A 574,337-nucleotide genomic window follows, 5' to 3' on the forward strand; every position below is an offset into this window, starting at 1 on the left:
AGTCTTTCCACGGAGTAGATAATGTCCAGACGCAGTTCTTCTGGTGGGTTGAGTGCTGCTGGGTCCATATCTGGTGACGTCGTACTGTCATGAATCGCTGTGCGGCAGGCGGGAGTTGGACCCAAAATGCAGGACTCACAGACTCGAGGGAATGAACTCAAAACACAGCTTTATTTGCTGGTAAAACAAACATACAAACTAAACTGGGACGCCACAAACTAAGAACTACAGGGAGAGCCACACACCGCATGAGGGACAACGTCACACCGACTCAGAGAAACACAGGGTTTAAATACACTGGGAAGTAACGAGGGGAATGAGACACAGAAGGAGGGCACAGCTGGGAGAAATCAGGACTGACGAGACAAGCAAAGCAGGACACATTCACATAAGAAACGGACCTTCAAAGTAAAACAGGAAGTATCACACAGAGACGCGAACTTGACACAGTGGAGACAGCAACTAAGAAATACAGAGACATAAACCATAAGGCAGAGGTCTAAGAACCAAAATACACAGGGAAATACTCAGCTGGGAACACAAGAGACTAGACTAGAGAGAGTAACAAAAAACCAACCATGAGAACATAATGCACAATACAGAGTGACAGAAAACAAGAAACTCAAACATGCAAAGACACAATTACACAGAACAGAGGGGACACAGAGAGACATGAAGGGCAAGGGATCAAAACTAGAGGCCATAGAATAAATCACACACAAGTACAATAATACGAAAATCACAAAGAACTAAAAACGCTGGGTCAGGAGACCCAGGACCGTGACACAGTGTTTTGCACCATGGGGATGGGGTGATTAGATAACAGGACATGACTGTTGACACATTTAAAATTCATAGCTACACAACCCCCTGTTTAGTTTTGTTGATGTGACAAACATGCCGTTTTCACACTCTTGCTTTAAATCAATCTAAAGTTGCTGCAACAGGGATTGTAAACCAGCTGTCTGCAGCTGGATAATCGTTACAGTCAAGAATGACTCATTTTTAAAAGAGTCTCCAACTCACCATCATGGCATAGAGTATATCAAACAATATACACCATGTAATCATGAAAAGCGGAAACTATGTAGTAAACAGCATAGTGAAGTAGAGGGCAAGAAGCCAAGCGAGTGAAATAGCAAGTGGAATAATATTTAAGTCTGAATGTTCCGCCTTAGAGGTTCATGTAGGGGAGCAGCTGTTACATAATGTGGCACAAGCGTGGCAAACACTTTGACATGGGAGGAAAGCAAACACTGCTAGCTACTTCAGGATGGCACAGAGTTCAGTGATAGATCTTTGGACCCTCTGCCTCTCATAAATGACTTTGGCTAATTGTGGTAAATCACCATCTCACATCCATCTGAATCCAGATCCAGAAATAATTAGACATTAGAGAACATTAGAACGAAAGAAGCAGGACAGAATACACATGTGTGAATGAGAGAGACACAGGTGGAAAGGTAAAGATGCAAGGAGCAGAGGTGGTGACTGTGGATGAGTTTAAATGGCTGGGTTCAGACATCCAAAGCAAAGGACTGTGCACAAGAGAGGTATGGAAGACAGTGCAGGCAGGGTGGAGTGGGTGGAGACGAGTTTCAGGAGTGATTTGTGAATGGTTTTAGATGGACGAAAAGACATGTAGCTGAGCTAAAGATGTTAAGAATTGCATTGGGAGTGACCAGAATGGATGAGAATAGAAATGAGCACTTCAGAGGCACAGTTTGGAGACACAGTCAGAGAAGCAAGGCTGAGACGGTACATACATGTGCAGACAGATGCAGACTGCAGTGGAGATACTGGACCAAGGATGTTGAAGATGGAGCTGCCAGGCAGGGGCAAAAGAGGAAGAGCTGAGGAGATTTATTGATGTAGTGAGAGTTGATGTGACAGATGGGGCTGTAGGGCATAGGGTAAGGTGCAGGCATCTGCTGTGGCAACCCCTCACAACATGTGGGTTGCCCTAACTTAATCATCTTAAGTAAACAGTACTTAATTTTTCTTTTTAAGGCAACGAGTTTAAAAAAAAATTTTACATTTCTGGAAACTAATTACATTTAACAGTGTATAGGGAGCCAAAAGAAGAAGCTAGAACATCAACAACAATGGAGTGTTTCCAGGTTGCTGATGAGAAAATTAATTAAAGTTTCAAAGTGTTTAAAGCCAACTATAAAATTCATTATACCCATCATATCTAGATCACATAATAAACACTTGCCTTTAACCTGAGCTGATGAGCATTTTAACAGTTAATCAGTGACCCATGGTCATGAGCTTCACTGCTTGGAACCTCAGGCTCAATCCTCACTGGACTCACCCAGACCACAACCACTCGCCTTTCCCCGTCCAGCTCCTCCAATGCGTAAGACTTTTAACATTTTCTTTTTTTTTTCATTTATGTTTTTGAAAGGCACAGAGACAGTACAAGAACAAGATACATCATACAGTTGTTTCAAAAGACTTTTGACATTTTCATCTGGACTTTGCTCACTACTTCTCAAGACCACCCTGATTCCCTTTTCCTTCTGTTCCTAGTCCATCAACTCTCAAGCCACAGTTTCCCTGCCAAGCCCAGCCAGTTGTTAAGTTCATGTTCCCAGCCTTCCTGCACTAGTGTTTCATAGCTCATGTCTCTTGTATTCTAGCTTGCTAATCACAGTGCCTGTTTTTGTTCTAACCTGGTTCATAGCGTTAGTACTTGGTCATTTTGTTTTCCACCTCTTTGTAAATAAAGTTTTCTGGATTCTTAGCTCTGAGCCTTCATGGTGAATCGGCTTTTGAGTCTGTTCCTCACTGCTGGCGACTGAGCCGTGACAATTCCTGGTCTCTTTATCCTGCTGTCAGCTTTACTTCCTACCTCTGTCAGTCCTACCTACTGCTTAACTGTCTGCCCAACCCTCAATATTTTCAACTGTCTTGAATTTGTCACTTCTGCTTCTACTTGGTGTCTATAATCCCCCTCTCTTTCTCCTGCAAGTAACTAGATTGTCTTTATCTCATGACTTACGGCATTTCCATTGTTCCTTATGTTTTTCTTCGTGTTTCTAACTGATCACCATAACTTTTTGGACTGTCGTTTAATGTTGCCACAGTTGTCACAGTTGACAAATGTAAGGGACTTTCTATAAATTATTCTGCTCTCGATAATTTTCCTCACTAAAATTTAGCCTGCATTTAAATCACTGTTCATTGATTTAAACGTGGTCATAACAGACACTTTATTTATCAGTTAAGAAATTAGAAAAAATTAAAATAATAAGTCCACCTACCAACAATCTTTTATTGTACATGAAAATTTAACAGGGAAGGTGGGTCATAGTTAACCAAAGTTGGTATGTGAGGTAAGATGGATGTTAATACAAGATAGTTTGGTTCATTGCAATCCTGCCATCATGATTTAAATATCCTGGATGGATGGTGACTATCCGTGTAGAGAAATTGTGAATGTTCTCCCAGTATCTTGATAGATTTCATCCAGGTGTACCCACTTTGTCTTATCTTCCTGTGACTGGCAATCTGTCCAAGATATTCTCAGCTCTAACAATCATGTCTTCTTCACTGTCTTCTTCTAAATGTACTGGCAGATGAAGGCTGTTTTGAATGTGGTATATGTTTTAAATCTTACTTTTTTGCAATGCAATAACCCGCTATCAGCTTATTGTACACTTTCACACAGTGCACCAAGTTGTTTGTCTGGTTCAGTCACCGTCATCACCGTTTTGAAGTTAAGTGTCTTTTGAGAAGGAACATTTCATTTCTAAGTGGCTCTTCAGCTTGCTGTGAACAATATTAGAATTTGCCAATTTCCTCAGACAGATGATGCAGTCAAGCTGAAAGCTAATGAAAACTCTTCTCACCAGCTGAACATTGTATACTATAAAAAATGAAAGTGTTTGTCAGAGCTGTGATAATCCAAAAATCCTAATTATGCTGGTCTGAGGCCCACTGTGCTTGTATAACAATTGTATCTTTCAAGTCATATCGGCTCTTTGTATTTGCAGACATGGAGAAGCTGATTCATGCAGCAATTGCCTCATTAGTGTAACTCCATTTATTCATGGCTCATCAAGAAAAATGTCTCCATCTGCAGTCACTACAGAAAGTTGTTGCCAGCCTCCTAATCCTCTCCAAGGGATGAGGCCATATTTTTTCTTTCAGTCCCTTCAACCCTTCAGTGGTTTCTTGCCAGCTTTACAATTTTAAGTGCACCCACAGACTGATCACTGCTGAAGATTTTTTTGGCCTTGATCCTCTTACCAGATAACTTGGAAAGAACACATCTGTTGCTCTCAGTAACCCAGTGCTTTTGGAGGAAGCATTGGTGGGAACAGTGGACCCAAAGGATACCCGGATACAGAACATAAAGATTTTCCAACGTCACTGTGTTAACTGGATGTTCATGCATCTTGCACCACACCACTTTCAGCTTTAAACTTGTATTGCACAGTAATCTGTATCCAAACCTCTAGAATCTCTAGGCAAGAGATTTGTGGCACGTAAAGACTTAAAGTTTGATTGGAGATCTACTGAACAGTAACAAATGAGCAGTAAGAGGTCCCAGAATTCTGAAATCTATCAGAGTAGGGTTTCAAACAACACTTTTCTAGTCTTACTGACAATAGCCAGACCTTGAATCAGGGCCGTTCATGCATCATCATGCTGCTGAAGTAAAAGGAAACTTTTAAAGGTTTTGATGTAATTTGTGATTGTGCTACATCTAACGTTAAGAGCTGCTGGTGTCAACTGCCAGGTCTTCATAAAGATAAAGGACTTTCTCTGGTGTAATTAAAACAATTTAAAAAGGGACAATAGTTTTATACTTACCAATAAGATAATGTTCAGTCATATGAAAGCAAAGAGAAGAAAGCTGGGGCATTTCCCAAAATTTCAGACTTACTTTGTGGAGTGTATTACATGATCGATCATACTGAGAGCTTCTTCCAACTATTGCACGATAACAAGCATAAGAACGCTCAGAGGCTTATGAGTCCCAGAGTGCATTAAAAAGGTATGATTCATTTTCCCTAAGCAGTGTAGAAAGAGAGGCTGAGCAGCACACTTGACAGCATACTTAACAAGACAAAGTATCTTTAAATTGAACATTTTAGCACCAGAGTGTGGGTGCTGCAGACCAAATGACAAAAACACCTTTTGTAAATGCTGTCCAGATGCCGGGAACAAACCGATGACATCATTTTTTTTACTGACATGTCAACAAAAAATAAAACTGTTTACGAATCTGACACACCATCATTTTGGTTCGGTTTAGGGCTTTTTGGAACAACTGCGGCCAGGATTTAAGGAAACCGTGGTCATTGGCTGGAAACAGTAATCAAACCAAGTCACATGTTCAAATCTTCTGTTTTTCTTTTAGACAAACAAAATTCACAAGTCGCATCGCTTCTGCGTTGATTCCTTTTTGGGAATTTGCTTAAATAACATAGCCTGTAGTTTTTCTAAAGAGGACAGTCAGAGGTTAAGTAAAATACCTCTGGATTTTTTTACACTCCAAATATGTGACACAAAAGTACAAAAACATTCATGCAAAAAAGGAAATGGAAAGGGAGATTTTTTTCACTCTCTGTTGTGTGGAATATGTGACTGCAGCACTAAAACTGTCTTTAGAATGAGCCTTTGTCAGTTGGTCCAAACAGATTTCACATAAGAAAAAAATGCAAGGACAGCCAGCAGTGCCCAGCTGGATGTGTGAAAGGAAACTTTTCCAGCTAAAGCCTCTGCAGTCTTAAAACAGGGGATTCCCATAAAACTACTGCTGCGCTGTGTTTCCCATTAGAAAGTGCATAAAGAACCTTTTAACATTACAATATCTTTATTCTAATCTTGGTCTTACTTTACTTAAGAATGATTCAATAAAAATTCACTAAGTGAAAAGACAGTGACCGCAATATTAACACTCATAATAAAAGTGGGCTCCTATTTTACCATCTAATGCTAAATTCTGGAAACAGAACCACAAACCTTTCTGATGCAAACAAGGATTGTGCTCACTCCCAGTCTGCTGGCTGAATCTGATGACGGACATGATATCAGTACAAATTTCCATATTCAAATTCTAAGAAATAAACAACAAAGAGAAGTGCATAAATTAGTTTAATTAAGTTTTTTATATATATATATATTAAAGTTGTTAGTGTATGTTAGAACATAAACTGCCAAATTTATGAATCAAAGTGCCAAACTGACATAAAAAAATCACAAATATATACAAGAGAAAAACGCTGAAATATATGAGAAACAACTGAAACTATAATGGAAATCATCCAGCAGTCTGTGGTAGCGAGTGGCATCTATTTTGCTGTTGTCTGGGGGCAGCATTAGTGCCAGAGATGCCAGCAGGATCAACAAACTGATCCACAAGGCTGGACTCATCACTGGTCAGAATATGAAGGCGTTTGAGTCAGTGAGGGTCAGGAGGTCAGTGAACAAACTACTCTCCATCATGGAAAACCCATCACACCTGCTCCACTCCAACACTTCTGAGGCAGCAGAGCTCCTTCTTCTCAGGCTGATTCAGGAAATCATTCCTACCAGTATCAGGTTTGTTCACCTGTCACAGGATTACAAGATTACAAAGATATTTTTGTGTTTTAACTTCATGCAACTAGTTTTCTTACATTTATAGTGTACATATTGTTTTTAATGCAATTTGCACTTCTCTCTTACACAATGTCAGGCTTACTTTTACTGTTTTTAACTAACATTATTTTTACCTGTTTCTTTAATCACATTTGTAAATATATAAATTCCTTACCAGGCACTGGTGACACTTTTATTTTAACTGTGTTATGTATTTGTTGTTTGTTTTTGGCTGTACTATTTTTACTCAAACTCTTTTTTCATGCTGCTGTAGCACAAAAACGTCCCCTCTGGCTTCAATCTGTCTGTCCATCTATCTATCTATCTACAGATACGGTTAGCCTAATTGTGAATACATTAACACAAGGAAGATGAAATTGTTCTCAATAATTCATATCCCCAGTGGACAGAGACAAATATCATAACAAAGCAGAAAGAAAACTGCAAAAACAGGTTAAAACTTCAACTCAGAGATGATCCAGTTAGTTCAAGTTAGTCATTAATGTGATGCTGCATGCTTTGGATTATATTCTAAGAACTTAGCACTGTCACGACCATTTATTTAAGCTAACTAAAAGCCAAGATGACTTGAAGTTTGTATCTGCTCAGAAAAACACAAGACAAAGTAGTGCAGCATGTAAAAAAGACCCAGCAACACATGATGAGGTCCATGGACACATGCACACATGCACACACACACACACACACACTTGGACACAGAGACTCAGCTGATACTTCATCAACTTTCAATTTAATATAGAGAAAAACTTTCAGTGAAGGCATGACTCCCTTAAATTCCAGGGCATCTGAGTACGTTTCCTGCTGTTACAGGCTTATCGCAGCATTGAAAACAGGACCTTTCCCTACATGCTTTCCAGTGTGTACAGGAAACAAGGCCCAGAACTCCTGAAAAACCAGGAAGAGATAATCAACAGGTCCATGTCAAAGTAAATTCTTAATCAAAATGGGCCTAAATTCAAACAATAGTGAGAAGAGGCATAAGGAGAAATTCTTTCACTCTTTCAAATAGTTTGTTTTCAGTTTTTCATTCCAGATTTTTAAAAAGGCTAAATGGGGTCATGATCTCTGTGGCTTCAGTTAAAACTTAAAAGTTAAAGTGGAATAAATGCAGTAAGAGGTATTTATCACAAACTGTATATAAAAAGACTTCTTCTACATTTAAAAAGTGAAGCTGATGTGCAATTGCCTTAAATATGCATTCTTTCTAATGACCAGAAGAGGGCAGTCCATATGATTACAAGTTGTTTATTTTTGGTTGTTTGTTTTTTAATGCTGATGCATTTGTAGGATTCATGAATATTATTATTTTTTTGGGACTCACTCAACAAAAAATGTCTTAAAACTAAATTAAATAAAGGCCACACACTAGTAGGTTGTTAAGAGCTGCCATTTCCATACCTTGATCTAATCAATGTTGTTAGCTAACATGGCTTAAATAAAGACAGTACTTTAACATGTGATTTACTGATTAAACTGTCTATTGTGGTGATGTCAAAATAGACTGTATAAAAAGATAGACATATCCAGCATGACATGAACACAAGTCCCATTGAAGTTAAGACATAAGTTGCCAGCAAAGCATAACCTGTTTAATTGACTGTTGTAGGAATTTGTTGATAAAACTATTTTTTATTTTTTATTTTTTTACTCCGGTAAAGGCCTTAATTTTTAAAAGGCACATCATAACATACTCAGTTTAATTTTAACCTAATAAGCTATTAAGCTCATAAAGTCATTAGGAAAAACAGCTGTGTGTCACGGCACTGAGTCTGCCACCGAGTGCTTTGTGTTTGTGTTTAATTTATAACCCTTGATTATTGTTATTCCTGGTTTTGAGTTCTCTTGATGGTTTTTTGTTCATGTTAAATTTTTTTTCCTGCTTCCAGTTTCAGTTTTCTGTACCTTCTCCGTGTTTCACGTCTGGTTATTTTTTGTCTCTGTGCTTCATGTTTCCTTTTTTTCCAGGTCTGTCATGTTTCTATATCTTACTGTCTAGTTTGCGTCTTTGTGAATTGTCTCATTTTTCCTGTTCTACAGTCTGTGTCCTGTGTCTATGTTTTCAGTTTTGCTTCCCCTTGGTCTCATTATGTTTGATTGGGCACAGCTGTGTTCCCTCCTGTTTCCCATTCCCTCGTTACTGCCTCTTGTATTAAAGCCCTGTGTTTTCCTTGCTCTGTGTTGTGTCGTTAACCTCCATGTATACCCGCTCTGTGCTGTGTGTTCCTGGTGAAATTCTAGCAAGTCCAGTTTAGTTTCTAGTTCATGTTTGAGGTTTTTGGTTTATTTTATAAAGTCAATTTCTTATGACAAGTTTCTCCAGCAAATAAAGTTGTGTTTAGAGTTTAAGTCCCATCTCTGAGAGTCCTGCATTTAGGTCCAATCCTGCCTGACACACAACACATATGATGACACTATAGGGCATTATCTCAGAGTTCCATGTAGAATAAATAAAATTTACAGATCTGATTTTTGTTGTTGCTCTTTTTTTTGTTTGTTTGTTTTTATAGTGTGACACAAAATTAGATCATGGCAGATGGTCAGAGAAGTTGTCCCTTTGAAAAGAATGCAAGTTCAGTGTGCTTCCAGATTGAATTCACTTTTTAGACCCTGAAGCTACGTCCCTATTTTCTGCTCTCCATGTGTCTCCCCCTGCTGGTGATTATAAACAATGCATGTTTAAGGCACTTTTGCATTGACTTCAAACTACATCCATCATATACCTTCTATGCAACACAGACACACATACTTGCAAATTATTGCTAACTGATTACAAAATTGGTAGAATTAAACTCATTAAAACCAGCTTCTTGAATTTTATTTATCTCGCAACAAATGGTAGCATTTGTCAGATAAGACAATTAAATTTCAAAAGGTAAATACAGCTGAGATAGTTCAAACATCAAGTGAAAAATTAATGGTATTTACTGGTGTTTATTAAGGCTGCTTAGTTTGTTTTAAATATGTGACCTTAATTGCATCCATCTGAGCAGATTTTGAAAGATCGCCATCGTGTCCATTTAAATACAGAAGATGAGAGGAATTTATAAACACAGCGTAGGTTGTGTTTATTCAATTGTACGAAAAGTTAGAGGATGATTCATTTTAAACTTACAGCATTGTTGCTAGACATTTCTGCATTCATTTGTCACCATATGTAACAAAGTATTAGTATAATAACTCACTATAAGTTAATAAATAAACTTTCTTTTTGTAGGACTTTTTAACACAAGCAACAGTCACAAAGTGCTTTACTGAGGTAAATTGATACAACTAGCCGGTATCAAAGGCAAAGTGAATACACATAAATCAAGCAACACAACACAAAACACAAACACCACCCTAATGCCTATATGAACAGTTGGGATTTCAGCTGCTTTTAAAACATGTCACAGAGTCAAGGGTGCGGCGAAACAGACTCGGAGCAGTTCCATATTATAGGCGGGGGCCTAACCTCATAAGTCGATAAAGGAAAAACTGAAATTTAAACCTGACAGGAAGCCAGTGCAAAAGCTTTAAAAGCAGGGTGATACACGAAGACTTATGAGAGTGAGTTAAAAGCCTTACAGCGGCATTTTAAACAGACTGGAGATGATTAATAGATGCTTTATTCAGACAAGAAGTGCATAATCCAAAAGTCCAAGCAAGAGGAGATGAAAGAGTATACAGGTATCTCCAGTTCATTTTTTGAGACAGTTCTTAGCTCAACAGTATTTCTTTAATGAAAAACAACAACAACAAAACCAAAAACAACAGCATTTTAGAGGCTTAATATAAGCATCAAATGTCAAAGGCTGATAAAAAGTTAACCCAAGGTTCCACATGTTATCTTTCAGACAGGATGAAAAGGACCCCAATCACTATTTGATTTTGCCAATAATGTTTCAGGAGTGATAATTTGTCACTCTGTTAAGTGGCAAAAAGTTATTTGCCATCATTTAAAATGGATAACTTGTCAATTTGTGAGGTTTAAAAGAGAGATATAGTTGAATGTCATCTGCAAACAAATATTAAGAATTGACTATACTACTATACTATGACCTAATGGGAGAATATACAATATAAATAACAAAGGACTTTCAGATCCTTGAGGAATGCCATATGTTAGACAAGCAACACTCACCAAAAGCTTCCCACGGAAACCAAATAGTTTGAAATGAACCAATCCAAAACAGGGCTGGAAATTCCTATCATGCAGTTGAACGTATGGATCGGGATCTGATGGTCAATGATATCAAAGGCTGAGCTGAGGTCAAGCAAAACAAGGACTGATCCCTTACCTTATCTGCTTATCTGCAGCCATCAAAATGTAATTTGAGACTTTTAGTAGAGCAATTTCACTGGATTTCTTAACTTTCTGAAATAAGAATGAAATTTGTGAGGAATATTGATCATCTCCAAAACATTCCTTAATTGTGTCCCAACAACCTTTTCTATAGGGCTGGCCTTTGCCCCTGCAACTAAAACACTTGAAAAGGTGAAGCTTTTACTTTTAAGGCAAATGTCTCCATTTGTGTCACATTTTTCAGTTTCATTCCCACACTTATCAAGTGTTGGCAGACAAGTCGCAAACTACATGTAACCGCATCAAAATGATAGTGACCAAAACAGTCACAAGGTTTTCTGTGCTGCACCATATTCCTATGCCTATATATATGACTGGCAGAAACCACTTGCCAACTGTGTAGGGAATGCACATTTGTCCAGATCAAAAGACCGGCCGCTAAGCCTGTAAGAGTAAGCCCATCATGGGCAATTAAAGTCCTCTTCAGTTCAATAATTGCCTGTGTATATTCAAATTGTTCCAAATTTGGCTCATCTTTGAACAGACAATTTTTTATAAGCCAAACGTTATTCTAGTATGTAATGTGCATATTGGGCTAGCTCAGCCTTTCCATGTCTTGAAAGAAACTACTGTATGTATATATGGATCCACCCACTGGAATGTAATAAAGTCACAAAAATGTGAAGTGCAAAAAAAATACTGTGTTCATGTTTATTTATTGCACAGGGAACTTATAGGGACTAGTGGTTGCACAAACAAGAAAATTGGATTGCTGAACCTGTCACATGGCTCAAATCAGCCCTTTTGGTAATACACACATGAGCTGAGGAAGGAATGGGAGAAAATCCTATGTTTATAAGAGGAGAATGACATAAATGTATTACCAAAGAGAGGTCCTCTCAGTTCAGTCCCTGTTGATTTTCACATTCAGTTGGATGCTTTACCTAATCATCTTGTCTTTGTACATTCTCATCATCATCTATGAGAAGTTTCTCCAAAATCGTGTGACTGTAATGATTTCAACACAAAATAAGCACTTCCAAGTTGTAGCTCAAAGCATAAAATGTTTGGCTTTGTACTTGAACCTGATAGCTTTCTAACAAAGAAAACTGATCCACCTGCTGTGTTAATAACAGGCCTACAACTATGTTGTGTTTCTAAGTACTCTTTAAACACGGCAATGCATCAATTATTAACAGCAGTGATGCTTTTTTGGGGGGGGTTGCTTTTTTTCCCATGTTAGAAGATCAAGTGTTTTTCTTTTCAAAACTATAATGGAGGATATCGGGTATTAATTAAGTAAGGTTAATAGCTCTGTAGTCATGCATCACACTTTCTCATCTAACTCAGGATCCACTGCATGTGACTGGCTATAGTATAACCTCCCGCGCGTACGCTAAATTGGATACGATACAGAGAAGATTAGCATGGCCCCTGCGCAAGTATAACCTCCCGATCACAGCATGTTCTGACCGTCCTTGTGATCTAATGCTCCCAAATAATTGCTTGCAAATTGATTGATTACCATTATTGAGCTACTTTCCTGACAAAATAGCAGGTCCAGTATATTTGAATAATGCTATGGATGAGGCCTGGGGGGAGGGCAAGCTTAAAGCCAGACCTTTTGAAGTAAAGTCAAAGAAGGCGGAGAGGAGGCTGTCTCCCCGGCTTTTCTTCCTCTTGGTTAACAAGACATGTGATTAGCATTGCTGTCTGCTACTTAGTTTTTGCCCTGCAGTCAGCTTTGTCTGCCTTTAGAGGAAACACTGCCTGCAGGCAACTAAACCACCACAAAGGTAAGTCAGTGTCTTGTTAATGTGTTCATATCTCCTGATTTGTAAGAATCGTGTTACTTTAATTGTCAGGGTTTTAACTTGTGTCATTGGGGCAAATGTATGTCTTGAAAAGTTTTAACTTTTAATGAAAGACACATCTTTTATGTTTTTTAAAGTCAATTTCCTTTAATCTCCTCAGAGGTAGCATAGGTTGCAAAGAGTGTAAACTGACTTTATGAGAAATAAAGAACTTGTTTGCTATCGCTACAGTTTCTTAGAGCAAAACTATCCCAGGATTAATGTCTCCAAACCTGCTGTAAAACCTTCCCTTTGCAAACATAAGGATTGCTGCAAATCACCTGCACCTGTTGAATACATTGCAGGAACAATAATTTCCCTGAATTTCATTTCAGAATATGTTCAGTTTACAGACCTCAGAAAATAGGATTATTAAAAGTAAAGTGCCATACTGATTGCTTTTGGGAATTTTTAATCTTCTTATTCACTTCTTTACAATGTTTACTTAATACAGCACAGCGAAATCAGTAGCTCACACCCACTTAACAAATACACGTAGAGGTAGCATAGCTCGCCTGTTAACATGTAAGAGTTTAACTGTGGGAAAACTGTGAGAAATGATGTGTTCATATTCTACCATTTCAATGAAACTTGTTTTTCTCTCAACTGGCGCGCTTGTTTTTAACATTACTGCCCACTTGCACAAGGAGAAATTAGATTTGGTTGGCCAGTCACGTGATGGAAGAGTTGTTCTTGCATGGCCTCTGGAAAACAAGACAATTATGTGACCATCCGGAACATTCCTTCACTTATGTGTATCATTCTGTCAGCTTGAGTGGCCTTACCTCATCCTCTGAAAGTAATGCATTCTGAAACCGAACCATGTGAAATATTTTGTCGAGGCTCCATTATAACAGAAACTTGATTAAAATCCTGCAGTGATGTAATTGTTGAGCTGTGCCAAACCTTTCTGGATCACAGGACAGATCCATGTGGTTGAGAAGGTTTAAGCTCTTAATATAGTGGTCTCATATGTTTGGGCAAAACAGTGAAAAATGAACTTGACAGTAGATTTCCCCATAGGACATTGTTTTCAGCTCTTGAGTGACAGCTTGAGTGACTCACAAACACAATAAAGCTTTTCTATGAAGACAGGAAGTAAATGTACTATACTGTAGAGTAAAGTCCCATTTTGAGGCCTTGAAACCTTAGAGCATTTTGACATTTGCCAAAAGTAATCACTATAGGGTGGAGTGCAGTATTAGTATCAGTATCAGTTAAAGCCAAGCAACAAGCCCTGGAGGTTTGAAAGTGACAAAGACTGCAGTTCTTCTATTGGACATTTGAAGCTAACTCCAAAAGCAAGTCAGTCACCACAGACTGCCGTAAAAATCATTAAAATGCCCAACTTTACAGAATATATGCCCCCTGCGACAAAAAGTGTTTTTGCTTTTAGTTTCTAGTAGCCCACATTCAGGTTTATTTGCTTACATTTCCAGTGGAGTTTGCAAACCAAACTTTAACGTCTGTGGTCTACTGGGTCTTTGCAACCCATTGAGGATTATAGGCTTAGGTTTTAGTTAACATGTACTCAGTTTGTATAGAACGTCACCTGTATAAACTACCCAAGTAGAAAAAAACAGCTCTTTAAACAGGAAACACTCCAATTCCAAAACGTATGAGAATTCATTTCTTTCTGTAAATCTGCCCATTTAGCATTGTGGCTAAAACAAACAGGACACACACACTAGCTGGGTTGACGTTGACCTGGTGGATCTTAAAAACTGTAATAGTTGGTCAAGTATTCACTCCATGCGAACACCTTGCAAATGCTAGGTTGGGCCTTTCTTTACTCTCAAATAGCCTCAGCTCTAAGTGTCATGGATTCAACAAAAAGAAATCTGAAGTTCTTGTTGATTGCATGAACTTCATTTGTCATTTGTCCAGATTTGTTCCAGCATATTCCTGATTCTACTGGATTTAGATCTAATCACTGGGGAGGCACAGTCTACTAAGATTAAGGTCATGTTCATGAAATTAGTTTGAGATGACACATTCTCATGCTGGTAGAAGCCATCGGAAGACAGTGAACTGTTACCACAAAGAGATGCACATGGTTAGCAGCAATTATCTGACAGGCTCTGGCATTCAAACCTCAAGTGATTGGTATTAAGGGGCCTAAAGTGTTCAGTGTAGACTGGTGACACAAGGCATAAATACAGCCTGAACCTCATCATATGCAACAATGCTTTTTAAAGCCAAAGCTGGCATCTGGAACTGGTGCAACTCTCTAGATTCAGTCCCATATGTCTTTTTGTAGCCACTATAGGAAGAGAACATTTTCAGCACATGCAGGGATGACTTAATAAATCTGAACCTGACCTTTAATATTAAAAAAATCTTTTTCTCATACAGTAGTGAGACAGGATATGTAATGCATATCCACGACCTGTGCTGTTTGGTTAGATTTTGCAAACTGAGTTCAGTGAGTCAGTTCAGAAAGCTGTTTATTAAATTCCACTTCCACTCTCCACTCACACGTACGTTGGACTTGCAGGGACATTTACATGCAAACTTTGTTTAAAAAATCTGTTTTAAACACTTAGCTTGCACTAATAAACATGACGTGATCATCCCCAAAGAATGTGATAGAATTTGATCACTCACATGTCATGCTATAAACCTCATCATTCAGAGTTTATCTTAAACGTTACAATGCATGCAGAAATGTTCCTATATTGTTATATGCCACAGGGTGCTATTAATGCTGACTAATGACTTAAACTACTTCTGTTTGTTACAGCCCAAAACCCAGGGAGATTGCTAGTCTGCAGGCATCAGGTTCACAATCATGCCTGGCAGCACTGCAGGCAAGAAGCTTGATCTTTCCAAGCTCACAGATGAGGAGGCTCAGCATGTGTGGGAAGTTGTCCAGAGAGATTTTGATCTGAGGAAGAAGGAAGAGGACAGGCTTGGGTAAGTTCACTTATTTCTCTGTAATTTGTCATTGGTGTAGATGTCTGGCTGGTGTTTATCCAACTGAATTATTTGGCAGCAGTAAATCATAAACTGTTTAACATTATCTACCAATTTCAAGATGGTTGGAGTTTTTCCCACTAATAGGTTTATCTTTAAAACTCAACTGGTGGGGGGGATGGTCACATCTTGCAGGAGCTTTCTTCTCTTCAGGAACTCTCTGCAGGAGGGGGAGATACAGGAGAGGTGGAGGAAGATCTCAGCCTGGGCGTTTACCGTCTTATGTAGTCTGGAAGATGTGTGGATGGTGGGGTGGGTGCAGTTTTCTCTGTGGTGGGGTTGGGTGGACTGTCCCGGGCTCTGTGGAGCCGGGGGGCGCTACTGCACTGGGCCCCGGTCTGATGGGCCTGGGCCCCCCTTCCCTGGCGGGTCGCGGAGGGTGGGAGTGCCTACTGGGGTCAGCGGGGGAGCTGGCCCCAGGGAGGGGTTACCTGCCCCTCCCTTCCTTCCCTCCCCATCTCCTGTTGCATCAGGGCATTTCGTCAAATGTCATGTGCATCATTACTCACAAGGTGTTTTTTAGCTTTAGTGCCTTAATGCACTGCCCTTGGTAAAACGGCCTGCCTAACCATGACTTGCCTCATTTTTGTGACCTGCACTCTTAACCTAAGGATGTTGAAGGAGTTACAGTGGTTCAAAGTTTAACACCCAGGTGATTGTGAGTCCCATCATGTTTGAAACATGACTTTTCCACATTTTATTTTCACATTTTTGGCAAAGATTAATCTCCATCCAGGTCACAACAACTCGTTTAGGGTGTGGAGCTAAAACAAAGCCCCACCCTAACTCCAATCCTCCTCCTAATCCTAGATCCTGTGACCTGCTGGATGTGAAGAGGTTAAAGTAGTACCGTTTACACCAGTAGCCCACCCATTTATTCATATTCATAAAACAGAATAGCTCTAGCTTCTGATACATTTCAGATTAGACTGGCCTATGGTAGTGGAAACCTACAAATCCTCTACCTCCATGTCTATTTCATTTGTGAACTTTCACTCCATCCACAGTTCATATCATATTATTAAAGCTGTGCAGGGTAACAGCTGCTGAACAGACACCGGGCAAACCTGAACAGAAAGTTTTTGATGTGTGCCATTTTTTAACAATGGCCGTCACTTGTACAGTATGCTGGGAATCTATTGCTCTAAGGCCTCAAAAATAGAAAGCAGACGAGGTGTATGCATCATTTTCAATTACAACATCCTGAATGATGATTATAGACTTTTTTCCCTCAATGACTCAAAAAACAGCTTTAAGGTTAACCAGTGCCAAGTCAGCACTAATTGCCTGTCAGCTGGTCAGCCTCCTGTTCTTTTTCAAATTTGAACACACCAGACACGAAGCTCATATAAAAGCCTCTTTTGAAAAGCAGTCAAACACCATTTCTTTCTCCAGAGCGAGCAGCTAGCCGTTAGATGTTCAGTAAACCGCAGACGAGACACACACAGTGGTAAAGGGTGTGTGCTGTGCACCTGTAGTACACACGTATAAGAGTTGACAGACATCACAAGATTTTTTTAATTAATTTTTCACAGCACTAACATAGGTATATCACACTGTATATATTTGAGTGTCATGTAATCAGGCTGTGTTTTGCTTGTGTAGAAACGTGAAGTCCCTCATTGACATTACACGAACACCAGCAATCAGGCACGAATCAGAATCAGAATCAGAATCAGAATACTTTATTGATCCCTGGGGGAAATTATTTTTTGTTACAGTGCTCCATTTTAAACCAACATTAAGACAAGACAGACAATACACTAACTAAGAATAGTACAATATATACATATATATACATACATACATACATACATACATACATACATACATACATACATACATACATACATACATACATACATACATACATACATACATACATACATACATACATAAGTCACTCATAAATAAATAGTTGGAAAAGAAACATGTGTAGTTGTAAGAAGAGTGAACACTGCTTACCCAGTGGATTTTGAGTTTAATTCTGGACATTTATCTGTGCTTTGTGCAAGATTTTTGTCACGGGTGTGGTAAATTTTGGACATTACAAATATATGCCCACTACTAAAGCACCAGCATGTTTTATCAATTAGAAATTCAACTTTTTGGTTTAAAAAGAAAGTGGACAAAAAAATCTTTATTCAAATTTAACTTTGAACAGAAGCCAAATCTCACATTACCTTTCACTGCACCAGGGCCCTCACATGAATAACATAGATCTCAAATCATGTTCCGCTATAAGATCTATTTATTCTTAAAATATGCATCCTCAGTCAGTTCGTTTGATGTAAATTGAGCAGATATGACACACTGACAGGAAAAAGCGATCAGACTAATTTTGTTCCACATTCCCAACAGATGATTGAGTCATTTGATACTAATTCACTGACCTCCTGCTCACACGCCTTGTTGGCAGCATTGGCGGATGGTTTAGAAATCAGGCTATGGGAGGAAGACGTTTTACAGGAAATTTTCACTTCACCTGTGGATGATCAGTGCAGGGCAGCAGCAGCAAAAGTCCCCATTTAAGAGGTTAGACCACAAATGATATAACAGCCATTATTATTTTTTTGTTCCATATAACTTTCACAAAACAAACATTAACAAACAGTAATAGAAATATTGCCTATAAATCTTGTGCATGGTTTTACCCTAAACTGCAGTTTCTTCTTTTGTCTACACTCGGCTTTAGAAAGGTTTCACACAGATGTAGTACCCTTTGTCTGCACAGACCAAAGTAAAGTAATTTGCAGACTAGCGGTTGCGGCAGATCGACACGGTCTCACTTTGAAGATGTCACGTTGTTCTGTCTGTTCAGCACCACTTTAACAATGTAAAGCACAGATTAGCCTGTAGCATCGTTTCCGACATGCAAGGTGGTTCCAGGGGTCTCTCAATGACTGAAACAGGCATAATTAGACCACAGAAAAGTGTGCTCCAATTGGTTTCATCACTGTCGTGAGGGTAACAGAGGAAATGCCAGAGGAACTTCTTGCAGATGGAAGAAGTTTGCCTTTTAATGTGAGGCAGCAGTCTGAGAACCCCGGCCTCAGATGATGTAGCCTGAGTTTGTACACTCACAGATGTTTTCACACCTCAGCAGTATAGCTCTAGTATAGTAGTATAGAAAGTATAACTTTATGCTATTCACATTGGTAGTGAGTAGTATAATAAGTAAAGGTGTATTTGCTTCTTATTTAAAAACTGTAGTAGGCAAAACTTTATGAAAGACTTAACATTTCTAAAGAGTTCAGAGTGAGTAGTCGATCCTATAGCCAGAATTGTGATCTACAGTTTTTTTAGTATTCAAGTAACTATGAGTGTAATGTTAAAATCGGATCCATATGAATTCATGAACCTATTCCACAGCCATGCGATTTAATGTGTACCCTTCCAGATTTTATCTTTATCAAAGTGTTCTCTTCCATGCCTGGATTCAGGACAGCCTGCTCTGTCATGTGAACAGTTACTGGTTTGAAAGAACTTATTTTAACCTTTCAGCATCCTCGGGGACCCCTGATAACTTGTGTAGGGGTAAAAGTGTGCTAGTATGGGGTTTTGTTTGTATTTGGGGGTTTCAAATCAAGTCTCATTCATTCATTTTAACATTAAAGTTTTTCTGTTGGAAGATTTTTCATCCTAACAGACCGTAAACCAGACCAAGTGGTGTTAATGAATGAAAACAAAACAGCACCAGAAAAGGCAAAGACCAATGTAAGATCATGTGACTGTGCTATCTGGCACCACACCCACCTTCTAAAGCAGGCATTTGTAAATGCTGTTGTTCCTCACGTTGAAAAGCTAAGAAGCTAAAGGGGTGTCCGAAAATTAAGGTTGCCACTTTTGCCTCACAGCAAGAAGGCTCTGGGTTCATATCCATGGGATGGCGGGGGCCTCATTGTGGTGCTGGGTTTTCTCCAGGTACCCCACCTTCCTTTTACAGTGGACAGGCATGTGTTAGGTTAATTGGTGCTTCTAATTTGGCAATAGATGTGAATATGAGAGTGAATTGTTGTCACTCTGTTAGCCCTCAACATATTGGTAACCTGTCATACTCTGTAGTGTACCATGTGTTACGGCCCTAGCAGGGCCTCTCTCTCTCCTGAGGGTGCCTGTGTGGGCGTGTCCCACTACCTCCTGCCTGAGGTGCCACCTTTCCCTCCTGTACAGCTGACTCCCATCAGCAATTAAAGGTATTTAAGCCCAGAGCAGGGTGAGCTCTGGGCCAGAGTGCCATTTTGTGTGGGTACAGCTAGTGAGCTGAGTGTTTGCGGTGGTTTCCAGCTAGTGAGCTGAGTGTTTGCGGTGGTTTCCAGCTAGTGAGCTGAGTGTTTGCGGTGGTTTCCAGCTAGTGAGCTGAGTGTTTGCGGTGGTTTCCAGCTAGTGAGCTGTGCATTGTGGTTTCCAGCTAGTGAGCTGCGCTTTCCTTTTGACTTTGCTTTATTGACCAACGCCTGAGTTTTGTTTGTGTTTCTTATATGGTGATAGCGGCTTGTCCGTCTCTTTTAGTTGAACTACTTCAATAAAACTGTTTTATTTAACTGTTTTGCCTCCTTGACTCCTTTTTCTGACCCGGTCACTTTTGTTACTTCCCCCTCACCGCCTAGACCCCCCAGGGGACCGTGACACATGCTTCTCACCCCATGACAGCTAGGAAAGTGTGTAGCACCCTTGTGAGTCCCCCAGACTGGATGGATGGTTCCTGACTCAGCAATAATGTAGACATATAGTGGATGGATAGTGCATCAACAGTTACTTCAGATGATTTTTTTCTGAACATATCTAGGCCAAGTCTCATCAGAATCACTCGTGCTAATTTGGAAAATGTGTGTATTTCTGCAGTTTATTATTTTGTTGTTGCAGCCAGCCACGAGATTCAGAACTGAATTGTCTGGAGTCTGTTAAAGTGCTTTTGCCTGTCTACAAGTCCATAATAAGAGTCTTTTTGTCACTAATTTACTTAGAATACATTAACAGTGAACCTTCGTGTCTCCAGTATAAATTACCCAAAATAGAAGGCAATGAAAAGCGGGATGGACACAGACTACAGGACACGACAGTTTTAACCATTTGGGTTGAGGTCCCTGCCAATGTTCTTCTTCAGCTAGTTGTTTTCCATTTAGATGAGCCAGTTGTTTGCTTCTCAGGCAACTGTTGTTTTCATCCGAGTCCTCTGTGGTCTATAAAAAGGTGCAGATTTTCATGTGGTTTACATATAAAACTGCCCACGCCTAAATCGTGCAAAACCACATCTACTGGATGGATCGCAAAATGAAATATTTTGGCAATGATTTATAATTTGCTTTGTTCACTAAAATAACAGACATCAACACACTTCCTAAGTGACATACCTTTATTTTAAGTAATTGTGTTGTGTAAACTACAATCTCACAATATGTGTAGCTGTAAAACTTTATTTTTTTGAGTCACATCTTATTGTGAGAATTTTTAAAAAAGCATGCAAAATGAGACAATAATACTGCACTAATCAATATTTTATTACTTACAGTAGATCAAATGACTCTGTGCAAGGAGAAAAGATTTATCTGGAAAATTGTTGTTGTTAACTTTACAAGGCAATGTCACTGTTTTGGTTTTTATATGCTGGGGGTGGGGGGGGGGGGGGTTGTTCGTTTTGTTTTTTACATACTTATACCATCTCTCATTCTTTTGGTTTTCTGGTCTGTCAGTTTACTTTTTGGTTTCACTGTCAACACACATCAATCAGCTGTTTCAGCTGAAGTTTTCCTCTGGTGTAGTTGGTGTGTTTTCCCTGTTTCTCACCCAGCTGGGATAGCCTCCAGTCCCATGAGATTCAGAACTTGAGACGCAGTTAAGAAAAGGAAATGGGGGTATTTTTTTTTTGTCTGTTGTAAATAATGCACTTATGTAAAAAAGAAATTGCACCCTTTATAAGTTCTAAGCTCATATTTTCACCAAATTAACTCAATTCAAAACCCAATATTCACCGGGTTTTAAAATTAGGCAAATATAACATTAGATAGACACAACATGTGACATGAAACACAGTGGCATTATTTATTTAACAAAAATTAAGGCAAAATGCAGAAGCAGTCCAAGAGGATAACTGCAGTCAAATCAAATGCACATGATTTATTGAACATCAGTAGATGTGAGCACCTCTATAAAAGATTTTTTTTATATAGCATATTTAAAACAACAATGGCTGACCAAAGTGCTGTACATTTAAAATAATCAAAGGAGATTAAAGCATGTGAAGACATGGCAAAATTTAAGGAAAGAAGCATGAACTGAGAAGATTTGAATAAAAAATAAGACAAATAAAAGTAGGAGGTCCTGATGTGAAGGGGCAGTTTCTTCCACAGTTTAGGAGCAGTCACAGCAAAGGCTTGATCTCCTCTGTGCTTTAATCTGGACCTTGGTACAGCTAGGAGCATTTGGTCCACAGACCAGTTGTATACTAGTTCAAAAGATCATGGGATCTGTACACCCGCATTGCGAGGTTGCAATGCGAATATAAACAAATAATAAAGTCTTAAAATTAATTTGAAAATAATTGGCAGCAACTGTAAGAATGCTAGTATGGGGGATATGTGGTCTAGGTGAGATTAAATGAACACATGAATAGCTCTCTCAAAGTCTCTGAAACAGGGGAATGGCTTCACTTTTGCAAGTAGCCAGAGATGAAAGAAACTGGTTTTGATTACAGAATTGATCTGTCTATCAAAGGTTAGATTACTGCCAAAGTCATAGTGGTCACAGGGACCAAACTCAACGACCTCTGTTTAAAGCCATCCATGCCTTAACATCCTCCAAACAATCTAGTAAAACCTTCAGAGGACTTAAAAATTTACATTTCAGTGGTAGGTAAATCTGTGAGTCGTCTGCATAACAATGAAATGAGATGCCATATTGTTAAAAAAAAAAAAATTGAGCGCATAGGGAGCATAGGGGAAAAGGACTGGGCCAAGAATGGACCCCTGGGGGACCCCACAAGAAAGTGAGGTTTTTGAGGATGATGTATCCCCCAATATAACAGAAAAACTTCGGTGGGACAGATAAGATTTGAACCATTCCAATGCAGTCCCTTTGATTCCAACACAATGTACAACTGAGAGAAAATAATCCTATGATCTATATCAAGGGCAGCATTGAGGTCTAATAGTATTAAAATGGCAATATCTCCCAAGTCAATAAATGTTAAAAGGTCACTGAAATGTCAGTTTCAGTGTTGTGGTGAGTTTTAAAACCAGACTGAAATACTTCACTAATGCCATTTTCATCTTGAAAGGTCTGGAGGTGAAGAAGGACAACTTTCTCCAGGACTTTAGAAAGAAAAGGCAATTTAGAAATTGGTCTGAAGTTGGATAAAACTGTTGGATGCAGATTTTGCCTGACTGAAGACTGCTATTGAACATGGAAATCAAACTCATACTCCATCCATCCATTTGCTTCCGCTTATCCTTTTCAGGGTCACGGGGGGCGCTGGAGCCTATCCCAGCTGTCATAGGGCGAGAGGCAGAGTACACCCTGGACAGGTCAAAAGTCTGTCGCAGGGCTAATACACACGGACAGACAACCATTCGCACTCACATTCACTCCCACATTCACACCTATGGGCAATTTGGATTAACCAATTAACCTATCCCCACTAACTGCATGTCTTTGGACGGTGGGAGGAAGCCGGAGTACCCGGAGGGACTCATACTCACATTATCAAAAACATCTTTCAGTAAACAAGATGGAACAATATCCAGAGTACATCTTGTGGGTTTCAAGTTGTTGACTACTTCATTCAGTAATGAAAGTAGAGCACTTTGATTTTTTCTTTTCATTTCTAAGTCCAGATCTCAACCAGACTGAAATGCTGTGGTGGGACCTTAAGAGCGCTGTGTATAAATGAATGTGTGCAAAGTCCAATGTCCTGAAGCAGTGTTGTAAAGAAGAGTGGACGAAAAGTCCTCCACAATGATGTGAAAGCCTCAAAGTCACATAGAAAACTATTATTCCAAGTTATTGCTGCTAAAGCTGGTTCTAAAAGCTGCTGAATCATGGGGTGTGCTTAATTTTTCATTCACTGCTTCTTCAGTTCGATTCAGCTTTTGTTAAATAATCACAGGGTGTAATTATCCCACGTGTTGTTGTTAAACTGAGGTTTTATTTTTATATTAGAGACTTGTAAGCAGATAGAACCAGATAATTTCTTTTTAGGTATTGATATATAAAACCTTAGATTTGTAATATGATACACTGCACTTTTAGTGTTTGTTTTATTTTTAGATGTCTCCTTTTTCACGTATTTCAAATAATTAGGTCAGTTCCTGTACTCCCAAAAAGTACTCCCAAAAGCTGAGGCTGCAGCCCGCTTGTAATAATTGGTTCTATGCATGCATGTATCTATTGTCTTGGATTTTAATGATGAGAGCACATATCCCTAATATCCCTACAACCTGTCTTAGGCACAGAAACCTCACACGCCTGCTGTTTATGAGGAGAAGCCAATCAGAGGAAAGTTGACCTAAAGTGGGTTAGCGCTATTTCAACAGACTGTTTAAAAGTCCAAAGGGCAGCATCTGCTTCTTTCCTCAGAAACTATTATTTTCCAGCCCTAATCCTCTGTGTATGGGTGTCACCCTCCCTTTTTATGTCTCACTCCTGATCTTTTCCAATTGCTTAGATCTAGTTTACAGCAACTTGTCAGATAGAGCTGAGTCAGCAGGAGAATAAAAGATGATGATGTTACTAAGACTCTCTACACCAGCTGAGTTAAGCTAGACAGAGTCAGATTTATGCGAAGAGCCACAGAGAGAGATCGCCATGTATGGGAACAGGCAGACAGCTATGAGGACTAAAGTAACTAACTGAACGCCTGGCTGCCGCACCCGGATTCCTGAGCTTTGCCGGTTAAGCAAAAACTCTGCACTACCTGCTTTTAATCAAATACTGGAGAGTGCTGGGGAATACACGAAAGTTTTCTATAAACGCATAAGCATTTAAGCATAAAAATGCTTAAATGTTTAGAAAATTTGTTATTTCATTCATCTGTTGTTTTTATTTTCTTCGAAAATGAAATGCCTGTAGCCTATCCTAGCAGTCACGGGCCTAAAGGTACCAGAGAACCCAGGTGAGCACAGGGAGGACATGAAGCATGCCCACACAAAGGCTGGGTCAAATGCAGGACCTTCTTGCTGTGAGGGCACAGGGCTAATGCTGCATCACTGTGCTGCCCAAGTTATTTCAACTATTTTTATTAAAAACAATTTAATGGCCCCCTTTGTTTTACTTATTTTAATACTTTTATAAAATAAAATATCACTGAAGAAAAATATAACACTCTTTGAATCTTACTGTTTACACTACAGAGGTACATACAAATACTCTGCATATACTTGTGTGTTTAATAGCGTTTAAATATTTAGGTTCTATTAATCTGGATATTTACAGTTTATTGAGAAATGTTTTTACTGTTAGTACTAGTGAATATATTATTTATATTAGCAATGTGTCAAAGTTTTGTTAGCCTTTTGCTTATTGTTGGCAGTGCTTTTTGTATTTATTTATATTACATATTCAGCTCTGTACAATTACTTTACAGTACAGCACTTTGGTCCTGTGCTGGGTATTTTAAGGTTCTTTATAAATATAGTTGAATTGGATATTTTATGACTGTGCAGCATTCCTTAAATGATTAGTTCATGTATCCAATAATACCTGTAAAATGTAGGCTAGTTATTGACTAGCTCTTATATATGGTCACTTTCATACCCACCAGTGAGACAGTGGGACAGATTTGACTATGATCATATCTGAGTAACATGTCCTTCTCAGATAGCAGTAAAAGGTGTGTACACAGACTGTATATCAAAGATGGACTTGCTCATTTGACCTATGACCTCAGTAAACACTTTTTCTGATTAGAGCATCAATAGCTAGTGGTCCTATTTAAAGCCAAAAAGTACTTTAGAGCAAGTGCAGCCTGTAAGTGCACAGGTCCCTGACATGATTATTGAAGAAGATAAGACAAAGCTCATAGTTAAGTCTGTTTGGAGAATTGGACCCAATGAGAAGATCGGCTTAGAAATCTAAAGAGTGAAATAGACAAATCAACAAAGACTGATTGCACCAGTGTGTAGTCCTGCTCAGCTCTACTGAAGAATCAAGCCCCTTTTCGCTCATTGTTTCAGCTATGTGATCTGCAGGTTATAGTTTTGTCATAGTCTTGCTACTGTAAAGACATTCAGCAGGAAACATGAGCTGAAAATAAAACAAAATTAATGGTACCAAGCTACGGAAAGACAAACTTAGCAGCAACATTTCTAAATATTTTTCTCAGGAGCCGATCAAATTTTCGAGGTAACCGTTCAAATGGCTCTTAATCAAAACCTTTTGTGCTGTTGCTGAAAGTCTCCATTGCCCTTAAGTATATTAAAAAAAAACATTAACTGATGTAATTTTGAATAATTACTATAGAAACTTGTGAAGTGATAATTTCTTGTGCTTTCACGACCTTCATCAGTCATTGGAACATAAAAGTCTTGTTGCAGTTTTTTGGGAGCTCCACTTATAAACTTCTGCTATCCTCCCCTCTTTGCATGCTGCTGCACTTGTCTTTTGATAGTTGACTTTGCAAGTCATGCCCTGGTGCTTGGCAGGTATGGTAGTTGCCTACAGCACACATGTGTAGTTGAAATCATAGAAGGGCATCTTGTATACCAGATTTGTGGGATTTCATGTTTCAGAGGAGGGTAGATTTAAGAGATATTACTTTTAAATCGCACTGCTAGTGGCCAGCAGCTGTTTCTGCAAAAGGTTAAAAGAGGCTTACAAAGTATCCCATTCATCCCAATGATCTGGGCTATAATTTAAAAAGCATGGCCTTTAAAAAAAATAAATCTTTAATAAACAATAAGCATCCTCTCATCCCCGGCGGGTGTTTTGCCAGACTCCACCCATGCTGTGTGACATTTGGGAGTTGTTATCTGAATTTTTCCACCGCACTACTGTTAGCATCCTTCAGCACCGAGTGAAGCTGTTACTTATCCAACAATCAGCAAAAGTCTGAATTAAAAACGTTGCAGAACAAAATGATCTGACTCAAAGCAATGAAGTCATTGTTAACACACATGCAAGCAGATTCCAAGCCACGCAGAGAAGAGGAAAGATTTGAACAGGAAGAAGGTTAAAACTGATTAAAACTTTACAACAATAACAATATCAAAAGTTTGATAATTACAGCAATTACAATGTAATTTTAACAAAAAAGTCACAGTGAAACATTTTCCTCTTGCTAGAATTTTGTCCCGTTACTGGCTTTTCAGTGTAGCAGGCTGACATGATTGTTTTTGAAAAGAGGTGCCAAATAAAGCTATGTGTTGCCATCCATGTGCTGACAGCCATCTCTTTACTCGTGTCAGCCAAAATTTGACTCATAAAATCTTTTTTTAATGCAGCAGTATGAGGTTTGTTTTTGCAGCTATAAAAACACAAAGTGAGCAATGAGTTAGAAATTAACCTTCAAATCTCATTCATGACAGCTAAATTTTTATTATTTGAACATCTGGGGGGAAATGTGTTTTTTAAATTGTCTCGGACTCAGCGGTGTAGGCTATGGTTAGCTTAGCGAAGCATAAATACTTGAGTCAAAGGGGGGAACTTTGTCCGATGGTGTCCAGGGACACAAAAATACACCCAAAGCAGCAGCAGCTAATGGTCCACAGGATTCATGAGTTGAGTATTTTGGAAATGGCGTGAGGGAAGTCCAGTTCTGCCGTAAGACTTTTGATCAACCAAAGTACAACCGAACAAAGATATGAATGACCTAGCATCAATGAATGGCATCAGGACTTTTTTTCAGACGATGATCAACCACATAAAGGAAACACAAAAAGCTAACCGTCTTATGACTTTAACTGTCTGCAGGTATGTTAGAAGCATTTACAAGTTGGCTATTTACTATGACCTCAACCAATAGTAGCAAGAGGATTTTTTGTATTGTGTAGAAATGATTGATAAGACAACAAAGTCAAGGTGTGTGTTAGTGTAGTTCTGCAGTGTCTTATTCTAGATGTTGGATATGGACTGTCAAGAACTGCAATCTGCAGAAGGACTGATCACATGACATGGAGGCTATTTCACACAGATATGAATATAGGTATGTTTTGTCATGCCCTTGAGCACAAAATGGCTCATAGTTACTGAACGTAACCAGTGTTGCAATTTGTGATGGCCAAACCCATCTCCACACTCTAAAGTTGGTAACTCTTGTGTATTTTCATTTCTTCATTTGAACACAATAACACACTTTAGTTTCCAGTAAGTTTATTGATTGGTTTGGATACATTTGTTCTATTTGTAAGCGCGCACATATAGTTTACTTATTCATACCAGTTCATTGCTTTGTTTGATTTTTAACTAACCTTTGTTTCTTTTACTTCTTACCTGCCATGATCCGTGAGAGTTGCCAGACAAAAGGTGATGGCCAGGGTTTGAAGCTGTTAAATACAAAGAGGGATAAATGGACGGCACCACCACTTCCTGCTGAAGGGGAGAATGTATGTTTCCTTTCATTAAAAAAAGCTTTTGTATTTGATTAGATATTTGACTTTAGGGTTTAGTGGTTTTTGATTCTCTTCTTTGATCTTTAGTTTGTTAACAAACTAGACTATGCTGCATCATTTTTGTGGTTTATGATTGTGTTTTGTTTAGTTACCACTCGTGTGTCATAGTGGTCTGATCAGCCATTATATTTACCCTTGTGTGTCATTTCCTGTTTAGGTCAGTTGTTTGTTTGGCCAGTTGTTTGGTTTGTTAAGTTTGCAGTTCTTTGACAGAGGTGGGTTTTGTTTCTTTTACCTCTTTTATGACTTCAACATTTGTTGCTTTTGTAAATATAATTTTTGGGGTTAAATAAATGAAAACCCTATTTTTCTAATGACTCCTGCTTTTCCAACTTGGTCCATCACACAATGTACTCTGGTAGAATTGCAATTCAAGTATTACTCAAAATCTGCAAAAACCTGAGGTCTAGCAAATTCAATACAAATCAAATTTGTCTCATGCTTTTTGTATTCTTTAAACTTTTAAACCAACCGCTACCGATCTAAAATGAAGACGGATAGATTTTTCAAAGGAGCCACAATATTAGCTCTTGCCTGAATCTGTCTGTCATCTATAGTTACACTATGTAGACAAGTGTGTGTGTGTGTGTGTGTGTGTGTGTGTGTGTGTGTGTGTGTGTGTGTGTGTGTGTGTGTGTGCTTGTTTTAACCCATATCTACTTTAAGTGAAAGTGGTGTTATTTATTAAGTGTTTCTCCATTTTAACAGATATAATTTTAAATGTCATTATTAATGACCAGCAGCTGGATTTCGCTTTATCCGTCTTATACCGATCATCTGGGCTAAATTTTAATAAGTTATATCGGCAGTTTATGGGTATATCAGTCACACTTAAAAGCCAAATATGCACTTTGACTAAATATATAGGAGATCAGTGTGTTAAGTGCCACAAGCATTTAATAGTCAGTTTGGATGGATCCCTGGAGTAAAAATGTGAAGTAATTTTCTCTCAAGGATCTCTTGTACTGTATGTATAACACTGTTTTCCCATGCATTTTCTGCTTTGTCTCTTTACAAATGCATGAAAATGACCTGCATGTTTTTAACCCACGACTATTTCTACATTCATAAGTCATACAGTAAATTGGTTAATGTTATATCAAATGAACCAGATGTGAAATAAAACCTTCTACCAGGCCTGGAAGATTATTTGTTTGTTGACAGTCTGCCTTCTTGTGGATATGCTAGCCTTTCATATTGTTGTCTTATTTGTTTTCAGGGATCTAAAGACCAAGGTTGAGAGGGAAGATACCAAGAAAGAGTTGCTGGGGAACCAGACCAGCCTGACTGAGTCTCATTGCATTCGATGTCTCCAGCCTTTTAAATTCCTGCTTAACAACAAGCATCAGTGCCTGGACTGCCAGCTCTACATCTGCAAGTCCTGCGGCCGCTATAACAAGAAGGAGGATGGCTGGGTGTGTGACACCTGTCACATGACCAGGTAGGTAATGACCAGTGTAAGAATAATTCAAAATGGTCATTCAAACTAAGTGTCATGTTGAATACAAGAAATCATATATTTAACTGTAACTATAAATGCAGTTCAAGTTCAAGTTTTAAACCAGTCATTTGTGGACAACACACTGTCTCCATGAGCTTCATAAGCTTTGTGCTGACATGCCTTTAACCATGCTTAATAACTTGACCAGCGAGCTCTGGGATGTGTACCTGGGAAAGCACTTAATATGTTAGAGCCAGAAAAAACTAAAGTCAAAAGAAGATTCCTCTGTTAATTTTCAGCGGGATTTCCTTCCACATGCATACATGGAAAGCCAGAGGTGGAGAGTTCAGCAGCAAGACACTCTACAAAGCAGGCATTAATCATAGTAAATGTGACAGAGAGTAGGTCAGAAAAAGCATGAAAAGAGGTGGTGGGCTGCAAAGAGGCTTGCAGCGAGCAGCACTTTTGACAGGTTCAAGAAACATAAATAGCACAAACTGCTCTACATGACAATTGTCAACTGGTTTTGTAGATGGGTACCAGCTCTTCCATCTGCTGAACTGAGCGACTAAAGCTGAGATTGTGTATTTCTGGCCTGAACTGATGCTAAGCTTGATTTGCAAGTTGTGGTTTGCTGTGGCAACTCGACATTTCTAAAAGTGAATTTATGTTTTTAGGACATTGTGTTCTTTCTTGATAAGATGAATAAAAATGAGCAAATAACACATTCAGATTACTAATAAACAAAGAGGCAACCCATGTCCTGTCAGTAGTTAAAGAGCTTTGAGGCGACTGTTGTTGAATCAAAGGTTAAGCGTCAGGTTCGATGTGCTTTGATGGATGTTTGGCTGCTTTTTAAACAGATATTTAAAAAATCCTTTTTACTGCTTAGGCTCTGCTGGATGCAGCGATAGATTTCAATACATCCTGCTTGAAATCAGCTCCATATGGAACCATGATACCATTGTTTGTTGAGATGAAGCTGCATACTAAAAAGTTCTTTAATGGAGCTTGGCCAGTGTCTGGAAAGCATCATGCTATGTATCTCATGCTTAAACCTGCACACTGCTGTTTTATAGCAAAAGAGCAAAATACAGCTCTTTTTGCTGGCAAGTCTGTATTCCCACAAGTATTTTCTATGTGATATTATGGGATAGTGTATAAATTGGCCTCATTTGGGGCTCATTTCTCACCATGTGTTCTCATTTTAAACGTTTCACATGTAATGTTATACTTGAATTAATAAACAAATAGAAGAAAATCTCTTAATATAAAATGCATATGCATTCATTTTCAGAATGAACCTCATCTGTGAATGACTTCTTTAGCATCTATATTTTGATTCCTTCCATTCTTCTCACTTACAGAGTACTCAAGATCGGTACTTTGGAGTGGTACCATGAGAACGTCCGTGCCCGTTTCAAGCGCTTCGGCAGCGCCAAGGTGATGCGTTCCCTCTTCAGGAGGTTCGACGGAGAAGGCAGCCGCTCTCAGAGTGACTTAGGAGGTGAGCAATCCACCTTCTGTCTGGTTTGTTACTTCGTTTCAAACCAAGCTTATGTCTGGAATGTCATAATCCTGGTTCTGCTGCTGAAAATGTGCATTTTTGCCAGTCAGCGTACTGTCACGGTGGCCTTTAAGCAAAAAGATTAACACCCCACTGACTAATTAGAAACTGCTTAGTGGTTAGCAGTCAAACACTTGCTGCTCTGGGCAGTTGCCAAGTAGGGAATGTCTACATGAATATCCAAACAAGTGCAAATAAAAGGTTACAAATGTGTTGTAATGTCAAGCCTCAGGTCAAGGTGGCTTTGAAGAGGCAATCTTAAGAAATTTCCATCTGTTCCACTCATTTCTTTACAAGCCCTGAGGAGAAGCTGCTGGTCAAAAGTTCAATCTGCCAGAGTCAGAGAGCACTGACTCGAAGTCATGGAAGTCTGCTTGAGCTTACCATGAGAAATCCCCACTAAATGAAAGGCTTCACTGAGATTCAGCAGCTGCATACTATACTGCGGCTGCTTGGAAAATATGCATCACTCCAGCTCGACTGGTAAAACGTCACCGTGACGATCGCCATCTCATCTGTGAACTGTGTTTGAGTTCAAGAATTGGAGTTGTAATGTATATTATTATATTTCACTGGACAACAAAATGCAAGCTCTTCACAGTGATGCACGCAGACTGAAAGTAATGCTGTGCCCGGGCCTCTGCAATCATCAGATCCTCTCCATCAAAGAAAACGGCAAATTAGAGAATATATTTTGAGACAATAGTGTTTATGGTGTTTGCAATGGCGCCAATCTTGTGGTCCAAGACGCTTTATGTCACCCTTGTCCTTTAATTTGTCAGCCGTCTTTGTATGAGCATCTTTATTTTTCTGACACTAAGTCACCAGAAGAAAGTTTCTGCTCTCTTTCTCAAATATTAGCAGGCTGCCAGATCTGTCACAGGGATTTAATCTTCCATCTTTCCTGTTTTTCCTGCTTTCTGGCTCCTCACAGCTGTATCTATCTTTTGTCGTCAGCTGACCAGGATGCTTATTCTAACTCTGCCCTGCGGGAGATTATTACCAGAGATACTAAGGTGGAGGAAAATGCTGTTTGTTTATTGTGTGCAGCTCAGGTTTAAAGTCTGATCCAGTGACGCTATTAGGCCTCATCAAAACCATTTTTCCTCTCTTTTTGAACTTGCTCACGCTGCATTTTGAGGACACACACCCACAGCATATGATACAAGTGATCCTTGAAGCATACTTTATGTCAGTTTCAAGCATTATTACTCACAACAGATTACCCTTTGAGATCACAACATCAGGAGATGAGCGAATGTGATGAATTATATAGAAACAGCCGAGACCTCTGGTACTGTTTACGCTGAGTCACCCCTGAGGATTTTGGGAAGGAATACAGAGCAAGTTGGTTGGCCGATGCAGCTCCCGTGGGCCTTGTGATAATTCACTCACATGTCTCCCATTCTGTGCCTGGAACTGAAGGATTCGGTCCTGCAGGGCTCGTCCAACCAGAAGCAGAGCAAAAGTGGAGGGAGGAGGACAAATGTTTGTCGTGTATGTATGTGGAATCTAGCACACAGTGTCCACAGATGCAAGCTGTAGCTGTGAAATACAGTCATAAAAATGCATGTTAACAGATGTATTATGTTTAAAATGAACTCAGCATGTGACCACTTGGACTGAAATCAACATGCATTTCCACACATAGGCACACATTCTTTTACTGTCTTTTTGCTGTATGCATTCTATGGTCCGCTGGGCCCCCAGAGCTCGGAGGGTGTCATCCTGTCCTCACACTCTTTGCTGATACTTACAAAAGAGTCTTGTTCACATACAAAAGTCTAATTCAGTCCACTGGCTAACTCTCACTTTGGCTCTGCCGTTTAATGCTGCTACTGCTGCTTCTGATTATTGTTTTATGTGGAAAGTATACGGACTACCTGTATTATCTCAGTTTGCTGAGCTATTTATTGCAGTTAATAACCTAATGTCATTACGTCTAGATTTGCAATTAGGAGAACAATGTGATAGTAATTACAGGAATCGGATCACTTATATGAAACTATAATTAAATGCAAATTAATAAGCCATGTGCGCGCTGCTCTTCTGTTTTCCAGAGCCTCGTGAGTATGACACACAGAGCATGCCTGAGGTCCACAGTAAGTATACTGAAAAGGTCAGATGTTGTCACAAGACAGAAATATGTTTGAATTTCCAAAATTTAAATATAACCAAAAGGTGCTTTCATTATTTTAGTATATTCTGCTTTGATTTGGTCGCGTATTTAAACTGTTCTTAGCTACAGCTCTGCTTTAAGCTAAATGCTAACTCACTCACTCATGAAGTTATGTGACATTTTATTATCGGATCTAATAAACATTTGGGAATTCTCAGTAAGATTGTTTTATTTTATCCCCTTTAAAGTTGTGGTTTATTTTATTATTATTTTATTTATTTTTATCTATTTATATAATTATCATTTCATTCATTTATTTCTTTATTTTTGGTAATTGTGCTCCTGATTATCTTCTGTCTTCACCAATAAGGCACCATCTTGGAATGTGCAATCCATCTCTCAGAGTGAAAACAGGATTTTCTTTGCATGCCATTGAGAAATATCCCATTCCTTAACTTTGAGAAACACTGCTTTTACATTTTGTTTTGGGTTGTTACCCACTTCCACCGTTAATCTCTGTCCAGTCAGTTTGGCAGCATTTGACTGAGGCTATACTTCACAGTTCATCCTGCTGCTTCTACCAGCAGCTACGAAACTGCTTGTCAGTCAATTATCCAACTACACGTGATGATCTACAGAAGCAAAGTTACAAATACATGTAGACCTCACATTTGATCAAAACGATGAATGACTCACTGGGTCTTCTATAAACATGATCAGAAAGCTCATTTCTAACTTCTATTCACTATTTTCAGAGATTTGTATGAGTAATGGACTCATTCTGTGGTCAGGCAAAAAGTTTCTGACATTAAGTTGACTGAATGTCAGATATAAAACTCGTTCAGTGAATCTGTTCAGTTATTGCTTCCAGTGCATTACCTGTTTGCCTGGCTGTGTTTATTTGATTGTAATTGTACAACAGAAACTATATACAGGTTCTGTTTTAGTACCTGTTTTGTTTTCATTTTGATTCACCTTAACTGTTCTAAATAAATCTATTTTTCACCATTTTACCACTAACAAGAGTCAATTTGAGCCCACTTATTTTTCCCCTAATTCAGCCCCATGTGTGGTCTCTATGGATACATATATTTTTTTAACTGGTACCTTAACATTTAACAGGAACATCTGTGATGATAATTGTAAGCATAACGATACAGTAAATAAGAGAGGTTCATTTTCGTTCATTTACAACGATCCCTTTGGTGTTTTTGAATGCCTCACACATGCGGTGGGCACAGCGGTTTGGGAACAGACCTAAAGGTTCTGGTTAGTCTGGCACAGCCATCTGGCTCCCATTGCCACTGGCATATCAACAGTAAAAGAGCAGAGCCAGGGAAGGTTTAGTCAGAAAGACTCAAGAACATAAAAAGTGTAACTTATGTTACGAGGTTATTGTAGTTGTATTTCCACAGTTGTGTGTGTGTCACGGGGTTTTTTTTTCTGCAGATAATTTCTGCAAAATGTAGCAAAAGCCCCAAAATTAGTTCAGCAGTTAACAGTAAGAACTAAAAGACTAATCTAAAAATATGAATATTCATCTTTTTCTGCTTTTATGCTCAGTGTAAAGTTTTTGTTGTTCCCAGCATTTTCTTCCCTCTTTCTCGTGCTGTATTCAAGAGGGAACTGTTACACACTGCAAAAATGCAGCTCCCTCGTAAACGCTCTCATAAAGAGGGACTGAAACACAGTCCATAGTGTTTCTGCTTTTGCTTTCTCTTGCTGTACTTTGTAAACAAGGTTCACACTGTAAGGTCAAAGGCCACTGGTTAACAATAACAGAGGTCTCTGTAGTCTGGAGTGACTCTGGTTTCAGTCACATGGTATCTTTGGAAATGCATGCACACTGGAAAACAAAAAACCTTTTTTTGGTTATTCTAACACTGCCATGTCTTCCTTCTTTGTCTATAGGTGCATATGGGGAGCACAGTATGGATGCAACAGACTCACAACAACACCAAAGGGTACGGCAGCTCATTTTTAAATCATTTTCATATCTTAAAAGAACTAGCAGTAGATTCCCCTCAATTTTAACAACTATCTGAAATCGTTTTAAGGGCAGCCTTACTAAATGTTTGAACAATGTTGAGAGTTGGATGGAAAATGAAAAGTGAAATGAGGAAACACCTTCTGAGGTCATAGTAAAGACATTTGTTTGGATCTAAATTTGGTTAAAAGGTGGAAGGACACAGATTCCTCCTAAAACTCATAGATTAAACTCAGAGCCTTCTTCCTGTGGAGCAGCAGTGCTAACCACTGCAATAACTTGCTGGCTTATCATGTTACATCAGTCATTTTTGACTGTTCAGCTCACAATGCAGCCACAACTTACATGTAGATTTTATACATTTATGCATGTTGTTAAGCTTTGTACAACTCTGGCAATGCTGGAGTCTATTCCAGTTATCACTGAGCAGGATGCACCCTGGACAGGTCAGCAGTCCATCACAGTGCTAACTCATAGAAAACAACAATCATTCCTATTTTGATGAGGAGAGATCATTTAAAAGAACTGAACATGATTTATTGAGATAGACAAATTGTTGTCTTAGATGAGTAGACTGGTAACCCATCACAGCAGAACAGAATCCCAGTGGCCTTGACGCTGGTGGTGAAGATGAAGCCTGAGGCTTGGGTGCAGCTCTGAGGGACTCAGGTGAGGTAGAGATGGGGAGGAGGCGGGTTGAGCAACTGAGAGTCTGAAAAGAAGAATGATGGAGAGCACAGGGTTAAACCACGCAGAGTGGAGGCTGATTGGCTCAAAGAGTAGTGATGTCAATATTGAGACTGACAGCGTGGGAAACTGGTAGTGATGTAATGGACAGACTAGCAGCAAGGAAAGCAGGCAGATGGGTGATTATCTTACTGAACGCATGCAGACACTTCACTAATGTTCACACTTACAGTTAACATCCACAGAGAGAACATACAAGCTTCTGGAGTTGCCTTATTATTCTGTTAACACATTACATAAAAAGACAGCATGCAGCTGTGTTTCAGGTTGTAAAGTTTAAGTGAGTTTGCTGCCAACCGGAGCGACTCAATTGATGTGCATCATAAAACAAAAAATGAATTTAGTGTGTGCAGAGAGAAAATCATTTGCAGGTATTTTGTTATTTGCTGATGTGACATGTGGAGATCTGCAAGCATTTCCTAAAACAAGAGGCAATATCCTGTTTATTAGTTACTGGGAATTTAAGTCAGGTGTGATCAAAGCTTATCTGCAAAACAGACAACTTCACTGTAGCTTAATTTTGCATCCACATGTTTGCTCTTTTTTTCTTTAATCAATCAGAATCAGAATCAGAATACTTTATTGATCCCTGGGGGAAATTATTTTTTGTTACAGTGCTCCATTTTAAACCAACATTAAGACAAGACAGACAATACACTAACTAAGAATAGTACAATATATACATATATATACATACATACATACATACATAAGTCACTCATAAATAAATAGTTGGAAAAGAAACATGTGTAGTTGTAGCAGCAAACAGTGTGTTAAGTGGATGCGTTGTACAGGGAGATGGCCACAGGCAGGAATGATTTGGAGTTTTTGCACGAGTGTGCACTGGTCAACACTAATTCCCACTGATGGCTGGTTCCTGATAAAAAGCAGAGGTGCTTTCTTCACAGGTTATCTTAGTGATCTAGGCCAGCCCCTCGTGAAGGACTGGAATGCCTGGCACGGGCAGGCCAGCACTGGCTGCAGAGTGCAGTGGGGAAATACCAAGCTGTCATATATAAAAGAGTCAGACCGGAGCTGAGCAAGCCTTTGGTTTAGAAAATAAGGGTGGGTGTGGGGGCACTGATTCCACTGGAATTCATCATAAAATGAAGATTACTATTGTTTATACCACACTCTGTGTGTACTGTAGAAGTTAAGCTTTGTTTATTTTCAATCATTGTGCTGACTGTTGAGAAATGACAGGACTCCCAGGCTCTGCTGGGTCTCCGGATGCATTTTTTCCAACCCTTGCAGTTTTTTCTATATATGTTTATCTTAAAGAATCTTAATTTTGATGGACGTTACAGAAACAGATTGCTGTTCACTGGATCCCTCGTTCAAGTTTCTTTTAGACACAGTGCCCTCTGCTGTTCCAAACAGCCTAATGTATTGAACCTTCTGACATTTCCCTGTAAGGAAACCGGCTCACATTCTGCCTGCTCAGAGAAGCTACAGTTCAGTTTAGATAGTGTTTGGAGCTGGTAGAGACTCAGTGACCCTGATGCTATGTCAACACTGGAACATGGATATGCACCCTTAAATCAAATTTCCCTAGAAGATCCAAAGAACCCATGGTGTGCGTCTCTCATTTCAGCATTACTTTTAACTCATTTAAAATATTTACCCACGTGCATGTATCTGTGAATCATGCACCGGCACCAAAAATAAATGAATAAATAAAACAAAAGATATAAATGTAATAACATAAGTATTAATCATATTTATTTTACTGCAGACCTGAGCTTTTAAGTGTTATGTATGCCCTATTAAAACCTTCCTAAAATATTATAGCCTTGTTGTTTTTAGCCAGGTATTTAAGTGTAACTCTACACATACACTTAAAGCCACACAGAGCTGCTTGTTAATGCAAATCTTTAATTATCCAATTATAATACATGACAGCAACATGATAATGAGTTCATGTTGAGTTCATCTGAGTCCAGTAGAGATGTGATGGAGATATGATGATATCATCTAAAAAGAAATGGAGGTCCAACCCAGGATGAACTAGGTGTACCTAACAAGGTGGCCTGTGTATTTGGACTATTGTTGGTTAAAAGGAAAAAAAAAATGTGACTATAAGCCCCATGGGAAGCAATTAGTGCTTAGTATTTGGTCATCATGCATAAGTAAAAGTCCACTTCTGTCTCTACAAGCAATACGAATCTATTATAACAGGCTAATTAGCAGTAGAAGGTATATACTTGTGTTAGTTCTGCTACAGCGGCAGTACATTAAAGGGCGACAAGTCAATCACTTTCTGAGTGTATGGAGCAAACAGCCTTTTGTCATGGCAGAGGTTTATCTCTTTACGCTTTCCTCTCTCCTCCCTGCTGACGATGGTGTTTCCCCTTCATGTTCTCCAAAGATGAAAAAGGTCAAAAGGAGGTTAACTGTTGATCCCATTGATTTCAAACTGGACGTTGACTACCTCAGCCAATCAAGAGGACCCTCAAATGAGGTACAGGCTAGACAACTAAACTAACCACAACTAGCATCCCTCCAAAACAAACTAATCTGCATGTTGTAATCCATAACAAAGACCATCTGCCTCTGCACTCTGTCTTTGCCAAACATTGTCTATGTTGGCTAGACAGTACTGTATTAGCACTGTCATCATTCATTCTCGTATCTGGCCACAATAACCCTTTTTGTGTACATCCAAATGTTGTGTGTGCAGACATGGACACATCTTGTCCATTTATTAGCTGAACAGATTTTCTAATGCAGTGAACTGTTTCAGGTGGTTTTTTCCTGCTGTAAATGTATGCTGTTTGGACTGAATGTGAAGCAGCAGTAAATTTAGGCTTTTCCTACTTGAGCCGGAAAAGCAGCAGAAGTCAAAGGGAATAACCTGCACACAATTCTCCACTCTTACCTCCAGGAGCCGGGTGATCGTGACATCATGGTCATGGATGTAGGCGGGAGGAAGTCGATGCTTGCTGAGGCAGATATGGCCACCGTGTTTCATCAGATCATGGATGAACAACATAAAGAGCTGGACCTTGAAGTAACTCCACAACAAGGTAGAAATTAGATTCAAACGAACAAATAAAACTTTTTTTTTTTTAAATATTAAAATAATCAAGGAACTTATAAGTAACACAAGAACTTGTGTTACTTGCAAATAAAACAAAAATAATTGTTTTATTTGCAATTGTAACTGGAATTGTTGAATTTAGTAATTAAGTAATTATAATGTGCTAAACTGTTGTTTGTTACTTTGTAATGAATAACTGATCAAAGAAAAATACTTATAATACTTATAATACTTAGCATTGTAGTTATTTTACTGCTGGTATAATGGCACCTGTGACAAAGAGGTTGCTTTGCACAGATGACCTGGTGTACTCAGATAGCCGGACAATCCCATCCCGCTCCATCTCCCGGCTCAGCTACTCCTCGTGTGGCAGCGGCAGCATCGGAGGCCCTCGATGCAGCAGCAGCGTCTACCTGCCTGGCCTTGAGGACTCAGAAGAAGAAGAGGATGAGCACTGCCAGCCGTACCCACTCTACCAGTTGCATTCAGGCCTCTGCCGCCAAACATCTCAGGACAGCCTGAGCTCAGCCAACCATCCGCCACAGGTCTTTCATATGCCTCATATTAACATCACACGAAATGGTCATTACATTACACTCATTTAAGACACTCATAAATCGTCTTTCACGTCTGGTTTCTGTGAGTGGAGGAAAGTTGCTGGCTTATTTTATACATTTTGCCTGCATTCCACACCAATGAACACAGCCAGACATTAAAACGTAAAGCTGTGAGATTCCACATTATTAACGATCCATGTGGTTTTAATGATGATCATAAAAGTTTAATGCCCGTGTTTTGTTTTTTTCTTGGATAATCTTTATTTTTGTGCTCTGTTCACTTTGTTTGTTGGTAGGGGAAATTGGAAAAGGGTAGGCCTGGTGAATCATTATAAGGAAAGCAGAAAAATTCAGCTGATGCAGTAAAATCACATGGTTCAAATCTGTGATCACTGAGACATGGTGTTGGATTGATTGAAGCAGCTCAGAATAACTTTCAGTAAATTGTTGTTATTAATTCCACTCGGGATTATGAATTGAACTGCAGTCATAATCTTTGGAATCATTGTTCTGTAGCTGTCAGATAGATGGCCTCGCATCATTCAATGACAGCAAAGTGCCCGACTCCAGTGATTGCAAAACAAGCCCAATTCAGCCCTACAGAACCGCGCTGACAGTGTATATGAGATTATATGAGATGTTTGTGCTGATATACTGTGCTTGGTTTTCCCCAAACATTGTGCTCTTTATTTATGGACAAATATCTCCACTTTGGTCTCGTCTGTCCAAACGACATCATCCAGAAGTGTTGTGGTTTGTTTAGATGCTGAAGCTGTACTGCCATGTTCAGAAGAGGCTTTCTCCTGGCGACCCTTCCAAAAAAGCCATACTTGTTCCGTCTTTTTCTAATTGTACTGTCATGAACTTTAACATTTAACATGTCACATGAGGCCTGTAGAGTCTGAGATGTAGCGCTTTGGTTTTCTGCAGTTCCTCTCAGCATTGCACAGACTGACCTTGGGATAAATTAGTTGGGACGTCCACTCCTGAAAAGACTGTTCTCAATACTTTCTAACTGTGAATAATTTTTCTCCCTGCAGAATGATGTCCCTCATATTGTCCGGAATGACCATATTTTGCAGTTTATCAGAGGTTGTATTCATCTAATTTTAAAACCTGCATTGGTCAAATGGGACAACAAACTGTAGTGTTAACATGATAAACTTTATCTTGTTTTGAATGGGTTGTATGGGTTCAAACTTCATACCAAACTCAGCATTTGATCTGATCTGGTACATACATTAATTGCAGTGTCGCTTTAGAGGCACAGTTTAGAAAGAACACAAATAACAAGCTGATATTTTAAGCCTTTCAAGCAGTGCATGCTGGAAGTCGGACACAAGTTCTTCAGTCTGACGTGCTGAGTGATGTCGTGGAGACAGCTGCTAGATCAGAGGGAGGTTACATGCATTACATCAGTGTCTATTTATGTGTCAGTATTAAACACAGTCCCTGGAAAGGATTGAAGCAGTAACCGTGGCCGTTCTGTTCTTGTGAAGCAGATAGAAAACAGACTTTGTTTACCATTAGTCTGAGGAGGCTGCTTTGCTGACTGCTGTCACTAATCAATATGTCTGGATTTATCCTTGTGAATCTCAGTTTTCAGTTCATCTGTCTTTGAGGTGATTCAAACACAGTCTGGAGTTTATATGGAGGTATAACTCGAGCCATAAAAAGATTCTTTGCAGTTTTTAAAGATAAGGAATATAAAAACAAAGAAAGCAATTAAACTCTGTGATGGTGAGTAGCCATGAAAACAGAAGGAATTATCCAGCCTACCTGTCTCCCTGCGCTGATTTATACCTTCGATAAGTTGTGTCATGGTAAATTTGTCTCACAGCTGGGCAGCACACTGAAGAGACATGCAAACAGGATACAGTGGAAAACATACAGCCCAGACATGTCTTTGTCAGATATCAAAACCAGACGTGACATTTCTCATCTGACAACAGTCACTCATCTTGCATACAGGTGCTGCTGTCTGTTGTCTTGGTATTGATTTGGAGGCCAACAATAGAACCGAGTGACATCAGCAATTTGATTATTTGTGGAACATCAAGATAAGTCAGCAAGCACAGACTGTATAAGCCCAGGGCACATGTGAGGTAAAAACTTTACGGTATGTTTAATATACAGAAGAGGGAAAATTAAAGGAATAGCCTGAATGAAAGAGCAGAGAAGCATAACACATGTGGACACTTCCAAACAAGGCACAAAAGCTCACTGATGAAAATCATATGAATCATCCTCTGTGACCTCCAGTCACCAGATCTGAACCCAGCTGTATGAGATTATGGATAGCAACACCACGTCAATCAAGCCAACCAAACAGTTTTATGGTAAAACCTAGTCATTTCACAGTCCCTGAAAACTTGGTCTCAGATTTCTTTATAAATTCAACAAATAATCAAACAACAGTCAAAAATATGCAACATATATTATGGAATCTGACTCAAAGTCTTGAATATAAGTCTTGAGGACTTTGCTAACATTTTGTTATCAATGTTTCTACATCAGTGTAGCCAAAGAGACAACAAGCAACAAGTTATAGTCCACCTAGAGGAGGTGTACACATGTCATTGCATAATTAGTTTTGCAAGAATTCCAAAGATGGGAGTGCCACAGGTGGTGTCCTGTTAGCAAACTCCCAACATCCTGCAAGAAATAAAAACACAGAGATAAATATAAAACCTAGAGTAAATACATACCTGCTCAGTGAAAACAAAGCAGTTAATGGAACTGAGAGTTCACATAATATTATCCATTATCAATATATGGGAGTGTCTGAACTTTGCATTCAAATATTTGCACAGCTGCAATAATTACAATTGGACTTCCCTCTTGCACGGTCTGCAGGCATCCTGTCAGCTTCTAAATGTCACCCTATCTTTATATGTTTACATGGTTTTAAATGAGTACATTTATAGATTTAATAAAGACATTAAACACAACTGGTCAACAGTGCTCACTACTGCGTCGCAGGTTTATTCAGGCTTATTCTGTATAAAAATGTCCAGAACTAAAAAGAGGAGCCAGTACAGCTCTGCCAAAGGACTCCTCCTTTGGCTCCATTGATCTGTTGACTTTCCTCATGACTTTCTCAGTCATTAGTTTCAAGGTTTTTTTTACAGAATATAATGTCTATATGGATTTGCTTTACAACATCACATATTATAAAACTGTAGCTTTGTCAGGTTGGCTGTGGCTACAATGTAGCTTGCCATCACCAGTGTGTGAATGTGTGTGTGAATGGGTGGATGACTGGATATGTAAAGCACTTTGGGGTCCTTAGGGACTAGTAAAGCGCTATATAAATACAGGCCATTTACCATTTCTCATTTAGGGCCACACCTCGCTCATCACATACGGTTTCAATAAAAGAACAAACAACATAGCAAAATGTAACACTTAGAGTGGCTACTTGCATCTTTTATTTACAGTCAATGGTGACAGAGTAATGACAACTCATGCTTATGCACTGATGAAAAGAATGAACAATTATAGAAAAAAAACCTTGATTTTCCAGTGTTTTTTAAAATTGTATTTACTGTCTTTCTCTTTCTGCCTTTAACATCAATCCCCCCTGACCATCTGAGAGCCATAATGCACCACAGCAGTTAAATAATTATGTTTAGGTTGTTTGCCTAAGTTTAATATTAGTATCAAGAGTTTGGATTTTTTTTAGGAGGTTGAATTTGGATGAACTGTGAGAGGAATTTTTCTTGTGGCAAGACATCAAAGGTGCATCAGATGACTGTCTGCTTGACTTCCTGACCTAAATATGATTCTTCATGTACCAAGGAGCGATCTCGTGTAGAGAAAATATTATTCCATTATGGCCAATTATCGAAGGGAACATTTAGTCTTCAGTTTTGTACACGAAGAGCATTTTGTGCAGTGTAATGTGAATTTGGTTAAGTACTTTTAGTTTAAATATATTTTTCTGGTTTCTTTCATCCAAGTAAATTTAGACATTGATGAAATATGGTGAAATCAGATTTGGGGACGAGTTGATATCCAGACAGCTCACTCTGATGAGAACATGTGAAACTGTAGCTTAACCATCTGCATATTTGGTGCCACTGTGTTTTGATTGGTTCAGTATGAGTCAGAGTGGTTTAAGACATGCATTTGCTTTCATAGCATAGATGTGAGCAGTACCATTTAAACCATTAAGTGTCCAGTACTTTCATGTTTTGAAAACTATACATTTTTTGTAATGTTCCTTACGTTTTGTGTTATTTTGGGGTTTGTTTGTTTTATGAATTAATATTTCTTAATTCTGCCTCTATATGTACTTTCATTTATTTCTTCCTTTCTTTCTTAGATCACTGACATTAACAGACGGATGTCAGCAATTGAGACTCTTCTGAACCGCTTGGAGCAGAAAGTCACCTCAACATATGACCAGGTAAATCTATCAGGTGTCAAGAGTACAGCTGCCAAAATTTCATGATCAGCATCTCAGCAGCAGCCTAGAAAGAAATGAGTGAAGCTTAAAAGACTGAAAGAACCTGTTTACATCTATAAAGCCATGGTTAGAGACACTGTGCAGTATTTTAGCATAACAATGTACAGACTAGCGGATTTTCAAATCACTTAAAGCCTAAATTTGCATGAAAATAGTTAAGACAAATTACATCTATTTTATTTTATTTTTATAAATAATTTTCTATTTTGAATTTGATGCCATGCCAGTACCAGCTAAAAGTGCACACAAACTTCACTTTTATTAAGTCACAATTTGTCAGGGTCATGGTTATACTTGTTATACCGCCCTCAAGTGGCCAAAACAATCAGTGCAACTTTAAGACAAACACACTTGATGTACCTGCATGAAAACTTGATTTTTTTGAAGGTATTTTCTTTCAAATAAAGAAAACTAACTCATTGTTCATGCATTGTGCTAAAGAAAGGAGACACACACTTACTCATATTTCATCATCCTCTAATCAAATGTGTGATCTCAGTGGGTTCAGTGTCTGTCTTTAATTGGGCCGTGAGCTCTCAAACCCACATCAGTATCATCACAGACTGAGCCAAGCCGCAAAAACAGCAAACCAGAAACGAATGTAGAATTTAGACTCAGTCGCTAATTAGTGGCTATTCAACTTCAAGTGAGAGCAGCAGTTGATTGACTCATGCTTTTCCTCTTTTTCTTGTGGCAAAGCACAGCTTAAATCAATTTGCATATATCTTATGTTCTGACTGTTCTGTCTGCACGCGATAAGTCTGCATTAATGTCCATGTGATCAGTGAAGGAAAAACAGAGTTCTTGTGCTTTCAGACATCCATGTTCCAGTTCTTGTTTAGGATCATTACCGAGTGGTCAGAACACAGCTGGACAAATGAATGTGTCTATTGTAATCGGTACACTAAGCTCTGCCCACTTTCTGTTGTATCTGTCTATTCTATTCGAATACTCCACATAAATAAGAACTACAGGTACAACAGATGCACAATCTTCCAGTTGAAAATCGTTGAATGATACATGAGAAATTCAAATGATAACCCTATATGCGTGTTCTGAACATGCTAGGTTAGAGGTTAGGACTTATAGACCCTAGTTTAAGTCTAGCTAAGGATCCTTGTTACATCTTCACAGTCACACATTGGTTAGAAATGACACTTGTCTTTCATGCAAACTGAAAACAAGTTGTTATGGATCTATGAATCTCCTAAAGCAAGAATATCAGTTGAGACGATAGCAATTTATCTTAGCGACTTTCTAGTTTGTAGTGAGATTAAGACAGATTTGTTTCTGTGAGGGGCCAAGCTGGCCATCTCTCACTGCAGCACAGAGACTCTGCTCTCAGTGATAGTGCTGGAGAAAAGTTTGGTTACACTTTACTAGGCCTAAATGCTGACAGTGCTCATTGCCACACATGCAACAAGGTTTTTGCACATGTGGAAAAAATTTCGAGCATCCTGTGGCACTCCCCGTCACTGTTGTGGGTATGTCTGTATGAAGCAGTGAAGCAAAGTGATGTAAAACTATGTCTAAATGAAGTGATGGAGCCACCAAAGGGGTTTGCGTTTAGCCTTTTCATGAGCAAAACAATGCTAGTGTGCTATTATACATTAGGCACCAATCAGATCAGATTAAAGCAGTGCTCTCGTGTTTGCAATGTGAAGCATTTGTCAAAATAATATTTGTAAGTGAATAATAGATAGAAGATGGTTGATTGGAAGTCAGGGGAAATCCTGCAAAGTTTCCCTCAAATCCAACGAGTATGTTAGGTTATAATTACATGGACTGTACCCGAGGCCACCAAAGTACACTGCAGTCTGTTTGTTTTTGGCCTGGAAAAGAAAACTGGAGTATGAAAACAGAAAAACATAATCAGTGATGGAGCACTTGTGTATTATACATCATGCATTCACTCTAGCAGTACATTTTAAATCAGTATAACAATTCCCATTAGGTTGACGATCCAGTCATTCAAGATCCAAAGTAAAAACATTAACCGTATGCTGTGTAGATTTGTCTCAGTCACATTGTCTGTGCTTTGTTCCCAAACAGACTTCTCCCACTCCCAGCAGCACCTCTCCTCTTCCTCAGTGGAACGAAGTGGACCTGGAAGAGCAGCAGCTAAGACAGAGGTTGCACGAGATGACAGACAATATCAGTGACCATAGCCTGACCTCTGATGATGAGGACGAGCCCGAGAGACCACATTCCTCCCAAGAAATCCTAGCATGGAGGAGCCCACAGGCGGATCCAAGGCCTTCCAAACTACCTATCAGACCAACATCCAGAGCCAGCATCGTGGTCTCCAGGCTCGAGGAGGAGCAGCCTCAGCAGACAGAATCTCTGAAGGTACAAATTCTGTGGCATTTTTATAAGAAATCAGGTTTTTTTTATGTACGCGCAAGCATTCATTACCAGTTTGTTTACTGACAGAAAGAGACATAAGCCGTGAGCATCTGGCTTGCTGCACTTACTAAAAACAGCATGGCTCATGAAATTCCAGCCGACCTCTGCTGGAAATCGGTTCAAGTGCACACTGGAATCATAAATCAAGTCACTCAGGCCTTGGGTTTATTTTTCGTCTGCAACCATCACTCCCAGATTGTCGGAAAAAGAAGACGAATTAAATTAATAACTTCTGCTTAGCTGCCGTGCTAAGTTTCCTCAACTGTTTTCACTGGCAGTTCCTTCCATTTAAGCTGCAGTGCACTGATGAGTCATGATGTTTTCACATCACTTCACTACAAGTTTGTTCAGCCAGCATTAGCTCAATTAATTTAATGTATTTAAAGTATCAGGTAACACTGGCTTTTAGTATCAGGAAAATGGACGTGGGACCAAACTTATTGAGCCGGTGGTCACGAGGAAGAACTGCAGATTTTGGTACATTTGATTTTACATAATTTTTCAGACCCCACTGTAAGCAGGTACCAATCAAGTGGCACCATTTAGCTATCACATAATTTGTTAACATGACATCATTTCAAATTTCATTAAGTTTTTTTGTTGTTGTTTTTTTTTTTTACCTGAAAATGAAAATTTTTGCTTTCTGACTGGACTTGTCTTCCAGGCTAATGACTCCTCTGAAAGCCTGGAGAGGAAGGGTCACCCCCTAGAGGAGGGATCAAAGGCAAGCTTCAAAGGATCAACTGCATTACTGGTTGAACTGGAAGACAAAGTAGCTCAAGCAGCAGCTAATGTCCAGAATGCCCAGAGTGAGGTGAGGGTTACATTAAAGGCTAAGTAAAGTTTGATTTGTATTGAAAATGCAAAGAGATGTAAAGTTGTGGCACATCCTGTCATTTCTTTCTTTTTACTCCAAGGTGTCTGACATCGAGAGCAGGATTGCTGCCCTGAACGCTGCCGGCATGTCCTCGGATAAAAAAAGAAAGGTAACACCATTATATCACTGAGTTTCATATCCAAAACTGTTATGACAGAAAACATTTGCTTATACAAAACCCTTTTATGTTTGTGTGAAATCAAACAAGTGGACACAGGCGTCATTCTTAGAGCCAATGTGTTTTCTGTGATTATGTGGCACGATGGTCTTTGATTTGCCTCTCAAAATAACCACAGATGTGATTTCTATGAGTAGGTCTGCCTATGATGAACATTTGTAAAGCATCGAGGTGCCAGAATGCTAATAGAATAAAAGTTTTCCCACATCCTAAATTTATGTTTTTTCTCCTTGCCTTCTGCTTTGTCTTGCAGTCCGCAATCCCGATCCAAGCCAGAAGACTTTCCTACAACTTTCCCACAAGTAAGAACTGACACTGCTGCCCCTGAGATCGATCCCCAGGGCATCACAGCTAACTCAGAACATCTTAACCTTTTGAAACTTAGAACACATGATGAGCTGCTCTATAACTCAGTGAACACTGTGTCCTCGTTATACTATGGCTTTAATTTTCCCAGCTGGATAGCACTTCATCTGATTCATTGAGTGGAGACTTACCATGTGTCTTGTACTTTAAACAGTATTGTGTTTTTTTGTTGTTTTTATAAAGAATAGGGAGTATATCTAATTTTTTAGCATATTATGTTATTTTTTTTATCTTTCTTTGCTACTGAAAAGTTCTTTTTAGGCCAAATTCAAGTCAAGTGCTTTTGTAACCTGCTCTTGGACTTGGTGCCAGTTGTTATTTAAAGTTTATAGAGTGTTTCTAATTTACTTTCCCATCAAAGTTTTCCAATAAGCTTATTTTCAGCATCCCACATCTGGGATTTTGAAACATCACATTTGTTTCTAACTATTAGATTCTGGACTGAATCCCAAAAAGAGCCATAATTTGACTTTTAACTGTGCTTTGATAAAATAGAGCCTGTAGAATACAATGTACAATGCAGCTGATGTATGTTTCCAGACCAGGTGGACAGGTTTACCAGGAACTCCCTCTACAGGGGCTCACTGACACAGAGGAACCCAGTGGCAAAGGCCAAGACCAGGGCTGCCTGTGCGGTATGACCCCACCCTACGGTGCTGGGTGCTGTGAAGAGTTCAATTCCCAAACTACATAAGTGGAGAAAAAAAAAAAGTGCTGCAACAAAACTGGCATTCGATGCTTACCAATTTTTTTTATGTGAGAAGATTGATTCCACTGTCATAGTTAATTTTACATTAAGTTGGGAGATCTACAGCCGTGAAGCTAAATTTGAATGTGTACTGTGATGATATTTTTTAACTTTATCTTGTGGTTGTTACAACTTCCTGGATACGTTTAGGAAAAGCAACATATTTAGGTTCAGGTAAAGGTCCGAAATGTAAAAATCAATGTGGAAACATGCGGCTGATTTATCTGAAGGCCACCAGATGGCAATTGGAGTGGTTGCAACAAAACACTCCACTACTAGACGTCTATAGGAAAACAGATTTCTCTCTCTGGAAATAGTTTACTGCTGAGTTTATGGGCTCAGTCACTAATTTTGGGTCATATTGAATAAAAAGATTAAGTCTGCTTGTATATATAGGTAATACAAGGTTTCAAAATTGAAAATTATGTGTGGTATCAAAGCCGATTTATGAAGTTATGAATCACAAGTGATTAGCCAATGAGCAGTCACAGTCAGGCCTGCCCTTCCTCGTCGCATCCTATTTTTTTGCAAAACATGCACATTTTGAGGCTTCAGAAAAGGTCGACATAAAGCAGTGGGTGACTAATCACACTGATCTTTTATACTAAAATACGTTTTTATACAGTAATCGATCCAGGCTGGGGTTTAATACCACCTTTAAAAAGTCAAATCCCTGCTTGTGCAGTCTCCCTTAATTACTCAGTCAGATCCAGCCCTCACTTTCAGAAAGCTTAATTCAAGGTTTTTGTAACTTGTCAGTCAAAAAAAGCTGCTTTGTAAACCTGCTCACTGTGCATTTTGTCCCATGTCATGAATGAATATGGATAAATAAAAAAACAAAATAAAGTGAAACGAGACTCCATCTGAAGGTGAGGATGCTAGAGATGCTCCTGAGCTGCTCCAGTGGATTTGTGCAAAGTTTAAGGATCCATGAAAGTGGATATCAATCTTCTCAACTAACCTCCATCACAAAACGTGGATTCATGCATTTTCCCAAATGTGAATAAAAATTCCTTTAGTAAAATGCCTTGAATATCAGGAATGAACTCTTCACGTGCTGATCACACCAGGCTTTCACTGCTTGTTTGATTTGAGCTGCTGGTGGTTTCTAGCTTTGTGGTGTTTTGAAATAATTTCATTTTTTAACGCATTTCCTGCTTTTTTTCCCCCAATCAAGTGCACACGTTCACATTTCCTGAATCATGTTTTTGTTGGTAAAGGAAAGAGTTAAATCTCATACTGGGTTAAAATTACTTTGTCTGAAATTAAGTGCATACGCTGGGATGTTTGATTACACAATATAATGGTGGAAAATCTCAGGGTAATTTTGATAAGAGAGAAAAATAATGGCATCAGTGATTATGTGGCTGTTTTGAATAATATAATTGGCTTCCTGCTTGAAGAAATATGCATGTCTGCATTACACTTTGTCTCTGAGTTGAAGGTACCTAAAGTCAATGATAAGAATTTTAAAAAGAGCCAGAAACAATATTTTCTGAGGCCTCCCTTGTTAAGAGAAAAAATGTGAACCTTAAATCACAGGAGGTTTTTTTGGTTTTCTTTTTACTTTTATCACTGTAGGAGCCTCATCCAGTAAAATATATCTCATTTTCAACACAGCGTATCGTCCAGTGTTCATGTCACGGTCTGGCTGGCAGACCGTGGGGATGTGGGGGAATGAGGACCCAAAACGCATGGTTCTGCGATGCAAACAGTGCACTTTATTTACAGTGAAGGCTGTAAACACAATAACTCCCCGATGCTCCCTTGAATCCCGTGTGTGTGCTCCCCTCCGACGTCTGTGCTCGTGCTCCCCGCTGTTGTGTTCTCGCACACCCTGTGCGTGCTGCCGTTCTGGTCCACTCTTCCACCTGGAGGGAAAACCACAAAAACAGCCATCAACACCAACCCCGGCGGGCATACACGAACTGCACCGTTGTACGCTGACTGACTGACTGACACGCACGCACGCGCACACACGCACGCACACACGCACGCGCACACGCACACACACACACACACACTTGGGTAGACAACTCAATGATTCCGCGCCGGTGGGAGCTCCAACACTCTCCTAAGTAGCTCCCCCGACGAGCCCTGATCACCAACAGATGTGTGGCAGGAACTTCAGGTGTGGCCAGTCCTCCTGCAGGGCCACACCCATACCCTGCCTGTACATATAATGAGTAGAACACCGAACAACACAGCATAGTGCAGAAAAACACACATTCCCAAATAATAACAACAACACTAATAATAATAATAATAATAATAATAATAATAATAATAATAACGGTCCATCCTGCTCACGGACCCCCGAGTCCTCCAGAGCCGGGTCCGTGACAGTTCAGCAGTCCTCAACCTAGTCATAGCCAGAGCAACCCCAATATGAACACACTGTAATTTGATCAGTGCTCAGCTTTTGCTCTACACACTGTTATACTTTGCAGAAGCATTATAAAGCATGTAAAAACGTGCTTATTTTCTCTTAAAAGTGGACCTATTCTGCCTTTCCTTATTTTCTGTAATTAACATCATATACATCCAGGTGTTTGACTTCATATTAAATATGCCCCAAGTTTGTAATAACGTGGTCCGCATGTGTATAAATAATCCCTGTAACACAAAAGCTCAAGCTTCAGACACCTCTAACCACTGTTTCTAACAGTTTTTTTCTACTTTTGGCTCTGTATGATATCATGGAGAAAGAATGTCCCTAATTTGGTCATCTCAGACACAGAAGCCCCACCCACCTGCTTTTCAGATCTTTACCAGAAAGCTGTCTTATGCTACAGCGACAGTGGGTCCACTTTGCTTTTATATATGAATATACAACCAGCTGTCAACCAGTTGGGTTGAATCCCCATTGCAACAAGATGCATTGCTGAAAAATCAAAGTGACTGAAGCTAATTACAATTGTTTACCAAATGCATACAAATACAGTTCGATCAAAGCCCAACCACTGAATTCGCCTATTGACATGAGGTTTCCGCCGTCTTTTAACTTCAGTGTGGCTGAGGCATTAGCAGGAGGGTGGTCTTAAAAGGACAACAGCTGAAGTAATTTGTTTCAGACAGACAATGAACTGGCGGGACCGAGGCTCATTAGATAAATAAAATAAACAAGATGAACAAAAAATATTTTAAACTGTGATTCACACAAAGCTACCCAAGTAGAATCTAAGAATAAAACTATGCAGTTGGAAGTGAGCATCATAGGTCCACTATACTACGCTGTACATCTGTTGTCAATTTCGTGTTCCTTTCTTCAAGCCTGAGTAATCATTCACAAACCTCACAGCTTGCATAATGGCTCATAAGTCATCAGCAGGTTTATAAATATTTCTAACATGTACTAAACACATATTGATCTTTTGTCTCGATTGCTTTGAAACAGTGATTTCATTAACCCAATCAAAGCATTAAATGGCTGATTAACCATAATACTAGTCAATCAATATTTTTGTCTCGCTTTTCTTGCAGAAACCAGTAATGACCCAGGGCTCATGAGGAGGAGGCTGAGTGTTATCTGACTGACAAGTCTTTCAGTTATTACATAATGCTTTACACACTGGAACTGAGCAGCAAAACATGAACTATTCACAAAAGGCGTGTTTTTGTTCTTTGAAACAAATGCATTTGAACTGACACGTGGCAACCAACAAACGGAGATCAGAGATCAATCAGTTATCTTTTCCTGACCATAGTGCAGTAGTTTATGTTGCCTAGACATAACAATGTAGTTTTGGAAATTTAACCAGAATCCAAATTAAATCCCTTTAAAGCTGGAGAAACATGACTTTGTGTACATATGAATAAGAATCTTAAATATGATATCAGACTGATGAAAAATCTTGTTCATGAAATTCATGTGCGGTTACACGGAAGTATATAAAATTTCATGAGGAACTTAGAAATTGCCGTACGACTATGTTGGTTTAGGTTTCCCACATAAATTGCAGAACTTGTCAAATGAGCAGTGGAACAGTGGGTCTTCTAATCTTCTTACATTTATCTTTAAAAGGTGTGTTTTTGATATTGCTGTTGTTTTACAGGGCTAAATCCATAAAGTATGTTACACGTGACATGCACTAACATCTGCCTCTAAGTATAAACATTTACAGAATTTGTATACACTAACATGCAAGTTAACACATGCATTTGCCTTAATGCGCAAAAGCACTGATTGTACTAATCTGGAATTTATAACTGGCTAATTCATCGTTGTGGATAAACCGAAATATGCATTGCGTGCTTTAAATGCAGTTTCAGCAAACAGAATCAAGCCAGTGAAAAAGAGGTGCAAATCCGAACTGTAAATCAGTTTGAATTAGTCTGAAATTTTCACACACAAAAAAACATATAGATAAATGTATATTTTTTTATATATTTTTTAAAAGTTCTATTATTAATAATCTACGGTGTGTTGGAAAGTTTAATTGATTGTAAAATTAAACTGATGTCACAGTGAGAAGAGCAGGTCTGATGTGATTGTTTTATAATATATGACATTTATGTAAGTTAATGAATAAAATGTATACGGAATATATAGAAGTACACACTGTATGCATTATGGTGTTGGAAAATATTTTTATATTGGATTAATAAATCATGCACATTCATTTTTAACTAAATCTTTGAAATCAATATTTTTATGTAATCTCAGCATATATGGAAAAATTAATTATAAGTGCAATTAAATATGCATCTTTTTTGTCTTTGAGGAGTTATAGTGAGTGAGAGAAGTCAAAACATTGTACTGCTTGTCAGATTTCAAGGTTTTTATGATAAGTTGGAATTTCCATCATTCACTAATTTGTCACTTATTGTAAAATTTTAGCTGGAGCATCTTTGTTGACCATAATTTATAGGTTCAACATTATCGTGTATTCATTAACATCTGAAACTAAACACATCAGAAGAGTGTTTACTGAGATCGTGGCCTTTAGAAGGAATGTGGGTTGACTTCGATTTCACGTTTCAAACTTGGAAGCTATGTCCATCTTCTATATACAGTCTGCAAGGAGAGATTACTCGCCTAGCTTGGACTAGCTAAATATTGATACTATATTCCAATTAAGCTAACTGATCCCCAGAAGTCCTACACACTGCCCTTTCAGTTGAATTTATCCAAACCTTTGAAAACAGCAGTGTTTATTTATAGGCTGTACAATGACATGTCTTCGGAGATGACAAAGAATGTATCCATGATGTAATGATAAACTGGGTGTGCACTGTGTAAATAAATGCATATGCTTTTATAAAGGGCTGGAGACTGAACGATGCGAGGAGGTTCACAGCCTGTGAGCTTCACAGTCACAGAATTGCTTTACTTTATGTATTACAGTTTAAGATCACCATTTGTAGCCACTGGAGAGAGAAACTGACAACACGTATTTATTTGACTTTTTTATTGATTTGATTTATTTACTTTTCTGAATCACCATAAAGATTGTTTCAAGCCTGTGTTAAATTATCACTTTAATTGAAATTATTTGCACCACTGGTCTTATTAAATTATTTACAAGCTAAACTGTTGTTTTCTGTCCTTTTTTAGCCATTGGCGTAGATTATTGTATCAAGCAGCAGCTTTCATATCAGTATAATCCAATCAAAACCTTAACAAGTCACACCTTTGCTCTTGGTTCAGAGCTTTTTCATAGTGCCTCTTTGTTAACTGAATCTCCAGGGAAGGTTTTATCTCTGCGCTATGGAAAGAACAATTTAAATAGAAATATACAACAATCCCACATTTAAACGTTGCATTAACTTTGTATATTTGTATATTTTTGATTAACTTCATGACATCTAAGTTAAAATAATAAAAAGCACTAAATAACCAGTAACAAAAAGCTTGGTAAGACTATAGCAGCTCATTAAAATAGATTATGACAAAACGAAATAGCTCAATTAGGTTCAACCCAAAAAAGCTCAACTAAACAGAACAAAAGACAATATAACTTTTAACTAAAATTCTAGATGCAATAAAATAAAATGTCTATGTAGCGTTTGATTTTTTTATTTTTTATTTTTTTTAAAAAGATCAACTGTGGGCTCCAACAGAAGAAAAACCTCCAAGCTGATTGTTGTGTTGACTGAAAGCTGTGCTGCCATTCTTGCACGTGCATGCACTACATATTCTTCCTGAAAGGTGGGTGACATCAGCATATCAACATGCCGCTGCCCCTCCTGCTGCATATAAAGAAATGATGACACAGCTGATAAACTGACACCCGGAGAGACCCAGACCTGAGAAGCACAACCCCTTTATAGATCAGGTGAGAAGAATCTGAACACTCTTTCTCTTGTAGTCTTATTTCAAGCCATAAATTTATTTTTCTTGCCTTTCCTGCCCAGACAAAGTCCTACACCTGTTTGCGTCAGCTGACTCTTACTGGGACGTAGCAAAGCAATCATTGAAGTTTGGTTCTGCAGGTCAACATGTTTCGAAACGGTAAGTCTTCACATGTGTTCAGTATCTCTATTATGCCTTTCAGTTGCAAAACCAAACTGAGGATTGTTTGGCTCTGCAGTAATGCAACCATGTGATTAAGACAAAGTAGAGCCAGAGAGTCTGAGTAAGAGAAAAACGGGGGGAAAACTGCTTAAGCATCAGATGTGTTATTTTTGACTGATCCAATCTGCTGATTACATTGTTTGCTTTCCTTGATCCAGAGTTTACTCGTTCTTCATGCTGTTTTCAAACAACAGTAGAAAACCAGTTATGCCATTCGCTTTGAGGCCATGGAGTAATTAAACTTAATCTAAAGTTGGCTGTGGAAACTTTGATTGAATTTCCATAATATGCAGAAGTGCAGCTCAATCAGTAATTATATTTTCCATTTGTGTCAAGTGATGCTTCTTTGTATAAGCAACAAATTGACAAACCCAGCATAACGGTACATGTGTGCTTTTTTTCTGCTGCAGATGGAGCTAAAATGAGGGTGTGTGTGATGCTGTTTGTTGTCTTGCTGTTGAATGGAACTCTGAGTGAATCTCAGAGAGATGGCTCTGTCATTATTAGAGGTAAGGGTTCCCCTAACTACCCTTATCATTATGTTATTTATCCATGACTTTTTATTATTTCTGCTTTTCTTTGTTCTTATTTGATTTAAATTTCCATGTTTGTCAGTCAAAAAAAGCTACTTTGTAAACCATAGAATCATTTTGGAATCTTGTCGAGAAAAATATATATGCATTTAAAGCAGTACAGAGGTTAGAGTTGCAGTTAGAGGAAGGCAAGCGGAGACTATGATACATCCCCAACCCCTGCAAAGAAAATTAAAATCAATAAATAAAATAAAGTACAAATAAATCGTCCTTCACAAACTGGACCAGATTAAAACATACCACTCTCACAGCCTCTTGCTGCATTTTTCTTGGCTGTAGAAATATATAAATGTTATTGCTACTATACTTAACTCTATTTACAATTTGCTAACAGTGACAATTAGTTTCTTAACTTAAATATCTTGGCTGTGGAGGTTACTAAGAGAAAACTTTGAGAGTGGTCCTCTGTACTCTCAAAACACTGCTCAAAACTGAAGTCAGAGCAGGGAAAGCAGAGACAGCAGCAGGTTTTTCTAACATGCTAGTGTCCCATCAGTCTCCCATCAAAAGCCAGATTTTTATCTACAATGCGTAAACAGCTAGAAAAAGCTGCTGGCCTCACAAGTTGACAAGCTACGGACATTGTTAAGAAGACACAGAGATGCCTGTGAGATGCCTACCCTATAGAGATTTCATTCACTCCGTAATCAAGCTGAATTTATTCAGCTTCCAGAGACAACAGCCAGCTGTGGTCACAAGGTGGCAGTGATGTAAAGAGTGGATCCAAACAGACATGGGAGAAGCATTATGACAGAAACCTGTCTGACATGAAAGGAGAGATATGTTCACTTCATTTTTGTATTTCACTTAAAAAGCAGTGCTTGCCCTGCTTATCCTGATTGAACACCACTGATTTAACACACTATGATGTAGCGGTAAGTGAGGTGCAAAAATAAGTCCTACTATTAGAAATGCACAAGTCTAAGTTCTGTCTTACAGATCAAGTGCAACCATCCCCATATCTGACAATCTTGTAAACATCTTGGATGTCTGGAGTTTTGATCTCCTCCATACCTGCTTCATGCCCTGGAGGACGGGGCTGTGGCCCCCCCACACCCTCTAGCAGATCATTACATGAAGGAACCTTTTAAAAAAACAAGCGCGTCCATGCTCACAGGTGTACACACGGGTGATCACACCCACAAACTACACCCTTTTTGGCTCCTACCTCAAAGCACACTGTGTTCTGTTGATCTTATGTGCTGCACAATAATGTTTAATATTTAGTATTTACTGTCATATTCCCATATATCATTGTGATGCTGTTTATTCTATTACTCTTGTTCTCTTCTGCTTGTTTTCTTTTTTCTTTCTCAGCAGGTGATCCAGGTGATTGATATATGCATTTTTTATTTCTTTTTTTTTTCTGCTCATTCTGTTGGTTTTTGTTTTTTGCCCTTCTCCCCCGTCCCTCTTCTCAGCTGTTTCTCTTTCCCTCTTTCTTTCTCCCCTTCTTTCCCCCAGTCAAGTCTGTCCCGTATTCAGTAAGTGAAAATAAAATAAACAATAAAAGGTGAATCAAATGGACCATTACGGCAAGGCTGGGATGGTCAATTTGGTAAAGTAAACCCGTTGGGCATCTTTCTTTGCCTTTAGACAACAATTCTGATGGCAAAAGAGCCAAACGGGACAGGCAACAAAAAAAAAAGACAATCCTGTAAACATCCAACTGGCAAGTTTCACGTAGGGTACTGATTTCAGCTGCTTTAGCCTTGCAACAGTTGCTGCATATTTCCTTTGCGACCCACCTCCACCACAGCTCCTGGAGTTGATGCTGCATTTTTCCAATGCCTCGTATCTGTTGTCATTGAAGAGCAGGAAAGTCCAAGAATAGAACTATACCACCATATAAATTACTAGATGTGGAAATATCATTCTTTTTATGACAGTTTGGCCCTGACTAAATTATATTAGTGCTGCCAGAGTTAATCTCGTTAAAATGACGTCAACGCCACATTAACGCGGCAAATCTCCGTTAGCGAGTTTGTGCGGATCACCCCGTGCCAGGGGCTGCACGGCGCTAATGCGTTTTACATGCTAACAACACTAACGCATTGATGCCATGCAGCGTTTAACGAGATTAATGCTGACAGCACTCATTTTTGCAGAAGTAAAAAAAAATCTGAATGGAGTCTAGTAAGTTGACAGATTGGAATAGGGATGGTGAGCTACTGTAATATTCTATATTTCACACTACAACGCTGTCAAGAACAGAGTAACTGTAATCTCTCTTTTTCTTAACTTAACATCAGACAATACATCAAGCCTGTCTGACCTGCTTAAGTGGTCTATTTCTGATGGTGTTGGTCATTTCAGTGGCAGTAAGAGCAAAATTTATTCAGACATTAAAAAGTTGTCAGTCTGAGGCAAAGACTGAATGTCAGTTGTCTCTGCAGTAATCTCCAATAAACAAGTGTGTACCCAGTTTACAGTAATTGAATTCAGTTTGTATTTACATGCGCAATAGCGGTGGAGTTTCAGTTGCTTTTATAGAGAGAATGGGACATGATGATATGATTTAAAAAAATATTTAAATGTCAATTTAACCAAAAACAGAAACAAAAAAATATGAACAATGTTTTATTTATTTTTATCCAGTGTTTTTATTTTTCAAATAGCATTTTCTATGCTAAAAGACTACAAAAAACATATAAATTTTGCTTTGCAAATGAACGTTCAAGAAACAATCATAGATCCAAAACATTTGACAAAATATGTTTTGTGCAATCTTCAGTGTGACTCTTTCTGAATGAGATCCAGCCACTCATATAACAATCTGGCATAGTTTTAGCATGTTCCTTTCCAGCCTTCTTAAACTGTGACATGTGCCACATTTTAAGGTTTAAGCAATTATTCTCGAGCGTCATAGTTTTTTGTTTGGGGACTTGTGAAATTCAAATTGATTTTCTTCAGCTTGTCATCTGTCTTTTTTTTCTCTTTTGTTTTTGCATCTGTGTTGCTCAGATCCAGATATCAGTGCCTCCTGGTACACAGGCAGGGGGATCAGACCCCTTGGGAGATTTGGTCGAAAAGCTGCAAGAAGAAATGAACTTCTGGCTTTCATCACAGCGAGAGTTTATAGACCAACAGCTGACAGTGGCGTTTGGATCACACAATGAGAACACTGTGGATCATTGAATAGCTGCTATGCTCTCATTTTTTTAGGTTAAGTAATGGAATTGGTCTTAGATTTAGGAGTTTTCTAACATTACATTCAGTTATTTTCTGTAAATTCTGTATAAATAATTTGTGTTTTCTGCTCTACAAGCATGGGGATAAAAGAACATATGTAAGAAAAGCAACATGTAAAGTTGAAAGTGTTACAATTAAAGGAATCCATGAATTAATGGAACATATATTCTGACCTCTGAGACTGAAAAGGTTTGATCAATAATGAAATTGTTTGTTTTATGATAATGGTCTATGACAGAAATGCTCCAACAAGAACTGACAACAAAACTGGATGAAGGCACCATGTAATACAGATACTCTTCATACAGTGGCTTGCAAAAGTATTCGGCCCCCTTGAACTTTTCCACACTTTGTCACATTACAGCCACAAACATGAATCAATTTTATTGGAATTCCACGTGAAAGACCAACACAAAGTGGTGTACACGTGAGAAGTGGAACAAAAATCATACATGATTCCAAACATTTTTTATAAATAAATAACTGAAAAGTGGGGTGTGTGTAATTATTCAGCCCCCTTTGGTCTGAGTGCAGTCAGTTGCCCATAGACACTGCCTGATGAGTTCTAATGTCTAAATAGAGTGCAGCTGTGTGTAATCTAATGTCAGTACAAATACAGCTGCTCTGTGATGGCCTCAGAGGTTGTCTAAGAGAATATTGGGAGCAACAACACCATGAAGTCCAAAGAACACACCAGACAGGTCAGGGATAAAGTTATTGAGAAATTTAAAGCGGGCTTAGGCTACAAGAAGATTTCCCAAGCCTTGAACATCCCACGGAGCACTGTTCAAGCGATCATCCAGAAATGGAAGGAGTATGGCACAACTGTAAACCTACCAAGACAAGGCCGTCCACCTAAACTCACAGGCCGAACAAGGAGAGCGCTGATCAGAAATGCAGCCAAGAGGCCCATGGTGACTCTGGACGAGCTGCAGAGATCCACAGCTCAGGTGGGGGAATCTGTCCATAGGACAACTATTAGTCGTGCACTGCGCAAAGTTGGCCTTTATGGAAGAGTGGCAAGAAGAAAGCCATTGTTAACAGAAAACCATAAGAAGTCCCGTTTGCAGTTTGCCACAAGCCATGTGGGGGACACAGCAAACATGTGGAAGAAGGTGCTCTGGTCAGATGAGACCAACATGGAACTTTTTGGCTAAAATGCAAAACGCTATGTGTGGCGGAAAATTAACACTGCACATCACTCTGAACACACCATCCCCACTGTCAAATATGGTGGTGGCAGCATCATGCTCTGGGGGTGCTTCTCTTCAGCAGGGACAGGGAAGCTGGTCAGAGTTGATGGGAAGATGGATGGAGCCAAATACAGGGCAATCTTGGAAGAAATCTTGGAGTCTGCAAAAGACTTGAGACGGGGGCGGAGGTTCACCTTCCAGCAGGACAACGACCCTGAACATAAAGCCAGGGCAACAATGGAATGGTTTATCACAAAACATAGACAAGATCTAAATCCAATCGAGAATCTGTGGCAAGATCTGAAAACTACTGTTCACAAATGCTGTCCATCTAATTTGACTGAGCTGGAGCTGTTTTGCAAAGAAAAATGGGCAAGAATTTCAGTGTCTAGATGTGCAAAGCTGGTAGAGACATACCATAAAAGACTGGCAGCTGTAATTGCTGCAAAAGGTGGTTCTAAAAGTACTGACTCAGGGAGCTGAATAATTATGCACACCCCACTTTTCAGTTATTTATTTGTAAAAAAAAAAAAAAAAAAATGTTTGTAATCATGTATGATTTTTGTTCCACTTCTCACGTGTACACCACTTTGTGTTGGTCTTTCACGTGGAATTCCGATAAAATTGATTCATTTTTGTGGCTGTAATGTGACGAAAAGTTCAAGGGGCCGAATACTTTTGCAAGCCACTGTAGATAACTAATGGCATCCAAGGCAACAGTTGCATAAGAGAGAGAGCAAGCAACCACCTGACAGCATTACCTTAAGTCACCCAAAACAGGTTACACACACACACACACACACACACACACACACACACACAGGATTCTATTGGGTTTAAATGGCACTTCTAGTGTTACGGTTGGAAGGAGGACTCAAGCGCAGGACTCCGGTACTGATGCTTACAAGAAGAGTTTATTTACAAGTCACCAGGTGTATATACAAGAATGTGCAGGGGGGTGTTATATACAGCTGAGTGGGGGAAGAAGGGGTCTCCAGGGAAGTCCAAGGGAAAGCATACGTTCTTCAGAATATCCACTCACATGATCACAGGTTCACACTCCAACACTGCCACACGGGAAACACACGGGGAAAAATCCAAGAGGTTCTGTAGACAGGGAGACAGGGTTAAGGACGATGCACAGAGGAAAACACTCTTCACTAAACTTGCTGTAGCTTTGACTTTACTAACGCGTGGTAGACAACGATCCAGCGACGAACAGCAGTCACCTCCTGGCTTAAATGCTGCTCCCCTTAATGAGACACCTGGGTCTCATCTCCCGAGGGCGTGGACCAAGGGCATGAACCCACAGTGAGTTCCGCCCCGGCGAGAGAGAAGAGGAAGAGAAACAGAGAGGGCTGATCAGCGTGCAGCTGATCCGCCTGGCCGTGACAGTACCCCCCCCCTGACGGGAGCCTCCCGGCGACCCCCAGGCTTGTCAGGGTGAGCCGCATGGAACGCCCGCACCATACCCCGATCCAAGAGGGCCGCCCGCGGGATCCAAGAACGCTCCTCCATCCCGTAGCCCTCCCAATCCACGAGATACTGCAAACCGCGCCCCCGGCGCCGGACATCCATGATCCGCGAAACGGTGAAAGCCGGGTGGCCATCAATGACCCGGGCGGGTGGAGGGGGTCTGGAAGGAGGGCACAGAGGACTAGAGAGAGACACGGCTTCACTTGCGACACGTGGAAGGAGTTATGGATCCTCATATTCCGGGGCAGGCGAAGGCGGACAGAGACAGGGTTAATCACAGAGTCGACCTCAAAGGGACCGATGAAAGTGGGAGACAGTTTCTTGGACTCAGACCTGAGGGGGATGAATCTGGTAGACAGCCAAACCTTTTGTCCAGGTGTGTAGGTGGGAGCAGGGGTCCGGTGGCGATCCGCCAGGCGCTTATTGCGTTCCACCGTGCGGAGAAGGGAGGCCCGAGTCGCTCTCCAGGCGCGCCGACACCTCCGAAGATGCTGTCGGACAGAGGGAACAAAGTGCTCACCCTCGACGGCTGGGAAGAGTGGCGGTTGATAGCCCAAGGACGCCTCGAAAGGGGACACACCGGTGGCAGAGGAGGTAAGGCTGTTATGAGCATACTCAATCCATGACAGTTGCTCGCTCCAAGTTGACTGGTTAGTGGAGACCAGGCACCGGAGAGCTGCTTCGAGCTCCTGGTTGGCACGCTCCGTTTGGCCATTCGTCTGCGGGTGGAAACCAGAGGAGAGACTGACCTGAGCTCCGAGGGCACTGCAGAACTCCTTCCATACACGCGACGTGAACTGCGGTCCTCTGTCTGACACAATGTCCGTGGGGATGCCATGGAGGCGAAACACGTGGTCAGCTAGCAGCCGGGCGGTCTCTAGAGCAGTGGGGAGCTTAGGGAGGGCGACAAAATGAGCAGCTTTGGAGAAGCGGTCCACAATGGTGAGAATCACAGAGTTACCTGACGAGACGGGCAGACCAGTGATGAAGTCAACAGCGATGTGCGACCAAGGGCGGCTCGGAGTCGGCAGAGGGTAAAGGAGGCCAGAGGGTGGTTGATGGACACTCTTGTTTTGAGCGCAGGTCGAGCATGCGGAAATATACTCGCGGACGTCTTTGGCAAGGGAAGGCCACCAGGCGAAACGTTGGAGGAAGGTAATAGTGCGGTGGACCCCCGGGTGGCAGGTGAATCTGGCAGTATGAGCCCAATGTAACACTCGTGACCTTACTGAGGGGGGGACGAAGAGCAACCCTGGAGGGCCCGTTCCAGGGTCCGGTTCTGTCCGCTGAGCCTCTCGAATAGCCGACTCGATCTCCCAGGTCAGGGCCCCGACTACACAGGTGGGCGGTAGAATGGGAGAGTCCCGAGTTGCGTCTTCGGAGGCGGCGAATTGGCGTGAGAGGGCGTCTGGCTTGACATTACGGGAACCGGGTGTGTAAGTGATCGTAAACTGGAATCTAGTGAAAAACAGGGCCCACCTGGCTTGCCTGGCGTTGAGGCGTTTTGCCGATCGAATGTACTCCAAGTTCTTGTGATCGGTCCAGACCACAAACGGCTGGGCAGCACCCTCTAACCAATGGCGCCACTCCTCCAGGGCTAGCTTGATGGCTAGTAGCTCTCGATCTCCCACATCATAGTTGCTCTCTGCAGAGGTGAGACGGCGTGAAAAGTAGGCACAGGGATGCAGCTTACCTCCTTGTTGCTGGGAAAGCACCGCCCCCACTCCAGCGTCCGAGGCATCCACCTCCACAACGAACTGCCGGTCGAGATCGGGTTGGACGAGAATGGGCGCCGAGGCAAAGCGGTCCTTCAGATGGGCAAACGCACGTTGAGCCAGCCCATCCCAGCAGAAGGGAACCTTGGGAGAAGTAAGACGGGTCAGAGGCAGGACCAGTTTACTATAGTTGCGAACAAAGCGCCGATAAAAAGTTCGAACCCCAGAAAGCTTTGAAGCTGTTTACGGTTAGAGGGGGTCGGCCAGTCAACAACGGCTTGAACCTTTGCGGGATCAGTCTTGAGGTTACCCCGATCGATGACGTGGCCCAGGAAGGAAACAGTTGAGACATGAAACTCACACTTCTCCCCTTTAACAAAGAGACGATTTTCGAGGAGACGCTGAAGCACTTGCCTGACATGGCGTCGGTGGTCGGCGACAGACTGGGAGAAGATGAGGATGTCATCCAAGTAAATGAAAACGAAATGGTCGATGAAATCTCGGAGCACGTCATTCACGAGAGCCTGAAACACAGCTGGAGCATTGGTGAGACCAAAAGGCATCACAAGATATTCGAAATGGCCCAGGTGAGTATTGAAAGCCGTCTTCCACTCGTCTCCCTCCCTAATCCTCACCAGATGGTAGGCGTTGCGCAGGTCCAACTTTGTGAAGATGGTGGCACCCTGAAGCAGCTCGAACGCGGAACTCAGCAGAGGGAGGGGATACTTGTTTTTAACTGTGATGGCGTTGAGGCCGCGATAGTCAATACAGGGCCGTAAACTTTTATCTTTTTTGGTGACAAAAAAGAAACCAGCAGCAACAGGTGAGGACGAGGGGCGAATGAGACCAGCGGCAAGTGACTCATTGATGTAATTTTCCATGCTTTCCCGCTCCGGTCGAGACAGGCTATACAACCTACTGGTCTGAAGCGGCGCGCCTGGGAGGAGGTCAATCCCACAATCGTACGGCCGGTGAGGGGGAAGAGAGCGTGCCTTATCTTTACAAAACACTTGCGCCAGGTCGTGATAGTCAGACGGTATGGAGGACAGATCAGGCGGTTCTGAAATAGGTTTATTGGGTGGTAGGTTCATGGCGGGGGTGGCGGCTTTTAAACAGGACATGTGACACTCCTCCCCCCCACCCCGAAATACTCTTTTTCCTCCAATCAATCACAGGGTTATGTTGACACAGCCAGGGATAGCCCAAGACTAGTGGAGTGAGTGGGGCCTTAAAGACGTACAACTGTATGGTTTCAACATGATTGCCGGAAAGAGACAGGGAAATCGGTTCTGTGACATGAGTAATGTCTGGAAGACGCTGGCCACTAAGGGCTGTGACTTGGAGTGAATGAGACAGAGGCTCCGTGCTAAAACCTAACTTCAGTGCCAGCGAGGCATCAATAAAATTCTGTTCTGCCCCGGAATCAGAGCGTCGAGAGAATGAGTCCTGAGACGAACCGTTAGCTTAGCCGCAATCATGAGACGAGGAGGAGACTGAGAACATGAGACCTCGCCCACCCGTACACTCCTCACTACCGGCGGGCGCTGTCTTTTAGCCGCGCCTGGCAATCCATGGCAATATGGCCCTTGCGGCCACAATAATAGCACTCACCGGCCCTCCAGCGACGATACCGCTCCTCGGGCGACAGACTGGAGCGGCCCAGTTGCATGGGCTGTTCACTTTCTTCCGTGCTGTCCAACGAGTGACTGCCGCTAGGCGCGCCCCCACCTGACGTCTCCATGCGCCCCGGGGGCCTCTGGGAAATGTAGTTTCCGATTCCCCGACGCGCCCGTAGGTGCTCATCCAACTTCACACACAGCGTAATCACATCAGACAAGGTCTTAGGAACATCTCTCATCATCAGTTCTCTCTTTAACTCATCACAAACATTATTCAGGAGAGTACTTATCAATGCCGACTGCCCCCAGCCAGTCTCTTCGGCCAAGGTCCAGAATTCGACCGAAAAATCCGCCATACTCCGCCTCCCCTGCTTCAAATTTAACAGTCTGTGGGCAGCCGCCTCCGCTCCGGTGCCTCTTTCAAAAACACTCTTAAATTTGGTGAGGAAGTCCTCATAAGAAATGTCCGGGGCTGTTCTCAAAACAGCTTGCCCCCAGTTTAATGCGTGCCCGCGTAATAGTTGAACCATAAAGGCGATTTTGGCCCCATCTGTCTCATATGTTCTTCGTAACTGACGGAATTGTAGTGTGATCTGAGTCAAAAATCCACCACATTTATCGAACTCACCCGAGAAAGGCTCCGGCGCTGGTAACGATCGCTCCGGTGGTTCTGTGGGGGCCGGCGTGGGGGAAACAGGCGGAGCGGCTGCAGAGGGACTGGGAGCCGATAGCTGAGGAGAAACAGACGGAGGGGGTGAGGGTGGGCTTACCGACGGTAGACGTTGAGCGAGGGCTTGAGTGAGTGCGGCCAGTTGTTGATTTATGTGCCGAAGCATGTGTTCGTGGCGTTCCAGAATTGCCTCCGGGGTGAGGACGGGTTGCTGGGTGGGGTTTGAGTCCGCTGAGTCCATGATGGCTGGATCGTTATTGTTACGGTTGGAAGGAGGACTCAAGCGCAGGACTCCGGTACTGATGCTTACAAGAAGAGTTTATTTACAAGTCACCAGGTGTATATACAAGAATGTGCAGGGGGGTGTTATATACAGCTGAGTGGGGGAAGAAGGGGTCTCCAGGGAAGTCCAAGGGAAAGCATACATTCTTCAGAATATCCACTCACACGATCACAGGTTCACACTCCAACACTGCCACACGGGGAAAAATCCAAGAGGTTCTGTAGACAGGGAGACAGGGTTAAGGACGATGCACAGAGGAAAACACTCTTCACTAAACTTGCTGTAGCTTTGACTTTACTAACGCGTGGTAGACAACGATCCAGCGACGAACAGCAGTCACCTTCTGGCTTAAATGCTGCTCCCCTTAATGAGACACCTGGGTCTCATCTCCCGAGGGCGTGGACCAAGAGCATGAACCCACAGTGAGTTCCGCCCCGGCGAGAGAGAAGAGGAAGAGAAACAGAGAGGGCTGATCAGCGTGCAGCTGATCCGCCTGGCCGTGACATCTAGTGTGTGTTTTAGCATTTAAAAATAATTCTTTGTGAGTTTGCAAAAATGGAAATATAATGTGGCAGTTTTTCTTTGGAGGCTGGTAAATCATGACTTCAACCACTCAGCTAACCTATTCATGCCACACTTCTAAACTTTAGCCAGTTTCTTAACAATGGTTTCTGGCATAAAGAGGAATGCTTCCCCTAGGTCGGCTCTGGCAAGTCGTGATAGCAGACCAACAGAAAGCAGCCAACCTTGAAATGATACTAAAGTGCAGTTACTGTTAAAGCAGATCTTTTTAATTACTCAGTGATTTGCAGAATGACTTTGCACAACAAAGAGCCCTGGTTCCATTACACAACTTCTGTACAGCTTTGGCACAAAGGCAATTCAGCTCACTGCATTCTTGATTTAATCACTAGTGAACCTTTGTCCACATCTTCACCACTGAGCATAGGCTTAGTGTTGTTTATTGCTCAAAAGTTTCAAATGAAGAAAAGTTTGGCTAAGATCACAAGAAAATGTAGAAAACATCTGCAAATATGAAACAAAGGAGGATTTATACACTAAATCACAATACAAATGACGACTAAATCATCCTAGTTTTATTTTCCCTCTATTTCATCTCCTCTGCGTGAGGCATTTTTTTTGTTTCTGTGAACTAAAGAACTGGGCCAGGGCTCTGTCAGAAGTCCTACAGAAGCTTGGTTTCAATCAGCATTAAATAGCCTCATTTATACTGAAGATTTATCATTTTAAATCACTAAGCAGTAAAAAGTCCAAATTTGAAGCCAGCATGTGGAGAAAAACTGCTGTGTTTGTGTGAAGAAAACGCAGAAGAATGTTATGCAAGAGCAAGTGACTTAACCCTTGGTAGTACCTACGGCCATTTATCATCCACAGCGTTTTCTAACCCTTGGTAGTACCTAAAAAAAAGTACCCCTTATGAAGACCTAGAGCCATAAATCGACCACGCCATAAAGTGCTATAAAAAGATTATACATCAATATTTTTCCACTTTAAATTAGCCAATATTGTAGACCTACTTCTCCTTGAAATATACATATGAAGTTTTAATTATATTTTCGTTGTTTTAACCCTTTAAATCCCAGTTGTATTACATGAGCGCCCCGTTTTTACAAAAAACTAAATATTTAGAAATAAAAACATTTGAAGTAATATTCGTTTGTTATTATAATTAGGCCTTTAGATGGACTAAAGATCAGCACCAAAATTAATTTCGATCAACTTACAATTTTCTTTTCCGAAGCGAATTATGTCCTCCAGGCGGTCCGTCGTCGTTGTCTAAGCCGGGATCCATGCCTCCTCCCGGGTAACGTGCAGACGATTGCTCCGGTCATGTTTCGTCGGACGCCTTTCACCAGCACACACGTCGATACCACGTGACAACAAATACGTCATTTCCGGTTGAGTCAAAAAAAAATTTCCCGCTTGAGTGACCCTGGGACTGAGACATCGCTCCAGACGATCGGCGGGGGAATCCTGTTTTCCAAGCCGCGATCGAATCCTGATTTCCGGGTAGTGTTTTACGGCGGCTCGCTGATTTCGAGCAAGCGTCAAATGTGAAGCAAGGGAGCCACCCGGTGGCCAAAAAAAAAATTACAACTCTAAGGCATCTCTACACCCCCGTGTAGGAGAAACGGCCATGGCCGCTATGCTTACGCTAAATTGTTTTAGTGAAAAATAGCGTTTATAATGGGTTTCAATGGGGCGATTTATGTGGATGTCGGTTTTTAGCTTAGCCACCTTAAGCTAATCGAATAAACGGAGACGGCAATTCTAAAGATAAGCAAAAAAAAAAAGGGGTTGGGAGGTTTGGCTATATTCTATTCAACACAGTGAAAATGGCCTAATATTAATCCAGGAGAGAAAAGTTGCTTTATGGGGCTGTCCGAATACCACCAGCAACATTATTTTGTTGAATGCATTTGGGAGTCTTTTAAATCTTTAATTCTATTGTTTGTTTTTATTATTGATTGTTGGATAATTTAATCCACAAACCTTGGTTCAGCTGAGGAGAGGAAAAAATAAGGGTCCATGTGCAAGTCTTAGTTAAGATTAGCCAGCTGAATCCATAAAAAGCTAAACTAAAAACAACACACTGAGCAACTACCAGACAAGTGACAGAGAGTGAAGCCTAGTGTACTCCCAGCATGGATGCAGCTTGAGCCAAAAAGTCCGCTTTTCTGAGTTTAATTAGAAGTGGGGGTCCGTGTTGGCTAACACTTTTCAAGTTTTCACACCTCTAATTTTAAGTCCATAATTTTTTTAACGCTACTAACTTATTTATTTGTGCTGTAAAGTTGGACATTTTAACATGGGACTGATGGGGACTGAGACTGACTGCTGGATCCTCAGGTGATCCTTAGAGTATCTGTAGTTTTTATTTTTTTTATTTTTTTAGCAATGACTTCATCTTGCAGTTTATTAAATTGGAGGTGGGGGACGCGGGGGTGTCAGTCTCTCCTTGCTTATCAATAAAAGTCACCAGCCTACATTGATTTGTAATGTATTTTATAGATTTTAGAGTGTCTGCTCTCAGGATGAGGTATGGAAAGAACAGAAAATAAGCTCATTTGCAGTAAATATTAATTGTGTCACTTGGAAGTTTCTTCAGTGTTAAAGTGATTCATTCACCCTGCAACATTCAAAGTTTTAAATTACTGGAATATTGTACTTCATAATACTGTAATAATTACCTCTATTGTGCAAACCACACTCAAATGAACTGTGCTGGGGGATCTCCATTCCAGTGTGATTGCATGCCAAAAGTAACCAGGCAAGAAAACACAGAGTGGAGGCAATCAGTGCCAGTTCAACATCTGGCACGCAGACAGGCTGAGGGGGTTTACTGCCTGCTGGAGGCTGATCCCAAGCCCACTGAGAAGAATCAGAAGAACCAGTTTACTGAATATGACAGTGAAATAAAACAAACTGAGACTGTATTCTTGTGTTCGTCTTAGGCATGTTTCAGGATAAACAGCATTTTGTGCTCCTAACCAGAGTCAGAATCAAAAAAGGAAGAGGACCACAAATTCCAAAATCCACAAGCATTTTATTGTCATGTTACGTATCCCATCTTTGAAATAATTAAGACAAACAGAAAGACACAACAGAAACAGGCAGCCAAGCCACTGGCAGTCATACAGCTTAAGGTCCAACTTTGCAGCAGGATGAAAACAGATTGAACGAGTCTCTGTGCTGCAGCTCCACACTCGGCATCTCCTCCCACTCTGTCAGACCTCCCTGCTGTGCTCCAATGCACTCGAACACTCTGTGGGCTGAATCAGAGCTCTGTTACCACAGACATGAAACTCACAGCTGTATTATATTACAGCGGGAACATGCAGACATTTCAGAGGCCAGACTTTGAAAGAAAAAAGGCAAAGAAAACTTAAACCTCTGACCTGGACTTATGTAATATTTAATAGTTCTCATACTGCAAGTTAGTGCCTCATGTTGGTATCTACTGCCATCTACTGTCCTTTCTTAGGATACTAGGATATTTATGTTGTAAATTTTAATCCTAATACTTATTATTAGTAAGGCTTCCTGTGAAAAAACACAGCAGGAATCTTTCCAGTGTTTCTTTTTTCTTACCTACGGATTGCAGCAGCTCGGTGACTTGCTCTCCAGAGAGGGCTGAGGTCTCAGTGAAGTACAAGCCCTTGTTACTGGCTAGACTTTGTCCTTCCTGGAGGAAGAAATCAGAACTGCTCATCACTGAGTTGGACTCTCTTTACATGTGACTCTGTGCAGGTAATAAGATTACAGGAGCGTGCTTGTCTTTGTCTGTATACCTCCAGTGGCACTTGCCGATTGTGAGCCAGATCCCCTTTGTTGCCTACCAGCCATATAACAGTAGATCCTGGTATGTACTGTTTCTCGAGCTCTTTGAGCCACACCTGAGCTCTGACAAATGTTTCCTATGATGACACAAGCATGCTCAAGAACAAGACATAAAGAGAAAACCAGTCGAGATAAATCATTTCATAGTCAGGTGTGTCTTCGTTTTACCCTTTGCGTGATATCATAGACCAAAAGTGCTACGTGGGCTCCCCTGTAGTACAGCGGAGTGACGCTGTGGTATTTTTCCTGGCCTGCCGTGTCCCAGATTTCAAAGCGAAGAGTGGCATTACTCAGACGCACCAACTGGGTAAGGTAAGCACCTGGAGGAATAAACACCAAAGGAGTGGGTGTGTGAAATTAGAAAAATTGTATTTACATTATTATCATGATTATTACTGAAGTCTTTGTGAAAGCTGTAAATTTTTAACATATGCTGACTGGTCACTTTTTAAGCTACACAAAGCTACTGCTGGCTTGGACCTTCCCTTCAAAGCTCAGAGATTTTGGTCCATGATGACATGATAGTGTCACACAGTTGTTGCACATATATGATGTGAATCTCAGTTTTCACCATATCCTAACGGTGCTGTATTGGGCTGAGATCTGGACGCCATGACATGGTTAGTAGCAATACTCAAGTAGGCTGTGACATTTAAATGATGCTCTGTTGGTACTGAGGGGCCAAAATGTGAAGAAAAAAATCCCCCTAACTATTACAGCACCACCACCAGGCAGGATGGAGGATGTTGTCTGCACTAAACTATGACCCTACCATCCAAATCCTGCACCACAAATAGAAACTCATTAGAGCCGGCAACATTTTTAGTTTTCTTTTGTCCAGTTTTGGTGATTTTGTGTGAAATGTAGCTTCAGTTCCACATTTGTCGCTGACACTCAGTGTGGTTTTCTGCTGCTGTAACCCATCTTCAAGCCTGGATGTGTTGTGCATTCAGAGATGCTCTTCTGCATGTCTTGGTTGTAACAAGTGATTATTTGAGCTCGAAGCTCAACGCAGTCTAGCCATTCTCCTCTGACCTCTGACAGCGACAAGACTTTTCTCTGGGACAAGACTCCCAAAGAAGTGCAGTTTACTGTACATATCCTCTTTTTCAGATTATTCGCTGTAAAGCCAAGAGATGGTTTTGTGGGAAAATTTCAGCAGATCAGCAGTTTCTGTCATTCTTAGACCAGCACGTCTGGCACCAGCAACCATGCTACATTGCGGTACCGGTTCGTGAGTCATTTGGTACCGGGCCGCGAGAGTTGAGGCTCAGGTGTGAAATGTGTGGTTTGCAGGGTTTTTATCGATTTTCAGCGTTATCGTTAACTCGGTTTTCCTGGGTCTTTTCACGTGTGTTATGAATAAATCTTCTTTTTTTCGGTACTGGTACTAGTTTTATTTAGTTGTATTTATCCGCGACACCTTAAAGGCCGTGAAAATATTGGCGGGCATAAACCGGTCCGTGGCGCAAAAAAGGCTGGGGACCGCTGTTTTACATCATCAATTGATTATTAGAGACATTTTTATATATTAATGATGAAAATGTTCAGCTCTGTGCTGGAATATTGAATTTCTGTTGTGTTAATTACAGGCAAAAAGTGCAATTTATCACAAATTCTCCATGATATAAAGATACGCAAATAAATATAAAAAATATAATGACAGATTGCAACTTCAAGAATGAACCAACATAAAGTACTGTATCTTAAGGTGTTTGGCTTCTACATGAGCTAGCTAACACAAATGTTTCACCACTGGATAAACAGTGGAGAGAAACTTTGTATCAAGGCTTTTTACTTACTTACTTACTTAAAAAAAGTAAAAAGTCAAGTTAAAGTAAGTAAAATAAAAATGTATGGCTTTAGTTTATGTCTCAAGTGTCTTTGTCTGGCATGAAACAAGATTTGTTGAAAGTGGTATTTTTAATGACTCTGAGCCAACTGCCTTCACAAAGGTCTGGACTTTGGCTGGATCATTAACTGTCACACAGATGGCCTCACCTGTGACTCTAGAATACTTTGTTACACAAAACACTTCATGATAAACTCAATCACTGCGAGGTGCCCAAATCATCAGCCCCCCACCACTGTGCTGACAGCCGATATGAGGTATTTTGTGCTGATATGCTGTGTTTGGCTTTCTCCTAACATGCTGTTAGGCATTATCATCAAACTTGTCCACATTGGTGTCAGGGGACATTGTTCCACAAGTCCTGTGGTTTGTTCTGATGCAGCTGTGCTGACATGTTCTTTTAAGAGAGAAGAAGTTTTCTCTCTGCAGCCTTTTCAAACAATCCACACATGTTCAGACTTTTTCTAATCATGCTGTCATGAACTTTAACCTTTAACATGCTAACTGGGGTCTATAATGTCAAATGTGGAACTTTTGGTGTTTTTACAGCTTTCCTAAGCATTGCAAAGTCTGACCTCAGGGTGAATTTGATGGGACGTCCAGCCCCGTGAAGACTGTAGCAGTGCGTTAACACACACTTGAATACTCCAGAACAGCAAACTGCCAAAACCTCTTCTTTTATAGAAGTGCTCACACCTACTAGCGACACCTGGGTCCAACTGTCCATTTTAATTCCAGTGGAAGCAGCAAGGGTGTGCTCAGTTTACACAGGACTGTAAAGAATCCTTTGTATTGATTTGCAGTACAAAGGCACAACACCCCCTCACTGAAAGGGGTCAAAGGTTGAGGTTTTTCTCTAATTGGTCACCCAGCAGCACAATAAACACATGTAGCTGTGTCTTTATGTTATTTAGGCAAGACCAAGCTTAGAGCACCGGCATAACCTACACACATTCCACGTGTGTTACTCCAGGTCTGCTGAATTTTCCTGTAAAACCTGCTGCTTTTACACAGATGCTTTTTGTTTGGAATCAAATTAAAAGCTAGACACAAATATATTACTTAGTGACATTTAAAGATGCTTGTAGGTGGGTCTTGGTTTGTTAGAGGAAAATAGAACACACTGGCTATTTAGTTCTGTTTCTTATCAAAGCTAATTCTTAAGCCAACATGAGAATTGCATCAGTTTTCTCATCCACAACCTCAGTAAAAAAAAAAAAAAAAAAAAAAAAGCTGATAGTTGATTCACAATGTTACATTTAACCACTGCCATCCACACCTCAGAGTGTCATGAACTCACAGCCTACAGTGGGCGATGTACTCCTGAACTCATCCTTGCTAAATCGCAAAGCCAGACTCGACTTTCCAACACCAGAGCTCCCCAGCAGGACCATCTTAACCCTGAGAGTATGCACTGGTCTGCGCAAAGTGTCACTGTATTGCTGGGCCCCTCCGTGGACCCTTGGGAGCGTTTCCCCCATGGAAAAGCTTAGTTAACTCCAAAACAGGAGGTAAAAAAAAGTCCAAAAAGGGTCCTCAAGTCCTGATCCAACTCTCCTTTTCTTTAAAAACACAACAGTAATTTCAAAGAGTCCAGACAAGCTGAGTCGTCTTGCTTGTTGTGAAAGTGTGTGACTGTTCCAGCTTCAGCTTAAAAAGAAAAGTAAAACTTAAGTCCAGAAATGTGAAGCCAGCAACAATAATCTCACTTCCTTAAGCACACCTACTCCTGACTCGTCTTAAAACCTCCCTGCTATCACATGCTGTCTCATTGATTTGAACCCACATGGACAGACTGGCTTGAAAAAATCAATGGCCACATTTCTTGTTGGGAGGGACTTGTACTGCATGCAAATATAAACTTATAGGAATGTCTGATATGTCTGCAAAGTTTTGTTTTGCTTCAAAATGCTCGTAAAATTACAGAAACTCAGTGGATCCTCTTTGTGCACAAACCCTTCAGATCATTGTGTCAGCACATTTTGCTGCTGGCCTGTTTTCCGGGTTTTATCTCCTTGTAATTCTCATTTTGAACAGCTGAGGGCAGCATTGTATATATTACAACTTTGCTCTAATAGTAAAGCCTCTTCACTGTGATAAGACGATGTGTAGTGGACAGTTTGATATTCTTCTTCTTTATTTAGACTTTTTAAAGAAATATCACAACTATGCTCAATTATCTGTCCTTGCCATTTCCCCCAAAAGTTTCTTATTGTCTCAGGAATGTTTTCAATGCTTTCCATCAAAGTTTAGAGGGGTTAAAGGTCAGGAGACCCTGGAGGAAGCTGACAGCCTTTTATCTGTGCTGATTTTGGTCATGGATTATTTACTTGGTAAATTCTGGATGTGTGATGAATTTGATGTTCTCTCAGTGCTGTGTACTGATATTTTCTGATGGTCACTTCTGGTCTGTCTGACTCGACTTTGAATACAACTGATTCAGTTTCCAGAAAGTGTTTTGGAGCTCTGTGCACCGGACTCCTACAAATCCAGAGTCCAACTCTGATTTGACTCAGAGAAAGTCCCTCTTTGTTCAGAATAACAGCTTGACCCCTGATACTTCCCTTCATCCTCATATCTTGTTTTTGGTCACAGTGTTACTTAGTCAGCAAAGTTCTGTTAATTTGAAGCCAAGCCACATTTATATCACACGAACAATGGCTGCTGGCTGATTTATTTTTTAAAAGCTTCTGATGAGTCAATCTAATGGACGGATGCAACCTAAGGAAACCTGACATGTGTAGAAAGGAAACTTTTAAATCTATTCCTTTTCAACATGAAAACATTTAAGATTTTTGGACATGGTGACACTTCTGGATGGATTTCTGCATCTTAAGAGATACCAGTAAATCATATCTACAAGAAACAGTGTGTACAGAAAGAACTGTCTTAAACAAAGTGTGTGAACACACCTGAATCACACATTCCTCGACTGTATGAATAGTCTCAGAGGGCGACTGCATATTTCAGGAGAAAGTGTGTCCACATTACAACAGTTGCAAATAATAGTACAGTGACACCAGGGGATAAAAACAGCGTTTCATGAGATCACTATACACTCACACACTCAGCTGGGAGCACATTGTATTTTAGGGGTGGTGGCAGGCCTTGTCTGTCTCTTTAAGAAGCAAGAGGCTTTTTAGAGCTGGCTGGTCATTATTAAAAATAGCAGAGGGGCTGTGAGAGAGTGAGATAGTGCATGCAGGAGCTGTGGTTTCTGGCAGAAGTTGGATGGAGTCCAGTCCATAGATTGGTGCTGCATTCATACGCTGTGTGGAAAATTCTCAACACCATTCTGCTAGTCCTTAAAGAGCTATAACATCATGCACTGCTTCATTGGTGCTAGTATCCAAACTGTAACTAGATCTTAGAAAGGTAAAAAGTATTGTCCTACAGAAGTTTGACCTCTCTAAACACTTTACTGCTTTTGATCTCAGCCACTCATTTCAGATCATGTTGAAAAAGAAAGAAGTCTATTTTGACACGTGTGTGTTTCAGAATGGAGGACTATCTGTGGTACGCTCTTGCCAGTGAGCAAGTGGTTTCACAGTCAGACCCACCCTGCCTCATCACATCCATTTAAAAAAAAAAAACAACATGGTGACTGAACTGCAGAAACCAATGCATGACATTATGGTAGCTACATCCATGAGTCGCTATGACTGTGAAGCTACATGCTCATTGGCTAATGATTCATGACTGAATTGTTAGTCAGTGAGAATATCCTGACCGACCACTCCTGAGAAAGTTCATCACCGTTCCAAGTTTTCTGCATTTGTGTATAATGGCTCTCACTTTGGTTCAGTGGATTCCCAAAGCTCAAAAACAGCTTTGTAATCCTTTCCAGACTGAATTTGACAAAGTGAAACAGGCTAAAAGATCTCAAAAAGCAACACATCATGCCACAGTCTAGAGAAGAACCTGAGAAACAGACAGGATTAAAGTGAGTTCTTGATTCAGCAGGTCTGCCATTAATCAGGCCTGAGTGTGTTTTGTGAAACTGAACTCGGCTTTCCAAAAAAATGTGGTTAATCACAGTTAACATATGTAATGCATACATATATTATAGCTTCTTGTAGCTTTTGTCTTAGATAGTTTTCCACTATTTTACTCACTTTTGGTATTCTTTAACTAACTTTTTGTATTTCTTTTTTTTTTTATCATTATTATATGTGACCTTACAACGCTCTTGTGCCACTTTTATTTAAACTATATATATTTATTGTAGCGTATACTATTTTTATTCTTTATCCTGCTGCTGCAACACAATATCTGTCTATCTGGACTTCATTTGCATGGACCCCATTCTTTTTTAATCTATTATATCCATTATATTAGAAGTTCTCTGCATCTTCAAAAGTGTCCAAACTCAGTGTCATGGTGGCTTCCATCGTCGCTCCTTATATACTGTCTATGTGAACTGCGCAGTGGCCATGTTTCCGACAACATGTGAAAGCAGCTTGCCGGAGCACAACCTTTGAAGTTTTTCAGGGAGACTTTGCTGCAGTGAATCCGACAGGTGGTGGAGACACAACGCTGCTGTACGAGAACGAGACTGCAATCATATTTTCACACTGTGTTTTTTCTACAAAAATAATCTTCTACTTCTTTTATGTTTACAGTGACAGGGTCAGAAACACCCTAACAGCACAGGAGCGACGCTCAGGTGATCATTTGTGACCTGAATGCGCCGCTGCACGTGGAGACAGCGCGCAGCTTTGTGAAGCAGACTCGTCGCGAGCTCGTGAGTCGCTGCAGAAACACAGGAAGAAGTGTGAAGACGGATGTATGACAATGAGGCACGCTGAGAACCGGAGCAGGCAGCCCGGGTTTGTGTCACTGACTCCGCGTCTTTAACTTGAAATCTGTAGAAACACATGAAACGCACGAGCCGCGGGTCTGTGTGGATTACCGAAGTCTGAATTAATCGGCACCAAGTGGATTTAAGCGTTTAGGGGGACGACATGGGGACCCAGGGGACAGGACGGAAAAGGTCCACTAAAAAGGACAAAACGACGGCAGAGGACGATGCCCTGAACCTCATAGCCAGAGAGGTGAGTGAAGGGGAGACAATAAATCTTTACTGAGGGGGGTTGGAAGCAATAATGTAACTTTTAAAGAGCCCCCAAACCTATTTAATCACACTTAAAGGCGCGTTCGCGTTTTTGTTCCTTATGAAAAAAACATTTGTGTGTTTAATGTCTGACTTAGTGTTTCCACATGTGTAATATTGGTCATTGTTAAAAATACGCAGACATTGTCCCCAGTTTTTTTGAACATCCCTTTCACCTGATACCGCTGCAGCAGGGGCGTTTCCAGTGGGACACGGGGCCCCTCATGAAATCGGTATTTCATCAGCAGTGTAGATATTTGCTGGCTGCAATTTTCACATTTCTGTGCAGAGGGTATTAGGTGACTGTACAGGAGTTTAAACGTGGTTTTTATTGAATAACGTTTTTCCAAAGTCACAAAAGAACTATTTAGAACAGGGTTGGTCAAACTGCCACAGCTAAGGGCAGTCTGGGCCCCTGTAAGGAAAGGAACACGTTTTGTGAACAGCTTGATTTTTAACATGATGCACATAGTGGAGTTTAGCAAAACTCAGGACTAATTTCATCACATCACAAAATTTTTTTTACACACATGTGGAGTGACATATGCTGAAATTGAGTAAAGATAGAAATACCAGTTTATTATGAATCAATAAGACAGTGCCTCTTTCCTTATTTATTTATTTTTTGGCTGGAGGCTGGGGGTTTAGCTTCCCTTTCAGGACATAAGGGGTCAGGCTGAGATGACTGACAGCTGGTTCTGGCCCCCTGAGCAATATTTTCCCACATTGTAATTCAGACACAGTAAGTTCAGGTATTTTTGTGAAAAAAAACATCTGCATAAATAGTTTAATATATTCTAAAGTGAAACAGAATGGCGACAGCTATGATATATTGTGTTGCAGAGATATCAGCTGAAGTTGAAAAGGGCTAGGAGGTTGCGTAATAACCACATGGTGGTGCAGTGAGTCAGAATAGCATCTGATTCATTATTCCAACATTATTCCAACTGGTGTTAGTGCAACGTTTTTACAGAATTTATGTTCCTGCCATACTTGGCTAATGATCAGTTTTTTATAAACATGAACACTAGGGCTGCCACGATTAGTCGGCTAGTCACGATTACGTCGACTATCAAAATCGTTGACGACTGATTTAATAGTCGACGTGTCGTTTGAAGCTTTGTAAGATCCCAAAAGACGCAGGAATAAGTAGTAGGATTTAAGAGTGTAATAACGGACTGAAGCAAAAGATGGCAGCACTGCATGTACAAGGATGCCAGCTGCCGTTAAACCCCGAAGAAGAAGAAGCTGTGTCCGGTATCATAGCTGTGTCCAAATTCAGGAACTGCATCCTCCTGTGGCCGCATTTGTAGGCCGATTACGTTACAGCGACACGAGGAAAACTGTCCAAATTCGAAGACTCCGACAAATGTGCGCTTCATTTCCCCAGATTTGAAGGATGGGTCGGGTGTATACTTCGTGGCCCAACCTATCCCAGAATTCATAGTGTGGCCCAGCTGCCAATGGCGGCAGCTGGTTAGTTTTAATATTACACTTATTATTCTTTCTGGGTCACAAAATAAACGTTTAAAATATTTTCAGGCGAGAATGTAGCTGTGTACACTTCAAATGTCTGCTCAGTTTATCAAGACGCCACATATTTTCAAAAGCGCTGCGATGTTTTCGGGATGTCTGTTACCCACTAGCTCGATAGCTAGCCGGGGTTCAAGGCTCACTAGAGCGTGTGAGAACACCGGACTCCCGGCAAATCGTTTTCAAACCCACCGCCGGCTTTCGCTACTCAGGTTAAACTGTAAGCTAATGATAGTTATTAAGAGCAGATGCATGCTGGTGCAATAAGCTGTCCGTTTTACGTCCAATGGATGCATGATCTGATTAGTCGACTAATCGCAAAAATAATCGGTGACTAGTCGACTATCAAAATAATCGTTTGTGGCAGCCCTAATGAACACAAAAGCATTACGTCATCTTTCTGATAGTACATATATAGTATAAAATAATTTCAGATGGACAAAAAAAGACTGCAGTTCTGGTTAAGGAGGACAGCTCTACCAAATCTTTATGGTAAAATGCTTCCACCACACTGTACAATACATCTGTCAATATTGTCTAGCCTCCCGGTATGTCAGTCAGGCTCAAATTATTATAAATTCTATCAACATAACCATAATTGTAATCCACAGCTGATTATAATGGCTTGCTCTACTTACATGAGAAATTATTTCATGTGCTGACCTGCAGGAATTGTTGAGGTCTCTTTCAGTACTACAGAACTGTAGTTGGCAGTCGCACGTTGTTGTTTCTTAGCAGGTGCCGAAGTCATGTTATGACAGGTTTACGCTGCTTCAAAGTTCCTAATCCTTTTTGTTATTATGAGACTGCGAGTGAAGGATAAATCTAATGTTTTATAGGAGAAGTAATGCCCAGTGGGTCTTCAGGACTTAAGCCAACCTGTTTGAAGCGAACACTTTGCTCCTCTGAGGTGTAAACCTTAAGCTAAGTATCGATATAAAAATTTAGCTTCAAGATGAACTACAAGAAACGGTAAAACCAGACATTTATTGTTACTAAGCAACACTGTGGCCCCTTTGAGGATGTAATTCTCTTTATTTATGAAAAAACTGAGGATCAGACATTCGGTTTATTACTTTCCCTGCTGAAAATAACTTTTCATATTCTGTGCGGCTCCCGGTGAGCATAGAAAACCTCAACTCTCTGTTGTCTGAGCATGATTCAGAGCCACTTGTCTTCAGTTAGGAGGAAGTTGGGTTTTTGCTAACACAACCCGGATGTTTCAGTGAATTTGCATATCATTTCTAACAGTCACACTCTCTCGTCTATTCTTCTTCAAAACCGTGAATGGCCATGGTTGGGCAGTTGGAGTGTTTGAATGTTATCTTCTCTTTACTGCTTATTTGACTGTTTACGCTGCTGTGGGGAGGCTGAGGTTGCACATTCCTGTAGCTGGTAGTGGTTTCTTCTTGCTGCAGCAGTGTTACCCGGTTGACGTTAGAGGAGCTTGACGGAGCTCATGAAGCATCAGCAGCAGATACGGTATCTCCGAGGAGGAGATTGTCCGTGATGGATGAATCGCATGTGTTTGTCGGGGTTGGGAGGAACGGCGGCGGGTTGTTTTCTGTGTCTTTAAGCAGCAGCTGGGTCGAGTCCCTCACTGGCTGTCCTCTGACAGAATGGTATGTCAGTGCTGATGAGTTGGCCCACTCTGCAAAGAAGCTTTAAAAATAGATGCTCCTGGAAGATCAGCTGTTGCTGCACCCCAGTTTTAGAGCGAGTCTGGGTGGGGGTGGGGAGTGGGGGGGTGAGGGTGGTTGTTGCTCGCCAGCTGGCCGTCACACAAGCCTGAAAGGAAGAAAGACTCTGCACAAGATAGTGCAGCCAGCTAGCTGCGGCTTATCAGAAATATTATCCTGTACATTTACAGTATTAGAGAGTGAGAGGAAACTGTCAGTACTGCAAACTTGACTACTTATGGAAGAAATGGGAGGAGAGTAGACAGCAGGAAGGAATGTGAGGAATGGATATCAGGGCATTAGTTATACTGTGCTTTAAGGGAATCTGATTCCTGTGTCTGTCAAACAGTTTGAATCATGCTGTAAACATTAATTTGTACTGTAGCGCAAGGATAGAGGATGGCACGCTGAACTGGGCGATCTCTCTTTAAATCGTAATAAGATAGATTAAATTAATTGCCTTAATGAAAGTGATATTGAATCTTAAATATTGTGATTATATTCTTTTGATTACAGTAAAATAATCTATGAACTAAAGAAATCCTGAAAATGATTTCCATGTAGATGCTTTAGTTACAGGTGCTGGCTCACAGTCACAGGAGGATGCTTGAATTAAACGGGGTGATTGCTCATGTTAATCGTAACACTTCACTTGCACTTGCTGTAGTGTGACCAATCAAAGTTTTCTGCTGTGATAAAGAGTCGAGGGTATCAGTCAGTCAAGCAGATAAACTGAAGTCTGTCATCTGGCTGCTCTAACAGCAACCTCTGTCAACTTTGATTTAGCTTACTCATGTTACACTGGTTTGAAATGCTTATTTGCTCAGCAGTTATTACCCACAGAGGCCGAAGAGCAATCCCACTGAGTTGAACTTTTCCACGATGAAGCTGAAATTTGTCTCTGCTGTGGGAGTGAAGTTTGGTTAGGATGGTGTCATCAGGCCAAGATTTTAATTTGGGCAATACTTTGGTTTTAAAGTAACATTCCCATCGACCTCAGCAGATATTAGCAAGCTGTTGATGTGTCGTGTTTCCCGAAGCTTTAGATTTTATTTGTATCAGTGGGGATGGGAAAAATTCTCAGTTATAAATTTCTCCTCTGCTTTTAGTTTATTAGTATTTCTTGACAAATATGTACCTGACCGATGTAATCAGCTGCTTCTCAACTAATGCTATGTACACAAGTATTTTAATAAATATACACTTAAAGGGCGTTTTGGATCAATGAAAACTGAGCTTTTCAAAAGTGTTCAGACTTTAGAGAACTTTTGATTGGCCAAAAATATGTCCACAGTTACTGTTATATCTGTTATATATACATACTGTTAAATATGCTCTGTAGTTTCTCAGAGTGCTCAAGCTTGTAGTGGATCTCCAAACAACGTCTTTACAGAGGCAGGTGATCAATGTCAAAGACACTGACAATGAGATGCTTCCCCAGCTGAGAATCTGAGGAAGAGCTTCAAAATGAGAGTCACGAGTAAACTGATTAAATTAATGTCACATGGGTGGCTCCAGTGGGAAAGAAAACACTGGGTGTTTTCTCCTCACGCTTAGGTGTAGGCTTGTGGTCTTTTGTTATAAGCTGGTTTAACCTGCAGCAGCTTTTTAATTTGGTCGTTAGAGACTGATGAGTTGATTATAAAGCTCGGAGGACAATTTAGTAAAAAGGATTATTCAAATCCTGTAATACTGCATGTTAGTGGAAGTGATTTCAGCTTGTTTATCTACAACTGTCAGTCCATCATCTGCTTACATTTTGTTCTTCTTCTAGGTTTTTGAACCAGAGGTCATCAGCACAAATTTGACTGCATAAAATTGTTAACAAGCTGTCTTTGACTGTAATTCAAAAAGAAACAAGCCTCATTGGTCACATATACAATCATACAGAGTACAACATGCAGTGAAATGCGTCGTGTCTGAGCTGTGACAGGCTGCAGAAGTAGCTGCGCCATTCCAGGGCTTGGTGTTTGGCATGGGGGGCCTAGCCAGGACCCTTACTGGATACTGGAAGGGAATCAAACTTGCGACTTCGGCTCCAAAGGTGTGTGGTCTTACCACTACACTATCCAGCTAAAAACAGTATATAGACTAAAACAAGGAGGTTTTACTTTTTGCCAGGCTCCTGCTGTGAATAATAGTGTTCTCTTCATCACTGTTACATACAGGTTACACTTACTCTTTGTACCATTATTTTGGTTAACAAAGGTGTTATATGAAAGTACAGACTGGCCCATGTTTAGCTTCAGTTTACGTCTTTTCAAGGCAGGAAAAAGATGTGGAAATAAAGTTGTAGCACTTTTGCCTTCACTTTGTGCTAACAGCTATAGTTAATTTCAGAAGGTTTTAAATGATCTTTAATCGGCAGTTTATACTAATTAACTTTAAAGTTCAGATCACGGAGTTAATGAATAATTGTTTTAAATAATGGTTATTATAATTATTGATCATAATACTTGTTATTATGGTTTTTTGCCATAATTGGACAGTCTGGGTTGACTTTGTTGAAGTTGTAGTGACGTGTGTTATGTACCTTTACCCCCAGTGTACCAGCTATTCCCCTCAGGTTGGTCTACTATCGATTTTCACAGTTATGATAGGAGCACTGGAATTTGGCCAGAAACAGACTGTGGTAAAGACTTTTCTGCAGTATGAACTACACCAAAGATTACACCCAGCTCTGTGTGCCTGAGCCTAAATACGTACCTGAGTCTGTTTGTGTGAACTTAGTTGGCCTGTGAATTCTGTTAAATTTTAGTAGAGAGCACCTTTGATAAATATTGACTGTAAGTTTAAGCAGCTTGTATTCCTAAATTCCAGTCAGGTGCTGGAGAGTCAAAACAGAGGCTGATATCTTCATGACAAGTAGCAGAGTACAGCCAAGGTTATTTACTGCTCTCTCTCTCACACACACTCACTCACTATTTTGAGGTTATTAGTTTTCATTCCTCAATCTGATCTGGACGACGTGGATTAACACACACATGAATAATTGAGGTCCATAGAGCTGACCTTCAGAATCATTATTCGCATTATAATCTGATAATGTAATGAGGTCAACTCTATTTCAGATACTTTGCTTGTTTCAGAACAGCCAGCTGTCAGACCTGGCCCACTGAGCTCAGTTTTAACAGCTGGAAGTCTGAGTACATCTCAGTGCAAGATCTGGGTGAGAAATTAAGACGGCTCATTGAATGATTCTACAAACACAGAGAATGTAAACATGGTTCTGTGCAAACTGTGACCTGAATATAAGCATTTTTAGTTCAGGACCAAAATTGTTGACGATAAAAAGGCAGAAAAAAACATTTCAGCTGCTTTTACAGCTTTTTTTTAGCATCAGAGTTGGATGAAATTTGAAGGTGAAGATTGAAGGTGTCCTTACTAACCTTCCAACTCTTAATTTAATGCCAGCTGCTATACGCTGGTCCCATTTCGAAGAATAATCTACAGAAGGACCTGAAACCATAAGAGGTCGTTACAGTTGGTGCAACTGAGTTTAAAAATTGAGAAATGCTACTTTTGATCCTTGTGATTGCTTTGGACTTTGTACTAAAAGTTGTTGAAAGCTGTTTTGCAGCAACTGCCTTGTTTTGTTGAAGTAGTTAATACATAATGTCACTTGTTGACTATATATAATGTAATTAAGTTCCTCACTCTGTGGATGACTCTGGTAGTCCAACTTCTGCTCTGCAGCCTTGATGAGCTCAGTGAAGCGGTGCCAGCTCTCCACCTGCTTCAGATTCTGGTTAAAGCAACCATCCAGTTCAGAGAGTCACTCCAGAGCAGAAGAAGGGGAAACTTCACTAACCTTTAGACCAAGGCATTCGAATTGGAGTTTGTCTGAAGCATCTTGAATGACATTGAGGACTACCGTTACAATTACCTGAGCAGCCATCTCCTAAAGAAACAGGAGACAGAAAAGGATAAAGATAGCTGTTTTGCAATGATTGATAATTTCAAAATAAGAGCGAGGAGACTGTCTGATAGTAAATCACATTGGTGTGTTGAACAGATGGAAAAAAAATCTGAATACATTTAAGAATATTTTGTCAATATAATCAGATGGCCCTCCCATTAAAACATTGACTTGTTTTTGTACAGCAGATGGATTTGTGTTTATTTAGGTAGAATTGAATTAAATTGAAAAGGAGATTTTTGTTCTCATAGAGACTAAATAAAGGATATAATGGTCCCTGTTGGTAGGGAACACACACACGCCCATAAGCACAGAAATGATCTTGCTGTTCTTGGATCGTTTCCATTAATGCGGCTAAAAATGTTTTAGCTTGGCAGTAGAAGAAAAGCTGAAGGAGCAAATTGAATTGTCATTGCTTTGAGTGCAAGTGAAAACTTGTCGCCTGTAGTAAGTACAGCTATAAAAACTAGTGCAGAGTTACTGGTTGATTTGTAGTTTTTCCAGTCATTACTCTGTGTGTTGGTCAGTTTAGCACTTTAGTCCACACCAAACTAACATCTGTTGGATTTATTACCATGAAATTTATTTCTTACTCAGGATGTCCAAGATATTATGTCACTGCAGTTTGTTCTACATGATGATGTTAATTACATCACATCTAATATTGTTTAAGCTTCCAGGACAAAAACTGCTTTGACATGTTGCCTCTTCAGATCTGTTTCTCTCTGCTTCTCACAGACACAAGGAAAAAAGGTGTGTGTGTGTGTGTGTGTGTGTGTGTGTGTGTGTGTGTGTGTGTGTGTGTGTGTGTGTGTGTGTGTGTGTGTGTGTGTGTGTGTGTGTGTGTGTGTGTGTGTGTGTGTGTGTGTGTGTGTGTGTGTGTGTGTAAACAGGAAACAGGAGTACGTTGTTACTGACTTGGGAACTTTGTGGTTAGATCACTGTTTCCTTTAAGTTGACTGCGTTGGAATGCTGCTGGTCTGGAGCAGCAGTCCTCCCAATATAGAAGTAGACTACTTTAAGGAGGTGTGCATCATGCCCTTATGTATACAAGTTTCCTGAGGCTGTGTCTGGGTACAGCAGGAAAAAAGAGAGTAAAAGTGGAAAGATGTTACTGGTACAGAAGGTGGTACTGTGATTTGAAGTATCATACTATTAGATTAGATGTCTATTTAGATTATTTTCCTAGAAATTTCTTGCTAAAGCCTCCTTCTCGATGTCATCAGATACCTCATGAAACATAAGCATAACTGATTGTAGTCTTTTCTCTTAGCCACACTGTACTGAGTAACTGACAAAAATATTGTGCGGTTCGAGCCTCGTATTAGGCTAAACAGTAGACAATATGTAAAACCACTGCAGGAATACCAGGTGATGGCGTAATTGATTATCACTGTATTATCTTAGAATCTCTCAGGGTTAAATTAGAGAACAGTCCTGCCTCTGTGAAAAGCTGACAAAGTTACTGTAAATCACTTCAGAGAACAAGCATGTGAAACCGTCCTAGCCAAGTCTGAAAGGACCATGATTGCGTACTCGCTTGGAACATGTTCATGATATCCTGTTGTGAATTAAGCTCAAATCTCAGGAGTCCACTTGCGCTGTTTGGAAAGAGATGGACCAAAAATTTAAAGACCAACAAATCAGGGGTGGGCGTCCTGCATTTTGTATCATAAGTCAGGTTTGTACTTAAAGGGAATTGACATGAAAGATATTTTCAAATGTTTTCTTTTTAATAGGAGTGCTAGATGATGTATGCGCCAGAATGTGTTATGGAATAGTGATAATATCAGCCAGCCTGGCCTTTAACCGATATGGCACAACTTGTTCAATGTTGATAAAAGCAGAAAGGTGACATTCTTTGCATACCAAGAAAAACTGTTTTTGTGCCATAATGGTTGATGATTTGGTATAAACTATGAAGAATGGCTCCAATAATCTCAAAAAAAACCAAAAACCCTGAATATCTCTGATGTTTAACCTCAGTTACCAGTACCAGATCCATGATTCTGCATCACTTACTCCACAGCAGCTTGTCCGGCTTTATGTTGAGACTCTTGTCTGCAGGAGTTTAAAGAGACAATCTAAACTGGGGATTAACTTGCCAGGTTGGCCCTGCGTGGATCTCAGAAGCTCAGTGAAGCGTTTAAGGAATTGAGTATTTAGAGTGGATTAGTCTGAGCCCTGATGATGATGAAGAAGATGAAGCCCACCACACAGTCATCTAGGGACCAGGCCAGAAAGCCACACAGTCCCTCAGGCAGAAACAGCCGAGTTAATCTTTAATGCTGGGGGCACACATTCATACAGTGAAGGCCACCAGTCAAAAGGCACGCTGAATAAATAGTGCGGTTTTGTAATTCTGCCTCTGTTCAGAATAAACACCCAATTTCAGTTGGGCGCTTGAGGTTTTTTCACTTTTAAAACCCCTTCAGTTAAGGTGTTTCCAGCAGTGAACACCCATTATACCATGAAGTACTCAAACATTTTTTTTCTATAAACAATTACGTGGATGGAGTTCCTGATATGTGAATATACAAAGTGCTGGCTTCAGTTCAGTTTGCCCTGCCTGACTCATGTCTCCATAAAAGGAAGTGGCTTGCCTGTGTGTATTAGTTTCCTCTTGATGACATCACCATGTGCACGGCCCAATGTAGATTGTTATCACAAACTCCTTCCTGTTTATTCCACAAGGCTGAGTTTCCTCCGAAGTTCAGGGAGCGAGGTGGGAATTGGAGAGAGGTTTGGGTGGGGTAATTGAGTGCAGATATAGCAAGTTATTAGATCAGGTAGATTTTTGGGTGGGTGGGGGACGGGGGATTGCACTTAGACCAAAAGAGTAGGCCCAATGTAAAACGCTGCAAGATACATCTGCAAATTCCTGAAGATCCTGAAAAGCAGCTCTGTGACCAAAACCCTCAGTACAGCTATGCCAGCATAATGCAGCAGCATTAAGTTACTGATTATTTGCTAATGACTCAGACGGACATCACCATTATCAGCGAGCTAACTGTCGCTGGAGAAACATGATAAAGCACCCAAGGTGTTCAGCTGGTTTTCAACCTTCCGAGTCCTAATCCAGTCAAGCATGTGATCAAGATGTGGTAATGTGAATGGAAGTGCATAAACCACATAGGCTCCATCCAGATATTGTATATAAAAGATGGACGTAGGGAAATTTAAACCTCAACTTTAGTGTTTTTGCCACCACCATGTGGATTTATGGGAGCCAGAAGTATTAAGGCCACATTTGGACCAGAGTTTGGAGATCTAAGTTAACTGCTAATGCTAGCATGCTTGGCTAACAAGCTGTATCCATAAACTGTATGAGTGCCACATTTTTGGTCAGGTTGTTTTGTTAAACACCAAAAACATGGCTGAGAAATATATTCAATCTTTCAAATTAGCAGAGATGAGGCCTAGCAGCTACAGCCACCTGATGACACACCTGCTAATCAAAGCATCCATGTCGCCAAATTTACAGTTTTAATAATATCGAACCTGCTCAGCTTCCACCTCTGGTGGAGTTGTTATAAATAAGGAAACTATTCACAGAGGTCAGAACCACAAGTGACCATTAGAGAAACTACAGCTTTTGGCACTTTTGCATTGGAATTATTTTTTTTGTTTTTTATTTGTTACCTTGTATTTTTTCCGAGAAGTCCCTTTGAGATCAAAATGTCTGTATGGTAACAGACATGCAACAAACATCATGTAAAATGCAGCTCATATTTTATGATACACAAATACCCACAACAAAAACACTCTTAGCCTCTTAAGAAAAACAACCACACTTCCTTCATTACATTTATTCCTTCCTTTAAACTCAGCATTAGATCAAAGCTGTGTTTCCTGTAAAGGTATTGCCTGCCTGAGGTGTGTGGTAAGACAATGCAGATTTCTACAGATCTATGAAAAACCCAGCAGGTCATGTTTTAGCTGCCACAGGACCCAAAGGATCCACTTCCAACATACTAGTGCCAAACACTTCAGGATAGCCCCAGTGATCATATGTCAGTACTCTGAGGTGTCAGAGCTGAATTGCAGTATTACACGGGTGGTTTTACTGTTGTGGCTGAGTGCTTGAAATCTGTTGATGACCAGTAACATTTTTTTTCACTTCTCTTGGCCCTTTAGCCTGCTGACCTTTCAGCATCGCAGTTACATCAGATTCATATTTGTCAATAACTGCATGCATGTAGCCACCACGCCTCTACAGTACCATATTTGGTTAAATTATAGTACACTGTGTCACTGTGTCTTTTTTAATTTGTCCAAAGCATCACTTGTAACAGCTTTTGATGATGGGCAGTAGTGACTCTGTTGTCCTGAGTTCATTAAATCACATGAATGGAAAAGAATCCTAAACTGAGATGATCAACCACATGTTCCTTTGAGTGACAGAGGAGCATGTGGTTGTTTGTTTTGACTGGTTTGCAGTGTGATGAATAGGGAACAGGAGCAAGTATCGGAAAATAAACTTTATGTGCCCTGTTGGTGTTGAGCTCCCTGATGCAACAACTGTTTTTGTGGTCTCTTAAGCAAACCCAATCATCCTCCGTTTGTTGGTTTCACTGCCCACAGGCAAGCAGTAAACAGCTTTGTTTGAAAGTGTGATTTAATTAAGAAGTATATCAGCATTTGTAAATAAACATGTCACAGAAATTACTCTCTGCAACAAGTCTCCTGTTATTCACTCACAGAGCTACATTTTGCAACTTCCTGTGAGGTGTTGTTTTCCCATCATGCTTTAGTGGCACTGGGAGTTTCAACATAAACTGTTGCTGCCTGAAGCGCCGTGGTCAGGCAGTAAGAAGTGTCCTGATACTCCCACAGAGAAAAAAAAAACAAGAAGATAGATTATACCCAGTTGTAAATGTATTAAAATAACTTAAATAGGCATCATTTACAATATGTCAGTGACTAGTTTGCAAACAGAGTGTTTGTATATCATTTAAAGTATGCACAAAGTGCTGAAATGTAGCTCTGCCGGTTTTATCTCATGTCCTCAGTGTTCAGACCCAGCTGCCTCCCTCGTTTTATTTTTAGACATGTCTGAAGCATATACTATTTATTTTTATTCCTGGCCTGAAGTAGCTTGCCCAGTGGCTGACCACTTTGTTTGCAATGCTGAGAGCTGTACAGCTGCTCCATATGTTTGTGGTGCAGCCTGGGGTTTAGTTGCAAGGCTGTGTGAGCAGAAGCAGGCAGGAGTTTTCCTTTTTCCCCTGGATGTTCTGTACTTAACCACAGTTCATTAACCCTCTCCAGGCAGATGTTGCAGATTTGCAACAGTTAAGACCTAACAACCTGATTACCCCACATACATGTTTTATGAGTTTTTTTTTACTCAGAAGTACCATTGCAGGACTTGGTTGTGCATTAGCAACACAAAACTTAATTTGGGCCTGAGAGGGTTAACATGTATGGGTGGAGTGAGTTTTAATCAAGAAGTGCGATGGTTGGACACTCGGCATTTTCCTTTCAAATTTACATTTATGTGGTTTGTTTGATAATATAATTTAATCAAGTGGAACCAGTTATTATGACCTCAGTTGTTTGGGTTTGTCATTTATTGGTCAGACTGTTGTCATTTCATAATGACCTTAAAAGGCAAATTATATGACAAACTAAGAGCTTTCAACACAGTCTTGAATACAGACTGTATGTAGAGGATGGATGTAACCTTTAGCCTTTGACATGTAGGTTTGTTTGTTTTTTTTTAAATCCAATGGGGCCAGTGGGAGTGTGTGGATCTGACTTAGAAATATGAACCCGGTGGGCTCATATGGTAGTGACCTGTCAATTACAGGTTAGGCCTACCTGAAAGAGTACACGATTTTTTGTTGTTGTATTTTTTACAGTAAATGGGACCAAATTCACAAAACTATAATTGAGTTGCATTAAATAATAAATGTTATTTAATGTTATTTAAGTACCAACATTAACTCATTCACTGCCAGCCATTGGCAGTGAATGAGTTAAACCCATTGACTCATACACTGCAATTGACGGCTATAGACGTCAATGGCAGTGAATGAGTTAATGAGCAACATAGACATTTTCTGCAGTCTGATTTGTTTTTGTTGTTGTTTCTTAAATCAGTCGCTGTCTACGGGTCATGTGAAGGAATTTTTGCTTAAAGCTCTACATTCATCTTTTTCTTTCATTGGCTGTATATTTAAAAATAGCAATGTCCCATTGGTTTGTTGACTCGTGTTGATTGGCCATCTTAGCTTTTTGAAACCAGATATCAGAAATAAGGGGTGAAACTGAGTGACAAACCAATGAACTCTACACATGGTCACTACACACCTATAAGGTAGTTACTTCTTTCTCATAAGGCCAGCCCACTGTAAAGTAAACCTTCTGTTAACCTCTATTCTGTACCTAATAGAGAACATAATACAATATATAAGCAGAATCATCAAGATCAAGACGTTGTTTATTGATGCTATAGGCCCATTTTCCCACAGACTTCTATAAGGAGTTTTAATAGCAGTCATCCCTTTATGACCATTAGAAAGAATTGAAACTTGATGGCAAGTTAAGTATTTTTTGTTTTGGTGCTGTAGTTCTTCATGGTCTGTATTTTCCTCTGTGAGCACATGTGGAATCGTCTGCTGAGCTCATCAGGTTTGGAAACAACGGCTCGATTTGTCCATTTGTGACGTCCGTTGAGTTGACTCATGTCTATGGCTTCATAGTAAGCTGAACTTTCTTCCAGCTACTCCCTTTTAGGCAACATCTGAGGCTTATAAGGTTCTGCAAAGAGGAAATAAACTTTTTTTGGTACACTTAGTCATCACCCTCACCGTACAATGAGCGAACTGTGTGTGAATCCACCTAATGATCCCTTCTCATTTTAAACACAGTCAAACAGAAATCAGAGTTATTTCTGTGCTCTCTTTGTGGAGCCTGTCAGCACTCGTGGTCATTAGAATAACCACCCAACTTTGGCTGCTGAAGACGGGCATGCAGGGCGTGGGAATCCAGCTTGCTGGAGACAATCAGACTAGGTTGGCATTCGGCTCTTGAGGACTTGGTGCCCCGAGAGGCTGTCAGGAGACTCAAGGGATCAAGTTGACAGAAGCCAGAACTATAAATTTGACCTCTCTAGGTACTTAAGTAACATATTATTATGATTAAAATGGAATAAAAAAAACAAACTCTGCAACTTAGAGCTAGAAGGAGGCTATATAATGAACCTTCATTAAACTAGGGGGTGAATCATTGTTTTGGTTTGGGGGTTTTTGCAGCTACGATTGTGGCTTCTAATGATTGTGAAACTATGATTATGGGAATAAAATTATTATTATTTTGCATTAATTTTCTCTCCAAATCTCTCATTTGGTCTTACACAATAAATTGCGCTCATCAATTAAGGAAAGATGATGAAAATACTGTGTGTGAACTGTCATCTCTTTTTCAACCCAAATTATTCTATTTATTTTCCATTTGAAATGTATTTAAAGTTTGAGGGTTTATAACAAAACAAAGTTAAATCCATAATGCTTGTTAAGGTGATGAATAGCTACATTAAATGTCTGAGATTGCCATAATTGACCAAAATAGTAATTTATGATTTTTCCACTGTGAAGTATTCCCACTTAAACTTGTGTATTTTTTTTCTTCTGTCGCATCTCCAAATCACTATAGAGCATCCCAGTTTTGCACTGAACTAGCTCACTGTCTCTCAGGAGGGCAGACAGCCCATTGACATCATGCTGAATTAGAACAGTTTGATAGAACCAGAGTCCATGTAGGTCGGTATAAATAGCCTTAGAGGAGGAAAGAGAAAGGAGGTATGAGTGTGTCTTTTGGCCTAGTTATGTGCATCTTTTTGACTGGAGGCTGATGCAGCATACACTCGCATGGAAAGATGACCCAGTCTGTTACAGCTGCTCGCATCATGTTGGATTACTTTAACTGAAAGCTGGTACCCCGTTTAACTGTTTATTTTAACTTCAGCTTTTGCTTTTTTTGTGTGTCTTGAGTTAAGCTGTTGTGTGCTTAAGTACTGCACTCTATGGCCATACAGTAAAAGGAAGGCAGTAATGTGGTCATGATGAAATAATTCACACCTCTTAGTGTTGTGAAGGTTTTTGAAGGGCGGGTTCCTTTAAGCAGTTTGTGTCTGAAATTTGACTTTCAAAGTTTTAAAACTGAACAAGAAGATGAAAGAAGGTCTCTTACCTCATCCTGAAATGAGTGAATTTTTTGTTTTTCCATATGAAATTAATAATTCCCGAGCTTCCCAAGCTAGGCGAACACCTCAAGCATAATACACTCATTTGTCCTAAAACATATCACAAATCCCGGGAGTATAAACCGTTTTAGACATAGGATTGATAACCTTTAATATAAATTAATCAAAGAAATAGACTACAAGTTGGAATTGAATGAAAGTGGATAGTGGATGTTCATATTAAGCATGACCAGAGTTTCCAGTAATGAAGATGAATGCCAGTAATGACCATGAGCCGAAAGCTTAGCCCTCAGACTCAGTTTTAAAAATTTTTCCTTCTCTTGTCTCTGTATGATGTCATGGAGGGGATACCCCTAAATATGAGCACAAAGGTCTGACTGTGAGCACAGAAGCCCCACCCACCTGCTGTGCAACATTTTAAGATATGTAACCAATCAGAAGAAAATGTATTTAACGTGAGGGAGGAGCTAAAATGACTCATTTCAAATAGAACTGTGAATCATGCAAAACTACTTGAGTAGAGTCAGAAAAACGAAATTTGCAGACTGAAATTAAATGAAAGAGACACTTCAACCAGTGCCGATACTGATTTCATCCCTTCATCACACCATCTTTTAATATTTAGCCAGTGCAAATATGAGTGTGATACAGCAAACAAACATGTGACCTGTTATATGTAGTTTTCCCAGCTGGCCTGTAATTAAAGGCACCAGTAAAACAAATTGGTCTACACAATAGATGCTGACTGCAAGGCAACCTTTGTGACTTGACGGGAAAGTCTAATGCAGTATGCAATTGTTCACATTTTTCTGACACTTATTGAACTGAATTGTGTTGCATTGTGTACAGCACTATGTGCCCACCCATAAAAATATTTCCAGCGATTCATGCTCCCTAATCTGCCTGTTGCAGGTCTGTTTTGCTCTTGTCTTTGATCTGAATTAAGTTGGTGGTTGAACTATTGAACAACCTCACTGACAGAGTGGATAAAAAGCACTTCACCCCAGAGCCTGCTGTTTGATGGAGCAACTGTGTACCAATGCTAATGGAAGTTTTTAAGTGCTGTATTTATGCTGCTCGAGGTCAAACAGACTAATGCCATGTTACTCTTCTGCCACCTCTAATTTCATGGAAGAGAAAATGTCTAAGAGGGAGTTTATGTGTGCATACATAGTGTAGATGGATTTGTGTCTTAAAGCTTTTGGTAGAAATGCAAAGAGTCCCAAGGACAGTGAGCATTGACTTGGAGGAAATGGCACTTATGCAGGCAGTGAGTGCAGCACAGAGTCAATATAGACTCCTGCATCATCATTTTTAGGAGCCTTTCAAAAAATTCTTTATAATTAAGGCGTTTTGTTTTGGGCTTTTTTATCATTATTTAACAATGTTTAGTTATTTGGCAAGACCTACTCGGGACAATTCTTTTGAGTTGGAAGTTCCTGGAATGCATTATGGTGACATGGCTCGCATTCATGTGCAGGAGGTGCTCGGCAAATAGACACAGTTCACTGCAGGGCAAAACGCATCTCTACTGAGGCAGCGACCAGCCTGCTGTTCAGATATTTCAATCCTCTGTTGCCCGGTTCCATACCTCCAAGACATCTTAAGAGCAGATTCAAGCAGATGGTTGCTGTGTTAGTCATTCTGTACACTTCCTAGCTCATAACTTCTATCAAGCGGCCATAGCATCACGGGGATCTACACGCTAAAAAAGCAGGCTTTAAGTAAGTCATGAATGCTCACAGCACTTCAGTTAGTTGTAGTTCATATTTTCACCTGCAGCTTTGCTGATCAAGTCAGCTTTAAATCCAGATGTTTGCTCGTATAATGACAGCTGTCAAAAACGGCTTATTGGTGAACCAGCGGCATCCATGACCCAGCATGTATAACAAACAGATGCCAGTTTCAGTTTCTGTAATATAACTACAGCTTTACTGTGGAGGAAGCCTGGGAGGAACTGCTGTGTGTCTGTTTTTGGTGAGCTTCACCACATCACCACACCTCGCAAATGCTGCAGTCAGTTTAGTGTTTTATTAGTTTTGAGATTAATAAATGTCTAAATGTTGTACAAGGTTTCCTGCAGAAAGCACTCACACTGAATTTTTCTTTTCCCCCTCAAGTGTGCACTTTAAAGTTGTTTAAATAATGCAACAAACAGAATTAAACGCTGAATCATAAAATAGTCAAGTGACATAAGTGGAAGTTTTGCCCACTCATCACTTCCCAAATGAGACTCTGTGTCATGGCAAGGCATCAAAGACACATGAACTTTAACCTGGACAATTTCAGAATGATATAGGAATATAAAAACCTGGATAATAAAGCAGGATAGTAACAAAGCGAGCGTGCAAGTGTTGCTGACGGCATGAACACAAGCTGAATAAAAGTGACTGAATAAAGTTTGCTCAGCAAGCACTGCTGATACGCAGCGAACATGCTGACATACAGACCAAATGCTGTTCTTTCTTTTAATGTACATATTCAGAGAGCATCTTCTCTTCTTTGTGCAAAGGAGAGGAAATTGTTAAAACTAAAAAGTGAAAACAATGGACTAAGTGATGCAGTTTGAGCGTGAACATGAGTAGAGACCTGCAGAGATGTTGCGTAAAGCTTTAATATCCCTGAGGGGCCGTTTGCTTTATATACTCTAGTCCAACAGATTACAGAAATACAGTACAAGCTCCTGCTGTCAGAGGGAAAGGGCCACGATTGGTTTAAAGAAGCAGCATATGGAAGAAATTACTCTGTCTATTATTGGTGCCTTCAGGGAGCTCAAACCTTTGCCCTGATGGAAGCATCTGGAGAACAACATGTAAAGGATGCTGGGGGCCAAAACAATGATCTGTGCCTTTGATAAGATCCTCATTTCATCTCATACAGAGGCTGAAGTTTGCTAACGGTAGCGCAGGAATCTAGCTTGACAGTTTGCTCCCATTTTAAGACTGAGATGAATGTGCTTCTGTTATCTGCGGTGCAGAACGTCAGTGTTGTTGATGACAACACAGATTTGGCCAAGCTTGTTTGTATCCCCTGGTGAAGCTTTTTAATGAATGCAGACACGTGTATGTGAGTCCTGAGCTGAACTTTGTTGATAGCGTGCATGTGTGTGATCGTGCTTTCTTCTGAAACCAACTCTGTATTTAGTGTTTTCCTGTTACTCAGTCATGGTGACTGACATTGGGGAAATGCATTAGTGCAGCGGTATGAGCTGTTACAGTTACCCCGCCTAGAGGCTGCAGCCGTGTAGTGTCTACCACAAGTTAGAGGAAGGAAATGCTTACACACACGCACACTGTAACACACACACTTGCAGCACACACTCTGAGAGAGAGATCCTTTTAAGGGAAAGACCCTGCTCTCGCCTGAGTGCTGAGTGGAGCAGAGGCAAGTCTTTCAAATGTACGGGGGCCTAGGAGTCTCACTAGATTGTCTGCTTCTAAATAAAGTCCATGAGATCTGTTCAGAGTTTAAATGATTCTTGATGTCCTGTGTTTGTTCACTGCTTTATTGACTGGTTTTTAGGGGCTGGTAGTGTCCCCCTGTGATATTAATCTTCAACTGTGTGACTGTTTTTATTTCTGTTTCCCAACAATGTGTCACAAAGTTCCCAAACTAACTCTGTCAAGGAACTGGAGCTCTGTTCACATTTGTGTTGACAATTTATAGATGTGTGTGAGTTGGACTAAGTCTGCTGCTATCTAACTTCTCCTTTTTAAATTTTCTCTCTCTGTGTTTTTATTCCCCCCCCCCTTTCCATCCCAAGGCCGAGGCCAGGCTGGCAGCAAAGAGGGCAGCCAGGGCAGAGGCCAGAGAGATCCGCATGAAGGAGCTGGAGCGACAACAGAAAGAGGTATACAAGTCAAAATACCCCATGACATGTGACACACGATATGGCATAATACAAAACTTCATGTTAGGACAGATATGCAAGATTTTACATCTGTAAGAGTTTAATATTTCATGCTGAATCTAAACAGCGGAGCACTGATGGAGTTAAACAAGTATTTCTGCTGTCTGCCAAATGGCTAACACTGTTCTGAAAAACAAAAGGATTTAAGCAGACTTGTTGTTACTAGACACTTGGTTTTGTTTGGACCGAAAGCATTTCCGGTCAGCTCTGCTTTCTGCTCTTAAGCTGACTCTTTGATCCTGTGGGTCAAAGGTCAGAGGAACTGTGACTGCAGCACTTAGGAGCACTGCTGTCGAGATCCAAGCAATCCTTGCCGTTCATAGAAAGAACATTCCTGTGGATTTGATTTGGATTGATGTAAAAATGTAGTTTAGACACTGACTTTTGATTGACTTTTTTAAAATTCCTTCATTAAAAAAACCTCCAACATCTATAGATGATGTTGTTCAACACACTGAATTTATGAGTTGATTCGAACCATAGAACCATATAATTAAGATGGACGTAACAAGCAGGAAGTCACTCATTAATCTTTGGGCTCCCATTCTGTAGCCTCTAGCTGAGCATGTTAGCAATCTTGGCCTTTTGAAACCAGATAAGGGTGGGCTCTAAGGAGTCAACCCCTGCTGGACATGTTAAAGAATCCAGCTTTAAGGCTTTCGGAAAGGGGAATTACATCTATTATTTATGTACTAAAACAGTGCCCCCACCTATACACAAACATCTCGTAACAAACTAATTCCTTAGTTACAAGGTTTCTAGGTTGGCTAAATATCCAACAGCTGATACTGAGGTTAAATAACCATAGCAAACGAGGAAGTCCTCCAAAGTTCTCACTAATTACTCTTTCAACAAAACCTTTTAAAGTTAATCTCATCCCACGCTGATACAGGTATTGACACATGGAAAGTTTTTGAGTAACATAAAATTAGAGCTTTTTCTTCAGACACCACGGAGCACATTTCCTGTTAATTAACCGTCACATGTAAAGGGCTTCTTCCAAAACAATCACAACAGTAATTTGCATTATCTGTTATAAACTGTACACCTTTGAAAGGTCAGAAAGTCTAACCTGCAGAGTTGGTTGTTATTGCATTTCTATTTTTGTGGCTTTGTCTCTTTGGTTAGCTAAATACAGTACATAGTGTAACACTGACATAACTTATTCCAGATATTAGTAGCCCCGTAATGTGATGCACTACCTTCCTGGGAAGTAAGCAGTAAATTAAATCTTTGTTTTTTTTATTTAACATGTCCATTTTTACCAATGTGTTGTGGAAAACTTGTACATGTCTCGCAAAAAGAGCAAAGAACCCCATAAATCTCTGTACTGGACCCTCGGCAGCTCCAGTGTCGGTGCTGGCGTCCGTGCTGTGTTCTGAGTTGTGTTGAATCAGGTGCAGCGCTGAAAGGTGTTTGGATGTGAGCTCAGTGCTGTTACATGAGTTTTTCTTTCTTTGGTTGAGCACCTCTGATCTGAACCACGGGGAGTCTCGCTTTTCCGAGCTCACTATTATTAGTCAGTAGTAATCCTGAACACATAAACAGACTACAGACTGCCTAGCACCTGTGGAAACTCAACTCAAAAGTTGCTCAGTTTCTGTGTGAAGGGATTTTTTTATTTGTTTGTTTTAAAAAAGCAGAAGAATAAATGACAGTGAAATAATTGTCTGCTGTGGCAGACGTCAGTCACAGTTTCTGTACTGTTGAAGCATATTTCTGGAAATTCAGTCGATAAACTTTATTTCCTGTGCTGCTTGCGCACACGGACATGGAATCTCTGGGGGTGTTCTGGCTTTCTCGCACTGTGACGTTAGCAGACACCCCTTTGGATTCTGTGGGTTTCAGGCTGGAGCCACAGATGCTGCATCAGATTGAGATGTGGGGAGGTTGAAAGCTTCTTAGCTACTTTGCTACATCCCTCGAGCAGTTTTTGTGGGTGCATCGTACTGCAGATGGAGGCTGCTGCCATCAACTCCTGCAGTCACTGAGTGCTGTGTTTGCTCCAAAACAATAAGTGCCTTCATAATTTCAAGTGACTGTCAACATTAAACTTTGTGTGACCAGAGTTCACTGTGATTTTAGTAGACAACATGCATGTGCTTTCGCAGCTTCAGCAACCACCACATTAAAAGAAAAATTCCATAAACCTTTTAGGCAAACAGACACAGAGCAAAATGAGTGCCAGTTTAGCTCACTGGTTGCGCAGGCACCCATACATGCCTTATGGCCTGGGTTACTGTGAAGCCCCCCCTTGTGCAACCAAAACACCTTTGACCCCTCAGGGTATAAACACAGAACCTCATAACCACAATGTTAGCAGCAGATCCTTCAGTTTCATCCATGTCACAGACACTTGGATACCGATCAGCACCGTGGGCTTTTTGGTCACGGAACCATTCCTGGGCTGTGTTTTCAGTGTGGCTGAGGGTGTTATTACACTGTAGGAGACACTCAATGGCACAGACTGGTGGCCTCAGTAATGGTTAGGTGGGACAGCATCCATATTAATACCAGGTCACTGCATTATACTGAGACAGTCCGATGTATGTTATTCACAGAAATTAGTATTTTACATCAAGCTGAACCTTTTATGGCTCGTCAATATGGAATGCCTATTTTTAAAAGATATTTTTAAGATTATTAGTAATTATAATATTAATTTATTGTTATTTCACCAATCAAAACACAGGTGTCAAGCCTGAACAATAATCTTCTGCATGTACGCACACACACACACACACATCGGTCACATATGCCAGATTAGTGGTCACTGGCAAGCTGAGTGTGTGTGTTTGTGTGTCCTTTAAACCTTTTAGCCGAGTTCTAAAGTAGCTTAGCAGGTTGTGCTCTGTGGTCCAGCCTGCAGTGGAGCAGTCGTTGTTGTTATTGTTGTTGTTGCCGTATCGTGGACGCCAGCGATGGGTTGCTGTGCTCTCGGCCACCTTCTGGATTTATGGATGTTTCCTCATACGCTGAAGACAGAAATTAGGAGTGGATTATTAGCAGAAGCTTTGCAGCATTAAACGCGAGGGGAAATTCAAACCTTGGTTGCTCCGAGTGCTCTGAGCTCAAATCTCAGCGTTCTGTCATACCATCAGCCTGCCTTCATGACTGGTCATGGTGTTACCTGTTGACCGCTGAGGGATGCGACCTTTCCTGGTTTCCTGAGGGCAGCAGGACGGCCGGGCGGCGGCTTACCAGAGGGGGGCTGAGGGCTGCCCTCACCAGGCGCCCAAAAACCCCTCCAATTAAGAAGGTGCGCTCGGTGAGTCAAAGGGGACCGGTGCTGGCATGTAGGCTGATTGTGTAACTCGGTTGATGAATGGGATTATGACGGTGCCTGGCTCTCTTGCTAATAGGCTGTCCAGACACGTAATAAGAGATAAGTAAGCAAACGAGATCCCTCCAGTCACTTCCTAATCTGATTAGACTGGACACTGGTCATTTTTGTGCAATATTACGCTCTTTGGAGTTCAACTCAAAATCAAATTCTCTTTAACTAGATTGTAGTATTGTGATTGCTTTGATCTTGAAGCAAGATCAAAGTTCACAAGGTCAGAAGCATCTGAGGTTCTAACAGAGGAAGTTTCTGGAAGATGTGTGCAGAACATTAGAGCTGTGACTCTGCAACGATATGAATTATAGCGATATTTATAAATAAATCTGACCTTTATAACTCACTTTCACCTTCTTGAAGTTTAGTATGACTTTCCTGAGTCGACAGCATATCTGTGAGGTTATCGTTGTGGGGACGTGGCTTTCCATTTCAGGTTAATTATAGATTAGGTGAGGGCAAGAGGCCGTTCTCCATTGATCACCTAAAAGTGCTGCTGCTACTACAGCGATGCAGCGGGCAGAGCGGTCATCTGCAAATCACTTTGTGATGACCAGAACTGCAAAAGTGGCCAATCCATTTATTGGGCAAGTATACAAGGGAGACAGTGGTAGTAAATCTGGATTAAAGCACTGGGGTAGAAAGTACGTCATTGAGGGTGGGGTGTGTTTTTAGTGTGTCCTGCTGTCAGCAGAGTTTTTGAAACAAACTCAAAAAGGCAGTGTGTAGGGTTGTTTTAAATTTAACAGGCAATGTGTTGGTCTCACTGGTGAAGGAACGTATGTGGGAGATTTTAGGAAATCTGATTGCAGTCTTTCCGTTTTGTCCCGTCACGTTAACATCAGCAAAACACTCAAAGAATGAAGGAAATTGGAGGCTGCAGAGATCTTTATTTTACTTTAAAAGTTTGCCAGCACAGAACATCTCGAATAACAACCACTACCAAAATAAATAAAGCCAAGGTTAATTGTATTTATCGGAATAGTCAAACAACCTTAATTTTCCGTAATTTCCTCAAACATTCCAAATTTCAGATGGCAACACCCCCAAGTGACGCAGCACATCGACCACAGGAAACACTAAGAGGGTCTCAGCCTGGCTGGTTTGATTTGATCTCTTTAATCTGCTTTTGATAAAATAATAACAATAATAAAAAAGGTAACACTTATAGCAAAGGGTTAGGAGCACAGGTTCCTGGACCCCAGAGGGTTTTAGGGGTTTTTGTTTGTTTGTTTGTTTGTTTGTTTGTTTGTTTTTGGACATTTTGTACAAGCTGCTGATATATTTTCATTTTTCGTCACCCAAAATTACAATGACTGGGTCTCCACACTGTGCTGTGTGGTCTCAAGAGCTCTGCTGATGATGTCCAAGCAAATGTGCAAACAAACAATTTTGCACTAAGAAAGAATTAACAACCAAATATCTTTTAAAATCTGGAAGGTAATTTCAGGGGGATTGTTTTGTTTTTGTTTTGTTTGTTTTTTTTACATCAGCAGACTTTTTTTCAATAGACAAGCATCATCTTCATCATCATCTAAGGCAACCTTCAGCTTCCTGAGGGGAAAAACATCAAGTAGCTTGGAAAAGCAGTGAGCTTCAGCTGCAGCATTTTGGTGACAACATAAAACACACATACTCCTTGTTTTATCTGTGCATATTAAACAAGCAGAGTGTAACTGAAATGGTGACCTTTCACCTGGTTCACTGTTTCCCTTTTGTTTCTTCTCTTTATTCTGAGATGAGTCAAGATGCAGCTCAGGGCTGCATCTTTAATTTTACTGCATATGCATTATGTCTACACAAGCATAACGTTTATTGTCCTAGGTGTCAAATCTACTTAACCTAACAGGACAGCTTGAGATGTTTTGTAGAGTTACCCAGGAGCTTATTTTTTATGGGGTTTTTTTTGTTTGTTTTTTTTATTTGGAGAACCACCTTGTGGTTGTGGTTCTGGAAGCCCTCTGTACCAGGATCTCTCGAGGTCACGTGGTTTTCTCTGCTATGTAGTCGTGGTTACACAGACTATGTGAAAGTGACATTGTGGCACTGGCACAGCTTTCCGTCACTGATACCAACGTTACAGGAGCATGGGAAAATGCTGTGAAAGTGCGTCTCACAGGTAGTTAAATCTCGGGTGAACTTGTGTTCTTGGGTCAGTTCCTGCTGTGCAGCGGGGTTCTTCACATACCTGAGCCTCGTGCTCTTTTTCCTGCATGCTGTTTTGCTTTTCGCTTTCCAGTGTTTCAGTTTTTTTCCATCACTTATCTTTTTTATGTTGATTTAATTAAATCTTTCCTGTTTGTTTTTTTCGCTCTTTCTCCTCTGTCGCTGTTCGGTGTTGCTGCTTAGATCTTTCAGGTGCAGAAGGTAGGTTTACTCTTCCTCATTTCTACTTCGCACATTTTTGGATTTAATTTGATCATCCTCGATGTGTGCTTCAGATCGCACCCTAGAAAAAGATGGAACAAGTTACCTGTTTTATCTTGCCCTCGTTTCTTGCCTCTCCCTAGAAATACTATGGCTTGAACACCAAATTAGATGACCGCGTGGACAACAAATGGGGAGATATTGAACAATGGATGGTAGAGTTACTGTGCTGTGATAACAACACTAACAGATCTGCATGTATTTTGACTTTTCCATGTGCCCAGTCTGTGTTTGAATTCTCAGTCATTCCTGTTGAGCCTTTAAAAAAAAAAAAAAAAAAAAAAAGATTATAAGGAATCAAAGCTTGAACATTAATGATAATCCACTTATTAAAAAAGCAGGGTGACCATCTGGCTTTGAATCAGCATGACCATCTGCCCCGCTGATGCGAGACTGCATGGGATTTACTGCGTTGAATTCACTTACTCAGTATGACTGTGCAGATTATTTAAAGGGTTTGGCACAGCAATCACACTCTGTGTGTAGGAGTAACTGTTGACTAATTGTGATGTGTAATTTTAGGTGGTGATGAGAATTTATGCAACGGTTTATTGCCAGCAGTATCATAATGTTTCAGTTTGAACAGTGTTGGCATGTGGCGAAAATTGCATGAGTGTCAGCTGGATTACTGTTTGACAGCTGTGGATTTAAAGTGTGCATGGATGAGCCTCTGTGAGCTTCCTTTTACCCAGGTTGTGTCACTGTGTCAGTGGCCATGTTTACATGTGTCAAATTAGAGCTTCACTGTTTACATTGACCCTAACTGAGCTGATCTGATCCTAATGTGCGTTTGCATCATGTGTCAAGCATTTAAACAGAATAAATCATTTTGGAATTGTCCAACTTTCTGGGAATAGTAGAAATAGTAGTTGTGATTGCTGTAAACAAACACCGCTCTCTGGATGTCTCCTTTTTTATCGTCACCTTGCTGCATCGTATGGGTTTCAGTTTCTCCCTTCTCTCACATTTGTCACTTTTTGAATGCACCTACATTATGTTCACTAAATGGTAACAGACATGCGCAGTAAGGATAATTTCACTTTGAACATCGGAAGTAGGGGAGTTTCTGGCAAAGAATTTCTTAGTCGACTAAACAAGAAAAAGAAATTAGTCTAAAACTAAAAGACTCGAGATATCAAATTAAATTTGAGGATTGTTTAATGGTCAATGTCAAAAACTGTCTAAACAACGGCCATTGAAACTGTTAATTAATCTGTTCAATACTGAATCTTACTTTAAACTCTGCTTAATCGGGTGGCACCTTGCATTATGTGCATTATGAACATTGCATGTTATGCTCCACACAATGAAGAAGTTAAAAAAAACAAAAAAAAAACACTTAAAATAAATATTTTATGATATCAAATATGATGTCAAAATGTTTTACTAAAAAGTTGTTCATATATTACTAAAATATGACAAATTAATGTTTGAAAAAACTACTAAAGAAAACATTGTGATTGAAAAGAATAATAATAATATTAACACAAAGATCAGGTCCTATATTAACAGACTTACATTTTTCTACAACTATGTCGAGGCTGCAGCTCTATATAGTAGCAAATGGCTGTAGAAATGTAAACAATTAGCAATTAGCAACAATTACTGGACTAGTCGACTTATCGAGAACATTCCTGACTGGAAAAAGTGTTTACATGCACACCTCTCTGATTAAGGATTGGTGTAACCTACCTGTATCTAGGTAGGTTAAGCTACGAAGGTGTGTGATTGGGTCAAAATCTTCCAGTTGGTGTGTTTAGGTGAAGCATTTCTATTCCAGTCAGGTTTTTTAACTGGTTACTTGTGTCCATGTAAACATGGCTGTTGTCTTGGTATAAAATATGCATCGTTTGCATTGTACCAATAGATTCGGGTAATAAAGATGATGGAGTTTGGATAGTGTTTAATCACATCTGAACCCAAATATTGGGATTTGTTTACTAGAATAAAGAGGTTTTTTTTAAATTACTTTTTTATTTATTTGGCATAATGTCTAAATTCCAGAGAAAAAACAAAAGGGAGGCACTATTTTGTGGTGCTGTTCAGCCCTGAGGAAGAACCACTTAAGCTGACCATTCCAATGCACATTTTTTCTTTGTAGACTCCAAATTGAGCCAATAAAAACATAAAGAAATCTGCTCAAATAATCAGCAATGGACTAATAGATATGTTCTAATCCACATCTTAACGCAGTTAAAAGGTGAAAACAGCAGTGCAGTTAAATCTAATTTATCACCTGGCAAATACAAATTGCATGACAGATTCCCTTTGCTTTAAATTAACTATCAGTTCTTCAGCAAGTACGCAAAATGTATTTATATAGCACTTTTCACAGATAAAAAATTTAGTGTGATAAAAAATAAAATAAAACATAACAATGTAAAGCAACGCAATAAATGACTTTGATCTCTTTGTGGTGTTTAAATGTTTATCTGTCCTGGACTCTTCAAAACACATTTAAACGCTCAAATGACACTTTCCTCTTTGGTCGTCTGTCCTGTTGATGTTTGACATCTCTCTCCTACCTTTCTACCCCCTCCATCCCTTCTCTCCTCCATCATCACCCCTCCCCTCCCTTATTCAGGAAGACAGTGAGAGGTACTCACGTCCTTCACGGATTCACATGGTTTGTAGTCCTCTCTCTCTGTTTCCACCTCTTCATGCTTTAACTCCATAATCTGTTGTCTTTTACCATGAAAATGTCAGTGCCGGACGAACACAGCACAGAGTAACTAAATTAGAAGTTATATGCGGCTTTGTGTTGGTCGATCCAGCAGCATGTTTTCATGACACTTGAATCAGGCTCATACTTTAGGCAGCTCTCTGTTTTTATTCATCTGAGTAGAGCGCTGAAGGAAGCAGTGGTGAAGTTTAGATGAGGTTTGTTTCTGTCTTTAGGGTCACACCGAAAGCTGACTTGGAACCATGTGTGTTTGCAGCTCGAGGCCTCCTGTCAGAATCTCATGTTTGGAGTCTTTGCAGATGTAAGCCATTGCATTCTCCGAACCCTAACCATCCATTTCACTCTCTCGCCCTCTCACGCAGCTCTCAGACGACGATGAGCGGATGTCAGTGGGAAGCCGAGGCAGCGCCAGGGTCAGTATCACAAACAGCTCATGTAATTTTAAAAAACAAAAAAAAACAAAGCCTCCTTTATTCTTCTCCTATCAGTTATTCTCTTTGCATTTTCATTCACAAAAACCGACCCTCTCCTCTGGAGACAGAGTGTCAGTGCTGGATAACTTGGCAAGCTGGTGTTAGTGTGACATGATGATGTTGTGTATTTTTGCACAGTCGGATCTTGATGCAGTTGGAGCTTATGGTGGAGGGGTAAGAGCTGACAGTGTCTGAACACGAGATGGATGAATTTGAACTGCTTTTCCCAGAGATATGTTGTGAATTGTTTGCTTTGACTAACAGTTGGTTTGCAAGTTCCTGCAGTAACTCAAATAATAGTAATACAAAGCATGTTTGTGTGCCAGACATTTAAGTTATAACACACAGATTAGGTCTTATTGTCTGTTCTCATTATCCATCTGCCTATTTCTTTACTTTATGATCAGATGTTTGAGTAAACCTGTGCACGATGTCGCAAATGATGCATAAACCCTTTTAAAAAGATGTAACATCGAGGGCGTTGTAGGCCTCCTCTACGCCAAGCAGCTGGAGCTGAAGCTTGTTAAGCCTCTAAGCCTTGTAAAACTGCCAAAATATTTAAACTCCACGGCAATTCCCTGGAAGGCTTTTTAGCATTATCAATCACTAACCTCCCAAAGCAATTTCCAGAGTTGCTCATTGAGTTCTTGTTTGTGCTGTTGTAGAGGAACTTTGATTACCTTGGAATCTGTTGAGGAGCCATCCTTCTCCAACCAAAACAAACTCTGCACTATTTTAGGCTGTAGTGCAGCTTGTTCCTGTGCTTCGTAATTGTGGAAAAATTCTTCTTACTAATCATTCTGCCGGACATGCAAGATCCCGGATATTTGGCTCAGTCATTTTATTGGCTGAATCAGTTTTTTATTGTGCCACTAATCGCTGTGTGTTCAGTGTGGAGAGTCATTTGTGCATGAACATTCGGTAGGCAGCTCGGTTTGCTTCTGCACTCTCAAACCTGTCGTCCAAACGGCTCTGTGTTATACTTCTCTGCTCTGCTTCTCTTCACTCTCAAGGGCTCCTCCTCACATAAGAAGTCAAAGAAAAAGAAGAAACATAAGCACAAAGACAGAGATGTATGTAAAAGCTCAAACTGCTGCACACATGGCACAAACAGAGTTGGTATCTGTGTGTTTCATTCTGGTTCTTGATTCGCAGAGAAACGGCTGTGATGACGAATACAGCGTCATATCTGACAGGGTCAGTAGCTGTGTGTCAAACTGATTAAAGCATTCAAGCTGATGTGGGGGGGGGGGAAGGTTTATGCAGCATCTGCTCACAACTTTCCTCTTTCTGTCAGAGCTCAAGACTCAGTGATGAAAGCAGAGTGTCTCGCTCCAGGCTAGACCTCACGGTGCGTGCTGTCCATCTCTGATCCATGCCGCCAAACAGCCTTACGCTGGAACAATATGAGAGATCTGCTTTTGCTTATGGCTTGATGAGCCAGCTACACCTGCCGCGTGTTAAAACTTGTTTGTTGACAAAAAATGCAGAGGCAGATTGAGCTGATAACAATAGGTTGTAAAGCAGGATGTCACATGTTGCCACAAGGCAGGAAAGTATTTTAGTCATTTTAATGGTCTTTGCAAACTGCAAAAAGTCTTTGCAAACTGCAGTCAGAAAGAGAAAAACATTTAAATTTGTCTGATCTACGTGTGCGCTTCGGGACAATTTCCAGCGCTGTGGCAGGTTGTAGATTAGAAATTGTCCAAATTTAACCTCATTTACATGTGTTTGAGTGTCAAACTGACCTGACCCTCATGTCACTGCTGTGGGAGGACTGATCATGACCCAGAGGCATTGCAACAGGAGCACAACTGCAAGCATACCAGTGTTTTGTTCAGACCAGCACAGCTTTCACTCACAATCCACCCTTCACTTCAGATTTGGCTCTTCCCAGCTTGGTGAAAATCAACTTAAATGGGGTTGCTTTTTGGACATCCTCAAAAAATGAAAGCTTCATACAGGTGGTTAGAAAAGGGCTTACAGAAACAAAGCAGCTGTACTCAATGGAGAAGGTGAATTTTTTTAGTAACACCTTGTAAATAGAGTTACTTCTAATATTGCTTCTAATAACTTTATTTGTCTTTGAAAACTCCTTTGAAGATTACTGTTAGTGGTCAACTATTACAGAAAGGTAGGCAGTAACAAGCCTAAGATAAAAACCTGAACTAAAACATGACAAACAGGGTGTAACATTTGTGAAACCAACACTGAAATTGTTATTTGGATGTCCCGTGTGGAGCTGCTGATCTTGAGCGTGTGTAAGCCGTGAAGATCGTTCGGATAGTGAATTAACTGGAAGAGCATTCAAATAATGGAAGTTATTTTTTGTTCACGATTGAATGATTAGACCAGTAACAATAAGATTTCCTTCCTCATTTTTTTTGTTATTCATCCCCCTGAAAAATAACAAAACACAAATTGGGAGCTCTTATGACTTTAATTAAAAAGCTGAAATATAAACACTATTATACTGTACTGTCTCATTTTTGTGTCTGTTTGGCCACATTTGTATGGGACATGTTAGCTTTCCTTTAAACATGACAGTTATTTGCTTTACTTTGAACACTGCATGCGTTGGTGATGATGTGAGTTCAGATTTTGCTGGACAGTGTTTGATGGTATCACCTGTGTCTCCCGCTTCTCAGAGCTCCAGACTGAGCGATGACAGCCGGCTGTCTCGTGTCTCCCGATCAGACCTGCAGCTGGTGCGTGGCTCTGCACGCCGTCCACTCGCTGTCCGAAGTTATGACTAATAACCAAAGTAGCCGCTGACGGTTTAGTCTGTTTATTTTAACTGAAATATTTGTGTAGTGTGTGTGGTCTAACAAGTTCTATTACTCGCTGGTGCATGGTTAGATGTTACTGAACTTGCTGATGTGGTGTTGAAGCCTGGGCAGCTGTCTGCCTTTGAATTTAAAAGAAGCTTCAAACACGACTGTGACATTTTTCCTGCAAAGAGTGGTTATACTGTGCAAAACTCTTGAGTCATCCTTCTTGTTTGTGTTTCATGTTTCTTGGAAAATAGTTGCAGGAATCTATAATCTAAAATTTATAAAGTAACAACGGCTTGTTTTACTTTCAACAAGCTTGAAATTTAGTATTTGTTGTAACCACTTTTATTCTTCAACACAGCCTGAACTCTTCCCGTCCAGGTTTCCTCTAATTTCTTTGAATAGTCTGCAGGAATAGTTCTCCAGGCTTCTTGAAGGGCATTCAAAGCTCTTCTTTGGATGTTTTAGCCTTTGTGTTCTGGTCTCTGTCAAGGTGATCCCCTACTGCTTCAATAATGTTGAGGTCTGGGCTCTCAGGAGACCAATCCATCACTGATAGTGCTCCACTATGTGTTTTTCTATTCAGCTATGCTTTTACTGCATTGGCAGTGTGTTTGCGATCATTGTTGTACTGAAATCGAAATCTGTTTCATGTTAAATTTGGATTCATCATTTGATTACAGATCATCAGCCTTTTCTCACTGTTTCTCTTCATTAAGAAAGGCTTCTTGAGAGCCACTGAGACATTTTCTGATGAGGCTTCACTGAACATAATGTGTTTTTTGTGACAGGCTGCTAGGAGTGCCTAAATATACAATTTAAAACGGGCTCTTTGCTAAGTTGTCTGTTATATGTAGACACAACTGGTTCATCTGTTGAGTTAGGTGTCTTTTTAATGCTTGAATAATAATAGGTCAGTCATTAATGGCTTAACGAACAGGCACAAGGACTGGACTGAAAATGAAAGGAAAAAAGCAGCCAATAACTTCTGAAAAGAGAAGATTATCAGAAAACCTGAAGAACTTTAAAAATATAAGAATGCCTGGTTCTTCAAAAATATGAAGAAGGCTCAAGACTTTTGCACAGTACCGTAGTTTACAATGGTACCAAAGTGAAGTCGGGAAGGAATACCCTTAATTTCGTGTGTGTGTGTGTACTGCTGCGCTCTTTTAAATGCTGCTTCAACAAACAGCTGTGTGACCTTCTGAACCTCCTATCAGTTTTTCTCTCGTCTCCCTCTTATCTCTGCTCATCACTCTCGCTCTCCTCATTTCAGGCCTCTTACGCTTCTTCTGACTTGTACAGCCTCAATGGTCTGTCCTCTTCCAGAAACCCAGGCTCAGCTTTCAATGGTTACCAGGTCTGTATGCAGACAAAAGCCAGACCATCAGAAAGACACACGCACTTACCCCCCAAAAAAACAGTTTTCTGCTGCTTCATGATCGCGGGAGCAGGACAGCAGAGCTTAAAGTTAAATGTTTATTCATTTATTTCTCATGTGAGCATCATTGTTCCTTCCTTCTTCATCCCTTCTTGCAGTTCTACAGGTCACTCAGTCAGTACAGCCAGGAGCTTTATCGTAGGGTTGGTTCATTTCCAGCTCACCTTTTTCACCGCTACACCTCCCACTCACCTTCGACCTGCACTTCTCCACACCAGCATGTGCAACTGCATCTGAGTTTGTTGATCTCAACAGCAAAATATTTCAGTTAAAGGCTTCCTCACAGAGCACAGTTTGAATCAGGCACTGAAGGCAGCGGTCACTTTTCTTTTTTTTTTTTAATCCACTGAGCAAAATATAGAAACCTTACAGTCTGCTCACACTGCTGAGGTGTGACCCTGAGCTGACCCTGTGTGTGTGTGTGTGTGTGTGTGTGTGTGTGTGTGTGATGTCCAGAGCTCCTTATATGAAGACAGTCTGTGCAGTGGGTCGCGGCGAGTCATCAGCGCCGGCTCTCATGTAAGATGTTGCTGGAATTGTGGCGTTATTTGGTGTGTGGTGGTGTGTTCAGTTTGATGTGTGTTTAAATTAACTTGCATGTGCCAATATGGTCTGGATGGATGTTTCTAATGGTTACCTGAAAGGAGAGTGAATCCGGGTGAGCCAGTGGATGTAAATCATCTGCAATTGGGCAAATGATCTGCTTTTTAAAAGGATTCGTGTATATGGCATGGGTATCATCTTCTTGTTTATGGGCAGTAGTAATTAATAGGAAGTCACACACACAACATGCATTTATAGTTTTTTATAGAGAAGGGCATGCATGAATTAGCACAACTCAGATCTTAACAACAAATTGGACACAGACAAGAGTAGGAGGTACAAACAAGTGCAGTGAAGCAGCATTAACAACACATTTTGATTTAGTTTTAGAGACTTTTACCTAAAACATAGTTTAGTTTAGTCATCATTTAGGATGTACGTTTTTTCTGCTGCATAAGAGATGTTGAATATGGTAAAGCATGGTAAAGCTGAAGTAACAAAGAAGGGTAGATGCATGTTATGTACTAAAGGCACCATGTGAGTGTGTGCATGGTAGTTGGTGACAGAAACATGACGACGTTTTCTCTCTGCAGCCTGTAGAGTACACTAGTTATCGCAGCTCCGGCTCCAGAACGTCCAGCAGGGCCGGGTCAGCCCGTACCAGCCCAGTGGTGAGCCTCTCCTCCTCAGACACGCGTCTCCTCATCCTGGAGTTTGAAAGGATTTAGGCTGCATGCCATGTGGACATAACATTAAATGACAAGATGCTTTCATTGACCCATCGTGCATTTAGACTGAAACATTTAGCTCATGATTCACTGTTTGGAGGATTTGTTCACTCAAAGTGTGTTCAGACAGACATAGAAATATTCACCCCTTACAATCCTTACTCCTCCCATTTCCATCAGCTCCACTCCGTGTGCGAGGTGGTGTACTTGCAGTCAAAGTGAGCAGGGAAAGTGGAAAATAGCTCAACCATAAATAAGAGCGGTTTGCAGTAATGACTCTCACAGGGAGCTAAAATCAGATTTAAAAAAAATATTGTTTATTTAAAACATTTCATGTCATTTATCTTGGGCATGTTGATATTTTATTTTTGGCCGGTGTTTGCTGAAGTTTCTACCAGCTCTGCAGCACAGATGTGACCCACAGACCATTTTTGGGTGTCGATGGCATAAAGAAGATCCGGAGTCTGTGGCAAAATCTCATGGCACAGTGTCAGATAATTTTTCAGATATTTCTAACTCTCCTAGCACTTAAACTATGTTGAGTATTTGATCTGAATGCATCACAGTTAACACTGTCTGCAGATATCTCCAGCATGAAAACATACCAATGCTCCGTATTTAGAGTATAAACAAAAACTCACTCCTGGTGAACTTGTGGAGCGTAACTGCTAAATACATACCATCAAGTTTATCAGTAATGTGGAGATTAACTCCCTGAAGGTCACAAAGGATAATCCCTTTCATGCCTGAAGTGTGGGCTTGGTCCAGAGTGTGTGATCATCGGAGTGGTCGAGTGAGCTTTGGATCAGCTGCAGAGCAGTTCCTGACTGGGACCATCTGTCACCAGCTTGCAGCTGCACAGAGTACTTTAAGTGAAGCATTTTAGTGACAGAAACAGTCCCACAAATGTTCCTCTTTTAAATTAGTGCCATCTAACTTATCACACACATCTTTATGTAGCAATGTGCTGCAGAACGTGCAAACTTGTGTAATAACAAGTTTGGTTTTTTGCATTTTTGGACAGCACAGTGATGTCTGTGTTTTTTGTTATCGGCCCTTTTTTCACACATCCAGGTTTTAGAAAATAGGAAATGAAAGTTAAATACACTGATGAATAACCTTTACAGCACTGATGGTGATTATTAGTGGTAATTTTAGCCCCTGCTGTACTTTTTCAATTAGTACTTTTAAAGTTTTCTGAAGTCTTAACATTCAATGAGTGTTTGGCTTCTTTGTTGTTGTGTTGTGCCCCCTGGTGGCTGTCGCAGGGCAATTGCAGCTCTGTTGCCAGTTTTTTGAGAAGCAGTAGCAGTGGTCTTCCCAGGGACCTGGACGATGTCACTATTCCCGACTTTCCTGACGTGAGTAGCTTTGCACCCGCAGGCCGAGGCTGTGATGTGAGCTGAGTTCCTGCCTGATTTCTTATATGCCGCCTGTTTTTTGGGGGGTTTTTCCTTTTCCTTTTTAAACTAACTTTGTTTATTATTACTGCAAAGACAGCGATTGCTGTTAACTGGGTTTGTGTGCGAAGTTAATCTGTGTTGAAACTGCAGTTTCTGTGTGTGCTGTTGTTTTTTTTAACACAGATCTGCTGTTAGTTTGATATTTTTGAGAGAGCTTTGACATCACTCTGATTAATCATTTGCACGCTGCTACAGAGATGAATTTGTGCTTGTGAATAGATGGCAGATTCCGGTCCTTGGAGGTTTTTGTATGGTGTGTTGCTTTTTATCAGCAGATGTGAAGATAAATCAGTGCTACGGTAGCTGCAGTGACGATTGTGGGACTTCCTTCCTCCCTCAGTTCATCCTCTTGGCCCTGTGGTCTCTCATGTGCCTCTGATTCCTCTGACTGTGTTTATCTTTCTCAACAGGTGGAGGACAGAGATTATCTTGAGAAGGTGAGAAATGCACTTTTTTGACAGTTATGGAGAAGACTGAATGCTATTGTTACAATATGTTTGGATGTATTTTATGTAACAAATTTCTTTTTCGTTGTGTCAGGGATCTCGAGCAGCTTCAGCCTTAACAGCAGCCACGCTCACCTCATTAGGAGGGTCGTCCTCCCGGAGAGGAAGCGGAGAAACGGCTTTAACTGTAGACGCCGAGAGCTCCATACGAGAAATCAAGGTACAGTCCTGTAGACAGAGAGGATTGTGTTAATAGCAGGGATGCTTCAAAACAGTAGCTGGACATGTCCCAGTTGTTTTTTTTTTTTTATTGATCGCTATTGTTAAAAGATAGTTTGATTAAAAGCAGAAAGACTCATGTCAGAATGAATCGTGTTTTCCTAGCGCAAAAGGCGATGGAATTTTTAAAAACTACATAAAAAAAGCTTTTTTTGCAATAAGCCAAATTTTTAAGACAAAGTTTTTATTTAAACTGTTTCTTTAAACAGCCTCTGAAAAACATAACTCAGTTACTCAGTCATAACAGCCGGGCTAGCTGTTTTGTCAGTTTGTGTCATGTTTTTACCATTCTCGTTGTCTTTGCGAAGCTGTCCTCTCACGGTGTTAACTGTTCACCAAACTCTCTGCTTCACCTTCACTGCTACTGTCACGCTGTGCTTCTCTGCTCACCTCTGCTGCTGCTGCTGCTGCACTCTTTACCAGGAGATTCACGAACTGAAGGATCAGATTCAGGAAGTGGAAGCCAAGTACACTCAGAACCTAAAAGAAGTCAAGGTATAAACCTGAGAGCCTTTCATATTGTTAACTAACTGGTTTGCCTCCCCTGACTTGAACTGGTTATTGTGGTTTTCTTTTTGCTTTTATGGCACACTGGGTTGAAATCCTTTCCTCTGAGGCTTCTGCTAATACAGATTAATAACTTGTGGAGAGAGTGTTCAATTCTTCCTCAATAAGTAGGAGTGAAAGGACACTAATTAGCAGTCCTTTGATGTGGCTCAAATACGTTGCATGCTAACTGTGACATCTGCATGTGGTCTTTCTTTCTTTTGATGTGTGTGCATGCATGTGTGCTTAATTTCATTTTCACTTACAGAAAGTACATAATTCAGACTTTAATCTAAATTCATTAGTGCAGTTTTATTAACACAGTGCTGATTCATCAACCGCAATCTCATGGAGTGTTACATAGTAAAATAAAAATACTGTATATATAATGGTGCTAGCTGAACAGCACATGGCGACGGTGGTGAAGAACAACCAGGTTCAGGGTGTGCCAGCCACCTGCTGTTACCGGTTGGAGGGTGATGAGCTAGCAACTGTGATAATCCTCTATCCTTTGTCAATGCATCAGGATGCACTAGCAGAAGTGGAGGAGAAGTATCGTAAGGCCATGGTGTCGAACGCTCAGCTGGACAATGAGAAAAACAACCTGATGTACCAGGTGGACACGCTCAAAGACTCACTCATGGAGCTGGAGGAGCTGCTAACTGAGTCACGCCGAGAGCACGAGGAGAAAGTCAAGGTACGACAGACTGTCTTTAAAACTGCCATTAATATAAAGTGAAGAAGCACAATATGTCATTTTTTATGTTGGATCATAAAAAATTATTTATTCTGTACATTAGCGTGTCTTGGCTCATGTGACATCTCCTGTCAAAGCCAATAAATTCTGTTTAGAGTATCAGCTGGCCCCACAACTTCATAGCCATCTTTACTGAAGAGCTCTTTAGTCTGCAGAGAACTACAACATCACAAAATTAAGGATGTCATGGAACAGCTGAAAATCTAGAACCAAAGCCTGCCGCAGTTTGAATGTTTTAGTTTCCCCAAAGCAGACATGTCTGAAAATAGACACGCAGAGAATCACTGCAAAAAAAGTAGACTGCATATCCAAAAAATATCTACATAGCTTCCACGTCTGGAAAGTGAATCAGTGCAAATCCCAAGTACAGGCACAGGGGCAATGTTCCCTCTAATTTTTCATGTGTCTGAGCGAACGCACAAACTCCCTGAGCAGTCCCTTGGACCACTGTGAGCAACAGCAGACGTGTGCACTGTGGTCACGCCAGCATCGAATCCATCCCAGTTACATGGCTTATTAAAATAATCAAATTACAGCAGTTATTTTTATGTTAGACTACTTTTAATTAACTGCTTTAGCCCACTTACAATGAAAATGAAAAAACAAATCTTGTTCATGACCTGTGTAGTTTGTTAACACTATTGGAAGTAAAAATAACTTGAACTCCAATTTTGAAAACACAACTTTTTTTTTTTTTTTTTTAATAAAGCTCTGACTTGTATAATGAGTATGAGTCTGTGGTCTGGGAGAGAGTCTGTAACTCTCTGTCTGCAAAATACAGTATATAATGACCAATGTTGGGCAATTAATTATATAGTTACTTCTTCAAAAAAGTAACTGAGTTTTGCAAACAATAAAGTTTTTTGCAGCTGTGTACCTAAAAATGCTGCCAGGGCATTTTTTTTTAAACAAACATTTCAAAATATTTACAGAACAATCAGCTGTTCTGCATCAAATTTGATGCCACACAAATTATTTGTGCCACTCCAAAAAATAATTTCTGTCCGCTATGAGATAAAGGAGAACAAAAGCCTGATACCTGCAGGCCTGACAACAGGAGATGTATCACTCCTGTAACACCTGTAACAACTAAACGCCATGTTTTGATTGGTCGACATGGTACATTTTTCGACCAATAGGAAAGAGTGGGGTTTTTTGGTTTTGTTTTTGCTCACAAGCGGAGAGTGATTTTGAGCGTTTTCCTTATAAAATGCCGTTTTTACTGTTTCTTCCCGCAGTAAATATAAACAACAATAGTATTCAGGAAGAAAACCAAACATTGCATATTTTTTATCATAACTTTGGTTTTACGTGGCCTATCAACACAATTTAAAAACTGGTATAAAGTCCGCACTTTTTCCGTCAATTGTCCTACTCACATCTCCAAAGGTTGTACACGTTGTCATTAACGTGGCTTCACTCCTCATCAGCCGCTTTGCTAGCTAAAACACCGGTGTCGGCACATAAGGATGCTGTCATAGCCTGTCAACAACGTTGATTAACTGCGTATATACGAATGTGAATCATGTGATTGGCTAGGCTATGGGATAAGGTGGCATCGTTCTAATCCCATACTGAAGCAGCCAGTCGCTTACTGACTAACACTGCCAAACAGAATTGTTAACAATTTACTTTAATTTCAATTCAGGTTAGATTTTTTTTTTTTTTTTTTTTTTTTGTGCACAACGCAGATTTTTTTTCTGCGCAGAGACCGTGCCAGCAGTGCGCAATTGCGCACGCGCGCAGCTTAGAGGGAACATTGCACAGGGGGACATCTTTTATCTAAAGTATCAAACAAGGCTCTGACATCCTAACTTCTAATAAGAAGCAGTACAAAGGTTTCTCCTGGACAACCCAGCATCTAACAAGCTTCATATAACCCTTATGCACCGAGTGTTTTAAAGAGGTTTGAAACAGAAGTGATGCTGTACAGTCAGACAAGGAAATCATAACTGAACTTCATTGCTTTTTATTACACCAAAGCAGAGCTGATAAGGTTGCATTAGGACATATGAGACGTGTATTGTCAGCTCATTAAATCAGTATTGGTATCCAATAAAGGTGTTGAAATTCCCAAAAGCAGCTGTGCTGTAATGTTTTTGTGCCCTCTGTCAGTTATTTGGCTGTTAAACTAAATCTTGCTCCCTACAGGAATACGAGCGAGAGAAGTATGCCCACAGCGTGCTTCAGTTCCAGTTCAATGAAATGAAAGAGACGCTAAAGCAAAGTGAAGAGCTCCTAAACGTGAGTACCCCCCATCACCCACTCACTATGAGTGTGAAGCGTTTTGCAGATTTCCATATTAAAAAAAAAAAAAAAAAAAAAAAAGTCTGTCCTGTACCTATACTCTCTGTCACACAGAGAGGCTGCATGTTGGGGTGCTTTTCACAGCTTTTCCTTCTTTTCCCGCACAGTTGATACCTGCTCTGCTTTACTTTCATTCTTTTACACCTTTGCTTTCCTTTCCCTGCTGTTTAGGAGATCCGTCAGCTGCGTTTGAAACAGGAGGGTTTTGTTAGAGAAATAACTGATCTGCAGGAGACTGTGGAGTGGAAGGATAAAAAAATTGGGGTATGGCCAATGAGTCAGCAGTTTTTCATTTAATCATATTCAGCTTACTGACATGAAATCAGTATCTTCTTTGCATCACCCTGAATGCCTGTTTTTACTTGTTTTCACTTCTTGCACACTTTTAACTTTGTTTTGCACTCTGCAACACTTTTGGGTGGGTGGCTCTGCTCAGGCCTTAGAGCGACAGAAAGAATACACAGATGCAATCCGAATTGAGCGCGATGAGCTCAGAGAAGAAGCTGTGAAGCTGAAAGATATTCTGAAGGTACTCAGTGTGTGGAGAAAAAAAAAACCACTGTAAGCTTTAGTTGTTTGGGAATTGCTGTTCTGGTGCTTTCCGATGCTAACAATTTATTCTACCTGTGCAGAAACATGGAATAGTGTTGGGACCTGATCTGAGCATCAATGGGAATGTTGACGTGGCAGAAGCTGATGAGTCCTCCAGTGTAGACCCTGCTTCCCAACCAGCTCAGGAGTCTCAGACAACCCCAGCAGAGGGGAACAGCATGCTCGGTAAAACCCACTGTGGAATTAAAAACTTCCTTCCTTCTTACTGCATGGCTCTGTGTACAACTGATGCAAGAGTCTCATTCCAAAACAGTAACGATGAAATAGAACATGTTTTTCTACTATTGGAGTCAGATCTGTCAGATTTTGGAGTGAACTCTTCAATTCCCAGCTTCATGCGTTATATATCACTTAGACTCTGATTTGCACTGATCTGTTAAGGATAAGCTTGGTGATCCTCTGTATTTTTCTGGTAAAAAGGAAAAACTAATTCACTAATCGAGCCTTCATCAGTTACTCACTGTCCAGAAGCGTTAGTCCTTAAAAAGGCTAAAACCATTAACCATAAATATATATTTTTTTCTCTATAACATAAATTTCCATCGTTGTCCATGAACTATTTAAAACACATTCATGTACCACACAGTTGTGGCAGAGTGCATGCTCCGTCTGTGGACGCTATAAAAGATGTGCACTGGTTTGACTGGAGCAAATATGAGAAATTTTATTTTAAGTTTAAGTTTGGCCTTTTTTTTAATCTTTCACTAAAAAGAGGCATACTTCTTCAGGATACTGGAGTGCTAAGTCATCAGCTAACACTAGAAACTTAGCACAAAACATCACACAGAGGCTTGCTGTTTAGTGCTAAGTTGAATATTAGATGAAGTACTAGAATTTCAGTTATAAAAACTAGAGCACGAGCTTACTTCTTAGATGGATTTTAAGACTCAGCAAGCCATATGAGTTTTATTTTTAGTGACCTGAATTAGCTGAGGTAAGCCCTAGCAGCTACAGCCGCACGTGTATGTGTCACTCTGTCGATGAGAGTGGCCACACCCCTAATAATGCAAACTTTAAGCCTTAATCCGAGTTCACGTTAGTTAATTTAAGAAATTCAGCCTTCATTCAGTTGTTATAAAGGGATAAATTAGTACCAGTCTGTAAACATGTTTCTCTTCTTCTGCAAAGTTTTGCACATTATCGGCTAAAGCGAAGTCAGACTGTAGTGGGAGACAGGCTGACATATTACTGAGAAGCAACTAGAAACATAACGAGAATCACCTCTCTAAGCTTTTCCTTTAAAATATCATCCACTAACAGAGTTGCTTTTTCTATATCATCTTCCATTACTAATGCTTGGCTTTCATGTAACTCTTGCACCTCAGTCACTTTCACCAGAAACACATAAGTGTTGAATCACGACTGACTTTGCTAATGCGGCTGGTGTTGGTGTGTAAATCCTGATGCATCCTACAGTGAGAGGGTTGAATGGACTTCTTCTTAAAAGTCAACATCTGGTGTGTGTAGCGAAAATTCAGTTGGAGTATTCCCTTCTTCTTTTCTCTTACATACTCGGGATCAGCAGCCTTATTTTGATTTTCCTCCTGCCTTTCTTCTTCTGCTTCTTTTTTTTTCTTCTTGTGCTTCCTGGTCATCTTGGCGCTCTGCTTCTCTTTCTGGCCTTTGAATCAGCCAGGTGTTCTGCCTTACCTGGACTTCTGCTGATGCGCTTCCTGATGAAGTGTTGAAAGTCTTGTCTTAAGCCTACACTTTTTTGGCCTTCCATCACTGTATGCTCTTCATGATCTCCCAGGCAACACAGAGGAGACTGAGTTGAGAAGTAGCAGAGAAGAGGAAGAAGTGGGTCCAGAGCAGCAACAAGAAATGCACGAGAAAGCCAAAGAGAATCATATGAGCTCTGATCTTCTCTGTAATGCTGCTGATGTTTCCACACTGAAAACATCCAGTGAAGAACAGCCTCAAGAAGAACAAGAGACATGCTTACCTGCAGAGAAAAACAACATTGCAGAAAATGGTCTCAGTGAGGACTTAAATGCAGAAATCAGTGACTCTCCTGGTACAGAACCCAGTAGCTTTGAGCTGAAAGAGATTGTAACAAGTCCTGATGTTCCAGAAACAGAAATGTCTGAGGAGGTTAATTTAAAAGAGACGAGTAGTCTAAATGTAGTCGAGACAGATGCCAAAAGTGTTAGTGTTGACACCAGTGAGGTGCAAGACAGCAAACAGGAAGCTGTTGAGAAAAGTAGTTTAACAAGTACTGAATTATGTCCTCAACAAAAAGTTGCAGATGTTGCTCCAAAAGAAGATTTAACCGATGAATCCGTTCCAACTGCTTCCAACATTGAAGCTCAACCTGAGCCTGAAAATGCAGAAGAGGCAGAGAACGATGAGGCAGAGGAAACGCCCAGTAAATCTCAGCCTCAGGGTACTCCTGCTTCAGGGAAAAAGAAGAAAAAGAAGAAGAGAGGCAAAAAGAAAGGAGGGGCTCAAGACGACAAGACCAAACAGAAAAATGAAACGGCGAATGAAAAGAAAAAAGACAAAGAACCAGCAGGAAGTAATGATGGATCTGCTGCAGAACTTACTGTTGATGGCTCTGTCACTCAAACCTTTAAGGAATCAAAGATGGATCCAGTCAAGGAAGAGCAGGACAAGCAAGAAACTGAGGAAGTCAATGCAGTGGAGCCGATCGAATCCAGTAAATGTAAAGAACAAACTGTTTCAAATGAGTGTCATGAAGAAGAAACTTTGGAAACAAACACAGTAGAAGAAGCAGAAATGGTAGTACCTGCTCAGGCCATTTGTGAAGCCCAAAAAGAAGTAACAGTGGATCATGTTAAGGATGAACAGAACCAGGGACAAACTTTAGAAACAAAGGCCACAGATACAGTAGAGGCAGAGGAACCTACTCAAAGTTTGTCTCATGCAGAAATTCTCGTGGAAACTGAAACAGACTCCAAAATTGATGATGAAGACACCAAACAAACTTTAGAAACCAACAAGATAGAAGAAATGGAAGAAGTATCACCTTCTGAAAACCCTTGTCAAACAGAAACGCTCAGCAAAGTAATAGTGGATGATGTTACAGAGGAACAGAATGAGGAACAAACTTTGGAAATAGAGACTGACAGGGCAGTAGAGACAGAAGAACCCACTGAAAGTTCTTCTCATTTGGAAGCCATCAAGGAATCAATAGAAACAGATTCCAAAGAGGGTGATCAAGAGGAGAAACCAATTTTGGAAGTAGAGACATTAGAAGAAGTGGAATCTGTGACCTGTATTGAAGACAGTGAAACTCCCAGTGAAACAATAGCAAATCACGTTACAGAAGAACAGAATGATGAAGAAACTTTGGAAACAGAGACTGTAGAATCAGTAGAGGCACTGAGAAGTGTTGAAACTCTTGAAGAATCCAGAACAGATTCTGAAAAAGATGAACAAGACCACAAGCAAACTTTTGAAACAGAGAAAGTACCGGAAATGGAAACGGCAGCAAATCCTGACACAGAGGCCAACATCTGTACAGCCGAACTCAACTCCAACAGTGCAGAAGGCACTGATGGCCTTGACAAAAAGTGTACGTCCAGTGTAGATGATCCTGAAAGGGTCGGTATCTCAACTGATGGTGATGCCATCCATACTGATCAAACAGAAGAGAAAGTAGAGGCTGCTGATGACAGGAAATCTGACAGCACGTCTAACAACACTGAAAACAGCCATGAAACGAGCAGCAACACTGAAGGAGAATCACACGTTGCAACCAATTGTGACGTTGCTGCCAATGACTCAGAGTCTGCTTCTGAGAGTAAAGACGACACATTCATCCTGCCACCGTCTGCTGATGACTCCCCTATTGGTTCATCTGACATGGAGCCATCCGAAGTTATAAACTCGGGTACAGATGACCCTCCCACTGACGTTACCAGCGAGGTTCCTGAGGAGTCCACTGATGGGGAGCCAAGAGCAGAGACTGAACAAGAATGTCCTCCTGCCATTGTCACATCTCCACGTCAGGATGGTGATAATTCAGAAAACAAAAATCTGGAAGAACCCAAAGATTTAGTTAATCCAGATGAAAAAAGCAACAGTTGTGATGGTGCATCATCAACAGAAAGCCCTGAAGCCTTAAGCACTGAGACTGCAGTGCAGGACGAAGAACTAAAGGTCAGTGCTGCTGTCGTGTTAGATACACCACAGGCTCCAAAAGAAGCTACTGAGACTGGTTCTTCAGCTGATCTGGAATCGGCTGTCGTGGAAGATCCCCAACATAAAAACGATCAACATGAGGAAGCGTCATCCTTGTCAACTGAGCAACCGCATGAATCCAACAAAGACCAATCTGAAAATAATAATCAGTTGGAGAGTGAAGGGGAAGAGGATGAGGAAGATGAAGGGCAGTCTTTTGATTTTGATGACATGGATATCGAAGCAGCTGAAGAATCGACTCGTTCCCAAAATCCAGAGCAGGAAGAAGTTGATGAGGGAGTTGAATTAACAGCAGATGAAACCAACGATGGGCTGTGCCAAAGTAATGCCGAGTCAAATGAAAACAAGCCAGCTGAAGGCAATGATGGAGGCAACCAGGCAGATAAAGACCCAGATATGGTGCCTCAAGAAGACCAGAACTCTGTGGCTCATGAGGAAGCTACCTCAGAAAAGGTGGAAAATGTGTGTGAAGAAGAGAAAAACACACATAAAGAAGAAGCCAGTGAAGAAGACCAGCCAGGCAAAGCTTCAGAGGAAGTCTCGAGCGCTGGAGCGCTGGGAGCTGTTGCAGAGAACATTAACCAGACTGTGTCTTCATCAGTAGAGGCAGGGATAGATGTGGTCAAGAATGCATTGCAGGGTGAAGATGCGAATTTACCAAATAGTGCAGACCAAGTGGGCAGCAATAAAGGGGCAGCACAGTCAGGGAAGGAGTCAAAGAAGGGTGGAAAGAAAGGCAAAGGAAAGGGCAAAGAGGAATGTAAGATGTCGTAGTCTACAGATGTGCTTAATATGCCTTTACTATTATTTTACTGATGTTTAGAAAGCGGTTTAAACCTCAAAGCACTTTGATTCTTTCCAAATAAATATTGATGTAAGTTTGTATATTTTCTTAATCTCTTTTCATTGAGCTCATTTGTGCAAACAAAACAATTTGTGGAAAGATGAAATTCTAAACTGTAAGGTAACTGTAGGTTTATACACATGGGCCATGATGCACTTGATATAACAGGTAACATTTCTTCAGATATTGATGCACATTTATTTTGCTGCTTGTACCATGTCACACATCTCTGATTATATTGCTCTCCAACGGTTCTGCTACAGCATCATTGCATCTCGGTGCAATTTCCGTCATCTACTTATGTCATGAGTCCACAACAAAAATAAATATTAATGGGTAATTGTTATTAAGACTTAAGCTAACAAGCTCGAATATGTTCTGTCCATGTCAGTGTTTAAATGAGTTTAAAGCCATTTTTGCTTTCACAAACTCTGCACAGAACATGTATGTTAGTGTCCGTTTCTTTTTTTTTTTTTTTTTTTTTTTTTTGCACTAAATGGAAAACAACTTTGAAATGCTAATAAACACCCTGCTGTTACCTGTTTGAAATGTTGCTCTAAATAAATGTTTTTTAATGAGATTATTTTTAATTAGATATGTTCATTCTTCACATTTACACCTAAATATCATTTTTCTAGCTCATTGTGTGTTGTCATGCAGTGTGACTATAGTCCAGGAAGCTGTGTGCTGTTGCACTGACCCCTCCTCTCCACAGTTTGTGCATGCTAACACCCCCCTCCCATCCCTCACACACCACTCCATCACGCCCTCATTGGATGCCTGCTCTGTTGCATGCATCAACCCCAGCCCCCTCCCTATCATCTCTCCGGGTCCTCCCACCCCTGGTATGTGATCTTATTTTCCTTTTTAAGATGGAACAAAGTCGTTGTAATTATTAAACAGTTGCAAATATGCTGCGATTCTTTTTTTTTTTTTTTTTTTTTTACCTAAAACATGTGCTTTAATTTCAGAGATTCGCCTGAGGAAACTGGTGGATGAGCGTGAGAAAATGATAGAGCAGGTGAACAGGTTTATATTTCTATAAGTCTGTCTGGCACATCTGTATGAATCTTACTTCTCCAGTTGCACCAGCGCCTCCGGTGTCTTGTTTTAAATTCATCGTTTGTTTTGTACAGGTAAAGAAACTAAAAGCCCAGTTGGAACAGAAAACTCAGAAGAACGGCACAGACACCAGCCCAGACGCTGAAATTATTGAAAATGGAAACGATCCAAACATAATGGAATTACAGAGTAAGTCAAATAAATCAGAAACAGCCTGCTAGTTTTTAAGTTCGTGTCTGTGATTTAAAAAAAAAAAAAATTAATCTCTTTTTAAATTCCTTCTAGGGGACTCCAACAGGCAGATCAGCGAGTTGAAGTTCAAACTCGTGAAGGCAGAGCAGGAAGCGACGGCATTAGAACAAAATGTAAGCAGATAAAAATTATTAAATATACTGTGTGTGTTTTATTTTGAAATTTCAGCCACTGCTAATCAGCTAGCTCATTTCTCTCTCCCTGCATGCAGGGAAGGTCTGTGTTTAAAGGCCCCCAGTGTCAGATGGCTCTTTGTGATTCTTTGGTTCTCTGGTCAGACCCCAACTCCTTATTCTGCTCTCCATCTACATGTAGCATTGGATTAACAAATTCTCCACCTGTATGTGGGGTTCCTGATGGGGAGCTGAAGCTCACCATCTGCAGTTTAAAACTCACTGGAGAGGGAGCTGAACCAGTAAAACAATGAACTAACCAGTCTGACAAACACAAGATGAAATGAGCTGGGGCTTCTGCTTAGCACTAGCTGGATCTTGAAAGTAAAAGTTGAAAACATTTCAGACTTAATCTCTCAAACATATTTTAATTGGCTTTTCAAGTATGGAGTGTCAAAGTTTTTAAATTTTCAAAATAAAATGCTTGCTTTTAGCACCTTTTAAAGACTTAAATGCTGAGCTTTAAATCATGGATTTTCTTTGTTGTGCAGGTGACCAGACTCGAGGGTCAGGTGACGCGCTACAAGTCTGCTGCCGAGAACGCTGAAAAAATTGAGGACGACCTGAAGGCCGAGAAACGGAAACTCCAGAGAGAGGTAGAGTATCGTTTTCTCACCCCAGAATTACAAGCTGGATAATCTAAGAGGCTCTAATTCAAAGATAATCTGTTCTCTTTCCTCCTGTTCAATCCAACAGCTGCGATCGGCACTGGACAAGATTGAGGAGCTCGAGTCCAACAACAGCCACCTTTCTAAAAGACTGGAGAAGATGAAGTCCAGCCGCGGCATGGCGCAGACTCCATAGCACCAACTGCAAGCAGCAGCTTCATCGTGATTTTAACCAAAAACTGGCTTAAAAAGGGAATCATCCAGTTTTCTGGGTTTCTCTTTCAGCTGCCTAATAGCAACTTTAATAAAACACAAAAAAATCACAGTTATCCACAGAATAGAGAACACCAACAAGCCATGTGCCATTTCTTTGTTTTCTTTCCGATGAGTGTTTTTCGTAGCATCATGCACACACCCAGAAAGTACATGGAGGAACTGAGGGGTGCGCCCGTTCGTGTACTTTCATTGTGACTGTGGTTGAACCAGAACTGGGCCCACAAAATGTTGCGCTTCCTCCCCCAACTCTCTGCTGCTCTTCACCGAGACGTTTCTTCTCCTAAGTCAAACGGAGGGAAGAGACATTCAGGACGGTGCACGGCGCCGTTAGCGACGGCTCAGACTGTTACCTTCAGCTTCGTGTTTTTTTTTTGTTTTTTTTTTTTTTTTTCTTTTTGCATCCAAAGCCAAACTAGTTTTAAAATTGGGTTAAAGTCTGGGTGTTTGTCAACTATGCAAGATGGTTTTTGTAGCACCTCAAACATGATCTGATCATTCAGAACATTTTTGGAGTTTTTCACGTAGCCAGCAGTTTACTGAAAGTTTTTGCCCACAGCGTGTATCCGTCTCCTTCTGGGAAACAGTCGTATCTCGGAGCTTTTTCCTGCTTCACGTAGTCGGTCACTGGTTGGCTCTTGTGCACTCACGTAAAGGCTGAGACTTACTGACGAAATGTGACGACAGGGACTCACAAAGCGGTGTTAGCAGGAGATACAGAGCACACTGGGGAGATGCTGCTTCACTGTTTACAGAGCTTTAAACTGTTTGTAAGGAAGCAAAGAACTGTAACCTTCGTGCAATAAAAAATTTAAACTGAACCATTTGCTGTTTTTCTATTTAGATGTGCTTTTAATGCACTGGTAGCATGTTTGCGATCATCGTCATGCTGAAAAATGAAGCTGTTGTCGATCACAGGCTTGCCAGATGGTACTGAACGTCGCATCAAAATCTGACTGTACTTTTCCTTAAGTCCATCAGTTTTGACATCTCCAACACCACTGACTGAAATTCAGCTTCACACCATAACAGAGTGTTTTATATTCCTTCAGAATGGCTTCTTACATCGACCTGTCCACTGAGAGCATTTCTGACCAGGCTTCAGTGGAAACTCTAGACTTTCAGCTGATGCATTTCTCACGTCCTGTGTCAGGTGTTTGCTGGAATTGTTTCTGTTTCTTAAAAACATGCTTTTCAGATACTGTTCATCTGCTACATATAGGTCTTTAGGCCTGCCACTTCTTTTGTCAAGTTTCTTCAAATTTTTCTGTTAACCTGTTGTCTTTGGCATCTTTTCTGACAGGCTGCGAGTAAAACAATACCTAAAGATAAAATACAACTTGCCGTTGGCACATTACCAGTTAATTTCTTTAGCTAGGTGCCTAGCATTAATTGTCCTAAATAACAAATAAGTCAAAAAATACTGGCCAACACTAGTTCTACCCCTCAGCCTCATAGGAGATTAATACATCACCTTTTTCTAAAGTTATGATTTTCAGAAAAACCTTGAGGTTAAGGTCACTTAGATTCGGACTTGTCTGAGATTTTTAGTAGCTGCACCTATGGTGTCACTTTGAAGTTCGTACGTCATTTGGTTCTCACATTATCGCATTCGCAAACTTGGGTGTCTGCTCGTCTGCCCGGCAGGTTGACAACAATACCTCATCAGCCTTTTACAGCCAAAGGGTAATAATGGAAATGGTCAGGCAGTAGGACTGGACTGAAAATGAGTGAAAAAGCAGCCAAGCAAAACTCTTAGACAGACCTTTAGAGAGCTGGAGGACCATTGTTCACACCCACTTTAAAAATTTACAAGAAAGTCTGACTGCTTAGAAGCAAAATATAAGAGTCTGCTCAAGACTTTTGCACAGTATTTTATCTCTCTTCATGTATCACCACAAACATGGTCAAGCTGTCAATTGCCATTCAGAAGTGGCCACACCCCTTTCCATTCAGTCTTTAAGCTTTATTAAAGGAATAAACAGGTGAGCTGCATCCATGTTTCCTCTGTGGACTGTCTCATTTTTCAGCTCCACTTTCAATTTTTTGTACACAACACACAGTCAAACTATCAACAGTCGACCTCCCCGCTGAGCAAAGCAGTGCTGCTTTACTGGATACTTCACATGTCTCAGAACTCATCCAGGTTTAGTAAATGGACTGCTGGGTAATGTAGAGTTCTGCTCCGCGTCTATTTTCCCGTCGCAGTACGTCCTCTTCTGAATGCGCTGAATCATGCGCCGCCCGTAGAAGTCCCGATACTCTGCTGGCAGTTCATCCAGAGTGTGAAGCGCCCTCTCCAGGGCCTGAAGCGCTCGCGTTGCAGCCACGGGGTCTTTGTTACCGTACGGATCCTTCTTGTCGTAGCTGTCTGCAGGTAGATGGCGCCAGAAGATATTAACGCCCACTCCAAACTGCAGAGCGAGCGTGTTGTGAAACCACAGAGCTGTGGAAAACAGGGACGCTGGGTTCAGTCGTGTTTCATGTTTGGCTGTAGGAGGAATGAAGCACTCCACCTACCGGGGATGAAAAGCAGATCTCCGGGCTCCAGCACGCACTCGTATCTCTTTGCTCTCACAAACTTAGGAAACCGCTTCAGATCGGGGGCGTCAATGTCCAAAACCTCTGACTTATCGCCTAATGGGAAACAATGAGAAACACGCTGCTAACCAAGCTCATGCCTGTTGGTGGATAACTTTAACCTGCGTCTTCAAAAACCAACATTTAGCAACCTGAATGCTAAACCAGTAGGTACTTGTTCTTCTAATGTGTTCGAGAAGATCCTGCAGATATCTCCCAAAACAGGCAACTCATGGCAGAATCATCTGCAAAACCTCTTCATGTGATTTTGGTGCCAACTGTCCCTTTACTAAGAGTGGACACAGTACATGTGATACTTTTTCAGCATTAAACCTAACAGGAAGTCCTGTTTTTTTTACAGCCACTAACCTGACAGGTAGAGGTGCAAAGCATCCTGGGGGCTGTAGAGGACCACTCTCTTTGTTCCGGTCACCTGAGCCAGCAGGTTGTCCATCACCTAAAGAAACCAAAGTGCAAAAAACCAAGAAGAAGGGACCGTGCATGTTTAGAAAAATACACCGACAGTCCTGCAACAGCTACCTCTGAAACTCACATCGTAGTGCGTCCACAGCTGCAGACCACAGGAGCTGATGCGGAACACGCTGGAGAAGAACTGCTCAGGTTCAAAGAAGTCAGGTGTGTGAAAGTCCTCCGCCAAGCCCGGGAACTGTTTGCTGAGCTCAGCCGGTTCCTGCAGGAGAGAAGAGAAAGCTCCTGTAGTTACGACTTGCAATGTACACCCCAAAAAAGTCATCAGGCTCCATTCTTTGTGAGATTGAAAGTCTTCTTTGTACCTTTCGGACGTCCTCCCCAAGCGAACGAAGGTAGTAGCTCTCATCCTGAAACCAAACCCAGCAGTTTCTCATTAAAAGAATACATTTGTGTATTTTATTACGTGCTCTCTGATCCTCACCTCACACAGGAAGAAGTCAGAGTGTTTCTTCTCTGATGCTCTTCTCACAAATTCATTAAATGGCAGAGTCCTGTCAACGTGGAGCACATGACAAGTGTGGAGATTTATTGCTGTCTGTGTGTTTACATCTATCACTGTGAGGACGTATTGGCTCTTTGTAGCTTTAAAGAGCTGTGTGACACTCAGAGCTGGTTTAATAAAATGCTCTATTCTTAAAAAGCAATACAAACTTGTGTGTGTGCACGTCAGCTTACTTGTAGGCAAAGTTCTTGTGAAGGAAATCCATCTGGGGCACCGTGGACACATGAATCTTTACCTCCTTGTCTCCTCCTTTTTCTCCAAGATAGTCAACTGTCCACTTCTCCAGACAGGGACCCAGAGACACGCCTCTGAGAACAGCCGGTTGACGCTGCAGGGATAACAAACCTGAGGAAACACTTCACTCCAGTCTTTATTACTGATTTCAAATTAACGTGCCTACGATCCAAAAGTTAAGCAATTTACTTGACCCCCACTGGACAATTGAAGATAACACAGTCCAATAGCAATAAAAACTTTTTCTCTGTACCAACATGATGATCCTTTAAAGAGCTAATTGATAAAAACCGGCATATGTCAGCATGGTGTGCAGTGTGTCCTTAAAAAAATGGAAAAAAAAATGGACAAGTGGAGGACAAAAGAAGAAGCAGTTTCAGCGGCAGTTGCAGTATACAGTGTGTTAGGTGGATGAGTTGTACAGGGAGATGGTCACAGGCAGGAATGATTTCCTGTGTCGTTCAGTGGTGCTTTTGGACTAGACTGAAACTTCATCCAAAGAAGAGCTTTGGATGTCCTTCAAGAAACCTGGAGAACTATTTCTGAAGACTACTTAAAGAAAGCTGCCAAAGAGAGTTCAGGCTGTATTTCGGAATAAAGGTGGTCAGAAAAATGTTGAATTTAAAGTTTGTTAGAATTATACAAACTCCGTTTTTGCCTTATAAAATGTGTTTTATACACATTTGAATACACATACACATGTGTGTATTTGAATAAATTGCTGCCCCTATTTGCCATGTTCTGGGCAAAATACAAAGAAATCAGGGATGGCTGAGACACTGCACAACACTGCGTGCATAAAAACTTCCCTGATAGCAGTGAAGTATTAGTAACAAAGTCCAAGTTGATTGTTTTTACTGTGAAAGTTTTTCAGTTGTCTTGCATTGTGTCTGGAAAAGCTTCACACTTTTTCACAACCAAATTAAACCTCATCCTAAACAATTTGTTAGCTTGAATGCTGAAGATCAGCTCTTTGATTTTAGGAGGGAGAGGAAGTGAAATATACTTTCTCAGCCCTCACATCCCTTCAGAATAAACGTCCGTTTACCTAGATTAGGATATAAATCATTCAAATTATCTCTAGCTGCGGCATTAAAGCAAACTACACGTAAATGAATCGATAATAATGATCCAATACATAATTCATGTGATTCTCCATAAGGAGCACTTTCAGTATTTAAGAAAATTTTGATGTTAAAACTTGGGTATTTTTTACTTTTATAGTGTATTTTCTGTGGCAATAAGAAGTGGCTGGATTCTTTTTATAGAGCAAGCTGTAGTGGGGAATTAAATATGTACGAGCGAGTGTGATGGTGCTCATGTGAACTGCTGCTGTCTCTTTTTCCTGCGGCCCTGCCCTCGTGCAGTGAAGCACATCCGTCTCACCTGTGGATAAATGTTCCTCAGAAACACCTCCCTGTCTACTGCTGCGAAGACCGGCACAGGTATTTTCTCCTGGAGCTCCATTTAACATGATTTGACGTAGAAAGTCTTCAGTCAGTGATTGTAAACACTCACACTGGGTGTTACGTTATCAAAGTTCCCCATAGAAACGAAAAATAACTGTAAAAGTTGGCTTTAAAAGAAAAGCGGAATAAACTTTAAATTATTCGTAACTGCTAGGCTTATTTTAATGATATTAAAAAAACTGCGTCACTGTGTGTTTTATGAATATCTGTTTGCAGGTTTTTAATGTGTGACGTGTTTCTAACCGGAAGATAAAAGAGGATGGACAAGAAAGCTTCGCCCAGAGCAGATATGGGGAAAGACCGTCCACTTCCTGTTAATTCCATTGTACATAAACTAGCTGTGGGTCAGCAGGAGGAGCAGCAGAGGACGCACTCAGGCTGGTCCTTAATATAAATGATCATAAAACAAAAAAGCCCATGTTTGTTTGTTTGTTTATTTTCACAAATAGAGCATCAATAGTGTGTCTCACCTAGATAAAAATGACGCTTATGTCCGTTAGCTTTTCTTACGGGAAGCCGATTTGCTCACAAAACGCTAGCATTTTGCTAATGCGTGCTGATTGGTCGGATAACTAAATATTGGAAAGGTCGGTAAGCCAAAGGAAAACGTTTACCCCGTTAAACTGACAATGTTGGCTACAAACGTTAGATGCCTATCTAGCGAGCGCCCCCTATGAAGTCCCGAAGTTCAAAGAATGGCAGTTCTTCACTTTATCAGACGCTCTCTGGCTTCAGCAAACCTACGGAAAAAGATGGCGCTGCCCATGTTAAGAGGTTGTTTCAGGTTGCAGTCAACATTTAGCTTCAATCGCCTGTTTTTAAAAGAGCGACTCGTCCTGAACCGGCTCGGTAACAGGCGACTACCTCCCTGTTCTCCCGCCTCTGTCGCGGCAGCGGTCCGTCGCTATAGCTCGGACCAGGGAGAGCAGAAGCACCAGAAGGTGGTGGTGGTCGGCATCCCGAACCCCTTCATCTGGTTCCGCACCCGGATTTACTACTTCCTTATCAGGACGTACTTCGACAAAGAGTTCAGTATAGAGGAGTTCACGGAGGGGGCGAAGCAGGTGAGTGGAAGGCTGAGCTGCAGAGCCCAGATTTCCTCCGTGCTGTGTGTTAATGTGTTATTAATGATGGTGTGCTGTTTTCTGCAGGCCTTCTCTCATGTTTCCAGGCTGCTGTCACAGTGCCAGTTTGAAGCCTTAGAGGGCCTCGTAGCTAAAGATGTGAGTGCGCTAAATACACCCGCATCAGGCACAAATTCACTTGGTAACAGAGGAGAGTACCACAGGAAATGAGAGCATCGGTGGGCTGTTACAGAGCTTAAAGAAAATGTTGCTAAAGTAGCATAAACGTGCAAGAGCTTTAACGTTATAATTTGTTTAAAGTACCTGCAGTAAATTATGCAGAGTCGTTTAATGCACTAAAACAGGAGGAAGAACTGAAGATCGTCATTAGGAGTAACCAGGATTAGAAATGAGTACATCAGAGGGTCAGCTCAGGCTGGGCTGAGATGATTTGGACGTGTGCAGAGGAGGGACAGTGGATATACTGGGCAAAGGATGTTGAATAAAGAATTGTCATGGATGTAGTGAAGGAGGACAAGATGAGGGTTGGTGTGACAGAGGAGGATGCAGGATATGGGGTGAGGTGGATGCAGATCCATCTATTTGCTGTGGCAACACCGTTTCTGTTTACTGCACAGTGAACTTACCACATCAGACTGCCACAGCCGGTCTGAACCAGCTCTGAAGCTGGAGATGTCCACATTAATAAACCCTGTTAGGGGACTATTAATGTGTGGGAATGTGGAAGTGTCGTTGTTTAGCTCTGTGGGATAAAAAATTTGCCATATGACTTATTTTTATTTTGTTCTAACTGATAAACATTGGATGAAGCAGGGCTGGAAGGTAAAATGATCTCACAAAGGTTGGGCTGCGGCAGGCCCAGAGGACGGCAATTCAGGAAATTACCACAATCGCCAAGAGATCGTGGCTGTCACTGAAGTGTGAAGGGCTGCCAGTCACCCTGCAATCACCCAGGTCTGATTACACTGCAGGGTATCTTGTGATAAGAGGCCGGGGTAAACACAAAAGATGACGTGAGGTACTATTGGAAACATACCCGAGTTGTCAGCAACATCACCCTATCAAGTCCTATTAAACAAACAGAGACACTATGGAAAAGTTCACTCCTGTTTCCTCTCTGGACAAATCTGCTTAGTTGTTGTTTCACTGGTTGGTGAAGTTCTGTTAAAGAGTATCGTGCTGAGGGATTTTTGTTTTCTCTGACTGAGAAAACAAGGATAGTACACCTTCTCTGGGTGGTAAACAGTCGGTCACATGACCATAGGAGCATACCCTCCTCGAACATGACGACCTTCACGCTTTATTCATAACTGAGACCGTGAACTCATCTGGAAATTACTGCTGTCACAGAGCGAGGTAACTAATCGCTGTGCAGACTTATTTACAGTCAGACAAGCAGAGCAATCGCCCCCTACTGGCCATCAAAAGGAATGCAGGTTTAAGGCTTAGCATTGGCTTCATTTTATTACACCTGTCCATCTTTTAGACTGTCTGCCAGTTTGTGTTTTGTGCTTCAGGTAGAGAGCAGAGTAGCAGAAGGTTTGACAGAATAGAGACGTATGAAGGACATCTGTGTCCTTCTAAGTGCTTCTAAAATACTGTAAGGTGATTTAGATAGATTTAAATCACCTTAAGAGACTCCAGAGTAAGACTAACTCCTCAGGTTCAGGGCTTTGCTACTAAATATGCAATAATCAAAACATCTGGCCTTGTTTTAAAAGATAAACTCAGGATTTTAAAGGCTTTTTATTTTGCTTGTTCTAAATTTCTCAACCATACAGCTGATTGGGAAGCTGGAGGAAAAGTGCAACCTGCTGCCTTCCGACTATAAGAAAGCACTGTCTGCAGAGCCCGATGAGATCATGTACACAACCCCCGGGGATGTGGGAATCTTCTACGATGACAACGGTAAGCATGAAGTGTCAGGATTACTGGCAGGGTAAGACTGTCTGAAAGGCCTTAAACCTGCTTGTGAGTTTCCTCTGAAGTCTGAGGACTCAGACTGTGCTACAGACATCCAACCACCCACAACACACCCCAAAGAAAGAAGCACTGAGAGGCCTTTTAAGGTTTTGATAAGTTGACTCCCCCTCGTGCTTCACAGTGGTTTGATCCAGTCCCAGATCACAGAGAGACAGACGCTGGAAAAGATGAGAAGCTCGGGTGTGGGGCGGGGGCTTCACGGTCACTTTGCTTCCTATTTTGGCGTCTTCTATTCAAGACATGTGGATGTCTTTTCTGACTTGCAGCAAGTCTGCAGACGTTAGTATAAATGTTTACGAGGCTGTGATGATGTCACAGTTGGCGTGTGCAGCTGCGAATGCTGCGATCATAAAGAAGGTTTAAAACTGGGGTGACGTGTTCCTTCCTTAAGATGAACATGCACCATGTTTGTTTTCTTTTTTTCTTTTTTTTTTTCTTTTTTTTTTTCCGCCTGTCCCATTTGGTTCTTTAGCCATCAGAGTTGTTGTCTGAAGACCAACAAGGATACCCAATGGATTTACTTTGCCAAATGGATCATCGTGGCATTGCCGTATTGGTCCATTTGGTCGATCTTTGTTTTTATTATTTATTATATTTTATTTTCAGATGTTACAGACGGGACAGACATGAGTGAGAGATAGGAAAGGGAGAAAGAAAGAGGAAGGAAAGGAAAAACAGAAGGGGAGAGGGACAGTGAGAAAGGGGGGGGGAGAAAAAAAATAAAAATCTCCTGGATCACCTGTTGAGAGAAGAATAGAAAACAAGCAAAAAAAGACAAAAATAACCCAAAAACAAAGCAACATACTAAACACAACACCATCGCATTAATCTAGCTAAGTGTAAACAGCAGTAAATACTAAATATTCAATGTTGTTGTGCAGCACGCAGGACAGATGTGCTTCGAAGTAGCAGCCAAGAAAGGTGTAATTTGGGTCTACGAGCAGTGAACACCTGTGTGCATACCTGTGTGGATCAGCGCGCTTGTATTCCAAAGGTTTCTCCATGTAACGATCTGCTAGGGAGTGTGGGGGGGCCACAGCCCCGTCCTCCAGGGCATGAAGCAGGTATGGAGGAGATCAAAACTCCAGACATCCAGAGGCCTCCAGAACACAAGAGACCATGGAAGACCAACAGAGGGGCAGCCGCGCCACTGTCCCAGTAAGAGCTGAGGAGAGTCCCAGATGAGGGTTCACTCAGCAGCCGCGGAGCAGAAGCCAGGGGGAGTTGCAGTGACGCGCCCGTGAGCTCCGCCGGCCGCCAGCTGTGCCTGAGTGACCGGGCCCCAGGCCGAGAGGCCGGGGGCACCCCACCCCCGAAGGGGCCCGAGCGAGCCCCAGGCTCCAGGCCCCGATAAGCGGCCGCCAAGGAGTGAGCCGGTGTGTACCTGGACGCCCACCCCCAGACACAAAGAACCACCAACGCACCAACACCTGAGGGAGTCCGCCACCGGCAGGGGAGGTGGTGGTAGGTGGAGATAGGCCTCCAAACCTTGGAGGGCCTGAGGTGTCCCCAGAGAGCCATGTTTGTTTTCACTGGTACAACAAAGCCTCAGATACTGTATTAGTCCACAGCTGAAAATAGTCCCCAGCAAACACTCTTGTTGTGGTTGTGGTGAACTGCTGAGTGCAGCAGTAGGAAGCTTTAAATACAGAAATAGATGTGTATACTTGTTATACACTATATCACCAGTACGTACGTTATAGTGAGCACTCACTCACCCATCCAAATCAGTCACTTCCATGTCCACGGGTGTATAAAATCAAGCACCTAGAATGGATTCGAGAGGGGGGAGCTCACGATCAATGATCTGAAATGGGTTTCATGGTCGAGCAGCTGTATTTGCTGTATTAGAGCAGGGGAGACTTGTTCTCTGGAGTGATGGATGACACTTCTTCTTCGACACCTACCGCTAAACTCAGACTCATCCATCGGATTGATGGAGGAGTTTGGGCCAGGTGACAGTACTTGTCTGACTGCATTGTACCAAGTGTAAAGTTTTGTGGAGGGGGGATTATGATGTGGGGCTGTTTTTTAGGAGATGACCTCAGCCTTTTAGTTCAAGTGAAATGAACTCTTATTGCTGCAGCATACCAAGATGTTTTTGTCAATTTTATGCTCCCAACTTTGTGGGAAGGCATAGGCATGGCTCCTCCTGTTCCAACATGACTGCGCACAAGTGCAAACAGCGAGGTCCATAAAGACATGGATGAGCGAGTTTGGTGTGGAAGAACTTGACTGGCCTGCACAGAGTCCTGACTTTGAGACTGTGAGCCAGGCCTTCCTGTCCAACAGCAGTATCTGAACTCACATATGTGCTTCTTGGAGAATGTCCAAGCCGTGGGCCAACATATTAAACCCTATTGATTAAGAATGGGATGTAACGCAAGTTCATATGTGTGTGAAGGCAGACAGTGAATATTTTTGGCAACATAGTGTATATGTGCAATGAGATTTACCTGTATAAATAAAGGTGGAAATGAACTGTTTACGTTTCCAGGTAGGAAGTTTGTCAGCATCCTGATGCGTTTCTGGTATCTAACGAGCGCACGCCTTCCCGAAGACTCCATGGAGGGAACTCGTATCTTCCAGATGGCCATTGGAGAAGGAGAACCAGAAACTAAGAGACTGCTTACTGCAATTTATGAGTGAGTATCTTTTTTTTTTTATATTTCTGTACATTTTTCAGTTACTTGGAGTCATTCTGATCTTTCCTTTTACCTCTCTGACAGATTCCAGAGGGAGTTTACTAAAGGAGTTCCTCCAGACTGGACCATCACCAGGATAGAGCACTCCAAGCTTTTGGACTGAGGTGGTGTTGAAAGAAAAATAGTCACAGCTCAAGATTATCCACACAGGGGGGAGTGAGACACAGCTCCTCAATGAAAAGGACTAAGTTGGATTTTTCCACAATTTACTTAAGCAAAGACACAGGAGCCAATCACAGCCGCTCTACTAAATACCACCTTGGACTCCTGGTTTGTTTCCTCGCTCTTTCATGACGTAGAAATTAGAGTTTCAAGCCTGATTTGGCTTGTAACCCCTGCTCTCAAAAGTCGAACACTTTCAGGAAGAAAGTGTTATCTTCCAGTTAACAGTCATGTGATCCCAGATGGGTGGGGTCTTCAGACAGATTAACAGCGACCAGCTGATTTGAAATGAATACATTGTGATGGTGCTGATGCGATAAATGTCTCCCAGCTCAATCTGACCTAAGTCTGACGAAGTGACTGAAACCACTGAGATTTTTTTAATCTTTTTTCAGTCGTTGATCTGCTGCTGTGTATTCTCATCTTTAAAAGCTGAACGCATTATGAGATTAAACACTTCATGTGAAATCATTCCTTGAGAGAAAACACTCACTGTTTTTCAGAGAAGACCGACCGACATCTGCTTCTGTAACTGTGGAGCTGCGATCAGGATGTATGTGGCATTTTTTTTCGTTTTTGTTTTTTGTCTCTGATTTATTTCCTGACCCTTTGCCTTCAGGAGTTTTTGGAGTATGAACCTGCTGTACATGTGTCTCTGATGGTTAAGGCAGCTTCACAAAGCTGCAGCAGACTCTGTTTTATTAAAGATTTGAGGAATGAAGTGTATGCTGCTCCTGTGCAGTTTATGACGCGTTTGTTGGTATATATGATGACAGCATGTTTGTGGATGTTCTAGGTTTTTAAAAAATAAACAAAACTATTGGAGAGGGGTGGGGTTTTTTTTTGTTTTTTTTTAAGGAAAGACTACATTTCCAAAATTACAAAACTGAAACCTTTTAAATAAGAAAAATCTAAAGTTTTTCTTAAAATTTGTGATTTCAATCGCAGAATTAGTAAAACATTTTATTTTTTTAGATTGTTTTCATATATTCGTTATTATGTATATAGATTTTAATTTAATTATTAACATATTTTAAATTTTTCTGCTTCAAAAGTATAGCCTAGCTGATACAGTCCACACAGGCCAAGGACACTGTCACTAAAGCAAGCAGGCAAGAATGATTTGTATTGCGCTCACTTTACAGAAAACAAACTAAAAACCCTGTATGAGCCACAGTGAATTTATAAACATTGTCTGTACTTAGATTATTGTCGGCATCTATCAGAGCTTGTGTTTAAATTCTCTTGTTGTTTGCTTTCAGACAGAGGAGCTCTGAGAAACACTTTGTAGCACACATTGAATACTTTATATCTTTGGCTGCCTGATACACTCACGCGATGGTTTTAAACTTGATTATATACACCAATAAAAACCTACTGGCCCGTACGGGGATCGAACCCGCGACCTTGGCGTTATTAGCACCACGCTCTAACCAACTGAGCTAACCGGCCAGGTGTTAATATGTGCCCGGTCCCCGCACGCCGAGATTCTTACGTTGTCAGCAGGACTCCAACTTTTTCCTCTTGTCCGTGTCAACGGAGTCACTCATTAATATACAGGGCCGGTTAGCTCAGTTGGTTAGAGCGTGGTGCTAATAACGCCAAGGTCGCGGGTTCGATCCCCGTACGGGCCAGTTTAAATTTATTGGGCAGTTTTGGTATGTGGATAAAAAAGAGAAGAAACAGACAATATTGCCATTCTGTCGCAAGATACACTGATCTACACCAAATTTGGACCCAATAGTGGTGTCAAATATTAGAATCATCACAACAAAGACTTAAATTCGAACAACTAAAGGCTGCTTTATAAGAATAGTCTCGGCAAAAACTAACTAATGCACATACATATCTTATACTTATTCTTCTATTATACTCTTATATTAAGACTTCTTAATTAGATGCGCAGTTAAAGCCATGCATGTGTGCATGCATATGGACATGGGAAGAGGCCTGAATTACACAATCACACAGAAACAGCCCAGTCAGGACATTATTGCTGTGAGGCAACAGTGCTTACCTCTGCGCCACCACCTTGAGAAAAATATCACAGACACACATATGCTTGTATTTTTTCTTTAAAAAGAAATTACTTTTGAATTTCACTTTGGATTAATAACTTTAAGAAGATATGAATTTGAGATTCATTTTGAGACAGATTTATTGTCTCAAAATGAATCTCACGAGTCTCAAAACTTTTTAATTAAAGAAAAAGTTTTGGGGGTTTTTTGTCTTGGGATTATACAATCAGATTTTCAAGGGGGAGAAGGGCATGGTATTGGTATTTGTCTTTTAATTTTTTCCAGTTGGCAGCTGCCATGAATGCTGTATAATTTGCACTTTAATTTTAGCTTTGAAATTGTCACAGATTGACTAATGTTTAATTGCTTGAAAAAATATATACATATAAATAAAGGTAATACTGTTAATAACACACAAGATGATAAAATTTGAAAATAATAAGAAAAAACTTAACAACAGCTGCTAAGCTAAGCGTAGCTATTTCTCGCGTGAAACGTGTGACTTCCTATTTGCTCTCTCATTGGTCCATTTCATTTAGAGCTTTACACCCATTGGCCGGCCGAGCTGCCACTCTTTGGGTGTGCGGCGTGTGGTTCCTGTTGTGAGCTTCAGCCGGTGTCTGACAGCCTGGCGGGGAACGAACAGAAGGAAAATGGAATCGTGTAGCTCAGACATCAGTGAAATTTAAAAGCCACACTCACGGTGGAAGCATGAAGCTCGCCGCGGTGGCTTTTTACGGTTTGGCCGCGGGGCTGCTGGCGGTCGGCCTGCGAGAGTTGCTGACAGGCTTCGAGGAGAACAGATGCAGTATGACCTATATGTTTGAATACCCGGAGTATCGGGTGAGTACTCAGCTAATTAACTCAGAGCATTCCAAAGACCCGCATATCAGCCATCAGTTAGGTATATTCGGTGTGCTGTTTAAGGCAGAGGCTGGTTGTGTGTCGCTAAGTGGCTTCTTATTTTTATTAGCGCGAATGAATGTTGGTTTATGACTGCCAGCGGCTGCTAGCGTTAACTGAGGGAGAAAGTAATGTCAGGTGCGTGGCTACCCTATCAGTGTGTGTGGTCGCTCTTTGTCCTCCCTGACAGGTGTGTGAGTGTTTGTTTGCTGAGGTTTAGGTTAGTCGGATTATTATCAATGCAGCTTGAATTAACTGCTGATGCTTGACCCCTCTCAGCAGGTCACCTGCAGATCAGCTTTGCACGATATCGGACGTGGGTTAAATGCACACAGGTCCAAGCCTCGTGAAAGTAGTTGAAGTCCCTTTCCCTCCCTTTCAACATGTAAATTAATCAGAATGTTTTTTTGTATGTAATTTGTATAGTATATTTTTTTTCTCTCATTTCTTTTCTAAATGTACTTGTATATTGTTCACATGTTGAAATAAATTACCAATCAATCAATCAATCAAAAAAGTGGTCGCCTTCCTCTCCTCTATATGCGCACTAATGGGTTCATCTGTCCAGAAGTGGGGCACAGCTGGAGGCCATGCGCCATGTGGGCATCAGCCTGAGTCCACACAGTTCAGGAGTGTGTGTTCTGTTAGCGAGAACAAGGATTCAGAGTCCCACTTTATGTAGATATGCTTAATGTGCACAATGGACAGAGTATCGGGAACAGAGTTCCGAGATATACAGGGCGGAAATGTATGGAGGTCGAAGACGGCCAAAATTTAAAACAAAGTCTTCAGAAAATAAATTGACATGATGTTAAAAAGAATAAAACAAATGCATCCATTTTAAGATGTGATATAAACTAAAAAGATATTTCTATGTTAACTGGCTTCTTTATTTATTTAATTTTAAATTAATAAATAAACAAAACCTTATTTACCGTTATTTACCTTTCGGTTTAATTTTAGTGTTAAAGGATTAACATTTCAAATACTTGAAAGACAGAAACAAAAGTCCCGTTCAAGCCAGCATATGAACTAGCAAGTCATAGACTACACAGGTGTAATGCACAGACCCAGATACCTGCTAACTAGGACTAATAAAATGGACACCAAAGCTACACCACTTGCCCCAGCAGCAAAACGTGGTGTAGAGGTGCAGTTAAGTCACTAAAATTAGCAGAAGTGAGGCCCACCAGCCAGCTGTCAGCTACAGCTGTCTATATTGGCACACCGATCAGTCAAACTGGCCATGCCCTTAATGTTAAGGCTTCAAAAAATAAGAACAGTTGAGTTAAAAAATTTCACCCAGTACAGTTGTTAAAGGAAGAAATTATCTATTGACAAGCTGTAAACATCTTTATTTCTGCTTTAAAGGTGGACAATTTAACACTAGAGTCAATGGGGACACAGAGCATCTACTGGACATTAGAGGAACTGCACCTTGTAGTATTTTTGTGTTGGCTCAGTGCTTTTGCCACGTGGTTTTGACATCTCACATATGCTTCCCAGATATATTATTAACTTCTTTTGAAAAATGATCTTATTTTAAAACTGTCTGTAAGGTGTTTTATTTTAGATAGTCTCTTTGCTCTTATTTTGAAAGGTCAGCAGGTGTGTGTATGTCTGAAAATAACTGCTACAATATCCCACCATGAGACATCACATGCACGGTTACTTTATTTTAAACATCAAAGTAAATGGTCCTGACTGACAGCTTTATTTTCAGCTCTCTAATCCCCTGACTCGAGAAGGCCATTTCTGTCGTGAGCCGAGTGTCGATCAAACGGCAGGTGAAGAGATGACACTTTGAAGGACACCGCCCTCGTTCGTTTCGTGAAACAGAAATTCATGAAGAAATGTAAAAAGATAACAAAACAGCCAGAATTCACTTCACTTCCAGAATTACAATGTTAATGAGACATTGTTACCAAGTGTTAACACCGTTTATAAGTCAGTTAATACAAAATGTATCCATTTACTTTCAATAAAATCCCCCCTTTGATAACTAAGACATTTAGAAGTGTCTCATTTAGACACAAAGCCCTCAAATTGATGTCACACATGACCATAAAATAAACTGCACTCAGGTGCACAGTCTCATCACCTTTGGTTTAATGTCACATCCATAAACCTCAATTTTTATTTTTTTTTTAGACGAGCATTCAATCTAATATTTCTTTGTCCCTAAAAATTAGGTTATTATAATGTTTTCACAGGTTGGATCAGAAGTCTTTGTCTTATAAAATTAAAGTGCCTCTATTGTCCCAATAAACAGGTTAGTTTTTAGGTTAGGGGGGTCACCATTTTGGTACAATAAGTACATTTCATTTGAAAAGGAAATATGGAAATAAACAGGTTTAAGAAAACGATCGATGACCATAAATTGTTTTTAAATCATGCTACACTTTAAAAACATGTCAAATTTTAAATAGACAATGGCGTAAATTCATAGGTAAATGAATAAAGAAGCAGTCAGTAAGTTCAGTTTTTTTGTTTTTCTTAGTCATTTGAGGACTTTTAATTTTGACACTTTGGGCCCTCCATAAAAACCAAGTAAACGTATTTATTTCTTATGAATGTTGGGCATTTCATCAGAGTGTCAAACTAAAATGAGAGTTAGCGCTTTGTCATACTGCAGCTCCCCAAATGACTTGTACCTGACAATCCCAGAATGTCCTGTTAAAAATTTCTAGGGGAAAAAATGAAATTTTAATAGGACTTACATAAAATTTCAGCTCCTTACTGTCCATACTTCCGTTCATTTCAAACACCCCACCTCCCCAACAGAATTATTCCCTTAATGGTCAATACAAAAAGCTAGTGTTATAGTATATTTGTCACTTTTAAACATTAAGGATCAGCTGTACTCATGCTCAGTGTTTGCGTAGGTGCTTGGAGTAAATCAGCTGTAGATTACATGTAGGCTCAGCTGTAGTTGCTTTATAGCAAGCTCTTTGTGATGTAACTGTGACAGCAGGCTAATGAGCTGTGTGAGTTTTTGCCTCCTAACCGCTCTCCGTGTGGTTTCAGCGTGTGGCCCTGCCTCGCCGTGTGGCCAGACTGTACCCGGCCTACGGGCTCTACCTGTACGGAGAGGGTGTCTACGCCCAGGAGACCCGAGCACTCAAACTCACCGGCGCCCCTGTGCTTTTCCTGCCTGGAAATGCCGGAAGTTATAAACAAGGTAAGAGTGCAAAGTTGATAATGGTCCAGTGCTTACATTTAAACTATCATGAACGAGTGGGGGAAAAAACTGAGAAGTTAAGTTTTGTGCTACAGCAAAGACAAAGGAGAAACGGAGGACATCAAGCTTTTTGTTGAGTCATTTCTGGCTGAAAAAACAAACTGAAGTTTCCTTCACAAACAGAAATTTTTGTCTTTGTGATGCTTGCTTTTTGCACATGAGGGGTTAAAATGTCCAAAGTTAGTGTTGTGTTTGCGCTGTGAAACTAAGGGCTGTTTTCTTCTTCAACAAATGACATTCCTTGTTAAGAGACCAGGGAATCGTGTGGTCTAAAACTACTTCCTCCCATGTATTTGTACTCTGACACATGAAAAAAACTGCAAAACCAAAAGTTGGTATGATGTGTGACAGTCTCTCTCTGCTCAGCCAGTTGTCATCAAGAGTACCTCACAGCCCCCAACTCACTAAGAGGAGCATCGCTTGAAACCTTTTAAAAGCATAAATTTAACCTGAATAGAAAAATGGTGGGAGGTTTTATAAAGGTGAAATAGCATAAAAACTATTTCAGACCACAGCTGTATATCTGTTTCCATACTGTTGTGAATATGGATTGTCAGACAGCGGCACCTGCTTGAGCCTGCTGGAGTTTTTCTTCCTGTTAAAAGGCAGGTTTTCTTTCCCACTGTCGCCATTTGCTTGCTCAAAGGGGTTTCTTTGATGTTGGGTGTTTCACTCATTCATTTTAGTGGCGTCTTTATCTTCCAATATAAACCATCTTGAGGCAACTGCTTTTGTGATTTGATGCTATATAAATAAAACTAAATTGAACTGGATGTTGTGGCTTGTTTTGTTTTTTTTGTTTGTTTTGTTTAACTAGGAGGTTTTTATCTTATTTTTGTAGTCGTATAAAATGAGCAAATATATTTATGAAGAAAAAAAGAATTCAGTGATGGATGGATTTGAAAACAAAGTTCTGAACATTTTCTTGTAAGAAAGCTCTAAAAAAAACAGTTGGTGAAGGATTTGACTTCACTCGAGGACTGGATTCATATAGTCCACAAAATTTATGTTATGTAGAAACTGACATTTAATTGAAGACAGGAAAAGGCAAAGTGTTGGAAATCCTGGGGCGATTATGTATCATTGTTTAGAGTAAGCACTAAATTAAGTTGGTCAACAATAACTTGTGATGCTTCAACCCCCAAGTTGCTAAGTCATGTTAGTATTAACTTATTTACTTCCTTAATTAGGTTTATGGGTCTTGAAGCTGGTTTGAAGTGTTGGGGTATACCATATACATCCCTGGTTTCGAATAAAAACTCATAATTTGGAACACAAGCATTCAGTTTTTTAACTTTAAGTAGATGCTCAAAGCTTTTTGCATTATCACATCGATCAGGATACCTCAGTGTGTTTTTCTAATCTATTCATCATGAAAAACTGGTTCAAGCACATGTTTTCACAGTTTGCGCTTGTTTTTTGCTGTGTCGTTATTACGGCATTTTAAACGCGTCACCGAGCCTCACTGCTGTACTTCTCTTAGTATCATGAACTCACTCACTGTAGTTTAATCAGTCCAAAATAATAGAAATAAACCTGTGAGTGGAAACAGTCCTCAGCACATGTGCTGTTTATTCCTGCTGAGTAGAATTTGCTCAAACCTGCAATGCTAATGCTAAATAAAATGCAGTTAATAGGTGAATATACTTTTTAATAGTTTAAGAATAAATGTGCACTGCATTTTATAATATAATTTATTGTATATTAGATTTTTAATTCTTGGGAAATTCTAACCTGGAATCTTCTGGTGACTTCAATATTCTCTCCAACTAATAACTCTTGTTGATGCAACTCCTTTCTGAGATGATGGTGGCTATCCATTCTTTCCACCAGCTGTGTGTAGGAGTGGAACGCCCCCGCTTTTATTCCTGTGAATACAAACAGATTTTGCTGTTACTCTGGTGGTTTTTTGCTGCCCTGCATGCAGTATTCCTCAACATTTCTTCTCCTGCTTCCATTTTCTGGCTTCCATGATCACTTTTATCAATAATCCAAAGTCTGAAAAAAGAAAATTATAAATAACTCTTGCAGAGATTTATCTGATCAGATGATGCTGGATAGCTAAGTAGTACTGACCCCACAGCTGCACCACATCATTCAGTTTAATCCTCACTGATTTAACACCATCTGTGTTCTTCTGTTGTTGAAGCTCGATCTCTGGGCTCAGTCGCATTGAGGAAGGCTGAAACCATGGAGGGAGGTCTCCACTTCAACGTGTTCACTGTGGACTTCAACGAGGAGCTGGTGGCGCTTTACGGCGGCAGTTTGCTCAGGCAGACGCATTTCCTGCACGAGAGCATCAAAGCCATCCTGAGGCTGTACAAGGTTAGGCCTTGAATATCAGACTGGGTTACTCCAAGTGACGGAGAGAGAGAGATTATAACCGGTCTTCACCTAATATCAAATTTAAAGTGAAGGGAAACTAAGTTGAACTCTACACACGCCAGAAGACTTGAAAATTTCACGGGTTTTTATCTCTCCAGCACCTGAAGACCCCACCTCAGAGCGTTGTGCTCGTCGGTCACTCCATGGGAGGAGTGGTGGCCCGGGCACTGTTCACTTTGCCTCGTTTCAACACTAACCTGGTCAGCATCATCATCACCCAGGCCTCCCCTCACCTGGCTCCAGTGCTGGCCCTGGACCCGTACCTGCTGGGTAAGAGTTGGTCAAACCTGCTCAGTTCGACTCGTTCATGTAGCATAAACAGATTTCTACAGTTTTTTTTTTTCTCTGCTTGGTTGCTGTGTGCAGATTTCTACTCTGCAGTCAGACAGAAGTGGGTTAACCAGGCAAACAAGCTCAGGAATGTCACAGTTTTGTCCGTCGGGGGTGGTTATCGTGACTACCAGGTCCGCTCCGGCCTCACTTCCCTGCCGTGTCCTCCAGGAGACCCGAACAAGCTGTCACTGGTGGTACGATTTGCTCCTGAATAAAGTTTCAATTCAGCCCTTTTTCTCTGGTTCCTTTTGGTATCGTTCTCACTTTGGGACTATTTGAAGGAAAAGTTCTCATTTTGTGTTGTTTTTGACTCCAAGTGCTGTTTTTTAAAATGTACTTTTGTATCTTAAGTTTTTCGTCTTGTTTTTACCAAGGTGACTGCAGTTCCCAGGACGTGGGTGTCTACTGATCATCTGTCCATTGTCTGGTAAAGGACTTTTTCCTTTTTTGGAGCCATATTTAAATATTACTAAAATTATTTATGTTTGTGTGTCTTTGTGTTTCAGGTGCAAGGAGCTTGTTCTTGCCACTGTCAGGGCGTTCTTTGATCTCATCGATCCTGAAACCAGACAGGTGTGAACAATAACAACATGTGTTTTCCTGCTGAGGAGACATGAAAGACAAACCTCCATCAGAGAGAGTTGGGAGATGGGAATATTTAAAGCAAATGAATAAATCTGACAACCTAACTTAATCAGTTTATTCTTAACAGTTCACAGAAAACTCTGAGAAGAAGTTAGCTGTGCTGAACCATCATTTCATTAAACATCCCGTGAGGTTGCCTGGAGAAACTCAAGAGACACCAGTCTCCATTTCAGGTCTCCATCTCTTCTTTTATGGTTCATGGCGACAGTGTAATACACTTGCATCCAAAGTTTCGCTGTACCTCACTGTGCATTAATGATGAATCACTAAGATCGGTGTCCTGTTGTTTGTCTGTTTTCTTTTCCAGATCTTCCTGATGCATGGAGTGAAGTTAACACACTTCGTCTGGCTTACAGCACACCAAAGGTACAACAGAGCCTCACCCATCTGTAATGATGATTAATAATTGAATGGATTATCTGCCAGTAGCTGATACAAGTTGTAAAAGAAAGTTATTTTTAATGTATAAAATGTATCTACTCGGTAAAAATGAAACCATCTGGAGTGATGTCTAATCCATAGACTGTATGAAAAAGATGGACGTAGCTTACAGGTCTGAAAAATGAAACCAGTGCAGTAGTGCTTAAAGGCCATGAGGGGGCGGGGCCTCCTGTTTCAAAAAGAATTCTGATTGTATAGAAATTATAAAATTACTTGTGACCTCAGTAAACATGTTCCTGATTCATTGTTCGTGATTACAAGCGCTACTTTAGAGTCTTATCGAATATAACACAATGTTTATTGTGTCAGTTATCGTCTCATTAAAAATAAATGAAAATAAGATAATAAATCAGGCTGTGCTTTACGGTGTGACTACACTGTGCTTGAAGAGTACGAGTATGAGCGTGTAGCGTCCCATAAACGATGTCTCAGTTAAACCCACATGTCGCACTTCACATCTGGTCAAGGCTACAAAACAGGATTATTTGACTAATTAATCTGACAAAACAAACAAAGCGATTACAGTAATCATAAGTGTTTTGCTCTCTGTTTGTACAGGAAGGTCAACCCAAGTTCTTCCTGTTTGCCCTGTCGAGTCGCAGGAAAGCCTACAGCCATTTCTACTGCCGGAGCAACAACCTGGTGAGTTACTACCTTTTGTTTTTGAGCTGTAAGAGCTTGATAATATTAACATGTGTAAGAGTTAAGGCTAAATGCTTCATATTTAGTGCAGGAGAACCAAGAACATCTTTTTAAATTTGAAACCAAGTGAAAAGAGATTCTGATTTATTGTCCAACAGGAGATGACCAGCTGGGTGTATGGCTGTTTGCAAAAGAATGGCTCATCATGGTAAGTATATCATTAATGTCAAGCTTTTCACACCACCTTTATTCTCAATAAGCATCTTTAATATTTTTCTCCAATGTGAAAAATGTGATGGAGTTTGTGGATGTGTTACACAATTATTTATTTCTGTTTCTTTTATGTCTCTTTTCCTCCAGTGTGTTTGCAGCGGATCTGTCTAAGGGAACTGAGCTTTTGCCTCCCTACAAGGTAACTATGGTCTAAAAGAGACTCCATTCAGTTCAGTCTTTATCCCATCAGCTGTCCTAACAGTCTGTCGTCCTCCTCAGGTCCTGACTCTGAGGCTCAGTGACTTGTCGTCTTTTACTCATCTGTTTGTCTCGGCCTCAAACCTCAATGGCAAGCAGGTACTTCAAACTAAACAATGACTCAGTATTTCAGATTAACCTGCAGTAAAAATGTTCTGGTCTGTTTGCCATTGTTATACTTCTACTTCCATAACCTATATTTGAAATGAGGAGACCAGTGTTGGCTTGTTTTATTTAAACTTTAAGCTCCATATCATCTTTCTGGCTGTAGATTTTGTACACAGCTTTCCGAAGAATAGCTGAGTTTAGTCATGAGTGTTTGTGGTCAATGTGCACAAGTCCACAGTGGCATCAAAGGATTTAAAGGTTTTTTTTGATATATAAAAAGCTGAAGCTGTTTTCACTCCTTTTACCGTTTTAAACCTAACAGAGGTGAAACTACAATGGTTCACAAATTCTGCTAAGACTAGCTTTAACCTCCTAGTTCCATAGTGTAAAGTCTGTGTGATGTCCAATTTAGCCCGCAGATGTTATTGTGCTGTAAATTTACCGTGAGCAAATGGATTTGATGTGTGCTGCGTCCTGCTTGCTCTACTTGGGCAAGCCTCTCTCAACTAAACCAAAAGCAGTGATGGAGGTGATCCAGTTGTATGTTACATGCTGATTCTGACCTGATCTGTGATCAGCCTCAGACTACCCAAAAACAGAGGCCAGAAGAGGAAGAAGCCAAACAAACAAACCCCCCTTTTTTTAAAGAGCTTGTCAAGGTGTGTGTGTCTGTCTGCTCTGCAGTTCACGGTGGAGTGTGAGTGGCAAAGAGAAGAATCTCAGACTCTGTCTGTCGCAGTGCCGCATGTCCTGTCCTTCGGTGAGTAATCTAGTAAAACCGATTCACAAACTTTTTTTAAAAAAAAAAAGGTTGGTTTTTTTTTTCAGCAATTGTTATTTGGGTTTTTAGGTTTGACCTCGAGTGATGTTACGGTTAACTCCTCTGGACTTCTTCACACCATCGAGCTGCAACACTTTCACCAGGTAGCTTTCACTGTGTTCTCAGGTTCTAGTCAGGATCAGCTTCCCTGTTTCAGCTAAATTTAAAACTCCTCTGTGTCTCCAGGTCTATCAGGCTTTCAGAATTAATGTTGCAAGCCAGTGCAAAGTACAGAAAGGTGAGTGTGTGTTGTTGGATCAAGAGGCTCATGTGCTCATGCTGTAATGTAATAGTGGTGACTGATTGTGTGTCTGCAGACAGATTGCCGAGCGTGTACAGGATAAAGGTGCCATGGTTTCGAGAGGACTCTTTAACCACGGTCAGGTGAGTTTCTGAAGTTATTCTTAGAGACTATGTTTAAGTAACCATGGTGAGCCAAATGCTTTTATTTTCCCTCCACATTTTGGCCCGTCTGATGTCAGTAAGATCGAATTTCCCACTGCGGTCATGCGAGAGCGCAGAAGCCTGACCCACCTGCAGTTCCAACCTTCTGTTTGGGAGGGACAGCCAATCAAAAGAAAGTTTACTTAAAGAGGTTTTACATCTGCTTGTTAGAGACAGAGGATGAATTGAGGGGTTTGACTTAGACTAGTACCAGTAAAACAAGAACTGTTTTTGACCTATGATGAGTAGCTTTTCTTTTAACCTGTCATGATTGATGTGATCTGTCTGCCAGCGTGCCATCAGTGACGGAGATCTCAGGGATGCTCCACACAAGTCGTCCAGACAACACCTCAGGTGCACTCCTGCAGCTCCACACTGCCCCCAACTGCCAGTATAAGGTACTACCTTCCAGCTACCAGAAAGAAGGTCGAGTCTTCTTCACATTTGTTGTGTCAAACTGTTAAATATTTACCCTGTGACTTAGGTCTCCATAAGAACTTCGTTACCCAGGGTGCTCGGACAGGTAGGAATTGCCTTGTTTTATTTATTCCGGTGAAATTAGGGGCATCGTGGCATTCGAATAAATCTTTCATCTTTAATTACCAACTTGATTCACGCTGTGGCATCTTATCTGACAGATACTGAGGTTCTGTGGTCACATGGTACCAGTGTACACAGCTGTAACCCTCCTTCTGGCCTGTGGGGGGCAGGTGTCCTCCATCCTGAAGTCAAGGCGAGCTGCAGACATGAGTCAGATGGTGGGCAAAGGCCTGCAGCCCCACAAAGTCAACCTGCCTGTGTATATTCTGCACATCGCACTCAGGTAAGCTTAGTGGTTCTAATATGAAGCTGAGTGGGAAGGTTATTTTTTTTCTGGCCTCAGAAAAAACTGACTGTGGTTAAAACCGCCTCGGCCTCCTGCTTTAATTTAAGATAAATTTTCATATAACAGTCAAACGCCTCAGGATGGTTTTCCCTTCTGTCCCCCCCACAGCTGTAGCTGCTTTCAGGAGGTCTGGTCCATGCTTTTCCTCCCCTCTATGGACACACTCCCTCCAACCTTCCTTGATGTGGCATTTCATGAAGAGGAGACACCAGGTGAAGAATGGGTTCACCTCCTCTCCCCTCTGCTGTATATTTTTGGGGCAGCTGTGGCGTACTGGGGCAGCGCTCTACTCAGACTTGTTATCCGGCTGATCTCGTTGGTCTTGGCTCCATTGCACAGGTACCGAGGTTCATTAAAACATTTGAAACTGGCTGATTGTCTGTTTGTTCGCTTGAGTTTTAATTCTTTTCATCTGCAGGCCGTCTGTCTCCAGAGACTGTGGCACCCTGCGGCTGCGAACCCAGCTCCTCATCACGCTGTGTCTGACTGTTATGGGCGGGACTTCCTGTGGGGCGTTGTCGATATTTGCCTCCTTCCTGTTCCACCTTTATAGGGTGAATATTGATTTAATTAAATTATTTATAATTCTGCTGTCCAGAGCTGCTTAGCAGGTAACACTTCCTGTAATTCAGATTATAATGAAGGAAAAAAAGCCTTAAAATATCTAATATTTACCATAAATTTACTTTAAATTTGATTATGAAGATAAAAACAGTGCTGGGCAGGTAAATTTTGTGAATCAGGTTTTAAAGCTTTTGGGTTTTTCATGAGACTTTCTCAGGAGTATTCAGTTTGTCTTTGTCTTGACCAAACACCAAAGCAAACAGATTTTCTAGTGTATATTTTATGTTCTTAAATAGATATTTAAAAACCATGAATTGTATTAATTTATTTATTTTTTAAGTGGTGCAGGAGCCTTTGGTGTAGCATGGACTTCCTCTGTGGAAACAAACTCTGTTTTGAAGTTTCAGCTGCGCTGCTGTTTGTGTTTGTTTGTTGCTCTCAGGTTCTGAGGCTGCAGATGACAGAAAGATATTTGAGACACATGTTGAATCTGGTAAGATGTTCAGGTTTAACTAACATATATGTTGTAAGATTTTCATTTTTCTTTCATATCAGGCTGTAACCGTACTTAATTTTGCTGCAGTGATTGAGTGAGTGACTGGCTGGCAACGGCCTCAAGTGGACAATAGGGGAACTGCAGTTTATGGCATTCCCACATCTGCTTATTTAAATACAGATTGCCAAACTGTTATAAACCAAGCTTTGTCTGATTCATCTCCTCTGGTGTCTTTCCAGGCTCCCCGGAAGCACAAAGAAGCTGAGAATGGCACAATCGATCCCGAATGCTTGAGCAGGTCTAAAGAAAGCAACGGCACCCCCTTGCTGTCGGAGTGCGCCCTGCAGGAGGTGAGGGATGACCTGCAGCTCCACCTCTGCCTGTCGGCGCTTTTCACTCTGCCCGTCATGCTCAGCGGTCCCTCGCTCATCCACTGGATCCGTAACCTGAGGTATGTGAGAGAAAGATGCTGCTCTGCACATCAGCGTTAATTTCTCTGAACCTCACAGTTGATAAATAGATGCTAACTGTGCAGTATGTTTGTTTTAACGCACATGTGCAGTAGCACAGTGACTACAGCAGTCTCCAGTAGAGTGTCTGATTTACAAAGGAAGTCTACCTGAAGTTCACCCATGATCACACAGCTGCTGCTCTGGCTTCAAGCAGACAGCCGAGGGAGCAAGCTGTTATGACTCAGTGTGTGCGGAAGAGGCCGAGAGATAAATAGGACTGCATAAATCATTTTTTTATTATTACATTACTTGAGTAAATTAAGTCTGAAGTTTATATACATATATATATATATATATATATATATATAAAAATTATGCTTGCAGCTCCATTACTGTACCCTAAACTACTTTCCTTGCACACAGGGAAGCATTTGATGGGTAAATGTGTGGATGTCATGGAGGCAGAGTTCAGGGCAGAAACCGTCATATCCTTTGGATTTTCCCTGTAAATTCACATTAATGACTATTTATTATATTTAAAAATGTTACAGAGTGCACCTACTTGGTTATTTGCATAAAATGCCTAAATGTCTGGACTTGTTATTTGGGTTTTTAGGTTTGACCTCGAGTGATGTTACCGTTAACTCCTCTGGACTTATAAGAATATGGGAACTGTATGCTTAAATAAACACAAAGGTACAGAGTGTGATCATTAGGATAAGTAGTTCCATATTAACGCTCTCTGTTTGTTGAACCTGTGCAGGTATTCCACCCAGCTGAATCCCGACCCTTGCTGGCCATACATCGTGCCTCTAATTTTTGTCTACATGCTGCTTATTAACTGTAACACTTTAAAGCTCAGCAACAGGTAGGAGCACACCTGCCCAGCACACACATTCCCAGTGAGATCCTTCATGCTAACAGTTAACTTGTTCTTCATGTTTTTCAGTAAACTGCTGCCTCTGACCTCCTGCCTCCCTCTCCCCTTGGCCATCATCATGGTGACTTTCTCTCCTCTTCACCTCTACAGAATCACCTACTTCCTGTTGGCGTCACTCATCCCGCTGGCCTTGTGCTGTCTCCTCTGACAGCACCGGGCTGGTTTCAGTCTCCATCTCCACCATAACATGCCTCTTCTTAAGTCGCAGCCTGACTCTCTGAGGCTGGTTGAGGACTTTCTGTACCGGGCTGCTATGGAGCGGAGCCATAGACATACATAGCCTGGTTAACTTCCTGCTCACTGTTAGCACTAAAGGCTCCGTGGTGATTACACAGGGTGTTTTAAAAAGAGAGGGTGTAATGGCCTCAGAGCATTTGGTGCAAATATGGCTCTGTTGGATTGTCCTGAAACCATGTTTGCCTTACTCTGTATATCTATAGCTCTGCCTTCAGGGAGCGCCAGCTCCACAACCAGTGAAGCTTATGATATGAGAGACTGTGGAAAGGGTGTTACTGTTATAACATGATGTTGTTTCTGGTGTCAACAGTGGCGTTGTTCACTGTGGTCACTGTGCTGTAAACTCTTACACTGCCTACTGCTTAGCAACGACTTACAGCTCTAACTGTTACCTGCTCACTGTCGTAGTACCTCCTCTAAACCAGAGGCAGAGTATTACATTTATTCCGTTAGAGAAATCCAAAGCAGGCGTGTTTATGTTCTCACCTATTTGATGCACAATATTGGCAAAATGAAGGGTTGCACTGAGGAAGGCTTGTGTACACGTGCAGGTTTGGGGGCGTCTTGTTATCCAGAGAAAGTCTGAATCTCCATGATCTCTACTACACCTGATCAATAAGAAACATTCTACTTCCTGTTTATTTGATTTTTGATTTTAAAAGGTTTAGCTGCAATTCAGGGAAGGGTACAGCAGGGGGAGCTCATGAGATAGTGTAAGAAACTAAACAAACTAAAAGAATTTTCACCAGATTTTCAAACATATGGCGGATCAAAACTGCTAAAATAATAAATAGTAAATCTGTAACTGAATTAAAATTATATCAGATGCCTAAAACAAATATTCATTAATTTATAACAAAGTAAATAGAAATTTTTATTTTAATTTCCCATATCTTATTTTTTTCCAATTCCCTGTTACCCTTTTATGCCTGATGGGGTGTTGCTGTCACACCATGGGGCAAGCGGGCAATGTGGACAACCAAGTTTGTGAATACGAAATCAAGTTCGAAGTTCGAAATCTCAGTGAGCTCAAACTCGAGGTCAGAAGTCAACTATTCTACATATCACCTGGGCATTCATTATTATATTTTGCTTTAATTTTGGCAGTTTCAGTGCTCTGTAGAACAAATTTATCCGTGCACGTGTCAGACTTTTTAGGGTTTTTTTGTTTTTGCTTTTTAAAAAAAAAAAAATATTACATGTCATTTTGAGAAGGAAGTGAGCACTTTAAAGGCATTGCTGTAAAACGTGTTCAGAAATCTCTATGTGCCAAACTCGCTGTAATCCTGTTGATGGGTTAAAAGTAAGTTAGACCAAAATGCCAAGGAATTTGAGAGATGAATGCTAAGCAGAAATAAATTAGCGTTTTAAGGTGGAACAAATCATAAATATTTCATTATGGGCATACAATCACATGTTCATTCTATATCAGGTGTGGTTGTTGGTGTTTTGAGGTGAAGGTAGTGTGTTGTTTCTGTGTACGTTCTCTGTGATATCCGGACCTTGAATCCTGGGATTGGAAGTAGAATTTGCTTTTTGCTGGTGTTGTGTTGAGTTTAGTATTTATCTTATGTTTGAGTGTTGGTTGAAGTTTTTTGTTTTCATTTCATATTTGAAACGTTGAAAAAACATAACATAAAAGAACTTGTAGATTTGGATTTTAACAATTTAACAAGGAGAGGATAGAGTTGTTTTGTTTTTTTGCACTGTCAGCGAAAAAAATCAAACCAACCCCATGTTATTTATCTTGGCACCTCCTGACTTCCATATTTTTCTTTGTTTCATTACAAACCCTTCAGCTTCCTGCTGAGGATTTAAATATTCTAAAACTGCTCACAAAAGTTTGTTATCATTAATGTTGGTGTGAACCAACATTAATGATGGTGCATTGATTTGGGACTATTTTCAGTTGCGGATTATTACAAATTTAATGCTCTAGTTGCTTCCTTCAGCAGCTGCACAGAGTGTGAAGTAGAATACAATGGATACGGGTTGAAAATATGAATGAAGTGAGACCTTTTACAAGAAATATGACAGAAATAAGACTTTTGTTTTAATGAGAAGAGAGAGCATCTGATATGTTGAAGCTTTTGAATGGAAAGAGTCATAGAGAAAAAATCTGTTGCCACAATTACTTCAAACTGTTATCATTGCTGAAAACAGTTTTGTGTGTGTGTTTGAGTGCTGTTATAACATGTAGGCCTGACTTTTTGTTGCCTTTTTGTTCAATTTTTGTTGCCAAATTTACATTTTTAAGCCAGTTTCACTCACACTCGTTTGACCTTAAATCAGTTTAATCAGTTAAAATGTTTTTTGTGTGATAAATATATGGGTGTTGTGCTCCAAGATTACTTAACAAAAAAAAGGGAAACATGTTGTCAAACATTATTTTGGCTGCTGGCCAAAACATATTCAAGTTCGAAATGGGGTAATGTGTCTAAAATTGGCTGTAATTCCTCAATAGCTTGGAGGTTACTTTTATTCAGCCCCTCGAATTAAAGCAGAGAGAGTCTACTTTAAGCCTGTAGTCACTATGTCACTCTAACTTGAATATGTTTTATTCAGTAACTAAAATAAATCAACTTCAAGCATATAAGAAGCTAGCTCTGAGAGTTTGTATTTCATGTCATACCTTTCTCTCTGGAAAATTATGAAGGACCAAAAATGCTGAAATAATAACTTCATAAACAAATAAGATATAAAATGCACTAAAATTAATAAGTAAAAATTAACGTAAGTATTACTTAATTTATGGCACATTTTATAACATTGATTTTTTTTTTTCTTTTTTTTTTAACTTGTGATTTAATCTTCCATTGTTATTAGTTTGTAGTTAAGTTATGCGTTTGGAGGTAGAAAGGAAAATTATCTGCATGACAGTGCCATCATTTTTATGAAGAAAAAAATCAGTTTTAGCTAAATAAAGATGAAATGAAGAAACACGTTTGTGGAGATAAATGGAAGGAAAAAATTTAATGGAAATAAATAAATACTATATAATTGATATTATGGGAAACAATATGGTGACAAATATGTCACTCTTTTTTTCATTAATTGAGTTGTACAACTTTTTACTTTTTTAATCTTTATAATTTGATCTTTATTCATTGCCTTGTTGTACATGAATTTTGACAGCTTCAGTCCTCCGTACTAACAGTGTCTTATTTTATTTCTGTCTTACATCCTGCTGCTGCTGCTGTGCCTTTTTGCTTTCTTGTGTAAGCAGCAGTTTGTGTTCAGATCTCAGCAGCTTTGTGCTGGCTGAAGCCCTACATTGAATGTAAAGCATATTTCACTCCTTTGTGTCCACTCGCAAAGCTCCTCTGTTTTCTTTACATTTTATTTAAAATGTGGGACTCTGTAGTAACTAAATACTAAAGATTTAGGGACCAATCAAGCTCACAGTCAGAAGTCAACACGCTCTGCAGAAACCGCTGTTCCCAATGTGAATGTACCTGCACTGAATGTCTCTGTGTGTTTGAGTTTATACAGTGGTGTAAGTGTTCAGCTTTTCTCTGCACTTGTGAGTTTTTGGTATAGTTTTAGTGCTTTGAGATGCACATCGTCTGCCTCGCTGTGAATCGGTGGCAAACACAACTTTGTAGAACAAATTAGTAGCGATGAGAGTTATGTTTTCTATAAATAGACTTGTGACTTGTATCGGTGTTCACTGTGATCACGTCCTTCCACATGCACTCTCGCACCGAGTAATCCACACACAGACAACTGCTGTTCTGGGGACATTTTGCTATTTCAAATTTGGTGGGTTTTGTGTTTTTTAAAAATGTGATGAAGCTCTTGGAATACATTCAACATAAAGTTAAAACATTTGGATTGAAATAAAGCAGGAAATCAAATTCTCATTTTATTTTGTTCTATTTTGAAATGCTGTCACTTGAAACCAGTGTGCCAAACTGATGCATTCTCTTTGTAGAGCATCTGTCATATATATGAATGTGCAGCATGGCTTCAGTTCAGGTAAAAGGACCTTTGCATAGAAGGGCACGTTATTCCTCCAAATCTCTCTGTGGAAGCCTCCAGAAAAAAAACCTCAATTTGTATAAATTGCATAAAATAGGCGCAGGAATTGCTGCCACAATGTCTCCTATTATAGCCAAAATCGGCAGTTAAAATGGACCTTTTCTTATTTCCAACTTCATATTTTTTATTCTTGGACTCCTCTGTAGCAGCTTTGCATGATTTACAGTTCAAAGTAGTTCTTCTTTATCTTACACTGGGCCAGTTTTAACTCCTCTCCCTTTAAGGCCCTCATTAGCAACAGATTTGAAAAAGCAGGTAGGTGGTTCTTCTATGTCCCCAAATTTGGATGTACCCTCTTTATGATGTCATACAGTTGCAAACTTAAAAAACAAAACTGTCTGAAACTGAGTGTTCTGAGCAGTCTTAAGATGGTATTTTCAGAGAACGGGGATTATCTCTTTATTTGAAAGTTTCATCATGCTTGGTATGAAATACAGGAAAGCAGAATAGAGTTTATAACATCCTAAATGTCAACCTGTTCAAAGTGATTATTATTTTTTTTTTATTTTTTTTAGGCATGCAAATTTGTGTGAACAGCTAAAAATATAAGCTTTTGTTTGTTTGTTTTCTCATCCAGCTACTGACACATTTCTGTCATATTTAACAGGATTACTTTCTTCCAGGGTTCCAGTCAGCAGCTTGACCTCTCCTCTTCCTCTTATCTGCGTTTTCCTAATTTCATTACACTCGGTAATCTTCCAGCTTCTCCTGCTTTCTGAGCATCATTTATTTTAATGTTCGGAGTGCTGGTAGCTGCTTACAGGAGCTTGTGCCTGCTGATGGTTGGGAACGAGTTCATGAACTTTTGAAAATGGCATCACCCCATCCTTTCATTAGGTCTCTAAAGATGCTCATTGAGGTTTGAAACATTAGTAAAAGTTAAATAGAGGTCAAGTCTTTTGCAAGGTGTCGTTTTCATTGTCCAGAAAGATTTGTTATAATTTCAGTTTCAGACATCAGTTTGTCTTCTTGCTGAACTGAACCACAGTAAGAGAAGTTTTCACCAGATTACTGCATCCCACTGCATCTTTCTTTCTTTTTTTAATGAGCTTGCTTCTCTGGCTCCCAAGGTGACACTCACTCTGATTGATCTCTGGAAACATCCTTTGTGCAGCTGCCAAAACCCGAGCTGCTTTTACCCCTAAAAACAGACTAGAGGCTTCAAGATGTCGCAGTAATTTAAAGTCTTAAAATCAGCCATTTTACTGGTACTTACTGTAAATTCAAGTGTTAAAAGTTATCAGCATTTGCAGAAACTTTGATTTTATCTGTATTGTGCTGAAGAAATATGAAGTGAAGCTGAACTGTGGCCTGGCTGTACTTTCATGTACGTACCAAAAGAGGGAGCAGCGAGTTAGTGTAACCTTGCATTTAATCAATAAAAAGCACATTCCTATTTACAGTGGCAGCCAAGGAAAAGGCTGGTAAACTGCTGCCCCCTGGTGGTGAAAGTTTTAGTCGTATTTCCCAGAACAAACACAAAAACCTTTAAACGACACACATCCTTGATCTCTTTTTTTGCTGTTAAGTGACAGCCAAAGAAACAATATCAGAGACAGCTGATTGTTTTTATTCATAATCATCTTCTGTACTAACTTGTGATGTTTAACAGTGTTTACCTGGTGATATGAAATGTTCTTACTGCAGTCTATAAGTGCTTTACAGTTCAGTGGTTCCACTTGTCTTGCTTCTGCCTACAGTGACTTTAATACCTGTAACCTCCTGCTAGCTGGTCCTCGTTGTGCAGAACTAGTTAGTCCTCTAACACATGCTCATACATCAGGCAGTTGGAAACGCCTTGTTTTGTTTATTCACATTTTCTGAAGAGGCTCTGGCGTGGACGAGTATTTAATCCTCAGGTTTCTGTGTTGGTGTGTCAAAATCAGTCGCTTTGATGTTTTTTATATCTCTCACATTTTTATCTGATGTGACTGTAAATGAGCAAACTGTGCAATTTTTTTTGGCACTGTTGTTGTTGGAATAAAACCGCGAAAATGACTGTTTTTGTTTTTATTCTGTAGTGATGTGATTAGTTATTGTTACAAAAGCATCCTCGGGGCAGTAACAGCTGAACTTACCTTGAGGTATCCAGAGACTTGCTGAGACATCAGTGTGATTAAGATCGATGCTTCCCTGCTCATAAAATTTAAAATTTGGTATTCAAAAGATATTTATATGGAGGGCCAAAACTATCAAAATGAAGTATAAACTAATAAACAACACATTTTAGACATTTATTTTTATTTTATTTTTTGCAGTTTATTTTATCTATTGACTTCTCCATTGTATTTTCCTTTCAATAATTTTGATATTATTTCAATCCATCCTTACATACTGCTTCAGTCATACATGTGTTTTCTTTTGAACATCCATCTATTGAACTTTCTGTGTTTATAATTTGACAGTTTTTGTAAATCAGGGCGCAGCTGAAATAAGCTTTTATTGTGATTTTAATGTGACTAAAACTATTTTAAAAGTAGTGAATGATGATTAGTAGTAGTATTTCAGGCTATACCTATAACTGTTGACCACATATCAGCGTCTCACCGGAAAATACTCTTTACACTTTCATGCAACACCAAAGATTAGTATGTAAGAGATGGGCATGAGGGCACTAACTAGTCAGTGAAGTCCTGTTAAAGCCTGAAATGCAGCGTTTTCTCCACAGTCATCTTAGCTTTTCAAACCAGCATACAGCCCTAAAGTATGCCCTGTTTTATCCTCCTTTTTTAACTCTAATGGGAGCATAATTTGCAAAACATACATCATTCTGTATTAAATTAGACCTCAAACTGCAGACTTGAATCATAATGTCATTAAGTGTCATGGATCAGGCCAGCTGAGGGCCATCTTCCCTACACAGCAGGATTATTTTTTTCAGCCAGAGCAGTCTCCCCCTGCTGGTCATCAAAGCCCATGCAGTTTTTAAGAGACCGGTTCACCGTTTCTGCATTACCTTCTTCTGTTTCAGTTTGGCACTCTTGCTGCACGCCTTCTATACAGTCACCAGAGGACTGTGTGTGCCTGCCATCACCTGTTTATCTACAATCTGAATCACATTATTAAAGGAACCAAGTCAGTGTTTCTACAAACTCCACTCAATTTTACTTAACAAAAAAAAAAGTCTCTAAAATGAAATCGGTTATACCTTAATGGCTACAGAGTTTTGGTGATACATACGGAGAGCTTCAGAGGCTGAAAGCAAAATAAATAAATACATAAAAATTTTAAGAAGTTTCTAATTTTTGAATATTTTCATAATTTATAACAAATTTTAAGCCTAATCATTTTTTGATGCATTTATTTAATTTTATTTAGTAGTTTATTACATTAAATTCGCATAAATGAACCCACCAAATATTACTTTCTTGGAAAGAAAAACAACTATATTAACAATATTTATTATTTATAACTGCTACAGATGTTTGGGTTTTTTTGCGGGGGGAGTAAAATTGTTATATACGTTTTTAGAGGCCCGTGAAACATGAATTTGTCATCTTGTGATATATTTTTAAATTTTATTATTCTTTGATTTTGTCAGACTTGGTCCTCTATAGAGCTTAAACGTTTTTAAATATAGTGCTTTAGTACTGTGTGTGTCTGTGGTGCAACTGTGGTGCAACTGTAGACAGGTAGACAACACTAAGCGCAGTCTCACTCTCTCTCTCGGTGGGACGTGTCCAGATTCACGCCCACTCTGGCATTTTCCCACATTAATATGCAGCGTATATACTGTACGTTATCGTCAGTCAAAAAACTACATCTCAGGCTCGATGATCCTCTGAAGAAATCCCTCCGCGCCCTGAAGAGGAGAAGTCGCTCCTCTGCAAACACCCTGCCGTTACGCCATCCTCCGGCAGGCTACGCTTTTCTCGTCCCTTCCTGGACTGACAGCAGCTGCTCAGCCCAGTCAGGTTTTGAGCATCTGCTGGGACTGCTGGGAGGACGTCGGCTCAGACTGCAGCGCACTGCGATGCAGAGAGGGGGGCACTGAGGCTGTGATGCCGGAGCTGTAATCCGTAAACCTGTGCGGACGGAGCGCAGGGTGGAGCTGGCGGAGTTCGTGCGCACACCTCTGGAAGCTGCTGCCGAAGAGGAGCCTCTGCAGCGCCGCAGCTTTGCACCGGGAACCCGCCTCGGTACGTGACTCCGAAACCGAAGCTGCCCCGGATCCCACAGGGAGGGGGGCTGTAGCGCGGCACCCCGCCCGTCTCGCCTCATTTGGACCGCACGGACCTGAGCCGTGATATTCGCGCACGGAACCCACCGAGCAGCCCGCACCTCTGCGCCAAAGGTAAGCAGCTCCGCGAGGCGCGGGGGCGCGTGCAAGCGCTCGTGGCTTCCAGCAGGCAACGAGAGCCTGTTGATGACGATGATGAAGGTGCTGCTTAGAGTAGCTGAACGCGCCGCTGAAGCGCCGCAGCACCGACTCCGCGCTGCTGTTCGATCGATTTCTGTGTCACGCGCGTGTCTCTGCACAGACGCGCAGAAAGGGAAAAATGACGTAGGGAATTCCCACAGTAATCCAATAGCGCGCGGCGACACCTGCACATTCCGCCAGTGCGGCGCGGCCTGCTGCCGCGCGCGGCCTCGCCAGCGGCGCGCGCGCGGACTGAAACGATTAAAGTTGGATGCGAGCCGTTATGTAACGTGATTCTGCTGACGCGGTTCGCCATGAGCGGGGGTTACCTCCACGTCCCCGCGGCTCGGGGGTGCTGCTCCCTGTTTACGTCCACGGCGGTTCAGCTCAGCCCGACGGGATCGATCTGAATCACAATCCATGAAAGTGCAAAAACATCACCTCGTGTGTCTCTGCACTAATGAAGTCCTCACCTGTTTATTTAAGGCAGAAGGTATTGGGGACATGTGGCAACATGTGGGCTTGAATACTCAGTCTACGTTTAATTTACCTGATGTAATTTTACATGCACATTTGAATTTGTCTGTTTAATCCGTAGAGGATAAAGTTGTTGTTTCTCACACTCACAACAACTCCGTCACCACTGGATGTAGCTCAGGATGCTGTAGGGCCACAAGGCTTACCTCTTTATGTAAGACTGTACATGATTTTTATGCCTCCTCCCCCTGTCCCACACACTGAGGCACTGCTGCACTCTTTGAGTGGCTCAGATATTCAAAATTCAGTATTTCAGGGAATGCCAAACCTTTAATTTGCATCATCAAAGATACAAAATTCGTTTAGTAAATTATACTCTTATACTTGTTGTCCCACATTTACTTTCTTGTCATTTGGTCACACTGGTACACTGCCATGGTGTGCCATTTTGTGGCCCACAATGGGGGCTACCACATTAGCTACACACACCTTCAGAGTGGTCCAGTCTGACAGTGTAGATGCGCCAGCAGTGGGTTTAGTGGATCAGTGTTGAACACCAATGCTCCAGAAAGGGTCAGGGTTAGAAATGTGTTTCTAGTCCACGAAATAAATTGTGGTTGAAGAGTGTGGGACAATACATGAATGATGAATCACATGAGTCACATTTAACGACGTGATAAACACAAACATTCATGTTTCCATCACTGGTTTGTGGGATAAGCGAGCGGTGACAATTTTATGATAGAAACTAGTTATTTTCTGGGTCAGCTTCCAGTGTGATGATGAGAGGCAGTTTTGATTATGTAGCTTCACATCACAGCTTAGCAAAAAGCCTTTCTGACTTTCAGCCATCAGGTAGGTAAACAACCCCACAGCAGAGTTATACTGTCCCATTCAGGCCCCAATCCCCCCATAGTTTCAACATATTTGTGGTCCTAATTGAGTTTTGCTGTTGTGGAGCCTGCAGTGTCTTTGCTAAATTCCCCTTTGGGAGCAACTTTATTATAAATTGTTTATGCTTTGATCTGCTTTCAAGGTAGGGGTTTGGATGAAATCTGCAAAGCTGCAAGCACGCTCAGCTTTCTCAAAAATCTGATACTTGAAACAGATGCGTTACCCGAGATGAACTGGAACATGCAGAATTTCTGTTTTGCTCTTGCAAAGAAAAGAAAATTTCCTCACTTGACAGAATTTGACGAGGTTATGGGGGGAGGTTTGGTCCTGATATCTGTCCTGACTGAGACCCTACAGAGTCTTTAATGTTAGCTGCACGTAGGTCTACTGACTGAGGACTCAGTATACAAAGTAATTTGTAAAAGTGATGTGGAAAAACAGCATAAACTATCTTTTTGGCTGTTTCAGTTCTACACATGCCTCTTAAATAAAGTACTGTAGTAAATGCATGTGTGTTGTAATTGTTCTTCGAAAGCATATTAATATGGGATAAGTGTGATTTTCCCACTTTAATATGAACTGGATACACAGTAGATTATGATTGGTGAAAAAAATAAAGCAGATGTGCTGCAGTTTGGAGAGAAAACCCCAACAATCAGATCATTTCCTGTTAGCAGCACTTAGTGACTGTAGGGAAGAAGAACTTCCTTTTAACAGGAAGAGACTGACAACAGAGCTGGGATCATGAAAGGACAGCCATGTACTGTGACATGCTGGGGATGTGAGAGGAAGATGAAAAGAAAAAAGGCAAGCATAGAGAGACCATGAATAACAAACAGGTGATATGGCTTTTTGTTTTGTTGTCTACCTCACTTCCTGTTTATTTTGAAATCTTAAATGTGCTTTAGTGAAGTCATGCTTTAATGAGGTCATGCCATTTTTCTTCTATACCTCTCTATCTTAGACCGTATGTTAAAAATGGCTACTGTGACATCACCTTTTGGTTTTAGACTCCATATCTTGAATCATTTAGTCTGCCACCATGTTGTCTTTTTTGGAGCCAGAGTTGACCATTTCTGGACGAGGGGTTGGAGTGCTAAGTTATCAGCTAATGCTACCAAGCTTGGTTATCAGTCTGCATCTATAAACTGGACAGGGTTATGTGCAGTCACAGATATCTACAAATTAAAGATAAGTATAAGACTGGAGGTCTCCTGATGTTAAAGAGGGAGTTCTTCCACCCCACAGTCTCCTAAGTCTTGCTCACAGGGAAACGTCCAATCGCTGGGGTTCTGGTGCTGTATGAATGAAAACGAGTTGGATATGATATCTTCAAATAGTATCATAGCAACAATTCAAATGGTATTTAACCTTTTATACAACTTTAACTATTAGTTAAGCGTTAAGGCAGGGTGTGCAGTTTTGTGGTTTGTAACAAAGTGAAGTGGAGCTGTATGGTGAGAAAGAGCTGGGTTATTGTTATCATTAAGCACCCTTATTGAGTCTTTTTTTAGATGGTTAGAAATAGAAGGAGACGATACGTCAGATGTTAAAATGGGCGAGGGATAGAGGGCTGTGTCACCCTGCAGTGATGTCACGAAACGGCTGACTGCTTTATGTGCAGGTCATCATTAATCCATGATTAACTTAACCCGCGAATAGCCAGCTGTCTCCTTTGGTTATTATAATTGTTGGTTTCGCAGATATTCACATTTCTGTAGCTGCTCTGTTAATATGAGATTCCTCTGTGGGTCTCAGCCTGATGCGCTAAGAAACTTTAGGTTTTGTGCTCGAATTTTAAGCATTTGGCTGCACAGCATAAATTTGTAATGATGGTCTGCACAGTCACCGGTGAATGAAGATGAGGAGTTAAAGTAAATAAAGAGAGCAAAATACAAATGCCTCGAGCGCAGCGTCTGTTTACAGTTTTTACACATCCACAAACAACCCACATTCCCATTTATAGTAAGCATTTTAAACTCGGAGATATCAATCAGCCTTCCAGCGTAAATGCTATTTTTGACTCCCCGAGGCCTGTCACATGGAGGGATACCCCCCCGAGGAGTGACTCATCCTGGACATTTACTCCCAGGGCGATGTGTTTAGAGGGAAAAAATACCCCGAGTGGGACAGCGCTGCACTTTTTCTGGGAAGTGGGAACACACCGGCACTGAAATACGTGTTCGCTCAGACTGACTCACAAAGGTGCATCTTCCAGTTTTAAACCTTTAAACAAAAGCATGTCTTCATCCACCTTTAGGGTCATCATGGAGCTCAGGGAGAGGATATTTTATGGTGTTGCATCTTTCTTGTGGATAGAAATAAGTGCTTTTAGTGTGTAAAAGTTATTTTTTTTGTGCTGGTTGTGTGATTTGTTCCTAACTTTGTGTGCCAAAGTATGTGTGTGTCAGCAGAGGGACCCCTCTGTGCCCCTGTGGAGGTGACTGCAGCACTTTACAGCCTGACAGAACGGGCACCTTGGGGAGCTGGCACACACACACACACACACACACACACACACACACACACACACACACACACACACACACACACACACACACACACACACACAGGCAGAGAAACAGAGGGACAGTGAGTGAGAGGTGGAGAAATCCCTTTACTGACATCATGGCACCTACAGCTCACGGCACGTATCCAGATGGTGAAACGCAGGCAGTGAATTCAGCGATTATTTTCATTATTGATTCGTTTTAATGTTTGATGACCTGAATATTTTCCACTGTTAATTGTTTTCACCACCGAAGATCATGAAACTGGTGAAACTTGACCATCACAAAACCCGAAGTGATGTGCACGAGGAGCTGCAGGTGTAACGGGTGCATCTGTCTACGAGAAAATGATTGGTCGACAGATGATGTTGGGTCAGAGCTCCTTACGGGCGCCTATTTGAGCTCCGTGTGTGTGTCCTCAGGTCCAAGCCAAAGAAAAGCCTTGCTTGCACTTGTGTGTCAAGTACACAGACACTCAGATACCTGCACATATGAAAACACCAGAAAAGCAGCAGCAAAGGTTTTCATTTCTGATTGTCAGTTGTAAATTTTTTTTATAAAATGAAGCAACAGCTGTGCATAGACTGTATATAAAAGATGCACACACTTCCAGGTCTGAAAAGTGAAGTCAGCAGGGGGCGACTCCTGTGTTTGCGAAAACAAAAATTTATGATGTTCTGATGGTTTTATGGTCTCAGTTTTCAGTTCCAAGTCTTATTGAAAGCAGCGTGATGTTCATTTTGTAATTTATGATCTCCATTAGCGTTCACAAATACTATAAAAATGCTCAGCTCGAGGCTTCACAGCAGGACTTCATGAATCAGTGGGTGGTTGTCCACAGTTTATCCAAAAAAGTGTTTTTAAATCACTGTATTCATTTTAGAGGGGGAAAGAAAATAGTTGGTTTAGCTGCACAACATGAAGAAGTAAGTCAAGTACAGTTGAATGTGCAGATCTCTGGAGGACTTAATTTTTGATCCTGCAGAGCATCTATCCACGGGTACATTTCCTATAGAGAACAAAACTTTTTGGTTTTTGTACAAGGATTTAAACATGTTTAAGCAGCCTCGAGTGGCCATGAGAGGAACTGCACTTCAACGGCAGCTTTATTCTTCAGGCCCAGAGGTTAATGCAGATGTGGTGGGACCACGAATTGGCCTTAAATCCATCTGTGTCTTTCTTACTGCCAAGTAAAGGTTTAGTAATTTGCTCAGTAACAGATGGTCACTGTCGATTTCAGAAAATGTTAATCCCACTGAGTAGAGGTGCGTTTGCTTGGGAGTATTTGCAGCGAAGGATTAATACACATTTGTTGCAGGGTATTTGCAGCAGGACAGTGTAACTTACGTGAGATAATGTGAAACAACAGAGTTTAAAGCAACAGCAAATCTTGGTAGAGATAGAGCTCAACCCCAGCTTTACCCCTTACTGTAGTGTCACTTTTTGAAGTTGTTCTGTTACTTGCTGTTTGAACCAAAGCTCCTTTTTAAACTCAGAAAAAGATCAAAAATGGGGTTACAATAGACTCTTTTACAACTTTAACTATGTAAGAAGGTTTTGTACAATTTAATAGGTCACGGACTTGATGAGTAGAACCCCATATTTTTTATGACTGGCTAATCTATTCTGGAGGTTTGCTTCTGAATGCCTGTTAGAATGTAGTTTAATTATATGAGAGCATGTTTTATAGCAGGTATGTGCAGAATCTTAGAATTCTGACTTTAATCTCAGAATTTTGACTTTTTTCTCAGAATTCTGAGATTAAAGTCAGAATTCTGACTTTTTTCTCAGAATTCTGGAAAAGGAGAAGAAAAAAGATGTGCCCTTTTTTTTTCTAGTCCCCTATACTGCATTATTTCTAATGGCCAGCAGGGGGCGACTCCTCTGGTTCCAGAAAGCAGGCAGATTGTATGGGAGTCTATGACAAAATGAGCCTCCTTCTCACTTTCTTTAATGAGCTCTATAAATGTCTTGCTAATGAGTTTATGGTCTCAGTCACTAGTTTTAAGTCTTATTTAAAACAACATGATGTTTTTTCAGTAAAATACGATCCCATTTAAAGTAAAACAGACAATATTTGAGGGTATACTTTAAGGTGGGACCTAACTTATGATTTGCAGGTGCATATCACTTTTTTTTTTAAAAAGCAAGATGGCAGTGACTAAAATGTTCAGCCTGACATTAAAAAAAGCTTTTATTTTAAAAAAAACAACTAACACTGACATTTGTGGTTTTTGTTTTTAAGGTGTCAGAGTCTCGATTCATGTTGGAAACTGCCATTTTGATCAGTTTTATAGGCTTTTAACTGTTAGTGAGGAGATATGTCTTGACAGCAGAAGCATGCTTTTTAGTATTAAATGAAAGAAAGGCAAAGAAAGTGTAATGAAATGGCTCACTGGTATGTTTTTGAACTGTGGTTGTGACAATAAGATACATGAGGCTTTGGAGAAGAAGAAAAGTAAATCCAGAATCTAACTAAACTAAACTCGATCAAATTCATTAATTGTTTAACCAGGGGAAAACTCATGGTGTGCGTGCAGTAGAGCGGTGCATGTGCCTTGTGTTGAGAGAACTGTGAGCTGTGCAAAGGGAGATGTACAGCCATAATGCTTCCATGGTGCCTGTCAGTCATGCCTGTCACTTGGGACGCTGGAGTTTTCCAGCTTCACAAACAACACTGAAAACGACCTGCCACGAAGAACGGCACGACAGCGATACCTGAATACCTAAACCTGCCATCTGGTTTTGGGAGCGTTCTCTGAAGAAACTCTTTTTGACAGGATGCGAGAAAACAACTATCCAGCAGAGTCTGGCACACTCCATCACCTCCTCTGCTGCAGATGTGTCTGCTGTTAGTATTCAGCGCACAGCGGTGCACTGTACAAAGTATTCAGTGCCTAATAACAGAGCAGCGCTCAAATGACGGCATTTGAGACATTTATCATCCCTGAGAAAAGCTGTTTGATTTTGGGGTTCTCATGCAAGGCTTTATCTATATTCACCTTCCTGAGAATCAATCGCTAATCCAGGTCAAACTGTGCAGGGCCGGGCTTCGGGATTATAATGGGAAGCAGGAGTCTTTTCAAAGAAAAAAAGCACTGGAATGGGTCCAGATTACTTAATGCTGTCTCCTGAGGTCATGGTTTGTTCTGTGCTGTTTGGAGCTGCTGCACGCACTCCTCATCCTCTCTATTTTAGTGAGCAGCCACGGCGTCTCCCGCTACACATCGGGGTTAGACAATGCCTGGCAAGAACTGCAGGAGGGGGCCGATTGGACCACAGGAGCGCTTACATAACCACCAAGCAGCTTCATATCTATTTATTTTTTAACTGAAGATGCCTCTGCTTGCTTATGAATGTTACCTCTCTCCCCTGCTTGTGCTATATGACTTTGGCCATGTGAGCACGTGATCTGGATTTACGTATTCCTGCATCTGTGATGAAGGTTTTATTCTGCCATAAATCCCTGTACGAGATCTGGGCTTGGTAATCTCGTTGAGTCAGGGACGTCCAGGCTTTCCTCATGACAAATGCAACAGATTTTATTTCAGCATCAGGCCCGGGATATTTCAGAGACACGCATGAATCACCTTCAGATTGATTTCCTGCTTTGCATGGTCAAGAGTTTCAGCTTACCTCATGGTCTTTGAGTGGAAATGAAACACTAATGAGAATGTAGTGAAAGACAGAAAGGAAGATGGTATTACTGATAAGAGGAAGCATTTATAATAGCAGCTGTGTGAGGTTTATACCCACTGTGAAGACTCAGTGTCACTTTCAATTTGATTCTTTTAGTCAGCAAAGAAAGATGGAAGTAGACAAAGTAAAGGAGAGAGCGTATGGCTGGAAAAAACACACTAAAATCAATGTTTAAGGAATATTTCAACATAATTGGGATGGTAAAAAAACTCAAACACCCTTTTTCTGTGCTCCTATATGGAGGACCAAAACTGCCAAGATTACAAATAAACTTTAAAAAAAAAATCCATAAATACAAAAATCAAATAACTTTACTATTACTGTTGACTTCATAGTTAACTAAACAGTTTAACAAACAATTACATAATATTTAGGAATATCACAATACCAAAATACAAGTAGAATTACGTGATTCTCGATACACTAAAACAAAATGATTGTCCCAGTGCTTAAAGATAAACTGTTTTATTAAAAGTCATTTTAAATCGCTGACATAGTGACATGGAGCAAAGCTGATTTCACAGTGCCAAATGAAAAACCAGAAAACATACGCTGATACCAAAACTTTTAGCCTATATCAGGAGCTTTATATAGGGGAGAGCAGATATTTGGATCGATCCGCCCACCTCTAGTTTTTACTACAGATATGATTTGTCTTTCAGGTGAGGGGTGTTACTCATACATATGTGTGAATGCATCTATGTGCACCGTGAAATAAGACCAACATAGAATTAGATAGTGCTGTTTGTACTTTAATTTATGCCATGAACTTTGTGACAAATACGTAACTCAGATGAGTTCCCAGCTTCATTGTGCTGAACTCCAGCAGGTAACTTAGGTGAGGTTCAGGTTAGAGTGATCCTTTAAGACGATGGAGCCGGGCAAGCAGCTGCATGGGCCACCATAGGGGCAGCCTGGTCAGCGAACTAACCAGTAGGGAAAATGTTAGATAGGACCGTTGCAAGCTATTTATTAGCTAGTTATTATTAGTCATTAACCAAACTTTCAGAATAAAAGCGTGGTGATTATCCAATAATATGCATGTACATTTGGGTGGAAGTTAAGACTGCAAAGGTAAAGAACTGAAATGTCAATGTATCTATCTATCTATTTTTTTAATGTAATAGCCTACATTTATTTAAATTTTGGGGTGCATTTAATGGCATAATTATTTACTAAGTCGTTTATTTATTTATTTTTCTCCATAGTTCTTTACAGTCATTTTTATTTTTTGGTCCAGATTAAAGAGCAAGCAGTGAGTTGTAGACCTGGTTGGCAGATTAAGTTACTTCTGGAGACTCGGTTTCATTTCTTTGACCTCCACCAGGTCACCCGCATCCTTTCTGCAGCTGGAGTTAGGTTTTGATTTTAAGCCAAAAGGTGTTACCTTTCAAATTAAATCTCATAGACATAGTTTTTGTTTGAGTGTCACAAATAAGAGACGTCCTACCTGTAACCCTAGCAGGCTGCAGTGACTTATCATAAGATAAAATGAAGCTCAGACCATCTAGTGATTCTTGTTTTTTTTTTAATACCATTAGTCTGACAACCTACTTTGAGGTCTGCAGACGAGCTGACAGTTTTAAAATGTTACCAGCGGCTCGGTTCTTGAGGCATACTTCAAATACCACAGATATCAAGCTTAGCTGAGACTGCAGCCCACATTATTTTCCAGTGACTGCACCAGGCATGCGTTAGCTAAATATTACCAAACCTTTTCTGCCCTTAAGAAAAGAAACACACACACATTTACCGCTAATGCTCCTCAGTCTAACTGATACCAGCCTCCCCCTGGCTAGACTCTGAAGTCACATGGCATCCTTTCTTTAAAAACAAAATGGCTGTGGTTGAGACTCTGACAGCGCTCCCAAGACACTTCCCAAACTGGCATCTGCTGATTGAAGAGCTTCCTGGGAGGCAGATACAGCTGCTTGTCGCCTCTCTCCTTTCTTTTACTGAGGCAGCCTACACTGACTGAAACCTTGTTGTAGACACGTGTGTGTGTGTGTGTGTGTGTGTGTGTGTGTGTGTGTGTGTGCTGTTTTAAAGATTTCCTTTTCCAGCGGTCTCGTAGAGATAATGCATTCCAAATGAGATCATTTCAGCCTGCTCTTCTCCTCATGTGGGCTGAGTGTTTCTAGCAGAGAGAGCGAACACACGGTACGCATCGTTCATCATTCAAAGAAGTAAATAGTGCATTAAATTAATGAAAGAAAACTTAAAATGAGTGTTGGAATGGTGATGTTGGAAGAGGAAGGTGCCGGGTTACTTGTGTCTGTGACGGCTTCTTTGACAGCAAACAGCCGCTCCGGTGACGGATGTTTGTTCAGCCATTTGTTGATTGCAGTTCGCGCCGTGCAATCACTGCTTTTGTTGTGCCGGAGCAATTTTGTAGCTCACTGAGTTTTGTCTGTCTTTCTTTTCTTTCTCCATCCTCAGGTTCTTAATGCCACTGGATAACATGAACTAAGTAAAGAGTCGACTGTTTAGCTTCATTAAGGGACGAAAACGGATGAAAATGCACAGCTTTGTGGATCAGGAACCCACACATCACTTCTAGACAAGAGGCAGATAAATCAGAAACATGTGTCATCGCTTTGGTGACCGTCCGGCTCAATAAGAAGCTCATCTCTGCCTCTACTTCTCGGCTCTACTCATTAACTGCTTTCACTTGTTGCCAACATGCGTCCTTCCCTCGCCACAGCGGTCCTGCCACCCAGGACCCGTTCCCACAATCCACCCAACCTGTCCGTTGGGGGCCGCGAACACCTGTCGGCCCCACGAAGGCGCAGCCCGCATCTCCGGCACACCCTCAGCCCGGAGAACCTGCGGACTCTGGCGGAGAGGGGCGGGGCGGCTGTAGATACCGTGTCCGTGGTGAGCAGCCCCATCGGGCTTCCGCGGGCAAACAGCGACACTGACCTGGTGACATCCCAGAGCCGGTCCTCGTTGACAGCGTCCACTCTGGAGTACACGCTGAACCGTGGCCAGAACCTCGTCATATCCTGGGACATAAAGGAGGAAGTGGATGCTACAGACTGGATCGGGCTGTACCACATCGGTAAGATGATGCAATGGCAAGTAAAGGAACTTTAATTTGTGTCAAATCTCAAGTCAGTGCCTCCCAGCACATTAAGAAACATTACAATATGGCTACATTAGAAAATTATTGGATTCAGAAGGAAATGCAGCAAGGCGATGATCCTGGTATCTAAACATAGGTAGTAAAAAAGCTGTTTAATAAAGCCGCCTATCCAACACAGTGATACAAGCCTTGAAAATTTACACAAAATGCACTTTTTAAAGTTTTCTCCACTAAATTATGAGAAAACCAATCAATCATCCAGGCTACCAGTGATTTTTTCTGCTCATCAGAGACATTAAACTGGGGCATTTCATTCAAACTATGTTAGATCACAAAATGTTGATGCTCAGAACTGCTTATAAATAAAAAATGTGCGAAAAAAACGGATTTGGCTTCAGATTGTGAATTCTGTTGTGTGTGTAAAATGGATCATAAATTGAAAATGTCATGTGGACTTATCTCCTATACTTACGACTAGGGCTGGGCCATATTATACCGTTCACGGTAATACCGGTATAATGTTAGGCAACGATAGGAAAATGAAATATCGCGATAGAATGGGAGTAAAACGCGCATGCGCAGTGCCTTTGTTTTCATACGCACATGGCCGATTGTTGAGTGAAACAGATGAACCAGAATTGGTTTGTAAAAATGGTGCAACTTCCGTGATGTGGAACTGGTTTGGTGTTTGTCCGTCAGATACACAACAAAGCACATTTTTTTGCAGAACATGCAAGCGGCCGTTGTTATTGTCATATTTGTCGGACTAAGATGCTCTTAAATCTGGGGGTAATCTGGGTCCTAAACTCCGTATTCTTCAGGTCAAACAACACTGCAGCATCACTTAGAGTTAAAAACTGTCTAAATTCTTTCATCTTTAATAAAACGATCAGCATTGCTGCTTTACCAGGTGTAACTATGAAGTTTAACTTCCAGGCATCCATGAAAACTAAAGTTATTACATTTAACGGAGTTAGACGTTAGCAGGAAGCTAGCGGAAGTTAGCTCGCTAGTTTCGCTAGTTACCTAAGCATGATATAGCATGTTCTGACTGAGAGATTTCTGAAAAAAATCAAACGTACAGTTCTGCTATCACTTCCAACATAAATGAAGACAGGAAACTAAACAGCAGTGACGTTTGTAGGGTTACTGAAGTTGGGCTAGCTGGTATATAATGATGTGCTACGTGATCGCTAGCGACACAGCTATGTTAGCATAACATAAACAGTGAAGCTGGAGGACGAACACTAACACTTTTCCACTTATAAAAGTTAACGTGAAGGTTCCTCATGGTTAGAGACAAATGCAATCGCATGGCAGGATGTTGTAAACGGACCAAACTTCAGTCAGGAGAACAACTGAGATAATCCATCCACAATATGAGGTTAGTCATTAATAGACTGCAACAACATGGGAATAGAGCAGCTGCCAGAGAATTCAACATTAATGAATCAATGGTACAGAAGTGGAGGAAGCAAGAAGAATGAGTTTAATAAAGTTTGATTTATCTGACTGCTTTGTTTCGCTTAATGTGCCTTATAATCCCGTGCACCTTATGGTCCGAAAAACACGTACTGCACACTGCAGTTTAATGTTGCAAAGCACCTCTTTTTAACTTCAGTGGATATTATACATGGTTATGCTCAGGATATGTCAGCCCATTTCTACTGGAAATGCCTTTTGGTTAAACTTTCAGCAAGGAATTTGCATTTGCACTGTTACATTTTTATAAAGCTTTAATGTACATAAAAACCAGCTTCTTGTTTAAGTGAAAATAAATGGAAGGTTGTCTTTTTGCGCTAGTAATGTTGTGGAGTTGTATTTTGTCTCGCATCAATTATATCGTCGGTTATATCGTTATCGCAAATTTTCAAATATATATCGTGATAAATATTTTTGGCCATATCGCCCTGCTCTACTTACAACATATCCTGGAGAGAAAAAAAAGATTACATTTCTGTAACTCTAAAATATTACACTTAGCTTGAGCACAGAAGTTTGCTTGGTTTCATTAAATATCCTAAAGTTACTGTAGAAAAGCAATCAGCTGATTCTGAGGGGGTCAGATGGGAGCTTTTCTCAGATTTAATCAGTCTTATATGGGGTGACCTGAAAATGACACACGTCTGGGACAGCTTATCTCTCAGATCAGTGTTGATGCTGTTATAATGCTGATATCTTTGCAGAGGCGAGGTGTATGTGCTCAGACAGTAGAGCAGGTCCACTGATTGGAAGGCTGGCGGTTCGATAGTGTTCGTCTTCATCTCAGGGCACTGTCATTGCAGCCTAAACTGAACTTAAGTTTTGCATATTAATAAGCTCAACACTGGTGTTAACGCAAGGGGTAGCAGACCTGTTTATCCACTGTGCTCTTCTGAGCTCATCTTTGTAGCTGTTTTTAGGTGATGCCAGCCCCGATGGCTCATCATACAATCTACTCCCTTTGATTTTAAAAGTAAAACACGCCTGGCTTTCTGCTTTCCATTGTTAAAAGTACTGCTAATACCCAATATAGACCTGGAAGGGTGGATAGAAGAGGTGGTGGCATTATATGTCAATATATGTCAAATCCATTGCTAGTGACTCTGTAACTCTGACAGTCCATAAAGGTAAAGGCTATCAACGTGGGTGTGACATATTGGTTGGCTGTTACAGACCCCACTCGCCTCAGATGTTTTTCTGCAGAAAGAGTCCTCAGCTTTCAGGGTATGCTGGATTTAGCAAATACAGGGCGTAGAAACTCAGAGTCTAATCCAGAGTTAGTTTAGCTGTTCAAATTGTTGTCTTTATATTTAAGAATTTGGCAAAAGTATAAAAAACTAATATACCACTGAAAGGAAACTAAATTAGACTATAACACTCAAATCTACAGTTTGATTGCTCTGGACGTTTCGATAGGTCGATAACTAGCTCTAAATTTTGAGATAATAAACTAAAATTTTGACTTATGGTTAAGAAAATGTGTTTTCTTTATTGGCCTCCATAAATTTCTTCCCACTTCCCACGTATGTTATCAGAACGCGCCAGCTAAATGATTGTTTTTCCCAGTCACTTTAACTTTTACGTGTATTTTTACCACTGAATCTGTTTTGCTGAACTCTTTGGCAGCTCGCCGTCATTCAGAGCTGACTTGACCCTGCGTGTCCTCGAAGCTTTTCGGCTGATCCTGATGTTTTGTTATCGAAATCTGTCGATAGCTTGGTGCAGAGTCTCGTGCAGGAGCTTCCAGCAGCGAGTCAATACTGAAACATTAGCTGTTGAGACTTTACACCGGGCCTGGAGGCTGAGTCAACGTGTCACGGCTCTGCCTCGGTGTACGATAACACACACACCATCACAAAGCACGCACGAGCCGGGTGGTCTCCAATAATGTCCGCTAATCCTGCTTAGAGACAGGAATCTGACAGGGAGGAAATCCGTCGACCTGAGTGCTGAAGAGGGCTATCGGGCTCACGCAGATCTGTCCACGATGGTGAAAGCTAATACAGGAATCAGAGTGTGAAACCAGCACACCGGTGATCAGTCCACTCTGTTTTGATCACGTAGTAAAGATCCAAAAGAGATCTGCTGCTCTGTGATTGAAAGCAGATTCTTATTCTTATTTTTTTATGTCTGAAAAATCTAAGTGTGGTGTACTGTCCACCATGCGTGTTTACACACTGCTGTGATCTCAGCTTCTTAACCCCCTCTTTCAAGCTATTTTTATTGGCTGTGCACACATGGCTGGTATGGGGCTTATGGGAAATGGAGTATTTCTAATGGTGCTGAGGTATTTAGCACAAATATTAAAAAGTGCACAGAAGCGAAGCTTGAAGTTGCTGGTTGCTGATGTGTGTGTGTGTGTGTGGGCCTAATAATAAGCTGTAAGTATAAACATCCAAAATTGCACCGTGATCCAGCACACACATCAGGTGCACACACAGGTAACCATTAAAAAGTATCCCACTCTTGCACGTCTTTTAAGACATAGCAGGCTAGAATCTGTGCAAATATACAGAATATTTTACCTCATAAGCCAAATTTTGCTCAGGATACAGCAGTCAAATGCCCTTTTGGAGCAAAGTTAGTGTGAAATTACTGCCTAATGATAATGTTAACCTGCTGCACGGCAGCTCATAATAAGCCAGAGTGTTACCTTCATCTGGGTGCACAGATATAATACTCCAAATTGGCACCCCGTGGTTTAGGCGTTAAATTTCCTAATGAGGGGCTGCGAGGACATTAATCAGGGTCAGATGTATGCATGAGTCTCTTCTGCGTCATGGTGAACCCAGTTTCCAACTCAAGTTAAATTTTTGTTTCTAACATAGTTTTTGAAAAATATTCTGACCACATTAAACACGGGGATCTCTGCCACGGTCATAAATTTGCCTTTTCATTGTTCACTGAAGCAAATAATGAACGTTGTCTCTTTACCCCAGATAATTACAAAGTGACGTTGAGGGAGAACTCCAACTCTGAGAGCTGTTCATCAGCATGATGGACTGTGTTAGTGATGGATAATGAGCTTCAGAAAACAATGGGCGCCTTTGGTTTTGGAAAGGTCAGACAAACCTGCTGCACAACAGACGGCAGTAAATTCTGGACGGCGTGAAATTACTCCTATAAAGGACTCGACTTCGTGATGGTTTTAACTTGTTTACCAGGCGATCAGTTTAATTTCTGTTGACCTCTAAGACTTAACCCATCTGGATAAGCTGATTACATTTTCCAGACATTTCCTTCCTTGTTGGTAAAACTGTCTGGGGGCGGTGGGGCGTCAGGTCACTTCATATCGATCATAAGGCCGCCAGGACTTCATTACCTTCTCCGGGGTCTTATACCCCAGAGGAGACACCACTTTCCTTGACTAAGCAGACATTCAATGATAAGCTACCTGCCCTCCCCTCCTCGCCTCCCCTTCAGACACACTGGCATGCTCACACACACACTTCCACCAGTCAGCTGAGTTTGGTGCTTCATTAATCTGTGCGCAAAAGTGCTACGTACAGCGGAATTCCCCCTCCCCGTTTTTAACTCAGAGGAAGTTTGGAGTTTGTCCTTCTGTTTGGAGGTTACAGGGAGGCTATTTTGGGAATGGATTTCACTGATTAAAGGCAAACTTGTGTTTTGGAAGACAGAGTCCGCAGACTAAACACGCTGAAAGGCAGAACAGTTTTGCACTGCAGCGGCACAATGCAGAGCATGCTGTTTGATTTAACTCACATTCTTTGGTCTAAAAATAAATGCTGCAAGAGCCGGATGTGTCTAAAGCAAGAGTGAACTAACACATTTACCCTCCTGCAGATGAAACCAGTCCATCCAACGTGTGGGACTGCAAGAACAGAGGGGTGAATGGCACCCAGAAGGGTCAGATCGTGTGGAGGCTCGAGCCCGGGCCCTACTTTATGGAGCGTAAGTTGGTTATTGAAAAGTATCTCTGCACTTCTTGCAGTTCTTGCTATAAAATATTTAAAATGATCTAAATGGCCGCCAGTGATGATTTAGACCTCACTGAGTGTAAAAATTACCTCCAAATCAAAGGAGAACATTTAGAATGAACCTCCAGGTGCAGCTGAGCTTTAAAGATTTTTCCATGTGATGTTTTTAAAGGGCTGTAACTCTTTTTTGCTTCCTCTGCAGCTGAGACAAAGATCTGTTTCAAGTACTACCACGGAGTGAGCGGAGCCCTGAGAGCCACGACCCCGTGCATCACTGTGAAGAACCCAGCAGTCCTGGTGTGTGAGGGAGGGATCGCACTGATCAATCACTCTGAGATTTATACATGTGAAGTCTGGAATATGGTGGGGATAGCTGGTTATGATTATTGTGATTGTAATAGCTCCAACCATAAAACAACAAAACAAACCAGACTTAAATATCATTAATGTCCCCTTCAAGTTCATATCCTTTAACACCTCTGGACTGCATCCAGCTGTTTCTGTTATTTGTGGATGCTTTCCTGGGATTCCCGTTCTTGGTATTTGTACGTATGTGTGCTGAATTTCGTCCTCTGTATTAAACGTGAACTCTTGAATTTCTGACAAAGCTGCTGCGCAAAGTTGAGATCTTTACAGGAGGATTTTGCAGCAGGACTCCTCTCTAACAGCTCTGAATGGTGTTCCCACGGCCTTCCTGACCGGATGTACCATGTTTCCGCTTGGACATTGTGGAGCTCAAACTACCATTTGATCGCTGAGTCGGAGACATGAAAGTTGAGTCAGTAGGAAATCGTCTGTGAGAGTTTTTTGACAGCAGTAATGGAAACCTACCCTTCTTTACCAGGCGTGGTTCTTTGTCACTTCCTGTTTTTAAAATAAAACCTGAGTTGAAGACTCATGGTTGTGACACACCAGGAGAGAATCCCAGATGCTCAGATGGAAGCGGTCAGAATGGACTTCCAGGATATGACCTAAAGCAAGCAGCAAGCCTGGAAGTGCTCCTTTGAAAGGAAGATCAGCTTTAACTCAGGAGTCGTGGACCTTCTCCAGTTTCTGAAAATAGCAGATGTGGGTGGTTTTTGGATATTTCAGTATGCAGGACTGATTTTGAAGCCATTTATTTCACGTTTCTGCACGTTGAGCTATCAAACAATGAACTGCCTTCATTGGCTCACTGTCTGCCTTAAGAAATCCTGTTATTTATCATTCTCAATAATGGAGCCTCACGGTGGTTTATATGGCATGTTTCATACTTTTCAGTTGATTGATGACTCAATATTGAGTCGTCTGTGACCGTAATCAATCCCACATAAATGCTGAGATTTGGCTCCTCGCTGATGCACTGCTGTCTGCGTTCAGTTCTAATTTATTCCCTCAACCTTCAAAGTCGTGTCCACAGTTATGATTTAAATTCCTGTGAATTCAGTAGGACGTGTGTGTGTGTTTGTGGTCCTTGGAAAATATGTGCTCCATGTGTTTTATAGCATCTAAAGTGTGATGTTGTCTCTTCTATCTCAGGTGGAGGGGCTGGCTGAGCAGGTCGGAGTCGAACATCCTCGTAAACTGATCAGCTTCACTTTGACGGGTGAGTTTAGCAGTTTTGCTAAATGCCTCTTTGCAAATATTTCCAAATCTGGAAGAGCCACACCATAAATCCCAGAACAGATGCTTGGATTTTAACGGAGTGATCCATCTTATCTTCATCTGTGTCTTACAGTCCCTTTGGGAAACACTAGAGTAAACTCGAGTAAACACAGAGGCCTTGGTATTGAAGGGTTTTTTTCCCCACCAGAGAGACTCTGAAGTTTTTATCAGTTTCCCAATGATGATATCAGGTTCAGTTTAATTAGTTTAAAAGAATGGGATGTCCACCTCACTTACCCAAACCACTCGCCTTTGTTAGCCATGATGCATCTGCAGGTCAAGCCGCGCACAAGCAAAGGAGCGAGAACAATCCTTTGCTTTGATATTCGTCTCTCTCGTCATCTGTTTTGTTGCAGACCTGCGTGCTACTGGCCTGAAGAAGGGGATGTTTTTTAATCCTGATCCGTACCTGAAGATGTCAATCCACCCAGGGAAGAGGAGCGTGTTCCCCGTCTTCAGCCATCACGGGCAGGAACGCCGATCAGCTATCATCGCTAACACCACCAACCCCGTCTGGCATGGAGAGGTGACGTCGTTTAAACTTTTTCAAGCTCTTTTTGAATGCTACTTTGCACTACTGTTAATTAAATGCATTTATATTAAAACAGGGGACTATATCATGCCACAGGTTTTGATAGACTGGCATCCGGGATTGGTATTTAATACAGACTGATATTGGTCTGTTTTTGGCTTTTGGCTAACCTAAAGATAAAGTGCCTTGAGTTTTCTGCTTGCACCCCATAATCTCCAGTAAGACTGTCTTTTTGAAATACTTCTAGCATCAAACTCATGATGTGTTTCCCTCTTTCTTTTTTTGCACATCGATGCTTTTGCCTCTCTGCAGAAATACACATTCGTGGCCCTGATGACGGACATCCTCTACATTGAAGTGAAGGACAAGTTTGCCAAGAGCCGGCCGATCATCAAGCGCTTCCTTGGCCAGCTTACGATCCCTGTGCAGCGGCTCATTGAAAAAATACCCGGGTAGGTGGAAAATGTGCAGACACAGGCGAGTAGGAGCTCACTCATAGAGTCACGCACACATAAACAGACCTTCATGTGTACTTTATCTGTGTGTGCAGTGTAAAAGACACACAGGTCTCTCTTTTTTTGCTTCTTTAACTGTGCAGAGTCCAGCCGGTCAGTTTCTCTCTGTGTCGACGCTTGCCCACTGAGCACGTTAGTGGACAGCTGCAGTTCAAAGTTGAGCTCACCTCGACAGGACCGGATGGTAAGTTTGCCTCTCAGCTGTGGTTAAATATTCATGACTTCACACTTTCTTGGAATTTGTTTTCACTAACATGTTCTCCCGGCTGTAGGTGCCTCTCCTGACTCCATCATCGGTGTTTCATCCTTGAATGGAGCTCCAGGGACTCCTTCTGATGATGAAGACCTGCCTCATCACCTTCCAGGCTTGGTCTCAGCAGGCCCCTCTCCTACGGGCTCCCAGGGCTCCCAGGGCACGGGGGAAGGCGCTACCGCAGCCTGTCTGGAAAAGGAGCTGCCTTTCATCGGAGCAGAGGGCAGATTTGGGGATACTGAAAGCATTGCAGGTCATGAAATGCTCCAAGGGTCATTCAGTGAGAGTCTGGATGCTATTGAGGCCCCTAAAGGACCTGGTGAACGACCTCTGGGTGCCGCCTCACCTAAACTGCGCTCTAGTTTCCCGACACACACAAGGCTGAGCGCCATGCTGCATATCGATTCAGACGAGGATGAAGAAAGATCCGGAGCCAATGACATCACTCCGGTACCCCTGTCGCCGCTGCTAATGAACGGAGAGCCTCCTGATGCCCGTGGTACTGATGAAGACGACACTGAGGGGCAGCAGGAGCCTGAGCGACCGGTGGGGTCTGTGTTGGAGGCGGGGCCAGTGGGTGGAGGTGCTAAGGCAGAAGACACGGCCCCCGAGGCCCAGGCTGCCGCAGAGGCCGTTGCTGGCACGGACTTAGAGGATGTTTTGGAGCAGGATGTTTTTCTTGAAGTGGAAGAGGTTCCATTCACAGAGGCTGCGTCCCATGATGCTTTGTCAGAAGGTGGAGACGCTCCTGAGCAAGGAAGGATGGCTGGCGAGGAGCCCTTATCAGAGATCGATAGCTGCTCAATGGCAACAGCCCCCCAGACGGTCTTCTCATCTTCAGACAGCTGTCCAGTCACACTGACCACCGCTGTGGTGCGTTCACGGGAGCAAAATTTACTGCTTTGTTTGAACCATTCCTGCAAAAACATTAAAACACAAAAAGTTATTCATTCCAAACACCAGAAGTATTTGTTGAATTTAGATGCACTTCACACACAAACACAGTGTCACTGCCTAAATCTGCCATCGGGGAGCAAAAGAAGTTAACTTGCTAGCTAAAAGTATATGAGAAACTTACTCAGCTTTTCACACTGCTGATGACTTTATGATCTCAATTGCAATTGGAAGTGTAGACTTTTTTGCCACGTCCTGTTATAATTTGTGGTCATTGCCAAGTTTTTAGCAGCCAGGACTGTCCATATCCAGATGAAACCCCAGTAAGCTTGGTTTGCGTCCTGCGTCCAAATACTGGATGGATATGGCACACTGATGGACATATCTGCTAGTGCATCTAAGAAAACTAAAAGCACAGTCCTCTTGTAATTAAACTCTAAATTTAGATTCTAGTTAAATGTGTTTATTTCTGCTGTAAAATCTGACATTTTAACACAGCAGTCTATAAGGACTGAGTCACATTTGGAGCCAGCCTCCAGTGGCCATTCAAGGAACTGCAGTTTTTAACACTCCCACACTTTTAGAGTGGACAGCTGGTAAGTGTGGAAAGTCTGCTGTACATTTAATTAATTACTAAGTAAAGTTCACCGAGTGTCTGAAAAATTAAGCAAGGAAGTGCCTTTGTCCCCCAGCAGGGGGCGACACCTCTTCTTTTAAAAAGAAGCGTATGGGAAGATGATCCTTTGGCTGGCTTGCACTATAACCACAGCAAACACTTTCTTAAAGAGTTCACGGTCCCAGTTATTTTGTAAATTCAGTCTCATTTAGAATAAAAAAACGAAGATAAGCAGCATGTGCTGGCCCCATCTCTGACGTGCAGTGTTCTTGGCTTCTCGTCAGAGCCACACCTCGATCATTGAGGCTTAGCCAAAGCACATCAGAATATGAACATATATGTCAGATATGACAATATGCCACTGTGGTTAAATCCTCTGAAGAAGAGTTTCTCCATTTGTTTCATTTTTAATGTGCAGCCCAAGTGCCATTAGTTTTCCCGCAGTGCTCAAACAGAACAGCAGGATCTTGTGGTTCTAGTTCTTTTATTAAAGGACACAGAGATCTAATGCACCACTGCCACCCTGCTTTCACTGTCGTGTGGTGGGCTAATGCTGTACACAGGCTCATGGAGGTCTTTTGTCTGTCTTGTATTGTCCCTATAGAGATGTTCTGGGAACAGACTGTGAGTGGGAACCAGTGATCTGTTTCCATTTTCCACTGAATTTTTATCACAAATCTTCCATGATTGTTTCTTTTTGAGATGCGACGCCTACGCACTGACACATATTTGCATGGAGTCAAACTTTTGTTGCCCTGGTTACGGAGCCAGCTCTGCCTCATGCCGTGAGATATGGACTCCTTTCATATCTGTATATATGTGACTGAATGATTTTGTGATTATTTTGCCATCTCTTTAAACGCTTATATTTTCTAGGAAGCAGAGGAGGGAGCAGAGACCGCCATAGATCCAGGGGGAGACATAGACTCTGCTGCACCGCCGACCAATCAGGCTGTAGATGGTGAAGGGCAAGGTGCCGCTGCTGAAGCTGAAGCACCGCCGCCGCCACCAACTAGCGAGCAACAGGAGGTGGAGGAGATCAGCGTGAGGAGGCTGAGTCTGCAGGCTGCAGGGGGCGTGGCTGAACAACAGGAAGGCGAGGCAAAGCCATCTGAGGAGGCGGGGTCTGCAGATTCAGAACAAGTTACCACAGAAACAGAAGGAGAGGAAGGTAGTACCGTTTACACAAATCTCCAAAAGTCGGTCACCACAGTTTTTGTTGGACATTACAACCCATGACATTTTCATCCCGAGCTAAAACAAAGTTCCCTCTGTGTGCTGTGTGTTTCCTGTGCTCAGGTGCTCACGTTAATGGACATCCTGTGCGTTCACTTCCTTCTGTGCGTCACGACATCCACCGATACCAACGTGTGGACGAGCCTCTGCCTCCCAGTGAGTGTGTGTGTGTCTGCATGCCCTGTACTGTTCAGTGTGCGGCAGTGTGTGTTTCTATTCACGCGACCGTCCCGTGTCCACATCTGTTGTTCACATGCGTCGCACTGAGTCAGCCTGACAAACACTTTGAAACCCCAAATCAGCCACAGAATGACATCATGGATGCAGTGATTCCCGACGTAAACACACATTTATCCATTTTCCTCATTTCAGATTAAAAATTAAATTCCTGAAGTGTGTTACTTTCAACAGTTACATTCAGTTCAAGCCATTAAACACCTGCTTTATCTCCATTTTTAACTGCCTCTCAGACTGGGAGGCCCGGATCGACAGCCATGGGAGGATTTTCTTTGTGGACCACGTCAACAGGACCACCACGTGGCAGCGGCCCACCGGACCTCCTGCCCCACAGGGCCTGACCCGCTCCAACTCCATTCAGCAGATGGAGCAGCTGAACCGCAGGTGGGCTTTGAGGGGAGAAATCATGAACTTTCTCCGAGGACTGGGAGCTTAAGATAACGGAATCTAGATAACGTTAAAGAAATCAGTTTACCCCCCAAGTAACTGTAGTTTAACTCAAGAAATTAACGTCTAATGCAGATAACACAAAAAGTCAATGGCATACAGATGCAAAAGTGGGTGGGTCCTGAGTTAACCTCTTCTTAAATTGCGGTGAGTGATACAAGTAATTATCAGTAAGAGTACAGGATGCCACTGATTGACATGTGACACTGTTAACTACTGAACCAAGGCCTGAAAGCTCCTTGAACACCTTTGTAGATGTTTAATGGGTGACCAAGCTTCAGATTTCTGTCTCTAGAAACTCCCACAGACGTTTTTAATCACTTGTTGTTGATCTAAAGTAAAAGAGATCCAGATGTTTTCAGAAACATATTTTCCTAATGGAAGAAATATTTTCCAGACGGTCCACTGTTTTGGTCTTTTTAGCTTTGAGGTAACAGATAACAGGTAACCTGAAGCATCTGGAAGTGTCCAGTGGTGTGAAGTGGTGCAAATCCTTGATTAAGCCAAGGGTTCCTATCTTTAAATAAAAAGTGGGTTCTAAATAAAACAGTGAGACCGATCTGTGTATGTTGGTGAGACCTGCAGATATCTCTTTGTTTTTGTTTTTTATAATCTGCCTGTTTTTAAGCTAATGTACCTGTGAATAAACAGAAGTTCTCACACTTTCAGAAGAAGAAAGCTTATGCATGCTTCATTGTCTTTGCTTCCTTTGGGGAGCAACTGAAAAGCTAAAGTCACTGTTTGATGACAGATATCAGAGCATCAGGAGGACCATCACCAACAGCGATCGGTCAGAGGAAAGCTCCGTCGACCTGGTTCCTGAACCTGAAAGCGAACTGATGCCACACTCCATTTCTGGTTAGTTCATCTCACAGACAAATGCAGTAATTAAAGGTTTCATTGACGAGAGATTTTACGAGGAAACATTTGTGCAATTAAATGAGTCACCTCTGGAAGATGATTCATCCTCAGAACTGCTACTGGTAGCCATGATACTGTTATTTGTTATGAAGAGATGTGAGAAGAGCAGCTTTCTTTGTCATATCACTCATGCAGAGTTGTAGACGTGTGATTACTAACTGTCTTTAAACTCAGCACGTGCTATTAGAGCGTGTTTTCCTGACATAAGCTGCTGTGGTCGGTTTGGTTGGTGTCTCGGGCTTTGACTGGATGTCGTTTCTGTTTCAGAATACAGACGAGAAAGCGGCGTCGCGCACTCCAGCGGCCGCTCGCGTCTCTCCCTGCTGCTCCAGTCGCCCAGCGCCAAGTTCCTGTGCAGCCCCGACTTCTTCACCGTGCTGCATTCAAACCCTGTCAGTCCAACACACCTGTAGAGCAGATCTAACATACGCAAGGTCACCAAAAACCATTTAGGCTCATGTTTCTGCTTAGCTATCCTAGTTTCAGAAACTAGTAGTTGACAGATTACATCGTCACCTGTTACTTGTTACAGATCGTTTTCTTTTCTTCTGTATATGTATGCCAGCATCAGTGACAAGTGATCAACAACACGTTACAATGAGGTCATCAGAGTCAGGCTGTTTTTCATCTTTTCTTTCTTCCATGCTTCAAACTAAATCTGAGCAAACATCTGGAGTGGAGATGTTGGGAATTACGCACACTCTGTTCTCATTCAGTTAGTCATACTTCCCTGCACAACATCACAATAAAGTGATCAGAAAGAAGAAATTATAAGTGTAGTATTTTAAGAAATGGGCCAGGATCTATAAAGAACTCCAAATATCACATCAGCACATTGACATATTTGGCTGGGGTCATAAGGGACCTCTGTCAGGGTAGTCACTAATATTAGGGATATTGAGACTCTTATAGTCTGCCCCCTTTAGCTCCATGTGATGTGTTGACGTTAGTTTAATCTGTTTCTTCTTCCTCTTATACAACATAAAGATCTTTATAACTTCTGCTTTTTAACTGCTTGAGCTGTTAGAAAACTCCACATTCAACTCCATGTACACTGCTATTTTCAAACCTGATGTACTGATACTGCACTAATCATGTAGGAAAAACCCTGAATAACAGTATGTCTCAGATAAAAAAGGAAAATAGCATCATACCACTGAAATAACCCCACTCTTGTTTCTCTCATTGGTTCTCCTGTCGCTTCCTGATGACCTCCCCTCAGAGTGCCTATCGCATGTTTACGAGCAACACCTGCCTGAAGCACATGATCAGCAAGGTGCGTCGAGACACTCACTTCTTCGAGCGCTACCAGCACAACCGCGACCTCGTCACCTTCCTCAACATGTTCTCCAATAAGCAGCTGGAGCTTCCCCGGGGCTGGGAGATGAAGCACGACCACACTGGGAAGGTATGCCACGCAATGACGCCCGTTTTCACCTTCACTGCGCTGCGTGTGACATTTTCTGATTAGTTTATGTGCGCCTCAACCCTCAGCCTTTCTTCGTGGATCATAACTGTCGCTCCACGACCTTCATCGACCCGCGGCTGCCCCTCCAGAGTTCTCGCTCCACCGGGCTGCTGGCCCACCGCCAGCATCTGAGCCGCCAGCGCAGCCACAGTGCCGGGGAGGTGAGAGACTCGCCATTGCTGCAGAGCACTCATTGCCTGGAGCACGCTTAGGGTTTGCATGTTTAGAGAGGCCAGTTTGAACTCTGAATGTTGGCGTCACCTGTGTTGGAGCCATCAAGGATGCATCACAGCAGCTTTAATATAGAGTAAAAAGTGCCACAGAAGCTCACTTCTAGTGTATATAACAGCATCTCGTAACAAGAGTCATGTCAAGGTATTATCAAGGTAGTAATGCTCACTATTAGAGGGAGAATCTCAGATGTGTCCAGCTGTGTGAGATTCTGCAGCTGCGGTGTCAAACATAAGGCTCCGAGGTCTCAAATCGGACCCATCTGATGGTTTCTAAGGTGTAAATAGTGCAAAAGAAGAAAGATGGTCTAATTTTTGGACTTTTGTCTTTATTCTGAACCAGCAAGAACGATGTAGAGAGCTGGAGGTCAGTTTGAGAGCCGTCTTAGTGGCAAAGATGTTACCAGTGGCTTGGAGTAATAATAATAATAATACTTTTTATTTTTTGGTGCCTTTTAAAGTACTCAAGGGCCCTGTGCAACACAAAATTAAAAAGAAGACCAATATTGGTGTTGAGGAATCGGGATCCAGTGAAGCTGATGAGAGTAGCTGTAATGTGGTCAGCAAACTGGGTGCAGCCGATGACTCTTGCTGCAGTTCTGTCCCATTTGGAGACGATTGCAGGGTTTTCTGTTTTGGTGGTCCAAAGAAAATTACAATAATTACAATAATTCAAACGAGAGGTGACGAGGGCATGAGCCAGGACTGTGTGACAGTAATATATCAAGGTAAGGTAGTTAAACAAAGGAGAGCCTGCTCGTGACTTTCCTTGTAATGACAGTAGACTAATTGAACTGAAGAAAATATTAAAGAGAAATGAGATGACTTCCTGGGTTAGACTTTGTTTAAAATAAAAAGTGGATATGATAAATGAGAGTGTCGCTCTATTAGTGCTACCTGTGGGGAGAAATCTGAAATGGAAGCATCTGGAATTCAACATGTAAAGGATGCTGAGGATCTAAAATGATGCTCTGTGACACGTGCAGTCATAACGTTTAGCTGTTTTTATGGGGTGAACTCACAGTTTATATCTGCAGTATTAAGACGCTCCAAACTCTCCAGCATCATTGCACCAGGTCTAGACTATTTTGCATACATCTGTTTGCTTCTGACACATGCACATGAAAATGTGTGCGTCTAATGTGATATCGGCCGGGCTGTAACAGCTTCAACTCTTCAGGGAAGGCTTATGGGAATTTTTGGACATTCTCCCAGAGGCACATTTGTGAGGTCAGACACTGATGTTGGATGAGAAGTCCTGGCTCACAGTCCCCACACCATATTCCCCCCCTCTACTAAACTTTACACTTGACACAATGCAGTCAGACAAGTACCGTCTCCTGGCAACCACCAAACCAAGACTCATCCATCAGACTGCCAGACAGAGAAGCGTTCATCACTACAGAGAACGTGTCTCCAATGCTCTAGAGTCCAGTGGTACCGTGCTTTACAGCATTGCATCTGACACTTGTGTTTGGTAATGTAAGGCTTGGCTGCAGCTCCTTAGCCATGAAAACCTTTTCCATGAAGCCCTCTATGCACATGTCAAGGCAGACGAGCTAATCTGAAGGCCATATGAAGCTTGGAGGTCTGTAGCGTTTGACTTGGCAGAAAGTTGGTAACCTCAGTGCTTTATGCCCCTCAGCAACCGCTGTGTGGGTTTATGTGGTCTACCCCTTTGTGGCTGAGTTGCTGTTGTTCCCAACTGGTGGGTCGGTCCCAGAACTAGGATGCGACCTGAACTGTAGTGTTTACTGTTGTCACAGGTGGTGGATGACTCTCGCCAAACCAACCCACCCGTCCTGCCCCGCCCCTCCAGCACCTTCAGCGGCTCCAGTCGGAGTCAGTACCACGACGTGGTGCCTGTGGGTGAGTCGGACAGACTTACACTTCCACGTGTGGATGCAAGAATAAAGTGAAATCACACATGCTGATTCTCTCCTCTTTTTCTTCCAGCCTACAATGACAAGATAGTGGCGTTTCTACGGCAACCCAATATATTTGAGATCCTGCAGGAAAGGCAGCCTGAGCTCGCCAGGAACCACTCGCTCAAGTATGCCTCTCTCTCAGTCTCCATCTCTGTCTCAGTCCGGCCTCCCGCGCCTCCATTATCGCCATCAGTCAAACTGAACACATTTAACCTTTAATCTTGATGGACTGCATCTGGTTAGCCCCCTAAAGTGTGTGTGTGTTTGCAGGGAGAAAGTGCAGTTTATTCGCAGCGAGGGAGTCAACGGCTTGGCTCGCCTCTCCAGTGACGCTGACCTCGTCATACTGCTGAGGTGAGTCCTGCAGGTGTGTCTGTGTGGGGACAGAGCCTGCTGGTCAAAATGATCACCACTTATGAAATGTCATAAATTGGTACCTTGTGTCACCTTTTTGCCTCTGAAGTAAAATATTTGTGGACATCACACATGATTATTTGACCTACAAGTAGTATTTACAGTCATAATTATGTGCTGACTCATGTGAAGCGGCTGGCTTTGCAGCCTGCCTGATTTTATATATAAGCAACCCGCAATATTGCATTCCTGCTACCGTGTGTGTGTGTGTGTGTGTGTGTGTGTGTGTGTGTGTGTGTGTGTGTGTGTGTGTGTGTGTGTGTGTGTGTGTGTGAGAGGACTAACGCTGCCTGAAGGCGTATCGTTTCCTTTGTGCTGTCTGACAGTGTTCTCTGTGTGTGTGTGTGTGTGTGTGTGTGTGTGTGTGTGTGTGTGTGTGTATCTCTTTCTCTCTCTCTCTCTCTCATCTTCAGCTTATTTGAGGAGGAGGTGATGTCATATGTACCGCCATTACTCCACCCAGGTTACTGCCTCTCCTCTCCACAGAGCTCCCCCGGTGAGTCTCTGTCTCACTCCTTGTCTGCATCAGCCCAGCATTTATTAAATTCTCACTTTTATATAATAAAAACTGTAAAATGAAAATGTTCGTGTATATGCTGTCTTACATAATAAACTTTTTTAACGGTTTATAATCAATATACCTAAATTATATGAGTAATGATGAGTAACTACAGCATATTTATGGTGTATTTACTGTGTCATCACAAGTGTAACTTTGACATGTTATGGTGTAGCTCCTGTGCAGTTGTAGTCATTGCAGTAAAATTATGTTGTATCTATGGTGTAATTACCCGCAGCTATGGTGTATCTGCAGTGTAACTGTTCTGTAACTTCTGTCTTGTTACATTGTAACAGCGCAGTAACAATGATGTAACTGTGACGTTGCTAAAGTGTAACAACACTTCTGAGTCTGGATATCTGTTGGTCTAACGTCCAGTCCGGGAGATTTTAGTCTCATGTCTTCTTTCACCATTACCTAGAAAACCTGCTGCTCTTGTGATCCCATAATATTTGTAAAGAATGCCTCGGATTTTTGGGAAGGCTGTAAACATGTTTATTTGTGCTTTAAACTTGACTTTTTTTAAATGGGAGTCTGTGGACTGACTCACCTTTAGAGTCAGCCTCAAGTGGCCACTAGAGGAACTGCACTTTTGAGACTTCTGATTGGCTTTATTTGCCTCTGAGGTTCTTGCTTATTCAAAGTAAAAGAGACAGAGAAAGAAAGCGAGAGATGATTTCAAGACAAATCTGTGTTAAGAGCTGCAGATGCTGAACACAGAGCTCACTCTCCTGCCTGGACACTGTGTGTTGATGATTTGGGATTAAAGTAGCATCCTTTAAGATTAATCCCACCACACAAAGTCAGCTGTCCAACCTCAATATTAAGATGAGAATGAGTCTTCATCCTGGTTTCAATCTGGAAACTGTGTCTGTAGTTTTGGTTTTCTTGGCCTTGACTTCCAGTTTCGATCCACGTTCGGATATAAAAGCACCAAGGTACTTTCAGGCTTTAGTTTTTATGTGTGGTTTTATCTGCGCTGACCCACCTTCCATATTTGGAATATATTTTATCCCAAAGCTCCACCAGGCTGTTCATCTCTTTTTCTTCTCCTGCCAGCCCACCGGTGTTGCTAAAACATCCTCCCCCTATGCTGTCGATGCTGAGAGTTTCAGACTTATGCTCCAGCATTTTGTCATAATTCTCTGCAGGATGACACTGAAAGGAGACAGGAACAGATAAAGGGAGCCACACACCCTGATAGAAAACACAAAAAGCTGCAAAGCACTTACCACCTCTCGAAACAATGCATTTAAGAGAAATGTTTCGATAAAAATCCAGCACACTTTATTCAAAGAAGCTTTTTGGAATGCGTCCTTGTCAGACTTGGTTCAAAACAAACATTTTCTTTGCAGCGCTGTTATTAGTGTTTTTCTTTTCACCTCTTTATGCTGAGCTGAGCTCTGATCACTGAGATGTGTATTTGCTCTAAAATTAATAAAAGCTTTAACAGTCTGATACAAAAAAAATCCCCCCAAAACAATCCAGGATTAACCTGCATGCGCTATTTCTGATTGTCTACACAATCACTCAAGCTTTACTCAATTTCTGCTCGGGAACATTCAGATTTAATTTTATTTCTGTCTCCCTGTATCCATTTATCTGTCTTTACTTGTCTGTGCTCCTCTTTTTGTTCTTGCTCTGTCTCTTGCTTTGCATTCATTGTGCTTTTTACTGTCATTTACATCTCAGGTACCCAGAGAGCTAATGCCCGCGCCCCGGCTCCCTATAAACGAGATTTTGAGGCCAAACTGAGGAACTTCTATCGAAAGCTGGAGACAAAGGGTTATGGACAGGGACCGGGGAAAGTCAAGTAGGTCTAAAAGCTCCAAAAAGATGAATTAATGAATGCTGATTTCTAAATGAAAATAAAAAATGTTATTTATGAATAAAAACTGCATGTTCTGTTCAAAATCATAAACCGGTAGGAGGGCGAATTAAATTTCAGGAGGCACACCATCACGGGTTTAGCGTTAGGTATAACCCTAAATTTAGGCTTTACATATACACTGCTCAAAAAAGAATTAAAGGAACAGTATGAACATACCTCAGACCTCAATAGGAAAAAAATCATGCTGGATATCAATAATGATATGGACTGGGTAATACGTGAATGTCACATCGTTTGATGGAAATTAAAATGAACGACTTATAGAGGGCTGAATATAAAGAAACCCCAAAAATCAAAGTGAAAAAGTGATACTATTCCATTCTGATGAAATTGAATTGCACCAACTAAAAATAGTACTTCGTAGTTTCTAATGCCCCCATAATCCTAATGAGAGGACGACTGGTGTCCTGGGGGATCTCCTAACAGATCTGGACATCACTGAGCACCTGGTCAGTCTGAGGCAAAGCCTCATGGCATTGGATGGACTCACACAAAATGCTCAAGAGGAGTTCCTGCGAGATGAAGAACAATTCCTTCATCTTGCAGGAACTGCCTGCATACTCTTGCAGTCAGGGCATTTGTCATGCACCAGGAAGAACCCAGGATACAGTGCGTCTAGCATGTGTCTGGCAGTGCTCGTCCTGTTCCTTCCTGCACAAAGGAGCAAATACTGGTCCTGCTGATGTGTTGAGCCTCCTACGGGCCTGTCCAGCTCTCCAAGAGTACCTGCCCATCTCCCGGGATCTCCTCCTGCTCTTGAGCCTGTAATGACGTATTGATCATCACTTTATTTCTAAAGCACTTAAAAAACAACATAACAGCTGACAGAAGTGCTGTACAAGAAATGAGAGAACAAGAATAAAGCAATTAATCAGCTATAAGTTAATTCATAGAACCTAGGGAACATTTGAAATAGTACAGGCACATACGAAGGGTAAGAGTTTAAGACAGATAACAACACTGGATTAAAAGCCAAAGAGAAAATGTCTCTTTTTAAACGAGTTTTAAAGTCAGCAACAAATGAAGACTGCCTGACTCGTTCCACATTTCAGGAGGCAAAACTCCGAAGTCTCTGTCGCCTCTGGATTTATAAAATATCTCTAAAATATTGATGTGCCATCCTGGAGGAGCTGGACTACCTGTGCAACTAGGGTCCAGGTATCACCTCACACTACCAGTAGTGACATTGAACCTAGCCAAATGCAAAACTAGAGGAAAAACAATCAAAAAGAATGAGGAAGGAAAAAATGTCAGTGGCCCCCACCTGTAAAACCGTTTGTGTTGTGGGGGTTGTCTCACTGATGCTCCTCTAGTTCACCTGTTGTTAATTTCATTAACACCCCCTCTGACCATATCAGTATCCCAGAAGTTTAGCTGACTTGATGCTATACTCTGATTGAAAGGTGTTCCTTTAATGTTTTATTTTCAGCAGTGTATTTCAGTCCGGACTATTTTAATCAAAAGATGATTGTATGTTTTCATCGGTAGTGGTTTATAGTTGGCGCTCTGTTTCTATAACCGTGCGTGTGTGTGTGTGTGTGTGTGTGTGTGTGTGTGTGTGTGTGTGTGTGTGTGTGTGTGTGTGTGTGTGTGTGTGTGTGCACCCCCAGGCTCATCATACGCAGAGATCACCTTCTGGAGGACGCCTTTAACCAGATCATGTGCTACTCCCGTAAAGACCTGCAGAGGAGCAAGCTTTACGTCAGCTTTGTAGGCGAGGACGGGTCAGAGAAACACATTTACCTCCATTTCATTGGCGTTACTGTTCTTAATGACACGAGATGTTTGCTCACCTCATGCAGGGTAGAGTTTTCTGTTCTCATCTCAAGTTTCAAAGCATAATGTTTAACGCACATCGCCACAGTGCAGGAATGATTGTTTATAACATCAGCATACAGGATTGCAAAAATGAACTGAACAGGCCCTTCATCGTACCAGCCAAAAACCGAAAATCGACCTCATGTTTCAGTTATTGTTTCACCTGCGCTGACTGTGTACATGAGAGAGAGAATCTAGGACCGGAAGAATAACTTAATAAAGCTTTTATAGTCAGTTTAAATAAAACAAAACAAAGGAGACATTGTGTCCCTTTAAAAAAAGGTCAATAGCAGGAAATTAAATGTCACCAAATTTAACAACAAATCATTTTATACGCCTGTACCCGTCTCTTGTTTCCAGTGCAGAAGTATCGTGATTGTGAGGCTGCAAAATCCCATAAACACTAAATGCGTTCCTCCTCTGATCCAATCATCGGCCAAAGTCATCAAGGTTCATATGCATGTGTACTCTCATTTTGTGTGTGTGTGTTGCAGGCTGGACTACAGTGGACCCTCCAGAGAGTTTTTCTTCTTGGTCTCTAGAGAGCTGTTCAACCCATACTATGGGCTGTTTGAATATTCAGCTAATGACACGTACACCGTCCAGATCAGCCCCATGTCTGCCTTCGTGGACAACCACCATGAATGGTGAGGTTTCTGTCAGCCTGTGATCTCTGCCTGCCTGTTTGTTTGTTTGTTGCTGTGTGTGCTCCTGTGCTAAATCTAAGGTGTTAATTTTATCTGTCCTGAATGCTGATCCCAAAATGGAAGCAATTTGTGGAGAGCTGTGTGGAAATTTGGATCAGCAATCTGTCACAACTCAGTTTTTTTGCTCAGTGGCTGTGGATGGATGAAGGTCTGAGTAACATGAACCACAGACTATAGTATTCCTTGCTACATTGCAGATTTATCTGTAAATTTATATTGCCGGAATTTCATTATATCACAGGTTTCTGTTTCTTATACCGGTAGGTATTTTTTTTTATTATTTTAGATTTTAAGTGGTTATAATAGGTTTTATAATAATAATGGATTGCATTTATATAGCACTTTTCAAGGCACCCAAAGCGCTTTACAATTCCACTATTCATTCACACACTGGTGGAGGCAGCTACAGTTGTAGCCACAGCTGCCCTGGGGCAGACTGACAGAAGCAAGGCTGCCATATCGCGCCATCGACCCGTCTGGCCATCACCAGTAGGTGAAGTGTCTTGCCCAAGGACACAACGACCGAGAACCGGCAACCTTCCGGTTACAAGACAAACTGCCAACTCTTGAGCCACGATCGCCCCATGAGGTATAAGAGTGTAGGGAGGGTTTATGTGGCTTAAATATATATATAAAGGTATACTGTTTATGTGAAAGCTGGATGCAGCCACCATGATATCGCTCACCGGTTTCAACAACAGTGTGCTGGCTGCTGCCGTGTTACTTTTTTTGGAGCCAGAAGTGACCATATTTAGTATCAGGTAATGTTCACTAGCTTTTTTAGCAAGCTGCCTCTGTAATCTTTTTCAGTGTATCAGACACAGATACTTGGTAGTTAGTGCTAAGAAACAGAAGAATAAAACACTGGTCCATTACATAAAAGAACTGCACCTACCAGTGCTGCCGGTACTTCCTCTGTGTCAGAGATATTATATTGTGTATTTCTAAATACACAATATTTGTGTATTTCAAAATGAGTACATTCACTAGAATCAGATCTATCTATCTGATTCTAGTGAATGTACTCATTTTGAACACTGCTATGCAGAACGTGAGCAGAGAGAAAGCGAGAGAATTTGATCTATTTGCTGTCACATACGTTGTAGAATGTGGCTCTGCCTCAATACCTAAACAGGAAAATGAGCACAGTTAGAGGTTGAAGTGGGATATGGCAGGTGGGGGTACCCTAAGATCATTTGTAGTGCTGTGACCACCAATCCAGATCATTCTGGCCCACTTTAACCCCAGAGTATAGCACCATGAATGGTGGACAAGTTATGTGGTTTTTGCTCTTTCATCTCTTTGTAACCGATAAGCACAGATACACCGATAGGATTCTCTTTTATGTGTCATTGTTTCCTCCATTTAGCTTCAAATGTGTTTGATGTTTGAAGGCGTGCAGGGCTGGGAGATAAATACTTCCCTCAAATGTATTAAACCTAAGACAGTAGATACTATTGATATTTATGTAAAGATATGGGGAGTAAAATAAATACTCTAGTAAAGTACAGATACACGGAAATTCTATTTAAGTACACCTGGTGGTCAGGTAGGATGGACTCACTGAGTTTCTTGTTTTTTTTCTTTTTTTGAAGAAGGATCTTTACTAGAATTTCACTCACCGAACCTTCTTGAATTGCCATGTTATTGACACCATATTTAAAGCAGTTACATCCCTAGATTTAAGCTTTACTAGTATCCAGATAGTGAGTTAGGAGGAAAAATCAACTCTCATGCAGCTGTGATGAAGTTGGGGATTGGTTATAGAGAACAAAACTGTTTTTGTATCAGGCTGTAAACATGTTTATTTTTGCTGTAAAGTTGGACATTTTAACATGGGAGTCTATGGGGACTGACTCACTGCTGGAGCCAGGCTCAAGTGGCCGTTAAAGGAACTGCAGTTTTTGTTCTTTGGGGAAAGTTGTTTGTTATATCGTACATGATTAGAGGCAATTATCAAGCTAAACCTATGTTTGAAAGAACAAAGACAATTTTCTGATGTTATAAAAGTTTCACAACCAGATAGAATCGAGAAGCATCTTTAAAATATGATGCAGATACCAAATTGTTTGTTATCTTCCCTCGTGGTTGGGATTTGTTCTGCCAACTTCAATCTTGTTCTCACAAACCATCTTTAAGATTCTTATTTGTTGTCTCTATTTGTTGGGTCCTCAATCAAGAGAGTTTTAGATATCATAACATGAACATAATGTGTGGAAGGTGCAGCAGACTATGGCACAATGTTTTTGCATCCGCAGGAAAAGATGTAGAATCTGGTTCCTGTGTTGTTTAGACAGTGTGAAAGAAAGCGAGATCACTGCGGTCCTGATGTTGCTGCTGTCTGTATTCACACATATTTTCCATGTTTTATGCAGGTTTCGCTTCAGCGGGCGCATCCTGGGGCTGGCCCTTGTTCATCAGTACCTGCTGGATGCCTTTTTTACCCGTCCTTTCTATAAGGGGCTTCTTCGCATGTAAGTGCCTCAGCCTGCTTCCATTCATTGCAAGTCAGCATTCAGGGTAGCAGCACTTCCTCCCTGACCAAATAAGACCTTGAATGTTTCAGTCAGTCAGCAGCTGTCTGCTTCTCCTGTCAGTAGGAGCAGCACCCTTATTAAGCTTTGTCCAAACAACCTGAAACGCTGCCAAATGTCTGCAATGAGGACAGATGCTGTATTAAATGTGTTCTTAACCTCTCGGGCAGCAGCGATCTGTTCTTAGCTTTATCACCATTAGTGCAGAGATAAGCATTTATCAAATGAAATGTCATATGTTCAGTCCAATATAGTGCTGAATGATCTTAGTATAATCAACAAAGCAAGTGAACGTGCATATTTTCCTGACAGTAATAACATGTGGAATGACCAAGGAATGAAAATTATGCAAAAGCATTCAAAAGATCAGCAAAAGATTTGACACATACCTATGCTTCATCTCCATACTTTGTATGATTAACCTTCAGCCTCACTTGTTAAAATCAGCTGACGATGATTAACGAGCAGGTCATCCCCACCTGTTGACCCCGCTGTGACCCTTATTCATGCAGCCCTTGTGACCTGAGTGATCTGGAGTTCCTGGATGAGGAGTTCCATCAGAGTCTGCAGTGGATGAAGGACAATGACATCGAAGACATGCTGGACCTCACCTTCACTGTGAATGAGGAGGTCTTTGGACAGGTGCGTCTTCAGTCTGTGGTGGCGCCCTGGAACAAGAAAAGCAGACCGCAAATTTTATGTGTTATTCCTCTGTAATTCTGCAGATCACAGAGCGAGAGCTTAAGCCGGGTGGGGCTGGCATCCCTGTGTCAGAAAAGAACAAGAAGGAGTATATTGAGCGAATGGTCAAATGGCGCATCGAGAGAGGCGTGGCCCAGCAGACAGAGAGCCTGGTCCGAGGCTTCTACGAGGTACAGTGCCGGTGTTACAAATGTTAGAGGTGTCAAAAAGACAAGATAAACAATGCTAAAATCCTCAAAGGGGTTTTAGGGGCATCCCCAAAATCCAACTAAAGGCCTCAAATAAATGCATAACTAAATAAATAAATACAACTTTATTTGTGTGGCATCTTTCACAACAAAAGTACAGAGAATTCCTCATGTGGGAGGACAAATTTCCAAGGGTATAGGCCTGAAAATTTCTGGATCAGATTTAAAGATTCGTCAGCTGCTTAACAGTTGAAATTCAAATTATATTTATGGATTATCTGAGTGGAAGCATACAGATAAAGAACAAAAATGGGACCCAGGATTGAGCCCTGGGGGATGCCAGAGAGTCTGAGGATGTAGGGGGAGGACAAAGCAAGTCTTGCATCCCTAGTACCAAAACACCATTCAAGGTAGCTTATTAGTTTATGATGGTCAGCCATATCTATATCTGTATTTGATTAGAGAAACTAATTATTAATTTATCTACAGCTTTTTTGGCCATTTTCTGTATAGATATTGTTGTTTTTAGTCTACAATTGTGTGATTAAAAGGGGATCTATCATGCTTAGTTCCATCTTTGCTTGGTCAATCAGTTCATCTTCTGGCTAAAATAAGCAGTTTTAGCTCTTCCCCATTCTTCTGATTGGCTGCTCCTCGCATGCAGAATGTTTGAATTAGCTGGGAGGAGCTTTTGCACTCTAAACTACCCATATAAGGATATCCCCTTTTTGTGACAACATAGAGATCCAAAAATAATAAAAAAGAGTGTTTAGTTCTGTTTTAACTTTCAGCTTCTGGTTCACAGGGATTAAGAACATGTATATGTATGTATATGAATAACATAAGGGAAAGCATAAAAGGTCCATTTTAAATGTGAAATGGCTTCTTTTTATCTTAAAGTGCTCACGACCGAGACTTTAGATGGCCCGTATGAGCAAGGGGACTGATTTAATGTTTTTATTGGTACCTGAACATAATTTTAAGTACTGACTTGAAAAATGCTTGTGCTTTATTGATGCCATGAGCCCCAGTTAAAATAACAATAAGTACAATTTTCTCCTTTATAGCACATAATAGGTATTATCAACCCCATCGATCAATACCGGTGACACAGTATGGCTGCGTCATTGCAGTAGCTGGCTGAAAATCCTCTTTCTTTTTGAACCAGTGCTAACCCAAATGGACATCTGGCATTTGCAGCAGTGCACGATGATGCAGCTTCAAGTTGAAGGGCTAGATATGCTCACGATAATGCCAAAGGAGCAAATGACAAGTTAGCATTTAAGCGATCTACACTGTGATGTGCTAACTCTTTACTACATGTCTGTGATGTTAGCTCTCTTGTCATTATGGGCATTAAAGTAATTCAATGAAAAAGATTACCTGGAGGTACCTGTTGTGGTGCAGTAATGGCAGCTAAACCTGTACTCAAAATCTTTTGAAATATTGACAAAGCCGAGAATGCTTTCTAGTTAAAGTGCTGGTGTGTTAAGGTTTTAGTTATCCATCTCGCCTGTTTTATCTAGAGGGGTTGTCAGAGTGTTGTTAATCTTATTATTATATGAGAGCATGGATAGCAGCAGTGGTGTAATGTAACTTACATATTTTTCTCACAAGTATTTCTATACTCTGCTACTTTCTACTTCTACTCAACTATATTTTGGATGCAGTATTTGTACTTTTTACTCCAGACCAAGTATTTTTAAGGCTCCACTGCTTCTTATTTTGTAGATTTTTAATATAAGCCTACTCATATATAACTCATATATAATTCTGCATTGGTTATGCCCCAGTAATATGATTCTGCACAATGAGTACTTAGATTATGTTAGATTACATTAGGCACTTTATGTAAACACTCACTGGCCGCTTCAATAAATATTAAGTCTCTTTCCAGAAATCATCAGCTGTACATTTACTTTAGAAAATCCACCCATAACAAGTGGATGCGCTACTTGGGTAACAAAAAACTTAATGTGGGACAAACAGTAAGTGTACTGATCCTGAGAGGCATTCAACATATGAAGGGCATGTCTTCTGAATGTGTGAAAAGGTGCTGAAATTTAGTCTATGTTTGTATTCTCCTTTATGCCTCAAATACCTTTAAAACTGTTGTTGCTGCTTTTTTGCCTAGAGTTGTTTGGGTTTCAGTGAGGATCCATCAGCTCCATGCTTCTGGAGATAAAAATAAGAAAGGGGTCTATGTTATGACCACTTTTCCTTTTATTTGTGATCATTTTCTACAAAAATCTGCATAGCTTTGTGTCTTTGTGATCACTGATCACTAGTGACAGAAGGCGATTTGTTAACCTGCGGAGATCAAACGTGACAGCCTTTCATTAAAAGCTTTTAATGAATGAGACTTTAAGAAGAGGGTCAGAACCAGAGCCAATCAAAATGTGGGACAGGGAGACGAGAGATAAAAATGCTGCCCACCTGGTCACCCCGTGTGACTACTGACAACGTGACAGAACATGAAACATTAATGGAGTTGCTCCTCGGCTGAGCTGTATTATCAGATAGCTGCACTCTTCTTTTGCTTGGCGGATGTAGATAGAAGAAAGAAAATAGTTCCTGCACAAAGCTGCTCTCAACAGTTTGTAGACTTTTATTTTTTATTTTTTGAGTAACCAGGTCATTATTTCTGGACAGAAACATAGCTGCTGAGTTATTAAAATGGATTTTTTTGGTAACATAATGTAACTTCTACCATTTATTACATTCAAGAGAAGGCAGATGTCTCCAAAACTTGGCAGTCAACGGCAGAACAATTTAGATGGATAAACAGCGCTGCAGGCCAAAGGAAGAATATGTAGCTGTCCCTTTAACACTCCAGGAAAATAGATCTGATAGCCTGCTGTCATACAAAGAGAAGACCGAGTGATGAGGAGTGGGTTGTAATGTCTTTTTATGTCAGTTTTTTTCCCCCCTTTTTTAAATAAACAGTATAAGCACAAACCCGCTGCTTTAATCCCTCCCCTGGCAAGTCGACAGACATCCAGGCCTTTGTGCGCCCTGCTTTTCTAAATCCATAATTTACTGTAAACAAACTGATGGAAACCTTTCCCACAGTGATGTGTCACTGCACAAAAAGGATCTTCCGCCAGCAGTCTGATGTAGGTGGGAGGACTGTGATAAATAAATTGTGATAGATAAATAAATAGGCTGTACCGTGTTTTCACCAATGTTTGTGTGTGTGGTTTGGTTTGTTAGGTGGTGGATGTGCGGCTGGTGTCGGTGTTTGATGCCAGGGAGCTGGAGCTGGTTATTGCAGGCACCGCAGAGATTGACCTGGCAGACTGGAGGAACAACACAGAGTACAGAGGAGGTATGGAAGGGGGGGGGGGGGGTGGAGGTTGGGTGCAAGGAGGTGGAGGAACGTACTGACAGCTTAGCCTAATGCATGCCCCGCCTCCGGTCCTGCAACATGTTCATTCACAAGTGTGCCACAGCCACTAAACCTCTGCTCTGAGAAGTATTTCCTCATTCATTCATCTCAACTGGTCCAGCGATTTTAACACTCGGGGAGATGCAAGGAAATAAGACTACACACTACTAATAAAAACCATAAAAAAAATCCATCTTCACCCCGAAGAAAGTTCAAATAGGTGCATCTGTTTAAATGTCTCTAGCCCCTAAAATGAAGGTGGTTGTAATTCAGTTTTTCTTTCTACTGTTTGAGGGACACAAGCAGTCCTACCTATTTTGTTTCTGATACTGACACCTTGGCTTTGGGTGTCTACAGATATCAAATACTGATCCAAGACTAGCTGTATTCATGAGAATTATTCTTGTATGTGTATGTAGGCATCCGTGTCGGCTTAAAAACTGAAAAACATATATAAACATTTGCAAATGCATAGAAATTATATTTATTAGTGAAATTATGCTTGAAAATGGAATAAAATGAGTTAAGTGGCACAGACACATGACAGACCTTTATGTTATAGTGAGTGTACTGAAAAACTTTTGCAAACACATAAAGAAAAGCTGGTGATCAACAAGTTTATAATATCTCCAAACTGTTCATGCTTTGTTGCTAATTTAGCTCCGCTGTGAGCAACCAGTACACTGCTGCTCTCTTGTCGCCTTACAAATACAAGACAGCCACCTTAAAAGGGTTTTATGTTGAAAGGTAACAACCCTACAATATTAGAAAATATTAGAGAAAACCCGAACGATCAGACCCCAGTGACAGTAGGAAGGAAAACCTCAATTTTAATAGGAAGAAACCTCCAAAGAACCAGGCTCAGGGAGGGGTCGATAGCTGAAGCCTCTGACTGGCCTCAGCGTCAACTGACTTTGAAGAGGAAGAAGTTTGTTTTGGTCTTTATATGACTGCACCAGTGCCCAACTTAAGATAAGGAAGGATTAATTCGAACAGAAAACCATACAAAGCTACCCTAGAATAAAAATTTGAAGTTTGAAATGAACTGAACAAAGCCCCTTTAATTAATCTGAAAAGACTGAAGCCTTACCTAAAATTAATCAAGTTGTTTTTCACAATATATAATAATTCTCCTGTGAACAAGTGATTAAATTTGCAGGGTAACAGCTGTACTGGACTTCACTTAATGTTACTCTGCAATAAGCTTCAAACCTTTGGAGTTATTACAGCGTATGCGGTGTACAGTCAGGCTGCAGGTGCCGGTGTCCAAAGCCATCACATTTAAAGGCTCTTTAGGGTTCTGGCCAGCAAAGTTGAAAAGGCGCCAGCAGCTGAGAGACAGAACAAAACTCGAGCTGACAATCGGCCATGACTCAGTGTCAGGGCGCTTTTAATGGACGAATCGACTGAGACGCACCAAACCGCTGTGTCCATCAAACATTAAGAAGCAGAGCCAGCTCACAAACCTCAGGAACAGGGGGACGGACGCCCTTATTATTTGTTATTCGTCTGACTCATGCACCATCGCTGTCTTATCTCCCCACAGGTTACCATGACAACCACATAGTGATTCGCTGGTTCTGGGCAGCTGTGGAAAGATTCAACAACGAGCAGAGGCTGAGGCTGCTGCAGGTATATATATTGTACATATATTTATTAGTTTCAGATGTAGTCATTCTTGTATTTTGCTTGTTTACATTATTGTATTTTGCACAACTCTGTTGCTTGTGAAGCTCGCACACAAGAATTTCACTCACATGTGCTGTACCAATGTACCTGCACATGTGATGTGACAATAAAAGTGATTTGATTTGATTTTGATTTGATTTGAGGTAGGGCACGAGGGGGAGCGCATGCACACAGGATGCCCCCGTGTGGACACCGCCTGCAATTACATTTTTTAATATGTTTCTAATTCTGCAGGAATGTCCCATTTATTTAAACAAGGTGTATTCAGTTTTCTGATTTATTTAACACTGAAACAAAGAACCTGAGAGTAAGTGAAATAACCCAAACTTTTTATGGCCTAAACACTGACTACATTTCATCCTTTTCTTGACTCTCTTCTCTCCTCAGTTTGTGACGGGCACCTCCAGCATTCCCTATGAGGGCTTTGCCTCACTACGAGGAAGTAACGGACCTCGCCGATTCTGCGTGGAGAAGTGGGGGAAAATCACCTCCTTACCCAGGTAACCTCACCTTTTAGGGACTATACAAAAATGAATAATAGCAGAGACATTGTAGAGTGAATCTTTTCAAAATAAAATGTCCATAAATATGAACGCTGATCAAACAGGTATGAATAAGGGCTTTAACGGGCTGTTTAGGTTGTTAAGGCTTCATATACGTCACCTCTGTTACTTTTTTTGTAAAATATGATGGGAGAGATACGACACAATTTTAGGGCGTAAACACACTTAAGAATTTTAGTGGATTTATTTATGTGTTTCTCTATGGGGGACCAAAACCGACAATTTCAAACAAATATCTAGTAAACAAATAACTCAAAAGAAAACTTAATTTAAACTTAACTTAAAAGAAAATTTAACTGCCATTAAATCACTGAAAATACATAAAATAATGACATAAAATTTAAGACAAATTTATATTTCTGTATTCATTCGCTTCTTTCTTAATTTGATATAATAGGATATCAAATTAATTATCATACAAATTTGATATAATACGTATGACATTTATCTACCTTTTTAATGCCTTTTTATTTATTTTATTTTATTTTTATCATATTAATTAATTAATTTTTATTTGTTTTTTTTCTATTATTTTCCCCTGGCTTTTGCATACATACTGACATCATTAGACTAAAAAAATGGAAAATGTAACAAAAAATAAATGTTTAGGGGCTCATTACAAATGTTAAAAAACATAGATGCAAACATAAAAAAACAGAACCATCAATTTATGTCACATTTTATATAATAACAATTTACATACATTTTTTTTGGTTTGTTTCTAAGACAAATAAAATATTAATATTGTTAAAAATATATTTTTTTAAGTGAAGTTTAAAAAAAAAAAAAAAAAAAGCAATACTGTTTCTGATCAAAGATCATATTCTGATTTTGACGTTCATTCACAGCGTTTTAATTCATTATTTAAATGTTGGGTTTTTTTGTATGTTTTTTGAATGCAAAGCACTTAAGGTCAACTCTATTGCTATTTCTAAATGTTCTCTATAAATACAAGTGACTAATAAAGACGCAGCATACCTGCAGCTCTGTAGGGTATAAGTGCAGCAGTTTTCTTTTTGGGTGTATTATTTGACAGGAACAAAAGCAGAAGAAAAATCTAACAGATGACTCATCTCATCATCTGTTTCATAAGGTCTCGCTGTGTTTCCACAGGGCTCACACTTGCTTTAATCGTCTGGACCTCCCGCCCTACCCGTCCTTCTCCATGCTCTACGAGAAGCTGGTAACCGCTGTCGAGGAAACGAGCACGTTCGGCTTGGAGTAACCTCAAATTGGCCGACACCCAGGAGAGAGAACCATCTGGAAATCTGTGTTCCTCACTTAGAGGCATTAAAAATAAAACTAATATCCTCAAAAGGCAACTAAACCCCCCTCCCTTCCCCTCCCTGGATGACGCTGCTGTTTTTTCCGACTGGCTTTACATCACTCGGCACGCCGGCTTTGCTCTGATTCTCCACCTCCGACAGCTTCAGGACAAAAGACGGAGAATCGGAGGATGGGTTGAAAAGCTGTACAGTACAATTTCTTGTTTTCATGGTAACCTTTGTTCACTGAGCCACATGTGTGCTTTATCTCTTTAGTTAATGGCCTTGGTTACTGGATTTCTAGCACCTCCTCCTCCACCTCCTCAGAGACAGCTGCTCCAAAAACCCACTGAGTTCCTTTTCCCTTCTCTGGACCTCAAAACTGTGCCCGTCCCGCTCCGGGGCTGCAGTGATATGAACTATAAGACACACCAATCACCTTTGCACAAATACACACTTAAGCATTGTCTTTGTATTATGAGTGCAAACCAGTGTTTCCCCCGAGAGTCTTCATCGGCGCGGGAAGAAGTGACATTTTAGTCTTTAAACCGAACGCTGGCTGCTTGTTCGAAGAGAGGGGACACACTGGTGTGCACAAATACACACTGAAAACACACCTGTTCTCACAGTTTAGAACCCCAAATGAGCTGGACATGGAGTCGCAGGTCATCGGCGGTGCTTGTGCGCAGCGTCAGTGACACATTGTGGTAATGACGGCAGGTTTGAGGTCAGGACTGTTACCTTCAGTTACTGCGACACCACAGCCCAAAAACATAAAAAAAAAACATGTGACACATGAACGGTTTCAACAGAAGCGCAAGGTTCCTGTCTTACAACACATTTCTCATGAGCAATAGAGGCACTTTCTGACATAACACACAAAGTCCTCCCCAGCCAGTGAAAGTGATGAATGTACCAAACCAGTGACTGAATGTATGAACCTCGAGCAGGAAACAGAAGTTGAAAGGTTTCAACATAAGCGTGACTCGGTTTGTTTAAGCACTGATGATTTATAAATGCAATGATGGCTCATGAGATGCATCTATGGTGCTGCCAGCTTGCTCGGGGGATCAGGGCTCAAATGAAAGAAATGCCAAACTAGGTCACAGGTCGTAACATTTCCTGGGAGGAAAACATTTTACTGATAACAACCCTCAAAAATAACCCAATTCCTTGATTAAACTGATCATTGGGCTCATTTTTATGGTTTTTAATGGCTTTATTTGTGTTTATCGCATCTATATTCTTTCATTTACCAAGGATGCATATTTTAAAGTGTTTTAACTTAAATATTTATCTTTTTAAATCATTTTTTATGCAGAAGGACATCTCAGTCTGTTAGCCATGCACTAACATTAGTCACTGCAAAACATCACAATGCAGTAATTAGGAGGAGAAAATTACAATCATATCAAATTTTATGCCATTAAAAAATATATATATTTCACTCATGTAACACTTTTCATGGTTGGACCAATAAGATCCCCAAAATGATAAAATAGAAGTCACTGATGGAGTGCAGTTGTGAGGAGAAGACAAAATGTTTTCTTTGCAGCTCTCAGTTCAACTCAGACTTTGACAGGACAGTGGAAGGTCAAAATAATGGCATATACCCATCACTTTTTACATTTTACACTTAACTAATCATCACAAAAAGCAGATCCACGATTTTAAACATCATGTATAGCAATTACTACTGTTACTGCTAAAGTAAAAGAAGGATTTAGGAATAAAAATCCACATTTTAAGTATCAAAAATAAATTTCTGGTATTTTTAGAAAACTAAACTGCTTGAAAATAGTTTAAATTAATTGCATTATGGTGCTTTTAAGTTGCATATAAACCTTTGCTTTCATAGATGTGCAGCATCTGAGGTCCAACTCCCCTGAGCAACGCAGTGGCCGCTTTGATGCATCGCTCTAGTGAATGGCTATTAGATGTACCATGAGGCATTGGTGGGATTATTTTAGTGCCTCTTGGGAATGAAGTTTTATTTCTTTGCAAACATGTGACCAGATCCAAGCGTCTCACTGTAGGAGCTGCAGTTTTTAAAACAAAATATCAGATATCAACACCAGAGGGCAGCAAAGTCCCACTCAACTCAAACAACCAATGGTCTGGTCCTCTCTGAGTGGCTTCCTGACCAGGGTAGATTAAGATGATGATGATGGCCTTGTACTTTAGAACTTGTTGCATACAGTCCATGCCAGACAGTAGTTTTGTCTCTGAAGCATGTGATCGAACATTGAGTGCACTCACACACACAAACTCATTTTCTACAGGGTGCATGCAAGATTACACCTACTGTACAGAGTCCTGTTGGAGTTAGACCACAGGGGCTGGAATAGTGGTAGAGATCCCCACCTGCGATGCGACATGTGTGGGCAGACTTTTGTATCTGAGCCCCGCCTCCCTACCCACACCTCTCGCCCACCCCCGCCCTAATAATGCATGCAGGATCTTCCTGGTCAGCTCCGTGAGCTGGACCTGGTAGAAACTCCTAGGTGGCGTTGTGTTATAGCTCGATATTGCATGCTGAAATAGTGCAACACACTGTCCTTACTAGCTTTTTTTGCATGAGGATATTGCTATACATTCAGACAAAGGGGTGAGGGAGCTGGTTAAATTGTGCCACTCCAGTTGTGGCGCTCCGGTTGTGGCGCTCCACCTGAGGCGTGCGCCCTTGTGCTCACCTGGCACTGTCGTACCTTTAGCTCGTGGGAACAAGGCGGAGGATGATGGTGTTTGTTAGCTCTCTCCGTGACAGTGGAACAGCGAGTATTTTGGCAGCATGCTTCGAAAACTTCACATGTGCGTGTCTGCCTGTCTCAGTCACAGGCTGATGGTCATGGTTCATTGCTGAACAGGTAATGGATCAATAGGGCTGCTTTTGATTTTGTGAGAGCACATGTATGTGTACCATGTGTGGAGTCCTGTTTGTCTCTTTGTATATAAATGTATATGTATGTCTGTCCTGTTGTGTGTTTAAATATATATATTTTGCACCGGATGTACCAAAGGTTTGGGGCTTGCAAAGTCAACCATTAGGCCTGCTCTCTATTTCAGTCGAACAACCACACATTCCCCCCTCCTCCCCACCGCTGTTTCTGGCTCACAGAGCATCACCTCATGTTTGCTTGAGGAGCAGATTTGTGGCATGGGCAGCGACGCTTCACGTTAGGATATTCACCCGGTTGGGTCAGTTTCGGTTCACCATCAATTTGAGGCTTTTCAGGTGCAGATGAAGACTGCTGCACCGCTCGTCTTTCTGTGTACATCTGACAGGACCCGGCTCCAGTTTTCAGAATTCCACTCTATGCAAAGCTCCTGTATGTGTGTGTGTGTCCATTTCACTCCAATGATTGTAATAAAAGAACAAATGGAAAATTTTTATGAATGATTCACGATCTTACTTATCTTTTACTAAAGTTATCTAATATACAGTGGCTTGCAAAAGTATTTGGCCCCCTTGAACTTTTCCACATTTTGTCACATTACAGCCACAAACATGAATCAATTTTATTGGAATTCTGTGTGAAAGACCAACACAAAGTGGTGTACACGTGAGAAGTGGAACAAAAATCATACATGATTCCAAAAATTTTTTTTTTTTACAAATAAATAACTGAAAAGTGGGGTGTGCGTAATTATTCAGCCCCCTGAGTCAATACTTTTAGAACCACCTTTTGCAGCAATTACAGCTGTCTCTACCAGCTTTGCACATCTAGACACTGAAATCCTTGCCTATTGTTCTTTGCAAAACAGCTCCAGCTCAGTCAAATTAGATGGACAGCGTTTGTGAACAGCAGTTTTCAGATCTTGCCACAGATTCTCGATTGGATTTAGACCTTGTCTATGTTTTGTGATAAACCATTCCATTGTTACCCTGGCTTTATGTTCAGGGTCGTTGTCCTGCTGGAAGGTGAACCTCCGCCCCAGTTTCAAGTCTTTTGCAGACTCCAAGAGGTTTAGTAGGCAGGGATAGCTCAGTAGGTAGAGTGGTGGCCCCATGATCGGAAGGTCGGGGGGTTCAACTCCACTGAACAGCTACCCTGAGGTACCCCTGAGCAAGGTACCGTCCCTGCTCCCCGGGCGCTGCATTGGTGGCTGCCCACTGCTTCACTGGGCGAATGGGTTAAATGCAGAGGAACTATTTCCCTATGCGGACTAACACATACACATTATTACACATTTCTTCCAAGATTGCCCTGTATTTGGCTCCATCCATCTTCCCATCAACTCTGACCAGCTTCCCTGTCCCTGCTGAAGAGAAGCACCCCCAGAGCATGATGCTGCCACCACCATATTTGACAGTGGGGATGGTGTGTTCAGAGTGATGTGCAGTGTTAATTTTCCGCCACACATAGCGTTTTGCATTTTAGCCAAAAAGTTCAATTTTGGTCTCATCTGACCAGAGCAGCTTCTTCCACATGTTTGCTGTGTCCCCACATGGCTTGTGGCAAACTGCAAACGGGACTTCTTATGGTTTTCTGTTAACAATGACTTTCTTCTTGCCACTCTTCCATAAAGGCCAACTTTGTGCAGTGCACGACTAATAGTTGTCCTATGGACAGATTCCCCCACCTGAGCTGTGGATCTCTGCTGCTCGTCCAGAGTCACCATGGGCTTCTTGGCTGCATTTCTGATCAGCGCTCTCCTTGTTCGGCCTGTGAGTTTAGGTGGACGGCCTTGTCTTGGTAGGTTTACAGTTGTGCCATACTCCTTCCATTTTTGAATGATCGCTTGAACAGTGCTCTATGGGATGTTCGAGGCTTGGGAAATCTTTTTGTAGCCTAAGCCTGCTTTAAATTTCTCAATAACTTTATCCCTGACCTGTCTGCTGTGTTCTTTGGACTTCATGGTGTTGTTGCTCCCAATATTCTCTTAGACAACCTCTGAGGCCATCACAGAGCAGCTGTATTTGTACTGACATTAGATTACACACAGCTGCACTCTATTTAGTCATTAGCACTCATCAGGCAATGTCTATGAGCAACTGACTGCACTCAGACCAAAGGGGGCTGAATAATTACGCACACCCCACTTTTCAGTTATTTATTTGTAAAAAATGTTTGGAATCATATATGATTTTTGTTCCACTTCTCACGTGTACACCACTTTGTATTGGTCTTTCACATGGAATTCCAATAAAATTGATCCATGTTTGTGGCTGTAATGTGATAAAGTGTGGGAAAGTTCAAGGGGGCCAAATACGTTTGCAAGCCACTGTATGTCAACAACAAACTGTGTTAATGGTACCAAAGTATATCATGAAGGAGGCCTCACCCTGATTAAACACTCCTCTACTAAACCTGAGGTTTCTGTCCAAGTAACAAAAGGAAAAAGGATAAGTGAAGCTACATTAATATATTAATGATGCAGATATTTAAAGATATCAGATTGGAATGCATGCAGTAATGAAAATTTGGTTTAGATGCTGAGGGCTGTGTTAAGCTTAGATCATTGTTAATAAAGGTACACATTGTACATACACAGTGGATGGTTTTATGTGGAAGCAACCTTGTGCGAGAAAGAGAAACACTAGATGAAATGGCAAAAATAAATAAATTTTAAAAACTTATAAGTTCTGATAATTTTGTAGAATATTTTGTCAAATTTGTGAGATATCAAATCTAAATTTCCATTGATATAATTTAAACTTTTCATCTTACAAATGTATTTTTGAAATAAGTTTTTTAGTGTTTTTAAAGACACACGAGCTAAGAGATTTAAAATCTTGAAAACTGAGTTCATATGTGCAAGACCTAGATATGCATTTTCTATTTCATGATTGGCATTTTCCATCTATAATTACAATAAGTCACCATTATTAGATAGTATGTCAAGGTGATGAAGTGCTATTATAATAAAATTATTGTAAAACTGAAAAATCATATCACACATATATACCATATGTCTTATATTTATAATAAAAAACAAACAAACATTAAGCTTGTTATTTCACAAATATTGTAAATTAAATTAACTCTCATAAGTTGGACTTTGACAGTCCAACTTTTGAGTATTAAGATTCATTATTTATTTATTTTATTCATTTATGTTTTCTGAACTTCGAACCCGCTCCTTTAGTGACATGAATAGGCTGCCATATGTCGGCCGTGTCCAAATTCAAACCTTTCAACTGAACGCAAAAGCAGTGCGCATGCGCACTGACGCGTCGACGACGTTGTCAAACAGGGATGTGAAAATGATCGCAAACTGTGCGGACAAACTCAATGAGCGGACTAACAGCCGACCGCAGCGGCAGCTCGGATAGGTTTTGTGTTAACAGCCCATGAGTGCGGACTTTATAGACCCAAGCTTCGCTTTTCTTGAGCTGAGGAAAATCGGTTTAAGTCACTTTTTAAGTGCCGTCGAGCTAACTTAGCGACAGTTGAGCTAGCCGGGGAGCTGGAGCGGCGCGCGGTGACCGGCTGAGCTAACATTAACATGTAACTACGGCGAAACGAGCAGTGGTAACGTTAGTTTAGCTCATTTTCACCGTTTCTCTCACTTCTGCTCGGCGTTTGGCACCGTTTTCAGCCGGGAAGCAGCACCGAGGAGGAGAGGAAGATGTCTCGGAGGCGGCTGGACAGTCGTAGCGGACTCTCCGCCGGACTGCTCGGCGAGATTCAGACTCCGATCAGCACGGAGCCGCTGGAGACTGTGTACGAGATCACCGGGGAGCTGGGCAGGTGAGTCCGCCAGAGAGTGCACCTGCTGTATATGACACCTGGGAGCTGTACCTGACACTATACAGTCAGATATTTACAGATGAAACTCAGTTTCTGTATTACTATCACTTACTAAGAAAGGGTTACTACTTATAAGTCTTTTGTTGTATTTATTTAGTACTACATTTGTGAAGTACAGGTACAGGAACGCACCGTCCAGTGCCATAGAAGGTATCAGCTTTACTGTAGACATGTAAATACACGGCTACTGATATAGGGAAAGTCAAATATCTCAAAATCACCAAAGTAAATGTCAGATGATAGGACGGATGTTTCTCTGGTGGACAGATGCGTCGCACTGTAGGAGCTGTGAAAGATTTCCCATGCCTGTTGTGACAGTGGAGCTGAATCAGTTGGAGACGGGGACAATATATATAGCCTACCGGCTACATCTGTTATTAGTGTTCTTTTCAGTGGTGTAGAAATAAGAAGAACTAAGAAATCAAGTGTTAAAAACATGGCGTGTGCTTACATTTCCTAGTAGGTGCACGTCAGTGTTTTTCCAAGCATTTCTTTATTTGACTGTCATTGCTTTGAAGATAAAGCAGAGCAAGAAGGCACATGTATGCATGTAACTTGCTTCTTGTTTGTGTCTTTCATAAGTGAACTTTACACAGTCTGGTTTCCAAAAAAGGAGAAGTAGACACCTGACATTTTTAAAGATCACATAACCCTCCTACTAAATATTCACCAAGCTTAATTTAGGATTAAACAGTACCTCTTCACTAACGATCACTACACATCAAGCACCCTTTTCCCAGAAAGAAAAAGAAAAAAGGTCCTTACTGGGAATAACCTTTAATGCAAGGGCTGACTGGGAATATTAGGTTTGGAGCATTGTATTGCTTATGTATCTATTTATATTGATTAAAATAAAGAGCATGCTTGTAACAATGCTTTCTCAGGTAAATGCGCTCTCAATCTGTGCATCCAGTATGCTATGAGATTACTTTTCTACTAACGGATAGGCTGTAAAATAGTGACTCCTGCATAGATAGATAGAATATAGATTTTGAGGGATGTTTGAAACTATTAGGCTGATATATATCCCTGGCTGATATAAAGCTAATATATATTATATTATATAATATAATATAAAGCTAATATAAAACTTTGTATCTGAAGGTATTTAAAGTCTGATGTTCTTTAAAAGACACAAAGTTATTGCTGTTATAGAGCACAAACAACACTCTACCTAGTCGAAAGTGTGCATGACCAAATACTGGGCTAATTGTGCAGTTTCACCTAAGTACACATGAGCTTTGTACCGAATCATTAATGTATTCTTGAGAAAAGAGGTTTTTAGTCTGTTTAGTCTCTCGAGGTGCATGTGAGTAAAATGTGTTGCAGGCTTTCAAAGGGGTTTTCGTTTACAATCTATGTACAGCAAATATTTTGCCCACTTTAAGCAAAAAAAAAAAGTTATTTATTGAAATTTGTGATTGCTACATGAATTATGGTTAATCTTATACAGCAACAAAATGCTGTTCATAAACATAAAATTTTCATGTCAAAACATTATGTTTTTGAATGAAATTAACCAAGACGATACACCTATATATTAAAAATCTGAAACTTGGTGCATCCTCTGCTCTTCTAAGACTGTTTCAGGACTCCTTACAATTACTCCTTACAATACCAGAGTTGTGGAAAAATTTAGTGTCAAGCTTGTCATTCAGTTTTTTGTGAATATAAAATACTTGGTGCTCAGCAAAGAGGCAAAAATAACAGTAAAGTCATAAACTTATTTTTAAAAGGTAACACACAGTGTAGTCAACCCCCAAAGGCTGTGTTTTGAGCAGGAAAAACCCTGAAGTTGTGTTACAGTGAGTAAAAACTAAAGTAGTAAAAATATCACACTCATTTTAGTCCATGGGACTAAAAAGTCCTGTTTGATCTCTAAAAACACGCCAGTAAATATTTCCCTTTCTTTTTAACTGCAATGAAAAACAGTCTGAAAACATTCAGCTGGTTTAGGACAAAGGTTCAAAAGAGGCTGCAACCTTTTCCCCATGCCCTTCCTGTACCAGACTACAGGAAGTAGTATTTAATTTGGAAAACGGTTAAACAGCCTAAGAGATGATCAAATAGATCTCAGTATTCTGTATTTACTGACTCAACTGTCATTAGATGTATTTTAAAATTTACACACCACCATGGAACGGGTTAAATCTGTCACACTTGAGTTTTTCTGAGTAATTTAACTTTTAAGACATTTTCACAGTGTGGAGTGAACCTGTATCTCCACAAAAGAAATGACAGTGAACAGGAAAATCTAAGCTTTTAGCCATCAAACGGTGTTAGACAAGGGCCCTTTGGTAGGCTGGTAATGGCCTCTGTCACCACTGGCCTATGCAACAGCTAAAATAATCTAAGCCAATCTTAACAAGAATTCCCAGGACTTTCACCGCATGAAGTATTTCTCAACTTTTACAAGTAATCATACCTTATTAAGATTCTTATGATTTATTGCAGGAATTCATATTCACAACCAGTGGCTGGATTTTAACCTCTGTGCAGAAAGGTTTAATAGCTCTAATCTGCTCTTAACTGGCAGGTGCAGATTTCCAGAAAGTTCCGCCTTTAATTACAGTTTGTGCAAAAGAACTCTTACATCATGTCTGCAGTTTCCTTCTGATATATCTGTTGTGCCAGTGATGGTGGGGTGTAGTTTAACCGTTAAATATTGATGGCTTTATAAGGGTAAACTTGTCCCACTTACTATGACAATTTTCCACACTTTGAAAAATTCAGCATGTTTCAGATGAGTTGTGACTCAAAAAGCATTCCTGTTGAAACCACACCTACAATAACAGTTAACAGTTTTTAACAGTTTTTAACATTTACTACATCACAACAAGGAAATGCACAAATCCACAAAGACTGTTACATAAGACCTTAAAAAACTTCTATTTATGTTTATGTGAAGTTGCATTCCAGTAAAATACTGTATATATTGCCCCTGACCACATTTACTTTGTAGTTACCTTAAAAAATAAACCTAAAATGTCCTGTTCTGCTTTAACTTGAGGCATAAACTGAGACAGAATATAAACATTAGCAGAGGAAAGGTTTGGGATGAGGATTTAATTGTTGTCATGTTGAGGGACCCAGATGGGTGGAGACAAATGCCATACATGGCAGGAAGAAGACCCCAAAAACTGACCAATTCTGAGCCAAGAAAACATCAGAAATGATTGGTTCTCAACGTGAGGTTAGTCATTAATATGCCACTGTGTGGTTTACTCACTATGAAAAAATCCTAATCCTAATATTAACATGCACACTGAAATCTTTGTTGGCCCAAGAGTGATTCGTTTGTCCAGGAGACTAATTATTAGTGTATTAGTGCTAATATGAAGGAGTAGAGACCAAGAATGATAATTGGATAGTTAAAACATAAAACAGGGTTGTCATTTAATAAGCAGGTAGAGAGAGGCAAGAGGTTAAATTACAGAGGTTAAGACTATACAGCATGAAAACTGAGAAAAAAAATTATATTTACTTCTTTTCTGCACATACTCTACAGAAAATGTTTTTTTTTTTAGCATTGAGTGTTAATAAACAGGAAGAGTTGAGCAAATGTGCTACCTTGTCACATGAAAGAGGAGGTCTTGCATGACTGTTCAGATAGAAAAAAAATTTAAAAATCCCCAAATTTGGAAAATTACCAGGTTAGCAAAATATTAAACATAGCCCGTAACAAACTAGATTATATGAAGTAAAAACAGCTCAGTAAAATAAAATAAGATAGCTCAAGAAGGAGCTGCAACAACACACATTTGAAGGACAGCTGATGTCACTTATCTGTGTATTCATGCTGATACACTGACCCTAACTTTTTGCATGTGCTGGCTGAATAGCTCAGATCGAGTCATGCAGTGTAATGCACTAAGTTAATGGTGATTGGACTCTGGACTCTAAGTCTTAACACTCCAGCCTCTGACCGGGGAGGTGACTTTATTGTACAGTGGGAAAATATGAAGCCTTGGTATAAAAGGAGACCTTTATCATGTGTTTGTGTACGAGCCATGGCAACCGCAGGCAGCTGATGATCATATCCTGACAAGCCCGAGGTGTGTTTGAAGTCATTATGCGTCACGCAGAGCATTAAAGTGTAGCTAGTGTTAGTCTGCAGGAGGAAGGAAACAAGTACATGTGGAAAGCAGACTTAAGAAAGCAGAACCGGCTTGGGTTACTTCTGCTCGCCACTTTGTTTGCAATTTGTTAAAACAGGAAGTTCTGATGTGAAATGTGTTAAAACTCAGTGATGAGAACATGGCTGGCACAAAGGTGTTAATCTTAAACTGTAGTAGCTCTACTTTTGAATTTAAGGTAATTTCCCAGCTATAACTAAATCCCTAAACAAGGACCTTTCACTGTGTGTCCTTACTTATTTATTTATTTGTCAGAATGAAGCTTAAATGCTTCTGTTGGTTGTTGCTGTTCATGGAATTAATTAAAAACACATCAATCATCATTTGTCTGTGTATTTGAAATGACTGTAACGTGAGATAAGATCTTGATCTTAAAAAAAACAACAACCCCCCAACAAAACACCTTTTTGGCAAGTGTCTTCAGAGGGAGCTTATTCTGTTACATCTCCTCTTCCATTGGTGGATGTTCGCATTAAACATGGTTAAAGTTTCAAATATTGAGGTCAGTAATCTTGTCAGCTGAAAGCTCAGGCTTCGGACTGCTCTGAACTCTGTTTCAGGCCGGTCTTTCTGCCCTTGGCTCTGTATGATGTCATTGAGAGGGAATATCCCTAGTATGACCGTTTCAGGAGCAACACTGTTGTTTACAAGGTGCAGCCAAATAAAAGAAACAGGTAGTTGAGTTGTAGAGACTTGTTGTAGAGTTGTAGAGTCGGCTTTTCACCAGAAATCTTTTCATTTTCCTGCTTATTAAACTAAACCAAACTACTTCTGACCATTTAATATACATAAATATCTATTCTACTTAAATAATTGAACTCCCTCGCTAACAAAGCAAAGCAAATTTCCTTTAAGCAGGAAAAGAATATGTACAAGAAGACATGAAGGTTTAACATGGTGGAGGCTTATATGCTATCACATGATGTGCAGGATGTTTTAGCACAATTCAAAGAACTCCTTCTGGGTCTGTAACCTAGAAAAGTTAGGTTTTCCTAGAGAGCTGAAATTAGGGCTGTTATCTGCACAGCTGGTAACAAGGTGAACTTTAAACAAAGTTTAAAATACGTATTAAATATTAAAATAGCTCTAAAATGAAGTTTAATGACCTAAACAAATGGTTACCACGGTGACAAAGCATGGCAGTAGGCTGTTGGAAATGTACTAGCATTAGATAACACTCCCGCACACAGAACCTGTTATCTAATGCCATTTCTGTATTTGTATAACACCTTTATCACAAAGTCACTTACAGATATTATGTTGTAAAGGCTGGACCACATACTAATCAGCATTTTCTGCATAAAATGAAACATATTAATCATTATTTATATTTGACTTATATTGGGGAAAGTTTGCGGTGAATCATGTTGGAGATATTTAGCCATCTAAATTAATCTTACAGTGGATAATGGCTCAAACCACAACATCTATCAGGGTTTTTCCTGCACAGAAAAAAAAATGATGGAAACAACCAAAGAAGCTTTCGTTTTACATCAAAGGAAAATCACCAGCACTTTGATAGACAATTTGTAAAAATATCTGAAACATTTTTTTACGCAATGGACAAAAATAAAAGGAAAGAAAAGTAAAGATTTCTCTTAAGTTGATGCCAAAGGCCAATTTGTAGCCTGGAAAAAAGCCTGTTTATATACACTTATATGTATATGTATAAGATGGTGTAATAACCATGACTTGACCCATTGGTTTCTGGCATTTGTGCTAAGGAGAAGACTAAAAAAATCCTAACCAAGTTCTTCTAGAAACAACTCCAGCGAATGAACTCCAATATTAATAAATGGAACCTAACAAAATGTGTTTAATCAAATTGATATTGCCCCATAATAAGGTTTAAAAAGCTGGATTTAGTTATACTTACACCTCGCATGAGCAGAATTTCAGAACATAATGGCCTTGACCTAAATGCATGGTAATTCATGTCCTGGATATGTTAGCCAGGAAAAAAAAATACATTTACTGACATCTTTACTACAGCAAGAATTAGAAAGAAAAATCTCACCTTATCGCTACAGCTGAACCCAGAAACAGACAAAATGTTTTTGGGTCTGTTTTATCCATGACCTTGTTCATTCCCAGAGTTCATTACCAATGGTGAGTGTTGAAACATAGGATGGTAAATGTCCTATACAGAGCCTACATGACTGCGAGGGCAGCACTAATCCATCTGTCAACCTCACACCCCACAAAATTCAAACCCTGTAGGGTTATCATAAAAGAGTAGAAATAACTACAGAGGCCACTTGTCTGTGTAGCAGGCTGTAAACATGTTTATTTCTGCTGTAAAGTTGGACATTTTAACATGGAAGCCTCCAGTGGGTATTAGAGGAACTGCAGTTTTTTCAATTGGTTTTGATTTTTGACTATGGAGGTTTTTACTTAAACTTTATAAAAGCTTTACTCAGGCATTTCCTGTTTAATCAATATAACTGTAAAAAAATAAATTAAAACTCAGCTTCAGTTTGTGTATTCTTGTCCTGCTTTTTTTTCCTCTCAGGGGCAAGTTTGCTGTGGTGAAGCGGTGTGTGGAGAAAACCACAGGAAAAGCGTTCGCTGCCAAATTCCTAAAAAAGAGGAGACGAGGTCGTGACTGCCGGGCAGAGGTCATCCATGAGATGGCTGTCCTGGAGATGGCACGTAACAACCCCCGAGTGGTCAACCTGCATGCCGCTTATGAGACGGATCACGACATTGTCTTAGTGCTGGAATAGTGAGTTCACACAAACTTTCTGCCTGTTTTATTTTTATATATGCTGCATCCTATTTAATTCATACATTTTACTTGAGTGCTTCTATTTTCCTCAAATACGCCAAGCCAGCAGTGAGATCCTGTAAACGCTTGTATGAGGGCGAAGTCCTGTTTGTCAAGTCCTAAGGAGCTGCTAAATTAGCAAACAGCTCATCCTTCATAACAGGTTTATCAGGAATAGGTTGAAAGCTACAGCAACATGCTGGAAGCTTGAGCTGAAGGTGACCTGAACCACCGTCCTCTTAGTCTTGACCTCTTAACCTTTCCTATTTAAAAGCCCTTTTCAAATGAATGTCACGTCCTTTGTCTGTGCCGCCATTTGTCTTGTCACTTTGTACAATCAAAACTGAAACTGGAAGATTAGATATGAGAATACATGAGGACTTGTTGAAATGAACTGCTCTGTTTTTTCTAACCACACCTGTAATTGTCATTGGAGACACCTTAATCCCCTCCAAAGTGCAAACATGGTAAACAGCTCACTTTGTTGATCTAAGACAGTCTGGAAAATAATGGCCTGGTCCTTGTTCCAGAAAGCAGCTTCAGCAGTATTCGAAGCCAACTTTAAACTCAGAAAGTAGAAACTCCTGAGGTTGAGTCTGTATTCAACCTGAGATTGTGCTTGAAAATCAGATAGATCCATCGCCGCCTGGATCTTTGATACTCAGATTTGCCATGGCAATGGCTAAATAAATAGCAAAGCCTCCATTTTGATGCAGTGATAATAGAAGTATGGACAAGTTTCTTTCTTAGGCCTCAGTGCCAATCGACCCAGAGACTGAGTAGCAACCACTGGTTACTAGGGAAAAATCTGTATTCCCCCAGCTGTTCAGCAAGCAGTCTGGAAGCTGCTGAGTGCTGCACCAAATACATCCCTGAAATTGCTTTAGTCGCTTGCCGATTGCTGTGGTTGGTATTTGTTTCCATAGGAAACTCCCTGCTAAGCAGTCGTGAAAAGTGTGATGCAAACTGGAAACAGAGACACTGTGCCTTCAAAGTAAAGACTTTCTGTGATACAGTTAATACATTAGATAATATGTTTTAAAGACTACTGACCAACTTCTTCCAGGAGCAATTTGTTGACAATCTGCATTTTCCAGCATTACAAAGCTCCGCTACAAACTGGAGTGATAACGTTTTGGATCTATGAGTCATAATGTCTAAAACAGATTGTGAGGATTGTTTTTATCTTTGCCAAAGACGTACCACAGTTCTTTCTTATTTTGTCATGCAGGATTTACATTGAACCTATTCTGTAACAGCCACAAATAACAAGGAAATTGTAGGTTTCTGTTACAGAACACCGCACAGAGTCATTGTGGGCTGATTTTGTTAAATGGCGTGTGTAGTCACAGCTGTCTTAGAAAGATGCAGATTAATGTGCTCTAATATGAGCTTTAATATCGACTGTATGAATGAAACCCAGCATCAATCAGCTGCTTCAGGTGAAGCAGGAGGAAGGAGTCAGAGAGGAAATCTGCCGGCAAGCAGGTGAAATTCAAGTTGGCTCGTTTTTATGGAAAATAAATCCCAGCATTTCCTGCATCTCAGTATAAACAAACTCAAGGTTTCTAGAACAGGAGCAGTAATCGATCATGCGTGGCAAAAACTTGCTATGTAGTGCACCTGTTTAGAAATGTCTTTACCCGCATCCTGCTGTCTAGTTTCTGCTTTCTCAGTTTCTCCACCTCTACTTTTGTTAGCATGTTTTGAATTCTTATTGAAAGTCTTTCTCTGTCCGGCTATTTTTACTGATTTATCTCTCATCTGTTTACTTTTCCATTAGAATTCCTTGTTCTGGATCATAGATGCATTCCTCACCTGAATTATTTCATTCAGTCTCGTGCAGTTCCCTTATTCTTTATCAATATATCTTTATTTCATACCTGAGTGTGAAGACGCTGCATCAGCCAGCTGCCATTGCACATGCAATGGTTATTTACAGCTAACTGAGCTAGAAACTAAAATTAGGTGCAACACTTTAATTAAATGAAATATAATAATAACAAGAAAGTAGAAATGAGGCCTAGATTTGACGTACTTACAAAACTAAGTAAATAAAAATACATGGGACTTATTTTGATTTACTTCTTTTTTTTCTTTTAAATGTGGTCCAATTTTTCAGCAAATTAAGTTTTATTGAGGTTTAAGTTTTAAATCTTTCATTACTTTATATACTGCCGGGCAGATTAAACTACAGGGTAAGTCAAAAAGAATCATATGATTTGTAGTAAAAGCTAAAAGCTCGCAGTAAACACATGGCTGAACATAAAGCTCTACATACAAAACTTACAGTGTTTACAGATGCTCAGTGTGTCCCCCTCTGGATGCATGGCATGCCCATACAATAGTCAAGCTCGTCACGTACTTTTGTATGTGTGGAGTCTATGCAGCTACTACTGACATAGTGCTAACTACTGTCAACCGAGTGAAACTTGCGAAAAACAAACCAGAATTTTCTCTTCAGCTTTAGGCTTGTTCTTAACTCGTACCGACATTTTGCTTGCGATTACAGCAACAAGGATATAAATTCAAATTCAGAAATGGCAGTTAGAAGCTTGAGTTATCTGAGGTGTAGTAAAACTTTCTACTTGTACATTTTAGCGCTTCAGTCTTCATTTGTGTGCCTGCAGTGTTTTTGGTTTTTTTTGGTTTTTTTGCAATGACTAAGCAGGAAGGAGGTTCTCTTTCTCAATAAAACCTTACCACAACATGCAGGATCAAACCTGCGTCCCTCTGGCTGTGGGCTGGAGACTAAAACCACTGCACCACCCTTTGATCCATAAATGCATTTTTGTTTTCTCCTGTGGAAACTCTAACACACACACACACAGTCTGTATCAAACTGGTCTGTGTTTCATATTTCACCAGACATTCCTTCTTGTCTCCTGTTCATGCAGTGCGGCCGGTGGAGAGATATTTGACCACTGCGTATCCGACGAGCTGCTGCCCGAGGCCCAGATCACGCGCCTGATCAGGCAGACGCTGGAGGGAGTCCACTACCTCCATCAGAGCAACTTGGTCCACTTAGACCTCAAGGTATTCAGACACATCCAACCAAAGTGAATCTATTTTTAACCGTTTACTCAACTCACCACAGACTTAACCTTAAGTACTCGGGTGTTTCCCTTCTCTAAGCGCTCAAAATCCTAAATTCCTTTTTTAATGCCACAGTTAAGCCTAGAATCAGGATTGTAGAGAGCATGGAACTGACTTCTGCTGCAGTGACAGCAGGGTGTGAAGAGTTTTGTTGCCGCTACATCAGGGTCAAATCGAGTGTCCACCACCTGAGCCCCTAAGAATCAGCTGATTTTTTTTTTTTTGTATAGGACTACAAAATTAAATCTACATGTTGATACCAGGATCGTCACACACCTCTGACTCTCCTGGGCCACAACAATGGATTAAATGTGTGGGGTTTTTGTCTCAAAAATTCAAGATCTTGACTAAATACCAAATCTTAGCAAATGCCTTTGTTAAATGTGTTATTTTACTCATGAGGGTGGGAATTTTACATGTCAACATAAAACTGTCATCACTGTCAGGAATACTTGTCATTTGACCCACAGGTCCTTTAAAAAGAAGTATTGTATTGTCCTAAAATCAGTTTGGGTGAGTGTGAGGGACCAAGCTGGTGTGGCCTGAATAAGACAGATAATGTTGTAGAAAGTGAGTTTCATTTCACTTTTTTCTTTTTTACAAGCAATTTGAGCCTTTTAAAAGACATCGGCTAATCCCAGACCTGATCAAAGTAATAAAAAACAGTGATACAGCAAATTAACTTCTCAAACAGCCAAACTGAACTGACACAACAGAAAAAGGAGAACTTATACTGGCTGACCTCAGTGCATTTACTTTAAACGAGCATATTTTCAGCTTTCATGTGTGCAGATTTGGTCTTAAATTTCATTTCAAGTTAAATCAATAAGTCTTATTTATACCTGTGAATACCCTGTGATTACAGGACAGTCACATACAGCACTAAATGTTCTCAGACTGTTTTAAAGAGAATGGCGCAATATCATAAGAGTCGTTTATTTAATTAAATAACTGTTTCCTGTGCAGAGACATTCATCATGAGGTGAATTTTGCAATCAGAAATGAGTTTTATCCCTCGAGCACTTCCTGCTTTCACTTTGTTCCCTCTCTGCCTCTCTCAGCCACAGAACATCCTCCTGACCAGCCTGTCGCCTCCAGGAGACATAAAGATCGTGGACTTTGGCCTGGCACGCAGACTGGGTGCGGTCGGAGAGCTCCGAGAGATTCTTGGCACACCTGAATACGTGGGTAAGCTGACGCTCATGAAACAAAGGCGGCAGCGGACATTTCACACATATTTATAGACAAACATCATGCATTTGATCAATTCTTACCCAACATGTGCATTTTACTGTGCTAGCTCCTGTGAGAGTGGATGAGTGACACACCTATAAATAAATGCAGAAAGAACCATGAGTCAGTAATTAATCTGGGAAATTACACAGAGATCTTTTCTCTTCCCACTGTTGACTGACAGCTTTTACTTTTTTTCTTCTTTTTTTCTTTTTCTTTTTTGTATTTAGCTCCAGAGATCCTCAACTACGAGCCAATCACAACGGCGAGTGACCTTTGGTGAGTATATCTGTACTAAATGGGCTATGGTTTAACCCTTTGGAAGGAGCGGTATCACCACTTGTACTTTGCCACTTCCAGCATGAAGAGAAAGTAACATGAACTCCACCACCAGGAGAATAAAAGCTGAGCTTAAGCTGCGTACGTGCTGGAAGTGACTCTCAGCGATGTGGTGACCAGTGACCACAGCACAGGAAGTCATTTTACATCGTGGGCCACATGCAACCCACTTTGATCTCAAGTGTGCCAGACCAGTGAAACTCTGCTTTTTGTCAGAGTACAATTTAGTAAAGTTTAACCACATGTGTAATCCCTGACATATTTTAAAATAAGGAAAGAAGTTCAATTTAAGGAATATATCTCAGTTTTTCCACATGGGAAAGGAATGCTGCTTTAAGCTTAAATTGTAAGAAATAAATGTTTAAATTTACAGATAAAGTTCTGTTAGCACTTTTGCAGACTGTCCTACCATTTATAAAAAAACATTTTTGTCAACTGACAGAATGTCTTCTTTTTGGAGTTTCTTTTTCTATGGTAAACCCACTGTGAAAATAATACATTTCCAAAGTAGATGGTGAAAAACCAAAACACTTTTTGACATTTTATTGTCTATCTATTACTGCTCTATTACTTTGACTTTGGTGTAGTATGAATGGCCATAGGTGAGGTTGAAAAAAAAAAAAGTATAAAAATATGGTTAAGTCTGGAAAATGTAAAGCAAGCCACAAATTTTAAAGCTCATTCCAGCCTCACATTTCCTCACATTTGTGGAGCTGTAAGTGAATTTAAAACGTAAAGTATTTACTTGGGTTGATTTAAAAGAATTGGTCACTGTGAACATAAATCTAAAACATATGCAGCTTCATTAGAAAAACATCACAAACTGGAAATGAAAGTGAAGGCGATCTTCGGCAGTGTGGGTATTAATGTAATGCTTCCCACTTCTTTTGTGGCAAATGCGATGAGAACACATCGTTCTTCTTATTTGTTTTTCTAAGATTATTTCAGATATTTTGCTTGTGTCATTTAGCCTTCAGACTCTCCATGTCTGATATGTCCTGTGTGTGTTTCTCAGGAGCGTGGGCGTCATCGCGTACATGCTGGTGACGGGCGAGTCTCCGTTTGCTGGGGACGACAAGCAGGAGACGTATCTGAATGTTTCCCAGGTCAATGTGGACTACAGCAGGGAGGCCTTCTCCAGGGTGTCTGAGCTCGCTGTGGACTTCATCCGCAAGCTGCTGGTCAAAGCACCTGAGTGAGTAAATGACAATCTGTGTGCGAGAGTCTGTGTGCGAGTGTAAGAGTGTGGGTGTTTTAACATAACTTCCATGTAACAGAGAGATGAAAATGAAAACATAGCTGTGAACAGAACCGTGATGGATGTTTTTCCAAGTCACGTCATGTGTTGTTTTAAAGTTTTTCCACTGGTGTGTGATGGATTCACACTCATCAGGCAGCATGCTGGGCTAAGTATGATCTCATCAGAACTAGTATGTCAAGAAGAACCTGCTGGTGTTAATCTATAAAGGAAGAAATCTGGTTGAAGGAAAGATCAGATTGTTCAGTGAAACACCAGCACCTCGATCTCTTTGCATGAATGTGTCTAATCGTTGGACTGTCTCTGTTTTGACCGTAGGGACCGGCCCAGCGCCGTCGACTGTATGAGTCACCCCTGGCTGTGGCAGCAGCCGCAAATCTGCATGAGCCCGGAACCCGCCGCCACCGCCTTCCGTACCAGGAGCTGTGGCACAAAGTGGGCGGCCCCTCACGAAGACTTTGAAGACAAGGAAAACTTCCTGGAGTCATCCCACTCACACGCAAAAAGGTTTCGCTTCGAGGAGGATGCTGACTTTTGAAGCTACAAAAATGATAAGAGGGAGATGAAGATGCAGCGGTGATCACTTCTTCCTCTGAGCTTTTAAATTGTTTTAAGTCTCCTGGAAACCAGCAGCGTGCCGGCCACCATTCACCGTTCTGTTTATACTGATCTACTCAAACCAACCAAAGATAACCGGCTAAACTCTGATGTGTCGCTGTTCATACTGTACAGTACGTCTCAGTTAATGCGGTGTGTTTAACCTCAAGTATTTAATTTCCTGTCTTAAACCCACTCTGTGCTGATGAAGGCTGCTCCGGAGGACTTCCAGGGGAATCTATGCAACATTTCTGGTGCTTCTGAATTCTTTGCCTTAACTGTGGGAAGTTGACTCACCTGGAGCTGCTTTCGGTTGCACTTGTGCTTCAGCTGAAATGTGTGATATAGAGATTAGCGCCTCTGCTATGAGGAAGTGAGATCATGTTGTTCTTTGCATGTTTAAAAGAGGCAGCAGCGTTATAGTGTTTCAGGTTTCTATCTGTAGATAAAATCCGCTGCTGCCCGCGTCAGGGTAACTTCTCTGTCGCATCAAAGTCAGATAGCGGCCACATTCGGGCCTGATCAGGCCTGCTTTTGGCTAGTTATAGCAGCTGCTTTGTGGGCCAGATGTGGCCTGGGAGACATGGTGGAGTTAGGGTGATGCTCCTTTGACATCTGCCTTGTGTAAGGTGGAATCGGTGCCAGATGTGGACCACATTTAGGACAAACATTCCTTAATAGTGCTGCAGATAAATCCTTCAGAAAAGGATACAAGCAACAACATTAGTGGAGTTTTTTTCCCCCCTCTGGAATTCACTTACCAACTTAATTTTTTCCATTTTCCAGCCTATTAATATTATTAAACAGATTTTTAACCATCAAGGTTCAGTTTCAAAGACTTCCAGGTTTTCAGCATTTTTACCGCGAGGAAGTTAAATAGTAAACTAAAGCATCCCTCCAGAGCTCCTGTGTCTCATTTTTGTTTTTAACCATAACATGAGGCAATTTAACCATAAAAAAACAGAAAATATGCAATGAAGCCTTTATCAGCATGGATATCTTATAGTCAGTCTTCTGAGCCAAAATTGAGTATCGGTTAATAAAACCCACTATTTCTACACTCCCACAGCCCTGTTTGCAAATTATTTTGAAAATAAGTTTAGATACGCCACAAAGAAGCTTCTGAAGTCAACTTCTACATGATTAGAGGGAAAATTTTGACTCTAGGATATTAAAAAGGGACAGGTCAGAGTAACATTATCTAAAAATAGTTTTGGTACCTGTATCCACTCGTGAAAGAGTTTGCTGCATGATTGCCTTTAAACCTGATGTCAGACTTGGATTTTCTCAACATATGCTTCATACTGAGGGTTTAAACGTAGCTCAGGGTCTTATAGAAAGCTCTTTAAAAAAAAAAATCTAAATATGCACCTTTCAGTGTTAATCTGCATTTAGGTTATTATGAAATTTCTGGCTGGAAGTGTGCTGCAGTAAAAGTAAGTATAAAGGGGTGAATCAGCCGAGTGGGCCGTGCCCGCACTTACTCAAATGATTTCCTCCCTGAGCTGCGAGTTCCTCTTAGAGGAGAAACTTTAGCACTTAGTGTGTGCAGAGCCTTCACTTAGACCTCCTGCAGTCCTCCGCAGGTCCGGGTGCCTCAAGATTTCATCTCAGGGCTGCTGCTCACTCTTTGTTTTCTATTCTTAATGTTATTCTCACAAGCTGATTATTATTATTATTATTATTGTAATATTTATGTGCTGGACTTCTATTTTTTATGTAAATAATGCACTCACGTGTCTTATAAGCAGAGATTCAGGTGATGATGAAAGGAAGGATTAGTCAATGAGGTGGTTCAGGAAAGTGAAGTCAAAGTGGGGAAACAGAGAGGTGTCAGATGGTTTTTAGAGAGGAAAGAGGTGATTAAACAGGAAGAGTGAGTGTGGGAAGAAGTATTTCCTGATGGTTGCTTTAAGTTGTGGAGAGGTGATGAGAAAGTAGGGATGACTATTTCACAGAGGAGCCAAGGTGCCACCAGCAACAAATCCTGACCTCAGACAGTGGCAGCTCTCAACCTCCAGAGAAAACATTCCTCTGGTTTTATTTTTAGGTGCCAAACCCGAACGGGACCACACTGCGTGCGTTTGTTGTTGCTGTCAGCACAAAGGCCTTTGTGTATCTGTGTGTGTGTGTGTGAGGAGGCTGAGCCGTGCTGTCGTCCTTTATAACTGGAACGCCACACTGTAAAAGAGCAGACTGCTGTAAACGGAAATAAGCTTGAATCCATCTGCTCTGAGAATAAAAGGTTTGGAGTTGGTTAAATCTGCAGAGCAGGTGGGTCTGACGTCACTTTGGTGCCGACGCTCCATTGGACCATTGTCTCCGTCAGACTCTTGCTGTAACCGTCGTGTTGTTTTTGTACAGCTGCTGTTGTTCTCGCGTCACTCGGCGGCCTCGGAGTGTGCGAGCACTCTTTGTGTCAGTGCCGCTGATGTCACTCAGCGTTCCTCTTTGTTGTCTTGAGACTGAAGGATTACTGTATGTCAGAATGAAACCTGCCACAAGCACAAATAAATCAGATCTACCTTTATTCTGCTTTTTATGTTTTGGGTTTTTTAAAGTATGAGCGTTCTGATTGCATCTGAAATAACTAAAAAAATAATTTGTATTCTGATTAGCTTCAGGCTAATGTTAGGCATCACAAAGCAAACTGGAAAAGCTCATTAAAGACTGTAGAAAATAAATGGTGTCTGTGCTTTGATATTTTTCCAGCTCCACGCTGCCCCCTGTTGGCCCTGCAGAGCTGAGAGTTCATACTGGGTCATACTGTGTCAGTGTGTACCAGTGAGCAGGCACAGACTGGAAACCAGTAGCTCAGTAACTCTCAGCAGTGTTTCCCAACCTTTTGGAGCCACAGTACATATTTCACATTAGAAAAATCACACCGCACACCAACAAACAAATGTCACAAAAAGCATATTGATAATTTTTCCCCGCCCACCAGGTATAGCGGAATTGGCTCAGTTTGTCCCCAGTATACCTTTTTTGCTTTCTTCTGACCACTAGTCATGCTAGGGCCTTCATCTGGGTCAGAACTTTCTCCAGGACTCATCTCAGATTGACTTTTTCCTTTTCAAATATTTATCTATTGCTATTTTGCACTGCACAGTCTTACAGCGTGACTAATTTCTCCTTCTGTTTTACTAGGAATTGTCAACCCATTTAATCAGAGCAGGTACTAGTTTTTTGTTGTATTTATCCGCGACGCCTTAAAGGCCGGTCCGTGAAAATATTGTGGGCATAAACCGGTCCGTGGCGCAAAAAAGGTTGAGGACCGCTGACTTACTAATCGGATAGAACCAGATAATCGTCCACAGCACACCGGTTGGAAAACACTGCTCTAAAGGGGTCCTGATATGTTATGTTTTTACATATTTTTGTCAAACACGCACGCACGCACCCCAACAACAGTGGATGCTGATTAAAAATGTTTCAAACACTTCATATTAACCTTTTAATATACATCATTATCTTTATAGGGTTTTTATGTCACCCATGTGTGTGTGAATGGGTGGATGACAGGTTGTGGAAAGCGCTTTGGGGTCCTTAGGGACTAGAAAAGCGCTATACAAATACAGGCCATTTACCATTTACCCACCATCAGTGTGAATGGTAGGAATCGGGCTACAAAGACTAATAAAGGCTCATATATGGAAGCTGATATCATGACCACTGCACCATGGAGCTAAACACTGGAGGACCAAATGTGAACTGCTGTGCTCTTAGCACCAGTCCCAAGCCTTGTTAAATATAATGGATCAGCTCAAAGTACCTTAAGAGCTTCTTTCAGTTCAAAGGTCACCACAGCGGGACAATCGGCATATCTGAGTTGGCACTAGCAGAGGCTGATCCTACATACTCTTCCTCCCAGGGATATTTGTTGGGTACATGTAACAACTATATAAAAACTGATGACCTTTGTTCCATGTTAGAAGAATTGTTTCAGCTTTGCATTTTAATATTTAAATACTTCATTGATTTGCTTCAAGAACTCCCACTCAGTGGACGTCTAATGAGATAGTCCAGACAGGAAGTTTCTTTGACTGTTACAGCCACTAAATGACATTTTGAGAGCATGTGACATAAATAAGGATTATTTTAACTGACTCATACAGCAGTACAGAGTCTAAGAACAAAACCAATCAGAGCTGAGCTCCTTTAAAAGGTCAAATCCACTCAGTTTTTTTGTTTTAAAAAACAAAACAACAAAAAAAAAAACAAAAAACAAAAAACAAAAAAAAAAAAACACAGCACAACATACAGCGAGTAGTAAACAATGGAATGCATCTGAAGTTACATTCAGCAGAACGACTCGCAGCCATCAGCAAAGTGCAAAGATGCTATTTAAGCTCATACAGAGATCATACAGATGGATGTACAGTGCATGCTGCCCTGCCAGCTACCAGAAGTCCTACAGGAATAATCCACTTCATTAATTGGACACAGCAAGCAAGTTTACAGATTTTTTTTGTCCTTCTCCCCACCCAGTGTCATAAAAACACATCACATCTGCCACCATGAGATACATTCAGATCCAAAAGTATCTGGACAGGGGGTCCATAGATGGTTTTGGAGATATTAGCTGTAAAGATGTCCACCTTCACCTAGAACTAGATGGCACTCGCCTTCTAGTGTTTGAAACAACCAACAGCAACATCTGTTTCCACTAATTAGACTCATCCAGTTTCTACCAGTTCTTTGGGTCTAAGTCACAGGAGCAGTGACCTAAACGAAGACGCCAAGGCCACACATCCTCGCTGTACCACCCAAGGCAGCAGACATGATCTATCCAAGCAGTCGTGGGCCTCAAAGTTATCCAGGACATCCACTACACCTCAACCAATGCCTTTAAATGTGGCAAAGCAGCTGCTCTACTCAGACACCCCCAAAAGCCCAAAGCCTTCAGAGGAAGCTCATTTCCACCTCTGGTGTCCTGGACACCTTTCAGTCAGCATCCACAGCTTGTGGATGTAGGTGTAGATCATCAGCTCGCTCTTCACAAAAAACAGATCAGTACAGCATCCACAGCACCAAACCCCACAGCCTCTGTTCTGATATTCTATTCATGAAAGCTGTAAACAGAATCAGCGTCAAAGGTCAACCCTGAGGGAGTCTGGCTTATTGATGGAGAAGTGAACCAAGCTCTCGTTGCAGCTGCAGGCTCCAAAGTGCTTTTAACAGCGTGCCTGATATCCCGGAGTCCAGGAACACCCCCTACAGGTCACCCCAGCCAAACCATCCCAAAGTCCACAAAACACATGTAGACTGGTGTGGAGAACTCCCACACACCCTCTCTGAAAGGAGGAGTCACGACCCACCTACTCAAAGATCCAAAAATATGATAGGTGATTTATAGAGTTCCATAATATTTAAAAGAAGACAGACATCTGTACAGCTCACCCCAAAGCAATTCAGGCCAGAAGAGAAGCACCCAACTGTCATCTACAGATTAATCACATGGTGCGATTCAGATTTAATCAAAGCAAAAAACTAAAACTGCCCCACTGCCCAAATACTAAAGCACCTGAGTGTTCCTTCTTATTATTGCATTTTACTGAAAACAAAAAACAAATCTGTGCAGATGGACTTTTTTTTTTCTCCAGGAAAACATAAAATCTGATATTTTAAAAACATTTATAGTAAAATATGAAAGTTTTTGGTTGTTGTTATAGTTGTACCGTTTAAAAGTTGATTTCCAAACGTGATGACAGAGCTGACCTATGAGCCCCATGGTCTTCATCAGCAAAACATCCTGTGCTGATGAAGACCATGTGAAATGTGACGGCTCCAGAATACATAGTGAACACACCTTGAAGTGACTGTGTGTCAGAATAAAACGTACTGCAGCGATTTAAGAGGAGACGCTGCAGGCACTTTTTTTTTTTAAGCAGTCTGCAATTTACACACATAACTCGTTGTGAGATAATTAATCTTAATTAAGATTTTTTTTTTTTTTTTAAAGTCTGGTTTTGGAACTTCAATGGCTTCAAAAAGTGAACAGTTCTGTTAGCCTGCAGTGTCTTATCTTAAAAATATAAATCTAAACTGCTTTTTTGTCCTTTTTCTGACTCGTCATTGATGGAAATCCACCATCAGCATCAAACTGAAGGAATGAACTCAAACACTTTAAGTGTCTGCTTGTTATTTCATTACAGTTAAAACACAATCAGCAGATATTCCTGCTGATGACGTCCACCCGGAGACCGGATTCTCAAACATTCATGTGTCTAAAATGAGCTCAATGCTAGTGCAGGTATAGAAAGAATGTAAGAAGCTTTTCTGCTGCAGCTAAACACGCAAACAAGTTGAGTTAGAGAAACTAACCGGATATTAACCAGCAGCTCGGCAGCAACATAAAGTCTGAGCAAATGGAAAAGCTTTCATTTAGCCTGAAGGACTTTCAGAGGAAGACAGTGGAGAACAGAGGAAAGCTCGTCCCACCTCAGGGTTAGCGCGTTTAACAAACCAGCATCCGACTCATCTGAGCCCTTAAATCTGAAGGTTTGAGGTAAGACCAGCAATAAGACACAAAGATCACATAAAGCGCTCAAAACTCCTGGATGACCCTGAAGTGGTTCTCGATGGAGGGCGGCTCGTCCTTGAAGTGCAGCTTCTTGCTTGGACACGCCCCGAACTCCTCCAGAGTTTTGATGAAGTGTCCGTGCTCGCGGCCCACCCAGGCCCGCATCGGGTCGCACACCTCGTAAGGGGTCACGTGGGCATGGATCGACACGCCGCTGCCGGCCAGCTCCTTCAGGACCTGCTTGTCTGTCACCCAGGTCTCACTGCCCCCCGGGTGGCCACCATCCAGCCAGAACATGTCAGAGATGTGCTTGACGAAGGGTGACATCTGCGGATCAGCACGGGCCCCGGGCAGCTCGTACACCATCTGGTTCAGGACCACGCAGCCTTTGCTGAAGCCCACCAGGGTCAAGGAGAAGCCTGAGGGGATGCTGTCAGCGCCGCCCTGTGGTTTGAGCGGGTCTGGCAGGCTGGCTCGCTCCATGCCGTGGCTCAGCAGGGCCCTGTGGTCAGAAACGCTGCTCAGACTCAGAGAAAAGATCCAAAATCATCTCAAAGAATTACAGCAACATTTTCCTGTCCTTCACACCTTTAGACCTGGTCATGTTTTCCAAAAACATAAAATTTGGAAAACTGGGAAAAGACACGGGAAACGCGTTCACCATTAAATTGCCCTTTTCTGTGTCATCATCTGTGAGCTAGATGATTTAGCTTGCAGGTGGCTTTTTAAGCCTCTACACCTTTCTTAATTTATTCTTAACTGATATACAGGCCGGATAAAATTTAGCCAAAGTAATCAAGTTAAATAATATCTCAACAAGACAAAATGAGCTCCAGTAACAAACCTGAGGTGGTGAAACGCTCCAGAGTCAGCAGAGTATGGAGAGTGCTCCGGAGCCCCGAACATGTTGCTCTCCACAAAGTTCTGGTAGCAGCTGAACTTGTGCAGGTACATGCGCGAGGCTCTCACCACCCACACGTGTCTATCAGGGAAACGGCAGCCCAGAGTGAAGGCGACCCTCTCCAGGCTCCAGGAGAGCCACTGGGCACCCTCAGGCTGCAGCGCCATCTCCTCCTGGAAGTTCTGCACAGAGAGAAATGAGAAGTTTTACAACTGCTTTTTGCAACATAGAGGTCCTACATGATCTCAGAACAAGAGCAGCACAGCTGAGTCCTGTACTTTTTCCTGACCATTTTCAGGGGAATAAAGCCTGAAGCCACATCCGAAATGTCTCACTGTAAGAAAAGGCTAAAGTATGCGAAACCACACAAGAACTGGACTGAAAATGAGTGGCAACAGGGCTGATGGAGTGATAAGTCCTAATATTTGGTTCAAATCATCATCAGTGTGTACGGAGGAGATCAGGAGAGAGTTAGCACAGTGAGCATCTATCTGTAAAAGAAAGTGGAGGCTCTGTCATGGTTTAATTTCAGCCAGTGGTGTTGGAAATCTCGGCAAAAGTGAACTGTCAGATTTTGATGCTCCATGAAATACCATGGGGAAAAGGTCTGATTGGCAACAGCTTCATTTTTCAGCATGACAATGATCCAAAGCGCACTGCAGAGGCAGTAAAATCATACCTGGACAGAATCACACACAATGGAGCACTATCAGCCATGGACTGGCCTCCCCGCATTTTTATTTGGTTTGTTGAAAGAAATCATTGACTGATTCCAACATTAAACACACAGGAGGTGGCACAGAGCTGCCTCAGTAATCGTATTCAGTGATTAATTTCGCCATGGCAGCCATGTCCACCTGAGACCTTCTCCATCACTCTCACCTGAATATCCCCGTGAAAAAACACCGCGTGCCGGTTGTTGCTCTTTTCCTGCTCCTCCGGGTCAGGCCGCAGGAGCAGCAGGTCGTTCACTCGGTTGGGGAGGTTCCCGGGCACCGCGGGCAGCCTCTGCAGCTTCTGCAGCTTCTGCAGCGGGGTTCCCGACAGTGCATCCCGGCTTGCCGAGGCGTGGAGCCCCCGGAGCTCGGAGGGTGACGTCGTCATCGCTTTGGCCGCAGTTATTAAAGTCAGGTCCAGTACTGCTGCTCGTTCGGCTAGCATGGACTCTAAAATAAGAAAATGAGCTGGCGTTTTTCCTCATCTGCGCACTCGCTCCATGCTGCTGTCAGTTAGCATCACATTATCAGCGGGTAGCGCCAAACCGGGCCACACAGCCTTATTATACGCAAACAATTACAACTACACGGCGTCTACAACCGCTGTCCGCCTCACATTACGACACCTGCGGAATAAACGTCCAAGATTTACTTCACTGTCACAGTTTTAAAGTCTCCTTTTGTCCACAAAGAGGCGCTGTTTAACAAAAACAAACCCACCGAAATAACAAACGACTGCAGTGACAGGAAACGTACGCGCTACTGCGCATGTGTTGAGTTTTCTCGTCGGTAGGAATCGGATGAGTCCCTCCTTTGTATTTCCGTTTTCGTCCGCGCGGTCTAACGACGCCAAGGGAAGAACAAAGCAATCGTATAAAACACCACGTTTGTGGTGAGAAACGTGAACTGTCATCGATGTGAGCCGAGGATATTTATGGATATAAAACATAAATAAAATTGACACTGATTAAACCACTAATTAATTTTTTTTCGAATGTTTTCATAATTTTATGGAATTTGTATTATTTTCCAAAAATAATAAGTAGGTAACAGCATGTCCAGGAAAAAATATTTACACCCCAGACCTTTTTTATTTTTAAAAAAAAATACATACGAGGACCGCACATACATAAACACATCTCAAAATGTCTATGGTTGGGATCGGGGTGGAACCATCTTGTGCTGAGACTTCCAAAGTTTAGCTGAACACATAAAATGAACGTGTTTACCTTTCCGTGGATCTTGATGTGGGTGGGTTCGCAGCGGCTGCGCTGAAGCGAGTGCAAAGTGAGTGTTTTCCCGCAGAAATAGTTTATATTGCCCCTTTTTCCTTATAAACGCTGCACATACTTCAAGTGTGCCACTGACATGTTTGGTTCCGCCTGCATAACACAGCAAATTAGTTTACACCAGGCTGGACTTTGTACATGTTCTACAGCTGTGCAAACAGCTGTGCAGACACAATGGGTAAACCATTGCACCGCCACTCGGCTTAATAATTCCTATAAACTGCACTGAATAATTATATGACTGATAATTAACCATATAAACTAATCAAGGTCATTCTGCACATAAGAAGAGTTCCATTCATCTGCTGGAAGGTAACTTCAGCTTTTAAACACACTGTGCAGCAGCTTATATTTATTGGAGAACTTTTCATAGCCCATGTACGTATTCTGTTGCTGCTTGAGTATCCATGTTACACTTAGAATTGCATTAAAAATCAAAAGTATTATTTCACTGCTTCATTTTTTGATGGGATGAAGATGCAGCTCTATGAACTGTACCATTTATCATCAAACAGTTGAAATAAAAACAGTATTTCCTGAACTTCTCAAAGGAATGAGCTCAAAGAAGTGGGTGCAACAGCAAAAACATGGGGAAAATGTCACCTGGCTGGTACTTTGATACATGCTGGGATAATTACAAATTTTAAAATGTAACTAATGCAGCCATTTTTAGCTCGTACCAATTGTACCAGTTGTCAAGCACAGTGGTGGAGGGTTGGCCTGAGTTGACCATGAACTCTTCGGCATACCAAAGTATTGTAGAGTGAAATGTGAGGCCATCTGTCTGACAGATAGAGTTGGTCATCTGAAACTGGTAAATAATGTTAAGGATTTTTAAAATGTTGTCATATATGAACCCTTGGAATTGAAAGAATATGGACTTTCTTTTTCCCATGATTGCATTTTATTGGTTACACATTCAAATTTTCATCTAATGAGTGGCTGCATTTCTACTTTCCCAGTTCTGCATACCTGATAAAACATGGCCTCGAGCTCTTTGGGCAGGAGACTGGTGGCGTGTCTCCTCAATGTTTCTGAAGCTCGCAGGAAGGATCTGGTGGAGACGGTGGCCAAAGCAGCGTTGTACAATACTGAAGGTGAGTTCAAGGTACCAGCGGAAAAAAAAGTTTGAATTTCAACACGAGCTAACTGCTGGTAAACTATTTACAGCCTCAGTTTGAAGGGCAAGCCACTACATATACCCAACTCTTAGCTGTAAAATCACTGCCTGTACGCAGTTATGTCATCCATGATGGCGCCAGATGATAATCAGATAACCACCCTACTCTAAGCACTAAATTTGCCCTTTACCTGTAAAATATAACCTGTTATTAGACATTTATTCACATGTATTGTCTTTATTGTGCTTCAGGTGTGAGGCGTGAGGGGACCACGGTGTTAAACATCTTTAATGATTATGACTACAACCGCTCTGTCATCACTATTGTGTCCAGCATCGACTCGATCAGTAAGTCCTCTTTGTATTTGTGCTTCTAACATGTTCCATATTCACTCTCTTGCTCCTGAGAGATGGATGAATGGGTTCAGCTCCAGCTTCCAATCCTTTAATAAGCTTTGTGAGGGATTTAAAGACACATAAAAAAAACCCAGTAAGAACCTTTTTCTAACAAGGATCACAGAGAAAAAAATCATTTCTACGAATCCTTGTTCGAAACACGACAGCCTTAACAGTGAAAGCAGTCAAAGTTTGCAGCTTTTATTTGGTGTTGTTTTTTAATGTTTTCCAGGGGAGGCGATCCTGTGTGCATGCGAGAAGGCGTGTGGGTTGATTGACATGCAAACTCATACAGGAGTCCATCCATGCATGGGCGCTGTTGACCTCATACCCATCTACCCACTGGGGGAGGAGGTGAGGGCAGAGGACTGTACTAAAGAGGCGCTCGGTATGTGTTTCACAGTGTTCCTGAGAGTTAATGTACCCCTGAAACACTGTACCCTCCTTAAATACCCCGTCATCAAATGAAGTGTTCATTCAAACTAATTATTGTTTGACTAACCTTCTGAGTTTCTCCATTAATTCACCTAAAATTTTAAATCATGCTTTTTATTTGTTTTTGTTTCTAATGTCTCTGTAAAGTACTTTGAATCACCTTGTTGTTGAATTGTGCTATACAAATAAATTTGCCTTGCCTTGCCTTGCCTAAAAATTTAGAATAGAATAGAATAGAATTCAACTTTATTGTCATTGCACATGCACAGGTACAGGGCAACGAAATGCAGTATTTCCACTACTACTCATACTTTTAGCTAATAATTCCTGTGTTTATTAACCCTTTAATATTCAACTGCTAACCCTACTTTCATTCATAGTTTTTGTTTTGCTATTTCAATTAATCGATACTTTTATCGTATGTTTTTAATTGCTAGTAAGCTTGTAGTTTCAAATATTTATCTGTTTAGCTAACATCATTTAATTATGTTTTAGCTAATAATTTCAACTTTTAGCTAGATATCCTTTAGCTAAGTATTTAAAACTTTTCATTTATAATTTTTACCCATTTAAAATATTTGTCTGTCATGTTAAGCTAACAATTTTATTTGTTAGTATACATTTTAAGATGACATTTTCAACTGCTAGCCCTTTAACCTAATTATTATTTAGCTATTTCAAAAGTTAATAGTTGGATATTTCCCCCCTTCGTTATAATTTTAAAAAGCAATTCTAATTATTTACTAACAGCACATTTTTGGCTAATGATTTTAACTGCTAGCCTTGCTTTTTTAGCTAGTGGTTTAGCTAAAAAAAGGTTTCCATACTGTTAGCCAGGTGAGTTATTTCAACAGTTATGCATTATATTTGTTTAAAATTTGAATTTGTTTATTATATGAAAACTTCTCAAAGGTTTAGTTGTTATTTTATAAATTCAAGCCTTCTCCCTTTCTTTCCAGTCATTATTTAACTATTTATTTATCTACCTATTTAAATCATTTATATATTTGAGTTACCCTGTTGCTACCGCTGCTAACTTTTCCAGTAAAATATTTTAAGATCTACTTGTTATTGCATTTTTTTTTTTAGATTAGTTGAACACAACTTCCCACATAACCCTAAAATCCTATCTAACATGTACCCCTGGTTGGGAATCACAGCTATATTTTAAATCCTCACTGGCTGTCAGTGCTCGTAATTTATTTTTAGTTCTTTAGACAAATATCACATGTGACTTAAAATAAATTCTCAATGTGTGTTCACAGACATATTCAGCAGGGTGTCTGTAGTTTTTATTATTCCTCAGTACATTTTCGGTCATGAGCTCATCCACTGTGTCTCTACAAGCATGTCTCACCTGCATGTAGCTGATAATGTGACGTCTTTTCTATTTTGTTGGGCTGTTGATTACTTTCACAGTTTACCAGCTGACTTCGCAGCCATGTGTCTATCTGATAATGAGCAATAACTCAACACTTTGCCCTCATGCCTGCAGACTGCACTCTGTATGCTAATCTGTGTGGTGTGATTGAAAAATGGTAATTGGCCAACCCACTAACAAGCACTGTATTCATGCATGCATGTAATAAGCAGCCCATGTGTCCGTATTTTCCATCCGTCTGAATTACATTCCCGCGGGTGTGTTTTGGTCCGTCACGGTCTTTGCACCTTTGCGTTTCTGAATTTGTGTGCACGTGATGACGTGCACTCCGTATGCCAGTCAGCTGAAATGTGTCTGTGCTCTTGCTTGGGCTCAGCTGTGGCTCAGGGACTTACAGAGAGGGTCCGGGGCACCAGTGCCTTCCTGTTTGGCTGGGCAGACTTCCCCTTACAGCGAGGGCTGGCGCACAGGAGGAAGGAGATGGGCTGGTTCAAGAAGATGCCAGACCTGCGGGCGATCAGGGCCGACGTGGGGCCGCAGCCACAGAAACGATTCGGCCTCACAGGTGAGCCAGAGGTAGCAGGTAATGAAGGTTAGAGTGTCTCTTTGGTGTGATTACACAACACAGGTGACTTTATCTTTGTTTGTTTGTTAGTCTGACCACAGGCTGTCTCCCTTCTCTATTCTGACCTTTGAAAGGAAAAATCTGAAAAGTTCTCACAGCTAAAAAAAATAACATTGACGTGTTACCAGATAAAAAGAAAGTCAGGCCACTGAGCCTGTTAGCACATTCTGAATCTAACTAAAAGGTGTTAAGCATCAGATTCACACAGCCGAGGTATCCTGTTGTTGCCTTTGCAACATTTAGTCTCTATTATAAGCACTGCTGGATTTGTAAAGAAAAAAAATAATTTACTGGAGGCAAACAAGACAGGAGATCGAGGATTCATAGTGTTCCGGAGAACATCTGGTGAACTACATGTACCAAAGAAGTCGTCACTATCCAAGAAAAATGACTGTCAACCAGTTGCCCTCACTTCACATCTGATGCAGAGCTGGAGAGACTAGTCCTGGCTCACCTCACACCACCTGATAGACATGTAGTCTGTAAGACTGGGCAGTGCTCTGTCTGACACGGGGGACTGTGCTGTGTCCATTCCTCTTCAGCTTTCAGTACAGCTTCTGCCACTCTGACCATTTTTTAGGGCTGAGGACTGCAGAGCACTAGTAGAACAATCTGTTTCTGAATGTGAATAAGACTTCAGAAGGAAGAGGATTGCTATGCAACTTTTGTCTCACTAGTAAAAATCTGCAAAAAATGTTGTTATTGATTTAAAGAAGCTCCTTTAGTTCCGATTTGTCTGATCTCCTGCAGGTGTCGGGGCAGGTCCCTACGTCATGAACTGCAATGTCACAATTGACACCCAGGACGTCTCTTTGGGGCGCAGCATCGCCAAAGCCATCAGGGAGTCGACGCCGGGAGGCCTGCCTGGAGTGCAGGTGCTGGCCCTACCACACGGGGGCGCTGTGGAAATCGCTTGTAATGTGGAAAGCGTGAAGGGGACCCCGCCAGATCACCTCACCGCAGGTGAACCCTGGCCGTCTTTCAGCATCGGCGGCGAGTCGTACTGTCACGCTCCGGCTTCCCTCATCACGGCGAGGGTCGCCGAGCTGGCAGGGAGACAGGGGGTCAGCATGAAGGGCACGGCCTTGGTGGGGTTCACCCCCCGTGATTGCAGGGGCCTAGCAGAGTATGCTCTGTCTCAGGGGATTGCCGAGTTCTGGAAAGAGCAGCGCAGGATCCGCATGTGAAAACAAAAACTAAAGTCGATAATCTGTGATAGATTCCGCCTCCGTTACCATGGAAACTGACTGTTATTGAGCCCTCAGGTACCACCGGTGCTGCTTTATGTTCTACCGCTGCACAAATACAGTTTATAGCATCAATAGTTTTTCTATTTGAAGTAATGTTTGAGTCAGGAGGTCTTCACTTTCAGGGTTCTCAGATTTAGATTTATGAACCTCTGTGTTTCCCCAGAGCAGGACGAACCCCTGATATAGCAATATATCATATTCCTCTCCCTGTGATATGTCATCAATACACTAAACTTTATTAATAAAACATGAGGCATTCTGTTGCATCATCTCCTCCCAGTTTGACCTACAGAGTCACTATTTTGTGACTCCTCGCTGTGGTGCCTGTTAAATAAATGAGCAAAAAAGTCAGTCAGAAGAACTGAAAAAACAGATAAACTCACCGAGGGAAACTGAAACATTGAGTGATGACTGATCAGTTTGTGTGATTACCTTTAGACTAAAAACATCACATTTAATAAAAAGTTTAACAGTTGATGCTTTTCTTTTGGTATTTTTTTCACAAGTTCACATAGAGTGCAGTGGAGTTGGAATGACGGATGGGGTCAAAGGTGAGGGTGCTCTGAGTTCCTTGTTTGCAGAGGTGATGGACAGGTCGACGGGTAAGGTCAGGCATTAGCGTCTGTGAACTGTGACGTTGGTAGACGACAGACAAAGTTATAGAGACAAGGCTGAGAAGGTTTGGACAAAGGATGCTGAGGATGGCGCTGCCAGGCAGGAGAAGAAGACGCAAACCTCAGAGAAGATTCATGGATGTAGTGAAGGAGGGCATGCGGATGGTTGGTGGATCAGAGGAGTATGATAGGAATACTGCAGTGACCCCTAAAAGGGAGTCACCAAAAGAAGAAGAAGACATACAGTTATGTAACTCCATAAGTAGATTTTAAATCAACCAAACAGCATGTGATTGAAGTGCAGAATGTCAACTTTAATTCAACGAGTTTGACAGGAGTGTTGAACCGTTTATGAGTTACTGCCACTTTTATACTTTTGGTGGGGTTTTTTTTTTTTCAAGAGTCTGTGTAGAATAACACACCTGACCTCTGAATGCCTTCCTGCTTTGGGAGTATTTACTTCAAAGTCTCTGAACTTGCCAAAGAGTGAAAACGGTGACATTTTGAGCGTGTCGCTCTCCAGAGTGAAATTGGAGACAGCACTCTCCACATGCATATGTGTCATATCCTGTTTGGAGCAAATAGGACGCTTGTGTTTACTGATGAGTCTCTGCTGATGAGTTTTTTCCCATCATTTTTTTTGCCATGCGTGACTCTGTGGGAGAGTCACCATCTGTGTGAGAAACGGCTATTTTTGTCCCGCGCCCGTTTAAAGCCTACCGAGTTTTCTGTCCTTTCGTTAAATTTTCAGAGCTCCTGCTGCACGGGATTAACCCTTTAATGACAAATCTGGCCAGAGGACAGGTCAAGAATTAACTGGGGCGAAATGATTCCTGTCATTTTTACATAATGCACTGAATAGCTGCAGAGTAATAGAGTGAAGGGGGTATGGGTTTGGTTCATTATGTTATATTAATCTGGGCTATATGGAGGTAAAAAGCCTCAGAAGTGTTTAATTTTATGCCATATGGAAGGGAAATCTAAGAGCCCGTAACAATCTAATCTACATCCATAGTGGGCGTTAAGCTGTTAAGCTTTACACCCAAACGGTGGAGGGGTGATTCACTGAGTCTTGCATGGAGAGGGACGAGCTTTGGCATCAGGGCTTGAGTTTACTATGCTTTCGTTATGTTGTGTAATTTTACAGGTTTTCTGCATTCAATGTGACGTAAGGTTGCAGCGAGAGGCTGAAGACTTGCAGTTTTTGTATCCCTGTGTGTTTGGATTAGCTTTCTTGCTGTGTGAACGGTCACCCATTTGTATGTCATCCAGCTGAGGCTCTTAGTCACACAGGCATCGCAGCCGTGCAGCTTCGTTTCATCTCTCTCTCTCTTCTGCATTTAGACACACATGCATTTACTCTATGGGATGCCACACACACACACACACACACTCGGATACACTCTGCCTGACAGACTTGGGAGCATCAAGGCCTTATCTAGGTCACAGCATAAGCCCAGAGGTATCCTGTTCTCCACACACACGCACACACACAGACGTATGAACGTACGTTTTTAAATTTGCAGTCAGAGTGACGTGTCTGGAACATTGAATCTATTTTGACTCATTCCTCCTCGGTTAACAGGGAAAGGATTTTTTATTTGGATTTCATATTTGTGCACCCCCTTCTTCTCCCTCCCACATTAACCTCGTTTTGTGACTCAGTCAAGCGGCTCTCATGATTGTCACAAGGCCATCATTTCCTTGATTAAGCACTCTTCCGTCTGCAGATCCCGGAATCAGAGATGCTTTGCCACCGAAGCCTGAACGAAATGTGTAATCTGCTCGAAATAAAGGCAAATTTCTCTTTGCTTGCTGCTGCAGAGGCACCATAGGATGCCTTTGATTTGACTTAGCCTGACAGTGTATCATCTGAGATGCAACCGGGTGTCACAGCACAGAAATAGAGCTTATTTCTCCGCTTCAGTCTTCTATAAATATTCCAAAGCTCTCTTTTCTCCTCCCCCCTCCCTCTTTCCACTGTTTGTCCATTTTTATTCTGCCTCCCACATCTTCCCTTTCCCCTCTGCTCCTCTTCTATAACGTGGAGTACTGTGGCTCACTCATCCCTCCTCTCATTTCATTCCTGCAGAGCTGTCCTTCCACAGATTTCCTTCAGCCTCATGGTTAATCTCATCTAAGCAAGTGTTTGCTTCAAATATAGGAACGTTTACAAAGACGGGAAAAAAAAGAGGCCAGGCTCTGATTTTTATCTTTAAACAGTTAGCGCAGGGTGCCGTCCTCCCTAACCTATCAGTGGGAGAAGTAAGAGTGCCACCTATGAAGTCATTAGTCCCCCAACCCCCATCCTGAACACATGTTCAACATCCTCTGGGCACAGGCTGAGCGGAGTGCTGAGACACAGCTGAGAATTAGAGAGGAAGAGCGGGAGAGAGAGAGAGGAAGAGGGCGCAGTGAAGTGGAAATATGGGTGAGCATTAGAGAAAGACAGAAATAGAGCGATAAAGCAGTGAATTAGGCAGAGGCAGGGAGAGGAGGAGGAGGAGGAAGAGGAGGAGGCAGTCTTTCACTGATGCTTGATGCAGTTAGATTCTCATACAGCAGCAGAGAGCCGTCGTCGAGCGTGGATGAGAGAACCTCATGGATTTGCTCCCGTCTGAGTCTCGGTGGAATTCATTGCATCCGAAGCAGCTGCAGACGGAGGAGGAGGAGGATGCTGCGACTGCGGCTGGATGTTAGGATCCATGCGGGCCTGTGATGTCTGCGTTCTTCTTCAGGATGACTCTGACCCAGATCGTGGAGTCGCGGCACTGCTCCTCCTCGGGTGGTCTGCCGATGTGAGGCGGACGAGGGATGCTCTGGACCTCGGTGGTCGCCGCTCAGCCTGCTGCCTCTGCTGACATCTGTCTCCGTGGATACGCACAGCAGCTGGAAGGGTGAGGACGCACAGCACTGACCTGCGCGCTGAAATGTCATGCTCATTGGTTTTCTGTGTGTGTCTGTGTGTGAGTGTGTGTTTAAATACCAGGCTTCCTGCAGATTCTTAAAAATTAACAAGGTTTTGAATTCATTAATCTGAAAATGAGGCCTTATAGGTTTCAGGATGTCTCACACCAGGCTCTAAAGTCCTAAAATTAAAAAGATGTTAATCGTATAGTGCAATTTTAAAATCTCTAAAATACACATGTTTTAAATAATGAGAACATCAGGATATTTGATCAGAAATAAATAAACTGTAGAAGAGTGGAGAACATTTAATATGATTTCCAGGCCCCCTGAGCCTCCATATGGGTGTATTACTCAAAAAGAAGCTGCATAAGTATTTAAAGCTCAAGAATATGAAAAAAAGGTTGCTAAGACTTTATATCCAAAACATCTTTGTACTGTGTTGAAGAGATACCTACTGAAGGTGAACTAGGGTCAGGCTGTACTTTTATGCCATGCAAATTAGCACCACTAGATGGTGTAGTGAGTCAACCAGACAAATCATTATTTTTGTTTCACAATTTACTCTTGAGGAAATTTGGGCGGAGTTAAAAGGAAATATTAAACGTTTAAAAAAGCAGCAGCAGATCAGAAATATCTTTGCACTAGATGTTAACTGCTGCCCCCTGCTGGTGAAAGTTTTCAGGTAATGAGAAAAAGTACCTTTCAAAAGTACCTCTGATAGGTACTTTTTGTAAGGTACTTTTGTGAAAGGAAGCATGTTGACCCTTTACCTAGAAGTCCCTGTTTAAGCACAGATACATTAATACCAAATTATACTTAAAGTACCAAAAGTAAAAGTACCCTACATACATGAATATGGTAAATGGTAAATGGCCTGTATTTGTATAGCGCTTTTCTAGTCCCTAAGGACCCCAAAGCGCTTTACACAACCTGTCATCCACCCATTCACACACACATTCACACACTGGTGATGGCAAGCTACATTGTAGCCACAGCCACCCTGGGGCGCACTGACAGAGGCGATATATATAAGAAAGATTGGTCCATATGTTGTTGAAGCAGTAAGTCTGTTACCTTGCTTGACAGAAGAAGAATGTATAATTATTTCCCACCACTGAATAAACAAATTTGTGTTTCATTCTTCTGTAAATTAAACCCACTTTTAAAAATCCAGTTAATATTTTTAAAACCACAGTCTGGATGTTTTTCCTTTTTGTGGAGGTTAAAAACTCTTTTACGCAGAGGCAAATACACAACATAATCAGATTTTCATTCATGTGAATATCGCTTTAATGTTGCATCTGGAGATGATTTTACTTACTGTTTATACTGCTGGGTAACTTTATCTAAAAATAATACAGCATCATATATTTTTAAGCCTGCTAAATAAAAATGAACTAAAGCTTTACAATAAATGCATCAATACTTGATTGTTCCACCGCTGGTCCTAACAAAGCTCTCATTGTAAGACTGACTGGCTCGCTCTAGTCCAATAGGATTGGTTGTCAGGCTCTGGTCACGCGCCAATCAAAATATCCAAAATGCAGGTTACTGAAAGCAGCAGCACTTTCTGCTAGCAAGCAGAGAGATGGAGTTTAAGTCCAGTGACGTCTGGCCTTTCTGCATGACCAAGTATCGCTGGGTAAGATACTGAACCCTGAGTTGCCTCCAGTGCATTGGTTGGAGTGTGTGAGGTTAGGTTAAATGAGTTTAGCCATAGAATGTGTGTGTATGAATGGGTGAATGATGCTTGCAGTACAAAAGCTCCATCTATATTACATTTGTATTAATGTGCAGCTGTGTTTATGACTGAGTGCCATCTCAGGGAACGTATGATTGATGCACATGACAGTGACACACATCATCACTGTAAGTGTAATGCGTCCTTTCAGTGCGGCGCTTTAAGCTGACCTTATTTCTTACTTGTTTCTTGTGCTGACTATAAGAGACTGTAAGAACTTAACACCAGATTATGGTGTTCCCGGAGATTATTTAACATGGTTACTTAACAGACTTTGGATTAATTAAAAAACAGGTATGTCTCTTTAATTAAGTGAATTTCCATTAACTTTAATTATAAAATCAATGAAATATCTTAATAAGAAGTGATGTCAGCCTGCCACGGCCTGCTGGGGAGTGAATCTGGACTTTTATGGAGGGACAAAAGTGAAGGAGAATGTGTGAAACCAGACAAAACCGTGTTTGTTGATGGACTAGAAGCCAGAATTGTGAGCGAAAATGACAGTTTGATGAACTGCGCCTCCCTCCATCAGCTCCATTACAACATAGGACTTGAAATTAAACATAAATGGCCTCGTTCTCTGTGATATGAGATGTGGAGGATGAAGAAAAACCTAGCAGAGCTTTCTTTACTTGTCGCATCTAAACGCACCAAAAACACCCAACAACCTGAAGGAAATGATGTAATTTTCTCTGGTTGTGTCAGCTGTGATGTGGCATTAAAAACAGTGTTAGAAATTTTAAGTGTTTAAGCTGTTTTTAACCCTGAATACATCACAAAACATCACCTGCAGTGCTGTGCAAAAGTCTTGAGCCACCCCTCATTTCTTGATATGTTGTTGATATAGCTGCAGTGATTTATTCAGATACGTGCCAACACACATGAAAATACAGGATTTAAGGTGAAAACAGCGTTCTTGCCAATTCTAATGACTTTGAATGTCAATATTTAGTATGATCACCTTTATTCTTCAGCACACCCTGAACTCTCTGAGGCAGCCTTCTTATAATTTCATTAAATAATCTTCAGGAATAGTTCTCCAGGCTTCTTGAAGGACATTCAAAGCTCTTCTTTGAATGGGGAGGCCAATCCATGACTGATAGCATTCCACTGTATGATTCTTTATCCCAGTATGATTTTACTGCACTGGCAGTCAGTTTGGAATCATTGTCATTCTGAAAAATGAAGCTGATGCCAATCAAATGCTTTCCAGATGGAAATGTATGGTGGATCAAAATCTGATGGTGCCTTCTTGCATTCGTTTTCACTGATATTGACAAGATGTCCAACAGAGCCTCCCCCTTAAGAATGGCTTCTTGGCAGCCACTGAGACCATTTCTGATGAGGCTTCAAGCCAATGTCTAAAGAAAAGATTTGGAAGACCTTCAGAAAGTCTGGAGATCTGCTGCTCTAAACCAATTAAAAACAAAAACGGTGCAGAGTCTGGCTTCTTGGTAGCAAAATATAAAGAAATAATGGGTGGCTCAAGACTTTCACAGTACAGCAGCTCCAGTTTCATGGCTGTGACGACGAGTATGCATGATCTGTGCAGAATAGCTGCATGTATAATGTATGGCCTGGGAAGTGTCATGGAGAGCAACAAGTCAGTGTGCTTCCCCCAAAGTGCCAAGAAAAGTAGGCTAGGATGGCACAGGCGGAGGAGACCCGGATTAATAATTTACTCGAGTCCTTTTTTAAAAGCACTTGGCTTCATTCTGCTTGAATGAAGAAGAAATCCTATTTGTTTTTCTTCCTGGAAAAGATTTTGATTTTATGATTTTACTCAGATGAGATCGCACTGATCCCAGGGAGCCTCTCCTCCTCCTCAGCGGAGCTCAAATCAGTTCATTCATGTTTAGTGAAAAAGACACACATCAAGTCACATATCAGCTCATCAGAAATTCTAAAAGAAATTAGCAGTGGGTGTCACTTGATCAGAGGTCAGATGATGGTGAGCGTAGGAGGCTGATTTCAGTTAATGTGATGTTTTCTGTCTACAGTACTGGCACGAATCTAGAGAAGCAAAGAAGTTTGTTTTATTTTGCGCTCTGTCTTTATTCATCATGTATTTATTTATAACATTAACATGTATTCATCACAGTGGGTTGTCAGGCTCTTGATAAGAAGCTCCCCGGGTATGTATTACTCATAACCTTATCAGCATTTTGCAGTCACAGACACAGACGTGTCAGTGAGTCAACTTATAAGTTTAGAATTCATAAATCATACAACTTCTTTAAAGGAGCTATCATCAGACAAAGATTTTTCTCTTTATTTGGGCTCTTGGTGCAGAGGCGGACAGGAAGTGGATACGTGGGTGAGAAAGGCCATGACGTGCAACAAAATTCCCCCCAGCCGGGGGTTGAACCAAGGACACCGCTACTGAGATGTCATGAGACGTCAATTTTTTAATAATTAGGCTTACAAAAAGTCCCCCGCTCATGTTCATGTCTGAACAAGAAACACAAAATGTCCTTTTATTCCTGACCACCTGATTGGTTGGGCAGTTTTTACACCCCAGGCATCATCGGGAGCAGCAGAAAAACTGAAAAACTGGAATTATTAATAACTTGTCTACAACTTGTCTTTTGTGTTTGCAAAGCCGTCCCGTGGCCTGGATGCTTTGGTCAGCCAGTCATCAACAAGGATAATGCCCCTGTTAAACATAATGTCACCAGCTGTAACTGTATCATCTCGCTCAAAATACTCACTCAGTATATAAAGTATTCTTCCACTGTAGAGGATGTGTATTTTTCCTTTTCTCGGCTCTGTCTGTACACATTTAGACTCACTTGGATCAGCTCCAAGTCCAACATCAACAGCTCAGTTCCCTTGTGATGGCACAGCAGTGCAGACTCAAGTATAGATACAAACAACATTAGCCACTATGGCGTACACGCCCCCAGGATAAAAAGCAGGACAAAAACATGGCTGTAGCTTTCAGGTCTGAAAAGTGAAACAGTCTGTGTGCCGTTCATTCACCAATAATCTGATGTAAAGATGGTCGACACCAGTCAATCCAATCCAAATCTGGGCCACATTGTCAGGTGTGCGAGTCCACATTTACTTCCTGTAGTTACATCCAAAACTGGTCTGCACACATTGAGCGATATAAGAGTTTCGTGGTCGTCTGGACTGTAACAGCAGCGTTTTCAGTGGCCACTTAAGCTCACTGCTGTGGCTTCTTCCTGCAGGAAGAGTTAAGCAGGAAGGACTTCAAAAAGAGAGCTAATGTGACAGCTGCGAGTTACAATAAATTGGGAAAAGTAAACAATTAGGTCTTGTCCCTCACGGCGATAAAAAATTACCACACAGACCGAACTGTCACACTGATGCAATTACTCCACTGATAAGTAAGACACTTGTAATCTCACCACATTTACATTCACTTATCTCCTCAGCTCACACTCATTTAAAGACATATCAAAGCTTGTTACGTGTATATTTAATGGATTTATTTAAGATACATATTTAAAAAAAAATAGAGTCCAGCAAGCTGCATTATTTGAGTCACGGCAGCGGCATGGCTGACCTCATTTCAATGTACAAGAAAACCTTTAAACAGTGTATGTAGAGTAGCTCCAGGGCAAAGATTCAACCATTGTCTGCTGCTGCATCTCTTCCACGGCTGCCACATAGAAGCAGATACTCTAAAACATCTGATTGGGGGAGTGTATGAGTGCCCCGTACAGCCACATAAAAGGGGTCAGCGGTAGCCTAAAGGTTAAAGAAAAGGAAGGTTTTATTGGTTCTATCGGTGCTCTGTATTATAAGGCTTCAGATCGAGAGTAGCCTCTACTTTTTAAGATATCAAGAATAAAATGAGTCGGTGAGATCAAAGATTATTTTTGCCTAAATTCAAGATAGAAACTCACAGCTGCTACTGGCCAGATCCCAAACCAAAGTTGTGCTGCTGGTTAAAAACATCCAAATTTAAAGCAAAAATAAAGATCTTTAACTGCAGCATGGAGAACTTGAAGATATTTAGCTCAGGCCTGATTGGCTACAGGTGAACCTAATGAGGGCGGGGCAGACAAACACATGAAGGGTTAGCGTAGACGACTTGACCTCACTCCAGTGTTTTGGGGAGAATATTTAGATGAGATGGCGGCGTGCTGTAATCAGCTGATACCTGATCATTAGTGCCAGGGAAGAAGATGCCAGAATTTTAATCACCAAAACTGAAGCATCGACTTGTTCTTAGTACATTTAACCACACATGCAGGCAACTGGGTGGATACAAGTAAACCCCAGACTGGTTCTGGGATGAGACCCCCGATACAAACTCAGTCCTGAGGTCCAGTTCAGGGACTCCAGTTATCTGAGGTGAAGCCTGATAGCTAGAAGCTACAGTTGCATGTGTAGCCATCCACCTGACAGTCAAAGTAGTCAATTCCTGCAAAAGCATTTTTTACAAAATATCAGCTTTTTTCCGGCAGTCATTAAAAGAAAATTTTGATTGATTTTGAGAAAAAGAAGTTGGGTATCCTGCCAGCAATTGAAAGAATTTCAGTTTCTTTGGCTTCAACTCTTAGACTTAATCAGCTCAAACATTTCTCTACACATTTCCTTAAAATATGCTAATTCCATGTACAGTGTTAGCTTCCCCACCGAGCAGCACATACGGTTTTCACTTTCTTTGACAAACAGCTCTTGAGTTAAAACACCTGCTGGTAAAACACTCCCCAGTTTCATCCATTTCAGATGACGGCAGGGAGACCGTAGCTACAGCTAGCTCTCAGTCTACAGTCAGTCATCTCCCCGCCACCAAAAACCATTTCACACTCTCTGAGCAGGCCGGAGGAATGATGAGCTGGGAAAGGGTGGAATGAGTATTTTAAAGTGGAGCTGAGCACACCTGAGTCACATCCATGCATTTTTCTTCAGCGTTCCCACTCAGAGAGGATAGCACAGCTGCAGTGATGCTGAAAGCCTGCAGGGCCCCTCGTCGATAGGATTCCCGAGGCAATTCAACAACTCCGGTTAACGTTTGGTTATTTAAACCACAAAGTCTACAAACCCAAGGTGATGGGAATTTGCACGTATCACGTGTCTTTGTTTTAATTGATGGTATCTGAAAGCACCATTGAGGTGTCCTTTAAGTGTGCTGTGAGTCACCTCCTGCCATGATTAGCTTTCCCAGTATTTTACCTTCATTCACTGATGTATTGTTTGATTTATTTTGCCCAGCAGCGTTAGGTTTTTGGTATTTTACGTCAATGGAAAAAAAGCACATCTCTGATCTGTACAGTAGCACTAACTGTGTGAGCACAGTGTGGATGACTGATTGTTGTTTATGGGAAACAGTTGATTCTTCATTGCATTGTGCTGAATCGCTTCCTGGCCTGGTCATGTAAAAAAATAAAATGGTCTGTATTTGTATAGCGCTTTACTTGGTCCTAAGGACCCCAAAGTGCTTTACACTATACACAATCATCCACCCATTCACACACACATTCACACACTGGTGATGGCAAGCTACAGTGTAGCCACAGCTGCCCTGGGGCGGACTGACAGAGGCGTGTAAACTAAAGAAACAAAAGAATACCCAGACACTGAATGAGCGGGTGGGTTTTAACCTACTGCAACGGTTTCCACAGCAGGAGGATGCTGGCAGTGAGAATGAAAGTCCAAAAATCAAAAAATAGGTGGTGGGAATACACGGTGAGGCAGACAGCAAGACGAGCGATCAAAAGGAGAGCAGGCAGAGGTCGTTCACACCAAGATAAGTGCAGAATGATCCACAGGACAAAGAAGCTGAGAGGATTTAAATGAACGAGTGATTGAGGGAGAGGAAGCAGGTGTGGAGGACAGCACAGGTGAGCCTGATCAGGCCGGGATGGACGATTACCAAACAGAGGAAGTAAAACCGATAACGCAAAATAAAACAGGAGAATCCAGAACCACGATAGGCGTTTGTCATTTGCTGCCTACGCTTCGCCTGAGGTGGAAAACTGAGTCACCACGAAACCAGAAGCTACGCAGATTTTGGTGTAATATGATGAAAAACCAGTGATGAAGGAAACGCAGCCAAAATAAAACTGAAACTTATGTTAATGACTGAAAGGTTTTTCTCAGAGAGTTTTCCATCTATTTTCTATGTCACAATAAAACTGTAGCTCAAAGCAAGGCGTCCAGTCGATGTATGTTCACTAAACGATTGATTATTAGACCAAAAAACATCTGAAATAACAGATAACATTGGGGATTAGGACTAAAGGAGAATATGAAGACTAAACGTTAGCTTCTCTTTGTGCTCAGTGCATTTCCTTCCTTCCTTTACATTGGTAAAGCAGTGTGCACTGTCACCTCACAGCAAGAGCGTCCTGGGTTTGAATCCGGCCGGCTGAGGCCTTTCAGTGTGGACTCTGACATCCAGAAACATGCATATCGGGTTACGTGCTGAATGTGAACTGAACTGATTGAACTGTCCAGGGTGTACTCCGCCTGTCACCCTGCAGCCCTGTGACCCTGAATTGGATGAAGGCTTAAAAAAATCGATGGATGGGAAGATTGAATAAAATAAAAACCTCTTAGCTTTACGTCCCACACAAGTTTGTGCTGATCACCATACACACAGGCTGTGATGCGAGATGTATAGATCCCCCTCTCCCTGGCCTCCACCTCCAGCCGTGTCCCTGCAGACCTCTGGTGTTTGAACATAAACATACTGTGGGCTCGTTATCTGATTTTTGCTGTAACAACTGATGACTGTGGCATTTTTGTTGGCTTGAAGCCTCACTTTTGATCAGTGCAGTGTGGGTCCTGGAGTCACAGCAGGGAGTAAATGAAAAACATGCAGTGAAGCTATGTGGAATATGATTTTTGTAGAGACGCTGACCTTTAGTTAACCAAAAATTAGTGTATAAATCATGGGAGTGTGGCGTGAAGTGTTTTTTGGAGTGCAGACCAGATTAGTGAAGCTTTAGATAACTTTAGGAATTTAATTATTTTATTTGTACAACATTTTCTGGAACTGCAGCCAAACTGTTGTCTAGAGAAGAAGAAATAAGCCATGAGCTTTGGTGGAAGATAAATTCCAGTAAATCTGCATTGGTATCGTGTTTAAGCTTCAGTGTAATTACACTGTTCGACAGAGCGAAGCTGAGAAAGAGCTGAATCATTCCCCGAATTTAAAAACCAGTTAAAATGATGAAGAATCTGTAATAAATAGCTCTGCATCAAAGACTGAAGACTGACTGTTTGCTGCAGAATCAAATTGGAGACCGGGGGACGACAGAATGGTTACAGCACTTCTTCAGCATCAAGGACGCATAAAAAAATAGCTTAGTGCTAAAAATATCTCACCCAAGGACTATTTATGGGATGAAAGCAGAGAGGGATGCATAAAATTTCCATGTTTACCAGATAAATTACAGTCCTATACTGCCGTGAAGGAGACGGAGCCGTGAAAGGTTCAGCGAATAAGTAATATAGCATCACCTGTTTATGTTTTTTTTAGCTTCACGCACATTCGATTTCTCAGATGAATGAAACAGATCTTCCAGTTTGCTTTCTGTCAGTATATAAAAATAATGCTGTTTAATGCACAAAGGCGTAAAAGGTCTGAGTTGCCAGCTTGCACTTCCAGTCACCGGACTGGCTCGCAGCTCTATCAGCAGGATGTGATTTTAGGGGAGAAGTATGCCTTCATTCAGTACCCAGGGGGCACTTTGAGCGAGCGCCTGTCCTAATTCATTCCTACATCAATGCCAGAGGCTGAACCGCTGCCTTGATTATACCAATTTACCCTCCCACCCGCCCAAAAGGAAGACATGTAATTACCCTATTTACACTGGAGAGCTTTCCTCTCCGAGAGCAGCCAAAGTAAACACACTCGAGCTTTGTTTCTTCTTCTGCATCAGATGACAATAAATGTCAAACTGTTTGTCTCTGTGACACAAAGGCAGAGAAATGTGATCAGCTCTGGGTGCATGAGGAGATGAAGTACTCTAATGCGCATGTGCTATCTAACTTTGGCTGCTGTGGCACAATCAGATTACAGCTGTGCTTGCTTTACAGGTAACTTGATTTACTTTAAAGTCGTTACCCTCACAGTGCTGTTTGTTTTTATTTAACCTGTCTTTATTTAGAAACCTTTCCCTCGTCTCCACTGAATAAAGTCTGTCTTCAGAGGATGTTTAATGCATGGCTAAGGGACAAAAGGAAAACCACAGACAGGACCTTTTTCCATCATCACAATCTTCCTAAAAAACAGATGTGATGAGGTGGGATGGGTCACAGATAATCCTCCATTCTACCTTAGCAAGACTACCCCGGGTATTTTATTTCTACTTCTTACATTTTAACATAAATATCTGTACTTTCTGCTTTTTACATTTTCAAAACAGACTTGTTACTTTAGGTTCCGCAGTTTTCATTTATAGCGTTTTGGGGGGTTAAAGTGGGCCAGAAAGGCGTGCAGGTGTCTGTATGTTGTGAGCATCTAGGTAGAGCTCCAGAAGAGGAATTAGCATTTTACACGGCATAATGTTCCTATCAGCTCAACAAACATGCAAACATGTTTGTGTGCACTTTGTCACACAGTGTGTTGCTAGCTAAAGGTCCAGCTGCTGTATTTTACGGGGAGAGAAAAGAAAGAAAAGAGTTAACTTCGCTAAGAAATGGAGAAAGACAAGAAAGACAGAACTGGAGACGAAGAAGAGAGGTCGGATTAAAAGATGCAGACTGTTCAGTGACACTTGATAGTCTGCAGATTATATTTAATATCATAATTTTAATCACATATTGGACTTATATATAATGTGTTTTGATAAATCATATATTTTAATTTTATATAACGTCCTGCAAAACAAACTAAGCTATTCTAACTTTGTGATATTCAAATGTTGGATAAAAATACTGGCTAGTTTTGTCCAGGATAAACAGGTAAGCTTGCATTAATGTGGTGAATTCACAGCACAGCATTGTGTGCACAGTGGCTGTGGTGCTCATGGTCAGAGTTAGGTTACATTAAGTGTAGCAGAGATGAATTTGTATTTAAGATATGATGCTTTCAGTTTTCACTTTATATGAACTGTATCATTTGAATTCAGTTGTGTAAATCCACTCAGGTCAGCTGATCACAGCCTGTACACTATGAAAATCTACTGAAGCTCATATTAGGAATTAATTTGAGCCATTACTATTTTGGTAAATGCACTGGGTCTTATATAGTGCTTATGTAAGTGCTTCTATCTAACATTCACACACATTCATACTCCCATGGATACATCAAAGAGCAACCTTGGGTTGGTTTCTTGCCCCAGGATAGTTGGCATACAGATTAGTAGGTGACCTGCTCAACAACCTAGCCCACGCTGAGTCACTACACAGGTCTCAGTGTTCTCCCACTTGCCAAGTCTCACTTTTAACCTCTGATTGTACTAATTTTTCTGTTTAGCTGTGGAGGCAACCTGTAGGCAACAGAATATATATATGAATTCTCTTTTACTCCTTGTGTCCTATATAACAAATTGAAACTGAGTCTTGTGCCTCAGGGAGCTACTTTTTACTTTCTTACTTTGAGTACATTTCAGGGCCACTACTTTTTTCATTTTTACTTGAGTAAAGAATTCAAATCAGTACTTCAGCTTTTACTGGAGTATTTTTTAACACTAGTATCTGTACTTCTACTTAAATCCCGAATGTCTGTACTTTGCACCCTGCCAGAGAGTCACAAATACACAACAGCGGCAGAACCGATGAAAAGTTTTACAGTTTTACTGGTGTTTACGTTTCCTGCCACCATCTTGGATTTTTAACTTTGGTTTAGTGAAGCATGGTGGCACGGTGGTTAGCACTGTTGCCGCACAGCAAGAAGGTCCTGAGTTCAATTCCACCATCAGGCCGGGGTCTTTCTGTGTGGAGTTTGCATGTTCTCCCCGTGTTTGCGTGGGTTCCCTCCGGGTACTCCGGCTTCCTCCCACCGTCCAAAGACATGCAGCTTGTGGGGATAGGTTAATTGGATAAATTGCCACTAGGTGTGAATGTGAGTGCAAATGGTTGTCTGTCCCTGTGTGTGTTGGCCCTGCGACAGACTGGTGACCTGTCCAGGGTTAACCCCGCCTCTCGCCCTATGACAGCTGGGATAGGCTCCAGTGCCCCCCGCGACCCTGAAAAGGATAAGCGGAAGTGAATGGATGGATGGTTTGGTGAAGCAGCTCTGACTTTTCATGTATTAAACCCAAGTTTTGGGGCATTTCAGATTAAATTTCGGATTTACAACTCATTCTGGAATCCACATTTTTGCAACCACAACTATCGCCCTCTGGTGGCCTTCAGCTAGAATTTAAGGTTTAAGACACCTCTGCATTGGCTTTATGTTACTGGAAGCTACAGCCACATTTATAAGGAACCTTTATTGTCATGTCATGCTACAAGTTTTATGAGGAAAACACAAACATAAAGACAAAGTATGGAACCAGAAATGGACATATTTGGATAAGAGGATAGAGGGCTACACTATCAGCTGTCTTGGTTAGCAGATGTGCTCCACAGATACACATCTGCTAATTAGTGCTAAGCAACATCTGAAGGTAAACCTAGGATTCTACTCACTAAAACTGAAGTATGGGGTTCTTGCATGGCCTTTTAGTACAATTAACCACCCAGCAGACTACATTATTTCTTCGATAATCCATTAAAATGCTCTGGAAGGCACTAAGAGCACAAATAAGATGAATAAATCCAGTTCAGTGATTTAACAGAGATTAAATCTAAACAAACTGACCACACCCCAAATTTAAGCTTTAACAATATCCAGATGGATGAGCTATTTAAAAAGAACAGTTTTACAGCAGCTGGATTTTTCTGCTGTGAAGTTGGACATTTTAAGCCCATGAAGGCATCCTGATTTCAGTATAACTGGATAAATTGTGTTCTTCTCTTTTTTTGGTCACTGAGACAAAAATAGTATTTTTTGTGTTACACATGCACTTTTATATTGTGTTCAAATCGCAGCATTGTTTTTTTAATTTGCAGCAGATTTCTAAATCCAGATGTAATAAAAGGTCTAACAGTTGGGTGGGTAATTTTGAAGTGCTTTTTTAGATTACTGTGCATTCTTGCTACCCGAATACTCTTGTGCCCACCCTCAGCTCTTTATATCTCTGTCGTGAGGGGAAGTCTCTATTAAACCCCTGCTGAGACCCATGAATTGAAACTTCCCGCTGTTTGTACCGAGTGAAAACAAAACTGACCTCTGTTGGTGACTCTTAAAGTGCTTTGAGAGCTCAGAAAAGCACTATGAGAACCAGTCTATTTACCATTTGTTGCGTTGGTACAATGATGCACTCTCGGCCAAAGAACTGCATGTCACTCTGTGTATTAACAGAAGGAGTCTAATAATAGACGCCCTGCAGGATATAATCGGTCTATAATGATGTCAACTCATAGCTTCCTCTTGTAGTATAAGTTAATACTAGGTGCACTTAGTATTTTATACGTGTTTTATTTTTATTAGAAGTTTGGACACTGTGAACAGAATCATAAACCTGTATTTTATTTATAATAGAACAGAGAAAACATATCAAGTGTTTAAACTAAGACATTTTACTGTTGTATGAATAATATGAGTTCATTTTGAATTTGATGGCAATAAGACATCTTATCAACGTTGGAACAGGGGCAACAGAAGGCTGGAAAAGTAAGTGGTACTAAAAAGAAACAGCTGAAGGGACTTTTTGGGGCAGAAGTTCACCAATCTGCAAAAAGCTGTTTGCAAATTGTGGAACAATTTCAGAATGATTTGCACTTTTGTGACAGCCTCCTCATTGGTGGGTAAAATACATACTGGTCCTGAGTGAGGGGCTGGTGAGTGAGGTGTCAGAGCTAAAGATGCTGAGAGTTTCACACATCAGACTACATGAGAGAGACAGCTCAGGTCGAGCATAGGCAAAGTTAGAGGGACAAGGCTGAGATGATTTGGACATGTGCAGAGAAGGGAGAGTGAATATATTGGATAATGCAGGGCAGGAGGAAAACAGGAAAATCTCAGAGGTGGTTCATGGATGTAGATGTAGATATGAAGGCGGAATAGAGAGGGTTGGACACTCTAAGGGAGCAGCTGGAAGAAGAAGATGAATGAAAAAATAAAAGCCAGTCTTGATGATCGTGACCTCACAGTGGAGAGGTTTGTAGCTGAGAGTGAAGAGGCTGGGATGAGAATTAACACCTTAAAGTCACAGCTGGAAAATGGACAGCAGTGAAGAGTAGCTGCTGCTCCGAACTGAGTTTAAGTCAGGGGTGCCTCCAGAATTTTTTCCATCAGGGTGCCCCCCCCCCCCCCCCCCCCGGGCCCCCTTTGGTGGCGCCCCTGGTTTAAGTATGAGGAGAGTGAAGCAGGAGACTCATCGACTGCTGTGGCATCAGCAGGTATGTGGAAGCTGTGCTGGTCTGTAGTGGTGAAAGTAAAACTCTCGATTTACTGGTTGTTCTACATTTCTACTCTCAGGCCGCGAGCTCCTGTGGATACTTGAGGTGGAAATGAGCTTCTTCAGAAATGTGTCTGGGCTCTCCCTTAGAGAGGTGATGGTGAGCAACTTGGTCATTTGGGAGGCGCTCAAAGTAGAAACGGCTACTCCTCCAAATCAAAAGGAACCATTTGTGGTAGTTCAGACATCTGAGCCGGATATGGATGCCTCTTAGATGATGTGTTTTAGACATATTCTACTGGGAGGAGGCCCCTGGAGTAGATCCAGGACATGCTGGAGAGATTACATCTCTTGGCTGGCACGGGAATGTGTCAGTGTGTCCCTGGATGAGGTTAAGGAGGCGGCTGAGGAGAGGGATGGATGGATGATCATAACGGTTCAAATAAAAAGGGGGTTTAATACAACATCAAATAAAAGGCACAAAAGTAGATAATTGCTTTTAAAATTTGTCTTGAATATGAATTCATTCATGCAAATAGTTTTGGCTTATTTTCTTGACCTTTCCCCCCCCCCCCCCCCTCCCCCACATTTAAACTGTGGCAGTTTTGGTCCTCCATATACACAGCTCACTCCTCATCTTTTATTCTGGTGTTTACGCTCAGAAACAAACAGAAATAAAGATAAAATATCATAAATCGGGATCACATGTCATTCTGCACCACGTTTGTTTAACATGTATGTTGCATGACTCTGAGCTCAGGACAAAAGTCACATGATTCCTTCAGAGATGTCATGTGACTCCAGATTACTGAGGAAAATGAGTGAAGAGCTCCATCTGCTGGACAGCTATTGAAAAACATGCTTATGTTTCTGTTTTTTCTCATATAAAATTAATATTCCTGTCCTGTATTCCTCGCCTATGGTTGCTCACATGTATGTCTGCAATACTTCAACACCAAACTATGGATGAACTGGTCACTCTGTAACACTCTGGTTTGGAGATGTGAAATATGTTTCAGATATTTGGAGTTATATATTTAAATATTTTGTGAAAAATCACTTAAATCAGATTCTTCTATAATGTTAAGAAACAAAAACATCGAGCTGGACCACATGAAGCTTACATTTGTTAAATTAGTGTGCGTTACCTAGAAAAGCCACAAGGGGGCGCCAGTGTTCGGCAGCCTCGCCTCTGTCAGTGCGCCCCAGGGTGGCTGTGGCTACAATGTAGCTTGCCATCACCAGTGTGTGAATGTGTGTGTGAATGGGTGGATGACTGGATATGTAAAGCGCTTTGGGGTCCTCAGGGACTGAGTAAAGCGCTATATAAATACAGGCCATTTACCATTTACCATTTATACAGCTATTTTATGGCACCATAATGAAGCTGTTTTAGAATTATTACAGTATCACAAGACAGAATCTACAGGGGGGAAAGTGTTTCTGAATAAAGTGCAAGTAAAAAATGAACCTAATAACTTGTAAATCATTTATATTCTATAGTTAAATAAAAATAAAGTGCAACATTTCAGAAACATTAAGACAGCAGAAGATTTCTCTCTCTGCTGATCTTTAAAAATAAGTATTTTTACAGGCTTCAAATCCATCTTTTTGTTTTCCACTGTTGTTTTAAAAATATAAATTTTAAGCTCCACACTCTCGTGTAACCTCAGTTTATTAAATCACACGTTTCTGTCCAGCCGACCTTCTCAGGGTAAAAAGAAAAAAGGGTGCACCTCTGAACCAGTTCTGTTTCCCGCTGCTGTGACATGAGGAGTGAAGCTGTTGCTCTTCACAGTTCAAAGAATAATAAAGCTGCCCTGACGATGGTGCCTCAGCACCCTCAAAACCTTCATAATTAATTAAGAGTATAAATTATAAACACTCATGTGCTGTCCAGCTTTTTTTTTTAAATAAAATAAAATAAAGCAGAGCTTCAAGGTGTATTTTTCACAGCACAGATCACAGCATTCATCAACATGATCTGACCCAACCAACTTCTGTGATTCTTCATTGTCAGACTTTTTCTCTGCTGCTTTGTCGCATTTTTAAAAATAATTTTTAAATATGCAAAAACAAGAAATACGTTTGAGCAGTCCTCAGGAATAGTTTTCCAGGCTTCTCGAAGGAAATTCAAAGGTCTTCTTTGGATGTTTCAGCTTTTTATTCTGTTGTCTGTCAGGATGATCCCACAGTGCTTCAATAATTTTAAAGTTGTGCTGTAAAGCTGTTGTCAATCAAACTGAAACTAAAAAAGAAAAGAAACGAACAAACAAACAAACAATCTTTGAAAGAGCTTCTGAAACCTGAAAAACTGTTGCTCAAGAGGACTTGGGCGCACAAGATAAAGAAATGAGGGATGGGTCAAGACTTTTGCGCAGTACTGTATGTAAAGTAAATCACAACAGCTAAACTGTAAATCAAAAAGAGATTTTAGGACTGTTTCCTTTGGATTTTGTGTCAGAAGAAATTTATATTCCCATTCTTCTTTAAGAAAATAAAGAAGAGAAAGTTGTCCTCCATGTGATTCTTTCAGCAACAACATTTTTTCAAGTCTTTGGCCTAAATGTCCTGAAACATTTCAAACCTCAGTTATCCTGCTGCGCATCCACTCAGCAATCACCACTAGATGGCAGCCTTGAGTCAAACTTCACCATGTTTGCCAGTTTCCCTCAAATGCTGATTTATATCCCGAAGGCCTGAAAAACCTTGATTAACATTTTAAGAGACCAGTCCCGTCATATTAGTTCACTTAAGACCAGTTCCTCCTTCGCATGCTTTAATGGGTTTGTCCGTGACTTTGTATGAAAACAGTGAAAACCCTCCATCTTTATTCTCTGATTTTACAAGCTCCTGCTGGCTACAGGAAAAACAAACTGTGACTGCAATTCATTCTTTAAAAGAACAACACTAATGGGAGGAATAATTAGAGGAGAGCCATTAGTTTTTTGACTTTTTGTAGTGGCCCTGTTTTGACTCACATTCTGATTCTCTAAAAGTCTGCAGTTTTAATGGAGGCAGTGCTCTTATGCTTTTGTCCGCTTGTATAAATCTTTTCCACACAGGACATTTTGAGACTTTACAAAAAGAAAAGCACAAACTCACTTTAGCTGATAGATGTGTTTGATGTGTTTCTAAAACACACATTCGATTTTTCCATTTTAACAATTCGACACATCTGCTTTGTTACAGTTGTTTGTTACTTTATCCACTCATCGTGGGCATGAATAGTAATTTGGGGCTTTTTCCAGGCTGGAATGATTGTGCAGCAAACATCTTTAATGACTTTGAAAGACGAGAATTGGGTGCACAACTTTGAATATATGTAGGATTTTCTCTAAATGATAATTGCCCATTAATATTTGGTTAAACTTCAGCACATTGCACCTTGACCAGATACTTTTGTTGGCATCAACGAGCTTCTGGCATTGTTCTCGCTCGATCACTGGTTTCCTGGCACAGGATCCCTTCACCCCCCCTCTCCCCTCTTCCTGCTAAAGGGGAGTTCTTCCTCCCCGCACTCACTAAATGCTGCTCATGAGGAAGGAAAACCTGCTGCTTGGTGATGTTTCCTCTCTGATATTTTAGTGTCTTCACTTTGCAACGTAAAGCACCTTGATGTGACCTTTCTTCTGAATTTTTGCTTTATAAATAAAACTGAATTGAATTCAAGCAAACTTAACAAACCACCCTTTAAAAGTGAAAAAATCTCCATTTAATGTAGATGGGCACATATCAGTGCACACGACACGGGTCAGGTAAAAAAAGGCATGAACATTTATGTGCAGAAACATATTAATAACACCCTGCATTACTCTTCTTCTTCCATGTTTTTATTGGAATGCTAACAAACGTGTGAATCTAAATATTCAGGGCGATGATGCCTCATGCATGTCCATATTCTTCTGCTGGATTCTCTTCTGCACTGCAGCACTGCATGGTGGAGGACTGCTGATGCAGTCTGATTGGTAAAGTGAGTCACAGTGAGCCAAACCTGTGGCTTGAGGCTTCCACTCATGCAGAAAAATAAAAATAAACCCACTCAGCCAAACTGATTATTTCTGTAATAGCCTGGAAACTGTTATCATTATGCTTAGCTTCCTCATATGGCTGCTTAGACTGACTGACACTAAAGAAGAAATGAACTTTTCTAGATGGAAAATTCCCATGAAGTTGATGCAAAACGAGACAAACAAACAAACTGGAAATCCACTTATTTATGCCAGGTTTATTAGAGCTATGAGTGCTGCTGACACGAATATTGGCCACGCTTACTGTAAGTGTTAAATTCTCCCGGCCAGCAGCTTTTTTTCATTTGAATACCATCCAGACAGGTAAACACCCAAAGGAGCAGCCATGAGGTATTATAGTCATTATAATATTTACAACACCTGAACTTTTGCTACCATGACAACATGCTTTTTCTTCTTCTTTTTTCAACATGCACAGTACATGGGTTTGACATGACAGATTACCCCGAGGCCCTGTTTTAAATGTCATGAGTAGGAAGTCCAGCTCACAACCTATCAGCTGTGGGGCAAACAGGGATGAATAATTTAAAACTACAGTGTGTAAGCTGAACAAAGGAGAAATGGGGGGGGGGTGGGGTTGATGTTCAGTGGGATTATAGTATGTGAGATTAACAACAAGCTAACTGTGTTTACTCCTTTGCCCTGCAGCTACACCATCAAGACTGATCTGTGATAATAATCCCCAGCTGGAGAACAAACAACATCTGGGTGTGGAGAGAAGGGAGAGGGCGAAGCCTCAGCTGGGTGGGCGGCAGATGGTGACACTGCAGCAACACTTCTCCAGGTAGCACAGTCATCACGCTGCACTCACACTACATCCTCTCCTAAGACTGTTTATGAATGTTTTTGAGGGAGATGCACAAAGTGTATGGAGACTGTGTGAGAGTCTAAGAGGGCTTATGGACTACACAAACTATGACGTGGCTTTGTGGGGACTGTCTCACCAGAGATTGCAATAATGGTTTGCCCCAAACGTCCCACTTTGCAGTCTTCTTTGGGCTCCATTTGGGTTTGGTTGACAGTGTTCACTCATGGTAAATGCAGCTGCCTCTGCCATAGGCTGTTCATATAACATTTACTAGCAGTGCAACCGCTCTTTCAGTGCCATAAGTATTCCACACTGTGCCTAAATTTATCTGCTATCATATCATATGTGGCTGTCTCAACTTAGCCATAGCTTTCAGGTATGATGTGACATTTTGGGCCACATCTAGCCCCCAAAAAACTAATCACTGACCATTTGTTGACTCTGGCGTCTCCTCCCAGAGGCAGCCGCATACCAGATGACCAAACCACCTCAGCTGACACAAAGAAACACCAGTTCTGCTCTGAGAGCCATCTGGATCTCCAAGGCTCACCCTATCTCTAAGACTGAGCCCAGCAACCCTACAGAAGAAACTTATTTTGTCTGTTTGTATTCATCCTCCTGGAGCAACTCTAAAGTTTTTGCATGGAAGAAAGAAGTCTGGAATACTCTGCTTAGCCTGTTGCCACCACCTTCTGACTTTAGACAAGTGATGGATGGATGGATGGATGGATGGATGGATATGACTCAGGATAAATATGGCTGTCTTAATCCAGCCACAGTTCCACATTGTATTGTCTAAGTATCTGAAGTGTTGTAACATCTGAGCCACTACTGCTTCAATTTGAAACCACGTCATGACTTTTGACCACATCTGGCTCATCCAACAGCTGTCATGACCCATATCGAGCACGGCTCATGACTTTTGGGAGAGCCAAAAGTAGGCCTGAATAGGCCCAAATGTGGTGGTCTTGACAGCAACATCATTACATCCATATATTGCCTACTGCTTATCTGGCTAACAGAAGCTAGCTTGTTTTTTCAAGATTTCTTTTTTTAGAGGAACTGCACATGTGACCAACAGTGCTGCATTCAAATGCCACCAGTCAGTATCCAGAGCTAGGTGTAGACAATTAGACCCATTAATCATCTACACCTTTATTATATTACATTACAGTGTAATTACTTCAGTGCCATTACATCACCACATAACAAGCCAGTATGTCACTTAGGGTTGCATGAAGTTTTTTTTTTTAAACTTTTCAAAAAGTTTCCCCTCTAACATCGCACCTCATACCTCAGTTTATTAAAATCCATTGGCCACAGCCCATAAAAAACTGTCCAGTTGGGATGCAAACAATCTAAAGCATATCCATCAATGCTCGCCACAGCCCGATGTGACGAACCGCTGGGCTTCTGCGGTGTCGTCCAGCGGTTTCATTAAGGTAAGAGCCCACCGCAGGTCGTCTTTGAAATGAGAAGAATCTACTCAGTTTTAATGGAGTGCCCCACACTAAAAACTCAAACTCATGTCCACTTATTGATCTCCCCTCCTGGCATCTGATAAAGGGGAAATAATAACCAAGCATTATGTCCAGCCAACTGTTAGGCTACTGACGGTGCCCCGTCATCCGAGTTCGATCTGCATATGCTCAGCGAGGTGTGAGATTAGGCCTCCAATATTTGTGACCGTAAGTTAATTCCCTCCCCTGCCAAGCAGAAGATATTTGATCTGCTGCCCAATATTTAGGAAAATTACAGAAGATATTAGCCATTTTTTCACTCTCTCTCTGTCCCTGATAGATAGCAAAGTGTCAGGCAGTTAAAAATTATAAAAAGAAATAAATAATTCTTAAAATCAGAAAATAACAAATGAAGCATTCACTAAATGTCAGGGTTTTAAAAACAGCTTTATTCAGTCTTTTTTTATCTTGTTACACGTCTCATCCAATGCAGTGTTTTGAAATAAATCCTGCCTCTCAGTGTTCTGTTCATTACACTAATTTTGCAGCCTCTTTAAGCTGAGCTGCTAAAGCTCTGCAGGATATTTTCAGTCTCATCTTTTATTTACAAAAACATCTTTATGAGATATTTTCAAAATATCTAAACAGCTTCAATTTCATGCTAGTACATCGATCAATACCTGAAAAAGCTAACTCCAAATCAGGATGATTTGGCTGAGCATCAGCTGGGACAGTTTTTATTTTTCCTCCTTTAAAATGATGTTTCATAAAGATACAAAGCAGTTCACTCAAAGCAGTTTGAATCACAGAATCTTCTGGGATGATTTCTTTTGAGAATAGTTTATTGTTCACACATCTTCACAAAGAATATTTTCAATAATATGAAACAATCCCGATGGATTCCTTAAGGTTCAGGCACCAAAACAACTTGATTAGGTTAAGAAAAAAAAAGCTAGCTTCAAGTTCCACTCCATCTAATATTTGATTAAATTCTTGTGTATTTTTTATATCTCCTATTTTATAAAACAACTCACATGGCATCAAAACTGCTAAATAACACACACATCATCATGTAGTCGATGTAATCCAGCTGCTGACTGACAAACAGAGCCTCTGTGAGAGGATGCCACACTCACACTTAACAGGATAACTCAGTGAGCTGAAGATAAAGACTGTGAGCTTGAGTGTATTACACCAAAGTAGGGAAAGGGGTCATTACTTAAGGGGGAATGTAGGCCATTCATTCATTCATTCATACATTGTTGTGCGTGATAGCTGAGGGTCAGGCTTTGGAAAGTGCAGCCTGTGGCAAAACATCACAAAGCGGCAGCAGCATCATCTGAGGGGTGAAGGAAGAGTCACTGAAGACCAGTATCTGCACGGCTGCTGGAGCAGTGTGACACACGTACTGTAAACACATGCATGACTACACATGTGTGTCAGTGGATGGTGAAATAATAAAAGACAATTTCATCTATCCAGATGTGTAAAGTAACATTTTTAGATTGTTTTTACTCCCATAATTATTCTTAACGCTTTGTTATAAAGTGATAAACTTCTGGTGTTGTAGAATGAAGCCAAATGAAGCACAAGTACCAAAAACTGCAGTTCTTCTACTGCCCAGTGAGTCAGTCCCCATAGAACCCCGTTTTAAAATGTCCAACTTTACAGAAAGAATAAACATGTTTACAACCTGAGACGAAAACATTTTGGTGCCTATGGACAGTTTCACGCTTTTATGACAACTGTACAAGGACTAAGTGTTCGATAACATGTTTTAAATTTAAGGGCGCGGCTGTTTTGACCCACAGGTAGGCACCTATAGCTGCTTTGTTTTTCGTACTCTCATGTTGGCTGGTTTGGATGATTTTTAAGGGCATTAAATAACAAATAATATGGCTTACTTATAATTACTACTACTGTCACACACAGTTGCTAAGCAAGTTCTTGTTTTTAGCATTAGCTAATAACTTAGCATGGCATCCTCATGGCATTGGTCAATATCCTGCATGTGGTACTGGCACATTGCACAAACTTCACCTCCAATCAGTAGCTGGAGTTGAATCTTGGACACAACTGGGTGTTCCAATGATTTCAACAGGAATCAATGGACAATGATTCCAAACACACATATCACACATCAACCTGGTTTTGGAATGGATAAAGCAGGCTAATGTTTAGCTTCTGGAATAACCTTCCCAAATCCTTGATCTCAACCCTGTTGGAAATCTATAGACTGTGTTAGGAAACTAACCAGTTTAAATGGATTCTTCCAATTCTTCCTAGATAAGTAGTCAAATATCCATCCATCCCAAGAGCATTCCATAATACATTCTGAAAAGTGTTGTACGACTAATGGTCACTATCCAAGCACTGCATCATGCATCGTGCTGAAGAGTAGAGCCTCACTACTGCCTAATTCACCCTTGGTCTAAAATTGAAGCCCCAGAAGACAACTTTACAACCAATCGGTGACATCACAGCATCTTTTGAAGTGTAACAATTATAATCTCTGCACAGTTCAAACTCTCAGAATAATTTCTGTCTCTTGACAGCAGCTTAAGTCTGATAATTTATCTGAAGTCACAATAATTTCTGACCTTTGTACCCCCAGTAAATATGGGCTTGCTACTTTAAATCCAAATGATAATTGAAAAGCCTTATAGGTCTTCTGCTGAACTCTTTTATTATGCAGTCTTCTTCAACAGACAACAAAACAATGAGCACCACATTTGTATCAGCCGTTTCAAAAGAATGCAGCTGTAATAAATAGGCGAAGATATTGAGGCTTTTATTATGCAGAGGTCGTATTTCATTGTTATGCTATGTGTGACTGTTGTGGATTGATTTGTAGAGGTAATCGTCAGGAGGAGTCGGTGTATTATACGTCTGAAATCGAGAGTAATGAAATTCTTTAGGAGCTGATTGTGAGAACAGCTACCTCGACAGCTGCTGAATGAAACCAGAGCTTCTTTCTGGTGTATGGACTGACTCCTGTCAAAGAAAAGGTCTATCCAGTGTAACAATCCAACCCTGACTACAGTTTAAAACGGAGGGACTGGGAGTGAAAAGACAAAACAGGAAAATAAAACAGAGTAATATGTTTAAGGAATCCAATCCTGTTTCCTCAGCTCGGTGGGCAGCAGCTCTGAAATGAGGTCTGCTGGACAGTCAGATGTCTCAGCGATGAGTCTGCGATGGCGTGGCATTTACGAGAGCTCGTTATGACAGAGCCAGACAGGGCGAGTGCTTGTTTTTTTGAGAGCACTCAGCTGCACATTATATATTTTGAACACGGCCCACAGAGAGATCCTTAGACCCACTTTCCCTTCAGCGATGGACTGATGACTCGTGCAGCTAGCCTCATTTCAAATGACCAGCGGTCAGTCGGAATGCAGCGTGGCGTGAGGGAGGACCGATTGGGAAGAAAGTGGAGGCAGTAAAAACAACATGAATTTTGATGGGAATCAGGTGGACCTCGTGAGGAGCAGATGTAGTCTTATGACAATTGGATTATGCCTTTATAACCATGTCTTTCTGGCCCAAGTGTGACCCACATGTTCTGGCACTGACTCAGTACGAGTCTGCCAGTTAGATATTAGGTGTGTGGGAATATTTGAGCCATACCTGGCCAAGCCAATACGTGAAATAACCCTTAGCAAACATAGCATATGAATTTCGGTCTACATAACATCTGGCAGTACTGTAACTAAGCCATAAGTCCTAAAGATGTGAAGTTATAACTGGATAAGTCACCAGTATAATTTTATGTCACTTTTAATTATATAAGATAAACCAAAACAGAAAATACTGGAGCCTTGACAAGCCAGTGACAGACTGGCAACCTCTTGCCCTATGACAGCTGGGAAAGGCGCCAGTTCCATGAAATGGAAAAGTCATAGAAAATCAATGGAAGATAAGATAAATTTGGGAAATTCCTGTGTTAAAGCGACTAAAGATGTAAACACAAACACTAAGAAAATATCTTAAAAGTAAAGAAAAGCTCAAATAAACTCAAATAAATACACATAAAAAATGTAAATATATAACACAAAAGTGTCTCATTACAGTTATAAAAAGTTCCATTAAGAAAGATAAAAACTAACATGTTGACAGGACAGCATACCGAGTCCAAAACCACCAAAGGATGACATCTTCATCCATCTTTATACACAAGTCCACAAGCCAAGTTTCAGGAAGATTATTAATTTTCCTAAGTGGTCACATGACAGGCTGGGACTGTTGTGGAAGGCTGAGTTTAGCTTATTTGTGTGACCCTCCACAACAGTCCCAGTCTTTCCCAATCGACAAGCCCCTAGGAAACATGATCTGAACTTTATTTCTCCTTAAATATGAACTTTAAGTTTAATCATAGTCAAAGGACATCAGTATATCTTTGTGAAAAGAATTAGCTGACTATCTATAATTGTCAAAATGTCAAAGTAAAAAAATAATTTCTTCCTCAGAATGTACTCGTGTATGACCAGGAAGTCACTACCGTACATATATATAAGATGTCCTAGCAAAAGCACTCCATTTGTTTTAAAAGAATAATCATGTGTCATTATACAAACTCATTCAAACTGCAGCGTTTAGCTTCATAGCACGGTCGATTTTGCAGAGAGCATTCATCGTGTGGTTGTTCATGAATTTAATGTTTCATTGAATTTTCCATTTGGTGGATGCAGTAAGATCCAAAGTGCTTCACTTAAAGCACCACAAGTGCAGTGTGGGTAGTACCGGCAGGATTTTAACCCCCAACACTTTACAGCACTGATGGTCTGCTGAAGCTGTTGAGCAACATACAGTGGAATCTGCATTTTACATCTGGCCTCTCAGACCGCATGTATCCAGATTAAAATGCATTTTTCTGGGCTTTAAACTCAAAGATTGCTCGAATTCAGTATCATCCCCTCCCACCACCATCCCACCCGCTGTTTTCATTTTAGCTGAGCTTGTTTCAGGTCAGTGGCAGTGACTGAAGAGAGCAATGCCAATGAAGTGCTCACAGTCGGCAGCCGGCGCTAATGGCTGTGCCGCACACATCTAACAGAGGGAAAGGCTGGCCTGGAAGTGACAGGGCAAAATGTCACTGCGTACGACATTACGGAGGCATGGTCAGCGTCCATCAAGCATACATAGCTCCAGGGGAAAATAATTACAAAAATAACAGTCAAAAGCTACACAAATATAGCTGAAGCCCTTTGAAGAAATGTCAGCAGCGCTTTTATGGATGGCTTGAAATAAAATCAAACATTAAAGAAAATCAGTAATTGATTGTTAATTTGTCCTGCCTGTGGATACTCTCATGATTCACATGAGTCAGCTGCTACCAGCCAAAAAGCTCTTTAAGAACCTTTGTTTTCCCCAAACTAGTGAGTTTTGTAAAACAGCTACACCACCAGATATAAGATAAGATAGAAGATAAGATATGTCACTTCATCTAAAATAAAAAACATAATGTAAAAGATTTTACCCATTGGTATGTAGATTCCTGTTTCTGAAGCCTCAGCCTTTTGGTCAGCGCCATATTAGCTCTATGTAGAATCGTGTGGAGCTTGATAGTCAAGGCTCCTACTGGGTTAGTCATCAAGGTCTATCCTAACAGATGGGTGTTATTGTCTTAGGCTGGTGCTAGGTAGCTCCTTCTGTTACTGAGAGGAAGACAAAGTGGAGGTAGAAAGTAGAGCAAGGCTTTAGCTAGGGATTAATCACGCTGCTGTTATTGTGTATATGCTGCTGTTATTGTGTATATATTTATTTATATTTCTTCATACATTCTTATATAGTTCTATATTGTGTATTTTGTTGTACAGTTATTTTATTTTCAACTTTAATTTATATATTTTATCTTATTCTCCCAGTTAAATTTACCCTTCATTCTAATTTGTGTTGTACAGTTATTTCATTTTTAACCTTAATTTATATTTTATTCCTTCCTAGTTAAATTTACCCTTTTTAATTTTGCATATTTATTTCCTATCTTATTCATAGCCTTTTCCTTTTTTGTTTTCTTTAGGTCACGAGCAGTTGTCCAAGCATTTCACTACATATCGTACTGTGTATGACTGTGTACGTGACAAATAAAATTTGAATTTGAATTTGAATTTGATTAGTGTTCGCTAGCATTAGCCTCTTTGCTCACGTGTCATATTAGCTCGGATGCTCATCTTGGCTAGAAAAACAGACTTAAAACAAAATGTGCTAATTAGGACAAATGATTCCTTCAAGTGCCCCCTTTTTTTTTTTTTTACTTTCTTTGACTGTGGATAGTACTGATGACTGATAGGACAAGATGGACCAGGAAGTCAGTAGCCAAAGCTATTGCTGCTTGCTAATACACCAACTCTTTAGAGTATGCTTTAGTTTTTCATTTTTAGATGGACAGAACTGTATTTGTATAAGAGGGTACCACTGAGGTGTTGCTAGATAAAGTTACTGTAGCAAATAACATATGGTAAAATGGTAAATGGCCTGTATTTATATAGCGCTTTACTAGTCCCTAAGGACCCCAAAGCGCTTTACATATCCAGTCATCCACCCATTCATGCACACATTCACACACTGGTGATGGCAAGCTACATTGTAGCCACAGCCACCCTGGGGCGCACTGACAAGAGAAAAAACAAGTGGAAAGAAAATTAACTAATCCAAAAGACATGCTATCTGACATTTATTTTTTTAATCAGGAAACAACTGTATATAGTAGGGTTTTTTTTTTAAGAGGAATTAGCAGACATTTGAGAGAGTAGCTAATGCAAGTGCTGGATATCTACCTTAATTAACAGGGGGAAACAAAATCCATTATGCAGAAAATCTATATTGTAGCACAATCTTGTGTTTTGTTTTGTTTTTTCAAGATTGATGGAACCATAATTGGACACTAGCTTTGCAATGGAAAGTTAGTAGCTAATGCTAAGTGGAAAAACCTAATGACTAATTGTGTTTACAACTGTGTAGCAATGCCCTAATAACATACTCTCTTTTTTTTGTGTTTTTTGAAGTTAACATCATGTTATATTGTAGAGGACCTAAAAAATTATGTCTTGTTATTAGTTGTGGAAAACTGTCCTCTCAGTGGCAGCTTATGCAACTTATGTCAAATTCTCATGCAGCCAACATATAAATTATAAAGTGTGGAGATGTTCTATTAAAGATCAACTGGTAACAGCTTCATATTCCCTGTTCTACACCTTTGCTTCCAATTAGTGAACTTCATTACTTTGTCCAGCAGCCTGGAAAAGTTACATTGTATTGCAGACATGTTAATGTCTCTACTCGCTATCTGCCTTATCATTAACTTTTAGATTAAGGAGAATTTGGTCAGTGACCCAAATGTTAAGGTGTAACCCCATTATCAAAATTTAAACAGAGGATGGAGTCTTAGTCTGAGGTTAGTTTTAATATATGAATGAACAAAAAGTAATAACAACTATATTTTTCCAGTATGTCTGTCTCCGAAATGTGTTAATGAAATTGTTTTTATAAGCTGTATTGGCATTATGAGTTAAGGGGTACAGCAGGTCATCTAATAATCAGAGATTAAGATTGGTTGTTTGATCCACAGCTGCTCCAGTCTGAATGCCAAAGTATACTCGGGCAAGACACTAAGCCTTGTGTGAATATTAGCTAGAAAGCACATGGAAAAGACAGAAAAACACTGCTGGTATGAATGGGTGTGAATGCTTAGAGTACTCCAGTAAAATTTAACAGTACTATATAAGAACCAGTCCATTTACCATTTACTGTCAGTGAGGTGGCCCATCACTTTGGTCCAGTTGGGTTCTTTTAAAGTTTTCCTGGTACCCAGATGATGAATCCAGTGATCAGTCTCTGACTTTCCTTCAAGTTTCTGTGAGATGTGTTAAGAAAATTTTGGTTACTAAACAGTTGTCTTATTGGTTAATCCACTGCCTGGAGCGGGTTCAATGACTTAGATGAAATGGATGCTTGGTTAGGAATTCTTGTTGTCACATGTAAATGCAGTTGATTCAGAGTAGTGCAATTTTTCAACATGAAGAGGTTAATGTTGCAAAATTGTGCATTTTAAACTAAACCTTCATGTTTTCCTGAACCTAAACAAGTATTTTTGAGGCTTAAACCTAACCTTTCACCAGGGTCTTGGATTTTTCTACGCATGTCCCCATTGTGAGAAAGGTGCAGGCTTAGGTGGGCATCAATAATGTTGCTGCCTGTGCCCGTGTCCAGTATTTCCAGTTGTGAGAAGAGTCTGAAGCGTTTCCTGCTCTGTGCTACATGTGAGAAAGGGAAACTTTAGGCCCTTTTTTGGCGATCATGTGTGAAAAATGTAAAACACCACAACAAATGGTATTTGGTGTCAGCGGCTGAAAAGTCTAGCTGTATCCCAGACACCAAAATGCACCTCATGTATATCTCAGAGAAGTTAGGGTTTTTTTTAACAGCACTGCAGAGACTGAGTTGCCCACAGAGGCCAATGCTCCCTGATTCTAACCAGTGATAGCAGGATAACATAGAAAATGGTAATAGGGAACAAGATATAAAAACTATTTCCCATTAAACTGAGATTAGATTTTAAGTCATGAGTTTCACAGAGCTGCTAGCAGGGATATAACCTTACTCCCTCTGTTCAGCAGCCTCCTTGAGCACTTCTGGAAAGAAACCAAGTCAATTGAGAGCCATAGAGGTATAATCTCTCTAGTTTTCACTGGGTCTCCTCCAGGATGAGGGCTGGGGGGTTCCGGGCAGCGCTTGAACCACTTCAGCTGGCTCAAATTGATGTGGAGGAGCAGCAGCTGTGCCATAAAATGTCTATGGTTAAAATGTATTCTAAAATATAAATTATCCACAATAATAATTAGCCTTTTACATGTCCTGCAACACTTAATTGCAATTAATTTATCTCTCATTAAGAAGATTATATTTTAACAGGTTTGTTTTCTTCCTAACCACAGCATGGAGGAGACGGTGCGAACGCTACTACAGAACCAGGACTCACTGGAAGGGCCCAAGGTGGACCCACTGGACCTAATGAAAGCATACAAGGTACCAACACACTTTCAGTCACAAGTTCTTTCTTTCGGGTATGGAAGTTTCAGAAAAATCTGAAATAATGTGAAACAGACAAATTACAAACATTATTTGCAATAATGTCTTGAACTCTAACAAGAAAATAAATTAACAGATGATATTTTTCATTTACTATATAGATGAAATACACGGGGTGATTTACTTTTAGATACACTATTGATCTCACTTTAAAATTCCTTTTTTGTTTTTAATCAAGTTTATAATACATTTATGCTTTGTGTAGAAGTGGGTGGTTGATGTGGTTCATTTTCATGTGCTTGCTGGAGTATTAAAAATATATATATAATAATGGACACTTTGCTGGGATGATGCATAGTTTTAAAACCTGCTGTACGCATGGGAATATCCATCCATGCAACTGCATATGACTAGGGATCAATGAATACATTTAAAATACTTTTTCCACACAGTCTTTTTAGATATTTATGTTTATGAAAAAATATCGTGTTTATGGTACTACCAATAATGATGCAATAGTTTAGCTTGCGGGGGTCTGCGTTGTGTCTCCAGATAGATCCAAGTCCCCACAATGCAATAATTTTATTGTGTTGTGGGAACACAGAGTCACACATGCTCCAGATCTTCAGCTTTGATGTTGTTTATGAGTAATGTTGGTGTGGCTAAATGTGCAAATCACAGGAGCTAATGAACCGTATAGCAAATGCAAACAAGTCTCATAATTAGGAATCTCAGCGTTATCCATCTTGTCCTTTTCATACTTCGATCCATCTTCTCCTGTTTGAGTCAAAGCTTTTTTTAATGTTTGTATTCTGCAGTTTTATACTAATAATGCAAAGTGAAAGATGATGCATCATTGTATTAAGGGCCAGCCTCATGTGCAGGCAGTTTATCATCTATGAGTGATGCTCCAAAAAACACATTAGAGTGCAAAATGCATGAAGCTTAGATTGCTTGAACTGTGTGTATCAACCAAAACAGTGATGGGAAAAAGAAAAGGATGTCCTACACTGCTACATATACTCCATGTATTGTATGTTATCTTCTTCTCTCAGCGCTCACTTTAGTAGTCACCACAGTATTTCTAGGATCTTTTTGTGTCACAGCATCCCCTGCATGCCCTCCTTCACTACATCCATGAACCTCCTCTGAGGTCTTCCTCTTTTCCTCCTCCCTGTCAGACCCATATTCAACATCCTTTGTTCAGTATATCCTTTATCCCTCCTCTGCACGTCTACAAACCATCTCAGCTTTGACTCTCTAAATTTCTTTCCAAATCCTCAAAACCAAAGAGTCTCTCTGATGTATCTATTTCAAACTTGTCCATCCTGGTCAATCCCAGTGAAAGTCTGAGCATCTTCAGCTCTGCTTCCTGCCACTGTCTCCAAACATCTACATACAGTACTTTTATATTCTATGTTGTAAACTCCATTTACTCTGTAACTCAGTATCAGTAAAATGATGAGAACATCACAGAGGCAGCTCAGCTCTTTTTAAGGTCTTAACTTATATCCACTGAAAGTGTGGGAATTATTTTCTCTGACATGGATTATCACTAATCTCAGACTAAATACTTTTCCCAGTTGAAGTTTAATTGAAAGTTTTCATTTAGTCTAAGACTATGCTTGATCCATGACTGGGAAAAAGGCTAAGTGCTACTTATTTCACTGCTAAATCTGTTCTAATACCATCTAAAGAATAGGGACTGTTTACTTCTAACATGTTCTTATTCCTGACTTTCCTAGAGTAGCTTTGCATGATTCACAGTTCAGAATAATCCTTACATTACATAATTTTCTCTGGGATCGATAAAGTATTCTGATTCATACCATAATAATAATAAAATAGTAAAACAGAAAAACCATCTTAAGTGTTGTCAAGAGCATGTCAAAGCAACAGGAGGTAATATAACTCTAACCTTGAAGAAACGTTGACCAGTCCAGTCCACATACAATAACACATTCTGACATGAAAAGAGGAGATAAAAGCCCTTTTTTTTGGAGACTATTTTTTAGGGGCACATTTGTGGTGAAGAAAGTGGAGAAAGAGATGGAAGGCACAAACTGTGGTCATGTGGCATACCTGCTCACCCACTGAGCTAAACTAGCATCCCAAAGGTGCACACCTTTGATGCTGACTTTGTTCGTGTCTAAATGCAGAAACTGAGTCTTTGAAAATCTTCACTGTGGCAGGAGTTTGTGAAAAGCTCAGTTTTCAGTGTCCAAAATGCCGTTCATGTGTCGACAAAAGTCCACAGCACACAGAAAAAGTGCCAAAATACACGTGTACGAGTACAGACAATCCATTATAGCCCCTCCCCCTTTATGCCAACTTTATTCTTATTGGCTGCCACTCGCAAACAATATGTGGGTGGAGTTTCTGTGCCCATAGCCAAAGCTGTGTGCCTTAAATGACCATAATAGAGATATCTCATCTCTATGACATCATAGAGAGCCAAGATTGGAAAAAAAATGTGTGAAACTAAATGTTTAGAGCAGTGTGCCGTCTGAGCTTTTGTCTCACAGGGATTACGTCTACATTCTTTGACCTTATTATTTTAAACCTTAGCCATGTTTAATATGAAAATCCATCCCAGTTACAGGTAATATGAGACAATCAAAAAGGAAAAAGCACAGTGGGTCTAATTTAAGTGTAGATAAATGGTATGGAGTTCCCCAAGACTCCATTTTGGAGCCTCTTCTTTTTAATGTCTACATAATCCAGTAGCCTAGAGCACTAGCTGGCACATTTTAGCATAAATAATAGAAGTTTAATAAATCTTTGAAGTGAAGCAGAGCAGCTTTATTTATGCAGTGGCTGCAGCTCTCAGTGTGCAGCTCATCAAGATTTATTGCTCTTATAACTGGAGCTTTATGGAATATGGAGCATTTAGTTTTCATCTCTTTGTGACTCCAAGGCATGCATGTTTGATATGCTCTCTGCTTTCCAGGACAAACTCCTGGAGGAAATGTGGAAGCAACAGGACAGTCTGGAGGGTCCCACATCTGCCACACCAACAACAGAGATGTCCACCTCGCCCGAGGCCGGTGGTGGCGACGGCGGTTTAGAGGACAATTCAAAGGACAGCAATCCCCTGTTGGAGCGGCTCAGAGCGCTCGAGGTAATAAAGTGGATTGCACGGTCCAGTTCTTAGGCTTCGTCCACAACTTTTCACTTTCACCATGTCAGACTGAGAAATATGTTTAATTAAACATATTACATTTGATGGTTAGAAATAAACAGGTGGCATTGGATGAACATAACTCTGACTGCTGTATCTTTATGTAGGAAGGGTTATTGAGTAGGTGTTAATGGTTGCAAAATTATGTGGTTGTAGGCCACCCCTAATGCTTTCACCGTGACCGGTTAAGAATATAAACTATGTGTTAGTTTTTCCCACTCTCAAAAACAGTGAGGTCAACAGCAGGTAAGCAGATTGTGCTGTTATAGCTTCAAGATGCCATTCACAAGGTGTCAGACAACATTATGTGGTGATGAAATGTAAAAGTGTTAGCCGAAGCCTAGAGTGCTTTACATTATTAAAGAAATCAGAAGAAAAACTCAAATCTCCCAGAAGCAGGGAGCATTAAACACATAGTTTTTAAATGTCTATGTTATTCAAGTCAGCCTCTTAACACAGAGTTCCTGCACCATTATTAAAAGAAAACGAAAGCAATGCTTCTTAAGACCTTACGCCATAAGAACCCAGATCCATTTCTCCTTTAAATTATATAGAACATAAAACAAAGCAACCACGAGATTCACATGACACTGAAGTTAATTTCTTTGGATTTCTGACTTCTGGGCAGAAAACACAAGTAATGTGAAAAAGTCACTTGAATTTAGGATTTTCAGTAATTGTCAGCAGGGTTTCTGTCATACCCAGCAGCTGCTGGCCCTAAAATTAGCATTAGTTCATCTTATTTTCCTGTTTTAGGAAAGCCATTTGATAATGGCGCTACATTTTTTTATTTTGGTAGGTAAGTCACATTTATATATGTGCTATATATATTCAGCTGGAGCTGAAGAAGTTAAATTTGATGGGTGGTGCATAGTTAATTGAAAACAATTAAAACTAGGTGTTGTAAACCGTTTGGGTGGGTCATTATGTGGGACACCACAGAGCCTGTGGACAATAATGGAAACAGTTCAGTTTCTCTGTGATTGTTGAAGTTTTTTAAGTCCTTGTATGAGCACTGCTGATAAATAAAGTTAAAGACAAAAGTGGCATCGTTGGTTTTCTTGTGTTATAAATAATAGTTTTGTTGATCTTTACAAAATCCAGAGTTTTACCAATAGCGGTTTTCACAGATAAAAACAAGATGAAACAGTGGTTGGAAATTGAAGCACAACCAGAATTACCAAAGCTGCGATCTCATTGCCTCTGAAATGGCTGCTTTGAAGACAAGACCAGTATTGCAACCAGTCACAGTCAGCCGCCATCTTCACAGTGACTTTGGTGAGTCCGAATGGCAATAAGATGCGTTCGTTCTGTCAGGCTGGCAATTACATGCAATTTGTTTGTGATAATAAATTATTAACTGTGAAAAATTGGTCAGTTATCTGTCACTTATCTGTTTTCATCTTTTGCAAATCTGTTGTCCAATCACATCCAAAGAAATTACCATTAAATATAAAATCACTACTTACAGCCAGAACCACAGATTCTTCCCGATAGTGACAAATCTGCTGCAGTGTGGGAGCCCAGCAAACTTGCTATCACCTTGTAATAGAATGATGAGTTTGAGCGTGCTGAACTATCAACCATCTAGTTTTCCTTGTCGTAGGGTGGTTGCCATCCTATTTTTACTCTAGTGCGACTGGGTTATTGTGTAATAGTAGAACTATTTTAGTAGTATAGCACCCCCTAGTGTTACAGACCATGTAATTACACCCTAAAATAAATTTATTTGATACGGATTTACTAATATATAGAAATTATAGTCAGTAGCAATATTTTTAACCAATTTAAAACCTATTTAAAAAATTTCCTTTCATTTCAAAATTTAAGACTTTTTAATGACCCATGGGAACCCTACATTAACTAGGTTACACGTTACCTGTTCAGATTTAGATTTAGGGTCACATTTTTGTATGGCATTTTCAGTTATTTCGCATATTCAGAAGGAAATCTTGTTGTCCAATGGCATGTACGAGACTTTAAATTAACACATAAATCTTCTAGTTTCTGAAACTATGCTTTTTTAGCATGTGGACAATGTGCAGGCATAACCCTACCCCTACATGGTTTGCCAGTAACCTGGTGGATGTTAAGGGGTAAATTGAATTGCTTGCAAATGATAATTAACAGCCATTATATGTTGCTCAGAGCATCCAAGTCTGTATGGTGCTTTCATTTTTTTTAAACAGTGAGCAAAGCAGAAGAAAAACAAGCACACACATCGTGTTTTGTAAGGCCTCTGTCCATCTTTGAATAGGACAACAAAAGAGGCTCTATTATGTCGAAGCGCGGTCCTAAGGGCACAGAAACTGCAGAAGACAAAGGAGTTATTCATATCCAGGAGGTGATAATTAAAAGGCTGCCAGGGTAGTTAACATTTGGAGTCAGTGTTCCAGTGAATGTACAGTATGCACCCCCCCACCCCCCGTTACATCTTCCCTGCTGAATAGGTCATAGGACTCGCCATCTGCTGAGATCTCGGGCAGCCATTATTGATGGAGCTTATATCCACTGAAAAGCCTCACAGAAGAAAAACAGAGAAAAAAAAAGAGTGAATTCACTCGGCTTTGCTTGTGTTGTTCTGTTGGCTGTTCAACACAGTCTCACAGCAGTCCATGAAATACTCATGAAATTTAATCTGCTGCTGCTTCAGGGATACAAATTCTTCTTTTTAATGGGGTTACTGATCATACATTTCTTTCTTTTTTAAAATTTAACAGTTTTCAAAGTTTTAAATTTTTTTAAAACCTGTTGTATCAAGAAATGACTTAAACAGAAGCTGTCTGACAAATTGAAATAGGCAAAAAGATCTGAAAAAGCAACACATCTATCAGTATGGTAAGGGTTATAAAACCATTTCTTAGTCGTTGGATTCCGTTGCACTACGGTGGGAGCCATTATCTAAAAATGAAGAAAACTTGGACTGGTGGTGAAGTGGCCACAGGAGTAACTGGCTGACTAAAATTATTCCAAGAGCACATCAACGAGTCAGGAGGTCAAGGTCACAAAAGAACCCAGAACAACATTAAAGAACCATAGGTTTATCATGTCTCAGTTAAGGTCAGAATTCATGATTCAACAATAAGAAAGAGACTCTGCAAAAATGGAATCCATGGGAGAGTTCAAGACAAAAATCACTGCTGACCATAAATAACACAAAGGCTCATCTCACATTTGGGAAAAACCATCCTGATGATCCCAAAGACTTTCAGAAAATATTCTGTGGACTGACAAGAAAAAGCTTAACTTTTTGGAAGGTTTGAGTCCCATTACATCTGGATTGTAATGGGACTCAAACCTCATACCAGCAGTCAGACATGGTGGCGGTAGTGTAATGGTCTGCGGCTGCTTTGCTGCTTCAGGATGACTTGCCGTAATTGATGGAACCATGAATTCTGCCTTTTACTGAATTCATGATTCTTCTGAAGGAGAACGTCCAGCCATAAATTCCTGCCTTGAAGCTCAGCTGCTCTTAGCCTATGAGGCAGGACAATCATCTGAAACAAAACAGGAAGTCTGCCTGAAACCAAAATTTGAGTGGCCAAGTCAAACCCTGGAGGTAAATAAGAATTGAGCTTGAAAAACCTCAGATGTAGGTCGAGGCTGAAATAAAACAATTCTGCAAAGAAGATCAGGCAAAAAATTCCTCCACAGTGATGTGAAAGACTTGTTGCCAGTTATATTAAATGCTTGATTACAGTTTTTGCTCCCAAGGGTGCCCCAACCAGCTAATAGAGGCCAACAAGGGGGGCGATTACTTTTTCACACAGTTTGGATAATTTATTTCCTTTAACAAATTAAACTGCTTTCTTTATTAAGTCAAGTAATCTTTGCATGGCATAAACATTTGTTTGGTGATCTGAAACATGTAAGTGTGACAAATATGCAAAAGAATAAGAAGTCAGGATGCTGGTGGATACTTTTTCATAGCACTGTACAGTATGTGTGTCTAATTTTGCATCCAGCATGAGTTTAGTGATTTCCGGCATCAGTCCATGCATGATTTGCAGTGATATTTTAGTGAAAGTTAATTTTCCTTGGTAATAACCTGGTCAAAGCCTGTATAACGAGTTTGTCATTAATGATGGTTTTTTAAAATAAAAGAACACCTTAAATTGCATCAATTTTCCTGCCTACTCTGATGACCCTAAATGGATGATTCGGAGTGTGTTTTTGTGGCTTTCACGCTGTTGCTTCTTCATGGTGGCTGCCTTTATTTTATCCACATTGTAATTAAACTTTAATGTCAAACTGAAGAGTGAGAGAGAGATGCACATTAGAGAGTTTTCAATTTAGGTTCAAACTACTTTCCAGTCATTATGGCACACTTGGGCACCTTCCACATAGTCCGCCACAGAAAGTAAAATATTTGCTTTGAAAACCTCCAAAAAGTGAGAATATAAATAATAAAAACAGAGTGAACGGACTTTCTTCTAACTGAGGGGAACTGCTGAACTGCTCAGCTCCTCCACCAAGTCTGAGTTTTCAGTGAAAGTTGACAGTTAAGTCTGAAACACTGATTGATGTGATGGTTTCTGCAGATCAAACAAGTTAACGGTGCACAAACAAGGACGAGGGAGCCCGACTGTAAGCGCGCTGCCAAACATTTACAGCTTTGCAAGTGATTTATCTGTACATGCAGGATCACTTTGTGGGGGTTTAATATGTTTCGCAGATGCAAAAACAATTTATTTCAAGCCAGATTGATTGACACCTATAAACTTTTTTTTTTACTTGCAATCTACACATTGACACATTAATCCATCAGGCTCATTTGTAAAGATGGTGTAATGCAACTGCAAGAGCAAGTGTGAACTCATAACATAACAGGCTGAAAGACTCAAAGTACAGTACCAGAACTTGCACACGCACAAACGCACAGCTTGTATTTGCAAACACTATAAGACATGCATAGGACTGTATGTACTGCGATACCAGCAGATATACTTCATGCAAGTGTAACGTGAGGGTTCACTAGATGGTTTGGAATCTCTCTGAATAATTAGGAACAGCAAGATGGAGACGGATAACTTTTTAGCAGCCGCGTTACTCTCAGCACACAGCAACAACAACCCACAGTTCCTGTGTGCCGCACCCCATGAATAATTCACTGGCCTCTCAGAAGCCAGGAAATCTTATACAAAACAGGGAAAACAACCAGGTAGATATAACACATACTTATTACATGTTTGAACATGCATGTCTAAACATTCAAACATGTAAACATGTAAATATCAAAACACGTAACCACCAAATAGCTACATAACTAGCTTTATAACCTTTGTAAACACCTCTTTGTATATCAAATTAGATTTAAATTTACTTCTACACTTTACACAAGTATCAGTATAATGACAATTCAGTCCAGTTCAGTTCATTTATATAGTGCCAAATCACAATAACAGTTGCCCAGTTGCCCAGACATGAAATTTCCCACTCGTGGGACTAATAAAGGTATCTTATCTTATCTATCTTATCTCAAGGTGCTTTGCATTATATATAAAAAAAAAAACCTTCAATAAGATAGAGCAAACCCCAACAATCAAATGACCCTCTATGAGCAAGCACTTGGGGACAGTGGGAAGGAAAAACTCCCTTTTAACAGGAAGAAAGCTCTGGATGAACCAGGCTCAGGGAGGGGTGGCCAACTGCTGTGACCAGTTAGGAGCGAGAGGAGGAAGACAGGACAAAGACACACACTGACACAGCCAAGCTGCACAAGACACAGCAGCCAATGCCAGACAGATGCTAAGTTAGAGCTGGCTAGCTAGGATTCATAGACAGTATGAAAGATGCCACTCAGTGGTTATGAAGCTTCAAGATGTTTTGTCCATCGCCATCTTGTTCTTTAAACCAGGTGTGACCAGCGAGTCTGACGGGTGGACTTCATTTCTAAGTTGACTTTAGCCGGCGTGGCTTCCTGTAGATGCTTTAACCAAACGGGGAATTTAGGCACTTGGAGCAGAAAGTCACAGATCCCTCTAACAGTCTATGTGAAGGACAAAAGGTCAATGTGACCTCAGTCCTCTTCCAAAAGAGTCGGGGGATGTCTTATTTATTAAGTTAGTCAGTTTAGACTTCAATAGAAAATGAGGGTTTAAAACATGACAAAGCTACCTAACCCACATTTAAATCTCCAAAGTTCTCATTTTAAGAGTCAAGTAAACCGTTTCCTCACGCCTGAAGCCAGTAATCAGCATCATTTCAGCTGCTGAAATACTGTGTTGTTTACCTCTGCCTGCTGCACAGGGATACAGGTGGTGTTGATCTGTGTGGGGCGAGTTCTTCTTTGAACTCTGTTCATTCCTGTGATCAGCCATTTCTGTGATCTTCTGTGAACTTGTTGTTCCGAGGAGTTGCCCACAACACTAAGTGAAAACAAGCCAGCTCAGGTGGCCTGGCCTTTCAGATTTACAAGAATAATCACTTGTGTAGAAAGTCGCCCGCTGAGTTCCCAGAATGGTGTCGGGCCTGAACCTCTGTCAGTAATTGAATTATAGCTGAGGTACCTCAGGTCAGCCTCGCAGACACAGTGAGGGTCTGCAGGATTAAGTTGGGATGCCTGAAATTTAAGGCATCGTTCATTTACGACCATCTCTCTCCAGTGAAACCAACAAATCCAAGTGCTTCAGGGAGAGTACTGTCTAGATAGACAACTCACCTCCATCCAGAGAAAACAGCATCAAGACCTTTAACGTTTCTCATAGTTCTATAATTAATCACATTTTCTATCCTACATATTTTTGTTTATTTTCTTATTTATATGAGTGCGTTCAGAAATTATTAATGCAGTTTGCATGCGTGCGTTTTGTGTCTGCAGGCAGAAAACTCGGCTCTGTCGATGGAAAACGATAACCAGAGGAAGCAGTACGAACGCTGTTTGGATGAGGTGAGTGCTCCCACACTGCAGAAGATATACAGCATGTATTTACAATGAAATCACACTTTTATTTTTCATTAATAATTAAGGCTTATAAGGCTTATAATTAAGGCTTATATTTGCACTGATTTGTACCACCAAAAATGGTCATTCTCCAGTAAATGGCATTTTTAGGGTCTGAAAAATTTAGCTGGTATACAGTACCAACCTACAGTGAGTCAGTCCTCATAAAACCCTAAAAAGACTGCACATAAAAAACAGAAGTTTACACCGTTACACGTTTAGTTACGAGATCTAATGCTGGCTAGCTTGATAAGCAGGCTGCATCCATAGACTGTACTGGACTGTCCATAGACAGACAAAGTCATAAAAGACATAATGAAACTCATCTGTAATTCTTATCAGGTCTAAAAATGAAATAAAAACAACCTGAGATGAACAAAAGCACAAGACATATGACACAGAGTCATTTATTGAACAGTAATCAAGCCAAAATGCAGAAGTAGGTGTATGGTAGCAGAATGCTGAGGACGACAGACATCAGCAGTGATGCCCAATCAGTTCTGCAAAGGGTTATAAGGTTCTTTCCAAACAATTTGAAGTCCATCATTCTCCAGTGAGAAGGATTGTTCATGAGTGGAAAACATCAGGACAGCTGCCAGTCTTCCTAGGACTGAACGTCCCAACTAATTTATCACCAAGGTCGGAACAATGTAACGCTCAGAGAAACTGCAAAAAACCCAAGACATCAATCTCGGACTCAGTTAGATATATGTAAACTTTAAAGGGGCCTCCCTTAGTGGAAAGCAAGTTAAGAAAAACCTCCTTGTGATTGCCCTGCGTCACCTGCAGGTTAATCAGCTTATCTGCAAGCACTGCCTGACTATCCAGTGTTTGCAGACAAGTCAGCATCTTCAATCAATCAATCAATCAATCTTTATTTATAAAGCACTTTTCATACAGAGAAAATGTAGCACAAAGTGCTTTACATAGTTAAAAGCAGCCCACCCCACCCTCCAACTCACTCCCCACACTCTCAATACACATATATCCCCCCACCCACACACACATACACACACGCGCACACTTAAAGAGTAAAAATTGGGCTGGGCTCGCATGAGCCAAGTGAGGAAACACTATAACAGGGAGCCGTCTGCACCGGGAGCCGGTCACAGACCGCAGCCTCCAGGCTGGGCACACAGCAGGAGGGAGGCAAAGGAGCCCCCCAGCCAGGCTGAGAGGACCCGAGAGACCCAGCAGCCACGGTCAATAACAGCCCCGGTGCAGAGAGCGCCCTCCGAGGAAACACTGGAGATATGACGCAATACAATATATATAGGGTAAGATGATAAAATAAATAAGAACAGGATACAATATAAATATAAATAGAATAAGAAGATTAAAAAACGAATAAGAATAAAATCAAACAAATATTAGGTAAATCCTAAATTAATAAGAGAATAACAGGATAGAATAAATAAGCATAAAATAAATAAACGCTAAGTAAAAGCTAAATTAAAAAGGTGGGTCTTGAGCCTGTTCTTAAAAACATATACGTTCTCTGCGGCCCTGAGCTCCTCCGGCAGGCTGTTCCACAGACGAGGACCATACCACTGAAACGCTGCCTCTCCGTGAGTATGTGTCCTGACTTTAGGGACAATCAAAAGGCCAGTACCAGAGGACCTCAGGGTCCGCGAGGGTTCGTATGGTAAAAGCAGATCTGAGAGATAAGAAGGCCCAAGACCATTAAGACATTTAAAAACCAATAAAAGAACTTTAAAATCGATCCTGAAACACACGGGGAGCCAGTGCAGCGATTCTAAAACCGGTGTAATGTGGGCCCGCCCTCTGGTCTTCGTCAGCACACGAGCTGCCGAGTTTTGCAAGAGTTGTAAAGTTGAAATATTCTTCTTAGGAAGACCAGAGAGCAGGGCATTACAGTAATCAATGCGACTGGTAATAAAAGCATGCATCAGCATCTCCGTGTTGGCCCGAGAGAGAATAGGGCGGACTCTGGCTATATTTTTTAGATGATAAAATCCAATTTTGGTTACATGTTTAATATGTGGGATAAAACCAAGCTCAGAGTCAAAAATAACACCCAGGTTTTTCACTTGTAGCGAAGGACATAGTGAAAATGCCTCTAATTTAGACAAGAGTTTCTCTCTCTGAGCCTCAGGACCGACAATTAAAACTTCAGTTTTGTCCTGGTTAAGTTGTAAAAAGTTTTCTGCCATCCAAGATCTTATATCCAAGATACAGTTAAAGAGGGCATCCATTTGTCTGGTGTCATCAGGAGACACGGAGATGTACAGCTGCGTGTCATCAGCGTAACTGTGGAAGTTCACTCCATGCCTCCTGATGACACCGCCGAGAGGGAGCATATACAAATTAAAAAGTACAGGGCCTAGAACCGACCCTTGAGGCACACCACATGTCATTTTATGGATCTTAGAGGAGCATGTATCCATACTCACCATAAAAGTTCTGTCAGAGAGATAGGAAGTGAACCAGCTGTGTACAGCACCAGAGAGGCCCACCATGTGTTTCAGTCTGTTTAAAAGAATAGCGTGGTCTACTGTATCAAAGGCTGCGCTTAGATCCAGTAGCACCAGGACTGAGAGCTTTTGGGAGTCCCAGTTACATCTAAGATCATTTAAAACCTTTAGGAGAGCCGTCTCTGTGCTGTGGTTCACCCTAAATCCAGACTGGAATATTTCCAGGATCTGTCTATCATTGAGAAAATCAGTAATCTGAGTAAAAACAAGTTTTTCTAAGACTTTACTTAAAAATGGTAAGTTGGATACAGGTCTGTAGTTATTAAAATCATTACAATCCAAATTGCTCTTCTTCAGAAGGGGCCTCACCACCGCCGTTTTAAAGGCAGCAGGGAAGACACCCAACTGAAGAGAGCAATTCATCATGCACAAAAGCTCAGCCTCAAAAAATCCATAAAGTGTTTTAAGGAGTGAAGAAGGAATTGGATCTAAAAGACATGTGGTGGGTCTCACTGTGGAGAAAACCTTCTGAAAGTTCTCAGCATTAACCAGGACAAAGCTGTCCAGTGTCTCCTCAGGTACAATCGAGCCCTCAGATGTATTTAAAATCATATCACGATTAGATAAAATATCAGATCTGATGGCGCTGATCTTTCCCCTGAAGTGGTCTGCAAACTGCTCACAGAGCGAGTCTGTGGGGGTTCTTTGGGAGCTGTTAAAATCAGGGTTAAATAAATGATCTATGGTGGAAAAGAGGACCTTGGGATTATTTTTGTTAATACTGATTATTTTGGCGAAGTATGAATTTCTTGACTTCCTTAATGTATTATTGTACACTTTAAGTTGCTCGCAAAATATTTGATGGTTGATAGTATTTTTATTTTTCCTCCATCTCCTTTCTGCTGCCCTGCAATTTCTTTTGAGTTTTTTGACTTCTTCGTTTCTCCAGGGTGATGCATGTTTTACGTTAATCTTTTTGGTGGTGAGTGGAGCAACGGAGTCAAGGCTTTTCTTCAGTTTGCTGTTGAAATAACTAAAAATCAAATCGCAGGATGCAGGTAAAATCACAGGGGGGCATTCGTCTAAAACCCTGGTAAAATTTGCAGCCACTTCAGAGGTTAGATAGCGCCTCCTCACAGTTCGCACCGAGGTCTCCCGCTGAATAAAACCGGTGATGTTAAAAAACACACAGTAGTGGTCAGAGACAGCCAAGTCAACAACAGAGGACACGCTGGTGGACAGCCCATGGGTGATGACCAGGTCCAGAGTGTGTCCTCTGTTGTGAGTCGGCTGCGTGACGTGCTGGGTAAAATCCAAACAGTGAAGAATGTTTAAGAATTCTTTTGTTGCAGGGTCAGAAGGATTATCTATGTGCAGGTTAAAATCACCGGTTAAAATTATCATGTTATATTTTGAATGTATGTTTGCTAAAAATTCTGAGAATTCCTTGATAAAAGCAGCGCTGTCTTTAGGTGGTCTATAAACTGTGACAGATAAAACTGGAGGGCTGCTGAAAACAATAGCATGGAATTCAAAAGTGGTAAAATGATCAAATAAAATTTGTTTGGTGGTGAGTGTGTTGTTGGCTAAAGATGCAGTCCCACCACCTCTCTTACCACTTCTAATAGAAAAAGAGAAATTAAAATTTGGTGGGGAGGCCTCAGTGAGAACAACTGGTGCATCCGAACCCAGCCATGTTTCAGTTAAAAATAAACAGTCAAGTTTATTATCTAAAATTAAATCATTAATAATAAAAGACTTGTTCGACAGAGAGCGTACATTTAAAAGTGCCATACTGATTGAGACTGGTGGATTTTTGACAATAGAGTTGGATGGATGTTGATATTTTTGAAGAGGCCGGAGGTTATTAATATTTTTGGAGTTACTGGATTTATGATAATTCTGTTGCTCTCTGTTTGTGATTATGACGGGTATTGTGTTGACTGTGGGAGAGAAAGGTCCTAGCCAATCTTCCAGCCAAACTGTTGCAGCTAAACCCAGCAACCTGCTAGTGATCAAAGAAATTCCAAGGAAGTTTTTCTCGCAGCACCACGTACCTGTTTGCAACCAATTTCACCTAGCAATGCCCAGCAACCACTCTCCAACCAATCAGGGGATACCATTTTTCTGAACAGGTGTGTGTGACCGAGGCCTGAGTTTGTCCTAATGCTGTGGATGCCCTGTATATACTCTGGATGCAGCTCACTGTGGTAATTTACATGTTGTTTTCACATCAACAACCTTTCCAATTCCAACCATCCAAAAGGTAAATGAATGTAGAGAGGATTATTTCTTGGAGTGTAAGATGAATTACCCCCCCCCCAAAAAAACCAAACAAACAAAAAACTAAAATGTCCACACAGTGCTGTCTACTTCTCAGGACTCCGACAGTCTTGTGATTGTAGCTACAGCAGGAGACGCACAAACACACTTTGTTTATTATGAGCACTGGTGGAGTCTACAGAGGGATGCCCAGATCTTTAATTGAAGTAGACAGACAGCAGAGCTCCTGGCGATATGAAGAAGTGAGTCTCGGCGTTCAGGAGCACGGACTCTCACCTCTAACACGAGGCTGTCTAACTGCACTCCTTCCCTCTGACAGCACTTTGAAAGTCTCTCCATCTTTTCCTGCATCTCTCTCCAGCCACCACGACAGTGCCACTTTAGTTTTTTAGCAGCCTTTGCTAATGGGCTTGGTACCATGGAGATTGCTGCCCATGAGAATCTGGCTGAGGTCAGATATTTCAGAGTTTCTGCTGTGGGATTAATTTCGCTGCTACCGCCACCGCTTCTGCTGCTTTTCAGTCTCATTATGCAGATGATTTTTTTTCTTTTTTTTTTGGGGGGGGGGGGGGGGGGGGGGGCATTGAGATGGTTTCCTGTCATCATCTGAATGAGCTGAGGCAAGGCGTTTTGATAGAAAGATGAAAGAGGTGGAGGGAAATAATTTTGTGGCCCACATACAAAAGAATCAAAACATACTTATTATTCCAGTGCCAAGATATATTGTATGCCTCCACTTCAGAAATCAAAATAAGCAGGAAAGAAAGCGTTTCAGATTAGTCTTCTTCTTCTTTTTTAAAAAATCAATCCATACAACTGAGCTGAACTTTTTCTTCTTCCTGCTGAAATTCACACAGAATACAGAATGAAAAAGTTAGGACATCAACATTAACCATGTGTATATTTTCTGTGGTCAGACATGCAGTAACCGCGGGCAACAGCTGTGTGGTTTCAACGAGCCCGACTCTGATGCAACGCCATGTCAGTTTGTCCTCACGGCACCGTCCACGCCTCTAAATCCTCATTTTTGAACTTTATTCTCGGTCGTTTTACAATCTCTTTGCATCTCAAAGTCACAAAGTTCAACTCTTAAAATAATGACCAAACTTTTTTAAACACATTGTTCCTTCTCGTCTCTTTCAGGTGGCTAATCAGGTGGTCCAGGCTCTTCTCACGCAAAAGGTTTGTACATTGTCGGAGCATTACGGCTACCGTAGTCAGGAGCCTCACGGAGTAATCCGAGACCAAACTCCGCTTCAGGTCCCAAAGTCAAACAAACACTGCAGCATCACTGAGAGTTAAAAACGATCTAAATTCTTTCATCTTTAATAAAATGATCAGTGTGACTGCTTTACCAGGTGTAACAATTAAGTTGTACATCCAGGCATCCATGAAAACAAAATTTATTAGAGTTAGAAGTTAGCAGGAAGTTAGCTCGCTAGTTTCCACCTAATCATGATATACCATGTTCTGACTGAGAGATTTCTGGAAAAATTCAAACGTACAGCTCTGCTATCACTTCCAACATAAATGAAGAGAGAAAACTAAACAGAAGTGACGTTTGTAGTGTTACTGAAGTTAGGCTAACTGGTATATAATTATGTGCTCTGTGATCGCTAGCGACACAGCTATGTGTTTATGTTTGCATAACATAAACACAGTGAAGCTGTAGGATGAACGCTAACTTTTTTCTACTCGATAAAAGTTCAGTCAGGAGAACAACTGAGATAATCCATCAATAATACGAGGTTAGTCATTAATATACTGCAACGACACGGGAATAGAGCATCTGTGAGAGAATTCAACATTAAAGAATGAATGATACGGAATTGGAGGAAGCAAGAAGAATGAGTTGAGTAAAGTTTGACTTATCTGACTGTTTTGTTTCGCTTAATGCGCCTTATGTATGAAAACAGACCCGTTCATTGACAGTGCACCTTATAAACCGGTGAGCCTTGTGGTCCAAAAAATACGGTAAATTACACCAGGACCATTTCAGAAGCAGTCTTTTTTGAAAATGTACTCCATTCCTGCTCTGTGCAGCTCTACACAGGCTCCTTAAAAAACAGAACCAGCACTATTTTAAGCAATGACAACCTGAGCTCTGTTTCTGGGTCTCTGCGGCACTGAAATACTGTCTTGAGTGGACACGATTCGATTGAGCACCCGCAGTGGAGTCAGAAAGAGACGCAGCCACGCCCAGGGTATTCTCAGGCAGGCTGCACGCTGTATGCTCTGTTTATTATGACTGGATATGTAAAGCGCTTTGGGGTCCTTAGGGACTAGTAAAGCGCTATACAAATACAGGCCATTTACCATTTACCATTTATCATCAAATATTCTCATTTTCTCTTTCCCTGGTCTCGTTCCTGGACCCACTCTGTGGCGAAATCCTGTAAACAACCCTGGCAGAAGTACCCTGTCATGACCAACAATGCTATACACAGAAAGTCTGATATTTAAGTAACATATGAAGAGTTTTGCTGTAAGTTTATGTGAAGAATGGTCACAGCGGCTGTGAGAAATTGACTATAGTTTATAAGTATACTTCATGTGGTATCATGGGGGTTTCGCCACCTTAGCCCCCCTCTTAATTCACACCTCTGTAGGTCCTCCTTTCCAGGTTGCTCATGTTTTCGAGCACCATCATGTGCATCTTTAGTTGAATACACCGTCGTTCCCTGTGGCTGCTAAATTAGCATCTGATTTACGTGTATGTCTCTGAAGTGCCACCGTCAGTCGCCGTCATCTGTCCATTTTGTATTTGTTTCCAGGACCTCAAAGAGGAGTGTGTGAAGCTGCGGACCCGTGTGTTTGACTTGGAGCAACAAAACCGCATACTGAGCGTGCTGTTTCAACAACGTGTCAAAATGTCCACGACTCCCGTCTCCCAGGTAGGAGCTCACGGCGCCGCGGATACAAACACAAACTGACAGAGCTAGCATGCTCCAAGGCTGTTTGAATTTTACATGAGCAGCGCTCCACTTCTAAAGGTTACTAACTTTCAGCGAGGACCACAAAGACAGAGAAACCCGCCCTGGATGTGTTCAAATGAACTCACAGAGAGGTACAGCGGGTTTACAGCTGGATTTATATCCTTCTTTCTGTCCTAATTAGTGTCGTTTTTGTCACGGCTTCATGCTCGAGTGCACTGTACGTCCTCAAACAAGGATTACCGGCCCTTACCCTTCTCTTCTTTTATGCTAATTATGCCAGACTTTAGCCTAATAGTGAGGCAGACCTCTCACACAGCTGTGGCAGGAAAGTAGTGGTGCAGAAATGGGAGACATAGGCGAGCATGTTTTTCTAATTGGAAAACTCCTGAGGTTAAAACCTTAGCTTTTTTTTTTTTTTCCATTTTTTCAGTTAGCTGTGATGACAGTTGATTGCTCAGTTTGTTGACCTCCATCGCCAGCTGTACTGTATAACTTCAAAGATGCACATAAACTTCTTTCATGTCGAAAATGACTAAAATCTTAAGGTCTTGCAGTGATAGACCCAAAGAGAATCATAGCATGACTGTTTTAGCTTGTTAGCTTTTAGCAGTTAGCTTTTATCAGCAGGTTTTCATCTTCTGCACAGCTTTTAAAAATTAACACAATAAGCCAGCAACACATGAACACAGAGGGGTTAAAGGGCAACTATTGGTCTTACTTTCTTTAGGTAGTCTCTAATTTTACTCCAACTGAATTCTAATATTACTTTTTGTCACCTGGAGGCATTAACCAGCGATTTAAGCTAATACATTAGCCTAGATAAGGCGGGGAACACGAGGATCACAGCAATCCCAAAATTGAATTCTGTATCAAAAAAACAAAACTGAAGTTATAGCAGCACAGTAAAGTTCAATAGTTTGGTAATAAATGAAAGAGTTAACCCTGACAGGAAGCCTTTTGACTAACAACCCCTGCCTCACCCGGCCAATTAAAAGTGCCACCTGCATCGGGACAGTTGGGTGGGCGACACTAATGTGAACATTTTGCTAATAACAGTTTCAAATAATCTGGACATGAAAGCGGGTTAGAAGTCACATTATCAATCACAGATGCCAGTAACAGCCAAGCTCAGGCTTGTTATTTTGTCAGTTTCTTATTAATAATTGAGGTGATTCAGCTAACAGAGACTGTTTGTCCAGAAGGTTTTAAATCATATGGTTTGGCGTAAGTCAGGGTTGAGAAATCCAATCTTAATTAAAACAGACTAGAATGAAGTCATTTATCAGCTTTTGGTACTCATCTTTGGTATTATCTCAGCATCAGAAACATTAAATAATCTTAAAAACTATTTTAAGACTTTTAAGACCTTTTAATGTCTCATTTGTTGCTGTTATATCTTCCAAACAAAAGCATTTACAGATACAGGCCCAGAATGTTGTCAGCTGTTAGTTTCATGCTGTCTGAAACATGAAACAAAGCTTTGTAGGAAGCCTAGTTATTGCACCAGCAAAAATCTTTGGAAAGAAGCTTTGGTTGAGACAGAATAAGACAAAAGGCAAGACTATGCCGAGACAAACACTGATGAAATTGGAGGCAACATGTCAGCTAACATGACAGCAATAATAAAGTTTCTTCATCTGAAAAAAATCAAAATATTATCTTTTTCATTTTTGTGATGTTTATTTTGATTGAAAAGCATCAAAGGTTTAAAAAAATGATACATTTGTGCGATCCAGAGTAATTCTCATTATCGAAGTCATCAACCTCAATTCAGAACAGCCGAGTCAAAAATATTTTGCTTTCTAACTGCAGTGGAGATCATAGCCTACATGTTTTTAGCATGACTTTAAAAGTTCAAAAAAGCTCATAATGCAATGTACATAATTATAGATTTATGTGTTACAGATATAAAATTAAACAAAAATAAAATAAAGGTATTAATGCCGTGTTTAAGTTCACTCTGCACAGACCTGTTAATAATTCAGTTTCAAATATCCAATCATTTGTTTTCCTAGTTTGAAGTTCAGAGAGTTGCTGTAATAAAGTTTGAAGCTGATATGAATAAAAAGTTTAAAAGTTTATGTTGCAAAAGAAAATATTTTTCTAAATCAGGATTTTATGAGAATAAAAATTAAAATTACAGGAAAAGTTTCCTTCTTGGGATTCATGCTAGCTTATGTTAGCTTAAATTGTGCAAAAACCACGTTTCCATACATATTAACTGCAGAGCAGAGTTAAATCTCCCCGAAGGTAAGAAATGGATTAGCTGGTGTGGAGGAGGGTTGCAGAGTGGCTTGCAGGTGTGCAGCTGTTGCAGTATTCTGGGCTCGGGTCTGTGGCTTATCGAATCTAGCATTAGGGTCAGTCATGACGCTGAGGGCACGTCATGGAAGCGATGGTCCCCTGTGTAGTTTAATTTTACTTTTCATGCAGCTGTGTCGGCTGCACAGGTGTCTGTGTTTTTTATTAGATGAGAGTAATCATGCTGACAGGAGCCACATGTCTACTCTTCTCAGTGCCAAGTAATAATGAGTCTGAGTGCTGTTCTCTGATGGGCTGACTCATCTGCAACTGATCAAAGTCACGGTCGGCTGTGTCACACTTTCCAAACAGTTATATCAAGTTAGATTTAATCACTCAGCATGAATAAAATCTCTAACTAATTAAAATCTCCTAAACTCTGATTTAATGGCAATTTGAGTGTTGAGAAACTGAACAGCCAACGATAGCACATGTTCTGCTAGACGAGTTCAGCTGGTCTGCACAGCAGAGATGTGTTGCAGTGGAAAGAAACCAAAAATAACAGATTCATGACGTTTCTCTGCTGTTCTGAGGTCAGCTGATGATTCTCCCATAAATAATTGACTTTTTTTTTGATGGACAGGTGCTTCTGTTTGTATTTCGAACTGACTGCTGAATGCAGAGATGGCAGAGCACGGTTTGTTACCCTTTATTTGAGCCCTGAATTCAAACAGGTTTTAGCTCTGCTGATAGAAACGCGTTATTAGCGTGCGCTGAGGATCTCTCGCTGTCACTGTACCAGCAGGAACGCTCGTGCTCATTGAAGCCAACTACAAACACATGACAAGTGTGCTGTACTGCTGAATACCTGCTCTGCAAATCACTGTGCAGCGGGCTACTACACCACACACTTTGATTAATTCTAGAAGGCTGCAGCGATGCCGTTCTCAGCTTTTTGGGGTATTCCTTCACTTCTTTCAGTTTTGATTTAGCATTCATTGAACAGAAAACTCTCAAAAATGTGTAATTTGTTTGCAGATTTGATAAAATATTTGTTGTGTTTTGTGGATTGACGCTTTCAGTCAATCCACAAAACACGCACTTCCTTCAAAGATAAAAGTAAGACTACTTAATATACTTCATTTTTTGAGCAAGATCCCTTTGATTTTGTGTGATGCCACCACATGTCTTTTATAGATTTTGTATCTAGCCATTTTCCTTCATCTGAATTATTTCATTTCTATTTTGCATCTTCATGTTTTTCTTTCTTTTTAACTTTATTTTATTCAGCCTTTTCATTTTCATCTAGCCTGTAAGCTTTCTACTTTCACCTGCTTTTCAAAGCACTTTATAAATTCTTTTTAAACAACCCTTTATTATTATTTAAACTGATACCGCTTTTCCTGTGCGCACAAAACTCATTCCTGTGGAAAAATGTGCACATGGACATGAATTTTTTCGTTTTCCAGACTTTAAATCTGATTTCTACCAGCAAGAAAAATATTTGCACCCAAAATTCTGATTTTAAGTAATCTTATTACATACCAATCACATTTTCTTTAATGATTCGTTTTTTGAATGAACAAAACTTGGATTTTATATAATTCAGATGCATTTTATTCAGAATAATGGCTTCATTGCAAATTGTTTGGATTCCTCCATCAGCTGACGGGGGGCTCATCCTAACGAGCGTGGGTGTGGTGAATGGATGTGGATAATTAATGGATCCTGACCATGCTGACCTCTTACTGCACATGCAGCTCAACACTGTCTTAAACATTTGCACAACATCTGTATTCATTGTATTTCTTATTAATTTACTGGCTCCATACTGTAAACGTTGCTGGTTCAATACCAGCAGGAGACACAAATCCCCTACGGTGTTATGTCAGAAAGGGTGTCTGTTGTACAAATCTGCCAAATCATACATGTGGAGCTACCTGCTGTGGTGATCTTGTATTTATTTCATTAAGCTAACTTGTTTTTGATGTTTTGGCTGCTGGAAAGCAGTTAATTTTCCCACTTTTGGGATAAATAAAGTCTTTCTTTTTATATCTAATAGCGACAGGAGACAGGAAAGTGGGGGGAGAGAGTGGAGATGATGAACAGCAAACGGCCTGAGGGGGAAACAAACCCAGCTGTGTGCTTTTCTGTTAGTTGTGTCTCTCAGTCATACTCTCAGGCTGAGCAGCATTAGGGGTCTGTCCTGAGACCCTGACCAGAGGCATGCCCTGACTGGTATTTGGACCCTCAATCTGCAGTAACTAATATAACTACTATACCATGCAGCTGCTGAGGGGTATTAAAACTTTAACACCTGGAAAAACGAGCAGATTCCAGCCCAAGAAGCCTTAAACTGCCAGGTCTCTGGAAATCATACATATCGTGCCCGGACGTGAGAGACGAACTTCTTTCATTTTCTCCTCCAAGTCTCAAAATTATTCTGCATCATTATGTGAAATTAGATCAAACATTTACAGGAAATTTGCACATTTCACAGTATGTTATATTAAACATACTAGGAAAGTCTTTTGGTTACTGAAGCCAGACAGAAGAACAAAATTAGAGCAAAAAACAAACACAACCGATTAAAGCAAGTTACAAACCAAACTCAGTGACCCAGTAAGGGTCAGGGTTATAAAAGCCTTCTATACTTAGAACATCCAAACTTCACAAACTTTGTGTGAGACTTTATTTGGCTAAAGCAAATCCTAACTGTACCCTCAGAGAGGTCGCTGGTGACCTGGTCGATGTTGAGGTTAAAGGAAATAGTGCTTTGGATTGGTCTTGAACAGACTTGCGGAGGAATTTAAGCCAGAGCAAAACTCCTTGAATCCTAATGACGTGAGTTTCTGAGCCTCATGCTGTAGTCGTTACGCAGAAAGCAGGGAGGAAGTTTCAAAAGGTCTTTTTGGATTATCAGAGATCGCAGCATAATTCCTCCCCTCTGACAAACATTGGGGTCAGGGGACCAGTCTGCTGTCACAGACTGAACTGGTAATTAGCAAAAACATATTTCTTCAATTTCCTTCAAGGAAATTTTACAGGAAGGTCCAACAATTCCCACTCCAGGCTGTTAAGCAAGCTGCGAGCTCAGCAGAGTTGGACACGCCGTCCTTCATCTTTAACCTTTTCGTTAAAGGTCAGACTGGCAGAAGAAGCATCTGCATCTCTGCAGAGATGCTCAGCTGCTTGTGCTGGAAAGAAGTACTGTACCTACAGACTTTTTCCTCTCATTAAACCCGACTTCTTGTTAATTTGGCTGCTCGTTTTGTGTTTGCGTGTGAAGTTTATTGAGTTGAGTTTGTTTCTCGAGCTTCTCTTATCAGAGGATCGACTGTTTGACCTGCAGTCTGTCTCTCCATCCTCCGCCAAACATTTTCAGCCGAATTTCCACTGATTAAACTCTCTTTCCTCACATTAATCACTCAGCTAAATACTTATTAGATCATTCTCGGTCCAGAAAATAAACTTTACTGTCATCTGTTTGTCAGTGTGGATGTTGAATCCCAAACTTTTGTGCTTTGGATGATTTTTTTTTTTTTTTTTTTTGTGGCAGAAAAAAGTTCAGAATATTAATAACCCAACATTGCTGGCAGCATGACAAAAAAAACCTTTTATGTGCCAAATGCCAAGCCTTTGATTCACTAATGCAGCATTCCCAGTAATCCAGGAGGCTACATTAGTAGTGTAAGATAATTATCTCACACCGCCCGAAGCTTGAATATTAACCGCAGTTGTTATATTTATCTCCAGTAAAGTCACAAACAAAAGTTTTGAGAACAAGACTTGCATTTTAAATGATTGATTCAAACTTTGTGTCTGTCGTCATCTGGAGAAAAGTTACTGATGAGACCTCCCACTGTGCAGCTAAGCAACAAACTTTTTTTTGTACTTCTGACTTACTGAAGAATTCACTGAAGGTGGAGAGTTTGCATCTCAGTCGTGGTAAAGAAAATGCTTACTTAAAATCATAAAGACAGATACAGAGTAGATGCTTTCCAACCATTTTCTACTGCTCATCCAAGCTTTTCCCCACTCACCTTCTCCAGCTCTATGACGAGAAACCAAACCAGCTCAGAGACATAACCTCTTCCTTGTGTTGTTGCTCTGCCCCAGGCTCTCTTGGTGGAAAACCCCAAAACACCTCACCTGGGAGGTGCTCAGAGTCCTAGTGCTCTTTCTATCTCAACTGACTAATGGAGTAGCAGCTCTACTCTGTGGCAACATCCACCTGTTTCTGTCTCCCACAGCTCAGGGCCATAGGTCAGGATGGGGTCAAAGATTAACCTGTTAATTGACAGCTTTACCTCCATCCTCGCCCTCTTCACCACCATAGCCTGGTATCAATCCATCTGACATTCTTTGACTCCACTCACGTCCCACTCCTTCAGCTTATGCCCAGTTTCGGGGATTGTCCCTTTTCTGCGCCACGTGGAGGTGCCCAAGCTCATCCTGCTCATCCGGTGTGAGCTGGAGGTTGTCACTGGCTGAATTCAAGAGAAACTACACCAGCTGCAGAAAGCTAGAGACGAGACAAAAGACTTACTGACTGACTTATTGCCGGTAACATGAACCAAGGTGTCGCTACAGGAATGAAAGAGCCCTCAAGTAGGATGACTCAATAATAATGAGGATAAAGGTTTAGATGGTTTGGAGATGTCTCATTTAGAAAGATAGATACTTTATTGACTCCATGGGTGAAAATTCTTGTGTTACAGCAGCATGAAAAAGAGTAAAAAAAACTGACCGATTAGATTTTTTTACCAGGAGGAGCTGAACAGGTGGCACGTCTGCACTTGTACACCTTAAAACACCTAAACACCTAAAATCTATACTAAATAAGACCTCTCTACTCAAATCATGCACGAACTGTTCACAGGCAGTTTAGTTTGTGTCCATCCTTCTTCTGCTACAAGAATGAAAACGTGTCCAGAAAGTGCAGCTTTGCAGTGGCTGCCATCTGTGATTTGATCTTCTACAGCACTGATTATGTGGGTTAAAGTTTTGAAACCCAAAATGCTCTCCAACTCAGTTTTTCTCTGCAGTGACGCTTTTCTGTAGAAGTGACACTTTCATTTAGTTCTTGCAGTGCCATAAGGGTGACATTTACCCAAAATTAGTCTACTGACATACTTATATTTGATATATAAGCTAGTGGGAATGATTTTAAACACCCTCATAGTTCCTAACCATCTCTGTGGTGCACAGTCGGTGGCATCAGACACAAATATTTCATGTTCATTATTATTTTGGGTCCCGTCTTTCTTTGTCATCACCTGGTGTGGTGATGAGCTCGGGCAGCAGAGGACCGGTGTGATTACAGCAACAAAAGATCACGGCCTTCGTACTTCCACAAAGTGGGAGCAAAGAGGCCAAAACCCATTAGCCCCTGCACTCTGATCCAGCTGCAGAGAGCCCTTGAAAAAAATGAAATGTGTCATTTCATTGTCCCCATAGCGGAGGGACAATCAGCGATGTGGAGAAGGTAATGTGGAGGGCTCTGATATTGGAGACATGAAACTCTGGCTGTGTATCAATTTGTCGGGTAACACAGGGGTAATTATGTATGAATTATTGAAATGGAAAATTTGTTTTTGACTGCGAGTTGTGCTTGTTAGGTTCCGTAATCACTACGACAGCACACCTGTTCCCCGTCAGGTTGACTGACTCCGAGTGAGGTAACAGCAACGCCGCTCACAGCTCAGGAGATAACAAGCGAGAGACAAAACAAATCGTTTTTTTCTCTAGCTGTTAGTCTGCTGTGCCTTTTACTGCAGGACCACTAGAGCCAAAGGAGAACAAAGAAGGAGATGCATAAATAAGAAAAACATTTCCATGTTCACAGGTACCTGCTCTGATTTATATTGTCCTTGTTCATACATTTATTTTTAAGATGATCACCCCTGTAGAGATGATTTCTACTGCAGGAACTATCAGGTGGGACTTTCGGGATCCTTATTGAGGGATAAAGAAGTCCTGAGAGATCCTTCAAAAGCTCATTGGTGTGGCTGCTTAAACTAAGAGATGACCAATTGTATAAACTCAGCAAGCTACCAGAAGCAAGATGGAAAAAAGTCTGAAAAGGAACAATGAGGTTATTCAGGCTCTTTTGGGGATTTTTTATGCTGCTGATGAGGTCTCAAGAGATTTAGAGTCTTAGAAAGAGCACAAGGGAGAGTGAGAGGCGAAAACAACCAGAATTTATATTTCAGTCAACAACTCTCATCTCATTTAATCCAATTATTATTATTCATTCAGAAACACACTTTTATTACACTTGCCAACAACTACAACACTCAGGTGCGTCCGCCTCCCCTGCAGCGGCACCGCAGACCACGCCCCACCACAATACTTATAGCGGCAGATCCAGATTATCAAGTGTTTTCCAACATAAAGGTCGTCTCACTGGGCCAAATTGAATCCCTGCCAGCCCACGGCATCCACTGTGGTATGTCTTGACATAACCACGTGAAGTCCCACAGCCAACAAACACGTCAGTCACAAAGTTGAAACAGGAGTGGGTGGCAAAACACCACTGTACAGGTGAAGGGGAGTGCTTTAACTTTGTAACTTTATCTGCATGAAAAGAAAAAAACACGAGCTTTATAGTGAAAATTATCTTATTTTGATAATCGCTCATTACCAAAAATCATGACTGATTTTAAGACTTGATTAATCACCCAGTCTTAGTGGTTGATTACTTTAGGCTTTTATTTCATTACTTGTTTCTGCAGTGTTTGATACAAAGTGTTTGCTGGACTTTCACCCAGGCAACTGGAGTTTGAGTCCTATGTGGCCATTTGTAGGCTCGTTTACTGTTGTTTGAGTGTTTCGCATCGGTAACTTCCTCCTGTGCGTGCCCAACCTCAGTGAAATAAACACACAACCTGGGTTCTGTAGTCAAAATTTCCCTTTAAAAAGTGCAGTCAGTAATTTTTTTTAGGTTATTTAATTTTATGTAGTACTCATAAATATACACAGATTAGTGTGTAGTCATGTTGACCAGCATTCTCATAAACTGGGTGGGAAGGAAATCACCATCACAGCTAATCGCATTTTACGTGCGTGGCTAGAAACTGGCCACGACCCTCCCATCCCCAGACAGCTGAAAAGAGCCTTAAACAACAGCTGCAGCTGGTACATTATTTCGGCTAATGTTAGGTTCAAGAGTCCTAAAAATCAAACAGTTTCATTATATTCTCACATTGTATAAGAGGTTATTACTAAGTGTCAGAGCCCAGCAAAGTTATATTCACTTTAGACAATTTCACTAAGAGCAGCTAACAGAAGCTAACAGCTGCAAATATAGCAGCACTTACCAACAGAAACGTTCTTCTCTGACTCTTTGGCCACGTCTCACTCCTTTACAACCTCTTCCAGAGTAAATAAAGGTGCACACTTCTCACCCGGCATTGACAGCTGAGTTAAACAGTTGATTACACCAATTCACTTTACACAAACAGAGAGAAGCTCCAGATCCAGTCAAAAAATCTGCAATTTACTGAGATCTAAATTTTACACACTGTAATTTTTAAAATAATTTTCCATTTTAGTTGATGTTCAGCTGGTTAATCTCACACATGTGCAGTAGTCCCTATAGTAGCCCTATAGTATGCTTAAGGACCACTATGACATGCGGGTACACGCTGCCAGTGCCTTCTTTTCTTCTAGGATCTGGCCATGACACCTCTGGCTGTTTTTTATTAAACAGTTGGACTATTTACAACAGCATCCTTGCCTACAGTTGACTCTGTGCCAGAGAGCCATCACCGTTAAAAGTCTCACTGCTCTGTCACAGGGTCGTCTGTCTCCGTGTTATTACACTTCAGCCGCCGAGCGATACTCGAGAGAGACGGTGATGCGAGGTTGTTTAAACAGTGGCAGGTGTTTCTTTCCTCAGATCAACTTCCTGGTAGAGCTGCAGTGACAGATAAAGGCAAATACATAATAAAGTCAAATTTATTTGACCCTTTGAAGGGCTTCAAACAGTATTTGATTTTGCAGTTCTGTGAAGTCATATAACAAAGTCCAATTTATTTTTGAAGTGCTGGAAAATGCATGTAGATTTACAAGACAGGTGCGATCTACAACACAAACAACAGCTTTTCTCAGTAACCTCTTTTGCATACGGTTCACAAGCACAGATTTTCTGCTTCTAACAAAGCTCAGAAAGCTGAACTGGAAATTTGCAGTCATGTAAATCAGTGTTAACTTTCTTTAATCAGCATTTTTTTTAACATAAATATTAACGATATTAAATATTAAAGTGCGGCAGCACACCTATATGGAAAACTGAAACTAATAAATGTATATAAATATTAATAATAAGAAGAAATAAGAAAAGAGACTTCTGTTTTCGTGGAAGACCAGGAAGCAGGACAGAACATTATCAGAAAAGAGAGAAGTACGACCTGAATTGTGTGACTGAGCCCATGAAGCCATCAGGAAACTGTTTCCACAGGTCAGCACAGAGAACCTGAAGTGTTTTTGCAACCAGAAGAGGCACCCCATGGTGGCCATTGAAAAGAATTCCAGTTTAAGGCACTTAGGCATCTCTGTGTTAAAACACTCAAGTTTACAGCAGAAATACTCATGTCTACTGTCTGCTACACCAAACAGTTTTAGCATCTAGCTGTCTACTAAGTTTAAATCTGAATCTTTGATCTGGACCTCTCCAAGGTGTTTGTGATGCCGGAGCTTTTAAGAGCACTTTCTAATGCAATTCTATGACAAACAATCTAACCTGCTATTAATCTGTTACTTTGCACAGATTAGCAGTTATCCAAGTCTGTGCTATGGACCTGTACACTTTGTGGGTGCAGCTTTCTAATCACGTATGCCTGCATTAGCTGATAACTTAGCACTTCGCTTCGCTTGAAAGAAATATCAACTTATATTGAGACATGAAAATGCAGAGTCCATGTTATTTATACACTCACCGGTAGGAGCACAGATGAACCAGTAAATCACCAGATTCAACCTTCAGGCTGAGCTCCGACTTCACTACAGCAACAAATACAAAAGTTAACAAATACAGAATCAATTTAAAGCAGAAATATAATTTTTACATTTTAAATAAAGGTTATTTTGATATCTGCGGTGCACTTGATATCATATTTGTTCATTACCATTTATTTACCAGGCCATTTCATTATTGTTTTATTTCACAGTTTTATTTCGACAGCTTTGGTCCTCCATACACTTCACTACCTACAGTACAGTCAGTTTGCCTTGTTTTTTTTCTGTCGTTTCACTCCTGCTGACACTAAAATGAGCTGCATCTTTTGAGCCCAGCAGGCAAAACTCAGCAGCAGTGAAGACCTGAAGGTGAGACAACAAACAAAAAACAGCGAGCTATGAATGAGGGAGAAGTATTAACAATTGGAAGCCTTGTAGATGAGGAGGTGGATGAGACAGTGGTTTGAATGAGGCTCGATCAGAGAGGATGGAAGCTGTTTTTAAGAGACCCGAGCGCAGAAAGCTGGTCTGAGGAGCGGCTGAATGAGTGTAACCTTGCTTTGGGCAGCTTTGAGAGATGCATGGACGAATTCTGATGAGACTGTGAAATTGAAAGTGAACTTAAGAGTCCATGGAAGCTTAAGTACATTGTCCTTGTGTCTGAATGGTCTGCTGATCAGCGGGCTGGTTCAGCAGCAGTGAAAATGGCTTAATTGCAAATTACCACTTCAGTGCCTCGGGCATGTCATGATTTTCACACTTTAGGTTTTAAATAGACAGCAAATGTAAAACAAGGAAGGGGAAATGGAAGAATTAGGAACCACATATCCAGTCCAATGGAAAACCACCAATACATTGATCCTGCTGTATTGTGTGTATCCACAAATTCCTCTGGATAACCTGATGTTCATTCGCATTCAAGTACACTCTCCTGCTGTTGGAAAACCCACAGACTGTAAATAAAAGATAGATGTAGCCACAGTCACTTTACTTTTGGGTTTTTTGAGCCAGAAGTGACAATCAGGTGTATCTTCTTCAAGTTAAACCTATGGCTGAGATATAACACTTAGACATGAGTGCCAACTCTCACTTTTGAACAACAGAAACAACCACACTTCTTAACTGTTGTTAAAGAATCATTTACATAGACTGTATATACAAGATGGACGAACGCTCCAAAAGGCTCTAACAACAAAAACAATCTGAGGGGAAGTCAAGCAGACAGCTAAATTATACAAACTTTTATCCCCATGCAGAGTGAGTGGGTGGGCTTATATGGTGCATTTATTTAGAGGTCGCCACAGTGGATCATTGGCCTCTATCTCCTATCGCCTCCTCTGTCACAGCACCCCTCTGCATGTTCTCCTTCACTACATCCATGAACTTCTTTTGTGGTTTCCCTCTTCTCCTCCTGCCTGATTCTGGCCCCAGAATAATTCCTGGAACTGCTGCTCCCAGTGCAAACCAGTATAGATCCTAAGATATATACTGGTATTGGTCTGCTAACAGTACCACTCAATGTTTAAAGAATAAAGACGAACACGTGTTTGCTTTTAGGGCAAAACTAAAGAAGTCACCAGATCACCGGATTTGTCAGTATCTTCTTATTTTTATCAGGTTTTCTTGTAGCTCTAACATTTATTATTCTTTTATGTCAGATTTTTGTTACTGCAAAGATGCCCGAGGCTGTAAACATGCTTGTTTCTGCTGTAAAGTTGAATATTTTAACATGGGACTCTATGTGGACTGATTCCCTACTGGACCCTCAAGTGGTCATTAGAAGAACTGCAGTTTCTGGCCATATACAGTAGGTGCAGTGGACGTCTTCAACCTTCCCTGTGATGCTCACAATGACCCATGGCTGCAATGCTGGTTCATTCAGTCTTTGAGAGTGCAGTACCTGAAAACCACACAGACAAAGTTAATTTAAAGACAAAAACTCTAATGACCCAAGGCCGACACAAATGTGTTTTATCTACTTTCAAATCCATTTATCATAAATGTAACAAATAAAGTGTATAGAAATTTAGCACATACATGTAATTTTTAATCTTTTTATGTATCCATCTATAGAACGCTGCATGTTATATTCTAAATCTGCCTCTTTTTCTTTTTCAGAAACCCGCCCGCAAAAAATGAACCTAAAGTATGTAAGGCAAGGATGTAATCACTTTCAACAGGGAGAAAGCATAAAGTTCGACTTTAAGTGACAATTATGAATCACTTAATATGAAAAGGAGATTCTGCAGGGCATTAACCAATGTTTAAAACTAAAATAGAATGTATTTTGAGTTACACGGGACATAAACAAGGAAGCAAGGTGTATAATTAGGATTATTTATAATAAATATGAATTAATTAGTGCAATTTCTTTAACCATAGAGAATGACTTAATCCTTCAGGACAATGTCACATCAGTGCACTGAACTCACTATGTTATCCATCTAACAGAGCCTCCATATGTTCTCACTGTAATTTCCCCCTCATGATTGAATTTATGCTAGCACTAATCTGAATGTTCGGGGGAAAATCAAACGCATTTTACCTACGGTACTCAAGCTGACTTACCTTTGTTTGAATGACGGCAAATTCACAATGTGGAGGCTTAAAAATAGCTAAATCTTGTATCCATCCTTGGTGAATTGGATGTGTGCCTCCAAACATTTATAATTGCGAAATTGTTTCGCCGTGTATGTGCTGACTCCACAGACAAGGTACGAGAATATATCAGGCTAAATCAATAGCGGTTGGTCTTCAGGGTTTCTACTCCACTGCCGTATTTCATACGGGTCAACATTTCCAATGCACGCTATTTTTTGCAAGTAAAGTCTCTTTGCATCCGGACGCAATCTGTCTCTATAACATCCTTTTCTTTTGAGCTGCTTTTAAGTTTGATTCGTAGCAATCTTCCTTCCAACACATAGTGTTTGTTTTGATTCGTGGCCTGCTAAAATGGTGCTGCGCTCCCACAATGCATTGCAGCGTGACGTCAACTCCAAAGCCCTATTGGCTTCATTGTTTTTCGCCTCACGTGTAGTTTCTTTTTGAATAATTTTACACCAATTATGTATTAAACGCCCAGCTGAAAGTAGTCTCCAGGCCAAATCCAATATTTAGTTCTTTAAACAGTTGAAAACTTCAATATCCTGCTGTTTTAAACAAGAACTGAGCTTTGGTTTTAAAAAAGAAACCTTTTAAGAACCTTTTTAAAGATTTAGACCTTCAGATCTAAAAGTTTCAGACTGAAAGACAGAAGAAGAATTTTTAAAAAGTAGTGGCATTCATTTACATTAACAAAGAAAGCTGACTAGCTCTTTAAAGTCAGAGCAGTAATTAGCTACATGATGAGTTTGTAAGCTGCGTCTCCCAGGCTGATCCTTTCTTGTTTGATGTGATCATTGGTGTTCATGTATGATCTGCTGCACCGAGATCTTAAGGATTTCCATTAGTAAACCTAACATGAAAGTGCACGGAGTGGCAGTGCTGTGAGGTGCCTGGGATAAAAGCATTGGTGTAATAGAATATGCTCTGTGGAGAATCCTCCATAAGCTGCAGACCAACCAGCTGACACTGAACACACTGTATTATTCTGACTGAGAGGCTGGATGGAAGCAGCGATTCGATGATTTATTCATGCACACAAGTCACACAAGAGGCCTCCCACACAAGTCTGTGAGCCCTGTCTTTACACAGTGATTATAACTTTAAAATACCCCCCATGTAGATGGTTTCCAGTCCTGCAGAGTGTATTTAGGACTGCACTTTAAAGTTAGAAAAAAAACAACAGCCTGTTCAATGGGAGAAGCACCACCACTCTTTAGTATTAATCCAGCGTTCATAATGCAGGCTTATATTACATTGCTACCACTCATAGTTATTCTGATGGTTATTTCCACTGCACCACGCAGTGAAGGCTATTCAGTGTCCAACATTTTCCCACACAGCCCTCCTCCCCAGGCCAGTAGATCAGAGTTTTACTGCTCCACAAGAAAAAAAATCACTCCTATGTACACCCACTATTATTATTTTATTTATATATGATTTTATAAAGCACTTAATGTAGTGTCCCCATATGAGGGAACAGGGTCTGAGGAAAGTAAATAGATTTGACTAAGTACCTTAATTTATAAAAATAATACTTCATAATTTATTAGTAGATTCATATTTTATATTAATCTAAATCTGCAGGATGAGTCCACTTAAATGTGTGGAGTGAGTGTAATGGGCGCGCTGCAGGTATCTCTTCTGCAGAGAGAGAGAGTGGCCGGAGTGTTTTGTGTACGAGTTAACAGAGACCTACAGTGACAGTTTGTAGATGGTGACTGAGTAAACAGAAGGGTGAAATGATAACATTAACCAGAACTTTTCAAACCTTATTCTTTTTAAACTCTTCACCTGCAGTTTCACCAAAGATTCTGACATATTCACCACTTCTTGAATGTCTCGTCAGAAGAAAATGGACCAAAAGAGCAAACGGGGCTCAGTTACCTGCTACTGAGCTCCTGGATCTCACCAGTGTGACAAGTTAAGAGTGTAAACACAAAAGTATTTCTTATATGCACAGATATTTAGACCATGTATTATATATATTTTTTTATTTATAAGAATAAAGGATTAAGAGCTCATGTACTAATTTCTTTTAATGTTGCTTAATGTGGAGATTTAGCTTTTCATTTGGTTTTCACACCTCTCAAATTAAGGTTCAGGGTTGGTTGGTTAATGTTTAGCTGTTTGAGTTTGTGCTAGAGTTTCACTTTAGTCTCTCACCTGTGAAGCTATCACCAGTCAAACTGACAGTATGGATGTGATGGGATGGAAGAACATCTCCTTGGAACCATGTTTTCATCTGAGGAGAGACATCAGGTGTGCTGTAACAGTCAGGCAGATTCTTGTAGGCCAGCACTGTGTGTGGAAACAACTTGGATTTGTTGTTTATTCCTCCCAGTGGCTCTACAGATCTATTAAAGCTGAGAAAGAAGTAGAGAAAACATGCAAGCGCTTGCTCGCAGGAACAGCGATCCGAACCCTGCGGCGAGCGCAGAGCGTGTCACTTCCTGCATGAGCGCTCCCTAAGAAGAAAAGAAGAATCATGTTTCATCTAAATGAACGCTGTAGAAAGTCTGATCTCCTGCAGCAAGACAAGAGCGCGGTTCAGCAGTTACACAAAACCGAAGTGATTTCAGCTCTTTCATTTACATACATGTAGCTTATTTAGTTATCGCCTCACTTTTCCTTTTAGCTTTTACACAAATGCTCTCTTAAGCTTTCCTCTTAAAACTTTGGTGAAAATCTTTTTATTTAGAAAATTTTCTAAACACGTTTGATGCATTTGGTGTTTTTGATGTGCTGCTGTGATGAAGGTAACTTGCAGACTGCCAACAGAGCAGTTTTATGAATCAGGGCAACGTCTATTTCTGTCCCTACAGTCTACAAAAGTGTACCTCACAGAGCCTCAGGACTTTATTTCCTTTATTTTATATCAACTTTTTATGACTTTCAAGAATTCTTTAATTTTTACATCAACAGTGCTTAACATCTTTATTAGACCGCCTGTCGTAAAAACAAGGAAATACAAATAATTTACTTTTCTATCAAAAAGTTATTTAAAACGAAAGCTTATATTATTATTTATGGAGCAAATAATAAACCGAAATCACAATTTTATACCCAAATTTGAGGCGGCACACTGGACTTCTCAGTCAGAATTAAATAAAGCATAGCTTTCAATCACTAAGGCAAATTTTTCTGTTCAGGAATTCAAGCTAATTACTGTAATTTCTTAATAAAAAAAATAATAATCTGCTTTTTTGGGGGGAAAACATTAAATTTGAAAATTCATGCATAACAACAATAATTATATTTTGGCATTAAAAATATCATTAGGATTAAAAAGCGTTCACATACTGGTGGATTAACCGTTACAGAAACATTAATGGTTTTGGTGATTACAATACTGTTAATTGAGGGCAGCTGTGGCATAACCCATACACTGATGGTGGTCTAGTGTATTTATTAAACACATTGGATAAGTTGTTTCAGTCATTAGGACAAAAACTCCAAATGTTAACAGCTCAGTCTTTTCACCATCAATCGTTTAGAAAAATTATTTATAAGAAAATGTGCTTCAAGAAAACAAAACTAAAATAATGGATTTTCTGAGACTCTATAAAGACATATCCAGAGAACTTCTGAAGTTCTGTCCTCTTTTATGAACTTTTTAACATGGCAAGTATTTGTTTGCAGCGTCGGTTCTGTCGTGGTCAAAAGGAAGTTGCCTTCTTCTTTGTCAGATTTTTTTTCCAGAGTGGGAAAACCATCTGAAAACATGAAGTGGAAAACCCATTTCCACAGCCCTCGAGTTTGCCCTTGACTTGAAGCCGAGCGCCGCTCTGATTGAGGGTTTTGTTAAACTGCATAACTTGTGTCAAATCTCAGATACCCCTCGACATACTGACTGTAATTAGTTTCCAGATTAATCCGCACGCGGCCAAATGTGGCTTTCTCCCACACTGTTCTCAAAGTAAAGGCTATAGCTCGGATAATCAAATAATAGGTGAATATCAATGAAAAGACCAAATCACATTGGTCCCCAGCTCCCCCATGCAATTATTTCCTATTCACATTAATTATTGCTAACAGATGACACTAATGACTTCGAGAGGAAGCTGGCCTCGGCGGCTCTCCAAACGATCGATGCCGTTTTAAATAGGGTCACAGCACTTGAACCTTTGGGCCTTCTGACTGAAAACGGCATCTGCAGTATGCCAGCGATTCGAGTGCCAGCCGGGCTACGTAACAGACTTCCACACAAGATCCTTCACAAATAAGATAACCCGCCAGCCATGAAATTTAAGTCAAACTGGGGTCTTCCATAGTAGATGATATCATCTTATCTACGTAGTTTATTTACAGTGAAAGGCAAAAAAACCTTTGGGTAACTCTGGTACCCAGAGTCCATATTTTAACCTGCTTAACTGTCATAATACATTTATAACTCATGAACTTTGTGGCGAGCCAAAGCAAAGAATGCATAATTCTATAATGTTTGACATCTAGTCTTGGCAACCGGGAATTGGGCCATCAAGACCTCCTCCGCCCCTGACTGCCATTCAATGCACACTAAATCGAAAACCCATGGTTCCTCCTATGGGTGGTGGGCCTACAGGAGGCTGTGCCTGTGGTGAAGCCTGACCACCTTAGCTCAGGGGGCCCTGATGCTCTGGGTAGTGATCGAAAGAATGTGACTGAAGATAATGTCAGTCTTCGGTAGTAATGACTCAGAAAAAGAGGATCAAAATTCAGAATGCATTAGGAAGACTAAAAGTTCAAAGTTCAGACCTTTAATCCAGGGCAAGGTCATACAGCACGGACGAGAGGTGAAGTCCAAAAACAGGAAAAAAGGGCAGACACATGGAAGGTAACTCGGACAGTCAAGAAACTAGAATAGACGCGAAGAAAAACAAGAAAACACAGGATGTTTTAACTAAAGAGAGCACTTATCCGGTTGTTCAGTGATGACGCGACGAATCCTACTTCCGGGCCTAAAGTAGTCTGCGTTTAATATGGCTTTTGTGTTGTTAACATGTTTAATGTTATGTATTTTCTTCTATTTGGTCTCAAAAAGCTCCTAAAACAGTCAGTGATCACTGTTGACCTCCCTCGGCTTTTATTACCACTAATCATTTATTTAAGCTCAGTTTTTAAAACCTTAGGATGTAGCTACAGCCCAGCCCATGCAGCAGTATATGAATGACTAACCTCGTATTGTGGATGGATTATCTCAGTTGTTCTCCTGGCTGAAGTTTGGTCCTTTTACAGCATCCTGCCATGCGATTACATTTGTTTCTGACCACTGAGAACACTCACGTTAAGTTTTATCGAGTGGAAAAAAAGTTAGCTTGTTTATATTATGCTAACATAGCTGTGTCGCTAGCGGTCACGTAGCACATCATTATATACCAGCTAGCCCAACTTCAGTAACCCTACAAACGTCACTGCTGTTTAGTTTTCTGTCTTCATTTATGCTGGAAGTGATAGCAGAGCTGTACGTTTTAATTTGTTTCCAAAACCCCGCAGTCAGGACATGCTATATTGTATTTAGATAGAAGCTAGTGAGCTAACTCCCTGCTAACTTCTAACTCCGTTAAATGTCATAAATTCCGTTTTCATGGATGCCTGGATGTTAAACTCAATTGTTACACCTGGTAGAGCAGAACGCTGATCATTTTATTAAAGATGAAAGACTTTAGACAGTTTTTCAACTCTCAGTAATGCCACAGTGATCGTTTGATATATGGACCTGCAGCAGAGTTTAGACCCAGACACGGCTAGTGACGTCAGACTGAACAATCGGATAGGACATAAAAACGGGATACACAAGTCTTGTTAGACAGCCCCTTTTTAAAGACCTACAAAGCCCACCTCATGAGGTTGAATGGAGATCTGGTTCATATTGTTCACTGAAAAGGTGTGTGTGTGTGTGTGTGTGTGTGTGTGTGTGTGTGTGTGTGTGTGTGTGTGTGAGTTATCTTTGTGAGGACCGAAATCTGCATTCTACTATCCTTGTGAGAACCAACTGTCATTTGTGAGGACACAAGTTTGAAGGCCTTTTTGAGGCTTAAAATGTGGTTTTAGTGTCAGGGTTACAATTAGGTTATGGTTAGGTATTAGGGTAAGGGTTAGGCGTTCATTTTTAATGGTTAGGGTTAGGGTAAGGGGCTAGGGAAACCATTATGTCAATGAAGGTCCTCACTAAGATAGCTGAACGGGGCTGTGTGTGTGTGTGTGTGTACTGTAGATGTACTGCTTCCTCAGAGTTGTTATGAAGGGCAGGGATAGCTCAGTAGGTGAGTGAATGTTGTAAATGCAGACAGGAATTTCCCCACGGGATCAATAACGTATACATTATTATTAATATTATGAAGGGGGACGCTTTCCAGGCAGGCCAAAAATACGCTTAATTCTGCAAAGTGGCGGACGCATCTCAGTGAGGCTTTAATCCGGCCAGTTCTTGCAAAATTTGTTTTCTTGAACCTAACCTTGTCATACCCGAATCTAACAGCAAGTAAAAATAACATCAAAAAAGTGCAAAACACAGCAGACACAAACCAGATGCAGAAAGCTGCAGCAGTTTGACAAACGTAATTAACTGATTCCGCAGGAAAGAGGACAGACTGGACATCCATCAGTATCTTTAAATATGGAAAACACTACACTCTGAATCTGTCATGAATCGCTGTGCGGCAGGCAGGAGTCGGACCCAAAATGCAAGACTCACAGACTCAGGGGATGAACTCAAAAACCACAGCTTTATTTGCTGGTAGGACAAACTAAACTAAACTGGGAAACAACAAACTAAGAACTCACAGAGAGACACAGGGAGATCCACACAGCATGAGGGACGACACGACACTGACTCAGAGAAACACAGGGTTTAAATACACTGGGGAGTAATGAGGGGAATGAGACACAGAAGGAGGGAACACCTGGGAGCAGTGTTGGGAAGGTTACTTTTAAAATGTATTCCATTACAGAATACAGAATACATGCCCCAAAATGTATTCTGTAACGTATTCCGTTACGTTACTCAATGACAGTAACGTATTCTGAATACTTTGGATTACTTAATATATTATCATGCTTTTTACAACAACGTGAATGTACCATTGCTGTGTGATTTATTACTATTACTGAAGGTCCGCGCAACTCCGAACTGTAGTAAAGGGACCTCTGACTAATACGGCGGGGTCCCTGTCGGCTCGTAGCCGAAAAATAGCTTTACTTTGTTGTCTGGGTCAACTTTTCTTGCGAGAGACAGAGAGAGGCGTTGAAAGACTGCTCCAACGGAACTTATTGTTTTCGGAGGAAAACACGAACACAGTGTACAGTCGAGTCTTAATAGCTTACTTACAACTGGGCTCGTCGGGCTCTCTTCTTGGCTGAAGTGGTTATTATTATATTTACATGCTTCCAGCTCCCGTTTTTGCTCGATGACAACTCGTACCTTTCCACTCCCCTTTTTCTCCCTCCTCGCGCTCACAGACACATAACGTGTATGGCACTCCATTCTCCCTGCAACACGGACTACACTGCCCATGATGCCACATTCTTTAGAGCTATGCTTGTAGCATTCTGCCTGTTAGCTTAGCATAACAACAACAACAACGAAAAGGCGCTCTCTCACCCAGGAAACACACAGTCGCAGAGAGAGAGAGAGAGCGTCGCCATGTAACCATGGCAACCGTAACGCTGCCGCCTGGAACAACAGAACGTAGCTGTCAAACAAAACCCAAACAGTCCTGACCCTCGACTATATGAAACAGGAAAGTACCGCAGTGTAATCCATTTATTTCAACAAAGTAACTGTATTCTGAATACCACATTTTTAAACGGTAACTGTAACGGAATACAGTTACTCATATTTTGTATTTTAAATACGTAACGGCGGTACATGTATTCCGTTACTCCCCAACACTGCCTGGGAGAAATCAGGACTGACGAGACAAGCAAAGCAGGACACATTCACATAAGACACGGACCTTCAAAGTAAAACAGGAAGGATCACAGAGACGCGAACTTGACACAGTGGAGACAGCAACTAAGAAACACAGAGACATAAACCATAAGGCAGAGGACTCTAAGAACTGAAAGACACAGAGGGGAACTCAAACATGCAGACACAGAGGGGACACAGAGAAACATGAAGGGCAAGGGATCGAAACTAGAAACCATAGAATAACTCACACAAGTACGATAATACAAACATCACAAAGAACTAAAAACGCTGAGTCAGAAGACCCAGGACCGTGACAGTATCAGTAAACCAATCATTCAAAAGTTGCCCGTTATTACAAGAAACTGGGGATTTTACTCCAAAATAAATTGCGTGATAAAATATTCAGTTTCTATTAAAGCTTTCAAAACTTTCCTTCAAACCATGTCTATCTCTCTTAACCTTTAATACAAGCATTTTGCATTAGCTGGAGACTTTTTAGGGAAAATGCTCTGTGAAATTTTCTTTCTACAAAATTGCATTTTTGTCCTTGCGACAAACATTCATCACGCAGGCACATCTGGCACAGGCACAAAACTTGCTTTCAGAAATATCACCAAAGGACTCATATCAAGAGTGATATGAGTCAGTGGAATAATGTGAATGTTGATTTTGGTTCATTTTCTAGCTTTTTAGCCCTCACAGGGGCATCATCTTCATCTAACAGTCATTAGTCTTTATGCAGCTGAAATATAAATGAACAGCAGAGACACCAAGAGGCTCTTGGCACAGTTAATAGCCTCCCTTTGTGTCAGAATAGAGGCATTGTTTTAAAATGTCTCATTCAGCAGCTCTCACAGAGATCATGGTGCACCTGTGAGACTAGAGAAAGATGAAAACACTCAGCGTTTTTAAACAGGAGCCATCTGACTGCAGGAGTAGAAAATGTCATCCCATTCTTCAATTAGCCTTTGGATGGAAAGAGACAGCGGTGTATCCAGCATATTGATTCTTTTAAGGACTGTGACGGAGACAAATGGAGAGCGAAGGGCCGTCCAAGAAACACATAATGTCACGAATTAGGTGGATGAACACGTACTGTGTTCACCAGTGTGAATCAGAGGATGAGCTTATAACACCCAGCAGTTGGCGACCTGCTGAGGGTTGGGTTCGGGGTTGAGTTTAAGTTTAATCACACTGACAGTTTTTAGAAGATCTTACCTTTCAAATGAATGCTTACACTTTCATTTCCACATTACAGTGTGGCGAGGCATGGTTTGTCAATTAGCTCATCATGCCTCCCCTATTAAACGTGCCGGGACCTAAGGAGTGTTGTTGTTGTAGTATAGTGGATCGCAGGTGAAAAGCTACAGCCGTGAGTTGTAAATACGACAACCTGGAATTAATAAAGGGTGTTAAAGTGCAGTATGTGGTTGGATCTGTCATTCCCGTTACAGTTTTCCTTTAAAACATCCAAAAGGTAAGCTTTTAAACAGGAAAAATTCCATGACTGTTATCTCAACCCAAACCTATAACTGTAGATGGATCACAGGTGAACTGATAGTTGTTAGGAGGTTAACATCAGGAGCCCCACTGCAAAAATTTTAGCTGCAAATGAATTGAATATATGAATAACTGACCAGCTGCCTCACCAGCTAGTCTTCCATACCACGATTGGACTCCAACTCTCTGATCTTGGATGCATTTTACAATCGATGTCTTTGTCTGTCATTTGGGCTCTCTGAGCTCTCTGAGCCCAAATGAACCAGTTCCAGTCAGAGTGCTAGAACCTCACAATAAAGCAAGACAGGACAGGAGGCTCACTGGAGAAGCAGCTGAATGTTAAAGAGTATGGACAAAAGAAGGAAGCCACGTACACGTTATATACCCCTTTGGAGATATAACAGCTCCACTCTTTTAGAAAAGCTGTCTACAAGTTTTTGGAGTGTGTCTGTGGGAATTTTCGCTCTTCTCAAAGATGTTTGACAGGTCAGCCCCGGAACAACAACCCTACAGGATTCATGCTTCATATAGGATTCAATGTTTTGTCCATATAGTGCATGAGGGATCACCCCAGTGCTGAACCCAGGAACTGGCAAACCATTCCAGGTCCCTTTTAGACTTTTTTCAGGTTCCCCGGGCAATGTGCCAGCTGTGGTATGAAAAAAGGGGGGATATGGGTGATATTTGTGGGTTAATTTTATGATGTTTGCAATTATTTTATTATGACAGTATATGTTTTCCGTTGTTGACTTATTATAAGTCTCTTTTGAAAAACTGAATTGGGAGTAACTACTGTCTATACTGGTGGGCGTTGCAGCTTTTGTTGACAGTCTTTTGTATCAGGTAATGGTGGTGAGGAAGCAACAGTGCCTGTACTACCAGACACCCAACAAAGACAGTGTGTATACTTTTAACAATTGGAGTACTTTTCTTAGTTTGACTTTTTTCTTCAGATTTGGCCAAACTGATCTGTCCTGTAAATGAGGTGCAGTAAAGGCCCTCCATTTGTGCTTTCACCACTCAGCCATACCCCACATGTACGATGAATTTTTCACCGGAGCAGTTGTCTCTTTATTGTGTTTTTAAGGTGCTTATTGTAAATCGCTGTGCTTTAAACCTTTAAAATCAACCTATCAGCGGAATTTGAAGAAACCATCCCTATGGCTTTATATGCCATAGGGACATATAAAGCCATAGGGACATATAAAGCCATACATCTAGTATGCTTTGTGTTGAAAAAGTACGACCAAGCTGCACGTTTGTGTAATACCAGTTTGCACCACACAATGTTGAAGTGTGCCAGTGTGAACTTTATTTCAATGAACTTTAAGTCATTATGAGCACATTCTTATTTACAATGGTGAAATGATAGGTAAAGAAAAGTACAAAATAGCAGCACACATCAGAAAATATTCTAGCACACCCACTAGAAAAATACTACCTTTAAATTAACTGCAAGATATCTTCTTTTTCAGGAGGTCCAAAGGAATGGAAAAGCAGGAATTCCTGCAGGAAGGTGGCCCAGCCTGCTGAGTCTAACGTGCCCACGCAGCAGTGGCAGCGGCAGTGGCAGTGAGCTTTCACTCTCCAGCGCTTGCAGTGAATATTCCAGTGGCTCCCACACTTGGGCAGAGGGACGTGGCTACTCAAAGCAGGTTGGTATCATTCACCTTCCATCCATCTTCTTTTTTGTTTGAAAAAAATGTAATTTGCAAAAGCTAATTATGAATGCTATTTCAGTAATTGCAAATATCTCTTTTAATACATAGTGTGCCTCAAGCCGAGACAAAAGGATGAGTACTGGTTCAGTATCCAGCAATCACTCCGCTGCTCTGGAGCACACAGACCTGGGATGGAAGGAAGGTCACATTTTGAAAGGCCTGAAACGTCTTCAAATGTCCAACTCCAAGGGGACTTCCTCCCTTCCATCTGTACCACACTGCAAAGACTGTATGACCTCAAACGAGGGTATATACTCACTTGGTGTCAAGTTTGCCCAGCGAGGGACTACAGCCAAGCAAGTAGCCCCTACAAGTAAACCTTTCAAAGCAGAAACAAGGATTTCCATTGTAGACTCTGATGATGCGGATGACGAATTGCCTAAAGTACCAAACAGCGAATCCAGTGACCTGCCAGCAAAAGAACTTCTAAGCTTGGACAAGTTGGAGGTCACTCAGGAATTTGAAGTAGATCCTGTGAAACTTTCAGGGAACTCTGGTCTGTTTCCTTCACCTGTCACAGACAACTTCTTATTTCTGGAGGGCCCCACAGTTAAACCTGGTGTGAGCCCAACTGATAGCCTTACACATCTGGAGGAAATGAAGATAGATTCACTAGAAAAACATAAAGGCGTAAAGTTGAGTGACAGAAACAATAACCAGGAAAGATCCACTGACCGTAAATCCAGGCTTGATTATGTCAAAGGACAAGAGGGAAGAGCGTCCTCCAAACAAGTGGAAGTGGGAACAGGTGATGTTGGCTCATCAGTTCAACATACTGTACCAAGAGCTCTGTGCTGCATGAATGAAGCCAGGCAGCGCAGCTCCTCAATGGAAGTTCCTCATCGCAGAGACCCAATAAGTCAAGCCGGCGGTGACCACCAGGACTATTCCGCCTCAGAATCTCCTCAGAGGAAACCAAAACCTCAACTCTGTGACTCAGCAAGAAAGGCTTTTATTTTGCGGAGCAAGAGTGCAGATGGAGGACCAGAGCAACAAAAGCACACACATTCTCCTCTACATCAAAAGCTTATCAAGGGTCAAAGGCCCAAAGGACAGCCCAGCCCTAACCCTACAGGGAGCAGTGCCCCTAGCAAAAGGACGAATTTAAATAAAGCCCATGGTTCAACCAAGAGCACATTATCTAAAACTGAGAAAGATGAGGATAATTCAGCATCATCAAGTTCCAAGTCTCTTGAGAAGATGCAAAAGTGCTCACCTCTTGTTTCTCCCGTGAAACATTCAAAGATATTTAAGTCTACAGGGGTCAGTGATGGCTTAAAGAGTCCCACAAAATCACAAATAGCCAGACTTCAGTCAAGCAATGACTCTTCAGAAGATGGTATCTATGACAACTTACCATGCTCTCCACGAAAACAACGACGTCAGGACCATGACTGTGACTCAGAACTCAGATCCCTATCCCCGCCGCGACCCCCAGGTCGAACTACTTCTCTTCTTCTCAGACCTAGTAGTGACAGCTTTCCCAAAGATCAAACATCTCCAGGGCAGGCTCAAAGTTCAATGACTGGCCCAACCAAGTTGCATATGCATCAGGTTTCTTCAGTCGTACAACCTCAACAATCCAGTGCAATACTAGATGGTCAACATGCAGCCCCACAAATGGGTGCTGAAGGTAAAATGTACCACACCCATTCATCTATGATACCTCCTGTTGTAGTTCAAGAATCACAATCAGCTTCAGAATCTGTCCGGTTATCTACAGACAGAGCTACCATCAGCTATATTGAAAATGGCGTTCCCTCTGTATTGCCAAATCAGAGCGTCTTGCAAAGATCCCAACAGAGTGTCAGTGAGCCAAAACTCTCGGAAGTCTTACCACCAGCATATTCTAATGCATACTACCATCCACAGACTTCCTCTTCAAGAGCCGTAAAAAGGACTCTTCCTGTAAATGCCAAATCTCACGAGGCAATCGCTGGACAAGAAGCAAATACCTTCCTCATTTTCGGAAGGCAAAACAAGGACGATACGAACCCTTCTGGAAAAAGCATCCAGACCTTTCAGACTTTCACGTGTGACCCCCAGACAATACATGAATCCAGCACTCATGATAACACCCGCAGAAAGATTGAGACCCGTTGCAACTCGCTAGATTCTGAGCCTTCTGTCCAACCTGTTGTGTCAGACAGTGGTGTAATGCTAGACTGGGGATTTGACGAGGAAGGCTGGCTGTTCAAACGGTCTGTATCTGTTTCTACTAGACCTCCTCTTAAACCAGTGCTGGGCATGAATGGGGCCAAAGCTCGTAGTCAGAGCTTTGGTGCACGCTATATGGACAGACCAAGCTTCAACAGATCTGGAAAGGTCCGCACACAGATCAAAACACACTCAGGGAGCTCCTTGAACTCTCTTGGTGATGTCCTCCCAGGAAGTATGAGCTGCTCCAGTAGCTACCACTGTCCAATGAATCGATCCCTCTTAAACAACTTTTTGATTGAAGAGGGACTAGCAGTTCCTTTACATCTGGGGTCCTCCAGTGAAAGACTCCAAAGTCTCAAACTCCAGCGTGAGCAGGCTAGGCGACTTCAGATAGAGCAACAGTTTTCGAGCGCCTTCGGGGAGCCAGTTTCTGAAGAGCCTGAGAGACAAAGCACCATAACTACAATTGAAGAGAAAGTGATGCTCGGCATAGAGGAGAACTTGCACAAGTCTCAGGAACAAGAGCGAACCAGTGAGGTGAAGCAAAAATCTGGATCAAGCTTAGCAAGTTGGTTCGGCTTTCGTAAGAGTAAGCTTCCTGCTCCCAGCAAAAAGGTTGATCCACCAAAAGGAAAAGACGACAAGAGGGAGCAAAAGATCTCATCGCTTCTGGGCGGAAAGCAGACAAAGTCTGACAAGAAGAGAGACAGAAGAAAAAGTGATGGAAAAGACTGGTAAGAAAGCTGGTAAATCAGTGATAAAGGTCATGTTTTTCAGGTTTCCCACATGTCACAAAATCATAAAAATGGAAATTATCTTAGCTTTCCAATAAATCTGCTGTAGGTAACATGCATTTTCCCACCTCAATTGATAAGCATTTTTTGTTAACAAGCAGTGATCAGTGATAGAGAATGTGAGGCTTCATGTCGACAGCCATATACCTGCTTTGGTGTTTGTGATTGCACAGACTAGTCCACAGAGACTTTGCCCTTTAGGCAGACTTCAAAGAAATATAACAGGAATGGCTTATCTTGTCATAATGAAGAAAAAGCCCTGCCTTTCTCTTTCAGGCTGAAATATTTTTGTTCCTATAGTAGTTTAATAAGATATGGCTAAGATCATGTTTTAGCATCCATCTACAAAAAGTCTTCTTAAAAATATCTCTCAGTATTGTTTTTTCCCCCTTAATTTGTGTTGCCCTCACACTTTATTATTAATAACTGGAGTACAATTATTCTGAAATTCTAATGTTACTAAATTACCAGACTCTCTATGTCTGCACATTCTAAATACAATTTTAACTCATGTGCTGGAGTAACACACACACACACACAAAATTAAGGAGGAGTGTGCAGCTCTCCGTACAGACTCACCAGCTGAATGCTGAATGAATTGTTATCACTACGATGGCCCTGAGGGGTCAAACACTCTCCAGCTTAACAAAAGCAAAAACACCAGCAAACAGAACACTGTAGTTTTCCTTGCTGGTGTTTTGTTAAGTTGCAGTGTGTATATAACAGATGTTTCATTTCAGCTGTCCACAGTAAAGATCTGACACTCAATAAAACAATGAGCTGCCACACATGTGCAGCAGGGAGTTGATGACCAACCTTGCTGAAAAGATATTAATCAATTCAAGCTTTGCAAATTAAGGACACCAAATCAAAACGAATGAAGTTGCTTTCCAATCATAAACAACAAGCTGCCACAATTTTCATTAAAACTGCCTGAGCTGGACGTTAGAAATATGTCTGTTGTTGTTGTTGAGGTTTACATCAATAAGGATGCTGAATAATATACAAAGTGAATCAAAATAGGTGTATTTTGCTTTATTTTGTATAGTAGTACATTAGTATTAAAAGAAGTATACGAAAAACCATTGTCACATTTTTTCACTTAAATTCAACCATATACACAAAAGCATTCATTTTGATCTTTAAATTGGTGCAGAGACCCCGTTTTGACTCTTCTCTGCTTAATAAACTAATTACTGTACTTTTGAGATCTTCACTGCCTCTCACAGTTTCATATATACAATTGATTCATAGCTTTCCTGATTCAGATGACACGGGTCATTTTTTATCAAATGGTCAGACACATTTATGAGCCTCCTTAGCCCTGAGACCTGTTCATACAGAGGCTCACAGCCAGGTTTCAATAGATAGCGGGGTCATTTATCAGCCGACTCACCCCGGGCATCGAGAGTCAATATCACAAGATTTCAGTGTGTGGTGGCGTGTTGACAGACTGTTTTCTTTCAGCTCTGTGGGGAGAAGAGAGTCTCACGATGCAGTGCGGGCATGCATCTCAATGCCCTGCCCGGGTATGTCCCTGAGTGAGATACAAGGACATGCTGACATCATCGGGGACCCGAAGGTAAATTAATCCTTAACTAATCCAAGCAGGCAGTGATTTTATTAGCATGAGATGCATCACAGCAGCAAGAACTGTACCTTTAATGTCCGGGAAAAAATGAAGAAATGGATGAGAGGTGAATTCTGAAATACTGATACAACATTCAGCTGTTGCTTCGGTTGCCGCTGAGGCACTAAACAGAAAACAGAAAAGATTCACAGCCACCAAAACGCTTCCTGCCTCTGGAAGCACACTCACATACTGATGCTGGGTCAGGATCCCTTCAGGTCACAATGTGACACAAAGGCACACAGCTCCCTCCTGATTGTGGGTTTTTCTATACAGGAACATTTGCTTTGAGCAACCAGTGTTGATGAGAACCCAGAGACAAAACTTCAGGTTTTATGTCATGGGGTGAGAAGATGTTGTTCAACATCATTTTGTTGGAATCCTTCTTTGCTTTATAAAAAAGTGTAAAAACCAAAAAAAGTCAGCACGAGGAGGGTGGAGGTATAGTGGTAGCATTAGTCTGATTAAGGAGCAAGTCATTTTCTGTGAGGACTTGGAGACTGTAATAGCTTTGGTTAAATACAATACAAGATCTTAACCCAAACACTGCTTCTAAATTTTTATTTTACTAACAATAGCTGTTTGAGTAGGATTTTGAAAATACACCCCTGTACAACATGTGCAGTAAGGTTTTCCAACCATTTTCTTTCTTTTTTAGTGCGACTGCAGTGACAATGACAGCAGAGCGCATTTGGCTGCAGTCTCTAGGCATCTGAGGAAATCTATAGGTCAGCCTTGCAGAATAAAAAAATAATGCTATAGGAGTGCCCAGTCAGTTAAAATACGACATCAGTATGCGCTGACCAAAAGCCAGATTTTGTTCAGTACTTGATTGTCAGCTGTTTTAATAAATGAGCTAGACTTCAGTTCAAATCCACAAACCATTCCTCCAAACTTTCTGGGAAGGACCCAAATGCAGGATGGTCCATCAAAAAATGAAACCTAAACACATAAAGAAGAAACATGAAGGAGAAACCGACAGGGAAACACTTTAGAAACTGAAACTTATACTAATAAAAAATAAATAAATCAATATTTGGTCTGACCACCGTTATTCTTCATCACAGTCTGAACTCTCTCAGGCAGATTTTTTGTCATTTCATTAAGTAGTCTTCAGGAATAGTTCTCCAGGCTTCTTGAACGACATTTAAAGCTCTTCTTTGGAAAGCCTGAAGAACGATTGCTGAAGACCAATTAAAAAAATTACAAGAAAAATATTTTTTAAGAAATAAGAGGCAGGTAAAACATGTGTACTGTACTTTCTTGTCACAAGTGCCCTGTGTAAGGGCTTGTTTTAGCCACATGCTGAGCTTGAATTAAGTTTCTTACTTTTATTTTGGATCAACTGACTGTTTTTAGGGAGCTTTCAGATAACGAGTCCAGGCTATAAGTAGCAGATGCATGGATTAGCTTTTCAGCTTCACTCTGAGACAGGACGCTTCTGATTTTGACAGCACTATGCAGATAAAAGAAAGCAACCTATTTGTTAAATGCACAAGCTGAAGGATGCATCCTGATCAAAAATGACACCAAGGTTACTCATCATGCTGCTGCAGACCAAAGTAATGCCATCCAGAGTCAGAGACCATGTTCTATTAGAAGGAGAAGATTACATGTCTTTAGTTTCACTCATTGAGTTGGTTCGTCTAACATGGTGTGAGCTCAGTGATTTCAGTGGAAACGTATGCAGTGTTTTCTAAAAGAAACATGCAATGAAAAATTGCTTAATGTACAAATGTATAAAGTTTTAATATCTTTGTTTTTATTTTTCTTCAAAAATACAAAGATGCAGATGATGAACAGAAGATCTGACGGTGAAAATGGATCCACGGTGAAGAGCCCGAACCAGGATGCAGTAATAGGTCAGACTTTTCTCTCCTCTGTTCTGTCACAGTCTCCTTAAATAGTTTTAGAAGCCTCTGACTCGGTACCAATGTAGCAATGTTAATGTGTCTTTCAAACAATGATAGCATTAAGGTTTCATCTGTGCTTACCGTTTTACAGTTTGCAGACAGAAGTGAAGACCAAATTTGACACACATGTGTAAGTCATGAACATGATAAATATGCCATGAGCAGTCAAGCAAACATGCAAAATGCTAAATTTTGTCAGTTTGTGCTTTTGCCGCCACCATATCTCTGTTCATGTTTTTTTTTTTTAAATCGGAGCAAATCATTCCACCGTGGCTTTACACCATGCAGACTTTGCTCTTTAACGGTAGGCTTAACCACTCATCTTCACGGACTCATGCACTAAAAATCTGCATGCCCAGGCTCATCAAATCAGGATAAACGTATTCACTCGAGCTTACTCATGGCCAGTTTTACTGTGAGTGGTGGATCCATGATGAATCTGCTTCAGCTGTTTTGATTCTGTGGACCAAACTGCTGCTGCAACCAAAGACAGCTCACTGCCCTGCAGAGGTGTGAAGCCATATGACGACCATAACGCATGGCTGACACACACTTTTGCTTTCATTCTCACACTGCCCAAAAAGTCTCCAGATAAAAGGAGAAGCTTCAAAACCAGCTCTTTATGAAAAAAAGATTAGCTTGAACCTTTTATTTTAGTCTTCACATTTAGTTTTTGTTTTTACATCTCAACACCACAAAGATTGGAGATTTTCCCCACCTATGTCCATATCTATCCTTTAATTTAACACCTGCCTGTTAGAGATTATTAATGAGACTTACACCTTGCAGCTTTACAGGTATTGTGCACATGCATGTCTGCTTAGTGTAACTCTGTAAGTATTTAAATTGAACTGAATTCAGTGGTCTTTATTGGGATGACTGGATAAAATATTGCCAAAATAATGCAACATTAGCATAATAATACACACCATTAAGATCATATAGAATTTGTTAGGAAGTAAAAGAACATGGGAGTAAGAAGCCTGTTCATTTGAGTCAGTGAGTGAGTTAAATACAGTTTGATTACATATGAAGTAAAAACACACACTGTAAAAAAAAATTGTAATATAAAAGTATTTTACTGTGTATTTTACAGTTTTGTACTGTTCTTCTAGAATATCATTAAATTTACATAAAGAGACTGTGATTTCACATTTCAAATGTAAATTAACGTAAAATCACTGTAAATGTAATAAAACATAATTTCTTTGTTTTTTAAATGTATCTGTCTGTACATATGCATATTTAGTAGGGCAATCGTGGCTCAAGAGTTGGCAGTTCGCCTTGTAATCAGAAGGTTGCCGCTTCGAGCCCCGGCTCGGACACTCTCGGTCGTTGTGTCCTTGGGCAAGACACTTCACCTACCACCTAGTGGTGATGGCCAGAGGGGAATTATAAAGTGGAATTGTAAAGCGCTTTGAGGTTCTCATAAAGCGCCATATGAATGCAATCCATTATTATTTAAACCAACTGTTAGCTGTATGTTTCTATACATTTAAGTATTATTATTCATTCATTCAGTTTATAGGTAATTTCATTGTTTAATCACATTAAATTGTTCCTAATTTAATGTTTAAAAGCACTTGAAAAAGGCAAAATCCCATGTAAAATTAGGGCAACAAAGTGTATTTTCATTACTGAAAATAACCGTATTTTCATGGGAAAGTTATTTTCTGTTATTTTCTGGTATTATTTTGGTGCCCCAGCTGCTGGAATATTACTGTTTTTTTAGGATTTTGTTTTTACATTGTGCATTTGTGAGCAGCATAGACGGCAAGTTTGAGCTGAAAACTAATTATTAAGGTTATTATTGTCCCGTGGGACTTTTTTCCCCCTCTGAAATACACCTCTGCACTGTTTAATGTTCCAACACACACACACACACACGCTCGCCCCACCATTTAGTCCAACAATCTCCCTCCAACTGATAGCTGAAAGTTGGTATGCTTGCCATAATAAGATGGGGTGCAGATGTAATTTTCTCATGCAGAGGGCTGCATGGGACTGAAATTTCAATCTTAGTTTAATAATGTTCAAATTTGGGCACACGTGTGGGAGAACGCTCCCTGTAGTGGATGTTTCAGTCTTTGATTCAAACTGGAATATCTCAGCAGCTGCTGGATGGGACGGCAGTGGATTTCATGCATCTGTATACAGTGTACAGATGGATCCTGGTGACTTGGTCAGTCTATACCTTTAGGAGCATACTCAGGCAAACTCTGGTAACTGGCATGTGAGAAAACAAGAAAGATCTGCAGTACATCCATTTTCCAGTTCACCTAACATGCATGCCTTTGGACAGTGGGAGGAACTGGTAGTATCTGAAGGAAACTCATTTAGGCACAAGAAAAACATGCAAATTCCACATACAGAAGATCCCAACAGATCTGGATGTTTCGGTGTAGGCGTAGACGTTTAGTTTGCTTCTTGAACTGCAATTACATTTTTATAATCTGTTATTTTTTTATGAAGCAAGGCCACAGCTGCAAACATGGGTTCATATGGGCAAATCAAACTAATCTCTCTCGTCCCTTTTTCCTGTTATCTGCTGGTTAAAAATTTAAAAATTCTGCATTTTGACCAGTTTGGTCCTTAAAGTTCTGGACTGACTGTCCCACTGGATCTGTTCTAATTACCCTTTTGAAAACAAATGCACAGACACATTAGGCTGGAGTGGGTTTTTTTACCTGTGTGATTTAATACCAGAGAATCAAGAACATACCAAAAACACTCATGTTCTGTGCTAGGCTTGGATTGCTGCTCAGTAATAATTCGGTGTAGATGAAATCTCCCACAAAGCAAGTTTAAAAAGCATTTAAGCCTGATGCTTACTAACGAGGTGAAACTAAAGGTGTCAATTTATTTAAAAGCAGGCGAGTGGGAAAGAGATAACAGACGAGGAGTAAAACTTTATTTGGCTCTTTCTGCTTTGTGGTCACTCACTAAATTAGAAATAGCGGCTTATTAAACTTTCCACATCACTCCAGTGGAGGACCGGTGACAGACCGTACTGAAATTTCATTGGCCAGAGTGACACCATCGGCGAGGCACTGCAAATATCAAGCATGTTTGATACGGACGAACGCTTGCCCTCGGGGGTTAATCACCTCGTTAAAATTTCAGCGCTGCACCAGCTAAGCACGATCAGCCAAACTACTACTGAGTGAATTAAGTTTGCCTTCAGCTGTGAGCTGAATTATACCACCCAGACTCCAAAATGCTGGGCCTGATGCAGACTCGACAGAGCAGCTTTCAACTTGATGCATTAAAGTGAAGAGGCACAAAACAAAAATACCACAATTAAATTCTCATTTTCAGTCTCATACTTTACTGAGAAACTTTCTGGCTGTGCATTGAAGCCACTAGAGTTTATCTTAGCCACTCCTCATCAAACTGAAGTCTTATTTTAAAATCCAGCTGAGATAAAAACATGTTTTTATTACCCCCTTGTCATGGTCCAACTCATGAGCCATGAAAAGTAATGGCAGAGAAAACTAAAAACTAAAAAGAGGCAAAAACTACAATTTTATTAGGTGTGTAAGTCGTCAGGAGTGCTTGAATGTTAACTGTAGGGTGGAGTTTTGTATAAAACCTCAAATAAAAGGTGCACGGTGAATGGAGAGGAAATATTGTGACAGCCAGCTCATAAATGTGCTACAGAGACCAGCCAGGTGCTCCCAGCTGCACTGATTACCAGGAGCCTGCAAGGCAAAACAAAGGGACAAACAAGGGAATGCATAATGCAGGACAGGTTGCTGCAGCTGGGGCGTCACACGCCTGTAAAATTACATGTCTTAAAAGTTTTAAAGTTGTTTGCATGATGGAAATGGACTGGTATTTATTTGTCAGGGTGCGCTCGCGAAGCATGCAGCTTCATAGTCACATCCACCTTCAAATCACCAAGCTCAAGTATTCATAACGGGCAACATCACGGTGGCTACGTCCTTCTTTTATATAGTCCATGTGTTTATCACCAACCAAAGTGCTCATATAACCAAACTAGTGAAACGTGCCACTGACCCGATATGGATAGTCATATGCACAGCTAATATCTGGACAGCATGCGGCGAAACTTTGAATTGTTCGATCCACTATGATATGATTCGTTTGGTTGTTGTCAGGATCTCTGCGGCAGGAGCGGGGCATCCATCATCTTTGCCATAGATTTGCAGCATTCATGGAGTGCCGTATCTGCTCCTTACATAATATCTCCCTATATAACTTACTAAACTATATCATAACGAGTGTGCTGCTCGTTCTGCAGGTAATCATTATTGCCTAATAACAATAGCACCAATAATAATCTCATTTTATAAACCAAAGATGCAAGGCTGGTCATGTAAAAAGGTGCAGGTTTATCAGCCAAGAGACCCTGTTTCATGCCCTGTTTGACTCTCTATTAGCCCTTTTAGTCCTGACTTGGGTCAGCTCGGCACAACTCCATTAAGTCCATTAGGTTTTCGATTAGGTCATAGTACCTGGCACAAAGATCCAAGCAAATCCAAAAATGTGTTGTCAACAGACTGCATGCCACAAATTGGCTAACCTGTGGCGTCACCTGATGAGTCATAAGACTTTCTCCTTCACGAAAATCAAAACCGCCCTTTTTGACACTCGGCAACGAGGAAAATAGCTGTACAGAGTCTCGTGAAAAGTCACACACCGAGAGGCAGGTATAACATCACCTTGGCATCCACAACATTTGTGTCGGATACAAATGATGTCATGGGATGTTTGGCTACGTTGTTATAACGAACGTGGAAGTGAGCTCATGTTTGAGGCCACTTCCATTCCCACTCAACAATTAGAGAAAAGTTTAGAAAAAAAAAAGGTTTATATTTGTGATTTCAGAGTATTGGGAGGCTGGGCATACAGAAGTGAGTGATGGCAAAGGAAAAGGCTTTGTATGTAAGGCTGGATGCTAAGGAAGGTGTTGATTGGCTAGGCAGAGAGATCAAGCTGGAAAGAATGTGCAGCAGGTTAGGGTACAAACTCCTTTAACCTCTTAAACCCCAAGCCTAACTGATCTCCTGCCTTTTGCCCCCGTATCAGGGGGCGTTGGGGCTTAAGAGGTTAACCAGCTGCATTTGTCTTTAAGCACCATCCAAAGGACAAGATTACACATGAGTACATCAGAGGGACGACTCAGGCTAAGATGGTTTGGACACGAAGTTAGAGAGGCAAGCCTGAGATGGTTTGCAGAGAAGGAATAGCGGATGTACTGGAAAAAGGATGCTACATATGAAGCTGCCAGGCAGGAGGAAAAGGGGAAGCCTGTAGAGAAGATTCATGGATGTAGTGAAGCAGGACATGCAGACTGTTGGTGTGATAGAAGAAGATGCTGGGACAGGATGAGATGGAGGCAGATGATCCGCTGTAGCAACTCTAAAAGGAGCAAGACGACTGGATTTCCCCTTTCTGGTCTGTGTTTGAATTATTTTTCTGTGATGAGTTTCTCTTTTACATTCAAGTCAAGCTTGTCAGATTTTATTTTTGTTTTCAAGTTGATTTTCACTAACAAGATGCCCTTTACTGAGAGGTGTAAATTGCTGCCCAGCCTTTTGACCTATTAAGATGTGAACATCAATACCTTAAATCAGGGATGTCAAACTCATATTACATCATGGGCCACATAAAGCCCACATTGACCTTAAGTCAAACCAGAGAACCAGAGAAAATGCCCCTTCTGTCAGTATGGAGAAATTTAACTATGCATTCGATCTCAATAAACATAAGAAAAAGAACTGCAATTTCAACAGTATTGAACAGTCTGTTTTTCAATGTGATAACGAAATGCTGCTGATAAAGACAATGAAGTGAAAGCAATCTGCAATCTATTTAAAAACAGAAGTTTTTGTTAATTCACAGTAAAACTAAAACAAATAAAATAACATTTTTGTTTTTATTTTGATCCTATGGTAAAAAAAACATAAAAAACAAAAACAAACAGTTTCTATAAACAATAGTAAATAAAGACTTTTCTGTCATTTAGTTGTTTATCTATTGCTTAATTATTTTAATGCAGTATGAATGGCTGTTGGGTGGTCTTCATCAGTAGGAAAGGCTGTAAAACCTATGAAGAGATTTTGACAATTTGATTGTTGTTTGACACCACTGCCTTAAACTTATCGAACACATACCCTTAAAGATGACCTATTGTGCTTTTTCAATATTTTATGTCATATATAAACTATTCATATTAAACATGGCCAGTGTTTCAAATAATGAGGTCATTTTTTGTGCAAATAATCCCTGTGAGCCAGAAACTAATATTTTAGACTCCATTAAATGCTCCAATTCTGGCAGGTTTTTTTCTGTTCTTGGCTCTGTATGATGTCACAGAGAATAAGAAGATATCCCTAATATTGTAATCAGGACCCACATTAGTCCAAACCAACTACTAAAATAATTTGTCAAGTGACAGCCAATCAGTTTGCTTAAAAGGGGAGGAGCTAAAATGGTTGGCTTTGAAGTATGAAGTCGGGAACTTCTATAGTGAGTAAAGGATTATTTTGAACTGTAAATCATGCAAAGCTACTGCAGTAGAGTCAAAAAATGAAAATACAGAGCTGGAAAAAGCACAGTAGGGACACTTTAAGTGAAACTTTTCTGCTTAAACAGAAACCATGTCATATTATTTTTATGTGTATGCTATATAATTTTTAAATACTAAGTACTGCACTGTTATCTTGTGACATTAAGCAGCTATTTATTGTTCTCAATACAGCTGAGGCTTGTTGTAAGCAATCAATTCTCAGCCTCTGTGATCCTGCCTTTCTAAAGAAGACTTCCAACCTAAGACCAGACTAATCAATAACATTTCTGTCCTACTTCTCCACAGTTCAATTATTTGTTCTTGTTTGTTGCTGCATGAGTACAAGTTGGCTGATTTAAACATAGCTACTTAAAGCTATTATTTAATATGAGGAAGCTGCAGTGGATGACTGTAATCGATGTTAATGTTTTCCAGCTGAGGCTGTAACTTTAAAGAATTGCAATCTACCGGTACTGAGGTGTTTCCAGAGCTTCTAGTTAAAATGTAACTTAATGTTTTTCAGCATTATTGATAATGGTTTTACCATTCCCCTTTCCACATTTGTCTATTTTCAAACATAGCATGACTTTTAATGTGATCATTTTAAGTTCTCAATTAATCGGGGCACAACAGCTTAAAATCAGAATTAGAAAAAAATGAAGAAAAACAGGCTTGAAGAAACCCAGAGGAGCACTCAAAAGTCTCATGTGTGCACATCTTAATTAATAAAGGGGGCACAGCTGTTGCCTCAGCTCCACAGTGTGATTGCCTACAGGCTTCATGCTTCAGGCTACATATTAAAACATGAGTCTGCATGACAACAGCTTGAAGAAATATTTTCTTATTTCAATGATGTGCATGCTAGATGGGTGACTGGAGTGATTCATGTTGTTTTTGGTTTCCTATGATTTACAAAAATGGTTCTCTGATGCAAATGTGGCTGAACAGTGATGCAAAAGCTAAAAAGTCCAGTGCAATTTCTGCATATATTAGTCTTAAATGAGTTAGGCATTTTGTTGTTAATGCACTGAATGTTGTATGAACCTTGTATAACAACTGAGAGACCAGTAAATACCTGAATATCTGTATAGTTAGTTTTAAAAAATTACTTGTGAGTTAAGTTGTGTAGCTAAGTTACAGCCTCCTGGAAAATTGCCATCATTCTGGCTATTACTGTATAACATAAATGTTATAAATCTTTACTTCATTCTATTACATAATTTACTGATGGATTAAAAACAACACTGACCTTACATGCAAGTAAGTATCATGGATTAGGTTAGCTGATGAAGTTATTTGCCAAGTCATCCACTTAACGTTTCCACTCAGATTCTGTGAGCAGTAACGTTAGCAAGCAAGATGTGGTTAGCCATCTAGCCATAGCATCTAACATAAGTAATTGGATGACTTAGCTGACCACTTTAAGACAACAGTTTGCTGTGTGACATAGCTAGCAATTCATCTGTGTTAGCAGAAATACTAGTGTTAACTAATATTAACTGCCTTTCTCATTAAGAGGAAAGACAACTTAGCATTACATTTAATGGTAAACATCCTCCATGATCTAATATCATGTTCATGATACTGTACTTTTCCCAGATGGTCAAATCCTTATTTGGCCAGGTAGCTAATTTTATCTTATCTCAAACGTGGGTATTTCCTTGTCTCAAGGGGCCACATGAGAAACTGGTACTGTTGTTCACTGTTGTGAATAAGCTTATAAAGAGATAGCATTATTACTGAGTTTAACTGAGTTCAGCTTATTGGTGTGGCCCTTCACAACAGTCCCAGTTTCTCATGTGGCCACTTGGGTAAAGTAATTGCCCACCCTTTGCTTATCAGCTAATCCAAACAGATTCCTTGATAGCTTGATTTAGTAGCTATCTAGCTAAACTTAGCTTACTTTCTTACTACTGTTACTAGCAAATTTCTACTTGAAGCAACACCAGTATTTATTTTTTAATTTATATTCTGAGTTTGTCTTTGCTGTGCTGGAAGTTGGTGCTTTGATGATTTTACTGATTAGTGTACTACATTTATAAGCTAATATTAGCTAATGCTGCTTACCAAAGCATTACATCCTTTGAATATTTGTGGAAAAGGGCTCATTTTTCAAGTTACTTTATATTTTCAACAAAAAGTGCTTAATACATTTAAGAATTAACCTTACACCCGTTTAAATAATGCATACAACAGAACCATTTTTATTTAAGATTTCAAATATTTTGTTAATTAAATATCCCCAGCAGCGTGCATTTGTATTTCATGTCACATGCCATTGTGTGCATTTCATATTCACCATGTGACCAGTGCATGCTAACAGTCAGAGCCATCAAACAATATCTGTAAAATGAAAGCAGTGGTTCAAGTGGACCCGATTTGGCTGAGTCATTTTCTGCTGGAGAGCAAAGAAACCATTACCCTGCCTCACACTTATATAATTAGATTGGACTGCTTTTTGACTTGGCTTTTAAGGCTTTTGAAAGTTAGACCGTGAAAGAGAGGAAGGAAAAGACTAACCATGTGTTGCAAATGACCAGAACACAAGGATCGAGCTGCTTAAAACAGGCAAACAGTCAAGATATGTGGTAGGAATAACAAGGAGGCACGAGAGAATCAGTTATGATACTGCAGAGAAGATCCATTATTATTGATTGATAAAGCTGCCCTCACTGTAACAGCTCCTGGAGACACAAAGTCAGCTAGAGTACCAGATAAATGATTAACAATAGGCCTGTTAGTATCTATATTCATGTACCGTACATATTTATTTTAAAGGTTACTTTAATGCCACTTCAACCATGGTCACCCCTCTGTCTCATTCCTGATGTTCTCCCTTTTATTCCCTCCACCCTGAACCACTTCAGCTGTTCTCCTTGTGCCGCAGGCTCCGGCTGCAAGATGCGAACGTTGGACAGTGGAATCGGGACCATCCCCCTTCCTGAATCCTGTTCCTTCTTCTCCTCCATCCTGCACCTCCTCCCCAAATCCTCATCAACCCCAGAGCAATCCCTCAGTCCTCCCAGTGTCCTTGGCTCCTCCAGCGAGGACGCATCTCCTTCCCCGTTACCCCGGTGGAGAATTCCCTCCAGCTATAAGGACGGCAGCCATGCAGGGGTGCCAAACTCTCTGTCCGATTCCTCCATGACCCATATCCAGTCAGTGCCTTTCCCCACTGTGGCCTTCCTCCAGCCCATCCAAACCCCGTCTGAACCCATTATGACCTCTGCCAGTGTGTGTGAAGCCCAGAGCAGGCTACCCAGAGCACCACAAGGTACGGTAAAATGACCAAAGGTACAGCTTTGAACTTTGGACTGCAGGAATAAAGCTTATAGTAATGATGGAAACTTTTATGCTCTCTTACTTAATCTTTCTTACTTGTAGCGTTGCTGGTATAATGTTTCGAGTTTGATCTATGTAACAAACACTTATCTTATACTTGATGTAACATCCACCAGATCACCAGCAATCCATTTAGAGTGGGTTTTGGCTAACATTTGGCTTTTTCTGTGGAAATTCCACCTGTTTGGAAGTGCCCAAATCCAAATGGAAAATCTTTTATCTGGAAAACTGCAAATTCCAAAATTTATGAGAGTAAAATATTGTCTAGTAATTTCTCTGTTTAGCATGTGGCTAAAATAAAACCCAACCATCACCCCAGACAGGTCACTGGTGACACAGTGAATGTAAAGAGGTTAACTCCTCTAAGGTATACGTCATCATTAGTTATGACGCAAACCCCTTTAGATGTGTCTATGTTGGAAGTGATTCACTCATGTCTCATTGCTTGGAAACTGTCAGTTGGTCACGATCAGATATTCAAGGCCACAGTTGCCTAGGTAACAATCTATCGTATTTACTACCAGGTCATATGTAAGCAGTATCCTGAGATATCATTGGTAGCCATTCAGTTTCTCAACTAGAAGGTGTGAAAACTTTACCTTAGGTCCCGCCCACTTCGTGTCACCAGATTTTTTAACATCACCAAACATCATCAACTTTCTTTGGTCTGATCACCATGTTGATCTCTTTCACTCTACGGATGCAGCGTAATCATAAGTCTCTGTCTTATAACAGAGTAAAAAGGAATTTTTTTGAAAGACATGAAAAAAGTTTGATGGATGTTACAGTTTTTTTTTTTTTTACTCCTGACATTTTTTTAAATGATAAAAATGACATATTATGATAGAATACGTTTAGGGTTAGGGTTTGAGTCTTCACCAATGACGACTCAGACCTCAGAGGGTTAACCCTGTGTCTTGGCAACAAATACAATGGCTTTCTTTTTTTTATTTAAAAGTTTCTGATATGTCTCAGTTGTGGTTTGTTTGTTTTTCTGTGTCCTGATGGTCAAGACTTTTTGGACACAAATCTACTGTCTTGATATCTTATGGTTAGTGGTTGAGACTTCTTATCTGTGAGGACATGGATCTAAAAGGGATGCATTTCCATCGTGTTAGCACACAAGCGGATTGGGATATAGGAAATTTAGAGGACAGGTGAGGACCTTGGACTATTTGTGGGTATCCTCAACCTGTTCCTCAGCAGTATTTTTGTTGTCATTTGGCAAATCATCATCCTTAAATCAATTCCTGTCACCAGGGAGTGCCCCTTGTTTTTTTAAGGTTCCTGCACCAGATCAAAGATTTCTAAGACATTAGTAAATAAAACCAAATGCTATGAAATTAAGGCAGAATAACAACAAAATAATTTGGTAAAAATTAGGTACTTATTCAATTGTCCAAAATGAAATAAAAATTCATTTTAATGGGTGGTACAATATAATCCAGGTGAATCCCAGGACCTAAGACTTTCCAGTAGAACACTTCTTCATATCAGTGTTATTCACTTCACCTGTCAGTGGCTTTAATGTTGGTCTAAGTAGGCACTGTGATTTAAAAAGATGATCTTGCTTTTTAAAGCCTCTTAAAGAACAGGCTTTATTCTTGACATTTACTGCTCATTTCCTTTACAAAAGACATATCCAGAGAAAATCTTGCTGAAGGGAATTCATTATTCATGTATCTATTGAGCACTTAGCACATAAGGAAATTTCCTGAAGATCCACTCACATTTATCCACATGTTCTCTGCGTTATTCAAGGTTACCGGGGAAATTGAAGATTCAAAGTTCAATATTTACCTTTATATAAAAGATTGCTGGAAGCGATCACGGTGTCGTTACAACAAGCGGAGCCTTTATCATGGTACTGAGAGCATATTGCACACATGGCCTGCTCAGTATGCTAATGACACGGCATGTAGAAAAAGGAAAAACACTCATGGTGTGAAATCAAGTACTTGATTTCACACCGAGGCAGAAAGAAGCAGGTTTACATTTTGAGGCGGTAACTTTTAATCAAACGAGAGCTTAAATGAGAACTTTTGATGGCTGACTTTATAAATTAACAAGTTACTTATATAAGCTAATATTAATTACAGCTCATTCATCATTTTGAAGTGCTATCTTTGGCAGGGTTATTAAGATTTTCAGCTGAAATTAAAAGCACTTTTTTTCCCTTTTCTTTCCATGGTGAACTCTACCATTCCCTTACTGGTTTAGCCAGTTTTTCAACCAGTCAGCACTTTACCTAACACCACACGCTGTTGGCATTTTTGCATAGCCAAAGACCTACATAAGCAGACACCAAAGGGATACCATAAATACCACATCACACTATAGTTCACAACTCATTTGTTCCTTTTTTATTTTCCTTGTTTCCCCCCAATCCCCTTTTACTTTTGTTTTTACTTGCTGATTACGTTTAGATGCTCAAAAATCTTTTTTTTATAGTTTATAAATCAAATATGATTTGAGTTAAATACATTTATTCCTAACAGTAACCCCTTTACGGTGAGAAATTGGTTGTAGCGGAGAAACCAATCAGGGAGAGAGGCTGATGCAAAATTAACACAGGAAACAAAAGAAACAAACGTTTTAATTAAAAACAGGAAGTAATCAAAGGAGATTGATAGGGACATGAATAATAACAAGTACCCAAGGAAACTTACTGATAATGGAGGCTAGAAGACCTACACTAAACATCAAGATAAAGTCAGGGAAACACAGGAGGACAAAGACAGAAAGATGTGACAGAGGGATGAACAGAAGGGAAAACACTGAGGGAATCTTAATAGAAACAAAGACAAAAGACCAGGAACCAAAACATAGGATGCAAAACTGAAACTAATCATTAGAACAACCACTGGAAATAAAGCTTGTGATCTACTAGATTGTTGAAATCAATGCAGGAAACCAGAAATCTGCCAAACACAGAAGTCAAACCTTTAAAACAGTTGTAGTAAGAATAAAAATATTTACCTGGAATTCCAAACCACAAAATAACAAAAATCCAAGGACTGTGACAGGTCCTCTTTCATAGGGTCCATATTTAAAAGTTGGAGGACTTAAAGTAAGTCCCAGATTTGTCACCAGGACAAACCTCCTTATCAGGGAGCAATGAGTTTTGGACTTTGTCTCTTTATTATTCAGACACCAAGTCAGTATTTGATGCCCTGAGACTGAGGATATGTTAAACCTGCATTCTTGATAAGCAAACAGTTGAGAACCTCCTTTTCCTCATATTTCTTAAGAAAAACTGTTTAATTTTAATACAAAGAGCTTATGAATTGGATCAAAATGAAGGACCATCTTTTAAGATAGACAAATTTTAGATATGCTGACTATGAGAGAAAAATTAAAAGCAGGTGAAGGATGAGGGAGAAACAATAACTTTTTTAAAGGACTCATAGTTGAATTAGTTTGTATAGATAAAAAATGCCTCAGATCGCTTAACATATGGACCATTTAGCTTGGTTAGACATTGTCCAGAGGAGCAAATAAGTGAACAGTTAATGTCTCTGACTGTTTTTAGGTGAAATGCATATTTAAATGTTTGTCTACACAGGACATCCCACAGTCAGAACAGTTTTATTTAAGCATCCTAAACTGTCACTCCCTATCTGAAAAACATGTCTTCATTTGCATTATTTTTCACATGTGAGGTGGCTGTTTGAGCCAAACATTTACCGTCTTTCTGGATGTCAGCTGCAGCTCCTTTAGCGTTTCTTAGATCTGCTGCCACTTTGAATTCAGGATGATAATCGTGCTCTCTTTGAAGACGTCAGCCTGTCAGCGTCAAGCAGTTCTTCTAACTCCACATTTGAGTCTTGTTCTTGACATGAGTGAGAACATTGAGAAAACAATGTCTAAAATTAGTTTTATTTCATCCTTTCAGGTGGATTGGAACCAAAGAAGTTGACCTATATTAAATCGAAAACACGAGCCACTCCGAGCCAACAGAAAGAACAGACGAGACTTCAGCTGGCCAACTGTAAGACACCACATTTATTTAAGAGATAGTGTATAGTGAGGTCCATATATTTTGAACACTGGCAACTTTTATTTTAGTTATCCACAATAACAATCCAGTTATAGCTATGTGGTGTGATATGCCCTTAAAGTGCAGACTTGTATTTGAACAAATATGATTCTGGACTAAGTGTAATTGGGAGAGTGTGATCCAAACGACTGAAATATTTAACCGCAATATATAAATAATTTATAATATGACCTTTCTAATGTCGAGGCTGGTAAACCTAACTCCTGGAGAATTTTCTTCACTCAGCTAAATGTTGCGAAAAGAGTTTTTCTTTAGAAAAAGAGAGAAATCTTTGTTGTATGATTCACGGAAACAATGCTTCCCAACACACTTGGAATAATCTCTGGACCTTTTACTAGTTTAGTTTATGAAGAAATATGAAAGAAATCTCTAATGCTGGTCCATTAAACAACATTTAACTCATTCACTGCCAGCCATTTTCAAATCAGGTAACTCCCCACTGCCAGGGTTTTTGAGCATTTTTACTCATTTTTGAAGAGCCACAGAAAACTGTGTGTTATGATCATATAAACGCTGAACCTACCAAAATGAAGAACAGACTCTCTTCTTTCATCCAAAAAAAAAGCTTGTTTCTACCATTTTCCATTCTTTAGTAATCAGCTGTAGAAGAGAGGTGGGTTCCACCAAAAATGCCTGTTTTGACCAAAAAAAGGGAGAAAACGAGCTTTTTGTGAAAAATACATTTCAAGCAGAAAAGTGCCTTTGACACTAATATTTCTTGCTTTGTGACGAGGTTGTATTCTAGCCCCTCCCATTGAAAAACGTAATTGACGTCTATAGACGTCAATGGCAGTGAATGAGTTAAGTTAACTGAACAGGCATATTTGGACAACTTGCATGAAAATATGTGACTGTGTCAAGCTTTGCTGCGTGGTGGGCAGGATGTAGGACCCAAATGCAGGAAGTAATGGGAAGTAAACTCAAAGAGGCAGCTTTATTTTGACTGTAAACTGTAAACTTTCTGTAAACTAGAAACTGGGACCAAAAACTCCAACTGTAAACTAGGAAACGGCTAAGAACACAGAGGGAAAAACACAGCATAGTGAGGATGCAATGCAACAAAGGGCAAAGGAAAACACAGGGCTTAAATGCACAGGCAAGACGACGAGAGGACCAGAAATCGCGAGACAAAGAAAGTGACATTAGGCAAGGACTATCAAAATAAAACAGGAAGCATGACATCACATAGACGCAGACTTGACATGGAAACAGACAGTCTCTGGAACAGAGGGAATACTAAAGCACTAGACTTGGGACACAGGGAAAACATGGGAACAGAGACTAACCACAGGCTGAGATAAACACTAAGGGAGAGAGGACTACGATCCCTGAAAACTAAAGAAACCCAAAAACATGAACCTCAGTAATCAAAGAATATAATTCCATAAGTTGAAACACAAATACCGTGACAGACAGTATGTGCAGTTTAGACAGTCTGCACTTAAAGCTCATGGCTGAAAGTCATATAACTGAAGCTTTAATATGTTTTTGCACACAGCTAGAATAACACATTTAAGTCAGTATCTAAAAATATATGAATTTTTAACTGTATGCATATTTTACATGATACACAGTTTATTTTTATTTTCAGATTACCACCACCAAAATCCAGTGAACCAAATAATTCATCTGTAAAACATGCACTGAACCATTAAAACACATGGCTTTTATGTGTAATGAACTTTGATCTGTAGCCTTGGAAAATGCAAAATTATGAACCCTCCAACTGCCGGGGTCACAAGGACTTTTAAGGACTAAAAACAGTGTCAGAGTTTGTTCTAAGTACTGAAAATTACATACTATTAAGTTGATTTTAACCCACTGAAAAGGTTTACTGGCAAGTTTCATTAAAGTTTCATACTTTTTCAGTTTTTATCTACCAAAATAAATGTGAACTCTTCTTTCGGGAGACTCGTCAGACACGTTCAAATGCTGCCTTTAAAACCTGTCACTGGAGCTGGCAGTTATAAAGACAGACCAAGATTCAGTAATTTCACTTTTTCACACTGCACAAAAAAAAGACGAATAACTTTTTCTTTCAAACTACACTTTGCTTTCAAGCCCATTTTCATCCCCACTGAGCAGAAAGCACGCTTAATGGTAGCAACTGAACACATGACTAACACAAGTTTGCCAAACATCATTTGCATCTTTCTACACTACATTAACGCTGGCATTTACAACGGTTGTGTGTGTAGTAGTAGGTCGTGAGATGTGCCTGTGGGTTAAAAAATAGCCACAGGTTATGAGCAATCACAGCAAGATGCACATAAAGATTCATGAATACCTTTTTATTTATAGAAACACACTCAACGAAGTGTTTCACACTCCTCAGCAGCCCATTTCCAATATCTTTATGCAGCGATTACAGAGAAAAGGTTGAAAAATAACAGGAAAAACCAAAACAAGTCCAGAACAGTTTCTCAATCCTCTTTAGTAATTATTCTGCAAGTATCTGGAAGTCTGCTGGAGGGATTAAGACCATTCTTTTAAAAGATGTTTCCTCATGTGTTGCCAGTAAAATTCCTCATTAGTGTTTGGCTGTGTTAGGATCTAGTGACTATGAAGGCCATAAATGCTATTCACATCTTTTTCATCCTCATCAAATCATTCAACAAGCCCGTGTGCCATTTTGATGGGGGATCTGATGACCAGGTGCACCACTTTATGTAAGGCCCCATAGTGTGTTAGGCCCTTGTCGCCTTCGTCACACAAACTGAGACAATGACCCACATTGTGGTGTTGGTTCAAAAATTCATAAGTTAACACTGCAGGAGTGTCACTTTTATCCAGTGACTGTGAGAAAAGCAGTGAAGGCTTTCATGATATGTCAATAATTCCAAAGAAAGCAGGTGGAGGTAAAATAACTTGTTTGGAAAGCCAACAAAAAAGTTGAAATTTAGCTGAGTTATGGCAGAAAAGGCACATGTCCTCCAGCTGTTATCATGATAGCAGACAAAAAATAGCTTTGCTATCATGTCACAGGTATTGCTGGGCAATGAAACAGTCCAGTTCAGTAGATTTATTTGGCACATGTGGCTGCCTTAACAAGTGGACCTGAACTATGATGGCATCACATTGTAAGGGTCAGGGATTCAGGTTTTTCCTATTGATTTTTCACCCACCTTTATATTCCTTGAATCAGACTAGTTATCAGTTTTGTTTCAGACTATGTGTGGAACACGTCAGGAACACTCATCAACATGCAGTGACGGATGTTGCTGTTTTATCTTTGCCCAATGGGATCAGATCACAGTTGTCCTATTTCAATTTAAACCACATTTTATCCCAGATACATCTTATGTTACCATAATTTAAAGTGCTTAGGAATCAGTGACAAGACCTGCTGACATTTTTTTTTTTGTGTGAAATTAATTCTCAGTATGCAGCTGCAGTTGAGGAACATAAAGTGGAACCTTAAGGCAATGTTCACTCCTCAGCCACTTTATAACCAGCAAGCAAAGTCAATGCAAAAGATCTACCATGTACTTTTATGCCCTTTACCGTATACAAAATAAACCAAACCCCACTCTTTATAGAAAAAAGCACACTGAGCTACACAAGCAAACACAAATTATAGCCTGTCCACAAATATATGAAATTGTGGCTCAGAATTAAAATAGCAAGTACAAAGCTTCAGTTTAGTTGCAGATGAAGTTGCTGTGCTGGTGGACATGGCTCAGCCCAGCTCTCAAAAAACTGCTTATAAAAAGTCACAACCTCAACTTGTATAAAACCGTGAATATCCATAAAAGTTGCTTTATGTACCTGAGAGTGTGAGATCACTTAAAATCACAGGAAAGACACTGATAAAGAGGTAGTGTCTGCGAAAAAAGCTGAAATTACAGTGGATCTCTGTGGGGCAGTTTAATGGCAGTCCTCTTACTCCAACGAGTCTGCTGGCTTTGAGGAAGAATTTTCATACTTTTTAGAGATAAAAGGATCCTTGTTAAGTAAAAAGTGTGAGCTCAGCAGGAGGCTAGAAATACAAATTTTCAAAGGACTGTTTCTGCTTTTCACAGTCCACACTGTGGGCTCCAGAAATACTATGCAAAAAAAAAATAGTGTTTAAAATTGTTTAACTTTTTTATCCTTTCATTAATAATAAATAGATCAATAAATAATAAAAAATAAATTAAAGCGCATGACAGTAAACCGTTAAGTCATTTTCCCTGCTGTAAATTCGTACTTTTGTTTACTTTTTTTTGCGTATCTTTCTTTTTTTGCAGGTATTGCTTATATATTTGTAAACTTATTTATTTCTCTACCCTCTTTTTATAGTTTTACATTTTAATGCATTTCTGTATCAATGTGCAAAAGAAGAGGCTCTTATTGAGTCAATTTATTGGTTGATCAATAAAGTTTTATTAATAACTTTTTTTTTATTTCTCCATTCAAATGTAAATTCAAATGCCAAATGTGTAACAATAAATGCAGATATTTATTGATGCTATTATTTTGGTAACAGTTTATCATTTTTTACAATTATTTATTTATTAGTTTTTGATTTTGGCAGACCCTGCTCTCTATAATTTTTCCCCAAAGAAAGCCTGTGAGCTGATTAATCATCTTTAAAGGCATTTCTTAAATATTCCATTATATTATTATTATTAATCACAGTTTGGGCTTCTCCTTTAAATTAGTCTCATTTTGGATATTGTTTGTGTGGTTCAGAGATCCACTATCTCACTCTGCTCCACACCTTCTCTTTTTAGAGTTTCTGAAGCTGGATGAGTCAACTTGAAGAGAGAAATCATGCGACTGGGTGGACTTATCGCCGAGCCACACATGGAGGACCTCCAAATCCCACAGTTTGGATTCTGTGTCCGGATGAAATGCTCAGAAGTGGGACAAAAAGCCAGCTTGGCATTGTTAGGCTTCCGCCTCTGCTCAGTGTAGCGTTAAGATACCGAGAAGCCTTTCAGGTGTAGCAATGAACTGTCTGGCAGCCATTTTGGAGGTCTGCATCTTGTTTGGCATCAGCTGTGAGCAGCTGATTGTATTTATCTGCAACAGACTTTTCTTCACAGAAAAACAGGTTTTTTTTCTTGAAAAAAAGTTTAAAATGTACATTTAGCATGTTTAGCATAAAAGCTACTGTAGCATTAAAAAAGAGCTACCTATAATCTCAAAATATTCTAATTGTGGGTGTGATCACGGACTATAAAAACACAATGGACATAGCTATGATTAGTCACCCACTGGTTACCAAAATCCTGTATTTGAAACTTCAAGTGCAGCAAATTCATTGTCACCATCTTAACATTCTCAAATCTTAAAAACCTATCATACATTTGAAAAATAAAAATAATTTAAAATAGACGGAACCCATAAACTCATCAGAAAAGCACCTACTAAAGTCATAAATCAATGGAGAGGAGTTAACATGAGTCAGAACTAAATTAAAGGAGTTCTTCCCACTGTCTTTCATACACGCGAGTCTGAGGAGTTGCCCCCTGCTGGCTACGAGAAAGAATGCAGGTTTAACGTACTTCCACATTGGTTTCATGTTTCCAAGCTGAAAGTTACATTGATAAAGTAGAGCTCATGTTAGTAACAAGCAGCTGTTTTTCACATATTAAAGCTTACTTGTTAAGCTTATTTAAAGTGGTCATGAAACGCTGCACATATAAAGGCAAATTTAGACATGGAGCCCTGCTCTCAAAAACTGACACAGATGTAAAACTGTCTGTGAAGCTTGATTTAAGAATTAAGTGCTTAGAGTTAAAGTTTTAAAAACATGTTTATGCCATCTTCTGTTAGTACGGAATATTATGTCACCAGCTTGGCTAGTTGCTGCTAACAGCGACCCTGATAAGGACAAGCGGAAGAAAATAGATCAGAATCAGAATCAGAAAGGGGTTTATTGCCAAATGTTGAGCAGGTTTACAACATTAGGAAATTGCTGCGGTGCTTCAGTGCAAACATGACAGTATAAACAGATGGATATACTGTCTGCTTTCACTCTCTATTTCTTAAGCAATAAGTGGTTATTTTTTGTTTGACTGTCTGCATTAACACAGGAAAATCCACCTGTTAGCTGTAATTTTTGGGTTTGTAAAGCACTTTTTTGAGACCAGCAGACCAGACCGCTTGGTACACTCAGTCAGACATGGAAAAATCAGAGTTTCTGACTCCAGCTTGTTGGTCCAGTGAACCACCTGACTCAAACAGGCACTCCTCCACACTGTCCTAATTTCTAAAGTGCTTTACAAACCTGAACATTACAGCTAACGGGTAGGTTTTTCTGTGTCAGTGCAGCTTGCCAATCAGCTACATAAGAAATAGAAAGTGAAAGTGGACAGTATATACTTGGTTTTAACATAAAGCTCATTGTTGCACCCATGGGTAGCACAAAAGTGACCCCCTTAGATTGATTTTTATTGTTCGTGTCCTTATTTTTTCCACATTTATTGGTTCTGTACTGGTTAGCTAACATAAACTAATGTAAGTCTGTTGACCACAACCAACCAACCAAGTGACATAATGTTCCCAGTGGCACTAAACACGTTTTTAAAACTTTTACTTTAAGCTTTTATTTCTTAAATTCAGCTTCACAGGCAGTTTTACATCTATATCAGTTTTTGAGAGCAGGGCTGGTGGTATAAATTAGCCTTTATACATGTAGTGTTTCATGTCCACTTTAAAACGGACCTGACAAAACCATTTCCGTTATTTTAGTCTACATACAGCATTCATTCACAACAGCGATCTACCAATTTTGATAATTTTTGAAGTCTAACTGCATGTAGCATCAATGCAGCCCACAGAGACTGTGATTAGCATTTTCCATACTGTTGTTTCCTCCTATGCATTTCCAGTTTCTGTTTCTTCTGTTCCCATTTTTAAAATTGACCGGATGAGAAATTTGGAGAGAAACGCCGCTCATAGACTATGCCATAGGCTCTACATGGATTCAAAGCAGATGTGCAACAAATCTGTCTGTACTGTTAAATTCAGCTTTTCTCCACAACATTTCTGGATTTGGACGCTGTAGCTCGAGGGAGCCATGCTAACCGTCACTGTTGAGCTTCAGCAAAACTTAGAGGATTGAATACCGGGTGAGTCATGTAGGCTGTGACAAACAAACATAAGCGTTTCACCTGCAGACCTCCATAATGGCACTGGCTGTCTCTCCTTAAAGGTCATGTAGCCACATTTATTTACATTTCCCACCCATGTGTGAACATTTTATTAAAGGTTTAAGATTTAAGTCTGCTCCAGACAAAATGACGATCTAAGCTAGGATACATACGTAATATATTTTCCCATGGGCCCACCAAAACTCGAGATTACAGTGTTATCCTATGTACAGCACTACCTACTGATTGCCATTTACCTGACTGAGTAATGTGATTCTCTAAAGTGTGCGCTAACTACTTTTTATTGTCACTGTGTTAATATCCACTTGCATGCACTCAGCCTCTATAATTTACTCTGATCCCAGTGATGCTTCATATGGCCTGTTTTATTACAAGAAGTTTTTTAAAAAAAAGCTTAAATATTATTTCACATACTCCAACACTGTTTTGTAGGTAAATGTTGCACGTTTCATTTTGAATTTAAACTCCTCACATGTGAGCTGCTTTTTGTGCGTTTCCACAGCTATGACATCAGGACAAAGCAGTGAGTTTTGCATGTAATCTTAGAGTGGTAACGCACCCAGTTGTCAGCATGCTAGCTCAGGGAAATTTATTGTCTCTGGTTGAAGCTGTGGATTAAACTTTAATACGTACAGCTTTCATTAAAGCATGTGAAGAGATCCAACAGGGGAGGATTCACATGTACACGTTTCTGTCACAGCAACAAAAGACCAGTTACGTCTTTTTTGCTGGACTGAACTCTTCCATTGCTTTGCTCATATTTAAGGTAAACTAAAGAACTTGTAAATATATTGAGAACTTCAGCTCTTTGGACATCCTGTTTTATGGGGCACTTGTAAAGTAGTCCAGAACAGGGGAAGCTCTATGAAGCTAATGGTGAAGGACATTTACATTTTTAGGCTCCAGCAGAACATCTTTATTTGATTGATTGATTGATTGATTGGTAATTTATTTCAACATGTGAACAATATACAAGTACATTTAGAAAAGAAATGAGAGACTAATTCAAGAGACCCTCTCTAGTTTTTACAAGAAATATAGTAGAACAGCTTCTTAGCGTAAGCAAATCAAAGCCAAGAGTTCCACCACTGATTTTGGGAATGTAGAACGTTGCCACAGTTAAGATGCGCTTCAGCCGGAATCACGTACACGTGAATCCTCTCTTTCCTGGACTTAATATTTTCCGCGTCATAGTTTGCACGTTTTATCTCTTTAAGAAGTACACTGTGTCCTGTTCTTCTCTCTTTTGTGTTACAAATATGACTAGCTCACTGTTTGGTGTTATTTTTTTAATAAAGTGACTCAGATATCTGGCAGCAATTCAAGGGTTGCACTTTTCTAAAATTTTCAAGGCAAGCAAAAGTACAGAGACCCCCCCTTATTTTTACTAACTCGAGAGCATCCCTTGTGGAAATCAACAGTGTGACGGTTTTCAATTACACGGCAAGTTTTTTAGTCGAACTTTTCGCAACTTATCAAAAGCTAACAGTTCTACCACTTTCTTTTCAGAAAGTAGAAGAACTCTAAAGTCACATACACGTGAATCCTCTCTTTCCTGTCTTGATCTTTCCCGATTGCCACTTCTTTTCTGCACATTTATCTGTAAGATATCTGAGTCTCTGTCTTTAAGAAGTACACTGTGTCCTTTAATCTGCTGTTTTTGGTGTTCCGAATGCATCCCGGCACATTTGACGATTTTAACCCACCCGTCCCCCTGAACCTTTATCGTTATTTATCATGTGTAGATATTTGCCGAGATGCATCTTTTCACACCATCAGTAAGAAACTGATTGCATATACAGAACATGAATGCACCTGAATCTACATATCAGACTCATCAAGGTGATGATAGCCATATTCTTTTCACATGATGTATAGCTACAAAGCACCGCACATTATCATCAGTATTAACTGTATTTACCTCTTCTTTGTTGATGGTAATATTTGTAAAAATGCAGCAGTAGCAAAACATTTATATGTGTAATAAATATGTAGCGTGAGACGAGGATCAGGGAACAGATTGGCTGCACTGATACGGGTAGATGAAGCATGGCGTCTGTGTTTTTAAAACAGCTCGCATCACGAAGAGCGTCACTCTCACAAGGGTTGTATTTTTCTAGCATTTACTCCGATGTCCTGTATTTGTACCTTGCACTGATGAGTGTATTTTGCCATTTATTAGCACTTGTTGTCACTCACTATCACAGTAACTCTCCTCCTAAATGTCTTTATATTTTCAGAATCCAAATAATAACAGTGATGTTCTTGTGTCATCTTATCAGTACAAACTGAGAGTTGTTTATTACTGATATTCTTTGTTTATTGTCAGAGAAAAAATAAACGATTTCAGTACTGGGACGACATTAAGGACGTTGTTTGTGTGTTGTCATTGAATTGCTTTGGCTGGTAGAGAGGAATCTAGATAGATGGGCTACAAAATGAAGCCCAACCAGCTGATGGTGTTATACACAAGTCCAACATATCTAGGATGTCTTTGCATCAACTGGATTCCTAACATCAGCAATTGGAAGTCTGCATTTGGAAGTAATGGAGCAAATCAAATTTGAGTCATACTGACAGTATAATTATTAATTAAAAATGTCAACTGGTTAATTTTAAGCATTAACAGCTACTTGTTTAGGTCTTGGCATTTAAGGGTTATTGGGTTAGGTTTGGAGTAATTCTGGTTTGGGTTAAAATACATCAGTTTTCAAGCTCTTTTCTTGATGAGCATGTTGGTTCCTGCCCACTTTCCCTGGAAAAAATACATGCTTATTACATTAAATACATTTTCCACATTACTTACGAATTTGTCCTTTTACATGAAAAACTATTGTTTTTTTCATGACTATTTCACATTTTCTCATGAGACCCTGACAGACATGGGGAAGTCTACTGCCAGCTGAGGAATGAACTATGAGCTATTACGCTTATCAGTATTAGGCTACAGCTGTACAATTAGGACATTGGGGAGGCTGGCAGATTACAATGGTTAGTCCATTAAATTAAGATTTAGATTTGTGTAAGACTTTATTTCAGCTTTAGGCCTGGTGATGTGTAACGGTATGAATTATGTTGATTAATATTTTTTACTCTCTCAGAGCCCACAAGTTGGGGTTCAGTATTCAGGGTCATCATGTGATACGTGGTTAGGCAGACAATTTAAATGCATAAATACAAGGATAGAGAATTTGGATTTTTGGTAATTATTGGATGGGAAATTGCCATGTGAGATAAGATGTGGTGCTTTTTCAAACCAAGTTAGGGAAGTTAGCTTTTGCGGCTGATAGTTAATGAAACATAACTCGTATGATCAGTTACAATTTGTAAAAACTTGGCTTATAGATATGTAATGACATCTACTATTAACACATTCCGTATATGAAAATAGTGAGGCAGAGCAGTTTGTAAAAAATTAAAGTATCTTTAGCCATCACCCTGTGTTCAAAGGAAGGAAGGCCCATGCACCACGATATCTGGAGTGTAAATGGTCCATGACTGCTAATCACAGTTATAGTGAACTGTTAATAATATTTTTGTGTTATTTCAAGGTATTGTGATTGTTTTAGAAGGTAACAGTGCCATGGCCTGTAATTTATACAGTTGTGGTCAGAGGTTTATGTGCACTCATACAATCGTTGGCATGAATGTCATGATAGTTTTGGATATTTAATTATTTCTTTGAACTGTTCTCTTTCTAGAGAGGAAATAGAGTACAGCAAACATCTTTAATGACTTAAAAAAAACAAGAGTCGGGTGTACAACCTTGAATTTATTTAGGGTTTTCTCTTAACCACACATGGTCAAAAGTATACATACAGGATACATACATATATCAGAAATATGAGCCTCTTTTCAAGCTTTCTCTTGATGGTCATACTGGCTCCTGCTCACTTTTATGGACAAACACGTTGTTCATTTCCTATTTAAATTCATTACTCACTTATTCCTGTCCCAATTCATGTATGGACAATTCATGTCCATGTACATGAAAAATGATTGTTTTTTTCATGACTATTTCACATGGGTAAGTAATGCCAGCAGAAGAATTAACTCTCTAAGCTATTACGCTTATCAGTATTAGACTGCAGTTGTATAATTAGGACATGGGAGAAGCTGACAGATTACAATGGTTATCCCATTAAACTAAGAGACAGTGAGACAGTTTTATTCTTTCAGCTTCAGCACTGTTGGCGTTTAACGGTCTCAATCATGTTTTAGTATTTATTCTTAACTTTTAAAATATTAGTGTGTGCACAAATTTGATGTGTGGTAAACAGAGATGGGCAGTAACGCGTTACTTTTTTCAAGTAATGAGTAAAGTAAGGGATTACTATTGCAAAAAAGGTAACTAGATTACTGTTACTTTCCCGTAAGCACACTGCGTTACTAAAGCTGTGATTTTTTTGCGGGAGTGTCTCATGACAATGACGTAAGCGAGTGCAACGTTGGTGGCAACAGCTGTGTGCAGATCAACAATGGATAATATATCGAGTGCGGGAGAGAGTATGAGCGTGCAGCATTTAACGCGTGGAAGTACTGACCGTACTTTGAGTTTGATTCCGTAAAAAGTGACAAAAACATTAGCATCCGCTGTACAGTGCGTGGGAAGAAAACTTCTTTTTGCAGCGAAAAAAACCCCCAAACCTCCGAGCGAGCACCGAGTGCGCTGCCACGGAATCTTCCACTGACCGCTGCGACACACCTGCACCAGGGCAAACATCCGCCTGCCCTGCTCCTGCTATACAGCTGAAAATAGAGCAACAGGACTGAGTCTTTGATTTTATTTATTTTCTGCTGTGTTTCACTTGCATTTATTTGAAAGAGTGAGTGTAAACACAAAAACCTATTTTATTTTATGTGCTGGAATGTGCAGAAAATAGGTTTAAATGTTAAACAAATTTCTTCCAGTCAGAGAGTGTTGTATATAATTACATTTTTGCTTGATGCATGAAGTTAAAAGAATAAAACTAATAAAACAAGTTTTTAAAAGAGACTTTTCCATTTGATTACATTTTGTATGATGGATTATGCAGAAAAAGTAGAACTGGGCTGAAAGATCTATGGCTTTATTACGTATTCAGGTTGTAAATCATGTTTTTAAAAAGCAACTAAGTAACTAATTACTTTTTGAAAATAAGTAATCAGTAAAGTAACTGGATTACTTTTGGGGGGAAGAAATCAATAATTAGTTACTGATTACTTTTTTCAAGTAACTTGACCAACACTGGTGGTAAACAAGTCCTTACAAGTGTTCTGTTTAGGATCACGTATTAATCCTTATAGAACAATAACACTGATTTAAAATTGCTTGCGAATTTCATTTTTCAGGGTTACACCTGAAGTTACCTGGATAAGTGTGACCGGTGTGGTTCTGCGTTGTGTCTGACGATAAAAGGTGAAAGAAAGAAAGACCTCCAAATAAATAGCTTGCCCACTCCAGCTCCTATGACCAAATACAAACAGTGGGGAAGAGGGTTAGCTCAATCCACCACAACTTCCAAGCTAGCAAGAATTATCTATTCATGTTAGCATTCACGTTCCCTAGAACACATATGTGGCACACACATTTATAGCATCTAACAAAAAACAGGCATAATGATGACAATAATTGAACTAAAATTGCAATCAGAAACATCAGGGTGGCTAAATATGAATTATATGTGTGTTTTACAGTGTTGGAAAGAAATGACACCAACCTCTCCCACAGGGGAATTGTAGAAAAGGGGAGAAGCAAAAGATGTACACTGTATTTATAGGGTTGCACCAAAGAAGAACAACAATGAGGAGGGGCTCTAACTGATAATGAACATAACTACAGGCTTGGAGGTCCTAAAAGTCAGGTATAAAAGGAACGGTTTGGGGGTTTACAACACATTTTGTGTTATTATGACAAGATGTGATTTATGACCCTGTTACTTAAGCACCTAATCCTGTTTTGTAGCACAGGCTTCTGGTCTGGAGCAGAATGAATGTTCAGAATGAGATCCTCGTGGCTCCTGGATAGTGTCCTCCTTTGCAACAGCTGTACAGTTGGTCTAAAGAACACAGGGCCACAAAATATAAAAAAAATTTTAAAAAAGTTTGAAGTACATTAAGCACAACCCAGTGATTTGTGACAACCATCATCATTATACCCACTGTCTCTGACTGAAGTACACCCTTATGGTGTCATTTATATCTCAGTGTTAACTCTGCTCTGTGTGTGGAAGCCCTGCAGAGGCAATTCAACCATCTGAGTCTAGCTTACTTTTCTAACTGTCTCACAACAATGGAAACAGTTTAAATATAAATTAATAATAAAAAGTAAACGGTTTGCAGAAAGCCAACCAACATGTCACAGGCGCTGGAGCAGAGCTTCTCAAGCTGGGAGCAAATTCCTGCTGGGCATCCAAACACTGTGTTCACATGAAAATGAAAATACAAAGTCAAATGAGGAATGATCCTTATCAAACTGGCATTTATATGTTTCTTAAATAAAGAGTACAGTACAGCTTATGATTAATAATGAACAGACACTTTTACTGCAACATATGGAGTTATGTTACACATGCAGCCTGCTTCAAAAATAATCCAGAGTTATCTCATTTTTCACAGCCACTCAGTTTATTGTATAGAAAGATGGTTGCTGTCATTATTAACTCCCCACCTGGTTTCTAAGATTCAATTTTAGCATTTTGGCCACGTTGGGTGTTTCTGGAGCCTGGGAAATAGACTTGGATGAGAAGACAAAGCGCTGAGTTTTCAACTAATGAATGCTAGACAGCTTGATACCAGCTGTCTCCATAAAACACTCAAAAGCAATAAATAAATCTTAGAATTTTTCTCAGCATGACAGGAGCACAGACTTCTTAACAGTCTGTTAGTACAAATAACTGCACAACAAGGTATATTATTCTTCTGATAACTGCATTAGAAATTATCCAAAAGGCACCGACAGCACAAACACAGTATAGAGATGATCCATTTATAGCCGCCTGTGTCAGGCCATGCCCCTGATTTTAAGCCTTAATGACCTCCAAAAGGATCTGTCTATTATTAAGAAGAAACTGTCCATAGATACAAAATTATTAATAAAAAAATATTTTGTACAAGCTGCAAACATCCTGAGATGACTGTATTACAGATATAATGAGGCTTTGCAGAGATGTGACCACTAACCATTAAGTTGTTCGTCATTTTGCACATGTGACAATTGTGGTGACAGTGTAAGGTTGACATTAAAAAAAAGGCCTGGGCTTAGAAACTGGTCTGCAACAATCTGGAAACTGCTAGCCAAGTGTGAAAAAAATAAGCAAAAGAAATTAGCATTTCATTAAAGTCCCAATCATGCAAGCCCAGATACCTGCCAGTGACCCCCATCTGTTCCTACTCTCCAAGCTGCAGTGAAAGTGTGAAAAGTACAATGCAAACTTGAAATGGGAACTGTTTGCCTTCAAAGTAAAAGTTACACCTTTTAAAACATACAGGCTGTAGTGCTGTTTGAAGACAAACCTTTTACATTTCTGGTAGTAAAGCATTTCAATTTTTATTACCACTGGGCTAGCAGTTATCGGGTATTTGCCGACAGGTTTCTTCCTGTTAAAAGGGAGTTTTTCCTTCCCACTGTCACCAAGTGTTTGCTCAGAGGGGATTAGGATTCTAATTGCTGGGGTTTTCTCTGGAATATTATAAGGTTGCTGTTTTCATTTGGCATTTTAAAAATGCAATTTATTTGAGCTGAATGAGATTACATGAGAAACCGCCGTAATCCAAATCTAAAAACTGTGATAAAATGAGTGTTTCCAGCTGTCTACGGACTGTTTTAGCGCTCAGGAATTATTTGAACCTCATTGTTCAAACTCTGGCTGAACAATTCGATCATCCACCACTAGAACGGAGCATGTCTATGAAAGGAAATAAGAAACGGCACAACAGGTTCCCTTTACTTCTTTTCTTTTAAAGATTTAGACTGAAACTGAACCCACTCTTATCATAATTAATGTTGCCGCAGGACCATCATTATAAACACAATCATGCGTCTTGAGCTTTTGAAATCTGTTGGACTGACATTAAAGAGTCTTTTGATCTCGTCAAATCTTGAATCAAAGTTGCGATGAAGTCTTGACACCGTGCCTGACCTCTCAGCATGACAGCGAGTAACTTCACAAAATGTTTCTGGCTTGTCTTTGATTGATATTAATGACACTGAACGGTTTGGTCCACATCATGTTTCCACAGAAATCTATTTTGTTAATACAAATTATGTGCATATAGCTGATGGGAGATGATGCTGGCATAAAAACGAAAACAGGAAAGTGGCTCAAATAAAACCATGCAGCCACCCCCACTCTGGCTGTGGGTAACATTTGGGTATTTGAGGTCTCAGGCCATCTGGTTTGGTTTATTCTCTGAACTCTAAATCCCCTTTAACTCAAACCCAACACCTACAGCACACGGTGCCACCACACTGCTGCCTCATACTGTTCTCTGTCCAGTTTTCATGCTTTTAATCACACATTTTTAGTTTTCCTCCAACCAGGTGAGGACATCCTGAGTCTTGGACAGAGCTATTATAGGAATCTTGTTCACAGCAGTGGAAATCTGCAGAAATCTGCAAAAGTATAACTATAAAGTATCAGGGGTGAGTCTAGAGTGGGGTGCTGGGGGTGACACCGACCCTCCCATTGCCACAACCAAGTATGGTAGTACATTTACTTACACAAGTACTTCGCTTACGTACAGTTTTAAACAGAGGTGGGACCAAGTCATTGTTTTGCAAGTCTCAAGTAAGTCTCAAGTCTTTATCCTCAAGTCTCAAGTCAAGTCTCAAGTAATGTCAGGCAAGTCAGAGTCGAGTCTCAAGTCACTGGTGTAAAAGTCCAAGTAAAGTCACAAGTCTGAAATTTTGAATTTCAAGTCCTTTCGAGTCTTAAAAAAAAAAAAAAACGAAAAAAAGCATGTTGCAGTTATATGCTAAATGTAAATATTAGACCATGTAATTTTTAAATCTGTGTTTTTCTCAACACATGACAAAATAGTGAACTTAGAAAATATACACAAATTGTGAAATTGCACCTCTTTAAAATGCAGCTCAATTAAACCTAGCTCCAAGAATAATTTTCACCGACAGTTCTGAGATAAGCTGCATGTTATTCTTGGATGCGGTTGTAGGACCGGCTTTAAAATCGCATGACAAAAATATCATACATAAATAAATGATATTTTTTTAAAAATATCATTTAAAAAAAACTGCATCACCAACGTAGCCTGGAAAACATTTGCTAGTTAGATGAAGTCAGCTATCTCATCGTAGCATATTTATATGCATATTTATAATTATACGGTTCTTGGAGTGAGTGCATACACTCGTGAAGTTTAGTAACTTCTGGTCACTGCAACAAGCCCAGGTACAGTTTACCGACGGATGGGTACAGGGACCTTGAAATGCACCGTGTAGAAAGTAAAGACCATCGTACGTATCATAAGTTTACCAGTCTCACAAATCGTCGTCATAAATACACATTCGTTAACCGTTTATTAATATAACCTTTGAGCTCAACGATAATTAATTAGTAGTGGAAATAATTTCTGGTAGCGTCACAGAAATGTAGCAGTGACAATAATACTGTATGCTGTAATCGTACTGGGCAATTAGTGATACAAAACAACAGTTTTATCCTGTGAATAAAAGTATATGTTTTTGTCAATGTACCATAATAACAGAAGCGAAACGCAATATTGTGTCAGGACAATTTACTATTTATGCACAATAAATAAAGGAGCATAACGCGACAATTTCTGTTCAGCGCCAGACTTGCTTGTAACCTATATCACCAATTATGTTAAGAAAAATGACGCATTAACTACAACAGCAGACTGACCTTTGTGGAAATGCTTGGAGCAGACTAACCTGTGAGCTGGAGTGTTCTGGGACGTTATAATTGGTCTTTGAATGGCTGCAATCCAGTCGCCTCTTTATTACTTCGGAAACATGGCTCGAACAATTTCTCTTCAACGACGTAATCCGATAACAACCGATCTCTTTACCCGTCGGCTTCCCGTGGCTGTCATGTGACCGGCTATTGCAGTTAATAATACAACAGCTTCTTGACATTTTTGTGTTTCTTTTTTATCGCTGTATAACTGATTTTAATTGAAAGCCTGCGTGCGCTAGTACCGCTTGCCACGAGTTCCCAGAATCCTTTGCGGTTCTACCCGTGAATGACGTCACATTTTCAATCTCTATATAATATGCGTGTTAAATTTTATATTTGGGGTAAAATATCAAGTCTTTTCAAGTAAACCGGTTCAAGTCCAATTCAAGTCCCAAGTCATTGGTGTAAAAGTCCAAGTCAAGTCACAAGTCTTAGAACATTTTTTCAAGTCAAGTCTAAAGTCATAAAATTAATGACTCGTCTGACTCGAGTCCAAGTCATGTGACTCGAGTCCACACCTCTGGTTTTAAACATAGAATACTAATATTTTATTGTGTCATTTTGTCACTGCTGTTAATGTGAGGTTTTAAAAAATAAAAGTAAATTTCAAACTACCAAAAGTAAACAATAAAACACTAATGAGGTTAAAGTACTCAAGGGAACTAAATAACCATAAACTAAGTAGCAAAACGCTGCTTTCTGGTGCCGATGTGCTGTCTCTGTCTTTGCAGAGGATGTGGCAGTAAAATGTGTCATATTAAAGGTGTTAATAATTTTACATTGAATTTTGTCACACTTAAGGGTTGTGATGTGATGTCATTACTCATTTTTAACGTTTTCAAATGTTTTAATTATTATAGCAAATAAATGAACATCATATAATCAGATCCTGGTTGATAATCTCCTGATGTGTTGCACCATTATTCTGCATCTGTGGCTCTGACCACATGTGCTGATGAGATTGAGGAAATAATATTTCATAAAAGCCTTTAAAGTTGCCAAAGGAGTAACACCAGTGACAAAAAGGCGGTGCATGTGACAGATGTAAAAAGGAAGAAAAATAAAATAAATTAAAAAATATCTTGGCATTCCAAAATTGGACATTTCTGTAGAATAACCAGTCTTCTTAAATTGGTACCATACGAGTATCTGCAAAAAATCTCAGATGAGTTTGAATCTCAGTGACCTCAGAGGGCAAGCTTTCTGAAAGTCTTGTGAATGCAATAACTTGAGAACAAAGTGACAAAGGATTTTAAAATTGATATCATAGATTTATCTATTAGGAGGTTGAGCACTGGTGGCTGCCAGTATTTTTCTGCATGATAAATGCTGTTGTACTAAAAGAAAGGAATCTGTCCGCATGACTCTTTGAGCTATAAATCTAAGAAATATTTACAGATAAATTACAGAAAGGTTTCCAGTAGCTCATTGCTCAGACTGTCCTGTAAAATATCAATTTCTGTGTGAACCCATTGTAAAAAAAAATAACCACACACACAAAAGAAACAAAAAACAGGAAGATTTCCATAATTTAATTAGTTAATTGCTTTGGTGTAGCATGAATGGCCATGGTGGACATCTTTATTTGCAGGAAAACCTTTAATTAAAGCTACAAAACGTATTAAACAGCTAATCTTGTTAAAATAAATGTAAAAATGTAATCAAAAAATGTTCCTTTTTCTTCTCAAAACTTCCAACCTTTGAAACAGCAGAGTAAGAACACATTAGCATGTTGTTTTGCAAGTCAAGTTTAAATGCAGGCACAGCCTGTTCGATCCCCGGGCTCTCTGTCCTGGTCATTGTGTCCTTGGGCAAGACACTTTACCCTACCGCCTACTGGTGTTGGCCAGAGGGGCCGATGGCGCGATACGGCAGCCCCGCTTCTGTCAGTCTGCCCCAGGGCAGCTGTGGCTACAACCGTAGCTTGCCTCCACCAGTGTGTGAATGCGAGAGTGAATGAATAGTGGCATTGTAAAGCGCTTTGGGTGCCTTGAAAAGCACTATATAAATCCAATCCATTATTCTCTTTCCTAAGTACTTCTCAAGTGTCCTTCACACTTTTCCTTGCCCTCATGATATTTTCCATCAGAATCAAGGAAAAGTGGTTAGGAAAAGGAAGTCAGAGAATTATTTTTGGACTATTTGAATGTACCCAGAGTAATAGAAACTTAAAAACACGACACTGCTAAATCAGAAAATCACCGTCTTTTAACATGAATATTTGATTTAACCGTGCCAGCTGATTCTGAGCCTGTTCTTTCATCTAACTGTGTGATTGTTTTAGGAAAAAGCTGTGGGTTTTCCCAGCGATTGGCCTGAGCTGGAACTATGAAACAAACAGACTGGATTTAAAATCCTGTCCATGTGACTGCAGCATTTGTGGCTTAGTCGAGTCTGTTTGTCATTTTGAGCAGGTTCCCAGTTTACGTTCACACTTCTTCAGCACGTTACTTTTGAAACATGAACACGTGAGAAATATTTTGTGTTAGTGTCTCATTGCTCGGTTACCACATCTGTCAAGGGCGGTCCATTAGATCCAGAGTGGGGGGAATGTGAAGCTATAAAGCGTGGAGCCTGGTGCCAGCAGAGAAACTTAAAATATTGGACCTTCCCGCAGCTCAGGAAGCATCAAGGTTCTTGTAACCTTGCACGGTTTGAGCTGTCAGAGCGAATGTCCCAGCGTCTTCCTCTTTTTTGACATAATGATTTCCTTTTGATGCACAGCAACCAGTTTAATAACATTTCCCAAAGACACAAAAGTCTCATATTTCACAGGCAAATTGGGTTCATTTTGGACTTTTTGTTTTCTTGTGCTCTTAAGATGCTGACCACACTCTGCATGCACGCCGAGGGATCTTTTTTCCCTGATCCGATGGCCAGTCATCTTTGATTAGTGTTGCTGTTTTAAAAGGCTCGGTGCATAATGGCTCCCAGTGTGCCATCAGTCATGTTAGGATACTCGGAAGCTGCCATAAAGAGAAACTAGAGCTGCAGCACACTTGGCTAAACTTACTGCTGATGCCTCAAATTTAGTGAAGTACAAGAAGTGGATGAATTTGAACTCATTTTTACTGACAGAGTTCCTGGGTGCAGCAGAGGGAATGCAGTCCTGCTGGCTCCATCGAGCGATGACCTTCAGCTCGCACTGTGGCATTTGAAATGGCTCGGGTGCCAAAACTTGCAGTTCTTCTGAGATTCACTTGAGGCTGCAGCAGTGATTCCGTCCCCATAGACTCTTATGTTATGATAAACATGTTTACAGCCTGATACAAAGAACAGATTTGAGATTTGGGGGTAGTTTTCCTGTTTGATAACTCTATAGTGGATGAAATTTACTGGTGCTAGTCTGAAGACGAGGGGCTCAATGAACAAACCAACCACAAACCTGGAGGAGAAAACATGTGAGATGAAAGTCTGAGTATCTCTGCCTGTCGCCCCTGTAACCCACTAATGGCTTTTAAAATTTCTCCTCTTGAAATTTGGACCCATTTTTCAGCATTTCGACAGCTTGAACAGCTGCCCGTTATGCCTCTCCCTCTCACACCGGAGAGGTTTCACTTTAATTATCTACCTGGACATCTCATTTCTGAGTAAAAACCTCCTTGGGTCGTCACTGTAAATCTTCTCATTCCTTAAAGCGTAACTTAAATGACCGTCAGCTAATTTGAAGTTCGACCAAAGAAGGGATTCATAGCATTTAATTGTGTCTTAATGTGCAATTATCCAAGTTTCAATTAAGCAGATTAGCGCAGTAAATCACAAACAGCCTCTCAATGCATCACAGACACAGATTATAACGGGTTGATCGCACCGAACCTGAGTGAAACTGCTGGAGTTTAGACTAAGGATTGAAGCCTCCCTCCTCTGAGACCTGGAAACAGTGACAAAGCATGACCGCCTTTGCTGCAGATCAGCAGTTTGCCCTCATCTGGGTTTGTTCTGCACTGAAATCCTCTTACTCCCCGTGCAGGTCTGTGCTCTCGGTGGACAGGTTGATACGAGGGCTAGTTCACCCACGTTTCAGCTAAATGTGAAATATTAGCCCACCATGTACGGCGCTCGGGAGACTGATTCATCTGTAGGATTTGTAAAAGAAAATCCAGACGGTTTTTACCACCCCAGAGTTCTGCAGACAGGCTTATTTGTCTTTGAAAAGCATCTGAAAGCTGCTTCGCCTGACCAATACTGAACCGGAGAGCTCCTCCGTTTACAGTTTTACAGTCTGTTCACGTTTAATCATCCAGGGTTTGTTCCCATCTTATGACACGTGAATAACAGCAGCAGTTTGTAGGAGCTCAGACAACTTACAGACCACTTTAAAACTTCATGTATGATTGTACCAAGATTAGTGGTGTCAAACACGTGGCCCGATGGTGCCATTTTATCATAGTTTGAATGAAGCTTTCCACAAACTGTACCCGTGACCTCCGACCTCTGATCCAGTGTTTGTGGATCATTTGCTGGGTCAAAGTCTGAAATGGAGCTAAAACTTTTGGCGAAGTGATTCCTATAACTCACGAGATTAATAAATCTGAGTAGGGACTTTGGAGGTCAAAGCACTAAATCTGTGACACTTTATCGCCTCATTTCTGTTTAATAATGAGCCATAAATATGAGACTGTTGTTATTAGGAGCCATCAGAGGGATTTAAGGCAGCTGGAAGAGTGAAAACTTTAATTATTTATGTCAGTAAGTCGATGTTTGATTCCCGTGATGAATGAGACTGAACACAGGTGAGAAAATATCCACATACTACTAGTACTACTACTACTACTACTGTGAATAGTACTAACAATGAGAAGAAGCTGGTGAAGCAGAACTTTATTCCTGAGGTGGAAGAGGAGGGACAGTTGAAGAATACGAAGATGATGAGAAGTTTGTGAAGAAGAAAAAGGAGGAGTAGGAGACTGAGAAGGAGAAGGAGACAGGAGCTAAGAAGGAGACAAGAGATGACTAGGAAAAGGAAGAGGAGGAGAAGTGGCTGGTGAAGAACTTTGATCCAGAAGAGGAAAAGAAGAATTAGGTGGAAAAGAAGGAAAGGAAGAAAGAACCAGGACGAGAAGACTAGGAGAATGTAAATAGAGGAGAAGAAAAGGAGGTGATGGAGGAGGAGAGTGAGAAGGTACATGGTTAAAGTTTCTTTACCACGTGGTGCGCAGTGTCTCCGTGCACGCGCCTGTGTGCGTGCGCAAGAAGGATAAAAGCGCGTTGGAGGCGCGCGGGAGGCGTCAGGCTCACCATGCCAGGCTGCCCGCTGCTGCTCCGTGTCCGCACCTCCGAGCTGGCGCGCCTCCGTCTGTCGGACTCCCGTGCGGAGTCTTACTGATCCGCGGACGATGCGGCTCCTCGCGCTCTCCTCTCTGCTCCTGCTGCTCCTCGGCTCAGGTATGGAGGCTGTTCGCTGGTGGGAGACAAACCGGGAGGCTCTCTGCTCCTTTTTCTAATGAGACTGATGTGGATTTACTCACATTAAACCTTTATTACTGTAGGAGGCTCAGTCTGCACGCGCGGACTGTGCGCTCCGGTGCGCATGAAACGATCCAGGTAAGTTTAGGCGGAGAGAGAGAGCAGAGTCAGGGGCCTCTCCAGGGTCTGGAAAGGAAGAGAAAAAGACGCAAAAACAGAAATTTTCATCAGAAATAAACACAGAGGATGTTTTTCAGCTGCACGTGCAGCTCTCATGCGGATTTATAACGTGCAAAATGTCTGCACGACTCTTTAAACAGCGATTTTTGAAAATTTAATAACTCATTTAAAAGTATTAAAGTAAAAGTCGCAGTCCTGTTTAATAGAACAAAAGTTTCTGCCTAGAATATGCTTAAAGTACTCAGTATGTACAAAGGTACAGTCGTACATACGTGACATTACTATTGGCTCATTAATGTGTATATCACTTTAATGTGTTAAGTGGACAGGATTTAGTTTTAACTATAAAACTCAGCATCATATATATTCATATTTAAAACATGCAAATTACTAAATAAACAAAAAGTAAATAATAAAATAAAATAAATGAACGGAGTACAATGTGCAGTACAGTTATGATCAAGTTGTCCAGCAAAGAAGTTGTTAAAGGTACTTTTAGTAAAAACCTTCAACACAAATGTAATGAAAGCCTTTGCCACGAGGTGGCAGCATTTTAAAGATAAGTTACATTTTAGAAAAATGTTAAAACAGAAAATGTTCTTGTAATTTTCTGCCAGAACATTGTTTTTTATTCATGTATTTATTTTTATACACATCTCCATAAATAGTACATTTTAGTAAATTCAGTGCAAGGTTAAAAAAAAAAACTATAGTTTTTTTTTCAAGATTACACATTGTACTGCTGTAATCTGAATATCTATGCCTTACAGCACATTCAATAGAACTTAAACAGATAATTATGTATCAAATTACTTAAAAGTTTTTATTTTTATTTAGATTTTATTTGATTATTTTGACTTATTTTGATTTCAGATTAATTTTTACCTTCTTAAGATTTTTTTTTCATATTGCATTTTATTTTATTGAGTTCTACATCTTATTTTGCCAAAAATACCCTAAAATATGTTTGCTATGTTTAACTTAATGTTTACCTTCTCTAGCAAGTTTTAACAAATTTGTTTAAATAAAGTGTAGTTAAATAACATGTATATAGAAAACAAATGTATTTAATAAGTTAAAAAAATTTACACAAAAGAACAGATCACAAATGGGAAACAATAAAACAAAATAGATCAAAAGGAAAAAAAAGAAAACACAATTGGATAAAAAAGTGATTGCGATAAAGTTGTTCATCCCAACCATCATTAAATTCTTCTTAAAAATATTTATGTTTTGCTAATTTAAAGAGACCATTTCTGTTTTATGCTACCAAAATAAGGCTATGCATAAAAATACCCTGATTCTTGTCCAGAAGTTTAGTTAAAAGTAACGCTGTGCAGTTTTGACTCTGGCACACTGCACCACCTTGTGGCTGATAGTGGTATTACTGGAGAGTACAGCCTGGCCTTTTTTCAAAATCATACAAACATCTCTGGAGCACATCATGGACATCACACTACAGCTGCTGTTTCTTCATATTTTTCTGCTAGTTTCAGTTAATTTTTAAACAAAGCACATTTAAACAGACTACATTTAAGCTGTGCTTCAGTGCAGTCCTTCAGTAAACGTGCTGGAGTACACTAGCACCGATCTTACTGTGCTGCACCTCTTGTGCAATCCCCACCAAAAAGCCAGAACATAGTAATCAGTTTTTCTTTTGGAGTTTCATATCTTAGTGGTTCGAAAATAAGAGGAAATGTTTAAATAGCATATTACTATGAATAGTATTAGGATGTGTTGTCTATTAGACAGACAGAGGTAGCATAATAACTATTTTACAGGATTAATGATGCATCACATTTTTTCCAATACACCATACTGAATGTTGGTCCAGCAACATCGAGTGCAAACATCAACCTTTGTTTCAAACTGACCTGAATTTCATGTGGAGGTGATGAGAGCTGGATCTACAGTGCATGCTTTCCATGCCTGAAGGCAGCGAGGAGCAAGACCAGGAGCAGGCTCATCATTTTTCCTGCATTCATGGGTTTGTGCACCGTGAATCCATCCCCTGGGGTCAGACTGTCATCGCACAGTTTTACAGTGAAACCCCGAGGTGTCGCACGGAGAAGGAAACCATGTGCACTGTGGAGCCACGTTGAAAACACAGGATTTGAAAAACACAGTGTTTGCTCGCCACCTGGACTCTTCCACTTTCAGAAAATGAAAAGTAAGCTTGAGGATCACTGTTCTGACACACTGAAGAAGCACCAGCACCCAGTATAGTTCGAGTAGAAGTACAAGAAGACAGAAAAACACTTGCTGAAAATGATCCAGAGGTGCCCGAGAGGTTGATTCAGAACAGGATAATACATTGTACATTGTCGTGTTTTTTATCTAAAACAGGGAGGAGAGGCAGCTTTTCCTTAGGGTTAGTCAGCAACATCAGCAGCCTTTCTAAAATAAAAAGTGCACAATAAGTCACCTGGTTTTTAGACTTTTTAAGAAGAAAAGGATCCTTCATGGTTACTACCCCACCTCCATGTCCACAGCACTAAAGGAGACACATGCAGCTGCTGCCTGATACAAAAAAATCCTGTAACTCATAATTGACATTCTGAGATTAAAACTGCTGAAGAAGAAAAGACCTAGACTAGTGATGTCGTGGTGGTCTTTCATGCTTTTATTGTGTAGGGACAAATGCATGTGCACTTAAAAATGCCGAGCAAGACTTGTATATGGAAGCATGTGTACCCACACATTACATACATATGTATTTATACCTGTAAATGTTCACATGCATGGATATTTGCACAACAGCCATTTACATTTCAGAATATTTCTAGTATCAAATCATTCTCATTAAAGAGGTAGTTTATCTAAACCTGCGCTGCTGCTGCAACATGAATCTCCACTCCAGGAGTGAATTTCGTATTACGGCGGTGCTCCTCTGAACATCCAGTCCAGCCGGTGATCAGGGTTATTAGGATGCCATCTTCGAACAGGCAGGATCAAAGTGTGGCTGTCCGAGAAGATCCAAATGTAGGAGACACACTTTTATTGAGAAACAGGCAGCGTGGCAAACAGTCCAGATGTGGAACAGGCAACACAGCTGTTATTGCTTTGGGTGTTTTCTAGTTGTGTTTTGTTTAATTTTTATGTTTTTTTAATTCATTTTCAGTAGGTTTGCTTGTTTCAGTTTAGTTTTTAATGTTTTAAAATCTGTAGTTTATATTGTAAGAAACGCATGTGCTGGAGGCACAATAGAAGGAAAATAGAATAGAGTAGAATAACTTTATTGTCTCATTAATGAGAAAAGGCACAAATCAGTGAATTTATGATAAAAACAAAATAATGGGTGTCAGCCCACATTCATACTTATGCATTTATAGAACTATACAACTATAGAAATACATCCCACCATGTTATTATTCAGTATACTGATTTTTTGGGGGGCACAAATGACCCTTTATACACCTTTATGATAGCTAGAGGCGTCCTATAACCTCATCCTGAGAGCAGTAATTCAAGATTAAAGGAGGCTGTTCATGGTTATCAACAAAAGACCGGGCTTTTCTTAAGACAGTGTGGTGATACAGCTCATCCAATGAAGTTTATTGGAGACAGCAGGAACAGGTATTACATTAGAAATACAGCTTAATCACAGCTTGTAGACTGAAAGTATCAAACACATCCATCAAAGTCTGATCATATAAACTCTAAAAAGCGTTTTAACTCTATGAAATGAAAGTTTTCCCCTACTTGTAACTATTTGTTTTTCAACGTTCATAAATTTTCTTGGTCACCCCTGACTGCAGCAGGTGGCCGCCCCTCCCTGAGCCTGCATCTGCCAGAGCTTTTGTCCTTGGAAAAAGGGAGTTTTTCCTTCCTACTGTCGCTAAGTGGTCGCTTAAAAAGGGTTGTGTGATTGTTGGGGTTTTCTCTGCGTTATTGTAGCAACTTTACAATACAAAGCCCCTTGAGGCATCTTTCGTTGTGATTTGGCGCTGTATAAATAAAATTGAGCTGAAATTGAAAATCACCAAAGAGAGGAGATGAAACTGATAGAAAAAGACAAAAACATGAAATTATCCAAAACCATGACTCTTCTTTTTATAGAATTTTTTTTAAAAATAACCTGTAGTTAAAACACAACATGAGAGGAGCCTGAGGAACGAGCAGGGAGATGATCCATGAGTCAGTCAGCCACAGAGACATGAGGATCTATGTGTAGCCTATACACTTTTCCCATATGTTAATAATCCTGAGGTGTGGTGTTTTAGTGATGTGTAAGACTTGAAAGGTGCTGTGTGACTGATCCCCGTCTCTAGCGTGTGACTCGCTCTGTTAAAAATATATCTTCTCAGTTATGAAAAATAGATTCAGGTTAGCGTGCTCATGACCTGCACTGGATTTCTGCCGGAAATCTGTTTATCCTTCGCTCCCAGTAAATAAGCCCCCTGAAGGACACTCGGCGTAAACAAGTCAGCTTCACTGTGGAAATGGACAAATATGAGCTATCAAAGGGAGACATGATGAAATGTGCTGCTAAGATAAACGTACCAGCAGCAAGGCAGATAAATAATTGAGCATTATCTGTCACACAGATTTGAAACAGCGCGAGTAAAAGGCAGAATATTTAACAAAGTAAAACTCGACTCCACTTTGAGGTGAAACTTTCATGATAAAGCTGGAGGAAAAAACAGTGTCGAGGACCTTGTTGGGGTGAGTTATCGTGAATGAGGGGGTTTCTGTGTGTGTTTCAGGGCTGGCTCTGCAGATCCAGTGTTACCAGTGTGAGATGACGCACGACTGCTCCACGCCAGAGTTCATCGTCAACTGCACCGTGAACGTGCAGGACATGTGCCAGAAGGAGGTCCTGGTGAAGGAGGACGGTAGGTCATGACCTTGGTGTAGCGGATTGGATCTGCGTGGTTATGTGGAGCTTTACAGTAAAACTTTAATAGAATCCCAAACTCAAATATATAAACTAAGAATTCAGAGCGCACAACTGTTCCCCGTGTCTCCAGGCAGGATTAGCGTGTTTGTGTTGGTGGGCGCTTAGGCAGTTATATTTCCTCAGCCGGAGGAAATCTTGTAAACAAAAGGCCGTTTTGAAGTGACGCCAAAGAAACAGTTTGTATTTCTGGCATGTTTTAAGGCTCCTCTCTTTATGCAAAGACAGGAGAAAGACAGCTCTCCAGGCGCCACCGCCGTCAGCTGAAATCAAACTGATCTGAGGTCAGCGAGGACAGGGCCCTCGCCACACTACGACTATCATTAGAGGATGAAATACTTAGCTGCGGGGCAGCTTTCATGGATATAAACTGTGCCATTTTCATGTGAGAGAGAGATGTTTTGCATACACAGACAGCTGTGTCCTTTGTGTGAGATCAGACTTTTCTACACCTCATATCCTGCGAATTATAATCCAACAGAGCCTGACAGATAAACCGCCAGATCTGACGCTTCGGACGATATCAGCTCCCTGCAGATACACTGCTAGCAGTGTGCTGGCCTGTAAGTAATTGAGGTCGTGTGAAAGAAAGAAGAGTTTTATGGACTTGGAGGGGAAATAAGGAAAGAGCTGGAGCGAAGTGGAAAAAGGGAAGAGGGAACAGGAAGTGATCAGCACTGGAGTCTAAAAACACAAGAGGGTGAACAGGGCGCTGTAGGCTAGAACAGGTTAAACCAACTGTTTCAGTTCTAGAAAAGCTGATCAGTTAGCTCAATAAACTCGGAGTATGTTCATCCTGAGTTTATAATGACCACCAATTTAATCCAGTGGACTAACGAGACCAAAGAATCTGAACGATCATGTTTATCTTAACAAAACCGGAGAAAGGAGTCCACTCATCCACTCAGTCATCATTTACCCAATGGAAACTTCCCTTTATAGACAATAATCATGAAGTAGGACCAAAATGTATTCAGCTGAAGCATCTCAGGGATGAAAATGATGATAAAAAGATGAATAAAGGTGTATTGGGGGGCAATCGTGGCTCAAGAGTTGGTAGTTTGTCTTGTAATCGGAAGGTTGCTGGTTCGAGCCCCGGCTCAGACCGTCTCGGTCGTTGTGTCCTTGGGCAAGACACTTCACCCGCTGCCTACTGGTGGTAGTCAGTGGGCCCGGTGGCGCCAGTGTCCGGCAGCCTCGCCTCTGTCAATGCGCCCCAGGGCAGCTGTGGCTATAATGTAGCTTGCCATCACCAGCGTGTGAATGTGTGTGTGACTGAATGTAGTGTAAAGCGCTTTGGAGTCCATAGGGACTAAGTAAAGCGCTATACAAATACAGGCCATTTACCAAGTAACACTGCTGGAAGAAATAACATGATCCTGAGACTTACATGGCACAGATTCAACAAGGTGCTGGAAACATTTCTAAGATTTTGATCTATGTTGACATGATAACATCACACAGTTACTGCAAATCCATGATGTGACTTTCCTGTTACACCATGTTCAAGAAACCAGTTTAAGATGATCTGAGGTGTGTTATCATGCTGGAAGCAGCCATCAGAAGATGGGAACAGTGTAGTCATGAAGGGATGGACACGGTCAGTAGCAACACTCAAGGAGGCTGTGGTGTTTAAACAATGCTCAGCAGGTGCTAAGAGACAAAGTGTGCTGAGAAAACATCCTCAATCAAAGAAACTCTTCTGCACACCCTGAATGTAATAAGTAGTTATTTGAGTTGCCGTTGCCTTCCTACCAGCTCAAAACTGGTCATTCTGATCATGTCTACATACACGTTAACTTGCTGCCACGTGATTGGCTTATTAGAAATTGGTGTGGTGTTAGAAATGAGCAGGTGTCCCTAATAAAGTTTTATGTGAGTGATAGTTTAAAAATAAAAAAAACATTATGCAGTGCAGCCACAGTCCATCGTTTATATCCAGCTTGTGGTTTCAGTGTTTGAAGTTCAGTGACGTAGAGACCCACAGTATCTGTGATCTGCGGTTTCAGGTGCTGGTTGGACATGGCGGCTTGGATTCTCTCCCCCTTATTCAACATGTTTTGCAGCTGCTTTCTTTTCAGAGTTGTGCATTTGCATCGCTTTTGTTCGGCTCACATTATTCGGAATAAAGAATGTGCAACCTTGTTATGAAGGTTTCAATGTCATTTAAAAAGCGAGCTGACACTCGGCTTTGACCGTGTTCAGTAAAGGCTATTCAGACTTGAAGTTAGCAGGAACGCACAGAAAATCCCACAAAAACCCTGCAGTGTTTACATGCCTATCTACTAGTGAGAGCACGGGCACTAAAGGTCGCTCTCCCTGAGGTGTCCTTCATTTTAATACCCAGTGGAAATTGGAGGCGTGCATGCATGCGGGCGGGTGGTGTTGTTACTCCCTCTCTCTCTCTCTCTCTACAGCTGATGAGCAAACTCAATAAGTTCCTGTCTTTGGAAATGTGGATCCCAATTCAAAGGGCGAGCTCGCTGCACTGTGGTGTCGACAGTTCTTTAATAAGAAAATTTCTGCATGAATGCTCATGTACGTCCCGGCTTTTATCTCGCAGTGTTATCATTAATGCTGCTCTGCGAGTACAAGGAGAGCTCGGGAATCCGACTGACCGCACCTTATCGCTGTTTGCAGTGCAATAGATGGATTCACAATAGCAACGGCACCTCCGAGCGACGTGTATAAGTGATAAGAATGGAAATTTGTGCAGCTGTATGATTCTTACACAGTACACTTGCTGTGAGATTTCCGCCACAAGTGTGCGACTTTGCATGCTCCTCAGTGCAGATGTAGGAGCACATCCTCGGCTGGGGCTTGAAGATCAGTGCTTCTGTATCTGGAGGGCGTTAAACAATCATCTGCTTTCTTAAAGGCAGATTAGAAAGGAAGGAAATTTTCAGGCCTGAAGAACAATTTTACACCCCCTTCAGAGGCACAGTCTAGAGCCAAAATCTGCTTTTTTTGTTCACCATGATTTTTCTGTAACCAGCATTCATTGTGATGGCAATGATCATAGATTCTGAAAAATGTTCCAGGTTAATGTTTGACCTGGACCTAATAGAACAAGCATCAATGTTTAAACTTCTTTTTTTTTTTTTTTTTTTCCTGCCTGTCCCGTTTGGCTCTTTTGCCATCAGAATTGTTGTCTAAAGGCAAAGAAAGATGCCCAACGGATTTACTTTACCAAATTGACCATCCCAGCCTTGCCGTAATGGTCCATTTGATTCACCTTTTATTGTTCATTTTATTTTCACTTACTGAATACGGGACAGACTTGACTGGGGGAAAGAAGGGGAGAAAGAAAGAGGGAAAGAGAAACAGCTGAGAAGAGGGACGGGGGAGAAGGGCAAAAAACATAAACCAACAGAACGGGCAGAGAAAAAAAATGCATCTATCAATCACCTGGGTCACCTGCTGAGAAAGAAAAAAGAAAACAAGCAGAAGAGAACAAGAGTAATAGAATAAACAACATCACAATGATATATGGGAATATGACAGTAAATACTAAATATTAAACATTATTGTGCAGCACATAAGATCAACAGAACACAGTGTGCTTTGAGGTAGGAGCCAAAAAGGGTGTAGTTTGTGGGTGTGATCACCCGTGTGTACACCTGTGAGCATGGACGCGCTTGTTTTTTTTTAAAGGTTCCTTCATGTAATGATCTGCTAGAGGGTGTGGGGGGGCCACAGCCCCGTCCTCCAGGGCATGAAGCAGGTATGGAGGAGATCAAAACTCCAGACATCCAGAGGCCCCCAGAACACAAGAGACCAAGGAAGACCAACAGAGGGGCAGCCGCGCCACTGTCCCAGTAAGAGCTGAGGAGAGTCCCAGATGAGGGCTCACTCAGCAGCCGCGGAGCAGAAGCCAGGGGGAGTTGCAGTGACGCACCCGTGAGCTCCGCCGGCAGCCAGCCGTGCCTGAGTGACCGAGCCCCAGGCCGAGAGGCCGGGGGCACCCCACCTCCGAAGTGGCCCGAGCGAGCCCCAGGCTCCAGGCCCCGATAAGCGGCCGCCAAGGAGTGAGCCGGTGTGTACCTGGACGTCCATCCCCGGACACAAAGAACCACCAACGCACCGATGTCTGAGGGAGTCCGCCATTGGCAGGGGAAGTGGTGGTAGGGGGAGATAGGCCTCCAAACCTTGGAGGGCCTGAGATGTCCCCAGAGAGGTGGCGCCTGACACCCAACCTGACATATAGACACAGACATACAGGCACACACAGATACAAACATCCATTCCCACCCTCATGCTCTCATATACACTTACTCCACACTCAACCAAAGTGGAGACAGACATAAAGAGACGCTGTACACACGATCACACTCCCCAAGCGTACTCTACAAACCGGGTCTAGGTACCCTTGCCCCTGGAGGGGGGAACTGCACCCAGACCCAGGTGGTGTTACCCTTTTCCCTGCGGTGGGGGGAGGCAGACCGCCCCAACTCCGCAGCAGCAGGGAGGCCCCACACTCCAGACCGCAGTCGGACGGCCAACTCCTCCTCCTAGCCCCCCCGCTCCAGCAGGTCGCAGAGAATGGGGGTTTAAACTTCTTTCTGATAATTCATTGGACAAAGCTTGAAAAAGTGCATTCTGGGTAAACTTTTAGGGCTCATTTTGCCATGTGAGATATCAGCTGCTCCTTTGTGCCTACATTTAGATACCATACTTGTGTTTGTCTGACAGCCTCACGCCGTTATACTCCAGTAATTTAGCTCATTTTTAACTCTCACCTGATGCCTGCCTTTTGTTTTCCATCATAAACCAATGAAAAGCTAGTTCATGAAAAGGGAAGGACCCCCCACCCGATGAACAGCCCTAAACTATCCCTGTTAAAGCACCAGCAGTCAACAAAACCACATGCAGAGCAAACATCTTTTCCTATGATGGCAGTTTTTTCTGCTGGGCAGCATGAAACAAGCTCTGCTTCCCGTCTTCTATTACTATAATCATCTTTCTCCTTTGATTATGTCTTGAGAAAACATAAAAGGCTGTGCTTTTAGCTTGGAGACGGATGTTTATCGCCCGTGTATTTAAAAAAGGAGATGATTGTCACGCTCCAGTGGGCCACCTTTCATTTCAGAGCTTTCTCCTTTAATGGAGGGGAGTCGATTTACTGTAATAAATGATATGAAAGTGGTCACCCTGCAACTCCTCAGAGGCAGTCTCAAAGAGACGGTAGATTAGTGTAATGGCACACAAACTCATACCAAAGAAAGTTTGCCATTAAAGTATTTTTGCTGGTGATAGTGATAAAGTATTATAATAATATAATTAAAGGTTTTGATGTGGAAATGTCACAACAAAAGAAAGTGAAAATACTTCCTTGGAGCTCACTGCCTGCAGGTGGCGCTATAGGGTTTGAGTGTGATGTGTGTAGGGTGACGGGACACCCTGGAGGTCCGACCCTCAGCTGCTGAGGTTAGCTACTGGTATGTGAAACTTCACCGCTCTGGCAGGGAAGCAGCCCAAACTGGTACGTTGACTGATACCAGGTAGATATACTCAGACTTACCTCAACACACAGCTCGGGCTCTGAAACAGTGTCCTGGAAAAAGCTGGAGCTGCCCTCGATGAGAGGAGGCTGGGGTGGGTCTCCTACTATCCCCTTGGTTCGCTGCCAGTATGTTTACGTTTTTCTTGGTGAATGATAAGGTTGCTTCTTTGGATTTGGTAACAAGTCCTGACTGTTGTTTGCACTTGTTTGCAAAGCAGCAGTCAGGAGCACCCAGTCTTCTTGGAGTTCCTGGTTGTTGTGCTAGAGGATGCCTCATCTGCAACTCCATTGTCGTGCTGGATAACTTCAATGCAATGACAGAGAGACCTGGAGGAACGTGAGTGGGAGATCTTCAATTTCCACCTTCAAGCAGAACTCCAACAGCATTCTGAGGAAGGCTTGAGACACTGATTCCAAATGGAGCGTCTCATTAATCCCACTGGCACTCCTTCCATGGAGGAAGCAGGGGACAAGGGGGAGGTGTGTCACCCATCATTTTGCAGCAAGGTCTTACACTGGTGAGACTGCCATTCAGAGTTGGACTTGCTGATTTTTTTTAGTAAGGGGAGAATAATTTTTAGCCAAAGTATGAAAAAGGGTCATCTAAATTATCTCAAATTTGGCACTGCAGTTACTCAGGTAATCAGCAACACTTTTGCCAAATTTGAAGCTGACTGTATCAATGAATGGACAGATGTTACTGGTAACATTTTGCTTTAAAATATTAATTACACCTTTCAGTAACTAAAATTAGCTATTCAGTTGATTTGCCATTATTTGAGGTTCAGAGAAAGGATTGATTTCTGGCTATCTTGAATAATAATAAAACAGTCCTGTATCACGACTATTAAAAGGTACCCAGCGACTTTTCTCTTTGTAAGTTAATCCAGCTGTAGTGATCAAGACAAGAAAAACAGCACGCTTTTTACTAAGGAAACAAATGAAAACGTGCAGTTCAGCTGGGCAACATTATTGCTTAAAACTGTCTTCAAAAACATGTTTAACAGCCCATAGATGATGATCACTGCTGCGCGCTTTAGTCTTGCCGTCACACTAAGCATGTAAAATCTTCACAGAGGCAGCTGACTAAATGAAGCAGCGATGGCAAGACGAATAAGCGCAATTATTCCCCCTCGGATTCCTCTGAAAATCAAACGACAGTGGCTGATGTGTGGCAGTGCAGCACGTTAGGCAGTTGATGAAGGCAGATAACTAACATGTCACCGGCTGAGCACAAAATCATCTTGTTTTTTTTTTATTGTTGTTGTGGAGGTTTGATTTCACCACCTGAAGCTGCGGTGTCTCATCTCTGAACAGGTTTTTGAGTTTTATGTGCACAGGTTCAAAAGTAACCACCAAAAAAGAAATTCACTGACAGTATTTGAGTCTGAGCAATTCCTGGATTTCCTGTTTTTGTTCTTTAAAAGAGATACAATTCTGTCCAAAAGTCAAAAGTTTCTTAGGAGAATCACTTTCAGATACTGTTGATTGTAGATAGGTCTTTAGGCCTATCTACAATCTTTCTTTTGTCCTCCACTTCTTCAGCTTCCTCAGATTTTGTAAGGACACAGCACACCATGACAATATGTGCCACATTTTGGGGTAATAACTCTTTGTAAATCCTCTTCATTTTGCAAATATACTATTTTGTGTCTGTCAAACTCTATTATCTTAGGCATTTTTCACATATTCAACTAAATAAACTGGAACAAGTAACATGTTTTTGCAACAGGTTGAGAGTAACAAAATCCCTAAAGATACAATTTAAAATGGGTTCAAACACAACACTGGTTCATCCCTTTAGTTAAATACCTTTTTTATGCTTCAATGATTCAGAGGTAATCTTTCAAGCATCTGCCCCAACAAATACCACTCACACGAATTAAACATGAAAACACAAGATCTTAAAAAGTAAACTGAATCAAGCAAACTCAAAACTAAACTGACATCAAAATGAAATAAAAGTTATTTAATTAATGGAAAAATGTAAAAGTATTATAACCCTAGAGCCCCGATGACTCAGAGCTGTAACACCAGACTAATTCCTGTCAATGGGCCGGTTTAGATTATGTAACGACGGCTGATGACCCCAACCCAGCCACCGCTCATCTCGACAAAGAGACCGCAGAGCATCATGGAGCAAGATGGAGACAATGGCGGCTTCACCCGTGTCTGCCTGATTTCACTGCTTATCTAAATTAGCTTCGGCTATTCAGAAAAGTTAATTTACTGTATCAGAGAAAATGAAATGAGACTGTGGTTACTCTCGGAAGTTTACATTCATTCTGTTAAATCGAGGGAGCGAGGCTGCTGAAGTTTGTCAGGGTGAGGTTTTGTGAACCATTATTTAAAGGACTTTAAAATGTATTATTATTTCTAAAAGGAAAAATTACAGGTCATACATTTTTGCACACTGTGTGGTTACTTGTGTAGCTCATGAATTTGGATGTTTTAATCACAGAGCAAACTGAGCAGGCTGCAGTGATCCTGAATGGTAAACAGCATTTGACCACATGTGATGTGGAATTCTTTAACAGCAGGGAATGAACACCGACCAGCACAATGTGTGTGACGCCGGTGCCTGGAGAAAACAAAAAAGCATTTGCATCTGTATTGTGACTGTGTCTACTCTTTCAGCCATATTGACATTCATTGTCCGCTTCATGTAGTCAAATGTGTAAGGCTGTGTATATATAACTTTGGACACAGCCAGACGAGCTCGTTCATGACATTTGGACTTCACGTTTTGAAGCCTCAGGACTTGTTAATGGTCAGTGTGCTGGTTGTTGTTGGGTAACAACTGTGTGTCAGCCAGCCAAGTAGTAAAAATGGGACACTAACTTCTTTGTAACAAGGAAAAATCAGTGGTTCCATTGAATATTATTTAGTAAAAAAAAAAAAAATTGCTGTTGATGAGAAACTGGTCGTCCAGAGGTTGAGCATGCGAAAGAAAAGCAGTTGCACATCTTGCTTTGCCGGAGGCAACTTATCTCCAGAGCATCGCAGACCGACTTAGCCTTCTGCTATTACTCATAGACAGGTTCCCAAAGGTTTGCAGACAACTGAATATTGCTAGTCCCTTAACATATATCTGTAATTTATCATTTCAGTCCGGTTGTTTTCCAAAAAAAAATGAAAATTGCGAAAGTAATACCACTATATAAAAGTAATGACAAACACAGTTTTACCAATTATAGGCCTATTTCTCTACTGCCTCAATTCTCAAAAATTCTAGAAAAACTTTTTAATTCAAGATTAGAAAAATTCCTTGAAAAACATCAAATAATAAATGTTGGTCAGTATGGTTTCAGAACGCAAAGAACCACTTCAATGGCGATAATTGAGGCAGTAGAAGAAATTACTGATACACTGGATAAAAAATAAATATGCAGTTGGTATTTTTGTTGGCCTCAAAAAGGCCTTCGACACAATCAATCACTCAATTTTACTGGATAAATTGGAAAGATATGGTATTCGAGGGAAAGCTGGTAACTGGTTAAAAAGTTACCTAACAGGTCGGGAACAATATGTTAGCATAGGGCATTACCATTCAGAGAAACTTGGTATTACATGTGGTGTTCCCCAAGGGTCAGTGTTGGGACCAAAACTTTTCAATGTATACATAAATGATATTTTTGATGTTTCTCAAGTACTTAAACTCATACTGTTCGCAGATGACACCAACATATTTTTCAGTAGCGATGATTATACTGATCTTGTAATGACTGTAAACAGGGAGCTAAAATTAATAAAAAAATGGATGGACATAAATAAATTATCATTAAATATAAATAAAACTAAAGCAATGTTTTTTGGTAATTTAAAATATAATATAGAATTACCAATTATCATTGAAGGTGTACCAATTGATAATGTGAGTGAAAACAAATTTTTGGGAGTTATAATTGATAACAAAATTTCATGGAAACCCCACGTCAGACACATAAAAACCAAAATTTCCAGAAGCCTCGCAGTTTTGAACAAAGTGAAACAATTCCTTGATAAAGATGCACTTCGTACTCTGTACTATACCCTGGTTCTTCCATATCTTACATATTGTGTGGAAGTGTGGGGAAATACATATAAAAATACAACTAATCCATTAGTCACAGTACAGAAACGAGCACTGCGTATTATTCACAAGGCTGGTTATCTAGAACATACTCACAAATTCTTTCTTCAGGCAAAGTTACTTAAATTCCAGGATCTGGTTAATTACAATACATCCATAATTTTGTATAAAGCTTTTACTAAACTTTTACCGGCAAATTTACAAACTAGATTTGAAATTCGAGAAAAGGTTTATAATGTGAGAGGCTTTGGAGAATTCAAATTACCCAGAACTCGAACAACCCGTAAAGGCTTTTGTGTGTCTGTATGTGGTGTGAAAATCTGGAACAGTCTGAGTTTACAATTGAAACAATGCAAAAATATTCATAGATTTAAATTTCTCTACAAACAGTTGGTCTGGTCACAGTATACTCAATGATGGGTTTTAGTGTGCTCTGTAATGTCTGTCCTCTTACCATTGCTGGTATGGATTCCAAAATAAAAAATAAAAAATAAAGTGTGCGTATGTATGTACATATATGTACTTGTGTGTGTAGATATATATGTATGTATATGTATGTGTGTCTGTTACTTGTAGTTATTACTGCCTGTTACCTGTGGTAATGCAATTTATAATTTATATATTCTGTATTCAGTTATGAAGGCTCTAATTGTTGGTTGCGAGCTGCCGCTTAGATGCTTGTATCTGCCCGGGGCTGTTGATGGGTCTGTATGCAATGATGGGCGTAGCTGCGGGAAGTTTATTGTTTTTTTTTTTGTTGATGAGTGAGTATAGGGGTGGGATTTAATAAGTTTTCTTCGTCCCACTCCTTTTTCAGGCAAGTTTTGTTTTTTGTTTTGTGTATTTTATGTTCAATATAGGTATTTGTTGTGCCTGAAAATGAATAAATAAATGAAATGAAATGAAATGAACTGCAAACAACTGGAATCAGTGTGTGAGTGGTTGCAAACTAATATAATGACGAACAGTACTTGTAGCAGCTATCTGTGTTGGTGACATTTTCAATAGGGGACTCAACACCAATTGGTTAGTATCTAATACACTCAAATATAAAAGGCTGCTGAGTGCCTCATTCTGCAGTTTAATCATCAGCCTGTGGAGGAACTTCTGAATTTCAAGTCTGTGGTTTGACTCTAAATGTAATTAGTTATTAGACTGAATTGAATTTCTGTTTACTCAAAGTATGCAGATACTACCCACAGTTCAGCAATGTACCGAATCACAGCACAGGATTATCACAAACAGACTGCATGTACCTGCCAACCTGATTCAATAGCAGACTGATTCCACCTTACTCCTGTTTTGCTGTCTTGGCACACAAAAGATGCTTTGAAGATAGCAGCTAACTGCTCTGGTCCCACATCTTTGTTCGTATGGCGTTGCTAGCAAATTGCTGCCGTTGCGCATATATTAAATGGAGATGATTTTCATAGGTTGTTTTAAGGTCACATCTTGAAGTATCTTTGGGCAAAATGTGGAACCACAAGTTACCCCAGATGTATTTATCAGTGCATGGAAAAGTGCTTAGACATAGATAAAAGCATTATGGAAGTACTAGATCCACTTGTAATCCACTGTATATGGATGGACCACTAATGTCAAGGTTGTAAGTCATACAAAATGCTCACTTTCTCTAGACTTCATCTTCTTCTACTCGACTTCTGCACACCTTTGAATTAGGTAATTACTTGATTCTACATCCTTCACCAAAAATATCTGTTGTGAAATTCCACCGTCCCCGCTGACCATTTATCTCGATGACATCTTTACTTCAGCTCGTATAACATCCGCTATCTCATTTCACTGCCTCGTCTGGTTTGATTTAAATGGACAATAAACTCTATAGAGCAGACTCACATCACTCTGTCTCCAGTAAGGAACTGTTATTTTGCACATGTCAAGGTCACTGGCAAAAAACCCCAAAACAAAAGCATTAGCGTTGATCCTGTTCTGTGCTTCTTTAAAGTGTCAGTGAATCGCTCTTTTTTTTGGTTAAAAGGTCATTTAGAGGAGTAGCTGAAGGGTTTCCAGACACTTATTGGATGGCTCGGTCCTCCCTGTGCAGCCAAGCATGCTGATTCTCATTAGACTTCTTCTCTCTTCATCCTTTCACCCTTTTTGCCATAAATTAACTCAACAGCATAATTTAGATTGAAGTGCTGAATCTTTGGATCCCCACGCACAAATTAAACGAAATCCCACCCAGGCGCTTCAGATGTGATGGAGTGTTTACCTGATGTGCCGCGTGAGCTTCATTATGCTGATATCTGCTCCTGAAATGTGGCACATCAATGCATATATTCTCCACGCTTAAAGCTACTACATACAGAGTGTAATCAATACTCAATACTCAATTACAGAGCATGATGTCTATAAAGGACTTGTTCAGAATTTCAACTAGAAGAGCCCCCCTGACTGTGTGTGAGCTCAAGGTAATCGATAAAACATTATATTATATATATTATATATTAGTTATAGGTTAGTGGGCAGTTTTGCAATTAAACAAGAAACCTCTGTGATCTATAATAGACTCTGACTGCTGCTCTTCAACTTTTTTATTCATTAACATGTTTAAAAATAAGGAACATAAAAAAATTTGGTGTACAGCTGCATTGCTGCACTGAATCAGCTCATCAACAGCAACTCGTTATCTCACAGTACAATCCAGGGGTATCTTATAGCTACAATTTAAATGTATAACATGTTAGGAGATCTCCCACTCTCTTGATTTCTGGTTTCATAGTAGGCTGAGGGAAACTTCTATTTACAAATAATTACAGACTGCTAACATGTTGCTGTCATTTTGAATGAATCTTTGTGAATGAGCACAATTTGCTGACTCAATTTGACTCAACTGGCTGCCAGATGGTTGTTTTCCTGTTATAATCCTATTGAACACAAAGGTTGCTCAGTGCAAATGTATTATTTAAATGTAAATTTCTAACTATGTAGGCAGCAACATGTGACTGTCACTGGTTTATCACAGTTAATTGCTGTATTATTACATATAAATTTAATGTAATTGCCAACTTGACCCAATATGATCTGTTAGCTGACTGCTCATCTTATGGCACCGTTTATGGCAGGTTTCATTGGCAGTGCTCATGTGCTTGACAAAAAAAATATTTTTTGTAGCCAAAAAATAAATAAGTTAAGTGAGATAACTTCATCTTATCAGGTTCAAAAATGCAACTGCCCAGTGACGTTGTCTCAGCATTCAGTTTGCATTAGCCAAGAAGCTAGATAACGTAATTAAAAAATCGCTAGCAAATTAATATGAGTAACCTAGATTGGGCTAAAAGCAAATCTAAATGGATAACATATTTATCATATTCTTAAATTAAATAAAGAAAATATTTTCCATTTTTTTCCAGAAGACAGTGTTGGTAATTACAACATTTCCCCAACATTTTAAAGCTATGATATCATAACAACATGATTGGTCAGTAGCAATGTCATGGACCTTAACTCAACCTAAAAGTGTTTTGTACTCTATGGGACATTTTACCATAGACTACAATAGGATCAGATGTCTTTTTGCACATGTATCACCCACTTTCACATTGGCTGCACAAGATCTGCTCTTCCTCCTGAGCTACAGCCACCCCAATTTTTTATTTTTAATTTCCATTTATCACGCTTTATAAATGCTGATACTGACATATCAGCAAATTGCTAATATTGGCTGATTACACTGTCTCACTGATAAATCAGCTTTGCAAAATGGCTTTCCTTAAATGGGGTTTCTAGCTGTCCTCATTGAACATGTCTAATTCTGGCTCCACGCTATGTTCATTGCAAGCCAAACTTTATGCACCATGGATCTATTAAATTTTGTTAGGCCATTAAGCCTGATGTATGTAGACTATAACACGGGTGGGGGCCCAGATTACAAAATAAAAGTAACAAAGAAAATAAAGCAGCAAGAATGGCCCCATCAACATCAAGATACTTAATGTGAGTGACAGATCGTCTTTATTGAACTTTAAATGAGAAAGTTAAAAAGCTCCAGAGACGAGAAAAAAAATCAGTCAAAATCTGACAGGGTGTGAAAAAATAATAAAACCTGAAGCCAGATTAATGAAAAACTGTGAGTGACATGTACAAAAAAAAAAGGGTTGAACTAATGATTGCACACAGAGGGTGGTGACTGGTCTGGAGTTTAAATAAAGCTTCTAGATGAAGGTATGAATGAAGATGAAGGAGCTGAAGAGGAGTTGAGGCTAGCACACCAATAAAAAACCTGTGACTGAAATGGGAAAAACCATCACATTTGTTTTCTTTGTCAGTAATATCCCACTTTTATTAACGCTCATTTTCCCCTGACTGAACATGTTACCCACTGTTTCCATCTTCAAATTACTGCTCAAAATATTAAAATAAAAAAAGACATATTGACTCTGTTCCTCGGGTCCAAGCATCAAAAAATGACTCATCTTTCTAACATGCTGCTGTTCCTTGTCCATTAGCTTATTTATTTTTTGGCAGATACACGCACCCAAAAACTACTCAGTCACCATTCTTGGCCTTGCCAGGTTTTTATCAGCACTATTCATATTTAGCATGGATTGAAGCTGCATTTTTAAATAGCATTAGAAACATACTAGACCAGGCATGATGTAGGAGCTTAAAGCAGGGGGGGGGGGGGGGTTGTGTATAAAGTTGCAGTGAGATCAGATCGTAGAACGGGACATGCTCTTGAAGTGTTTCTGAGGTTACAAACAGTCTTTTTTTTATTTTTAAACAAAAAAAAATTCTGAGTTTGTTTTAAAAAATATATCCGTCCACTAGTGATGGGATTTCCGGCTCTTTTTAGAGATCCGGCTCTTTCGGTTCGGCTCACTAAAAACTCTTTTGGCTCCGAACCGGCTCTTTTTTGTTGCTTTAATTAATTTATTATTAACAATAATATAAAATTATGCACAAAAGGAATTACTAACGTAAAAAAAAGTAGTTTTATTTGTATATGTTTATATATAAATACATGCGGTGGCCCCTAGAGACAAAACACGTACAAACTCCAAAACACATTTCTAGCATGAACTGAACTTCCAAAGCAGAGCTACTAGATCACTTAAATTACACAATTGAAAGCATGTGTGTATTGTTTGTGTATTTATACACAGGCACTCATATATATTCAAATAATTTAAAAAAAAGTTCATTTACCTGTTACTACGACACACCAAATCCGGTCGTTGGTACTTGCTGGCTTGTGTAGCCACTAGGTAACAAAAGCTCAACACTGCGCCCAGCATCCTGGAGCACTTCTGTTGTCTTTTGTACGTTGTTTTGAAGGGAGGAAGGTTCAGGGCTGAAGCAATCAGCTTCATGGGCTCATCCGGTTAGAATAAGAAAAGCAGCCATCTAATGCAGAATTAGTTTCAGGGTACTCCTTTTATTCTCAAATAAATAAGGCAAAAAAGGAAGGAAACAAAGACACACATGGACTGCCAATGCTGAAAGAAAACAGAGATTCAAGTTACTCATTACCTTAACATTACATAAAATAAAAACCCAAACAGAACCTCACCTCAGCTGCCGCCCCGTGTGGAAGTGCGGAAAGAGTGAGCCAAAAGTGAATGCAGTCCTTATATACTGTGTGACATATAATGTGTGACAGGTGAGTGCAATCAAGGACAAGCACCACACCCAATCAAAGGTGAGAGAACTAAACAAGGTGCATCTGGTGAAGTGAGTGGGTGTGCTGGGATGTGCTAAAAGGTGGGTCTCTACAACAGCCGCCCCCATATTTCTAGTGAGAAATATGTTGATATGATCAGGATCAGTCTTCGTCAGGAAGCGAGGGCAGGGGGATCAGACAGGAGACAGGGCGGATATAGGTTTTATCCTGTACTAAGACCTCCACAGTTCTGATGTGGTCATCTGGGCTTTTCAGCAAGCGCGTCACTCTTCCTACAGGCCAAAGGGCTCGTGGAAGGTGTGAATCCATAATCATGACGACAGAGTTCAATGTGAGATCTGGTTTTTCCTTCTGCCATTTGGGTCTTCTTTGGAGGGATGGTAGATAGTCTCTTATGAAGTGTCGCCAGAAGTGATCTGCCAATATTTGTGCATGTCGCCATCGTCGTCGGCCTAGGAGGTCAGAATCAGAATAGGATACCAGGGGAAGTGATGAATCATGTCGGCCCATAAGGAGAAGGTTTGGGGTTACGGGGTCAATGTCCGCAATGTCTGAGGATACATAGCCTAGGGGTTTTGAGTTAAGAATGCCTTCAATCTCAATTAGGACTGTTCTTAAGACCTCTTCAGTGACCATCTGTGCACCAATGGTTCTCTTCAGAGCATTCTTCACAGAACGTATCTCCCTCTCCCAGGCTCCACCGAAATGGGGTGCATGCGGGGGATTGAATTTGAAATGGATTCTTTTAGTCATCAGGACCGGCTGTAGAGTCGGAGCAAGGTTGTTAAAGGCTGCCCGTAGTTCCTTATCTCCTCCTTTGAAGTTAGTTCCTTGATCACATATAATTTCCAGGGGTGTTCCTCGTCGAGAAATGAATCGTTGGAGGGCCATGAGGAAGGAGTCTGTATCCATGCTGTTTAGGAGGTCAAGTCTCAAATATGCGACAGCACCATATGCTCGCTCTGAAGCGTCACAGAAGATATGAATGTCTCGAACTGTGGTAGAAACATCCATTTCCTTAGAAGTATAGCAACGTGGGATGGCAATTTGTGGGAGATAACAAAGTTCTTCTTCCCAGGACTTCCATGCCTCTAAGAGGTCGTGTGGAAGGGAAGGGTCGTCCCAGTCTCTCTCTTTTCTCCATAGCTCTTGCACCAAGGTTTTGGCGCGTGTTGTGAATGGGAGTAAGTAGCCTAATGGGTCATACAGACGAGCAAGTACTGCATAGATACGACGCATTGTGGTGGGGTGTGAGGCTAGAGTTCTGTATTTATAGGCAAACAAATCAGTCTCACAATTCCACAATAATCCTAATGTGCGTTCATGTGGGCCAGATGGCTTGTCTTCAATCAGGCAAAGTTCATTACTTGCCGTTCTTACCTCAGATGGTAGATGGCTAATCACAACAGGATTATTGCTGGCCCACTGGCGAAGGTCGAAGCCTCCTTCTGATAGATGGTTTCTTAATTTGTCTAGGAGTGTTCGAGCTAACTCTGCTGATGGAAAACTCTGCAAGCAGTTATCAACATAGAAACACTGCATTACTGAAGACTGCACATCTTTGTCAGATTGATATTCCTTCACATGTTTCTGCAGTGCATAGATTGCACAACAAGGGCTGCAGGTCGTGCCAAAGGGGAGTACCTGCCACTCATACACTGAAGGGGGAGCTGCTTTGTTCATGTCACGCCACAGGAATCGGAGGAGTGGTTTATCAGGAGGCAGAAGACGGACTTGGTGAAACATGCCTTTGATGTCGCCACTTATTGCTACTGAATGTTGCCTAAAACGCAACAAAACACCAAGAAGTGTTGGGCCTAGGATTGGTCCTGGCAATAGGTACTTATTGAGACACTGACCTTGAAATGTGAAAGAGCAGTCAAAGACTATGCGATCTTTATTGTTGTGACTTGTCATATGATGAGGGATATACCAGGTTTCTTTGCTATTGTGCATCTCCTCTGGGCTAAGTTTGACTATATAGCCTGCTTGCTCCAATTTCAAAATCTGATCCTTGTAAGACATGGCTTTGCCAGGATCTTTAGCTAACCGAGCCTCAGTGTTGCGGAGTCTAGACATGACTACATTTGGAGGGACATTCAAAGGAGGAAAGTTTGCCATCCGAAGAAGAGGAGTGGCGTAGCGATTAACACCATTGATCTCAACCCTTTTTGTGGCCTGTTCAAGGAGTTCCAGTGCCAGTTGATCTTGCTTTGATCGGATCACAGATTTCTCACTGTATTCAGGTAAAGTGTCTAGTTGCCATAGCTTCTCAACATGATAACGCAGTACATCTGCAGATGAACTGAGAGATGTGAACAAACACTGCACGTGCTCTGTACTGCTCTGGGGATGAAAATCTGTGATCGGGCCTTGAAGTGTCCATCCTAATTGGGTTTTAACTCCTGCAGGAGACCCATATGGTCCCTGTCTCAATGGAGCAGTAGGCGTGATGAGGTGAGTATGATCTGAGCCTATGAGCAGGAGTGGCGCTGCTTTATTAATAATGGGTAATGGGATACCTTGAAGATGCTTGTATCTCCGTTGGAGAGATGATACAGGGTAGGTGTGGTCTGAAAGTGCTAGGTGATTTGCAGTGAAGGCATTAGTAATTGTGTAGGTTTTCTCTGGGTGTGCGATGGGTGAGATTTTGAAACTTACGGAAGAACCATGAATAGTTTCAACTTCCTGACGGACCGTTCTAAGTGATAATCTCTCTGCTTCCCCAGTTAGGTTGAGATGCTGTGCAGCTGATGTCAGAAGAATGGTACGCTGGGAGCCATCGTCAAGTACTGCATATGTTTCAAGGGTTCTTTTGCCATTTCGCAGGAGCACTTTCACGACCTTTAAAAGGACACTAGGACAATCACTAGGTCTATCAAAGTATAGCGTCCTCACTACAGGATGAGTGTCAGTTTTAGATCTCTTATTTACATCGCATAGGATCTGGAGATGTAGTCCCATACAGGTGGCACATGCTTTCTTTAGGTCACACTTTGCGGCCTGATGATTCCTAGCACAACGCCAACACCGTTTGTTTACTTTTATCCAGTTTGTTTTCTCATCCTTTGTCTTCTGAATAAACCCAGGACACTTACTAATGTGATGTTCTGGTGAGCAGCAATATGCACATGTAGCCTTAGTTGTCATGATCGGCTGTGTTGCATGTACAGAATCATCAGATGTATTTGCTTCATGTAATATTGTTGTAAGTGGAGAAGCGTACTTACGGGCAGGTCGTGTCTGGTTGAAGGATGGAACAGGACTGGCCTTCTTTGGTTGACACCTGCATTCCATTTGCAACCAGGATGAGAACAAAGGCAAGGTATACGTCATTTCTCCCTGTTCCCTGTAAACATGCCGTTTGAAGCGACTGAAATGCTCTGCAGGCAACTTCACTAACAAGCGATCGACATGGGAGCCACAGTCTAGTTCTGCACGTCCTTGTTCTCCCATAGTGCTAAGCAACCCAACTAAAGCCTGTACTCGAAGAGCAAAATTATCAAGGCTCTGACCATCACCTGCTCTGATAGGAGGCAGTTCCAGTATATTCTTTAGCTCTTTCAATGCCAGCTGTCTTGGTTGCCCATAACGCTCATCAAGGGCTTTGATAGCTTGAGTGTATGGGTCAGGAGCATAGGAAAAGGCAAGAGCTAATCGTTTAGCTTGGTCTACTTTGAGGTGATCAAGAAGGACATGATATTTGAAGTGCTCTGTCTCATGAGGATCAAGAAGGTTTGTAAGGGCCATCCGTAACATCCTGTATTGCATTTCGTCTTCTCTACTAAGGTCTGGAAATGAAGGACCTTCAAGCTTATATACATGTGTTCTCGTGCTAGAGGAGTGACCCGAGCTAGCAGTACCAGATATCAAAGGTTTCTGTTCATATGAGGTATTGGATGTAGCTGGTTGCTGCTCTAGAGGAGGGCAATGCTTGTGGTCAGATATGCGAATGAGAGGTTGAACAGGGTCTTCAGCTAAAGGAACAGCAGGTTGAACACATGAGATCTGGTGGGGATCCTGCCGTGATAAGGCCAGGAAATCAAAGGGAGTCTCATCTTCTGTAGCAAGGACTGGTCTAGGCAAACCAGTTGAAGGGATAGCAGCATCTAGTATTGTTGAATTAGGTAAAGGAGGGCTGGCAGCTGTAACTAAGCCAGACTGACGGCTAATCTGCGGGGGCTGGAAGGGTGATTGACAGGTTACTGTATCAATCACTGGGAGCTGCTCATGTTGTTGATGTGTTTGAGGACTGGCTCGTAAACTGCATACAGAAGCTTTGATTCCATCAGATGAGACTGTGCGAATGGAAGATCTGGAGCTACGAGAATGGGAAGGAGATGATTGAACCATAAATTGCTTAATCTCCCTCATGGTCGTTAGGAGTTCCCTCATGACCTCATCTTGGGTGGTGGGTAAAGGAACAAGGGATGTCTCTGGTGGTCTTTCTGACTCTCCGACAGGATCCTGCAGCCCATGTGTGTCTTTATCACTGTGCTGACACTCAGTTTGGCTCTCTGTCTCACATGTAGCTCTTCTAGCTCCAGGGTACTGAACTTCATACTGTTGCAGGTAGGCAGGAGGTCTACTATCACGACTGGATTTTCTAGATGGCTGCTGTGTATCCATGATGCTAATACCTCTCCCGCTCGGAGGACCATGTTTTGAAGGGAGGAAGGTTCAGGGCTGAAGCAATCAGCTTCATGGGCTCATCCGGTTAGAATAAGAAAAGCAGCCATCTAATGCAGAATTAGTTTCAGGGTACTCCTTTTATTCTCAAATAAATAAGGCAAAAAAGGAAGGAAACAAAGACACACATGGACTGCCAATGCTGAAAGAAAACAGAGATTCAAGTTACTCATTACCTTAACATTACATAAAATAAAAACCCAAACAGAACTTCACCTCAGCTGCCGCCCCGTGTGGAAGTGCGGAAAGAGTGAGCCAAAAGTGAATGCAGTCCTTATATACTGTGTGACATATAATGTGTGACAGGTGAGTGCAATCAAGGACAAGCACCACACCCAATCAAAGGTGAGAGAACTAAACAAGGTGCATCTGGTGAAGTGAGTGGGTGTGCTGGGATGTGCTAAAAGGTGGGTCTCTACAACATACGTGTTTTGGAGTTTGTACGTGTTTTGGAGTTTGTACGTGTTTTGGAGTTTGTACGTGCTTCAGAGTTCGTACGTGATTTGAAGTTTGTATGTGCTTTGTCTGTAGGGGCCACTGTAAATATACTTTTATTTTTTCACTCCACATAAAATGTAATAAATAAATCATATAATACAAAAATCAACTATTCACATTTCAACTTTTAACTATTTAAATTTTCAGCTTTTTCCTTTTACAAATTTAAAGTGAAAACAACACAAAACACTGCAAACCACAACACAATTAAATATAAATTATAATATGAAAACAAACAGAAGATGCACATTCTCTGTTATATGGACCTGCATGAATAAACTTTCTGAATCCTTTATCATCTGCAACGGAAAATAGTTGTGGATGATTACTACACCTTTCTAATGTGACGCTGTTGTCCCTGGCTCTCTTTCGCTCTCTCTCCCTCTGGCTCTGTTCCTGTGCTACTCAGTGTAACTACCGCCCCTCCCCCCCTCTGCCCAGCATAAAGCACAAGGCTCAGGTGCGAAGTGAAGCGGAAAAAAAGTGCGAGAGAGAGAGAGAGAGAGAGAGAGAGAGAGAAAAAAAAAAAAAAACACGTGACTGCTCGCGATAAGGAGCCGGCTCGCGTCGTTCACGTCAAAGAGTCGGCTCTAAGAGCCATTTCGTTCGCGAACGACCCATCACTACCGTCCACATCCAAGTGTTGTCAAGACCATCTTAAAGCAGCAGGTGGCGATGTAACTCCAACCGTGAAGAAATGTTGACCATTCAAAAGTCCTTGTCCACACTTTAACACTGAATCCAAGTTTTCCAAACTCTTAACTCTGGCAGAAGTTTTCCAAAAGGTCAGTTTTCAGGGATCCAAAACATCAAAAACAAACAGCCAAAACGCATAATAAAAGCTATAGTTACCAAAATAGTCGTGTACGTGTAGACGCATCCTGACATTAAGAATTCCAAACCCAAGTTATAAAGACAGCTTTGAAGATTATCCTGAACTCACCATGTCCAGTAGTTCAGAAAAAATCTATGCCTTTAACCTGTCATATTGAACGTCATTTAAGGGACACAGTACATGTATTGATTTCGTTGGTCAACAATTTGAGATCCCAGTTGTAATAGTCATTGCACCTTACTTTCACACCTTAGCTGTAGAACTAAATCCTCATGCTGATGATTTATAATCAAACTGGTAATTTGTTAGCCAAAATATGTGAATGAGTAACAACGCCCACAAAATATTTAGCAGTGCTTGCAGAAGGGTTCCCGATGTCCAGTGTATAAAAAATTGAAGGATGCACAATTTAAATGAGCAAATCCAGACCCTTTTCTTTCCAAGATCCTTTAGATCAGCGGTCCCCAACCCCCGGGCCTTGGACCGGTACCGGTCTGTGAGTCGTTTGGTACCGGGCCGCGAGAGTTGAGGCTCAGGTGTGAAATGTATAGTTTTCAGGGCTTTTATCGGTTTTCAGCGTTATTTTGTTATTGTTTTTATCGTTTACTCGGTTTTCCTTGGTCTTTTCACGTGTGTTATGAATAAATTTTCTTTTTTTTTCGGTACCGGTACTAGTTTTATTTTGTTGTATTTATCCGCGACACCTTAAAGGCCGGTCCATGAAAATATTGTCGGGCATAAACCGGTCCGTGGAGCAAAAAAGGTTGGGGACCGCTGCTTTAGATGATGTCCTGAGCGTTGTCAAAAATGTCTTTAGCTTTATCGGAATCTATTGAATTGTGTGTTAAACCAACGGGCTCAACCCCTGGGCCATGGACGGGGAGTTGTTTGGTACGGGGCTGCAAGAGTTGAGGCTCGTGTGTTCATGGTTTTCAGGGTTTTTATCGTTAACTCGGTTTCCCTGGGTCTTTTTCCGTGTTGTAGTTGTGTGTCTTATTTTGAAAGAAATATTTACGTGTTACTATAACATTTTAGGGTATTTTAGCGACACCTTAAAGGCCGGTGCGTTAAAATTATTGTCTGACATTAAACCGGTCCGTGGCGGAAAAAAGGTTGGGGACTGCTGTGTTAAACTATATGTCTGTGATATTTAAGGACTTTATCATTCTTCCTTCCATATTTGGTGGTGGCTCCAATAAAATTAAAATTTAGGTGGCCATTAAGTTGCATACTGGACATATGTTGAACTTGACCATGTATAAATACAAATGGAGAATGTAACATTTCATTCTCATGATGATGATGATGATGACATAAATATAACATAAAAATATTAAAAGATCTGGGATCTATGAAATATTTTCTTTAAACATGCAAATGTTAGTAATTGCTATTTGGGAATGTTCGTGTAGAGATCGTCAGTTTTCCATTTCCCTTGTCGCACAGTGTTATTCCTGGTTTGTTATTCCTGCAGCTAAAATTCAAAATGTAAACAGGGCTTCAGTCAGATTTTAATCTGCAGGCTTTGTGAGAGGATGAGACCTTTCCCTCCAGAGCTCTGTAACATTTCACACTGTGTTTCCCCTGGATTAGTCTGCACCTTCGGGGACCTCCACTGATATTTGCAGTGTAGAAAACATGGAAGGATGCACAATTTAAATGAGCGTACAGATCTTTGGGTGTTACTACACCTGCATCAGTTTCACTTGGGTGGAGAGAGGAGTGAAATATTACAGGGGTTACTGGAAGTTCATGGTCTGATTTCTAAATTTCTTTAAAAGAAAATGTCACTAAAATGTTAAAGCCTCCCCCAAGTAATCTCATAAACGCCTCTGACTTGTTCTGGATAAATAACGTGTCCGTGTATACAGCGAAAGAATATGTGGAAAAAATTACCCTCTTTTATTCCCCTTGGCTTTTATTGCAATGTGGATTATTTTGTTTTTATAACTTCATATAAAACTGTGCCTGAAATGCTTTTCAGAAGAACTTTAAACATCGAATGCAGTCACTTGAAATGTCTGTAAATATAGTTTTAAAGATATTTTATTATACTGGATGTATTTATTGTGAACTGGACACTGCCTCAAGGTCGAAAACGTTCTCTCATAAAGTTCTCCTTCACAAAACAAATGAACAAGCTTGGATGGAACTCTTTACAGTCTGATACAATACAATCTAATAATTCAATGTGCTTCATTAATTTTGATTGTTAAATGTATTTAATGCTTTCACTGTCAGTATGTGAACATATTGTACAACACGTTCTCTTAGAGCAGGTTGTGAGATAGTCACTGTTGATTTGTCTTTCTTCTATTTTTGTGTGTTCATGGATGCAATTTTTTAACTGTGCAAAGTTTTTATCTTTTAAAGCACAAAAATTCAAAATTTATACCCATGAGGAGTTGGTGGTGGAGCAAATATTTTTTAAATTATCACTAAAAACTACTTTGGGAGATGTACGCACACAAAACAACTTGGATTTGGAAATTTTGAAAAAAAAAGTCTGCTTTGCTAGGTTTGAAAAACGATTGTAGTAGTTGCCACTTCTGTTTAAAGACTTTCTGTGGTTTGGTTTTCATGATCCAACCAACTACGATCTGTCTTTTCTGGCTGGCTAACATTTTCCTCAGACAAACTGTAAGACAGCCACAGACACATAAGCTGTCTCACTTGGCAAAATACTGTGCCGAGTGCTTTTTTTAAACTTATCTCATCAGTTTTAAATTATTTTGTATGCTTACATTATGATCTAATGGTCAACAGATTCACATAACCTAGCTAAGTTAAAGCGAGAGAGTCAAACAAATAGTCTGATCAGGATCGGAGGCTAAACTGCTGCCAAAATCCTGAGAACAAATTAAAGTGCGTTAGCTGGCCAAATTATTTCATTAGCTAATGTGTGCTATGATATTAACGATATGTGATATTTAGCTACTGTGTAATGCTAACATTTCATCTCCAAAATGTTGGTCAGGGAATGACATCTTCTTACTAATTCCATATTATTGACCACACAAAACAGTTCTCTATACATTTCACCCTTAGACCTCTAGTTTATGTTTTAGATTTGCTGCATGCAAACAGTATATATATCTTCATAATCAGATTTTCCTATACAATAATTTAAACACCTCATCAACGCTGCTGGTTGCTGGCTTTTCTATATCAGTCGCTGGTTACTGATTCAAGTGAAAACAGATGTTAAAAGGAAAAAGTACAGGCAGTAATTTATTAATTTTTGTTCACAATTGCAGTTATTTACACACTTGAAGGTGTTTTTCAAAGACGCACAGGACAGCTAAGTGTAATGACTTGGCTACGTTAAGAGTTGTTTGTAAAAGAGGTGTTGTAATCATGTTTTCCTTCAAGTAGATGAAAGAACAAATTCCCAGTTACCCATCTCCATCGCAAGCTTTAATCCTCTCATTACGAGCCTAATGCATCCATTTATGTCCTCATTTCAGGTGTGCACTACCGAAAGTCCTGTGCCTCATCTGGAGCTTGTCTTATCGCCTCTTCTGGTTACCAGCAGTTCTGCACCGGGAAGCTCAACTCGGTCTGCATCAGCTGCTGTAACACACCGCTGTGTAACGGACCACGCCAGAAGAAGCGACCCCAGCCATCTGCTTCCATCACTCTTAACACGCCACGGCTTCCTGTGCTTTCCTTCAACATCATCATCCTACTTTCCTCTATCCTGTGCTGACAGAACTTTCCTAAGATGTGCGTTGAAACAAACTGAAACTGTACAAGCTCTGCCCTACATGCTTTGAAATGTATACAAGAGAAGGCTTTTTACAGCATTTGTTCTTGAGTCCCGGCTTTCTGTTGCAACAAAAACGACACAATAGTGAACAAAGTTATCGCCATGTGTCATGTTGTGAATATGGGTAAGATGTGGTGGATAAAACGGCTTCCAGCAGAGGGTTCATGAACGTCTGCAAGGTGGAAAAAGGCAAACAGCAAAGATAGCATGTGTAATTTCCAGAATAAATCTCTTATTTCTGCTCTATGCTCTATGAATAGGAAAAAACAAGTTTTGCAGTGTATTCACCAACTGAAACAAAACATGTATGACATCTCCCAAATGAACATGACTTATTTAACCTCTTGGCAACTACCATGTTGTTAACAAACCACTTAGAGGTGCGATTAGAATTGGGTTGGAGAAGAGGCTGTTACCTTTAAAATCAGTTCTTTTTATGGGGTTTTTGCCTTTATGTTCTGTTAATTTGGTATAATTTGAACTAAACAGGTTCTGATTCCACATAAAGTTCACTAGTGACCTTTTGGCATTGAGAGGCTATTGGTAAATTAAATGATAAACAAATATAAAATAATAGAAAAACATTTTTTTAATTTTAACAACCATTTCAGCCTCTTAGCAGGTGTTTTACAGTGTTTGGCCAAACAGAAATTTGATAAACACCTTTGAAGAAGGCACAAATTTGCCGTGGCATCATTTCAATTAACAGTTATTTCCTTCCGGATTTTCATTAATCATTTTCCCAAGATCTTGTATTGATGATGGCAGAATCACTAAAGTACTCTCCAGCATATCCCAAAGATTCTCAGTGGTTTAAGATCTGGATTCTGTAGTGGTCAATCCATCTGCGAAAATGATGTCTCATACTCCCTGAACCACTCGTTAATTTCCTTAAGCCTACACAGCTCTTTGGTCCTACTCCCTTGAGTACTTTGGGGGTGGAATGCTCTGACTTCACAGAACATTTACCTGATTGCTGATCATGATCTTTTCCAGCCACATTTCTTCATTGGAGATGACGGTTCACCACTGTCCTCTAAGGTTTTGTTTTGTTTGTTGTTGGGTTGTTGTTTTTTAACACATTGGACAATACTTAGCTTATTTGACTCTTATACTTAGCATTTGACCCCTTTTGAAACTGAGTAACATTATTTCCACAACCACAAGATCTGTCCCCAGATGAGGTTGGTTAAGAAAACAGAAGCTACTGGCTCCAGTTAGGGTTGTAACTGTAACTGTTGCTGTACTAATTTTCCTATTTGCTTAGTCAAGTGGCTTTTTGTTGGCCAGGTAAAATAAGACCATTATGCAGTAAATATGTAGTAATAAGGGTTGCTGAACTTGTGACTGACCAGGACAATAAGAATAAGACTTCAAAGTGCTGGAGAGGTCATATAAATCTTCTCAACACAGCAAGCCTTGACTCCGCTTATGTCATGGTCCCCGTGCCTGCTCGGCTGGCCCTGTGTGGCTACATGTTATGTTTTGTCTTTTCTCTCTCTCCTCTCTCTCTGCTCGCTGCCTGGGCGGAGCTCATTGTGAGCTCCCGGCCTCCACCACCTGTAGGCAATCACCTGTGGCTCCTCACCCTGTTTGCTCCCGCTACTTAAGGCAGTGACTGAGAGCACCTCGCCGCTGGACTATTGAATAACGCTCGTCAGTGCTACTTTAGCCTCAGCCAGTTTTGAGCTCTGTCCGTGAAAGTTCCGTGCTAACCCTTGTTCTCAGTATGCAGATTTCTCGTGTTTGGTTTGGAGACTCTGGACGCTTTTCCCGACCCCGCTCTGCACCCCTGGGAACCCTGGCCCCCTTCTCCTTCACCTGTATATAGTGCACCTGGAGTGTGTAAATAAACCTGTTTTTCTGAGATTTCAGTCTGCGCCGAGTCCTCCCTGCTCCTCCGTGACAGCTTAAACGTCTAAGGTTCGCTGTACCTGAAATTTGTTCCCATGTTGAGTTTATTTTAAAGATTGAGATGAGCAGTCACTATGTGGGAAACATCTATGTGCAAACTAATGATACAACAATAAAATCTGCAAATATTTACTTTGAATTTAAGCAGAAAAAAGTAATTACTTGATTTAAATTTACTTTATAAATTTAAATACTGCACAGCTATGATGAAGCTCAGGGTTCCACCTGAGGATGGCTGCTCTTTAACAAATGGTTTAAACTTTAAAACTGTGACTCTGTTTTTGACCACTGTGTGACGTATACAGAGTGATTAATGCTGTTTTTGTGTTGGTAATAATTAATTAGTTTTCAATAATGAATGAGGTTATTTAAATGCGCGCACCCCTCTCTTTTTGGGGATGCTCGTATGAATCCTGCTGCTTTAGGTCAGTGGTTTTCAAACCTGTTCTGGCATGCCCCATACCCCACAATTTTTTACAACCCTCAACATTTTTATCTGAATAAGTATATTATGTAAATAAAGGTAAACATAGCATTAGCATACTCTTAATTCCAATTAGTTTCATTTTGTATTTTCCCCTGGTTCTACATCCCACAGTTTGAGAACCACTGCTTTAGGCAAAGGTGCAAATATGTGATACCTTTTAAAGACTTCTCAAATAGCTGCAAGCAACAAACACAACTTCAGATCCTCGGGATTCTCAGCAGTAATGTCCTGACCGAATACTCCTGATGTTTCATGTATGAAAACCTCTTAGCTAGTTTAGGCCTCTAAATGAAACAAAGTAAAAAAATGAGACACAAAGATGGATGCAGCCACTGTGATGTGACCAGTTGGACTGCATATGACCCAGTGTATATTTCTTTTTGGCTTTAATTTTACTGTAACTTACAAATTAAAAACATTTTGTATTCAGTATGACTTAAAAGTAGCCACTGAGGCCATACTGTCATCAGGAAATCGTTTTTTACTGAGGTCATAGATCAGAGGTCAGAAACCTGTGGCTATTTTGCCCATGTCCAGTGCCTCCCTCTGGGTTTGATAAAAAATTAATCTGTATATGGAAATAAATATAATAAACACAATGTGATTGCTTTCACTACCAACAGATCTTTTTACTTAAAACAAATCTGATTTTCCTTCACTTCACAAATGTTCTCTTTGGTGGTTAATAAAAAAAATAACTAACTAAATTTTTATTATCCTAGTTCTATAATGTTATAAATTCAACATGAATGTGGCATTATTGTTATGAAAATGCAAAGTTAAAAAACCAAATAGTCATACAAAGTAACTGCAGACTTGTTTTAATTATTTATACCTATTCATAATGTTGATATGCTCATTTATGGCTCAGCTCCCTTTTGATAATAAATATTGCTGACCCCTGTCATAGATCAGGGGAACAGAGGGCCATTTTTCATACACTTCAATACAGTGTGACTTCTTTTTCCAGTCAGCCATTAAAAATAATGCCGCTTTGAGGCACGTTCTGCCCTTTTCGGACCTATTTAGTCTATCCTGAAACCTCAATTCCTCGTTGAAATTTGCATTTTTGTGCCATTGCCTCCTCTCTGTGTCTGCCTCGCTGCCTAACGATATCAGAAACAGTTGTGTTTGTTTCAGGAAGGGACCACTTCACCCAATTTGTTTATGTAGTTCTCACTGTTTCGGCCACGCCTCTGTGTTTTGTGCTCTGTAATGTTTACAGGAAAATGTTGGCACTAAAATGTGGAAAAATTGTGAGTGACAGTTCAGAGGGTGCAGTGTGTTTATCACTATAAATAAAAAGCTGTTTTTGTTGGTAATTATCTTACTGTCACAGTGATTTGGAAAAAAGGAGGACAGCACCAGCTCAGCTTTCTAGGCTGCTCCAAAAAATATCCCAAATCTAATCCAGTTGACTGTGAGATGCAGTTAAAAGCCTGCTAAACAATAAAAAAATTAATTAAATACACTGACTCTACTCACTGACTTTACTGAAATGTTGTCAACTGTGTATATACAGGGATACACAGACAGAAACATATACTTTAAGTTAATCAATGTTTTTGTTATAGTGCATATAAAATCATCACAGAGGTATTAGAGCTAAGATGAGGCTGTTCTCCTTGGGATAAAGTCAGACATGGCTGGACATTCATCTCAGGAGTCGGCAGGTAGCTGCATAGATGACTAGATAAATTTAGAAAATAAGTTTTAGGATACACACAAGCCAATTTCATAAATGTCCTTGATAAAATAGCCATTTAGACTGTAATGGAGCAGTACGATGACTGATGCGCGCACGAGAACAGACAAGAATACAGATCAAGGAAGGCTTACACTTCAGCACGCATACCTCTGCAGACGCCTGGGTGAAGCATGTGATGGTGGCAGGTAACCCAGATGCTACACAGAAAGCAGAATGATGTTATAGTTTGTTAAATGGAAATATTCAGTGTCTTTTGCATATTTGAGACACGCAAATGATAAGAATTTAAATATGTATTTATGTTCTTCTGTGGTGAGCTGAATCTAACCTTTAAGCGAAAAGGCTGTATATGTCAATGAACATTTCTGAATTCATTTCACCTGCTTTGGTGCAAATCAAAGTGACAACAGGTGCACTCGAGAGGCAACGAGATGACCCCAGAAAAGGAGCAACACCTGGAAAACTGCTCCTGTGGGTTCTTCTCCAGCCCTGAGACAGAGACTTAATGCCCAAAGTGATGATGAAATCAGTCCGATTGACAGACGTGAGTTGGGTAGTATAATTTATTTAACTGAGTAATAGCACTGGGACATTTGTGTTTTTGACACTGAAAAAGGAAACCGTATTGGGATGATGTTCTTGTGTAAAAGACAGTTTTAAGATGCTAAAAGTACCGTGTAAAGGTTTCTTAGTTCAGTTAGGAACACTTTAGTCTAAAGTCACGTTAATTTATTTGTCACAATGAATTGAATTGTTCAAGTTCAAAGATTAGTTGCATAGTTACATTTATTCCAATATAAAAATGTATCTAAGATATGTACATACCTACACATTACAGAGTAAACAAATGAAATAATTAGGAGCCAGATTTAATCCTGAGTCGGCACAATTAAAGTTTCACAGTTTCTCATGTTTACGGCACAAAAACCAAAAGATTTCCCAACTTAACTCAGATTGTGAACTCCCTCTCTGTAATCGAGCTGGGTCGTGAACTCAGTTACTGCATTTTGCCAAACTACTCCAGGTCTAAACCGACTCCCCGTCAGGTCTAAGCATCAGTGAGGTTAGGAACTCTAACAGTAGACTAACACTGAATGTGTTAGTCTACTGTTAGAGTTCACCATTAAATATAAATGTAGAAACAGTCTAGAGTTAGTACAACCAAGTTTAAAAAAAAAAAATTCTAAAAAAAAAAGTCACACAAATGTTCTGATTCAACACTGCAGCAGAATTCACCTGTAAGTGCTTTATATTTAATTCAGCTGCTGGCCTTTCACTCATCTTAAACATCGATTGACTAATTAACTTACACCTCTGGTATAAAAACTACGGACGGAACCACAGGGCACTTCACCCTTTGGTTTGTAAAATCCTTTTATCCTCTTTTCTGACGCTAATAATGATTATTATTTATTATTTATAAAATGCACTTAATGTTTTACTCAGTATGACCAAAAACTAGATCATAAAGCCAGCAAAATATTATAGTCGCCCCCTGCTGGCCATTGAAAAGAATGCAGGTTTTTGTGTCGACTTCGCTTTTCAGGCTTCAAAGCTGGGCCCATCAAGTGTTACACCAAAGTCCAGCTATTCCAGATTAGCCAGAGACTGTGAGGTGTTGGCAAGTTAATATTAACCCCATTAGAACCCCAACATCATTGCATCAAAACACTTTTTCTAAGTTACTAATTCTAACCACTAGATTTCTATTTTTAATTTTTATTATAGATTCCAACTTTGACTACTCCCTGATTTGGGACCTCCCGCCCTTCTTGAACATAAAAGGAAAGCCTGACATGGATACAGCAGCATTAAGCGCCAGATGCAACATCAATTGAACCATATAAGGGATTAAAAAGCAGAGCTAGGCTTGTTGTGGTTTGCAAAGCAGCTTGCAGCTACTGTGCTAAAGCTAAGTACCCTAAATACTATTTCAGATTAATAGTTGATTGTGACCTTGCACTGACATCATGGCCTACCATAGCTAACAGTAGGGTTAATCAATGTTAAAATCCATTGCTATTTTACTGCATTTGCTCTTCTTGAAGGTTGGTGATCATAATGTGACTTTCAGTTTCATCTGTGGGCCAAAATATTGATAAAAAATCCCCTCTCTGGAATGCAGAACACAGACTACAGTCCTTAAACCCTCCAGTCTGTACCTTTAATTTTAACTGAAGCTCTGGGGTATTTAAGATTCTATATTATATTTTAACATTATCACTGGAGGTAAATGTCCTTTCGAGACACCCTGTGCTATGTTTTTTGTGTACTCAATAAACACAGCACAGGGTGTCTGCTCACTGAATACTTGTTACTGCATCCATGGATAAAGCAGTTTCTCCCACTGACTCGCACAACAGGCTATATTTCCGACTCTGATGGTACATTTCTATTCTTGAGCTCCAAGATTTGCTCTTCAGTCCCTATGATGGACGTCTGAGTATCCGTGCCCAGTCCCGAGTCATCTTGCGACTGAATTGTCGTAAAGGATGAAGGTGTTTCCTCTTTGGCGACGGTGGTGCGACTCGACCTATTTCGACGCAGTGACTTCAGCAGCAGGGGGCGTTGAAGGGATTGCATGGGGGCAGCCCTGAACTGCACGGTGGACTGATTTTTATGCACGATGGTAAGGTGACACCGCAGAACCTGCATGAATACGTCCCTGAACTGCCGCGAGGACAGGTTATAGAGGAAAGGGTTGAGGACAGAGCTGAGGTAGAAGAAGGTGTCGGCCACGGGGTGGAGGATGACGTAGCTCCGGAAGTAGGTAATGGTCCAGTTGGATTTGGGCATAGCGGCCATCATAAGACGGCGAATCTGGTTGGGAAGCCAGCATACCATCAAGGATCCAACAATGAGAACTAAAGAAAAACACAAAAAGAATAAATATAAGAGAAGTGATGACTTTTTTAAAACTCTCGTGTCTGTCAATATCATATAATAATTTTAAAAAGACAGGAAACAAGACAAAACATTTAATATGCTACATGTTTGTTAAAAAGAAAATATGTTTAATCAAACTTACTCAAAGGAAGGGTGACGAGCTAAAACACCACCTTTATTCTTTAAAAAGCTATGTTCTTGATATTTTACTTTATTCATAACAGTTTTTCACCTTTATTCCCAAAAAAGTATTTCAACTTTACCCTTGAAATGTAATACCGGTATAATGTTGATAATGATAAGAAAATGAAATATCGCAATAGAATATGGGGGGAAAGCGCACGTGCAGTGCCTTTGTTTTTATACGCACATGGAGGAAAAAGCGTGCCGGCGACGGGGAATGAGAAGGGCGAAAGCGGATCGTTGAATGAAACGGATGAACCAGAATTGGTTTGTAAAAATGCTGCAACTTCAGTGGTGTGGAACTGGTTTAGCTTTCGTCCGTCAGATACACAACAAAGCACTATTTTTGGTAGAGCATGCTAGCGGGCCATCGTTATTACCGTGTTTTTCGAAAATATGGCACACTTAAAATCAATCCTTTGATTTTTCTGAAAATCAACAGTGCCCTTTATAATCCTGTGTGCCTTATGTGTGAATTCTGGTTGTGTTTACTGACCTCGAAACAATTTTATGTACACGGCGCGCGAAAATCTGTCAAATGTTTTAGTACGACTTTGCTAAGCTACGAAGCCGCACGGCTTGATGGGTTGTCGGAGCATTACGGCTATCGTAGGCAGGAGCCTCGCAGAGTGATACGTACTGTGTTTTAACATAATATTACCGTATTGTGTGTGTATAACCTCTTTTTAAGTTTTGTGGATATTATACATGGTTATGCTGAGGATATGTCAGCCAGTTTCCACTGGAAATGCCACTGTCAGCAAGGAATTTGCATTTGCACTGTTAAATTTTTATATAGCTTTAATGCACATTTAAAGAAAACAGCTGCTTGTTTAAGTGAAAATACATTGATGGGTTTGTTTGTTTGTTTTTTTTGCACTAATAAAGTTGTGGAATTGTAAAGTATTTTGTCTAGTGTCAATTATATCGTCAGTTATATCGTTATCGCAAATTTTCAAATGTATATCGTGATAAATATTTTTGGTCATATCGCCCTGCTCTACTTGAAATGCAATCCCAATTCCAAAAGAGCTGGTAAATGGTAAATAATAAATTCTCATAAATTCATAATTTATTCACAGCGTAACACCAATCAAAACTGAGAAAATTTAGCTGATGTTTTATCTATGCATTGCAGTTACATTAATAATTAAAATTGAATTATACATATTAGTGCATTTGTGTCAATTTATTTTAGAGGACAACTTTAATTATTCGTTATGTAGATTGGTTAAACAATTTATTTTTATATATTTATTAGTGCTGTCAAAATTATCGCGTTAATTGTTAAGATCAACGCGAAATGTTTAATGCATTAAAAAAATTTAACGCTGATTTTGTTTTTTTATTAATTTCCTGTAATCTAAGACCTTTAAATTCATGAGCACCTCTGGAGGAGGGGGCAACAGTGTGCTATGCTGGCGTTTGGCCTGACAGAAATGATTAGAAGAAGAAGAAGAAGTGACACCATGCTACTATCTAGCTAACACTAGCTAACACACGCAAGCATGGACGAGGGCGGACTTTTGGGTGGAAAGTTTCTCTTTAAGAAGTTGCCTGATGGCTTGTTGGACAAAACGAGAGTAAGATGCACAATTTGCAACGCTGAATTCAAGTACCACAGAAGCAGTTCATCACTGGCGTATCACCTGAGAGCAAAACACCCAACTGAATCCACCTCTACGGGACCTCGCCAGTCTACGCTTCAGGAGTATGGTGCTTGTGGACGAATAACAAAAAATGTGAGAGAAAAGGTAACCAATTCCTTGGTTGTTTGGATAGCTAAAAACTGCCGACCAGTTAGCATAGTAGAAGATGATGGACTGAGAGAAGTCATTCGTGCTGCATCAGGAGATGAGTGTTACAATCTGCCCTCGAGAGGAACCATTGTGTCGAGACTGCACACTTTGTATGGGGACCAGAGGGCTCAGCAGTCCAGCAAGCTTGTGCAAGTAAGGAATGTCGCTCTCACCGGAGACCACTGGACTTCGGTGAACAACGATAATTACTTAAAATATAAAGAATAAAAAAATGTAATTGGAGCCAGGCTATTAATAAAGTAATTGAGATTAATCGCAATTAATAACAGAAAATTGTGAGATTAGTTAGTTAATTTTTTTTAATCTATTGACAGCACTAATATTTATTTAAGTTTAGAAATCTATAAAAAAATTGCTTGACACTACAAATTATATTATTTATTATGCAAACTTTTTTACAGCAAATACAATAAACTTAAATATTTCATATTATATATAATAAAAAATGAGCAAACAAAAAAAAAAAAAAAAAAACCAACTGATTCCAGTTTTGACTTTTTCTCCCGCTACACCAGCGCTGATGTGGAGGTCTGAGCGGTGACACCTATTCAGTCTGACGTCACTAGCCGTGTCTGGACCTAAACTCCGCTGCAGGTCCATATATCAAATGATCGCTATGGCATTACTGAGAGTTGAAAAACTGTCTAAAGTCTTTCATCTTTAATAAAATGATCAGCATTCTGCTCTACCAGGTGTAACAATTGAGTTTAACATCCAGGCATCCATGAAAACGGAATTTATGACATTTAACGGAGTTAGAAGTTAGCAGGGAGTTAGCAAACTAGCTTCTATCTAAATACAATATAGCATGTCCTGACTGCGGGGTTTTGGAAACAAATTAAAACGTACAGCTCTGCTATCACTTCCAGCATAAATGAAGACAGAAAACTAAACAGCAGTGACGTTTGTAGGGTTACTGAAGTTGGGCTAGCTGGTATATAATGATGTGCTACGTGACTGCTAGCGACACAGCTATGTTAGCATAATATAAACAAGCTAACTTTTTTCCCACTCGATAAAAGTTAACGTGAGTGTTCTCGGTGGTCAGGAACAAATGTAATCGCATGGCAGGATGCTGTAAAAGGACCAAACTTCAGGAGAACAACTGAGATAATCCATCCACAATACGAGGTTAGTCATTCATATACTGCTGCATGGGCTGGGCTGTAGTTACATCCTAAGGTTTTAAAAACTGAGCTTAAATAAATGATTAGTGGTAATAAAAGCCGAGGGAGGTCAACAGTGATCACTGACTGTTTTAGGAGCTTTTTGAGATTAAATAGAAGAAAATACATAACATTAAACATGTTAACAACACAAAAGCCATATTAAACGCAGACTACTTTAGGCCCGGAAGTAGGATTCGTCACGTCATCACTTAACAATCAGATTGTTCAGGATGATGACAGTCGCAAATTTGTTCACCAACCTTGTCGGTAGTAAAATATTATCTGAACCAGTGTTAGTTTGTCTTTATCTTGCGAGCTGGTTGTTTACATTAACACAGAATTATTTGACTCTATTTCTAAAGCTATAAGCTTCACATCATTTGGCTCTTAATGGATCAACCTACATTTTCATGCACTGTTACGTGCCAAGAGATGTGGCTTTGCTTTTGTGTTCTATTTATCTTTCAGGTGTCAAGCCTCCACCTATTGGCCAGTTCGAAGTTGATTGGCATGTGTCTATTGGCTGGTCTGGGCACAGTTGGCCAATCACACGCCAAGGATCACTACAAATGAGCCGCTCCCTGGCCAGCTGGTGGTTGCTGGCTTCTGCTATGACAAACATTTGCGAACAGGTGTCTTTATATTATGTGTGGTGGGAGGCTGGGCAGGTAAGCTGGGGTACCCTATACACTGATTGCAGGTGTTAAACTGTTAGACACACTAGGGTATGTGGTTGATGCCACTTTTGTATGTTTTCACTGACCTTTTGTCGAGCAGCTAGGTAGGCCTTTTGTTTTGCATTTTTGTTTTAGTTAGGCCCTGGGAGCTCTCGACCTCTTTTTGTTTTATTACTTTCTTTGATTTGGTTCAACCGCCCAGTCCTCCTCCCCCACCTTTTTTCTTATAGATTCCACTAAATCCTGCCTAATTCTTAACTGTCCTGTTGTCATCCTCCTCCATTGATTGTGGTTGTCCGGTGTTGCTGTCTCCTTCCTGCCTTTGCCACCACCATGGTGGGGGGGACGTAACATGCACAAATCAATCCACAGACCTAATGGGAGGTTTCCTGTTTTAAGTTACAATCCATTCACATGGCAGCAATACAATGACATTTAATAAATGTAAAAATATACAGAGAGCACATTTAAGTGAAATATCTGAATATACCACTGCAATTACTCACACTTCATCATTCATGTCTGAGTCATGCCCTGAACTCTCTGAAAGGACAAACACACCCTCGGTCTCTCTTCTGCTGTTTATCCGTCTCCCTACAGTGTTTTTAATGGGGATTAAGCTGCAACCAAACAGCCTTTCTGCATTCACAAAATTATCTGATGTGAGACAAATGCTTCCTGCTGAGGAGCACAAACATAAACACATTCATGTATAACACCATGTCCAAAGACGCTGGGTGGGGGAATCATCCATCCTGATATTATTAAGAGATGAAAAGGGAGAATAAAAAAACTGAAAAATCAGTCTGTGTTTCTCACATGCAGACTAAGTGCACTCATTAGTGTTTGTTTATAAAGGTTCAGGTTCAGTTTAATGCTAATGTCAAGTGTCAGTGAGCTTTGATCCCTTGCAGCCTGTCTTAAGGTTTGCCAGTGATGTTAGAGACTTTATAAAGAGATGTCAATAGTTCAAAATAAAGACATCAAGGGCATTGCCTCAGAAAACCTGACAGAAATTTGGGAATTCTGGCAGCCTGAAATGCATTTTAATGGGCCTTTTGGGCTGAAGTTCCTCTGTTTTATATCCCATCTTATCTTAGACTAAAAACATGAGCGCCTGAAGCATGTGTCGTGTTTTGTTTTGTTTTTAAAAAAAAGCTGCATTAACTTATCTGTCACATTTACAAGCCAAAAAAGTGAAAGTGAATATATGTTGTTTGTTGTTTTTATAGCCTAGCCTCAATGTATGGCAATGTCAGTTTTACAGACGCCAAGGTTTAATGGACCAAATCGACAAACTAAAAGTAGTATGAAAAGACATTTTACTTCACTAAAACTTTACTTTTTTTTAAACAACAGTAACTAAAATTGCATTTTGAACTCAGAAAAGTACATTTTAATTTCAAAATGACCAAATTGGTTATTGCAACCAGCTTAGGGAGGCCCCGATGGGTGGGTCAGCCCCTTTCAAATCATGTTTATGTTTTAACATCTATAATGAACTTCTGAAAAACATGCCCATATTTTAATAATTAACACAATTAACAGAACAAAATAATCAACACAAACTGGAAATGTTTGTGTTGCATTTTTCGGTTGGGGCACACACTTCAGTTTCACTACAGCGCAGAGAACAGCTGGACAGAGTTTGTTACTTCCATTCAAACTATGACCGCAGTAATATGCTAGCGACCAAAGCTAGGGGAATGCACATTTTTCCCTAGTGACAGATGCTGACCAGGGGATCATTTAGCCATCAACCTCTCACAGCAGCTCCAGGAGTATTCACTTTTCCCTTGCAACCGGTGGTTGGTCATTGACTAGTTTTGAGGCCATGACCACCATGTTTATCAGGTCGTTAAGCAGTGATCGTCTGTCAAGAACATGGGTGCATGCTAACACTGAAGTACCTATAACTGATGCTCTACGAGGCTCATTCGTAGACATAAAATGTCCACATATATATATTTACCTTCAACCTGGAATGAAACTTTACCTTCTTTGGATGTGTTTCTCTTTGTCCTTCTTACAGCTGTTACAGAGTTTTTTAAAAATAACTGACAGGGAGCTGTGGTCAGATCCCTGCTAAGCTGAATGACTGAACTGAACTTTTCGGTTGTGGCTGCTGTTGGCGATTTTATCCTGTGTTTTAAAAAATGCAGCTTGCTAATCAAATATATCCAAATATGGTCACTTCTACCTTCTACAAAAACGTTAAGGCTTCAAAATACAGAATCCAGATGTCCGCCTTTAATAAACAGTTTGCTGTCTGTTTTTGCTGACCCCATCAGATGCATGTGTCTTATTTTCCAGACACAGACACTAATTTTTCATGACGCCCTGCAGCTTCATGTCGGGTCTCGCCATGTACAAACACAGCTTCGCTGCAGGACCTGAGGCTGGTCCACCTGCCTGCTGATGTGACTTGGAGTTTGCTCTCTGTTAGGAAGGATCAACCCCAGAGCCACGCATGCTGTTGCCTAGCAGGGTCACTGGTCTCATAAAAAACAGGTTTGTTTGTGGGCAGGCTTTTAAACAACGCAAACAAGAGGTGATGAAGAAATCTGAGTGGAAAGCAGCACTCTGCATCATGTTTGTCGTCAGCCAAACACTTTGTGGTCTGCAGGGATTCCTCTCAGAACAATCATCAAGTTTGAAGAAAACAAGCTACAGACAGCATCAGCCCCCAAGTTAAATTCTTTTAATGCTTTAAGATAAAAGGAGGCAAAAGAGAGAAAACACTCACATGTATGGTATTGTTCATTAAGGCCAGCTGTACCGTGACCAGTCTGAATCAATACCAAGAGATGTCACCGGTAATAACTCTAGTTCTGATCACTTTCAAAGAGGAATTCAAATCAAGGTTTGTGAAGACAGTAAAGACAGAGGGTTCATCTGAGTGAAAGTACAAAGAGGAAGAAAGTGAGATGAAGACAAGTCAGAAGAAAGGAACACTGCTGGAATACAAAAATAAATGAGCAGGCAGAGGTGACGGACACAGATAAAAACAACTTTAGAGATTCATGTTGCTCTGAGTCATTTCTCCTTGACACTTTGGTAGATAATTAGACCCTCTCGGGTAATTTAAAGTGTCTTTTTATTAAAAATATCTGGAAATATATTCTCTTTATGACCTTCTCCAGATTCCAAAAACAATTTGGTCAGCTGGCCAAAGCAATTTATTTAATAAGTGACAACACTGTCATCTTCACCTTCAGAGCGCACTGAGAAAAAGGGTTTGCAGTCAAGTGTGAAGGGAGGCAGAAAGAGAATTCAAGTCTGATTTTATGGTATTATGTTAAAAAAATGGTGGATTAATCTAGTTGAAGCTGGACATTGAGAACCGAAGGAGCATCCAATTGATTAATGGGTTGATGAGGTCATAACAGTAACTGCAGGTGTTGTACTAGAAAGCTGAAGTCAAAAGTGAGGGTTTACCAATGATCTATGTTTCAACTCTCAGTCCCTGAGGGTTTGGGCTCTGGGATTTCTGGATTTGATCCCTAGTTTTGTTCCGCAGATTTACTCTCTGAATTTGGTCCCTGTGATTTCTGGGTTTAGTCTTTGGTTTTAAGCCATGCGTTTGGTCCCTGCAGTCTATAGGCTTGGTCTCTAAGGTTGGTCCCTGTGGTCTCTGGGTTTGAGCCCTGCGTGTGATCTCTGGTTTTGACTTTTTATTGAGTTCAAGTCCAGAAACAAACCAAAGTTCTTGCTAAATCCAGCTAGACCATCAATAGGAGCACTAGCAATAAGCAGATGATCAGAAGATTAAAATGAATGACAAAAGCACAAGAAAGGAAATACTTTGTCAGGTTTGCAAGATAATCAGAGATTTTCAGGTTGAATATTTTTTGAAGATGATTTTCAAATGTCAGTGAACAAAAAAGGAGAGTTATAATTGATGACAGTCTACTGCAAAAAATGAAGTCTTGTGTGCTGCAAATCTCCAGATCCTCCTAGTGTGGGAGGATGATGCATTTTTGAGCTCTGGCATTTCAAAAGTCTGCAGAGGGGAGGAACTGTCATTAAAGGCTGAAGATCTGATCTAATGTTGAATCCTGACATGTTTTTATTTTCAGATATTAAAACAACTTTCTAATGGAAAACTGAAAAACTCATATTTGCAGCACCCACCTCCCTGTGTTGTCTCAAAAAGAACAACATCTAACTAACTGTAGGCAGCACAGAGAAGATCAGAGACGCCACTGTGTACTTTCACAATGAAACAGTTGAATAAACAACAATTCTCCAATTCAGTTTCATTTATTTAGCTTCTCCTATTTCTTCTTTTGCTGGAAGACAGTGTGATTTCACAGCGTTGATAAAGAATTTAACTTGACTTTGACAGATACGGTTAAAGACAGCAGTTACCTGATGCTTAAAAAGTCCACGGTTGTATGTCAGGTCTGAGACTAGAACTAGAGATGAAACAAGGATCCAGGCTTATTGTAAAGCAGGGAGTCGTGTCTGTCAGCAGTCATGGATTTTTACATTTTTCAGCACTTTGTGTTATTTTTCTGTTCAGTGTTATTTTTCTTTTATAAGTCAGTCTGAAACTCAGAGGAAAAATGTTGCCCATCCCAGCCATAAACTGATGATTTCCACCAATCTGACATTTGTTTTGGATGAAAAATGCAATTTCATTCAGGACTAACGGTTAAAGCACATAAAACCATACACATTTATAAATCTAAGCAGCTGGATGTGGATGCACTCCAAGTGTGTTCATGTTGGAGACTTGCAGTGCCGGTTCTCCTGCCAGGAACTGCCCGGGGCCACGAACCCTGTGGGGCTCCCAAAGCCTCAGGTTCAAATCTCTAGGATTGTCAGTCTGGCTTTTAATTGCTTGTTTCTTTTGGCACTTTATAACCAAACCTAGCAGGTTTGGGTTTTTTTTTTTTTTGACTGAATATTACCAATACTGCTGAGGATTGACTGTTTCAGCTCTAACTGGGATAAGTGCACACATTTCTCATAATATGCGTCTCCAGTGGGTCCTTCCAGTCCTGCTCCACTAACAGTGGGACATCATAGCTTTAAAAAAATGCCACTTTCCTACACTTAAATTGATGAAGACCTGCCATCCTTTATCCCACCAGCCTTATAAATGATCCTAACTGTTCAAATGAAGGCACTATAGATATCACACACTCCACTGATTCAATTTCAGTAAAACCTGGAGGGATGATACATCGAGGCAAATTTTTTTTGTACTTTAAAACCTGCAAAGTTCATATTTCCAATATGTTGCATTAAAAATGTAACGATGCAGCAGGTTACGGATTGGATGCATCATCGAATCCTGGCAGCAGATCATGAAGTGGCCGTATCTCTCTTTCTTTAAAGGTGTTTTTTCCCCCTATAGATCTACCTATCACATCGGCTCGCTGATCACAGCCGAGACGTTCACCTGGCAATATGCCCCTGAGTCAGAACAGATCAGTAATGTCTCTGCAGAGGAGTTAGGATGCAGCTGAACATGTGATTGCATGAGCCTTCCTTCATGTCATTGATAAATCTTTATTGTTTTAATGTCACTCTCTTCACGCTGAATGCACCTTCCTCAAAAACTCCAATCTCAGCTGATGCACTCATCAGTGATGTTCCCGAACTTGTTGACATTAAACACCCACACACACTCTCACTGTCTCTCTGCCAGGCAAAATATAACTGCCTGCTAATTAGCAGGCAATTAAAGGAGATTATTGGAACAATTAATTGTCTGTCTTTTTGTTGTAATTGGAGTGTGTTTGATTGAGCTTCCCAGTTCCTCTGTGCATCTCACAGCAGGAGAAAAGGGGGCGAGCCGAGTCTCTGCCTGCCGTAAGTATGATTTACACTTTTAATAAGAGCTAAAAAAAGAGAAAGAAATCAGACCGACCGCTGCCTCATTTACATGGAAAATCTTCCCCTTTCAGACCTCGGATGGGTTTTTCTGTGTAGCTCATACAGGAAATACTGTGGTTTACACACTCGCCTAACAAGTGAAAGGTCCATGGGAGGACACACAAATCCCTTTGGGAGTGTGTCATTAAACTAGCCCCATTGAATAAGGTGAAGAGAATTAGCTTTTTGAGATTTCCTTACCTGCATGATTGAGCCTGCATCAAGACATGTTGTAAACCTGAATTTTTTTTTTAACTGACCAGCAGGGGGCACCTGTAAAAAGACTCTTGGCTGCATTAGTCTTCAGGAGAATAATTTGTTTATTGATTTATCGGTTCCAGGAGATGGCTGCCCCTCCCTGAGTCTGGTTCTGCAGGAGGTTTCTTCCTGTTAAAAGAGAGTTTTTCCTCCTCGCTGTCACCAAGTGCTTGCTCATACGGAGTCATCTGATTGTTGGCGTTTTCTCTGTATCATTGTAGGGTCTTAAACTTACAATATAAAGCACCTTGAGTCATCTATAGTTCTGATTTGGCTCTATATAAATACAATTGAACTGAATTGGCTTGAATTTATTGATTTGTTTGTGGCCTTTTTAAAAATATTGCTAATTACTCTTTTATTCAGTAAAACCGGAAAGGTTTTACAAAATTTTACAGTTCATCAGATAACTGAATGATCCCAAGTTTACTGATTAGCTACACCAAGAGGCTTCATAACAGTTAGACAGCTGCAACCCACAGCTGAAAAACGCAGTTTACTAATCTATCTGCTAATATGGTCACTTCTGGCTTCAAAATCCAATAGGCGACGCCATGCTGTAGCCCGTAACTTTAGCAGTAACTCTGTTATCAAACAATTGCCAACAATTCTTGGCGGAAGGGGAGGGAAGGCCTAATAATTAGTTAATTATTAAAAACAAATCTTTTACAATAGTCTCATGGGTGTTATAAATGCTGTTTTAGATTTTAGATGCAATTTCAGAGCGAAACAAACCACTACAACATCCCAGTGAATCAGTGAGAGTATCAGGACTGGGTCACACCTGAGTCCGCCTGATAATCAGATGAATATTCAGCACGGGGAGAAACTCTGAAACTCATTTTAAAACTTTTGCAACTGATTTGACTCTTTTAGAAATCCCAGAAGCTGCATAAACCTGCACACGGATGCTCAGCGAGCAGCTTATAAACACAAAATTTCTCCCATAACTCGGGGGGTGGGGGGGATTTTCTCAAATAGAGGGCATCGCCACATCGCCGGCGCCCTTCATTTCCATGATTGGAAACAGCTCAAAGACAAGAGCTGAATAATCGAGAGAAGTGAAGTCTTTCACCAGTATTTATTGATAAACACCTGATTGATGACTGGATCTCACCGGTGACGACGGTCCTGATTGCTTACTGATTTAAAGCTTATGTCAAATCTATACAATTACCCAACTGAAGAGTGCTAATGAAGGAGAAGATGAGCATGGAGTGAAATTATTCAGACCTGCTTGATGAGGGTAAAAGTTAACGAATGAGCTTATTCACTTGTTTGATTATGCAGCTGATTTCACTTTCAGGAGCTGTTTGTGGTGTGATATGAACATCAATGGAGGAGCTTATATATGACTTACATTTTCATATTGTATATGAAGGAAATGATTATCAGAAAACAGATCTTTCTTTTCCTCCATGTTTTCTGTTTGTTTCCTCTTTTTCCCTTGCTTTGCCTCCAAATCTTCCCTTTCCTCTGTGTCTTCCTCCTTGGTTTTACTTTCTTTTGCTTCTTATTTTACTTGCTTGACCTCCATGTTTTCCTTCTGTGTTTCTTCTGTGTTTTATTTTGCTTTTCTTCTTTTGTTTCTATTGTTTAGCTCCTTCTTATTCCTTGTGTTTCCTCCATATTTTCCATTGTTCTTGCCCGTTTCCTCTTGGTTTTCCTGCTTGATTCCCTTGTTGTTGCTTATTCTTTTTCTTGCTTTTCCCATTTTATGTTAGGCTTTGTTGATTTTGGATCATTTAGTATTTAGTTTATGGCACTAGTTCCCTTTCCCTTTATTTGAAGAGACTGGTGATAAAAGGAGATTTTTTTTAACCGAAAATTTCTAGTATAAAACTTGATATTTAATTAAACAGCCACAATTTTAATCATTTAGTATGTTTCAAACACACATCGCATGAAAAACTGCACATTTAATGACTTCATATTAAAGTGACTTCAATCTAACCACAAACCACTGCTGAAGCAAAAGAAAATGAAACTGACGTGAGAAAATAATCCTGCAGCTGTCTCATTGATCTGGTTAGATTTCTCCTCAGACGCTGGATGAAGTCGGTCCTGTGGATAATAAGCCTAAGAAACCTGTGATGAAGGCAAACATCATCAAAGTCTGCGACGCTGAGAACAAATTTCCCTTGAACCCAGAGACTATCAGACACAAGCATAGTGAACGATTTCCTCCCACAGAGAGAATAAAGAGGGTTTTTGTAGATTGGAAATTTGGGCTTATTAGCTGCATAATAATGAGATTCTGAGATGCCAGATGGGCGAGTTTAACCAGCAGGCCAGCTCAGATAGTGCCAGGTAGATATGAGCCATTAAAAAACATCCTTAATTGCAAATATGCAAACATTAGTCAAGATTTTGTGGACTAAATTGTGTTTCCTTCACAGCAAACATCCTTCTGAGAGGTAGAAGGTTAATTTAAACCAAGAACAGTGATTGCAAATAGTTTTCACAAAAGGGCAATTAAGGCTGTTTCTGCACAGCGCTGAATTCATTAAATGTTATCCATGAAAAGCAGCTCACACTGCAAAGATCTAACGGCAGTTATGAGTCTGTCAGGCACAAACACAACGATCCTTCCTCAATCAGCCACAAGAGGAAAGCCACAAAGAATCAATCTGACGGCTAACAGGAGATCCTGCGTTATTAAACCACCTGAAACACTGAAATCAGTCACACAGGAGTGTTATTCATAAAGGAGCTAATCACCTCAGAGCACATTTACTCAGCCAGGCACCAGAGAGTCGTGTTTGCCACCCTGATAAAAAATATGCACATGTCAATATATAAATACAACCGTGTGTGTTAGGGACAAAGACGGAAAAAAACATAAAAATATATGGAAAAGAAAAGGAGGGAAGGAAAAAGAAGACAGGAAGAAAAGGGAAGAAAGAAGCTAGAAGGAATGGATGGAGGAATGAAAGGAAGGGAGGAAAAAGGAAAATGCTGAAAGGAGGTAAGAAGGAAAAGAAAGGGAAAGGGGAAGAAAATGAAGAAGGAACGGTGGAAAGAAAAAACAAAGGAGTGAGGAAATATACAAGTGATGAAGGAAAAACAGGAAAGGAAAAAGAACGGAAGAAAAAGAAGAAAGAAGGAAAAGAACAGGAAAAAGGAGGGGAAAGTTGGGAAGGAGGGAAAAAAAGAAAATAAAAAAAAGAAGAAAGTGGGATCAAAGGAGGCAGAAAAAGATGGGAAGAACAATATAAAGGCAAGGAGTGAGTGAAGTTGGAGACCGAAGGAAAGAGGAAAAGAGGAATGCAAGGAAAGGACAGAAGAAAAGATGAAAGGAAATATTCAAGGAAGAAATGAAAAGAGGAAGAAAGAAAAAGGAAAGATGGGCAAGAGAACAAAGAAAGAAAGGGAAAGGGGAGATGAAAGAAAGGAAAGAAGGACAGAGGAAGAAAAAAGGAAAGAAGGCACTAAGGAAAGAAAAAGTAGGAAGTAAAGTTTTCATTTTGTCTAATTCAACATTTGGCTGTAATAAACGCCAAAGTTGTGCTAGCCAAACTTCATCTCATTTAATATGCTAACCAATCTACTGAGCCAGCATAAATATGGTCATGCCTGGAAAATAAATAAATAAATAACTAAATAAAAGACTGTAACGGCCAATAAACCACACTGCTTAACACCCCATTTTTATTAACCGGTCCTTCATATATTTATTTTATAATTACAATTATGAAGAAGGATCCCATAAACATCCATTTTAAATGTGTTTTATATTCTGCTTTCATGTCATGCAGCTGATGCCATTAATAGCGAGAACGAGCATGGAATATGTTTTTCCAGCCCCGTTTTGGTTGCCAGGGAAGTTAAACGCTTGTAAAACAGCTGCTGCTGGTGGTTTTGTAATCTCCCAATTAATCATTTCATGGATGCAGATGATGTTCTGCCTGTTAAAACGGCTCCACCACAGCTGTTGGGTCTAAGCTCCCAGCGCAAAGCTGCCTCTGACATTAGAATTACTGCTGAACAACAGTTCAGTTAATCAGATGTTAAGAGAGTTCATAAATGGTTTAGACGGTTCTCAGGTTAAATATCTTGATCTTGGTTAACAATGCCATGAATTAAATGTTAATTATTACACTCTGTATTTTCACTATCAGGTTAACTATCTACAGATTTACAGTATACCTGAGCAGCACCAGTGATCAGCATACAGAAAAAGATTTGATGATAATATGTACTAGTATCCTAAATTCTTAATAAATGCTCCCAGATGTTTAAAGGATGCGATCTGATGAAGAATACATAGAACAAACTACACGCAGAATAAATCAAGATCAAGATACACCTTTAGTAGATAAATGGTATCAATTTAAAAGTCCTATATGTCACTTTGTTCTGGAGTTATTGCATTCACAAGCTTGGGTGTTCATGTCGCCCCCTCGACTGAGTGACTGCAGCACCCCATCAGCCTTTTACGGCTAAGGGGGTAAAAATTAACTTGGGAAAAATTGATAACTAAGACTAAAAAAAGTTTAACTCATTTTAAGTCATAACGAGTAACAAGTTCTAGACTTGGAGTCAGGACCCAGACCACAACAGTCAGCTCTATTTAAAAGGTTTATTTTATAGGTGTGAAGTATTTGGAGTTGGTAAGAACTTCAGTTGAGTATTTGTCTGGGAACTTCATGGAAACTGGAATGACTTGAGTATGAAAGCACTTTTTCAATTTCATAAATACCAATAAATCTAGGAGACAACTTTTTGGAGAAGCATTTCAATGGAACATCTTTGCAAGATAGCTAAACTTTCTAACCTGGCATGCAGTAAGGAGCTGGGATCCTCCGCCTGTCTACCAGGCACAAGCTTGGACACAAAGAGGTAGGTCGAAGCATTTACTTGTGACCAGTTTCCAGTTAAGAGTTGATGGCAGGCCAGAATCTTCCAAAGGTAGGGAGTGGGCATGTAGATGTAAACAATAAGCCTGAGTAAATGAGGTGAGGGAGGACAAGTGCAGTGGCTGCCTGGACCACGACAAAGTAAAGACAGCAAAAATACCGACTAGTATTACAGCTATATCACCGAAACACATGAGAAAGATTACTGCGTCTTCTATTAATTTAGTATTTTAATGTGCATAACACAGTTTTATTATGTCGCCTGCAAGTACTGACTAAAAATAAAAAAGATTTGAACCATGAACCCCAGCTGCACCACCTCAGAGCTGAAGTCGGGGAAAATCCTACGACTGCACTCAAGACCAACTCCGGCTAGAAGTACTACTTCAGCTCAGACACTTGCCCAAATCTGATTACTTTCTCTGAATTCATTTAAAAAAGTGCAGCACTGAGAGTGCTTGTAACACCGAACATCCAATCACCACTCTCAACACAGTCCTGCATCAATCTCACTGATGCTGGAGAGGATTTCAGACTGCAGCACATGTTGGTTTTACTCTGATTAAATTGAGGTGTCATAACAATACCTTATTGATTGGATACGCACAATAACAACACTTTGCCTCCGTATCCTCCGTCATCTAAACAGCTTGAGAAGATTAGCCAACTTTCAGCCTATGCTGCTTTTTGACCATACGTCTATCCAGTTTCTTAACGTCTAATCCAACATAAAGAAAGCAGAAGAGCTCAGGTAACACTTGGCATATCTGACCCTCATTATGCCCCAGGCAGAGGTGAAGAAAACAGAAGGGTTGCATTAGCTAAGCTATCATGTTCGCTCATGTTTACCCAGAAAGGGTTGAGGAGGTGCCTCAAGTGGTTCTTCTTATCTCCTTTACCCATCCCGAGGTGGTTGTTACGAATAATTAGACCCGCAGACAATTGCAAAGTTTAGTTAAGACTCAGTTAAACTCAAGAGATGGTATACTTTATTTTTTCCAGAGATGGGGAAGTTTGAGGTGTCAGCTGGTAAAAATGAGGATAAACACAGCAAACATATAACAAATAACTAAATGGAATTGTGTGTAGTTCAATCAAGTAAAATACATTATGTATAAAAATAATTCTTTTAATCTAGTAAAGATTTGCCTGAAATCAAAATGAGCACAAGAAAAATAAGTAGAAATTTACATAAAAACATACATTTGATGACTATTTTATTATATTTATATTATATTACTATTTTATTTTATTATATAAGAATACAATATTTCAGTCATGTCTGATGTTGTTTGTTTGTTTTTTTACACATAAAATAAAGATTGGTATTCATTTAAATCCTCTGAGATTTATATTTGATAGTAAACCTTTAAATGTAATGCTGCTACTGGATCAGTGCTCTTATAACCAGGTACCATCGATGCCATCTTTGAACTTGACTGTTGATCCCTTAATTAATTATTATTATTACAATGCCTTCAGAACCATAAACACACTGAGTCTTGTGTACAGTTTGCCCTCGTGTTTGTTTAATGATTAGATTTTTACCGGCATGATTTATTACACAAGTCCTGCTGGCCATCTGTCACCTGTCCACTGATAAGGTATGGTTGTGGTAATGGTTTTATCCTCATTAACGGTAAAGTGATCTGAACGGGCATTTTTGAATCAATGTCAGAACTTCACTTTTTTTTTTTTAAAGTCAGGTTCAAATAAAAGTGTTGTGTTTCTGGTCAGGTGATTAATGTAAGTATGACATTCAGTCTCCTTTGAGCTCTGTTTGGGTGTCCAATAACTGAGCGAAACGTCACATTATTTAGGATATCTAGTAGCAGTTTTCAGGAGCTATAAAGCTGCTAAAGTTTATTCAGCGGCTACCTGTGGCATGCGGGATGCTCAAAATCATCTTTAAAGCTCATATTTAAAAGTTATCAGTAGAAGCAATCTCCTGTAAAGTCTGGTTATCTTTTGTTATTTTATGTTATCTTATCTTACCTTACCATAGACATTTCTGTTGTGGTCTAAAATAATGTTCAGTTAAAGATTAAAAGTAACTACAACACTTCAAGTATACATATGTAGGCGAGGGGGTAGTATGAAGAGGATAACAAAATTTGTCAGGTGGGAAAAGTTATCACTTCTTGTGCACCAGTGTGACGAAACATCAACAGTTGGAACTGAAAAAAGGAAGTCAGGGTAAAAGGCCTAAATGTCCTGTAGAGGCCGGCTTCCACAGACTCACATGTTAACCTCCGTGCAGAGGTTTGCCTTCTCCGGCGCTGATAATTGGCATCTGTCTTGTGTTAGTAACGTAAAAGATTTAATGCGACATGACCATTCAAACAGCAGTCGCTTTCTAAAACATCAGATATGTATCGGATTCAGTACCACATACGAAAGTGACCCAGATGAAAATATCAGATTTGTGCTGTTCAAACTGTCATACCATGATCGGATACGGGACGCCTAGGGTCAAAAAAGTCGGATTTGATGTGGTTTCACCTGCAGTGTGAACGTAGCCTTAGAGGTGTTCAACATGAGGTAGTTTGTGTAATTCCAGTCACTGAAGGCTTTTACAAGAGCCCTATATATTCACATTCCTATCCATTCCTGATACACGCCACAATGGCATCTGGGTATTTCTAGATGTGCCACGACTCAGATTTGTATTTATTTTATTTTTTTACTTTATTTTTATTTATTTTTAGGAACATTAACATTTACACAGACACAGCAAGGGAAAAAAGGAAACAACTAAGTAGAAAATAAAAAAATAAAAACAATGGCTATGTGAAGTTACTAAAATGTAGTTTTTCCACTTGGAGACACACCGTGCATCTTGCTCGTTTGTATACACCCCCACACCCACATCTGTGTACATACTCACACACACTTTCAAGTATCTACATTACATACATAATACATATCTACATGTGCATACATGCATACTCATGTATGTATACCCTTTTACACATTTTTGTGCATGTCTATACAAGTGTCCATTCAACATCATAAGGAATTAAGACCAGTCGAGCACCAGAAATATCAGGTTAAATGAAAATAGAATGGGAAGGGGATGAATAAGATCCTTTCCCTACATTATTCACAACCCTTTTGCATACTCGAAAACCATTTTGACCAGTATCTTTGAAATTTGTCTTTACAGAGTCTTAGAGAAAAGGTCATCTTTTCCATTTCACAGATATCTTTTACTATGGCTGACCACTCTCCAACCGTTGGTGGGTCCTTGTCTAGCCATCTTCTAGTTATTGCTTTTTTACTTGCTGCCATCAGATTTGTATTTATAGTGTATATTTGTATCTAATACATACAAATCTGAGTCCTGTGAAAGTAATGAGTAATGTGAAAAGGAATGGAGCCTGGACACTCCCCTGTGGAGCACCCCTGCTGCTCCTTAATGTCCCAAAAATACAGTTCCCCAAGTCTGTGATCCGGGAAACAAAGACTATGAAGCAAGTAGAGGACAGCATCCTTCACTCCATGTGTGTTGTTTGTATGCAAACTACAGCAGATCATGTTTGTTTTTGACCTCAAGTCTCACTTGGTGCAGAATCAGGTGTTCCAAGGTTTTCAACATGTGTGCATTTTTCATTAGAGGGCTCCAAGCTAGCACCCCTTCTGAGAGAGACTTAGTCTACTACAAGAAAGCATGGAGCCTGAATCAGAGGCAGGAAGTCCTGAAATATAATTACAGTATTTATGGCCTACATGAATACTGTTCATGTACTGAATACTGCAGTTCATGTATTCATAATAAATACATGAACTGCTTTTAGCATCTGAGACAGGATGTTTCTAATTTTAGAGTGTTGAAGAACCTCTGTCTGTCCAAGATGACTCCAAGAATCATAAGCAGCAGCCCTTTGGAGGGGACATGAAAAATCTAAAAAATAGTCCCGTTTCTTTCAACTCAAGGACTTAGTTCAACTTGACTAAGACTACCATGACCTGGATGACTGACAACCTCAGAGACTAGTGGAGCTTATACAAAAAGCTCTACTTATGATATCAGATTTCAGAAACCTGAGAAATCTCCAGTAACCAGCTTTAAAAGTTGTCACACCCAAAAGCTCTAGCTAACAGACACTTGAGAAAAACACAGTCTTCAGTGGAGAAAAAAGAAACTCAGAGGCAAACCCCACAACAGAGAATCCAACTTAACTCTAGAATCTGAATCACTCATCATCAACTCCAACAATTGGAGTTAACAATTTGAACCAGAGCCGATGCAACACATGCTACGCCACCTGCTCCAGGCAGAAGAAGTCCTGACAACATGCCAGGTGACACAGAAACTAGATTCCCATAGATTCCCATGAATACAGGTGTGCTTTTAATTTTCTTGGCCTGTACTTTGGTGCTTAAATAAAAACATCTCTACATTATCTTTGCATAACGGTAGGAAGACAGCACCATAATTCATTGTGGCTGCAACACAAGAATGATTACAACAAATGGAGAAAATTGAGCAAAAATGGCATGTTGGCTGGTTCATCAGTCAACCTACAGGGCACTTCCTCTCTGCTAATCTCCTGCTTTTTAATTGCTTTGAAACAGTCAGTGTGATAAAGATGCCACGTTTCTTTGAGTTAAAGCTCCTTGAAGCAGTACGTCCCACAGGACATTAAAAAGCTGCTCCAACCCCACCTGCTCACCCCCAGCAACTTCCTACAAAATAGTCTTATCTCAAGAATAAATTTGCAATGTCACGGGAAAGGGGTTTACCGTTTATTGTCATTAGGTGTAGAGTGGTGGTCAAAAAAATTATTAATTTAAAATCGAATCAAAACTGAAGTGGGCAAAAAATAAAGATGTATGTGATAAATAGATGAGTGTATTCTAAAAAAGGATGCAGAAGATGGAGTAAACCATCAAGTGATTTTTAATAACTAATCATTTTATCTTTAAAGTTCAACAGGTGAGAACATTAATCTAAGAAAAACACCAATCGGGACAATGTTGGATGGATCACTTACCTCTCTATGGATGGTCTGGACTGGCTATCCGTCTAGAGCTGGGACATTAAACACTGACTGTCCTATATCTGCGAAACTAAAAGTTTCAGTTAATTCATGACATTTTTAGTCTTTGTTACTGTGTAGCAATTATATTATATTTGTGTACTTTTAACTTTTTTACCCATCACCTAATTACTCCGGTGTAGCATGAATGCCCACTGGGGAGGTCTTTATCAGTAAAAATAAAATAAAGTCCAAAATGTATACGCTCCTCACATTTTCCAAAGACACCCATTGGAGCTGGATTAAAGACAACGCTGAACCAATTCTGAGCCCCTGACCTTATGTTTGACACCCCACGTCAAAAGCCTCTGATCCTAAGAGTCTTATCCTAATAGAAAATACATAAATGGTGTCGGGAGACACACCTTGCTACATCGAACTCAGACCTCACATACCTCTGATGATGCAACTCAGCTGAGCAGCCGTGTTAATCGTCTGCAGTCAACAGCCACACCCGCAGTCCAAGCATTGAGTAAGTAGTACAAGATATACTCTAATTATAGCTAATAAGTTACAGACATAGACCTCTGTTCCAACAGATGCTCATTGAGTCACATTAAGTACCAGATGATCTAAGGGTTCATTTCTTATGGATTCATTTAATAATAAAAAAGGAAAAATGACAAACCACAAATGAATCATGTTAGTTCAAAATATTGAAAACAGATATCAGTCTAAGATCCTTTCACACACACCAGTCTTTGCAACCTTTAGTATCAGTGCATGCCACCGTATAGCATGGTGCTGTAGAGCAGATAAGTAAACACACCCACGCAGTACAACAGTGAATTCCCTTCTGAGCGCTGACACACCCCATGAAGGTGCACTCACTCTAAACCATCTGCAGATTTGTCTCCCAGGTGGTTCGCTGAGTGCAGTGCTGTCACTCTCAGGATGGCTTGCCTTCAGCTATGTTGGCTGCCACGAGGCCACGGGGGCCCAGGATCTTATTACTAAACTATGCAGCTGTCACTCAGTGCCGAGCATACGATGGAGGCTAGGAAGGATGAATGGCAAGGCACACAGCGAATCCTCCCCGAGGTTTATTTTATATTTGATGATAAAAGGGTTTGAAGGAGGCCACCCGAGAACCGTAAACAGGCCGGCGGGGAGTCAAGGTATCTAGTCAAACACAATAAATAAGCCCAATCGATCCGAAGGAGAGAGGTTCATGGGTGGCAATTGGGCTGTCGCCGCACTTCATGAGCTATGGCCCTGCTGTGGCAGAGTGGTGGAAAGTGTCTGATGGGAACAGGTAAGAAATGCAAGGCCAAGAAAGCTGTGAATTATTCTAAAAGAAAAACACACCCTTACACATTGGCTTCTCTTCTCCTCTGCTGCCATCATATTATGTTTATTTGAAATTATGGTGTAAAAACAATTTCCTTCTTCTCATTCTAATTTTGTGAATGTACAGTGGTATCGGTACAGTGGTATAATTGCCCAAGTCTGACTATTTTGTACATGACTCAGGCATTCACACAGTATAAATGATGCTGGAATAAAACTAGGTCATCTCTGGGTACCAGGTGTCATAAAGCCTGCTGAAATACTACCTGAAATTAATCCCATACATTCCCATCATCTCATCTCTTTTGTCCCTCACAGACAATATAGCAAGAGAAAAAAAAAGAAAAAAACAAGTAATCTAACCAGCAAGTCTCACAATTCTTGATGATGTTTAACACACGCTTGCCACAACATTATTTTGATATAAAGAACAAAACTGTACTATCAAACACTCTCAGTAGTGCTTAAACACTAACATCTATTTGTTTACCTGAATTGTTTTATTCTATCCCATATTATAAGACAGATTTGATTAGCCAGCTATTTTTTTTCTTTTTTACTTAGCTCCACCACGTGAACTGTATTTTGGTTCGTTCTAATGTTTGCTGATAAAATAAATCCACATCAGCCCCAGAAGTTAGGATGAAATTAGCTGCCATAATCTACTGACGACCGTCGGCAGGAAGACGGATGAAACCAATATGACATCATGCACTGGTTAGTGAAGCCTCAGACTGAGCCTGTTCACCTTTGCTATCTTGGAATTTTGATTCCTGATGCGATGAGTAAGGGGTGGATATGACTAATGGCTCGGCTTACTCACAGTTGAGTAAAAATAGGCCGGCAAACCCCTTGCTACAAGGAAAAAACATGGTGGCTGCCCGGTGATTGACTGAACTCTTTTTGCTGTAGTTGCGGCAGCCACTTTTTGATCCCAAGGATATTACAGGTTGCCTGGTAGGAGGCAACTTGTCTCCATAAAGTCGCGCTAAAACTGACCGGATTCTCAGACTGGCGAAGCCAATAATTGCTGTTTAATTTATAAATGCAGACAGAATGACAACACACTGGAATTCATCTGAGTTAGTTTGCACAAATCTTCTGCAATGTGTCTCTTTGCTGTTTGCTAACTGGCTGTATTTCTATATAAAAGCCAGATTATCAAGCACCTATGTAATTTCGCAGTTAAATCACCATTCTTCAGTACTACCTCACAATTTGTAGAGGAAACTGTTGAAATCTATTAAATTCTGGCTGAACTAAATGCAAGTACAGTGTTCCCTCGTTTATCGCAGGTTTTACGTTTAAAAATAACCTGCGACAGGTGAAATCCGCAAAGTAGCGATCTTTATTTTTTACAATTATTATAGATGTTTTAAGGCTGTAAAACCCCTCACTAAACACTTTGTACACTTTTCTCAGACAGGCATGAACAGTTTCACACGTTTCTCTCTTGTTTCAACACTCTCAAACTCCAAGCCTTAGTAGAATAATAAATCCAGTATTATAGAATGAAACCAAAGATCAAACCCTGTTTTCAAGTCCAGAACATGGGAATAGAGCAGCTAATTTAACATTAATGAATCAATGGTACGGAAGTGGAGGAAGCAAGAAGAATGAGTTGAGTAAAGTTTGACTTATCTGACTGTTTGGTTTCACTTAATGCGCCTTATAATCCTTTGACGTTGACACTGTTGTGTTGTCTTCTGCTAGCGAAGATTTATATAAATTTGACAAGTTGTACAGGAGACACGGCAAGAGATTGATTGAAAATGGTCTACAGCCAATCAGGATGCAGAACACAATGCACTGTAAAAAAAAAATGCACACCAAAAAATCCGCGAAACAGCGAGGCAGCAAAAAGTGAATCGCGATACAGCGAGGGACCACTGTATGTTCATTTGAATTTCTGGGGCTTTATCACAGTTAATTACCATTAACACAAACACATTGCATGTGATTACCAACTTGACCCTATTCACCTGCAAACTGACAGCAGATCTTACGGCTGTATTATCGCCATCTTGATGCACCAATATCAGCAACGGTCTTTGGTCTTAGCAACCACAGCAGCTGGGAGCCAATTTATAACAAAAACAATTTGCCTGAAGTTTTTTACATAGAAGTCAAAGACCGTAATAAGCAAAGGAAGACTCAAACTTTAAGTTACAACCAGATTTTTAAAAGAAGAATAAAGCATTTCATACATGTAAACGGCTGCTTTAAGCATGTGTAGCAAAGTTCTTTCTCTCTGTTTCAGCCAATCAGCCTCTGGAGTGCCGGTCTTTGGTCCAGAAATGGCATTAAAATGGAATTACTCAATGCCAGCTGGCTTTTTCTAAAATTTATGGAGCGTATCTAGAGTGCACTTTACACTTTATGACATTTTTTAGTGCAAATATTTGATCACTGTTAAAATGGACAGCTACAGTAGATAATTGGCTAAAAATCATCACAGATTCATAACATGGAAAGACAACGTTCCCACTCAGATGAATAAATACACAATGAATAAATACGCAATACATGATGGACAAAAGGTAAAATATACATGTTGAGGTTTGGAGGAATTTGAGGGTTCACCTTTTATAAAAACGGAGCGATCCAAAAACAAGACACAAAATCCAGATCTCTAATCACAGTGTGCCAAACAATCCACGTGAAGGTTAGGAAACAATCCAAAAAGAAATCCAAGAGGAGAACAAACATGAGAAGATGAGAAATCCTGGAAAGCCTGACAACAAGTACTAACAAGACCACATTCGAAGTGACAGAGTGAAAAGGGTGTAAGTTTACAGGGTATATATTTCACTGATAGGAACAAGAGTGGCAGGATAACAAATGAAGGAAGCAAAGTGAGTGCAAGGAGACTTGGGATTACAAACCAAAATAGGAAATGACTTGAAATAAACCCGCAGGAGAGTTTGCTGATTCACAGAGCGAACACATCCATATTTTGGAGGAGGTGGAGGTGTGGATGTGGGATAAACTAAACACAGGACTCCTGAGACTGAGGTTTATGGAGACAGCCAGCAGACCTCGATTACCATCCTGTTGAAAATTTTGTATTATTTTTGTTTTAGTTTTTCCTTTTTTTCAGTTCCACCTACTGGTTAGGTTTATGTACTAACACCTACTTGAATAGGTTTGGGAACTATAGTGAACTTGGGTAGGTTTAGGCCAGGGGAGGGCAACTCCAGGCCTTGAGGGCCTTTGGAGCACTTCAAGACATGTTGAGAAGGTCATTCAGCCATTCAAATCACCTGTGTGGGATCAAGGACACATCTAAAACCTGCAGGACACCGGCCCTCGAGGCCTGGAGCTGCCCATCCCTGGTTTAGGCATTAAATATACTTGAATGGGCTCAGGAATCAAAATAAAGTTGGTGTGGTTCAGGAACTCTCTTTTAGCGCCTAATATTTGTTTTAATCAGGAAACCCTGATGTTGAAATTCTTCAGTTTGAGAGCAGATGTTTTGTCACTTTAACTGAAGATTAATGCTAATGTTGTATGTCTGTGATTTGTTTTTGCTAAGCTCTAACACATGAGCCCTGCTGCAGCCAAAAACTTTAGCCCTCACAGCTCTTTTTTTTCCTAAGCTCCATCACAAGTGGCCCCAAAGGTCAAAGGTCACAGGCCAAAAGCCAAAAGCAGCTCAATAGAATTAATATTCATTTTACAAATGCTGGCTCTCAAGCAATTAACCTTCTGTCCTGGACGTGATGTGCGGGCAACTTAACGTGGATGTTCTCTGGTTTTAATTACTCTCCAAAGTCGCCGGGCCCAGCCGGGATTTGAAAGTTATTTCAAAGTAAAGTGCATCAGTGGCAGGAACGGGAAACATCTGACATCAGCGTTTACGACAGAGTGGAATCTGTCACAATAACAATATTCAAATGCAAACTGGGATCATCGCTGCAGTCGATAACAGACGTGACCTCAAAGTTATATTCAGTAAAATGTAATATTCCATTACAAAGATGATGAAGTCGAGTCTGCAGTGGTGTTTATGCCCGAGCTCTTATGAATTTTGTATTAGTAAATATTGAAGTTTTTTAAATCATGGTCAGGTGATTTTCTTTAGGAATCATGAAAATTAGTCATTCCTAATAAGACTCAAAACACCTTCCTTTAAATGTGGATGCAATAAAGTGAGAAATAAAAACTGACTTGAAAGTGAGCCATAAATAATATTTTTTTTAAACCCAGAAAATCTCCCCTATATCTGTTCTCATCAATATTTATTTATGCATCAATATTCTAGTCTGTTGGTAATAAGTGGAGGAGGGTGTAGAGTTGGAGTGTGTGCTCTGAACAGCCCACACGATTCCTGCTGAAATTAAGTACAAGCAAACTGTTTGCATAAAAGACTATCACACACTGAGGAGTGTCATTACACGCCGCCTGATTAAAAATCATTCAGGGCTGTCGAGTTTCAGTCTCAGACTTGCACTTTTTTCTTTTTAACAGCATTTTTTCTGTGCACCTTTTTTTTTTTCTTTTTTTTATAGGATATAAAATGAGAGACTGAAGCTCAACAAACTCAAAATGCGTTTCTCGTATCAGCAGTGGCTTTGCTGGAAGGTGAACGCTTTCGGTAAACAGCCTGAAAACAGCAATAAACCTCAATTTTGTAATAAACATGTCTGATACATGCTGAGACTCTGAAGCAGGGAGCGTTACTTTGGTTACAAACACAATTTTCTCCTCAATATCCTTACTCTTAATTTTGCAAAACACTACAGTATTCATGACTGCATGGTTTAGATATGGTAAGTAGGCTTATTTTGAGACAATAGGCAAAAACTCAACTGAAGCGCATTACAGAGAAAAAGTGAGGCATGTTCTTCAGACCGAATATATGCATTACATCTCAGTTTTTCTCTGCTCTTACTCATTATTCACAGCCCATTCGAGCCCTCACTAAGAGCTGAATTTCTCCAAATATTAGGTCCATTTTTCAGCTGATTTAAACACAGAACGTGGGGAGAAAACTGAGTAACTCCGGAGCATTTCTCATTGTTACTGAGGAAATGAGAATTGCATCACACTCATCTGCCACTTTATTAGGTACACCCAAAGGTGTTCTATTGGACTGAGATCTGTTGACTGTGGAGACCATTTAAGTACAGTGAGCTCATTGTCATGTTCAAGAAACCAGTTTGAGATCATTTGAGCTTTGTGGCATTTGTGGCATGCACTCCTGCTGGAAGGAGCCACTGTGGTCATTCAGAGATGGACAACAGCAACAATACTTAGGAAGGGTGAGGAGTTTAAACAGTGTTTAGCGGTGACTAAGGGACCAAAACTTTGCTAATAAAATATCCCACGTACAACCACACCACAACCAGCCTGAACTGTTGATAAAAAGCAGGATGGATCCATGCTTTCATGTTGGTTGCTCTAAATTCTGCCCTTCTACCCTGCCATCCAAAAGTCCAGCCGAAATCAAGACTCATCAGATCAGCCAACACTTTTCCAATCTTCTGTTGTCCAATTCTGGTGAATCTGATTGCATATTAGTCTTTTCTGTTCTTAGCTGATGGGAGTGTTGTAACAGGTGGTTATTTGCCTTACAGTTTTCTTCTTATTAGTTTCAAGCAGTTTGCCCATTCTCCTTCGTCATCTGGCATCATCAAGGCATTTCCACCCAGTGAAATGGATATTTCCTCCTATTTGGATCATCTTCTATAAAACCTACAGATGTTTGTGTGAGAAAATACCAGCAAATCAGCAGTTTCTGAAATACCAGCCCGTCTGGCAGCGACAACCCCGCTATGTTTAAAGTCACTTTTCCTCATTCTCATACTCAGTTTGAACTTCAGCAGGTCGTCTTGACCTACATGCCTAAATGCACTTGAGTTGCTGCCATGTGATATCTGCGTTAACGAGAAGTTGAACAGATGTACCTGATGGAGTGGGGGGAAAAAAGAGAAGCAGATTAGGCCCACTTTAAAGGCCATTTCCAGTATAATATTCAGCACTGTCTGCCAATCCAAATGATCATGACTGCAATCCTTTAATTAACCAGGAACATGTTGATTTTATGTCCTTTTCATTCTCACATCACTTTCACTATGTCTGGCATCATCATCATGCCCACCTTGTCACCATCGACCATGAGGTAATACCAGTGAATCCGCATTCAGAGTCACATCGACACAGAAGCACAGAAACAAATTGTGTCCTATCAGGAATTTAAGCCACACAGTAATTGTGACTAACGGATAAAAACCCACTTTATGAGCTGGTTTTAATGCAGCCGACCCTTCCTCGTTCATTTATGTGAGGACAAAGATTCTGTCTAATACTTATTATGTTATTAGGCTAACAAGGGTGTACAATTGGCCAGTAATTGAATCAGACCACAGTGGGAGTGAAGCAGTTTTCTGCTCAGGACAACAGTGAAATTATCAGGTGATAATAAAACCAGAGACCTGGAACTGAAAATATCCTGAATGTGAATCTGTACTTTCAGATGATAGTGGCGACCGTATCTACTTGCTCACGATTCTCCTCATGATCTTTGGAGGCGGGAACTGCTTTTCTTAAATAAACGAGTAAATTATAACATCTATAAGCTTCTAATTTCTCTTAATTTTTTATTTGTCAAGTTCTTCGAGACAAAGAAAAACCTGAGCAACATAATCTGCTGCCTCTCCTACACTAACTACGGCTCCACCAGGTCGACTGGTTGTCTTGTGCTGCAGAGCTTGATGAGCTCGGTGTGGTGGGGAATTAGAATAGCAACCTCATGGAAGCATGTGACAGGAAGTGATATTCAGGATACCTCCTGAGTGCTTTCCAGGTGAGGTGTTTTGGGCATGTCCTGCTGCTTTGATCTTCTGTAGATCAGTCTTCTGATCCTCCTGAAACTGAGCAGAATAAGAGACCTTTGATGTCGAAGCAGCGAGCGATTCCTGATTGAGCTGCACATTTTTTAGAGGCGGGTGAAATATGCACAGAATGCACAAAAGTCTAACAATTCTTAAAGAAGAAGCCCAATGAACAGTGAATTAGCCTTTAATTAGCAATGCTTCATTTCTGCATTCTCACCTTTCTTTAACCTTTGTGTCCCTTTTGAAATAGTGAACAAGTTGATGTGGTTGGTTCTCAAGCAGTTATTTAAATGAACCTGTTTAGGACGAGGGGGGAAATCCTTCCTCTAAACTTCTATAAAACTCAAAGGTTTGTTTTCCAAAGATAAGTGTTTTACTTTACCATGAACTCAAAGAAACTTTCTTTTATGCACAATGCTTGGAAACCACGGGTTAACGTGTTTTGTAACTTCTAAGCTTATAAGTTCTTTTTAAAGTTCAGCATTTCCCTCAGAAGAATGTAAAAAGAAGTGAATGTAAAGTAGCATTAATGACAGTTTTCAAGGCATAGACTTCAGTTGGGCAGCTTGCCCATATATGTAACAGCCACCAAATTATTTGCACTTCACTTTGAGTAAATGTCGTCTAAAAGCATGTCAAACACAAAGCCTGACAAATGTTAACAGTGTAAAGTACGTCTTACACTACGTCTTTACATTCCTACAGGTCCAGTGTAAAACTCTCCATGCTTTCATGTAATCCCTGGCTTTAACCAGACTTCTGCAGCTAGTACAAGTCTGCACTTTGATACAAAAATTACATGTTCTACTAGTTGCTTATGAAGATGTGTGCTTTGAGGCACAAGACCTCAATCTCCTCATAAAATCTCAGTATTCTTGGTCAGTTTCCCTCTCCCTGTCTTAGCCTGCCACAGACTGTAAAATGAGGATGGACAGAGCCACCCCGTATTTTGTGGAGTCCCAGTTTGAAGCTTGGAGTTGGGTCTTTTAGATGTGTTTTTCTGGAGCCATCCATGACCATATATGGAGGAGAAGATGGTGAGCAAAGACATGCATCCATGAAGCCCATACAAACACAGGTATACATACTAATTACTGCTAACAGACTCAGAGAACACTCCAGTGTCAATGGAAAAAACTGGACCATAGACAGTCTGAAGTCATGGCTTGTTTGTTTGGTTGGGGTTTTTGTTTGCCAGATTCTATTTTAAAATGCTCCAAAAGGCACCCACAGCACATCCAGGGGTCAGAATTCAGGGACTTCAATTAGCTGAGGCGAAACCTAGCAGACAGCTAGTAGCTATAGCCTGTGTCGAATACACCTGTCAGTCAAAGAGGCCACGCCCCTCATAATGTACACACTTTAATACAGTTAGAAGAGGAAAGTTATTTAAAAACAAAAATCACCCCTAAAATGAAGTCGCAACCTTCAGAACTGAAAAATGAAGACAAAGCCTCAAGAGTCAAAAACTGCAGTTCCTGTAATGACCACTTGAGACACACTCCAAAGATAAGCCAGTTCTAACAGACTCCCAATTTAAAATGTCCAACTGAAATAAACATGTTTACGGCTTGCTGCAAGAAACTGATCCTGGAAACCGGCGGGAACTGAGTGAGTCCAACATAAAAACAAACAGCCCGACATGCAGACAGTGTTTGCTCTGTTGGTGTCATTTTGGGTTCAGACCATCCTACAGTGTGCTCCAGCTCCATCTCCATTTCCCCGTCCAAATAGTTTAACCTCTGCCTCCAAAAAAACCAACATGGTGGGGTGAAGCTTTAAAATGCAGAGACAAAAAACAAAACAAATCGTGATATCACCTGTGGCTACGTCTACTTTTATATAAAGAAACTGCAGGTTTTTGCACTTTCACCTCAGTTTCTCAGCCCTGGAAGCTGCAGCTTGGTGTAAATGTCGAGCAAACCTTCAGCTCTACATTATCCCTCTCATATCTTTGTGAATTATGCAGAAATTATAATGATAACTGCCACTGGATTGCTCTGACCTGAAAGTGATTTTGTGCATCTTGTTTGTGCGATCATACTCAACCGAGTTATGTTTTAGAGGAGCAGTGTGGTTCACAAATTGCATCAATCAGCCCTACAGGCTTTAAAACACCTTAACTGCCTCCATTAGCTGAGTGTCACAGACTCTGCACTAGCTTCCCATTGTTTTCACATCACACTGGTTCTTTACCTCAGTCCCTCCCCGTCAGCCCCCTTCAGCCTGAAGTAAAACTCACAACAATTCACATTAAAAGTTTTTAAAATGTTTCACAGTATTTATACTTTCAGCACAAAAAAAAAAAAAAAGAATAATCGCACACAAACACCAAGGTTATAAAATCAATACTCTGAATGTGTGAGTTTTAGGAGTACATAATGGACTCCTGTGCTGTGATTCAGACACACACACACACACACACACAGGTTTGGCTGGCGTTCAATGCCAGGCTGATCCAGCAGGACATCACAGTAGACTGACTCAAACAGAGGAAGGTGTGTTTGTATGCCTAAACCAGTAATGTTAAACCACTTAAATAAACAGACCACCCTGCCCATTTCTCTTAGCAGTGCGATAACCTTGAATGACATCATGTCCTGACATACGTCAGTACACAGTGAAGATTAGAGTGATCTGAGAGTTCAGTTTAGCAATGTTAAAGCACAGTGAACTATGCGAAAGCGACGTGTTGAAGTGAAACACTAATACACATGTGCAGAAACAAATGGCAGCTTCAACTGTCCCAGCTGTACTCAGGCTACCTAATTTAAGGCAAAAACAGTTTGTATAAGTCTAACAAGCTTAGGTCAATATATGGTATGAACGATTTTATATGATTTTAAACGGACTTGAGTAATTTGGGCTGGGCCTGAAGCAGCTACACGTGCCTGTACGCACTGAGTAAACAACACCAGCACTGCTATTGTTATTTTTGCTGTGGATTATGAAGACCAACATCACTACTATCCACTCAAACACCGAGATCTCAGCAGGTCTGTAAATACGAGCAGTAAGATTGCAGGTCAGTAGCAACGCAATATGACGCAACTTTGTGAGTCCGAACTGGTGACAAAGGAGGCGCAACATCCTCAGTCATGTAGCGCACCTTCTTCGTGGTGAATATGCATTACCATCAGGATGGAGCTGCAGGGCACCACCTTTGCAAAAATCTTTTCTAGCTCTGCTGAACAAGTCCAGGTGATTCATGAGGTCTTTAATGTCAGTAACTAGGAACTCATCATTGTTGTGGTTATATCTGTCTGACAGCTGCCACACAACACAAATGAGATTTTTAAAAGGATAATAAACACTATAATCCAGTATCATCTTATCTGAATGATTATTGTTATATTGAGAGGAGGAGTAAAAGAAAGGGAGTGCCAGGTGGCTTACACTGAGCCAATCAGCAGAGGGAGAGGGCGGTGCTCTGTGCTGCAAATACTTATCTCAACAGAAACTTTTAACAACTGTCAGTATTAAATGTATTTGCTGGGTTCAGAATACTTCTGTTTCTTCAGCCTCTATTAACCAACCTATGAATGTGACATGATGCTCAGATTTAAACAAGTGTAGGGCAGGTGTGAAATGGCTTGTTGTGATTGGTCAAAATTTCCCCGATAACAAAAAAGTTGTCTTTTACTTTTTTGTAGAAAAGGAAAACATGTTTAGGTTTGTTTTTTTTTTAATCTAAAGTTTTAATTCTGAGAACTGGAAATAAAACTTCTTGGGTCAAGTGGGTCAGCCCTGTGATACAATGTTGTGGTGGCAAGCGACCATTACGGTGGGTAAACCGGGGCCTTTAGGCAGCTTTCTGGAATTTCTGTCAGTATATTCAGGAATAGATCTTCAGGCTTCTCAAAGGATATCCAGAGCTCTTTGGATGTCTCTGCCTTTAAATGATCCCATGCTGCTCAAATGTTGAGGGCCGGGCTCTGGGGAAGACACACAATGGAGCACTATCCAGATATGCTTTTACTGCACTGGCAGTGTATCATTGTGTCATCATGCTGCAAAATAAAGTTGCTGCCAATCAAATGCTTTCCGAGGGTATTGCATGATGGATGGATAGAATTTTCATTAAGCTTCAGTGAACAGTAGATGGTTCAGATCACCTCTCAGTCTTGTTTCAGTTCTCTGCAGGATTTTGTCCTCTTTCATAAAAACATGACTTTCAGATACTGTTCATGAGCTGTAGATAGTATTTCAAGTCTGCCACTTCTTTTGTCCCCCACTTGTCCAGTTTCCTAAAACTTTATAGAGCGCATTGAAAACCATAAATGAATTTACAGGTAACGGCCTATTAGGACGAGTCTTTGAAAACTGTGTGTGCTGTATGAGGATTTTATCCAGAGGAATATGCTGGTATTATACAAAAGGAGGATTATTGTGGAATAAAGGTGGACCTCTGTTCACAGCCCAGTTTATTTTCCCCTGTTAGCAGACCAGCATCCACAGTTTTTAAGATATCAAGCTCAATTTAGTCCAATGGTACCAATAACAGCTCGAGTTGATTTAATTTAGGTGAAAATCAGTAAGAAATTGATATTACCCACAATTCTTCATGGATCGACTTCAAACACAGCAATATATGTGGCCTTTGGGGATATGAATACCTAGGCTGACTAAGAATTTGACCCGGACCTTCACTGATAGCACCCAAGATCAAAGGTGACCTTACAAAGACATTTCAAGAAACCATATTGAGTAATATATCATATAAAAGGGGATGGAGAGCGCTATGCAGCACACCTGTCATTATGGTACCCTACGACATCACAGTGAAGCAATAAAGTTTGAATATACCTTAAAATCTCAAGTTTTTACAGCTTATAAAAGTCAAAGATTTCAGCCAGTTGGGCAAAGAACATAAAATGCAATATTTTAGTACGTAATGCTTGAATGCATGTTGTATAAATTGCTTTAAGTGTTCAGATGGAGTAGAAAATCACTATATAAGAACCAGTCCATTAAACAAAAGCAGGTTGATGTCAGCATGTTTTAATACAAAAAAAAACAAAACTTAAAACATCAAACAGCTCTTTGGGGCAGGGGTGATGGTTAACGCACCCATATTTAAAGTTAAAAAACCCCCAAAACAATTCAAAATGTTTTGTAGGTGTCGCTGGGACCAGGATAACAGGGGTTTAAAAGTTTTATTCTGTTAGTGTGCAGTTTAGCTCATGCACGTCCTGTTTCTTGTCAGTGTTTTGTGTATTTATGCGCTGAGTCTGCTGTATGACTAAAGGGACACAGTCAGTCTGCTGCCTTCACTGCAGAACATCAACATCCGTTAACACCTCCGAGCCTCTCCTTCTTCGAGGCCATTCCTTGCTCATATTCAGTGGACCCAGACAGAGCACACAGGACGTCCAACGTGTCATTATTCCGCAAACTCTGCTGTTAACATGTAGTCTGGGTTAGGCAGGTGCTGGCATGCCTGACTGCTCTGGTAGAAGAATTCCTCTCTGTGAGGTGTTTAGTGAGGTTTCACCCATGTTTTTGTCTCTTGTGATGATTTCATGTCAGTTTTTGAGTGGGAAGTATTTTTCTTAAGAGTTAAAACACGACCATGGAGCATTTTGACTTCCTCAACTTCAAGACTTCACACTGGGCAGCATGAAAACATCTCTTTGCAAGGCTAAAAGCTTAATAGAGATTTAGCTTTCTGGTGGAAGTCCATATTAAACATGGTCACACTTTTGGATAACAGACAAAAAGGTCTAAACACTCCGTTTCAGGCAGCTTTTAAAACTCCTGGATCCTTATGATGTCATAGAAAGCAGATATGCTAATAAACTCCACCCACATGCCATTCAAACATGTTCTAAATGAGGAGCAGCCAATCAGAAGAAGGAGAGAAGCTAAAATAGTGTGTTTGGGGCTGTGAGGCTGCTCCGACTCCTAGTTTAAGGCAAAGGATGATTATTTTGAACAGTGACTCATGCAAAGCTACCCTGGAGTCCAAGGATAAAAATTCAGAGCTGAACATGAGCAGAACAGCTCAGCATTAAACAAGCCATGATTACTATTACAGGCAATTTGTGTGCAGCGTGTTTGACACACCCTAAACAAAAGCAGCTTGTGCGTGTCAGTGTGTGACATCAATCATTTTCATGGTCAGAACAAGGGAAGAAGACAGCCCAGACTCATTTTTATTACTTCCTCTTTTGGCTCAGAGACAAAGTGGTGTTTTTACTGTTGGTGTAAACAAGCGGAGAGACTGCACATCACTCATGTAGAGCACGGTGCACAGTGTGTACAAAGAAGACCCTACTTCACTGTTTCTGTTAACATTATCGAGAAATTTAGACTCGGGAGAGTTCAAGTAGACTCAAGCACTTTGGTAAGAAAAGTCCACCTCTTTAAATTAAGCTGATCTTAAACTTAGATTTGTTTTCGCTCCTCCCCCTTTAAGACAAATTTCTTCTGATTGGCTGTCATTGCAAACAAAAGGTTTGAGAAGCAGATGGGTGGGGCTTCCGCACCTGAGATGATCATATTAGGGATATGCTATCCCCTCTTCATGCCATCATACAGTAAAGTACATTTACAGTTTAACTGTGCGTCCTTTAACTAACCAATCAGCATGTAGCAGCAGAATGCCAGTCTTCTTTGGCCGTGTTGTTTTATTTGAACTAAAAGACTTTATTGACATTTTATTTGTTAAAAACAAATTCAAAAATTTTGGATTTTTGTTGAGTTGTTAATAATTACTTTGTTCCAAAGGTCAGGGCTCAAACCGGGCCACTAAAGTGACTTCGATAATATTCCCAGTACAGTAATGCCAGCCCTGACACTGTCTGTGTGAATTTTTTTTTTCTTCCTTTTTTTTACTGCAATTTGTACGTGTACTTACACTTCCATGTCCTGGGGGTATATTTTCAAAGGCTGTTTGTTCTGGTAATAAAATAATTTAATAGGAAATGATATTTTGTGGTATTTCCACTTTACAAATGATGGCGAGGACAGTTCTAGAATAAACTCAACGCTTAAAGAAGGGAAAACTTTGGACAGTGTTTTTAAAAAAATTAATTTAAGCTGTTGTGATTTTTTTTTTCTGGTCCAGCCCACGATGGTTTTTTACCATTTTGCGGCACTGCCATTGGTTGCGGACTACCTTGTGATCGCCCTCTGCTGCATGCCTGACTGAACTGCAGCCAGGCAGTGGACTGGCGCATTCTGGTGTCATGATGTCGCCGCTTCTTCCACGTTTGTGGCATCAGATTCAAATTATTTTACAAATTTCTGCAGCTTCATCGGTTTTAAGACATTAATACAATACAATACAATACATTCCAACTTACCAAGAAAAACTATGGTCTGCTTCCTGGCTGACTTGACCTTTGAACTTTCATTGTGGATTGCTCTTTGATTTCCACTGGTGCTTCCTTCAATGAATCCCATTGGCTTCTTCAGGACCACGATCATAGCTCGGCACATGAAAGCCACGCAGACCAGCACGATCATGTACACGATGAAGGCAAAGAAGATGCTGATCCTGTACATCACCCAGTGCTCCCTCAGGTTGGTGCAGAAGGTCAGGTTCTGGACTGGGGTGCTGCGCGTGACTGGGATGTGCCCCTGCGTTCCCATGGTGATCAGCAGTGGCAGGGCCACGAGCAGGGCCACGACCCAGGCGAAGGTGATTAGGCCGGTGGTCCATTTTCCTCCCAAGGTTTTAAAGCGAAAAGGGTAACAGGTGGCGATGTAGCGCTCAAAGCTGAGCGTGGCCACGTTGAGGATGGTGGCATAGCTGCAAGCCTCAAACAGGAAGTTGTAGATCTTGCAGAAGGCGTTGCCCGACGCTGACGAGAAGGGGAACCAGATGGCACTGTAGAGCTCCACCGGCATGCCAATGAGAAGCACCAAAATGTCAGAGCAAGCCAGACTCACCATGTGGTCAGTGACGTTCTTCTGAAGGTAGCCCTTACGCTTTAGCACCTGGGTCACTCGGATAGTGACTGAATTACCCACAATGCCCGTCACCAGGATGAGGCTGTAGAGGACCGTGAGGAAGATTTTGATCCCATATTTGGGTTCAAGCTCTTGCCAGTTCTTCTCCTCTCCTCTCTGCACTTCCTCATTCATGGCTGTAGACTGGCGCGTCCAGATTTTCCAGGTATTGCTTTTCTTATCAGTCCTGCTGCGCGCTCTCCTTGCGGGCCGGTTTTTCCTGGAAACAGCTTAACTTTGTCTCAAAGTATTCCCGACTATCGCAGAGGTGGGAAACACGGATCGGAAAACTTTCTAAACAAAAACTCCGCAGTTTACCCGGCGTGCTTCCCCAGCCCCGGCCACCTCCTTTCTGCCTTCATGATCAGGTAGAAGTATACAGAGAGTTTCCGCCCGTGCGTGTCCTCCTGTGGTTTCACCTGTGAGTAAGTAAAGTGTTGGGCAACATTTAAATTGCGCTGATTTCCTCCTCCCTCCGATGAGAACAGCCCAGTTAAACATCAAACACGAGCGCGGGTCTGGTTTCACCCCACACACTGTAAGAAACAAAAAGCAGGTGGGCCAACGAATAAAAACAAAAAACGAAGCAGATCAGCAACAGACTGCACGACTCTGCTGACTTTACTCGGCTTTGTAAAGGAAAGAAACACGGAAGGTAATGTTGACATGACATACAGTTCAACATATGAAGCCCACAGAACTTTATTTCTGTTTGGGTCAAGTTGAGCTGATTTAATATTACAACACTGTAAACACTTTGTAAAGTAAGTAAGTAAAGTTTATTTATTAAGCGCTTTTCATAGACAGGTAGTCACAAAGCACTGTACACAAAGATTAAAATAAAGAGTACGATATAAATGTACAATATACACAATATAAGAGGTTAAATGTAAATTAAAAATGTAAAAAGCGTTGGTAACCGAAGGCTTGTTTAAACAGTAAATTAAAAAGGTGGACAAACAGAAGTTTACGTGGTTGTTTAGTTTCAATATTAAGTTCACAAACTTCATAATTCAGACTTTTATTTAGTTCTGTTTGGGTCATGTCCCAAGTTTTCACAACTTTATTATAGTTGTTGGGTCAACTATAATAGGTTAGTTAGCCAGGCTGTTGCAGTGGAGTAAGTCATTATTTGATTTCTCAGTTAAAGAAATGAATAATCTCTAAATTTTATGGTAGTATTCTTTTTATGGAGATAATGACAGAATATCAACCAACGATCCAGAAAACACACTCTTTATATAAATAAAAGATGTAGATTTATTTTCACATCATTACTACTTGGTGGAGCAACTCTAACATAACATTACAACACTGTAAAAAGAACAACAAGTTGAACTTTTTTTGGGGGGGGGGGGGGGGGGGGGGGGTTTCTCAACTTCCTAAAAATGCTGGGCAAGCAGAAGTTTACTTTGCCATTTAGTTGACAAAACATACACGCAGTTCAAAATATTAAGCTGCCTGAACTTTATAATTCACACTTATTTACTTCTGTTGGGCCAAGTCAGCCTAACATCACAACCCAAACATTTTATGCACAAACATTTATTTTATTTTAAACAAATATGCAGATATTTGGAATGATGGAGGCAGGTGCAGGAAATTTTCCACAAAGACTGAAGTGTCTCTCTGATTTCTTTGTATAGTCCATATCTTAAACTGATTACTGATTAATGGAGCACTGCTGAAACTGTCCAATCACGGGTCAAAGGCAGCTGGAAACATGTCTGATAACACTGACAGTATTGAGAAAGAAATATAAATATTTTCAGTCCCAAGTGGTTCTGTGTTGAAGTTGCAATTTCATGATTAAAGTTGTTGTTTTTTAAGTCAAACAGCTGCCACAGCTGCTACACCATCTACAAAATGTCTTGTGTTGAACTTTAATCTCCACATTTTCACTTTTCTTTATCAAAAAGAACAAGAATATGTTGTTCGTAATGTAGCTCTAATACTCTTTTTATAGCCCGGTAATCTGATTATGTGTATATAGCTATAGGAGTGAAACAGGTTGTAGTATTTACTTTCCAACGTCAGCGTACTTGTTTGTTCCTCTTTCCCTTTTGTTAAAAGCTCTGTATGTTCTCTGTAATGAATTAGGCGTCTGCTTTGAGCTGAACAGCTGGACTGTTGAATTTGTGTGTTCATTCATTCACAGATTTTAAATTCATGGCATTATTTGCCATCTCATCTTGTTCAGTTAAACATTAACATTGACAATGTTACAGTGCATCATCGGTCCTAATGTGCCTCCTTTACACATCCTCTGCCTCGAGTTTTTAGCGAGAATAGAAGCAGCAATTGAAACGCTGTTCAGTTCAGTACAAATAAACATTTAAGATTTATATCGAGCTTGTGCTGAAGATAAAAATGAAGTTCCTGCACAATCAGAAATCCTGAAAACGACTTCAAACAGGACAGAAATGTGCACTTTTAGCCACAGTTGTTCATTTGGATGACGGAGAAGTCAAAGGTGGAATAAACTAAATATGAAGGAGGTGAGTTCATCACCAGGCCCGGGGAAGAAAATCTGACTGCTTTTCCTCCTTTTTAAAGGTAATCAGTGATGAATGCGGGGCCATTCTTTCTCTATAAACATGAAGTACACTCGAGTGCATAAACCCTAAAAGGCTGACTCCTTGAAGTGATGAAGGCAGGCTGAAGCAGATTAGATAAAAGCTTTGAGGACCTTCTCGCTGTGATTGAGTATTGTCAGATACCGTCAATTAAACTGCCGAGCTCCATCGAGCGTCACTGGCAGCCAGATGTTAACTGTCAAAACTAAAATTGAGGTTGATTGTTCATTATGGTACTGATGCCTCTTAATTATGTGACATTGTGTTCAGGCTCCAGTTTGTAGATCTCAGTAACGACAAACTGTCCGTTTGACTTTGAGATCATGAGCAGCATCATGAGGCGAGGAATCATCACAGCTGTTTGAGGTTAAAGGAAAAAAAGAGCAGACATGACGTGATAAGGACTCAACTAACAGCTGATTATTTTAAAGGGAAAAAAAAGCAGCCAAACGTCAGACACAAGGCCGACTTTCAGCCTACGCACAGTTCATATTCCTAAAGTGGATAAAGTGAATCATGAGTGAAACTACAGATAATGTGCAGAACATAATTTTTTAGCAGTTTTTCACAACCCACTGTGCAAAATAAGCAGGTCAAATATCTAAATAACACCAAGACTGGGTTAAAAACCCACAGGAAACAAAGTTTTTTTTCAGGCTGCAGAAATGAGGAAGATTTCCCTTTACATCCAATCTGGCTAATGAGTGAAAGGAACTTCCTCCTCCCAATCACCTCTGCAAACTCCAAACAGGATGTGCACAAAACTTCAGGAAAAAATATTTAGTTTGCCAATTCATTCCGGCCATTATCTTCTCTCTCTCTCTCTCTCTCTCTCTCTCACACACACACACACACACACACACACACACACAGTCTTTTTATTTTTGTTAGCAGTGAAACACAGATGGTGAGAACTGCAGTCAATCTAATGGCCACTAGAGGCTGGCTCCCATAGACTCTTATTTTAAAACGTCAATCAAACATAGGAGTGAAACAGAAACCCTAAAAGGATGACTCCTTGAAGTGATGAAGGCAGGTTGAAGAGGATTAGATAAAAGCTTTGAGGACCTTCTCGCTGTGATTGAGTATTGTCAGATACAGGCTGGCTCCCATAGACTCTTATTTTAAAATAGAGAAGCAAACATGTTATTATAGCTATGGATGGCTTCTCCCTTCACATCTTCACATATGAAAATAATTCTGACCTATGTGTACACTCTTTATTTCTACACAGTGCTGTGCAAAAGTCCAATTTTTTTATAAGTTGCTTCCAAAGAACCAGAATTAATCATTTCTGAGAAGTGTGTGTTTGATAAGTTCCTTAACACTAATCTATGAGTCATTCAAGTGGAAAGAAAAGCTCCTAACTCGGGGATGAACCAGTGTTGTGTCAACAAATAAAAGGCAACCTGGCAAAGAACCAATTTAAAATAAACATATCATTTGTTCCCCCCCTTTTTTTTTTTCAAATCTACAAAAAACCCAAAAGATAAGTTTGAAAGACAAAAATTGTATTTTCTGCCAATGCAGTAAAAGCATACCAGGACAGAAAAACAGTGGAAAACTATCAGTCATGGATTGGGCTCCAAGTCCAGACCTCAACATTATTGAAGAAACCCGGAGAACTAGAAGACTAGTTAAAGGAATTAAAACAAAGCTTCCTAAACAGTTCAGACTGTGCTGAAGAATAAAAGGTGGTTATACCAAATATTGACTTTTAGTCTAGTTAGAACTCTACAAACTTTTTTTTTTTTTTTACCTTGTATACCGTTTCCATCTTTCTCCACCAAAATATAAAACATTTACATTTGTAACAAAGTAACTTTTTCAGCGTTTCATAAATAACGAGGAAGGGAAAAAAAAATCTAATTTAGCAGGCAATAGTCAAATAAAAAAAAAAAAAACTTTTTTTCTCCCCTTCGGGTTTGTTTTTCTTCGTTGCTTGTTTGGTAAATAATAAGAGAGGAAAACAATGTTTAACATGAAAAGTTCTGTTTTGTATTCATTGTAAACAGTTTGTTTTCAGTCTTTTTTTTTTCTTTCTAAACTATATCCACAAATTCTCCATTAAAATATTTTGAATAAAAAAAACAAAACAAAACAACTTTTAAACTTTTTTTTCACTCGTAACGTCCAGCAGGGGGCGACTCCTCTGGCTGCAAAAATAAAGAAGTTGGGTTGTATGGACGTCTATGGGAAAGTAAACTCATCAGAAAAGTATATATTCACACTTACAGCTGTCATGCTTCGTACAGCATGATTCTTGTTTTGTAAATCATGGACACATAAGAGTCAAAGATAACCCAGGGTCTGCTTTACCTTACCAGTGCAGTGTGTTGTTTACTTGTCAAAAAACAAAACAAAAAAACAAAAACAACCCCCCCCCCCCCAAAAAAAACCCAAGATGTCAGCAATGAAAATGTCACATCTGGTTAAAATTTACACAACTGAATAAATACACCCTCAAATGCAGATATTTAAAAGATATTTTTTAATAGTGCACCGAAGTATGAAAACAAGAGTTGCAAAATAAGACTATTCAAGAGCTTAGGTTGGTATAAGGTTAGCCTTCATTTAGGTTGTATAACATCCTCAGCATCAAAGACACTTTAAAGACAAAGATAACGCTCAGACAGTAAAGACAAAACAAAGAACCTGAGAAAGAAAATCAGCACTCCACGAGCACCATGATAAGACAGAAATAATCAACGCTTTTCAGGAACCATAGACTCTCAGTGTTCAAACCTGAAGTCGTGGCTGAAAGATGGGACTGACTGATTGGCAAAAAACACAGAAAGTGCAATAATTTTTCTGTCACTTAAAGTGCTCAACTCGTTAATTCACCCTCACAGAACGGCTATTACCTCCTCCACTCGAAACACTCAGTCAGAGACGAGTGCAGGAAAAAAAAAAAAAAAAAAAAAAAAACACCATGAAGATGCACATATTTAAAAGGATGAGGGGAACAACATCAGCAGCTCAATTCCATCGGTAGTGCTGACATGACCAACACTGAGGCTGATGACAGAACAACACGGCTCCTTCTTGTCACATAAAATCACAAGCACAGTAAATATTTTTTCTTCACTTAAGATGTAAAATAAAATCACACACAGTCCAGTTCAGGTGGTGAAATATCAGCGAGTTTTGGCTGCAGAGCGAAAGCTTCCTGTGGCGGCAGTCGTTCCAGAAGACACGGATATAAAATATGAATCTTTAGTGGTCATTTGTAGGTCAAAAATAAAACAGTTCCATGTACATGTTTCACTGTGTACACTATTTACAAACCTTTTTAACAAAGGAAACTGCAGACAACTGTTTTTATTGCACGAAGGCGATCACAAAGTTCGGTGACTCCAGTCTGGTTTGATTTCGGTTGATCTCCCCTTCAAGGTAGTTTCCTCAGGAAACACTGGACCTCTTCTAACACAACTATAAGCCAAGAACACTCCTTTAGTATCCAGCTCTGACTGCGTACTTTCACTTCTGTGTATCCATTAGTGTGCCTGTTTGTTCCAGGGTGCCAAACCTGGCCAGTAGGTGGCACTGCGAGAGAAGATGTGCTCTTAAACGACCTGAGTGTCACTGTGAACACCCCAACTTTAAAAAAAAAAAACAAAAAACTAAATAACCTGACAGACGAACTTAAAGTGATGAGAGAAAGAGTAAAGGCAAACGTGCCAAATGCTGCTGTTCTTTCATTGTCCACTGGAGCCCCTGGACGCAACCTCCAAACCTTTCTTGTGCTGTTTGAGGCTTCTGGAGCATTTTAATGCAGTTACCTCATTAATTATAAGGCTTTCTGAGAGTTGCAGTCGGTCCAAGAAGTTAATGCATCAGTTGAGTGAAGTTCTAGTATAACCGAAAAAGCTTTGGCTTTCGATTCCTCCTGTTTTCCCGCAGCGTGTTTCAAAAGACTGATAAGTTCCTGTTCCGTACTGCTCAAAGTCACTGCAAGCTGATGAGGAGGGCAGGAAGTCAGACACAGGAACAGCTTAAATTTAAAAATAAAAGATTATGGAGTCGTTAAACGCTCCCAGTGTGACTTGAAGCCGTGCAAAGGACGGAAGAAAACAGTGTCATGGACACGTATCCGACAGATTCCTCGGGTAAGGCTTCAAAATGGGTGACATCACCGTGGCTACGTTGATGAATTCCTTGTGTGTAACCCTGTAGATGCAACTCTGTGCCCTACCTGGGACGATGTGATCTAACAACCGTGTAAACTGTCCCAAAATCAAATGCAAACAATCAAAACAGGAGGAACGTCCAAGGAGTCGGGGTGCTGGAAGAGGTCCAGAGTTTCACTCAGAGACGACCTTAAAGGGGAGATGAGCTCAATCCAAACTTGACGTGGGTTTTTATTTTTAGGAGCAGAACTTTTTTTGAAGGCTTTCTATCCCATTTGGAGCTCGTGTTTAGAATCCAGCACTGAGAAAACAAGACGTGGTGCTGTCCTGTTCGGCTGTAGTGTTGTCTGTCTAGTGTTTATAAAGTGGAGACACAGAGGTCGCTCTGACTACCCGAGCCGCCCCCGCTGGGTACCAGGAGCTCGTCCGTGTCCAGCGTTTCCAGTTCTGCCAGATCTCTGGTCGTGAAAACAACTCAACAACAGTTATGCGTCACAGGAACCATTTGGAAATAATAAACAACACTTTGTGTCCAATAGATTGTCATTTCTTAGGATCCTTCAGTAGACCAAAAGGAAGTCTTCTCCCATATTAACGGTTTAATTTGGCAATATCACTGATAATGAAGCCCTGCATCTTGAGTGACGTACCGTTTCTTTCTTTTAGACAGAAAATAAGCAAAAATGAGGAAATCTTTAGTCTGTAGTGTTGGATGGAAGCGTGATGATAAAACCGAGCTTCCAGAACTAAATCTGAACACTGTAGAAAATAAATAAGATGTAATGGGAGGCACTGGGGGTACGTTCAATGTCTCTGAAAGCTTCCCGATTGTCAGTTCAGCCAGATCCACGATGGCCGCCCTGCAAGAGAGAAGAAAAAAATGTTGTCAGAGACAAAAACTGTGCGCTTACAGAAACTCAACATAACAAAAACCTCCTATTTTAATAGGAAACGCTTTCACTGCCAGGCTTCAAGAAAACAAAACACAAGACAAAAAGAAGACGTTTTATACCAGCAGTGATCACACCTCAGCCTGCTGAAGCAACACTGATTAAACACGCCTTGAAGGTCATCAGTTACAGTAGTTTACCTGAAATATCCCACCTGCACAGGTTGTAAGACCCCTTTACATTTGTGGATCAACACTGTGTGTCCTCTTATATTATTTGAATATTTTTCCTTATTATCATACTTGCATTGAATAAATTATCCAAGTAAGTAAAATATAAAACACTTTGCCCGTGTTGTTGGAAGGTGGCGTTGTCTGAGAATACAAGAGTTTGTGGCACTGTTACATGATGAGCTGATACTTGATCTGTAATGAAATAGTAAGATCAGCATTTATTATTGGGTGACAGTCCTGTTAGAAACTGCACGCTGAGGTCAGATCCCCTCAGCTCTGCTGCGAAATCGAATCATAGCTCCACTAAAGCAATGACCAGAGACAAGTGACTTCTATCTAAAATATTTAGGCTGGACGTCGGACAGATGTTCAAGGCAAATGGCTAACTCTGGTAAATATTATCGGCTTGTTTAGGGAACAAACCTGTCACAGGATTTTGCATTAAAGTGGAAGTTTTTTTTAGGCTGCCAAGCTCAAAGCAAAGTGTGGACATATTATAATGTGTTTTTGAGGATGAGACGTGAAATGAAATAACATCTATTCCTTATGGTTTCCTTTTCTTTTATTCCCTTTGCCTTCAAACTACACTGAGGACAGAAAAAAAAAAATGTGGAAAACCGAAACAATGAGCTAAAAAGAGACTAAAAATCCAATACGTTTCTATTTGGATTTCTCATTGTCGGTTTTCACACTGCAGAGGAAATTTAGGTTAGAAGTAACTATGAAGGACCAAAACTGCCAAAATCCAAACTAAATAAATGTCTGAAAAGAACAATAATACACCAGTAAATCCTCCAAAAATATCTTTATCAAAATCATTTATGACACAGATTACTACTATTTTAATTTCCCTCTGTATTTCATTAACTTTATTTTAATTCCCCTATTTATGTAATTTCCAACACATTAATTAATACTAGGGTTTCTTCTTCTAAAAAGAAATCCTACCTTCCAGTACCATTTTCAGATTATTGTTATACATTTTTGCCTTAGTTTGTTCCTTACTTTTATTGGCGATAAATAAAATAAAATACAAAATTAACTTAAACACTTAAATCTAAGAGAAATGCCAGGAATAAATTGTTCTATTAAATGGGGAAAATAGTGAAGTTTAGGACAAAACATGCAAAATATGTTTATTAATCTGTCACAACTGAATTGAATTTTAAATTTAATTGAATTTGGTCTCTTTAATACAATATTAATACTGCTGGTGAATTATATTTTATGCTAGTGCATTTTGTGGCAATACATAATTAATTAATAATAATTGTGGCCATAAGTTATATTAAGAATTCTAAATGTTAAAAGAAGAAAATTAAATTCATATTTTAATTAAATATCCAAAGAAAATACGAAATTAAATTAAAGAACATTAAATAAATATAGAAGACAAACATAATTTTCAAAAGCAATTGTGTTTTTAATCAAATTACTTTAAGTTTTTTTTATTTTTTTGAACACTTTAGGGGCAAGACAAAATAAAATTAGTTTACTTGCTTTAATTAAAAAGCAAATAAGGATCAAGGGAAAAAAATAATACAAAAATATATACTACATGTACAAAATAGAAAATTAAATAGGTAATTGTATATTAAGAGTATTTATTTGTAACATTTGCGCTGATTTAATGGAATATTTATTTTGCTATTGCTGAATGAGCGAGTCTCTTATTTGTTTTTGTTTATTCACATTTTAACTTGGACAGTTTCGGTCCTCCGTATCCTGCAGCACCATCAGTCAGTCAGAGTACACAAATGACTACTTTTGATTTGTTATTCTTTCAGTCTAAGATTGACTCTAGCAGCCTTTCACAAACACAAATACAGACGTAAACAGCGCACAAACCAAGACCAGAAAAGGTCGAGTGGGATTTACATTTTGTTTGACTGCCGGATCACGAGCAGAAGCTTCCTTCGCCGGGGGAGACGGTGTGGAGGGGAATAAGGCTTTCACACTGCTCGCTGTCATCTGGCAGCCTGCGGATGGAGAAAACAGGATGTCAATCATCATCACAGTCGTCATCCTGACAACCATCATTATTATTATAATCACCGCTAACCAAAAAGCAGAAGAGCGCTGTGCAGAGAGGTTAGTCAGTGAAGCATGTACAGCCGATTACAGACTTAACTTAGCAAGACTGCAAGCCACAAATGGACTGCATTATCCAAAGTGTGTGTCAGAGTGAAGGTCAATCCATTTTTAATAGGTCACACACCACAGACGCACAACAACAACTCACTTTCTTTTTACAAACTTAAAAGCTTTGACTTCTTAAAAACACCAGGCGTGTGATGACTCACTTCCTGCACAGGCTTCAGAGTACATTAGCTTTGCCTGCTCTCAGGTGTGTGCACAGCTACAACTTCCATCTGCCTTTTACAAACACACAAGCCATTAAGCAGCTTTTTGCAGCTGCATCACAAATGACACAGCCGCTACATTTGGAGCCTCACTGTACACAAATAAAAGTGGATAATACAGACAATTTGTGCCCATAAAGTCCAAAAAGACTCATTTGTTTCAAATGATGTGCTCTATTTTTGCTTTGTTTTTTCATTTCACTGATGTTCATTTGCTTAAATAAGAGTTTGAACAAACGCGGTATTGAGAAATTAAAATGCATTTGGCTCTAGTCAAAGTGTAATTACATTTATGGTTATTCATCCCAAAAAAAAAAAAAAAAAAAAAAAAAAATACAAATAAAAGCAAAATTCTGCTCAAATTTACTTATTTTCCCAATATTCCACCAGCCTGTAAGTTTTTTGTTTTATATATTTTGGTCATTCTTACAATCACCAAACAATTACACTCACTACCTATCAAATTATCAAGCATGTGGTTGCACTAACTTGGCACATCTCAAAGCACTAAGATGACGACGGAGAAAAGGCTCCTGTCAAGCTGGGTGGGCACGTCCATCTTTTACGTACAGTCTGTGTTCCGGAGCCAACCTTATAAGAGGAGTTTCAGTTTTCTACACTTCCTGACTTGGTTTTCCAGCCCCAGAGCATAACTCCTAATCCTAATTTAGCTGTTATCATATCTGAGATTATTGTCACAATCCATGAACAGAGTTGCTGCTGATAGGAACGGCTTTCAGCAGCATTTCCTCTTTTCATGCACCGTGGCTCACCAATGGAGGCCTTAAAAGAAGAAAAACCCTCTGATGATAAATGTTTATAGTCTCGTACCTCTGAATGCGATGCTTCCTGCAGATGAAGGCGTAAACCCTCCTCAGCCCCACCAGCACTGGGTCCCAGTTGTTGTAGTGACATAAAAGTGTGGCGATGAAGAAGGAGAGGAAGACAGGGACCGCTCCGGCAAAAAACAACCATGAGAAACGCACCTGTCGACACACACACATATGAGGGGAAACTAATTTAACACAATCCGTGCCATTAAAGGTGTGGTGTGGAGTGTTTTCCATGCATTAAACATTTTATTCTGTGATTAAAGGACCCTTATAAGAATGAATCACAAAGAGTTAGTTAAAATAGATAAAAGTACTTTAAGTAAACCCATTCGGAGTCATTTAGATACAATTTTGACAGTTTTCTTGCTGATTTCACACAAAACCAACAAAATTACGTACAATTTTATCTCAAACTCTCACCTTCTGCATGCAAATGTCAGCCATAATGGAAAGTGGGATGGTGAGGCTCAATGCCAGAGTCCCAATTAGAGAAGATGTGAGGAAACAGCCCCTGAGGACACAAAGACTCGTCACTAAAAATCACCACTTCTCTGAAAGCTATACATTATTCAAACACAACTCCTCGTGGCCTTCATGGTAGTGTGAACGTTGATGATTTGGTGTCACTATCGTGACCTGATACAAAATGTAACCCAGCTCACCAGAGCCAGAGGAACTCGGACAGAACGGTGCCGATGAGGCCGTTTATGAGGATGTACGTCCACACGAGTTGGCTGGGGAGCTCAAAGGCCTCGAAGCCGGTGTAGTGGAGCAGGAGGAAGCCAGGCCACAGCAGCAGCAGGTTGAACAGACCCACAAACCCTGAGAGACGCACAGCACACCCCAATTTAGACAACTTCATGGAGTGAGACTACAGAGGTGACCGCTGAGCCTTTAAAACAAACACTTCTCCTACCAAAGAACATTGGGATGTCGAGCTTATCCTCCCGATCCACTCGCCGCTTGATCATTACGATATAGACGGCATAGAGCATCGCCCCAGCCAGCGACCACAGGGAACCTTCATAGAAATACAAATCATTACATTAGATGTGTTTTTTTTGTATTACACCAACAGACTAGGAACAAGGTGATGCCTGTACGAGGCCTCTGTGATAAAGAAAAAGTTGGAAATCACTGACCGATGACTCCTTTCCCATCCGAGATGTCCATGCTGGAGAGACTCACGAGGGCAACGCCTCCCATGCTAAACAAGAGAGGCACTGAATTAATCTCACAATTAAAAACGAACATGTTAAAAATAGAAAACGCAGAGAGAGAAAATATAACACAGCTACAATGCTCAGATTTTCTGAAAAACACAAAACTGTAGAAAGAAATGAATAATGTGATGATTTTCTTAATCAGGTGCAGCACAGGGTTTAATCAGCAGTAGGATCAAACAGTCAGTCTCTCTGAAGGAAAACAATCTGCCTCTAACCGAGCGGAAACAAAGATGGTTGAGAAAGAGGGGGGGGGGGGGGGAAAAATCACACTATGAAATAAAACCAGTGAATCTGAGAGCACAGCCAGTGAAGAGCGTGAAAAATCTGCTATTTTCAACAACAACCCATTATTATCGAGTATCATGCAAAAGTCTTGAACCACCCTTCATTTTTTATTTTACTTCCAAGAAGCCAGATGGTTTTCAGCATCAGTTCTCCAGCTGTCTGAAGGTCTTTCAAAGCATTTCCTTCGACATTGACTTCCTTTTCGCTCACATTCACTCCAGTTCTTATACCTGACCATTCTATGTCTAATCAATGTCTATTAACCTGTTTTAGGTCAAACCTTTAGGTCTAATTAATGCAACTCTTGAACCAGTTGCACACTCAAAAATTCCAACAGTTTCTGAAAGTGTCAACTCTGTGCTTTTTCAGCGATATATACGGTAATCCCAGGCAGGGCAGCACATCCAAATCACGGCAAATAACAGTAAAAAGCAAAAACTTTTTTTTTTCTTTTTTAAAACTACTGTAAAAATATCTGTTTTCTGTAGAGCTCAGTCAGTCTTCGTCTTTGAAGGTTCCGATTTTACGGTAGTTACAGAACTTGGAAGAAAAACATGGCAAAACGCCTGTCTGATGTCAGAGACAGGTTAGGCTTCAGAGGGTTAAAAAGTTCCACAAAAGAATACTAAATACCAAGTTCTTGTTCAATCTGCCAGTTTATGTGTCTGTGATGCTAAACTAGCATCCTCTGAATGAAGTGTGTAAAGCAGGTTGTTCGATGCTAGAAATGAAAAAACAGAACTTTTTGGATAAATAAATGCAGTCTGAATGTTTAAAATAAATAAATAAATCAGCTCTGACTGCATTTTTTTTTTTTTTGGAAAGTGAAAACGAGTAAATTTTATTCATTTTACTTCAGAGGCCAAACTTTAAAAAATAAAATGAAAAAATAATTTGAAGCAGAGCTTGAAGATTTCCATGAATCCAGTAGAGCTGGATGGAAAAGGTGCAGCCGGAAGACCAGATTATGAAATCTATGTGTTTTGGTTTGTGCAAAACACAAACAAGCTAAGAAAAGAAGAGCTACATCTCCTCCAGCAGAGATGACAGCTTATGACTTTTATTTGTTTTGAATCAGCTGCTTAGGAATATGAAGTTAACAATACCCAATAAGAAAGGAGCTGAATTTATGATCTGAAATACTCCTGAATGAACTAGACCCGGTGGTTTCAAACATATGGTCCGAGAGCCACAAACAGCCCACCAAATGGGCCATTCGGCCAAATGTAAAAGGAAGGTGGTTTTTAACTGTATTTTTATCAGTTTTACAGCCTTCTTATTGACAAAGTAAGTTTGTAATAGATAGAGGACAGAAACTGAGGTGTTTTTTTAATTAAATAAGAGGTCTCCCACAATGCTTTTTCTCACCCTCCGCGTGATCCGGCCTTACCTCAGAGCCACGGCTAAGAGCTTGGAAAGGGTGAAGCGGTCGCTGCTGTTGCTGGGAAATATGGCTGCCAAGATGAGTGTAAACAGACCTGAAGAGGAAAAGGAGACATTCAGAAACGATTTAATGCAATGATCCATCATCTTTGAGATGTTAGTGCTGTAATGTACACGGAGAGAGAGAGTGATGGAGTTACCTGAGGTGGAAGATAAAATGTTGACGATTGCAACCTGCGTGTCGGACAGAGCTTCCTGGTAGGACAGGTTAGCCAGGAACCACTGTGAGACAAACAAAAACAACGATGAGGCCTGTGATAAAACACAGTTTAATTTGCCTCATAAATCCAGCTCTGATAGAAAGTCGGGAACTCCAACTCCTCTCACTGCTGCTCACCACAAAGCAGAAGAAGAAGCTGATTTTGGCCACGTCAGTGATGGTCAGCTTGCCCACGGTGCGCAGCATGGCCTCGTGGTCCTTGGCAGCGGGGTAGGACATGCGCGACAGCTTGGCCTCCAGGGCCTGAGTGGAGGGCAGCTGGCGCACCTCCATGATGTTACTGAAACGCACCCGCTGCTTTTTGGATGCTGGGAATAAAGAGACAAGACGTATCTTTAAAGGCTTTAATGTTTACTGCTGGACACACCTAGTTAGGCTCTAAAGCTGCCTCCATCAAAAGCAGTTACCCTCTTGGTGCAGCAATACGTATAATACTGTGTCTTCTCCACACTTTGACCCTACGATCTATCTGCTGTAGGCAGAATCTGGACTCATCACTGAACATGTTCAGGTTCTAATGCACATGTTACAGACATCACCGCAAATGGGCTTAATGGTGAAGGGCAATCCTGGCTGCCTTATGAGACCAGAGCCTGGCTGTGTGCAGTCTGACCTGGCTTGTCTGGGTAGAGAGTCATCGGCCATATCGTCCTGCAGACCTTGACTGCAAACATGTAAAAGACTGCCCTTGGTTCCTACGTGCTGACAGAATGAGGAAACGGTCTTCTTGTGTTGTCTGACTGGAACGCCAACTTTGCAACCCATCTCTCTCAATTTGGAGAAGATACTGGTGCTCACTCCAAATAATGCTGTAACTTGGTTTTGTGGAAAACCAGCATGAAGTTGTCCTATAGCATTGGCCATGTCCAGATCAGTAAAAGGTTCTGCTAATCAGGAGCCAATCAGGCAGCTGTGGAGTACCAGTAGCTTTAAAAAAAGTGACTGGCAGAATAAGCCATTTGTTATTGGCAGAGAACTTGGTTTTTTTTCCACGAGCACAACCCACATACTTAACTCTGCTGCTCAATCCACAATGTGGCAGAGAAATAAACAGGCTTTCCAACAGTATGAGATTCATTACCAAGAAACATTGTTACAAGAAAGAAAGAAACAAACCGCCTTGCTTTTTATGCTAATTTTATGTGTGAGGTTTTTTTCTTTTCAAAGTTTGACAAAAATTTGTCTCATTCAATGTGTAACATGGTGTTTGAGTTTATTTCCAAAACAATCCTGTCATCTTTTTGGCATTTAATCATTCAAGGTTCATTAATATTTATTTTTAATCACCCTGGATTCCCTCTGGATTCTTCAAAATTATCTCCTCACACGTCGCTCTGAGCGCTTCCCAGAATGTTTTAATTTCATAAAAAATATCACTTCCAGCTTCAGGTGCCACAAACATAAACACAGGAAACGAAATCTCAGTAGAAACACCAAAAAAACCATCACCGTTTACCTTGTCACAGCTTCCCATCACAGCAGTTAAGACACATGATTGCTTTTTATGCTCATCTTCATTCGTTTGTGAAGGCGAGCATAAAAAATAAAAAAAAAATCATTGTTTCTTAACTGCTCTATCAAACAGACAATTTGAGCATAATTTAGTTTTGTTAGTCACTGAAAGCAAAGGTCTGAGGGACACAACGTTTTCTTATATTTGCACAGCTCAGCACTGCCCTCTGTTGGTCAGAAGTTTTAACTCCTAATCAGTCACGTCTGGGTGAAAGCTTCAGAAGCAGGGATGCATTTTTAATGAATGACACAAACATCAGTACTCACAGGATTCACAGTCTCCCATTAAACAGCTCGAGTGCTCGGTGGGGATGTCCTGGAACTTCACAGGGACGTACAGAGGCTCACTCTGCAAAGGTGTGACAGAAAGCCAGCTTAGGTACAGGTGCAGGAAGATTTACTCGTGTGCAGTACACCTGCAGTAATAAACTACGTACCAGACAGTTGTTCACAGTGGAGTCAGTGGTGCAGGGTGTGAAGTAGGCTTCAGCATCAGCAAACTGCAGAAAGGTGCAAATCAAACATCAAAGAAGTCAAAAGCAGAAGATGTCAGACTGATCTTCAGCTTCGTAACAGGAAAATTATATCATTCTATAACTTTTAGTTAATTATCGTCATTTTTGTTCATGAACACAAAGAATGACAAACATAAATGGAGATAAAGTTAGAGCATAGAGCATTTGGCAGGTTTGCAGCAGACAGTGGATATAATGGACAAAAGAGTTGAAACAAGGACAACCACAGAGAAGATTCATGGATGTGATGGAGGAGGACATGCAGAGGGTTGGCATGTCAGAGGAGAATCCGAGGGATAGAGTGAAATGGAGGCTGAAGGTTTACTGTGATGAGCCCACAAGGGAGCAGACGCAGGGGGTCTTGCCTGTATTTTCTGATCTTTTCCTTTGTGAAATGCTAAACTTTTTGTGCTGCTTTCTGAGCATTGTTTACATTGTTTACATTGTTTTTTACATTGTTTTTTTATATATTTTTTTTTACTTTTAACTTTTGTTTCTTTTCCTTTTTTTTCTTAGCTTATGTAAAATCCTTTTTAGCATGTTTGCACAGTCGGGGGGAGTACTTTTTTAGCCAGAAAAAACATTTCACTGTATGTTGTACCAGCTATAACTACATGTGACAAATAAATAAAGAATTGAATTGAATTGAAATTGAGGTAAACATGAAAGAAAAATACTGGCGAAATCCAATGCTACGCCTCAGCTCACCTCACAAGATTTTCAGAAAAACTGACCTCTGACCCTGACCTCGAGGTTGAAGTCACTGAGAATTGTCTGAGATTTGTAGTAGAAGCACCTGTGGTATCAATTTGAAACCCCTACGTAACCTCCTTCTCGAGTTATTGCATCAACAAAGTTGGGTGTCTCCCTGGAAGAGTTTAAAGCTCTTATAAAGACTTATGTTGATGTTCCTAAGCCTTTATTTTGCCTCCTGTCTGTTTGCGTTGTCTGACACAGTCATATGAGCTTGCCAAGCAGGTCTCAGTTTACAGAGAGATTTAAATCTAAAAGGGCGTCCTGGTCAAATAAAGTTAAAAATAAGTACAATTCTGTTTTTTATAAACCCCTACTCTACAAACATACAGGCGGAACTCACCCCCTGAATAAACATGTTCAAAGGGTCAGTTCCCCCTGAGCAGAATGTTTGCCTCACTGACTCGTGTTACGATGAAGAGCAGCGAGCACAGCAACATTTACACTGATGAGAGTTTTAACAAGAAAAGAGCTCAACAGACACCTGTCACCATTAGAAAAGTAAAAGCATGAAAAACAGCCCTTAAATGTGCGCTGAAAGTGTCCACTTACGAAGGCGGACCGGCGGCGTTTCAGGGTGCCCGTGCACTGCTGCCTCCACGGCCGCCACAGCAGGAAGCCCAGCAGGTACAGCACGAACATGGACGTCTTGGCGAAGGTGCTGAAGAAGGGCTTGTTATAGTCCTGTCGCTTGAAAATGTACTGCAGAAGGAGTTGTTTCATAAACTTAATTTCAAAGGTTGAAACTCACAATTTAAAAATATTTAACTGCAGTTTTTCCTCATGAGATGTGAAGGAAGAGCATCACAGTCAGGTAAAGTTACTCCAGCACCATCTGGTGTATCTGCGCCTCGTTTTAAAGCGGGCCTATTCTGCTTTTTTCTGCTTTCTGGGTCACATTAAACATGGTCACCGTTTTATTAAGCCTTTTCAGTGTTTGGCTCCAACATCACAGGCATGGAGATCAGACTTACCGAGGTCAGCTCGGAGGAGGCGACCCAGATAACATCCACCAGCAGGAGTATCACCACCCCCAGAGCCATCCGTCTCCGCTGGGCTGCAGAGCTACCCTGAGAGCTCATCCGGTTCATGATGAACACCCACTCCATCGGGACGGTGAGAGGAGAAATTCAGAAACTGCCTGGCTGATGACAACATCAGAAGACAGACAGAAGACTGTGAGCTCCGAGGTTGACCAACTATAAACTTCCCAACTATTTACCTTAGATTTTTTTTCTACTTTAAAGCTGATGAACCTGTTCTAAACCTGTTTAAAAAGCTGCCATTCAACATTTTAATCACTAAAAACATCTAAAAAGTTATGAAACCACACAACGAGAGACTTCAGTCTAACATATCAACCAAAACCTCAATTTTGAATGTGGCTAATCTAGTGTGGAGTCTTTTAATCTGGAAGTGGAAGTTAGACAGACAATGCAAGACATAAACAAACCTTCAGAAAACTTTTGCCCAAACAATAAGTGTGTTAGTGTCTGTAAGTTTGCCTGCAGCCAAATGTTTAACGGAGTAAGGTTATCTTTTTACCACTTCAACACCCACCTGGTCGCTGCCAATAAGTAAACTGTGAATTTTAGCCAGTCTCTTTGAAGGTCAACTCAGATTCTTTGTTTCAGCCAGTTTAAGTTGAGACTCGCAGTTAAACACCTGCAAAAAAACAAACAAATGTCCATGATAACATATTTATCTCTATCCCCTATATTTGGTGACCTCTGTTTCCTTAATGATGAGTTTGACAAGTCAGTTTATTTCAATAAAGATGAGGTTTGATGACCATTAGAATAGTTTGTGTAGCTGCACAGGCAGAGACCAGCCTCACTAACTTTTGATTCAAACCCAGTTATTTTGTTATATAAAAAGTCTGAAATATGACACAAACCAATCAGTTCAGAAAAGAACTTCGAGGGTTGCTTCTAGTCAACTTTCAAAGGGTAAAGAGTTAAACGCTGCACAGAGAGCAGACCATGGATCTGTATGAAGAAAAGGAAAATATAAACTTGAGGCTACAGTCCCACAAACTCTGACACAAATCCTCTTCCTGATGAGGACGTGAGCATCTGTTAACCAGCCCAAAGAACACCTCATAGAAAAATGCTGCGATGGAAATAAAGGCTGCATATCTGAATGCTCATCGCTGCCTCTGTTAACTGCTGAACGATGAGCTTTGGGTGTTTGTGAGGGGTCTGCAGACACTGAGCTTTAACAATTCACTACTGTCTTCGTGCTAACATGCTTATCATGCACTTTACAGTAATCATGTCAAAATTAAAATGCTTAACTCTTCTCTAATATTTTACAAATTTAAAGACTTTGTGAAATATCATTATTCTTAGTTTATATTATTTACTTATTGTTTCATATGTGGGTTACTGAGTGGTGGTGTGGGGAAATAAATCATACGACAGACAAATACCAGTCACTTTTAAAATGAGGGATAACAAATACAAATTAAGAGAAAATAAAATTTTTGAAAAATATGAAATGTCGCGGTGTACCCCTTAAACTTTGGAGTTAAACCATGGATGCATTGTCCAGCAGACTGTAACTTAAATACTAAGAGTTCACCTACAGCTCGATGTGACATGAAAGCTTTATTACTTCTTTTTTTTTTTGTTGTGAGTGTGTTTTAGTCTGAGGTTAGAGATGTAGTTGATCTAATTTTACTTATTTGTTGTCTCTGAAACTCTCTTTTTAACCTACTGTGTAACCTGAGGTGCACCTTCTTAGAAACGTAACTACACGTCAGGTCAAAGCAGTACACAACTACCGTTATTGGCCTGTTCAGTGCCACTGATTACTCTTGGGCATTTCCAGCCACTTAACAATTATTGTCTCAATATAAGGACTAATAATCATAGCATCAATATAAGGACTCGCAAATCTCAGCAAATTCCTGGAGGGAGACTGCTCAATATACTGGACGACATCAGGGAATGTTCAAAGACTTGGAAAAACAAACAAAAGCATTTTGTTTGTTTCTATTGACCGGAGAACATGTACAACACCAGGACACACAAGGTAATTAACACGTAATCCACTGATACAAGCACAAATGCCAACAATGACATTGGCCAATTACACGTTACATCATAGGTGCTACAAACACTCCCTGCAGATATCTAACTCAAGCCTTACCAGTAACACTTTTTGTGATCTAACTACTAATTTTGACCTCACAAATTTATTTTCTTTCACATGTCATATTTTATTTTACTGAGAAACTCTACTTTGATTAACTTGAAGTGATCAAATTGATGGCAACTTGACTTAAGTTTCTGAAGACACTAAGTCTCATCTGAGAGGCAACTTGAGTTCAGAAAGCTGAGAGGAAGGCCTGTGCATTTACCCACTAGAGGGGCTGTTACCTTGGAGGACGTTGTTGACCCATCCTGACTTTATGAGACTCGTTAAGGTCGCACTAGACAAGTTGTGAATGGAGAATCTCTTGCTTTAAAAGGTGGCTGGTGGACAGGCCACCAACGCTACTCTGTGATGGTCTCCTTCACTGAACAGATAGACTTAAGATGACTGAGAACCTACACAGACTTTGTTTAATATTCTACCTGTTGTGTACCATATGTGAATTTCACCACATATATGGTCAATAAAATCCACACTGTGTTGAAATGAAGCGAACCATATGTTATAACAGGGCTTTTTACTACCATCGAAACACCATACGGAGGGATAGATTTCGGTAAAATGGTGCTCATGGCTCCATTTTCAGACAGTAGGAGACTATGTGTAAATAAACTTTGTTCTGCTTGTTTTTCAACTGTCAGTGGGCATGCCCCGAACTTTAAAAAACACACTTCAGAAAACTTTTAAACGATTACTAATGAAAGACATTAGTCTTCACTTACCTGAGCTTTAAATCCAACTATCTGCCAGCTAGCTACGCGTAGTACATCCAGAGAGCGTTGGCAGTAACTCTTTAAGGTACGAACAGGTAAGCTGCTGGAAACACGACCTCCTCAAAGCTAGCCACTCACGGCTTTTAAGCTAGCTAATTTATTACCTGTTAAATTCTGACAGTCTGGAGGTCGACAGGTGTCCCGACGCTTTACTTTATAACTTATCTGGACATCTACTCCAGTTCATTGCCCACAGCTCAGGCTGAAGTCCACTTATTCAGTGTACCGCCGTCGCAGGTGTGCTGCGTTTAGCTGCTTGTTTACCTATTAGCATTCTAAGCGCTAACTGGCTTTATTGAAAAATGAAAAAGAAACAATAGTAAAATAAGATTTTTTTTTTTACCCGAATGTGAGAGTTTAGTTTGCGCCATTATTTAAGCGTCATCCCATATGCTCCGGAAATCCTGACAAAAATCACAGCTTTGACCGATAAAAATAGTCACCAGCCCAGCGGTTGTAAACATTAGCTCAGCCTCCTGTCAGGTGACATCACTTAACGGTGCAAGGAATTCTGGGGTATGAAGTCTTAAGGGGAAAATGTTTGTTTTTTCATACGGTATTTATAAACTCTCATTTTCTTGGTTATTTGTTATAGATGGGTGTTTTCACCTTTGAAAATGTCTTTTTGGAAATTAAATTGAGCAAATTAATTCAATTTTACCTCGGGCTGTGGAGAAAACATCATTTACAAACACAAATAAAAATAGGAGCTTCAAAGAGGTGGTGCTCTGTAGTCTCTACTGCTCAGCCACAGGCGAGAAACCATTTGTGTCATTGCACTATACAAATACAATCATTATGCATACTTCTTACTAATTTATACATACAACAATATTATACTTAATATTTTGTTATTTATATTGAATTACACTGTAAATATTTTTTGTTCATTGTTTCTGTATAAATTGCTCTGATGTGTTCTCATTCTTGTTGGCTTTTAATTCCGTTTCACCTCATCTGTGTAAATGTGTCGTAAATGTGACGAAAATGAAAATCCTTGAATCCTTGAATATGAGTCCTTGAATGTTAATTTTATCTGAACAGCAGGTTTCTGTTGTTGTAGTGGCGCAGGTGTCTCCTCTAGTGGCCGTTGTTTTTTTTTTTGCGCGTGGTTATTCCCAACCGTCGAAGAAGAAGCTTGACACCGCTTTTTTCGGTGAAACATGGCTGCGTCCATTATGAGCTAGAAGAGTTTTAGTGCTTTAGCTTAAGACGCCTCCTGCGTTTATAAGTTCTTGACACCCGGGATATTCAGTTGTTGTTGGAAGAACAAATTAAAGACAGAGTTAAACGGTAAGTAGCTTTTGCACATGTGTTTGCACAAAGGGAGTTAAAGCAGCTCCCGCCGTTAGCACAAGGCTAACAGGAGCGTCTTATTAAAGGCTAATAAACAGCGTTTAGCACTCTGGTATAATAACACAGATAGCATCCTTATTATTCGTGTGTTTACAGGATCTTTGGAGCATGTTATCACCAGCGTGAGGGTCACAACATGGACTTCTCTTCACAGGAGGGGGACTCTGAGGCCCCCGCTGTCATCGATATGACCACCAGCGAGAAGGTACGTTTTTGTGATCGCTGATAAACATTTTAGGGGAAGATTTATGGATTTTATGGTTTAAAAACTGGATGAAATCACAACAGTTGTGATTATAATAATGACGACCATTTTCAACGGCAATAGACCACTTTTTTGCCAGAATGAAAAGCTTTTTACAAAAAGGGGTTTAAAGGTCTTACATTTACCTTGCTGAAAGGTGCAGCAACAAGTACACATACAGTAGGTTTGTCCTAAATTAGAAAATCTCTCAGCTGTGCCTTTATTAAATCAACTGTAATGTAATGGGGGTCTGCCTTCTCCTTCCAGGTTGTGGAGCTCCTGAATCAGGCTGCTCTGATACCCACAGATGAGAAGCTGAATGTGCTCAAACAGGTTTGTAGCTTGGACTTTTTAACTCTGTGATACAAAAGACCGAGCACGGCCCTTACCACAGGCTGTGGAGAAAGGTAGAGAATCTAAAGATATTCAGATTTTCACTGGGAGTGACCAGAAAGGACAGGGTTAGAAATGAGTTTGTCAGAGAGAGGGACAGCTCAGGTTAATCACTTTGGAGACAAATTTAGAGAAGCAAGGCTGAGATGGTTTGGACATTTGCAGAGGAACAATAGTGGATATATAAGACAAAAGATGTTGAAGATGGAGCTGCCAGGCAGAAGATAAAGAGGAGGACCTCAGAGGAGCTATATGGATACTATACCATACCAGCTTTATTTATAAAGCACTTTAACATAAAACCAGGGTTCACAAAGTGCTGTACATATACAAATAGCATAAGCATAAATAAAATAAAACATGTTAAAACAAATTGAGTCAACCCCTTAGAGGGTGCCAAAGGCTTCAGCAAATAAATGTATTTTAAGAAGAGTTTTAAACTCAGAAAGAGAAGAGGCCTGCCTAACATGCAAGGGCAGATCATTCTACAACTTTGGAGCAGCTAAAGCAAAAGCACGATCACCTCTAAATTTATACTTAGTTTTTGGCACCTTAAGGAGCTGCTGATTGGTGGACCTAAGGGAACGGGCAGGGGTATATGGTTGTAGTAGCTCCGATTTAAAAACAAAGAAATAACTTTAAAAACGATCCTAAAAGGTACAGGTAAATGTACAGGTAGGATGTTGTAAAGAGATGTGACAGAGTAGGATGCAGGGATAGGATGAGCTGGATGATCCCTAAAAGGTGCAGCTGAAAGCAGTTTGAGTTATTGTAGATGATGACTTGGACTTGCAGGCTTAAACAAACTTTTTACTGTCAGCATATCTTTTTGGATCTACCATCAAAAAGCTTTTCTTTTTTTTACCTACACCAGGCTGCTGGCAGAAAGTCACATGTGTGATATTTTTGCTAAACATGTATAATCATAAACTCTATAGTGGAGCCATTTTGGTTTTCCTGATTTTCTGTCCCATACATGTTTTCCAGCAATGGATGTTTATATTAAACATGTACAAAATTTCCACTAATGAGGTTGTGTATGTGCAGGTAATCCCTGTGAGCAAGAAGGCTTCAGACGGCTCTAAACCAGGAGTGTCAAACTTGTTTTAGAGCCCAGTTTGTTTTTAAGAGTGCCAGACCAGTAAAACTATTGTCCTGTAACCTACATGAAAAAATTGTTCCTGTTTATTTCACTGTAAACAAGTTTAACTATACACTACTAAGGTGCCAGAGCATGGTGTTGAAGTCTCACCCATATCTGCAGATGAGATATTCTAATTATGAGGGGCAGCCAATCAGAAGAAAACTGACTTAAAGGGGGAGGGGCTAAAACAACAACAGAGAGGACGAACTTAAGGGCTGCACAATGGATTGAGTATAAGGCAAAAATTGATTATTTTTAACTGTGAATTGTGCAAAGCTAGTCTAGCCGAGTCCAATATAGAGTTGGAAATGATCAGAAGATCTCAGTGCAACCGTGTAGACTGGTGTCTAATCCACTTACACAGGAATGCACAAGAACATTGATTCAGTACATGCATTTAACCTTTAGGTCCAGGAACTCATCATCAACAAGGATCCATCTCTTCTCGACAATTTTTTGGATGTAAGTAAGCAAGTATTTGTCTCTCATAACCAGCTGTAGTTTCATTTAAATTTGCCTCATTTTTGTTTTGTTTTTTTCCTGTAGGAGATGATCGCTTTCCAGACAGACAAGTCCATCGAAGTGAAAAAGTTTGTGATCGGCTTCATCGAGGAGGCATGGTGAGTTTTCAGACCTGCTGTTGTTTTGTTTGTTTGGGGGTTTTTTTAAGTCAGGGTCAGCATTTGAGATTTTTTACTGTTTTATTATCCTGCTTTCAGTAAAAGAGACAATGAGCTCCTCCTCAGACTCATCGCCAACCTGAACATGTTGCTGAAGGATGAAAGTGTGAATGTGGTGAAGAAAGCCATCCTCACCCTCACCCAGCTGTATAAAGTCACACTTCAGGTACAAAGAGTCAGATTTACCCGCTTCATTTCTACCATTTCTTTCTTTATGCGATCAGTTTCTGTTCTTCACTTCATCTTCATTTCCTTTATCTTTTCTTGTCTCAGTGGTTGGTGCGCTCCAAAGCCGTGTCAGAAATGCAGGAGGCGTGCTGGGATCTTGTCACACAGATGAAAGGGGATGTTCTGGCCTTGCTGGACTCTGAGAACGACGGCGTTCGTACTCACGCCATCAAGTTTACCGAATCTTTAATCATTACTCTTTCACCACGGACGGCTGACTCTGACGTCCCCAAGCGTCAGGAAGGCGACATCAGCCTGGACAAAGTTCCCACAGATCACTCGTACATTCACTACGGTACAGATACTGGACTAATGTCATGTGTTGAGGTGGTGACGTTCACCTTTTAAGGCTGATGTCTTCGCTTTTTCCCAAACAGATGAGCTGTGTGAGGAGGGAAAGACGGCGCTGGAGAAGCTGCTTAAGTTCATGGTCCACCCGGCCATATCCAGCATTAACCTCACCACAGCGCTGGGCTCACTGGCCACCATCGCTCGCCAGAGACCAATGTTCATGTCAGAGGTGGTGCAAGCGTATGAGACATTACACGGTGAGTTCTTCTCAGAATTCACACTCACTCTTTAGAGTGTTATATCGGCCTGATATCAGTTCAAAGCATGTTTTTCCCAGGTTTGATAACATCAGAGGATATATTGCTTTACTATGACCTCTCACAGTCTGGCTGCAGCTGCTAAATAACTCAATTACAAGATGTTTCCTCTACACTTTCATTTTTCAGCAAACTTGCCCCCCACTCTGGCAAAGTCTCAGGTAAGCAGCGTGCGAAAGAACCTGAAGCTCCACCTGGTGGCGGTTCTCAAGCATCCCTGCAGCCTGGAGTTTCACGGTCAGATCAGCATCCTGCTGTTAGACCTGGGAATGCCCCAAAGCGAAATCACCCGCTCCACGCCTGTGCCACGAGAGCAGCGAAAGAGGCCTCGCCAAGAGCAATACACCGAGGGAAAGAAGGTCAAGATGGGTGAGTGGTTTCAGGCTAACCTGGATCCACGGATTGTGATTAAACTTGGTCGGATAGTTAATCGACAAAGTGCACTTCAGTTTAAGTTGTTGTGGTCGAAGTCTAATCGTTTGGTGCTAAAGAGCAGCTTCTGTTCATGAATTATGTTTGAGACATGAAATGGTATATTTGTATAGCGCTTTACTAGTCCCTAAGGACCCCAAAGCGCTTTACACATTCAGTCATCCACCCATTCACACACACACTTTCACACACTGGTGATGGCAGCTACATTGTAGCCACAGCTGCCCTGGGGCGGACTGACAGAGGCGAGGCTGCCGGACACTGGCGCCACCGGGTGAAGTGTCTTGCCCAAGGACACACAACCGAGACTGTCGGAGCCGGGGCTCGAACCGGCAACCTTCCGATTACAAGACGAACTGCCAACTTATGAGCCACAATCGCCCCGGCAATGAAGAAAAAACTGAGTGCGCTCTGATCATTTAACAGCATGTTATAACAACCCATTAGCACCTTAAGAGGCTGATTGAGTGTGACTGCATTTAGGAAATAGAAATTTATCACTATCGCTTTCTAAATTAGAAACCCATTGTCTAATCTCTTAAATCCAAAATCTGAACCAGGTGAAATAATGTGTAAATTAAAAGTGTTTGTAATCTCAAAAATAGCTGCAGATTAATGATGAACAGCCTGTGTCTGTAGCAGAGGTGTTAACCATGCAGCCTGGGGTAAAGAAAATGCAGTGAAATCACAAAAACCTTCATATTCTCTTTTTTTTTTTTTTTCTTTTTTTTTGTCCCGTTTGGATCTATAGCCATCAGAATTGTTGTCTTAAGGCCAAGAAAGATGCCAAGCGGATTTATTTTACCAAGTGGATCATCATGGCCTTGCCATATTGGTCCATTTGATTGACCTTTATTATAATTATGAATTTATTTTATTTTCAGTTGCTACAAACGGGACAGACATGACTGTGGGATAGGACAGGGAGAAAGAATGAAAGAAAGAGAGGGAGAGAAAGAAAACCAAAGGGGAGAAGAGACGGTGAGAAGGGGGGGAAGAGAGAAAAAAAAAAAACAAAAAAAAACAAACACCTGGATCACCTGTATGGAGAAAAAAAACCAGAAGAGAAAGCAAACAACAAAGAGCAACATAATAAGAAAAAAAAAAAGCACCATCACAATAAACTAGCTAGCAGTAGATATCAATAGTTACTAAATAATAAACAATATTGTGCAGCACGCAAGATAGACAGCGCACAGTGTGCTTTGAGGCAGCAGCCAAGAAAGCTGTAGTCCGTGTCTGTGAATACCCATGTGTACACCTGTGTGCATACCTGTGTGGATCAGCATGCTTGCATTCCAAAGGTTTCTCCATGTAATGATCTGCTAGGGAGTGTGGGGAGCCACAGCCCCGTCCTCTATGGTATGAAGCAGGTATGGAGGAGATCAAAACTCCAGACATCCAGAGGCCCCCAGAACACAAGAGACCAAGGAAGACCCACAGAGGGGCAGCCGCGCCACTGTCCCAGTAAGAGCTGAGGAGAGTCCCAGATGAGGGCTCATTCAGCAGCCGCGGAGCAGAAGCCAGGGGGAGTTGCAGTGACGCGCCCGTGAGCTCCGCCGGCAGCCAGCTGTGCCTGAGTGACCGAGCCCCAGGCCGAATTGTGGATTCACAGGAATAGTGAATTCACTAGAATTCACTATTCCTGTTGTGGTGGTGTCAGCATGGCTACACATGAGCAGAAATGTGTGAAAAGCACAAAGTATTTTATAGCTGTATTAAAGCACTTTTATTTAGTTTTAGAATTTTTGTAGCTTTTTCAGATCTGCTGTAAACTGTAGAGCATGTTTAACCCTGGAGAACCAATGGGGTCAGGTCAAATTTGACCCCATGGGTTCTCCAGGGTTAATGAGAGAAATGTCATTTAACATTAACATTTTCAGACTCCAGTCTAAAGGAAAAGCTGGTAATTGTGCAAAAAATAATTTGGATTCCTCTGACCTTTGTCTGCCTGCATTCAGAGCCGGCACTTATTGAAGATGACGAGGACAAAGAGGAGCCCGCCCCCCTCTCGGTTCCGAAGCCGGCCGCTGTTCCCGTCGCTCAGTCCGCCATCGACCTCACGGCTGAGTTCCTGCACCCGCTGCTCACCCCTGAGAACGTGGCCAACCTTGTAAGGACCATTTTTATTCTGCTCCCTTTCCTTTTAACCCAAACTGCCTCACAGCTCACCTCACACCCCCTGTGTCACTCTTCAGGTGCTCATCAGCATGGTCTACCTGCCTGATATCATGCCAGCCTCCTTCCAAGCCACTTACACACCTGTGGAGTCAGCAGGCACTGACGCTCAAATTAAACATCTGGCCAGGCTGATGGCCACACAGATGACCGCCGCAGGGATCGGTCCAGGTCAGAAGAAGAAGCTTATGTGACCCATCTCTTAAACTTGAAACCCTTGACAGATGAACTGAGATGCCACTGTTATCTGTGTCTGTCTCGCAGGACTTGAGCAGTGCAAAGCCAGAGGGGAGGGCGCTGTTAAAGAGGAAAATGATGACGATGTTGGCTCTAAAGACATCCTCATCAAACGCAAAGTTCCTGCCGTGATGGTCGGGCAGGCCATTTCTGTGGTCGGAGGTTACGCAGAAAAGGCTTTACCGGAAGTTCCAGCCGCGGTGGTAAAGAGGCTTCCGGAGCCCATCCTTCCATCTGCACAGACCAAGTGAGTTCAGGAAATGATGCAAGGTCACCGTCTACAGTTTAAAGATGTTTCTTTACATCACATCTGGAAATTAAGTGGAATAATTTTTTTTCTCCAAAGCTTCTGAATCATTGTTGATCAGCGAGTTTTACGTTGTTTCAGGATGACCGGAGCAAGCGGCAGGAAAAAAGTATTTCGACTTTCCGACATCGTCCAGCAGCTATCGGACAGCCAGATCGAGAACTTGACCTCGAAGGCGGTGAAGCGCATCCTGCATTCTGAGAAGGCGATTGCTCAAAGTGGAATGTCTCATGTGAGTAACCCCAGCCAGTCGTATAATCACTAAGAAGCAAACAACAAAAACGAAGCAATGATATGACCTGGTTTGAAATATGTGCGGCAGGTCCGGGTGAAGCTCCTCTCCCGGCTTGTGACACAGTTCGACGGGATGATGAAAGCTGACGTGCTGGACTTCATCCTGGACGACATCAGGACGAGGAGCGACCTGGCCTTCTCGCTGCTCTATCAGGAGTACAACACCTACCTCAGCCAGCTGCCGTCGGGGCTGCTGGACAGCTACGACCACTGTCTGTACACGCTGCTGTCCGGCCTGCAGGAGAAGCCTGAGCAGAGAGACGGGTGAGAGCACAACACTCTTTACTGCTCCTCAATGCAGCACAGAGCTCCTCCCACTGTTGTCTAGAATTACCCAGCATGCCATTCAGTAGTGTAGTTTTATGAATGTGCAGTCAGTCGTGTTGAAAATATTCTCTTTCACAGATTATCACGTTCATCCAGGTTTATCCTGTTGAATAGATAGTTGTGACATATTAAATGTTTTATATTAATGTTTACGATTCACAGGAGTCCTGCACCAACACTCCACAGCGCTACTACTGGCCAATAATATATTACATCTGCTTGCCAATAAAGTGGCATTCATATCCCTCATCCCCCATCCTTCATTCATGATAATGTCCCACTTTTTGATTTGGCCTGCGAAGGTCATAATAGAGAACTGCTGAACCCCGAACATGTTTAACAATCAGAGCAGAAGTTGTTTTGGTGATGTTCGAATTTCATAAGTAAAAAAGTAAAATATAAAAGCGTATTTTAACCTTAAATCTCCTCCTATTTTGTTCACTGTCACACAGGGAATATGTCAAGGGTTTTTATTGTGAAAGGCAGGGACAGGAAGAAGCGCTTTTAATATTTGCACAGAACAAATCTGGTTTCTGGCACAGATATAGAAATAAAATTTAGCTGAATTGATCTTCTGTTGCTAAACCTGCTTTCAGTTGAGTTACCAGCTGATTTTTGACCGTTTCAGACTTTTCACCAAACTGGTGCTGGAGGCGCCGATCATCACAGAGTCGGCACTGGAAGTCATACGGCGTTACTGTGAGGACGAGGTAAATGGCGGCACCAGTATAATGCTCCTCTTGACTGACATGGGTGGATATGATGGCATATAGTGATGTGATTGGATGATATTTATCAGCTTGGTTTCATCAGTTTTATCTTTTTGAAATGTTAAAAAAACAAAACACGCATTGTGATGAAGCGCTGATGCGCCGCTTCTTCCATTAAAACCTCAGAAAGCAGCACCAAGCAAGGTGGTGGACCATGTTATATACATCTATGGATTGTTGGGTTTGTTGGATTGTAGTTAACGTCCTGTTAACTGTGACCTGTGTTTCAGTCTCGGGTGTATTTGGGCATGACGACGCTGAAAGAGCTCATCGTCAAACGTCCTTCGAGGCAGTTTCAGTATCTGCACGTGCTCCTGGATCTCAGCTCCCATGAAAAGGAGAAGGTGGTGTACGCGTCTTCACCCTGAAATTCCCTCGGGTAGTGTTTTTAAAAGAAAATGTCATATATTTTTCCTTTTTTGGGTTTTTTTTTTTCTCTCAGGTGCGAACCACTGCCTTGGCTTTTCTGAAGCGCATGTACGAGAAGGACCATCTCAGGGACTACATCGAAAAGTTTGCCCTGAACTACCTGCAGCTCCTGGTTCACCCCAACCCTCCGTCTCTGCTCTTCGGGGCCGACAAAGACACAGGTTTGCCTTCAGCATGCACTCAGCAGCCCAGCTTAAAGTTAGGGGTGTGGCCGCTTTAACATTTGCCATTCCAGCTAGTGACCACACATTGAATCTGAACTAGAACTTTTTTGTGCTGTTGATGCTTTTTGGAGCATTTTTAGCTGTTTGCTGTTTCTGCTTCAGTTAAAGTGGGAAAAAAAAAAAGATTGCTAGCATTGGCTAATTAGCAAATAGCCCGTTAGCACTTTACAATTTTGTACAAATATGGCCACGTCTGGCTACAAAAAAACAACATTATAGCAGCCTAAATGCTGACATTAAGCTGTCCAAGTGTGGAGTACAAAACCATCAGGAGATGTCACAGTGGCTAAGTCCATTTTTTATATACAGAGTGTGTAAGAGTAGCATTTTAGGTGCTTACTAAGTGAGTTGTTCAGACTTTTCTGACCTCCACTCTGTGTTTTTTGCTGAGGCAGAGGTGGCTGCTCCCTGGACTGAAGAGACTGTGAGGCAGTGTCTGTTCCTCTACCTTTCCCTGCTTCCTCTGAACCACCGGCTGGTCCACGAACTCGCCAGCGTCTACACCGAGGCCATCGCTGACATCAAACGCAGCGTGCTTCGAGCCATCGAGCAGCCTGTAAGTCACTCCTCACTTTCATTTCAAGCCCTTTTCGGATTTTTGATTCGCCATTAATTTATATCAAGACTCAAAGTTTGTATAATTAGCGGCGTGGCTGCTGTAAGTAAGAAGTAATGCTCATCTTTCTGAATGTTATTATCAAGTCCTCTTCTGTTCTTTGTTTCTGTAGATCCGTGGGATGGGCATGAACTCTCCTGAGCTGCTGCTTTTGGTGGAAAACTGTCCTAAAGGAGCGGAGACTCTGGTCACTCGATGCCTGCACATTCTCACAGATAAAGGTAAAAACAGGAACCGCAGAATCCAGTTGAATATGCCCCCGTTCTTCTGCTGATGGGTAACATAATTTTTCTCCCTCCACTCAGTGCCTCCATCTCCAGAGCTGGTGGAGAGGGTGCGAGACCTTTACCACAAGCGGGTGCCAGATGTTCGATTCCTGATCCCCGTTATCAACGGGCTGGAAAAGGTAATGATTGTTCTTCATCATCAGGTGAATGACGACAGGTGCTAATTTGGCTTTGTAGCTGTTCATGAACACACTCAGGGCCACTTTTGATGTTTTGTTTTGGTTACGGTTTATTTTACTTTTTATTTAATTATAATTTTGGACTTTTTTTGTGGTTTATATATATATATATTTTGGAAAACTGTAAATAATGACCAAATGGCAAAAATAATAATTAGTTGTTGTAGTGTTCATTTTAAAAGGTTTTATTTAAGCTTTTTAAGACAGCCAGGATTTTGTCTGTTTGTACACACGGTCAGAAAAACTTCTGAATTTGAACATATTCAGGTACAAAAACATTGAAAAATCACTGATTTGTGCGTACACACTGTCAGTAAGTAAAGCCAATGAGATGACCACAATAGTTATTGTTGCTGAAGATACACCACGAATAAATATCAGAGCTCACCTGTGAGATGACGTCATGGAGGAATTCCCTCTAACTTTGAGCAACAGCAAAGTGAAGGATATCATCATCATCAGAGCTCATAATTTTTCTGGTTATAGAGCCTCCTTCCACCTTGTTACATTTCTATTTCTATTTACTTAATTACCAAAAAAAAAAGAAAAGGGTAAAAGATTAATTTATAGCTAATATTGTTATTTTGAGTTCTTTTGGCCTCCATAATCGGACTGTGGAACGTGTACTATGAGAACACCTTCAGTGAACCGTTTCCTGTTAAGTTTGGGGGTTTTTCAATCTGGTTTTTCTTGTTTTTCTCGTGCAGAACGAAGTCATCCAGGCTCTTCCCAAACTTATCAAACTGAACCCGATTGTAGTGAAGGAGGTCTTTAACAGGCTGCTGGGGACTCAGCACAGTAAGAGCCCTTCATCACTTTTCTGTCTCGTCTAACTCCTGTGGTGGACTGAGATTTGACTTTTGTGTTTTGCAGGTGAAGGGAGTTCCTCTGTGTCCCCGCTCACTCCAGGTGACCTCCTCATCGCCTTGCACAACATAGACTCAATCAAATGTGACATGAAGTCCATCATAAAAGGTCAGTGAGTCCTCAAACATGGCGTGTCGGTCGTGGACAAACAAACTGTTGTCAGCGTTTAATCTTCAGCATCTGCCCGACAGCTACCAACCTCTGCTTCGGCGAGAAGAATGTGTACACATCTGAAGTTTTGGCGGTGGTGATGCAGCAGCTGATGGAGCAGAACCCCCTCCCCATGCTGCTCATGCGCACTGTCATCCAGTCTCTCACCATGTACCCCCGACTGGGCGGCTTTGTGATGAACATCCTCTCCCGCCTCATCGTCAAGCAGGTCAGCAACACTTTGATCTTGCAGGAAACCAGAGAAGATCATCTGCTGAAGCTAATCTTCTTCCTATTATTTCGCCCTGCAGGTGTGGAAGTATCCAAAGGTGTGGGAGGGATTCGTGAAGTGCTGCCAGAGGACAAAGCCGCAGTCGTTCAGCGTGCTCTTACAGCTGCCGCCCGCTCAGCTCACGAGCGTGTTCGAGCGCTGCCCGGAGATGAGGGCGCCTCTTCTGCAGCACGTCCACTCCTTCACGCCTCACCAGGTGACAGCTGCTTCCACATTTACACACCTCTGAACATTTTACTTCACCCTGAACTTCCATTTCAACCCACTTTCTTTTTTTTCTCTCTGTGTACATAGCAAGCGCACATCCCCGGGTCCATCATGGCGGTCCTGGAAGCAAATAAAAAACCAGAGCCGAAGCCTGCAGAGCCGGTCGTAGAGACAGATGTAACAGATCAAGAGCTACAGGTGATTTTTGAATGTCTTGAATTAGGGCAGTTTATAAACATATTGGCCATCGCCAATCTGTAAAAATTACATTTCCATCCAGCACTGCTTCTTTATTTCTGGTCAGCTAGCTTTTACCTCTTGGCTCCATTATCTCAATAATGCAATTAACGTGACATCTTCCTACAGATGGAAGCAGCTCCAGCTCCTTCAGTTGTAGAAGAGGCACCAAAAGAGCCAGAAACAACAGTCCAGCTGGAGCCCGTCACTCAGAAAGATGAAGAAGAGCCGATGGAGCAAGAAGAGTCTGAACCAGCAATACAGGAAGAGACACTTAATATCTCACAGGTAAAAAGGAAACTACGACAAGTTAAAGGCTTTAAAAGCGGCTTCAGCACCAGAGGTAATTTAGATTGCAGATAATACAAAAGGTCGGATGTTTGAGGTTTTAAAGTAAATATAAACTGCTGTGAATTGAGGATTTATTTTTATTGTAGTGCATAACTGAATTCAAGTTTGGTTAAAACTGAATGGAAGAAAGCAAAATTTTATTTAAGAGCACAAAGGAAACCTTGTTGCTTGCTTCTAAAAAACAAGCAACAATGAAAAACATCTAAAATAAAAGGAGTGCTAATAAAAAAATAAAGATCAACAAAAGTCCTGAAAAATAAAATAAAACATGCATATAAAACATAAAATTCATTAAAAAAGCAAAAATCTGGTAAAATAATAACTAGAACAGGAAGTAGACCACTGAAAAGGCTAAACAGGAATACCAGCTGTAACTTACTTACAACTCCAGCTCTGGAAAGTCATAAAATTTAGCTCAAATAACCAGGAGTTCTAAAAGTTTGAACATAGAAAGTTAATATCATCCTGTATATATTCTGAAAGTGTGTCAGCAGGGCTTAAATAATCAAGTTACAGTGAAGTATACAGTTGAGTATCATCGGGATAGTTTCAGTAACACACTTCTTTTAAGTTAAACTGTAGTGGTCCTACAGTTGAACCCTGTGGAATACCACATTTCCATGAGCTAAAATTTGCAAAGGAAAAGCTAAAATCACAGCATTAGCTAAGATAAAATCCAATCCAGTGCTAATCCAGAAAAAGACACTCTGGCACTGTCACAATTTAATCTCATGTCTTTAATAACTGTGACGGTGATGTTTCTTTGCTGTGGCTGGATTCTTAGGGCCCTGCATGCCATTCATAGGTAGTCGTTTAATGCTTTTGATTTTCTCCAGGTGGAGTCGGAGGCTGAGACCCCGGTACCTGAACCAGAACCAGTAGAGGAGCCAATGGAGGAATCTCAGCCCGAACCTTCAGAGGAGCCAGAGCCCGAAAAAGACACTGAAGCTGATGACGTCACAAAGGAGGCCGGAAACACCAGCGAGGATGTAGAATAAGGATGCACTCAGTTTTCAGGATTTCTGTTTTGTATTTTGTATTTGTAGGAAGAATATCAGCTCATTTTGTGTATGAAAGCATTCCACGTCATAATAAGTTGGTAAATAAATCAGCACACTGGTTTAACGTAAGTTTTGACGCCGTTCAATTACTGATCAATGTCATAAATCTGTAGTGCACCTCCCACAGTCCAAAGACATCCATTTGAGGGTTAATTGGCTGTAGGTGTATGTACATCCTCTCTATACGCTTCCACTCCAGCTCAAACACATTAAAGGTACTTTCAGTAACCACTTTCTGCAAAATGTAGCTAAAAATTCAACCACCAGGGGGCATTGTTTACCAGTTTGTTTGCTTTTTAAAAAAATACATTTAGCTGTTGAATTTTCTCTTTTAGCCTTTATTATGTTTCCTTATGAGGTCTTTTAAATACATGTGTGATTAAATATTGTGGGACCTTTGAGGGAGAATTGAGGAAACATCAACATCTAACATCCACATCTTGATCTCTAAAGAGCTGCATTGGGTGTTTCGATTTAAATAACTGCTGTAGGTAGTGGTTTTGTGGCGTAATAAAATCTCTAGAGATCTCTCAGTGTGGGCAGCTGTGCGAAGAAGCTTCCAGGCGAAAGCAGAGCTGATGTTCCGATATGCTTTGAAGGTAAAGGATTTAACCACTGCAGTAAATCTAATTGACCACTAGATGGAGACAAATACACAAGTTCTTTATCTGGGTTTGGATAAAAAAATGTAATAAAAAATTTCTCACTGGATCTCTGATACAAAAGCATAATTAACTCAGTAGATGTTGAAGTTTATCTCAGCTTAAAACATCAACATTTTACAGACTTGTGATTAACAGGTATTTATATAATGAGCATGTCCTGATTAATCCTCATTTCTGACTCCAGTCGTGATCATAATTTAACTGGACTGAATGTTTGATTTAACTCATCAGGAACATGTTTTCGGAAGCCAAAAACCAAAGGGAGACGTGGCTGTCTTCTCATTGACTTCTACAGGATCAGAAGTCTTACAGCGTCTGACGAGTCGCTGCCCCCTGCAGGCCATTAGAGAAAATGTAGCTGGCTTCTCTTTCATGTCTGAGTTTTAAATTCATTTCCAAGGTGTAATAAAAAGTTGGCTTCATTCTCCTCTGTCCTTTTTGATGTGGTCATCCATGCTGTGAAGATCCTCACACTCCCTGCTTAGAACTCCTCTGTACACCTCGAATCGATGGTTCAGATCTTTCTGAGTGTGGATTTTGAACTTTGACCCTAACGCCCCGTCAGCTGAAGTGACTCCGTAGAAAACCCTACCGATCCGAGAGTGAACGAGGGCCATGGCACACATCACACAAGGTTCCCTCGTCACGTAAAGGTCGTACCCGGTGCAAATGTACGGCTGAGTGCCGTTCTCTATCTGGGCCTCCGTTTGAACTGAGCTCGCTGAAGTAAACCTGCAGGCGGGGTAACTGTCAAAACCATAAAACCCACCGCCCTGACTCCGAGCTACAAGGTCGATGACGACCATGACAGCGTGATGAAGAGGGTGCTTGCGTCTGCAGTCGTGGCCGACTGCAATGATCCTCTCCGTCTTTGGGTCGACCACCACAGCCCCGATGGCCTCCATCCCCGCCACGCCTCCTTCTCTGGCTGCAGTCACAGCGGACGCCATGTAGGCGTGTATCCTTTCCTTCTGATGGTGGCTGAAGAGCTCTCCTCTCAGGGCGACTGTCACCTGCTTGTCCTCGTGAAAGGACGTGGGCCAGTGTTGGCTCGCTAACTCAAACTGGGGTCGGGTCAAAGGGGCACGAGCGGGAACCTTAACCACAAAAGGCTCGCCCAACCCGTTGCAATTTATTCCACCTGAGGGCAGCAGAGAGTCAATGCTAACCACCTGCATTTTTGGCACATCACTGACGAGGCACACGAGGACTTCCAGGGGGTGGGGTCTCTCGCTGCACGGCCGCACCCTCTTGACGTGCTGAAGGCCGCTCAGCGGACAGAGGCTGTTCAATTCCCTGACGAGCCGAGACGTCTCCTTCTTGTCGAGGATGGGCGCAGCGTACACCTCCACCAGCTCAACATCCTGCGACTGCTCATCTGACAGGACTGGAAGGGCGACCCAGGAGTCGACATCACACGGCGAGCCTTTCCAGCGCTTCATCGGCGGCTCTGATCTCCCGGTATCGTCCTGTCAGCACATGACAAAACCTTCAGTTACTCATCAAACCTGGCTTCCAGCAGGGACGGCTCTCCCAGAAATCATGTTTGCAGGGTTTTCCTCCAACCTTCAATGTTTTAACCTTCTCAGTGTGGTGGGAGTGAAGATGGAGATATTGACATTTTTTCCCATAAATCAAGCCATGTTTATTAAAAAAAAAACTGCAAATCTTTATTTAATAAATAATTAAAATGAAGATTATTAGTATTGATTCAAAACCATCCTCCCAAGTTGAGCTTATGACAAATATAAATAACAGGGGAGTTGCACTTTAAAGTAAATATGTAAACACTGCCACCTACATATGACATGATCTCCATTATGTAGTTTCTAACTAGGAAACACACCTGTATACACGAGACAAATTAACAGGTACCGTGAGGGGTTTTGTATTTCTCTTATCTCTCGTTGATCAACAATAAAACATGAAAACTCAAACTGACGTTCATTCACATTTCTTCATTTAAGCAAAACTGTGTTTTTATGGATTCAAACCACCTCGAGTATCTCTGGGTCCACGTTACTCTGATCTCCAAAATGTTTCACTCATTCTGTTTAACTCCCTTTACGTGGTGGCGTAATAGCCAAAACTTGAAGTCATGCTTTTCTGATCAAGTGTTTCACACTGTTGTGGAGGAACTTTGACCCACCCTTTCTTTACAGCGTTGGCTTCAGTTCTCTGGTGTTTGCAGACATTCATTTATGCACAGACCTCTAACACTGCTCAGATGCAGCTTTGCTAACTTAAGCCGTGCTGCCATGTTCTTTTTAGAGAGAAAAGGCTTTCTCCAGGTAACCCTTCCAAACAAAGCATATTCCTTCAGCCTTGAACTTTAACCTTTAGCTGCCTGAAGCCGGTTGGGTCCGACATGGAGCTCTTGGATTTTTTTTCTCTAAGTATTTCTCAGTCTGACCTTGGAGTGAATGTGTTGGGGTATCTACTCCTGGGAAGATTGTTGGATTGTGTTAACACACCTGAATGCTCCAGACGATAGTTATTCCGAATTCGTGTGGAAGCAATGAGGACATACTGAGTTTTCACAGCACTGTTTCTTCACTTTTGTTCAGTTTATGTTAAATAATGAGACGGTGTAATGTGTCATGTTTTGTTGCTCATCTATTTAAATCATTTTAAGACCTGCTGATACGTAAAACCACAGGAATGGCCGTGCTTGTTTAATCGCTCTGTCCACTACTTCTAATGGAAGTTTTGCATGACCTGTGTGACTTTAAAGTTCAGCTCTTTGAGTATCCGGCCTCTGCTGGACTTTTAAACTGTGTCTCACGCCCATGCTGGCAGCACATGGCGGTGCATCACTTTACTAAGACAGACTAACAGACTGGTGGATGTGTTTGTAAGCAAACCCACGGCGCACACACCGCTTATGGTCGTATTTATTTTCATCTGTCACATAAACAAACATCTGATGAACTCCAAATAAATTATTCCAGGTGTGAAAGTGCATCAGATTACTTGATTAAAACATAAAACTTAAAGACTCAGTGGTGATCAGTTCTGGTCGTTTTACACACAGATGCTAAAATCCTTTTAATATTCACTCGGTGAATCCATCTCTAAAACTCCATCACTGTGCTGTAGTGTCAGCTCTATCGCTCTTCATCGCTTTCCCAGCATCAGCTTCGTCTTGATGACCTTGGGCACGTGCCGTATGGTCAGAGACACCCTGGTGCCTCGGTTCAGCTCCTCACCCAGTTGCGCCCCGGCGGCAGACAGGTTCACCACCTTCTCGGTCAGCGTGTCCTGCTCGCGCCCCTGGATACCGTGAAGGAGGCGCTGGTACATTTCATCCTGCAGGATGAGAAGGCTTCGTGGCCTTACCAGAAGCGAGAACAGGAAGCGGCTCTCCGCTGTCTGCGGTGCGGCGCCCTCAGTGCTGCTGAGCGGCGTATAGAAGTCCAGCAGGGTGTGAGAGCCCAGGCTGATGGTGGTGACGGTGGGGTGGTACAGCGGCCCATCCTCGTGGGGCATGATCCCCTCTCCTGGTTTATACTCATTCACCAGCACGTGATTGGCCGTTTTCCCACTGAACGTGCCCAGAGACGAAATCTTCTCACAGTACGTCTGGAGCCAATCGGGAAGCCGCTCTCCCAGCATGCCTTTGGGGTGTGGTAACCCTCCCCAGTTCTGGAGCCTCCGGCCCGACAACTGAGTCCACTTAGTCTTTGGAGACCTGTAGACCTGCTGGAGGAGGTACGACTCCTCGTCCTCAGATATGAAATCTGGAACACAATACGCTGTGGGCGGAGCTTCGCTTACGACAAACTGCTTCAACTCCTCCAAAATACATGCTGGGCGCTCCATGCCTCCTTAAGAAAGTTAACATGAAACTCATTAAAACCCAGAAAAAAATAAATAAAAATAATAAAGCAGTCTTTCTGTGGTTCACTAATATTTATATTAAATTAGTTGTTTTTTTTTAAAAAGTTTAAGTTTATTAAAATGAATTAAATACATTTATTTTATTTTAAAAAGGTACATTTTCAGTTATTTTTATACTAAATTAATGAGAAGTAATGAATACTCTGCTGCATTCCCATGTTTTTTCTCTAAAATTACAATTGAGATTTATTTTCCCCTTCCCCTTAGACTTAAACTTACTTTAAAATTCAGATTTTTATTCATAAAATGAATGAAATTAAAGTTGTAAACTTGTGAATTTTAATCTCTGAATTTCTGTCCATAGAGTTAGAAAAGCCTTTTTTTTTTTTTTTTTTAAATCCGATGAATTTCCTCTCTGTGTCCACAGCCCATCATACACGGAGCTTCACTCAGACTGAATGATCATTAAAACCTTTCACTCACTCAACAGCAGGCTTTTGTTTGTTCTGCAGTTAAAAACAGAAAAATTCGAAAAAAACAAGAAAAAGAAACACGACGCTGCCTTTAAAGTCGCGGGTCACGCGAGCTCCAGTGTCGTAAAAACTTTTTTCTCGACATCCAAATCCGATGATTTTTGGTCAGCAAAAACCAACAACACCAAGCTTTAAAGTTAGTGTGCGTGTGTGTGTAATTGCTCGTTAAATTAAGTGCTAAAACGGCGCTGTGTGAGTTTATGACTCCGTGAAAGAAAGATAAATAATAGTTTTATTTAAGTCAAATAAATTCTTATGAATATTGTGCCTTTGTAAAAGAATTCCTACCTTTCACATTAATATCGGTTACATTTTTATTTCTTGAATTATTTACCGCAAAACAGAAATCCGACATTCTGTGTGGCCCCAAAGGCAACGCAAAGGCAAGTTTACTGTACGGAAACGGGCGATTTTGAAAAGAATTCCGGGTTTAGAGGCTACTCGATACCTGCAGGAACTCTAAAAACGGCACACTGCGACGGAGAGCATGCAGAAGAACCTGATTTACCTGGTTAGACATAAATAATCTGATGAAAATTCCGTTTCTTCAGGTAAAATCCCAACAGCCCGACGCCATCCGCAATAACGCGTTTGTGCACCGAAATAAAATGTCCGGAAGAGAAAGAAGCGTCGACTTTTTGGACCTGTGCCTTATTTTTTCGAAATACGTTTTCTATTATTGAGTTTATAGAAATGTTTTAAGTAGTATTAATGCCAAATTTGTTGATTCGCCTTTTTGTTGTCAGTTTTGTGTTTTTAATCACAGAGTTTGGGGTAGTCGGAATTATTTACATGTAGCACAGCGAAACGAAGCAGGACAGAAACTTGGGTTAACCCACGTTTTCTGGACAGATACAGTTGTTTATCATGCTTCCTGAACTCTAAGAACTTATTCATGGCTTACCATTATGTTAGTTTAATGTCTGGAGGAACTGCTGTGAAGTCACCCTGAGGTATTACCTGCCTGTCCTCACAGGTGTGACTAGTTCGGGAAGATGTTTCGCAGTAAAGTGAAGGCTCTGAGGCTGCTGCAGCTCGGATACACGCTCCGTCACACTGCTTCCTGCTCTAGGTTGGTTCTGGGCATCGAGACCAGCTGTGATGACACGGGAGCGGCTGTGCTGGATGAGACTGGCGCCATACTGGGAGAGTCTCTGCATTCACAGAAGGAGGTGCATCTCAGGTAGGTGTCAGAGGTCAAGGTCACTGCTTGTTAGGGGCTGTAAAAAACTGGCAGCGATCGTCATAGATAAACAGAGTAACCTGACATGCTCTCAAACCTGCAGGACTGGAGGCATCATCCCTACCGTGGCCCAGCAGCTCCACAGGGAGAACATTGAGCGTGTGGTCCAGGAGGCTTTGGAGAGGAGTGGCGTGGCCCCAAGCCAGTTGGCCGCCATCGCCACCACAGTGAAGCCCGGGCTGGCCCTGAGCTTGGGTGTCGGACTTGAGTTCACTCGGCAGTTGGTGAGGCGGCATGACAAGCCATTCATCCCCATCCACCACATGGAGGCCCACGCCCTGACTGTGAGGATGCTCCAGCCCGTCAGCTTCCCCTTCCTGGTGCTGCTCGTGTCCGGAGGCCACTCACTCCTCGCTGTGGCCCGGGGAGTTGATGACTTCCTGCTTTTGGGTCACGCTCTGGATGAAGCTCCCGGAGATACTCTAGATAAAGTGAGACCGTAATGACATACAAAACTAATTTACATGTTTAGGATAGACTAGAATCCCGTTATTTGTAAGTCCCCTCTGTAAGGGCCTGTGGTCACTTTGTTAAGAAGTCCCAAATTTGAGACTAAAAACAGCGTTCATACACGACCCCTGATGTTCGAGGTGTGTCAGTGCAGCGCAGAGGGTGGTATTGACCTGTTAGTCCAGGGTGGCAGGAAGTGAAGATGTGACCTTTACAAGCATTTCATCAGAGCGGGGCTGAGAGCTACAGGTCTGAGGTCATTAACCCGGCCTTTGTAAAGTTATCAAGGTGTCGTCCACATGATGAATTAGTTTTGTGACATTGCCACACACACCTGTGGGGACCAGTTGGCATGGTGACTGCAGACTGAGAAATGTTAGAGACCCTGCTGTCTGACAGACTCAGATACAGGGAGACAGATTAGGATTTGGGATCCTGGAGAAGGAAGTCCACAAAATCAAAAGCACAAGAAGTTGAGAAAATCTTTCACTTCCAAAACACAAAATCCTGATTTTTCATGTCCGTAGTGTGTTTTACATAAAAGTGATCCAGGATAGGGACCACTGGGGAGGCTGGGCTCAGGAAGGATCAATGAGAGAACCTTGAGTCCTTTCACAATAAGAGCAATACTGAAAATCAGACGAAAAATTTTTTTCAGTCTTCATATATAACCATTGGGGTTATCTTTATCTCCCCAATGGTTATTCATATTCCATTAAATGATAGCTTTTTGTAATTTTACACATTTACTTCTTACAATTTAAGCTCAAAGAGACGTGCTGACAGATTTCTCAAGATATTTCATTGATTAAACGTGTAGTTACATTTCTGTATACTTCAGCAAGAGGTGTTTCACTGGTCTAGCCCACATGAGATCAAAGCAAGAGAGTTGCTGGAAGTTTGAGAAACATCAACAGCCTCAGTTCTTTATGCAGATGAAACTTTTTGTGACCTACAGGTGGCGAGACGTTTGTCCCTCGTCAAACACCCGCAGTGCTCCTCGCTGAGCGGAGGCCAGGCCATAGAGCTGCTCGCTCGGGACGGCGATAGGACGAAGTTCTCTTTCAGGACACCAATGGGACAAACGCACGACTGCTGCTTTTCCTTTGCTGGACTCAGAAATCAGATTACGATGACGATAATGAAAAAAGAAGCAGAGGAAGGTACGAGCCCTGTTTCCCCCATAACGCCTGCAGCAGCGATTCACCTCTGACTTTTAGGCTCTCCTCCCCTCCCTCTGTAGGTGTGGAAGAGGGGACACTGCTGAAATGTGTGAATGATATTGCAGCTGCCGCTCAGCACACCGTCGCCGCCCACCTGGCGAAGCGCACACACCGCGCCATCCTGTTCTGCAAGGCAAACGGCCTGCTGCCGCCGAGCAGCCCCACCTTGGTGAGTTTGCTGGGATATCCCCACCCACCTGCAGCCAGTCAGAAGAAAATTGTCTCAAAGAAGGATTATTTTGAACTGTGAATCATGCAAAGCTGAAATCTTTAGAATGGTTTTAAAGCTTCCTGAGCTTAAAGTGCTTTAACCTTAACTTTTCTTTCTATAGTCACATTCACCTTTCAGTCACAGGATCATTACTTATTATACCTTACCTTATTTTGTCTCATGTTCACTGGTGGATGTTCATATTAAACAAGATCTAAATTTCTGGTAATGAGGTCGGTTTCTGTACAAACGATCCTCGGGAGCCAAAGATTTCTTTCATAGATTTAATAAACATGTCTCTGTTTGTGCTGCTTTCTTATAATGTGTTCACAGTGAAAATAATATAAAGTAAAACTAGTCCTTTACTTTACATTGATTTACGTTTAGGTGCTTTCTGGGGGAGTTGCGAGCAACCAGTACATCCGAAAAGCTCTGACGATTGTCACGGAGATGACCGGTCTGCATCTGATCTGCCCTCCTGCAAAGTTCTGCACTGACAACGGAGTGATGATTGCATGGTGCATTTACTGTCCTGTCAGCCAATCGGATTAAATTTTCTTAGATTAGGATGAGAAAAACATTTTCCTTAATTTTTCATTTTTAAAACTAGGAACGGCGTGGAGCGGCTGAGAGAAGGAAAAGGGATCCTGGCTCCAGATGTTGACGTTTGCTACGAGCCAAGGTCAGTTTATTTATTCACGAGGTTTATTTTATTGTTCTTTTAAGTTTTCTTTCTAAAGTGTGTGTCGTCCCCCCCCGGTTAAATCGACACTGGCTCATCGATGATGTTGTTGCAGGGCCCCGCTGGGCGTTGACATCACAGCGGAGGTGAAGGCCGCCACGATCAGGCTGCCACCCTTAAAGATGAAGATCCCTAGCTGATGTCATTGTCATTGCGATTTCCCAAAGCAGTGTATAACAGTACTGTATCTAAAAAGGACATTATACGGATATTTATTAATAAATATTTTTTCTGAAACTGGTTTTGTTAAAAAAAAAAAGTATTTCTTTTATTTATTAAATTTTTTTACTTTTAAATGTTTTCATATTTATTTATAAACGTTTCAGTAGCTAGATGGATATTTTTTGTCCTATTGATTTATTAGTGAGTTGGTTTTTTATTTAGGATTTTGGCACTCTCAGTCCTCCATACTAAGGAGGCTGAATACAGATTTTCCTCCTCTTCGTTCATCTGTTCCCTCTGCATACACACAAACACAGATCTGACCACACCAAGACAAAAACACAATTTTATTATCAGTTATGTTCACTTGTGTCACAGTTCATTCTTTTACACACAGATGTTTACAGACGTGGTTTCTGAGAGAAACACTGCTGATCCGGGGAGCTGTGAGGCCCGGAGGCAGCCGGGATCCTCTGAGCTGTTTGTTCTTGTGTTCATCTTAAAAGACTTTATCACATGGCTGATTGCAGGACGTTGTGCAATCCTTCGGTTTTGGCTGAAAGTTGAATCAAAGTTCAGAAAACTTGAAGGAAAAAAACCTTTAAATGGCAAAATATATAGTGGTGTTTGCACATTTTCACAGGTGCTGCACATATTCTTACTTTCAGACTGAACTCGAGCTCGCTCAGCTTTACTTGTTGTCTGCTTCCTAAAGGAAAAATCTGCCCTAAAACAACATTTGGAGCTCAGCCTATCCTACAAAGCAAGTAACTTTAGGTTAAAGTTGGAGGTTTTCAGCAGTTCACTTCTACCATGAGTGCGCTGCCATGGTAACCTATGCTGCAGATATGAAATCACCACCTTCTGACCAATCAGTTCTCCTGGAAATCCGTCACCATTCCTAGAAGACCTCGGAGTGCAAACAGCAAGAGAGTCTCAAGTTTTTGTCTTTATCTGATGACCGTAAGTAAAAAATGGAAATTCTTGGAAGCAAATTTATTACTCGCCTTTCTGCCTGTTTGCTACAAACAATTCAGTCAACTTTATTGTTCTGAAAGCTTTAAGATAGTATGACAGGGCGGCTAAGCCATGCACACCTTAAAGGCTTGACCTTTTTGCCAGTTTGAATTTTTTTTCTATTTATTCTTTACTTGCTCTTAGAACATTAAACAGTGCAGGCTGCAAATGAAAGAATAAGGCTGAGACTGTGGTACGTGCATCCAAACAACTTAATTTAAAGGAATAACTAAATAATCTTCTGTCTTAATAGAACAGCTCTGAGTTTTCAGAATTTTACTACCATACGGCTCTTTTCTTCTCACACACTGCTGCTGTCATGTTTCCATCGGCATTTGCTGCCAGTACACCTGTGCATGTTCGCGAGTGGTCAAATCCTGGCTCTTTCATGTGAGCATACTCATACCTAGACTGATAAACCCCAGGATGACTTATCGAGACGATAGCCACCTAGCCTGATTAGGTTAAGTGAAGCTACATAAGGAAAAGATTGCTTCGTAGAAAAAGGCCCCAGAATTTTAATCCCATTTAGTGTTTCCATGTCACTACTGATTATTTGGGGGGCCTCTTTTACCCATTTTCCACCGGAAGCAGCCCTCAGATGTTTCCTCCTCAGCCCAAATTTCTGTTAGAAACCACAGACTGTATAGAAAATGGTCTGCAAGTGCCTTAAACCTGAATTTGTTTCAGCAGTCACCAGAGGGCGCTACCTGTGGTTTCACAAAGACAGGTCCTGTGAAATCATGGGCATGCTTCAGCTTTAACTTGTTTCTGGTGAAGAGCAGCCATTAGCCTTTTATAAATTTCAAAGACTATATTGGCAAATATGCAAAGAGCTCCAGGCTGATCACACTTGTGTGGGGTTGTGCTGGTCCACCTGGTTTTTCAAGGACTGACCATTGATTATGGATCAGATTAAGATTTATGGGGTTTCCAAACTCTTGAGTCAACATTTTAAGCTGTAAAATGCACAGACTATCACCAAACTGAAGCTGATATTTCAGGATACTTTTACTGTGGTCAGTCCTTAAAAAAAGCAGATGGACCAGCAATAGCAACGGCTGATTTCAGAGTAGCTAAGTCCATCTTTTACACGGTCTAGAAACACTGGAATGAAGGGTACTCACACCAGTGACGATGTGGGCTGGTTCTCAAAGGCAGAAATGGCTTCACGTCAGTGGGAAACAGGTAACAAGTCACTGGCCCATTATTTCCACCGCAAACATTTTCCAAATCATTACAACGACAAAATGGGTCAAAATAACCGCTAAAGAGGAAGAAACCCCCTCACATGCTCGCTTCTGCAGGCCTGAATTTACATGTTCAAAAGGCTTTGCGGGAAAAACAGGAAACTTCCAGATGAAGAAGAAGTGGTGAGTCTGTTTGACGGAAAGTGACTGAAAAAGTGTACACATCTAACAGTGGAAGTGTGTGTGTGTGTGTGTGTGTATTCCCTTTAGTTTCCTCTCTAAATAACACACAAACTAAAAAAAAAACAAACAGTGCTAGAGCTCATCATGCTGATAAATGTTATACTCCTTCGCACTGATCACGCCATCTCTGTCGCCGTCGTTCTTGTAGAAGATATCGTCTATAAGCTTCTCGTAGAAAGGGTCGTCGCGCGGCTTCCCCCCTTTTTCATACTCCAGCTTCAAATATTCTTTCACCTGGAAACAGAGAAACACCTCAGAGTAAACTCTGAATTTTAATAACGCCGCCCTCACGCTGTGCCTGACAGGAAACGTATCACATATATATATATGTTATAGAAACCTCAGCAGCTGGTTCTCCTGTTTTCTTTCAGTATTACCCATCCAGACAACATGCGTGCTAGAAGCTTCTTGGTACTGCAGTTAATAATTTAAAGATAAAATAGAGATAATGAGCATAATATGCAACCTTTATTCTTTATGAGGCGACTATATGTGAAGGAGTGGAAATATGCACTATGATAAACATGCAAGGTACATAATCTCAGGTAGGGCTGGTGAAAACAGGTTGATGTGTTACTGCACTGGCAGGATTATTAGTCAGATTATCAAGTTTGGGATAATTTAAATTTAAACCACGAGATCAGCCTCTGCAGAAGTAAAGACGCGGGTTTATTTTAAGAAAACCATCACTTTCTGTTCCAGAATCACATGACAGGAACAAGATTGTGTTTGTGAGTTTGCATGAAACTGGAGACTGCAGGAGATTAGCCGATTCTAACGTAACGGGACATTTCGCCACAGAATCACATATTTTTACGCTGGACAAAGGGTTTTTTGGCTGTTTTTTTTTTTTTTTGGTTGAACCCCAGTTTTTTGCCTTTAATGCCACACGTTTACCCACATACACCAGAGTGGTAGAGTCGTGTGCGAAAAGAGACCAACTAAGCACATTTCATGTAGAGCTGGATCCTGTTTTATTACATAACAATCATGTAGTTTGTTCTCTCAGTTTCATGACTGGTATTACAGAGAAACAAATTTGTAGGAAGGTATTTTCTATGCATGTTTAAGCTGCACGCACACAGATGGGCCAGGTGCTAATTTGTATCTCCTAATAACCCTGATTTTCAGCATAAAACAAGCCCATTCTGCTCGACTGCTTATCTGATTCTTAAGATATGATGACCCTGTTTCCAGGCTCTTGCCTTATTAATGTGCTGCAGTTTTTTGTCTTTTCACTTTTCTATTCAGTCATTTAGGACTGAAGGTGCATTCAGACCTGGAACTGAAGACTAATGTCCGGCTGAATAAGTGGAATTGGGATCATCTGTCATCGGATTACAGAGGACTTATTTTATGATAGAAAGCATGAGCTGAACCAACTGTGTCCTTGCTTTTATTGTAATTACCAGGTTATAAAATAAAGTTACCTCTGCCTTTGAGAGACTCTTGTCTTTATCGAGGTCCATCCTTCCAAAAGCCTCCATGGTGCGTGGTCCCTTGGACACAGAGAGGACCTCCACCTCAAAGACCACGGTGGCATTAGGAGGCACCGGACCTGTTTAAAACATCAACATTTTAAATGACCGATGATTCATTATCATTGAAGAAGTTTATCAGATTGGTGGCTCAGCTGCTGATTTCAGATTTTTGTGCTGAGTTGAATAAAACAGCAGATACCGACAGAGAAACATTAATCACTGAGTAACATGGTAGTGACTTTAATCAGTGCAAAATATAAAGGCATGGAAGTACGCAGTAGGTTTGGTGCATTGTTTGTACTATCAAGGAGAATAGGTGTGTGTTTAAAAATGTGATTTGAGAGCAAAACTATAGACGCTGCTCTGAAGCTTAAAGAAAAATATGTGTGTTGAAAATGTGAATCTAAAGGTTTACACAAGCCCCAAGAGACCAGAAGATTTTTTTAAACTGATCTTATGTAAAAATTCATGTACGGCTGCTTACGTCTGTTTTTACCCCATTAAATTACACAATGCAGAAAAAGTCTAAAGTGTCAAAACTGCAGTTCCCCTAATGTCCACTTGAAGCTCCAGCAGTGACTCAGTCTCCATACACTTCTATGTTAAAATGTCCAGACTTTACAGCAGAAACAAACACGTTTACATCCTGATACAAAATCTGCTTTGGTCTCCATAGCTAATTCCCCCTATGTCACAGCTCTGCAACACACAACTGCATCTTCAGCATGAGTAACTATGGACATTACAATCTGTTACAAAAGACACGATGTTAATGAAAGATGTGAGCATGATGGGACCAAGTATACTTGTGGAACTCCAGGATGGTAACTTCAGGCACAGGAAGCCCTGCTACTACCATTTACAGCAATATTAACCCAAACCTTATAACCTCTGGCTCCACCCACTAAATTACATTAAGGCTAAGTTTGTATTATGTGAGCCGTCGCCTCTAATAGTAATTATCTGACAAATAATATGGCTTGTGTTGTAGTACAATCTTCCTCTTCAGTGTTTACAAAGTGAAATTATGTTTGTTTGTTTTTCATCAGTCTGTTTAGTAGCTGTTTGGGAAAAATCATAAGTCCATGTCCATGTTTTTGACCCAAACGTTTTATGGTTACATATTATTCTGCAGTATCTTTAGATTTTCTCACCTTATGCTTTAGATTACAAACCATTTCTCTTTTATTGCCTAATAAAGACACAAAGGTACCTTGGAAAATGACTGCCATTGGTTAAAATCAAACAAGATAAAATATGCTTTATACGAGCAAGAGAGTAAAAGAATATTAGATTGACATGCAGTTAATGTACAGAGAATAACAGAGGGTACAGAGAGAAGAATTGGTGAAGCTCTGTTTCAGTGTCTGTGGGTCATTATAAAGCCAACTAGTGCAGGGGGCAACTAAAACATGCACTCTAAGCAGAAGAAACATTTCTTTCACACCCAAAGGGTGAAATGCAACATCCCAGACTGAACACACCACTATCAGAGGACTGTAGTTAGTATTAACTCCTCCAAAAGTTCTCCAACACACACAAAGAAGAAACGAAGAGGAGACCTTTAAAGATCTTTGCATGCTTACAGGACATGCCATGTGGAGAAGAGTAGCAAACACTGCGAGGGATGTGATCTCCCTTCAGTTAAAGGGCTGTAAAAGAAGATAAGACAGCATGAAGGCAGACCTGCAACAATCAACTAATATCACACAAAACAGAGTTGAGAAAACACAGCATATGTATGTATGTAATGAATAATAAAAAAGACAGATGCTGCTGTAGCTCATTTTTGAAGCAAACACTAAGATTTTCTACTGATTTACTTAAACTTAATTTCTTCAACGCTTTCAAATCACTGAAACAAAGTCAACTTGCAGAAACTCAAAGCTCATGGAAAACATTTTTATTTACATCTCAGGACTTTTTAGTTATTTGTTTAAAGAGGTGTCCACATTTTTACACAAGTTGTACTTCTCAACCTCTGAAACAGTCATATAAAGGCCTCTATGGGTCTTCACAGTCACTGCTTAATGGATTATTGGACCCAACAGAAGCACACAGACAGAAAATAAAACAGGACCGAGAACTGAGCCCTGGGGAACACCACAACAGGAAATGATAGAAGCAACTTAAAACTCAGACTGCTGATAACCTTTTAAGGCCTTACCTTGAGTATAACTGAGTTTTCATGATAAAAACCTTAAAATCACATCCCCAACCTTGTGGGGAAATACATAATCAGCACACCTACCACCACCTAGATGTTTTTACCTTTGCCCTTTTCTCCAAATGCCAGGGTTGATGGGATGGTTAGTTTTCGCTTCTCTCCAGGACACATGCCCATCATCCCATCATCCAGTCCCTTAATGACTTGTCCCACACCCAAAACGAACCACTGAGGCTGTCCATCTTTGTCTGTACGACTGAAACAGAAATAAAAGCAGAGACAAAGAACATCAACAATCTTTGAATAAGTTTGACTAAACGTGCACTTTAATTTTGGTTGCTTTAAACTTAAAATGAGGAATGTTTCCAATCCCTTTACACTTTAACATACTTAAAGCTTAAATAGAGCTTCAGCATTTTAAACACACATTAAAGAGGACTTTAGGATTAAGTATGCATTCATTACTCACTCCAAATTAACATCGGACTAACACATAACTCTGTTTTCAAAGCACTGACCTGCAGTAAAACTGGGAACCATCTTTGGCGAGGAACCCATCGTAGTGAGCATTGATCAGATCTCCTCTCTTGCTCCTTTGGCTGCACTCCTCTGGTTTAAATAAAACTTCAGTCTCCACTTCTCCGTCCAGCTCCTCTTCAGCGGCCGAAACTGGCCGCAGACTCAGCCCTGCGGACACAAACAGGCACACTGTGCAGCTCAGTAACCTCCACATCATGCCGCTTTGCATTCGTGGCAACTTCTGAAGGTGACGTTTGAACACTGAGGAGGACGTATGAGACGTTGGCCGGAATACCCTGAGTTCTGACTGCCAGGGGATCAACCTGGGTTGGAGAAACTGCGCATGCTTTTCCTGACAGACTATACCGAGGGCAGAAATGCTGCTCTCAAAAGGTACTGGGGCTGCAGAATTATTACGTAAATAAAAACAAACAAATAAATAATGTGATGTTAATTCTGCATCCGAAATCTTACATTAAAGCTGTATATTGCTGTATAAAACTACAGAATACGTGCTCATTGCAAAAGTGAGTGTTAGACACTTGATTCCCTGAATTTGCACATTTTGCTTAGTTTGCGCCTTTTTCCCGAATCCACTGAAATTTTGCCTGAAGAAAAGCAATGGCTCCACAGGCTCAATATGTATGATAATAATAATTATTTTATATAATAATTAAAATACTCAAAATCACAATCATTAATTAAAATCTAATTATATAAGTATAATTTTAGTCATAATTGCTAATATGTAATAATCATTATTATTTTGTTATTGTTATTAATATTATTATATTATTATTGCGTACAGCACAATAATAATAAACTGAAATGCACACATCATCATTATTATTATTTTTATTATTATTATTAGTAGTAGTAGTATATGCTTTTTTTTACACTGTGCCACAGTGTATCATCTTCTCTTTCAAATCAGCCCTCTGCATCTCCTCCTTCACAACATCCATGAATCTTCTCTTTGAGCTTCCTCTTTTCCTGCCTGGAGTCTCCACATTCTTCCTCCATGCTTCAAACTGCTCAGCCTGATCTGTACCTCTGATGTACTCATTTCTAATCCTGTCCAACCCGCTCAGTCACAGTGAAAACTTTAACATCACTGTCCTCATACTTGTCGTGCTCCACGCTCACATACTTCTTTGCCTCACGTCTGTAGAGGTCTTTTTTCTGCATGAAGTCATACTGCTGCTTGCAGATACTCAACCTTCTTATTAACATAGCTTGAATAACTATTTCCCATAACTTCATGGGAAATACTTGATCCTCTTCTAAGCTGCCCTCATGTCATCAACTTTATCCATCTGTAAGTCAACTTCCCTCTCTCCTGGACACCTTCAAACCTCCACAGATATGTCATCTGGACCAGCTACCTTTCCACTCTTCATCCTCTGCTAAGCTGCCCTCACATTCTCCTCACTAATCTTCTGCACTTCCTGATTCACAAACTGTCTTCCTCTCTCATTTTCTTCATTCACCATCTCCTCAAAGTACTCCTTCCATCATCTCAGCACACTCTCGTCACTCATTAGTAGATTTCTGTTAGGATTAATTACCCTAACCTGCTGCACGTCCTCTCCAGCTTCATATGCCCTGCCAATCACTACAAATCCTTTTCTCGCTCCTTAGCGTCTAGCCTGACATACAACTCATTATACGCCTTTTCCTTCGAATTCTCTCTTGTACTTTTTCATTCAACCACCAAGTCTCCTTTAATGATAATAACAACTACAAAACCACCATCACCAACAATAATAATAATAATGATAATGATACGGAATAATAAGGAATGAATGAATCTAATAACATTCTAATAAACCCGGTAAAAGCAGCGTAATTAAGCCACCTTTTCTCTGTAAACATGTTGTAAAAACATAGTCATATATTGATAGGTCATATATCCGATGGTGCAGTTTTAAAAAAAAAACACAGAAGAAGAATTGATAGGGTACGTCATAATTACTTAACTGTATTTCCACCAATAAAAAGCTATGGGGCGTGGCTGTTCCGCTCTATATACTTGTGGAAGCCGGTGTCTGTGAGTCATCGCCGCTCGGACAGACAACTTGCTTCGAATCGCTATTCAGAAGCCTCGCAGATTCTCTCGGATTTATTAGGAATCACGAATTTCTCTCTCATTGCCCGACAGGATTGAGATGTTACATTTTAGGTCCTCGACAGTGCTGAAGGAGTTGTTTGAAGCCACCCTCAAGCGTCCCTTTCCCGTCTACCGAGAGAAGACCTGGTTGCCGACAGGCTCCCGCTGCTTCTGCTGCCTCGGCGCCACCTCCGTTGATGCCAGAGCCACATCTGCTCCTCTGAAGCTCCTCAATGCCGCCGCGCACCGCCCGGCTCTCCGCACCGCGCCCCGCGCCGCCTCTCTCCGCTCCTACTGCGTGAAAACCGAAGCCGAGGAGGTAGAGGAGCAGCTGAAGAAGGATGGAGCCGGCGGCGAAGCGGACAGCGACAAGTAGGTTTCAGTAAAATACTTCTAGAAGATCTCCGGGTTGCCCGCTGCCATGCCATGACGTCGCATCTGGCGTCTGTGCGTGACGCGATCGGATGCTGCGACCGCTAACCGACGCGAACACTTTTTAATGACCGCATTAAATGTCCCTTTATTTAAAATGTAAATGTTTACTTATTTTTTAAATGTGATTTTTACAGGTTTAACCCTTCATTTAAGACATTTTAAATAAACCGTAATAAATAAAAAAATAAGCTAGCTTGTAGCCTGTGTGGGACATCAGTGGCTCTCGGGCCATGTGCGACGTGTTCGCTCCACCGGCTTCGTTAAAGGTGGCGATAAAAAATGTTCACGTCTTCAAATACTCCGCATCAGGGCACTTCCGCTCTACCGGGATTTTGAGTTGACCACGCCAATCTGTAAGTGTTGTCCTGTTAGCTGCCTGCCCCAGAGGAGATAATACTTAGCGGGGGCCAACAGTTGTGAAAGTGAAACAGCAGCAGGCCGTGAAGCAGAGGGTAAAAAGGTCCACACCGAGGCTTCAGGAGACCGGGTTCAGCTTCTCACTGAGCTACGATCATCCACATGCACGTGTTTTTATTTTAGTTTCGCTCGCTGCGACAAGGAGTGCTGCTGTTCTGGGGAGGAAGCAGAGCAGGTTCTAGTGGTTTCTACTGTGACCTTCACTAAGGAGGTCACATTTGGAGCGTTGCTGCTGCTGCTGCTCCACAGGTTATTTATGTTGAACTTAACAGACTCGATCAACTCCCTGTAGAAAACAAAACAACAAGAACAACAACAACAAAACATGTATTTTAACATAAAACCATTACAGCATTGAATGAAGGACACATTATGCTGTTTATATTTATCCACATCCACTTAATGACGCATTACAATAGTCCTGCCATTTTTTGTCAGTTGATGGGCCTAGTTTTAGCGGACTATATCAAGTAGAAATAAAACCGTATCATTTAAAAATTAGATCTGCATTATGATTTTAGGATGGCTGTGACTCTAATAGGGCACAAAGCCTTCACTTCTGAGTATTGTAGGAAAGAAGAAAAGGTAATTTTAGTCATTTAAAAATGGGAAATACTGTAAAGTTTAAACATATTTCACCTCAAATAAAGTACAAAAGAAATATTTTGTTTAAAAATTGGAATTACTAATGACGTCTCTGCAGTTTTCACTAGTTTGGACTTCCTTGTGTTGCCATATGTTTGACCTTACACAATACCAATGCCACAATTTACAAACTGATGAGAAATGCAGGAATTTTTGGTGTCTTTGGTAAAAATTCACAAGTTTTCCTACTAAGTAGCAGCCCTGCAGCTGTCATCAGATAAAAAAATGAAATCCTAATGATTGAGTCTTTTTTGGGGGGTTAAATCCACATCTGTGGCAGCCTCCAGCTGCCTGCCTGCAGCCACGTCGTTCCTTTTGCAGCGAGCTGGAAAAAATTCATGAGATATTTCCTGACCTCGAAATGAAGACTCACATGGACAGGGTGGCGTCACCACAGAGATGTACGATATTGGTTTTTGCTTTGCTAATGCACATGTTGCACTCCCAAGACACTCTTCACATAATCCCTCAGGGTCAGCAGGTTTCCTGTCTGAAATAATGAAGCTTAATGAAAGCAACACAACATGCAGTTATTGCTCTAGCTTGTAGTCTTTGTTTCTCAGTGCTTTAGATAAGAGTAGGTACAGCTACTGCAGGAAACCCATCAGGGAACCCGTATCTAACACAGGCTGATGTGTTTCCTGGAGTAGCTGGTCAAACCAAGCTGTCATCACATGAAGAGTGGCTGAGATGTGGATATTTTTAGACTTGATGTCAGTATGTGATGGAGACTCTCAGTATTTTCTATGAAATCAAGTGTGATATGTTTATTAAAACAGTGTGATTAATAAATAAAGCAAAAAAATATAATTATTTGGTAGTGATAAGGTTTTACAGTATATCACAGCATTACTGCATGACTGAGACATTGCAGATGAAATCATCATTATATACAGTCATTAAATATTTGGCACGGGTGCGTTCACACCGAAGGTGAAGCAGGATTTCTCCTTCTGTTATTTGCATGAGTACAGCAGGGTTGCATACCCACGAATATTCAGCCAGTGAGGTAAGGAGGAAAAGCTAAGTCAGGCTGCAGTTGCACATCTTAAAAAGTCCTGTAATCGCACACTTTTCTCTGAAACCTCTTTTATTCCTGTCAATAGAAAACTGAAATTGAACCAGTCTGCTCCACCAGTCCTCCGGCTGCATCCGTAAGCCCCGCCCTCAGTGAAATGAAGCCACGAAATGAAGCAAAACAAGTCAAACTGTCTTAAAGTAGATGGCCAGCAGCTGCCTGATCTGAGCCTGTAGCTGCAGAAGCTTCACGTGATGGCAGCATCCATGTAAAACAATGGGTTAAATATTAATTGCATTTACCGGAGGTCTGGTTAGGTGTTACTCTGATTTTTGATGTTGGCAGATATATGAGCACTATGGTGTGTCTACTCTTGTGTGACTGGGTGTCCAGAGGGCAGCCGTCATTGCTAAAGCACTCCTGATGAAGCAGAGCACAGAAAGAAGACTACTCTTCAGCTCTTGTTTCCAGGAAGCTCTTGCATGCACTGGTGAGCAGTCATCCAATTGCAGATGGACTGAGCCATCTGTCCGTGAGGATTTTTACAGGGACAAATGCAGACAAACAAGGTGTTCAAGGCAGTATTCAGCCCTTACCCATCTACTGGTTAAACACCGTCTGGTGGATTTGCTCATTTAGTTCAGCTCATGTTTGCTGCTGACAACTGTAAGACTCGGGCACTTAAACCACTGGACTCTGTGAAATGGGGCTTGTTCATTCAGTCATCTGTGGACCAGTCCAAGGGTTTCAATAGGGCTTGACACTGCTGTCAGTTTTTCTGCTTAAGTTAGCTTTGAGTAAAGTAAAGATTCAGCCTTTATCTACTTCCTGCTGCTTTAAACTACAAGGTGAACCTGGAGTACTTGGAAAAGTGTATGAACAGAGACTTCAGGTGGCTGCTATCCAAACAAACCTGAGACTCCTGCATGTGCAGCCAGCACTGCAGTTCCTCTGATGTCCACTTGAGGCTCCAGCAGTAAATCAGTCCCCACAGACTCCCAATGTTGAAGTGTTTACAGCAGAAGTCCTGATGCTCTCTGTGGAGGTTACTATGTAGTACTATTTGACAGGTTTCTCTGTGGGAAGGATTTAGCTTTACTGCAGTTGTACACAAATACAAATACACACCACCAAATGACAATGGAAATCTGCACGAAACAAAGAGTTAAATATGGTACAATAGGGCTGCTCAATTAATCGAATTTTAATCACGATTATTAGCCCCTCCCTAATTTATCCGCGACACCTTAAAGGCTGGTCCATGAAAATATTGTCGGGCATAAACCGGTCCGTGGCGCAAAAAAGGTTGGAGACCGCTGATTAAGAGGACCCGAGGGAAGCTCGGAAAGCTAAGCAGAAGTTATTTGGAGAGTGACTGCCGTTGGTTGAAAAGAGAGTTTAAAAAAAAAACTTCAGTGGTGTTGCACACTATTTTATATTATTTTTTTAAAGTCATTGTTAACCCTTTAAAGCCGGTCAGAGCAGCACGCTCCGTTTTGCGTAACTATTTTTAAATCCCTGTAGAACCTGAACCGTGTAAGCTAGCGCAATAATTTGTTTTGCATATGAAACCGGAGGAGTTGTACTTACATCTGATGCCATCAGCTTGTCCTCGGTCACGGTTTCGTTCCACATATAGCTTTGCAAAAACTGCATAAAAAGCGCTTGCAGGAACAAAAACATAATATTCCAGAAACACGCTTCGCCGTTCCTATCAGCTGTTCGTAACACTTCCCACAGTGAAATGATGCACATGCTGTTTTCTTTGCAAATTTGCATCATAGGATTGTTTTTTGTTTTTCCTGCAGTATATAAAAATTGCTGTATCTCCAAAATAAAACTATGAAGACACTCAAAATAAATTTCCTGTTGTTGTAAACTATTTTTTGCAACTTTATTGTATTTAAAGTTTTGAGGGATAAGCCTCTTAAATTTCTCCAAGTAGAAATATATGTAAACAAAACAAAAGCGATTTTCAATTTTTTTTGTAGTTTATTGCACTTTTTTGCAATTTATGTAATTACTATGGACTTAATGCATACATATTATTAAAATATGGGCTATAACAGTTGTATTGATGTTTAGCAACTTGAAATGCTCCCACAAATGGCACTACAGCATGTTAAAAAAAAAAAAAAAAAAGCTCTGGTGGACTTGGTTCTATAGTAGGTCTTAAAGGGTTAAATAAATATCGTCAAATAATCGTGATCTCAATTTCAGTGAAAATAATCGTGATTATCATTTTTGCCATAATCGAGCAGCCCTATGGTACAACCAGAATTTTAAACTCATGATCTAAGATGACTTAAAACATCCAGAAGCAGGTTTAGGTAGAAGTAACTGCTTCCTCCTTTATTGATTAGCATTATCAGTGATATCAGCTCTTAAAGATAAAGTTGAGAGGCTTGTGTCAGTTATGTGAGCTTGATTGAAAGCATCCTTATGTTCAATAATTCAGTCTGGTATGGTAACCTGACTGGGGGAATTAAGAACAAACTGAACAGGATTGTTAGAGCTGCTGGAAAAATTACTGGTTGACAACAAATTTCATTGGTTAAGCTGCATCATCAGGCTGTTTTAAGGAAAGCCCAGCCTATTTTTGATGACCATGAACACCCTCTTCATTCTGAATTTGAATTAATCGCCTCAGGATAATGGTTCAGGACACTTTTAGCTAGTAAAAAGGTGTATAAGGGATCATTTATGCCAATAGTGATAATTAGATGCTGTGATGTATATTGAACACTAATGTTGAAACTCGAGAAACCAATGAGCGGCGTAACAGTGGCTAGATCCATGTCGATGTCCAGTCTGTGGTCACATCCTGTTTAAACCTCTTCTGTGATGGATGCTCTGGTAGATGACTTGAGAATCCCAAGTGGAGATTTATTAGTTTTGATAAATGAATGAATTCAAAAGTTAAATGGGCCTCATCATGACTAATGAACCCACACTGATGTGTGGAGTTTAATTACATGAAGCCGCCCTCGTGTTTTCTGCCGGCTCTGCACAAAATGCCGCCATGTGGCTGCTGCAAGTTTCAGAGCAGAAAGATCTCAGTGCAAACCCCTCCTCCACAGAGTCTGAATGACTGCTCAGCAGCGTGAAACACATCAGAGGGCAGGTTGTGCTTAAGAGTGTCTCAGATTAGCACATGTGAGAGTGGAGACTTTATCTTAGATGCATATCGCATGCAAGTTTCCTTTCGACTGTGTGCTGTTCTTATTGTTGCTGTGCGTGCAGAGGCAGATGTCGGGTCAATAAATCTCTTGAATCATGCATGCCCGACTGACGGCATTTCAGTCGATCTGGGTGTGTTTGCACACGTTTGGCTGTCGTTACCTCGGCTGAATGTGGAGTGTTTACTCTGTGGAGAACAGGAAGAGATGAGAGGAAGGCAGGGAGGAGCGCAGGGTGAATCCTGGGATTTTAAATGGTGATGTGGCTGTTGGCAGAGCTAAATCTAGTCTGTGCAGTGCAAAGTTTTGGTGGCTCATTTATTTATTTCCAGGTTAAATTTGTTGGTGTCTTGAAAAAAATCCAGATGTTTGAATGCTTCTCTGTGCCGAGCTAACTTTTCTCCTCTGCTGCGGTGTCATCCCGGCATGTGAACGAGCCACAGTGTTGGTTTTATTAATCCAAGAGCCTCCGAGGGCTGGACGGGACCAAAGACGGGAGAATTCCTGGAATTTAGGTCTGATCCAGACACAACCACCAAACCTGTGTGCAGCGGTCACGTAGTTTGGGGGTTTATGTAATTATAGATGCTTCTATTGCAACATTATTTAAGTGGAGACAGTGTACACTGTTTAATGCATTAGCTCAATTCAGTGAATAAGGAAAAAGTATAAATGTGCATGGACTTAACCGTTGCACCAGAATATGGCAGCACATACACACAAGGACACACTCACCAGACAGTTTATTAGATGCACCTTGTTAAAACTGAATTTGCCCACTTTTGCCCTCAGATATAATTTCACAATATCACAGCACAAATTCAACAAGTTGCTGGAAACATTGCTCAGGAATTTTGCTGAGCAATGTTGCTGCAGATTCATGATGTCAGCCTGCCATTCCATCACGTCCCAAATATGCTCTATTGGATTGAGCTGTACCAAATATTCCTCTAAAGCTCGTCTTCTCTTCCTTCCAAAACCATTTAAGATAAGATAAGAAGAACTTAATTTATCCCGAGGGAAATTCTTTTGTCATACACATGCACAATGCAGCAAGAGAGACAGGAAGAGAGTAATAAGATATACAATATGTACAATAGAATACAAGTATACAGTAATATGCATTAGGATAGTGCAAAATATAATATCGAATAACTGTAGCAAGTAACAGTATAACTATATCCTGAAAAATAAATAGCTTAGCTATCAGTGCAGGTGATTGTAAAAGTGACATAGTTTTGTGCAAATGGATACAAGAGTAGCAGCATATGATGGGGAGATGAAACAAACATTCAATGAAAAAACTGTTGGGTGATATAGCACGGTCTGAATGGGAACAGAATAGCTTGTTATTAATCTTCAGGAAAATCACCTACAGAGTGAGGAAGAGTTGTATAATTTTATTGCCTCCGGTACAAAGGATTTTCTGTGGCCGTCAGTTCTGCATTTCAGGGCAATGAGTCTTTTGCTGCGTGTGCTCCGATGATCCATCATGGAGGCGTGCATGGGGTGGGAGGGGTTGTCCATGATACAAAGAAGCCTTTTTAGCATTCTCCTCTCGGACACCTCCTCTAGGTTCTCCAGTCTGACACCCAGGACAGAACCAGCCTTTTTAATCAGTTTGTTCAGCCTGTTGGCATCGGCTGTCTTCACCCCACTGCCCCAGCACAGCTGCAAAGAACAGAACACTCTCTACCACAGAGTGATAGAACATTGTCAGCATTTTCCTACAAACATTAAAGGACCCGCCAAAATAGGAAAGTAATTTTCAACAGTTGTGAAAGTGAAACAGCAGCAGGCCGTGAAGCAGAGGGTAAAAAGGTCCACACCGAGGCTTCAGGAGACCGGGTTCAGCTTCTCACTGAGCTACGATCATCCACATGCACGTGTTTTTATTTTAGTTTCGCTCGCTGCGACAAGGAGTGCTGCTGTTCTGGGGAGGAAGCAGAGCAGGTTCTAGTGGTTTCTACTGTGACCTTCACTAAGGAGGTCACATTTGGAGCGTTGCTGCTGCTGCTGCTCCACAGGTTATTTATGTTGAACTTAACAGACTCGATCAACTCCCTGTAGAAAACAAAACAACAAGAACAACAACAACAAAACATGTATTTTAACATAAAACCATTACAGCATTGAATGAAGGACACATTATGCTGTTTATATTTATCCACATCCACTTAATGACGCATTACAATAGTCCTGCCATTTTTTGTCAGTTGATGGGCCTAGTTTTAGCGGACTATATCAAGTAGAAATAAAACCGTATCATTTAAAAATTAGATCTGCATTATGATTTTAGGATGGCTGTGACTCTAATAGGGCACAAAGCCTTCACTTCTGAGTATTGTAGGAAAGAAGAAAAGGTAATTTTAGTCATTTAAAAATGGGAAATACTGTAAAGTTTAAACATATTTCACCTCAAATAAAGTACAAAAGAAATATTTTGTTTAAAAATTGGAATTACTAATGACGTCTCTGCAGTTTTCACTAGTTTGGACTCCCTTGTGTTGCCATATGTTTGACCTTACACAATACCAATGCCACAATTTACAAACTGATGAGAAATGCAGGAATTTTTGGTGTCTTTGGTAAAAATTCACAAGTTTTCCTACTAAGTAGCAGCCCTGCAGCTGTCATCAGATAAAAAAATGAAATCCTAATGATTGAGTCTTTTTTGGGGGGTTAAATCCACATCTGTGGCAGCCTCCAGCTGCCTGCCTGCAGCCACGTCGTTCCTTTTGCAGCGAGCTGGAAAAAATTCATGAGATATTTCCTGACCTCGAAATGAAGACTCACATGGACAGGGTGGCGTCACCACAGAGATGTACGATATTGGTTTTTGCTTTGCTAATGCACATGTTGCACTCCCAAGACACTCTTCACATAATCCCTCAGGGTCAGCAGGTTTCCTGTCTGAAATAATGAAGCTTAATGAAAGCAACACAACATGCAGTTATTGCTCTAGCTTGTAGTCTTTGTTTCTCAGTGCTTTAGATAAGAGTAGGTACAGCTACTGCAGGAAACCCATCAGGGAACCCGTATCTAACACAGGCTGATGTGTTTCCTGGAGTAGCTGGTCAAACCAAGCTGTCATCACATGAAGAGTGGCTGAGATGTGGATATTTTTAGACTTGATGTCAGTATGTGATGGAGACTCTCAGTATTTTCTATGAAATCAAGTGTGATATGTTTATTAAAACAGTGTGATTAATAAATAAAGCAAAAAAATATAATTATTTGGTAGTGATAAGGTTTTACAGTATATCACAGCATTACTGCATGACTGAGACATTGCAGATGAAATCATCATTATATACAGTCATTAAATATTTGGCACGGGTGCGTTCACACCGAAGGTGAAGCAGGATTTCTCCTTCTGTTATTTGCATGAGTACAGCAGGGTTGCATACCCACGAATATTCAGCCAGTGAGGTAAGGAGGAAAAGCTAAGTCAGGCTGCAGTTGCACATCTTAAAAAGTCCTGTAATCGCACACTTTTCTCTGTAGAGAGCATGTTAGACAGGCTGCCATCCGAGACGGCGCCGGAAGTATCAATTTAAACTTTGTCTCCGATACAAACAGTCATATTGTTTATAGTACATCTGTCATCTCATCTCCTCATGAATCATCATCATTGCTGTTTCATTTACATCTATAAAAGGATAGACTCAGTAATGTGGCGTTTTATAAAGAGTAAAGCCGTTTTTCGGATTTACTGTATAAACAAACACACACACCTTTTGTCACTAACGCTTGGCCTGCTTATTTCTATTAGATCCGTCACTAATGTGTAAATGGCTGTATCAACAGCCAAAGATAAGCTCTGTGTTTACACTGGCTTGAAAAGTGAGAATACGGTATAGTGTGGTTTGTGTTAAAGGGCGATTCTGCTGTGTGTCAACGACCCTGAGAGGCTGCAGTTACTTTATATCAGAGCTCGTGTGTAAAGTGCTTTTAGGTGACGATACTGCTTTGGGGACTTAATCATTGCCTCCTTTCTGTCTTTTCTTTCTATCCCAGGAGAAGAAACGCAGGGATTCTCCCGAGTTTGGAGGATTTGCTTTTCTACACAGTGGCCGAAGGTCAAGAGACGATTCCTGCTCACAAATTTCTCACAGTAAGTCCTTCAGATTCAGTTTGGTCACATACATTCAGAGTTATTATGGTGCACTGCAACTGGGTGTTAGGAGACATGTTACTTAATTGAAATAAATTAATTAAAACATAAAAACTAGAAACCTGCTGGTTGGCTGTAAACTGACATTTTTTCACTCCTAGTATTCATGTGAATATTTCATCCAAACAGTTTTGACTTCTGTGTTAAAAATGTGAAAATATTCACCAAAACTTCTTTGTTTAATTAATTTTAGGCACTGAAAGCCACGGGGCTTCGTTCCGGAGATCCACGACTGAAGGAGTGCATGGAAACACTGAAAGAAACTCTAAAGAAGACTTCAGATGGCGTTACACTGGACAGGCACCTTTTCAAGAAGTGAGGCTGCTCGTTATGGCGTTATTTATTTTTTTATCTCCACCTTTTTCTTCATTTTTTCAAGGAAACTGCACTGACAGCAGCCTCAAAAAGAATTCAGCACATATTGATGGTCGTGTGTTATTAATAAGCAAATTCAAGTATTTGAATTTCCTTATTATATGAGTACAAAAATATATTCATCAAGTGTGAAGTAGGCAGTTGATTGTGCAGAATTAGTTTAGCTTTTCATTCACAGGGCCTGCTCGATCAGTTATTTAACGCTATCAGTTACTCACTTTAAAGCATTCATTTTTCTTCTTTTTAAAAAAAAAAAAAAAAAGGATTTCCTTAAAATTAACATATTTAGCAATATTTTGCTGCAGTGAGTGAAAGCCTTCATTTCATTGTAGCATGAGTGAAGATTACGTTTTCTCCGGCTTTCAGGAGGGGTGAAAGCACACCGCTGTAAATAAGGTGGTGCGCTTGATTTGTAACCCAAAGTGAACAGAATGTGAAATTGTGACTGTTTTCTTTGGTCTTTCTAATTGTCAGCCAGAAATTACTGAACATTTTCTTCATGCTTGCAAGCAGCATTAGAAAAACAAGGGAGTTTTTCATTCTCATTTTCGAGTGAGCTACTGTCACCGATGACATATTACCTACTTCAAAGTAGGAATATATTGAAAGAAGGCGCCAGGAGCAGCAATAACAGTGACACAGCACAAGTAAAATGTGAGCACAAAAGTAGCACAGGCAGTGTTTTCCCTGGAAATTTTAAGTAAAAGTAAAAAATAACTGCTTAACAATAACTGAAATAACTTAACCCTTTAACTCGTCAGGTGCTACACAACATTGTCACATAGTGAAAGTGAAAATATTTTCTATCAGGGACAGTTTATTTTGGGTTGAGCTTTTTCAAATTCAAATCAAATTCAAATTTTATTTGTCACGTACACAGTCATACACAGTACGATATGTAGTGAAATGCTTGGACAACTGCTCGTGACCTAAAGAAAACAAAAAAAGGAAAGGCTATGAATAAGATAGGAAATAAATATGAAAAATTAAAAAGGGTAAATTTAACTAGGAAGGAATAAAATATAAATTAAGGTTAAAAATGAAATAACTGTACAACACAAATTAGAATGAAGGGTAAATTTAACTGGGAAAGAATAAGATAAAATATATAAATTAAAGTTGAAAATAAAATAACTGTACAACAAAATACACAATACACAATATAGAACTATATAAGAATGTATGAAGAAATCTAAATATAAATAAATATATACACAATAACAGCAGCTGTACAAGTATTAACCGGAAATGAAGAATATAGTGACCAGTGTTGTGCAAAAACAATGTCCAGAATGTCCAGTGTGTGTGTAAGAACCATATGTGTGGGTCAGTACTGTGTGGTGGTGTGATTGAGAGACCGTATCGCCTGCGGGAAGAAGCTCCTCCTCAGTCTCTCTGTGTTGGTCTTCAGGGAGCGGAATCGCTTTCCTGACCTCAACAGAGAGAACAGTCTGTTGTTGGGATGGCTGAGGTCCTTCATGATCTTCCTGGCCTTGGTCCAGCACCGCCTGCTGTAGATTGAGTGCAGGTCAGGGAGCTCGGAGCGGATGGTGCGCTCAGCTGACCGCACAACCCTCTGTAGAGCTCGTCTGTCCTGCATGGTGCTGTTCCCGAACCAGGTTAAGATGTTTCCCGCCAGGATGCTCTCTATGGTGCACGAGTAAAAGTTCCTGAGCACCTTGGAGGGCAGTTGGAAGTCTCTCAAGCGTCTGAGGTGGTAGAGACGCTGTCGGGCCTTTTTCACCACGGTGTTGATGTGACAGGACCATGACAGGTCCTGCGTGATGTGAACTCCGAGGTATTTGAAGCTGTCCACTCTCTCCACTGGGCACTCGTTGATGACGGGGGTCTGGTAGTTCCTCTCCTGCTTAGTGCTGAAGTCCACTATCAGCTCCTTTGTCTTACTGACGTTTAGAAGGAGGTTGTTCCTCTGGCACCAGTTCTCCAGATTCCTAATCTCCTTCAGGTAGGCCGTCTCGTTGTTATCAGAGATCAGGCCCACCACGACGGTGTCGTCAGCAAACTTGATGATGGTGGTGGAGCTGGTAGTGGCCACACAGTCATATGTGTACAAAGAGTACAGCAGGGGGCTCAGAACACACCCCTGGGGGGCTCCAGTGCTGAGAGTGGTGGAGGCTGAGACATGTCCGCCCATCCTTACTGCCTGTGGTCTGCCAGTTAGGAAGTTGGAGATCCACTGACACATAGATGAGCTGAGTCCCAGATGCTCCAGCTTGGTGGTGAGTGTGGAGGGAATTATGGTGTTAAATGCAGAGCTGTAGTCTATGAAGAGCATTTTAACATAATTCCCCCTTCTAGTGTCCAAGTGAGTGAGTGATGTGTGGAGGAGATGAGAGATGGCATCGTCTGTGGAGCGATTTGGACGGTAAGCGAACTGTAGTGGGTCCAGTGTGTCTGGTAGTGAAGAAATGATGAAGTCTCTGACCAGGCGTTCAAAGCACTTCATCACTACTGAGGTGAGGGCTACAGGTACAGAGTTAGTATTTTTTTAAGTACTCATAGTATAAATATATACAGATATGTATTAATGTGCAAATTATGTCTTCCAACAAATTGATGTGTTTCATAAACTTACATTTAATCCATTAAAAATATAGGAATGGGTTTGTGGTTTGTGGAAGCCGCCATGTTCCTCCACTATATTTAAATTCAGTGGCTGGGAAGTATATCAAGGTGGAGGAGGAGAGAGGTCGTAGGCGTTCATGTGCTCGTATAGCTCTTTAATTTCTGCCTGCACTTTCAGACTCAAGATATGAAGCATCTTAACTATGTGTTGTTGGGGAAGGGGTCCCATTCGCCAAAGAAACAAAAGCACAAAGGAAACATAACACCGCCAGCATCTTAATAAAATGTTGTCCTCTTCCTCCTCACCTCAAACTCATCTCCTGAAGTCACGTCACTAACACACAAAACGTGCGATGTATGGAACAGCCCTCGTTTATAAGATTTGGGGGTTTGATTCAAACATAGTTGTCAGTTAAACTGATCCATCCCAGCTGGCGCTGCTGCTTAGCTTTGGTTACTTCCTTCATGGTTTTACAGTGTGTGAAATCTCTCATTCATCAGTGTGTGCGCTCATGTTGGATCAGGCTCCTTCCAGGACAAAATGAGCTGCTGATCAAACTGTTCTGATGAAGCTTCTTCATCAAACACGTCACAAAAGTTTGTCAGACTTCAGGGTTGCAAACTTTACCTCCAGTTGCATGCAGTCCCGATGTTTTAGCATGCTTTCTGTGATTTATTCATCAGGTGTGTCCAGAGCAACATTGTCCTGCTCACTCAGGCCTTCCGCAAGAAGTTCGTCATCCCAGACTTCCAGTCCTTCACCTCCCATATTGATGAGCTGTATGAGAATGCCAAAAATCTCACTGGAGGGCAGGTGTGTCCTTAGATCCATGGATTTTTCTTTCTCTCTGCATCATGGTTATAATTTAGCCATTACCATCAGTCTCTTCTCAGGTGCAGTCGAAAGTTTGGATCAGTCGAGCCTCGAAGGGAAAAATCTGCCCTCAGACGAGTTAAAGGGATCTTTGAGGCCGCTGTGAGCTAGCTGTCACTTTCGCAGAAGAGTGCAGGATTTTCACTGACAGCATATTTCTGTTTGCGTCATCTGTTTGGCGCTCGCTGTGAAAACATTCAGGCATTCAAAACAAAGTCAGCAAAGTCATAAAAAGGAGAAATATCGGCTAATATCCCTAAATTAAACGGAAAACTAACAATCTAATAGAGGGCTGTTTACTCCAGCAGGGTTGTAGGAGGGAGGATGTTTGACCTGTTAAACTAAAACAATTTTTAAAAAAGCAGAGGCGAAATTAGTGGCTGTGTTTAGTCAGTTTGCAAACATCCATCTATCAGAAATACAGACTCAGCCCTGGTTATAGTGGTCTGTATTTATAAGGTGTCACATCAGATAAATGACCCGTTCCTTGTTCCTTTGAACAAAGAGGAAATAATCACTAACAAAAGAAAGACTTAAATAAAATATCATCCTAAATTTAAACATCAGTATCAATTCACAATTTCAGTCGCTGCTTCCCTAGCTGTGTTTTCCTGTTTGTAAAAGTCTTCTCTGTAGAAAAATGGCGGCTTCTAAGCCAAACTGGTGCTCTGCTAGACCAGATGAAGACTTTCTTTTTATTTGATAAGAATCTGATCTGATGTTTCCAGCTCATGTTTTTATTCCTGGACTCTTCTAGAGTAGTTTTGCATGATTATTAGTTTAAGGCGATCCTTATATATCTTATATTGGGCCTCTGTGCTAACCTGAAACATTTAAGCCAAGAGTAGAAAGAACTATTTAAAAGGGACTCTTTAGAGCTTTTAACTCACAGAAACTACAGGTGTTTGCCGTGTTTAATATGAAACTGTTTTTAAAGGGAGCCTTGTTAGTCTGAATAATAAGAGTGCAGGAAGTGAGCCACTGTCATGATGGTAGCTGAAGGTAAATTAGCATGTTGTCCTAATTTAACTTATTTTGAATGACCGAGGGTGGATTCTTCCTTCTGAGGTTTGTTATTGTGTATTACCAGCTCTGTGTGTGTGCTGTGTGCTGAAGCCTGAGCCTCGGCAGACGTCAGCAGTGTAAGGTGACCTGCCTCCTCTCTCACCTGCCTGCCCTCTCTTTCAGGTTGCAGACTACATTCCTCAGCTGGCCAAGTTCAGCCCCGACCTGTGGGCGGTCTCTCTGTGCACGGTGGACGGGCAGAGGTGAGACGCTGGTAGCACATTAATACTTAATGTTCGCTTAATGGTTCTCACACACTGTTGCTGTGTGAAATCGCCATGTTCAGCTATATGCTGGTTAAATAATAACACAATAATGTTCCAGGAGTGAAGTGAGGAACGCTAACAGGACAGTTTTTACGCATTGTTTTTTTATTAAAACCTCAGGAAACCTGGTTAATGATTCTGAGATGGTGCTGTGTTTTACTCTGTCACCTTCATCTTATCTTAAGATTTTTTAAGACCTAAAGAAAGAAGAAGAAACAGAAGTTTCCACAGCAGATCGGTAAATTCTAACTGCTGTTTTTTGATTGGATTTACCTGTTGATATGCAGTCCTGCCCTTAATTGTGGTCACGAGCTGTACAAAGTGACTGAATGAATAAGGTCAAGGATGCAAATACCCGAAATCCTAACATCCTTACTGGAGTCATACTGGGTTAGAATTAGTTGTTAGAGTTGGTGGCACAACCCAAAGAATAGTGATGGTGTTACCTTTGATGTAGTTGCTTTGCAGACTAGGGGACTAGGCCTGTGATGGTGATTAAAACACCAGTAAGATGGAGTTAGACTGTTATCAGGTTGCAGTTAAGCAAAGTCAAGTTGGAGTTTCATGCAAACTGTTTTTGATAAAATTAACTTTAAATCAATGAAAATCGCAAATCTGTTGGTGTCTGCAAAATCAGAAATCAGAAATCCACATTATTTATTTACATTTAGATTCCAGCCAGAACCTCAAAGATCTGAAACGGAATTTCTTCCACAAATAGCGACAAAGCTGCTAAAGGACAGCAATTTAACTGCAGAATGACACCGAACGCTCTTACACAGGAACGTAATCAGAAAACAAGCAGCTGAGTCGAGTTCAGTTGCTTGTATATATGCTCATCTCCAAAGAGATGCTGACATGTTGAGCTCATCGCACAGACTGATTTAGATGAATTGCAACTTGTTGGTAATCTGCGTTTATAAAGTCAACAGCAGTTATCTGCAAGTCTTTACCAATCTGTGAGAGAATGGTTGCTAGGAGACAAGTTGCAGCCCACCAGGGCGACCTATGCAATCACCTTTATGCTCAAACACGGTCACCCAGAGGTTAACTCTGTTGGACAATTAATCTTCAATTGGCATAGCTCCCTGCAGCAGGTCATTGACAGCAGAAATAAATCATTACAGTCACCAGGCAACCGCAGAAAAAAAATTAAGGTGTTATATTACATAATACGTTATAGTACCTGTTTTAGTGCAGTAATCTTTGTGAAGGTCAGTGTTTATATTTCAGAGAAGCATTAGATTAACCAGTTTGTTTGTTTTTTTAATTATTGTATGGCGGTCCTGGTTCAAGCTGGTTAAAACTGTTGATTCTATCCCACTTGTATTTCCCAGAAAAGACAAAACACGTGTAAAGAAATAACCATTTCTCAGTAACTATGTCAGGAGGCGTTCTGATCACCCTGTTCTCTGATTAGTGCTTGTAAACTTTCATAAAAGTTTGTTTAACAAACCTTGACAGTTGTAAAGATAACGGTTTTGTTTTTACACAGTGTTACTTCAGTTTATCGTGCCTTTCCTACAAATTGTGAAACACTCACTGTTTTCACGTGTCTGTTCTGGCTTCTTCTTGTCTCTAATCACTGAACCCGCAGCCTGCGGCCTGCTCTGATAACGTCCTATCTTTATGTTTTTGTTGCAGACATACGGTGGGAGACACTAAGGTCCCCTTCTGCATGCAGTCTTGTGTGAAGCCTCTGAAGTATGCCGTCGCCGTGCACGACCACAGCACGGAGTACGTGCACAGTTTCATCGGGAAGGAGCCCAGCGGCCTCCGCTTCAACAAGCTCTTCCTGAATGAAGATGGTGAGTTGTCTTGGACTTTTTATTAAACCTTGTCCTCCAAGTAAAGCGATGAAGAGCTAGTGCAGGGTACAGGAAGTTGGTGGAAGACTTAAGTGGTAGATATGATGCGAGGGTCAGATGTTCTTAAATCACAATGAGTCAGAAATCCAGCGAAGCAGCCCCCTCGCCTGGCCACATGTCTTGGCACTCTACCTTTTTGTAGGGTTAAAAACATGCAGGCCTATGTTGACCCCCTGAATAGGTGTTTTTTTAACAAGTCTGTGTTAGCTGTTTTTTTTACATGCCCAAAAAAGCCAGCAAAAGGGGGCGTGTGTTGCTTTTGTGTGTAGGTGTGTGGAAAAACAGTTCAGCTTATTAAACCTCAGTCACATGGCTAATAAAGACTAAGGGCTTCTTTTATCAGGACGTGCGCTTGCATCTCACTGCGATGCTTGATGGGGGAGGCTATCACGGCCTGCCATCGCTGCTCAGCTAGCTGTAGCATTGGTTAGAACGAGTGTGAGAGCTGTGAGTAGTCAGATGCATTGTGGGAGAACACGTGGTTGGGTTGTTCAAAAATGGGCATTTTGAGAGGAAATGCCAGAATCCCCAGGCTGAGGCTCACACTGCAGACATGTCATGGTCACTTCCTGTGTTCTCCCGCCTTCTGCCAGGGCAGCCCTGCAAGGGGATAATGTTGTGTAAGCAGATCACATGACCACAAGGAAATTCAGGTGATGTAAGCGTTCAAGCTCTTTCAGAGATCTGAGGGAGGAAAGTGCTGGATTTATTTTTCACTATGTCCCTGTCCACGCCTCCACACACTCACACAACATTGTAAACACTGCACTCCTCTACAGTAGTAACAACAATAAGTTTTAAACTTGTCCATACATACAGATGGTTCTCACTGGGCTGTGTGATGTACACAGAGTCCTGACGGTTAGAGTTAGATCATCAGCAGCATACCACAGATACAGCAGCAAGTTGCAACACACTTTGTCAGCCCACCAGCACATTCCTGCATTTACAGCTACACAAACATCAACAAGCGGCCAGTTGCCATCAAACAGTCAGGTTGAAAGTTACACTTTAGATACAGTAGGCCGCACTTTTCTTTACACATTACAGCAAAAATCTGCCCTGTGGGTGGTTTTTAGTAGGCCTGGACTGTTTTTTTTCTTAATCTTTGTTAGTCCACTGTATGAACAACAAAAACTTGCTTATAAACACTTAACAGTAGCATTACATATATATACATATATACACAAAACCTACAGAAGTATAGTTCATTTCTTTCTCAGCTCCTTAGACTACATACATCTGTTTTTTTTGCAAGCTACATAGAGACTTGTTCGGTTTTATACTTCAAATCAGATATTGTGACTGTTTCAGCTGCTACAGCCTCCGCTGTGTTTCTCTGTATTATCTTGAGTCAGTGTTTACTGTGTATGCACTTGACCCTCGTGTTCTGATCTGTGTATATGCACAGCTCTCAGGCCGAATGTTTGCACTTTGATCCTTCGTAGCACGCTAACGGAGCTCTCGTTGTTTTGCAGATAAGCCGCACAACCCGATGGTGAATGCTGGCGCTATTGTTTGTACTTCACTCATAAAGGTAAAAGCAGTCACACTTCGTCCTCCTCCTCTGTGTGTTTGTGTTCGTTTACGTCCAGTCTGTGTGTCACTTCCTCTCAAACCTCAGAAAATTCCTTGTAATGTGGGCGTCACTGAGCTGCTTTATCAGTGAGGTAAAATGAGGGGTAATGTAAGGCTGTGGGTCTGGGGGTTAATTAACCTGCTTTTAATGATTTACCTGCCATTTCCTGACTTATTTAACTGATTCTTGTGAAACTCATGATTTTCTTTCCACTGTGTTCTCGTGTTTACGACTGACTCAGTTCGAGGTATTTGTAAGTTACTGCCCTTAGGCGTGTGTCCTGTTGTGGTGATTAAAAGTCTCGTTAATCCCTCCTGAAGGACACTTAGCTGCTCCAGCTCACACGCTTCAACCACACAGACTAAAAATAACCTGCACGGAGAGCAAGCACAGGTTAAAATGCACACCTTCAGATTTTATCTCAGCCTTAACGTAGATTCAGTAAGTTTTCTGGTGAGAGATCAAACCAGCTGCAGCTCACAGTCTGACCCCCCAAACAAAGGAGATATTAAACCTGGCTTAAATGCCAGCTTTGTCATAGGCTTTTCCTCTGGCAGAGTTACATTTAAAAACACTTTAAAGCCTTTCAAGTAGATGTTTGACCCCCCTTTATTGTGTCATGACTCACTTTAACGATCGATTGCTGCAGCTTTTTCTGGAGGTGACCTATTTTTTTCTGTCCCCAGCACTTAGACTTTATCCTGTATGACTAATGAAGTGATTCATCCCAGCTGCATTGATATATTGCCAAAGCTTCAAGGTGTTACTTTTAGTTTTTGTTGGACTTGAGTGGAAGCAGTCCAGAGAAGGAAGCTCTTCAGAGTGATTTGGATCTTTTTGTATTTAAAGGTAGCTCAGGTCTGTGTGTTTTCAGTGACCACATGTTATTGTAACATTGTTCATTCGATCTTTTTTTTCTATTTGTGCTTCTTGTTCATTTTCACCCTGCAGATGAACCGTTTTTAAAGTGACTACACTTTGCCTCGTGATCTGTTAGCTTCACATTAGAGGGACGTTTATCACGCAGCTTTTGCGTCGCGATTGAAAAACAGCAGCTGAGCAAAGGGGAGTGCAGACTCTTAACACTCCTAATTTAAATCAAAGCAGAGGACAAAATTAGTTTAAACAGAGACAGCAGCAGGCTCATTTACAAAAATGCTTTTAGACTAAACGCTGTCTTCTCTCCGGTCCTTTGGTCCCGAACTGAAATAAGGCAGGACTCCACGTTTACGACAAAAATAGTAATCACGTTTATTTACTGAAATTTAAAAAAAATGTCTTTTTACAGGGGTATGAATTTTAAATTTAAGTCAAATGAAAACAAATAAACGCAGGGACAAAAGAGGCGGAGAAGGTGAAGTGACACACGGTCATCACATTAGGGAGTTTAGGTGAGTATCTGGGAGACCTGCATGGTAGACGAGCAGAAAGCAAAGAAGAACCGATGGAAAAACCACAGACTTTTTGAACTTTTGAAACAATAAACTTTGCACTGTATTGTAAAATCGTGATTTTAATTAGATTTTGATTAATTGCACTGCAACCCAGAGGCAAAGGCAACTACAGGAAATGTTAATCCCTCTAAACCATTAATAATCTGACCTTTACTTTCTGTAGATGGATGACCAAACATTTGTTCCAACTCTGCTTTATTTGAATTTAATTGCATGACTTTGTGCTTTTAAAGAAAAGGTAGAAAAAGGGAAGAGCTTGGTTTATAACAAAATAAGAGCATCGCAGTAAAAATGAACGAAAAGAAGCTAAAATGAAAACTGAAACATTCGAGAGAGCAGATGCAAGAGTAACAGTCACAAAAATCAGTCATCAGATGGACGAACGCCTGCATGTCATTTTAAATGTTTGAATGATATAAAATAAATCTGCAGATAATCGACTGCTCTGTGTTTCAGTTCAATGACCCTGGTGTTATTGTTGTGTTTCACTCTCTGCTCTTATCAGCTTTGTTTTTAGCTGCAGGAGGAGGTAGAGCAGGAAACCCTGTGATAAAAGCAACCCACAGCTTTTAGCATCAAGAGCTGGATCGTTTTTCTCAGGACCAAAACAAACTGTTTGTTTTGCAGGCAGTTTATCATTCATGTGTCAGAGTCACTAAATGCTTCCTACTGAGCTGGAGTCTGGACATGTTTAGGTTAGCCAAAACACTCTTAAACCAGGGAAAAATAGGCTGCACTGATTCTCAATTAAATTTTGGCAATAAAAGCCTCCACACATTGTATTTTGACACCTCTGTTATGTTTAAACTGTAAAGCACGGACAGAGACACCCATCAGACCCATTAAACTGCTTCAAAAGTTTGAATTTGCACCAAAATCAGGACTAAATTTTTTTTTCTCACTACAGTTTATCCTTACTGTCATGTGACATTACAGCTTTACTAACACCATCAACCCAGTCATGCAAAGCTCTCACACGGGATTTCTTTGAGAAGTCAGAAAGTAATCAGGAATACAAGTAAATAACAATAATTTGGCATCTTAATAAAAAAAATCTTCTTTACTATTTTCTCTTTTTTTTTTCCTTTCTTTTTTTTAAAATAATAAGTTCAAAAATTTATGGATAACGATAATAATTATATTTTATCACTAAAATACAGTTTAGATTAAAGAGCTTTCACATACAGGTGGATTAACAATTACAGAAACATAAAGAATCATTTAGATAATTATAATACTGTTAATTGAGGGCAGCTGTGGGTTCCAGCTTACATTGGGTTTAAGCCACAAATTTATTTATTTTTTTAAAAGTAAAGTGCTGAATATTATGCATAAAAACTGTTTTAAAAAAAGATGAACTTAAACATTTGGAGTCAGAAGTTACCAGACTTGAACAGGAGCATAAACTGTATGGGTGCAGTGCACAGATAGCTGCTAACCGCTGAATAACATTCAAATAAAATCCTCTAATTTCACTCATCTAAACTGCACCAATCCTTCCTGGATGGTCTGTTAGTACAATTAACTGCTCAGCCGCCATTTTTATTTGAATTAAAGAGACTCCAAGAGCACAAACACAGGCTGAGGTGAAGCCTGGGAGACGACTTGCTTATATCAGGCTCCGAACATTATTTCTGCTGTAAAGTTGATTTAACGCGGAAGTCTGCAGGGACTGGCTCGCTGCTTGAGTCGGCCTCAAGTGGACGTTAGTGGAACTGCAGATTTTAACGCTTCAACACCGGCTTGGTTGAACTCGCTGCTTCTTGAATCATAAAACTTTTACTGAACATGTCTGGACTCCGGCTCTGCAGGCACGCTCGAGTTAACATTAACCTCACTAAAGTCTGAGCTGATCAGGTTCTGTGTTTTTGAACCACCATGTGATACAAAGAGGACTTCCTTAGACGCTCACAGCCGTCAGACAGGTTCAGTCACAGCTTTCTTACTAATTAATGATGCAGTTTGAAGTCCTCAGGCCTTAAACTCAAACTCAGAACATGTGTCTGTGTCCACATCGGCTCATCAGTGTCTCTTTTTTTAAAATGTGTTGCTTTTGATTTTGATTTTAACTGTAAAGCCGTTGGTGAGGTTGCACAGTTAGCCTTTAACCTTCGGTGGGGAAACCCGCCGTGAGGAGCTTGCCGTGGCAGTATGCCCCCAAACTGTTGTTACATGCTGCTTGAAGGCTACATGTTGTTGCTGTTTTTGTATGTTGCATATTTTGCAGACTTAGGAACTGTGGGAAATAATGACTGCAGCAGCAGGTCAAATGACGTTGGTAATTTTTTCTTCCTTTTCCATATCTATCTCCTCATTCTCTCCCACTTCCCCTGATCCTCTTCCTCTCCCTTCTCTCTATTTTTTTTATTCTCCTCCAATCAGCTCTGTAGAAACTTCATGTAGTGACTCTTTAACATCTCCATCAGTGCCACAGTTTTAAAACTCTACAAGTAAAGTTAAAACTGGTGCTACAGCACTTTAAATGTGCATGTGTGGCCATGTTCTTTTGTTTTGTTTTTCCTTTGCTGTGTTTTCTCTGCGGGACATCAGCGAGCTACAAGCTGTGACGAAGGCCAAACCTCCCTCCCTCTTCACCTCAAATATACACACACTCACACACCTGCACAGTGTTAACTTATAATACACACCTGCCTGCATACACCCACATCTTGCAGACTTACTGTAGAAACATGCACACAGTCAGGAATGTCATACATATTAAAAACAGGTTTGACTGTTTGGATTGGAATCAGTGAGATGTCATGAACACGTCTGCTAAGTCTCCCTTCAAACTTCCCTCTTTGTAATCTATCCGCAAACTGATCGCATTAATAGTTTGTTGAACTCTTGGCAAAGCTCGTGTGATTTTTACACTTTATTTGTAATCAGATCTGTTCATGCCTGCTAATTATGTAAATCTAGTTGGTCAGAATTATCATTTATCATTTTATAAAATCTTTTGTGATGTGCTTTATCCTCTGAGATTTCTCTCTATAAATGAACCGTGCTAACGACTCTTTATTTTGTTTTCTCCGCAGCAAAGTGTAAGCAACGCAGAGAAATTTGACTATGTGAGTATTGGTCAGAGCTCTGACCCACAAGTATTTAAAGTTCATTTATATTTTCTTTGTCAAGGTGTGATTCGTTCATCTAACAACGTCATAACCTGATGTTAAAATGTGAAATAAATCTTCTTGGACACTTTATTAGGTACACCTTTTCAAAGCACAACTCTCTAATCAGCCGGTCTGCTTCGAGCTGATGCATCAATATAGAACAGTAGCTCAAATAACACTTACAGTTACAACCAAAGTATGCAGAAGAGCATCTCTGAGCCTTGAACCAGCTTAACCAGCTCAGCTACTGCAGTGGAAAACCACACCGGGTATAACTTCTGTCAGCTAAGAACAGGAAACTGAGGGTACACTTCACACAGACTCACCAAAACTGGATATACCAGATTGGAAAAATGTTGCCAGGTCTGACGAGATAAGACTCTATTTCTGCTGTGGCAGTCAGACGATAGGGTCAGCTGTGGGATGTGGTAGAATGGGAGATTCACATTATGTATGTACAGCTGATAAATCTGCAGTAACTGTGTGATGCCATCAAGTCAACATGGACAAAAATCTCTTGTTGAATCTATGACATGATAAATAATGGCAGATCTGAAGGTGTACCTAATAAAATGACCAGTGGATGTATAAAAGCGACATTGCTCATTTGTTTCAGACTCCTCATTTTGAAGGGTCAACCTGAGCATTCGCTGCCACCAGTGTTGGTCAAGTTACTTGAAAAAAGTAATCAGTAACTAATTACTGATTACTTCCCCCAAAAAGTAATCTCGTTACTTTACTGATTACTTATCTTCAAAAGTAATTAATTACTTAGTTACTTAGTTACCTTTTAAAAACACAATTTACAACCTGAAGAGGTGATAAAGCGATAGATCTTTCAGCCCAATTCTACTTTTTCTACATAATCCATCATACAAAATGTAATCAAATGGAAAAGTCTCTTTTTTTTAACTTGTTTTATCAGTTTTAATCTTTTAACTTTATGCATCAAGCAAAAATTTAATTATATGCAACATTCTCTGACTTGAATAAATTAGTTTAACATTTAAACCTATTTTCTGCACATTCCAGCACATAAAATAAAATATTTTTTGTGTTTACACTCAGTCTTTCAAATAGATGCAAGTAAAAAACAGCAGAAAATAAATAAAGTCAAAGACTCAGCGGTCCTGTTGCTCTATTTTCACCTGTAAAGCAGGACTGCGGTAGGCAGAGGTTTACCCTGGTGCAGGTGTGCTGCGGTCAGTTGAAGAATCCGCGAGTGTCTCTGTGAATTTCCCATTACGTCGTTGCGCACTCGGTGCTTGCTTGGAAGTTTAGGGATTTTTTCGCTGTAAAAAGAAGTTTTCTTCCCACGCACGACGGACGCTAATGTTTTTGTCACTTTTTACGGAATCAAACTCAAAGTAAGGTCAGTACTTCCACGCTTTAAACGCTGCACGCTCATACTCTCTCCCACAATCGATATGTGATCCATTGTTGATCTGCACACAGCTGTTGTCACCAACGGCGCACTCGCTTACGTCACTGTCGTGAGACATTCTCGCAAAAAAACTCACGGTTTTAGTAACGCAGCGTTCCTACGGGAAAGTAACGGTAATCTAATTACCGATTTTGCAATAGTAATCCCTTACTTTACTCGTTACTTGAAAAAAGTAACGCGTTACTGCCCATCTCTGGCTGCCACTGTGTTGGTTTTTCTTGTAGCCATTATTTGAGAGGCTGGTGAGCACCCTCAGCACCCCTCCTCCTCATAAATGTTTTTATTGGTGCAGTCAATGCTCTCGTGTAGGAAAGAGTCAGTACTCGTGAAATCAAACATTGAATTTTCTCTTGAGGTTTAATTATCTGCACCTCTGTGTGTGTTGAATAGGTTTAGAGGGACTCTTGATGTTTTATATGTGCTGTTTAGCTGGCAGCTCTTATCATTTGTAGTGTTTGACCTCCATACATGAACCTCTGGATCATTTTTTCATCTCTACTCTCCTCCTGCTTTCCCTCCAGGTCATGAACTTTCTGAAAAAGATGGCGGGAAACGAGTATGTGGGTTTCAGCAACGCCACGTAAGTCCTCCCTCCACATCGCCTCCTTAAAATCACCCAAGTTTACTTATCCTTGCCCTGCAAACCCCCGAACCGAGCTGACCTAAACACCACCGTAATAACCTTCACAGGCTCATTACAGGAAGCATAAACTGTGAAAAACACCTTAATTAACTGGGATCAAATTAACAAGCACACAGGCCATGTTTTAAATGGCTTATGTTCACGAGAAGTCAGATATAAGCAGGACTGTCTTATAATACCTGCTCAGAACAACAACAATAATAATTAATCGTGTAAAAAAAACCCTTTTCTTTATACAAAAAGGCTGAAAATTGTTTACAGAAACATCATTTTGGTCCTCAGTGACCCACATCTGTTGTGTGCTGAGGACTTCCACAGGTGCTGATGAGGTTTTAAAGGTTTGCATGATTTATGACGGCTCGTGTTGCAGTGTCATCACATGATTGCGTGAGCTGTGGTTATGTTGTACACATGAAGGCCGAGGTCTGTGAATACCAGCACAGCACTGAAATAACACACACACGCTACCTTCATCTGTAATGGGAGTGCTCTTCTTTGTGTGACAGATTCCAGTCTGAGCGTGAGTCAGGAGACAGGAACTTCGCCATCGGCTACTACCTGAAAGAAAAAAAGGTTTGTCTTTGTGATTCTCCTCTCTGAAAACCTGGAGAGAATTTAGAGTTTAAACTAGCCTCACGTTTCTGCTTATTTTGCCACTGAAGCTTGAAAGTTTACAGCCAGCAGCTCAGCATGTAATGCTTCTCGCCCCTTAACTACGTTCATGCATAAATGAGAAAAATCTGCATATTTTTGATTCAGCTGATTGTAACCCTCCTGATTTGCCTTTTGGTAGGAGTCAGCTAAGACCCCTGAGACTTTTTTTAAACGTATGAATGGAAAAACTGCAGCATCAGTTTAGAACAGAAAAAACCTGGTGGTGTTGTTCTTATCTAGGACACAGCAGCCTGGTTTTTGCCGGGATCACAGATCAGTAACATAAATACAATCAAACAAGGTGAGCCATGTTCTGGCCGAGCTCCTCGTTTGATTAGCGCGAGTGCTGCAAGTTCAGCTGGACTTTCCCAGAAATAAACTCATCTGCAGATGCAAGACAGCAAGAAAGACGTCAGTCAGTCACCGTGTGTCCAAGTCCATGTGTTTCTGAGGAAAGAACAAGATGAAAAGAGTTTTGGGATTTTTTTTTTTCCTGTGAAGAAAACAACAGTTATTCTTTGAAACAGTAAACCTTTGATCAGGTGGTCTGGTGTAAAACGAGTCTTTAATGGGGCTGACGGCACTCGTAAGCTGTGACGGATCAAAGATGATGGAGAGATGATGGATGCATATTAGAGGAAGTGGAGACTGTGAAACACATATTTAAAGGGTTTCAGCCCTTTGGCTCTTGTACCTGATGCTTTCAAGTCTCTTCAGCATGAGAGCATGGTTATTAAATGTTTTTTTTTCTCCTCTCTGCAGTGTTTCCCAGAGGGGACAGACATGACCTCTGTACTGGACTTGTACTTTCAAGTGAGTGTAACTTTAGCCTCTTCCAGTATTTATACATTTTTAATGAGAGGATATCATTAGGTTGTTTTCCTGCTTCATTGCTGAGCTGCTTCCTGCTATTGATTTTTATCCTCAACAGTAAAGCTTCCTGACCAGTTGTTTTCACCGCTTCTTTCTGTGTGATACATACATAGCTTCCAGACCACGAACAGATGGTTTTACCTCTATATGCTGTTCCAGTATCTCCCAAACCAATCAGATGGATTTATTTCCATCATTTCCACCCTTTACTTTCACTTTTCTGTCACCTCGCTTTGTAAATCAAGCTGCAGTAACAGAGTTATTGTCTCTGCCTCTCCAGCTCTGCTCCATTGAGGTGACATGTGAGAGTGCCAGTGTCATGGCGGCCACCCTGGCCAACGGGGGTATCTGCCCAATCACGGGCGAGCGTGTGCTGAACCCAGAGGCGGTGAGGAACACGCTGAGTCTGATGCACTCCTGTGGCATGTACGACTTCTCAGGGCAGTTTGCTTTCCATGTGAGTGAAACACAACACGGGTTACTGGTGTTTTGATTTATTAACTGTTTGTATTTTCAGAATTTTTAATTAGACTTGGAACGATGATTGTTAAAACTGCAGGAATATGCAATTTATTAAACAGCAGTGCCTAAAAATAGTTCAGAGTGCTTCAACAAGCAGACAGTAGCACTACAGGTGATTTAAAAAAAATATAACAGTGAACAAAAACCTTAAATAAAGCACTGCAGATATTAAACAAAATAAGAGATGATGTCGAGGAGACAAGGCTTCATCAGGTGCAATGATCATCTAAACTGAGAGCAAACAGGGAAAAAAGTTTGAGTGTTTGTCCTTAAAAATGGACATAAGTGTTCTGGAGACATACTCAAGATGTGGATCCAAAATAAATAGTTTATAGCTGATGATATTAAACTAAAAAAACAAATTCATGAAGCTCAGGTGAAGTTTTTTCACACTTGTTTTCTTACGGAGTTTAGCATATTGTGGAGCTAACGTTCTTTTTTGAAGCATGGGTTGTTGTTTTCGGACAGTTTTGTCTTTAAACATTTCTGGTGCAACCAACAATTCAAAATGTAACTAAGCTTCCTCTGGTGATAATCCAGCTCTGCATAAGCATGACATTCAAAATCCATCCCAGTTAAAACTGTTAAACATAATGAGATGTCTTTTGTTACTTTTAAAAAGCACCACAATTGTATTAATACTGTTAATACAGTGTTTACTGTATTAACAACCCTCAACCGAAGGGCCCATGTGATTGGATATCAGATTTTAAAGTCGTGATAGTGTTAGATTATCTGTGTTAGGTAGTTTTAACCATATGAATTCTCACATTAAACCACAGCTAGAGTATCTCAGAGGAAATGATCAATAAACGAGGCACAACGACTTTCATCCTGAGTCGGTGGGAAATGGATTTCTGGACTCTGAAACTGAACAGAAAAACGAAGGCACTGTTGCTTTGGATCTGACACAAAAAATCTAAATAACTCTTAGGGATTTCTGAGAATATTCAGTGTATCGTGAGATTTACCATCGCTGTGTTGATGTACTTTGTCACCGTCGTGCTGCTTCTGCACACACAGCCAGCCTTTCTGTAACTGCTTTGTTTCCCTGCTGCAGGTCGGCCTGCCTGCCAAGTCTGGAGTATCAGGAGGGATCCTGCTGGTTGTGCCCAACGTGATGGGCATCATGTGCTGGTCGCCTCCGCTCGACAAGCTGGGCAACTCGGTCAGAGGGATCCAGTTCTGCACGGTACGTGATGCCCGGAGAATAAACACTCCGCCTCGAGACAATATTGCACCTCCTTGTTTATTAACTTAAATATTTTACAGCAGCAGAAGGAGCAGAATTGCTTTTAGGAGCTGAAAGTGGCCTTTCATTGCAGGGATGCTCTTTCCCATTAGTGTGGTTCATATTCGAATTCGAATGAGCACCCCGGCTACTTTGCATTGAAGTCTAAGCAGCAGTCATTTTAGATCAGACCCAAAACATTAGCAGAGTCTGAACCGCTCAGCGTCACATTAACACACACAAGATGTAAGACTTCACTTTTAATTTTAATTGAATTTTGTTTACGTTTTTGTTTTCTTTTCATTCATCCATCATCTCTTTTGTTTACCTAGTCCAGGGTTGTGGCAGGGCTGGAGTTTCCCACCTCTCACTAGGTGGCAAGACACCATTTTAGCTTTTCTCAGCTGCTTTGTTAGTTTTAGTCTTTCTGTCTTTGTATTTCAGGACCTGGTGGAGCTTTTCAACTTCCACAACTACGACAATCTGAGGCACTTCACCAAGAAGCACGACCCTCGCAGAGAAGGAGGCGACCAGCGGGTAAGGACAAACGCCGCCTCGTCAGGCTCATGTGACAGCACACCTCTCCAGCAGCTTCCTGTAGTCTCAGCTGTTTGCACTGACCTCCATAACTGCACGCACAGTAGCCCCTAAACTGTCCCTGTTCCTCCTTCGGGTGGAAGAGCTGCATAAAGTGAGTGGAGTATATTCGTTTACTGCATATATTTAACATACAAGGAGCCAAATCTTCAGTTAAAAGACACCTGGAGCCAAACTCAGTCTGATCGTTCAGAACATGTCTGGTAGATGATGCAGTGTTTCCCTCACATTTTACATTCAGAGTGCCCAGAACCTTTTTCTGAGGAAACTAAAGTATTTCTTCAGACCGTAGCGTGCACTTCCACAATGGCGAGCACTGGTGAAGCTTTTTTCCGTTACTCTGCTGACGTAGCTGCGGCTTTTTCCATCATGTGACTTTATAAAAACTGGGGTCCAGGGTGCATCCGGGCTTTCGCCATCTCTACTTTCTGTTTAAGCAAGTAAACACAAATGGGTTGAAATGATTAAAAATAAGTGTTCTCCTTTTCTGATTATCACTGTGTTTTTTTTTAAAAGCTCTAGCTCGCTTCATTAGTACGACTAAAAAACTGAAGAATAAAATGCCTAAAAAAAATCAAGCAGCGAGCATGTCGGATGATGTGAACCAGGTGTAATAACGGCAGGATTTCGTCAACTCTAAAAATCTGAAAGAAAACTGTTTTGCTCAGGTGGATGGTCACTTAGTGTCCTAAGTGTGTAGTCCTGAGTCACCTGAGCTACAAATGTAAAAGTGGAAAAAGACGATTTTGTGGACAGATTTGTTTGCTGAGTTACTGACTTACTGCTTAATCTGCTGCTGGACTTTAATCACAATCTATTGATTAGATAGAATCTAATCTATTGTATAAAAATACTACTTTTAAAGTTTCTATAATGCTATATGTCAAATTTACTTTATTTATTATGCCAGCTCTTTTACTTTGATTCCTTCTGCTAATGCAGGCGCAGAGCTTTATAGCTACTCTGTGTCAGAGCCAGCGTAAATATGCTAACTTATTGTTACATTTTGTTGGTAATAACAACAAAAATGTAAACAATTTTAGTTTTATTAATGCAAAAACGAAGAAGAAGAAAGCGTGGTCTTACTGTGATGAAAATGCCCCGCTGCAGAGTCACATGTGGTTAAAGATTTAAATTAACACCTGCTGTTGAGCTGTGTTTCGGTTACTATAGGGCCTAAAAGTGTTTTATAGCTCTATAAACAAAGATGTCTGACCCCTGGTAGGGATATAAGTTGTCAATATGAGCAAGCAGGTGTGTTGTGTTATTACATTATGCAGTATTTTCGGTATATAGTGCTCCATTAACACTGCTGAATGTGTGGGAAACACTGTGAAAACTGATGGCTCCATTTTACTTCCAAGTGTTGCAGCGATCCACCCAGCACATAAACGCAGGCAGAAACGGAGATTTGAGACTAATTTATTATCCGTGTCAATAACAGCAGCAGACCTTCGGACCTATGGATTACGAGAGCCTCCAGCAGGAGCTGGCTCTGAAAGCCCCTCTTTGGAAAAAGGTGTCCCCCGCTGAGTCGAACGAGGACAGCTCCACCACTGTAGTCTATAGGATGGACAAAGTCATCGAGTGAAACTTTTAAAACAAACAAACAAACAAACAAAAACAGACGCCCCCACCTCGCCTGATCTCCCAACAACGCGACGGCATCGTCTCCTCACCCTCATATTTATGTATAAATTATGTAGAGGATTATTTATTGCTGGTGAAGCGGTTACTAGGAAACTTGTTTTTGATTTTGTCTGTGCTGGAAAAATGGGATCAGCTTATTATTATTATTATTATTATTATTATTATTATTATTATTATTATGAACTCCAAATGACCTCCATTTGCTTCGTTGCCTTAGCGACGTGACAAGGATCTGATGTGTAACGTACGCACTTCGCTCTCGTTTTATCTCAACACACTTTTATCTTTATTTTCTTCTTCATCACGTCAGAGTTTTCTTTTTAACAATGTCGGCTAATGCTGCGTTCACTCTACGACCCAAAACAACAGCTGCTTGAGAGTAAACACTGACTTTAAATTTAGGGGTGTGTTACGAGTGATTAAATGAATATTTTAGCCGTGATTGATATGTTTTATTTTCCTGGTTATTATTATTATTTTTTTTTTTTTCCCACTTTTGTGACATTTGGCTCCTCGATTTAAAATATAGATGAAGAACATTAACAAATGTCATTCACAAGTGTTGCGTTATTTTGCAGATCTTTGTGTTTTCTGTTAAAATAATACTTGATTTGTGCCTGCTTCCATTTCTTTGACATTAACTCGACTATGAAACAGACAGAAGTCGTGAGGACTTTCAGCTCGAGTTGAGTTTGTTTGTGTTTGATGATGTGGTTGATACTAACAGAGGGCAGTTTTCTCGCAGTCAGGTGACAAAAGCATTGGGCTGTTTCTTAGGTTTGACTTGTTTGCCTGCAGCTTCCTGACATGCTTCTGAATTCTGAGGAAGGAAAGGCGAGTAAAGTCAGTCGTGTAGGTTCAGTTAAAGTCTCTCGTGGCTTCATACAACCATTAACTCCCTTGCACAGCTCACAAAAGTATGCAAACACGATGTCTCCATGTAGAAATAAATCTGCTAAATGTGAATGCAGCATTTATTTACTACAAAGGTGACGATTCATGTCCCTCACCTGAAATTGCGTCGGAAGTTCTGCGAGCAGATGGAGCTGGCACTTCCAGAAAAAAATCAGACGTACTAACCGTGGATGAACTTAATCTGAGGCTTTTATCTGCTCTAGTCCAGTTACAGGATAAAGTCATCAAATAAAACCCTTTTTCTCAGCCACAGTTCATTTCAGTAATGACCAAAGCGATTATCGAGTCAAACACGAGCCTGCTGGGTGTGCGAGTGAGCTGTTAACCAAAAAAATACAGCATGGCTAGCTTCACACGTGGAGTTGTTTCCATAAGCAGCAGGTCAGTGAGAAACAGCTGAAGGAGAACGGATCACATGTTGGATGTGCCGTCACATGCCATTATTTATGTTTGCATTGAGTTACCGCTGTTGTGCCATGATGCTTTTACTGTGTGAGACTGCAGGAATTTATGAAAGTCAAAGGAAACAATCCGACTAAAAGCCGTCTGTGCACAGCAGTTTCTGCAGAACTCCACCTGCAGATCAGATTATAAGACTCCATCTCACTACACTCTTGCCAGATTCTCATTAATAGACACAAAATAAGTTTCTGTGCACTACAGTTTCATGAGGGACCGGCACTTGTGCAGAAATGTGGCTAAAATCCTGAAACACTGCAGCCCCATCAGCTCACCTGTGCCCGTAACACATCCATGGCTTTTACATGAATCATGTAGCGAGCAACTATTCCCTCCCTCTGACTTCCCGTGTTGTGTTTTACTCTATTACATCAAAGTACCAGAATTACTAGTATTAGTACAATTACTGTTGACCAGAAATACGCTGAGCTCAGCTCGAAAGGTTCCTGCTGAAGTTTTAGTTCTGAACTAACATCCACCTTTCTGATAACCTCTCCGCCTGGCTGTCCAAGTACATTAATGCTCCCAGCAACCCGTCAGGTGCAGGATGAAACATGATTTTTGTGTTTGTGTGGCTTAAACAGCAGTAAGCCACCTGCCACAAACTTGAAGAAATCATGTTAATTAAAACCAGATCCGTTAATCAGCAAAAACAGCTGAGTGCAGGTTTTGGTGGGTCTCTTCAGTAAATCCTGACTGCAGGATGGTTAGTGAGTCTGGCCCTTTCAGTTTTAGAAGCTTTAGTCTGCTGAGGAGCTGCTCTTCTCTATATATGTCACTGAAAACTTTGTTTAAAATAAAAAAATTCATAAATCTGTAGAAAAGAGGTGTTAACCGGTGTGTGTCGATGTTCCAGCTCGAGGAACAACGTTCAGTGTTGTTTGGGAAGTTTTCAGAGTCTTAGTCTCATCAGTTTAGGCAACATTTCTTATTTCTGGATGTTCGTAGCAGCAGGCGTGTGTAGCTATCAGCTGTGCATCTGCACACGAGTGATCTTCAGCTGCAGACCAAAGAGTGTGTTTGAATTTTTACTTCAGACGTTCCGGGTTTATCTCACGAGCTCCTCTGTAAATATAAGTACTTGCACATAAATGTCGCGCCAGCGGATGCCTTAGTTTCTCTGCACCGTGAAGCAGGAGGAGGTGTGTGTTTATTAATCACTGTTGAAACTGAACATGTGTTTGTAGGTTTGAGCTCAGAGTGATGCTGCTGGAGCCGTTACCACCATGTTTTTGTTTTTTTTCCTTTTTTGTTAAACTTCTGCTGGTCATGTGGGTGTTACAGGTGAAACGTATTCAAAAGCCTCAGTCATCATCAGTGTTGCTGGATTATTATAATCTGAAGATTATTATCACATAAAAAAGTTATTTTCTCGTGTAGTGATCAAATGTATGAACGCTTAAATGAACTCCCCCGCATGTGTTGTTGGTTGTGAAGTTCGCTGTTCGACTGATTTTGCTGATTTTAGCTGAATTGTTAGTTATGAAAAATTGACACTGCGTTTAAAATGCAAATTATTATAAAGAGATTTTTAAAAAATATATAATTGCCAAACAATTAGAGAAAATTATGATGTAGCTGCACTTTATTTTTATTTTTTTAGTAAAACTATTGAATGTACAAACTCTTGAGTCACTGGAAAACCGATCTAATGAGGAGGCGATGCGTATGCCGGTTTAGGCTACACAGATCCTGGGTGCTGAGCATACGGAGATAAAAATACTGTGTAGCTTGAACCCGGTTTAACGTACAAAGCTCATTTTATTCCCATTTAAATCAACCATATGTGCAGAGTTTTTCCAGAGTGCGTGACTTTTACGAGCAACCAACCACTCGCTTGTTTTACTTCCCTCACATGTGAGCGAGGCCTTTACCATAACAACAGTTCCTTTTTTTTGTTTTTATGGACGTTTCATTAATCAGTTCACTAAAAAAACTACACTTTTAAGACTAACGTAATTAATTGTTTTAGGACTTGATTAAACGCTGCGCAGCTCGTCGGTTTGACAGGAATAGTTTATTTTCCTGATTCACTCGGTCTTAGCTCGGCATTTCCTTCTTTTGGCCGTGAGCGAAACGAGTCGCTCTCCTCTTCTTTAAAATATTGACTTTTACATCTTTGATGCTCAGTTCATTGGCACAAAAATCTGAATTTGAGAGCCAGAGATAAAAACTAAAGGGACCTGCATTGGGGGGAGACTAAACCGATCCAGCCAATCAGGACTAATTATCAATCGCATCTGTCCTTCTTTGTTTTGGAAGAATAACACATAAACCTTGTGTTTGTGTTATTCAGTGTTGGGTGTAACGCGTTACTAAGTAACACGTTACTGTAATTGAATTACTTTTCCACTGAAAAAGTAGAGTAACTGATTACTGTTCATTTTTAGGTATTTTAATTACAGTTACTTACAATGTACTTGCGTTACATTGTAAAATAATTAAACTCGCTGAATATCATTATTTAATTTCAATAATTTATCTTCTAAAGGGTAAAAATAAACTCTGCCGCTTTAACATCGCTGTAGTGCAGCTGCGCGTCATTTCGCACCAGTTTGCTGCTGCATAGTCGTATTCTAAAGCGGAAGATGTCGGACTCGGCTGAAGCGAGTGGCTGTTTTATGAAATGGACCTATTCCCGTCTCTTCACTTTTCTGAAACAAGCAGACAAGAATATTACAGTAATATGTAAAAACTATCGGCTGCTGTTAATAGCACGAGTAATCTACTGAAGCGCCTGACAGGAGAGCACAGACGAACACTTCTGAGTGATTCTTGTTCATCATCCATGGATAACACCGCGGCAACTCCTGCTAAGCAGGCAAAACCTGATTTTACTTCAGCAGCACAGAAAGCGTCTGAAGGTCAGCTTAAAAAAATAACTGCAGGCTACATTGTGGAAGAGATGCTACCGCTGCGTACTGTAGTCTCCGTCTTTAAAAGAAGACTAAGAAGTATTTAGTTAAATTACTTATTGAGTAATTAAGTTACTTTTCAGACACAGTAATTAGATAAGTATTTTAAATACAATATTGATTAAGTAATTAGTAATTAATTACTTTTTTAAAGTAACTTACCCAACACTGGTGTTATTCTTCAAAAAAACAAACAAAAAAACCCTGATTATTCCAATCAGAATCGTGACAGCGGGGCTTTTGAATGCAGCGTCAGTGGAAATCATCAGATCTGTATTATGAGTCTGTGTAAAGCTTTGTTCGGTTTGCACCATGAAAGTAGATAAAATGAAGAACGGCTCGATCCAAACCCGAGTGTTAGAAAATCAAAGATGATTAAATTCTAATGGTGCAAATTTAACAAAAGGACTCGTCTTTGCACAGACCTTCATGTCATGTATGAGTTTGTTTTCTGTTGTCTGCATGATTTTTTTTTTTTTTGTCAATTTTCATCCTTGTTTGAATCCTTTTCACTGTCTCTCTTTTGTTAATTTGTGTCTTGAACATGTGTGTTATCCCTTTGTAAATTAATAAAAGATTTAAAAGTGATCACTACCATCAAAGTTTGGTGACCTCGGAACTGTGAGGTTAGATTTTTATATAAAGACAAGCAGAAGATAAAATGACCTGAAAATGTGAAACCAAACAGTTCCCAGCTCACAGCTGTCATACTTTTATATGTTTCTGTTTGTGAAGTCTCCATGAGCTGCCTCTTTGTTCTGGACGTGCAGACGTGACAGTAAAAATGGTGTCGATATTATTTTTGTTGCCTTGTTGTTTCTTGTATTAAATGAAATAAAGCATCTGTTTTAAACCGTCTCCCCATCTGAGCTCGCAGCGGTTCTTTAACAGAAAACACCCTTAACTTGAAGATTCATGAAGTCGTCCCTCTTTCTAAGGTTTATAAATCAGGACATAACCTAAGAATTCACCACATTATTCTAGTTATGTAAATATAACCTCACTGCTTCCACTGAAATTATCAGCCAGGTGCTGCTAGTTAAAGCACTTCATTAACTGCTCATCAGGTGTGAGTGGAGCGTTCAGGTGTGTTAACATAATGCCTCAGAGGAAAGATGGCAGTGATCAGAGAAGTACCTGTTGCTGACCAGCAATCTGGAAAGGATTGTAAGACCAAATGTTTTTAAATCCATTGTAATACAGCGTGACAAATTATTCATAATTAGTAAACATTCAAGACTGCTGGTTCAGGCTGGCCCAAAAAAGATCTAACAAGCATGGATTATTTGGAAGAGCTGCCAGGAGCGTCGTCTCCCTAATGAGAACGTTGCAGCACAGCTTAGGTTCATAAAGCTGCATCTAAACAAACCAAAAGACTTCTGAAACCGAAGTGGAAATATTTTGTCGACCAAACAGCACGTCAGCACAGGCACCTCATTCCAACAGTCAACCATCAGTACTCCAGTTTTACTGCATTCTGACAGACACGCAAATGCATTTACGGCTCGTCTGCAGGTGTTTTTGTTCACATGGGTTTTAAGGTGCCTGGTTTACCTTTTAGAGAGACATTAGAGAGTTAATGCTTTTATTTTTTTAATTCGATTTGTTTTTCGAATGTCACGTGTGTGAGACTCTGTCTTTTGATTATTCTGAATATTCTGCCTTTACGTACTTGCACCTCAGTAGCCATCTTGGTTAATGGCCCCACTTTAAGTTAAGGTTGAAGCTTTGTTTGCTTTTGTAAACATAAGATAAAAACTTGTTCATCCAGGTGATTTAGTTTTACTTTAATTTGTGTTGTTTTGCACGAAAGAACAATTTTTTTGTGCAAAAATAACAAAAAACACCTCATGAGTCCTGTACTTGGGAAGCTTGTCTCCTCAAGCTTATCTTAGTTTGGTGACATGATCAGAAATTTGTAGCTATTTTAAATAGATTATACAAAAAAGACAAAAAGTTTTTTTTTTGTTATTTCCAAATATTTGTCAGGTTAGGGGTTTTAAGTATATAATTGTTTTATCAAATATAATAAATAAGTGAATAAATAAATGAGTGAAATAAGCTTTAGTTTCCTTTTTATAATCGTCACACACACCAGTCCAGTTTTTATGGTAAGCTAAGCTAAACTTGCGGGGCTCCGTACTAACTACAGCACACACAGTCACACCCATCGATTGATGTGGAAAGAAGTCACAGCCAGCAGCTCCTTCAGAGCACAGAGAAGCTAAACGCTGACCTTTGAGAAGATCGTCCATGTGAGTGCGCAGTGACGTGTCACATGACAGCAAGGAGAAAAATAGTTCTCAGGTGTTTTTGAAGGACCACCATTCCTCATTTTTGTCATGTCACACCACATAGGCATGTGACTTTTGGCTCCCTGCCACCAGCAAAACAAACAGATCACAGAATGAGGCTATACTGTACCTTTGGAGAGGTGAATGTTTGGAGGATGTGTTGATGTTGAATTAAGCTTCCTGAAGGTGACAAGCAGCCATCTGTTACTGCATTCATCAGTACTCCAGTTTTGCTGCATTCTAACGTACAAGAAGACATGCAAATATATTTACGCCTCGTCGGCAGGTGTTTTTTGTGCACCTGGTCTGGGTTTTTAGGTGCCTCGTTTACCTTTTAGAGAGACATTAGAGAGTTAACGACTTTCGCACGTGGCTTTGATTTTTGATTAAAGGTCATGTATGTGAGACCCTGTCCCCTGATTATTCTCACCATCTCAAACACAGACTGTATACAAAAGATGGGCATCACCATCAGCTTAATCACTTTTTTAAACTAGGTGTCAGGAGTATAGGGTAAATCTTAAGCGCTCGTTTTGTGGCGACCTGTCAACCACGCAACCTGTCACGCATCACTTTGGTAACTTGCAGACTTCCAGGTTCTGGTTGCCTAAGTAACCGCCCCCTCCAACTTATTGGTATCTTTCCATCTCCTTCGATCACTGCGCCCCTTGCCAGCTCCTTTGCGCATGCCCTTTAAAGAATATTCTTCCTTTACATACTTGCACCTTAGTAGCCATCTTGGTTAATTGCCCCACTTTAAGTTAATGTTGAAGCTTTGTTTGCTTTTTTAAACATAAGATAAAAATGTGTTCATCCAGCTGATTTAGTTTTAATTTCATTTATGTTGTTTTGCACGAAAGAACTTTGGGTTAAAAAAAAAAGGCCCAAGATAAAATAAAGAAGGATTATTATGGACTGTGAATCATACAAAGCTACTCTGAGAGGTAAATGCTCCTGTCACATTCCAAGCCTAATGTTAGTTAATATTACCTAATTCAATGATGTCGAGTTCAAAAGTACCAATAAAAATATTTACTCGTGCACATTTTTGCCACAAATCAGAAAACTGTATGTGCTCATGTTTATTTTAGCCTCTCTGATACAATTTGCATATTTTCATTGGACTACCAAACGAGGACGAGGTTAGGACAACAAAATCAGAAGATTTCACTCAAAGGCCAATTTGTACAAACCAAGGTTAATTTACTTAACTAAAACTAAAGAAATAAAACTAGATGTGAAACTAGTTTACCCTGTAGAGAAACATTATGACACTGGACAGTTACAGGCTTTGTGCGAGACTGATTATTTTTTGAATCTCAAACACAAATTGTATTGAAAAGATGGTTGTAACCATTAGCATAAACATTTTTTTAAACCAGTCCTCACAAGTGAATGAATGAGTGAAGCGCTGCCTGCAGTAAAACAGAAAAACACTAATTAAAAACAAGAAAATCCACTCTGGAATAAACTGAAGCTAAAGTGAAAGAAAGACTAAAAGTCTAAAAGAAAACTATGAACACTGCAACGACTCTGGTACAAATGAGTACATCTTAAAATAGAAGATTATCTGAAAACAAAACATGATACTGTGGAGCGAAAAGATCAGAATAACAAAATACAGAGATGGTCAAACTCTTAAAAATGTCCATTTTAGGCTGTTTTGATGAATATCTGCAGGTTTTCTGAGTCCCTGTCTCTTTTTTTCGATTGTGTAAATCTTTTATTTGGACCAAAACTTTACGTTTCTTCAGCTCTCTCCTCACATAAATAATCCTGTTCAGGAGAAACTCTCCCAGCAACCCTTCTGATAAAGGATTAACAACATTAATTCACAGACTGCAGCTCTGACAATGTGAAATACTAAAAACTGAATGTTAATGATTTGATTTGATTTTTTTCTGTAGAGCCCTCTCCATGTTTGTATTCTTATTTTCTTCACATGTTTTACTTTGAAGTTTTGCTCATAGGAAATGATTCATTCCTGTTTGGTGGTAAGTTATGACCAAACCGTGGATCTGTGATTGAAATAGTTAGTGCTGTTGAATTATAGCATTGTGGTGATTAAATGACTAATTTCTTCCAAAATAATCATAAAAAATAAATGTGTGATTGACTTCCTTTCAGTGCTGCTTGAGATGTGTGGCGTTAGATTAGATGTGTGTGGAGTAATTCCTTCGTGAGTCTTTCAGCTCTTATGCAGCTGCCTGTGTGTTTTGGTTTAATGGTGTGACCCTGAAAACGTCCCGTTTCCGTCCACAGGTCAAGTCTGTCATCAACCTGCTGTTTTCCGCCTACACTGGGGACGTATCAGCCCTGAGGAGGTGAGCAGCTCACACAGCTTTTAATAAGAGAGCAGTTCAGATTTAGTCACGTCTCGCCCCCCCAGTGGAGCTTTTTAATAACATCTACATGAAAGAAAGACTCCTCTGGCTGCACGAGGAAGCACCTTGGTGACCTCAAGTGGCAGAAAAATGAACTTACAGGTGTCCCTGTGGAGTTTTTACATCTGACCTCATGAAAGTCTCATGAAACGTTTGCACTATTTTCAAAAATAGTTTAAAGTGTGGCTCTGCATCCATGTTTGCAGCCTTCTTCACCTGTTAACGATCAATTTTGAGTTAAGGACTTAAAATATTTTTCATCATTTTTTTAATCTACAAGAGTCTGCAAACAAACATGGATGTCGTTTTATGGGCTCGGTCTGGTTGTTAGACTTTTGTTTGGAAAGTCGTGTTTTCAGGCTGTTACAAAGAAGTAAATTTAACCTGATTTCAACAATGAATTCACTTTTACCTGTTGAGTAATTTTATGCTGGTTAGAGGTGTGTAAATGGGGAAAGAAGCACTGTGAGGGCGACTAAGATTTCACCATGGAGATTAAGCCTCACTTATCATTTTAATGTAGCTGTAAAACCTTCTGTAAACCTCTGTGATGCTTCAGCGTTTGTTTGCTTTGAAAACTCAAAGGATCTAAAAATGATGAATGTCAGAGTGACCACGCCCCTCAATTTAACCCTTAAAAAATATTATAAGCTATTAAAATATTTCCCCTCCTGTAAACTTGATATGAAGGTGTTTTGTATCAGGCTGTAAACATGTTTATTTCTGCTGTGAAGTTGCACCTTTTAACATTGGAGTCTGTGGGGGCTGACTCAGTGCTGGAGCCTCTGGTGGCCACTAGAGGAACTGCGGTTTGTGGCTCTAGCCCTGCTTGGTTATTTGAAACTTCTGGAAGAAACAGAAAACAAAAAACTGCTCCAAAACTGGACAGGAAGTCATAAAACAGAAGGAAATCGTGTATCCTAGATCAGCTCTCCATATAAAATGTATTATTGCTGCTTTCTGAAGGTAATTTCCTAGGAAAAGATGTTTCAGGCTGTAACACCAGGATGTTCTTTAACCTCCAGCCTGAGACTGAACTGTGCAGCAGTTAGAGGGGCATACAGAGTTGTTTACTGGTCCTTTGTGTGTGCAGGTTCGCGCTGTCATCCATGGACATGGAGCAGAGGGACTATGACTCGAGGACGGCCCTGCACGTTGCAGCAGCTGAAGGTAACATTCAGCCTGAGGTCAGTCAGTAAGTAGACACAGCTCGCCCTCAAATACTCTTTAAAGTCTGATCCTGTGGTCTGGAGCTGTTTCCATGATGTATATAAATTACATATATGGAAACAGCAAAGTTTCAAGGTAAGAAGTAGACATAAGATACAGACGCTGCAGAAAAATACAGTCTTTAAGAGGAGTTATGCATCAGGAGAGCCAATTAAATTCAAGCATGCACCCTTTTCACAGTATAACAAGGTAAAAGTAATTTGTAACATCTGCCCTGCTTCCATTAGGACACATAGAGGTGGTTCGCTTTCTGCTGGAGGCTTGCAAGGTGAATCCAGTACCCAGAGACAGGTGAGTCTTTACTACCTGTATTTATACTGATTATAATAATGAGCTTTGAAGCAGAATTTCCAGCCTTTGAGAAAAGTCTCAGTGTGGTTAAAAAATAAATAAAATTCATCCTCCAAGCTCAGATTCTGATAGCTGTGGAGAACCAAACATGCCAAAATCATAAATAATATAAATAAATGAAACATTTTAAATAATAATAATCTATTTTTGTATGCTAAATTATTTATTCACCAGTTTACCATCAGTTTATGTGTATTTATTTGTGTAATAATTTCTCTCCCATTATGTAAATGAGGCAGTGTGCCACTGGGTTGGCCACAAAGAAATGTGTTGCTTCATTAAATAATAAATTGTAAATCTGAATCAGAAAGGTTTAAAATATAGAGGCTAGAATTCTATAAATAAATTATTAAATTGAAGCCAAATAGTATTTGTACATTTTTTCCCCTATTTTGCAACATATTGTAGTTTTTTTTGTGTGCGTGTCTTTTTTGCTAGGCTAGGCAAACTCCTTCTAAAATAAATAAATTGAGAAATTGTTGTGAAGGTGAACTCATGCAATATCTAATAAATGCCTACACATATTTGTTATTTATTATTAATTTATCTACTATTAATTTTAGTCCTAATCTTTTGTCCTGTGACAGCTGGGAGAGGCTCCAGCCCCCCTGTGTCCCTGAAATGGATAAGCAGAAGAAAATGGATGGATGGATGAATATTAATCTTGGTTATTAATTTCCTTTAATAGTTTCTTTTAATTCTGGGTGTTTTCGGTCCTCCATACCCACCTGCAGGGTTACATCTCTCTTTTTTTTATCAAACATAAAGTGTATTCTTTAACCTTTTAATTTGTTTTTGCACAGATGGGGAAACACGCCAATGGATGAGGCGGTGCATTTCGGCCACCACGACGTGGTCACCATGCTGCAGCAGTACCACGAGAAATACAGCCCGCCCTCCGATGACGAGCACAAGACTAGCCCTGAGAAGAGCCTGGACAGCCTTCTGTGAGACCTGCTGCAGGTTGCTACGGAGGACCGGAGGAGGAAAAACTTTGTAGCCCAACGCTCAGGCTTCTGTTGAATTATTTAGCTGCTCTGCTGTGATTTGATTTTTGGCCGTAAATGGTTGCTTGTTCACGTCTATCGAAATGTGAGCGTGAGCGGCTTAAACTCATATCTAAAGTGTTTACGGTATTACTCCTGTAATCTCACAGTACTGTAAACCACATTTCTAGGATGTACCTTGTACTAGTTTAGTATTTTGTTCGTTTTACTCTCACTGTACATGTGTTGTAAACTGTGTGGAAATTATGGTGTAAATTATGCGATGTGTAGTTACGGGTGTGCTTGATTTACATTCCTGCCTCTGTGCTCATTTGCGAGGTCACCAGCAGGTTCTCAGAGATTGTACTCCAGAATGTATTTTTCAGTGGAAAAACTTGCAATAGAAACAGTTTGTATTTATTTCAGACTTTCTAAAGATGGAAATTCATTTCAGAGCGTGTGAGACGGACAGAAGATCGTGTGATTTGTTGCATTTTGTAGTTTATTTTGTCAGCATGGTTACATTTGCGTATTTAATTTGGGCGGACTATAATATCAATATAATGTTGATTGGCATACATTTTAGGGCAATGTTTACAGTGACAACCTGATCTGTTTTTGTGCGGTAATTCTCAGACATTATTTTCAGATGTTTTCTTTCCACATGTGGAATATAGTCATTGTTTTTAACCTGTGAAATTTAATTTGCAAATATATAAACATGAACAACACGTACGATAATTATAATCAAAACTACATACTTAAATTTAATGTCCATGTGAGTGTTTTCATGTTGTCAGTTGGAGTTCATGTATTTCATGGAAAAATGCCAAATAAAAAGCTGGAATAGAAATCTCTATATGATTGTGTTTCACACGGTGTGGTTTAGGACGTGGAGTGGGTTGTCGACTAATCTATAGGTTTGTAGTTTGATTCCTGGCTCCTCCAGTCTGAATCTGAAGTGTCTTTGAGTGAGATGCCAAATTCTGAATTTTCATTGATTCAGCTATCAAAGTGTTCGGACAGAGCAGTGATACCCGAACGTCCAGTTCCAAATTGTGCATGTATACTGGGAGTCTTCTTTACACAGAGGAGGTAGTGACAGAGTAACACAGGCTTCTGTACTGGGAACAATGCTTTTTACATGACACTGCATACGTTTTCGTTACTATGCAGATGATACCTTTATCTATGACATTAGATAACACAAATTCAATAAACTAAAAACATTTTTTTAGATGACCTCTGAATCCTGAAACACTAAGATTACTGTACTCAACCCTAAAAAAAAATATCAGAAACAGGGTGTCTAACCACATATTTACACTGGATGTCATCACCTTAATCTCCAGCAAAACTGTGAGGAACCAGGATACATCCATCAACATAAACATTAACCAAATATTGGAGTGCTTTAAAATTACTTGAAATACACTGAGCATTAAGTATTTTCGAATAATTTTTGATATGATTTATTCATTTTTGTTGAATTTGATTCTTGACTTGTGACCTCTGTAAACAGGATTCTGGTGAGTTTATAATCTTAATCTGTAGTTTAGAAACTTAGTTAATAACTTAAAAGAGTGTGTATTATTTAATGACTTGTGACTGACAAGTTGTCAGTGTCTTCAGTTTGCCAGTCAGGACTAGACAAACATCTGATGCAAATTTTGTTTTCAAAACAAGACCAAGAGGCCATGCGGGTTTTCTCGGCCCTGGAATTCATCCACCCATCAGTTGACTTAACCACTTATTCAATTCAGTGTCAGAGGAGGACCGTGATCCCAGAGCAGCCACAGAGCAACAGTCGGGGTGCACAGTCATCCAGTCACTTATTTTATTAAAACTAAATATACCGGGGACCACTAGGGGGACGTAAGGAAGATGGCAGCATAAACCTGCAGCTCCCGGTCAAAACTCGAAAGAGAACCAGAATTCGAATATTTCCACCGCTAAACCGTGTAATAAATGCCATGGAAGGTGGAAGAAGGTCAAAAAGACAAGGAAACATTAAGGATTTTGTGAAACAAGTGGAGCTGGTAAGAGGGGGCAACGCAGACATGTCCGAGAACAGCGTGCAAGGCGAGCAGATGGAAGGAGATGTAGCTAGCCACCCTCACGCAGACTTCCAGGACATCATTAAGGAAATTCACTCACTTAAAGCAGAGTTTAAAACCGAGTTTGCCACGTTTAAGAAAGACATCACACAAGAAATGAAGGACGAATTCGACAGCTTCAAGAAAGACATTAATACAAAGCTGGCAGAAACTGCGAACGAGCTAGCTAGCCATGAGACCAGACTCGAAGAAGCTGAGGAAAGACTGGAAGAGATGGAAAGGTGGAATTTGGCCGCAAAAGACGCTCTAATCCAGTCGCTTCAGCAACAACGGAATATTCAGACGAAACTGGCTGACTTGGAAGGCCGTAGCCGACGGAACAACATTCGCATTTTCGGCCTAAAAGAGGGCTCTGAAGGAAACTCTGTGCTGCAGTGTGTGGAGGACTTGTTGAGAGCTGAGCTTTCGCTCCCGCCGGATTCTGCTCTAAATATTCAGCGGGCGCACAGAGCTCTGGTGCCAAAACCCGGACCAGAAAAACCTCCGCGATCGGTGGTGGTTAATTTTCTTCAGTTCTCAACCAAGGAGATGGTGCTGAAGGCAGCGTGGAAGAAAAAGGTTGTACATCAGGATAAGCAGCTTTTCTTTGATCATGACTACGCTGCCGACGTGGTTCAAAAGAGGAAGGAATACGCTGGAATTAAGAAAGCCTTAAAAGAGAGAGGAATTCGCTTCCAGACGCCTCTGACCAGAATCAGGATCCACTGGGAGAGCGGCGCCAGGACATATGACAGTGGCCGGGCGGCGGCGGAGGAGCTAAGGAGGAGAGGAATACAGGTGGAGGTGCCGCAGCGGAGCGGGGAAAGCACGATGCTGGAGGAGCGACTGCAAAATGCATTGGGATGGCAGCGATCTAACACCGAGAACTTATAAGTGAGGATACAAACATTTGAATCCGGTGGAAATGACTGAACAGTAGAACTCTGAAACTAAAGGTTCATTACTCTGTTACTTTTCAAGGCAAGGTAGACCGGAAAGTGGTAGGTTTTCTTTTCTTTTTTTTTCTTTTTTCTTAAGGAACCTATGTTGGATCTCACGGGGGCCCCTAATCTGAAAGGGATATACCCCACGAACCACAGGGACGCTGTGGGTAAGAAATACGTATTTTCAGTTTCTCTTAAGTTTCTTGTTATCTTGTTCCAAGTTCTTAGAGTTAGTGTGGGATGCTATGATAGTGATAAGCCAAAAATAAAGCAAAACTTAACAGTGAAAAGATGAGGAATATAACGCTGGTGTCAATGAATGTCAATGGGATGAATAACCCAATTAAAAGAAGCAAAGTGATACTCAAAATGAGAAAGCTTAATGCCAATGTAATATATCTTCAGGAAACACATTTGTCGCAGGAAGAGCATGATAAATTGAAGAAATTTGGGTACAGAAATTCTTACTATAGTACTTGCAAGAAAAGTCGTAAAAGGGGGGTAGCAATACTTATTAAAAATTCAGTTAATTTTGAATGTTCTAAAGAAATTCGGGACAGTGAGGGGAGATACATTATTGTAAGAGGTAAACTAGAAGGGGAGGCGGTGACACTAATCAATCTCTATATTCCCCCTGAGAGCAACCAACAAAATGTGAAGACTCTACTTACTACAGTCATGTCAGAATCTGAAGGGATTGTGCTGTGTGCAGGAGACTTTAATGTGGTATTCGACCATAGAATTGATACAACAAGCACAAATAGAAGCAAAAACAGCCTGGCGAGAATGGTTAATACATTTATGAAGGAGCATGGAATGGTAGATGTATGGAGGGAACACCACCCACTGGATAAGGAGTATACACACTACTCAAAGACTCACAACACTTACTCAAGAATTGACTATGTCTTAATGAACAGATGGGATCTACACAGAGTAACTGAATGCACAATTGGAGTGGCAGATATTGCTGATCACTGTGCCATTCATTTAAAGCTAAATCTAAATAGTAGGCGTAGAAATACCTGTTGGAGGTTAAATCTGAGCTGTCTGAATAATAAAGAAACGAAAGACCAAATCAAGAAAGATATAAAGCAATACATAGAGGAAAACTCCACTGAAGAAATTAGCCCAACGGTGTTTTGGGATGCATTCAAAGCTGTGCTCAGAGGGAAGCTTATTGCTATAACTTCAAAACAACACCAAATGAGGAAGGCCCTGTACCTAAGCCAGGTGGAGGAATTGAAAAACACAGAAATATTATACCGAACAACTCGGAATGTTCAGCTCCAAGGCAGAATTAAAACACTAAAAAAGGAAATTGACAATATATTGACTGAAGAAGTGGAAAAAAAACTTAGATTTTTGAAACAGGATTATTATGAGAATGGCCCAAAGGAAGCTAGACTGATAGCACGGCGTCTTAGACAGCAGCAAGCTGTTAATACGATTCACAAGATTAGAGACCTATCTACAAATAACTTGCAGTATACCCAGGAAGCAATAGAAGAAACATTTAAGAAATATTACGAAAACTTGTATAAACAACCATGTTCCTCAAATAAAGATGAGAAAACTGCTTTTCTTAACTTCCTAGACTTGCCACGTATTGGTACGCAGCAAAACAGCAAACTGACTGCCCCCATCAGTCATGAAGAAATATCTAGAGCAATTTCCAGTCTGAAAGCTAATAAATCACCGGGGGCCGATGGGTTCCCCTCAGAGTGGTACAAGAACTTTAAGGAGGAGTTGATACCAATGCTTCAATCATCATTCAATCATACCCTTGCGGAGGGTGTAACACCTCCCTCATGGAGAGAGGCGATTATCTCAGTAATCCCTAAAGAGGGAAAAGACACCGAATATTGTAACAACTACAGACCCATATCGGTTCTTAATGTGGACTACAAAATATACACATCTATAATCGCTAAGCGATATGGAGCAATTATGACAGACTTAATTAATGAAGACCAAACTGGCTTTATCTCAGGACGTAGAACTCAAGATAGTATAAGAAGGACCCTCCAAATAGTTAACTCGATACAAACAAAAAAGGGCAGTGCGGCCCTAGTAAGCCTGGATGCAGAGAAGGCTTTCGACAGTGTAGATTGGAACTTCCTATATGCCGTGCTTGAAAGGTTTGGTTTTGATGACGGTGCTGTGATGTGTATCAAATCTATTTACCAATCTCCTACAGCTCGAATTAGAATCAATGGCAGCCTAACGGAGCAAATCTCTCTCGAGAGGGGTACCCGTCAGGGTTGTTGCCTCTCACCTCTTCTCTTCACTCTATATATTGAACCCCTGGCACAGGCCATCCGACAAAGTGAGGAGGTGAGAGGAATAAGTATTAAAGGGGAAGACCACATCATCAGCTTATTTGCAGATGATATCATACTCTACCTAGAAAATCCAAACCAAACTTTAATTCCAATGTTTAATGTAATTAATATCTTTGCTGAACATTCGGGGTACAAAATTAATGTGACCAAAACTCAGATACTGGCTTTCAACTATTTGCCATCTGAAGAGGTTAAAAATAAGTTTAGACTGAACTGGACTGCAAAACAAATGAAATACTTGGGTGTAACCGTGACTAAACAATTGAGTGACCTTTTTAAAACAAATTATGATAGGCTGACCACTCAGATTAAACACGATCTAAACCGATGGTCAACTCTTACACTAGACTTTAGTGCAAGAATCACAACAATAAAAATGAGTGTCCTCCCACGGTTATTGTACCTTTTCCAATCTCTGCCAGTTAAGATCCCAGTGGAAAAATTCAAGGACTGGGATAGGCTCATCTCTAGATTTGTATGGAATGGTAAAAGGCCTAGAATAAAATACACAACATTACAACTATCTAGGAAGCAGGGTGGTGTGGGACTCCCTAATCTAAAAGATTACTATCATGCGGCCCAAACCAGACCGGCGATAAAGTGGTGTGATCAGAACTTTAATGCTAAATGGAAAGATATTGAAATAAAAGTACGGGATGTCCCAGTCCAGACTTTTCTTGGAAATGAGCAACTTAAGAAAACCTTACAGCATTTCCTTGATCCTATAACATCCCACACTCTAGAGATATGGTTTGGCCTAGTTAAACAAAGTAAGTTGGAAAGGGAGGTTAAGATGTTAAACTGGGCTGCCTATGTTGTTGGTGATATACTGAGTGCTCACGACCCAGGATTCAGGAAGTGGGAACAAAAAGGAATAACAGCGATTTGTACAGTAATGAAAGATGGCCATTTGATGAGTTTTCAAGATTTAAAAGATCGGTATAGTCTAGAGAAAACCAATTTTTACCGGTACCTGCAACTCAGAGACTACTTTTCAAAGGAAATACAAAGTTCGCGTACGTCTTATGGCATCCTGAATTGTATAATTAAATCATACAGGGGCCTCCAATTCAAGGAGATTTCTGTACTATATAAAAATCTAAGAGAGAACACGGCAACATCAACTGAATACATAAAAAAGAAATGGGAGCAGGAAATAAAAACTGATATCTCAACTGAGGAATGGTTAGGTATGTGTGAAACCCAGAACACAACGACTAACTCAAGATGCTGGAGAGAATTTGGGTGGAAACACCTTACTCGATTCTTTATTACACCAAAAATCAAAAGTAAACAGACTCAAGACAGTTTGCCATGCTGGAGAAGATGTGGTAACATGGAAGCACATCATACGCACGTGTTTTGGGAGTGCCTGAAACTGCATAATTTTTGGAAGAACGTGAGTCTTGTAATAGGCAATATCTTGGGCTACCAATTACCACACAATTTTAAAACTGTATATCTTGGGAATATTAGAGAGTATGTTCTGTACGACGACTTGTATTTGACAAAAATCCTATTGATAGCTGCAAAGAAAGCTATAACAAGAAACTGGTACAAACTGGCTCCGCCTTCATCACAAGACTGGTTAAATATTGTTGGAGAAATCTATGCAATGGAAAAAATGACTTACATTCTCAGATTAAAGGAAGATATTTTCGTTGCTAAGTGGGAGAAGTGGACATTGTATGGCACCAAGGAAAATTAATGAACGAACAAAACATTTAAGGTCTATGACTCTGTATATCTATTGATGCATGCCTGTATAAAAGTACATATATAAGCTGGAGTATGTATGCTGCTGAGCAAAGGCAGGCATGCATACGGTAGTTGATTAGAATTGGCACCCACACCTTCTGTTCGCTTTAGTTCTGTTTTGTTTTGACTGTGTGCTTGCATGGTTATTTCTCCTGTAATGCAAAACATGTCTATGTTTAAACTGTGACAAAACTATCAATAAAAATTACAGTGTCAAAAAAAAAAAAAAAAAAAAAAAACTAAATATACCAAATATACAGCACAGTAAGAAAAACAGAATGTGAATACAAACTTTGAATTAAAATCTCATACACATTGATTGTTGCTATTTTTACAGTACAGCTTTTCTTTTCCAGCAAAGTGCAGCGTGTGATCAGCAATCCAGCAGATTTTAGCTGAAACTAAACTGATCGACAAAGAGGTTTTCAGGCGATGATGTCTGTAACGAAGCTAAAGTTGGGCAGATGTCCAGCTGAGATTCCCAGGACACGACTGGAGCAGGCGAGTCGACAATAAAAGAGAGGAATTCACTCAAGCTGGCCTGCAGTGAAACACAGAAGGTTTAGTTTAAGTTAGCTGCAGCAGGAAAGGGATAGGGTTTAAACCTGGAGATACTCAGAAGGTGATGCATGTGATGTGATGCATTCGATGTGTTGTGATTTACTTGCAACAGAGAGAGAACATTTAGGCTACGTTCACACTGCAGGCAAAAGCGCATCAAATCCGACTTTTCTGACCCTATGCGACCCATATCCGATCATGGTATGACAGTTTGAACAGCACAAATCCGATATTTTCAAATCCGATCTAGGTCACTTTCGTATGTGGTACTGAATCCGATACATATGTGTTTTAGAAAACACTGCTGTTTGAAGTTTGTGACATGACTAGTCGCATTAAATCTGTTTTTTACATCACTGACACAAGACAGACACCAATTATCAGCGCCGGAGAAAACATCGCGAACGCTTCCTGGCCATCCAGTGTAGATGTCAGTGAAGCTGTTGGGAAAACAACGTTGGAGAAACGTGAACATTTTATTTGTACTGTATAATCTGCAGATTCTGACAGAAATCTGCAACTATCCTTTGAAGCACCGCTCCTCTCTAAAACAGCAATAAGGATCATTATTAGGCCATATCTAAATAACTTTATAACTTAAAGCAAAATTGGGAAACGTAAAGTCCGAAACAAGTCTTTATATTAAGGCCATCAGTCAAACAATACTGTTTGGTCTGGGTCTAAACAGAGCGCGTCGTGTGTGACGTCTTCTTTTACGCATGCGGGCCGCTTTGAGGGCCGTGAACGGTTCACACTAGAGCGTGTTTGCTGTCACATTTTATTTTTAGTGTGAACAACCAGACAAAAAAATAAATAAATCGGATTTGATCAAAAAAAAAATCGGAATTGAGCATTAAGACCTGCAGTGTGAATGTAGCCTTAGTCTCCTTTAAACATATTTTTTTCTTGTGGTCTTTTATGCAAATAAAAGAAATGGCTGTTTGAACACGGCACAAAGCGGGCTCATTAAAGACAACCTGTAAATTTTGAAATTATCACTGGAGGTACAGATACAGTGTTGGTGAGGGAAAATTACTGTGTGATCGTTGGGATCTTCTGTCGTACGTCACTTTTAGTATTCATGTTTTCAACAGGCTACAGCTAAATGGTAAATAAGCTGTTCTTAAACCAGATCTTTAACGAGATCCAGATCCCAACGAATTAAGTCTATTTAAAAGGGCTGCGGGAAAATAAACCTAAAAAGAAATAATAAACCTACACTTGTTTCCAGGTCATTGTCCATTTCCATCATGTGGATCTCATTGGGTGGAGAAGGAGGTGGCGTAGGATCGCTGTACAAAAACAAACAAAAAAAAGATTGTAATAATGAATAAAAATTAAATTCAGACACACTGCAGAAGCATTTTTGTTACTGTTACTTACTTTGATATAAAAGAAGGTATTCTGCGGTGATATCCATCCCCTGAAGGTTCTGATGTTTCTGGGTGGACAGATAGGATTGAGCTCATTACACAGAAAGTAAACTGGATCATCTCAACATTATTTGAAATGGTAAACACTTTATGACAGAGTTTATCTTTATCTTATGACAGAGTACCAGACAAAATTTATATTCACTGTTTTCTACAGGATTTTTATTTATTTATTTATTTATTTATTTAGGTGTAATTTTCATGGAGGAAGTGATGTGAGAGGTGATACCGGGGGATTTGTAGCGTCCGAAGGCGGTGTCTTTGGGGATGTCGGGGTAAAGATAGACCAGGGGATTTCTGCTTCGCTGGGATGCCAGACTGTAGCGGTAAATGATATCTGGCAGAGGTAACACCGACAGCTCTTTCTTGGTGTATGGCTGTACTGCATGCACATGAGGCTCTACAGGGGGAAAAACACATATCAATACAAAGCAGGACAAACCACTGCAGTCAGCAAACACACAATTTAAGGTAAATATACTTTATAGTGAATACATAATTATAACTATTCTATTTCCTCCAGCAGAGTTATTTAAATTGTCCTCAGTGGGCTCAGTGAAGACAGACTCAGAAACATACCATCGTTGGAGTGGTCGACCCAGCTGAAGGTGACGGCGCCGTCTCTGCTGCTCTCACTGAACCGGATCAGAAAAGTACCGGCCTTTTTTTCCTGCAGCAGGAGGCGTGTCCCCTCCCTGCTCACGAACCCCATGATGGATCTGAAAGTCGCACACAGGAAACGCCACACCCTTCCACATTAGCACATCATCCGTATATGACTGTAATACAACTTTAAGAAATGTTGCTAATCTAAGTTTGGATGTCAGTGTGAAGTCGTACCCATCACGCCAAAGATCCACCAAGTGTTTCTTGATTAAATCGAGGATGCCATCGATCCAGATCCAGGCATTTTCGTTCTGCCTCACAGGAAAACAAAGAGTCAAGCCCCTGTGTGCTTGCTGTCAGACTCAAGGAAACTACAGGAACTTATCTTAAGACCCACCTTGGAGAAGCTGCTCCAGAACACAGGATCATCATCATCTGCAGCAGCACCAACTGTTACATTTAAAAAAAAACAAAAAAAACCAAACAAACAAACAAACACATTACCATAAAGTGTTTTATAGTATTTATAAATTTTAATATTAGATAGTATAGTACATGTGTAATCATTGCACTATTTGTTTGTTTGTTTTTACCTGTGCACATATTTTTTATTCTTCATGTGCACGTTCAAATGTTTGCACATCAGGGCTAAGCTACTTTGTATTTTGTGCTAAGCCAACTATGTACTCTGCTTTTTACTGTATGCTACAAGCTAATAATGTATTTTCCATGCTAATCTATGCTAACAATCTGCTTTGCATGCTAATTGTATCATTTCAGTAAAAATAATAGTGATTTCCAAAATGCGAAAAACTATTTTTGTACTGGTCAGTACTGATTTTATATAAAAATATACATTTTTTAAACATGCAAGTAAATATTTTTTTTACTTTGATCCTTAGTGATATTGTTTTTCAAAACCAAAAAATATACAGAAACGTCAGGCTTTTAAGACTACACACAATATGCAAGATATATCTTTATATACACAGCTTAATAACTAAAATGAGCTCTAAAATTAACTCCCATCAACAACGCAAATGAAATATAAATGTCTTTTTAAAAAGTAATTGCAAAAAATTAGCTTAGATTTTATTTACTTACCCATAATTTTGTCTCTTAGCATGAAGAGCTGCATTTCATCGAGCCCTCGTTTGCCAACGGTCAAAAACTGCCAGCTCAGCACCTGTGACAGCTGCTTCCAGGTGAGAGGAGGAGGATTCAGGAACAGTGACAGGTCCTAAAGGGAAAAGTCACAGAACCACAATGAAGTTTCCTGACTTGTCTTAACAGATGTTACTAGTGTTTGTTGGCTGTAACAAAATTTTACCCAAGGTTCACTGGTGGACACCATGTTCCACCACATGATGGAGGCCCAGGCATTGGGGACTTGATTCGTGCTGGAGATGACGACCACGGGCAAGGAGCTGGCCTGGACCGACAGCAGAGGAGGAAACCAGTCAATAAAAGTACAAACCCTCCACCACAGCAACCATTTTTAAAGATCAGGACTAGAGAACGCCATCAAAGCTGAAGTTCATGCTGCTTACCTCGATGTTGCACGTTTGTCCTGCGTACTGAAACTCTGTCACAAACTTGATGATGTGCAGCTCTTCAGTGACTACCAGATGGTTCTAAGGGAAAAGAAAGAAAGTAACATGAGTAAGGCAGCAGCTCACGTCTCTAGTATTTACCTCTGCTTACCCTCAAGATTTTCCATCAAGATTTATAGGACTACATACTACTGAAACGTGTACAGTATAGTAATGCTCATAAATGCTCATGTGAAAAAAGACAATTTAAAATAAACTTCTCTTACCGCAGATGAGCTTTTGCTTCTTGATTTTCTTTCCTTGAGCGACTGAAAAAATAAATTTTTTTATAAGAAACTACAAGCTGTACTGTATAAAAGAACATATGAATGCACAATGGTTAAACATAAAGCTTTGTTAACGTTGAGGATTTTCATACCATGTGCCCAAATTCTGCCATCAAGCCTCCATCTGTGTCCTCGTCCAACACCTTACAGTCGTCTCTGTTGAAATCAAAGAGACGGAACCTGCGACAAGTACAAAAAGCATCAGTACTCATTTATTACAGAAATATAAACTTTCATAAATGTATATTTCAGATTTTAGTCTACCTACCCTTTCACTGTCTTGGCTTCTGCAACATCCCTTATTTTGGTGGGGAGAAAAAAGACAAAAGGTTTAAAATTTAAAAAAGGTCTTTTTAAAATAAAAGTTCAAAAAATAAATATTTCCATCTGAACTCTATGCCACTCTTTCAGACCAGCTTTTCTTTCACTTACTTGTCAAATACAGGTTTGACTCTGAACCTGCATTTGAATTCAGGGATGTTTGCCAGGAACCTGAAAAGAGAAAAGACATTTCTTTATGTTTTTTTAGTTTAGCACTGGTTATTTTGGGCCCAGTAAACACGTAAAAAGGTCTAAGTAAGCTCATAAACTGCTTTCAGTCAAAATGTCTCATCTCAAAACGTAGCTGCTAACTCCTGTGCTTGTTAAGAAACAGTTTGTCTGTAAGAATAATTAGCAGGTAAAAGGAAAGTATACCTAATGAGGTCCATCTGAGACCTCAGAGAGAAAACTGCAGTCAAAATAAGATGAACGTCAGTTTAATAAAGAAATGTTTTAGTTTTGGGGATCAGACCTGACCCTAAACTGTGTAAAGGCCACAGAAAACTGTGGGCAATATAAAGTTTTCACTGATTTTCACATTTGACCCCGTTTTCCCCCAACATTAAACTGCTAACAAACAGACAGACAAAAGGAACTGATTACATACTCCCATTACATTGAAGCGGTGAGTGACATGAAGTCCCAGCTGACATTTGGGTTTCTCAGACATACACGTGTATAAAGTCAGTGCATGCTTACCTCACTGTGATACTGAACTGCACCCCGGTCTTCAGTATCAGAGGACGCTGTGGAAATTTCTGCATGACGGGCTGTTTCTCCACCACCAGAGCGCTGCAATGCCAGACCACAACAGAACATGTCACTATTCATACTGTTGGTGCATCAGTGTGTGTGTGTCTATACATGTAAAAAAAGAGTGACTCACTTTGTGACTAGTTTTATTAACAAGGACAGCCCAAATTTCTCCATTTCTGGGATTGAAGTAGGGGGACAGAAGGCAGGGTCAGTGCTGCTGTATTTGCTGTTCTGGTCTTGAAGTTTCTTCAGCTGTTCGCAGACTCCTAGCAGCACTTCGGCGACAGTCGAAAACCTGCACACAGAATAAAACAGGCACAAGTGCTGAGTGTAAAAAGTCAGAGGAAAAACAGATTCTCTTAGACATGCAAAGGTGAGCAGAACAAATGAGCTCTAACCACTTGTCCAGGTGGTCCAGACTGGTGTCATCTTGACTTCCAATGCAGGCCAACTGCTGCCTGCGCTTCCACTCTGGCAGCTCCACATCAGTGAGAGTCGCCACAACCTTTTCTGTCTGCTTTAAAATGTTAACCAACTGATGCAGCACATTCTGCAAGACAAAAAAAGAAAAGATTCATATGTGCGCATAAGAGAGGGAAGAGGTTTCACCATCTGACCAGTGCAGACATGATCTCTCACAGCCCGCAATAAAATCTGAACACAGCAAAATAACAGTTAAGGAAAGGTTACCCACCGTAACCCAAGGTTCTATGAGTATAACTCTGAGAGCTGTCATCTATGTTGCTGTTGGCTGTATCAGCTTATATGACTTATTTGCATTTCAAATGGCAACGTCTGAAAGGGGAAGACTGCTACGCAAAGTTGACTTAGTCCTACTGCCTATAGGTTGCTGGTTTGTTCAACCAATCAGTGCAAGGCATTTCCACCTATGTTTTTGCTCAAAAATATTTCCCCAGAAAAACAATGTTGCATTTAGTCATGATTTGGCAAGCTGCCAACATCAACATGACGCCGTGACAACATTGCTCCATGGTCACAATGCAGCCGTAACGTTACAGTACAGTGTAAATGCGATGTCACATTTATGCTGTAAAAACATTTACAATTACAGTTTTGTAATGTTACTGCGACCTAGTTTTACATTTCATGCTAGGATTAGGTAATTATGTATTATGTAATTTGAAACATGAAGTAGAACAGACCAATAGCAAATAATAGATGTTTCTACTAAACTGCCCCAACCAGTTTGTTTCTAGATTTCTATGCAAACAATCATGAAAGAAATCTATGACATGAACATTTTCTATGAAGCTTTCATAATAATTGCACAAAATATCAAAATGAATGTGGTTTATCCATTTAGACTAGTTGTTGTAGAGACCCACCCTTTGGCACATCCCAGCACACCCACTCACTTCACCAGATGCACCTTGTTTAGTTCTCTCACCTTTGATTGGGTGTGGTGCTTGTCCTCAATTGCACTCACCTGTCACACATTATATGTCACACATTATATAAGGACTGCATTCACTTTTGGCTCACTCCTTCTTCACTTCCACATGGGGCGGCAGCTGAGGTGAGGTTCTATTTGGGTTTTATTTTATGTCTTGTTTAAGGGAATGAGTAACTTAAATCTGTTTTCCTGTTTTCTTTCGGCTGTGGCAGTCCATGTGTGTCTTTGTTTCCTTCCTTCTTTGCCTTATTTATTTGAGAATAAAAGGAGAACCCGGAGAATAATTCTGAATTAGATGGCTGCTTATTCTTATTCTAACCGGATGAGCCCATGATGCTAATTGCTTAAGCCCTGAACCTTCCTTCTTTCAAAACACTAGTTTACACCACTAATGCCAACATTTCATCAAACATTTACCATATTATTATTATTTATCATACCTCCTTTCTTTCTGTTATGGAGACTGCATGTTTCTGACATGCCTGCTCAACAATATGTTGGGACTGGGCCATATCAGTGTGCTCCTCCACTGGAAAAGGAAGACAAGACACTTGTGTCAAAAACAACTGAGTGACAAACCAGACCTGCCAATCCTGCCAAGCAACTCCTGGGCTGACAAATGGGACTGAACTAGTGGCCACTTGAGGTTGACTCTGACAGTGAGTCAGAGTCCCCATAGACTCCCATATTAAAATGCCCAAATTTACGCCACAACATCACCTTGTTTTCAGCCTGTTACAAAAAACAGGTTTAATCTTTGCAGATACTTCCCTCCTTCCCTACTTTGAAGGGCATGGCCAGTTTGACAGGTGACAGAGGCATCGGTAACTGTCAGATGTCTGCTGGGCTTCCGCTCAAATAACTTGAGTCACTGCAGTGTTTGTGCCTTTTTAACGATGGGCAAGGGCTGTGTTGAGTTACGGCCTCAGTTTTGATTAGTGAAATTTCTAGGATTTTATTACTAATCACACTGCTAAAATTAATAATTTAATGTCGTCCATACTTCAAAAACCAGTAGGTAATGGCATGGCGACTATGTCCATCTTTTATATACAGTATGTGGTCGTGCTATCGTACCTTTATTTTGCCAGGCCATCAGAATATAGTCCAGTTTTTCATTCAGACCCTCCAGTGTCTTGATTTCCTTCTTGGTCTCCTACATTAGAGTAAAAGTGCATTGGTTTAAAAACCAAGAGGAAAACATTTATCCTTCTTGGAAGGCTGAAAATAAAATCCCAGTAATCTTACCAAAGTCTGTTGCTTCAGTTCATTGACTTTGTCGTCCAACTCGCTCCAGCTTTGTTGCATGCTTGAATTATTGCAACTCTGACAAAAACAAGAAGGTTCTGTCACATGTTTGCAATTATTATCAAATATTTATTTATAATTAAAATTTATATTTACTTTTCCTTTCCTCTGGTTGTGATCACAGTTTCGCTCTAACGTGTTGCCATATTTGCTTTGCTATGACTCACAATGCTACGTTTTCTGTTAGCATGAGCAATTTTTACAGTTCCACCTACTCACTGGTCCGGGAAAATGTATTTCTGCCGTTAATTGTAACTCTCTCTATAAGCAACCCAGGCACATGTTTACAGTTAGTGTGCATCAAAGTTATGATTCTACTAAAATCTTTTCATATCTACTTTTGGTTAACTGCAGTGACCTTGGGACAGACCTGTCTGTGTAAATATGACTTAGGAATGAAACCAGGCTCTTCATTAGAACAGCATTTAACTGACCTGAGGCTGAGAGACCGAAGCCAGAATTTGCTTTTCCTCCTTCAGGCATTCAGACAGAATTAGGGCCAATTTCAGCGGCTCACCCTCGAAATGCCCCTAAGGAGCAGAAAGAACCACGCAAATCATTACTGGAAGTGCATTTTCAAATAATAAAATTTTTTTTCTGCACAGAGCATCATATCTGTTCTACCAGCAGGTAGTCCTTCATCCTGGAAAAATCTGGCCCCTGCAGAATATTGTTCTCCTGAACAGAACGATACCACTGCTCTTCTAGAAACACCAGGAGAGCCTGGAAACAGGTTCTGGCTCTGTGCTCGTCCACAGCTGCCGAATCCCTAATGCAGAGAAACAGAAGATTTAACTGCAGGACTGCATCTGTTTGCATGTGCTGAAAAACAATTTACGATTTCACAATCTTCCTTACATCATACTGGACAACTTACTATATTATTAAGTTAAAGCTCTTTAATCTTAGACCATAACTATTTTCCCTGCTCCTGCATCCAGCCCCGTCTTACCAGTCCTGGTTCTCGATCCAGGTGCTCAGATAGTGGCGAATCTCTTTGGGAAATCTTCTCTCGTACAGCTGGCAGACCCGGCTCTGGAGTGCAGAGTCCAGCTTCAGAAGGGCCTGCCACTGAGCCATCTGCAGTCACAAAGACACGAACCTCTTTTTACGAGTTCAGGGCCTCTGATTGGTCCACAGATGTGATAGGAGTCTTTACCGTTATTTTCCTCCATTTTATTAACAGAAATACATCTTACGCTAGAGTAATTTAAGATAGTTTTATATAGATTAAAAATCTGTTTTTACGTGTGGCCTGGCCAAGAGGGCAGCCATGACTATAACCATATATAATCATACAAATATGACTGACGCTCACTGAAAATGTGTACCGCCAATCGTCAGATCACATGCTGTAACAAGTGAATAACAAGTGCAGTTTCAAAAGTGATCACACTGACAGTTTCCTTAGTCCTTAAAAGCTGACTTAAACTCCCATGCAGTTCTATTTATCTTATTTATCAGCCAAAGGGAATGTCTGTGGACACAGAACGTGGAAATCTCAAAATAATTCGAATAAGCACAGCACCAAAGTGAGGTGTGAGTAATGATGACCTGATTAGTTTTATGTGTTTATGTAATGCAAAGCGATTGTGGTGGCGTATTGATGTCGCCAGCTATCGGTAAATAATGTAACTGAGCTCACTGGAAAGTTTTGCCCCGCTCTTTAATATAATCGGAGGGGATTTCCAAGAAATGCAACAACACCGCAGCAACTTCAAGAACCGAGGATTTTCATTTATTTACATTTGCCTTTTTAACAGCTTTTATCAGACAATTACCTACTTCTAAAAATCAGGATCGCGCACATTTTGGAGGAAAAGTGGGCCATAAGCTGCGCACAAGGCTGCCCGCAATAGAACTAAAGTTGTTTCTTTGCGCAGAAATCATGACTTACCTTGGTGGGTGGCTCTTTGTCGGACAGGTGAAAGCAGGACAAAAATCACAAGCGACCTCCAGCCTTCTGATCTGGCTGTTAATTCTTGCCTTAAGAACGAGGACGCGAACTTCCGTTGCACACGCCCACTCACACTCACCACGTGATTCTCCAGAACTCGTCCTGCTGAGTGCGTAAAGCTGGAGGCCGCACAGCTCGACATCCGGCAAGTCACAAAGTAAAGAAAAAATAACAACAGCCAGATGTTGAAACCCTGAAAACAGCTGTTTTCTGTGCAGGTTTCAGCTCAGTTTGGTGGGTTGTTGCACATCAGCGCGCATGAACCCGTTTTTATCCGTTTTTTTCCACAATACTTTTTCTTTCTGCACATTTCTATTGCACTGTTGTGTCTGCACTGTCTTGTGTCTGTATCGGTCTGTACTGTCTGGTGTCTTTGTTTTGGATTTTTGCACCTTTTCCCCACACTGCTAAATCCCTGTAATCTCTTCCCAACAACCTTTTTCCTATTTAGAAACAAAATTACCCTCTACAACATGGGTCTCACACTGGCAGCCCGGGTGCCACTATATTGACGTGAAGAAATATAATGCAGTTTGGCTCTTGAAGTTACTTTTTTTTGTTAGGGAAGATTTGTTTGTTGTTGAGTGCAATGCTAAAATAAGTTATTTAAAAAGCAAAAAATGAGTTAATATGAAGGCAGTATAAGAGAATTATTTGTAAGGAAAACTATTTTCACAAGCAGTCAAAAACTGTCTGCATTTCATAAATACAAAAGAAATTACAGCAGAAGTGCTGCCAGATGTCTGGACAGAGTTCCAATGTGTTTATTTGGAAGTTCAATGAAAGGCTTAGAGAGGGGAGAAGGAAATTCGTTCACATTTGCAGTTTCGTCTTGTTGTACAATATTTGAAATTTGAAAAAACAAACAAAACACTGGGAATATTTGTGGGTGTTTTCTCATTTGTTTGTACTACTTGAACACTAAAATGGTCCTCACATGAGATGACAGTGCCAGCAGTGGCCCACAGCTCATTTAAGTTTGAGAACCCTGCTCTATAATGTAGGCAACAAAAAAAATAGAGCTATGTTTTATTATCCTTCTTTTTTCTGCTCATGTTCTATTTAACTGATTTAAGCTGAACACATTTATTAGAATTAAAATTTATACTGAAATCAAGTTTATACTACTATGTTATTTTATTATTAATACAGCACAAGATTCAGTTGCCTTTGTACAAAAACAGCTGGTAGAAAAGTCCTCCAAAGAGCTACTTTTACATTCTTACTTTGAGTAAATATCAGAGACAGTACTTTTTTACTTGAGTAAAGAAGTTGAATCAGTACTTGGATTATGTTTTAAACACTAGCATCTGTACTTCTACTCAAGTACAGAATGTCTTACTTTTGGCACCTGCGTTACTAATCTGAAGATCCAGGGTTTGATCCCTCGGTCCTTCAGTCTGCATGCAGAAGCATCCCTGGACAAGAACAGACACTGAACCCCCATCCATTCACTGAAAAATGCTGTAGCTCCACCTACCACCCCCGCTTCCATGTTACTTTTCTTTAAACTAGAAGTGGCTATATTTGGATGAGAGGATGGGGAGCTGAGCTTTCAGCTCACAAGTTTCCTCCATTACTCACACAGGTGTAACTCACAGAGACAGAGTCCAGAGGTCAAATTCTGGGACTCAAAGGAGTGGAAATGCCGAAAAGACATTTAACACCTCCCTGTGTCTGAACACACCTGTCAGTCAAAGCACCAAGATTTACTTTTTATTTTGGCATTTTTGATCTTCTGTAATACAAAGTTGTACTTTTTAAGTCAACATATTCTTTAAAAAAAATGTTCAGCCATGCTGTTGCATAATAACCTGACTGTGGTCAGAGGTTCACACATACAGTAAATAATCTGATTAGGAGTAATGGGGATTCATGAATAACATGGTATAAATAATGATTTATTCTTTATGATAATAATTTCTGAGCAGCAGCAGCAACACTGAGACACCTCAGCCGTGTTTTTTGCTGTTGTTGGTTTTTTTGTTGTTGTTTTTTTTTTTTAACTTCCGCAAGAACCCAAATACAGCCTCACCCTTCAACAATCACCGAGAATCACGTGATTCTCCAGAAACGCCGTAAGTAAAAACCGCCAAGCAGCAGCAGCTGTTACATGCCGACGTCTCACTTCCTACTGCTTTCGAAATAAAAGCACAAAACCTCGGTGCTATTTCAGTGAGGTGGCCAGCAGGGGGCAGGAGAGCTGAGCGACTGTGTGAATGAGTTAGACAAAGGGAATCAAAACACTGCGTGTATTTAACTTTTTTGCCAATAACAAACAGGTAAAAGAGACAGATGCAGACATAAAGTATCAAAATAATGTCAACTACAAAAAACATAAACAAAACATGTTCAGATTGATTTATATACAATTCATTTCTTATAGAAAAACATGACTGAACATGCAAAATATTAAAGGCACAAAACCAGCATGATACAAACTTTTCTTTCATGGACAACAAAGCAAAATATGCTTTAAAAACACATTAACCACAAACTCTGTAAAAACAACACCCTCACGGGAGTCACGATATTGACAAAGGATTCAAAGAAGCTCCAGATGCAGATGGTTTTTTTTTTTTTTTTTTTCTTCCCTCTTTTTACTCTGAATACGGAGAGCTCATCTGTAAACGCAAAAAGAAGAAAAATATTAGCGGCATAACATCGGGACAGATTCAACAAATTCTAAGATTAAGCAAAAAGCAGTCTTCCGTTTCAGCAAGGCTAATCAGAGGCAGTCTTCAATTATTTAATCTCAGCCTGCGATCACAGGTCAACAAGAAATGTAATCTGATTACAGACAGACTGTCGGCAAACACAAAAAACAAACTCCATTTAATCCAAACTTAAAATCCTAAAACATTGACTTCATGAATATTCACATCATGTCATGTGAGACAACTTTCCATCAGTGTGATTGATTACAACACAACAATTCATCAATCACTGATCAGTGTGCCATGTTTCAACAGTGTTTGCAGAAATGTCTCTGCACTGTTCTCAGTCTTTACGCTCAGGAGTTAACGATAATAAAAATGCTTGCTATAAATACAGAAAATATACAAAACCCAGCTTTTTGGCGTTTGCCACTTTGGTCCTAGTCGCAGTAATGTGTAATCTCTAACTTCTGATCTTTTATAGACTACGTTGACTTGAAACAAGCAGAATAATGAATTTACTGTTTTTATTATGAGGTTTCCAGAAGTTTTCCACATTTGACCTTTTTCTATTTTAGCTCTACTGCACAGAGCGATAAGAGTTAAGAGTTATAAGACACATACAGTGTCTTATTCATTTACAATAATAAAATGCATATTATTACCAGTATTATCCACTAAGTACAATAATGTAAACTTACGGTGTCGATGTCGAAGCACAGGTGCTCATTGAGCATGTCAAACTCTCCAGGTGTCATCGGGGGCTCCGGAGACTGACACGACCGCGGGGTGGTGCTCGCGTTGGAGCTGAAATACATTAAAAGAGACATTAAAATACATTTTGCCTGTTTTGAAATTCTGTTTAAGGTTAACTGAGCTCGACTTGACTGAAATATTAACTCACCGCATTTCTGAGATGGGGATCAGGGTTGATGGGATGTAAGGATGCACTGGAAGTTTAACAGAGGTTTATATTAATATTTAATTCGACCTGAGAATTAGCCTGAGAGTTTCCCAGCAAAAACTTGAACACTTCACCTCATAATTAGATCTTACCTTTGCTGGGCTGGCTGTTGTAAAGCCGCCCGAAGGCCTCGTCTTTGGGGATGTCGGGGTAGAGGAACTTGAGTGGGTTTTCGGGGACAACCCCGTCTGAGATTACTTTGTAGTCTCGAATGATGTCGGCGAACGGGAGCGCGCTGAGCCGGTTTTTAGTGTAAGGCTCCACAGAGTTAAACTTCACCTCACCTAGTGTGAAAAGTTACTGTTAGCAAACTTTGTTGTCCACTGTCAGCAAAGCAAGTAAAACCGCACAGATTTTCTATCAACAAAGTTTATTTAACGGTCTTATCATAGTTAAAGGTTTGGTATACATTTGCATTTTATTACCACACGTGGTCTGATGATGTTGGTTTATGGGAAATCTCACCGTTATCGCCGTGCTCCACCCAGGTGAAGGTGATTCCACCGAGGTGGCTCTCGCTGAAGCGTAACAGGAACGTGCCTGGCTCTTTGTCCTTCAACAAGGCTCGCTCCATCTCTTTACTCACAAATCCCATGATGTAGCTGCGGAGGCGGAGAAAGACAAAAGAAATTTAGGTTTTTGGTTTCAGCCAGTGAGATCTGTTGTCCAATTTCACATTTTAGATCTGCCATTCATACAAAGTTTATCCTAATGCATTTTGAAGCTGCACATTTCTAAGACAGGGTTGTAGTCTGCAGGTGATATCTGGCACCTGCAGACATCCATTGATGCTATTTTTTTGGGATAAAGCCTTTATAAAGGCGTCTAAATTTGGCTGACATACACACTTGAACTCATAATAATTTCTGTTGATTCAAACTCTAAAAAGACAAGAAATCCTCCCAAAAAACCCCTTAAAAATTAAAAAACCTCTAACTACTAAAGCAGCAGCATTAACAATAGATGTAAGCATTAATTACCTAATAGAAATGTATATTTATGCCACATTTTGTTTTCATTTAGTTCTGTATTTACATTCCATTTGAGTTTCCATGTATTTGTCCTTTCCATTTCCTTCTATGCAAATGAGGGCTTAAACTTGTCTCTGATTGGTTAACACCAGATGCTGTGCTCACGGCAAGAACGCATATTGATATTAATAAATTTAATGAAATTTTATTGTAATGTAATATTAAATATATTAATATTTTATAAATGTATCTAACTGTTCTGTCTTTCCCAACTGATGTTGGCAGTTTTGGTCCTTCATATATGTTAATGATAGCGGTTCATGTATCTAATAACCCTTTCATCTTTTTGTGGAGTTGTTTTTGTTTGTTTGTTTGTTTGTTTGTTTTTAGAAACATTTTCTGTTTATGATCTTTCAGCCGGGACACGATGACCTACTTCTCATTCCAGACCGGCAGCAGGTGCTTCTTGATGAGCTCCAGGATCGAGTCGAGCCACATCCAGAAGCTGAACGGCTTCCCTGGAATATTCTCCTGTATGATTGGAAGAAAAGAGAGTGAGAACCTTCTCGGAATTTAAATTGAAATTAGATACGATGTGGGATAAAAATACATGACCAACATTAACAACACGGCAGAAGGTTTTATGACTGCCACTAGATGGCACAATAACACAGAAAATAATGGTACTATGCCACTCATGCTCATATTATCTAAGACTCACCTTGGAAAACTTGGACCAGGACACTTGATAGTCGCTGCAGGAGGCATGCTGACCTACAGAGACAAAGAGAAACTATCATAAATGGCCGTCCCAGGAAAACAAGGTCAGCAGCTTTTTAGTTATTCTCTGAACTTGTTTTAGAAAATTCTTTGAACTCTGTGAGCAGCAGCACTAATGTACTAGTGTGACCTTCCCCGTGTGGGCATAAAGTGGTTTTACTACAGTTTCCGAGACAAACAGCATGTTGTCATGAAGCTTTGAGGTACGAGTTCTCATCAACAACAAACCCACCGAATCAAAACGCAGCGCATACGCAACGGCCTTTCATGGTGCCTTTTTCATAGGCTTCAACGGTAATCTGGGAAATTTCAATAAAAGGTAATATATCTTTCCTCCTGGAGCTTATTTATCTCATAGAGCAGGGTCTGTGGAATGATAATGAATATAAAAACCTGGTCATCTCTTCCTGCCTATGTTACATCCCGGTAAAGCAAAATTTTTAACCAAACAGGTAAAGGAAAAGGATGTTTAGCTACAATAAAGATGAAAGTACAGAACCAATGTGAGAGAGAGAGAGAGATCTCAGGGTTTGTTTTTTGCCTTAATTCATTTATATTCATACAATTTACTATTTTCACACAGTGGGATGCTGAGCAGACAGATCAGGAGCAGGCGATATACAGCGGGGTGTAAAACTGTCTGCCCCATTCCTGATGTCCTTGTGTTTTGCATATTTATCACACTTAAATGTTTCAGATTATACAACTAATTTAATATTAGAGAACACAGCACGAGTAAAATATTTAAATGTAAATGATTATTTCATTGATTAAGAGAGAAGTTATCCAAACCCACCTGGCCCTGGTTGAAAAGGTGATTGCCCCTTTTGTTAAATTGTGATTAACCACATCGTTTGGAAAGCAAAGTTTAGCGTCACTAAACAAACTCAGGCCTGATTACTGGCAGACCTGCTGAATCAAGAAATCACTTTAACAGAACCTGTTTGACAAACTGAAACTAAATACCTCAAAAAGCAACTTATCATGAGCAAAATGAAGACTGGAGTGGCCTGCTCAAAGTCCTGACCTGAATCCAATTGAGAAGCTGTGGTTTATGCTGGAAAACCCTCCAATGTGGCTGAACTGCAACAATTCTACAAAGATGAGACAACTTCCTCCACAGTTATTAGGTTTAGGGGGCAATCACTTTTTCACGCAGGGTCATGTAGGTTTGCATCTTTATCCCTTAATAATAAACACCTTCATTTAGAAACTGCATTTTGTGTTTACTTGTGTTATCTTTGTGTATTATTTGAATTTGTTTGATGATCTGAAACATCAAAGTGTTACAAGCATACAGAAAACAGAGCATCAAAGAAGCTTCAGCTTCATTTTTAGCTTCTTTGATTTGTTGGGATCTGATTGGGTTAAAAAAACAAAACAAAAAAAACGCTGTTGTTCATCACCTTTAATGCTACTTTTGGTCTTTTAGAGTGATTTGTTTGACTCATCAGACCAAGCTCCCTGTTGTTTCACGTGAAGTCTGGCTCAGCTTGAAGCAAACGTGTTTGCTTTATGCATAAACGGAAGTGGTCAGCAATATATAAGAACAGCCACGCTGGAAGGGTGATTCACTGGATTTAAATGAGGTAAGGCTTTTCATTTTTATAGACCCTCTGATCGCCCCTCAGAGTTTCTCTGCTATGCTGACTTTGACTTTATAGCTGGACCAGTCTGATACTTGGCTCGAATAACGTTTCTGGTTCTTCCCCTTTTAAACTGAGCGACTTTCTGGAGTCTCTGCACCACCTACATGCTTGAATATCTCTGCTGGCGTGTGGTTTCACAATGACAGAGGTGTCGCTTCACCCTCCATAAACAAGTAAACACTCTCCCACCTCTCTTTAGATGTTTCTGCCTTCAGCTTTAACTTTCTGTCCTAATTAGCTTGTTAGCTTGCAGTTGTCTTCTTAAGTATAATATTTTACTGTTTGCTGTGTTGGAAGATGTTTTTCCAGGTTAACGACTTTAAAGCCACATTTTTTTTTAATGTATTTTTTCTTAATCTTCAACCTTTGCGAAAGAACAAAACTAAAAGACAAACATACCAAAGAGCTTTTCTCCCAGCATGGTGAGCTGCTCTTTGTTGAGGCCTCGCCCGGCAAAAGTGGAGAACTGCCAGCTGAGGACCTCAGAGAGCTGGCTCCAGCTGGCCCGAGGAGGGTTCCCAAAGAAAGCCAGGTTCTGTGGAGGAAGATGGAGAAGGTGAGGGAGGCTGTGAAGCATAAAAAATGAAAACAAACATCTCCAAAACAGCTGGAGAACATGAGCTACAGTTACAGAAGAACCAGAGTAAATGGAACATCAGCAGAATTTGTTGTCACGCTCTGGAAGTCAAAGACTTGGAATTTAAGTCAGTTTTCTTCTTGTTTTATTTATGAACTGATGTTAAACTCAGGAGATGGGGGTGAATTGCAAGATTTATTTGTAATTTATGTCATTTTGATGCTGTTAATCGCGCATCTGTTTTGGGAAAACCAATTTTAGAGACTTGAAAAATGCAGAAATGCCCTGTGAAGATCCGCACAACAGAGGTCGACTGAAAAAATAAAATCTGTGTTTCTTTATTTATTATTTTATTTTATTTTAAAGATAATAGAAATGAATTTATAAAAACAAAGGCTTTTAACAAAGATGTCCAGGTGTGTTCAAATAAGTTGAGCTGAAAGTGAGGTTATGTTTGATTCAGCTCAACTTATTTCATTTAAAACTTAAACTTTCAAATGAATGAATTTTCTGTTTTTAGAAGAAGTCCAGTATGGCTCACCCTCGGCTCATCAGTCAGGAGGTTGTACCACATGACGGAGGCCCAGCCTCCAGGCAGCTGGCTCACATTGGAAATCACAACGAGCGGCAGGGAACAAGTCTAGAAAATAAAAATAAATATTAGTAAATTATTTTGTAAATGAACAGCAACAAAAACAAGTTTGAAATAGATCTGCTCTGCCGCTGACCTCCAGGTCGATGGTGAGGCCCTGCACCGTGAAGCAGGCCTCAAAACTGAGAGAGTGAAGTTCTTCTGTCACAGAGAGCAGGCCCTGAAAAATAAAACACTGAAACATCAACTGGCGTTCAAAGGCAGATTCATTGAATATGATGCACAAATCCATCTGAAGCAGCATTAATGGTCACTGCGGAGGACAGAAACTGCCAAATCAGGAGCAAATGATGCTATACATCAATTAATATGTCATTAAATACATTAAATATTAATTAAGCCTATACATTAAATAATTTACAAACTATGGCACTGATAGTTTTGCTTCAATATTTACTTACCTTTGTATTAATTCCCTAATTTATCTACTTTCCCATTCAATGTTTACATTTATTTAAATGTATTAGTTACATGATGTATTTCTGAATCAACCATGAAGCATGGGGTTGTGTCATGAAGGGCATCCAAAAGCAGCTGAAAATCAATTTAGGTCATATCTTATAAATGAATAAGACCTATATGGATTTAAAATAATGATTTATTTACTTTAGAAATACAAATAAACACAATACACTGCAAATAATAAAAATATAATAAATAAAATAGAAAATTTTATGGGAAGAAAATACTACAAATAGTACAAAAAATGCAAAAGAATACAATTTTTTTTTTTTAATCAATTTAGATTATTTAAAAAAAAAATCCCTACACTTTTTGTGGACTTCATTAAATATGAACTTATTTACAGAGTCTCTTTTATTTGGCAGTTTTTGTCCTCCGTAGATCATCTACATTTCTTACCTCGTTCCCTTTGGTGCCGTTGATATATTTCTTCTCTTTCAGCTGCTGTAAAACACAAACTCTGAGTGAGATGACTAAACACCATTTTAAATAAATGGTTAAAGGTTCAATGAAAGAACCAGTTAAACAACTGTCAAGATTTGTTAGAGTTTTGTCCTACCAGATGTCTGAACTCCACTGAGAGGCAGCCGTTTGAGTAGTCCTCAATGTCCATAACTTTAGTGTTGTTGGTCAGGATGAAAAACTGACGACTTCTAAGGAGAAAAGGAGAAAAAACTTGATTTTCTTATCAATGTTTACCAGCATCCATCTATAAGATGGACTTAATTCAGAGGATGAAGTGTTTGTGGATTGTTTTAGACAATAACATAAACCATATTTAAAATCTGTATGTAGTTTTCAAAATAAAACACTCCACTTATTTTACTGTAAAGGTTTTTAAATCAGGGCGATTTTAAGAAGGTTCAGCTGCAGACTGTCCTTCCTGCAATGTATAACACCGTATATAATCTGTCAATACATGTATAAATCTAAAACAGAGATCTATAAAAGAAAACCAAGCTGATTACATTTCGCTGTAAATTTTTTTGTTATAATTTGCGGATGAAATCTTTAAAGCCCACATATCTTTATGGATTTTTGAATAACTGACAAGTCAATAAGTTATAACAAAGTCAAGTACATTATGCGAGTGTTTCCTGTCTTCCTATTTCCTATTGCTTTTCCTGTCTGTTCCAGTGCACGGTATCAGGCTAACACTACCAGAAGGTGGCAGTAAACACCAGCTGTTTAAACAGCAAAAATTGAAGAAGTGCTACTTCTATAAAAGTGAAGTTCAGGCAATTGGTTTTTAATGAACATCGAGTATTTTTGCTTTGTATCCTACTGAGAACCGAGGAAAAAAGCAAGAGAACAAGTAAATCTATCACGGCATGCCTGTATTCATTCACATCTCAGAAAACATTCTCAATCACTCACTTTTCTTTTATTTTTTAATCCATTTGCTTTCAGTAAACTCCTATAGCTTTTAAGGTGACTTTAACCCAATAATATGTTTTTTCTGCATCTGGTTTTACAGGAAGTTAGAGGCAAAGTTCCCCCGAAGTGCATGTTTGGTTTCCAAGTGCTTTTTCAAACCATATTTACACCTGGTAACGCCAAACAAATAACACGCCAGTGAAGCCATAAAACGGGAAGCTTTAGGGCTGATTTTGGCTTTTAATCTTTAAGTTTTTACCCCCTTACAGACATTTCATTATTTTTTTTCCAGTCTTGAATTTGTATGATGTTAAATCAGAGTGGATATCCCTGTATGAATACCTCAGGCACAGATGCTCCGCCCACCTGCTATTCAAACCTTTTGCTTTCAAGGGGGAGCCTATCAGAAGTTGTCTTAAAGAGGAAGAAGCTAAAACAGGTTATTTCATGTAGAGAATTAAATGAGGGGGTTCTAAGGTCCAGTATTAGATAAAGTAGTATTATTTCACTAAACCATGCCTAACTACTGTATTAGCGAGCAGATTAGGTTGCTTTTAATCTGGTGCTGTTTCCTGTTCTCGGACATTTAGTAGTAGCACGCTTAGACAGTTTGTACTCACACTCTGCCCGGGGGGAGGTCCCTGCAGAAACACACAAGCACAGCACACAACATTTTTACCTTATTTTTATTCAAGCAATGAAGACAGGTTTACTGTGGGGTCCATTTAATAAGAAAATAAATCATCTTACTTGTCAAATGTTGTTTTCACTTTCAGCTGATAATCCACTTCTGGAAGTTTAACCAGGAGTCTGCAAGAAATCAGAATAAACTGAAACAAACTGCAACCCAACAGCAGAAACAAATCCTGAAACAACAAGATGTCACATCACCATACCTGACTTTGGTGGTGAACTGTACTCCAGTCTTAATGATGAGGGGTTTCTGTGGATGTGTGGGCATACATGGCTGCTTCTCCACCACAAATGAACTGTGAAAAAAAACCCACACCTCGATTTACAATTTCACTTTAACACCCCGAGCTTGAGAGAGAACATTCAAACCACAGCTGGCCGTGTTCCTCCTCCGGTAGTTACCACCTTTCGGTTTATTGTCTAATGTGTTGTCAGAAGCTGAAGCAGAGGAGGAAGTCGTGTTTTTCATTTTTCAGAGCACTGAAAGTTGTTCTGCACAAAGATGAATTGGGCTGGGATCCCTTGCACTGCTTATTACACATCTGCATCTCCTCCTCTCCCATGTGGCATCCCTCAAGGCTCAATCCTGGGACCACCTCTGGTTTCATTATATAGGTTATCTTTCGGCTAATAACTTAACAGCTTCAGTGGTATCTAGTACCATTTCTTTCTTTCTTATCTCAGTGAATGTGTCACTAATTAATTAATTGTCCTTTATCTTACTCCTGGTAAAACTGGGGTTTTTGTGTTAGGCTCTGACAGTTTCTCTAATGAGACCCAACATTAAATCACTACTCTTATTATTATAGATGAAGCTACACAGCTGTCAACAGGTCATTAAAATCATTTCAAGCTGCAGCAGCAAAGAGATATACACAAAAGAGAATCAATAACTGTGATTCAGCATACTCTAAGTAGATTCTGCTACTCAAACTATTGCACTTTTACTTCAATTTTAGTTTTGTTTAATAAATTAAAAGCATCTAAATACTTCTTTTCATAACAGGGTTTAATTTTTTGTGCAGCTAATTTCAGAGGTGGGAAATAACAAAGTAAAAATACTTTGTTATTGTACTTAAGTAGAATTTTTAGTTATTTGTACCTTACTTGAGTATTTGTTAACACTTCATTCATTTCAAATTAAATATTCTTGTTCTGTGTCACCACATTTAAAAAAAAAATAAAAATCATAGAAATACCCCCACATGCAACACAGATTTCTTTCACAAATGCTAAAGGAATAAAATGTCTTCTGCTGAGCTGTGTTGGTACCTCTTGATGAGATGGTAGATGAGATATTTCACTCTCTCTTCCATCTGAGGCTTTTGCAGGGGTATTGGGTCGCTCTCATAGGTCACCTTCACCACCAGCTCCCCCAGTTTGTCCAGCTGACGCTTGATCTGGAAAAGGCTCTGGGCAGTCAGGGTGAACCTGAGAGAAGCGAAGAATAGGATGAGGGCAGAGAATTTATCTGATCTTTATTTAACAGCATAGTGCCACCTTAAAATCTGTTACCTCTGCCAGTTAGTTACAATATACTCAATTATTTTGCTCGATAGTAAACTACTTAACTGACAACTGACAATTATAGAAGATCGTTTCTGCCACTGAAAAAGAGAAATGGCTGGCAATTAAAAATCGGGGCGATCGTGGCTCAAGAGTTGGGAGTTCGCCTTGTAATCGGAAGGTTGCCGGTTCGAGCCCCGGCTTGGGCAGTCTCGGTCGTCGTGTCCTTGGGCAAGACACTTCACCCGTTGCCTACTGGTGGTGGTCAGAGGGCCCGGTGGCGCCAGTGTCTGGCAGCCTCGCCTCTGTCAGTGCGCCCCAGGGTGGCTGTGGCTACAATGTAGCTTGCCATCACCAGTGTGTGAATGTGTGCTTGAATGGGTGGATGACTGGATATGTAAAGCGCTTTGGGGTACTTAGGGACTAGTAAAGCGCTATATAAATACAGGCCATTTACCATTTAAAAAAACAAAAACAAAGCGTTTTTCAGTCACAGAAACAAGCTTCCATAGTAATTATACTAACGAGTTAGCTATATAGTTAACCAAGTAATATTCGTGTCAAGTTGGGCGACATATAGCATATATTTTACAGTATATATCACAGGGTGTCATATGTACTGGGAAATTAATATTCAATCTATAAATAAATATTTATTAGAAATAATGTATACACTTATTTTTTTGTATAATGAATTTACTTCAGTTGGTGTTGGTCCTCCATATATCTATATAAAAGCAGATATACAAATGGTACTTAACTATTACAAATGCAACAGATATACAACCATATGTCCTGTTTACATAATTTATTAATATTATTTTAGCATTTTTGGGCTTCCATACAAAGTACTGGTTATGGACAAATCAAGTGTGTGATCATGTATGAGTTGTATAGTTTTAATGTTTTATTTGGGAACAGAATGGTGTGTATGTGTAAGTTTGGTGATGGAGTTTTTATTATGAATGAATGATGAATTTTTATGAATTATTATGTCTATTTTTATGCTTAAGGACAACAGATGGAAATTAGCCCTTGGCTATAATCTGGTATGTTTACATTCATGTAATTTTTTTTTTTTACATTTATGTTCATTAACATGCACTGTCCTAAATAAATAAATAAATAGATAAATAAATAAATAAATAATTAGCATTAGCAGTAAGGATTTCTGACTTTTTGTTGGAGGTCATTACCAGCTCTGCAGCTGCTCCAGCCCGGTGAGCAGAGGACCCCCGATGGCAGCAATCTGCTGCCTTCGTTTCCAGTCCTGCAGCTCAGGGTTTAGCTGGGAGGTCATCAGGTCGTCAATCTCTTTGATCACAACGTCCATCTTTGATAAAATCTCCTAACAAAGGCATAAAATACAGTGTTTATGGCTGATCAACACACTGTGAATGAATTTTTTTATTTGTACACCTGCATATATTTTTGTCACGTTTCAGAGCTTTGCATGTGCGTACCTTCCTTTTAAAGTCAAGCCGGTTTAGCATTTCCTGTAGTCTTGTTACTTCCTGTTTCATCACGTCAGAGTTTCTATCAGTTGATTCTGACACAACCACAAAAACAGTAGTATGAAATAAGAATTCTAAAATAGTAAATGACTTTTTATTTTTACAACTTGTAAAATGGCTCACCTCGAGACTGCAGGGTCTTGTAGCGGAAATCAAAGTCATCTTGCATGTCCTCGATGTATTTCACAGCCTGGTCCATCAACTGGAAACACATTTTTTTGTGTAAAATTCATCAATAAAATTCAGCTTTGTGTTTTCTCCATCCTGTATTGAAGGTGTTTGAGTTACCTGCACGCTGCCCCTGATGATCCCAACTCTGTTGTCCATGTTCTTCTGCCTCTCAAACGCCACAGAGTTCTGCAAAGACTTCTCCAGAGGACCCTGTAAAAAAAAACAAAAAAAAAAACATTTACAACTTTGCATTTCTGAACAGACTGTAATCTTTATTTACTTCTGATTTAACCATATCAACATTAATGACATGACTCTCTCATATGTCTGTTGGTGCTGCTCCCACAGCATCATAACTAAGAGCTGTTGAAATGTTCAATTCAATTTTATTTATATAGCGCCAAAGCACAACAAAAGTCGCCTCAAGGCGCTTTATATTGTACAGTAGATACAGAGAATGTTGCAAATGTTGTGGCTTTGTGATTCAGGGTCATGTGGGGTTCATGTTCAATACAGTGTGTAATGAATGTTTTTTAAAGTTGCTTTTTTGCCATCTTTAGACAAGAAAACATTATTAACTTTGGGAAAATTCAGGGTGCCAGTGCATGAATAAAAAACATGTTACTCACTGGTTTTGGTCTCTGCAAACTGAAGACTTAGTTAAAGACTGGATCTTCATCATGTTTATGTCTTTGAGGCATTTTTTAACCAATTATCTGAGAAATACCACAGTTTATTTTGAGGTAGAGGCTGTCCACAGCTTTGGGGTGAGTGAATATTCACCATAGTATTATAGTATTAGCACGTAGCTGTATCTGTGTACAGTTCATGGATGCAGCATGGTAATCAAGCTTTCTCAAGTTAGCTGAAAATTTAGTTAATATGTGGACATGTAGCACAGTGGCTACATGCATCTTTTGTATACAGTCGATTTATTGGACATATCGTGTACTGGGACGTGTTGAATATTTTTCTGGCACATTAAATTTTAACATTGCGTGGGTAATATTTTGGGAACAAACAGCCTCTGTGCACAGAGACTCTCTAAATGTTTAAACTCTAGCTATGAGTATCTGCATATAGAAGACCTCTTTCTTCCTCTGAAACCTGAAACCAGACTGAGTTTAAACCTGCAATAACAGATGTGTTGTGCCATCTGATGTGAGCAGAAGCTGCAAAGCATCACTGAAACGTTTTAAGGCGATATAGTAAACTTCTTTATGACTGCTTTAGTTTTTGGTCTTTACAACGTTTTTTTGCACGGATATTAGAAAGAAAAGGTGTTAATGATGTCTGTGTGCTGTGTAGTGCTGGGGAGGTAGTCCAAGGTGAGTTTATTACTCTTTATTGGCTCCAATAACAATAAAGTTATGGTGCATTAAACCCAAACAGTGAGCTAAGTGAAGCAGCAGTCTCTATGGAACAACCCAGCTTAAACAAACACAGTTATCCTGTTCACGGGAGTAGAAACACTTTAGTGATTACCGTAAAAAGCCAAACACTGATTGTTGGGAATAAAGTGAACTGGCTGGTTGGGAGGGTGGGGGTGTGAAATATGTTTTACAGTGTAGTCTTCCTGGTAGTGGCCCAGATTTACCAGCAGAGACTGTAATAAAGGGACTTTCCCTTCACTGAGGCAGACAATGTGACAAACCTGTTCTTGCATGCAGGCACTGGAGAGAATACGGCGCTCTTCCCTGAGACAGGTGGAGATGACTCTGGCCATTACAGCAGGATTGGTGGCGTATTTCAGCTACAGTGACGCAAACAGAGAAAATTTCAGTTATAAAACCCCCTGAGAAAAAACCTTCGAACCAATGATTTCCTAATGATGTGATCATTTGTGTAAGTAGGCTATAAAACCAACCACAGCATGATCAATACTCCCACAGTGTCTGTTTATCTGTGAAGAAGAGATGAAAAGGAAATCCCTGACAGAGCGGAAGCCCTTTAGTTCAATAACAAAGGAATGAAGTTTAACTGGACACAAAACGAGCATTCTCCGTGAACAGCAGCTGAGTAAATAAAGTCAGATATTTGGAGCTCATCCAGGTTCGACTCTTTAAGGGCAAAGAATTTAACCACAACATTTAGTTAAATATTAGAGAACAGATTCGAGCGTGTGAGCCTCATTTATAAACATGTAAAAGTTGCATAATCAAAATTGTAATGATGCAACTTGCACCATGAGGTTAAAAAATAAAATAAAAGAAGCAACATTAAGACAAACCTTGTTAACCTTTAGCAAATAACCCTAACTGAGGATTATTGTCCACTAGAAACCTTAGATTTCTTAAGTAGGGATAGACTTCAGGGCTCAAATTATTATTTTTGTTTTAAATTGCATTCCCTATCTATGAGTGCCACATTTATTTATTTCTCCATTCAATCTATCCATCTACGTTCATTCACTCATTAGCATTTTCTCCTTTTCTTCAAAGATGTATTTATTTCATTATTTTCGTAATACATTCCTTTTTTGCTTTTTTATGAGGCAAATCACAGAGTTATGCAATGACATTAATCATTAAAATAAGAAATTTAAAGTAAGTAAAACAGTAGAATCAATAGAAACATATATTGTATAAATAAATACCCACATTTATTGGTTTTAAAGTCGTTAATGGCCTTTTGATGTTTTTTGGTTTGTTTTTTTTGCATTTGCTAAATATTGATAAGTGGGATTATATATTTTGTTTCTGTGCCTTTAATGACATATTCTTTTTCGTGAATTCGGTATTCTAATGATGCCTTTAATGGTATATTCATTCACTTTTTTAAAAATCAACTTATTTTTGATTTTGGCAGTTTGGCACCTCCATACGTTCCTGCCAGATGCCTGTATCTTTAAATCTCTTTATTTTTAGACTATATATGGCTAATATATGCGGCAGAAGCCACAAACTTTCCGAAGCTGCATATCGGCCTCTACATACATTCAAATGCTCACTAAGAAAAGTACAAAAAACTTCTTCTGGAGGAAGAGGGAAAGTTTTTGTCTCGCCTTCAGGTGTGACTAATATTTCATCACTAAAATGACAGACTGAGGACGCACAAACGCACACACACACCTACACGCTCAGTCTTATGACAGCGGCAGTGATGCACTGGTATCCTTTCAGAGTTTGTACCGTTCACCAAGCTGACCTACATTATTCAGCAAAAATTCACTATAAATACTTCTCCTGCTGTTATGGGTACTTTACAGTCAAACCCAACACTCCTGACATTTTCCCTCAGCAAGCAGCGAAGGTCAGATTAAAAATGTGCGCCTACCACTGCGAGGGATTTCCCCTCGAAGAAAGACCCTGCGTGAACATGAATGGAAGAGAGATTCAAACATGAGCTAAAATCTCTCCTCTGTTACATGAACACATAACAACAACAACAACAAGCCACAAACACCGTCGACTATCGCACAGGAGTAGCTACTTCCTCTAAGAAGTGTTGACACATAACACATATACATATTCACAGGAAGCAGCGGTATGAGCCTCGAGGGTTCATTCTGCAAGAGGTATCTGTCTTTCTTCCAGAATAAAAGCGAGTGACGACCACAACCAAACTTCCTGAGAAGCTCCTCTGGCAGAATATACATCCTCAAAGGGTTCATCGACAGAGAGAATAACTTAAAGCGTTTATAGACAACAATGAAAGAAAGGAATTCAATGTGCAAAAGCTCTTTACTGACTTCAGTTGATTAAAACAGTAGCAGCAAAAACAGGAGCTGCAGCTTTCAGGCAGCACACAAACAGAAAGCTGCACATTTACAGCAATTCCCAACTCGTGAGCACGGCAATTATTTTACTTCCCTTTCACCTCAGGCACATGTACACACCACGAGGCTACTTCTCCAAATTGAGGACGCTTTAATGACAACAGTTCAGGGAGTTCACGGCTGAACGTTTTCTCTGTGTTCAGTTTGTTTGAGGTGTGTGGATAAAAGTGCACAACAATAACAAGAAGCCACGGGCAGAGCAGCACTATAACCTACAAGTACTGAGCAAAGAATCCAACATGACCTCTTTTCTGAGCTGTACAAAGGAAACTCATGTAGAAACACCACAAATATCAACTTAAATGAGAATTAAAGCTGCTTAATCTGGACTGCCATAAATAAACTGCAGCTAATTACGAACTTTGCAAAATTCCCACAAATCCTGAATACTTTTAAGTCTGCAAAGTTCAGCTAGAAACTTCTTTTACAGATTTGCATGCAGTTGAATCCATGCTCACAGTTGTGGCTTCAACAAAAAAAAAAGAACAAAAAAAAGCCTTTTCTTCGAATGTAATCATGAGAAATGATTAACATGCATATACTTCCTCAAAAACATCCTAAAGCTCCACAGCCTGTGCTGAATCATGTGATTTATGTAAAACTATCAGACTGATCAGGATCATCAGATTTGCTTTAATCAGCACGACACAAACATGAGTCTGATTTTAGATGCTGTGGGGCTCTCTGCTAGTAGCTTGTATTCTTTAGGTCTGATCAGTTGTGCAGAGAGTATAGCTCTGTACACGTCACAGTCCATTCTGCTGCTTATATCAGAAGTGACATCATCAGTAAACATAAGTGACCCGTTCCTGCAGCCATAAATGCCCAGGCCCACACTACCTCCACCATGTTTAACAGATGTTATACGCTTCAAATCAGATTTCTCTCCTTCTCCAAACTTTTATCTTCCCTTCACTCTTGTAAGACTTTATCTTCTTTCAGGACTCCAGAATCCGGCCTGCCTTACCACAGACCTCACCTGGCCGTTAAGTCATCAGTCAACTGTCCAATTACTTTTGAGACTCTAAAAATATAACGTGTGTATAAAAATAGCTGTATCTCCTACACAGTTAATACAGAAATTGTTAAACCCCTTGAATTAAAGCTAAAAGTCTGCACTTCAGTCAGCTCTTAACTGTTTCATTCAAAGTAGTTATTTTTCAGTAGTTTTGAATTAATATTCATTTATATTTTTGGCAGTTTTAATCCACTATGGATAACAGTAATATTAATATTAAATAAGAAACTCAAATTTTTATTTTTGGCAGCCACCATAAATAATGTTAACTAGATAAATCACTATTAATTGAATATCAGCATGTATTATTAATATTTTTTATTTATGTTAACTTTTTGTATTTTTGTCATTTGCAATCTTCCATATAAAAATACCAGTACCTAACTAACCAGCTTTTCCTCCATATGCGATTTGAAACCCATATCTTTGTCATCTTTCTGCCATCACCGTGTGCCGAACGGTCTCATTCACTGCTGTGTAAACATGTATGTGACGCTTTAAAAGCACGTGTTGAGCTTTTATCTTTCCACATAATCACGTCGTAGTAAAAATCTCACCTGTTTCTTCTGTAATATGTGTCAATAAAACTGTGTGAGTAGAGCATACACACTTCCTCTATTTACACTACATCTGTCTGTCAAGGCTGCTTTCCAGTATGGGGCACATTAGGGTGACAGTTGTTTTTGTCATCTGTGGAGCACTCAGTAAGTGCATCATGTGAAAAAACAAGCATGTAGCTTCTAGCCTGTCCTAGAAAACAGGAAGTCTAACAAATGTTTGTGTTACAAAGGCAGATCTGAAGTGCTGAGAAATTAGATGTCTGGGGGAGAGGTGGACTCACTTGCAGCTGCTGCTGGATTATTTTCATGTTGTGTCGTTGCAGAAAGTTCTGCTCCTGCGAGCGCACCCTCTCCAGCTGGGTCAGCAGGTTGGTGAAGAGCACGCCAGCCATCGACTCGTCGTTCACCGCGGTGTCCCTAAAAGTATACAGAGTGACACATTCAGGAGATTCAGAGCAACAAAACCTGTGAAGAACAAAGAAGTTGCTTTACCACCTACCACAGACCTACAAGGTCTTGAATAATCAGGCCCCATCTTATCTTAATGACTTTAGAGTACCGTATCACTCCATGAGAGCCCTTCGCTCTTAGACTGCAGTCAGACCAGTTGCAGATGGCTGCTCCTCCCTGTGCCTGGTTTTGCCAGAGTTTTCCTCCTCTTAAAAGGGAGTTTTTCCTTCCCACTGTTGCCAAAGCGCTTGCTCACAGAGGTGAGCAAGTTGTTGGTGTTTACTCTGCATTATTGTAGGGTCTTTACCTTACAATATAAAGTGCCATCGGGGAACTGCTGTTGTGATTTGTTACTATATAAATAAAACTGAATTGAATAGTTCCTTGCTCAAGAGTCAAAAATAAGTGTGATTTGGGAAGTTCTGACAATAGTGGTACTTTTGTCCATCCATCCATTTTCTTCCAATAAAGGGTTGGAAGACAATGGATAGGCTGCGCTCACCTGCAACCACCATGGACAGGTGCCAGTCTGTCATAGGGCTAACACAGAGAGACAGACAGCCATTTACACCTATGGGAAATCTAGAATCATCTGTTAACTTAACCCCACTAACTGTATGTCTTCGGACTGTGGTGTGGGAGGAAGTCAGAGTACCCAGACAGAACCCTCACAGACACGGGGAGAACATGTCATGCCCCCAAAAAACCAAAAACTGCAGTTCCTTGAATGATCACTGAAGCCAGACTTCAAGAGTAAGTTTGTCTTCTTGGTTTTTCTCTCTTCTCATGCCGATAATGATGCCGCCACAGCTCTGTACCCTTCATTCCAGTACTTAGGGTGCGAATTCCCCTGCAGTATTCTCGTGAGCAATAGATGTCGCAATTGAGACAAAACTTCCACATTCGCACTGGTATTGTCTCTTCAACCCAGCAGAAGCACAATGGACCATTTTAAAGAAATCGACAGCTGCAGGACCGGCTGACACGACACCAACATGGTGGCTTGCTACAGCAGGTGTGACATCACTTAGGCGTACAGCGCCGTTCGCAAGGGGATGAATGGCGACATAACAGGATCCTTCTACTCCCAAGTTAAAAATCATAGACTGTATTTAAAAAATAAATGTAGCTACCATTACATAACCTATTTATTTCTGATATATGCATTTCTAGACTGAACTTAACCAATAATCTTTGAGGAGAAAAAGGTCTTTTAAGTTTTGAAAACAACAAGAAACATGTACCTTTTCTTTGTATAAGACAAAAAATAAGAAAACTATGAAAAATTATGTCTTCAATACATTTCTTGGACTTTTTAAATTGTATTTCTTGTGGAATAAAACTCAAAGGTTTGTAGCCTTATGTACATGTTATTTAGTGAAGGAATGGAAGAGCCTTCAGGCAGGTTCTCTCAGATCTGCCCAGCACCGTTGAAAAATGTACTTTAACTCAGACCACAATCATTCCTAAATCCTGCTGAAACCGAAAACTAAAAGCATCCATTTACTCTCCTTTTAGCTAAAAGCAAACACTCTGTGGGTGATAAATGATCACTGTTCTCGTTGATAAGGAAGAAGGTGCAGCTACAGCGGGTTTTTCACTGAAAAGAGCTTCCTGTAGGAAATGAGGTCTATGACGTGAAGTTGTGGGCTGTAAAACCAAGAAGTCATGGTTTTGATCAATCAGCCTCAACTGAACAAAAGTATAAACTCAGCGATTTGAACTCAGCTTTGTCAACATGTTTTTGATGCACAGGTGATCGTTTATGTTTGCACAAACTTTCACTGAGCTTCAGAAGACGTCTGGATCAAAAACTCCTGCTTTTCTGGATTTAAATTTAAAAAGCCTAGACCCATTAAAAATATAGATATCTATACACTTAAAATATTTGATAGACAATATTTCTGTCTTATTTTGCTTCAGAACTATTACATAGGATTATTTCCTTGAATTATTTATTCATCCATTTTAATTTCAAGTTACTCATTTATAAATTATTATTTTTTCATCATTTTGCCTTACTCCATTTTTCCTCAAGTATTTTTCTTAAAGAATATTTATTTAGACATTTATGCTTTATTAAACAAATATAAACGGCTGACATTGTGAGTGTTTATGGAGGTGATTCTTTGCCAGCATATTAACACCAGACTCATATCCTAAATATATTTTCATATACTTATTATTTGGTTATCTTTAGTCTTATGTACAAGGTTATTATAGTCGACTAAAACTAATATAAAATGAATAAAATAAATATTTGAGTTAACTGAAATAAAATAAAAATATGCATTTTATTAACTGAAGATGATAACTCCATGTGACTGAGTCATGGGTTTATTTTGTACTTACATTACAAAAAATAAAACTGATACTAAAACTAAACCATCCCCACCCTTTGGAAGCAAACTACAACTTAAGTTAAAGCACAAATAAAAACTCACTTATATAAACTGCTATATTACAATCATTACAAAGAAAGAAGAATGAAAAGACAGACATATTTGGTAAATAGTAAATAAATAGTTCACAATACTTTGATAAAAAAGAAAAACATTAATATTACATGTTGTGTACTTAATTGCATAATTATTTATGTACTAAGTCATTAATTTGTGTATTTAGTTAATGTTAATTTTGGCAGCTTCAGTCCTCCATACCATGTGGTCTTTCAGCCTATGAAGACAGCTGCCTTTTTTTGTAATACAGACTTTTTTTTCCCCACACTTCTTTGCACATAGATGAAGACTCACCAGTCCTGAGACTCGATCCAGCTGGCCAGCCCCTGCCTGATGTCCATGGGGAAGTTATCGTCATACAGGTAATCCACCTGCTCCAGGAGTCTGATCTCCAGCTGTTGAATCTGCTTCCACTGGCTCATGATGCTGTGCCTTCGGACACCACGCGATGCACACACCCGTTATCACCAAAGAGTGCTCTAAAAACATGAATAACATGTTAAATATTATCTAAAATTACGGATTATTTATTGTATGTAATTATCTGATCGTTTAATGTCGCTTCTCCTCGTGTTTGTTACCTGAGATGTTTCCGCGCTGCCTTCCCGTCAGCTTTCATCTACCATGTGCACTTGTTTCCCTTGCGCTGACTTTCGTTTTTTATATGTGCCTCTCAGATCAGGAAGCGACCTCATTTCCCCTCAGTGGCTGTTCTCAGGTACTCAGAAGGCCCCTCCTCCTCCTGCCAATCACACACTCAGAATGATCCTAAACTTTTAGACAGGTAACAGGTGCAACTAGAAAAGTGATACTGTAAGGTTATATAAAAAAACAGACTAAGTTAGAGAAGTAGCTGAAATGAATGCATCATATTTATCTCAGCTGATTACATAAATCTTTAGATAGGTAATTAATGATCAAAAATTACTTTCAGCTAGATCACAAATTAATGATAAACAGTCTAAATGACCAACCAAACATAATGGATAAACCATAAACTGATGAAATCAGTGACTGTAAACAAACTTTTATATAGTAATTTATGGAAGTTTGTTTGCACCAGTTTTGAGTTATGTATCTTAGAATTTCAAGTTAACAGATAGCAGAAAATATGATTTATTTTTTTTTTAAATGGTGGAAACAAGCATCTATAGGCAATTGTTGAATTACACTAGCTAGATTAAATTATGAGTTAAAGGTGATAAATTATTTATGACTAGCTGATAAACTGCTTGCTAACAGTTTGCTAACATTAAACCATTATGTTGCTTTTGAAGCTAGCAGTTAAATTGGCATTATGACAAAGTATCAAATTAAATTAAATTACTAGAAATGTTGATAGGTTTTGTTAAAGTTATACCAAGTGGTTAAGCTGTCTAACACTTTTAACTGACAGTTAAAATGGTTAGCTAAACGCAATGGGTGAACCATATACTGTAGCTAACTTTATCTATATTCTTAGGCAACATTTGACATTTAAGATTATTATACCAATAATAAAATAATTTACAAACCTTTTTAAAAAAAAAAATCAAACAGTTCAAAACACAATTAATGAGCCATAAAGTGTTGAAATGTGTTTTGATTTTGATTCTGCTGCAAAGGCAACTTTTTAAATACCTTGGTTAGTAGCTAAACTAACAAACTAAGAGTAACACAATCGATTAACACCTGTTATATTAATAGCTGAGACTGTTAACTAAATACAGTACATAAACCACAGAATGTATATCTTTAAATATATTGCTAATTTAAATCATAAATTAAAATATGTGTACTTTGCTAAAGATACAGTTAGCAGTTGTTCCTGTTAATTTTTCCATATTATGTACTGGGGTATATTTGTCAGGGGCAAAATCTTAGTACATTCATTTTTTTTTAAATCAATTAACACTTATTTTATTTTCTGTCTTTACCTTAATAAGACATTTATTTTGTCACTCTCTACATTATTGGCTTACATACCATTTATTCACTTTATTCACTTTTAGTCACTTACAGTTATTTATTCACCTTTCAGTCACTTTAATTTTAAAACTGTGTAATTTTAAAACTGTATATTCTGTGTATTTATTATTTCACTCTTATTGCCTGTTCTTATTGTCCTTATCTTCATCGTTATGGTGCCTTGTTGTTTGTTAATTGCCCCTTGGGAATAAATAAAGTCTTCTGATTCTGATTCTGTTTTTAATTTTCCAAATTCTTCCCTGATAAATAAAGTACTTCTAATCTTACCTTATAACAAAAAAGCTTATGAAACGTAGAATGACTGATTAGGACAGAACTATACAAAAGAAGTGGCACATTTAAATAGAAAAGTTTAATAAAATTCTTGCTGAATAAAAATATAAATGCAATACAATAAAGAGCAAATAAAAACTCTAACCATTAAATAAACATTTTGTGGTATGACACTTTCTGCATATGTAACAAAATGGCAGAGGGTGGGAAACTTTTAAATACAATTAAAACATTATTTATTAATTTGAAGTCATAAAAGTGCCCCGTGTATTTCTTACTGTAGCCCTCCTATCCAGCAGGGGGCGCGTGTTAAACGGAGTGGTGCTGACCGAGTGAGGAGCAGCGCTCAGAGGTGAGAGTTCACTCCGGTAAAAACATGGTTGAACACGGGGATATCCGCGTGGTTCACTGCGGCGGCAGTAAAATAAACTTCAGGGATCCTGTGATAACCCACGACTCCAGGTGAGCGAGTGTTTTAATCTGCCGATGTTTCATATTTAGTGGAAAGGTCTCGCGCGGTTCGTGTCGTTTGTGTTAGCCTCAGAGCTGAGGCTGTTAGCATTAGCTTGAGAAGCTGCTGGATGTTCCTGCTGCTGTTTACAGCATAGTATCAGCAGCTCGTCTCAGCTCCGTGACTCTGACTGAGCCACAGACCAAGACTGAGCTGTGTCCCGGTCCCTACATGTTTGTTTGATGTTTGTTTCCTCATATTTGTATCGCTGCAGGTTCCTTCTGTGCGCCTCCGGAGAGGCTGTGAAGGTGTTCAGCACCTCCACAGAGGAGTGTATCCACGAGCTGCGGGGTCACACCGGGCTGGTGACAGGTGTGCTGCTCAGACCCTCAAACCACTTACAGGTACAGTCACCTCTCCACCTAGAAAAACGACTTTTTTCAAGACGTCTTTATCCAGAAACTCGCTGATATTCATTTAATGTTAGAAAATACAGGAAAAGCAGAATAGCTGCCGAAGCCACTTTTTCTTTACGTGTAATTATTTATTTATTAAGTTTAGTTCAATCCCCCAGCTCTAATCAAACAAGAATCAGATCTCTTTTTATTTTTTTATTTATTTACTTACTCATTATCCTCATTACTCACTCTGTTGGTTCAGGCCAGAGGCAAAGTAAGTAAACTCTTGATTTTCTGTTCCTGAAAGAGCCCTAACTTAAACTCTGAGTCAGTTACGATTAGTGGTGCAACGGATCCAAGATCTCACGGTTCGGATCGGATCACGGTTTTAAGTCAGGGATGGGATCAATTTTCGGCTCAGCAAAAAAAGACAAAAATTTAACTCTCCATTTACTTATTTAGGTATTTTTTGCCTATTAAAAAACATTCAACTCAAGACTCATTCCTCGCAGTTATATAAAAACAAATTAAGGTGCAATATAGGGCAGTACAGGTCTTTGTATCTACCACTCCGTGGTAATATAATGAGCGGTCACAACGCTTTCTGTTGCCCTGGAGGTCCACCCATTAGGGCAACAGAAGATGCCTGGGACAGTTCAGGCATAACTTTAGACTTTTCGTGCTCATACATGCTTGGAACGATCTGATCACTGAAGTGGACGCGCAACGGGATATCATAGCGTGGCTCAAGCACGTTCATCATAGTTTAAACCCCCTTGTTTTACACAACGGAATACGGCCTCACGTCTGCAGCTAAACACTCCAATAGCTTTTGTAATAGCTTTAGCCCGGACGGATTGGGCAGCAAATGGCGCAAACTCCTCTGCTCCTCCTGGACTGCTAGCACTGGCCATAACTATGGCTTGACAGACTGACCACGCGTACCATGCACATACTTTTTTTCCTTCTTTTTCGAATCTTCGGATCACGTGTGTGCCAAACCGTGGAGTGGGATCGGTCCGGATTACGGATCAACGGTGATCCGTTGCACCACTAGTTACTAGGGCTGCCACGATTTGTCGACTAGTCACGATTACGTCGACTATCAAAATCGTCGACGACTGATTTAATAGTCGACGTGTCGTTTGAAGCTTTGTAAGATCGCAAAAGACGCAGGAATAATAGCAGGATTTAAGAGTGTAATAACGGACTGAAACAGAAGATGGCAGCACTGCATGTACAAGGATGCCAGCTGCCGTTAAACCCCGAAGAAGAAGAAGCAGCTGTGTCCCAGAATTCATAGCGCGGCCCAGCTTAGTTTCCAACAATGGCGGTAGCTAGTTAGTTTTAATATTACTCTTATTATTCTTTCTGGGTCACAAAATAAACGTTTAACATATTTTCAGGCGAGAATGTAGCTATGTAAACCTCAAATATCGGCTCAGTTTATCAGGACACCACATATTTTCAAAAGCGCTCCGACGTTTTTGGAGACGTCTGTTACCCACTAGCTCATAGCTAGCCGGGGGCTAGGTCACTAGCGCCGTGAGAACACCGGACTCCCGGCAAATTGTTTTCAAACCCACCGCCGTCTTTCGGGACTCAGGTTAAATATATATGAGTCACTTAGATAAATTAAAAATGTTGTTGTTTGGCTTTTTTTTTTTAGTATTTTATTTGTTCCTGAGTAAATCGGTTTGGCTGAGATTAAAGTTATAGTTTTTACACAGCTGAATAAACGTCAAGCAGACAGCTGATTATCAGAAGTGTGAGATGCTGGAGAATATACTCCGGTGTCCTGTTATATTTTAGATAGCAAGGAGTTTATTAAACTTTACCAAAACAATCTGCAAATTTCATTGAAATTGAATAAACTATCATCTTGTCTTTATTTTTAGTTAGCACCTTAAAAGCTTAAAGCTGTAAGCTAATGATAGTTATATAAGAGCAGATGCTGCTGGTGCAATAAGCTGTAGTTTTATGTCCAGTGGATGATGATCTGATTAGTCGACTAATCGCATAAATAATCGGTGACTAGTCGACTATCAAAATAATCGTTTGTGGCAGCCCTACTAGTTACCATGGAAATTGAGCCTGGGAACCATTCCTGGTACCTGACTCCTTCCCTCCTGCTCCTCATACACTCACCTGCTGCTTTATTAGGTACACCTTTGGACCACCTTTTGTCTTCAGAGCTACCTTACTTCAAGGCACAGATTCAAAAAGCTGCTGGAAACATGCCTCAGAGATTTTGGTCCATGTTGACACGATAACATACAGATGTGTCTCTTGCAAATCCATGATGGAAATGGCCTGTTCCACCACACCCCTCAGGGATAACTCTGGGTTTACTGAGCTAATGCTGATCAACGTTTCTGGGTCCAAAAAGTTGGCTTTTAAGACTTTGAGTTTGTCCATCCATCCATCTTCATCCGCTTTGTCCGGGGCCGGGTCGCGGGGGCAGCAGCCTAAGCAAAGAGGCCCAGACCTCCCTCTCCCCAGCCACCTCCTCCAGCATATCCGGGGGAATACCAAGGCGTTCCCAGGCCAGCCGAGAGATATAATCTCTCCAGCGTGTCCTGGGTCTGCCCCGGGGCCTCCTCCCGGTGACTTTGAGTTTGTTAAACCTCCTTTTTAGCAGGACCCTATTTTTTTCCCTCACTTATTTTTTAATTGTTTTTATTCTCTGTATTTTTCTTTTTATTATTATTGTTTTTGGGTTGTTTTTTATATATATATATATGTATGTATATGTATATGTATGTATATGTATGTATATGTATATATGTATGTGTGTATATATATATATGTATGTGTGTGTGTGTGTGTGTGTGTGTGTGTATGTATATATATATATATATATATATATATATATATATATATATATATATATATATATAAATAAATAAATAAATACAGTTCATCGTTATGTCTCACACTGTGCTTGTGTTGTGCTGCAGGTTTACTCTTCATCACTAGATGGCACTCTCAGACTCTGGGACTTCACAGACGGGATTCTTATTAAGGTTGGACGTTGAGTCTTGTTGTTTCTCTCCAGTCTTTTCTGTCACTGTGGATCATCAAACTCCAGCTGCAACACACACTTTCCTATTTTATCTGTTTATAAAAGTGAAATGAAGGGTTTATTTATTATTAGGCAGCCCTCAAACAGAGTGAGCAGGGCACCTGTGATCAGTCTGCGAACATGCAGATGATGCAGATCCTGTTCATGATAATAAAGGAAATGTGTTCTATCTTCTGTGCTTTGACTGCATAACTGAATTTTCTTGAGCTAACAGAAGTTTTTTGCATTAGTTCTGAAAGATTTCCTCTCGATGTCCTTGTGGGTGATTAATTTAACTAATTATATATATTTTTTGTAAATGAACTCTCATATAAATGAATTGTTTCACCTTAAATTAGCTACAAAACATGGAAATTCAGCAGAAAAAGGAGTAGAGGTGTTTATGATGAGGTTTGTGGGTCCAGCTTAAGAGCCCATGTTTCCAAGATGCATGACAGCTGTGCGGTCTCTTCTAGACTTGTGTCATTGGATACCCAATCTACTCCTTCTACGCCTCTGCCAAACATGAAAACGTCATCTTTATTGTTGCATCCATGCCGAGTGACAAAAGAGCGGGTAAGTGTGACATCAGAGCGCCATTCAGACTCCATTTGTGAAGTAAAGTTTCTAGAACTCAGTGTGAATCTGTTGCACCACCGTCTGAGGGGTAAAGGAAGAGTCCCCAAACAAGGTTTATTAATAAAGTGTGATATTTATTTAATCGCAGGCTACTGCAGGGTGACCCAAGGGGGAAAATAGCAGAGTGATGCTTCTCAGGGCAAGAAGTCAAATATTAAGAAAAAACTAGCCACGCAGATGCCTGTATGTGTCATACCTCTTCATGTTGAATGTTATTGCTTGTTTTGGAATAGTTTTAATGTGTTGGAGTCACCAGGTCGTCCTCGAACCAGCTTTAATATGTGGGATAGAGAAGGTTTTTTTAGAGGTCACTGAATGGGAATGTGTGAAAAAGGCTGATTTGTGTTTGCAGAGCGTTTCCAGCTGGTTGCGGTCCATCTGCCACAGAGTGGAGATCAAATGGTGGAGGCTCAAGAACTTTCTGCCGTACTCAGTGGCGTCAACCCCAACCCAGCAGCCATCGCCTTTGGCAGAGGGGTACGTACATGCCGCCACAGCTGATACCAAGAACTGACTACTTCGACTTAATCTGTCAGGAACTTTAGTTTGACAACTGAAGTTTCTCGAGGAAACGGTATTTTAGAGGGGAGTATATGAGAGAAAGCTAATGCTTCTTCACTGCAGATTATTTTAGTGAATTAATGATCAGCTGTTCCCAGTGCGTCCCTCGTCCTCCATTAGCTTTCAGCTCCTTCGTCTTGGACTGCAGCCTGTGTTCTTTGCTAGCCCAGCACCACATGAACCAGTTCTTCCTCTGCTACAGGCTCTGATTGGAGTGACTCTACAGCTAATCACAGAACTATAAAAACAAGGACAACTGTTGCGAGCTGCATCCCAAAGTGTAGAATGATGTTGGAGTCGGTCTGACTGCAGGATTTTTTTTGGGGAAAGGTGCTGGGTGGTACTGAGGCTGGCAGGGAAAGAACAAGGCAGTGAGGAGTGGAGGTTGAGGTAACAGGCTAGCAGCGCTGCAACTTTCAAAATAAGAGCCAGGGATTGTCCACTAGTCAATGTTGTCAGAGAAAATACAAATTATTAAAGGACCAGACTTTGGTGACATGAATGTGCCAAAGAAGTCTGCCTGAGGAAGCAGAAATGTGGAGCTTGTGCACACTTCAGGGTGTTATAAGTCCAAAACTCTTTATCATTGTACTTCACTGTGTTTAGCAGACAACAGTTCAAACGTTACTTCAGACTGAAGTGTTTTAAATCCAAATGTGTCTGATGCTTATCGCCTGCTTTAATCTTCACAGGGAGAATTTATTGCTTCAGTGAACGACTTGCAGCTGGAGGTCTATTTCTTCAAGAAGCAGAAGTCGTACAGGTGAGAGTGAAGATGGTCACTGGAGGTGACTTAGATTTTTAAAATTCAGGCTCCTATTATTTATTTCTCCTGTTCCAACGCTGAATGATTATTTTAGAGTTTTGTTTAAGGCTTCAGGCCGCTCTGAATGCTCAGTTTCACACAGGAGAAAAACGTCTCTTATGTGGTCATATCAGTTGTGTTCTGTTTGAGAGGTAGAGCCAATCAGGCGAAAGTACTTCAAGTGTCAGAGATTGTATATTATTTAAACTTTTACAGCTGCTGGGCTAGATGTTAATTTTAAAAGGTTATCGTGTTAGTTTTATTTATTTATTTTTGTCATGGAGAGAAGCAGTGCTGCTGTCACACATGACAAAGGCCATGTTGTGTTGGCTGATGTTCAGTAACACCAAACATCTGTCCTGGTGCTGGTTTTTAGGTTTTTCCTGAAAGAAGACAACAAAAAGGGTGGCTGGAACACATTCACATGCGTCGCCTGTCACCCGAAAGATGACTGCATCGCCACGGGACACGAAGACGGGAAGATCCGCCTGTGGTGAGGGACCTCGACTGAAACAAACGCAGATTATCGATGATCCAGATCTTAAACTTCTGCTGGTCGCTGGTTTTGCGTTGTAAAACTGACATTCCTGCTCATCCTTTTAGGAGAAACTTTAACCACAAGAAGGAGTACACGTACTCCACTCTGCACTGGCACCACAGCGCCGTCAGCTCGCTCTGCTTCACTCCAGAAGGTATTCATAGCTGTATTATAGTTATTACTTAGTTCCCACGATCGTTAGGAAGTCCTTAATAGTCTGAAATTGAAATAACAATTAAAATGGCATCAAAATATCTTATATTATACCTTTTTTGTGGGTATTAAATTTGCAGAAGTTGTGAGAGTCAGTAGAATAATTTTAAAGTTGTTTGCTTAACTTTCTTTGTGCTCCTTTATTTTTAGTAACTTGGATCAAAACAGTAGGGGTGATATTTATTTATTTATTTTTAATCAAATTATCAAAAGCACAATAAGAAAAGGAAAACACATCAACTAAACTCTAAAAAAAGGACTTTCTAAAAGTAAAAATATTGTAATTTTCTTGAAATCATCCATTTTTGCTACAGTTTTTTTTACAGAAAGTGTAAACCAACTTACTAACACAGCAAGTTCCACATGTATATATTCTTCCAAGGAACAAGGAAACAAACAGAAATCACTCCTCTGTGTGTTACGGTTTTAGTTATGTATTTATTTTGTATTGTCAGGGACCAACCTGCTGAGTGGAGGTGTGGAGTCTGTGCTCATCCAGTGGAGGTACAACCAAGAGAGCGAGCGGGACTTCCTGCCCCGCCTGGGTGGCGCCATCACTCACATCACCGTCTCACCTGATGGATCGCTATTCTGTACCTCACACAGTGACAACAGTAAGGAGTCTCAGCCTGCAGGATTTCAATGCAGATACGCACAAATTATTGTCAGTGAAATTCGGTGAACATGGTCCATTCTTTCAAATCAAGTCGTGCACCTCTCAGATTTCACTAAATTGATTTCAGAGCATTTGAGTCACTCAAATAAAATGCAGTTAAACGGCTCAGGTTCCAAACTCATTTTCTGCTTCAGTGATTTTCTTGTTTATTGAAGGTTTTGTTTCCCTTCCTTATAGAGATCACCATCATCCAGAGTTGCGTTAAAGTGTCTGCTGTCATTCAGGGCCTGGTCAAAGGTGAGTACATACTGTAAGGTGACTTTTGAGCATGATGTATGTATAAATAATAAACACTAGTGTTAATTTAAGATGTGCTTTATTGATCCCTTCATTATAGAATGTAAAAGAAAGGAAGGCAGTGAGACAATAATTCTTTGCTTATTTTCTAACACAACACAAATTTTTAGCATCAGTAATACTGCTGAGGTGTATCTGACACTAAAAGTGATCCTAAAATGTGCGTTTGCAACATGTTTTTGAACCTGCATGAACATGAGCATG

At 40.4% G+C, this 574,337-nt stretch overlaps 23 protein-coding genes, 2 long non-coding RNA genes and 4 other non-coding genes across 71 annotated transcripts in view; 17 read left to right on the plus strand and 12 right to left on the minus strand.

Annotated features, from left to right (window-relative positions):
• Positions 1-12,275: 12,275 nt before the first annotated feature.
• Positions 12,276-12,380, plus strand: LOC111500441 (U6 spliceosomal RNA). Its single transcript, XR_002721108.1, has one exon. It is a non-coding gene; the product is annotated as a U6 spliceosomal RNA (small nuclear RNA).
• A 200-nt stretch (positions 12,381-12,580) lies between these two features.
• mlphb (melanophilin b) lies at positions 12,581-55,107 on the plus strand. 5 transcript variants are annotated; one of them, XM_004559083.3, is made up of 16 exons: positions 12,581-12,696; positions 15,497-15,669; positions 29,551-29,772; positions 31,140-31,279; positions 33,400-33,441; positions 35,370-35,422; positions 38,561-38,653; positions 39,077-39,218; positions 39,530-39,777; positions 44,117-44,200; positions 46,313-46,609; positions 47,331-47,480; positions 47,584-47,652; positions 47,975-48,023; positions 48,628-48,722; positions 52,319-54,368. In XM_004559083.3, the coding sequence occupies exons 2-16, from the start codon at positions 15,545-15,547 to the stop codon at positions 52,343-52,345; spliced, it is 1,836 nt and encodes a 611-aa protein (XP_004559140.3). In that variant the 5' UTR covers positions 12,581-12,696; positions 15,497-15,544; the 3' UTR covers positions 52,346-54,368. The 5 variants fall into 5 exon arrangements, with proteins under 5 accessions (XP_004559140.3, XP_076731349.1, XP_076731348.1 ...); XM_076875236.1 differs by lacking the exons at positions 12,581-12,696; positions 15,497-15,669 and adding exons at positions 25,470-28,265; positions 28,489-28,546; XM_076875234.1 differs by lacking the exons at positions 48,628-48,722; positions 52,319-54,368 and adding an exon at positions 54,878-55,107.
• LOC143413072 (uncharacterized) lies at positions 35,396-42,889 on the minus strand. 2 transcript variants are annotated; one of them, XR_013093631.1, is made up of 4 exons: positions 42,498-42,889; positions 41,569-41,641; positions 39,071-39,654; positions 35,396-36,157 (listed from the first exon to the last, which is right to left on the minus strand). It is a non-coding gene; the product is annotated as an uncharacterized LOC143413072 (long non-coding RNA). The 2 variants fall into 2 exon arrangements; XR_013093630.1 differs by having other exon boundaries at positions 35,397-36,157; positions 41,569-42,889.
• Positions 55,108-55,266: 159 nt separating the features above from the next.
• prlh (prolactin releasing hormone) lies at positions 55,267-59,024 on the plus strand. The gene is made up of 3 exons (XR_013093632.1): positions 55,267-55,289; positions 55,763-55,861; positions 57,263-59,024. It is a non-coding gene; the product is annotated as a prolactin releasing hormone (transcript).
• Positions 59,025-69,641: 10,617 nt separating this feature from the next.
• On the minus strand, positions 69,642-74,030 carry LOC101474601 (ras-related protein Rab-17). Its single transcript, XM_004559086.3, has 5 exons — positions 73,608-74,030; positions 70,624-70,775; positions 70,407-70,532; positions 70,207-70,300; positions 69,642-69,887 (listed from the first exon to the last, which is right to left on the minus strand). Exons 1-5 carry the CDS (start codon positions 73,786-73,788, stop codon positions 69,757-69,759), a joined length of 684 nt encoding a protein of 227 aa, XP_004559143.1. The 5' UTR covers positions 73,789-74,030; the 3' UTR covers positions 69,642-69,756.
• Positions 74,031-76,722: 2,692 nt separating this feature from the next.
• lrrfip1a (leucine rich repeat (in FLII) interacting protein 1a) lies at positions 76,723-125,686 on the plus strand. 13 transcript variants are annotated; one of them, XM_012921295.3, is made up of 30 exons: positions 76,723-76,848; positions 76,930-77,361; positions 96,524-96,610; positions 102,357-102,374; positions 102,518-102,589; positions 105,019-105,060; positions 105,480-105,530; positions 105,729-105,764; positions 106,604-106,663; positions 106,746-106,787; positions 106,888-106,941; positions 108,239-108,298; positions 109,641-109,724; positions 109,904-109,948; positions 110,262-110,324; positions 110,942-111,019; positions 112,345-112,437; positions 112,950-112,976; positions 113,080-113,205; positions 113,688-113,759; positions 114,337-114,507; positions 116,719-116,811; positions 117,046-117,138; positions 117,311-117,403; positions 117,507-117,651; positions 123,469-123,518; positions 123,634-123,748; positions 123,845-123,924; positions 124,476-124,580; positions 124,681-125,686. In XM_012921295.3, exons 2-30 carry the CDS (start codon positions 77,272-77,274, stop codon positions 124,786-124,788), a joined length of 2,253 nt encoding a protein of 750 aa, XP_012776749.2. In that variant the 5' UTR covers positions 76,723-76,848; positions 76,930-77,271; the 3' UTR covers positions 124,789-125,686. The 13 variants fall into 13 exon arrangements, with proteins under 13 accessions (XP_012776749.2, XP_076731355.1, XP_076731356.1 ...); XM_076875240.1 differs by lacking the exons at positions 123,469-123,518; positions 123,634-123,748; positions 123,845-123,924; positions 124,476-124,580; positions 124,681-125,686 and adding an exon at positions 119,240-123,077; XM_076875241.1 differs by lacking the exons at positions 123,469-123,518; positions 123,634-123,748; positions 123,845-123,924; positions 124,476-124,580; positions 124,681-125,686 and adding an exon at positions 119,240-123,077 and having other exon boundaries at positions 76,723-76,826.
• Positions 125,687-126,723: 1,037 nt separating this feature from the next.
• tyw5 (tRNA-yW synthesizing protein 5) lies at positions 126,724-130,365 on the minus strand. Its single transcript, XM_004559087.4, has 8 exons — positions 130,060-130,365; positions 128,613-128,767; positions 128,359-128,428; positions 128,240-128,284; positions 127,999-128,136; positions 127,815-127,902; positions 127,386-127,502; positions 126,724-127,311 (listed from the first exon to the last, which is right to left on the minus strand). The coding sequence occupies exons 1-8, from the start codon at positions 130,138-130,140 to the stop codon at positions 127,004-127,006; spliced, it is 1,002 nt and encodes a 333-aa protein (XP_004559144.1). The 5' UTR covers positions 130,141-130,365; the 3' UTR covers positions 126,724-127,003.
• A 139-nt stretch (positions 130,366-130,504) lies between these two features.
• On the plus strand, positions 130,505-136,907 carry maip1 (matrix AAA peptidase interacting protein 1). 2 transcript variants are annotated; one of them, XM_004559088.5, is made up of 5 exons: positions 130,505-131,206; positions 131,294-131,365; positions 133,009-133,135; positions 135,708-135,855; positions 135,940-136,907. In XM_004559088.5, the coding sequence occupies exons 1-5, from the start codon at positions 130,838-130,840 to the stop codon at positions 136,016-136,018; spliced, it is 795 nt and encodes a 264-aa protein (XP_004559145.1). In that variant the 5' UTR covers positions 130,505-130,837; the 3' UTR covers positions 136,019-136,907. The 2 variants fall into 2 exon arrangements, with proteins under 2 accessions (XP_004559145.1, XP_076731367.1); XM_076875252.1 differs by lacking the exon at positions 131,294-131,365.
• A 548-nt stretch (positions 136,908-137,455) lies between these two features.
• trnai-aau (transfer RNA isoleucine (anticodon AAU)) lies at positions 137,456-137,529 on the minus strand. Its single transcript has one exon. It is a non-coding gene; the product is annotated as a tRNA-Ile (tRNA).
• Positions 137,530-137,637: 108 nt separating this feature from the next.
• trnai-aau (transfer RNA isoleucine (anticodon AAU)) lies at positions 137,638-137,711 on the plus strand. Its single transcript has one exon. It is a non-coding gene; the product is annotated as a tRNA-Ile (tRNA).
• A 962-nt stretch (positions 137,712-138,673) lies between these two features.
• Positions 138,674-158,142, plus strand: pgap1 (post-GPI attachment to proteins inositol deacylase 1). Its single transcript, XM_004559089.5, has 26 exons — positions 138,674-138,938; positions 142,026-142,179; positions 144,389-144,564; positions 144,723-144,894; positions 144,991-145,151; positions 145,332-145,384; positions 145,464-145,530; positions 145,670-145,775; positions 145,910-145,968; positions 146,602-146,685; positions 146,844-146,893; positions 147,046-147,097; positions 147,178-147,255; positions 147,949-148,024; positions 148,115-148,188; positions 148,271-148,322; positions 148,402-148,468; positions 148,821-148,926; positions 149,013-149,051; positions 149,167-149,351; positions 149,523-149,753; positions 149,833-149,968; positions 150,421-150,471; positions 150,714-150,925; positions 151,690-151,794; positions 151,876-158,142. The coding sequence occupies exons 1-26, from the start codon at positions 138,807-138,809 to the stop codon at positions 152,012-152,014; spliced, it is 2,817 nt and encodes a 938-aa protein (XP_004559146.3). The 5' UTR covers positions 138,674-138,806; the 3' UTR covers positions 152,015-158,142.
• Positions 158,143-159,800: 1,658 nt separating this feature from the next.
• On the plus strand, positions 159,801-206,621 carry hecw2a (HECT, C2 and WW domain containing E3 ubiquitin protein ligase 2a). Of its 5 annotated transcripts, none has more exons than XM_004559090.5 (30): positions 159,801-160,438; positions 170,524-171,145; positions 176,456-176,563; positions 176,792-176,886; positions 178,108-178,174; positions 178,590-178,759; positions 179,078-179,217; positions 179,364-179,464; positions 179,553-180,406; positions 181,920-182,214; positions 182,343-182,435; positions 182,750-182,900; positions 183,715-183,821; positions 184,152-184,276; positions 185,107-185,292; positions 185,379-185,513; positions 187,331-187,451; positions 187,539-187,635; positions 187,781-187,864; positions 188,338-188,420; positions 190,176-190,296; positions 191,985-192,098; positions 192,687-192,839; positions 195,275-195,373; positions 195,946-196,075; positions 196,159-196,305; positions 199,537-199,651; positions 201,258-201,343; positions 201,788-201,900; positions 203,077-206,621. In XM_004559090.5, the coding sequence occupies exons 2-30, from the start codon at positions 170,767-170,769 to the stop codon at positions 203,186-203,188; spliced, it is 4,581 nt and encodes a 1,526-aa protein (XP_004559147.2). In that variant the 5' UTR covers positions 159,801-160,438; positions 170,524-170,766; the 3' UTR covers positions 203,189-206,621. The 5 variants fall into 5 exon arrangements, with proteins under 5 accessions (XP_004559147.2, XP_004559148.2, XP_004559151.2 ...); XM_004559091.5 differs by having other exon boundaries at positions 159,801-160,283; XM_004559093.6 differs by having other exon boundaries at positions 159,802-160,438; positions 187,349-187,451.
• A 2,762-nt stretch (positions 206,622-209,383) lies between these two features.
• On the plus strand, positions 209,384-225,939 carry stk17b (serine/threonine kinase 17b (apoptosis-inducing)). The gene is made up of 7 exons (XM_004559095.2): positions 209,384-209,923; positions 216,632-216,844; positions 219,784-219,922; positions 221,044-221,170; positions 221,446-221,494; positions 222,570-222,749; positions 223,131-225,939. Exons 1-7 carry the CDS (start codon positions 209,802-209,804, stop codon positions 223,348-223,350), a joined length of 1,050 nt encoding a protein of 349 aa, XP_004559152.1. The 5' UTR covers positions 209,384-209,801; the 3' UTR covers positions 223,351-225,939.
• Positions 225,940-227,337: 1,398 nt separating this feature from the next.
• lg16h2orf69 (linkage group 16 C2orf69 homolog) lies at positions 227,338-233,913 on the minus strand. Its single transcript, XM_004559096.4, has 4 exons — positions 233,811-233,913; positions 231,716-231,999; positions 230,777-231,015; positions 227,338-230,434 (listed from the first exon to the last, which is right to left on the minus strand). Exons 2-4 carry the CDS (start codon positions 231,992-231,994, stop codon positions 229,957-229,959), a joined length of 996 nt encoding a protein of 331 aa, XP_004559153.2. The 5' UTR covers positions 231,995-231,999; positions 233,811-233,913; the 3' UTR covers positions 227,338-229,956.
• On the plus strand, positions 232,752-238,520 carry ftcdnl1 (formiminotransferase cyclodeaminase N-terminal like 1). 2 transcript variants are annotated; one of them, XM_012921278.4, is made up of 6 exons: positions 232,752-232,836; positions 233,801-233,935; positions 234,211-234,306; positions 234,587-234,742; positions 236,547-236,735; positions 237,546-238,520. In XM_012921278.4, exons 2-6 carry the CDS (start codon positions 233,821-233,823, stop codon positions 237,980-237,982), a joined length of 993 nt encoding a protein of 330 aa, XP_012776732.2. In that variant the 5' UTR covers positions 232,752-232,836; positions 233,801-233,820; the 3' UTR covers positions 237,983-238,520. The 2 variants fall into 2 exon arrangements, with proteins under 2 accessions (XP_012776732.2, XP_012776733.2); XM_012921279.4 differs by lacking the exon at positions 232,752-232,836 and adding an exon at positions 232,913-233,150.
• A 2,450-nt stretch (positions 238,521-240,970) lies between these two features.
• LOC101477391 (nck-associated protein 5) lies at positions 240,971-343,610 on the plus strand. Of its 5 annotated transcripts, XM_004559097.3 has the most exons (14): positions 240,971-241,556; positions 260,364-260,499; positions 270,917-271,007; positions 273,961-274,131; positions 281,012-281,080; positions 286,996-287,034; positions 288,627-288,746; positions 313,461-313,640; positions 313,755-316,600; positions 318,128-318,242; positions 320,077-320,152; positions 329,626-330,012; positions 333,976-334,071; positions 338,856-343,610. In XM_004559097.3, coding segments are annotated over exons 2-14 (4,221 nt in total). In that variant the 5' UTR covers positions 240,971-241,556; positions 260,364-260,470; the 3' UTR covers positions 338,858-343,610. The 5 variants fall into 5 exon arrangements, with proteins under 5 accessions (XP_004559154.2, XP_004559155.2, XP_004559158.2 ...); XM_004559098.3 differs by lacking the exon at positions 333,976-334,071; XM_004559101.2 differs by lacking the exons at positions 333,976-334,071; positions 338,856-343,610 and adding an exon at positions 320,295-320,333 and having other exon boundaries at positions 240,972-241,556; positions 329,626-329,723.
• A 12,787-nt stretch (positions 343,611-356,397) lies between these two features.
• LOC101478416 (ly6/PLAUR domain-containing protein 1-like) lies at positions 356,398-390,505 on the plus strand. 2 transcript variants are annotated; one of them, XR_013093635.1, is made up of 4 exons: positions 356,398-356,545; positions 361,453-361,581; positions 386,352-388,309; positions 388,389-390,505. XR_013093635.1 is itself a non-coding variant. In XM_004559102.6 (3 exons), exons 1-3 carry the CDS (start codon positions 356,497-356,499, stop codon positions 386,591-386,593), a joined length of 420 nt encoding a protein of 139 aa, XP_004559159.2. In that variant the 5' UTR covers positions 356,398-356,496; the 3' UTR covers positions 386,594-390,505. The 2 variants fall into 2 exon arrangements, 1 of the variants encoding a protein (XP_004559159.2); XM_004559102.6 differs by having other exon boundaries at positions 386,352-390,505.
• A 1,025-nt stretch (positions 390,506-391,530) lies between these two features.
• On the minus strand, positions 391,531-430,070 carry gpr39 (G protein-coupled receptor 39). The gene is made up of 2 exons (XM_004559103.4): positions 428,979-430,070; positions 391,531-393,626 (listed from the first exon to the last, which is right to left on the minus strand). Exons 1-2 carry the CDS (start codon positions 429,760-429,762, stop codon positions 393,127-393,129), a joined length of 1,284 nt encoding a protein of 427 aa, XP_004559160.1. The 5' UTR covers positions 429,763-430,070; the 3' UTR covers positions 391,531-393,126.
• A 4,601-nt stretch (positions 430,071-434,671) lies between these two features.
• Positions 434,672-451,038, minus strand: LOC101478986 (solute carrier family 35 member F5). 4 transcript variants are annotated; one of them, XM_012921304.3, is made up of 16 exons: positions 450,882-451,038; positions 448,167-448,271; positions 447,581-447,747; positions 447,159-447,308; positions 445,776-445,838; positions 445,606-445,687; positions 443,944-444,134; positions 443,747-443,828; positions 443,554-443,641; positions 441,795-441,859; positions 441,569-441,673; positions 441,315-441,474; positions 441,073-441,163; positions 440,651-440,805; positions 439,335-439,435; positions 434,672-437,193 (listed from the first exon to the last, which is right to left on the minus strand). In XM_012921304.3, the coding sequence occupies exons 3-15, from the start codon at positions 447,713-447,715 to the stop codon at positions 439,354-439,356; spliced, it is 1,449 nt and encodes a 482-aa protein (XP_012776758.1). In that variant the 5' UTR covers positions 447,716-447,747; positions 448,167-448,271; positions 450,882-451,038; the 3' UTR covers positions 434,672-437,193; positions 439,335-439,353. The 4 variants fall into 4 exon arrangements, with proteins under 4 accessions (XP_012776758.1, XP_004559163.1, XP_076731369.1 ...); XM_004559106.4 differs by having other exon boundaries at positions 447,581-447,751; XM_076875254.1 differs by lacking the exon at positions 450,882-451,038 and adding an exon at positions 450,488-450,873.
• A 627-nt stretch (positions 451,039-451,665) lies between these two features.
• sympk (symplekin) lies at positions 451,666-464,705 on the plus strand. The gene is made up of 27 exons (XM_004559108.2): positions 451,666-451,831; positions 451,991-452,099; positions 452,406-452,471; positions 454,084-454,137; positions 454,222-454,295; positions 454,395-454,521; positions 454,629-454,878; positions 454,961-455,131; positions 455,321-455,560; positions 457,585-457,736; positions 457,822-457,972; positions 458,066-458,285; positions 458,427-458,577; positions 458,668-458,903; positions 459,595-459,676; positions 459,967-460,080; positions 460,179-460,326; positions 460,785-460,945; positions 461,118-461,226; positions 461,311-461,411; positions 462,179-462,269; positions 462,345-462,446; positions 462,530-462,717; positions 462,800-462,976; positions 463,075-463,185; positions 463,354-463,512; positions 464,412-464,705. The coding sequence occupies exons 2-27, from the start codon at positions 452,031-452,033 to the stop codon at positions 464,571-464,573; spliced, it is 3,666 nt and encodes a 1,221-aa protein (XP_004559165.1). The 5' UTR covers positions 451,666-451,831; positions 451,991-452,030; the 3' UTR covers positions 464,574-464,705.
• A 577-nt stretch (positions 464,706-465,282) lies between these two features.
• Positions 465,283-470,772, minus strand: adat3 (adenosine deaminase tRNA specific 3). Of its 3 annotated transcripts, none has more exons than XM_004559115.2 (2): positions 470,635-470,772; positions 465,283-466,770 (listed from the first exon to the last, which is right to left on the minus strand). In XM_004559115.2, the coding sequence occupies exon 2, from the start codon at positions 466,741-466,743 to the stop codon at positions 465,721-465,723; it is 1,023 nt and encodes a 340-aa protein (XP_004559172.2). In that variant the 5' UTR covers positions 466,744-466,770; positions 470,635-470,772; the 3' UTR covers positions 465,283-465,720. The 3 variants fall into 3 exon arrangements, with proteins under 3 accessions (XP_004559172.2, XP_076731370.1, XP_004559171.2); XM_076875255.1 differs by having other exon boundaries at positions 470,579-470,666; XM_004559114.3 differs by lacking the exon at positions 470,635-470,772 and adding an exon at positions 470,183-470,271.
• alkbh6 (alkB homolog 6) lies at positions 468,149-470,773 on the minus strand. 2 transcript variants are annotated; one of them, XM_012921299.3, is made up of 2 exons: positions 470,635-470,773; positions 468,149-469,128 (listed from the first exon to the last, which is right to left on the minus strand). In XM_012921299.3, exon 2 carries the CDS (start codon positions 469,121-469,123, stop codon positions 468,419-468,421), a length of 705 nt encoding a protein of 234 aa, XP_012776753.1. In that variant the 5' UTR covers positions 469,124-469,128; positions 470,635-470,773; the 3' UTR covers positions 468,149-468,418. The 2 variants fall into 2 exon arrangements, with proteins under 2 accessions (XP_012776753.1, XP_012776752.1); XM_012921298.3 differs by lacking the exon at positions 470,635-470,773 and adding an exon at positions 470,183-470,322.
• osgepl1 (O-sialoglycoprotein endopeptidase-like 1) lies at positions 470,670-474,237 on the plus strand. Its single transcript, XM_004559111.6, has 7 exons — positions 470,670-470,857; positions 470,961-471,348; positions 472,326-472,530; positions 472,611-472,759; positions 473,189-473,319; positions 473,412-473,483; positions 473,599-474,237. Exons 1-7 carry the CDS (start codon positions 470,670-470,672, stop codon positions 473,681-473,683), a joined length of 1,218 nt encoding a protein of 405 aa, XP_004559168.2. The 3' UTR covers positions 473,684-474,237.
• On the minus strand, positions 474,038-480,580 carry fkbp7 (FKBP prolyl isomerase 7). The gene is made up of 4 exons (XM_004559116.4): positions 480,322-480,580; positions 479,908-480,059; positions 477,586-477,713; positions 474,038-476,389 (listed from the first exon to the last, which is right to left on the minus strand). The coding sequence occupies exons 1-4, from the start codon at positions 480,549-480,551 to the stop codon at positions 476,228-476,230; spliced, it is 672 nt and encodes a 223-aa protein (XP_004559173.2). The 5' UTR covers positions 480,552-480,580; the 3' UTR covers positions 474,038-476,227.
• A 1,780-nt stretch (positions 480,581-482,360) lies between these two features.
• Positions 482,361-525,493, plus strand: glsb (glutaminase b). Of its 3 annotated transcripts, XM_004559117.6 has the most exons (18): positions 482,361-482,804; positions 492,147-492,243; positions 492,497-492,618; positions 495,949-496,078; positions 497,327-497,406; positions 499,114-499,277; positions 500,816-500,874; positions 505,409-505,441; positions 507,452-507,510; positions 508,080-508,146; positions 508,990-509,040; positions 509,381-509,557; positions 510,683-510,814; positions 511,298-511,390; positions 521,946-522,007; positions 523,161-523,237; positions 523,525-523,588; positions 524,452-525,493. In XM_004559117.6, the coding sequence occupies exons 1-18, from the start codon at positions 482,491-482,493 to the stop codon at positions 524,597-524,599; spliced, it is 1,929 nt and encodes a 642-aa protein (XP_004559174.1). In that variant the 5' UTR covers positions 482,361-482,490; the 3' UTR covers positions 524,600-525,493. The 3 variants fall into 3 exon arrangements, with proteins under 3 accessions (XP_004559174.1, XP_004559175.1, XP_076731371.1); XM_004559118.5 differs by lacking the exons at positions 521,946-522,007; positions 523,161-523,237; positions 523,525-523,588; positions 524,452-525,493 and adding an exon at positions 512,895-518,247 and having other exon boundaries at positions 482,362-482,804; XM_076875256.1 differs by lacking the exons at positions 521,946-522,007; positions 523,161-523,237; positions 523,525-523,588; positions 524,452-525,493 and adding an exon at positions 512,898-518,247 and having other exon boundaries at positions 482,362-482,804.
• A 5,766-nt stretch (positions 525,494-531,259) lies between these two features.
• On the minus strand, positions 531,260-542,098 carry LOC101486905 (signal transducer and activator of transcription 1). The gene is made up of 24 exons (XM_004559232.4): positions 541,953-542,098; positions 541,008-541,135; positions 540,680-540,824; positions 540,490-540,585; positions 539,996-540,073; positions 539,825-539,903; positions 539,188-539,276; positions 537,732-537,883; positions 537,464-537,628; positions 537,277-537,369; positions 536,689-536,748; positions 536,525-536,554; positions 536,349-536,436; positions 536,197-536,238; positions 535,928-536,011; positions 535,708-535,809; positions 535,482-535,617; positions 534,775-534,827; positions 534,612-534,688; positions 534,351-534,490; positions 534,001-534,171; positions 533,722-533,779; positions 533,558-533,630; positions 531,260-532,318 (listed from the first exon to the last, which is right to left on the minus strand). The coding sequence occupies exons 2-24, from the start codon at positions 541,133-541,135 to the stop codon at positions 532,169-532,171; spliced, it is 2,289 nt and encodes a 762-aa protein (XP_004559289.2). The 5' UTR covers positions 541,953-542,098; the 3' UTR covers positions 531,260-532,168.
• LOC105941084 (uncharacterized) lies at positions 538,839-550,266 on the plus strand. 5 transcript variants are annotated; one of them, XR_002721106.3, is made up of 5 exons: positions 538,839-538,870; positions 547,022-547,703; positions 548,839-548,973; positions 549,109-549,206; positions 549,409-549,536. It is a non-coding gene; the product is annotated as an uncharacterized LOC105941084 (long non-coding RNA). The 5 variants fall into 5 exon arrangements; XR_013093636.1 differs by adding an exon at positions 550,131-550,266 and having other exon boundaries at positions 548,839-549,589; XR_013093639.1 differs by lacking the exon at positions 549,109-549,206 and having other exon boundaries at positions 549,409-549,543.
• Positions 542,762-564,968, minus strand: LOC101482935 (signal transducer and activator of transcription 4). 2 transcript variants are annotated; one of them, XM_023152354.2, is made up of 24 exons: positions 564,832-564,968; positions 564,545-564,729; positions 561,623-561,758; positions 557,640-557,738; positions 556,103-556,195; positions 555,938-556,016; positions 555,764-555,849; positions 555,497-555,648; positions 554,067-554,225; positions 552,998-553,090; positions 552,852-552,911; positions 552,722-552,742; positions 551,284-551,374; positions 551,124-551,168; positions 550,339-550,422; positions 550,152-550,250; positions 549,433-549,568; positions 547,326-547,378; positions 547,041-547,135; positions 546,099-546,235; positions 545,726-545,917; positions 545,574-545,619; positions 545,371-545,476; positions 542,762-544,636 (listed from the first exon to the last, which is right to left on the minus strand). In XM_023152354.2, the coding sequence occupies exons 2-24, from the start codon at positions 564,670-564,672 to the stop codon at positions 544,613-544,615; spliced, it is 2,214 nt and encodes a 737-aa protein (XP_023008122.1). In that variant the 5' UTR covers positions 564,673-564,729; positions 564,832-564,968; the 3' UTR covers positions 542,762-544,612. The 2 variants fall into 2 exon arrangements, with proteins under 2 accessions (XP_023008122.1, XP_004559177.1); XM_004559120.2 differs by having other exon boundaries at positions 551,284-551,377.
• Positions 564,969-566,797: 1,829 nt separating this feature from the next.
• wdr75 (WD repeat domain 75) overlaps positions 566,798-574,337 on the plus strand; it is a 17,419-nt gene continuing 9,879 nt past the window's right edge. For both annotated transcript variants that reach the window (XM_024805310.2, XM_024805311.2), the window contains exons 1-10: positions 566,798-566,953; positions 567,217-567,346; positions 570,301-570,366; positions 570,881-570,980; positions 571,396-571,520; positions 572,297-572,367; positions 572,786-572,902; positions 573,013-573,101; positions 573,616-573,774; positions 574,014-574,073. In XM_024805310.2, the coding sequence (XP_024661078.2) occupies positions 566,868-566,953; positions 567,217-567,346; positions 570,301-570,366; positions 570,881-570,980; positions 571,396-571,520; positions 572,297-572,367; positions 572,786-572,902; positions 573,013-573,101; positions 573,616-573,774; positions 574,014-574,073 (1,003 nt within the window). In that variant the 5' untranslated portion in view covers positions 566,798-566,867. The remainder of the gene's footprint in view (positions 566,954-567,216; positions 567,347-570,300; positions 570,367-570,880; positions 570,981-571,395; positions 571,521-572,296; positions 572,368-572,785; positions 572,903-573,012; positions 573,102-573,615; positions 573,775-574,013; positions 574,074-574,337) is intronic.

The sequence above is a fragment of the Maylandia zebra genome, linkage group LG16, assembly GCF_041146795.1.
Source record: "Maylandia zebra isolate NMK-2024a linkage group LG16, Mzebra_GT3a, whole genome shotgun sequence".
NCBI lineage: Eukaryota > Metazoa > Chordata > Actinopteri > Cichliformes > Cichlidae > Maylandia > Maylandia zebra.

What these genes read in the sequence shown, in the direction of transcription:
- osgepl1 (XM_004559111.6), top strand. Translation starts at nt 470,670, where the DNA reads ATGTTTCGCAGTAAAGTGAAGGCTCTGAGGCTGCTGCAGCTCGGATAC. An exon ending in CAGAAGGAGGTGCATCTCAG is followed by an intron (nt 470,858 to 470,960) that starts GTAGGTGTCAGA and finishes TCAAACCTGCAG; the next exon opens with GACTGGAGGCATCATCCCTA. An exon ending in CGCCGAGCAGCCCCACCTTG is followed by an intron (nt 472,760 to 473,188) that starts GTGAGTTTGCTG and finishes ATTTACGTTTAG; the next exon opens with GTGCTTTCTGGGGGAGTTGC.
- maip1 (XM_004559088.5), top strand. Translation starts at nt 130,838, where the DNA reads ATGGCAGTTCTTCACTTTATCAGACGCTCTCTGGCTTCAGCAAACCTA. An exon ending in AATCTTCTACGATGACAACG is followed by an intron (nt 133,136 to 135,707) that starts GTAAGCATGAAG and finishes TTACGTTTCCAG; the next exon opens with GTAGGAAGTTTGTCAGCATC. An exon ending in CTGCTTACTGCAATTTATGA is followed by an intron (nt 135,856 to 135,939) that starts GTGAGTATCTTT and finishes CCTCTCTGACAG; the next exon opens with ATTCCAGAGGGAGTTTACTA.
- gpr39 (XM_004559103.4), bottom strand. Translation starts at nt 429,762, where the DNA reads ATGAATGAGGAAGTGCAGAGAGGAGAGGAGAAGAACTGGCAAGAGCTT. An exon ending in GCAGACCATAGTTTTTCTTG is followed by an intron (nt 393,627 to 428,978) that starts GTAAGTTGGAAT and finishes GTTTTTCTTTAG; the next exon opens with TTCTCATTGTTGGATCCTTG.
- LOC101474601 (XM_004559086.3), bottom strand. Translation starts at nt 73,788, where the DNA reads ATGGGGGAAACGCTCCCAAGGGTCCACGGAGGGGCCCAGCAATACAGT. An exon ending in TCTATGATATCACGCAAAGG is followed by an intron (nt 70,533 to 70,623) that starts GTAAAACGAAGA and finishes GTGTCATCATAG; the next exon opens with GAAACATTTGTCAGAGCTCA. An exon ending in ATCGGCAAGTGCCACTGGAG is followed by an intron (nt 70,301 to 70,406) that starts GTATACAGACAA and finishes TTCTTCCTCCAG; the next exon opens with GAAGGACAAAGTCTAGCCAG.
- pgap1 (XM_004559089.5), top strand. Translation starts at nt 138,807, where the DNA reads ATGAAGCTCGCCGCGGTGGCTTTTTACGGTTTGGCCGCGGGGCTGCTG. An exon ending in TCGATCCTGAAACCAGACAG is followed by an intron (nt 145,531 to 145,669) that starts GTGTGAACAATA and finishes TATTCTTAACAG; the next exon opens with TTCACAGAAAACTCTGAGAA. An exon ending in AGCTTTTGCCTCCCTACAAG is followed by an intron (nt 147,098 to 147,177) that starts GTAACTATGGTC and finishes CGTCCTCCTCAG; the next exon opens with GTCCTGACTCTGAGGCTCAG.
- tyw5 (XM_004559087.4), bottom strand. Translation starts at nt 130,140, where the DNA reads ATGGAGCTCCAGGAGAAAATACCTGTGCCGGTCTTCGCAGCAGTAGAC. An exon ending in CACAAGAACTTTGCCTACAA is followed by an intron (nt 128,429 to 128,612) that starts GTAAGCTGACGT and finishes CCACGTTGACAG; the next exon opens with GACTCTGCCATTTAATGAAT. An exon ending in TTGGGGAGGACGTCCGAAAG is followed by an intron (nt 128,137 to 128,239) that starts GTACAAAGAAGA and finishes TCTCTCCTGCAG; the next exon opens with GAACCGGCTGAGCTCAGCAA.
- ftcdnl1 (XM_012921278.4), top strand. Translation starts at nt 233,821, where the DNA reads ATGGCCTCGAGCTCTTTGGGCAGGAGACTGGTGGCGTGTCTCCTCAAT. An exon ending in CTGTACTAAAGAGGCGCTCG is followed by an intron (nt 234,743 to 236,546) that starts GTATGTGTTTCA and finishes GCTTGGGCTCAG; the next exon opens with CTGTGGCTCAGGGACTTACA. An exon ending in GAAACGATTCGGCCTCACAG is followed by an intron (nt 236,736 to 237,545) that starts GTGAGCCAGAGG and finishes GATCTCCTGCAG; the next exon opens with GTGTCGGGGCAGGTCCCTAC.
- LOC101482935 (XM_004559120.2), bottom strand. Translation starts at nt 564,672, where the DNA reads ATGAGCCAGTGGAAGCAGATTCAACAGCTGGAGATCAGACTCCTGGAG. An exon ending in TAATCCAGCAGCAGCTGCAA is followed by an intron (nt 557,739 to 561,622) that starts GTGAGTCCACCT and finishes GCGTCACTGTAG; the next exon opens with CTGAAATACGCCACCAATCC. An exon ending in GTGAAAACAACATTTGACAA is followed by an intron (nt 552,743 to 552,851) that starts GTAAGATGATTT and finishes GTGTTTCTGCAG; the next exon opens with GGACCTCCCCCCGGGCAGAG.
- LOC101478986 (XM_012921304.3), bottom strand. Translation starts at nt 447,715, where the DNA reads ATGGAGTGGGTGTTCATCATGAACCGGATGAGCTCTCAGGGTAGCTCT. An exon ending in CCTCCTCCGAGCTGACCTCG is followed by an intron (nt 447,309 to 447,580) that starts GTAAGTCTGATC and finishes CTCCTTCTGCAG; the next exon opens with TACATTTTCAAGCGACAGGA. An exon ending in CGACATCCCAATGTTCTTTG is followed by an intron (nt 441,475 to 441,568) that starts GTAGGAGAAGTG and finishes TGCGTCTCTCAG; the next exon opens with GGTTTGTGGGTCTGTTCAAC.
- mlphb (XM_004559083.3), top strand. Translation starts at nt 15,545, where the DNA reads ATGCCTGGCAGCACTGCAGGCAAGAAGCTTGATCTTTCCAAGCTCACA. An exon ending in ACTCACAACAACACCAAAGG is followed by an intron (nt 35,423 to 38,560) that starts GTACGGCAGCTC and finishes TGTTCTCCAAAG; the next exon opens with ATGAAAAAGGTCAAAAGGAG. An exon ending in TCCAGAATGCCCAGAGTGAG is followed by an intron (nt 47,481 to 47,583) that starts GTGAGGGTTACA and finishes TTTTACTCCAAG; the next exon opens with GTGTCTGACATCGAGAGCAG.
- LOC101477391 (XM_004559097.3), top strand. Translation starts at nt 260,471, where the DNA reads ATGGTGACACTGCAGCAACACTTCTCCAG. An exon ending in CCACGACTCCCGTCTCCCAG is followed by an intron (nt 288,747 to 313,460) that starts GTAGGAGCTCAC and finishes CTTCTTTTTCAG; the next exon opens with GAGGTCCAAAGGAATGGAAA. An exon ending in GAACCAGGATGCAGTAATAG is followed by an intron (nt 320,153 to 329,625) that starts GTCAGACTTTTC and finishes CTTGTGCCGCAG; the next exon opens with GCTCCGGCTGCAAGATGCGA.
- lrrfip1a (XM_076875240.1), top strand. Translation starts at nt 77,272, where the DNA reads ATGGGGACCCAGGGGACAGGACGGAAAAGGTCCACTAAAAAGGACAAA. An exon ending in GAAGCCGAGGCAGCGCCAGG is followed by an intron (nt 105,531 to 105,728) that starts GTCAGTATCACA and finishes ATTTTTGCACAG; the next exon opens with TCGGATCTTGATGCAGTTGG. An exon ending in GCTCCATACGAGAAATCAAG is followed by an intron (nt 113,206 to 113,687) that starts GTACAGTCCTGT and finishes ACTCTTTACCAG; the next exon opens with GAGATTCACGAACTGAAGGA.
- alkbh6 (XM_012921299.3), bottom strand. Translation starts at nt 469,123, where the DNA reads ATGGAGCGCCCAGCATGTATTTTGGAGGAGTTGAAGCAGTTTGTCGTA.
- glsb (XM_004559117.6), top strand. Translation starts at nt 482,491, where the DNA reads ATGTTACATTTTAGGTCCTCGACAGTGCTGAAGGAGTTGTTTGAAGCC. An exon ending in TTTGTACTTCACTCATAAAG is followed by an intron (nt 500,875 to 505,408) that starts GTAAAAGCAGTC and finishes TTTTCTCCGCAG; the next exon opens with CAAAGTGTAAGCAACGCAGA. An exon ending in TACTGGACTTGTACTTTCAA is followed by an intron (nt 509,041 to 509,380) that starts GTGAGTGTAACT and finishes CTGCCTCTCCAG; the next exon opens with CTCTGCTCCATTGAGGTGAC.
- hecw2a (XM_004559090.5), top strand. Translation starts at nt 170,767, where the DNA reads ATGCGTCCTTCCCTCGCCACAGCGGTCCTGCCACCCAGGACCCGTTCC. An exon ending in TGAAGAACCCAGCAGTCCTG is followed by an intron (nt 176,887 to 178,107) that starts GTGTGTGAGGGA and finishes CTTCTATCTCAG; the next exon opens with GTGGAGGGGCTGGCTGAGCA. An exon ending in GACCTCGTCATACTGCTGAG is followed by an intron (nt 187,865 to 188,337) that starts GTGAGTCCTGCA and finishes TCTCATCTTCAG; the next exon opens with CTTATTTGAGGAGGAGGTGA.
- LOC101478416 (XM_004559102.6), top strand. Translation starts at nt 356,497, where the DNA reads ATGCGGCTCCTCGCGCTCTCCTCTCTGCTCCTGCTGCTCCTCGGCTCA. An exon ending in CCTGCTGCTCCTCGGCTCAG is followed by an intron (nt 356,546 to 361,452) that starts GTATGGAGGCTG and finishes TGTGTGTTTCAG; the next exon opens with GGCTGGCTCTGCAGATCCAG. An exon ending in GGTCCTGGTGAAGGAGGACG is followed by an intron (nt 361,582 to 386,351) that starts GTAGGTCATGAC and finishes TCCTCATTTCAG; the next exon opens with GTGTGCACTACCGAAAGTCC.
- LOC101486905 (XM_004559232.4), bottom strand. Translation starts at nt 541,135, where the DNA reads ATGGCTCAGTGGCAGGCCCTTCTGAAGCTGGACTCTGCACTCCAGAGC. An exon ending in AACTGAAGCAACAGACTTTG is followed by an intron (nt 539,904 to 539,995) that starts GTAAGATTACTG and finishes ACTCTAATGTAG; the next exon opens with GAGACCAAGAAGGAAATCAA. An exon ending in GCTAAGAGACAAAATTATGG is followed by an intron (nt 534,828 to 535,481) that starts GTAAGTAAATAA and finishes TAAATGTAACAG; the next exon opens with TTGGTGCTGCTGCAGATGAT.
- stk17b (XM_004559095.2), top strand. Translation starts at nt 209,802, where the DNA reads ATGTCTCGGAGGCGGCTGGACAGTCGTAGCGGACTCTCCGCCGGACTG. An exon ending in TGGTCCACTTAGACCTCAAG is followed by an intron (nt 219,923 to 221,043) that starts GTATTCAGACAC and finishes TGCCTCTCTCAG; the next exon opens with CCACAGAACATCCTCCTGAC. An exon ending in ACAACGGCGAGTGACCTTTG is followed by an intron (nt 221,495 to 222,569) that starts GTGAGTATATCT and finishes TGTGTTTCTCAG; the next exon opens with GAGCGTGGGCGTCATCGCGT.
- lg16h2orf69 (XM_004559096.4), bottom strand. Translation starts at nt 231,994, where the DNA reads ATGCTAGCCGAACGAGCAGCAGTACTGGACCTGACTTTAATAACTGCG. An exon ending in TTTTTCACGGGGATATTCAG is followed by an intron (nt 231,016 to 231,715) that starts GTGAGAGTGATG and finishes CTCTCTGTGCAG; the next exon opens with AACTTCCAGGAGGAGATGGC. An exon ending in GGAGCGTTTCACCACCTCAG is followed by an intron (nt 230,435 to 230,776) that starts GTTTGTTACTGG and finishes TTCTGACCACAG; the next exon opens with GGCCCTGCTGAGCCACGGCA.
- fkbp7 (XM_004559116.4), bottom strand. Translation starts at nt 480,551, where the DNA reads ATGCAAAGCGGCATGATGTGGAGGTTACTGAGCTGCACAGTGTGCCTG. An exon ending in GGTTCCCAGTTTTACTGCAG is followed by an intron (nt 480,060 to 480,321) that starts GTCAGTGCTTTG and finishes TTTCTGTTTCAG; the next exon opens with TCGTACAGACAAAGATGGAC. An exon ending in AGAGTCTCTCAAAGGCAGAG is followed by an intron (nt 476,390 to 477,585) that starts GTAACTTTATTT and finishes CTCTGTTTCCAG; the next exon opens with GTGAAAGAATATTTGAAGCT.
- sympk (XM_004559108.2), top strand. Translation starts at nt 452,031, where the DNA reads ATGGACTTCTCTTCACAGGAGGGGGACTCTGAGGCCCCCGCTGTCATC. An exon ending in AGCGTATGAGACATTACACG is followed by an intron (nt 455,132 to 455,320) that starts GTGAGTTCTTCT and finishes TTCATTTTTCAG; the next exon opens with CAAACTTGCCCCCCACTCTG. An exon ending in ACTCCTTCACGCCTCACCAG is followed by an intron (nt 462,977 to 463,074) that starts GTGACAGCTGCT and finishes CTGTGTACATAG; the next exon opens with CAAGCGCACATCCCCGGGTC.